Source organism: Schistocerca cancellata, chromosome 8 (genome assembly GCF_023864275.1).
Source record: "Schistocerca cancellata isolate TAMUIC-IGC-003103 chromosome 8, iqSchCanc2.1, whole genome shotgun sequence".
In the NCBI taxonomy this organism is placed as follows: Eukaryota; Metazoa; Arthropoda; class Insecta; order Orthoptera; family Acrididae; genus Schistocerca; species Schistocerca cancellata.
The window spans coordinates 407,527,110-407,998,229 of record NC_064633.1 but is presented as its reverse complement, the minus strand read 5'-3'; the positions used below and the strand labels follow the sequence as shown (position 1 = coordinate 407,998,229).

At 42.6% G+C, this 471,120-nt stretch overlaps 1 protein-coding gene across 1 annotated transcript; it reads right to left on the bottom strand.

Moving 5' to 3' along the window:
• Window positions 1-62,082: 62,082 nt before the first annotated feature.
• Window positions 62,083-356,544, bottom strand: LOC126094706 (uncharacterized). The gene is made up of 5 exons (XM_049909236.1): window positions 356,422-356,544; window positions 119,335-119,568; window positions 96,569-96,700; window positions 96,088-96,196; window positions 62,083-63,622 (listed from the first exon to the last, which is right to left on the bottom strand). Exons 1-5 carry the CDS (start codon window positions 356,431-356,433, stop codon window positions 63,441-63,443), a joined length of 669 nt encoding a protein of 222 aa, XP_049765193.1. The 5' UTR covers window positions 356,434-356,544; the 3' UTR covers window positions 62,083-63,440.
• Between the last annotated feature and the right edge of the window lie 114,576 nt (window positions 356,545-471,120).

Here is a 471,120-nt window from a genome sequence, read left to right as displayed (position 1 = left end):
AGGACAGCACACAACACCCAGCCATCACGAGGCAGAGAAAATCCCTGACCTCGCCGGGAATCGAACCCGGGAACCCGGGCGTGGGAAGCGAGAACGCTACCGCACGACCACGAGATGCGGGCTATTAACGCCACTAATATACCTTAAATTCTGTAAGGGGAAATTAAAGCTAAACACCATTCATACAGTGTGTCCATTGCAATTTTGATTTTCTATGTTGTCGCTGAATTCACGTAAGTTACTGGACACTAAACGCTAATTTCTGTTGAGGTAAGAGCGTAACACTAATATTTACTTACTTGTTTTTATTTTATGTTCGATTTTAGTAGTTTGCTCTCCATGAAAGTGAAGCCTGATATGGAACAAGAGCGAATCATTATGTGCTTCGGCGTTTTCCACGTAATGTGTTTAAAGTGATTGTTCTGTTATTGATTTAGAGAACACATCTTTAAACCTTAGAAGAAACTGAATAAAGTGGTACAAATTTCAGGTCTGTAAGTCAAATGGTTTGGGGATTGTGGCCTTTTTAAGGTTTAAAAGCAAGACAAAAATGGCAGAATTTTGGTCATTTTAAAAATTAAGAACTCTAAAATAAAAAGCACAAAAAATATTCAATTTTGGATTCTTCATAATTTTGATAGAATAAAATGAAATATGTAAAATTCCGAATCATCAATGTTAAATCAAATTTTGTATTGATGGATTTCACACGGAAAGATCATTATGTTTTCATTATTAAAAATGCTGATTTGTGTTTAGTTAAAAATTTGTGTATAGGCCTAATAAAGCCATCAATCCCGTTAGAAGTTTTGGATTTGCAGTGTGAAAACAGGTAAGTTTTAATGTATTAGCGTGTGAAATTTTGTTGAAATAGCGATGTACGACACTAGAAATATAAGCGTTTCTAGAAGTGCCTGCCAGTAGAATCTGCTCTTGGGTGGGCGGAACTTGTATGACTACTCTTGGCAGACGAGCTGCTCAGTGCACAGGCCTTCTCTCTAGGTGGCGTTGGTGCAGCCCTGTGAACACAGCTGTTGTCATCTTAGAAAACGTGGCTCTTGACAAGGCAGTCATCATGAATATGTAGAAGAAACAGGCAACACTTGGCCACCAAGAAAGGTGAAATAATTGTGCGAGGGGCGTTCAATAAGTAATGCAACACATTTGTTCTCGGCCAATTTCGGGTGAAAAAAACACGGAATTTTGTGTGGGACATAGCTTCAGAAGTTCCAGTTGGTGACGGTGCTGTACGTAGCCCTCAAAATGGCGTCTGTAACGGAGGTGCGTTCCAAGCAGAGAGCTGTCACTGAGTTTCTTTTGATGGAAAAGCAGAGCATCGCTGATATTCGTAGGTGCTTGCAGAATGTCTACGGAGAACCGACAGTGAACAAAAACATGGCGAGTGGCTGGACGAGGCGTCCGTCATCATCACAACAAGGTCGCGCTGACCTGTCCACTTTCCCACGCGCCAGCGGGTCACACGCACCAGTGACTTTTACAGTGTTGGAACATGCGAACACTCTCATTCAAGGAGATCGACGGATCACAATCGGACACCTCGCAACTTAACTGGACATCTCTGTTGGTAGCGTTGACACACTCGTCCATCGGTTGGGGTACTCAAAGGCGTGTGCCCTCTGGGTTACTCGCCGCCTAACACAAGACCATAAAGAGTAACAAAGTAACCATCCGAGAAACATCACTTAGAAAGGGAAACAAAATGGCAGTCCATGGAGGGGAGCCACACCACCTCTCCTCCGAAGAAAATGTTCAAAGCCGCACCCACAGCAGGTAAGGTCATGGCGACGGTCTTCTGGGACTCTGAAGCGGTTATTCTGTTTGATGTCCTTCCTCATGGTGCAACGATCAACTCTGAAGTGTATTGTGCTACCCTCAGGAAATTAAAGAAACAACTTCAGCTCGCCGGCCGTTGTGGCCGAGCGGTTCTAGGCACTTCAGTCCGGAACCGCGCTGCTGCTATGGTCGCAGGTTCGAACCCTGTCTCGGGCATGGATGTGTGTAATGTCCTTAGGTTAGTTGGGTTTAAGTAGTTCTAAGTCTATGGGACTGATGACCTCAAATGTAAAGTCCCATAGTGCTCAGAGCCATTTGAACCATATTTTTTTCGTTCAGCGAGTTCATCGCTACAAAAATGCAAACCAACTTCTTCTTCTCCAAGACAACACAAGGCTCCGCACAAGTCTGAAGACTGGGAGGTGCTCACAAAAGTTCGCTGGATTCTTCTTCCTCATCCGCCCTACAACCCGGATCTCGCACCTTCCAACTTCCATCTGTTGGTTCAGTGAAGGATGCATTCCACGGGAAGCAGCCCTTGGCTGATGGGGCGGAATGGCTTTCAGAAAAAAAAAATGTTGCGATAATTATTGAACGCTCCTCGTAGTTCATGTTCATGGCAAACTAAATGAGTAGTCTCAACTCATGGTACGAAAATGACATTCTATACTGAACCGTTTCCGCCCTGAACCACACCTACCATTCACTGACGGCCAAAGGCCTCCACAGTACACATACAACTTCGCATGATTTGGAAAGAGGTAAAATGGTGACTCGCCAGACCGCACTACACGTTTCCAGTTAGTCACTGCCCAGTTCGTGTGCTTGGTCCACTAAAAAGCCCAGGAACCCTCCTCCAAATGTCCACATCTTGCAATTCTGTTGCAGCGGCCTTCTTCTGGGTCTACCAGTAGACCCAGAAGAAGGTCGCTGCAACTGTGGCCAAAATGTTGATTTTCATCCAGCAGCAGCAGTTTTATACATTAGGACGCGATACCATATCCAGAAAACTTTCATGTCGAATCACGGTTTATCCTCCATCAGAGAGATGGCCGCCTAAAAGCAAACAATGTGCCGCAATTGTCAGGCCAGAGGAGGGAGCCTTGTGGTCTGGTTAATGATCTCGTCAGTATGCAAGGCAAAATGGATCAACACAAATATGCCTCTTCCTTGGGGACCATGTCGGCCCCTACATGCATTTTGTGTTTTCCTCAACTCGACAGCAGCTACCTGCCAATGCACTGTGTCACACAGCTCGCAGTGTACGTGCGTGGTTCGAACAGCTCTCCTCTAGCCATTGAACTCTGCGGATTTAAATCCAACCGAGAATGTGTGAGACCACTTCGATCGAGCTGTTCGCGTCATGGATCCTCAACCGAGAAACCTGTTGCAGCTGGCCACGGCACTAAAGTCGGCATGGTTCCACATCCCTGTCGATACCTTTCAAATCCTCACTGACTCTCTTCCTGAACGTCCTCGCTGCAAAACTGATTATTCAGTAAAGTACTTATCATCTGAAGCAACAGATTACATATGGTCCGAGTGCATGCATTAGATCTTTGATCACAGAAAGGGCTCACCGGACGAATCGTAGGCCATGTAAAAGAGAGCACTAGTCCTACTAGAGTGCTACAGATGATGTAGACCTGATGCCAAATTGTCACGTGATCCTCCATTGCTGATGTAAGTCAGACTGTGACTGGTGCGTGTGTGGCTGTTGGTTGCGTGGAATCAGTGCAGGAACCTGGGTCGACGAGGTGACAGGACAGAACGGTGGCAAGGAGCTAGTGTATAGAGAAGTGTTCTTGACTACACCGAGAACGAAGCTGTTCGGTTTGTTGGTCTATCAACGCTGTCTGTCTGTTGTATGTACAAGGAATGGTGTACTATCTCAGCCATGTAAAATGGCGCAAAAGCGTTGGTTGTAAAAAGGTCCTAACTGACAGGGACTGGAGTCAAGTGTCACACCTTGTCATGGACAGTCGGTATAAAACCTGTTAAGAACTGTTGTTGTCAGTGTAGATTAATCACAACCAATGTCCGAAAGAACTGTCCAAAAGAGAATTGCAAGCTGTGGATATTTGGAAGAGGGTTCCTGGGCGTTTTAGAGGACCAAGCACAGGAACTGGTAGACCCAGAAGAAGGCCGCTGCAACCGTGGCCGAAACGTTGGTTTTTATCCAGCGGCAGTAGTTTTATACATTATGACAGGTTATCATACCCAGAAAACTTTTAAGTTGACTGACTCTGGCCGCGGAAGCCTACGCAATTAAATCGTGATTCATCCGAAAAGGCCACCTGTCGCCACACAGTGGACGTGCAGTTGCAGTATTGGCATGGGAATTCCAGTCTTCGTTGCCAATGAATAGCAGTCACCATGGGTGCATGTACCAGGCGCCTGCTGCAGAGGCTTGTACGCAGCAACTTTCGCTGAACGCTCGTTGAGGAGACATTGTTGCTGGACCCTTGATTCATATGGGCGGTCTGGTGCTCAACAGTTACACATCTATTCGCCCGTACACATTTACTCATCTGTCTTTCACCGTCGTCATCTTTGGACCGTCGTGCACCACAGTTGCCTAGATGCGGGTTTTGGACAGTACCATTTTGCCATGCACGGTATACTTTAAGCAGGAAGCAATGCTTCGATCTTTGGCCCGAAAGACAACGATCATGACCGTTTGGACGTCAGATGAATCTTTCCGTTTCCGCATCATAACAACAACTGCACTGTTTCTCACGTATTCCCACATACTTTGTGTACCATCCACTACTAGTGCTGCACACTGGACTCGCATTCGGGAGGACGGCGGTTCAGCCCCGTGTCCGGCCATCCTGATTTAGGTTTTCCGTGATTTCCCTAAATCGCTCCAGGCAAATGCCGGGATGGTTCCTTCGAAAGGGCACGGCCAACTTCCCTTCCTAATCCGATGAGACCGATGACCTCGCTGCCTGGTCACCTCCCCCAAAACAACCCAACCAACCCAACTAGTACTACCACCTGCTGTCTGTGAGTGGTTATTGCACTTGACGTCAAACGTAGGCAGTGGTCCCATTAATGAAACTAGGCCATGTAAAATGACATGATTCTGTCAGAGGCTGCAAAGAACTTGGAATATTAATTAAATGGAATGAATAGTGTCTTTCAGAGATATTATATTGCTGACATCAACAAAAGTTGAATCAGGTCAGATGATGGTGAGTGAATTACATTAGAAAAAGAAATCTACATCTACATCCATACTCCGCAAGCCACCTGACGGTGTGTGGCGGAGGGTACCTTCAGTACCTCTATCGGTTCTCCCTTCTATTCCAGTCTCGTATTGTTCGTGGAAAGAAGGATTGTCGGTATGCCTCTGTGTGGGCTCTAATCTCTCTGATTTTATCCTCATGGTCTCTTCGCGAGATATACGTAGGAGGGAGCAATATACTGCTTGACTCTTCGGTGAAGGTATGTTCTCGAAACTTTGACAAAAGCCCGTACCGATCTACTGAGCGTCTCTCCTGCAGAGTCTTCCACTGGAGTTTATCTATCATCTCCGTAACGCTTTCGCGATTACTAAATGATCCTGTAACGAAGCGCGCTGCTCTCCGTTGGATCTTCTCTATGTCTTGTATCAACCCTATCTGGTACGGATCCCACACTGCTGAGCAGTATTCAAGCAGTGGGCGAACAAGCGTACTGTAACCTACTTCCTTTGTTTTCGGATTGCATTTCCTTAGAATTCTTCCAATGAATCTCAGTCTGGCATCTGCTTTACCGACAATCAACATTATGTGATCATTCCATTTTAAATCACTCCTAATGCGTACTCCCAGATAATTTATGGTATTAACTGCTTCCAGTTGCTGACCTGCTATTTTGTAGCTAAATGATAAAGGATCTATCTTTCTGTGTATCCGCAGCACATTACACTTGTCTACATTGAGATTCAGTTGCCATTCCCTGCACCATGCGTCAATTCGCTGCAGATCCTCCTGCATTTCAGTACAATTTTCCATTGTTACAACCTCTCGATACACCACAGCATCATCTGCAAAAAGCCTCAGTGAACTTCCGATGTCATCCACCAGGTCATTTATGTATATTGTGAACAGCAACGGTCCTATGACACTCCCCTGCGGCCCACCTGAAATTACTCTTACTTCGGAAGACTTCTCTCCATTGAGAATAACATGCTGCGTCCTGTTATCTAGGAACTCCTCAATCCAATCACACAATTGGTCTGATAGTCCATATGCTCTTAATTTGTTCAATAAACGACTGTGAGGAACTGTATCGAACGCCTTGCGGAAGTCAAGAAACACGGCATCTACCTGGGAACCCGTGTCTATGGCCCTCTGAGTCTCGTGGACGAATAGCGCGAGCTGGGTTTCACATGACCGTCTTTTTCGAAACCCATGCTGATTCCTACAGAGTAGATTTCTAGTCTCCAGAAAAGTCATTATACTCGAACACAATACGTGTTCCAAAATTCTACAACTGATCGACGTTAGAGATATAGGTCTATAGTTCTGCACATCTGTTCGACGTCCCTTCTTGAAAACGGGGATGACCTGTGCCCTTTTCCAATCCTTTGGAACGCTACGCTCTTCTAGAGACCTACGGTACACCGCTGCAAGAAGGGGGGCAAGTTCCTTCGCGTACTCTGTGTAAAATTGAACTGGTATCCCATCAGGTCCAGAGGCCTTTCCTCTTTTGAGCGATTTTAATTGTTTCTCTATCCCTCTGTCGTCTATTTCGATATCTACCATTTTGTCATCTGTGCGACAATCTAGAGAAGGAACTACAGTGCAATCTTCCTCTGTGAAACAACTTTGGAAAAAGACATTTAGTATCTCGGCCTTTAGTCTGTCATCCTCTGTTTCAGTACCATTTTGGTCACAGAGTGTCTGGACATTTTGTTTTGATCCACCTACCGCTTTGACATAAGACCAAAATTTCTTAGGATTTTCTGCCAAGTCAGTACATAGAACTTTACTTTCGAATTCATTGAACGCCTCCCGCATAGCTCTCTTCACACTACATTTCGCTTCGCGTAATTTTTGTTTGTCTGCAAGGCTTTGGCTATGTTTATGTTTGCTGTGAAGTTCCCTTTGCTTCCGCAGCAGTTTTCTAACTCGGTTGTTGAACCACGGTGGCTCTTTTCCATCTCTTACGATCTTGCTTGGCACATACTCATCTAACGCATATTGTACGATGGTTTTGAACTTCGTCCACTGATCCTCAACACTATCAGTACTTGAGACAAAACTTTTGTGTTGAGCCAACAGGTACTCTGAAATCTGCTTTTTGTCACTTTTTCTAAACAGAAAAATCTTCCTACCCTTTTTAATATTCCTATTTACGGCTGAAATCATCGATGCCGTAACCGCTTTATGATCACTGATTCCCTGTTCAGCGTTAACTTTTTCAAATAGTTCGGGTCTGTTTGTCACCAGAAGGTCTAATATGTTATCGCCACGAGTCGGTTCTCTGTTTAACTGCTCAAGGTAGTTTTCAGATAAAGCACTTAAAAAAATTTCACTGGATTCTTTGTCCCTGCCACCCGTTATGAACGTCTGAGTCTCCCAGTCTATATCTGGCAAATTAAAATCTCCACCCAGAACTATAACATGGTGGGGAAATCTACTCGAAATATTTTCCAAATTATCCTTCAGGTGCTCAGCCACAACAGCTGCTGAGCCAGGGGGCCTATAGAGACATCCAATTACCATGTCTGAGCCTGCTTTAACCGCGACCTTCACCCAAATCATTTCACATTTCGGATCTCCGTCAATTTCCTTCGATACTATTGCACTTCTTACCGCTATAAACACGCCTTCCCCTTCACTGTTCAGCCTGTCTCTGCGGTATACATTCCAATCTGAGTTTAGGATTTCGTTACTGTTTACGTCTGGTTTCAGCCAACTTTCTGTCCCTAGTACTATATGGGCGTTGTGATCGTTTATTAATGAGAGCAGTTCTGGGACCTTTCTATAGACGCTCCTGCAGTTTACTATTAGCACATTAATATTGTTATTCCCTGTTGCATTTTGCCTACTCCTATCTTGCCGCGTCTCAGGAGGCGTCTTGTCGGGCCTAGGGAGGGGATTCTCTAACCTAAAAAACCCCCATGTGCACTCCACACGTACTCCGCTACCCTTGTAGCCGCTTCCGGCGTGTAGTGCACGCCTGACCTATTCAGGGGGACCCTACATTTCTCCACCCGATAGCGGAGGTCGAGAAATTTGCACCCCAGATCTCCGCAGAATCGTCTGAGCCTCTGGTTTAAGCCTTCCACTCGGCTCCAAACCAGAGGACCGCGATCGGTTCTGGGAACGATACTACAAATAGTTAGCTCTGATTCCACCCCGCGAGCGAGGCTTTCCGCCTTCACCAATTCCGCCAACCGCCTGTACGAACTGAGGATGACCTCTGAACCCAGACGGCAGGAGTCATTGGTGCCGACATGAGCAACAATTTGCAGTCGGGTGCACCCAGTGCTCTCTATCGCCGCCGGTAGGGCCTCCTCCACATCTCGGATGAGACCCCCCGGCAAGCAGACAGAGTGAACACTGGCCTTCTTCCCCGACCTTCTCGCTATTTCCCTAAGGGGCTCCATCACCCGCCTAACGTTGGAGCTCCCAATAACTAATAAACCCCTCCCCCCGTGTGCCTGCTCGGACCTTGCTGAAGGAGCAGCCACATGTCCCCTCACAGGCAGAGCGGGCGATGCCACACGGCCAGCCTCCACATTGACCTTCCGCCTCGTGCGCTGCGAACGCCGCTGAACCCGCCACTCCCCTTGGGGAGAGGGTGGCCCAACCGCGCCCGGTACCCGCGAAGATGTCTCGACAGCAGGGACAGTGGGTGAAGCATGTAACACCTGGGGTGTACCTTGCGACGCACCAGACTCCCCACTGCCGCTACACTCCGAGGCAGCAGCCTGAAGACGGCTGACCGCGGCCATCAACACGCTCAGCTGTTCGCGAACAGTGGCCAGCTCCTCCTGCGTCCGTACACAGCAGTCACACATCCTATCCATCCTAAGGAAACAATTTACTGAAGGGAGTTAATCAACCTTTAACTAGACTGCTAATTCACTAAAGGCGGCTGCTTATTCACTAAACTGTGGTTGCTAGCCCCTTCTTGTAGAAAACAGTGAAAATAGAACTACCTGTCTCTGGACTGTATTGAAAACAAACTCTAGCACTACTGGCACTATGGTTGACTACAGGGACTCTCTCTTACTGTGTTCAAAACAAACACGAAATCTATGGAACACTATTAAGAGCACTCGAAAATTAAAGCTTCCTAAAAGCAAATACACACGGAAGAAGAAGTGACAAGTAAGAAAAATACAGTTAATACTTAAATTAAGGTAGCTCGCTGCACAGCAGACGTGAAGCAGGCGGCAGTTACGACGACACTGACACTACTGGCACTATGGCTGACTAAAGGGACTCTCTCTGACTGTATTCAAAACAAACACGAAATCTATGGAACACTATTAAGAGCACTCGAAAATTAAAGCTTCCTAAAAGCAAATACACACGGAAGAAGAAGTGACAAGTAAGAAAAATACAGTTAATACTTAAATTAAGGTAGCTCGCTGCACAGCAGACGTGAAGCAGGCGGCAGTTACGACGACACTGACACTACTGAGCAAACGAGACACTAAAAATAGTAAACAAGTTTTGCTGTGTACTACATGCACTTAGCTAATGATGGTAGAAGGAAAGGGAATAAGAACTGGAGACTGGCAATAGCAAGAACTTTTTTCTGAAACATAGAAATACGTCGATAAAAATGGTTCAAATGGCTCTGAGCACTATGGGACTTAACTACTGAGGTCATCAGTCGCCTAGAACTTAGAACTAATTAAACCTAACTAACCTAAGGACATCACACACATCCATGCCCGATGCAGGATTCGAACCTGCGACCGTAGCGGTCGCTCGGCTCCAGACTGCAGCGCCTAGAACCGCTCGGCCACTACGGCCGGCCTTTGATATCTAATATAGGTTTAAATGTGAGGAAGTCCATCCTAATAGTATTTTTCTAGTGTGTAGCATTACATGGCATTGCCATGTGGACGATGAGTAGTATAATAGTATAATATAATAAATAGTAAAATATAATATACAGAGTGGCGCACATAAAACCGGCCCGAACCGGAATGCGAACGCGCGTGAGTAGCATTACTAGCTTGTCAGTTTCTTTGGCACCTTCCAACAGCAATAGCGTGTGAATCGTTCATACGGAAAGTAGTCGTTTAAACCGTGTACTTCATTGTCATGCCTTACTCCATTGAAGAACTTGTGTTCATTGTCGAAGAATAGGTGCGGTCTGAATCCATTAAAGTTGTTCGCCACACTTTTCATGAGAAGTTTCCTGAAAGAAATATTCCTGCAAAATCAACGATTCAGGATCTAGTGAGAAAGTGGCGTTCGACGAGCAGTGTTGTTAATTCAAAGAGAAGTAAGGCACCGACTGTACGTTCACCTGAAGTTGTGGCAAACGTGACGGCACACAAAGAAGTCCCTAAATGTCAACACGACGATTATCATAGCAATGTGGAATATCTCGCAGGTCATGTCAACGCATCCTTCATGGCTTAAAAATGAAACCTTACCGTGTGAGTGTTGTTCAACAAATAAAAGAAGCGGACAAGGGTAAGCGTACACATTACTGTAATTGGTTGCTGGAAAATCATCTTGATCCGTTCCTCCTTTTTTCGACGGATGAAGCTTGATTTCATCAGTCGGGTTACGTTAATTCACAAAACGCAAGACACTGGGCTACAGAGAATCCCCATGGCATACTGCAAAAGCCGTTACACGGTTTAAAAGTAGTTGTATGGCGTGCTCTATCTGGTAACAGAATTATTGGGCCATTGTTCTTCAACGAAACTGTCAACACACATGATTACTTGGAACTCTACAATGAATTTTCGGCTCTGTTAAGTCCAAACTAAAAGTGTTCTGCATATTTCCAGCAAGATGGGGCAACTTCTCATATGTCGGATTTGTCCTTAGCTCGTATACATACCGATTTTACAGAAGAGGACCATTAGTAAGAGCTTGTGGCCACCCCACTCTCCCGACTTGTTGCCATGTGGCTTTTACCTCTGGGGATTTCTAAAGGCTAGAGTCTACCACAACAATCCCAGAACACTTGAGACATTAAAAAACAACATATGTGAAGGAATATCGAACATTCCTCAAAGAGTACCGAAAAGTGTTTTTCTTAACATGCTTCGACGTGAACAACTATGCTTGGATATTGGAAGAGAACGTTTTGAACACAGACTTTAAACTCCTTTCTGAAATATGATTATTAAACTAATAAAAGTAAACCTATTAAACTGTTAATTACAGGCCGGCCGGTGTGGCCGAGCAGTTCTAGGCGCTTCAGTCTGGAACCGCGCGACCGCTACGGTCGCAGGTTCGAATCCTGCCTCGGGCATGGATGTGTGTGATGTCCTTAGGTTAGTTAGGTTTAAGTAGTTCTAAGATCTAGGGGACTGATGACCTCAGATGTTAAGTCCCACAGTGCTCAGAGCCATTTTTTTTGTTAATTACATAGTTAATAACGAAACTGTACAATAAAATTGTAAGAAAGTGATGATGTACGCGGATTTTCTTCATTCATATTCATTTCAGCGCAGGGGCCGGTTTTATGTGAGCCACTCTGTATAATATAATAATATAAGAAAAGAATAGAAGCTTCTGAAGAAAGGATGCACTCTAGGTGCAGTGCGGCCAGTAGCGCTGTCACGGGCTGTGCACCACAGACTTCTAACTTTTTCTTTCAGGCGACCTTGTCAGGTAGGCATGACAGCAGCCAGCGTCACAACAAGCATCGAATGGTTTCAGAGGCGCGTTGGTTAAATCGATATAGCCCTGTGAAAGTGTAACAGAGATGCTGAGGAATTATAGCGGGAATATAAGGAAATAAGACGAGGCTGTTCACATCATACCCTATTCGGTAGATTCAGGGAATCGTTATACTAAGACGACTGTGTGATAGTTCTGCTACCTCCAACGTTCATCTTGCGTAAGCTGTCCTCTGACGGATGTGAAAACACACATGGACAAAAAGCTGGTGACATCTCAGCGTGGAAAACACTTTCCACTACATCGCGGAGCGTGAAATAAATTCTTGCATGTCAGATTTTTTACTCGTGGAGAGGAACTTGGCAATGAAATGGGATATCGTTCTACGTCACAAACAGATCATAGGAGCCGCCATATTATTTGGCTTAAACATCGTATGTGGAGGGTTTTCTATCTCATAGAGTACGTGGTATGAATATATGCTGTTCACAGCACCAGCAAATTGAGGATGTGCCTAAAGTGAGTCGTTTTAGCTACAGTTCGCTACAACAGAATGACAAGAAACTACATATCGGCAAATACAGGCTTCCTGTAGGTGACGTATGTAGTGTCATAACTTGGGTGCTACGTAGTTACACCCTTCCGATGCTACGGTACATTGACGGCATGTCTATAGCGTGTCTTTTTGATATAATATGCATATTAAATATCAAGTGACATTTGTAGATACAGTCTTCATGCAGTCTATACCGTCTGCTGAGATCCGGTTGCTGTGTTAGAACTGTAGTTGTGGTCATGAGTCAGTAGGATTTCGGCCGTGATCACGTGGCGACCGGCTCCGCGCGCCGGACAGCGCTCTGCTACAGGAGTTCTTTACTCCCACTTTGTGGTATTTATGTTGTACAGCTTCCATCGTATTGTACCCTATGGGGCACCCTTACCACCGAGCGACAATTAAAGTTACATTCCAACCGAACATGCACGCGCTTATGAAATCGAATAACTCATTCGGGAAGATCTACAGCTGGACAAACAAGAAGTGGTAGGTACTCACTTCTCTATGACCGGCAGCATCGTCTACATTAAAATGACTTAGTTCGACTACATGCACACGTACGGGCATGCTGCGGAGGTGACGGTAGACCACGGTGGATTCGGTCTCCGAACGATTCGGGTGTTTGAGCTCCCTTTCGAAGTGCCCCAAGATGTAGTCGTTGAAGCCTTCAGATCCTACATCCAAGTTTTGAGCTATATCGCGGAAAAATGGCAGACGTTCACTACATACCACGTGTTAAATGGTATCTGACAACTCGAGATCGAACAGTCCAAACACATACCATCCTAATCTGTTGACAGGTGGTGTGCAAGCTATCATCATGTATGATGGACAGCCACAGATATGTGCAGAATGTGGACAAGGGTTCCATGTTAAGTCCGATTGTCTCCGTCGCCGTTTGCTCCAGATCCAAACCGCAAAGTGACAGTCGGTTCTATACCTGACGCCTACACCTAGGCTGTGAGCAACTCTGACACGTCACTTCAGGATGCACCTGTTTCCTGCCAGCACCACACTCAGGACCAACATGTGGACGAGACCTCAAAGGCACCATCTCCTATGACGTCGACGAGAGCAACAACCCCAGAACTCTATGGACGGCCCACTCGACGCGATGGACATCGAATCGAGTGTGGTGCCTACTTCTGCTTTCCTCCAGACGGGCACAACGTCGGAACAATGGACAGGCGCATTTCGACACAGAACAGCACCGCTGAAAGTAGCGGTCGTCCTAAAAACGGAAGTGGCGAAGTCGAATGCCTTTCAACGACACACTTCTTCATATGGAATCAAAGACACAGGACAGTGATCTCCCGTCGAGTGACCTGATAGCAGAAGTGACTGCTCCTGACGTCCGATCTGAGGCGCATTCTTTCCATTGCCTGTGGTCCCGCCCAGCAACAACGGATTCCATGGAGGGAGATTCCCCAGATGACACCATGGCGGCGTCACCATCCCAAGCCCATGATGAGCGAGGCAGTCGTCTGCCACCAGTTTCAGTCTCCTGGACTCATAATGCCAATGACAAAGTAGATTGTGATGCTGACCCTCCAGTCAGGAATGGCCCATGGTGGCGCCTGACCCAGTTTCCACCCAACGACTGTGGCCACAGTGGCTGCGCCAGATGTTTCACCCCAGCTGGACAGCTTTGCAGGACCCTCTTTACCAATAGGGGGAGCATGTCCAAAACAATAACACATTGCGATGATGAATCTGGCCCCCAATCAGGCTCCATATAAACTGGAAATGTTCAGAGACACCATTTACAATGTTGATGTCAATATTGTCTTCCTCCAAGAAGTGTTCATCATTGATTTCTACACTCCCACTGGCTACATAGCCCACATCGCCCAAGTGTCCAACAACAGTGTAGTGCAGAGCTCCCCACTGAAGATGTAGTGTACCTTCCTAATGCTGGAGGTATGGTCCTCAAGCTATTCAGTGTCTACATCATAAATGTATATGCACCGTTTAGCTCCAGTCGATGTCGTAAATGACACTCCTTCTCTGCTGATAAGATAACGCCACATTCTAGACGCCCCTTAATGATGTGCTCCCCGATGGGAACTTCAGCTCTACATAAGTGCCCACTGACCAACTCCCACAACATTTCCCATGTGTGTTCCTCTTATTGTCACATGGACATGGACATGGACAAAGGTTCATGACACCTATGCTTGTTTCACATTATATACACCACACTCATTCAGTTTCCTCAACCATATCTGCCTCACAAACTCCCTTGCTTGCGACACCCGACATGCCGAATTTGGTCTCTGTCTTTCTCTGATCACGAGGCCTCCATCCGTAATGTCACCCTCGCCCACCAATGCTTGTGGGGCAGTATCACTTCACTCATACGACGACACCTGGAAGGGACCATTGTTAGGTCCTGCACACATGACTGTGTGCCTCATAAAATGCTGTAGATGTACCATCGTCGTCCTGCTCTCATAGGTAACCTCGCCAATGAGGAAGGATGACGATATAATACGCAGTGCGCAACTGGTCACGATTTCCATTTCATCTGGCTGTACGCTGCGGTTCTAGGCGCTGCAGTCTGGAACCGCGCAACCGCTATGGTCGCAGGTTCGAATCCTGCCTCGGGCATGGATGTGTGTGATGTCCTTAGGTTAGTTAGGTTGAAGTAGTTCTAAGTTCTAGGGGACTGATGACCATAGCAGTTAAGTCCCATAGTGCTTGAAGCCATTTTTTTTTTTGTACGCTGGCATCCCACATAATTTAACCTTAAGAGGCAGTAGCGGCATTCACTGCAAACACTGTAGCAGAGGACGTGGCTTTAGAACTTCAAGAAGACGTGACCACAGATGAAGGCTGCTCATACAACAGCAGTGGTAATGCCATCTTGAGCAGAGCGAGTTCAAGAATATAATGGATGCCTCACGGTGCCTCTAGCAACTGAGCGCTTCATTGGACAGGGTTGCCCACTTTCCATGATACCGTATGCTTTGGCGTTAGAACCCTACTCCAGGAACTTTGCCAAAAGCTGGTGGGCCTGTCATTGCATGGATACTACCTTTTTTGTAAGGCCTATTCTAACGATTCGCCCTTCACCTACGCAGTGAAGTTGATATCCACATGGCTCTGACATGAGTGGTGACATATGGTGAGGCATCGAAAAGTTCTCTTAATGTTTCAAAATCTCAGGTTCTGCTCAATAGAGAGGGCCTACTTGAGAGATGTGTCACTCCTCTAAGTGTCGTCACTACCGTCCACTACTTGGGCATTGATTTTATGAATGATCTTCGTCGTTTGTTGGCATCAAACGGCAGACGTCTTCTCCAAACGATCAGGACTGGCTTCGTTGACCGCCAGCTGAGATCCATTGACACCGTACAGCATGCATGATACGTGAATGTCTACCACTCATCTCGCAACCTTCACATAGCACAGGTGTTTCCACTCCCGACTACTCTCGCCAGTCTTAAGTTGACTCCTATGGGATCCTTTGTCTGTACTGGGAAGTTATTCAAAGTTCAATATGCCTCCCTTGCCCTCCTATGGGAGTGTTTTGGGGTTTACGTATTCCATCTGCTGGTCAGAGTTACGGCACTTTTTGTTAGCTCCCAACTGAAAGTCTGGGCGCCATTGCCTGATGAGCCTCACCAGACTGCTTTTACATGAACATGCGCTGTCTCCACGTCTGCCTCAGTCATGTTATCAGACAGTCCGACAGTCCATCCACCCCCCCCCCCCCCCTTTGATCACTTCTGCATTTCTTTCTGGAATTAAGTTACATCCTCCAATCCTGACCACACCCATGAATGTTCTGGACAAAGACAGTACACAAAACATTACAAATGCATCGGTCTGGTGTATCACTGTCAATGGCAAACAGGTCAACAAGTTTGGTCTGCACAGCATCCGCCTAACCTTCACACCCTATGTGTTCACTGTGGTGTGAACGACAGAGATACGAACCATTTCTCCTGTGGTTCGTCGTCTGACGTCTGGAGGCTTGTGTAGCATATCTTGGCTTTCCTTACCCAATAGGCGCTACAGTCTGGAACCGCGAGACCGCTACGGTCGCAGGTTCGAGTCCTGCCTCGGGCATGGATGTGTGTGATGTCCTTAGGTTAGTTAGGTTTAAGTAGTTCTAAGTTCTCATAGCAGTTGAGTCCCATAGTGCTCAGAGCCATTTGAACCATTTACCCAATAGGCACCTGCTCAGATAACTTTTCAGACGACTTTATTCCTGGTTGTGATTTATTACTCTGGAACAAAAACTAACGCTGTGAACTGGATACACGGCCATATGGTCTGCTACCTTTTTGGCCCCAACGTGAAATGGGAACTTGGTTGGTGGACGTACTTTAGTGATCGACACTGCACACTTGTTTGCAACCCCAGACACAAGTAGTTCTTTTTAGATTTTCTGTGGAATTCCTTTCATGACCCGCCTTCCGGCTGGAACTTCGGTGAGATGCTGATGTTTATTTTGCTGACATGATGCTCTGAACGAACTACAAACGAAATTTCCATAAAAATTTCAAAAAGACGCGTTTAGATGTTCCGCCGTCCGAAGGCGCGACCTACTCTCGGAATTTCGAAAAAAAAAGACTACTACAAAACTCCTTTAATTTTCATTCCTCCCCTTTGTGTTCTCTTCCCATACTTTCTTCATTTCCTACCCCCCCTTTTAGTAATAGGTTAGTTGTTTTGGGTTAGGCATAAATAGACACCAACGCCTGAATAAGCACAGTTCCTTTTTTTTTCTTAGGACACAAGTGGCGGTGGCACATAGATCTTTTTTTGTAGTTCCTTTCCCTGTCCAGGAGAGAAAGATAAGAACGAAAAATAAAAAAGGGGGTACGACAAAAAAAGATAAAAGTAACCAAAAAATTTTAAAAAATGAGTTGTTATATTAAAGTTAGGAGATACGAGCCGTCTTTCATATTCAATCGATATTTGTTATGACAAATAATGTATTTGCTGCAATTCTTATTGTAAAGGCCAACGACCGGACTGGTATGTTTCCCCAATGGGCAGAAACGTCAGCGTGGCTGCCTATCTATGTCCGAAAGGAAATTCAAATTACACCTGAAAGTTTCTGTGAAACATATGTACCTACCTCTGGATTTATGGACTACCTCATGTTTGTATCTTGCCTGTACATGTCTTGTAAAAATCTCCTCTTCCATTCGAATGGAATTACGGAACTAATCTCGATAGTGAAATCTATGTGGTGAAGTAGGTTATTTCAGAGTGTTGGCAGTCAATGCAATATCGAGAATATAGATATTACGGATGCGCAAATTGACATTAGATGCCATACCTTAACTACATTCAATTTAAAATCGAAAATTGGGATGAAAATTCAACTGAGTTAACCAGTAACCTCTACAGCTGGTTGTACAGCTTTATATAGTGTTCCTGTACTGCAGTTCGTTGTTCAGGCCATCGACGAGTCCAGAGTCTTCTTCGCAATTTTCTCCGCTCTTCTTCGACAATCGCTAACAGACTTCAAGCAGCTATCTGAAGCGCGTCCATTTTCGTAAGCAAAATGCGTGGTCTGCGAGCCAAATAAATCGACAACTGCCGCTGGAGAGCGCTGGAACGCAAATCGTGTTGACCAGCTCGTCCCGTGTGTCGCTATCGCTCTCTCCTGAGGTCAGATGTCTCACCCGAGTCCACATCAATGTTAGCTGCCTCGTCCCATGTGGGCCAGCTGTAAGGACCTTTAGTTTACGCTAAGAGGGTGCGAACAGAGACCTATAGAGAGTCATTTCTCCCTCGCTCTAAACACTAAATCACTAGGATACAAAACAAATAATACTGATACCACAAAGAGATTGCATCAAATGTAGAGTGTTTTGTATTGCTACCCGAATATACTATTATGCAAGAAGTCGACGTCCTCAAAAAATAGGTGTAAGCTACAGGGAAACATGAGTAGTTTCTACGAATGCGACAGCATCCGCTACCAGCATGTACCAGAACGCCACGCACAAATATGAGATTCTTCAAAGGCTCATACATCGGGTCAAAAGTTTGGGATAGTTCTTGGGCTAGGGACCATATGTATAAGCAACAGAAGGATCCTTTTTTGAAAATTACACACTTCATCCAGCTTGGGAAAATGCACCAAATCGGTTGGTTCTTCTTGCATTAGACGTGGTCTACGGTGCGTCTTAAAAGGCTCATGAAGATACCATTTAGTTCATGGGCGGTTCTTTAGAAAACCCGAAAAAACCGTTTTCCATCTTTTTTCGCCGTTAACAGCGGATATCTAAATAATACGTGCAGCAAACTGTTCAAATTTTGATGCCATATTTTCTGAGCATTTGTCTAGAAGTGCCATGTTCCCGGTTTCAAAACCTTTACCCATTATCGAGAAACACCCCAAAAACATGAATTTTGGATACCAACACCGAGTCGCGGATTCGAAGACGGATATGCACAACTAAAGGCTGAAACTTTTATGTGTATTTCTAAAATCCCCATCTCGAAAAACCTTGAAAATTTTCTTAATATCTCTATCTGTTTACCTCTCTTTCTCCCGCACAGCCATCGTCTTCTTCGCTCTTTCTATACCAGAACCATTGTCTACTGTCTTCTAACATTTATTACTTTTCCGTCTCTTTTCCACTGCCAATGTATACTTCCCTATCAGCATAAAAAATCGTGAATATATTCACATGCCAAAATTTTTTGGAAAACTTTTAAAGGTGCTGAGGTAGGTAGAATGAGGCAGCTTGTACCCCACTTTTCAGTCAGAGTATTTTGAACAGGAACAGATTTGCCTTTTTTGTGATCTGGTAGGAGCTTTTTCCGATGGAATACAATATGTAATAAGAACCAAGAAGGAACAATAAGAATGGAAGATCAGGAACGATGTCCTTGCATTAAAAATTTTGTTAGACAGAGATGCAGTCTTCCTCCCCTACGTTCAACTTGTACATCAAAGAAGCATTGACAGAAATTTAAGAGAGGTTCAGGAGTGGAATCAGAATTCTAGGTGAAAGAACATCAATGATATTCTCTGACGACATTTCTGTCCTCGGTGAAATCTAAGAAGAACTACAGGAAATACTGAACGGAATGAATGGTATAGTAAGCACTGAATTTGGACTGGGAGTAGACCGAAGAAACACGAAAGTAATGGGATGCAGCAGAAATGAGATTAGTGAGAAATTTAATATCCAAATTGGGGACCATAAAATAGACAAAGTGAAGCCATTCGGCTACCTTCAAAGTACAGTAATAAATGATGGATGACGTAATGAGGACATAAACAGCAGACTAGCTCAGGCTTAGAGGGCATTCCAGAACAAAAGAAGTCAATTAGTGTGATACATTGGCCTTCATCTGAGGGAGAAATTTCGGGGGAACTGCGTTTGGAGTATAGCATAGTAGGAAAATGAATCTTGGACATTGATAAACCTGGAAAAGCAGAGAACTGAATCGTTTGAGATGTGGTGCTGCAGAAGGATGTTAAAAATTAGGTAGACTGATAACATAATACATGAGAAGTTTCTTCGCAGAATCGATGAGGAAAGAAATATGTGGAAACCACTGACAAGAAGAAGGGACAGGGTGACAGGACATGTGTTAATACATCAGAGAATAATCTCCATGGTACTGGAGGGAACTATAAAGCATACAAATTGTAGACGAAAACAGAGATTGGAATACATCGAACAAATAACTAGGACGTTAGTTGTAAGTCCTATTCTGAACTGACGAGCTTAGCACACGAAAGGAAGTCATGGCGGGCCCATCAAACCAGCCAGAGATTGAAAAAAAAGGGAAAAAAAAACCGAATGCTACTCACGAATGACATCACATGTGGCTATGTTCTGCAGCCTTTACTTTGGCAATTATCATTTACTTTTTAGATGTATGGGTATATGACCGATGTTATAAATGATGTTGAAAATTTGTACAGATGCACTTGAAAATGAAATTTAAGATATCGAAACGGGTCGAGCTAGAAAAAGAAACAAACAAGCGCTTGTACGACTCCAGCTCTGGGGGTTCCGTACAAACTTAACGATGTATATACACACATCAAGAAAAGTTTTTCATCACCCCGGCTTCCAGAACTCCTGAAGATAGATATTGACTGTGGATATTCTATCACAGACACAGTCCCTTTGACTGTTCAGAGACGTCACTAAATCCGCCCAAAGATGTAAACAACCATGATTGAGCAGCGCCTATCAGACAGAGGGAGTCCGACAACCGATGAATCAAGTCATTCCACCAGGAAGGAAGTGCACGGATCATGTTGTCTGTTGTTCAACCGTGCCTAGACGGTCAATACTGCGGTTCGATCGCGTCCGCATTGTTACGTTGTGCCAGGAATAGCTCTCCACAAGGGAAGTGTCCAGGCGTCTCGGAGTGAACCAAAGCGATGTTGTTCAGACATGGAGGAGATACATAGAGACAGGAACTGTAGATGACATGCCTCGCTCAGGCCGCCCAAGGGCTACTACCCACGGATTATGGCTCGGAGGAAATCGTGCAGCCAAAGGACCTCGTGTTACGACTCAAACTGTGCGCAGTAGGCTACATGATGCGCAACTTCACTTCCGACGTCCATGGCGAGGTCCATCTTTGCAACCACGACACCATGCAGCGCGGTACAAATGGGCTCAACAACATGCCGAATGGACCGCTCAAGATTGGCATCAGTTTTTCTTCACCGATGAGTGTCGCATATGCCTTCAACTAGACAATCGTCGCAGACATGTTTGGAGGCAACCCGGTCAGACTGAACACTTCAGACACACTATCCAGCGAGTTCAGGAAGGTGGAGATTCTCTGCTGTTTTGGGGTGGCATTATGTGGTGCCGACGTACGCCACTGGTATCATGGAAGGCGCCGTAACGGCTGCACGGTACGTGAATGCCATCCTCCGACCGATAGTGCAAACATATCGGCAGCATATTGGCGAGGCATTCGTCTTCATGGACGACATTTCGAATGTATGGTTTTCATGAGGAATAAAAAGGGCTGAAATGATGTTTATGTTGATCTCTATTCCAATTTTCTGTACAGGTTCCGGAACTCTCTGAACCAAGGTGATGCAAAACTTTTTTTGATGTGTGTAGACAATAATAATAATATCGTGTGGATAATATTGTGTGGCTCAATGGCCTTGTGCAAGTCTTTGTGTTTGACGTTAGTTCGGCCATTTGCGTGTCCCTAAACTACCCTAATTATCCAACTGGCGAAAAGGGACCAGCAGATTAACGTGGAATCCGAACCACAGTTCTTCCTGGCGACTCCTCACATCGCTGAGAGGTGAACGCTAGGTTAAAAGGAAGGCTGAAAAATTCGTGGTCCGACCGATATTCGGTCTCGTAACCTTTCGGTTTCAAGGCAAGCGCTTAACCGCTAGACCAGTTGCAGATGAGAGAGTTTCCGACTATCAAAATATGTGACACAATTGGCGGTTTCGATTGCATTGATTTAGAAGCTTAAATTTTTCACATCGCCAAGGGACCACAGACCTCACTACGTGGCATAAACTTCAGCTTGTTACCTCCACACGTTCTTGACAAAAAGGTGTCCTAACAATTGGACAGACAGACGGACAACAAAGTGATCCTATGAGGACTTCGTTTTTACCGACTGAGATACGGAACTCTAAAAAGAGTAAATAAAGTAGCTGTTGCAAGAAAATTAAGTTCTCCGTACTCAGTATTACATATTGCGCCGGAGAAGCTTTCATATGATTAGAATGGTCATTTCCACTTACAGCTGCCCTTAGGCCTGTAGCCGCCAGATCCGTTATGTGGACTCAGCCTTCTCAGTTCGACTGTAACCGACGAAATACGTGACGTGAAGCTCCGATCCGCTTCCCACGTATAATTATTCAACCTATCGACCCTCTAGACTCCCGCTTCCGCAGCCTCATTAAAGGCTCAGACCGAAATTGGCGTCCCTGTTCTTTCGGTAATTGTGGCAACAGCGGCTAAGCACTCCAAGTCTGGAGACACCGCGCTTCATCATTTTCCCGTAGGCATAGGTTAGGAAGGGAAAAGTGCGCCAGGTATCGGACAACACGCGACGTCGATTTGGTAATCCGGCATCGAATGTCTCTAGCATCGCCAATCACTGCGACAGGCGTTCCTAAAAGGATAAAATACTGATTATAAAAACAAAGGTGAAGAACGGAACACAGTAATACTTGTAGCTGCCTACAGATCAACAGATTCTAAACCTAGGCTTACCTGATTAATTCTTCATAAGTGCGGCATTTGTAGACGCTGTGATAACATGAAATTCATCATTTAACTTTCGGAATGGCGCTATTTGGGATGCACTTATGTCGCTCATAAATCAGTGTCGAAAGCACTGTTAACCCGAACGTCATACTTCGGATCTACACATAGCAGAAAGAGAATGTTATGAATGCAAGCAACAAGTCTTCATATCAGATCGGAGAAGAAAGCCAGAATCTTCTTAAACAGCAACACATGCAATCAGAGTCCCAGTTCAAAGTCCGGGTCGACAGCTGTATTTTAAAATCGGCATGAGGCTCGTTCAATACCGAGATAAGAATTACCGATGCAGCCACCGACCGGAGTATTTATTTCCTGTAGCCGACCAACGGGATTTCCATTTGAAATTTGTTTCCCGTGATCTGTGGAGTCGCAGCCCGCGCAAGCAGAAATATCTGTTACATAGGTACTGTCACTGCATTCTCTGAGTCGGTTTGAGTACTGTTGGAGTGACGAGATTAAGAATAAACCAGCTGGTCAAAAAGTACCCGGACAGCTAATAGTTGACATTAATACGGGGTGTGTCCTCCTCTTCGCCTTTACGACGGCTTGAAATCTGATGGGGACACTTTCATGAGGTGTTTGAATGTATGTGGACGAACGACAGCACATTCTTCCTCAAGAACCGAAACCAGTAATGATGCTGGACGCTGGGTCTGGAGCGAAATCAACCATCATTCATTCCAAAGGTCACTATGGTCGACATAATCGTCCTGAGAGATTCGGCACCTGTTTAGATAATTCTCATATATTGTTCCATCCCAGATGCACACTTTTTACTTAGATTATATATTTCGATCACTCTGGATCATCTTCAGATCTAAGTAGTTGCATCGGCAACCCATCTTTTCTACTCAGAACCACGTATGTCAGTACTCTGATATGTGGTTGTGAGTAGACAAAACGGATTGTTGACTCAACTACCTACTTAGATCTGGAGACGATCCAGAGTTGTCGAAGCATGTAATCTAATTTAAAAACTTGCAACTGAGTCGCAACACTAAATAAGAATTATCTTAATCATCCCAAGGCGTTGCAAAAAAATGGTTCAAATGGATCTCAGCACTATGGGACTTAACTTCTGAGGTCATCAGTCCCCTAGAACGACTTAAACCTAACTAACCTAAGGACATCACACATATCCATGCCCGAGGTAGGATTCGAACCTGCGACCGTAGCGGTTGCGTGGTTCCAGACGCCAGTGCCTAGAACCGCTCGGCCACTCCCGCAGGCAAAGGCGTTGCAATGCGTTCAGTTTGGGACTATGGGCAGGTCAGACCATTTCAGTGTATTTCTCCGCAAATCATTGCCTCACAGATGAAATGCGCGTATGGTACAGTTGGCCCAGAGTCCCCTTCAGGGGACTTCGGCCGTCCAGTTAAGTGTTTTTGTTTTTTTGTTTTTTGACGCCATTGCGGCGATTTGCGTGTTGATTATGATGAAGCGATGATGAGAACAACGGAGCACCTAGTCTCCGAATGGAGAAAAACTGTAATCTGGCAGGGAATCGAACTCGGGCCCCTCACATGGCATGAAGCCCCGCTGACTACTCAGCCAAGGAGACGGTTGCTGCTTATGGTAGGGTGCTTGGCGTACTGATATAAACAGTCATCGCCTCCGAAGTATTCCGCCGCGCGGGATAAGCCGAGCGGTCTTGGGCGCTGCAGTCATGGACTGTGCGGCTGATCTCGGCGGAGGTTCAAGTCCTCCCTCGGGCATGGGTGTGTGTGTTTGTCCTTAGGATAATTTAGGTTAAGTAGTGTGTAAGCTTAGGGACTGATGACCTTAGCAGTTAAGTCCCATAAGATTTCACACACATTTGAACATCCGAAGTATTGCTGTACTGTGTGTAGTACACAACGTTGTAAAACTTGTTCATATCTTTCTGCAGTTAGTGTTTTCTTAAGCAGAAAAACAACCCCGTACCGTGACACCACCTCCACAGTACTTCACTTGCAACCTTTTAAAGTCTGCCATTCAGTTTGTCCGGAGAGAAAGTAAAATGGCCAAAACTCACTCATGCAAAGCAGTATAGAATGTACTGTCTGGCACATTAAGCGGAGGATTAACAGAGGTTGTGACCGAGTGACAACACAGACCTACCTTCATTTGCTGCACACTCGAATTCCAGTCAGTCATACTCGAACTGTTAACCTTCACTGAACTTATCTTGTAAAGCAGTCATTCATACGGTGTGCTTCCATTTGTGAAATCTGATTAAACTTTTGGATAACACAATAACAATCCAGGAGCAGTTGGTACACCATCAAATAAATAACAAGCTAATCTGATAAAATCTTAATATGTTGTTGAGGCCCTATACCCTCCAATTTGGTTGGCATACATTAGTTACAACAATTATGCAAAGCTGCAAGTGATACTCATCAGAATTCATGGAATCTGCACGACGGAATCTAATTTCGATCGACAGAACACAGCTTTAACTAAATAGCATAAAATTTCAATAATGCTGCTGCGGCTTAGCAGTACATGGCAACTAAATGGATCTGCTTTGCAATGAGTCACACGATATTCTCCTAGACCAAAATAAAACAAATTGTTCCAAAACTCCACATTTCTTCATAGAACGTACTACAAACATGACATAGATTGAAAAATTCTCACAAAATCTTAAAGTTTCAGTTATGCTATTGAAAATTCTCTGTGTGTCCACCAGCAGCAGCACGTACAACAGCAAATTTCAATTTAACCATGGTTAATTTTTAGTGATGAACCAACATTTCATGTTAGTATTGTGCAGAACACTCATTACATTACTGTGTACGAAAGAGAATCACCTAAATTGAAAGCTTTTTGTGCCATTTCTAGTAAAGAAGTGTACGGTCCCTTCCTTTTTTGATGAAAACTCGGTGACTGGGATGAGCTCTCTTCAAATGCTGCAGGATCGGCTTTTCCCACAATTTCAGGAGGACTCCAACGACTTCATTTTCCAAAAGGATGGAGCTCCACCACATTGGCACAACAACGCACTTTGGTTTCTTAGTGATGCTATGCCTCAACGCTGGACAGGGCGCTGCATTCTTAAACTCCAAAATCGCCAGGTGGGGCCCCATGCGAGTTTTTCTTGTAGGCATATGTGAAGGAAGGTGTGTTCATCTCCCCTTTATCTTGTGACATAGAAGAAACGAAGAACAGAATAACAGCCGCCATAATTTCTGTCAAAGAAGGTACGTTGTGTAAAGCTTATGATGAATTTCGCTATCATCTAGGTGTTACTCGTGCTACTGCTGTTGGGCACATGGAGCATTTGTAACAACGTGGCCAAGGCTTTAAGATTTTGTGAATATTTTTCAATGCACCCCACATCTGTAGTATGTTTGACTAATAAACATGGAGTTTTGAAATCAGGTCATTCTCTTTTAATCATTCAGTACGCCCCCACATCGCGACCAGAAAACCGTCAACGACGATCTAATTACAACACTGAGATAGAACATATTATGCGATATAAACTTTGTTCATTTACACTTCCAACGTCTAAATCTGTAGAAATTATTAACATCAAAATACAACTTTAAAACACCAATTAAAGTCACTTGCTGTGCAAGTGTACATATTCATACTTTGTCGGCATAAAATAAACAGTTGCAAAGATGATTGTGCAGCTGACGTGACATTGTTATTTGACACAGGTCCTGCCTCAGCTAACACACTACTTTTAGCTTTTAGGTCTCCTGGGGTATCAGACAAGCCACTTCACTAATATTTTCACTGTTGTGGCGTTGCAAGACAGCCACGCCACTCGGAAGTAGCCGAAATGCACGCGTACACACACGCCGCCCTGGCGTGAGGTCTGAAACAGGATACTTAATGAATGCTATAAAGAAAAGTACGGAGCTTCTGTTTACTTAACTTTAATTCATCCTTGTGGTACATCGCTCTTGATAATACAAGTGAGACTCTCAGATATGGTTAATGGCGCCTTGCTAGGTCGTAGCCATGGACTTAGCTGAAGGCTATTCTAACTGTCTCTCGGCAAATGAGAGAAAGGCTTCGTCAGTGTAGTCACTAGCAAAGTCGTCGTACAACTGGGGCGAGTGCTAGTCAGTCTCTCAAGACCTGCCGTGTGGTGGCGCTCGGTCTGCAATTACTGACAGTGGCGACACGCGGGTCCGATATGTACTAATGGACCGCGGCCGATTTAAAGCCACCACCTAGCAAGTGTGGTGTCTGGCGGTGATACCACATTCACTTTGAATAATAGTGTCCTGCACCGGTTCTACTAGTGGAGACTCTTCCAGAATACTACTTGAAATAATTTTAACTTCGTGCTAACTTCCGAGTAAACGTAATTTCGGGACGATTATTTTTCTTTTCTCTGGCATCAGGGCTTGGGACGCGCCCACTTGCATGTAGCTAAAGGGTCTATGCCCCCATAAACAGCGTCTAACTTTTAGTTATTTCCCATCATTTCCTTACGTCCGCTCTCCAGATTTCAGTACAGCACACCGAACCCCTGCAATGGTGACTTGCAAGTTCTCTGGCGCGCAGCCGCCGACCACTCAACAAGGTGTACTACAGAGAATTCTGGTTCCGGCGCTTAATCAAAATAGAAATATCTCCAGATCCACTGGTCAGATCACAATGCGGGTTGCACCACTCAAACCCGAATAGAAAGTGCATAATTATATGTTATGTTCTTCCTTATCTTAATCGATGACCACGATTCCAGAAGATAGGAAACTGGAAATAAGTGATGTCAATGAAATAACATATTACTGCTATGTCTCACCCCATCCCATTGATTTTAAAACTCCAAGAGTTTTGAATATCAATACTTGGAATAACACTTTCTGACTCATCTTCAGATTATTATGCCAAAATCTGCAAACATTCTTTAAAACAAAAATTTCCTTCATCTAATAGATTCATATTCTGTGTTACACATAGACTGTCTCTAATTGCTTCTATTTTTGGTGGTCCATCTGATGTAATGACATTACAATAAAACGAAATAATACACAAGAAAAAATTTACACAATACTAAGACACAAACACCAACATAATTATAATTTTCTAATCCGCCATAGTAAACCCTTCTTAGGCTGGTTATTCTCTGTTGTCTCCTCTACCCTCTGAGTTACACTTTTTAATACTCGCTGACACGCTGCTTCACCACAGTGGTCTGCAATTTGTCACTGGGGCTGTGACATGTAGAGATGGTTTGGGAGTGACTCTGGATTCTCCATATAGCCAACTTCCTTCAATAGTGAGGTTCACTGTAAGCTACAGGGCCGTGCACGGTTCTCCTACTCGTCACACTGATGTGATGTCGTCACCTCTACCATGTTGTTGTCACTGTCCACTACAACTCCTAAGTTTTGTCTCTTTCACAACTGTCAGCTAGGTTCGCTAACCTCAGAACTTAGCCTTGTAATAGTGCCTTAATGCCACCAACTGTCCATCCACATGACGAAAGGTTTGTCTCGGTCTAGACTCATTTTATTTTCTCTGGTTGATCTACCACAATATCCACGCAATTCTCTTTATTTGAACAGTGCAAACTTTGGAAAATTTAAACTACCACACACCAAGTTTTTACCCAGTAATGAAAATAAATATTCGCTATATTGATATAATCCATTCATAATTTTCTTTATATTAAATAAACTACTGGCCATTAAAATTGCTACACCAAGAAGAAATGCAGATGATAAACGGGTATTCATTGGAGAAATATGTTATACGAGAACTGACATGTGATTACATTTTCACGCAATTTGGATGCATAGATCCTGAAAAATCAGTACCCAGAACAACCACCTCTGGCCATAAGCACGGCCTTGATACACCTAGGCGTTGAGTCAAACAGAGCTAGGATGGCGTGTACCGGTACAGCTGCCCATGCAGCTTCAACACGATACCACAGTTCATCAAGAGCAGTGACTGGCGTATTGCGACGAGCCAGTTGCTCGGCCACCATTGACCTGACGTTTTCAATTGGTGAGAGATCTGGAGAATGTGCTGGCCAGGGCAGCAGTCGAACATTTTCTGTATCCAGAAAGGCCATGACGTTTTGCCATTCGTGCACCCAGGTTCGTCGTTGAGTACACCATCGCAGGCGCTCCTGTCTGTGATGCAGCGTCAAGGGTAACCGCAGCCATGGTCTCCGAGCATATAGTTCATGCTGCTGCGAACGTCGTCGAACTGTTCGTGCAGATGGTTGTTGTCTTGCAAACGTTCCCATCTGTTGGTTCAGGGATCGAGACGTGGCTGCACGATCCGTTACAGCCATGCGGGTAAGATGCCTGTCATCTCGACTGCTAGTGATACGAGGCCGTTGGGATCCAGCACGGCGTTCCGTATTACCATCCTGAACCCACCGATTCCATATTCTGCTAACAGTCATTGGATCTCTACCAACGCTAGCAGCAATGTTGCGATACGATAAACCGCATTCGCGATAGGCTACAATCCGACCTTTATCAAAGTCGGAAACGTGATGGTAAGCATTTCTCCTTCTTACACGAGGCACCACAACAAAGTTTCACCAGGCAACGCCGGTCAACTGCTGTTTGTGTATGAGAGATCGGTTGGAAATTTTCCTCATGTCAAACGTTGTAGGTGTCGCCACCGGCGCCAGCCTTGTGTGAATGCTCTGAAAAGCTAATCATTTACATATCACAGCATCTTCTTCCTGTCGGTTAAATTTCGCGTCTGTAGCACGTCATCTTCGTGGGGTAGCAATTTTAATGGCCAGTAGTGTATTTCGACCTATCAAATATCATTCTCTATTTTACTTACATCTTCTGACCTCTACTGAAGCGCCAAAGAATCTGATGTAGTCATGTGTATTCACATATAGAGATATGCAAACGGGAAGAGTACGGTGCCGCGATCGGCAACGCCTATATAACACAACAAGTGTCTAGCGCAGTGTTGATCGGTTACTGCTGTTACAATGGGAGGTTACCAATATTTAAATGAGTCTGAACGTGGCGCTATAGTCGGCGCGGCAGCGATGGGACATAGCATCTCCGAGGTAGAGGTGAAGTGGGGATTTTCCTGTTTGACCATTTCACGAGTGTACTATGAATATTAGGAATCCGGTAAAACATCAAATCTCCGAAATCACTGCAGCCGGAAACAAATCCTGCCAGAATGGGATGAACGACGACTGAAGAGAATAGTTCAACGTGACAGCCCTTCCGCAAATTGCTGCAAATTTCAATGCTGGACCATCAACAAGTATCAGAGTGCGAACCATTCGACGGAACATCATCGGTATGGGCTTTCTGAGACGTGGCCCACTCGTGAACCCTTGATGACAGCACGACACAGAGCCTTACGCCGCGTCTGGGCCTGTCAACACTGACATTGGATTGTTGATGACTGAAAAGATGTTGTCTGGTCGGATAAGTCTCATTTTAAATTGTATCAAGCGGATGGACGTGTATGGTTATGGAGACAACCTCACGAATCCATGGACCCTGCATGGCAGCAGGGGACTATTCAAGCTGGTGGAGGCTCTGTAATAATGTGAGGCATGTGCAGTTGGAGTGATCTGGGACCCCAGATACGTCTAGATACGACTCTGACAGGTGACACTTACGTAAGCACCCTGTCTGATCACCTGCATCCATTCATGTTCACTGTGCATTCCGACTGACTTGGGCAATTCCGAAAGGATAATGCGACACCCCATACGTCCAGATTGCTACTAGGTGGCTCCAGGAACACTCTTCTGAGTTTAAACGCTTCCTCTGGCCACGAGACTCCCCAGACACGAACATTATTGAGCATATCTGGGATGCCTTGCAACGTTCTGTTCAGAAGGGATCTCCATGCCCTCGTACTTCTTCGGGTTTGTCAACAGTTCTGCAGGATTCATGGTATCAGTTCCCTCCAGCACTACTTCAGACATGAGTGAAGTCCATGCCACGTTGTATTGTGGCACTTCTACTTGCTCACGGGGGCCCTGCACGACTCAAACCAACGTCGTATTTAATTACAAACTACGTAGGAAAGTTAATCCAACAGCAATAGAGAGTTTTTCAAAACTTGTCAAGGAACAAGAGTGGCAAGATGTTTATAGTGCCGATAATATAATGATAAATACAATGCTTCCCATAACACATTTCTCATGCCCTTTGAGAGTTGCTTTCCATTAGAACATTCTAAACGGGGTACTAGCAGTAATGGACAGCGGGAATTATATCAAAATGTTAGAAGTAGTCACAATTAAGCTACGGTGGCCCATTACAAACAGTATTGTAAGGTACTTAAAAATGTTATTAGCAAGGCAAAAAGTATGTGGTATGAAAATAGAATAGCTAATTCACAGGATAAAATTAAAGCCATATGGTCAGTTGTGAAGGAAGTGTCTGGTCAGCAGCACAAGGTTGATGATATAAAGTCAGTTCGCAGTAATAATATTTCTGTTACTGATAAATCAGATGTATGTACAGTATTTAACAACCATTTTCTGAGCATTGCTGATGAATTAAATAAAAATTTAGTTTCTACAGGAAATCATATAAATTTCTTAGCAAATGCCTTTGCGAGATTGACGTCTGAAATACTCCTCTGTGGTACAGACAAGAGGGAGATTGAGTCAATAATTAAATCACTGAAGACTGAGGACTCCCATGGTTATGATGGAGTGTCTAGTAGAATATTAAAGTACTGTGCTGCACATGTTAGCCCTGTATTTAGCCATATTTGTAATTTTTCCTTTAGGAATGGTCAGTTTCCTAAGCGATTAAAGTACTCAGTAGTAAAGCCGATTTATAAAAAGGGAGAAAGGGATAATGTAGATAATTTTGACCTATTTCTATGCTGTCAGTGTTCGTAAAAGTTATCGAAAAGGCTGTGTATGTAAGGTTAATTGATCATTTTATATCACATGATTTGCTATCGAATGTACAGTTCGGCTTTTGAAGTCGTTTGACAACTGAAAATGCTATATTATCTTTTCTCTGTGAGGTACTGGATGGGCTAAACAAAAAGTTTCGAACGCTTGGCGTATTTTTTGATTTAACTAAGGCATTTGACTGCGTTGATCTCACAATATTGCTCCAGAAGTTGGATCATTATGGAATAAGGGGAGTAGCTCACGATTGGGTCACCTCTTACGTTAGCAACAGGCAGCAAAAGGTCATTATTCACAATGTTGATAACGGCTGTGATGTGGGATCTGAGTGGGGTACTGTCAAGTGGGGGGTACCCCAGGGATCAGTGTTGGGGCCACTCCTGTTCCTTATTTATATAAACGATATACCGTCTAGTATTATGGGTGACTCTAAAATATTTCTGTTTGCTGATGACACTAGCTTGGTAGTAAAGGATGTTCTGTGCAACATTGACTCGGTTTTAAGTAGTGCAGTACATGACCTCAGTTCATGGTTTGTAGAAAATAAACTAACATTAAATCACAGTAAGACTCAGTTTTTACAGTTTCTAACACACAATTCAACAAAACCCGACGTTTTAATCTCACAGAACGGGCATAAGATTAGTGAAACTGAACAGTTCAAATTCCTAGGTGTTCAGATAGATAGTAAGCTTTAGTGGAAAGCCCACGTTCAGGATCTTGTTCAAAGACTTAATACTGTCATTTTCATTATTCGAACGGCATCGAAAGTGAGTGATACTTCGACACGTAAATTAGTCTACTTTGCTTATTTTCATTCACTTATGTCATATGGTATTATGTTTTGGGGTAACTCTTCCCATTCTAGAAGGATATTTTTGGCTCAGAAACGGGCGGTTCGGGCAATAAGTGGTGTGAGTTCACGAACCTCTTGTCGACCTCTGTTCACGAGTCTGGGTATTTTGACATTGGCCTCTCAATATGTATATTCCTTATTGTCGTTTCTTGTTACCAGTATTAGTTTATTTACAACAATAAGCAGCTTTCACTCGGTTAATACTCGGCAGAAATCAAACCTCCATTTGGATCGGACTTCCTTGACTCCTGTGCAAAAAGGTGTGCAGTATACTGCTGCATCCATTTTCAATAATCTGCCACTCGAATTCGAAAATCTTATCAGTAATCCACGCGCTTTCAAATCGAAACTGAAGAGTTTCCTCATGGGTCACTCCTTCTATTCTGTCGAGGAGTTCCTTGAAAAATTAAGCCGACTCTCATTGTAATGCTGATAGCGTTTGCTTGAACTTATGGACTGATTTTCTTTCAGGTTCATGAACATTTATTTTTATCTGTTATTACTTTTATGTTGTAAGTTCATGTACTGACACGTTCCATGACCTTGGAGATTTTCTCCTCAATTTGGTCCTACGGAACTTGACATGTAAAAAATAAACGACATTAGGCTGGTGTACCAGCCCTCATGGGCTCAGAATTTGTTTGCTGGGCATGGGCTTGATGACCCCAAGGTTCCTGAGCTGGGGAGTGGTAAGCGCCGACAGTCCTCTGCCACTGTAAGCTCTGGGCATGCTTCAGCAACCACCGGCCGCATGGTGGTGGAACGTTGTACATTACAGGGAACAGGGATCTTGGCTTGTCCACCCAGATGGAATAAACCTCCATAAAAAAAAAAACCTCAGTCTCAAGATGTGTTGCTTGCTGATGAGATTCATGGCTGTTGAGGTGGAACAGTCGTTTGCGAGAAACCTCTGGAGAAGATGGTGCACCTCAGTTGTATAAGGCTTACTCAGGCACGCAAAGCTCTGTCTGAGTGGACCCTTATTTCCCTAGCGGTTCGCGTGATCAAAAGGAAGGAGGGGATGTTTGAAAAAGTGTCCCCCTTTTATATCCATAAAGGCTAAGAAGGGCTTGCTGGTATCTTAAGTCTATCAAGCGGTTGCGAAATGGTTCCCTGCTGGTCGAGACTAACCAGGCGAAGCAGGTAGAATTACTTAAGAAGTCACAGAACTTGGGTGAGTACGACGTCATTGTTTATTGCATAACACAACTTCAGCAAAGGTGTGGTAACCTGCCGTGATTTTATGGATATAGACGTTGCTGAACTCAAACAAGAATGAGCATCACAAGGGATAATAGATGTGGAACAAAGGACATGCAAGAACAATGGAGAGACTGAGAAAACTGCCACTTTTATTGTGACCTTCAATTCTCTGACGCTACCTGGACACATCATGGCAGGTTTCCTCCAACTTGGGGTTAGGCCCTATGTACATAACCATATGCGCTGCTTCAAATGCCAGAGTTTTGGCCATATAACGCTGAGTTGCAGAGGCGAAGCGACTTTGGGAAATGTTGAAAGGCATCCCATGAAGCAGGGACTGACTGTCCATCTCCAACAGTCTGCTTTAACTGCTCTGGGAGCCACCCAGTCTGGAGCCGAGCCTGCCTTGATTTTGCCAAGGAATGCAAAATTCAGGAAATCAAAGCGAGCAAGTGGATCCCCTACGCAAAAGCAAAAAGGTCTATCATGCAATGAAACCCCATGTCTTCCAGTTCTTATGCTTCCTTGGTGCAGAAACCTGTTACTAAGGTCGACGCTTCGTCTCAGACAACGTCCAGTGTATCATTATCCACCACTAGCACCTGTACTTCCACCTGAATGTGCCAAAGCAAAATGACAGACGTAGCGATCCAGGCAGCTACGATGGAAGAGACTAGTAATGCTTCCACAGTGCGCAGCCCGAAGGCACCCCAAAAGATGAGTTCCTCTCAACACAACTTTCTTCAAACAAAAGTGGCTCTCACTGCCCCCTTTCCCCCTCAGCTTTGCTGGGAAAGGGGTCAGGGAAAGGACCTCAACATTTGGGTCAAAAGCTGACCTGGGCACCATCAGACGTGATTCTGACACATCTGACTGTTGACAAGGACATCATGGATTTTGATGCCTCATCACCAGACCCAGTCAGCCCAACCAAGCCCCCAAGCTCTCCCCCCCCCCCCCCTCACTCTACAAATGCCTCACCACCCTAGCTCAAAGACATGGGTAAATCAAGACCACATTGATGAAATGGCTCTGATACTCCAGAGGAACATAAATGGAAACAGGACTCATCTGGAGGAACTGAGGCCCCTTGTACAGGACAGACCCTTTTGACTCTACCTTCAAGAGACTCAATTTAAAGAGACTGACACACCTGTACTTGGAGGCTATCACCTCTACAGAAAATGCGACCTTACTGGTGACAGGGAAAATGGGGGGTTGCAGTGTTTGTCAGGGACACTTTTCACACCTCACCTATTCCCTTAACAACAACACTACAAGCGGTTCCTTTTCGGATAGTGGCCCATGTTGACATCACGGTGTGCTCTGTGTACCTACCATCCCATGAGCCTCTTGACAGTGGGGCTTCACTCAGTGCTTGAGGAACTACCTCATCCCTTGGGGGACTTCAATGCACGCAGTGCACTATGCAGTTCTAACACCACTTGCCCCAAGGGTCAGGTACTTGAGGATCTGCTACACACAACAGATCTCATACTGCTGAGCATGGGTCAAGTTACACATTTTAGCACCGCTACAGGTTCGTCACAGTCATAGACCTCTCCTTCTGTTCGCCTGCTCTTGTGAACACTGCTCAGTGGGCAGTGGACGATGGCCTTTATGGCAGTGACCGTTTCCCTATCTGGATCCATCTGCTTAATGGAGCAGATCCCGAAAGAAAGCCACCAAGATGGTTGCTCAAAACGACTAACTGGATGCTTTACAGGCAGTTAGCTGTGATGGCGTCCATGACTGGGTGGATCACATTACAGCTGTGGTTCACCATGCCGCTGATACATCCATCCCAAAGTCTATGGCAACGCCTAGGAGGCGACCTGTTCCTTGGTGTAACGATGAGTATCGTTTTGGAATCAGGCACAGGAGGACAGCTATTCACAGATTCAGTCGATGCCCTACAGATGAGAATCTTGCAAAAATGACATGATACTGGGAGGTATCCCATTCAACTCAGTGTGTGTAAAGCACAAACAGTTTGAAAGTATAAAATAACGTCTTTCTTTTTATTTATTTCACAAATGCTACAATTAGTTTCAGTATAAAACTTTCATTGAGGATCGATTAAGCTTTTTGAAAATTTTTGTCTTGCACTGCACTTCTTGTGTAACTGTTATATTATGTAGCTGCCCTTATTTTACAAACAAGAATCTCATGAAAAAGTAATACATGATTTAGTTAAGAAAGTGGTTTCATCTCTGTTTATTACACCAAGCCAAACATTTATTTAGACTTCTCCCAAACCAGTAATACACACGAAGTCCAAGTAACTAAAAGAAAAGCTTCCAAAGATTAAAATAATTTCGTGTCAGAAACCACTCGTAGTCAACCATCCGCACAACTATCATCCAATGTATGTATAGAAATCTCAACAGAAAAAGAGCCACCAGCAGCTCGGAATCGCATAAATATTTCACACACTACTGAAGGACAGTGCACTGAATGGTCGGCGGCGGATCCTGACTTCTCCTATTTCTGTGGTTGTACTTTGTTCATAGAAAACTGAGTTGTATTTTAATCTCATGAAGGTACGAACAGGCATTAGAAATGGCTGTACTATAATGGATCATTCTCAGGTCGTGAACAATATTATAGAAACTTCCTGGCAGATTAAAACTGTATGCCAGACCGAGGCTCGAACTTGCCTTTCGGAGGGCAAGTGCTCTACCATCTGAGGTACCCAAGCACCACTCATGCCGCGGCCTCACAGCTTTACTTCCGCCAGTACCTCGTCTCTTACTTTCCAAACGTTACAGAAGCCCTCCTGCGAAATTTCAGGACTAGCACTCCTGAAAGAAAGGATATTGCGGAGACATGGCTTAGCCACTGCTTGGGGGAGGTTTCCAGAACGAGATTTCCACTCTGCAGCGGAGTGTGCGCTGATATGAAACTTCCTGGACCGAGACTCGAACTCGAGACCTTTGCAAAGAGTAACCATGTAGATGTAGATGTAGAGGAAGGTTGTAGGCACCTTTGAGCCAAATTTCAAACTTATAAGTTGGAACGGGAGCCAGTAACAGGGATTTTCGAAAAAGTCGTCCTTTAATCTTTTTGCGCAGGATAGTTCCATTAAAAGAAAAACGATGTCGGTGTCACAATTCGATGTAACGTTTCTAAACGCTAAAAATTACTTGCGTATGGCAGATAATTCATTAAGCTGTCGGGTGTAGTTTAATGAAAAGAGCATTTGTTTAGTTGGGGTATAGCAGGTGTGGCCTAGTTTAGCTGCTTCACACTGTATATAAGATACCGCTTGAAGATAACCACGTGCCCAACAACATTCCAACAATAAAAAGAAAACTCGACTCTATTAAGCACGCTGCTAGTACATGACATATTTTTGATATTTGCAAGTTACAGAGCACCGAGGCATTCTTACCGGAAACAGTCAACAGCGTCTCAAATACAATCTCAGCCAGTTATGTCGAAGTGGGCGCAATGCACTGATCAATGACGAGTTACAAAAATGTGTAGGTGTGCCCTAGCGGCTGGTTAGCTAACGCTACGACGAACAGTCGATAGTCTCTCTTCTTCGAGAAATTATGCGGTCGTGTTGCCTGGTCGCGACCGTATAACTGGTCTGCCTGCAGCCCAATAAAGGCAGTCAACGAATTATACACGAGCAATTTCCTCAGCGCCATCAATGTAGCTTCGTAGGTTACACGTGCAAACAGACACATTGTTACTTTCTTACTAGGAAAACGAAGACAACTGCTTCATTTTTGCTGAGTCGGGAAACACTGCCTGAATCATTTACAAGCTCATGATGTTTCTGTTTGTTCTCATTTTGACGCACGTCATGTTGACTTGTAACGTTCTTACAATGTTCATTCCAAGAATACAGAACAATCACTGCCTGTCTTAATACACAAAATTAACTATAAAAGAAGTAAGCAAGTCCATAGACTTCACGTGCATTGACGGGTAAAAATAGTCCGTCAGCCTTGGTAATAAAAGAAAGAGCCGGTGCCGTAAATATCTATGACAATCTTACGGTTTGACCTAAAAAAAAAAAAAAAAAAAAAAATTGATCGCTCGGCGCTCGATCTTAACTGGCAGCATTATCGCAAGCAAGGACTCCAGGCATAATGAATAATATTAAAACACACACAAGACTAGGTTTTGAATACCGTTTTCCCATATTTTTGGGGTGTGAAATTGCGGCATTGACGACAAAAATTGGTAGAGAAATGAGTAATTATTGTAGGACAAAATATTTCTTTCAGTTAGTGGAATAGTTCCCACAGCGGAACACAAACAATTGCATGAAATGACACTCGTAATAGCTAGGTGGTTATTGATCGTGTATCTCCTATAGGGAACAGTAATGGATTGAAATGCAGCCAATGAGAATATTTTTTTATCATTATAACTTCTGCGTCAGCCAATCGCGAACATCAAATGTGTGTCAAAATATAGATAGCGGACAAATCACGAACGCCGTGTGGCGCGCTTGTCAAATAAATTCTTTGTTAAGAAACGACGCTATATATTCGAGTAAGTACAACGTGGTATAGCTCTGTTATCGGTATTTAATCATGGTGGTTTTTAATCACGGTGTAATTCGATTGTTTTTAATGTCACATTATTAACAATTACGAATATGCATATTATTACGATTACCTAATATTTTAATAGTATGTAGAATAACGTTTGTATCAGTTGTACTCCAAATGCTGAAATAATGCCACTTTCAATTAGATCAAGCGTCCCAGACAAAAACAGCGTAATAATACGACATCAAAAGCACCCCAACGAAACCGTGATTAAATACCAATAACTCAGTCATACTTATTCAACTATGTAACGATGTTCCCTGTGAAAGTATTTTTTTGTTTTGTTTAAGAATTGACATTTTCGTCAGACGACTGTAAAGATGTATGGATGGATAGATTGATGGGGCTAATGGGGCAAACTACAAGGTCATCATTCCCTTAATCCTTTGTGTGTCAAACTGGAAATACTCCCCAGAGAGGACATATACAAAATACAAATCCCAAAGGACTCGATTGTATTCGAGAATCACGAAAACCAAGAGACAGAAGTAAGTAGAAGTGAGAAAGGGGATGAAGGATGAATTTGGGAGAGTTGCTTCGCCCAGAAAGCAATTGGAGGGACCTGTGACAAGTTATGTAACTGGAGACACACTCTCTGCATCCGACCGGTGCTCCATTACCGCGAGAAAACTAGCTAAAAGGACAAGATAAAATCTCGGGAAAGTTTCTCAGCCGTCGACAAATGTAAAAGAATAAGAAGAATTCAAAAGAAGCGAAGAGCAGAAGACAGGTAGGACCACTGAACAAGGGCACCATAGGTCCCTTGGGTGGGAGCAGGTGACGGGGCACCCCTCCAATCCCTCAATCGGCCGACGTGGCTAGTGTGCCCTACTTCACAGAGAAGAGTAAAAATCACTTTCATAGGTAAAACGTAAAACCAAATCACCAGCTTTGGCGTCATCCGCTAGCATCAGAAGTAGTGTGTCAGCAAGTTTAAGGTTTTGCTGTAAGGTGGCCAAATTAGTTTAGTCCCGTAGAAGGAGAGACAGACACGACAGTAGCAGTGGAGTGGATCCTCACGTCGGAGGATGTGGCCGTGGGTCAATCAAGCGTGGCCAGTGCGAAGACGGCAGTAGATTCCCTGCTAGAAGCATGAAGGGGAGACTGACACATGGTCGTAGTCTCCTTTATGGTTAGTAGTTTATTCGGAGAAACCAGGGCACACCAACCCGTATTCCTCCCATAGTGCTCAGAGCCAACCAACCCGCATTCCAAGCCTCAAACAACTGTCGACATAGAGTCGATCGAAGGTTCGGTTCAGGTACCTTCAACTCCAAAGTCGGTTCCTCGTAGCCAATGTGGCCAACTGATCAGAATGTTCGTTCACTGCGATCCCCCAATGTGACCAGGGGTCCATAGAAAGACGACCGAATGTCCAGAATGGTGGAGGCCATACAACAGAGCGACTGTAGGGGTATGACATTCAGTTTTACAACACGATCGATAACGGCATACAAGCGCTTTTGAAACCTTACCACAACACCTTACCACAACATGTAAACCATGGCTGTACACGAAATCATAGAAGGGGGCATGCGATCAACATCGGGCAGATTACATAAACCGTTGAACGAAAATTTATGCAATCGCCTCTTTAAGTTTAAAAAAGCAAGATCTCTGTGTGTGGGTCGGTTTTCAACCTTTTACAAAAATAACGAAAGATAAACAATTTTTGTACTAATCGTTTTATTGTTCCATGAAATGCCAGACGAAAAGCCAGGCGTCAATACCTTGCTGTCACGATATTTCCTCTCAAAGTCTTCAGCAGCTGTTCACTGGCGAAAGTACACCGAGCTCTCATGTTTAAGGCCCGACACGCGAGCGATGGGTCGCAGCGATCCGTCGCAAGCGATATCGCTACAATCGGTCGCCACATACGAGCGGTTTGCCAAGCAATTTGAACCTGTACTACGTACGCTACGTGTCGGAAATTGAGCTCTTTTTAGTAGCTGTTGCACTTGATCTCCGTATTCCTACGAATAATTGCAAAAAATAAACTAACAAAATGGGAATTGTAATTTATTAAACTTCTTTTGAAACAGGGAGCTTGGGAACTGGACGTCAATTTACAGAATATATTATGTTTTTCACGTATGCCAAGAGGATTGTATACATTTTTCCAGTACTAATACAATTCGTTTTTCTTTTATTAGGCCTCAGTCCCTTTTTCATTCGTTAGTCTTGTAGTTTAACTGCAGTTGTTTACGCAATTTGTTTTGCAATTTCGACGTGTCTATAGAAGCGGTCAATAGCAGCACTGCTGATTACCATAACTCTTTTTATAATTTGTGTGGGAAAAAATTATATTATATGAAATGGCAACAGACTTGTGAATAGCTGTTTAATGTATTTGCTCTGAACATTTAAATTAGAGAATCCACCTAATATTATCGCATGTAATTCTGTTTACACATTAAGAATTTTAATAATTCCTGTAATTGTTTTAAGAGTAACTCAGAATCATCAGATGGAGCCTGGTGTATTGTGACTATTACTATGATCTTCCCATCAATTCTACATCCACAGGACAAGCTTGAAAATGCTAATCACTGCAGAATTGGAGGATGTATTTTGTATTTCTTCTTAACATGAATAACAACTCTGGCCTCATGCTCTCTTCTCAAAATGGTTCGTACTTCATGAATTAAGTTTTATTCTAAATTCTAAAGTAAAGTTCTTATTGAATATGGTGAAAATAAAACGAAACTATACAACCACTCCAACAAAGTCATAGAGTCAAGCAGTCCTGTAAAAGCAGTGAAGCTCATATAGTAATAGGCAGAAACAGCTAACTAAGACCTGAAATTGACAGCAGTGGAATTTGTGTGTATGTTTAAGTGTATTGTACATCAAAACAATAGCCTAATGAGAGATGGTGGCGGCATGTTTTTTGCAGTAGAGAGCAAACTCGAATCAAATGAGATAGAAACTGAAACCGCGTGCAAGGTTGTTTAGACAAGACACGTCAAGGGTGGGCATAAATGTGTAATTGTGTCTTTCTGTCAGTCACCAGACTCATCTCCAGATGTAGCCAAAAATGCTGGCGAAAACCTCATTTCACTAGACAAATGTTCCCGTCTTACAGTCAACATTAGATGAGACTCTCATCATTCAACAATTGATTGTGATAATTAAAGTCTTGCCAGTGGTGCATGTGACAAGACAAGCTGTGACAATTTACTAAATGCCTTATCTGAAAAAGGGAGTTCAGAAACCCCCCATGATGACAATATCTTAGACCTAATGACAACAAATAGACCGGATTTCGCTGAAGATTTTCATACTGAAACTGGCATCAGCTATCTCGAGACAGTAGTAGCAGCCTTGGCTTGATTCCATCTGACAGCATTCTAACACACTGAGTGCAAATGACAAATCCAGCAATGGAAACATCCTACATCAACCCTACCAAAGGAATCCAAAGCTATTCACAGAAGTTCCAGTAAGGTCACCTTGTCACATCCACCACTTACAAAACCTTAATTATCACACTCAGTTGTTGAATCATGAGACTTTCCTCCAATTCTGACTGTAAGACTGAGGAGCACTTGTCTAGCAAAATGAGGTTTTCTCCAGAGTTTCAGCTACATCTGGAGATGAGTCTGGTCACCGATAGAAAGATCCAATAACACATTTATGTCCACTCTAGATGTGTCTTGTCTAAACAACCTCGTATGCAGCTTCAGTTTCTGTCTCTGTCAATTTGAGTTTATTGTCTGCTGCAACAAATATGGCACTGCAATTTCTCATTAGGCTATCCTTTCAATAAACAGTATACTTAGATTTACACATAAATCTCACTGCTGTCAATTTCAGGTTTCAGCCAGCTGTTTATACATATTATTATATGAGCTCCACTGCTTTTACAGGAGTGCTTCAGAGTCTGTGACTTTGTTGGGAATGCTTCAGAAGTTGATCACTTGGATTTTAATGTGATTATCTATATGTATGGTGTGGGTGGGAAGCATGTCATTGGATCTTACACTAATACTGTGGCGTCCCCACAGCTACCATCCTATCAACTGTATGGAAAAATGTGTAAGGAAAAAAAAGGCTGGTTTGCACTCAACACACAATCAGCAACCTGGGTAACAACCCCTAATGTATAGTGAACCCATGACTCATTTAGGGGGCAACAATTCTAATCATAATGGTGTAAGTCTAGGATGTCACTGTTTAGCATTTACCTCTCTGTTTCAAGACTTCTACTCGGCTCAGAATCAGAGGCTGCCTATCTGTTATGGGGACAATGTTGCAGTTTTTGGGATTTGTTGAAACTCTGTGTGTAAGGATGGTCTTCTCAGTCCTCTCTGCAAGTTACTTGAATGATCCAAGTATGACATCAGAGTCCGAATGAAAGGCAACCTTCCCATCTCTTACTGCCATTTCTCTGGAGGGTGCCATTAATCACCGTATCTTTGAACTCCAGACAGTTAACACACCTGGATCCATTTCTGTTTGTTTTCTGCTGGCACTGCTCACTACAGACTTCCCAACTGGTGAAGTGTCATAATACTTCAGTTTCAGTGGAAGACTAAACTACGAAGTCGGTAGTTATGGTTGTAACACTGTGAGTTCTCCCTGCTCCCCATCTCCACTGTACAGAGTCCCTCAAAGTCATGTTGACAAGTTGTGATAGGTCCTGTACTTCCTGCAGAAGGGACCATACACACTGGAGAGGATTGTACTTGAGGTACTTTTGGTATCTCTGTCACATGACTCTTGGCATTTCACCCAGCACAACTGTTCAAAGCAGCTTGCAATCGCTTAACAGTAGACAAAGCCATTGTTTGCCACTTAGGAACTGTAACTAATTCATCATGTGCCTGAGAGTAGCATTCACATTGGGGCTGCATTCTGACTGATGTAGATTTTATGTAAACACTACACAACTAAACTTAAATTATCTTCACTGACATGGTTTAAATTTTAGTATCTGCTCCAATACAAGGATTGCAAGCTCCCTTAACAATCTGAAGCTACAACACCCAAAAAAGTAATTTATGTAAATAATATGAGGAAGACTTGAGACAAAATTTGTTGATTCCCAGAAACTAACTTCATGCCTCGAACTTTCACAATAGTGTCAAAAACAGTGGTAAAGTATGAAAAATATCGACAATAAACACAGTTGTTGATGGGAGAAAACAAATGGAACATGTTATGGTGGTTGTAATGTAGGCCTACACAAAAAAGTATCATAATCCTCCACTTGAATTCATAAGAACTACGTCCTGGTCATAAAATATTAGACACTGGCCCAGAAGAAACAATTCAAAGAGAGAGAGAGAGAAAGAGAAAGTGCACTAATCATGTAAGTACTTACACTGCAACTAGAGGTTAACTATTTTCTAAAAAGATATTGCTGCCAAAATATACAGAATGCACAATTGTAGCTCAAATTTTATTACCAAAAGTGTTGTGCATAACACTCATAAGTGTCAGAAAATTCTAAAAGAACATACCTTTTATCACGCTAAGACACAATGAAGTTAGGGAAAGATTGTTTTTGAAAAAGTGTATCACTGCCAGAAATTTTTGAGTAGCACAAATAATTCATAGTTGACAATATAGTAAAAATTGTATACAACACTCACAAATTTTCAAAAATATATGTAGAATAGTAAATATCACAATCTAGAATTTCGTCTCAGACCTATTTGGCATATGTGGTCTCACATGGCTTAGACATTACCGATATAATGTGCGAAATGCATGGATTTTCTTACTCTTCTGAATTTGTGACACCTTCTACACTAGTGAGCTAAAGATGAACACTGTCCCCTTGATTTATCACATTCAAAACAAAGAAAGTCTTAAATCATAAAAAAAGAACATTTTTTGCTTGGAGCGGCTAACAATGCTGATTGTAAACAGTATGAAGGTGATTGATCACCAGATGTTAAACAAAGCAATTCAACACATTGCTGTTGATTTAGGCACTTGCAAAAATCGTAAAGAATCATTCAACGAAAATTCAAGTGCAAGCAGAGGCTTACCAGCAGTTGCTCTTCCCATCAACAATTTGCGACAGGTACAGAGAAGGGAGGAAGCGACAGTGATCTATGAACTACCTTCCATCTTATATCGTAAGGTGTATTGCATTGTATGAATATAGATGCTCCCGATTTATTTCACCAAGTTTTCCATGATCATGTCTCTGCAAGGCTTGCCATTGATATGATGCCAAACAGTGCAGATTTTTCTGGTATAGAAACACAAGCATGCTGATCACTCCAAAGGTTGGCAGAAAAAAACACTAGAGAATCTTCAAGATTGTGAAAGAATATTCTAACAATAACAGGTATACATATGTAATTACTTTTTGCGTGTCTTTCAATAGTGCCATTCCTTCTTCATGAAAACTGTAAAAGTAGGTTAGTATATTGTTGTTGCATTCTTCCATCAGAAGAATGGTCTGATTCAGCTTTTCACGCTATTCTATCCTGTGCAGACTTCTTCATCTCTGCTACTATGGCAATCTAAATCTCTTTGTCCCCCTTTACAATTTTTACTTCCCCCTTTCCCTCCCATCTTCTAGCCAAGATATTCCACACATTTCATTTCTCACAAACTCTATTCAGTATTTCCTTATTAGTTACATGATCTACCCGTAATCACTTATTTTACTGCCCAAGTAGCAAAATTCAGCTACCTACCTCCTGCTTTTAATATCTCATTTCCTAATCTAATTACCTCAGATTTTACTTGACTAAATGTTAGCAGAGCAAGGTTAGGTATTGAAAAACATAAGTAACAGATTGTTCATAATACTTGTATTCTGATAACAACACATTACATGTTGCACACTTAAGAGAGTAAACATCAAGAGCAAAGACAGTCTACTCATACTCGATGTATACAAACAAAAGAACCAAGGAGCCAGATTACCAACATAACACTACCACTAAATCTGGTGACAATTTCATTTTATGAATATGACACATGTGTTGCTCTCTGGCAAGTTATTTAGTTAATACATCAGCAGGCATTTCCTTTTACTGCAAATACTTAACAACAATCTCATTTATTTTAACACATAGTTTAATAAAATGTCCTTTATCACAAACATGTTTTAATCTAGAATGCAACAGAGGATTTTGTGACAGTCTGATAGAACTCTGGTGTCATTCAAAAATGATTACAGGATTTTGGTGCTTATTATTTAACAATTCACTTATTAGCCATCTCAAATAAAGTGCCTCTTTGGCTGCAGAATTCAAAGCTGCATTTTCAGCTTCGGTAGTTGAGGTTGCTACATCCTCCAGTTTCTTGTTCTCCCATGAAATTATGTTTTTACCAAAAGGAAAAACATTTCCATATTGTTACAACCCTGTAGTTTAATCATCCACAAAATTTGAATCAACAAAACCAGTTATATTCAGAACCTTGAAATATCCTTCGTCAAACACAATGCCATTATCTATAGTACCCTGGAGATAATGAAGCACCCTTCTTGCTGCCTTCCAGTGAATACTAGTAAACTTACACTTATACTGGCTTGAAACACTTTCTGCATAAGATATGCCAGGTCTTGTATTAGTGCTGATATACAGCAAACAACCTGTAAGTTCTTGATATGGCACTTGAACTTTATCACCCTGCATATCCCAAAGCTTTACTTCAGCTTCCCTTGGTGTTCTAACAGGAGCACAATGGACCATATCAAAGTGTTTCAGAACATCTGTAATACAACCCTTCGGTCAAGTTTTAATCTACCTTCCTCCCCATTTCTGGTTATACACATACCCAGACAGGACTTTGCTTCTCCTAGGTCTTTAACTTCAAAATTCTCAGACTATCCCTGACACAACTTATCTTTCGTCACACTGTTATTACACAAGACGTAAAAATCATCTACATACAAAGCAATAATTGCAACATTTTTACCTGACCATTTAATGAACACACGATCTTCATCGGTATTTGCAACATAAACTAGGCCTAAAAGCGTACATTTTGCCTTTTCAATCCACTGTCTGGCTGATTGTTTCAAACTGTAAATGGCCTTAGTTAGTTTATAGACTTTATCTCCACAACCTTTTAAAACAAAACCACATCTGTTTGCTTCTTGAGAATAGTTTCCTCCAAGTCCCCATACAGAAAAGCAGTCTTAATATCAAAATGATAGATCTTAAGATCAAGATTTACAGCTAAACTAATGAGAGCTCTAAGAGCACTACATCTCACAACAAGTGAAAAAGTCTCACAATAATCAATACCAAATTTTTTTGTGAACCCTTTAGCAACAAGTCTAGCATGGTGGAGTGCTGTACCATCCACATTCCTTTTCAGAATAAGTACTCATTTGTTACCCCACAATACTTTTATTACTCTTTGGTGGATCCACAAGTTCCCAAACACCATTGTGCTGGAAATACTTAATTTCCTCTTTCATGGCCTTTATCCAGTCTGTCACTCCTCGACATGGCATCCTCCAAGTTCACAGGATCTTCTTCCAAACTAGAAAAATCACTTACCAAATAGGTGACATAAACCGGGTACTCTTTGGGTTTGGGTACATGGGCTGACCTTCTGACTGCTTGGTCCTCTTCTGAAGCATCAGGGTCCATTGGCTGCATCTCAGTCTCTTCTGTGTCTGCCACAGACTGAGCATCTGGGATGTAGTGTGGGTCTTGATTTCTGTCACTTCCAGCACTGCTGACTTCTTCTTCTTCCTCTGCCTCTCCCCATTCAGTATACTGTTTATTTGACCAGAACATACAGTAATCTTCTGGTCTCCTGGTATAGTCAGTCATGCACTCATTTTCCAGAAAAACAACACTCCTGCCTCTCACTATTTTCTTGGGGTTCTGTGGATCAATTAGTCTGTAATCTTTAATCATTTCATCATAACCTACAAAAACAAGTTCTTTAGCTTTGGCATCCCACTTTTTTTTGTTTTGATCCGGTATATGGAGAAGAACTCGACAACCACACCTTTAAATGAGGTACTTTTTCAGTCCATAATTCCTGTGGAGTCTTACCATTAAGTGCTATGTGTGGAACACGGTTCTTTATGTAAACAGCTGTATTGCATACCTCTGCCCAGTACTGCTTAGGCAGACCAGATTCAAATAGCATGTGCCATGCCATCTCACAAATTGATCTGTTGGTCCTCTCCACAACCCCATCCTGTTCTGGGCTATAGGGCACACTAATTGATGCTCTATTCCATTCTCTATAAGCAATAAATCAAAATTTGAGTTCAGAAATTCACTACCATTGTCAGATCTAATTGATTTTATCTTTGCACCAATTCTATTTTCTACCCAAGTTTTAAACTCACAGAAAAATTCAAATGTTTGTTCTTTACTCTTGAGAAAGTAACAGCATGTTTTTCTGGAATAGCCATACCATGTGACATTTGCTCTATGGGGCCACATAAATCCATATGCACAAGGTCGAGTAACTCAGATGCATGTTGACCTCGAGTCAGGAAATGGGAATTTTGACATCTTACCTAGTGCACAAGATTTGCACTTGTCAAGAGTTTCAGAGTCACAACACTCCAACTTTATGCCACTACTCTGTAAACATAGCTTAAGTCCAGTGTCAGCTCTAACATGGCCAAGTCTACAGTGCCATAAGTCTTCCAGACTGCTAAAATTTTTAACAGCGAGAGCGTGCTCATCTGACAACACAGGTTCCACATTTTTTAGTTTATAAATGCCATTTGACTCTGTTCAGAACAAAGTATCTCACAACTTTTGAGCATCTTACATCCATCTTTGTCAAAAACAACACTTATGTCTTTCTTGACGAAAGCAGAAACTGCCAACAAATTAGAAAAGAATAACATTCTTTATAGATGATATATTTGGTGAATTGACAGTAACATCACCTTTCCCTTCACTCACTAATTCAACATTATCAGCACACTTCACAATTTTTTTGTTTGCTATTTTCTGTTTCAAAATCTTTAAGTCATTCCTTTCTTGATGTCATGTGTGACGATGCCCCGGAATCAATGATCCACTCATTCTGGTTGAAATCTGACATACCAAGTGCACAAAATAATGACTTTTCTGTTCCCTTTGATTTATTCTTTGACGATTCTTGCCTCTGAAGACATTCAGACTTGAAGTGACCATACTTCCAGCAATTGAAACATTTCACTTTCTTCTTTTCTTGCTTGTCTTTTGAGAAACCCTGTGGTGATTTCTTATAATTCTTTGTAAATAAGGTATTATCACCACCATCTTTGTCCAACTTGAGGTATTCTTCCACACTACCATTCAGCAACTTTGCTTTGATATTTTCTGATGTGAAATTTTTGTCCATTGTACTGGACTCTGTACCCACCCGGTATGGTAAACAAACTTTTGGTAAACCTCTAAGCATAATCAGTGCAATTAGCCCATCATCAACTGGTTTGCCCATGGTCTGCAGTTTGTTGGTTACATCCAAAATGTAACGTAATTTTGAATATTTCCTTCATGTTTGGATAATGTAGTATCCCAGAGTTTAATCCATCTGGTTTTATTCTTACCAGCAAGCAGGTTTTCCTAAGTATCCCAAGCTTCCTTTGCTTTTGTTGTGTTTTCCACGTGTGCAAACAGAGATTTATCTACATTCAAAAGAATAATTGTCTACACATCTATATCCTTCTCTGTGTTTGTAGCAATACTTGCACCTATGGTATAATCCCATAATTTCTCACGCATTAGAATGAGTTTCATTTCAAGCCTCCACGTGTTATAATCATCCTTGTTTCTCCGTTTCTCTACCACTGGAGTAGTGGTTTTTGTCAAACTTACATTTGAAGCCATTTTCAGACACTTGAACTCAAAGCACTAGAATACATGACTGATTTCTTCTGAAAAATGAGAGTTCAGATGCTGATGAAATTAACAAAATACAAATAAAAAAAAGTATCACACAAAATATGGGCACATAACCTAACATGCTTCTTCACTTATTTATCTTCCTACCCACACAACAAACATAGTTCACTGCACAGATTTACCGTTGTGGGCCCATAATCTGTCAGAAGAACAAGGCTAGACTTGAAGAACATAAGTAACAGATTGTTCATAATACCTATATTCTGATAACAACACATTACATGTAGCAGACTTAAGAGCAAAGATAGTCTACTCAGTACTCACCATACTCAATGTATAGAAACAAAATAATGAAGGAGCCAGATTACCAACATAACACTAAATTCCATTACCATTGTTTTGCTTTTGTTGTGTTCATCTTCTATCTCCTTTTAAAGACACTGTCCATTCCACTTAGCCAGTCTTACAAGTCCCTTGCTGCCTCTGATGAAATTGCAAAAATTGCAGTATCACTGACAAACCTCAAAGCATTTATTCTTCCTGAACTTCAATTCCTTCTTCAATTTTTTCTACATCTACATCTACATCTACATCCATACTCCACAAGCCACCTGACGATGTGTGGCGGAGGGTACCTTGAGTACCTCTATTGATTCTACCTTCTTTTCCACTCTCTTATTGTTCATGGAAAGAAAGATTGTCAGTATGCCTCTGTGTAGGCTCTAATCTCTCTGATTTTATCCTCATGGTCTCTTCGTGAGATATACGTAGGAGGGAGCAATAAACTGCTTGACTCCTCAGTGAAGGTATGTTCTCAAAACTTCAACAAAAGCCCAAAGCAAGCTACTGAGCATCTCTCTTGCAGAGTCTTCCACTGGAGTTTATCTATCATCTCCATAACACTTTCGCGATTACTAAACGATCCTGTAATGAAGCATGCTGCTCTCCGTTGGATCTTCTCTACCTCTTCTATCAACCCTATTTGGTACGGATCCCACACTGGTGAGCAATATTCAGGCAGTGGGCGAACAAGTGTACTGTAACCTACTTCCTTTGTTTTCAGACTGCATTTCCTTAGGATTTTTCCAATGAATCTCAGTCTGGCATCTGCTTTACCGATGATTAATTTTATATGATCATTTCATTTTATATCACTCCTAATGCCTACTCCCAGATAATTTATGGAATTAACTGCTTCCAGTTGCTGACCTGCTATATTGTAGCTAAATGATAAAGGATATTCCTTTCTATGTATTCGCAGCACATTACACTTGTCTACATTGAGATTTAATTGCCATTCCCTGCATCATGCGTCAATTCATTGCAGATCCTCCTGCATTTCAGTACTTCTACATCTACATCTACATACATATTCCGCAGTCCACCATACGGTGCATGGCGGAGGGTACCTGGTACCACAACTAGCATCTTCTCTCCCTGTTCCACTCCCAAACAGAATGAGGAAAAAATGACTGCCTATATGCCTCTGTACGAGCCCTAATCTCTCTTATCTTATCTTTGTGGTCTTTCCACGAAATGTAAGTTGGCGGCAGTAAAACTGTACTGCAGTCAGCCTCAAATGCTGGTTCTCTACATTTCCTCAGTAGCGATTCATGAAAAGAACGCCTCCTTTCCTCTAGAGACTCCCACCTGAGTTCCTGAAGCATTTCTGTAACACTCGCATGATGATCAAACCTACCAGTAACAAATCTAGCAGCCCGACTCTGAATTGCTTCTATGTCCTCCCTCAATCCGACCTGATAGGGAACCCAAACGCTCGAGCAGTACTCAAGAATAGGTCACACCAGCATTCTATAAGCGGACTCCTTTACAGATGAACCACATCTTCCCAAAATTCTACTAATGAACCAAAGACGACCATCCGCCTTCCCCACAACTGCCATTACTTGCTTGTCCCACTTCATATCGCTCTGCAGTGTTACGCCCAAATATTTAATCGACGTGACTGTGTCAAGCGCTACACTACTAATGGAGTATTCAAACATTACAGGATTCTTTTTCCTATTCATCTGCATTAATTTAAATTTATCTATACTTAGAGTTAGCTGCCATTCTTTACACCAATCACAAATCCTGTCCAAGTCATCTTGTATCCTCCTACAGTCACTCAACAACGACACCTTCCCGTACACCACAGCATCATCAGCAAACAGCTGCACACTGGTATCAACCCTATCCAAAAGATCATTTATGTAGATAGAAAACAACAGCGCACCTACCACACTACCCTGGGGCACTCCAGATGATAGCCTCACCTCCGATGAACACTCACCATCAAGGACGATGTACTGGGTTCTATTACTTAAGAAGTCTTCGAGCCACTCACATACTTGGGAACCAATCCCATATGCTCGTACCTTAGTTGGGAGTCTTTCCGGAAGTCAAGGAATATGGCAGCCATCTGGTACCCTTCATCCATGGTTCGCAAGATATGTGAAAAAGGGCGAGTTGCGTTTCGCAGGAGCAATGCTTTCTAAAGCCGTGCTGATGCATGGACAGCAACTTCTTTGTCTAAAGGAAATTCATTATATTTTAACTGAGAATATGGTCAAAAATCCTGCAACAAACTGATGTTAAGGATATTGGTCTGTAATTTTGAGGATCCGTCCTTCTACCCCTCTTATATACAGGCGTCACCTGTGTTTTTTTCCAGTCGCTCGGGACTTTACGTTGGGCAAGAGATTCGCGATAAATGCAAGCTAAGTAAGGAGCCAATGCAGTAGAGTACTCTCTGTAAAACCGAATTGGTATCCCATCAGGACCTGGTGATTTATTTATTTTCAACCCATCCAGTTGCTTCACAACCCCAGGGATGTCTATCACTATGTCCTCCATATGGGGGTTTTCTTTACTGCTTGTTCAGTGTACAGATTGAACAATACTCAGGATAGTCTACAACTCAAGTCTCACTCGCTTCTCAACCACTGATTCCCTTTCGTGGTCTTTGACTCTTTATAACTGCCATCTTGTTTCTGTACAAGATGTATATGAACTTTCACTCCCTGTATTTTACCAATGTCAGAGAGTATACTCCAGTCAACATTGTGAAAAGCTTTCTCTAAATCTGCAAATGCTATAAATGTAGGTTTGCCTTTCATGAACCTGAGACAATCCGTAGGGTCAGCACTGTCTTGTGTGTTTTTACATTTCTCCTGAACCTAAAATGATCTTCCCTAAGGTCAACTTCTAGTTGAAACTTTCTGGCAGATTAAAACTGTGTGCCGGACCAAGACTCGAACTTGGGACCTTTGCCTTTTGCGGGCAAGTGCTCTACCAACAGAGCTACCCAAGCACAACTCACACCCCAAACTCACATCTTTACTTCTGCCAGTACCTTGTCTCCTACCTTCTAAACTTTACAGAAGCTCTCCTGCAAACCTTGCAGAACTAGCACTCCTGAAAGAAAGGACATTGCAGAGACATGGCTTTGCCACACCCTGGGGGATGTTTCCAGAATGAGATTTTCACTTTGCAACAGAGTGTGCACTTATATGAAACTTCCTGGCAGATTAAAACTGTGTGCCAGACTGAGACTCGAACTCGGGATCTTTGCCTTTCGCGGGCAAGTGCTCTACCAACTGAGATACCCAAGCACGACTCACACCCCACCCTCACAACTTTACTGCTGCCAGTACCTCATCTCCTACCTTCCAAACTTTACAGAAGCTCTCCTGTGAAACTTATATACATATTTAAATATGTCTTCTTGTATCTGTATATGTGTGGATGGATATGTGTGTGTGTGTGCGAGTGTATACCCGTCCCTTTTTCCCCCTAAGGTAAGTCTTTCCGCTCCCGGGACTGGAATGACTCCTTACCCTCTCCCTTAAAACCCACATCCTTTCGTCTTTCCCTCTCCTTCCCTTTTTCCTGATGAGGCAACAGTTTGTTGCGAAAGCTTGAATTTTGTGTGTATGTTTGTGTTCGTTTGTGTGTCTGTCAGCAATTAACAAGATTGGAAATTCTACAGCAGAGGACTATTATAGATGAGTAATTTTATCATAAAGAGCATATCAGATGAAATTAAAATGCCATTGGTTTATCTAGTGAACAGAATTGTGGCAGATGGCATTTTCCCTGAAGTTCTTAAACTCACTGATACCCTCCCAGTGTTTAAGAAATGAGAAAGACAACTTCCTACTAATTATAGACCAATTTCAATTGTATCAAAACTAATACACAGCTATATACATATACAAATATATGACTACTCTGAAAATAACAGGTTACTGAAACTAGTTGTCTTTAGATCAAATCTGTTAACAGTAAATGCAGTAGGAAATCTGCTAGATATTATGTATGAGTGTGTCTAAAAGAAATGTGCTCCATGTGCCATGCTCATAGACTTGAGGAAAGCCTCTGACTTAGTGTCACTCAACACTGTATTAATAAAATTAAGCTTTCTGTGGCCTTAGAGATAAATCATTAAGTATATTTAGAATGAATCCAATTGACAGGCAAATAATCAGGCATCAGTTGTTGAAAACAAAACATGTACTACCACAGGGATCATTTCATGGACCTTTTCTCTTTATTGTGTGTATAAATCATTTCTAAACACTTGGTTCAAGAATCATGAAAGAAGGTTGTATACACGGAAGAATCCTGGAGATACTAGAAGGTATCAGATATATTATATAATGGTAAGACAGAGATTTAGGAACCAGGTTTTAAATTGTAAGACATTTCCAGGCACAGATGTGGACTCTGACCGCAATCTATTGGTTATGAACTGTAGATTAAAACTGAAGAAACTGCAAAAAGGGGGGAATTTAAGGAGATGGGACCTGGATAAAATGACTAAACCAGAGGTTGTACAGAGTTTCAGGGAGAGCATAAGGGAACAATTGACAGGAATGGGGGAAAGAAGTACAGTAGAAGAAGAATGGGTAGCTCAGAGGGATGAAGTAGTGAAGGCAGCAGAGGATCAAGTAGGTAAAAAGACGAGGGCTAGTAGAACATCTTGGGTAACAGAAGAAATATTGAACTTAATTGATGAAAGGAGAAAATATAAAAATGCAGTAAATGAAGCAGGCAAAAAGGAATACAGACGACTCAAAAATGAGATCGACAGGAAGTGCAAAATGGCTAAGCAGGGATGGCTAGAGGACAAATGTAAGGATGTAGAGGCTTACCTCACTAGGGATAAGATAGATACTGCCTACAGGAAAATTAAAGAGACCTTGGTAGAAAAGAGAACAATTGTATGAATATCAAGAGCTCAGATGGAAACCAAGTTCTAAGCAAAGAAGGGAAATCAGAAAGGTGGAAGGAGTATATAGAGGGTCTATACAAGGGTGATGTACTTGAGGACGATATTATGGAAATGGAAGAGGATGTAGATGAAGATGAAATGGGAGATATGATACTGCGTGAAGAGTTTGACAGGGCACTGAAAGACCTGAGTCGAAACAAGGCCCCGGGAGTAGACAACATTCCATTAAAACTACTGATGGCCTTGGGAGAGCCAGTCCTCACAAAACTCTACCATCTGGTGACCAAGATGTATGATACAGGCGAAATACCCTCAGACTTCAAGAAGAATATAATAATTCCAATCCCAAAGAAAGCACGTGTTGACAGATGTGAAAATTACCGAACTATCAGTTTAATAAGTCACAGCTGCAAAATACTAAGGCAAATTGTTTACAGACAAATGGAAAAACTGGTAGAAGCTGACCTCGGGGAAGATCAGTTTGGATTCCGTTGGAATATTGGAACACGTGAGGCAATACTGACATTACGACTTATCTTAGAAGAAAGATTAAGGAAAGGGAAACCTACGTTTCTAGCATTTGTAGACTTAGAGAAAGCTTTTGACAATGTTCACTGGAATACTCTCTTTCAAATTGTGAAGGTGGCAGGGGTAAAATACAGGGAGCGAAAGGCTATTTACAATTTGTACAGAAAGCATATGACAGTTATAAGAGTCAAGGGGCATGAAAGGGAAGCAGTGGTTGGGAAGGGAGTGAGACAGGGTTGTAGCCTCTCCCCGATGTTATTCAATCTGTATATTGAGCAAGCAGTAAAGGAAACAAAAGAACAATTTGGAGTAGGTATTAAAATCCATGGAGAAGAAATAAACACTTTGAGGTTCACCGATGACATTGTAATTCTGTCAGAGACAGCATAGGACTTGGAAGAGCAGTTGAACGGAATGGACAGTTTCTTAAAAGGAGGATATAAGATGAACATCAACAAAAGCAAAATGAGGATAATGGAATGTAGTCGAATTAAGTCAGGTGATGCTGAGGGAATTAGATTAGGAAATGAGACACTTAAAGTAGTAAAGGAGTTTTGCTATTTGGGGAGCAAAATAACTGATGATGGTCGAAGTAGAGAGGATATAAAATGTAGACTGGCAATGGCAAGGAAAGCATTTCTGAAGAAGAGAAATTTGTTAACATCGAGTATAGATTTAAGTGTCAGGAAGTTGTTTCTGAAAGTATTTGTATGGAGTGTAGCCATGTATGGAAGTGAATGATGGACGATAAATAGTTTGGACAAGAAGAGAATAGAAGCTTTCAAAATGTGGTGCTACAGAAGAATGCTGAAGATTAAATGGGTATTTCACTTAACTAATGATGAAGTATTGAACAGAATTGGGGAGAAGAGGAGTATGTGGCACAACTTGACAAAAAGAAGGTACCGGTTAGTACGACATGCTCTGAGGCATCAAGGGATCACAAATTTAGCATTGGAGGGCAGCGTGGAGGGTACAAATCGTAGAGGGAGACCAAGAGATTAATACACTAAGCAGATTCAGAAGGATGTGGGTTGCAGTAAGTACTGGGAGATGAAGAAGCTTGCACAGGATAGGGTAGCATGGAGAGCTGCATCAAACCAATCTCAGGACTGAAGACCACAACAACAACAACAAATGATTTCTCAAGTTACACACCATGTGAGAATGTTCTCTGTGCTTGCGACAACATGCTGATAACAATAGGTGAAAACTTACAGAGTGTACCAAATTATAATAGAGAAATTATCAAGATGACTAATCACTGGTGCCAAGCCAACCAGCTATCCATTAACACAACAAACTCATAAGAACATTATTTCAGTGACACAGAAATGACACCTGAGAATAAGAATGTCAAATTAATTAGACTTGTGACTGGCAAAAGACTTTCTTGGGATGGACATATAAATTATTTAAGCAGCAAATTGGCAAGAGTTTTGTTTTTGTTATCAGCTACTTTACTTTTATTAAGTCTTCTTCCACTCACATCTGCAATATGGAATACTGTTTGGAGAAATGCACTGGAGTCAGCTTACATTTTTCAATGGCAGATGAAGTATTCTGTGTCTGTCTTCCAGAGAGACTTGCAGAAGTCAGTTCAGAACACTTAACACAATGACAGTCTCAAGCCTTTACATCTATAGCTGTCTAATTTATGCTAAGGAAAAGCTAAACAAATTAAGTCTAAGAAATAATGTTCATTTGCACAATACAATAAATACCCACATGATAGATTCGTCATAATAGAAACTTTCCTCTCTCTCTCTCTCTCTCTCTCTCTCTCTCTCTCTCTCTCTCTCTCTCTCTCACACACACACACACACACACACACACAATAGCTCGAAAGACATGAGCCTTAAATTCTTCAACAAATTGCCAAAACAGCTTACTTCACTCCCTTGCACAAGTACAAGAAAGTTGTAGAAACTTCGGTAAATGAGAGAGAATTTTACGTAGTTGACAAAATCATGGAGAGTACTTTCCAAGAACTGTGTTAGGGGTTGCTGTGTGTGCGTATCAGTAAAATTGCATGCAATGATCATACAGTTAGAATTCTGTGTTTATATACATGTAAATAAATATATGAGCATATTGCTCCAACTAGCCATAAGTACACTACTGGCCATTAAAATTGCTACACCAAGAAGAAATGCAGATGATAAATGGGTATTCATTGGACAAATATATTATGCTAGAACTGACATGTGATTACATCTTCACACAATTTGGGTTCATAGATCCTAAAAAATCAGTACCCAGAACAACCAACGCTGGCTGTAATAATGGCCTTGATACGCCTGGGCATTGAGTCAAACATAGCTTGGATGGCGTGAATAGGTACAGCTGCCCATGCAGCTTCAACACGATACCACAGTTCATCAAGAGTGGTGACTGGCGTATTGTGACGAGCCAGTTGCTTGGCCACCATTGACCAAATGTTTTCAATTGGTGAGAGATCTGGAGAACGTGCTGGCCAGGGCAGCAGTTGAACATTTTCTGTATCCAGAAAGGCCCATACAGGACCTGCAATATATGGTCATGCATTATCCTGCTGAAATGCAGGGTTTCACAGGGATCGAATGAAGGGTAGGGCCATGGGTTGTAACACATGTGAAATGTAACGTCCACTGTTCAAAGTTCCATCAATGCGTACATGAGGTGACCGAGACGTGTAACCAATGGACCCCATACCATCATGCCGGGTGATACGCCAGTATGGCGATGACAAATACATGCTTCCAATGTGCGTTCAACCATGATGTCACCAAACACGGATGCGACTATCATGATGCTATAAACAGAACCTGGATTCATCTGAAAAAATGACGTTTTCCCATTCGTGCGCCCAGGTTTCTTGTTGAGTACAACATCGCAGGCACTCCTGTCTGTGATGCAGCATCAAGAGTAACCGCAGCCATGGTCTCTCAGCTGATAGTCCATGCTGCTGCAAACGTCTTCGAACTGTTCGTGCAGATGGTTGTTGTCTTGCAAACGTCCCCATCTGTTGACTCAGGGATTGAGACGTGGTTGCACGATCTACTACAGCCATGCAGATAAGATGCCTGTCATCTCAACTGCTGGTGTTACGAGGCTATTGGGATCCAGCACAGCATTCCGTATTATCCTCCTGAACCCACTGATTCCATATTCTGCCGACAGTCATTGGATGTCAACCAACGCGAGCAGCAATGTCACGATACGATAAACCGCAATCGCGATCGGCTACAATCCGACCTTTATCAAAGTTAGAAACATGGAGGTACGCATTTCTCCTCCTTACACAAGGGATCACAACAACGTTTCACCAGGCAACACCGGCCAACTGCTGTTTGTATATGAGAAATCGGTTGGAAACTTTCCTCATGTCAGCACATTGTAGGTGTCGCCACCAGTGCCAACCTTGTGTGAATGCTCTGAAAAGCTAATCATTTGCATGTCACAGCATCTTCTTCCTGTTGGTTAAATTTCCCAACTGTATCATGTCATCTTCATGGTGTAGGAATTTTAATGGTCAGTAGTGTAATCATAAACTGTAAATGTATGTAATTAACACATACAGGTCTGTAACTGATATACAATTGAAATTTAGCGTGTGTGTGTGTGTGTGTGTGTGTGTGTGTGTGTGTGAGGGGCTGGCCAGTACTTACCTCAGCTCAGTACAGCCGATAAATGCACAAAACAGAACAGAAAATTTGTGTTCCTAGCTTTCGGAACTTTGTTACTTCATCAGGAATCATTTAAAATGTACATTTATTTACTCACAAAGCAGATCTATCATTTTATTATTGAACTTTACTTGTTGACAAGGCCAACTGTATCGAAATATACTGAACAGCTGAGAATAAACATTTTAAACACTCTTCACAACTGTTAGTATGTCCTTTCCCTGTGAAATATTTCATAAGAAAATGAACAAGTAGCTTTAATTAGGTGTATGCTGAAGAGGTGCTGAAGTTTGAGAGAATATGTGTTTATAGTATTAAGATTAGCACAGAAGTACAGTCTCTGATGTATGGTAATGATTCTACCAAGCTTTAATAGAAGTCAGATGTAAAAACAACGATACGATAATACTTGCATTTCAAAATTAAATGTGAGTCATGTAAAAGATAATTTAATAGCAAAAAAGGTCAACATACAGCATGTAGCAATCCGAATGCTACACATTTCAATAATTTCTTTATTGATAGGATACAAGATATATTAAAGAAGATCGACACCAACAATATAGCCATTGACCAAATGTATTTTTTGGAAAATTTGAATGATAGAAGGTCAAAATGTTTCTAAATTGAAGAAGATGAATAACAGCTGCAGTATCGGTAGTGACATCAACAGTTCCAATGCTGTCAAAAGTAACTGAAGCTGTACTGAATCAACAAACTGTAAATTAATTTGAAGAAACCAAGATCTTCAACAATAGTCTGATTTCAGGTATGTGTACAGATAAAGCTACTGTCATTTCTGTCTAGTACATTAAGAAACTAGAAAAAAAATTATTGCTACAGTGTAGACATTTTGATTTGTCAAAAATTTTTAACACTGAGTTTTGTGAGATTTTATTAAATAAAATATGATTATATATCTTCACAGGAAATTCAGTTTATTTAGTGAATCTTATTTAATTAGTAGAATGCTGGATGTGTCAATGATGTGTAATACATTTCTTATGGTCTTTGAAGTGTTTTTTGTATGATGCAAAAGTTAGAAATTCTCCCTCTCCATGTGTTCAAACAAAAATGTGTTTTAGCAGCTGTGATTTGTTATATATTTATGTGTCTGTCCTACTGATTTCTAGAGATAAGCTTAAAAAAAGCTGTCATTAATAGTACAGAGTCTGGGTACCTGAACCAGCACATATGGGCATTCCTCAAGTTTCAGTACTGTTTCAAGTCGTATTTATTGCTTGTTGTAATATTTATTACTTACTGTAATTACTTTCATATAACATAGTGGGACTACCTACGTAAAGTTATTTATTTGCTGATAATTTAGAAGTCTGCATAACATTATAAAAATAGAGATGTTGAAGTATGAAATAGATCAGAGCACTGTAATGTAAACTCCCTCTGTCTTAATGAGAATAAATCACAGGGTCTACATATCATGTGGAATCATAACACATAAGTGGAGCAGATTTTAAGTGCTGTTAATTTCCTTAGGAAAACAGATGATTCCCAACTCTCTTGGGATAATCACATAGGAAAACTGGTATGTAGAATTATGAAAGGCACTTACATTTTTCCTGACTATGGCTTTGTGTTCATATTCCAGTGCTGAAAATGGCCTGCTGTGCCATAATATATAGCAGTATATCATTTGGTGCCATTCTGTGGGGCCAACAAAATAATACAACCATGTATTTAGATTCCAAAAAAGGACAGAGAGGATAATACACAGCATGGTGCCCAGAGCTCACAGCAGATATAGATTTAGAAATCTAAATATTATGACTCTGCCATTACCACATATATTTTGAAGTTCATAATTCTTTTCAATGGGAACCATTGTAAACACCAGCAATTTGACACATGCCATAAGTACAGTACCAGGAACAAACATGACTTGGTACCATTCCACTATAACTACAATAAACACAGAAGTGCTTTGTGAGCAGATCAGTTAAACTTTTCAATGTCATATTACAATGTATCAGGGAGCTACCAACTCAAAAATTCAAAAGAAAAGTCAAAGGATTTCTGTTAGAACTACATCCTTATGAAGATAATGAATTTTTAATTCTGGCAAAGGCAAAGGTGCAATTGTAACACATTTAACAGTGAACTTCTAGAATTTGGGTGTGATATGCTGGTGAGAAGTAACAGAATGCATGTCTTTTGTAATGTTGCAAATATTTGTGTTAGTAATATATTGTCATATGCAATATCACATTAAATTAATAATTTAAATAAAATAGAAAGAAACATTCCACATGGGAAAAACATATTAAAAACAAAGATTCCATGACTTACCAAACGGGAAAGCGCTGGTAGATAGGCACAATAAAAAAACGCACACACAAAATTTCAAGCTTTTGCAACCAACGGTTGCTTCGTCAGGAAAGAGGGAAGGAGAGGGAAAGATGAAAGGATGTGGGTTTTAAGGGAGAGGGTAAGGAGTCATTCCAATCCCGGGAGCAGGAAGACTTACCTTAGGGGGAAAAAAGGACAGGTATACACTCGCGCGCGCGCCACACACACACACACACACACACACACACACACACACACACACACACACACACACACACATATCCATCCGCACATATAATGTCTGCTTGTGTCTGTATATGTGTGGATGGATATGTGTGTGTGCACGAGTGTATACCTGTCCCTTTTTCCCCCTAAGGTAAGTCTTTCCGCTCCCTTAAAACCCACATCCTTTCATCTTTCCCTCTCCTTCCCTCTTTCCTGACGAAGCAACTGTTGGTTGCGAAAGCTTGAAATTTTGTGTGTGTGTTTGTGTGTTTTTTTTTATTGTGCCTATCTACCAGCACTTTCCCATTTGGTAAATTAATAATTTGTTGCATATGTATATGTTATATATGTAGATATTGTAACTATTTCAAAGCCTGTCATTCATCACATTATCTCTTTCTCTACAATGATAAAATTCAATTCAGTAACATTTTCTGAGAGACTATACATGAAATTCACTTGTATTCAACAAAGTTTCCCTACTGATTCAAATGTTTAACACTAGTTGAGCAGATTGGCATTGATGGTTCAAATGACTTTCATAAAATTAACAATATTAGCAGTATTTTCATTTTGTTTCATAGTGATTTATGTTTTAAAGAATGAGTACTTTCAAGAAATAATGCGCACATTCTTACAGTAACATTTTATTGAATTAAGTACCAGTTAGAATAGGTCATTGACATTACAGATAACAAAGTACTTAATACATCTCTGAAGAATTTCTTTCACTTTTAAAGAAGAGATTTGTCCTGAACATGTTACTTCATTTAGTAATGTATGAGAGTGCTAAATATCACAATTTTCTAATACTGATACATCTATATTTAGGGGCCTGAAAACAGGCTAGTGAACTACTAAATCATACAAAAATTAAAATAAAAAATAACACCTAAAAACATTATAAGCATTTGTCACACTTCTTTAACGCTTTTATCAGCATTCTCATCCTCTGCCTGTTGCATCACATGCGCATCAGTATTATGTAACAAGCAACAGTTGAATACCAGCCCCTATAAAGTGACAACTCTGATCTAAGTAGAAATAATCATCCTTTAATATTTATTTTAAGTTGATGAGGTTCTTATGGTTTAGTAAGCCATTCATGGAATGAAAATAAATATGACAATTACAAAAGAACAGAATTGATTCCACTGTTCTCATAATTAATCTAGCTTACTGAATCCCACTAAGAACAATTAATGGTTGTCGTAAGTCAAACATTCTGCTGAACTTATTTCAGCATGATATCTCACATAGTTACAATATTGTTATAAAAGTTAAAAAACTGTTATTGAGGCTAATGAGAATATGCAAAGTTGGCAACGTTGGTGGTTACATATCTCCAGAATATTATTATGGAAACTAAGAAATTATATACAAACAAAATAAATAACAAATTCCCAGCATGTGTTGAAACACAATGCGTAATTATTATGTAATATTTTCCTTTTTGTGATATTTATTTTGCAAACAGTACATTACACCACAGGTTTAGAGCACTGAAGTTTATATGTAAATACCCTTATGTGGCATTATCTTATGACTTCATACAAACAGATGTACAAAACATTTTTTCTGTTTCAAAATAATGCACTAGCTCAATTAAATAATAAGCATAACTGATTTTGCAATCATGGCTATGCAACTTCAAGTGCCTTGATGTGTGTGGTCTTCTTTTCATTAAAGGGCAGTGTGAGAAGCTCAGTTCAGCAAATTTTTTTACAGTAAACAGATTATAGTTTTCTTACACTGAGTTAAGAAAAAAAAAATTGTAAGATCTTTTTCCCCCCTTCTCAGTCCTTTACATTCAAAGGAAGAAACACAGACTTCAAAGCTTGAGAGCTTGATACTCAAGGTCCAATACTATTTAACTTTTGTAGTAAGTCATTTATGGGAACAAAAGCCCCTTAAATTTCTGTTCTTTGGTACTCATTCTAAAATTATCCACGTAGAGTTACAATTAAGACATTTTACATGCTTTTCAGGATGAAGAAGTTGAGACTTTTTTCCTTCCATTGGATGATCAAACATTAACAGATGATAAACCATTGTGCATTTTTTTGTTTTAAAATGAGTCTGCTGTCAACAATTTGGTATTCACTTTTTGTGATGCAAGAGCTTTTAGCACCATGTAGTCTCACAACAAAACTCTGCTTAGTTATAAAACACTTGCATATTAATTACATAAAAATATTTCACAAAATAATTATCTTTAATTTTTGGTTGTCAAGAGATTGCATGTGCATCTCATTCCTTCTTCTGTTTTTCTGTTCCATATTTCATGTCACAATTTTCTTATTACTGTTGACAAGGAACATATACAGCAGATTCTAAATCAAGTTGTAAACAAATACATTACTGCTGGTACACTCTGCAGCCATTTACTACAAAATAACACACAGCTATGATGAAGTACTAACACAGGAAACTCATCATAATTTATACAAATTTTGTTTTATTGTGTTCTTTCAACTTAAGTTGTCGCAAATGTTTCTGCCAATGTTATTTCCAATACATGACTGCCCATTACCTTTGATAATGAGAGAAGGTCCTAGCACTGTGCAAGAAAAAACATTGTCACTATCACACTTAGCTGTACTTGTGTAGTGCTGCTACACAAGTAAATATACTGACTTGGTCTTAGGGTCTGGTATCTTCGAATAATTGTCTGCTTGAAGACACATCATCAGCTGGCTTCACCAGGAACAACATCTTTGGCCATGGTAACACAATTTCAGTGATGCTGTTTTTATTGTACAGTATCTTGTCAGGATAGTTTTAAAAAAGCAAATGGCTCTACTAGAGCTGTGAATCAGTATGCAAAGAGTTGACAGGTTTTGGAAGTTCTGTATCCAGTGCGGGATTGTCTATTCCTTGTTGCTGAATATGTGACTTTGGTGTGGAATTCATGCCAGGCAGTGACTGTACACTGTATGAACGTCCCACTGGACTCTCATCAGGAGATTCTTCATCAAGCATACCTGTAAAAGAATAAAATACATGCTATTCATATTTAAGCTGATTTTATGAGAAATACAGATATGACCACCAAAAAATTCATACCTTTTCTTTAAGTATACAAAGTAGGTGGGTCTTACTTTCACTAAAGTGTGTCTATGTACCTGATAGTCACCAAACTGCTTACATACTAGTATAAATGAACAGCAACTACATAAACATTTATCAGAAATATGTAATGTACTTATGTTCTTAATTATAGTATTTAGAGGACGTGCATCTATATGAAAAGAAATGCTCTCATACACAAAAACTGCATGAGACCTCATTGTCATAAACATCCATTTCACCACTGTGTGGATGGCAGCAAAAAGCCATTATTTTCAGTTTGATGACAGAGGACAGTGGCCCACAGATAGGTCTGTCACAGGGGCTCAAGAGGATTCCACACTGACATGTTTACATTAAAGGTGGCTGAAGGATTCAAATCAGCAATTGTTGGACTGTAAACTGATTTTTTAGGCAGAACCTTCTTTTATCTTCCACATAAACTGTGTGATAACTAACTTAATAGCTACTGGTGTTTTTAGAGTTCAGTACCTCAGTCGTAAAAAACACAAGCCTTTGTTGTTAAGACCACTTTTTCTAAGGAAGTTGAAATTTATGTCAAATGCTGAGGACTGTGGTCCCTTGGCAGTGAGAGAATTTAAGTTTTAAGTCAAGGCAGTCAAAAGATAGGGTCTCTTGTTAAGATCAGTTTTTCTCAGGAACACATGGCAATGTCGAGTTAATTAACGCATCTTTTTTTTATGCAAGCAGGTTGGTTTTATTAAGGATTCCAATACAACAAATTATTTCCCACTCTTTTGGCTACAAAAAACTATTTTTCAATATAACTTCTGTTCAGTGTGCCCTCAAGGGCTCAGCATTCATTTACTGTGTACAGGCTTGGCGACCCCAGGGCTCCTGAGCTAGGGACTGGCAAGTGCTGCCAGACCCCTGTCACCGTAAACTCCGGGCATGCTTCAGCAACCACTGTGCAGCACGGCTGTGGAACGTTCTGTATCTCAGGGAAAGAGGATCTTGGCTTGACTGCCTGAATAGCAAGAACAGAATAAACCGCTATAAAGAAGCCCTCAATCTCAAGGTGTGCTGGGATGAATGGCTGTTGAGGTGGAACAATCCTTAGCAGGCAACCTCTAAGGAAAATGCCACACCTCAGCTCTATAAGGCATTCAGGGCTTTGTCTGAGTGGACCCTTATTTCCTAAATTTTCTTTACCCCCTCCCAGTGGAAAGGATGGGCCACTGGATACCAACACCCAGTCTAACAAGAGGGCTCATGTAGCCAGTCCTCCTGATCCAGTCAGTAGTAACAGAATGCATGCTGTTCCGCAGAATGTGTTTCTTATTGTTAAAAGAAGAGAGGATAGTTTTGAAAAAGTTTCACTGTTTTATATACAGAAAGGCTTACAAGGCGTTGCTGGCACCTTAAAAGCTGTAAAGCGCTTGCACAATGGGACCCTGTTAGTTTAAACATTTAGCTCCCTTCAGAAAGCTCAATGCCTCAGGGAGTATGTGACAGACACTGAATTGTACAACATCTTGAACTACTCCAAAGGTGTTGTGACTTGCAGGAATCTAATTGACATTCCCAAAGAAAACTAGAAGCAGAATGGTCCCAGGAAGCCATTGTCAACCTGCAATATGTTATGAAAAGGTTGGATGGTGATCTTGTAAAATCAAACTCCTTTATCCTTACTTTTAACAGCACTAAACTACCAGAGCATGGGAAGACAGGTTTCCTACACCTAAGTGTACGACCTTATTACCCAAATCCAATGCGGTGTTTTAAATGCCAGCACTTTGGGCACACTTCTCTTGGCTGTAAAGGAGAAGCCACTTGTAGCAAATGTGGTAAAGCTGCCCATGACGGAGTTGGTTGCTCCTCTCCTCCAAAGTGTGTCAACTACTGTGGGCATCACCCTGTGTGGAGCATACTGCAGAGATCACAAGTATGACTTGACTAGGGAAAGGGCCAAAGGAGGGGTTGCCATGTTTGTCAATAATGGGCACCACTCCTCTGCTCTGCTCCTCCTGGATGCTGACCTGCAAGCAGTTGCAATTGAAATTCATGCACATTGGAGGCTTACAGTTTGCTCTCTTTATTTACCTCCACTGGATGCAGTAGACTCTAAGGCTCTCATAGGTCTTATGGAACAACTCCCCAGACTGTTTCTCCTCCTGGGAGACCAATGCCCATCATGCCCTGGGGGCTCGACCTCTACTTGCCCTTGGGGTCGAGTTTGGAGAGCATCTTGACATCTCAAAGGGCTGTGCATCCTAAACACTGGTACTCTGACTCACTTATGCACTGCTACAGGGTCATTCTCGGCCATCGACCTATCTCTCGACCTATCTTTCTGCTCTCCAGCCCTCACTGACTCTGTTCACTGAGAAGTCATTGATAACCTTCATTCCAGTGACCACTTCCCAATCCTCATTCACCTACTGGCTGGAGCATTGCTGGAAAAGAGGCCAACAAAATGGAGTCTTGGCCAGGCTAACTGGGTGCTGTTCAGTTACTTGGCTGTGTATGAACACTGTGACGGCATCCAGGAATGGGCAGAGCACACCATGGATGTGATCCATCATGCTGCTGACCTATCCATAGCAAAATATTTCGGCCCTCTTAGGAGGCGACCTATACCTTAGTTGATCGAAGAATGCCATTCAGCCATCCAGGGCAGGTGTGTGGCTCTTTGACTTTCAAATGCTGCCCAACAGCAGACAACCTCACAGCCTTCCGAATCACAAGAGCCAAGGCTCATGGCATCATTAAGGAGAACAAAAAACTCACAAGAGTTCCTGGAGTCCATCAACAGTTCCACTTGTTTTACAAAAGTATGAGAAGCCATCCAGAGGATATCTGGTAAACACAGTCATTTACCAATAGCAGCAGTGGTGAAACAGGGGCATGTTCAAATGATGCCCAGAGACATTGCTCAGATGTTGGCCAAACATTCTGCAAATACTACAACTTCCCAAACTCATGGAGGGAGGCAGTTCTGATACCTCTCCTGAAACTAGGAAAGGACTGTACGTCTCCCAGCAGTTACAGGAGTATTGCCTTAATGAGCTGCATAGGAAAGACACTGGAATGAAAGATTAACCATCGTCTGGTCTGGTTGTTGAATGAAATAAGACTTGCACCAAGGCGGCCTGGCCTGCCCCTTAAGGGGTCTCCCAGCCAATGATGCCAAACGCTCATTTCCATTTCCATACAATCTTTCCTATCTTGCCAGTCTTTTAGGACCCAAGTTGGTGTCTTGCTGTCAGATCATTCTGAACAGGAGAGCGTGTCCCTCAGGGCAGTGTTTTAAGTGTTACCCTCTTTGCCATAGCCATCAACAATATCATGTCTATGGCAACGAGTCCTGTACAATGCTCCTTATTTGTGGATGATTTTGCTGTTTTTGGTTCCTCCTCCAGTGTTGCAACAGTGAGCCACCAGTTGTAAGCTACAGTGTGGCAGTTTGAGGAGTGGTCTGCAAAGACAGGTTTTCAGTGTTCTGCAGATAAATGTGTATGTGTTCATTTTAATTTACCTACCTTGCATATGGGGGACACCATCTGACAGTTTGGAGACACAGTGAGGTTTCTGGGTCTCACTTTTTACTCCAGATTGTCATGGTTGTCACACCTGAGAGACCCGAAAGCCAGATCCCTAAAGGCACTGAACATCATCAAGTGCCTTAGCCACAGGTCTTGGGGAGAAGACATGGCACATCTCCAGTTTTATAGGGCTTCTGTGTGTTCACGGCTGGAATATGTGTGCATGCTGTGTGGGTCAATGAAGCACTCTATCTGTGGATCATTGACACTGTCCACCATAAGGGGATTCGGCTAGTTACACCCACTCAGCTATTATCAAAGCTGTATCCAATAAGGTTGAGTTCACAACCCTGATTGGAAGGATAACGTCATCAGCAAACATTGCTGTTTTTGAACCATACTTTAAAGCCACTGGAAGATAATTTATGCACGTCAAAAATAAGAGCATACCAAGTACTGAGCCTCGTAGGACTTCACGTGTTATGTTCCCTTATTCTAAGTTTAGTTTCATTCCTGTGACAGTCTACCAATATGACTCTCTGATTTTTGTTATGAAAGCAGCACTTCATCCATACAATGGGGATGTCATTAATGCCATAACATTTTAGTCTGCCAAGCAGAGTTTTCTAGTCCACACTTTCAAAGTCTTTGGCAAGGTTACAGAATATATCAAAAAGACAATTTTTCTTAGGTAGAGCTCATACACTTTGATTTGTAAGGTCGTATATGGCTTTCTCCATAGATGATCCTTTACAAAAGCTGAACTGAAAAGCAGTTAACAATTTCCACTTGGAAACTGGGCTACATTTTCAAGAAATTTTTAAAAGACTGGAAGGAGCAAAATGGGTCTGTAATAATAGGTGGATCTACTTATATTCAGTTTTATATATGGCTGTTACTACTACATATTTAAGTCACTGAGGAAATATGCTCTGAGTCCCTGACTGATTACAAAGATTTATTTACTTCTGTTTATTTACATTTTTTGTATGCACCAATAACCATCAAATGATGACATTTGATGCATCAACTTTTGTACAAAGGTTAATACATATCATATTTATCTACAATGTTTAATACAAGTACAACTATTCTGACAAATTACCTACTTGCAGAGAAGCGTGTAACAAGGGCAATGTGTAGTGTCCACTATCCAGCTCTTTAAACTGTTTGGTATGACGACATCAGCTTCAAAGTACATTTACTCCTGAGCGAAGTTTATTTTCAACAATCAGTCACTGAAACTTCCTGGCAGATTAAAACTGCGTGCCAGACCGAGACTTGAACTCGGGATCTTTGCCTTTCGCGGGCAAGTGCTCTACCACTGAGCTACCCAAGCACAACTCACACCCCGTCCTCACAACTTTACTTCTGCCAGTACCTCGTCTCCTACCTTCCAAACTTTACAGATGCTCTCCTGCGAACCTTGCAGAACTAGCACTCCTGAAAGAAAGGATATTGCGGAGACATGGCTTAGCCACAGCCTGGGGGATGTTTCCAGAATGAGATTTTCACTCTGCAACAGAGTGTGTGCTGATATGAAACTTCCTGGCAGATTAAAACTGTGTGCCAGACAGGCACACAGTTTTAATCTGGCTGTCTGGCACACAGTTTTAATCTGCCGGGAAGTTTCATATCATTGCACACTCCGCTGCAGAGTGTAAATCTCATTCTGGAATCAGTCACTGTTTTAAAACAACAGCAAATTCATAAATATAATACTAGAAGAAAGAAGAAGAAATTATTTACACTATTAATTACTTAATTATTCTATGAGAGTGCGAGAGAGAGAGTGCGAGAGAGAGAGAGAGAGAGAGAGAGAGAGAGATACACTGAACATAGCTAAGTATAAATCATTGTAACAAAAAGAAAAAAAAAGTTTATTAATAAAATAAATGGTCATCATATTGCCATCTATATTTTCCTTTCAGATAATCTATGTATACATAAAAAGCAGTGCCCCAACTGACTGACTTATCATCGCCCAGCCCAAACCACTTAGGACAGAAACTTGAAATTTGGAGGTGAGGATCTTATATTGTAGGCATTATTTGAGAAAAGATTGTTCAAAATTCCACTACTCAGGGAGTGGAATAGGGGATGAAAGGCTTTTTGAAAATATGTCACTATTAAGACAAGTTGAAGCTAGAACTACAAAAACTGATATTTGGTTTCTCAGTCAAAAATAAAAAAAAACTTGTTTCAGCATTTTTGGAAATTCAACAACTAAGGGGGTAAAACAGAGTGAAACATTTTTTGAAAATAAATCATTATTAAAGAATTATCAATGCTACATCTATAAAAATGATATTAGAATTCTCGATAAAAATTTAAAAAAGTATATGTATTTCATTGTTTTTGGAAATTCAATTCCCTAATGGAGTGAAATAGCTGATGAAAAATTGTATGAAATTATTTTATTATGAAAACATTTTCAAAGCAAAATCTATGAGCACTTGTATATCTTCTCTGTTAAAAAAAGAGTGTTTTCACAGTTTTTGAAAATTCAGCCCCTAAGGGGGTGAAATAGGGGATGAAAATTTTTAAGAAAATATTTCACTACACTAAAAAAAATTTTAAAGCTAAATCAATGAAAACTGGTTATTTCATTTCTTGGTTAGATACAAAGAAATATGTTTTAGGAGATGAAAGTTACTATGGAAATATCTTCACAAAAATGCATAAGGCATGCTAACAAAAGCATTGCACTCCAGCAAACAGAATCGCTTTCTGGTCAGAATTACATTCGGAAAAGACCATGCACCTATGAATTTCATTAGCTTGAAAATTTAGAAGATGTTACAATATTTGAACAATATAAAAATTTGATTAAGGAAAAAATATCTTTGCCTACCATACAGCCTATGTGAGTGAAGCAGCAGTCGCTAAGCTAGTGTACTATAATTATAGACTGACTCATTCCATAGCTTTGAATTATGATACTCAGAACACGCAAGTAACTAAGCAGAAACTTAAATTTTGTTCACTAAAGACAATATTCAACATATCCCAAATGAATATTTCACTCTTGAGCAGTGTATGTGCTGTTTCTGAACTTTTTGGTGATTTTAAAATTTTATGTCCTGCTGAGTTCCTGACAGCCACAACAAAAAGGATGTTACACTCTTAAGCAAAGAAAACAAACACAGATTCACATAAGCAAGCACATCTTACACTCCGAGGACTGCTGCTACTGGCAGCTCTGACTAGAATGCGACAGTCACACCAATAGCAGTCTGGAGTGGGGCAGGGAAGGGGGAGAGAGAGCATGGTAAATGTGGTGTGGGTGGGTAGGTGGGGGGGAGGGAGGGGAGAGGGGAGAGAAGAGTGCTGTCTGGTGGGGTGTGTAGTGACTGGCAAGATTGCCAGACACAGTGTCAGAAGCTGAGGGGGGTGGGAGGGTGGGGGGGGGGGGGAGGAGAGAGAGAGAAAAGTGAAAAGAGAGGAGCAGGGAAAGGTAAAGGACAGGTGGGTGCACTGGCAAAGGTCAACTCACAATGAGGGTGAGGGAATATGAGAAGAGAGCAGAAGATAAGACACAGGGGCAGAGATTGTTGGGTGGGGGCTGTGGGGACAATAGGGTACTGTAGAGTGAGGCCTTGATAATTCTGGGAGTGGAGAATGTGTTCTAAGGGTAACTCTCATCTGCACAGTTCAGAAAATCTGGTACTGGAGGGGAGGCAACAGATGGCCTGGGTTGTGAAGCAGCCTTTGCAGTGAAGCATGTTTTGTTCAGCTGCATGTTGCTTTGCTCTTGACCACAGTTTGGTGGTGGCCGTTCATCCTCATGGACAACTGGATAGCAGTCCGACCAATATTAAAAGCTATGCAATGGTTGCAGCAGAGCTGGTATACGACATAGCTGCTTTCACAGCTGGTGTGGCATGTGATGGGATAAGATAAGACTAAAACTGAAGAAACCGCAAAAATGTGGGAAATTGAGGGGATGGGACCTGGATAAACTGAAAGAACCAGAGGTTGTAGAGAGCTTCAGGGAGAGCATTAGGTAACGACTGACAAGAACGGATAGCTTTGAGAGACAAAATAGGGAAGGTAGGAGAGGATCACGTAGGAAAAAGATGAGGGCTAATAGAAATCCTTGGGTAACAGAAGAGATACTGAATTTAATTGATACAAAGAGAAAATATAAAAATGCAGTAAATGAGGCAGGCAAAAAGGAATCGACAGGAAGTGCAAATTGGCTAAGCAGGGATGGCTAGAGGACAAATGTAAGGATGTAGAGGCACATATCACTAGGGGTAAGATAGATACTGCCTACATGAAAATTAAAGAGACCTTTGGAGAAAAGAGAACCACTTGCATGAATGTCAAGAACTCAGATGGAAACCCAGTTCTAAGAAAAGAAGTAAAAGCAGATAGGTAGAAGGAGTATATAGACAGTCTATACAAGGGCGACGTTCTTGAGGACAATATTATAGAAATGGAAGAGAATGTAGATGAAGATGAAATAGGAGATATGATACTGCGTGAAGAGTTTGACTGTGCACTGAAAGACCTAAGTTGAAACAAGGCCCCGGGAGTAGACAACATTCAATTGGAACTACTGACAGCCTTGGGAGAGCCAGGCCTAACAAAACTCTACCGTCTGGTCAGCCAGATGTATGAGACAGACAAAATAACCTCAGACTTCAAGAAGAATATAATAATTTCAATCCCAAAGAAAGCAGGTGTTAACAGATGTGAAAACTACCAAACTATCAGTTTAATAAGCCACAGCTGCAAAATACTAACACAAATTCTTTACAGATGAATGGAAAAACTGGTAGAAGCCAACCTTGGGGATGATCAGTTTGGATTCCATAGGAATGTTGGAACACGTGAGGCAATACTGACCCTATGACTTATCTCAGAAAAGAGATTAAGGAAAGGCAAACCTATGTTTCTAGCATTTGTAGACTTAGAGAAAGCTTTTGACAGTATTGACGGAATACTCTCTTTCAAATTGTGAAGGTGGCAGGGGTAAAATACAGGGAGTGAAAGGCTATTTACAATTTGTACAGAAACCAGATGGCAGTTATAAGAGTCAAGGGGCATGAAAGGGAAGCAGTGGTTGGGAATTGAGTGAGACAGGGTTGTAGCCTATCCCTGAGGTTATTCAGTCTGTGTATTGAGCAAGTAGTGAAGGAAACAAAAGAAAAATTTGGAGTAGAAATTAAGATCCATGGAGAAGAAATAAAAACTTTGAGGTTCGCCAATGGCATTGTAATTCTGTCAGAGACAGCAAAGAACTTGCAAGAGCAGCTGAACAGAATGGACAGGGTCTTGAAAGGAGAATATAAGATGAACATCAACAAAAGCAAAAGGAGAATAATGGAATGTAGTCGAATTAAGTCAGGTGATGCTGCAGCAATTAGATTAGGAAATGAGATGCTTAAAGTAGTAAATGAGTTTTGCTCTTTGGGGAGTAAAATAACTGATGCTGGTTGAGGTAGAGAGGATATAAAATGTAGATTGGCAATGGCAAGGAAAGCGTTTCTGAAAAAGAGAAATTTGTTAACATCGAGTATAGATTTAAGTGTCAGGAAGTCGTTTCTGAAAGTATTTGTATGGGGTGTAGCCATGTATGGAAGTGAAACGTGGATGATAAATAGTTTGGACAAGAAGAGAATAGAAGCTTTCGAAATGTGGTGCTACAGAAGAATGCTGAAGATTAGATGGGTAGATCACATAACTGATGAGGAGGTATTGAATAGAATTGGAGAGAAGCGAAATGTGTGGCACAACTTGACTAGAATAAGGGATCGGTTGGTAGGGCATACTCTGAGGTGTCAGGGGATCACCAGTTTAGTATTGGAGGGCAGTGTGGAGGGTAAAAATCGTAGAGGGAGACTAAGAGATGAATACACTATACAGATTCAGAAGGATGTAGGTTGCAGTAGGTACTGGGAGATGAAGAAGCTTGCACAGGATAGAGTAGCATGAAGAGCTGCATCAAACCAGTCTCAGGACTGAAGACCACAACAATAACAAGATAAGTGTGTGACAGGACTGCAATAGGAACTGCTAGGTGTGCAGATTGGGCAGGTCTCTTGCCTGGGTCTTCCATAGGGATATGATTCCTGTGGCAAGGCGTTGGGACTGGAATTGGCATAGGGATGGACTAAGATGGCATGGGGACTGGATGGGCGATGGAAAACCTCTTTAGGAGGAATCAGAAGGATCTTGGGTGGGATGGCCCTCATTTCAGGGCATGATGGTAGGCAATCCAGGGAATAGTGCCTGTCTGTGAAGGCTTTTGTGAGATCTTCAGTATACTGGGAAAGGGATATCTTGTCACTGTAGATGTGCTTCGGTCCTGAGACCACAACAACAAGAACTGTGACAAGGGGTTCAGTTCAGGAGTGGCATAGGGATGGACTAGGATATGGTGGAAGATGGGTGGGCAACAGAAACCAATTTAGGAGGGTTTGGAAGAATCTTAAGTAGAATGTCCCTCATTTCAGGGCATGATGACAGATAATCAAAGCCCTGATGAAAGGTGTGGTTCAGTTGTTCTAAAGCATTTCTCTTCTCTTTGTCCATTCTTTCTCTTGCTTCCTGTGTTTTTTCATTACCTTCCAAACTGCACGCACTCTGACTTTCTTAAAACAACTGAACACTACCTTGTCACAGTTATTATACCCCTCAAAAACATCCAGGTGCAATACCTGCCCAATCCACCAACTCAACACTTGGTATTCCAGTCCCGTCACAGGTTTATCTTAAACTATCAAAGGCTAGGATACCTGTGAAAGCAGGCATGTCATACACCAGCTCTGCTGCAACCAGTGCACAGCTTTTTATATTGGCATCACTACTAACCAGCTGCCCACCAGATGAAAGGCCACGGCCAAACTGTAGCCAAGAGCAAAGTAGACCACCCTGTGGCACAACATGCAGCTAAACATAACATGCTTGATTGCAATGGCTGCTTCACAACCTGGTCAATCAGTATCCTCCTTTCCAGTACCAGCTTTTCTGAACTGTACAGGTGGGAGTTATCCTTACAACGCATTCTCTGCTCCTGATTTTATCCCAGTCTCAGCCTATTGTAACCTACTGTCCTCACAACCTTCACCCAACAGTTTCCGTCCCCTCTGTACTATCACCCTCTCCTTTTTCATGTCTCCTCACCCTCATTGTATGCTGCCATCTGCCAATGCACCCACCCATCCTTTTCCCTTCCCTTTTGCTGCTCCTCTCCTCTTCTCTTCTGTTCACTTCCCCCCCCCCCCCCCCCCCCCCTCCGCCACCATATCCCACCTCCTGAAACTGCACATGGCAGTCTCTCCAGGCTGCTATCTAATCCCAGCATGCCCTGCCAGACAGCATGCCTCTCTCCTCCAACCTGCACCCTGCTAACCATCCCCCTTCCCCACCTCAATCCAGATCATTATTCATGTAACAGTTGCATACTGGTTGGAGCTGCCGGTGGTAGTAGTCATGCGTGCATGAGGTGTGCTTGATTGTGTGAATGTGTGAGTGTTTTCTTTACTGAAGAAGGCTTTGGCCAAAAGCTATAATATGTAACAGCCTTTTTGTTTTGTCGGTCAGCAACTCAACTGGACACAAAAGTTTAAAACTGCCAAGACAGTAACAGTCTTTCCATTGTGCCTGTCTGCAACTCAATGGGTCATCTTTACAGTGAGTAGCAATTTATTATTTTCCTAATATTGTTGAAATTCCAACCTCAGGGTTTCCACTGTTGAAAGTTTTGTGTGTTTGGCCATAACTCAAACTTTGAACCTTGTCCTTTGTAGGGAATGCTCTTATCAAATGAGTTATCCATGTATGACTCATGATCCAAGGAGCTCCCTCACAACTTTATTTCCACTAGTACTGCTCTGCAGCCTTCTGATCCACAAAAGAATTCTCTTGTACACCCCAAAAAATGGCCACTGCTGAGAAACAAGTACTGTGAACAAATGGCTTAACCAAAGCATAGGCAATTGTTTCCAGAAGGTATCTTTCACCTGTAGAAGAGCGTGTGTGGTTTGGAAGGGATAGCTTCTGTGAAGACTGGAAAGGAGGACAGAGATACTGGCAGAAGTGAGAAGGCACTGTAATGTCATGAGTCACGCCTAGAAAGATCACTTGGTAAGAGAATTGCACATTAATACCAATGTTCAGAGTATGAGTCACAGTTTGCTAAACCGTATTTATCTACCGGGAACTTTAAACACTCCATATAATTTGGAGCTTGTAGTTCAGCTACCTGCATTATGTTGTAATAATAACGCTACATTGTATGTAGTGTGCAAGAATGCTAAATTCTCAGCAGAGAAATAACCCATGAACCCATGAAGCATGGACCTTGCTGTTGGTGGGGAGACTTGCTTGCCTGATACAGACAGCCATATCATAGGTGCAACCACAATGGAGGGGTATCTGTTGAGAGGTCAGACAAATATGTGGTTCCTGAAGATGGACAGCAGCCTTTTCATTAGTTGCAGGGGCAACAGTCTGGATGATTGACTGATCTGGCCTTGTAACACTAACCAACATGACCTTTCTGTGCTGGTACTGCAAATGGCTGAAAGTAAGGGGAAACTACAGCCATAATTTTTACCGAGAGCATGCAGCTTTACAGTATGGTTAAATGATGATGGTATCCTCTTGGGTAAAATATTCCGGAGGTAAAATAGTCTCCCATTCAGATCTCCGGGTGGGGACTACTCGGGAGGACATCGTTATATGGAGAAAGAAAACTGGCGTTCTACGGATTGGAGCGTGGAATTTCAGATCTTTTAATCGGGCACATGCGTTAGAAAATTTAAAAAGGGAAATGGATAGGTTAAAGTGAGATATAGTGAGAATTAATGAAGTTTGGTGGCAGGAGGAACAAGACTTCTGCTCAGGTGAATACAGGGTTATGAATACAAAATCAAATAGTGGTAATGCAGGAGTAGGTATAATAATGAATAGGAAAATAGGAGTTCTACATCTACATTTACATTTATACTCCGCAAGCCACCCAACGGTGTGTGGCGGAGGGAGTTTGGGTAAGTTACTACAAACAGCATAGTGAATGCATTATTGTGGCCAAGATAGACACGAAGCCCACACCTACTACAGTAGTACACGTTTATATGCCAACTAGCTCTGCAAATGATGAAGAAATTGATGAAATGTATGATGAGAAAAAAGAAATTATTCAGGTAGTGAAGGGAGACGAAAATTTAATAGTCACGGGTGACTGGAATTCGAGAGTAGGGAAAGGGAGAGAAGGAAACGAAGTAGGCGAATATGGAATGGGGTCAAGAAATGAAAGAGGAAGCCGCCTGGTAGAATTTTGCGGAGAGCATAACTTAATCATAGCTAACACTTGGTTCAAGAATCATAAAAAAAGGTTGTATGCATGGAAGAGGCCTGGAGATACTTATAGGTTTCAAGTAGATTATATAATGGTAAGACAGAGATTTAGGAACCAGGTTTTAAACTGTAAGACATTTCCAGGGGCAGATGTGGACTCTGACCACAGTCTATTAAAACTGAAGAAACTGCAAAAATGTGGGAATTTAATAGGATGGGAACTGGATAAACTGACAGAACCAGAGGTTGTAGAGAGTTTCAGGGAGAGCATTAGGGAACGATTGACAGGAATGGGGGAAAGAAATACAGCAGAAGAAGAATGGGTAGCTTTGAGGGATGAAATAGTGAAGGCAGCAGAGGATCAAGTAGGAAAAAAGATGAGGGCTAGTAGAAATCCTTGGGTAACAGAAGAAATATTGAATTTAATTGATGAAAGGAGAAAATATAAAAATGCAGTAAATGAAGCAGGCAAAAAGGAATACAAACGTCTCAAAAATGAGATCGACAGGAAGTGCAAAATGGCTAAATAGGGATGGCTAGAGGACAAATGTAAGGATGTAGAGGCATATCTCACTAGTGGTAAGATAGATACTGCATACAGGAAAATTAAAGAGACTTTTGGAGCAAAGAGAACCACTTGTATGAATATCAAGACCTCAGATGGAAACCCAGTTCTAAGCAAAGAAGAGAAAGCAGAAAGGAGGAAAGAGTATATAGAGGGTCTGTACAAGGGAAATGTACTTAAGGACAATATTATGGAAAAGGAGGAGGATGTAAATGAAGATGAAATGGGAGATATGATACTGCGTGAAGAGCTTGACTGAGCACTGAAAGACATAAGCCGACACAAGGCCCCGGGAGTAGACAACATTCCATTAGAACTACTGACAGCCTTGGGAGAGCCAGGCCTAACAAAACTCTACCATCTGTTGAGCAAGATGTATGAGACATGCAAAATAGCCTCAGACTTCAAGAAAAATATATTAATTCCAATCCCAAAGAAAGAAAGTGTTGACAGGTGTGAAAATTACTGAACTATCAGTTTAATAAGCCACGGCTGCAAAATACCAACACAAATTCTTTACAGACGAATGGAAAAACTGGTAGAAGCCGACCTCGGGGAAGATCATTTTGGATTCCCTATGACGTATCTCAGAAAATAGATTAAGAAAAGGCAAACCTACATTTCTAGCATTTGTAGACTTAGAGAAAGCTTTTGACATTGTTGACTGGAATACTCTCTTTCAAATTGTGAAGGTGGCAGGGGTAAATTACAAGGAGCAAAAGACTATTTACAATTTGTACAGAAACCAGATGACAGTTATAACAGTCGAGGGGCATGAAAGGGAAGCAGTGGTTGGGAAGGGAGTGAGACAGGATTGTAGCCTCTCCCCGATGTTATTCAATCTGTATATTGAACAAGCAGTAAAGGAAACAAAAGAAATATTTGGAGTAGGAATTAAAATCCAAGGAGAAGAAATAAACACTTTGAGGTTCACCGATGGCATTGTAATTCTGTCAGAGACAGCAAAGGACTTGGAAGAGCAGCTGAACAGAATGGACAGAGTCATGAAAGGAGGATATTAGATGAACATCAACAAAAGCAAAATGAGGATAATGGAATGTAGTCGAATTAAATTGGGTGATGCTGTAGCAATTAGATTAGGAAATGAGACGCTTAAAGTAGTAGTTGAGTTTTGCTATTTGGGGAGCAAAATTACTGATGATGGTCGAAGTAGAGAGGATATAAAATGTAGACTGGCAATGGCAAGGAAAGCGTTTCTCAAGACGAGAAATTTGTTAACATCGAGTATAGGTTTAAGTGTCAGGAAGTTGTTTCTGAAAGTATTTGTATGGAGTGTAGCCATGTATGAAAGTGAAACATGGACGATAAATAGTTTGGACAAGAAGAGAATAGAAGCTTTCGAAATGTGGTGCTACAGAAGAATGCTGAAGATTAAATGGGTAGATCACATAACTAATGAGGAATTATTGAATAGGATTGGGGAGAAGAGAAATTTATGGCACACCTTGACTAGAAGAAGGGATCGGTTGGTACGGCATGTTCTGAGGCATCAAGGGATTACCAATTTAGTATTGGAGGGCAACGTAGAGGGTAAAAATCGTAGAGGGAGACCAAGAGATGAATAAACTAAGCAGATTCATAAGGATGTAGGTTGCAGTAGGTACTGGGAGAAGAAGAAGCTTGCACAAGATAGAGTAGCATGAAGAGCTGCAACAAACCAGTCTCTGGACTGAAGACCACAACAACAACACCAAATAAAAAAATCAAGAATTAATGAAAAGAATATATGAAGAGAGAAGAATGCAGGAGCCTTTCCAGTGATATATCTGGGACAACAATATTTGTTTTTCCAATAATTGACACAACCATACACCATTTTCAAGGTGAGTCACTGTCTCTATTAAAACTGCTTAACAGAAAGATATACTGTGTAGTAAACATGCATGTGCCAGAGATAAGACAGCTGGCACAAGAGCATCAATCACAGGTAATACTTTATGCTTCTAAGAATAAAACATAGTAAGTGCTACATCAGCAAATCCACACTCCTTACAAATTATATGGGTAATTGGATGGCAAGTGTCTGAACATCAGGCAGCAAAAATTCACAACAGCAGTTCCTCTGAGAGTTGAGTAGGTTGTCTTCTAACTTTATTTCCACAGCTTCCTTGACCACTGAATCCCACAGGATGTGGATGTGACCTGTATCTTTACTTCTTCATAACCAATGGAATGGACAGAGGAAATACAATGCTCTGCTACTGTCAATTTGTTGGGCTGCAGAAGGTAGATGCCTCACTGGCATTTACTCCAGTTGACTGATATTACTTCAGTCACTGAATCATCTTGAAGATAGCCACACAGTTATCAGATGAAATGTTAGAAAAATAAATATTCCTACCTGGTCTGGAGGCCTGAAAGATGGTGGAACAACCTATCCACAGGGAAAACTGCAAGAAACACACCATTTAATGCTATTCTCCATGTTTTCCTGTCACATGTCAGTTTTCTTTTACACCCAATATCCTCTAATATCTGTTTTGGATATTTTACTGCTGTCTACCATTTTCCACTCTCTACTGCTCCTACCAGTGGAAAGTTAACTGTTCCTGGATGCTGTAGCAGATGTTTCATGTGGTCTGAGGAAAAGGACATCCAGAAAATACCCTTTCCTTGTGTAAAGCCACATTCACACATTTGACTAAAATGAAGCCCCAGCTAGTGGCATCCTGCAATAGCACCATGAACTATTGTTCACACAGAACACTACAAATTTTAAGTAGTGGCACAGTTTACGATATGGCGTTATCTGCGATGATTTGTGAAGATATTAATGTTATAGTGCAGGTTATGGCATTAGATTTTGGGCAAGAGATAAATACAAGAGGGGGGATAAAAAAATGGGTTTTAGACAGGAATAAAATGCAGGCAGCCAACACACTTATAAAAATAATAACACTCTAAAAATGGAAAGGCAACCACTCACCTATAGCAAATCAATGCATAGAGCATAGGAACATGTGTCAGAAAACAGCATTCACACTAGCTTTTGAGCACAAGCTCTTTTTCTGGGAGAAGTACACACATTCACACATATAACTGCACAGACACCCAAATGCATTTTGGTGGTCATGTGTATGAATGTATGTACTTCTGCTAGAGAAAGAACTAGTTTGAATGCTGTTTTTCATTAAATGTTTCTATGCTCCATGCACCAATCTGTTATAGGTGAGTGCTTGAATTTCCCTTATTTCATGTATTGCTCCATCGACTTATTTTCATTATTGTTAAATAATATTCTAAGATGAAGATGCTTTCTGCTATGGAAGTTGGCTTGTAAACATCATCTGCACCTCTACAACTCTCTGAGATTTTGGAATTTTATTTTGTTTATTAATGTATGTATTTCAAATACTTTTAATTTGTATCTTTGCAACTGTTAGCTTACATTTTGGGAATATTTACCACATACAGTCCACAATATGTACAGTGCTTGGTCTCTCAAACTCAAATTACAATCTCTCTCTCTCTCTCTCTCTCTCTCTCTCTCTCTCTCTCACACACACACACACACACACACAAACACACACACACATTTTCTTTGCTGATTGCTTTTTTTTTTACTTTTTTAGAAAGAAAATGAAAACACATTGAAATCGAATGGAGCACAACAGGAATTATTTCACAAAACTGGGGCAAAATGCTGGATGCTGGTGTTTGAACATACAACCACTACAGAACAGCTGAAGGGTACTCTCCAGTGTCGGATGAAGGATAATGGCATCAGCAAATACAACTGACTTTAACTTTTAGTGGCATAATACAAAGTTGCACCATTGCAGTGATGCCACTAATAACCTACAGTGCAGTAAACTACAACACGATGCCACAAGAAGTGGTGGCATCTCTGTTATGAGTGTGAATGTGGCTTTAAACTCCCATCATATAGTAGTGTTCTTGCTCCTGCTGCTTGCTATCTCCCTCACTTTACCTCAGTCAGAAAGATCTAGATCACCTCTTTATTTACTTGTCAAGTTATATCAATTGGTAGAGTTTCTATATTTTTTCCCAGTTGCACCATGCCAGTATGATGAGTTCAAGCCACACTCTCATATTATCTATTAACATGTAAATCCCATTATGACAGAGTTATGGAGGACTTTGGCATAAAAATAGTACAAAACCTAACAAACACACCTTTTTTGTACCCCACACTATTCACCCCAGGTGAGTTTGTCACTTACTGCCATGGCACCACAGCATGCAGAGATGGCTGTGGCCATGTTTGTGTCAGTTGCAGATGTATGAATATAAACTATTATGAATACTAACTTTCATCAGATTCATTGAATCATACTCTGAGTAACTTTCATTCCAGTGACATCTTCATATCAATGACATGGTCATTTGTATATTTCCGTCATAAATCAGGCAATCTGGAGTATTAACTGACAACATATGTAAATGAAAACCAATACTGTCAAACAATGGAAAATCCAGGATGGAGTATAACAAATGTGTCTGTCGTCTATTGTTGATGAAGACCTTAATGGCCAAAAGTTTTAATTGTGAGAGTCTTTTTGTTGTGTCTATCTATGACTCAGCATCTATACTGTATGGTGAAAACCAATATTGTTATATGTTTCTGTTAGAACTCGAATTAGAAAGTGCACTGTAAACTTTTTGCCACTGTCGTACTGATTCATATGTTATTGAAAGTGTCTGCTTGTGGTTAACATTCTATGCAAGATCTGAGACTGGTTGTCATGTTGCTATGTGTGGGGAATCGAAGTGAAAATTAGTCAAACTAATTGAGCTAATAGTTCTTGGTATCCTTTGGAAGGATTATGTGTAGTTCTTTTAAACATTTAAAGTAATTAGTTTCCTTTTCACATAAGACTCTTTCTGCAACAATGGATTTTCAGTTAAGTGTTGATTGTTGACATACATATACTAACAATCAATGCTTTAGCAAGTCATTCTATGTTATTCAGATTTGAAGACTGGACTCAGTAGCAGTGGATGACATAACTGACATGATTTTAGATGGGTAAAGAATTTATACATGTATTTTATTATTGTTTAGTAACTTATGGATGATTTTACATCTAAAATTTTTTATCTATCATATTATATTAATGTTTTCATTTTCACTTGATTACATAAAGCAGAAATGTGGGTCATTTCCAAAGCATCCTTCCAGAAGGATGTCAGGCTAATGTAGAATATTTTTTTCTTTGCAAAAAAAGAATTAAATTGAATGACTTCCAAGTAATACTTTTTACTGATGATGGTATACCTAATAACAGAATATATATGGCCATCTCACCACCACTGAATGCTACTGAAGACTTAATAATAATAATAATAATAATAATAATGAGTGTATGGCATTGGTGGCCAGGAGGCCCCTCGCGGGGTGGTCCAGCCACCGCTCCACAACTTCTTTAACACCACTACAGCGACTTGTAAGTGAATGAGGATGAAATAATGATGAAAGACACACAACACTCAGTCATCTAGAGGAAGAGAAAATCCCTGACCCCGCTGGGAATTGAACCCGGGACCCCATGCGCGGGAAGCGAGAACGCTAGCGCAAGACCACGAGTCGTGGACACTGAAGACTTAACAGATGAAGATTCAGACACAGAAGACAATCCATCTAGTGATAATTAGCCCAGAAATCAAGTAAATGGAAGTTTTTTTAGTTATTAAATCAAATTCAATGAGCTCATTCACTTAATTTCCCTCAGGCAACATAAATACCTAAATCTCACAGCCTAACATATTGCTTGGTACATCTGGAGAATGTAGCAGTATACTAACCTCTCAAGTATTATCCCCACCCTCAAAAATTCAAAGACAAGAGAAAAAAACTGACACAAGGAAAGAGCTGAGTTGTGAGTGGACAAAAGATGATTTATCTGTGCAGGTGTAGAATGGTCACTCATGGTTACTATCCTAAATATGAGGGGAAAGCCCTTTACAATATTTTCAGCTGGTTTTTGATCAAGATGTTATCAGATTTATGGTTACATGCACTAACCAATATAGTGCAAAAAAGGAACAGGTCTGGTGATTTTACAGAAGACGATATGCTAATATTCACAGCTGTTCTTCCTCTCAGTGGTTATATTGTGGTGTCAAGGACAAAAATATATTGGCAAGTGGGAATTGATAGCCATAATATACTTGTATCTAATACTATATCAAGAGACAGATTTGTTCTATAATGACTAATTTAAATGCCCACAACAATGAAGAGCCTGACAAAACAGACGATTTGCAAAAATTCGGGAGTTATTATCAATGCCCAATGAAAGATTTCAAACTTTAGTGTCGCATGGGCATAATAATCCAATAGATGAGTCACTGGTTCCCTATTTCAGACATGATGGCAAACAATTCATAAGATGTAAAAAGCTATGCCATTTTTAAAATTGTGTTACATATTTTACTTAAAGTGGGTTAATAATCACTGTTTATTTCATGAAAACCTATCTGTTGTGGCTAAAAATTCTGGTGTGGTGATACAAGTGAGGGGTACCCTGTGTGGCTGGAACCATAGCAGGGAGACGGCACTTGTAGTGACAAATATATTGACAGTGTGGTTACAGTAGCAACAAACTATGATCATGTTCTGCCTTTGAAGATGGTTGGAAATTTTTCCAAGGAAAGAAGTAAACTATGCCTGTGCCTCAACCAAAACTCTTCCAGGCTTACAGTAATAACATGGGTGGCACTGATGGCACAGGCCAAAATATATCACTTTTCCACATGAGTCAGAGGCAAAAAGTGATATTTCCCAACAATAGCTGACTTGATTGATATAGCACAGCAAAATGCCTGGAATTTTATGTACATATAGAGAGGGACTTATTGAGCATCTTGCATTTTGCTGATGGATTGCTATTACAATTCTTGAATGAACTAAGAGAGTTAGCAGCAACAAAGGAAAGCCTTCTAAAAAACAAAAGATGGATTATATGATGGAAAGAGCATTATGTTTCTGATCTGTCAGTGGAGAGCAACACACAGAAGACAATACAACTTCAATGTAGAAGATTTAAGGAAAAAAGCTACTACTGTGTGTTTAAGTGTGATTTGGTACTTCATGTGTTTTGCTTAATTAATTTTCACAAAAAATGAAGCACTTTGTGTTGAAATGATAAAACGGTGTTTTTATGTCACACTGTACTGATATCCTTCCAGGAGGACAGCTCATTATGCTTGGACTAAGGGTTCAATTTATGTAAAATCAATGTACAGCATTTGTGTGACCTATTAGTGGTATAATTAACCATCTTTTAATTCAGAGTAACAAAAAAATTCAGTACCATCTGGGTTAAATACTATGTTAAGTACATTATCTGAGAATTCTCTACAAAACTAAATTTTAGCAGTATGACAGGCATCCAATGATGGTCCGATGACCACAAACACAAAATCAAAGGTGAGATATTTTTCTGTTCTGAGCCAGTTTGCACCCAGTACTCTCTGTAACTTAACATCATCCATGTAGCGAATACTTTAACCAAATCCTTCAACACTTTGACTATGGCTTGTTGTGCTCTGAAATATACATATATGAAGTCATTCTTTTCTTACAGCATTACTGCTCAGCTAGTTTCAACCAACATACATATGATTACAACACTTAAAATAAAAATTATTATTATACAGGACACAGGCACTTAAAACTAATGGAAGATCAAGCAGCAACTGAACCAACAACAACAGTAGCAGCAGCAACAAAACCATCAACAACAGTTGCAGCAACACAACACTGCCTAAGGAGGAGTCAAAGACAAGGTACATCCACATCATTAAATAAGGATTTTTTATGGCTTCAGACAAAGAAATGGAAAAGATTGTGACAAATCAGCAAGAAAATTTGCAGATAAGTCATAACTACTATGGAAAAAGCAGCACATTACCAGGTAATGACAAAAGAAAAAATACTTGCAAAACAGTCAGGATAATGTGTCAGAATATTCAGTGCCTCAGAAACAAAGTACTAGATCTAGAAGTAGCTTTAAGTAATCTTGCTGATGTCTCTTGTATTTGTTTATCTGAACACTGGTGCAAGGCTAGTGAATTAAGTCTCATAAATATAAACAAATTTAATTTAGCAACACATTATTGTCGAAGTGTTTTTAAAAATGGTGGGGTATGCATTTACTCTAGAGTAGGACTGCAGTTCAAAGTGAAAACAGAATTGGACCATCTAAATATAGAAAAACATTTTGAATCATGTGCCATAGAGTTAAAAACTGAAGAGAAGAGTGAAAAACTAGTTGTCATTACAGTATATAGATCTCCACTGGGTGACAAAAACATATTCTTCAAAAAAATTGAAGCAGCATTAAACACTTTTTATAGTAATGAAGTGAAATTATTTTTATGTGGAGATTTTAATATTAACCTGTTAATTGAAAGTGATGAAAAAAGACAGCTTTTGAGTATACTCAGCAGCTTCCACATGAAACCACTCTTTACAGATGCCACCAGAATAACAGAACTGTCATCTTCTCTTTTAGACAATATTTTCTCAAATATGGAGAATGGTATCACTGAGCCACTAAACGTAAACTTAGGTCTTTCGGATCACAATACACTATTAACATACATAAATTACTCTATCCCCAAGGCAGTGAAATATAAGTGGGGATACAAAAGACACTTCTATACAGAAAAAGTAAATACTTTCATCCAGTTGTTAGCTAATGAAACCTGGGAAGATGTCTTTGCACAAATTACAACCGAGGAATCTTTCAATGCTTTTTCTAGTACATTCATGTCCCTATTTGAGATGTGTTTCCCAAAAAAGCTCACAAAGATCAATGTCATGCCTAGGAACACAAGCCAGTGGATAACACCCGCTATTAGAGTATCTAGTCAAACACTAAAACATATCAGTCAACTCAAAAAAGATAACAAAGATGAACACTTCTCAGATTATGTTAAGACATACAAGAAAATTTACAGGAAGGTGATCAAAAAAGCCAAGACAATGCACAATGACAGTGTAATTGCTGGGTCAGCAAACAAATCAAAAGCTATATGGAATGTAGTAAAAAAAGAAATAGGCCCAAGCAAAAATGTTAGAAATCCAGATGACTTTGTTTTAAAAGATGATCAAGGTGTGCTAGTCAGAAATCGTACTTTAGCAAATTACGTTAATGACTACTTCATAAATAGTCCAATCAATCTGCATAAAAATTGTCCTAAGATTAGTAGAACATCAATCCCAGAAGAACAAAGTGTGAATTCATTATTGCTACCTCCCACAAACAAATTGGAAGTTAATCAAATAATAAAAACAATGAAGAATAAAATGTCCTCAGGGATTGACGAGATACCTTGCTCAGTCATGATGAGATGTGCTAGTGTCATATCAGACCCACTCTCACACATCATAAACATATCATTTTCGGAAGGCGTCTTTCCACAACGATTAAAAATTGCAAAAGTAAAACCATTGTATAAAAAGGGCAATATACATGATGTGGGAAACTATAGACCAATAGCTTTATTATCGGTATTTTCAAAAGTAATAGAGACAGTCATGAAAAACAGAATTACAAATTACCTCGAGAAATTCAATCTATTGTCTGTAAACCAACACGGCTTCCGCAAAGGAATGAGTACAGAGTCAGCCATCACCCAATTCATTGAAAATATTGTAACGGGGCTAGATAAGAACAACAGTACAATAGGAATAAATTTGGACCTCTCAAAGGCATTCGATACTGTCCAACATGATATCCTGCTAGACAAATTAGAATTTGTCGGTATACGAGGAGTAGCTAAAAAGTGGTTTCAGTCATATCTCCATAATAGGAAACAGGTAGTAGAAATTGCAACAACAAACAGTAAAAACCAAAGTATTGTTTACAGATCGGATATTCAGACTGTGCCAATAGGGGTACCGCAGGGGAGTGTTCTAGGACCTCTCCTATTTCTTCTTTACATAAATGATATCAAGATTCCAGTAAATGGTACTCATATAACCCTGTTTGCGGATGACACAAACATTGTAGTAACTGACATAAACCGGGTATTGCCAACATCTGCAACCAGAGTTATAGAATATTTGCAAAATTGGTTTGAAGTGAACAAATTAACCATAAATATCTCTAAAACTAATTATATCCATTACAGGAAAGCAAAGTCACACTCTGATCTAGATCTCAGAATACAAAATAAAGAAATTGTGAGAGTTGCTACCACAAAATTCTTAGGTGTACATATAGATGAAAATTTAGACTGGAAATCCCACATCCTGTATCTCTCACATAAGTTAAGTTCTGCTTGCTTTGCTTTACGCGTTATTAGCTTTGTATGTAGTAGGGAATGTAGCAGAGCTGTTTACTTTGCTTATATACATTCTGCTATTACCTATGGCCTCATCTTCTGGGAGTAAGAAAAATCTCAAAACCATCTTCACTCTACAAAAACGAGCTGTTAGAATAATTACCAACAGTTCAAGGCTAACTCCTTCAAAGCAATTATTTAAACAGCTGAATATTCTACCCCTACCGTGCCTCTATATACAGAAAAGCGTAATTAATATAAAACAAAATATTAACAATTTCCAATCCAACTCAGATCTACATACTTACAACACAAGAAAGTGCAATGACGTTCATATAAAAAGAGTTAACAAGGCTTTGGCGCAGAAACAAACAAACATACAAGGAAGTAAATTATATAACAAACTACCGGTAAAGTTAAAAGAAATAAAAAAATTGTCTTCATTTAAAGAAGCAGTATTCAAATTTTTAATGACCAACTGCTATTATAGTGTAAAAGAATACCTGGAATAGCTCCATACTAAACCATCATATTTATGTACTCTGTGCCAATAGTAATTTTTATCTGACTGTTGCTATGATCTAAATAAATAATATGTACAAAAGTGCTAGAATTGTATGTGTTATATCTAAATATCAACTGTGTATTCCATGTAAAAAGTCTTTCTCATACATCAATGTAAATAATCAAAGTTGTACATGCTATTTCAATGTGGTCTGATGTTACATAGTCTACTATGCACATCTGTATTTTGTATAGTATTGTTCACCCTATATGTGTGTATATATATATACTATGTATTTTTTTTTTGACGAAATCCATGCAATGTAAATTGTCTCTGGATGAATAAACTACTACTACTACTACTACTATGTGCAACCAGTATTTTTACAAGAAGCTTCTACACAACATGAAGAATATCAACGTGCTGCCCACTTAAAAATAAATTACAGCAGCACAAGATTCTGACATGAAATGAAATGACAGTACAGCATTGGTGGATGTGAGTCCCCACCTGGGGAATTCGGTTGCTGAGTTGCAAGTGTTTTCAGTTGACACCACACAGGGCAAATTGCATTTTATTGATGATGAAATGATGATGAGGACAACACAACACTCAGTCCCTGAGTGGAGCAAATGTCCAACCCAGCATGCATGGCAGTCATACGCGATGATCACTCTGCTACGGAGGCAGACACCTGACTCTGATTTAGCCATCTAACCACATGGAATATCTAAATTCAAATTTGTGATAGCAGAGAAAGTTGTACCAGCCCTTGCTGATAGAAGAAAAAAGGAAGTTCAAGTCTAATGTTGAGTAGTGATGTGGAAAGTTCCACTTGACTGTTAGCTGTGATATCAGTCTTACTACTGTTGCCATTGATATTGCAATTTCACTTGTAATATGCACTGATATGAGCAACAGTTTTTCATGAATTAGTGTATGGTAGTGAAATGTGATTTCTCCAAGTAGGCTTTAGAGTGCTGTCCAACCATTATGTTTATGTTTTTCCATGGTTTTCCCTAATCACTGAGTCAAGTGCCAGCATTCTTTCTTTGAAGAGACTTCATTTCCACATTATTGAAGTGTGTACATTGTCACATAGATACATATGTTTGTCTTTAAACAACTATAATTTTATTTACATTTACATGCAATTATTTTATTTGTAATGTATTTCTTGATGTGTCTCATACTGTTGTTAAAAAACTCTATGGACAAATAAATAAATAAATGTACCAGCTGTCCTGTCCAAAAGCTACAAGTTACCTTAAATAGTAGTCTGTTGTCTGCCTAACCTATGCCATCTCCTTGCACTTCTTTAAGGTGCACTATACATATTTGTCCCCTGATACCCTTGATACCAGCCCACCACTTTGTATTCCACTCTAGTCACATAAATCTTATGTTATAAAAGGGATGGCCACATTTGAAAGCTCCAGCAATGTTGCATTTATTAGTGTGCAGCATTCAGTATGAGAATAACAATTAATTAGCTGCCTATAAGCATGAATGGCCACTGCCAATCTGTGGCTAACTGCAACTTGACAATCCAGCTGATGTACAAACTTTACAACATAATATCAATAACCTAAACAGCTGAGTCAGTTCTGGTGTCATTTTGATACTTCCTGCTTGCACTATGTCTTCTACTACATAAGAAGTAACTATTTCCACAGCAGCTTTTTGTTATTGCAGTTCATCTAGCCTGAAACTCAAATACTCCTGTACTCCCACATTTGCTCTCCTGGTATTTTCCACATCAGATCTCCCCTGTCTAAACCTTTAATTTGTTTTTAAAGTATTAATTAACTAAGTCATTATATTCCAAGAATCATATCAAGAAGGATAACCTTCAGGTATATGGATGTGGAACAAGTCAAAACATACGGTAACAAATGATAAGGAAATCATTATAAACTTAATCCATGTATTTTAATTTAGGAAATAAACTATCATCTTATTGCAGTATGATATTCACAGATAAGTCATTTAAATTAAATTAAGTAAAGAAAACATGTTGAGTTCCAGACAGGCAAAACACTCATACTCTCTGCTGGAAGTATCACTTTGCCATGAAGAAAAATGATCCTAATCCTACCCCTAATGATCCAACTCCCCAAGACACTATCCAAATTGAACCCTGGATGGAACAGTTCCGTCCTCCGTCACAGCGGGACCCACCTCCTCTTCCTCAAAATCACCCTCTTCAGACCTTCCAGGAATTTCTGACTTCCAGCCTTGCCTCTCAATCCTTCTTAAAAAACCTTAATCCTACTCCCAACATCACCACTGCTGAAGCCCAGGCTATCAGTGATCTGAAGGCTGACCGGTTCATCGTCATTCTCCCGGCGGACAAGGGTTCCACAACCGTGGTACTTGATCGTCGGGAGTATGTGGCTGAGGGACTGCATCAGCTTTCAGACAACACCACATACAAAGTTTGCCAAGGTAATCCCATTCCTGATGTCCAGGCAGAGCTTCAAGGAATCCTCAGAACCTTAGGCCCCCTACAAAACCTTTCACCTGACTCCATCAACCTCCTGACCCCACCGACACCCTGCACCCCTACCTTCTACCTTCTTCCTAAAATTCACAAACCCAATCATCCCGGCCGCCCCATTGTAGCTGGTTACCAAGCCCCCACAGAACGTATCTCTGCCTATGTAGATCAACACCTTCAACCCATTACATGCTGTCTCCCATCCTTCATCAAAGACACCAACCACTTTCTCGAATGCCTGGAATCCTTACCCAATCCGTTACCCCCAGAAACCATCCTTGTAACCATTGATGCCACTTCCTTATACACAAATATCCCGCAAGTCCAGGGCCTCGCTGCGATGGAGCACTTCCTTTCATGCCGATCACCTGCCACCCTACCTAAAACCTCTTTCCTCATTACCTTAGCCAGCTTCATCCTGACCCACAACTTCTTCACTTTTGAAGACCAGACATACCAACAATTAAAGGGAACAGCCATGGGTACCAGGATGGCCCCTTCATACGCCAACCTATACATGGGTCGCTTAGAGGAAGCCTTCTTGGTTACCCAGGCCTGCCAACCCAAAGTTTGGTACAGATTTATTGATGACATCTTCGTGATCTGGACTCACAGTGAAGAAGAACTCCAGAATTTCCTCTCCAACCTCAACTCCTTTGGTTCCATCAGATTCACCTGGTCCTAGTCCAAATCCCATGCCACTTTCCTTGATGTTGACCTTCACCTGTCCAATGGCCAGCTTCACACGTCCGTCCACATCAAACCCACCAACAAGCAACAGTACCTCCATTACGACAGCTGCCACCCATTCCACATCAAACAGTCCCTTCCCTACAGCCTAGGTCTTCATGGCAAACAAATCTGCTCCAGTCCGGAATCCCTGAAGCATTACACCAACAACCTGACAACAGCTTTCGCATCCCGCAACTACCCTCCCGACCTGGTACAGAAGCAAATAACCAGAGCCACTTCCTCATCCTCTCAAACCCAGAACCTCCCACAGAAGAACCACAAAAGTGCCCCACTTGTGACAGGATACTTTCCGGGACTGGATCAGATTCTGAATGTGGCTCTCCAGCAGGGATACGACTTCCTCAAATCCTGCCCTGAAATGAGATCCATCCTTCATGAAATCCTCCCCACTCCACCAAGAGTGTCTTTCCACCGTACACCTAACCTTCGTAACCTCTTAGTTCATCCCTATGAAATCCCCAAACCACCTTCCCTACCTTCTGGCTCCTACCCTTGTAACCGCCCCCGGTGTAAAACCTGTCCCATGCACCCTCCCACCACCACCTACTCCAGTCCTGTAACCCGGAAGGTGTACACAATCAAAGGCAGAGCCACGTGTGAAAGCACCCACGTGATCTACCAACTGACCTGCCTACACTGTGATGCATTCTATGTGGGAATGACCAGCAACAAACTGTCCATTCGCATGAATGGACACAGGCAGACAGTGTTTGTTGGTAATGAGGATCACCCTGTGGCTAAACATGCCTTGGTGCACGGCCAGCACATCTTGGCGCAGTGTGACACCGTCCGGGTTATCTGGATACTTCCCACTAACACCAACCTATCCGAACTCCGGAGATGGGAACTTGCTCTTCAATATATCCTCTCTTCCCGTTATCCACCAGGCCTCAATCTCCACTAATTTCAAGTTGCCGCCACTCATACCTCACCTGTCATTCAACAACATCTTTGCCTCTGCACTTCTGCCTCGACTGACATCTCTGCCCAAACTCTTTGTCTTTAAATATGTCTGCTTGTGTCTGTATATGTGTGGATGGATATGTGTGTGTATGCGAGTGTATACCCGTCCTTTCCTCCTCCTAAGGTAAGTCTTTCCACTCCCGGGACTGGAATGACTCCTTACCCTCTCCCTTAAAACCCACATCCTTTCGTCTTTCCCTCTCCTTCCCTCTTTCCTGATGAGGCAACAGTTTGTTGCAAAAGCTTGAATTCTGTGTGTATGTTTGTGTGTCTGTCGACCTGCCAGCACCTTCTTCATTTGGTAAGTCACATCATCTTTGTTTTTAGGTATATTTTTCCTATGTGGAATGTCTCCTTCTATTTTATATATATATATATATATATATATATATATATATATATATATATATATAGAGGGAAACATTCCACGTGGGAAAAATATATCTAAAAGAAAGATGTGTGTATGTTTGTGTTTGTTTGTGTGTATATCGACCTGCCAGCACTTTTGTTTGGTAAGTCTCATCATCTTTCTTTTTATATATATATATATATATATATATATATATATATATATATATTTGGTATGAGCTGCTGGAGATGGCGGTCATGTGCATTTGAAGTATGCTTGCTTGTGCGAATGAATATGTGTGTGTTTTGCTTTCTGAAGCAGGCTTTAGGTGAAAGTTAAATGCGTAACAGTCTCTTCATTGTGCATGTCTACAACTCAATGAACTCAATGTGTCTTCTTTATGGTGAGTAGCAATGTATCCTCTTTCTCGTGTTGTTGATATTGAAAACTGGAGTTTTCATTGCCAAATTAAACAAATTAGAAAAATAAGATGCTACTGAAGGGAAAAAGAGCTGCTGCCTCTTCAGTTACACTATACAACTGCTGTTACCTGTTAGTAGGATCTAAATACTTTTTTATAACAATGATGTTTTTGAAGGAAGTATGTATCTACGTCTACAAATACTGAGAACTATTTACAGTACATTACTATTTGTCATGAAACTCTGCAATAAACATTGTTACTTGTGATGTAGTTACAGAACTTCTCAACCGAGCGAGGTGGCGCACTGGTTAGACACTGGACTCGCATTCGGGAGGACGACGGTTCAATCCCGCGTCCGGCCATCCTGATTTAGGTTTTCCGTGATTTCCCTAAATCGCTCCAGGCAAATGCCGGGATGGTTCCTTTCAAAGGGCACGGTCGACTTCCTTCCCCGTCCTTCCCTCATCTGATGAGACCGATGACCTCACTGTCTGGTCTCCTTCCCCGAACCAACCAACCAACCAACCAACAGAACTTCTCAGTCCTTGAACCTATACATTCAGAAAATTTCCAGAAAGAATGGTTAATGAGGTAATTTATTGCTTTTTGTTGAATGGGAACTTGTTGAGTACCTTCCTGCAAAAGTATATAATTCCGATAAAAGGAATTTTTTTAAGATGTATGTTTATCACAATATTCTTACTGCTTGTTATTATATGAAAATTCCATAAGATAATAGCTAGTGACAATATGCAGAATATGTCAACACTCTTGTCTGTAGATCAAGAGAGTGAAAGATGCTTCTGAGCACATAACACGCTGAAATGAGCTTCTTGATTGGTTTATCTGTGACCTCATTTTAAGCTGTTACCGAAGTGGACCCCAAGGTATGTTACAGAATGTGTTTCATGTCCACTTATAATGTTATCAGTTCATTACAGCTGGTTTGAAATTGCTTACTCTGAACCTTTGTTAGACTATGACTTAAACCGTTAGTTGTAAACCTTCTGTAGGCCTGTTCAGCTATCATCAGGTCTGCCTCTGTAGGTCTTTAGTCAGTGTGCCTGACTGCTATGCAGACAATTCAGGTTCATTGCCTGGTACTAACAGGGAGTTTTCCTTGGCTGGGACAACTGGAATGGTATGCACTTAGCCTCATGATGCCAACTGAGGAGCTTCTTGAGTGAGAAGTAGCAGCTCCAAGATCAAGAAGCCCAACAATGGCAGGTAAAGCAGTGTGCTGACCCCATGCCTCTCCATACTACAGCCAATGAAGCCGGTGGCAGAGCATGACATTTAGTTCTGGCCCTTGATTAGTATGCCTGTATCACCAATTCCTGAACCACAGTTTAAAGTCACTGGAACATCATTTATACAGGTTACAAGCCAGAGTGAGCCCAGTACTGATCCTTCTGGTGTGTCACATGTTATGTTCCACCATTCCGAGCTTAAGTTTCTTCCATGTGAATCAGTCTGTTACTGAGACACTCTGCTTTTCTGTTATGAAGATAATATGCCATTCATGCCTGAGGGATGCTGTTAATGCCATTTCAGTTTGCCACACAGAATTATGTGATCCACAAAATCAATGGCTTTGACAAGACCACACAATTCTCAAAGAGAATCACAGGTCACATGCCTGAGCCCTGCACTTGGTTTAAAAATACTATTTGCTTGGTATTATCACTTTCAAAAGATGAAACAATGAAAGCTTTCATGGCCAGATGTCTTAGCTGCTGGTGATTCTTCTAGGTTAGGTGGCCAGGGCCCATGAAACATTTGCATTCCTAAAGTTTTGTCCAGATCTGCACTAGACATCTTCAGAACTGCTCCGGGTCTGTTGAGTCCAGTCAATTGATGGGTCAGATGTCAGAGAGTGACATAAATACTGTGCAACTGAGTTTATACATGATCAGTAGAGATAACCCTTGTCAGAGATAAAACTTAATTGTCACCTCACAAAGATAAAACTTATCTACAATTCTGTAGAGCCACTGTCCGTATGTCACTAAGTTTTATGGCTTCTTCTTTCTTTTAAAACTATCCCCATTTCATATATATATCAATGGCTTCTCTATATAGCCATGGATAGTGATTCATCACTGTAGATAAAATTTTGGTTTGAGAAAACTTCACTCCATTATTTGCTAACTGAAGAACATGCTTTGCTATGGTTGATTTTCATATTTTTCCTCATTGGGAAATACTTTTATGTTCCTTTAGTAAAGTATTCATGTTTCTCTTGATCATTATTATCCATGGCTATTTAGAGATGCCATAGAAATATATAAACATGGGGGTAATTTTAACAGAACAGATGAAGACATGGAAAGTGATATTTGGACAATGGCTCTACAGACTCAATAGGTAAATTTTGTCTTTGACAAGCAACAGTCAATAGTTAAGTTTTGTCTCTGACAAGGATTATCTCTGCTGTTCTTGTATAAAGTTGCATGCCTCTTTTCAACAGTATTAATGTCACTTGATCAGTAACTCAGAAGATATACAGTGCAGCTCTGGATAAAACATTATGAATGGAAAAGTTCCATGGACCATGGCCAAGCAAACCAGAAGATTCATTAGCAACTTTCCAAAGACTTCTTTACCAGTTGTGAGAGCCCTTTCCCATTACTATTACCAAACAATAGGACCTTCTGCTTCTGAAATTCTTGGGTTGTCTGTGTGTTTTTGTCCTCAGTCTCTTAAGCACTGAAGCTATTGGAGTCAGTTAGACTGAAGCAATCAGTCTTGCAATGTCTAGTGTCTTCTGGTCTGCAGCTCACAATCTGCTAACTCACCTTGTGCTACTGCCGAAACCTTGTGCTACTGCCAAATTAGCTCAAAGTATCGAGACAAGCTGCTCTTTTTCAAGCACTGTTTAGCAGTACTGACAATCATTGCCTCTCCAGAACTAATCAGTGTAATTCGATGTATAGGTTGTATAGTATTACAATATCCCATATGAAAATGACACCAACACTTCTTACATGGATTGTCATTCCTGATCATTCTGAGCTAGTTAGTATAAATAGATGGCATAATCAAATGAGGCTCTTTGGACAAAAGCTGGTGTATTACAAGTAGTTGTTGCCACAGACTGACTAACAAAAGTAAAAAGATTAATAATGAAATGCTCACCATACTGATATTTTGCTATTGCATTGTTCAGAATTTGAAAGTCTTTTAAAATGAAAACAATCTAGAAATAAAGACTGTGTTCCTTACCTCTAAATCTATTACTCTGTTTTTTCCTCCAGAGAACATACAAAACTACACAAATAACAACGATGGCAAGTAGAACGGCAACAGCTACCAGAGCTCTGAACATGTTTGTCTGAAAAATAAAATTGATAAAAATTTAATTTTTATTCTCAAAAGTCAACTCGTAATTCGGATTTGAAAAACATGATAAATTTTAATTAATGCACAATTAGGCTGAAACTTTACAACAATTATGTACTGTATCATTACAACTATTTATCGGAACAATAGAGGGCTTATTAACTTTATTAAATTTGATGTGTAGTATAACTTTATGACTTAATTCCTGATTCATATAATTCCTGATTCATAAGAGTACTGAGGAGATTTCAAAGTGAAGTTTCATTTTATAACTAACACATTAATAATATTTAATAGACAATTTCTTTGGGTATGCAAAATGATTAGCACATACCTAAACATTTAGATTGTGTATTTGTCTTACCTCATAATCATTCTCATAAACATCCTCCCAATCTTTTCTGACAACAAGTTCAACAGATTTAATATTATATGCAGGGTCATGGAGAGACTTTGAGACACAGCGGTAGAATCCTGATTCAGCTGAGGATACGCCCTGCAAATAACATCTTCTGCTTATCAATGCATTCCAGTACATGACCTAAAACAGCTATAAATAGGACATTTGCAGTGTTCTTTCAAAAAGTGTGACCTTAAGTTGTATAGCAAAACATTACATCGTGGGGAATAAACAAAGTGTCTGTGGAAACTATCAGTTTATAGAGCCAAGTATGGTGGATTACAACCAAAAGAAAGACTTTGTGATCTCTTCAATATTTGCCATTATTACTGTAGGTGCCCAGAAACATGGAAAACAGCCAAAATAATACAGATTTCTAAAATATGTGAAGTAATGCAGCCTATTTCAGAGATGTAACTGTGCTAAGTCCTGGGTACATGCTATACAGACAAAAATTAAAAACAGTGTAAAGATTATCAGCAAAACAAAATTCAGTGAATAGCATTGTGGTTTTTAAGAAAGAATGCTCAAGTATTAAGAATTCTGTCATGGGTGTACTTCCACCTTACCCCTCCCTAGAAAGAAATGACCTTCATAAAATGAACTCAAATCCTGCCCTACCACATATCAGCTCAGTGTCACTTTGAAGAAAGTTAGAACATGTAATGGATATTGATTAGTGGCAAGCGTACCCAGAACCATTTGTCATTAAATCTCAAACCTATTTTGCCAATCACCATGAAACAAATACAAGTTACTGTCCCACTTATGTACACAACTAATCAACACATTATTCTTGGAAGGAATGTTTTCAAATTAATTTAAGTAAGCACTGATAAAACCAATTCACAAAAAGGGAAATGAATACAAACCAGAAAATTGTGGACTCATAAATCTTCTACTGATCGTATCAAGAATGTTTGAATCAGCTTACACACAGAGACTCATTACATTTCTAATGCAATATGTATTACTCAATGAAAGACAGTCTGGCTTACCGAAAGATAAATGCACCATAGATGCAATCATAGATCTCACTGAGAATGTCATAAGCTATCTAGATTCTAAAAATAAATGTGTAGGGATTTTTGAGTTTAACAAATGCTTTTGACTGTGTAAGTAATAAAGCATTAGTAGAAACGTTAGATGTCCATGGTATAATAAGGAAGGCAGGAGATAAAATCCTATCACACCTGTAAAAACAGAAGACAATATACTGAAATTACAAAGACACCAGGAGAGAAATCAAAATCTGAAATGAGAATTCTACATTTACATCCCCTAGGGAATTACTCTTGGCCCACTGATCTTTATATTATACACAATCACATCAGAAACACTTAATTATGACAATATAATTAATGATATGAATATAATAGAGGGAAACATTCCACGTGGAAAAAATATATCTAAAAAGAAAGATGATGAGACTTACCAAACAAAAGCACTGGCAGGTCGATAGACACACAAACAAACACAAACATACACACAAAATTCTAGCTTTCGCAACAAACGGTTGCTTCGTCAGGAAAGAGGGAAGGAGAGGGAAAGACAAAAGGATATGGGTTTTAAGGGAGAGGGTAAGGAGTCATTCCAATCCCGGGAGCGGAAAGACTTACCTTAGGGGGAAAAAAGGACAGGTATGCACTCGCACACACACGAGTCATTCCAATCTCGGGAGCGGAAAGACTTACCCAAGTCTTTCTGCTCCCGGGATTGGAATGACTCCTTACCCTCTCCCTTAAAACCCATATCCTTTCGTCTTTCCCTCTCCTTCCCTCTTTCCTGACGAAGCAACCATTTGTTGCGAAAGCTAGAATTTTGTGTGTATGTTTGTGTTTGTTTGTGTGTCTATCGACCTGCCAGCGCTTTTGTTTGGTAAGTCTCATCATCTTTCTTTTTAGATATGACAATGTAATTAGTTGTATGAATCACGCTATTCTATATTCTAGGATAATGACTAGGGACAGGAAAATTTCACATAAACATTAGTACAAAAATAATGCATAACTGGTAGTTTTTAGCAACACAACATGAAATAGGTGTTTTTTTTATTAAGTATCATGAAAATTCGAATTTCTCTGTTTCTATGTAAAAATGTTATAATTCTGAAATCAGAAATTTACTAATTGTCACTGAACACTTGCTCTGGATTTTAACTTTGTTCTCAAAGCTGAGGTTTGTGTTTAGTCTTTAAATACAGTTAATTTCCCATGTAGAGAATTATGGTTCTAGACGTCATGTCAAACTAAAGTACCCTGCTTCTTGTGATGTCAATTCTGGTAGCTGTTGTAGTCACACACATCACATTTCCTGACTCTTTTGAACAACAAGTTTACCCAAAAATGACTCATTTTTGGGAGATTTTTAATAAGGTAGATCAATTAAAGATTCTTCATAATTGTGGGACAATGAAATTTTGGTGGTGAAACCAATAAGCTTTTGAAAAATATTAAGGGACAAATTCTTCTGATAGGGGCGAAGGAATCACTTACAAGCAGTATGTTGCACTGTCAAATCAGATTAACAATTCTTCTGCCTACAGATTGTAATGGTACTTGAATTATGCAACCATTATGGTACCCCATCTGAACCTCTCGATACCAGTAATATTCTACTGTTTTTCTGTTAACTACTTAACATATTTCTGAGACAACATTCAGATTTGATTTCATTTGTGATACATCGGTATGTTTATATTGCAATGATATTATTCTTATGTGTATTCTTTCTTTTGTCACTATGATCTTTGACATACTTGTAACTCTGATTTTTGGGCGCGTAAGCGATAGTTAGTTGTTAAGTTGTTAGAGAGTCGGACGTTGAGAAAGTCAAGTCTTGGACGTCATGTTGGAAAGATGAATATTGTCGTCAGCTTATAAAATGTGAACTTTAACAGTGACTGTGAGGAAGATGTTTTCAAGTATGTTTTGTATTGTGAAGTGATGTTTTGTGTGTTACATCATATTGCAATAAAAGCAATTAAAAGGAAGTGTAACTTAAATTCGGAGTGCTGATTATTTTTTTTACATCACTATTGTGCTAACTTTGAAAGGTTTAATCTCCAAGAATGGTTTGAGAAGCGCATCTACAAAACTTTCGAATATAGCAGAATAAAACCTAGGCCTCTTTGCATCCGAGCTTGGAATCATAACCACCTAGATTTTCAATGATTGAGCCATGATTTTACGACGAGACCAGCGTGGGAAACACAAAAATATGAGTGCCTAGTTTTTTCATTATTACATGAAATGACTATTAACTGTGTTCTAATGACACCTGCCACATAATATGACTGATGTTGTCTGAAAATGAAGTATTTAGCAGTGTGAGCACACCACAATCGTTATTAAAATTTTGATCTTTGTTGTGGTAGGGTTGTTAGAAGATCCAAGCAAGGCAGTGTTCACAGCCTGATATTCTTGTTTCAACCTAAATAAAACCTTAAGCCACGTCAAGTCAAATAAAATTCTCAAGGTTTTGATGGCCATCTCCACCACCATCATCAGGAGTAAAACTACTGACTGCCAGGGCTGGCACAGTTTTCTGTTTACATAGCCATGGTTGTGGGCTCTCACACCAATCAGAGAGGCCAAATGACGCATGCATGGAAGGTGATTGGGCAGCTCACAGCAATTCTGGTCTGCTGTGGGTCTGACTGACATCAGGTGGCACAATGGGCTAGTGCCACTTTTGAAACTGATGCTTTTGTCTCCCTACAAGGATGACACAGTTGTTGTTGCTTCCTTTTGACATCCAAAGCCTGCCCCCATGCCCTACTGAGTGTGTATCCCTGGTCTCTGTTAAGGTTGTTGCTGTTCATTCTAATCTCAGCCGTATCTTTTGTAACCAGATCCCAGTACATTGGCACATGAGCTAACACTCTCAGGTTTTCAGACAGTATTTTGTGTCAGTTTCCCATGCAATGCTCAGCTTTGGCCACTAGTCTCAGTCCATGTCTCTGTAGCATATGTCCTAACTTGCTGCTCATTGCCCCAAAGTATGGCAGGAAAGCAGCTGGCTTGGCCTCTTCAGCTGATTCACAAGGCATCCTTCTTTGGTAACACCTGAAAAGCTTTGCAATGTCTCTCTTGCTATAACCATTCTCTCTGAACACATATCTCAAGTGCTGCAATTCAGACTGTAGGTGATCATCATCAGAAAAAGCTTTTGCTCTGTGTATCAATGGGTTCAGGATTGCTTTCTTATGTACGGGAGCTGCTATTAGTTGCCCAATCACCTTGCAAGCATGTGTTGTTTCATTTCTCTCTGACTGGTGCCAGAGGCCACAATCATGGCTACATAAGTGGGAAACCATGCCAACCCCAGCAGTCAGTGCTCCGAACAATGATTGAAGAGCTCAAGAATTTTATTCAAACTGACATGTCTTGACTTGTGGAGTCAATGAGCAAAACACACTTTATCATCTGCAGCTCCATCCAACTGCATGATTGCAGCGCAATAATCCACATGGCAATAATCCACATGGCTTTATAACTCACATCCCAATGAGTCAGTGACAGTTCATCAGTGGGGTTCATTGTGAGTTCACCAAAGTTCATCATAAGTGAAGCGAAGTGTTAAGGATTACTCAACAATTGGCACTTTATCATTAGCAGTCATGAGCCTGTCTGCACCCTTTCTTGGTTAGAGAACACAAGCTATGCAGGCCAGAGCCCATATATTAACAGTTGTAAGAGAGCTGCCACAGAGCCAAAATATGCCACTCAGAAGCAAATTATCTATGAGGATAGGGACCACCATAGCCTGGGCAGTGACTTGGTAATTGACATGGACTCTGGATGGTTGTTCACTTATGGCAGTGGCTGTTTGTTTATGGAACTTGGTTCTCAACCTGGGCAGATTCATTTGGTATTTTATCTGAACTGGATATACATCTGTGAGTGTGTTCCAATAAAGGAACGTTTATGTACTTGTTCTAATTATTTGTGTGTAGTGATGTTGCAGAATGGATAAAACACAACCACATGATTATAACAATGAATTATATTAATGCTGAAATAGCAAAGAATCTTTTATATACCAGGAATAACAAATCACACCTGTGTAGATATTCTAAAGGAATTGAAATCCCTTCATAATTTAATGGAAGAAACTTTTCATACCAGTAGTAAAGGTGCACATTGTAAGTTGTCTGGTGTTCTGCTGGAGATAGTTTGTCTTCCTTGTCGTAAGACAAGACTCCAGGTGACAGTTTTCAAACTAGCATGAAGTGTTGATGGATCAGCAGCATAATGTCTCAGCAGAGAACTTTTCTGAAGTTATGGTACTGTTTCTTTTTGGAAAAACTTTCAAGTGTACAGTTGCATAGTTTTTTCTTTTAATTGATTAGATTTAAAACATTTAACATAAAAGCTTCTTCTTTTCCAATAACTTGACTAATTGGGATGTTTATTTCAATAAATATAATTTAATCAATAGGAATTTTTTGATTTTCAATATAACACTATAAAACAAGGAACTAGGCAAAAATAAAGAAATCAGAGTATTTAAAAAAAATAAGGCATCAGAAACTAATATAAAAACCGGCAGAAAATAATGCCAAAATTGACAGACAATAATAACAGAATTGGCAGAAAGTAATACCAGAGTCACAAAAAACACCTAAAATGAGAAAGCTAACATTGGAATTTCCAAAAATAACAACACAATTAGCCAAAAAACAAAACAGATTTTTTCCTGATCCTAATAACAGAATACAAAACCTGGAAATTAAAAACCAATATGATGAAGACATCAATATTTGGACGGATGAGTGCATAGCAGAAAACTCCACATGCACAAAATTCTCTGAGATAATAAGTAACAAAAATGTGAAATGGGATAAGCCCACAGAATATATAAGATGAAAACTCAGCTCCAGCCCATGTGCATTATACATATTCAGCTACCTAAAAGACACAAATAATGTAGAATGATGTACTATGTATAAATTAATTTCATGTTAAGTTATGGAATAATTCTGTGGAGAGATGCCCCAAGAACAAATATTAATAGAGTAGTCAAACTGCAGAAAAAGCAATAAGAATAAAACCTCAAACAAAGAGAATCATAAAGCCAGTGTTTAAAACATTTAACAAGAAATGATTACTTGGTGTGTAGAGTGGGCACAGCAATGTTTCTAAAATGAGGCAAATAACTGGCTAGTAGATCTGAAGATCAAGAAAATCAATAAATGTTGCAGAAAAGATCTTGCAGAATATATATACTTTTGGGTAAAAGAAGACCACTCGGTGAAAAGCAGAAGTGTTGACTTGTCGATAGGCAAACACAAAAGAAAGAAAACTTCCTAACTTTTGGAGTTATCCTTGCCAATTAGACTAACATGCCAATACCATTTTCTGGTAGGTGTACTGATTGTGGTGGGTGTAGTGTCCAGTGGGGTGGGTAGAGCGAGAGGGAGGCAGGAGGCAGGGAGAGAGGCTGGGAGTGGGTTGCTAGCGGCCTGGAGTTAGATGGCTGGTTTGCTAGCTAGGAATGTGGAAGGGAGGGGTGGCAGGTATTGGGCTGGCATGATTTTAGTAGTCAGCGGGAAGCAGCACACACTGAAGGCAACAAAGGGACATGAGTTGGGAGGGGGTGACAGGATGTAGGAAGGGGAACTGTTGGGTGGAGGATGTCAGAAGGGTTGGTTACCTGAAATGAGGCCAGGACGATTATGGGAGTGGTTAATGTGTTGTAAGGATAACTCTTGTCTGCATAGTTTAGAGAACCTTGTACCTGGTGATGGGGGGAAGGATGCAGATGGCTTGCATTGTGAAGAAGCCATTGAAAGTGAGCATGTTGTGCTGAGCTGCACAATGTGCCACCAGGTGGTCAACATTGTTTTTGACAACAGTTTGGTGGAGGCCATCCATCCTAGTGGACAGCTGACCACACAGCTTTTTATGTTCATACGATTGCAAATGTTACACAGCCTTTTATGTTATTTTGACTGCAAAACATGGCACAGCCTTTTATGATGGTATGACTACCAACCAGCTGTCCAACAGAACAAATGGCCACCACTAAACTGCTGTGAAGAAGAAAGTTGACCACTGGTGGCACAACATGCAGCTGAACACCACATGCACAATGTCAATGGCTGCTTCACAAGCCAAGCCGTCAGAATTCGCCCTTCCACCACTGGCTTCTCTGAACCAAATAGAAGGATGATACATTTACAATATTTCCTCCACTCCTGTAATCATCCTGGCCTCAATCTCAGGTCACCCACTGTTCCCTACCCTTCACCCAACGGTTTCCCCTTGCTCCTTCTTGTCACCCCCTCCTAATTCAAGTCCCCACATCACCTTTGCTATCATGTAAAGATTCCCACTGGCCACACATTTGTGTGTGTGTGTGTGTGTGTGTGTGTGTGTGTGTGTATTTTACTATAGCTCATCAGAGGATAGGTCCAAAAGCTAGCAAGCTTTCTTTCTTTTGTGCCTGCTCTAAAGGGCACCATCCTCTAGCATTAGCTTTCTTTAAAAGAAGTAGTTGATACCAGGGATATTTTTGAATCTTATATAGGTGAAAATTATCTCAGTGTTTAACAAAATGAATTTCATATGATTTTATATACAACATATTAGATTTTTGGTTAAAATGTATAAAAAGAAATTACTTTATTACAATCAATATGTAACAACCCTGTATGTACAGTTAACATTACTCTTCTTTTAGAAACATTTGAAATTACAAAATATCTGGCATACTTAAAATTCTTATTATTAATTGCACAATCTGATGACATTTATTAAATTTACTTTTGCATTCATTTATAAAATAATGATATAACTTGGTGAAGATTCTTCTTTTGTAAAGAAAGTTTGTAAACTCTTTTTGTTTTGTAAATTCTTTGGAACATTGTTAGTACCACAGAATTAGTGAGTAGTGGGCATGCCTTTGATGGAGTCGGATGTGTTTTTATGTTTGCCAATAACAATATAAATCTCTGTTTTAAAGTGGAGATTCTAAAGACAGTGTGACATAGAAAAATATGATAAAATAAAAAAGCCATAGAAACAGAAATTACGCAGCAGTCTTACTTAACTGCTATCAAGTCATCTGGAACTCACAAAGTCAAAAATTTCAGCCTCAAGAATCTACCCCTAAACATGACGAACTGCAGCGAATAACAAGAAAATGAAGATAAGTAAAAAAGTTTATTTGTAAATCTTACTCCACTCAAAGATTATTGAAAGAAGTTAATTATTATGAAGAAACTGAAAAACTACTGGTGATGTGTGGGAAGGTAAGATTACAAGGCCTATCGACAACTCAACATACTATCACAGCTACAACATTACCACACAGATGCGACTTAATGTGGTACTTAGTAAGAACAAAGAAACACAGAAAACTAACATTAAATTAAAAAAGATGTATTCTTCATTCAGAATTTGCAGCATCCTAGATATTGTTAAACTGGACAGCTGCTAGCAAACCAGATACAAAATTCATCTTAATTATGAAGAAAAACATTAACATACATAAAAATCACTCAAAGATTAGGCCTTAGGCCTTCTCCGACTGTCTGACTGTGGCCTACAAGGCAGAACAAAAAGTGATCTATAATCATGGGACATGTTGCCAAACTCTCCAGCCATGATTGTCAGTAGATGAATCCTGATGATGCTGCTGCTTCTTTATTCAAGCAGTTCTTCATTTGCCCTCACAAGGGCTGAGTAGTCCCCTTACAAACATCCCTACATCAGAAAAAAAATCGGGGAGGTACTGGCAACTGAACCCACTTCCTTCCCACCAAAGGCAGCAGCACTAAACATTCAACTACAGAGGCATTCAAGGAGAGAAGTTTATATGTAAAAAGATAAATGAAATGATTACAAACTGAAGGGAAGTGAACAGCATAATTCCGTGAGTCAGAGCAATGCCATCAGCACTATTAACAGTAACATCACTAGTGCCATCAGTAGCAGAATCAGCACCTAAAACATCATCTCCACTTGCATCTGAAGCAGTAGGTTGTCCTACATGCAACAGGAAAGAGCCTCAGCATTTTGTATGGTAAGTCGCATAAGTCGCACAAGAGAAAAACTGTTCAAGTCTGGTGAAACATCTCTCTCATGTATATAAAATAAGGCCCAGTGCCCAAAGCACTACTAACAACTCATGTACTAAAATATGTTGCTCCTGTACAAAAAAAAACTTTTAATGCAAATGTTTACAAGACTCAAACATCCTATGTGTTCCAAGACAATAAATCTTCATGCTACAACACTGTAAAAATGAACAGAAAAGATCTGTAGTCTGTTCAAGAAATTTGGAACATTCGTAATTCCACGCCAATAGTGAGTTGGAGTGAAATGTGGCTGGTTTCTCTGCAAATGCCGTGTTTAATGTGTAACTGCCAGAAGTTTCATTGTTGTATGTCTGTTAGCTATTGTTCAGTGCTGTATTGAGTAGAGCATTTTGTTGAATAGTTTGCAAATTTCTAGATGGCAGAATCAGAAGACCAATGTGTCAGCATTAAGTTTTGTATGAAAGTCAAGAAAACCTTTACAGAGACACGCCAAATGATGCAGGAAGCCTATGATGATGAGTGCTTAAGCCATACTCAGTGTTACAAATGGTTCACATAGTTTAAAAATGGCCAGACGGAAGTTAAATGAAGGCGACCCTCATTCAGGATGCCCTTTGATGTTTACTGACGATGCTCATGTCAGGAACGTCAACAAAACTATGTGTGCTAATCAAAGGCTGACTGTCTGAGAGGTTGGAGAAAAATATAACATCTCTGTTGGATCATATCATGAAAACCTGACACAGTATCTTCGAATGCATCATGTTGCCGAAAAGTTCATCCCATGGCTCATGAGTCAAGACCAGAAAGATCTTTACCTTGCAATTTGTGAAGAGCTTTTGGATCATGCAAATGAGAATGAGGTGTTCCTTAAGAGAATCATAACTGGTGATTATATATGTGTCTACAGTTATGATATTGAGACCAAAGTTCAGTTTTAACAATGGGTTGGGAAAGGTTGCCCAAGATAAAAAAAAAGCAGTTTAGGTCAAGTCAAATGTCAAAGCCATGCTGATAGCTTTATTTGACTTTGAAGGATTAGTTCATCATAAATTCATGCCACAGGGACAAACTGTTAATTAATGGTACTAATGGGATGTGTTGTGATGCCTGTGAGAAAATGTGAGAAGGGAAACGGTCTGAAATATGTCATGGCTCTTGCATCATGATAGCGCAGCTGCACATTCATCCCCGTTGGAGCATGACTGTTGCACAAAAAACAAAATCACTGTGCTGCCTCATACTCCATATCCATACTCTCATGACCTGCCCCTGTGGGACTTTCTTTTATTTCCAAAGCTCCCACTGAAAGGGAGAAGATTTGCAACAAAAGACAAGATGAAAGAAAATTTGCAGACAGCACTCCGTGCGTTCCAGCAAGATCCATATCAAGACTGCTTCTGGAAATGGAAACAACAATTGGAGTGGTGTATCAATTGTGGAGGAGTTTATTTCAAAGGTGACCATGACAATAAGTAAAGGTAATCATAGAAAGAACATTGTGGGTAGAGTTCTGGAATTTTTTGAACAGACTTCATACAATAATAATGAAGTAAATTACACTTGTGTAGGCTTTCATGGATGTACCTAATCCACATGTTCTGGCAATAACACAATATGACCTAAAGCAGGATGAGACCAGTTAATTTTAATTAGGTGGCTACTAACTAGTAAGTAGTTACTGGGCGACATCAGAAATTGGATGGAATAGGTCTCTATGTTAATAAATAAACTAAAGTGAAGTAACTGTTTTTCCTTCAACAATGTTGCACCATAGGGTCACTTGAACTATCTGGCATTGTGTCATATTACAAAGGCTTCATGAACAGCACAATGGAACACAAAGAGGTGGGCGTCTATTGTCCATCAAATGGAGAGCTGAACGTTTCTTCAACCGCCTCTCAATAAAATAATTGGCCAAGTTGGAACCAAGTGAAGGATTTAAATATTGATGCAAAGTTTTGTTATATTAGTAACTTAAGATTGTGAGACACATACAGTTCATACAATCTTATAAATGTAATAACTTCAGACACCAGAACAACAGATTTAACATCCAGTAGGAGAGACTATGCAATAATTAGTATTATGAAGAAAGTATGATGAAGAAAGTATGAATTTCACTAACATCGAATTCCATAATTCTGATCTTTATTACCAGCAAATTGATTACCTAAACATGTCTCATTCAGAAATTGCAAAAATAATTCACCAGAAACGAAGTCTAACCACTACGAACACCACCACATTCAATAGTACACTGTCTAGAAAGAACTGACACAGTGCCTACCAGTCAGGAGGATCAAATAATAAATGTGATGAATTCTATTCAATTCTGTTGAGGAATTCTGAATCTTTTGTTCAATTAAAACAAAAAGAATTCCAAATCAGTGAGAAAAAATTAGTCAAGCTCTCACAGAATATCCATGACCTCTTCATACAGTACACCAGTGCCATGCAAAGTTTCAAGTCAAAAGTCCTAAATCTTAGAAAACTTTCCACAGTGAATCAGTCACACAGTCAGCAAGTGTAAGCTATGCCTCCTGGAACCTCATTAACAAATACCATAAAACACGTACAAACTTATATGGGAGAATCAATAAACATTGGCTATGAATGTCAACTGATACAAGACCAAAAACCTGTATGTAACTTTCTTAATAAGCAATTTATCTCCCTAACTGGTACCATAGTTCCAGACACAGATCCACTCAACAATTCAGTACACTGCTGCACAACAGATAAGGGTGTTGAATAAGAGCAAGCAGAAGAATAAGGGATGAGTGAAATAATTCTACAGATAAAGAAGAAACACTCAGGTGGTTGGGATGTTTCTCCGGCACAGAATATTAAAAAATGCACAATTATCATGATTATATCAATTACATATCTCACTGATTGTTGTAACAAAGGAGATATGTTTCCCAGTGTACTGGAAAGGAGCATTATCAAATCAATACATAAAAAGGGATGAAAGGAGGAAGAATCAAACTGCAGGTCAGTGTCACTGATTCCTACACTTAGTACGAGTTTGGAGTAAGTAATGTGGGCAAAACTTAGAGCCTCTTTCACAAAAAAACCATCTCCTTGCAGAAACCCAGCATGGATTTCGAAAAACAGTAGCACCACTACAGCTGCCAGAGAAGTCTAGCACAAAGTCTATAGCTATCTAGATGAATAAAAGAATACTGTGGGTACAATTTCAGATCTCACAAAGACTTTCAATTTGGTCAACCCTACACTTCTCTTGAAGAAACACGCATCTCTTGAACTCCTGTCTATGTACCTAAAAGGCTGTAACAATGCCCACATATAAATTATTAAAACAGGATGAGAAAAATCAAGATTCAGTCTGTGACTGAAACAGTAACACACTGCATACCACAGGGGTCAATACTGGGACAATTTTTTTTTTCTGGTGTATGTAAATGATACTGAACAACCTCCTCATTCCCATAAAATTACTTATGCTGATGACACTTCTCTGCTGTTCAATGGTGGTAAAAAGAGGATATAACACATTTTTCAACACATTGGACATCAGAAGTGACCAAATACATTAGTAACCAGAGCCTAAATGTCAGTAGCACAAAATCACAGTTACAAGAGTTCTAATTAGCCAACTCACACCACAACTGTGTAGGAAGTATATGCAGAGAGTCTAATACAAACAATGAAGATTGTAAATTCTTGGATGACAATCTTTGATGGGGAAACCATGTGAACATAATATGGGGCAATTTTTCCATTTATATGTTATAGGATATAACTGTGGATGGAACAATTTCCCCATTTCTAAGTTATGTGATAGAGATGAGGGGATATGCCACTGATGTACATATATAAATCACATTTCTTGTCGCGTAAATTTTATGATGTACATCATTACAACACAACATCTAAAAGTGTGGTGATGCAGTTAGTTGAAGACTATCACTGAAATGTAAAGTGTAGAGTACATTTGTTTTCTGAACTTATGCTTTATTTGTGTGCTTTTTTTCTGACAACAGTGCATTGCACATTCTGTTTAGTGAGCATCTTCTTTGTAGTGTGACAAGTACTCAATTGGTGATTTAATAAATCACTGGTTTTAATACCATTCAAGCTTTCTTATGAACTGATGTATTCACAAGTGATTACCCTGAAGGCGCGGATGACCTAAAACATATTAAACAATGATGTAAACTTGGTCTCCTGGTTAATCATTGCTGAACAATTGCATATTATTTTGTTACATGACAATGTGTGTGGGGCCCACAAACTGGCAATAGCATTGTTAGTGTACTTGCTGTGGATGCCATCACAAGATCAGCTTCCAATACCTAAACAACTTAGCTCTCTCCAGCATGATGTGAGCACTCTCTAGTGTTAATTCTGGCAAACCATAGTGAGTCCTAGTAGCTCACAGCATGTGACATCAACAAGCAGTTACACCCACTGGTATCATTTCCATTCCAAACAACAGGCTAGAAAAATGCACTCCTACATGCAACTACCCAAACAGCAGCAGCAATCACCAGTTTTTCTAATGTGAAGTGCCTACAGTCCACCATTACAGCAAATGCAAGGTCTAACATTTCATATGATCTGGATTGTCTCATGACAAACTCAAGAAGATGGATTCCTTCCTTGTATCAGAAATGTGACTCTTTCTGCCACATCAATGCAATCGTCTGGTGGAAACAATTTTGGTACAAGTCATTTTTATGACTAGGACACCTGTGATTCATTAAGATACTTAATTTACTTCAGATGAGATGTCAATGTTCAACCAGTGATGCTGAAAATGTGATCTTTGGTTCCCTTCTGGCTTCCTGCAGCTACTGGTAACAGCATAAAAATCTCTACCTTTGGAGAATACATCAAGAAGGTGAACTTGGGTTTTAAGAAGCAATTGCAGTGGATCTTTCTGACTGCTGATGTCACTGAACCTATTTTTGTGTCTCATTTCCTGCAGCACTGTCACATTGTCAATTGCATATGAAAGGCTCAACTCTGTAAGAATAGTGAGATTTTTTAGGGCCAAACAGGTTGTTCAAGCAGCCATCATGAACTGGATCACAGCTTTCTTTTGAGTGTGGCAGTGACCAGGTGGAATTCTATGGATTCGCCTGTCAGCAAGTGATTCATTGAAAGAGGAACTTCTTACCATAGTGAGCACTACTAATGAGTTACCAGGAAAAGCACTGGTCTTAAAGGATGTAAAAGCAGACATAGGTAATAGAAAATGAAGTGTTACTTCTCAAATTGGCAAACACACCAGAGCCCTAAAAAAAGTTCAGACTAAACTGGTAACATTAAACAAAAACTTTCCTTCCTTGACATCCTTGACTGATGTGAATCTTCTGCCTGACCTCCCTCACCCCTCAACCCTTGGGGTGGTACATAACAGTACCTATCACATTAAAACTATGGTAGACAGTTCTGAAGTTCACACCTGAAATGTAAAGCAGCAGTGAAGAAAGAATTTGAGGATTTATTAAGCACAGGGATTATTCAATATTCCAACAGCCCATGGGTGTCGCTCCTTCCTTTGGAAGAGAAGAAAGATGGTTCCTGGCATCCTTGTGGGGACTGTCATGCTTTGAATGTGTGAACAACTTCCATCTGTTATCCTGTTCCCCACTTCCAGGATTTTCCAGGTGCTCAGCTACTGAGTGTCATCAATTTCCAGAAAGTCTATCAACAGATTCCTGTGGCACCTGCACATATACTAAAAAGACAGTTATCATGTCTTTCGAGCTCTTCGCATACATCATAATGGTGTATGTCTAAAGAACATGGTTCAAACATGGCAGTATTTTGTCAAAGAGGTGCTTCATGGTCTGCTCCACTGTTTTGATTATCTGCATGATGTGTCAGTTTTCTCAAAATCACAATCCAAACATGACGAACAAAAATTATTTTTTATTGACTTTCAAAGTATGGGTCACAGATCACCAAAGACAAATGTATTCTCATACAGAAAGAACTGACATTTTTTGGCCACTGTGTTAACCCTTTGGCTTTAAGCTCCTAGAGAATAAAACTGACATGGTTCAGTTTTTTCCCATTCCAGACACTTTTTGACAATTATGCCACTTTCTGGATGTGGTGAACTTCTACAGACACCAATTCTTCCACTCTGCAGCCTTATAGGTTCCTCTTGCTGCTACATTGTTGGGACCAACTTCAGGAAGACAACATCTCATCACTTGGACTCCAGAGACATTATTGGCATTCTTTACCACTAACTGTTGAAGTAGCAAGCTAAATGGAGTGCCTACAACTGAGCACTGTTGGCAATATATTAAGCTATTAAACATTTCAGGCTAAATGTGGAGGCATGCCACTTGACAGTTTACAATGTTCACAAATCTCTTTCCTTTGCTTTCAAGACCAAAGGACTCATTCTCACCAAGACACTTCCACCATTTGGAACTTATCAGTTGGTTTACTACCATTATCTGCCATTTATAAAGTGCAGATAATTTGGATGACTATTTTCCCAGAATTAATGTGGTTTCTGCAACCATTGACAGCAAGTGAGTGGCAATACCACATGACAATGATTTGGAATTAGAAGAGCTTATCAAAAACAAAAATACAGGGTTGCATCTATGGAACATGCCAATGGAAAACTTTCTAGTGTAGTGTAATTCTTCTCAAAACCAAACATAACCTCTTGTTCCAGCAGGTTTTTGGAACAAATCTTTGATTATGTTCATGTCCACACAGCATTTTGTCATATGCTCATTGACTTGGTCAGACTTATCACCCCTGTTCAAAATGCAACACAGTACTATGGCCATAAATTTGAGTCCACCTTGTATCATGAACTGGCAAATTTAAGCAGTCTTACCCATCATCATACCTAAAGTTATCGTCCAGCCAGTCACAGAATGGCAGAACACTAACACCAAACTTTAAAATCTGCCTTATGTGTCGTGGTTCTTCTTGGTTTTCAGCTTTGTCTCTAGTGTTACTGAGTCTACATACTACATTCAAGCCCCATATTGGTGCTTTGGTAGTGGAATTTGTGTACAGTGAAAGCATCAGATTTTAATTAGAGTTTTTCAGCCAACAAGGTAATCATCCATCTATAGATCATCCACTCTTATTCAATCAAATCAAAGACTTCATTCCCAACATTTGTCTGTCTATAGTATCTTGCCACATGGATCCACTATTTTTGTCCTCAAAGATATAAGTATGTGTTCTCACATTATGATATGTATGGACTCTGTCAAAGCTTCTTTACAAATGCCTTACATGCGTTCATATCCAGCAGTGGAATGAAAGCAACACACAGTGACAGTGTGGTTACTGGCAAATGCACCAAGGTTTCCATCAAACCAGTATGTCTGCTCCATGCAGGCAAGGCTGGGAGCTGGGCTTCCTAGCATCATCCAACACTTATGTCATATTGTGCAGTGGCCAATAAGCCTATACCATCCCCTGACCAGTCTCCACACATGATGCCTATGTCAACTGATGCAGTTGCCAATGAGAGTACACCACAGCCAAATCAATCTCCATGGGACACTCAGCCAGTTTCTCATATTTTAAGTCTAAACTGCATGAGGGCTAGCAGGATCATATGGCATAAATATCCCTTCAACCCAGGAGCTCTTGTCTACGAGGGGGAGGCTGTGTGGTGACACAATTAGTCATAGACTATCACTGAAAAAGTGATGTGCAGAGTACCTTTGTTTTCTAATCACTTTTATTCATTGTGCTTTTTCTCCACCAATGCCTTGTATGTTCCGATTAGTGAGTATTTTCTCTGTAGTGTCACATGTATTCAGTTCATGATCGAATAAAGTGTCTGATTGCTTGTGTTTTATTGTGGTTTGACATACTATTGTGGTTTCACATACTCACAAAAGTAACAGACCACAGTCCATATATCAGTGACTCAATGCAGTACAACAAATTGTCAGAATCCATAAGAGTACATATTGGGGATTCATTTAAAACAAAATTAAACTCTTTTCTTGTAAATAAAGGTTTGTATTCACTGAAAGAATTCTAAGCTTTAAGTATAATGTATTAACATTTGTAGATAAATTTGCTATGCATTAAATCTTTGTACTTAAAAATTATATCTTCTATACCTTTGTAAAAATTACAATCTTTAAAAAACTTATCATCTGATGACTACATACAAAAAGAAACGTAAGTAAAATAAAAGACACTATCACTACCAAGCATATACTTAACTGAGCTCCTATGCTGGACAGAGTGCAAATATGTTCCTGATACTCAAACTAACCTGACACAAGCATACATGGCCACACCCTACACAAAAGCTTTCAGAAAAGAATTCCTAACACTTAAATGTATATTTGATGTTAACAATTTTCTCTTCTTCAGAACCATTGCCGGTCTGCATTTTATATCCTCTGTACTTTTACTGTCATTTATTTTGCCCAGCAACTAGCAAAACTCATCTACTACTTTCAGTGCCTTGTTTCCTAATCTGATTCCCTCATCATCACCTGATTTAATTTGACTACATTCCATTATCCTTGTTTTGCCTTTGTTCATGTTCATCTTAATCCTCATTTCAAGACACTGTCCATTCCATTTAACTGCTCTTCCAAGTCCCTTGCTGTCTCTGACTGAATTACAATGTCATCAGAAAATATCAAAAGTTTTTATTTCTTCTCCCTGAACTTTAATACCTACTCCAAATTTTTCTTTGATTTCCTTTACCACTTGTTCAGTGCACACACTGAATAAGATTGGGGATAGGCTACAACCTTGTCTTACACTCTTCTCAACCACTGCTTCCCTTTCATGCCTCTAGACTCCTATGACTGCCATCTGGTTTCTATACAAATTGTAAATAGCCTTTCGCTCCCTGTATTTTACCCTGATACCTTGAGAATTTCAAAATATTTTCATCAATATTGTCAAAAATTTTCTTTAAGCCCACAAATACTTTAAATGTAGGTTTGCCTTCCCTTAACGTATTTTCTAAAAGAAGTTATAGGGCCAGTATTGCCTAGCATGTTCCTACATTTCTCTGGAATCCAAACTGATCTTCCCCAAGGTTTTCCATTCTTCAGTAAAGAATTCATGTTAATAATTTGCAAGCATGACTCATGAAACTGACAGTTTGGTAATATTCACACCTTTCAGCATCTACTTTCTTTGGAATTGGAGTTATTATATTCTTCTTGGTGTCTGAGAGTATTCTGCCTGTCTCATAGAACTTGCTCATGAGATGAAAGTGCTGGCTCTCACAACGCTATCAGTAGTCCTAATGGAATCTCATTTCCTCCTGGAGTCTTATTTATTTAGATCTTTCAGTGCTCTGTCAAATTCTTCTTGCAGTATAATATCTCCCATCTTGTCTTCATCTATGTCATGTTCCATTTTTATAATATTGCCTTCAAGTACACATCACTTGTGTAGCCTTCTATATTTTCCTTCCACCTTTCAACTTTTCATTCTTTACCTAGTAATGATTACTAATCATTTTTCCATCAGAACTCTTCATATTCATAAAGATGCTTCTCTTTTCTCCAAAGGCCTCTTCCATTTTCCTGTAGGTGGTATCTATCTTTCCCCTAGTGATATATGCTTCTTAATCTTTACATCTGTCTTCTAGCCATTCCACTTAGCTATTTTGCACTTCCTGCAATTTCACTTCTCAGACATTTTTATTCCCTTCCGACTGTTACATTCACTGCAGTTTCAAGTTTTCTCCTTTTATCAATTAAATTCTATATCTCCTATGTTATCCAAGGGTTTCTAGCAGATCTTGTCTTTTTACCCATTTGATCATCTGCTTCCTTCACTATTTCATTTCTCAAAGCTACACATTGATTTTCTATTGTATTCCTTTCCTTGCCAAATGCTTCCTCTGAAACTCTCAACAACCTCTGGTTCATTCAAACTTTCCAGGTATCATCTCTGTAATTTTCTACATTTCTGCAATTTCTTCAGTTTTAATCTACAGTTTGTACCCAATAAATTGTGGTCAGGGCCAACATCAGTCCCTGAAAATGATCTTGAATATCTATAGTGCTAGTTGGCACACAAACTTATACTGTAGTGGGTGTCAGTTTTGTGTCTATCTTGGCTACAACAATGTGTTCACTATGCTGTTCACTGTAGCTTACCCACATTCCTATTTTCTTATTCATTATTTTACCTACTCCTGCATTACCCTTATTTGATTTTATATTTACAGCCCCATATTCACCTGACCAGAAGTCCTGTTCTACCTGCCACTGAACTTCACTAATTCCCACTACATCTAACTTTAACCTATCCATTTCCCTTTATAAATTTTCTAGCCTACCTGCTCATTTAAGGGATCTAACATTCCACCCTCAGATTCCTAGAATGCCAGGTTTGTTTTTACTGATGACAATGTCCTTCTAACAACGGAACCTCCCCATCGCACCCCCCTCAGATTTAGTTATAAGTTGGCACAGTGGATAGGCCTTGAAAAACTGAACACCGATCAATTGAGAAAACAGGAAGAAATGGGGGGAACTATGAAAAAAATAAGCAAAATATACAAACTGAGTAGTCCATGCGCAAGATAGGCAACATCAGGGACAGTGTGAGCTCAGGAGTGCAGTGGTCCCATGGTCAGTGTGAGCAGCTGTGGAACGAGAGGTCCTTGGTTCAAGTCTTCCCTCGAGTGAAAAGTTTACTTTCTTTATTTTTGCAAAGTTAGGATCTGTCCGTTCGTTCATTGCCGTCTCTGTTCACTGTAATAAGTTTAGTGCCTGTGTTTTGCGACCGCACCGCAAAACCGTGTGATTAATAGACAAAAGGACGTGCTTCTCCAATGGGAACCGAAAACATTTGATCGCAAGGTCATAGGTCAACCGATTCCTCCACGGGAAAACATGTCTGATATATTCTATATGACACTGGTGACGGCATGTGCATCACATGACAGGAATATGTTGTCGACCCACCTAACTTGTACACTTGGCGAATGGGTAAAAAGATTCTTCTACATTGCCTGATTCTTTTTCTTGTGGATGTGATAATCACTCCCAAAAAAGTAATGAAAACATAAGAGTTTGTCACATAAACTGCAACAAATGAATGCAACAGTTTCACAGTCACACAGTTTTCCCTGTGCTCTGTCAAAACGTGTTTTTAATATTTTCAAATTTTTCCATGTGTAGACCGTCAAATCCTGCATATGTCCAAGCAAATCTGAACATGTCCTGGAATTTTGGAGAGTGAAGTGATTATGTGTGAATGCCTGAACTCTGATAAGTGTCTGAAAATAAAAAATTAAAATTTTCACTCGAGGGAAGACTTGAACCAAGGATCTCTCGTTCCGCAGCTGCTCACGCTAACCACGGGACTACGGCGCTCTTGATTTCATACCATCCTTAATGTTGCCTATCTTGCTCATGGATTACTCAGTTTGTATATTTTGCTTATTTTTTTCATAGTTCCCCACAACATCTTCCTGTTTTCTCCATTGATTTGTGTTCAGTTTTTCAAAACCTATCTACTGTGCCAACTTATAACTAAATCTATGGGGGTGCGATGGGGAGGTTCCCTTGTAAGTAGTCTCCATCCAGAGTTCTGAGTGGAGGATTATTTTAGCTCCAAAATATTTTACCAAAGAGGATGCCATCGCCATTGAACCATACAGTAGAGCTACATGCCCCCGGGAAAAATTATGGCTGTAGTTTCCCCATGCTTTCAGCCACTCACAGTACCAGCACAGCAAGTCTGTTTTCATTATTGTTACAAGGCCAGATCAGTCAATCTTCCAGACTGTTTCCCTTGCTACTACTGAAAAGGCTGCTGTCTCTCTTCAGGAACTACATGTTTGTCTGGTGTCTCAAAAGATACCACTCTGCTGTGGTTGCACCTACAGTGCAGCTATCTATATTGCTGAGGCATTCAAGCCTCCTCCTCATAGGGAGGAGAGGGGAGGGAGGATGTAGCTTATGTAAACCACATGATATGATCTTAAAAGCAACAACAGAAATTCTCAAAGTATACAGAAACATATATAGCTATAGGATAGATGATGTAAGCTAAATCGTAATTTAATATGGTATAGGCCTAGAATATTGATCTGCACAATCATAATTTGCTAAATTCTAGTTATTAAACATATGTCTAGAATATTGATGTACATAATCATAATTTGCTAAATGTTAGTTATTAGACATATGTATAGTTTTCCATCTGTGATACAAATTCGACTTGTTTCACACAATGCTCATTGTCTACAGATCCAATAAACATTACATTACTTTTAGATGTTCTGTGTCAAGGAAAGATAAAGATTATAATATAGACAATGTAACTGCAGTAGAAAGAAGATTTACAGGAGAAAAGATTGCACTAATACACTATTTTAGGACTTTTTTAGGTAACTGTTGGATGAAAGTAGCTTTTGTGATTGTTAGGATAACAATTTAAATCTACTTGATATTGTCATTCATGCAGGAGTTTGTTCTCTTTGTTCAGTAGATCAGTATGTTGAACAATGTATAACAGGATGCACAAGGAGAGACAATGTCCTAGACCAGTCTCCATAGTGACTGGGATTCTACTCTATTAATCTGCTTACAAGTCTAGTTGTGAAAAATGTAAGATATGATATATATAAGAAACTGAAAATATTTTTCTGGAAAGTAGCTGGTAAGCTGCATGGAAATGCAGTTTGTTCTCTATCAATTTGGTTTTCAGACTACCACTTCAGACTCTTGTGTACTGACCACCACTGCAGACTCTTGCGTATTAAGGTGGTTTTGTTCAGGATAATTGTGTGTCAACAAAAATAGATTGTATTATGTTGACACTAATGTGGCAGTTTTAGGTGGAATGTGTTTTGATCTCTGGTTGCATAACCTGAGTAATCAGTTGCGCAGTAGCCATTACCTTTTGCTTTATGTACTCCACTTTGCTTTTTGTGGGAGTTGCTTATTGTTTTGTTTTCTTATCATGAAATATAAATAGGAAGGTGGGGGTCATTTCTGCACTCTGCTTCTCTCCCTTGGCCAGTTTAACTTCACATTTGTTTATACTTGCAGCTGACTGCCATGTTACAGTGCCTGCATTATAACTATAAGTAATCATCCATGAATAAGCTGATGCTTCTACAGTTGAATTTGAAAAAAATGGCTTATGAAAGAAAGAAAAATTTGTTCAAGTATCTACTCAGCAGATAAGGAGCATCTCTAACACCATTGCCAGACCTCAAAGTTTCACTGAAAGCTACATGAGTGAGAAGAAACTGACCTTTGTTGTTATTGCAGTTATAACAGAAAAGAAAAACAACTGGATCATTATAAACTTATTCACCACAGTTAGAAATTATGGTGAGTAACGCAATTCTGATAACAAAATATTTATGTCACTGCAATACAATTCTTTTCAGTGCTGTAGTGTAGTTCCTGAAACTGATGTGTGTTTTATATATCTCCAATTGACTGGTAATATCCTTGTGATTCCATGGATAATGAAGCCATTAGATTTATAAAATATTAACATTGTTATCAAAACATTCTACCCAAATTGAAAACTGCATTTCCTGTACTTTACTAAACTAAGTCTTATGATTTTAAAAACACAAATAAATTACAGTTTTAAAGACTGAAGGTTCCAGTTCCCACAGAACTGATTTACACTGCAAATACTATCAGAATATGGTATACCTTTTTTGGAAAGAGTCACAAGTGAGAATTTTAGTACTTACTCTGATGTACAGAGTCCCTGACAACACTTCATACTTGTATTTTTCGCGATTTATGGTATTTCCTGGACCAATGACCTCATTTCCTGTCAGCTGCCAGAACTGAAAGCGGTGGTTGTCATCATTGCTGGGACATGGCAAAACTGCAATATCACCAACACCCACTTCTTGAACAAGAACTTGGGCCAGAGTTGGTAGTACCATGTAACTCCAGATGACCAACAGGCCAGTTATCGTCTGTAAACACAAAAACAACAGATTAAGAGTTTTTTTAACTGCTGTAGAATTTGCTTGCATGTCTATTAAAATACACATTTGTAAAAACATAATAATAACAGTTTTGGCAGAAAATAGGCCCTGCAATGTAAGATTATAATAACTACATCCTGATTACGTGATAAAGTTGTTACATTGGATCATATTTTATTTCTGTATAATTTTAAAGAACTCTTCATTATATTTTTATGTAGAAAATGTTACTGAATGTGCTACTTCATGGCAGCAACAGTTGAAACAATACTGTGACAACTGATATTTCAAACATTGCAGACGATGGGGAACTTCTTGAAGGCAGTGACCTACAGCCTAGGTATAAAGGGCTGGAAGTTGTAAAAAATGTCCAGAGGTCAAGAAGTTCATGTGAGGTGTAAGGTGTATTAATGATGTCACACTGATACCAAATTTAACCACAATTTTGCTCAACACAACCGTGGACACGTAACGTGATGGGAACGTCCTCACACCTCCCCTTACCCAAATCTCAACCCTTCTCTTGATGCCTCTGTGATGGAGGTCAGAAACTTGGTACCCAGCCTTCAGATCATGTGGGTTTCGCTGGGGGAAACATTTCAGGCACACTGTCACTCAGAATAAACATTAAATCCCTCAGGACGTGGCATCAAGTGTGCCAACAAAATGATCCCTTCTCTTGGTGTGTTCATTTACTTACATTTCTCTGTCGGAAATGACAGTTTGCAGTGTAGTGTGCAACAGGACGACGTTCTTGACAACTTTTACCACTGCTGACACCCCCGGGATGATTCAACCCTTCGCTAAGTATATCAAGGGGCTGTAACTCCACTGAATATGATTAAACCCATTTGTAGTGTAGCAAAAACATAATTTTTGCTCTAGTACATGGGGTGGAACAACCAGCGACCATTCAAAACCAGTCAATGAAATTCGAATGTGATCCAAAGTAGCAAAGAGTATTTACTCTTTTTCAGTTCTCCTTTTTCTTGCCTTCCTGTGTGGCATCACAGGAAAGGTGGTGGGATGCGACATGACACATGAAGGAATAAATAAAACGGCATAGAGTACCTGTAAGACAAAGCTCCACCCCCCACGTTCGTTCGGCATCATCCTCCGTGCCAACTATGTACCTACGTGGGGCACTTTAAAAAATATTGTGGCATGTAGTCATTTTGACATATCTCAGGTGAATGGCGATATGTAGCTGAAGTAGTGACCGCTGGCCACATTAGATATCTAATCATCGTCATCATCAGTGTTCTGAGTTTGGTTGGGTCTTCACATGTAGCTCTCCACTCAGTCCTATCATTTGCTATTCTTTCTTTCTCTCTTAAATGTTTCCTATCCTTATACTATCCACCATCTGGTACCTTCTGCGTCTTCTTCTTCTTCTTCTTCTTCCATTCATCATTCCTTCCGTAGCAGCCATCAGTAAACAATCTCCTCTCATCCAGTGTCTAAACCAACTGAGTTTCCTCTTCGTGATTATTTCTAAATTTCTCCCTCTTCCCCAACTCTTCTCAACGTCTCCTCATCTCCTTGTTTGTGTACCAGTTTTATCCCTTTCATCCTTCTCCAAATGCACATCTCAAAAGCTTCTATTCTTCTTTCTTCCTCTTTCCTCAGTGGCACCGAAGGGGTGTCAAAATGAATGCCTGTCATGCCAACGCCTAGGAATCGCTGAATGGCTGTCTCTGCACAGGAACATTTTTAAAGTGTCTGACGTAGGTGTGCCAGTGACAACGAGGGTGCTACCGAACTGGGGGGGGGGGGGGGGGATTCTCAGTGTGATTCTTTTCTGTTATATCCAGGTGCATGTCTTTGTCACACACCCCTCCCCGCACACCCCCAGCCCTGTGATTACGCCGCAGGAGGGCTGACAAAGCGTAACACCCTTGTTTGCTTCAGTTCATTTTCAAATTTCGTCGAATGATTTTGAACGGATCCTGGTGGTTCCACCCTGTACACCAGAGCAAAAATTGTGGTCGCACTACACTCCAAGGGGGAGCGATCACGTTCGGTGGGGTTTCAAGCATGTGCTGTCCTTAGAGAAGGATTAAATCATCTGGAGGATGTCAGCAGCGTCAAAGACTGTCAAGAACGCGGTCCTGTTGTTCAGCACACTGTGAACTATTCTCTTCGAGCGCGGAATGTGTGAGAATCAATGCCCCAAGGAAAGAGATGGTTTTGTTGACGCCATTTACGTTGCCCCCTGAAATCTTTTCGTGTCGATTGTGAGCGGCGTCATGTCTGAAATGTTTTCCTTGGCCCCCAGAAAAAAAACCTGCATCGTTTAATGCTGGGCGTCGTCGCAGTTCTGACCCTCATCGCAGAGATGACAAAAGAAGGGGTGAAATGTGGGTAAGAGGGGTTGTGACGACCTTCCCATAGTCTGACGCGTCCACGATGGCGTTGGGCAAATTTGTAAAATTTTATGCCAATATGACATCATTTACCCAACTTACACCTAATATGAACTCAGCTCTGTCCTTTTTGTTGCACGTGTCAACACCTCCCTGTTAGAAGCGCCGCTGGGCCCAAACGTGACGTCACAGTGCGCCACGCTCTTGCACCATTACTGATGAAGGCTCTAGGTATCTTTGACCCAAATATCAAACTTCTGCATCGCAATGGGAGACAATAGGAGGGTTTTATTGTGTCGAACAGTGTAGATATGCATGACAGTGCCAAAATAGAAAATTGAGGGTGAAGGCTAGGGAAGGGAGAAACCGATCGGTTAAATCCGATTCTAGTGTTTTAGTTCTGAATAACCGGCAGTTTTCAGTATTAGTTTGGTCTCGGTTATAACAGGTGTTTTATTTTTGACTAATAACAGTATATAAAAGTCGAAATATCAATTAGCCATAGTGGCATAGCAATATACTTTAGTTCTTAAACAAACCTTTTTTAAAGGCCGAGAAATTTTTATTCGTAAATTTGCATTGCTCTGAAATATTGCGTTATTATAGAAAATTGCAAAAGCGAACAGTGCTATTATAATCACAGTCTCGACAGAAATGAACAACAAACACATGGCGTAAGAACTGGTTCAGCATTACTGAGACTATAGTGTAGCTGTAACTATTTGGCATGCTCTGTTAGATGGTATGCCTGTACATGCAGTGGGCGAGTCTTGCCCCATTTGGTGTGTATGGTAGTTCCTCACTGCCGTCGTCAGACATCAGTGGTATTACAGAAGGACGCCATCCCTAGTCAGGAAGTAATTTTAAGAAGTGCGATAACCAACGAAGCACACTGCTCCATTTACTTTAAGAGATTAACCAATTTGTGACACAATATATGGAGACAACATAAAACTTATCACTTCATTCATAGTTTACAATAAAAATAGGAAGTAGCCTGTGTCTACATAACATGTGTTCATCTGCTTGTAGCCCTTGAAAAAAGACAAATTAACACGAGAAAAAGAGTTTTTCAACCTCAGTTTCCACCCTTTAGCAGTGACTATTCGTACTGGCCAGATAGTGGTATGCAGCCCCTCGCAAAATGATTTTTGAGCAGAGTTTCACAAAATTAGAATCAATAGAAGAATACTGGTGTCTTTTTGTAGTAGTCAACCACTTACCAGTTTTCTTTTATTTCCCTATTTAATTTAATATTTTGATTCTATGTGTCTTGAAACTAAAGGAGTAAAAATTCTTCAATCTTTGTTCGATTTCTTTCTCCATTATAGTAAGTAACAGGAATAAAAAACCGAAAGACAGTTATTTCAAAAACATGTCACTCCGTTTAAACTGGAGTTGAAAAAAAAACGATATAACAAAAAATCGGTTGTTTCAGCGGTAACTGCTATCCCTAATGATGGCTGGAGACGTAAATTCTTCTCCTTCCAAATTACATATGACATCAGCTTTAAAATCAGAAAATGTGACGATTAGTGCAAACTGTTATGGAATGAGGGGATAGTGCCACCTTGAGAGTTACGTTTTTGTGTACCACGGATTTACTGCATACGGAGTATGCCTGCGTTTTATGTGGACAAAATCTCGGTATCACAAACCCATTTCAACAATGGGGCTGGAAAATATCTATAGGCGCCTTTGTATAGCGAACATCGGTGTTTTACGTGTGATGAGTGTAGTGATGAAGCGTCTGTAAGAGCTGCAAATATAACCCATTCGGGCTCCAGGGAATATTCTAAGTCTTATTAAGATAAGCCGTAGGGACTACAATCCTGGTTGCTGCATGCGCACAGAGAATCTCGCAAGTACAGTATATGTCTTTCATAGGTGACAGGATATAGTACTGATGTTTCAGAAGTTACCAGAATTACTTTTATAATTTTCCTAATAACATCCTCGCCACACATTTCTACGAAGGCGAGATGGAAGGAACATTAGTGTTTAGCGACTCGTTGACAACGGGGTCATTAGACACGGAGAACAAGCTCCGATTCAGGAAGGATGGATAAGGAAATCGACCGTGCCATTCAAAGGAACCATCCCGGCATTCGCCTGGAGCGATTTAGGTAATTCACGAAATCTGGATGGCCAGATGAGGATTTGAACCATCATCCTGCCAAATGCAAGTCCCAATGTGCAAACCACTGCGACATCTCGCTCGGTGAAGTTACTACGAGGTCCAACAGAACTCAAATTCATCAGCGATTATTTGCTCAATTTCACACCGTTTACGATATTTAATTTTTTATCTCGGAATACGTTCATGTTTTCACGACTACATACGAATCGCACACGTCTATAAACTATGAGAATATTGATACATTTCTTTCAGTCCAAATATGCAAGTTAAATGTAAAAAAGGTTGCTTTATCAGTCCATCACCCAGGAATGAAATAGTTTTTAATATACTTGTTCCTCGCTGTTTCCACAGTCGAAGTAAAATTTCTAGAAAATTTCTTGTAGCGTTAGCTTTTATTTTTTCGTAATGAGAGGCAGTAATTTTCTTTTGGAAAATACTACTTCATATTTTAGGCTAAAAATAGAGATGCATGACATTTTCCCAGTATTTTTACTGGCACTGGAAATTATTACTAACTGGCAATGTTGTAATATAGTGAGATGTCCTTGATCTGCCTATTATTATAACAACCACTACAGTCTACACAACCACTACACGCAAAACAAGTACAGCATACGAAGAACAAAGCACCGACTGATGATACTTGGCAAAAGACAGCAGTATCAAGTTACCAAGAAGTCTGCCTCAAAACACTAGTGATAATATATGTAACACTAACTTTTAAAAGACATTCGAGGATACCAGACGGAAAATGAATTTTGCGTTGTTAAAGGGACTACCCCTGTTTTTTGTAATCAACAGTGTCAAAGAGTGAAATCAATATGGACCCTTCATGGGGAAAAAAGTAATACCGAAATGTTTACTATTCTTGACATGTCCTACATTACACGCAAGTGTTTTGTACACAGTGTAATCCTGCAGAATCAAATAAAACTTAATTCAAACTTCATTTAATGACTTCCTTAGAAAAAAGAACAGGTGAAAGGTAGGCCTCAGAGCTTCTACCATTCACAAAATGCGGACATACACTCTAAGACAGAGGAAACGACACACTACGAATGAAATATCCAAATGGCACAGAAATCGGTGAATGCGATGTACATGTACAGACAATCACATGATTACAATTATAGGTACACTGGATAATTTATTCAAGAGAAAGAGCTTCACAAATTGAACAAGTCAATAAGGCGTTGGTCCACCTCTGACCCTTGTTCAAGCAGTTATTCGGCTTTGCACTGATTGACAGAGTTTTTGGATGTGCTGCTGAGGGATATCGTGCCAAATTATGTCCAAATGGCGCACTAGATCGTCAAAATCCCGAGCTGGTTGGAGAGCCGTGCTCATAATGTTCCAAACGTTCTCAATTGGGAGAGATCCAGCGACGTTGCTGGCCAAGGTAGGGTTTCGCTAGCACGAAGACAAGTAGTAGAAACTCTCATTGTGTGCGGGCGGGCATTATCTTGCTAAAATGTAAGGCCAGGATGGCTTGCCATAAAGGGCAACAGAAAGGGGCGTAGAATATCGTAGACGTACCGCTGTGCGGTAAGGATGCCGAGGATGACAACAAAAGGCTCCTGTCGGGCCGCTTGGCAGGTGACAGTCAGGTTGGTATCCTCCCACTGTCCGGGGCGTCTCCAGATACGTCATCGGCCTGGAAGTCCTGCTTCGAAGCGAGCCCTGATGACCATCCGTGAAGTGTCTGGAGACGCCCCAAAGGGCGGTGGGATACCAACATGACTATCACACTCCAAATAGCCCGACAAACAGGAGTGATGGTCTGGGATGTCATTTCTTTTCATAGCAGGATCCCTTTGGTTGTCATCTGCAGCAGTCTTACAGCATAGCGGTATGTCGACGATATTCTACACCCCGTTTTGCTGCCCTTTATGGCAAGCCATCCTGGCCTTACATTTCAGCAAGATAATGCCCGTCTTCGTGCTTGCCAAACCCTACCTTGGCCAACAACGTCGTTGGATCTCTCCCAATTAAGAACGTTTGGAGCATTATGAGCAGGACCTTCCAACCAGCTCGGGATTCTGACTATCTAATGCGTCAACTGGACAGAATTTGGCACGATATCCCTCAGGAGGACATCCACCAACTCTCTCTATCAACGTAAAGCCGAATAACTGCTTGCTTAAGGGCCAGAGGTGGAGCGACGCGTTATTACTTGCTCAATTCTTGAAGCTCTTTCTCTTGAATAAATCATTCAATTTTTCTGAGATGTAATCATTTATTTGTAGGCCGGAAGTAACTGAATAGTGGACACACATTGGAAAAGAGACATAAAACTGAATTGAACTACACCTCTGTCATCAGACAGGCTAACAGGATCTAGGATAGCGCAATTAAAAAAAGATATAGAGATAAAAATACCTGATAATCAACAAAGACAATGTGTGTGAAACATATCCATCGTGAACCTAAGGCGAGTGTGACAGATGCAGGGAGGAAACAATGTCTTGCATAAGAACGGACTGATCTACGACTAATGTATGTAAGGATGAGAGTCATCACTTAACAATGGCCAAGGAGCACTCGGCCGAAATCTCGACATTTCACATGGCTGGAAGTCCATCAATCGTACTGCCATGAGACTATGCCTCCATAAGCACATCAGACGCCCGCCGGAGGTTCGAGTCCTCCCTCGGGCATGTGTGTGTGTGTGTGTGTGTGTGTGTGTGTGTGTGTGTGTGTGTGTGTTTTGTTCTTAGCATAAGTTAGAGTAGTGGGTAAGTCTAGGGACCGTGACCTCAGCAGTTTGGTCCCTTAGAAATTCACACAGACACATCAGACAAAATAGTTGTTATCCGCAGGAGATATCACTGTAATACTGTGTAACACGATAACTGGCTCACTTTGATGAGGTAGTGTGTCCATAAATTTCTTCTACTATGTTATACCTGTATCCAGATGGTTCTCACAGAGCTACTAAACAGTTGGGATGCTGATTGCTAGATTTCCCCATTGTTCCAAGAAGCCCCATACATTTTATACAGGATTAAGATAGAGTGATTTAGTGAGCCATTTGAATGGGTACAGGGTGCATGAATGTTCGTAATACCAGAAACGAATGCCCTGTGAACAAGGATGTTTTCATCTTGGAAGACTTGAGTTCCAACAGCTTGGTGACGTAGAAGGAAGGGCAACACGTGGTCACCGAGAACGTTGAAATAAATATGCCGGTCCATGTTCACGGCAATCTGAATGAGTGGGCTCATATCATGGTCGAAAAATGCTCGATAAACATGGCAGAACCACCTACAGTTTCAACTACAGGCTGTACACACTGCAGCCAAAACTGTCCAAAGTGTCATAGGTGCACACGATGCACAGTTATCATTTGAAATAGGCAAATTCGCGAATCGTCTTTCCGCTCTGCTCAAGTCAGCTACTGTCTTGTTTCTCCACTTTTGGCCCATTGTAGGCGTGCTGCTTTATCTGCCAGTGTGAACATTGTCCTTTTGCGAGGTACCCGACTCCAAATATTCACTTGAAATGTTCCCGCTACTTTGGGGAGCATTCCATTTACTCTCGATGTGATGAGAGGATTCTTCACACGTTAAAGGCTACATCGAATAGTAATGTGTGCAGTTATAGTATTAGGCACATATATATTTCTCTCCTCCACCACCAGATAAACACCCGGTAAGCTAAAAGAATTGTATTTATAAACTCAGTTCTCTGTTGCTGGGAAAGGCAATACTTAATTTATACCTTTGGATGTAGACTGCTCCGCTAGGAAAGGAAATCCTAGGTCTTACTGTAGCTGGTCTTCCTATATGTGTATCACACAATAATAATCTGCATAATTTTTCTTTGAATCATCGTCGTTTATTTACGATTAATACAAACACATTTCCACTTCCAAAATGTTCCATCACAACGAGCCACGTGCATTCAACTGCCGTTAAAACTTGCCTCCAAAACCCATCTCCCCCCTCCAGCCTATCTTTGCCAAAAAACAGACAAGTGACGGTCGTCAATATCTTTGGAAATGTGAAATTAATAAATTAACAATTAAAATTAAAATCAATAATTATGTCACACCAGATAATGCCTAATTAAAATCTGCACACAATATAAAATTTATTTGCATAAAACCGAAAGTTGAACATAATGTTATAAAATCTTTGGTGAAAAGGTATTAGAGAAGTTATTAACATAAAACTGAATGTGGACACTGGACTTGGCAAAACAATCATCAACTTTGGATAAAGTACGTAAATGGCAGCAGTCCAAACAACTGACGGATGATATAATAACAAGGACAATGCCCTGGTGTATGCAAAGTTTCGTTACCACTGGTACTATTGGAGCAAGTGACTGTAATTCGTTGAAAAATTAATTAAATAATTATAAAAGGGGTCTCTTCAGACGGATTATGGTTAAAGAAAGGAATGAGACGGGAGAGAGAGCAGCAAGGAAGGGGAATAGAAATGAGGACAGAAATGGTAAAGTGGTTCAGTTTCACACTGCATGAATTTCCCTTCTTACTGAAGGCACGAGCATATGGAATACGTTCACAGAAATTTGAGTGACTCGAAGACTTCTTAAATAACAGTACCCAGTAAGCTGTCCTCGACGGCGAGTGTACATCAGATACAAGAGTATAGTCAGAGTGCCCCAGCGAAGTGTTGTGGGACCGCTGTTATTCCCTACATACACAAATCTGCGTTATTTGCTGATGATGCTGTGGTGTACGGTAAGGTGTCGAAGTTGGGTGACTGTAGAAAGATAGAAGACGACTTAGTTGGTGTGATGAATGGCACCTAGCTCTAAATAGGGAAAAATATAAGTTAACGCGGATGAGTAGGAAGATCAAACTTGTAATGTTCGGATTCAGTATTGCTAGTGTCGTGCTTGATACATTCAATTCTTTTAAATATCTGGAATAACGCTGCAAAGCGATGTGAAATGGAACGAACATGTGAGGACAGTGGTGGGGAAGGCGAATGGTTGACTTCGGTTTCTTGGGAGAGTTTTAGGAAAGAGTGATTCATCTGGAAAGGACACAGCATATAGGACGCTCGTGCGACTTATTCTTGAGTACTGCTCGAGTGTTTAGGATCCGTACCAGGTCGGACTGAAGGGGGACACCGAACCAATTCAGAGGCGGACTGCTAGATTTGTTACCGATAGGTTCGAACAACACGTAAGTGTTACGGGGTTGCTTCAGGAACCCAAATGGAAATCCCTGGAGGGAAAGTGACGCTCTTTTCGAGAAACACTATTGAGAAAATTGAGAGAACCGGCATTTGAAGCTGACTGCCACACGATTCTACTGCCCCCTAACATACATTGTGCGTTAGGACCGCGAAGATAAAATACGAGAAATCAAGGTTAATCTGGATGCATATAGATAGTCACTTTTCCCTCGCTCTATTTGCGAGTGGAACAGGGAACAAATGACCAGTAGTGGTACAGGGTACCCTCCGCCACGCACCGTACGGTGACTGGCAGAGTATCGTTGTAGATAGAGGATCGCAAACTGGTTGAAATGAAGCTGCATTCACTGACAACAGCAATAGTTCACTCATGGTGTGGTCGACGGTGCGTCCAAACACGATCGCCCCTTTCTGCCATTGTGTCATGTCTCTACGTCGATCGATCTTACTGTGCTTAATCCATACAGCTGACTGGCACAAAAACATCACTTCACTGACGTGTCTGAAAGCAGCAGTAGAGGTTCACATGAATGGCTGGTATAGTTCTACAGCATCTGCAGGTGCTCCAACGTGACCAGTGTGCTCTTATAACTGGGTTTGAGACTGTTATGTGTCTCCAATGGGCGACTTTACGATTTTTGTTCAAGAGTGGATTCGCCCAAAAATTTATTCTTGTATCTAGTTGTGAAACAAAAAGGTTTTATACAATACAGTTTTGTTGTTAAATTAATATTACGATGAATATGTATGAAATTTTACTTTATAGTTTGAACAGATCGAGGTAAGTACACGATCTGATCAAAAATATCTGGTTACCTATTAGCGGACATTAAATGAGGTACGTCCCACCCTTACGACGGCTTGTGCTCTGCTTGAGACACTTTCAGTGAGGTGTCTGAATGTCTCTGTAGGAATAACAGCCCATTCATCTTCGAGAGCCAAACCAGAGAAGGAGGTGATATTGGATGCTGGCGTCTACAGAAAAGGTGACGTTCTCATTCTTTCCAGAAGAGTTCCACTGGGTTCAAGTCGGGACTAAGGGCAATCCAGTTTACTTCAGGGATGTTATTATCCACAATCCATTGCCTCACAGACGCTGCTTTATGACATGGTGGATTTTCATGCTGATACAATCATTAGCTCCAAATTGTTCCTCTACTCTACGAGTACAATGGTGTAAAAAGGTTTCATATCCTTCAGCATTAAATGATTTCTTAAGTGAAATAAGAGGACCGCCCCCTAACCACGAAAAACACACCAATACCAAAAGGCTAACTTCGTACTTCACTGCTGGCACCACACATGATGGCAGGCAACGCCAAACGCAAACCCGTTCATCGGATTGCCAAGAAGTACAGCGATATTTGACACTCAAAATAACTCGTTTCCAATCATCCACTCCCCGGTTCAAATGGCTCTAAACCATATGGGACTTAACATCTGAGGTCCTAAGTCCCCTAGACTGAGAACTACTTAAACCTAACTAACCTAAGGACACCACACACATCCATGCCCGATTCAGGATTCGAACCTGCGACGGTAGCAGCAGCGCGGTTCTGGACTGAAGCGCCTAGAACCGCTCGGCCACAGTGGCCGGCCCCAACAATATGACAAGAACAAATAAGGACCGATTACACATTTCAATTTAGTGTTAAGTCAGTAGCCGACCGGGAAGGCCGAGCGGTTCTAGGCGCTACAGGCTGGAACCGCGCGACCGCTACGGTCGCAGGTTCGAATCCTGCCTCGGGCATGGATGTGTGTGATGTCCTTAGGTTAGTTAGCTTTAAGTAGTTCTAAGTTCTAGGGGACTGATGACCTCTGCAGTTAAGTCCCATAGTGCTCCGAGCCATTTGAACCATTTTGACCATATTCCCTGAAGAAGTAACTTTGGTAGTGCATATGCTACTGGAGAAATTTTTATTCCTTGATGACTGAATACGCATAGATAGGCAATGCAGTTCGGGTAATGGTGGATGCTGAACATGCAAAAGTATACGTTATTATAGTAGCAGCAGCGCGGTTCCGGACTGAAGCGCCTAGAACCGCTCGGTCACTGCTGCCGGCCACTTCCCAGTGCCGACGCTCTTTACACCATCTCAATCATCGCTTAGCATTTGCTGCAGAAACATACGACTTAAGAGAAATTGTCGACCATTATACATCATCCCATTTAACGTCCTACGCACAGTCATTACGCGAGCTGGACTGCTGGCAGCACTTTGAAACTCATGAGTGATTTGTTCCACTAGTTTGGTCCACTGATTCTGCTGTTATTGCTTCTCTACTAAGAACACAATACTGCCCGCTTCCTTTTACACTGCTGAGCCCGCGTCACGTGGCATCTAGTAGTCGATTCTGCATTACACAGGAGTCCAAGTGCTATCGCTCAGATAGTGTACGTGAGTAAACAAAGCCCAATAATCAGCTATTACAGAATGCAATATTGGGGGGATTTCAAAATGTTCTTGAGACGCATTTTGAAATATGAAGCGAAATTACATGCAAGAAAAATACAGATTGCCCCTAGCCGTGAGATCCTCCGCTCTTGCAACGACGTTTCTGAAGTTTAAATAATGAATACTCGTACAACTACGTTAATTAAGTCTTGTTTCCTAGGTGTATCTTACAGTTGGCCTTGAAAGCTGCTATAAAACCTTCCCGCAATGTCTTACCGACGCAACCTGCGCTAAAAAGTCTGGTCACTCCATTATCGGTCACCTTCACTTACTACAGCAGACATTATCGTTACGTTCGCGGAAGCAAGTACAGCATCTTAAGGCTGCAGGTCTGTCACGTTCAGAGTTTCCAAATAGACAACAGGGAAATATGTCATCATTCTGATCTCAAGATGTACATGGATTGTTGGCAGTACCATGCCCGTCCACACTTGGTCTAGGGGTACCTCTGAGGTTCATAATTGTTTCGTTTTCAAAATATTCAAGGAAGTAACTCAGTTAAATATTTCGTCGCTATCTTTTACTACAGTAACATGATTAGTCGTGTTTCGGTCATTTATTTATTCTTCACAATTACGACTTATTATCCTGTAAGCTAAAAAGCCATACAAAAGCACTCAGTCGTGTATAATAAAAGCTATGTAATTATGACTACCGCTGGTAGCTGCTTCTATGACAACAATCGGTACATTTTTCTTATTGTTCTTTCATGATCTTAGTTTACTTGCACAACGCCAGAAAAAAAAATTGGACCACCCAGAAGGAGAGGAGGAAACGAAATGCAACTTGAGGGAATACGTGACATTATTTCAGCGATTACAAAATCCAGTCATCCTTAACGAAGACATTGGCAATACGAGACCATTTATCAGTGCGACGCTGCACCCCCTCTGGCCTGGATGCACAACTGTTTCAAGCCGTTGTATCCTGTTCTGAGGTGAGCTGGCCCACAACTGTACAACCAGTCAGTAATTCCTGGATACTGATATAATATCCGAGTTGGTCACACGCATGTTCTATCTGGGGCAGATCTGAGGCTCTTACTGGTCACAGGAATACCACAACATCAAGCAGACAGTTCATAACGACACGTGTCATGAGTGAACGAGCATTATCTTGTTGAAAAATGGCACTACATTACTGTCACAGGAGAGGTAACACACGAAGATGCAGGATGTCCGTGGCGTACCAGTGTGCCGCCGGAGTTTCCTCAGTCGTTACCAGCCGAGACTAGAAATCACACTTGATGGCTCTCCACAGCAGTAACAGCGCTGCCTCTCTCCAAAACATTGGAATATTGGGATCTCTCCTCAGGCCGCCGCCGTACTCGTCGACAATGGTCACCCAGGGTAGTGCAGAACAGCAAATCAACGCTTAACACAATGCGAAGTCATCCATCAGCCGTCCAATATCGGGCCATTGTCACAGCCGAATGTCCCATAGATCTGGATTTTGCACGATTTGACCAGCCAGCTAAACGGTGATCCACAATGATGTCCCCTTTAAACTCTTCCAGGTGCTATTAACACTGTCTCACGAGTATTCGCCACCTTCATGTCCTTCACAGTGATCACTCGATATCTGACAGATTTCGCTCCTTATATACCATACCGGGTTTGCTGGCAACACTAAACACAAACAACACTGATGCACTCTGGTGACCATCCTATCTGTCATAGAGAATTGCGACTCTTAATCATTTACACACCCGTCAATGGTGTGTGTAGGAAGTTACATTGAAGTTCGACCATGTCTTCTGGGTGCTTCACTTTTTCTTTGTCGGGCAGTGTAACACAACTAAACTACTGAAGGATGCTTCCGCTACCGGCTCCATCCACGATCTGTATTCCTAGGGTTGGTGCAGCCCATCGGTACTGTTTACACTGTAGCAATCGCTTCCACTTTTTAGTGTAACTTCTCAAAATCCACATTTCCGAAAACGTTTGCACTAACGATATTGGCAGTCTTGAAGACTGTTCCCTTGAGTGATTATTTCCATCTGAACAAAACGTTGCAATGCTGCCATCGCTGCATGCTGCTGTCTGGTTGTATATCTTATGAGCTTCTTTTTGGCCTTCCTGGATACTGCGACTGCGACATCGTTCTAGATGCGCCAGGTCGACCAGTTCCTCAATACTGCTTTGGGGTCCAGCGTCCTTAACGGCTGACAATCTTCGATCGCCGCATCTTCACGGAGCGCACAATTCATACAAAATGTGCACTGGAGTATCCACACTGCCGCAGCCGCAGCTATCATTCATATGTCCTTTAATTTTTTACTGATATGTAGAACGTGGTGCACAACCTTACAGGAAATGTAGCACTCCGCTCGACTGGTGAAGAAATCTCTTTAGTCACTCTCTGACGTTAGGAAGAAATTCATGATGTTCTGCATATATCAGGAGCATCCCATTCTGTTTAACTGACCTTATCTCTAAGTATCCTACGTACTTCCGTTTCGGTAATATTCTTTATCTTCGCAGGTCTCAGTCCATTATATCTTTTAAGGTTTTAAATATGGGTCAATGTGATTCTGGTAGAATCCTGCGCTATTTTTGCTAAGTGACAGCACTGTGAGACACCTCAAGCAAAGGAATTTGCTTTCTTAAATGTGTGTAGTTATGGACACTTCAAATTTTTTGTAATATTACACTGTCCAGTCACATTAATGTGACCACCTATCAAAAGTCTGAATAATCATCATCTGAAGTGCGGAATGATGGGAGCCCTGCAGGAACAGGGTCATTGACGTTCTGGAAGGCACCGACAGGGATGTGAAATCATGTCGACCCCTGTGCCATGGCCAAACTAGGTTTCTCGGTTGGGGATCCATGGCGCAGGCAGCCCGATTGTGGTGGTCCCACAGACTCTCGATTGGGATTGGTGGCCAGGAGAGTACGGTAAACTCATCCTGGTGTTCTGCGAACCACGCACGTACACTGCGAGCTATGTGACATGTTGCTTTGTCCTCCTGGTAAATGGCCTCGTGCCGAGGAAAAACAAATTGCATGGGTGGACATGGTCTCCAAGGATAGATGAATATTTCTGTTGATGCACTGTTCCTTCCAGAATGACGAGATCACCCAGGGAATGCCACGAAAACGTCTCCCGGGCCAAAAAGCTCCCTTCTTCGGCCTGGACGCTTCCGACAATTGTTAGAAGGTGTTTGCTTTCAGACGTTTCACGCCGATGGAGCATAAAGAGTGATTCACCTGAAAAGGTCACCCGACGTCACTCAGTGGACGTCAAGTTGCAGTCTTGGCGATCAAACTCCGGCTTTCGTCTCCGATGAACAGCAGTCAGCATGGGTGCACGAACCAGTAGCCTGCTGCGGTGACCACATGCAACAACGTTCGACGTACAGTGGATGAGGAGACACTGTTGGTAGCCCCTTGATTCACCTGCACTCTTAGTTGCTCAGCTATTGCACATCTGTTCGCCCTAAAACATCTACGCAGCTGTCGTTCTTCCCTGTTATCTATGGTCCGTGGTGCACCATAGTTGCCTCAGCGCCTGTTTTGGATAGAGCCATTTTACCATGCACGTTACACTTTAAACACGTCAGCATACGAACAAAATGGTTCAAATGGTTCTGAGCACTATGCGACTTAACTTCTGAGGTCATCAGTCGCCTAGAACTTAGAACTAATTAAACCTAACTAACCTAAGTACATCACACACATCCATGCCCGAGGCAGGATTCGAACCTGCGACCGTAGCGGTCACGCGGTTCCAGACTGAAGCGTCTAAACCGCACGGCCACACCGGCTGGCAACATACGAACAGCTTACAAACTTAGCCGTTTCGGAAATGCTTCTACCCTTAGCCCGAAAGCCAATGATCATGCCCATTTGGACGTCTGCTTCTACATCTACATCTACATACATACTCCGCAATCCACCATACGGTTCGTGGCGGAGGGTACCTCGTACCACAACTAGCATCTTCTCTCCCTGTTTCACTCCAAAACAGAACGAGGGAGAAATGACTGCCTATACGCCTCTGTACGAGCCCTAATCTCTCTTATCTTATCGTTGTGGTCTTTCCGCGAAATGTAAGTTGGCGGCAGTAAAATTGAACTGTATTCGGCCTCAAATGCTGGTTCTCTAAATTTTCTCAGTAGCGATTCATGAAAATAACGCCTCCTTTCCTCCAGAGACTCCCACCCGAGTTCCTGAAGCATTTCCGTAACACTCACGTGATGATCAAACTTACCAGTAACAAATCTAGCAGCCCGCCTCTGAATTGCTTCTATGTCCTCCCTCAATCCGACCTGATAGGGATCCCAAACGCTCGAGCAGTACTCAAGAATAGGTCGTATTAGTGTTTTATAAGCGGTCTCCTTTTCAGATGAACCACATCTTCCCAAAATTCTACCAATGAAAGGAAGACGACTATCCTCCTTCCCCACAACTGCCATTACATGCTTGTCCCACTTCATATTGCTCTGCAATGTTACACCCAAATATTTAATCGACTTGACTGTGTCAAGCGCTACACTACTACTGGAGTATTCAAACATTACAGAATTCTTTTTCCTATTCATCTGCATTAATTTACATTTAACTATTCTTAGAGTTAGGTGCCATTCTTTACACCAATCACAAATCCTGTCCAAGACATCTTGTATCCTCCTACAGTCACTCAACGACGACACCTTCCCGTACACCACAGCATCATCAGCAAACAGCCGCACATTGCTATCCACCCTATCCAAAAGATCATTTATGTAGATAGAAAACAACAGCGGACCTACCACACTTCCCTGGGACAATCCAGATGATACCCTCACCTCCGATGAACACTCACCATCGAGGACAACGTACTGGGTTCTATTACTTAAGAAGTGTCCGAGCCACTCACATACTTGGGAACCAATCCCATATGCTCGTACCTTAGTTAGGAGTCTGCAGCGTCCTTGGACACGCTTTATACTCGCATACTCTCCACAGATAGTGCGGCCACCTGCCGTCTGTAAAATTTGGAAATTTGTGGTAAGGTCTTATGGGACCAAACTGCTAAGGTCACCTGTCCCTAAGCTTACGCGCTACCTAAACTAACTGAAACTAACTTACGCTAAGGACAACACACACACACCCATGCCCGAGGGAGGACTCCAACCTCCGACTGTGGGAGACGCGCGGACCATGACAAGGCGCCTTATACCACACGGCTACCATGTGCGGCCCTGCCGTTTGTGAGTGGATATTACGCGTTGACGTCGAAAATAGGTAGTGACCACATTATTGTGATGAATCGTGTGTGTATATATACTGTTTACACATACAACGCATTTTAGAAGGAATTTTTGCTGTGCAGCTGATCTGAAACTACATGTCAGATTAAAACTGTGTACCAGACTGTGAATCGAACCTCGCGTACAAGTGATCTTCGGACTGAGCTATCCGAGCATGCCACACCATCACCCCTCACAGCTTCACTTCCGCCAGTACATCATCAAATGGTTCAAATGCCTCTGAGCGCTATGGGACTTAACTTCTAAGGTAATCAGTCCCCTGGAACTTAGAACTACGTAAACCTAACTAACCTAAGGACATCACACACATCCATGCCCGAGGCAGGATTCGAACCTGCGAGCGTAGCGGGCGCGCGGTTCCAGACTGTAGCGCCTTTAAGGTACATCATCTCCTACCTTCCAAACTTCTCAGAAGTTCCCCTACATACCTTGCGCGACTAGAACTCCTGGAAGAAAGAATACTGCAGAGATTAATTCCAGGATTAATTTTCACTCTGCAGTGGAGTGCTAGTCCTATAAAGCACGCAAGAGGCTGGAGAGAGGCACTGGCGAAGTGAAGATTTGAGGGCGTCGTTAGTCGTTTTTGAACACAACACCTCCATCGGTAGTACCAATGCCTGCGAAAGGAAAAGGTCCTAGGTTCGAGCCTCGGTTCGCCGTACAGTTTTAATCTTGCAGGAAGTTCCATACAACATGTTGCTTAGAAAGCTTTCACCCAGCAGTGTTACACCGGCAAGGTATGAAGGAGAACGACTGCGGAGTCTAGAAACTACGAGAGTGAGTTGGTGTTCGACTCAAAACCTTGAGACAGGCCTTCCCGGATGACTGAGTAGGTAGAATGTTGTCCGAGATAGCGAAAGAGCACGTCGAGAGTCAAGTGTCGGTGCAGCACACAATTTTAAACCTGCCCGGAAATTTCATAACGGAATATTTAAAATGGGTCGCAGCATATTTCTTCTGAAGCCACGAGCTGTCCTTTTGAAGCAGTCCTCGATTTTACCTAGACAGTGTTCGACATACTGACATAAAGGGAAACAGGGGTATGTTACCACCCAATCATTATTCTTTAGTGACAACGATAAGCAATTTAAAAGTAGATTCCCTTAGTACAGTCGAGCAACTTAAGTAATTTAATAAATGGTCCAAATGATTATCAGTTAAGTTCTTTTTTAGAATATGCTAACGAAATAGCTCAATTTTAGCAGTCGTGTACAATCTCTCGGTCGACGAAAGATCTGTGTGTTCAGGACCGCAAATTTGCACGGGTCACACCAATCCACATAAAATAAAATAGAAGCGATATTATTTACATCGATTTTAGCATGATTTTGAAACATAAGCTATATACTACATTCAAATGTTTGGATATATTTCGAAGAAATCGATCTGTTGACAAAACCATCTAGGATTTGAAAGTATCGTTACTGTGGAACACAACTGGCTTTCTATTCGTACGATGTGATGAGCGTTATTGACAGGCAATTTCGGTTCCATTTTATAGATTTTCTGTATCTAAGCTCGCCCCTGCTTTTCTTTCTTTCCACAGTGATATCAACTACAATTTTCTGCTACTGCTTACGATGAATTACTCATACGTGCAAGGAAACTCCTTCTCTTCGATTTATTTCGTTTGTTACTATGCATTTTTTTCTCACTGAATAGTTGCAAGTTTCTATTAATCCATTTGATCTTTAATATATCAGAGGCTTCAGATCGCTTCATTTCTGTGTTCTCCACTGTCCATGTTTCGCCCCCATAAACAGCTGTACTCCGACAGCTTTTCGTGAATCTTTTTGTCGGTTCAAGAGTTATATTTCTAGATGTCAGCAGCTTATTATTCTTAAAGCAAGTCCTACTGCCTTATGCAATCCATGATATTTCTACATCTTCGTTCTGTACTTTTCATTTACTTCCGAGATAACAAAATAAACAGACTTCCTCACTGAGTCTCTTGTTCAGCATTCGACCATCCAGAATATCCACCCGGTGCACACATCATAACCATACCAATATTTGGGAAGTAGTTAGACGACAAAGTGTTACGCACACAACATCCACAGGTACATCCATACGCCGCAAACACTGAGAAATGCATGTCAGGGCGTATTTCTCATTCTGCCGTGTGCTAAGGCTTCTTCCCGTCGCATTCGCGTGCGGAACGCGGGAAGATTGCCTCTTTAAAGCCTCTGTGCGTGCTGTAATTAGCCTAACCATGCCTTTGAATCAGTATAACGTCCTAGATTCCTCATTTACTACTGGTTCTTGGAACTACGCTCCTGGAAATTGAAATAAGAACACCGTGAATTCATTGTCCCAGGAAGGGGAAACTTTATTGACACATTCCTGGGGTCAGATACATCACATGATCACACTGACAGAACCACAGGCACATAGACACAGGCAACAGAGCATGCACAATGTCGGCACTAGTACAATGTATATCCACCTTTCGCAGCAATGCAGGCTGCTATTCTCCCATGGAGACGATCGTAGAGATGCTGGATGTAGTCCTGTGGAACGGCTTGCCATGCCATTTCCACCTGACGCCTCAGTTGGACCAGCGTTCGTGCTGGACGTGCAGACCGCGTGAGACGACGCTTCATCCAGTCCCAAACATGCTCAATGGGGGACAGATCCGGAGATCTTGCTGGCCAGGGTAGTTGACTTACACCTTCTAGAGCACGTTGGGTGGCACGGGATACATGCGGACGTGCATTGTCCTGTTGGAACAGCAAGTTCCCTTGCCGGTCTAGGAATGGTAGAACGATGGGTTCGATGACGGTTCGGATGTACCGTGCACTATTCAGTGTCCCCTCGACGATCACCAGTGGTGTACGACCAGTGTAGGAGATCGCTCCCCACACCATGATGCCGGGTGTTGGCCCTGTGTGCCTCGGTCGTATGCAGTCCTGATTGTGGCGCTCACCTGCACGGCGCCAAACACGCATACGACCATCATTGACACCAAGGCAGAAGCGACTCTCTTCGCTGAAGACGACACGTCTCCATTCGTCCCTCCATTCACGCCTGTCGCGACACCACTGGAGGCGGGCTGCACGATGTTGGGGCGTGAGCGGAAGACGGCCTAACGGTGTGCGGGACCGTAGCCCAGCTCCATGGAGACGGTTGCGAATGGTCCTCGCCGATACTCCGGGAGCAACAGTGTCCCTAATTTCCTGGGAAGTGGCGGTGCGGTCCCCTACGGCACTGCGTAGGATCCTACGCTCTTGGCGTGCATCCGTGCGTCGCTGCGGTCCGGTCCCAGGTCGACGGGCACGTGCACCTTCCGCCGACCACTGGCGACAACATCGATGTACTGTGGAGACCTCACGCCCCACGTGTTGAGCAATTCGGCGGTACGTCCACCCGGCCTCCCGCATGCCCACTATACGCCCTCGCTCAAAGTCCGTCAACTGCACATACGGTTCACGTCCACGCTGTCGCGGCATGCTACCAGTGTTAAAGACTGTGATGGAGCTCCGTATGCCACGGCAAACTGGCTGACACTGACGGCGGCGGTGCACAAATGCTGCGCAGCTAGCGCCATTCGACGGCCAACACCGCGGTTCCTGGTGTGTCCGCTGTGCCGTGCGTGTGATCATTGCTTGTACAGCCCTCTCGCAGTGTCCGGAGCAAGTATGGTGGGTCTGACACACCGGTGTCAATGTGTTCTTTTTTCCATTTCCAGGAGTGTATATAAGTATGCTTTTGCGGGAAAGTTAACGTCTATCTATAAGCGTCTAAGAGTTCAAGTTCTCAACTTTTCCCTTGAGCCAAACAAATTTTTGGCCATTCGTGCTTCCCTTCTTTGTGTAAGATAAGGTATCCAAACATAGCCTCTTACCCAAATATGGCCACTCTATCTAGCTTTGGAAATCAAGCGCCATTTTCAATGCAGGCCTTACTCTTAATCTTCCCTCCATGCCCCATGCCGGATCTAATTAAGGCCACAGGGTCATATTTGGGCAAATTAAGTAGCTGGGATAAAAACGCAATGCTCACTGCGATTACTGAAATTAAAGCTGTGCAAGAGGAACATGTGCCTGTTACACAAGCGGTATCTGAGTGGGGGATAACCGGAACAACAAGAAGTATGTGAAGACTCTGTAGTTGAAAAACGCTGAATCTGCAAATGTTTTTAATGTTGCACTAGACCGTACAACTATTTTACCTCCCAAGATAGAAGCTCAGCTCATCGAGCACTATAAAGCAAAGGAGAAAAATATTACGGTTCAGCTATCGATGAAGTTAAACGTTTGGCTTTTCAGCTAGCCATTAGGAATAATATTGAGCATGATTTTAAGTCTCAACAAGGACACAGATTATACTTGCGACTGTTCATGAGACGCCATCCTGATACCTCCTTCACAACGTCGCAACTGCTATCTAAAGCTACAATTGAAGGATTCTCAAAGGAAAATATGTACAAATTTTATGGGATTCCAGAAGCGAAAAATGGAGGTAACGAAACACCATACTATGAAAATCTTTAACGCTAATGAAACAGGCTTAACATTAGTTCAGCATAAGCCGGCCGCGGTGGCCGTGCGGTTCTAGGCGCTTCAGTCCGGAGCCGCGGCACTGCTACGGTCGCAGGTTCGAATCCTGCCTCGGGCATGGGTGTGTGTGATGTCCTTAGGTTAGTTAGGTTTAAGTAGTTCTTAGTTCTAGGGGACTGATGACCTAAGATGTTAAGTCCCATAGTGCTCAGAGCCATTTGAACCAATTTTTTTGAAGTTCAGCATAAACGCGGGAAAGTTGTTCCTGTAAAAAGCAGACGTCAAATTCACCGATTATCTTCTGCTGTCCGTGGTTTTCTTGTGACTCTTGTGCATGTCCGCATACGGACAATTTATTCCGCCCATGATGATTTATCCACGCAAGAACCTGAAGGCTGAATTACTCGACGAAAATCCTACAGGTACAATCGCAGCAGCTCATCCTTCAGGGCGGATATAGCTGGACTTGTTCCGAAATGGTTCCAGCACTTCATCAATATTGTCAAACGACCCAACGACGATCTAGTGCTCCTGATTTTAGATAGCCACGAGATACCAGGCACGGGTAGACTTTCTTTAGGTGCTATGCATTGGTTACCAACCTCAACCTCAGGAGCAGGTTATGATTGCATAAAATGCGCTTTGGAGACATTTTCATCCAATGGGTTTAAATCCACAATAACTGACCCATTGGATGAAAATGTCTCCAATGCGCATTTTATGTAATCACAACCTGCTCCTGAGGTTGATAATCAATGCATATCACCTCAAGAAAGTCTATCCGTTCCAGGTATCGAACCAAGCAGTTCCACTAGACGAGGTGTAGCTAGCCTTGTCACAGCTCACCTCACAAAAATAATACTGTGGACTCTCACCATAAGAAGCAAGACAAGGAGAAATCGGGACCAACGACGACTGAAGGGAATTGTTCAACGTGACAGTAGCGCAACCCTTCCGCAAATTGCTGCAGATTTCAATGCTGGGCCATCAACAAGTGTCAGCGTGCAAACCATTCAACGAAACATCATCGATATGGGCTTTCGTAGCCGTAGGCCCACTCGTGTACCCTTCATGACTGCACGACACAAAGCTTTACGCCTTGCTTGGGCCCGTCAAAACCGACATTGGACTGTTGATGACTGGAGACATGTTGCCTGATCGGACGAGTCTCGTTTCAGATTGTATCGAGTGGATGGACGTGTACGGGTATGGAGACAACCTCATTAATCCATGGACACACCATGTCAGCAGGGGACTATTCAAGCTGGTGGAGGCTCAGTAATGTTGTGGGGCTGTGTAGTTGGATTGATATGGGACCCTGATACGTCTAGATACGACTCTGACAGGTGACACGTAAGTAAGCATAATGTCTGACCACCTTCATCCATTTAAGTCCATTGTGCACTCCGACGGACGTGGACAATTCCAGCAGGAAAATGCAACACCCCACACGTCCACAATTGGTACAGAGTGACTCCAGAACACTCTTCTGAATTTCAACACTTCCGTTGGCACCAATATCCCCAGACATTATCATTATTGAGCATATCTGAGATGCCTTGCAACATGCTGTTCAGAAGAGATCTTCATGCTCTCGTGTTCTTACGGATTTATGGACAGCCCTGCAGGATTCATGGTGTCAGTTCCCTACGGCACTACTTCAGACATTAGTCGAGTCCATTCCACGTCGTGTTGTGGCACTTCTGCGTGCTCGCGGGGGCCCTAAACGATATTAGGCAGGTGAATCAGTTTCTTTAGCTCTTCATTGTATATAAGATGCTTAATTACTATGGTAACTCACTGATACTGTAGTTATAGGATACGTCATTTCTGCGTTTTGTGAGGTGCTCTCAGTTTAACATATTTGGAGATTTAAAGCAAGTTGCCAATCTTTGCATTACTTTGAAATCTTATCATGATTTGACTGAATATCCCTGAAGCTGTGTCATCTGGGAAAAGTCTGAGATTACTATTATCTTCCTGGCCATTAACATTCAACATGAACAGCATGTGTCCCAAAACACTTCCCAGTGGCATACCTGAAGTTAGTATGAAGTATGTATACAACTGTCCATCCAAGATAGCCGGCCGAAGTGGCAAAGCGGTTCTAGGCGCTACAGTCTGGAACCGTGCGACAGCTACGGTCGCAGGTTCGAATCCTGCCTTGGGCATGGATGTGTGTGATGTCCTTAGGTTAGTTAGGTTTAAGTAGTTCTAAGTTCTAAGGGACTGATGACCTCAGCAGTTAAGTCCCATAGTTCAAAATGGCTCTGAGCACTATGGGACTTAACTTCTAAGGTCATCAGTCCCCTAGAACTTACAACTACTTAAACCTAACTAACCTAAGGACATCACACACATCCATGCCCGAGGCAGGATTCGAACCTGCGACCGTAGCGGTCGCGCGGTTCCAGACTGTAGCGCCTAGAACCGCTCGGCCACCCCGGCCGGCTAAGTCCCATAGTGCTCAGAACCATTTGTTCATCCAAGATAATTCGCTGTGTCAATCCTCCCAAGAAGTTCCCAGTCCGGCCACAAATTTCGTTTAACACCGCGTATAATAGTACTGTGGTTGATGAAATTTGGCGTGGTACCGATTTACGTGTTTTTTTTGGAAGCGAAGGACTATTGAAGTTACTTGATTTCCTAGATCCATACCTTCGATGTCATATGAGAAAACCGCGAGCTAGGTTTCGCATCCAGATATTTTCGGAATCCACGCTAGTTGGCATGAAGCAGATAATTCAGTTCGAGACATCTCATTATAAGATTAATGTTGCTGAAGTACAATATGTATATTCACATAAGTAAAGTAGACTGAAATGAAAACACCTGCAGTTATCTCTTTTGATTTAATTTATTCACGCAACCAGTTTCGGTGTTCCATTATACCATCTTCTGGGCCACTGACCAACGTAAATTCGGAGGAATCCGATCTCGTGTGCAGTCATAAGAGTAGCCAAAATTAAATAACCGGAGTCCATTGATCCCCGATTTACACGACTCTAGCCCTTCGTTCATCAACCGGCGACCCGTTGCGTACATAAATTAAACGCAGAATAGAAGGCTGCAGGTGTTTTAATTTTTATTTCACATTGAACAGTCGAAGTCCCTGTAACCATTTGTCACAGGGATGGACATATAAAACAGAGCAGAGGGAACCGTTTCACAGCGATCACGAGAGGCGCTCTGCTCCCCTTGTGATACAGTGTAACAGCATGCCAAAGGCGACCCACTTCAGGACAGCACCTTACGTCTCCTCTGGTCTGCTGAGCCACGCAGCCGGTTCTCGCAGAACTGGCCCGATACTGTGTCTCGCTAGCAACTTGTCCCGCTGCTCTCGAAACATTTTGCTCTTGAGGCAATGCTGCCCAGCATTCTTAGCTGATCAACGACTTGTTGGACGGACGAAATAATGCAGGGCACAGGAAGTTCACCCTAGCGCAATTGGAAGATCGAGATGTTGTTGTTGTTGTGGTCTTCAGTACGAAGGGCACAGGAAGTTCACCCTAGCGCAATTGGAAGATCGAGATGTTGTTGTTGTTGTGGTCTTCAGTACGAAGTTTGGTTTGGTGCAGCTTTCCATGCCTGTCTATCCTGTGCAAGTTGACTTCATCTCTGTATAATTACTGCAACCTACATCCACTTGAACCTGCTTGATGTAGTCGATCCCTGATCTCCTTCTACAATTTTTACCTGAACAGACCTTCCTCCCCGCCCCCCTCCCACTAGCAATTTGACTTGCTACTTGTTGCCTCAGGTAGTGTCCTATCAATCTCATCCTGCTATAAGTCAAGTTGTGCCATTAATATATTTTGTCACCGTCTCAATCCTGTTCCTCTTCACTGGTCATCTGATCTGTACTCGAACCTTCAATATTCTTTTGTAACACCATATTTCAGAAATGCTATCTTGCTGTTGCCAGTCTGCATTTTATATCGTGTGTTATTCTGACATCATCAGTTATTTTGTTACCCTAACAGCAATGTTCGTCTAGCATTTTATAGCCTGCGTTCTTCTAACATCGTCAGTTATTTTGCTGTCCAAATAGCAAAATTTATCTAATACTTTTAATGCTAATTTCCTAGTCTCGCTGCCTCAGCGTCACCAGATTTCTTTCGCTCACACTCCATTACCCTAATTCTACATTCGTTGATATTCATCTTGTGATCTCTTTTCAAGACGCTGTCCATTCCGTTCAACTTGTGTTCCAAGTCCGTTGCTATTACGTGTCTGGCAGAATCAAAATGTTACCGGCAAACCTCAGCAGTTTAGATACAATATAATATACTGATGTAATCATATGTATTACCGTCTGGGTTCAGAGGTCATCCTCAGTTCGTACAGGCGGTAGGCGGAATTGGTGAAGGCGGAAAGCCTCGCTCGAGGAGTGGAATCAGAGCTAACTATTTGTAGTATCGTTCCCAGAACCGATCGCGGTCCTCTGGTTTGGAGCCGAGTGGAAGGCTTAAAGCAGAGGTTCAGGAAGTGATCTGGGGTGCAAATTTCTCGACCTCCGCTATCGGGTGGAGAAATGTAGAGTCCCCCTGAATAGGTCAGGCGTGCACTACACGCCGGAAGCGGCTACAAGGGTAGCGGAGTACGTGTGGAGTGCACATGGGGGCTTTTTAGGTTAGAGAATTCCCTCCCTAGGCCCGACAAGACGCCTCCTGAGACGCGGCAAGGTAGGAGTAGGCAAAATGCAACAGGGAATAACAATATTAATGTGCTAATAGTAAACTGCAGGAGCGTCTATAGAAAGGTCCCAGAACTGCTCTCATATATAAACGGTCACAACGCCCATATAGTACTAGGGACAGAAAGTTGGCTGAAACCAGACGTAAACAGTAATGAAATCCTAAACTCAGATTGGAATGTATACCGCAGAGACAGGCTGGACAGTGAAGGGGGAGGCGTGTTTATAGCGATAAGAAGTGCAATAGTATCGAAGGAAATTGACGGAGATCCGAAATGTGAAATGATTTGGGTGAAGGTCACGGTTAAAGCAGGCTCAGACATGGTAATTGGATGTCTCTACAGGCCCCCTGGCTCAGCAGCTGTTGTGGCTGAGCACCTGAAGGATAATTTGGAAAATATTTCGAGTAGTTTTCCCCACCATGTTATAGTTCTGGGTGGAGATTTTAATTTGCCGGATATAGACTGGGAGACTAAAACGTTAATAACGGGTGGCAGGGACAAAGAATCCAGTGAAATTTTTTTAAGTGCTTTATCTGAAAACTACGTTGAGCAGTTAAACAGAGAACCGACTCGTGGCGATAACATATTAGACCTTCTGGTGACAAACAGACCCGAACTATTTGAAAAAGTTAACGCAGAACAGGGAATCAGCGATCATAAAGCGGTTACGGCATCGATGATTTCAGCCGTAAATAGAAATATTAAAAAGGGTAGGAAGATTTTTCTGTTTAGAAAAAGTGCCAAAAAGCAGATTTCAGAGTACCTGTTGGCTCAACACAAAAGTTTTGTCTCAAGTACAGATAGTGTTGAGGATCAGTGGACGAAGTTCAAAACCATCGTACATTATGCGTTAGATGAGTATGTGCCAAGCAAGATCGTAAGAGATGGAAAAGAGCCACCGTGGTACAACAACCGAGTTAGAAAACTGCTGCGGAAGCAAAGGGAACTTCACAGCAAACTTAAACATAGCCAAAGCTTTGCAGACAAACAAAAATTGCGCGAAGCCAAATGTAGTGTGAGGAGGGCTATGCGAGAGGCGTTCAATGAATTCGAAAGTAAAGTTCTGTGTACTGACTTGGCAGAAAATCCTAAGAAATTTTGGTCTGATGTCAAAGCGGTAGGTGGATCAAAACAAAATGTCCAGACACTCTGTGACCAAAACGGTACTGAAACAGAGGATGACAGACTAAAGGCCGAAATACTAAATGTCTTTTTCCAAAGTTGTTTCACAGAGGAAGACTGCACTGTAGTTCCTTCTCTAGATTGTCGCACAGATGACAAAATGGTAGATATCGAAATAGACGACAGAGGGATAGAGAAACAATTAAAATCGCTCAAAAGAGGAAAGGCCTCTGGACCTGATGGGATACCAGTTCGATTTTACACGGAGTACGCGAAGGAACTTGCCCCCCTTCTTGCAGCGGTGTACCGTAGGTCTCTAGAAGAGCGTAGCGTTCCAAAGGATTGGAAAAGGGCACAGGTCATTCCCGTTTTCAAGAAGGGACGTCGAACAGATGTGCAGAACTATAGACCTATATCTCTAACGTCGATCAGTTGTAGAATTTTGGAACACGTATTGTGTTCGAGTATAATGACTTTTCTGGAGACTAGAAATCTACTCTGTAGGAATCAGCATGGGTTTCGAAAAAGACGGTCATGTGAAACCCAGCTCGCGCTATTCGTCCACGAGACTCAGAGGGCCATAGACACGGGTTCACAGGTAGATGCCGTGTTTCTTGACTTCCGCAAGGTGTTCGATACAGTTCCCCACAGTCGTTTAATGAACAAAGTAAGAGCATATGGACTATCAGACCAATTGTGTGATTGGATTGAGGAGTTCCTAGATAACAGGACGCAGCATGTCATTCTCAATGGAGAGAAGTCTTCCGAAGTAAGAATGATTTCAGGTGTGCCGCAGGGGAGTGTCATAGGACCGCTGCTGTTCACAATATACATAAATGACCTGGTGGATGACATCGGAAGTTCACTGAGGCATTTTGCAGATGATGCTGTGGTGTATGGAGAGGTTGTAACAATGGAAAATTGTACTGAAATGCAGGAGGATCTGCAGCGAATTGACGCATGGTGCAGGGAATGGCAATTGAATCTCAATGTAGACAAGTGTAATGTGCTGCGAATACACAGAAAGATAGATCCTTTATCAATTAGCTACAAAATAGCAGGTCAGCAACTGGAAGCAGTTAATACCATAAATTATCTGGGAGTACGCATTAGGAGTGATTTAAAATTGAATTATCATATAATGTTGATCGGCGGTAAAGCAGATGCCAGACTGAGATTCATTGGAAGAATACTAAGGAAATGCAATCCGAAAACAAAGGAAGTGGGTTACAGTACGCTTGTTCGCCCACTGCTTGAATACTGCTCAGCAGTGTGGGATCCGTACCAGATAGGGTTGATAGAAGATACAGAGAAGATCCAACGGAGAGCAGCGCGCTTCGTTAAAGGATCATTTAGTAATCGCGAAAGCGTTACGGAGATGATAGATAAACTCCAGTGGAAGACTCTGCAGGAGAGACGCTCAGTAGCTCGGTACGGGCTTTTGTCAAAGTTTCGAGAACATACCTTCATCAACAAAAGCAAAACGAGGATAATGGAATGTAGTCAAATTAAGTCGGGTGATGCTGAGGGAATTAGATTAGGAAATGAGACACTTAAAGTAGTAAAAGAGTTTTGCTATTTAGGGAGTAAAATAACCGATGATGGTCGAAGTAGAGAGGATATAAAATGTAGACTGGCAATGGCAAGGAAAGCGTTTCTCAAGAAGAGAAATTTGTTAACATCGAATATAGATTTAGGTGTCAGGAAGTCGTTTCTGAAAGTATTTGTATGGAGTGTAGCCATGTATGGAAGTGAGACATGGACGATAACTAGTTTGGACAAGAAGAGAATAGAAGCTTTCGAAATGTGGTGCTACAGAAGAATGCTGAAGATAAGGTGGGTAGATCACGTAACTAATGAGGAGGTATTGAATAGGATTGGGGAGAAGAGAAGTTTGTGGCACAACTTGACTAGAAGAAGGGATCGGTTGGTAGGACATGTTCTGAGGCATCGAGGGATCACAATTTTAGCATTGGAGGGCAGCGTGGAGGGTAAAAATCGTAGAGGGAGACCAAGAGATCAATACACTAAGCAGATTCAGAAGGATGTAGGTTGCAGTAGGTACTGGGAGATGAAGAAGCTTGCACAGGATAGAGTAGCATGGAGAGCTGCATCAAACCAGTCTCAGGACTGAAGACCACAACAACAACAACCTTCACCGAAGAGTCAAGCAGTATATTGCTCCCTCCTACGTATATCTCGCGAAGACACCATGAGGATAAAATCAGAGAGATTAGAGCCCACACAGAGGCATACCGACAATCCTTCTTTCCACGAACAATATGAGACTGGAATAGAAGGGAGAACCGATAGAGGTACTCAAGGTACCCTCCGCCACACACCGTCAGGTGGCTTGCGGAGTATGGATGTAGATGTAGATGTAGATTTGTCAGTACGCCGTATCTCCCGTATTACTTAAGCAAAATTAATGATTGAGACGTCATTTTCTCAAGATTTTGTTCACCACTAACTGTGAATAATTTTAGATAGTTTAAAGCTATTGTTTTCGTTAAAAACCATTTTGAAGGTATTTTTATAAAAATAGAGTAGAAGTTGCCATCTATCGACCATCTGTTTAACATACACGGCAACTGTTGTAGCTGACTAGATTCTCTACGCAAGCGCAAGCCAGTATAATGACTTTTCTGGAGACTAGAAATCTACTCTGTAGGAATCAGCATGGGTTTCGAAAAAGACGATCGTGTGAAAACCAGCTCGCGCTATTCGTCCACGAGACTCAGAGGGCCGTAGACAAGGGTTCCCAGGCAGATGCCGTGTTTCTTGACTTCCGCAAGGCGTTTAATACAGTTCCCCACAGTCGTTTAATGAACAAAGTAAGAGCATATGGACCATCAGACCAATTGTGTGATTGGATTGAAGAATTCCTAGATAACAGAACGCTGCATGTCATTCTCAATGGAGAGAAGTCTTTCGAAGTAAGAGTGATTTCAGGTGTGCCGCAGGGGAGTGTCGTAGGACCGTTGCTATTTACAATATATACAGGGTGTTACAAAAAGGCACGGCCAAACTTTCAGGAAACATTCCTCACACACAAAGAAAGAAAATATGTTATGTGGACAAGTGTCCGGAAACGCTTACTTTCCATGTTAGAGCTCATTTTATTACTTCTCTTCAAATCACATTAATCATGGAATGGAAACACACAGCAACAGAACGTACCAGCGTGACTTCAAACACTTTGTTACAGGAAATGTTCAAAATGTCCTCCGTTAGCGAGGATACATGTATCCACCCTCCATTGCATGGACTCCCTGATGCAGCCCTGGAGAAAGGCGTATTGTATCATAGCCGTTCACAATACGAGCACGAAGAGTCTCTACATTTGGTACCGGGGTTGCGTAGACAAGAGCTTTCAAATGCCCCCATAAATGAAAGTCAAAAGGGTTGAGGTCAGGAGAGCGTGGAGGCCGAATTGGTCCGCCTCTTCCAATCCATCGGTCACCGAATCTGTTGTTGAGAAGCGTACGAACACTTCGACTGAAATGTGCAGGAGCTTCATCGTGCATGAACCACATGTTGTACTTGTAAAGGCACATGTTCTAGCAGCACAGGTAGAGTATCCCGTATGAAATCATGATAACGTGCTCCATTGAGCGTAGGTGGAAGAAACTAAAATGAGCTCTAACATGGAAATTAAGCGTTTCTGGACACACGTTCACATAACATCTTTTCTTTATTTGTGTGTGAGGAATGTTTCCTGAAAGTTTGGCCGTACCTTTTTGTAACACCCTGTATAAATGACCTCGTGGATAACATCGAAAGTTCACTGATTATTTTTGCGGATGATGCAGTAGTATATCGAGAGGTTGTAACAATGGAAAATTGTACTGAAATGCAGGAGGATCTGCAACGAATTGACGCATGGTGCAGGGAATGGCAACTGAATCTCAATGTAGACAAGTGTAATGTGCTGCGGATACATAGAAAGAAAGATCCTTTATCATTTAGCTACAATATAGCACGTCAGCAACTGGAAGCAGTTAATTCCATAAATTATCTGGGAGTAGGCATTAGGAGTGATTTAAAATGGAATGACCATAGAGAATTAATCGTCGATAAAGCAGATGCCACACTGCGATTCATTGGAAGAATCCTAAGGAAATGCAGTCCGATAACAAAGTAAGTAGGTTACAGTACACTTGTTCGCCCACTGCTTGAATATTGCTCACCGGTGTGGGATCCGTACCAGACTGGGTTGATAGAAGAGATAGAGAAGATCCAACGGAGAGCAGCGCGCTTCGTTACAGGACCATTTAGTAATCGTGAAAGCGTTACGGAGATGATAGATAAATTCCAGTGGAAGACTCTGCAAGACAGACGCTCAGTAGCTCGGTGCGGGCTTTTGTTGAAGTTTTGAGAACATACCTTCACCGAGGAGTCAAGCAGTGTATTGCTCCCTCCTACGTATATTTCGCGAGGAGACCATGAGGATAAAATCAGAGAGATTAGAGCCCACACAGAGGCATACCGACAGTCTTTCTTTCCACGAACAATACGAGACTGGAATAGAAGGGAGAACCGATAGAGGTACTCAAGCTACCCTCCGCCACACACCTTCAGGTGGCTTTCGGCGTATGGATGTAGATGTAGATGTAGATGTTGTGTGTCAGTGGTTTCCATCATTCACGTCTGTGTAAAGAATTTAGAAGGCGCGATATACTGAAAATCTAATTTTACTATTATGCACAACAGCGGTTGGATTGAAATTACCTGTTAATTGAAACTATGTGAAAGAGCCCCCCATGAACCATGGACCTTGCCGTTGGTGGGGAGGCTTGCGTGCCTCAGCGACACAGATGGCCGTACCGTAGGTGCAACCACAACGGAGGGGTATCTGTTGAGAGGCCAGACAAACATGTGGTTCCTGAAGAGGGGCAGCAGCCTTTTCAGTAGTTTCAGGGGCAACAGTCTGGATGATTGACTGATCTGGCCTTGTAACATTAACCAAAACGGCCTTGCTGTGCTGGTACTGCGAACGGCTGAAAGCAAGGGGAAACTACAGCCGTAATTTTTCCCGATGACATGCAGCTCTACTGTATGATTAAATGATGATGGCGTCCTCTTGGGTAAAATATTCCGGAGGAAAAATAGTCCCCCATTCGGATCTCCGGGCGGGGACTACTCAGGAGGACGTCGTTATCAGGAGAAAGAAAACTGGCGTTCTACAGATCGGAGCGTGGAATGTCAGATCCCTTAATCGGGCAGGTAGGTTAGAGAATTTAAAAAGGGAAATGGATAGGTTAAAGTTAGATATAGTGGGAATTAGTGAAGTTCGGTGGCAGGAGGAACAAGACTTTTGGTCAGGTGATTACAGGGTTATAAATACAAAATCAAACATGGGTAATGCAGGAGTAGGTTTAATAATGAATAAAAAAATAGGAGTGCGGGTTAGCTACTACAAACAGCATAGTGAACGCATTATTGTGGCCAAGATAGACACAAAGCCCATGCGTACTACAGTAGTACAAGTTTATATGCCAACTACCTTTGCAGATGATGAAGAAATAGATGAAATGTATGACGAGATAAAAGAAATTATTCAGGTAGTGAAGGGAGACGAAAATTTAATAGCCATGGGTGACTGGAATTCCTCAGTAGGAAAAGGGAGAGAAGGAAACATAGTAGGTGAATATGGATTGGGGGGAAGGAATGAAAGAGGAAGCCGCCTTGTAGAATTTTGCACAGAGCATAACTTAATCATAGCCAACACTTGGTTCAAGAATCATAAAAGAAGGTTGTATACCTGGAAGAATCCTGGAGATACTAAAAGGTATCAGATAGATTATATAATGGTAAGACAGAGATTTAGGAACCAGGTTTTAAATTGTAAGACATTTCCAGGGGCAGATGTGGATTGTGACCACAATTTATTGGTTATGAACTGCAGATTGAAACTGAAGAAACTGCAAAAAGGTGGGAATTTAAGGAGATGGGACCTGGATAAACTGAAAGAACCAGAGGTTGTAGAGTGTTTCAGGGAGAGCATAAGGGAACAATTGACAGGAATGGGGGAAAGAAATACAGTAGAAGAAGAATGGGTAGCTCTGAGGGATGAAGCAGTGAAGGCAGCAGAGGATCAAGTAGGTAAAAAGACGAGGGCTAATAGAAATCCTTGGGTAACAGAAGAAATATTGAATTTAATTGATGAAAGGAGAAAATATAAAAATGCAGTAAATGAAGCAGGCAAAAAGGAATACAAACGTCTCAAAAATGATATCGACAGGAAGCGCAAAATGGCTAAGCAGGGATGGCTAGAGCACAAATGTAAGGATGTAGAGGCTTGTCTCACTAGGGGTAAGATAGATACTGCCTACAGGAAAATTAAAGAGACCTTTGGAGAGAAGAGAACCACTTGTATGAATATCAAGAGCTCAGATGGCAACCCAGTTCTAAGCAAAGAAGGGAAGGCAGAAAGGTGGAAGGAGTATATAGAGTGTTTATACAAGGGCGATGTACTTGAGGACAATATTATGGAAATGGAAGAGGATGTAGATGAAGACGAAATGGGAGATAAGATACTGCGTGAAGAGGTTGACAGAGCACTGAAAGACCTGAGTCGAAACAAGGCCCCGGGAGTAGACAACATTCCATTTGAACTACTGATGGCCTCGGGAGAGCCAGTCATGACAAAACTCTACCATCTGGTGAGCACGATGTATGAGACAGGCGAAATACCCTCAGACTTCAAGAAGAATATAATAATTCCAAATCCAAAGAAAGTAGGTGTTGACAGATGTGAAAATTACCAAACTATCAGTTTAATAAGTCACAGCTGCATAATACTAACGCGAATTCTTTACAGACGAATGGAAGAACTGGTAGAAGCCGACCTCGGGGAAGATCAGTTTGGATTCCGTAGAAATGTTGGAACACGTGAGGCAATACTGACCTTACGACTTATCTTAGAAGAAAGATTAAGAAAAGGCAAACCTACGTTTCTAGCATTTGTAGACTTAGAGAAAGCTTTTGACAATGTTAACTGGAATACTCTCTTTCAAATTCTGAAGGTGGCAGGGGTAAAATACAGGGAGCGAAAGGCTATTTACAGTTTGTACAGAAACCAGATGGCAGTTATAAGAGTCGAGGGGCATGAAAGGGAAGCAGTGGTTGGGAAAGGAGTAAGACAGGGTTGTAGCCTCTCCCCGATGTTATTCAATCTGTATATTGAGCAAGCAGTAAAGGAAACAAAAGAAAAATTCGGAGTAGGTATTAAAATTCATGGAGAAGAAGTAAAAACTTTGAGGTTCGCCGATGGCATTGTAATTCTGTCAGAGACAGCAAATGACTTGGAAGAGCAGTTGAACGGAATGGACAGTGTCTTGAAAGGAGGATATAAGATGAACATCAACAAAAGCAAAACGAGGATAATGGAATGTAGTCAAATTAAGTCGGGTGATGCTGAGGGAATTAGATTAGGAAATGAGACACTTAAAGTAGTAAAGGAGTTTTGCTATTTGGGGAGCAAAATAACTGATGATGGTCGAAGTAGAGAGGATATAAAATGTAGACTGGCAATGGCAAGGAAAGCGTTTCTGAAGAAGAGAAATTTGTTAACATCGAGTATAGATTTAAGTGTCAGGAAGTCATTTCTGAAAGTCTTTGTATGGAGTGTAGCCATGTATGGAAGTGAAACATGGACGATAACTAGTTTGGACAAGAAGAGAATAGAAGCTTTCGAAATGTGGTGCTACAGAAGAATGCTGAAGATAAGGTGGGTAGATCACGTAACTAATGAGGAGGTATTGAATAGGATTGGGGAGAAGAGAAGTTTGTGGCACAACTTGACTAGAAGAAGGGATCGGTTGGTAGGACATGTTTTGAGGCATCAAGGGATCACAAATTTAGCATTGGAGGGCAGTGTGGAGGATAAAAATCGTAGAGGGAGACCAAGAGATGAATACACTAAGCAGATTCAGAAGGATGTAGGTTGCAGTAGATACTGGGAGATGAAGAAGCTTGCACAGGATAGAGTAGCATGGAGAGCTGCATCAAACCAGTCTCAGGACTGAAGACCACAACAACAACAACAACATGTGAAAGAGTTAGACATAGGCCTGACGTAGTTCCTAGGGTTCTTCATTTGAAATTGGAAGTGTTGTTTTGTGTTACTGAATTTCAAAAGAGAGGTCTCCCTCATGCACACATTCTCTCAAATGAGGATAAATGACGTTGAGATGAAGATGTAGAATGTGCACAAATTCCAAATAAAGACACAGATCCAGAAGCTTCTGAAGCTATTCTCAAATGCATGGAACACGGACCTCACGGTACCCTCAGTCCAAACAGTCCATGCATGCAAGAACAAATGTGAGTCCACTAGATGCTGTATGGTGGTCACACGCCGAATTTTCCACCGCTCTCATACGATCAAGCGACTGCCTGTCCAATTACAGGAAGAACACATGGTGTACTTTCAGGCGGGATACGAAGCTGTAGCTGTCCTTCACAGGGACTTCAAACTCGTGGCATTTTTAAACTGCGCATTTATATATTACCACTCACAGGTATCTTTACCACAAAATTCCTGAACATTTTGTATGGTCGATAGGGCAACGGATTCTTGGGAAGAAAAATCAGCAAGTGCTTTTGAGGCTTCTACACTATTAGTCCAGCCAACATCGAAAGATACTACGTCAGAGTACAACTTCTACACGTCAAAGCACCGCAGTCGTTCCACAATCTATGCACAGTTGCTGGAAAACTGTGGGACTCGTTTCCTCAAGCTGCAGAAAAATTACATTTACCCAGTAAAGACGCCGAATGGAAAGAATGCTTGCAGGAGGCTGGCAGACAACAAATGCCAATGTAACGGAGATGGCTTTTAGCCACTTGCATATTCTGTTCCCCTGCCAATATACACTGACCAGCCAAAACATTACGACCACTGCCTACAGCGACGTTGAATGACACATGGTGCCGTTGCTGGCACGTTACGCGTTAACGAAAGTATGCAAGCGGAGCGGATATGGGGTGTAAATGGGGAAATCCACTGAGATAAGCGACTTTGATAAAGGGCGGATTATTATTACGCAAAGCCTGTGAATGAGAATCTCGAAAACGGCGAAGATGGTTAAATTTTGGCGTGCTACAGTCGTAAGCACCTACGGAAAGAGGTAGAAGAACAGTGGAACTACCAAAAGACGTTAAATGGTTGATGTTCCACGACGATTCAAAGAACGTGGAGTTCGGAAGCTTTCCGCTCTGTAAAGTAGAAAAGATAGTGATCTGTGTCATTTCGCAATGCTGATGATCGCAATGCTGATGAACGCACAAGTATTTCGGAGCACACCGTTCATGGTACATTGTTGAAAGTGGAGCTCCGCAGCAGACCACCCCTACGTGTCGACATGTTGACCCAACGACATAGACAGTTATGGTTGCAGTGGTCACGGGACCATCGGGATTCGACCGTCGGCTCTTGCAGTGGTCACGGGACCATCGGGATTCGACCGTCGGCTCTTCGGGTGAATCATACTTTTGCTACACTTGCTCGCTGGGCTTCTCCACAAAGGCCGTCATCGGGGTGAACGGCGGCTTGGACGCCACGGGCGCAGGCTGACGGGGGCAGTGTTATGTTATGGGAAACATTCTCCCGGGCTTGCATGGGACCTGTAGTACTGATCGAAGACACGCTGACAGTTGCGAACCACCGTCATCCTTTCACGCTTGATGTCTTCCTCGACTGCGGTGTCCCCTCTCAGCAGTATAATTGTCCGTGTCTCGGAGCCAGAGCCGTGCTACAGTAGTTTGAGGGGCATTATAATGAACTCACGTTATATCTCCGCGACCAAATTCGCCTGATGTAAATCCTGTGGAACCCATCTGGGTTGCTACCGGGCGCCATCACCGCGTACGTAAATCAGCGGCCCGTTATTTACGCGAATTACATGACCTTTGCGTAGACTGATGCCACATACCTGCACAAACCTGCCAACAAACTGTCGGATCGCTGACATGCAAAATCAGTGATGTATTTCGTTCCAAAGAGAACAAACAAGCTATTAAGCAGGTGGTCATAATGTTTTGGCTCGTCAGTGAACCTGAGTTGTAGGACGCACTTTCAGAAGATTTTCAGAGGCTGCTCATGCCACAAGGAGCCTGCTATCTCTCACTGCTAGAATTGGAGAATATTTTCAAGTATCATGTCAAACTTTGGTAACAATCCCATCTGCAGATCCCTGTTGCGATCGTAGCGCAACACAACATTCGCCTATGACGTAGGTAAGGCATCTTATGAAAAGCTGAACGAAGAACAGAATTCAATAGCTGAGGAAGTCTTACATTCAGAACTAAATAAGACTAATAAGACTGTCAATTGTTATTTCTTTGACTCACCCTGATGCCCCGGTAAAACACTGATCTACAGAAATTTGTGTCACATTTTACGAGGTGAAAATAAGGTTGTTTTAACAGTTGTACGAACAGGCACTGCAGCCAATCTTCTGCCAGAGGGACGCACATCACTTTCGATTTTCAAACTACCTGTACCCATTTTTAACACATAGGTTTTATCGACTCGCTCTCACACCAAGAATGCACAACTTCTGAGAGACTCTGATCTCATCGTTTGAGATGAGGTCTCAGTGGATCCCAAAGACGCGCTATGCATTATTGGTCGACTTTTATGGGAGATCGTGAATGATAATCTCCCTTATGGAGGCAAAATAATTCTGTTTGGTGGAGAGTTCCTCAAGTATTAGCCGCTGTTACATGTGTGAATAGATCATCCATTGTCGAAACTACAGGTAGAAGTGCGGATTATTCCCACGGAGCAACTAATTGCCCTGTAATACTCGTCCGTGAATGAAACTTAAGGCGTATGGGGAAAATTTTGTAGTAGTGAAGAAGTTCAAACGCAGGTGAAGTAAACATACCTAACGGTCTACAATGGTGTGTGGTAACTAAGAACACCCAGTATGATTGCTGACAAGAATGGCAGGAATCGATGAAATTAGGAGTATTTACTCACCGTCAGAATCTTATCACAATGAAGGTTTATGGCGATGGCCAGTTCCAGAACTTTAGCAAACCATTTACTAGTTTATTGTCCCTTCTCCTGTGACAGTAGTGCATGCACTCGTTGAGAAAGTAGTATTGCATGCTAAATGGGTTTTACCACAGTGCATTCTGAATGAATAGATGTAGTGTTGTCGTAGCACAGAGAATAATCTGATCTGAAGATAGTTCACCAAAACTTGCCGTGTGAACCTGGCGGTGAATGAATACTCTGTCAAAACTGAAAAGTGATCACGAGTTCCTCCAAAACACAACGTCTTGTAATGCAGAATTAGTAATGCACTTCAAATGGGCATTTTGCCTTTTACCTGTCCTTGTGAATAGCAAGTCAGTCTCAGCAATACGTCACTTAAGGCAAACGCAAGTGAACCAATTATCCGGTCTCACTGAAGGATGTCTCAACATTCAACAAGCCACCTTACGTTATGAGGCGGCACGTACTTTTGGTGCAACAATCGCTTGTCCGTTGCCCCACATTTCTATTCCATCCAAATGGTATAGTAAGTTTGTAACACCACAACTCTGTGGATTATCATACTTTTTCTAGGGTTTTGCGAAGTTTGCTTTATTACACTCCTGGAAATGGAAAAAAGAACACATTGACACCGGTGTGTCAGACCCACCATACTTGCTCCGGACACTGCGAGAGGGCTGTACAAGCAATGATCACACGTACGGCACAGCGGACACACCAGGAACCGCGGTGTTGGCCGTCGAATGGCGCTAGCTGCGCAGCATTTGTGCACCGCCGCCGTCAGTGTCAGCCAGTTTGCCGTGGCATACGGAGCTCCATCGCAGTCTTTAACACTGGTAGCATGCCGCGACAGCGTGGACGTGAACCGTATGTGCAGTTGACGGACTTTGAGCGAGGGCGAATAGTGGGCATGCGGGAGGCCGGGTGGACGTACCGCCGAATTGCTCAACACGTGGGGCGTGAGGTCTCCACAGTACATCGATGTTGTCGCCAGTGGTCGGCGGAAGGTGCACGTGCCCGTCGACCTGGGACCGGACCGCAGCGACGCACGGATGCACGCCAAGACCGTAGGATCCTACGCAGTGCCGTAGGGGACCGCACCGCCACTTCCCAGCAAATTAGGGACACTGTTGCTCCTGGGGTATCGGCGAGGACCATTCGCAACCGTCTCCATGAAGCTGGGCTACGGTCCCGCACACCGTTAGGCCGTCTTCCGCTCACGCCCCAACATCGTGCAGCCCGCCTCCAGTGGTGTCGCGACAGGCGTGAATGGAGGGACGAATGGAGACGTGTCGTCTTCAGCGATGAGAGTCGCTTCTGCCTTGGTGCCAATGATGGTCGTATGCGTGTTTGGCGCCGTGCAGGTGAGCGCCACAATCAGGACTGCATACGACCGAGGCACACAGGGCCAACACCCGGCATCATGGTGTGGGGAGCGATCTCCTACACTGGCCGTACACCACTGGTGATCGTCGAGGGGACACTGAATAGTGCACGGTACATCCAAACCATCATCGAACCCATCGTTCTACCATTCCTAGACCGGCAAGGGAACTTGCTGTTCCAACAGGACAATGCACGTCCGCATGTATCCCGTGCCACCCAACGTGCTCTAGAAGGTGTAAGTCAACTACCCTGGCCAGCAAGATCTCCGGATCTGTCCCCCATTGAACATGTTTGGGACTGGATGAAGCGTCGTCTCACGCGGTCTGCACGTCCAGCACGAACGCTGGTCCAACTGAGGCGCCAGGTGGAAATGGCATGGCAAGCCGTTCCACAGGACTACATCCAGCATCTCTACGATCGTCTCCATGGGAGAATAGCAGCCTGCATTGCTGCGAAAGGTGGATATACACTGTACTAGTGCCGACATTGTGCATGCTCTGTTGCCTGTGTCTATCTATGTACCTGTGGTTCTGTCAGTGTGATCATGTGATGTATCTGACCCCAGGAATGTGTCAATAAAGTTTCCCCTTCCTGGGACAATGAATTCACGGTGTTCTTATTTCAATTTCCAGGAGTGTAGTTGTGCTGAATTTTATTCTTGTAAATATGTTGGCAAGTTACAACTGCTATTTGTTATTTAAGAAAGCGAATACGCGTGGAATGTTAACATTTTGTAATTAAACACGCTGGCCTAGTCAGGAAAAAGCTATTGTCAAAGAGTGTAATAAACTGTACATGCATTATCGCTGGGCGTGCGAGCGCGCCAAAAAGTAACGGTTGGGAATCGCGAGGAGACGGTTGGTGTCATTGGTTGTGTGTGTTCGCCGGTGTTGCTATGCAAAAGTGTGGAGCAGTGAAAACTGAAATGGTTGTTTCGGCGGATGTTTAATGTGGGCATTTGTTGGGCACAGTACAAATGCAGCAAGAGTAACTCGCATAACATCAAGAGTACTGTGGGTCCTATGGTATGGCAAGGAGATCAACCTGTGCCCTATTTACCGGTAAATGAAGCCATTCGACAAATCAACGGCATCATGAAGTGAAGTAAGGTCTAGACTTTTTATAACTAGAAGTGTAATAGACTGACCAGCGTAGTTGGAATTTCATTGTTTGAATAACGTTGTTTTCGTGCATATTGTCACGTAAATAACTTTCCTACGTCATTATGCAACTAGTATCCATCCTGTACCTGTGTATGAACCGAAATAATCAGAAAATGAACATTAATTGATTAGATTATCGAACATAGTTTTTCCAACTTTTGGACAATTACGTAATAATGATATCTTTGGTTGTAGTACGAATAATGTCAGTAACAGAATGATGTTAAAGCCAGTATTAATTCATCTGCTAAAAATAGAGTAACTTTCATATTAAAATATTGGCAGTAAAACTTTACGTAACTTGGACACAGAATTTCTTTGTCAAAGCACAGTTCTAATTTATAACTGGTGGCACAATTTGTAACTTTTATTACAAAGTAATATCAGAGTAACTGCTAAATTCAAACAATCTCTCCGTTTGCTACAATTACGACAATCAGTATTACGGTGAGTAAAGCAACAAAAAAATTTCTGTCCACAGCCAGTAAACAATCTTACTTTAACTGATCTTTGAAAATCAACGTGATATGTTTTACGTGTTTGCTATTTGATTATTATGACTACTGTGACATGTGTGGTGTGAAGTACTTGAAATTGTGCGTTAGTTACTGTTCTTACGTCATGACGCCAATAACTATTCTTACGTAAGATTGCTTACGAGTGTAAAGTTCAGTTTAAATTTAATTATTCTTGTTCCGGTGAGGAACTGGCGACCGTTGGTTATTTCATTAATGACACACTTTGAAAACCTTTCTTCCAAATTTTCCACTAACTACTGTTAATTAAAAAATTATTTTACGTAATTAAAAATATGTATTGTTAACCGAACTTTATTTCTAATCGTCACCGCTAAAATACTGAGCAGTGGCAATTCGGTTATAACTTCATCTACTTCTCTCGGTTTTGCTTTACTCTTCGGAGTAGATGCTTTTTCCCCACAGATTAGGGACTTAAGGTATACGGTAATGTAAAAAGCCTAGTTAGCCGAAGAGGTAGGAGGGTTATAAGTTTCTGTATGAACTAGAATTTCTACGATTTATCACAGAGGTCATTTCGCGAGATGTGTGTGGGAGTCCAACACCGATGCTCAGTTTTTTGTGTGCCACTTCTTTCATAGATGTATTACATTCTCATAGCATTTTTCGAATGAATCTTAGTCGGCATTCCCTTTTTCTTTCATATGGTCCTTTCACTTTACGTCCTTCCAGATAGTTACTCCAAGGCAGTTAATGTTTATTACTGTTTCCAGTGCTTAACTGCAAGCAATGTGGTTGAACTCTAATGGGTCTTTACTCCTGTTTATGCGCAACACGTCGAACTTAAAAAAAAAAAGTTGAGGGTTAACTGCCATTCCTTGGCACCAAGCGTCGATTTTCTACATGTCTTCTGCGTTCTGCTTCAATTTATTTGCATCGTGAATTATTATGTGTAAGTTCACGATCCACGAACAGTATCACGGAGTTTCCGACGTTATCCAACTTATCATTTTTATGTAAACAATTACGGACGTACAAACATTCCTTTGGGGCACTCCACCGATTTCGCCGCGTTAAGAAAAACTTGTTGTGTTCTGTCTTTTGAATCCAGTCGTAAAACTGATCCGATATTGTTGAGATAGTATTTTGTACGATAGTCAATAAGGGCAGAACTGCGCCAAATGAGTTCTGTAAGTTCAGGAACACATCATCCACGGTCCAACCACGGCGCCCTTATATATTATCCTTACGTTTACCTTCAACTAATTAAGGAAACTTGGAAAATTCCGAGTTGCACCGTGGTTCGGAGTCGACGTTAAACTGTGGGTCCCCCTATAACTGGCTGGGTAAGTCAGTTCAAAGGTCAGAGGAGGTCGATAGCATACCACCGCGGTGTTGACTGTGGTGTTGAAATCGATCTTCAGATTGATGATAACTGTTAGGTACGACTTCGTACAAAACGGTAAGGTGAGGTGGGTTACAGAGAGGTGTGGCAACTGTCGTCGTAGGAAAGCTGGACAGGAGCAGAAATGATTAGCGAGCAAGGTAGCATTAACGGACGGAAGATTTACTTAACATGTATTTCTCCAAACCTACAAAGACTGATTACAAATAATACATCAAGAATTGGAGGTCAGCTCATACAATAGCAACTACGATGAAGCTCGCTAACAAGAGAAACTTCCTCTCAAATATAGTGGTAACATGGCCCGATGGAAAGCCCATCAAAAATTGAACCAAATAAAGCATGAAAACTGGGTGAGGATGTACTGAAATGTGAAAAAATAAGCAAAATAGGAAAAGTCAACGGTCCAAGCTTAAGATGTGCAGATCGAGCGAACTTGAACAAACACGGCGTCGTGGTTTTCTGGTCCCGGTGTTGGACTGCGAACTGCCATGTTCAAATCTCCCTCGTGCCGCGTCTTTTTCTTACAAAATTATGAACAGTCGATCGGGTCAATGACGTGTCTGTTCGCTGTATTCAAAATTGTGTCTGTGTCGTGGTGTAACGTCCGTTTGCAACAGCAAAGTAAAAGGAAGGGACCTCCAGCCGTACGTACCTCCTATTTGTTCAACACAAGTGCCACGTGTTATGATTCTTGCGTTCCGTTTTGGAAGTTTTGACTGTTGAATTCCTTTGTTGTAACATAGTCCACAACCGCTTACACTATGTGATCAAAAGTATCCGGACACCTGGCTGAAAATGACTTACAAGTTTGTGGCGCCGTGCATCGGTAATGCTGGAATTCAATATGGCGTTGGCACACCCTTAGCCTTGCTGACAGCTTCCACTCTCTCAGGCGTACGATCAATCAGGTGATGGTGTGTTTCTTGGGGAATGGCAGCCCATTCTTCACGGAGTGCTCCACTGAGCAGAGGTATCGATGTCGGTCGGTGACGCCTAGCAGGAAGCCGGCGTTCAAAAACATCCCAAAGGTTTTCTACAGGATTCAGATCAGGACAATGTGCATGCCAGTCCATTACAGGGATGTTATTGTCGTGTAACCACTCTCCACAGGCCGTGCCTTATCAACCGGTGCTCTATCGTGTTGAAAGATGCAATCGCCATCCCCGAACTGTTCTTTAACATTGGGAAGCAACAAGGTGCTTCAAACATCAATGTAGGCCTGTGCTGTGATAGTGCCACGCAAAACAAGGGGTGCAAGCCCCCTCCATGAAAAACACGACCACACCATAACACCACCGTCTCAGAATTTCACTGTTGGCACTACAAACATTGGCAGATGACGTTCACCTGAGCATTCGCCATATCCACACCCTGCCATCGGATCGCCACATTGTGTACCGTGATTCGTCACGCCAAACAACTTTTTTCCAATTTTCGATCGTCCAATGTTTACGCTCCTTACACCGAGCGCTCGACTATGAAATCCAAGTTTTCTCACCTCCCGCGTAACTGTTGCAGTAGATGCTGATGCAGTTTGGAATTCCTGTGTGATGGTCGGGATAGATGTCTGCCTATTACCCATTACGACCCTCTTCAACTTTCGGCGGTCTCTTTCAGTCAACAGACGAGGTCGGCCTGTACGCTTTTGTGTTATACGTGTCCCTTCACGTTTCCACTTCACTATCGCATCGGAAACAGTGGTTCTAGGGATGTTTAGGAGTGTGGAAATCTCGCGTACAGACGTATGACACAAGTGACACCCAATCACCTGACCACGTTCGAAGTCTGTGAGTTCCGAGGAGCGCCCCATTCTGCTCTCTCATGATGTCTAATGACTACTGAAGTCGCTGGTATGGAGTAACCGGCAGTAGGTGGCAGCACAATGCGCCTAATATGAAAAACGTATGTTTTTGGGGGTGTCCGGATACTTTTGATCGCATAGTGTATTCGTTGTTTTTATTTCTGTTAGAAGTCTATGGGGCATCTCGCCTGCCCTCGTTTTTCGTCACATTTACTTGCAACGGTAAATATTCTTACCACATGAGTCATGTTCTATAACCAATGTACAGTATGACAACTGCAAAAACTACAGAACACCACAAACGTCAAAGAACAGAAGGAAAGTTGTTTTCAACACGGTTCTACCGCTTTACAATCCAACGCCGTGCGTACAAAACCACGACGGAGTTAAGTTCCCTCGATGTTGCACATGTTGAGCTTGAACAGTTCACTGTTTCTACTTCGCTTGTTTTTTCACGGTTCAGTACACCTTTTTCATGTTTTCCTGCTTGATCTGTGTTCAGGTTTTGACGGGCTACCCACTGGACCACCTTACCACTAAATCTCTGGGGGGAGGAAGGGGGGGGAGTAGGTTGGGGAGAGAGAGTGTGTGCGATGGGAAGTTTCCCTGGTAAGCACAAACTATGGCGTCGCAGCGATGAGGCTCCCAAGTGCAAGTTGGCTGTGTGTCTGCTATTTTGATGTTCTGTGTTTAATTCAGGATATAATCGTACAAACTGTCAACAGACGTATGTATGATCGTGTTCTGCACGGAAGAAGGCATTCCGGTCAACGGGCAACCACGCCAACGATGACGTCAAGGAGCACCCATTAATTGGGGCAGTATACGCCCGGAATTCGCACATCCACAATCGTTGTGTACACAATCACAGACGGCGCAGTAAGGCAAATAGAAGACGTCTACCAGACTATCTACGGTGGAGGGCCATGGGAGCAGGACTGTCTCTAGCTGATGTGGCCCGCTGGCTTAATCGTTCTGTGGTTTATCGGATGTGGCGACAGTTTGGAGGCGGAAACTGTATTTGTGAAGTCCAAGGCAGGGCCGATCATGTGTGACATCAGAGAGAGAAGGCCATTATTTGAATGTAAGGGTACGACGGTGCCGCCTTAGTACTGCACGGCAACTGGCATCTGATCTCGCAGCATCCACTGGACGTGTTGTGTCGAGGCAAGCGATGTACAGAAGGCTTCAGCACTGTGGCCTTTACTGTCGGAGACCTGCTGTATGTGTACCTCTGACGCGTCTTCACAGAGGGGAACGTCTAGAGTCGCATCGTCAGCGTGCCACCTGGACGGTGTCGAAGAGTTGGTCAGTGTTCTTTTCAAAGAGGAGTCCTGGTTTTCTCTCGACGGATTCGCATCTGGAGGGAACGTGGAACACGATTTCGCAAAAAGACCGATATCGAGGAGGATTGCTAATGGTGGGCAAGGATTACGTTGACCACTTGAATAGCTCTTCATGAAATTGTACATGCGAATCGGCAAGGTTTAACTGGTGTCAGGCATCGTGACAAGATCTTGAGACTTCATTTGTGGTTGTTGCGAAACGCTGTGCACGCAGACTTCGTACTGATGAACGATAATGCTTGACCTCATAAAGCACAGGTGGTTGATGTTTTCTTGGAAACAAGATACTGCACGTATGGTGTGGATGCTTGCTCTGCCGATTTAAAGTCCACAGAGCATACCGTGGATGCAGTAGGGGGACGGGTTGCATCACATCACCATCCACCAACCACTCTCCAATCTCTGCAGGTAGAATGGGCATTATTGCCTCAACGTGATACTGAAGACATCATTCACAGCATGCCCCGACCTTGCCGGGCCTGTATTGCTGCCAGAGGCGGTCACACTCCATTCTGATCACATTAACCAGTTGTCGGAATATCTGTGGAAATCTGTTAAGCTGATAAACCGTTATGCATGTTGCAGTTGTTAATGTTCTGTATTCTTTACATTGTTTCTACTGCACTATTACCTGTTTGTACTGTTTTGTGGCAAAATAGAAGCAAACTTGCAAAATTTCCGTTTGTTGCTGCTTTAATTTTGGACACTAGTGTATGTTGCGGCGGCAAAGGATGGTTGCAGTCCAGACGCGCTGAAGACGTGGCGCAGCGGGCGTGCATCAATGCTTCTGCCGGATCCCACGCGACTGCTGACGGTGTCAGACATTGTTGACGCCCGTCGGGTGGTACCGATACATGATGCCACAACTACCTTACTAACAAGGACGAAAAAAACGGGCAGAATTATTACAATACTGCTGTACGTGGAATCCGTGGTGATTACTACAGTGGAGGTTTTCGTTCTTGAGGAAGGTCATAATATGCGAGCATAAAGTGTGTCCCTTAATTCTACAACCGGCTTAAGTCAGCAGTAAAGACTTACTCAGGAAAGGGGAGCACTGCCGTTCTGGTTCCACGCCCAACTGGGCCCCACCGACCGACGTGTCACCTCAGTCAACTGGCATTACGATGTAGTCCTCCCACCAAGGAAAATCCCTTGCAGCAACAGGAACTGAACCCGGGTCTTCTGCATGGTAGGTAGCCATATTTGGTGGCTCTCAGATATGGAGGTAAACAAACTTACACATAATTAATAATGAAAACTGAGACAGATGAAAGTATGCGATAATAGAAGCAAATACGTCCCTGTAAACATGGGGCTACAAAAGAGCCTTTTGCGAGATTATTATGAGTGTGTGGTTATCAGCTGTCACTGACTTCGGAATGAAATATTGTCGTCGTTAGTATAAATGTATTTGAAATTTTTCGATGAAATCTCCACGTAATGGTAAAGGTGTAGTTCCGCGTTCTGGCCCTTGACGGCTTTGGATGTGGCATGGACGGGAATGTGGCCAGCACACCGCTCTCCCAATCTTTGTCGGATTTTACGAGCATGAAGCCGCTAGTAATCAGTCGAGTTGCTCCTCCAATGGCCTCACAAGGCTGTGTGTGCCCGTCCAAGTCCACGAAGGAAAAATTCTCTGGCAATACCTGGAATCGAACTAGGGTCTTCTACATGGCAGTCAGCCGCGCTGACCATTCAGCTATGGAAGCGGACTAAATTTCCGTGTAACTGGTCTCAAATTTAATAAATTTTACCTACCTTAACGAGAACCTAATACTGCTTCAGCACGCTACATGTTACAAGCTGCTGTACACTTGCATCTGTCATAGTGGGTATTCCGCGTGTTGACCTCGGATTTGGATACAATAGTGCACCAGATAACGTCACTCTTGACAAGACTGCAGAATTCGCTGCCCCAGTTCTTCGACCGTATCACAGGAGTGCTGAACACTTCACTTTCGTGGTGAACTCAAACAGAAAATTCCAGAGGACTGAGTCCGTAGCTCGTGGTCGTGCGGTAGCGTTCTCGCTTCCCACGCCCGGGTTCCCGGGTTCGATTCCCGGCGGGGTCAAGGATTTTCTCTGCCTCGTGATGACTGGGTGTTGTGTGATGTCCTTAGGTTAGTTAGGTTTAAGTAGTTCTAAGTTCTAGGGGACTGGTGACCATAGATGTTAAGTCCCATAGTGCTCAGAGCCAAGTCAGAGGACTGAGGTCGGGTGATCTTTGAAACCAAGTTGCAAGCGTGGTCTGACGTATCCATCTTGCACCCTGCTGGATCGTTGCATGTCGACTTACATCAGGAGGAAGATCTGCTTGCGGCCCATGATGCATGCACCACTTTCCCCAGCCTTGGGTATGGTTACCTCAGTTACAGGGGCTTAATCAAAATGTTGATATTTCACTTAATTTTACACTGACTAGGACAATGTTGCAGACTGGCTGTCAGTGACTAGTCGTAACCATATATTCTCAACTATCTCGCAAACGGCTAGTTTACGCACGATGTTTACTGAGATATTTTGGCTCCAGTTATCGTGTATTTCCACTCGTGTCAGTCTTCGCTACAATTAACGTTGCAACCTTTAGTTACGTTCTTTTGTTCGATAATCCTTCGTGAGAACGGAAATGACCTGCACCTTTTCCAATCGTTTGGACCCTTCGTTTCTCCAATGACCTGCGGTAAGCATCTGCTAGAAGGTCTGATCCCACGTGGAGGAGGCGCCCTGGCACGCCTCCTGCACGGTAATCGCATCCAGATGCGCTCGCCGCGCCCGATTGAAGTTCGCCGCTGATCTTGCCTCGTGTTGCACACGTGACGCGCCTGCCACTTGTTCCACAGTCGTCCTCTCAGTTTCGTTCTTTACATGCCTTTCCACAAGTCTCGCTCTAAATTACAGTTTTATTAGTCCAAAGAAGAAAAGAACAGCAACCGGCCACTTTTGATAATACGATTTATATTATTTACAAAAACGGCGCCGTTATTGGTTTCGAAATGACAGGTTAATCAGACCTGTCTTCCCGTCTACATACAAATTTGTTCAAGTTTACAAGAGTTTTTGGCGAAAGATTCTTTGGACGGTAGCACTCTAGAGTAAATAAAATTTTGGCCAAATGCGAGTGGGACTCGCGCACTGAGGGTTCTGTGTAAACTTAATTGTTAATCCATCCTGAGAATCGATATAGATACTGGCAACATATCGGTACCAGGAACTCCCAGGCTGAATCAAAATATCTACAGTAGTTCCTTAAACGAGCCCGGACATATAAAAAAGAAGCGAACAGGTGGCTTCAGTTTATATATTTAGATACACGAGATCTAATAACATATGTTTTTATTTACTTACTAAAATATGACTATAAATTAAATTTTATGGTTGCACGAAGCAATGTTCGTCTATTACGCTTTTTGATGGATAATGAATGCAATATATGTTCAAATGGCAAAAAAATATTTTTATGTGATTTATAATTATAATTTAACTATTTTCAGATTTTTTCCCTTCACTTGTATTGTGAATCCTTGCTTCTCATTAAATTTCATGATTCTACATCAACGGGAAGCACCCCCTAGGTTTTCATGAGTGAATTTTCGAGTATCATGTATGCCATAAATGACCGTATCTTTTGAACTGACTTAGAAGCTTAAGATTTTTACACTGCCAAGAGAGCATAGACTTCAATATGTGACACAATAAGTCTACCCGTTCCTGAGAAAAAGTGTTCTTAGCTGTCGGATAGAAACACAGACAGACAGACAGATAGACGGGTGGGCGGATGGCCAACAAAGTTATCTTGTAAGGGTTCCGTTTATACGTACTGAAGCACGGAACCCTAAAAACGATGTTATAAATGACCTATTTCAACATGTCTATCCCTAATAACGATCGAACTCAATGTGAACAAATCTCAGCCTCAAAGATTTGTTTCCGTTGTATTCGATCGTTACCAAACACACCTCAGCCTCAAAGGTTATGTTCGATTGTTATTGGGAATGGATACGCTGAAACAGGTTGTTTCCGACATCGTTATTCGCCGCAAGGGGGAATAAAGATCCAATAACTCAAATGTACGTCAACAGATGCAGGGTGATTAACCTAGATAAGTAAATATTTTAATATGTTATTCTACAAGTAAAACTAAAGAAAAAAGTTCATATAAACATAGGTCTGCAAAGGTTTAGTTACGGAGTTACGACGGAGAAAAGATCTTGCCTGTAATTTAGCAACTTCGCTAATATGAACCCATCTCAAAACTATACGAGGTTAAAGTACAGCAAGATTTCCATTTATGTTGTTGTATTATCACATTTTCCATAAATAAACACCATATCGTCGTATTCCTCTGTCGTAAATTTGCAAGGCATCCCTATTTTTTAAATATGTAGTTTCACTTAAATACACTGTAGTTATTATGTTCTTTCACTGAACACTACAGAAAACTAACCCGTTTCAAGGTTAGGAAACGACTGAAACAACTCACTGACGGTTGCCGACAATGACATAAACGTTTCTACATTCTTAATGGAAAGTAACCAAGTTTATTTGCTTCTCTGGATGTTCTGGAAAACTACTGCTGATACACGTCTGGGTCATGTTTTATTAGATTCACCAGACCAATAACAACAAATTAAATGGAAACTGTACTTTACTTTAACTTCGTGCGGTTTTGCAATGGCTTCATATTAGCGAAGTTGCTAAATTTCAGGCAAAATATTTTATTAGCCGTAACTCCATTACCAACCATTTGCGGACCTATGTTTATATGACCTTATTTCTTTGGCCGAGCGGTTCTAGGCGCTACAGTATGGGACCGCGCGACCGCTACGGTCGCAGGTTCGAATCCTGCCTCGGGCATGGATGTGTGTGATGTCCTTAGGTCAGTTAGGTTTAAGTAGTTCGAAGTTCTAGTGGACTGATGACTACAGCAGTTAAGTCCCATAGTGCTCAGAGCTATTTGAACCATTTTTTCTTTAGTTTTACTTGTAAAATAACATATTAAAATATTTGCATTTCTTCGTGAATCACCCTGTATATATACTGTATATATACAGACGTGAATAGCCTTCTGGTGACGATGAACCTATTGGTTCGTTAGTTCTGAAAATAAATACCATTTCAAAAGTACTGGTTACTGTTTCCTTCTTTTCAAGAGTCAACCTGTGTTATGAACACAGCTATGGTCTCAAAATCTCAGTTTTCGACAAAATAGCACTGTTCTAAATTTTTTGACTGACTTTTGTGTCACTTTCAATACCTAAAAAAAATTGCATGAATTAGCTGGTTTTGGCCGTGAAATAGTGCAAAGGCTTCACTTGGAAGTATGTGACCGGCCGGGACTCGAAACCGGATTCCGCTTCTCGCGAAAGGTCGCCTTGACCGCCTCGACCATTCGCACACGGTTCCCTCCGGCCTTTAATTCTCAAGTGCTGCTTACCACTGAAGCTGTGACTTCGTCCATTTTCGCCATTGGTCGCAGCCTCACTGTACTCCCGCAAGGGAACCAACGATGGCATGCACATGTACTGAAATACTCGTATGCCCGTCGAGGCGTGTCTGTACAATTATATATGGTACTTTCATCACTCGCGCGTTAGTGAAGAAGAGATAAAATAATTACGAGAACACATACATTCAGTCGCCGAGCTACACCCCTGATAAAGAGGTAGCGACGCAAAGCATTAGATAACGCGAATCCCTGAAAGGTCTAAGGCCGGAACGACGTTGCAGGAGTAGGCGACAAGCCATCATAATTACAGAGATCCTTTGGAGAGCCAGCTGCAACAACACTGTTCAACCTGGTGCGCAAGATGTATGATACATCCTTAGTACCCCCTGACTCCAAGAAAACATAATAACTATTCAAACAAACCAGATTGGATGGATGGCGTGAATATTACCGATTCGTCAGTTTAGTAAGTCATGGTTTCAAAATACCACGAATAATTTACAGAAGAATGCAAAAACTGTTAGAAGCCGATATTGGGAAGGATTATTTTCGCTTCTGAAAAAATATAGGAAAACGCCACTGAATACTGACCCTAAGACGTACCTCACACGGCAGGTTGAAGAAACGCAAATCTACGTTTACAGCATTTTTAGATTTGGAGAAAGCTTTTGACAATGCAGACTAGACTACAGTCTTTATTAGTTTGAACGTAACAAGAATGAAATACAGGGACCGAAAAGTTATTTACAACTTGTACAGAAAACAGATGGCAGTTATAAGAGTAGAGAGGTGTGAAAGGGAAGCTGTGGTTGAGAAGGGAGCGAGAAAGGGTAGTAGTCTATCGCTGATGTTATCTACACTGAGCAAGCAACGAAGGATACACAAGAAAAATTTTGGAAAGGGAATTAAAGTACAGAAAGAAGATATATAAACTCCGAGGCTTGTCGATGACGCTGTAGTTCTGGCAGAGGCGGCAAAATAATTGGACGATTAGTCGAACGGAATGGACGGTGTCTGGAAAGAAGGTTATGTAATTAAAATCAACAAAAGTAAAATAAGTGTAACGGAGTGAAGTGCAATTAAATTGTGAGTTGCTGAAGGAATTAGATTAGTAAAAGTGACGCTAAAAGCAGTAAATTAATTTTGTTATTTGGGCGGCAGATTGACGATGGACAAAGCAGAATATATATATACAGGGTGTCCCAGCTATCTTGTCCACCCAAAATATCTCTGGAACAATAACAGCTATTGAAAAACGACTTTCACCGGTATCAACGTAGGGCTGGGGCCCATGAATGTACACATTTGGAAACATTCTAAAATGAAAGCATATGTGTTTTTTAACACAAACTTATGTTTTTTTTAAATGAACCTCCTATATTTTTTCTTCAGCAATCCATAGCATGACAAAGCACATACACAATGGCGTTGATTGCATCGCAATATTCCCATTACATCCCGAGATATTGAGACGCGAAGTTGACGCTTGAAACACCCGACATGCGCTGCTAGCGCACGTCCTGAGGCTCAGGCGTGAACCCCATGCTTCCCGTAATCGCGATGTGATTGACATGTGTAATCACACCTCCATACTTATCAAGAGGTCCGAAACGAATAATACGGTCTGCTGCCATCAACTCTCATAAGCACATAATGGTTTCCCTCTTGCACGGTTTACGTATCTACGTACACAATATGAACCAGTACCGATCGGTGTACACCAGTCAGGTTGTCTTATTTGTCCTGCACACCCAAAATAAGGTTTATCTAATGCGTTATATGACCCATTGTGCCTGTCGCGCAGGGCCTGGCTCTACCTAGTCAAGTGTCCAACATAGTTCCCACTACTGCCACAGTTACCACTTCGCCTTGTTTATGATTTGCGACCCATGCAAACTTCTGTACTCCACCACCCTCCGAGCATCCCATTTGTTGTTGCTTTGGCGTGCAGTACACCGCTTGCCAGTGTAGTCGTGCATCAGAGTAATCTAGTGACGGCACGAAGGTAGTACACATTGTGAATAAACGTTGTGTTGTGGAACTTATACTGTACAGTATAATGTACACACATGAAGAAATGGTAGAAATGCTGCTGATCTATGGAGAATGTACGTTGACGGGAAATACGTTATGAGATCGCTTGTTTGTTGATAGTACTGTTAGCGAACATTATGATTATTAAGTTAATATGTCTGTTTTCTACCCTACTCTACATACCTGTACTGTACCCTGTTGTAGGTGGACGAAATGTTGTTCAGGCAGAACGACTGTACAGAAGACGATTCCCTGACAAGCCATCGCCTTCGCGCCGGATGTTTGGTCGTCTCACATCTCGTCTACGTGAAACGGGAAGCTTAAATCCAAGACCTCGACATCGTTCTAGAACACGCACAGATGAACGTGCTGAAGTTGCTGTGCTCGCTACCATAGCTGTGAATCCTCAAATCAGCACACGTCAGCCGGCCGGTGTGGCCGTGCGGTTTAGACGCTTCAGTCTGGAACCGCGTGACCGCTACGGTCGCAGGTTCGAATCCTGCCTCGGGCATGGATGTGTGTGATGTCCTTAGGTTAGTTAGGTTTAATTAGTTCTAAGTTCTAGGCGACTGATGACCTCAGAAGTTAAGTCGCATAGTGCTCAGAACCATTTGAACCATTCAGCACACGTCAAATTGAACGTGAAGCTGGTGTGTCGAAATCAAGTGCACAGCGTATTCTTAAACGTCATAAATTTCATCCTTACCATGTTCATTTACACCAGGATCTTCATGGAAATGAATTCCGCAATACGGTAACATTTTGTCGGTGGGCTCAGCAAAAACTTCTGACTAATTCAAATTTTTTTGCAGATGTTCTCTTTACCGACGAGGCATCATTCTCCAATAAAGGAATTATCAATATGAGGAATATGCATTATTGGTCCGCAGACAATCCAAAATGGCTCCGTCAGGTAGAGCATCAACGCCCGTGGAAAGTTAATGTTTGGTGTGGGATTATTGGAGATACCATTATCGGACCTTTCCTTATAAATGGCATCCAAAATGGCAGACAATACTCCAGATTTATACGACACAATCTTCCTGTCTTCTTGGACACCGTACCTCTGAACCGGAGAATGGTCATGTGGTATCAGCATGACGGATGCCCTGCACATAACGCCTTACGAGCACGACGACTTCTGAACCGTAAGTTCCCTGGTAGGTGTATTGGACGAGGTGGCCCAGTTAGGTGGCCTGCCCGATCTCCGGACCTTACACCGCTGGATTATTTTCTTTGCGGAGCAGTGAAGGATGCTGTTTACCAACATGAACCAACAACACCAGAGGACATGAAGCAACGCATTATTGATGCTTGTACAGCCATCAAAGAGGAAACAGTAGCACGAAGTAGGGCATCCTTCATCCGCAGAGTGACCCTATGTATGCAAGCCAATGGGCATCACTTTGAGCATAAGATGTGAACGCTATGTTTAGTATGTAGTGCTGGTATCACAGTGGAAGTTTCTACAAAGGGCCATTTTACCCAGAGATGTTAAGAAACATTTGTTTGCAACAATTTGTCATTTAACGCATTAGATAAACATAACATTGATAATTATGTGATAATAAAACTAATTGGTTAAACATGTTTACATTCATCTTCTATGTCCTACCTGAACTTCCCAAATCAAAACATTTTTACCTAAACAACGGTAAAACTTTTAGTTCACTTGCTCGTTTCACTAAAACCATCAACATGAATTTTACTATTACGAGTGAATGATTAACTGTCACTTGCGCTAGATCTACAGTAAAGTAAAGTTTTAACGTTGAACGGCATTAACGTTTTAGTAACGGATTAACGATAAGCGAAGTTAACTTTGTGACTAACGTTGCGGTACACAGATATGTTACAGAACCGCATCAGCCCTAGCCTATGGGATAAATATCTGCTGAAATGTACGACGTTAATGCAGGATGGCAGCAGACCGTATTATTCATTTCGGACCTCTCGATAAGTATGGAAGTGTGATTACGCATGTCAATCACATCGCTATTACGGGCAGCATGGGGTTCACGCCTGAGCCTCAGGACTTGCGCTAGCAGCGCATGTCGGGTGTTTCAAGCGTCAACTTCGCGTCTCAATATCTCGGGATGTAATGGGAATATTGCGATGCAATCAACGCCATTGTGTATGTGCTTTGTCATGCTATGGATTGCTGAAGAAAAACTATAGGAGGTCCATTTAAAAAAAAAAACATAAGTTTGTGTTAAAAACACATATGCTTTCGTTTTAGAATGTTTCCAACTATGTACATTCATGGGCCCCAGCCCTACATTGATACCGGTGAAAGTCGTTTTCCAATAGTTGTTATTGTTCCAGAGATATTTTGGGTGGACAAGATAGCTGGGACACCCTGTATAAAATGCAGACCAAGAAGAGTGTTTCTGAAGAAGTGACATTTCTTAAGATCGAATGTAAGCTCAAACGTTAGGAAATTTTCTGAGTGTATTTGTATGGAGTTTTGCCTTGTACGGAAATGAAATGTGGACGATAGCGAGTTCAAACCAGAAGAGAACACGACTTTTTGAGTTGTGATACCCAGAAGAATCTTGAAGTTTAGATAGGTAGATCGCTTAACTAATGGGGAGATACTGATTAGAATTGGGAAAAAAGAAATTTATGAACCAAATCGATTAAAAGAAGCATGAAACAACTTATCAACTCAGGACCACCACTACAACAACAATAAGACAAGTTGATCGGTCATAACATACTTGTAATTACTGCTACAAGTGCGATGGCGGGGCAGACCGATAGTATACACACGTCCTGTTCAAAAGTACCCAGACTTCTACGAGATCTGTCCAGAAAATTCCGGAACTTTGTCTACAAAATTTTTCTGCGCTTATCTTTTACTTATTGTGGATGGTCTCCTTCGAAACACTCCCCTCCTCAACTGACACACCGCTCCGTTTCCACTTCCTGAAGCAGTCTTGGTACGCCTCTTGCTACCGTGCGCAGCGCCGTCGGCGAAATTGCTTTTAACTAGCCTATCGTTGCAAATCTTTGTCCTTTCAATGGAGTTTTCAACTTTGGAAATAAAACAAAAAATCCGCAATGGCCAGGTCTGGAAGGTAAGGAGGTTCAAATGGTTCAAATGGCTCTGGGCACTATGGGACTTAACATCGGAGGTCATCAGTACCCTAGAACTTAGAACTACTTGAACCTAACTAACCTAAGGACATCACACACATCCATGCCCGAGGCAGGATTCGAAACTGCGACCGTAGCGGTCACGCGGTTCCAAACTGAAGCGCCTAGAACCGCTCGGCCACACCGGCCGGCAGTTAAGGAGGATTAGGCAACATAGCAATTTTGCTTTTTTGTGCAGTACTCACGCACTAACAGAGACGAATGTGCGGGTGCGTTATCGTGGTGCAAGAGCCATGAATTATCTCGCCACATTTCTCAGAGGCGTCGCAACACGTCCTGATTCGGTTTAATGAACTAATCATTTAAAGTCAATGAAAACTATCAGCCTACCTTTGATTGAACTGATGACCTGATTAGCCTTTTTAGTTTTCGAGAACCTTTCCCGACGCTTTGTGAAGACTGCACCTTGGTCTCATCGTCATAACCATAGAACCATGTCTTATCACCAGTTAAGGTTCTCTTAAGGAACATCTCGTTCTCATTTGTGCGATCCAAAAGCTCTTCACAGATTGGGTGGCGGAGGTCTTTCCGATCGTGCCCCATGAGCCGTGGGACGAACTTAGCGGCAACACGATGAATTCCAAGATGCTGTGTCAGGATTTCATGACATGATCCAACTGAAATGTTACATTCTGCTGCAATCTCTCGGCCATTCAGTCTTCAATCTGCACTCACAATTTCGTTGACGTTCCTGACATGAGCGTCATCTGTAGACGTCGAAGGGCATCATCTTTAATTTCCGTCCGGCCATTTGTAAACCGTGTGAATCATTCGTAACACCAAGTACGGCTTAAGCACTCATCATCGTAGGCTTCCTGTTTCATTTGGCGTGTCTGTATGAAGGTTTCCTTGAGTTTAACGCAAAATTTAACGCAGACGCATTGCTCCTCTAAATCTGCCATCTCGAAATTCGCAAACTATGCGACAAAACGTTCTACTTAATACAGCATATTGAACAATAACTAACAGACACACATGAATCAAACAATGGAAAATCCAGGATGTAATGTAACAATATTGTGAAAAGGAAAGTTGCTACTCGCCATATAGAGGAGCTGCTGAGTCACAGATAGGCACAACAGAAAGCATTGTCACAAATATAACATTCGGCCAGTAAGGCCTTCGTCAAAATTAGACGACAAACACACATCTACACACTCACGCAAACGGAACTCATACACACATCACTACAGTCTCAGGCAACCGAGTTGCGTTTGCGCGAATGTGTATGTGTGTGTTTGTCTAATTTTGATGAAGGCCTTACTGCTCGAAAGCCATATTTGTGACAGTCTTTTTATTGTGCCTATCTGCGACTCAGGATCTCTGCTATATGGTGAATAGCAACTTCCCTTATCACAAAGACATACAACAATGAAACGTCCGGCAGTTACACCATAAACAAAGGCGTGTGCAGGACTGCCAACCACATTTCGCTCGAACACACCATTGGCACGAAATTACGAACGTTCCGGAATTTTTTGAACAGACCAATACCTATGGACACTACTACAATAATTTACCCAGTACACAACGCTATAAATGCGTTCATATTGTTCCCAGTTCAGCGTTTCCTTAATCTCAACAGGGGGACCACACCATAACCACGAAAACACCCCCACACCTGGTCAGCACCTCACAGTTGGCGAGAAATATGATGGCCGGCAACGTTCGCCAATTCCAAATCCTTCCGTCGGATTGCCTCAGAGTATAATGTGACTCATAACTGAGTATCACTCTCTTCCAGTGATCCACTGGTCAGTAGAGTCGCTCTTTGTACCACCTCAGTTGCCACTTACCACTGACTACCAGAACTGGTTTACAAAGAGTTGCTCGACCATTGTACCCCATTCTTTTAAACTCCCTATGAACAGTAATTGTGGTAGCTGGACAGCTGGCAGCAATTTGTAACTCTCGAGTGGTTTCTTCCTCCGATTCTGTGTGATTTTTTTTACAAACTAACTCTGAAATGCTTATTGGTCCGTCTCCGTCAGTTAATGAAGTCTGTCTCGTCTTGGTTTGGCTGTCGTTGTCTCTGCGCGTTTCTGTTTCACAGTCACATCACGAACATTCAAGTTGGGCAGCTTTGTAAGTGTTGAAATGTCCCTGAAGGATTTGTTATTCAGGTGACATCTTATGCCTTGTCCACGTTCGAACTCACTGCTGTTAGTGCTTCTCCACCGACAACACAATGCTTCCTCCTCCTGATATATTGGCGGGTCCACATCTCGTGACATTTAGCGGTCAATTCCGAATTACATAGAGGTGTCTGGATACTTTTGGTAAGATAATGTCCATTGCCTGCAATGCAGAAACGATTTCAAGAGGAAGAGATACCGTCGTTGATCGTTACGGGATTTGGGGCTCACTCTTCCACAATAAATGACAGTGGCACGTAAAGTGCCCTCCGCCACACACCGTCGGGTGGCTTGCGGAGTATAAGTGTAGATTTATATGTAAATGTTTTGTTACTTCTCCCTGGTCTGTAGTTTTTGAGAAACGACTATGGCACATATTTAAAATAAAACATAATTTTTCTACGTTTTATCAATTGTTTTTTATCACCCTACAACTCTGTAACTCAATTTCTTTATTCTTCAAGTCCATAGTCATCACAAAGAGACAGCAAGAAACTATTTCTTCCTCTAAGGCTGCTGCCTTGTTTGAACCATTTCTTCCGCTGAGACTGCCTATTAGTTTGAAATAACTTTTTAATCGACAGCATTAGCTAAATTATATCTTTCGGGTCTTTTTTAAAGTGCACATATGCTTATGATCATGAGTATAGCATTAACCGATAATGGAGATAATGTAACGAAGAACCAAAATAAGAAAATGCTTCATGTACACCGACCACGAAATTAAACGTAAATCACACTGAAAAGAAATATGCCCAGTAACAGTGCTCAGACGTACCTCCGACTCACAACAGTCGTCTCCTCATATTCACTGTGATACTTCATTATAAATATTTTAACACGTCGCTTTACTCACCCATCTATTATGGTTCCAATAATAAAGAGGACTATATAGTATCAGAATATAACATTACTGATACACTTAAAAAGCCCTTTATATCGTCGAAGAAAACATTTAGGGATAGGACTAAGACGATCAGTTTGGCTTTAGGAAAGGTAAAGGCACCAGAGAGGTAATCCTGACATTGCAGGTGACAATGGAAGCAAGACTAAAGAAAAATGAACACACACGTTCATAGGATCTGTCTACGTGCAAAAACCGTTCGACAATGTAAAATTTGTACGATGTTCGAAATTCTTAAAAAAAGGGCGGTAAGCGATAGGGAAAGGAGGGTAATATGGAGTATACAAGAACCAAGCAGGGAAAAATAAGAGTGGAAGTCCAAGAACGAAGTGCTCGGATTAAAAGACGGGGATGTAGTCTTTTGCCCCTACTGTTCAATCTGTATAGGGAAGAAGCAAAGACCGAAATAAAAGAAAGGTTACAGAGTGGAATTAAAATTCACGGTGAAAGTGTACCAACGATAAGATTCGCTGATGAGATTGCTGTCCTCAGTGATAATGAACAAGAGTAACAAGATCTCCTGAATGGAATGAACAATCTAATGATTGCAGAACGTGGATTGAGAGTAAATCGAACAAAGACCAAAGTAATGCGGACTAGCAGAAGTGATAACAGCGAGGAACTTATCACGATTGGTGATCACGAAGTGGGTGAAGTTAAGGAATTCTACTACCTAGACAGCAAAATAATCAATGACGGACGGAATAAGGACCACCCTGGCCACGAGAATTCTAGGAGTATGGTAGTGAAACATGGACTGCGGGAAAACCGGAACAGAAGAGAATCGAAGCCTTTGAGATGTGGTGCTGCAAACGTATGATGAAAATTAGGTGAACTGCTAAGGTGATGAACGAGGAGGTTCTGCGCAAAATCGGAGAGGCAAGGAATACATTGAAAACAGTGACAAGAAGACGGGACAAGATGATGGGGTATCTATGAACACATAAGGGAATGACTTCCATAGTACTAGAGGAAGCTGTAGAGGAAGACAATAGATTGGAATACATTCAGCAAATAATTGAGGAAGTAGGATGCAAATGCTACTCTGAAAAAATGACTCTGAGCACTATGGGACTTAACATCTGAGGTCATCAGTCACTTAAACATAGAACTACTTAAACCTAACTAACCTAAGGACATCACACACATCCATTCCCGGGGCAGGATTCGAACCTGCGACCGTAGCAACAGCGCGGTTCCGGACCGAAGCACCTAGAACCGCTCGGCCACAGCGGCCGACAGCTACTCCGAAATGAAGAGATTGGCACAGGAGGGGAATTCGTGGCGGGTTGCATCAAACCAATCAAATGACTGATGACTCAAAGAAAAAAAAAGGTACTAAGAAGGCCCACCTTTGTAGCTGTGTGATCAGCGCGGCTGACCGCCATGCGGAGGACCCGGGCTCGTTTTCCGGCACTGCTAGGGATTTGTTTTAGGTGGGAGGACTGGAACGGGGTGCACTCTGCCTCGTGATGCCAACTGAGGAACCCCTTGGCCGAGAAGTAGCGGCTCCAGGTCACGAAAACTGACAGCGCCCCGAGGGCAGTGTCCTGACGCTCCGCCCCTCCGTACCGCATCCAATGACGCCACTGGCAGAGCATGACACGGTGGTCGGCCAGTATCGATGGTCTTTTTAGGACGTCTGGACGAATTAACATTACTAGGAACTGATGCGAAATAGGGCGAACAAGGAAATTTAACATTGACGAAGGTGAATGAAAGTTACATTTGCTAGAAGGACTATGGGAAAGTATAACGCATTGATAAGAAAACCAGATACGATATGAAAGAGTGACAGGTGCTGGGGGAACTTAAATGAAAGTACTGGAAAGAAAAGTAGCGTTGTTGGATGAAGTTACACAACCGGTGTTAGAGGTAGGTTGTGCGGAATTCTTCTGCCATCACAGTATGTCTCCAATAGGGGCCCTGCGAATAAGGCGAGAGAGATTAAGGCACCTACAGAGGCGGAGTGTAATAAAATGAAGAGCTAAGACAAGTATGATGTTCCTTATATCAGCACAGTCGTGGAATTTCTGGAATAGCCCGAGGCAGAAGCAATGGTCACGCGGTGCTACCAGTTCTTCCTCGAAGCCACATGATGCAAATATGTAAGACAAGCAAATGAAAGATGCTAATTCGGTTATCACTCCGGTGCGTGTTTGACAACTGGAGGTGGTAACAGGAGATAATGCCTCATGATGTCTTCACTCCTTTTGTGGGAAACTCCGCGAAGGCATAAGGGAGGTCGGTTAGGCCATTTATAGTGATTTAAATTTAAGATACATGACAAAGCAAGGGTAACTCTTGTGAACATTCGATAATGACGTATTTACTTCTTCCATTTCTAATACAAATGTAGAACGCACTTCCAGGGTGTTTGAGTAATGCTCAGACAGACTCACTAGCACAAAGAAAAAAGCTGTGGACATATATGTAAATCGGTGAGAGGATGAGCACCTCAGCTGCTCAGAAAAGACTGTTGCCATGTCCAAGAATACTTCCGCTTGTCTCTACGCGTCTCAGAAATTTTCGAACGTATTTGCACAGGATGTGAAACGAAAGCTAGTGCTGTCTGCTTCATCTCCTTTACTGTGATGTACTACGCGATGCGAGCAAGGTAAATTTCGACAATTAGGGCCAACTACGAATGCCTGCCTGTGTTACTACTGAAACATTTGCCTGTTTATAAGCATTCCAGTTCTTCGGACGAGTACACCGCGTTAGAATGGTTGCGGCTAGACAAGTTACGTGGCTATGAAACGTTACGCCAGTTTCATCGGCTGCACAGTAGCTCGCATCACAGGACAAATACTTGTCCTCTCATCATAATAGCTGCGCAAGGTCTCATTCACGTAGTACCCTCGCTGTGACCATCCAGAAAACACAATATTTACAACTCGTTCTCAATTTCTACTGTCCGCCTCTGGAATAGATGCTCATCATTATTCTCTCAAAAACTAACATGTTCAGTGATTTCTCTCTGTCAAACGATCACAACTTTTCAGTTATCCATTATTTTTCCATTCCTCCTCGTCGTTACTCAAGTTCTTTCACACGCTCCTGTTTCTCTCCCTTTATCATCTTTTCACTCATGCCCATTGCCGTCACGGCCTACGCTTTACATCAACCTGCCTGTAAATTATCTGTATTATTCTACTCTTCACAAAAAATGTGAACTGTGTAATTTTTTTCTGTTTTAACTATTTGAGTTGTACCATTTATACCATAAATATTCGTAAGTCTTAGATCTGTATACCAGTGGTATTCAACCTGTGTGCCACGGATGATGCTCGGAGAGCTAATGGCAAAGCACTTTTTGCCTATTTCTTTTCTGATACTACAATTAGTTGTAGAATTCAAGCTTTAGGAGTAGGCCATCATGGACAAATTACAGAAAAAACCAGAGGGAGAGATTTTGGTTTGCAAATTAACAAGGCCATTGGTGGCAACAGAGATCCTCATTTAATTTGCTACGTGCAATTTGTTGATGAAAAAAGTAACGAAATGGCGGAAGATCTTCCTTTTTATAAGGAAATAAACCCAGATACGACAGGCAAAGATTTGTTCTACAGAGAGGACTTCATGACAGAAAATCAAACTAATTGGGCTCCGTGTGTGGGGTCTGTAATAATGGTGTGCGATCCATGTCGGAGCGTAGTAGTGGTATATAAGTACTTTCCTGCAGCAAAGCTGGTGATATTATGTGGACCTATTGCTTTATCCATAGAGAAGCACTTGTTTCGACACATGTGAGTGTTGATATAAATCATGTACTGCAAGCTGTCATAAATGTGGTGAACTTTATTGAACCTGGTCCCCAAAAGGCTATATTTTTTTGGCAAATGTGTCACAATATGGGGGCTGAACATATCTCTTTTATTTTATAGCAGCATTCGTTGGATTTCCAGAGGAGCTGTATCATCACGCATTTTTGAACTTAGGCGACTAGTCTGTTCTTACCTAAAAAAAAGAAAATAACAGTACGAAGTGCTTTCCAGAAAGTGACTTTCTATTAAAGGTCGTATACTTATGTGATACATTTGAGAAGTTAAACTAACTGAACAAGTCTCTGTGAGTAAGTGAAAAGAGAAAATGAACGATGGAGCAGATATGGACTACTTTCCATGATCGCAGCATTTTTGTAAACGACAATGAGGTAGGTCTTCCTGCAATTTTTTTTCTGAAGGACATTTATCTGAACTTCATGTTCATTTTGAAAAATACTTTCCTTAAAAATGTGACAGCTTTCAGTGGTCGCAAAATCCTTTCGGTAATGATTCACGTCCTGAGTTCAATACTGCAGAAGAAGAAGAGTAGATGCAACTTTCATCAGATTCTCCATTAACAGTGAAATTTTCATCAACGACATCACCAAAAGTTTGATATTTAGTAATAAAAGAGTTTCTAAGCTTGAACAAAAAAGCACTGAAGGTATTTTTTCCCCTTTTGCAACCTCCTATCTTTGCGAGAATAGGATTTCAGAAGTGTCTGTCGTTAAAACCAAGTGCAGATCAAGACTTAGTGACGAGAACGAAATGAGGGTAGCTGTATCTCATTTTGTGCCAAGATTTGACAAATTGTGTAACAAGACACAAGCTCAAGTGTCTCACTGAGATGAATAGAATTTTATTCGTAGCTTTCTTTACTAATTATTTCAATTTTACAGGCTATCCTGTAAAGGATCGACAAACAAAACGTAACTGGTCAGGGGAGCCACGAAGACACACAAAGCTTTAAAATCTAAATGTAAGACCACGACCACTTACAAAACACATCATGTTGACTATTACGAAGAAGGGTTGGTCAGATTTCACTGTAGCTTTGTGGCCCTAATCCACCAAGGATAAATATGTGAAGCAGTAAGAATACCGTTACTCGGTAGTGGGGTTACAGAGGGAATCGATCACGAGGCAGCAGCTTCGAGTTATGATAATAGAAGAAATTCTCATCGCCAGGATGCGCACGACAGAGGGAGCAAAGGAGGCGTTGTGATACAGTTTCTGATCACTGGACCTCTTAAATATTAAAGTTCTCTGACAGACATGTGGCAAGAATGATGTTGCACGTCTTTCTCAGCTTGTATAAGCTGTCGACTTCGGTGGCTTGTCTGTTACTGCCGCTACATACACTGATGAGCCAAAACATTATGACCATCTGTTTAACAGCTTGTTTGTCCGTCATTGGAATGAAATACGTCTTTAATTTTGCGTATCAGGGACCCGACAGTTTGTTCCTATGTCTGTGGAGGTATGTGGCATTAGGTGACTACACATGGGTCATGTAATTCGCATAAATAACGGGCCGCTGATCTGCGTATGCGGTGATGGCGCCCGATAGCGACCCATATAGGTTCGATAGGATTTACATCAGGCAAATTTCGTCGCCGAGACATCAATGTGAGTTCACTATAACGTTCCTCAAACGACTGTAGCACGGTTGTCACCCAGACACGGACAACTGTCCTGCTGAAAGATGACATCGCCGTCGGGGAAGACATCAAGCTTGAAGGGATGCATGTGTTTCGCAGCTGTCAGCTTATCTTCGATTACTACCACAGGTACCATACAAGCGCAGGAGAATGTCTGCCGTAGTATAATACTGCTTCCATCAGCCTGCGTCCATGGAGCGCTGCACGTTCCGAGCCGCCGTTCACCTCGATAACAGCGTTTGTGCAAACGACCAGCGACTTGGTATAGCACAAAGTCATTCACCTGAAAAACCGACACGTTTCCAATGATAGACGGTCGAATCCCGATGGTCCCGTGCCCCCTGCAATCGTAACTGACGATGTTGTTGGATCAACGTGTGAACTCGTAGGGATGGTCTCCTGCGGAGCTCCAGGTTCAACAACCTACGATGAACGGTGTGCTCCAAACCTCTTGTGCGTGCACTAGAATTGTGCTCTTTCGGCAGAGATGCCACAGATCGCCGTCTGTACTACTTTACAGAGCAGACAAACCTCAGAAATCCACGTTCTGTGAAGAGTGGTGAACGTCCGATCATTTAGGGCTTAGTGGTAGTTTCACTGTTATTCTACCTCTATCCATTGATGCTCATGACTGTAGCACGTGAACGTTCGACCAGCTTCGCCGTTTTCAGGATACTCGTTCACAGGCTCTGCGTAATAATAATAATAATCTGCTCTTTCTGAAAGTGGCTTGTCTCATTGGATTTCCCAACAGGTACTGTGTACCTCCCCATCGTCATGTTAACACAGCAACCCGCAAAGCGTGATTAGCGGTGCATTGTCCAGCTATCTGGCAGAATCGCACCTTTAATCCAGATTGCATTTTGCAAAGGTGGAGGAATTTTGATTTTCATGTATGTTGTATTTACTACACCATTCGTGAAAAATCCAAGTTTTAGACCTCCTCCCCAATGTGAGTTACCCGCCATCTTGAAAACATTGCTAAGAAATTGCACTTCTTTCTAATTTGTCCTCAGTAAGTTGCTTCGAGTGCATTTAAGGCAAAAAAGAGCGTTAAATGTCCTGAGAGTTTTAGAGACAACTTACTACTGGAAAATTCGGAACAGCTACTGAAACACGAGGCTGCAAAATTTTTTGCATTTTTGCAAATGTGAAGAAATCGCAAAAAATTGGGTAAGTCAGTGGTTTCACCTTAATATCGTTTTTAGTGCAGGTTTGTGCAAGAATGCATAATATACACTGTTGCAGAGGATTTGATTTCCTTCCAGATCATACAAAATATTTTTAACCGCTCCCAATACACGCGGAGAAATGTTGCATTGACAATTTTAGTAAAAGTGGACTCACAACTGAAAACGCCATCTTCTGTCGGAAATAGTACTCCTGAGCGTAATATCATCTTTAAGGCGTTGTGTATGCAATGCATACATGTAGTTTATGAGAGTCGCGGTGGGGAACAAGTAGTTTGAAAAAGAAATACAAAAATTTTAAACACTTTTACATACACTTCTACTCGTTTTTGAACAGAATATAGTGTACAAATAGATCTTAAATTTCATCTCAATTTTACACAAAATTTAAGTGAAAAATTTAGCAATTTCTGTTCATTCGTCTCAGGTATGTTTGGTATGTATAATCATCACTTCGACCAATAGGCAGCGGATCTTCTAACTCGTCTTCTTCCATGCTGAATTCAACTTATGGTGCATTACCGCATGATTCGATACCACAATGAACGCACACAATGGAGTATCGAAGTCCTGCTTTTTTGCAGCTGCGTTTGCTGTCACAAGTATCTTGTCATCGGTATGGAGTCACATTCAACACTGCCTATGGAGCTGGTTCTTTTTTCATTTGCACTGGGAATAGACCACCAATAAACTTTTTCCAGCCCCACTTGAGGGGGCCAATACCCCATCCAAATATGAACGTGTAGATAAGTTATAAGCACGATACTGAACTGAATCCCCTCCTGGAGGTTGGCGGGCCAAATCGAATTTGGTGTTTTCAGCAGCTTTAGAAAAGCTACGATATTGCAACTCATCTGTAGAAGTGCTCGAGACACCTCCCTAAGGCGCCATAACAAAATTTTCAGTTGCTTCCACAATCTTCTCTTTTTCTGCATCTGGATCTTTGGAAACAGAGACACTTTTACAGTGGCAAACATCTCTCTCAAGAGTGGTACAAAAATTAATTCTCCCCAGTCCAGACAGAGTGGAGGTACTACCGCAACTAATTATAGCATGGAGAAGTAGAAATTTTTCCACAATATCTTTAAATTTGAAGGGTGATTTGGAATACAGTGCATCTTCCATGTTACCCCTTCCAGATATGCAAAAGAACATATTGTCTGGCGCTAAAGCCGTAAACGAAACCAAAAGACCAATGTCTTCACCAATAACAACAGAATTGTGTTCGGAAGTCAATGAAGTGACAGTTTTCAATGATGTGGTAAGTTTCACAGTTAACAATCTGCACCTTCTATTGCTGGCTTGGTGACCATTTACGCTCGATACGAAATTATCCTTTGGCATCTGTGGAAACGCAGTACCATCAAAGAGTACTTCTGCACAAAATTGTAGCGTGAAACAACGAGCTCTTTCCGTGATTTTTGTGCTGCTTTTACTTTCTTCTGTGGGATGCCCATCGGAGACTACCACAGCATTTTGACCTTGATGTCGCTATATGTAGGTTACAAACCTTCCAAAAATAGCATGAAAACATTCGCTCCAATTCCAGTGAACTCTGTGTAGGAGATAGCTACCATCTACCACATCAGCTTGCTCTTTCCCTTCCCTAAGTCACTTGTCAATGTCGTGAAGGTAGAGTAGTATTGTTGACTTTGACCCTTTGCTAATGTCTTCCTCAGAAAAAAAGTGACAGTGGCAAGGGAGCAAGTTCGTACTCAAAGTATTTTTTCAGGTCATCATCCCATGGAAAAGTGTGAGGGGATCTAGAGGTTCTTTTCCTTTCTTCGTGTTTATATGCTTAACAACTATTGCCAGAGACACCACAGTGTCTCTACGTCAGAAATGCATGTTCGCAAAATATCTGTTCATAATTCTGTTCGTTCCTCTAGAAAAGAAAACTGTCTCATGACGGCACGTTGTTCAGAAGTAGCCAATTCACAACTGCAAAAGTTTTCAATTACATCATAAACATTTTGTAATGCAGCTACCCCAGATTCCTGTCCGTTACACCTTATCCGCGAATCACCCCATCAGAACTCTTCATTGTTTTCATGAGGATTTGCTGAACTGTCATATCCGATCAAATTCAAGACCAAAAGTGGTTAGCAGTCGGGAATTTTTGAAATTCTAATGGATCCGCTTTATCTTCACGAGCCAGGATATCTTGCACATGCAGGTGACCACATTTGGCCTCGTGAATGTGCTCACTAGCGCGAAAATAAGGAATCATTTTATAAACTGTCGAAGACTTGCTTTTATGGTACCGAAGTCCGGACGAAACTCTTTTTCAATATAGTGAACCAAATCTTCAAATGGAAACTGGCGTTCTTTAGAATTCTCTTCTAAATGGGACACAGTGACTTCCATGGCTTCATCGACGTTACTTCCTGGGCGATGCCCTCTTTTCATCCCAGTAGGTACTCTACTCCACAGTTTTTTATACGAGGGTGAGTCAAATGAAAACCTTAAATTTGTAATAACAAATCGAAATTTCGCGCCGTTATCCTGTAAGTTCGTAAGCGTGCTACAAACAGCGTGCAGAATGGCCTGTAGATGGCAGCATAGTGCAGATGCACACATATCGTCGCAGTATCAGTATAAAGATGGCCGCCCCACTTGCGACTTGCACCAGGGAAGAACAGCGTTCTGTTATTCGGGTTTTGCGTAGTGAAGGTGTGAAACCTATTGAAATTCATCGACGAATGAAGGTTCAGTACGGTGATGCATGTTTGTCACAGCAGCAAGTCTACGAATGGAGTAGGAAGTTCGCAAATGGTGTAGCACGATAAAAGGCACACTGTATCACCTGCTAATGGGTCATCACGTAGAGTGGAAATGGATCGAAGTACTTCCTGTGCCCATTAGTCCTCTCGTGCAGTGGTGATATTCAGAAACGATTCTTTCGTGGACAATTTTTCGCACAAAAAACACTCGATCACGTCTACCAAAAGAGATTTTTTTCTGTTTCTGCTCAAAATCCTTAGACGTTCATTCAAAGCTCTAAAGGACTGTCCAGGTGCATACTGGCAAGCCTTTCTTTGGAGATAAGGCACTACTAGTCTGTCATTATTATATCTATGGTGCATATATATAGACTGATGCGACGAGTGAAAACCTGTACCAGGGTCGGGTTTCGAACTGAGGTCTCCTGCTAGCTAGGCAGATACACAACCCTGGCACAGTGGCTTTGCACAACTGTATGGCCTATCACAGCTCGCCTCCCTCCTCAATCCAAATTCCGATCACATATCAGCCCACTTGCTATTCCCCTCAAACTCAAACAGCACTGCAGAAGCTATCGAACTTACTGGAATGAAACGGGGAATCCTGTCTAAAAACCAGGCAAAGGTGCTTTAATCAAACGAAACTATGTGGTTCCAGAGACCTTTCCAAGCCTCAAACATGTATTATGAAGATACGCAGGCTGAAGCAACGAATCAAAATATGTACCGAGTCCGGGGTGTAGCTGTAGATGTAGTGGCCTCTGCCCACTACACTACAATAAAATGTTAATAAGGAGAAGCAAATACTGTGCAGCTCCCACGTGTCATCCTTCTCGTCCTGTAATGACTATTTCGATTTACAGTTTCCGTAATTTGACTACTATATCCTTGGAAATGAACTTTGGCTTTAGTACGAACAACATGAGCAACCGACTTTTCGGAATAGTCATTTGCACGAGACGTCAGTAGCTCGCAATGCACTTGGGAAGTAGCCCCATTACGTTTCGAAAGAAGTTATGCTATAAATACAGCGAAGACAGGCGCAGGGCCACTAGCCAAAAGCGAGTCTAGCTCCGCTGCGTCGGCGGCTGCCTACGCCCAGCTGTCGAATCTGCTCTAGCAGCAACCTTGCATTGCGCTACTGACGCTGGCAGGTGTTCGGATGAACGCTTTAAGAACTCTGCAAGGGCACATGAAGACTCCATAAAGCACAGTGATGTAAACCCCAATTTAAAAAGGCGATGAACTTTAACACATTTTAAAAGTATCCTCCATCCGGACACTTATTAGTGGACGTTAATATGGGTTGTGTCCAACCTTTGCCTTTATGTTGGCTTGAATTATGCTGGGGCCCATTTCAGTGAAGTCTCTGAATGTCTATGGACGAATGACAGCTCATTCTTCCTCAACAGCCGAAATGAGAGAAGACAGTGATGTTGGACGCTAAGGTCTTGATAGAAGTCGACCTGTAATTCATTCCAGAAGTGTTCCATAGGGTTCAGGTTGGGACTCTTGGTAGGCCATTTCATTTCAGGAATGGTGTTGGACACAAACCATTGCCTCAAAGATGCTGTTTTATGGGAGGATGCATTGTAATGGGTGCTACACTATGTGATCAAAAGTATCCGGACACAGCCAAAAACATACGTTTTTCATATTAGGTGCATTGTGCTGCCATCTACTGGCAGATATTCCATATCAGTGACCTCAGTAGTCATTAGATATCGTGACAGAGCAGAATGGGGCATTCCGCGGAACTCAAGGACTTCGAACGTGGTCAGATGATTAGTTGCCACTTATGTCATACGTCTTTACGCGAGATTTCCACACTCCTAAAAATCCCTAGGTCAGTGGTTTCCGATGTGACAGTAAAGTGGAAACGTGTAGGGACACGTACAGCACGAAAGCTGACTGACAGAGTCCGCCGACTGTCGAAGAAGGTCGTAATGTGTAATAGGCAGACATCTACCGAGACCGTCAAACAGGAATTCCAAACTGCATCAGGATCCACTGAAAGTACTATGACAATTAGGCGGGAGGTGAGAAAACTTGGATTTCATGGTCGAGCGGCTACTCATAAGCCACACATCACGCCAGTGAATGCCAAACGATGCCTCGCTTGGTGTAAGGAGCTTAAACATTGGACGACTGAAAACTGGAAAAACGTTGTGTGGAGTGACGAATCACGGTACACAATGTGGCGATCCGATGGCAGTGTATGGGTATGGCGAATGTCCGGTGAACGTCATCTGCCAGCGTGTGTAGTGCCAACAGTAAAATTCGGAGGAGGTGGTGTTATGGTGTGATCGTGTTTTTCATGGAGGGGGCTTGTGCCCCTTGTTGTTTTGCGTGACACTATCACAGCACAGGCCTACATTGATGTTTTAAGCACCTGTTTGCTTACCACTGTTGAAGAGCAATTCGGGGATGGCGATTGCATCTTTCAACACGATCGAGCACCTGTTCATAATGCACGGCCTGTAGTGGAGTGGTTACACGACAGTAACATTCCTATAGGATTCCTGACCTGAATCCTATAGAACACCTTTGGGACCATTTGGAACGCCGACTTCGTGCCAGGCCTCACGACCGACATCGATACCTCTCCTCAGTGCAGCACTCCGTGAACAATGGGCTGCCATTCCCCAAGAAAACTTCCAGCACCTAATTTAACGTACGCCTCAGTGAGTGGAAGCTGTCATCAAGGCTAAGGGTGGGCCAACAACATACTGCATTTCAGCACAACCGATGCTGCAGGGCGCCACGAATTTTTAAGTCATTTTCAGCCAGGTGTCCGGATACTTTTGATCACATAGTGTAAATTCATCGATTCCGGACTGTTCCTCTACTTTACGCAGTACACCACGCTGTAAAATGTGTTCATCTTCTTCCGAAGTTTGAATTCTCTTACATGTAGTAAGGAGACCACACTCTAACCACAAAAAACAACCTCACGGGTTGAAATCACCTCCTCTGTTCTTCACTACTGGCGATGCATCATAAGGTTTCCGGCACGCACTTACATCACATCATTTGCATTTAGTACTGAGGGCAAAATACGATCACATATTGAACTAGAGTAAAAATTCTCTTACTGGAGCACAAAAAATACGAAAGTGCTCTTGTTTATTTAAAAGACTGACTGAAAATTGGGGTATCAGATGCCTCATCAGAGTTCCTCAGCACATTAAAAAAAAAAATTCGCAAAATTTTGGCGCTTTTTTTGACATGCAACTCACTTGAAACTCCTACAAGCTCCCCTAACGGTAACTCTCTCGCATTCACTAGTCCATAGCCTGTAAGTCGCTCATGGTCATCCACTTCCAGTCGCCCTTACTCACTCCCTTTGTCCGCCGCTCGTGGTCTCGCGGTAGCGTTCTCGCTTCCCGAGCACGGGGTCCCGGGTTCGATTCCCGGCGGGGTCAGGGATTTTCACCTGCCTCGAGATGACTGGATGTTTGTGTTGTCCTCATCATTTCATCATCATCCAGGAATGTGGCGAAATTGGACTGAGCAAAGGTTGGGAAATTGTACGGGCGCTGATAACCACGCAGTTGAGCGCCCCACAAACCAAACATCATCATCATTACTCACTCACTCATTCACCCCAATACACTGTCATTATCTCTTCATTTCTATCTAACTGCTACTTTCTCCTGTCTCACAGACACACTCCTCTTAATTCTGTCCTACTACTGCAGTCTCCTCTCAGTGTCACTGTCTCACTCTTGCTCTCTCTTACTACTGATAGTTCTTCCTTCGATCCTACTGCTGCTGTCTCTTTCGTCACTGCCTCTCTCTTCCTGGTGGTTATTGTCATGCATTCTGTCTCTCATTATCAATGGCTCTCACCCATTTCCACTTTCTCTTTCTGTTTCTCTTTGTTCCTCCCCCTGTGTCCTTCACTCTTTTCGCATCAGTATTCTGTCATTGTCAACTATGTTCCACTGCCATTATGTCCCTCTGTCTCTCTCACACCGTCATTGGTTCTTCGCTCGTTCTATGAGACATTCACTGTATACTATCTTCCAATACTTATTTCTTTTCGGTCTCTTTGTTGCTACTACCACTGTCTTCTTCTCTCTCAGCAAAAAGAAAAGAAAAAAAAAGAAACTCGAATATGTTCGAATGCCAAGAGTACTGGGAAAATTGAAAATTTTGGAAGTGCTGAGCAAGGTAGACTGAGGCAGCTGGTACCCCACTTTTCAATTTTATGAATAAACAGGAATATATTCGCAAATTTTGTGTTCCGATAGGAGTGTTTTTCCGATGGTTCACTTGTTTTCCCTACTGCGGCACGGCATGTTACTCATGTAAAAACAAATGTACTGGTCAGTAAAACTTAAACAGTTTGCTTATCTGAAATTGAAATAACACAAAACTAATTTTCCGCCTCAGACCGAATTTTACTTTAAAAAAGGTAATCATATGCTTCAGTACTGCAACACATGGTTCCCATAGGATAACGGAGACACTTTACAGTATATACCGGGTGATTAAAAAGTCAGTATAAATTTGAAAACTTAATAAACCACGGAATAATGTAGATAGAGAGGTAAAAATTGACACACATGGTTGGAATGACATGGGGTTTCATTAGAACCAAAAGAATACAAAAGTTCACAAAATGTCCGACAGATCTCTTGCGCGCATCGTTTGGTGATGATCGTGTGCTCAGCCGCCACTTGCGTCATGCTTGGCCTCCCAGGTTCCCAGACCTCAGTCCGTGCGATTATTGGCTTTGGGGTTACTTGAAGTCGCAAGTGTATCGTGATCGACCGACATCTCTGAAAGACAACATCCGACGCCAATGCCTCACCATAACTCCGGACATGCTTTACAGTGCTGTTCACAACATTATTCCTCGACTACAGCTATTGTCGAGGAATGATGGTGGACATATTGAGCATTTCCTGTAAAGAACATCATCTTTGCTTTGTCTTACTTTGTTATGCTAATTATTGCTATTCTGATCAGATGAAGCGCCATCTGTCGGACATTTTTTGAACTTTTGTATTTTTTTGGTTCTAATGAAACCCCATACTATTCCAAGCATGTGTGTCAATTTGTACCTCTCTATCTATATTATTCCGTGATTTATTCAGTTTTCAAATTTATTCTGACTTTTTGATCACCCGGTATCTCTGTGCTATGTCTTTTTATAACCTACGTTTTAGCCTCACACCGGGTTTTATGTGTGTATTTTACGTGTAAAAGTAGGTTAACTTCGAACCTTTGTATTCTTGAAACATATAAATATATGAAGATACATTTTCAAGGTTATTCGAGATAGGCATCTTAGAAATACATCGTAAAAATTACAGCCATTTGATGTGCACAGCCATCTCGGAATCCGGTTTGCCATACCAAAAAACAAGTCTTTGAGGTATTTCTCGTTAATGGATAATGAGTTTTGAAAACCGGGAGACGTTTCTTCTAGATAAATGCCTAGAAAATATACCGTTGAATTTTGAGCAATTTGCTGCCGTTATTTTCGCCTCACACCGGGTTTTGGCTCAAATGGCTCTGAGCACTATGGGACTCAACTGCTGAGGTCATTAGTCCCCTAGAACTTAGAACTAGTTAAACCTAACTAACCTAAGGACATCACAAACATCCATGCCCGAGGCAGGATTCGAACCTGCGACCGTAGCGGTCTTGCGGTTCCAGACTGCAGCGCCTTTAACCGCACGGCCACTTCGGCCGGCACACCGGGTTTTACATGTAGAAGTAGGGCAACTTTGACCCACTGTATCCTGGAAACGGATAAAGACATCAAGGAAATTTTCATGATTTTTCGAGATCGGAATCTTAGGAATATGTCATAAAAATTTCAGCCATTTGCTGTTCGTAGAAATCTTGGATTCGTCGCCCGGTGGCGTCGAAAATATAGTAAAAAAAAACAGTTTTGGCATTTTTCGAGGAATCGCCCATGAACTAATGGTGCCTCCATCAGTATCGTCAAGCCCACCGGAGAACCACATTAAATTTAGAAAGAACCAACCGATTTGCTCCATCTGTCTAAGCAGGAGGAAGTGCGAAATATTCATTTTTTGCCCCTACACTGTACGAAAGTAACACCAAGAAGATCATTCTGTTGGGTATACAAATGGTTTCTAACCCAAGGGCTCTCCAAAACACTCGATCTTTCCATTTTATCACCAACAGAACCCGATGTACTAACACCAGAATATCCCGTTTTTATGTGCGGCTTTTTGGAACATACCACTTCCGCATGCTGTCTCATGCCTACCGATTGAGTGTCCTTGTCGCACTTTAAAAGTCTCGGTTGCCGTCCACCTCGCCAGTTTCGTAGGTACACACGAGCACGCCAGGACGCGTCTCTGCCGTCAGTGGCGGGCAGACAGTGTGTTTACTTAGCCGCTGGCTCAGACGTCCTGCTGCCTGCTGTCGTCCTGTGCCGTTATGTTGTGCGACAGCTTATCTCCGTGCATGCGCAGCCACACAACTGCTCCACAAAGCAGTTATTCAAGCAGAACTCTGGTCTCTGTGAGCACTGACGTTCCTTGCAGCGCCTGGCGCTACATAGTCTGCCAAATTGCAGTCAGGCAAAAGTTTTCATCGTTCTTTACGTGACTATGGCTACGTTATTGGTGGTTATGAATCTTACGTCATTTGCTGTAACGGTGTCTGAGACAGGGGACTTTCTCATTAACTCACGATTGCAATACCTTATCAGAAGACGCCCCCATATCGATAACAATTTCTTCACATAAGCTACGAATTTTAATTCTGTGGTTCTGTTCATAAAAATATTAATAGAAAATTTAGTGCTCCATAAATATTTTGTGTGGTTTATTTCTGTACTGTATGTATACTGAAGGAAATTGAGTAGCATTTGCGGCATCACTCCCAAAATTCGTTGCCTGCTACCTCGTGTATGGCCCTCTCTCGTCTGAACGGGGCACATGAAGCATTGAAAAGTGAAGCGCCGTAGAGAACGGATTTGAGTTTGGCGTATAGCTCCTGAAGTTCAGAAAGGCATCTGACACTGCTGTATAGCGAAAATAATACACGTTTACCGAGTATCAGACCAGATTTGCGACTGAATTCAAGTTGGAGCAAAATCGACAGATGACAAGGTAATTTCCACAGTACCCCAAGGAAGCGTGATTGGACGGTTACTGTTTCAGTGCGCATAAATGATCTAGTAGAAAGCATCGCAAGCTCTTTAAAACTGTACGCAGATGATGCGGTTGTCTATAAGAAAGAAGCAACGCCAGGAGACAGTGTCGATTTGTAGAATGACCTGCAGAGGATTGATGAATGGAGCAAGGCTCTGGCAGTTGACCCAGAAACTAAATAAATGTAACATATTCCGCACACATTGGTAAAGAAATCCACTACCGTACGACTACCGTACTACTGATTACAAATTGCTGGAGATAGTGATGGTGACGATGAGGTTCCATACTCCGAAGAGCGTAGGGGACGATGCGGGACACCCGCACCGCCGACTAGGCAAGATCCTAGCGGAGATGGTTTGATATTGCATTCCACCGACCGTAATGGGGATGAATGATGATGATGAAGACGACACAACAACATCTACCGTAAAATATCTAGGAGTAACTATCCAGAGCAACCTTAAGTGGAATAACTATACAAAACAAATAGTAAGAAAAGCAGATGCCAGACTGAGATTCACAGGAAGAATATTAAGGAAATGTAACTCATCCACGAAGGAAGCGGGTTACAAGGCGCTTGTTCGACTAATCCTTGAGTATTGTTCATCAATCTTGGAACCGTACCATGGGAGTGATTGAAGAAATACAGAAGGTTCAATGAAGAGCGGTGCGTTTCGTTACAAATAGTTTAGTCCACGTGAAGAGTTACACAAAAATCTCAACAATCTCCAGTAGCAGAGTCTATAACAGGAGGCCCTGTGCATCACGGAGAGATTTACTATTGAATTTCAAATTTCGATAGAGAACTTTCGGGGCAGAGTCGGATAACGTATTAAATGTTCAAATGTGTGTGAAATCTTACGGGACTTAACTGCTAAGGTAATGAGTCCCTAAGCTTACACACTACTTAACCTAAATTATCCTAAGGGCAAACACACACACACCCATGACCGAGGGAGGACTCGAACCTCCGCCGGAATCAGCCGCACAGTCCATGACTGCAGCGCCCAAGACCGGTCGGCTAATCCCGCGCGGCGACAACGTATTATTTCCTCCCATATACATCTCGTGAAAAGACCACGACGAGAAAATTAGGGAAACTAGAGCTAAGACAATGGCTTACGGACAAACGTTCTTCGCGAGTGGAACAGGGAAGGGGGAGTCATTCAGAGTCAGAAGTACCATTCGCCACACATAGTTAGGCGACTTCCGGAGTATGATGTAGCTGTAGAAGGTCATTTTATTGGAAACACCATATCGAGTGTTCTGTTGAGAGGAATACGTTTTCGCGTCTGCAGTGCATTTCTCCATGACATTGAATGACGAAATCACGGCTCATAAGTGTTCACTTAATATACCAAATCTGTAGAAGAGGGACTCTTGCGCTTTTTAATATCTGTTTTTACTCGATAAGTACTTCCTTAGTTCATCCGTCATTTTTGTCATCAGTAGTAGCATGTCAAAGAAATAATGTCACCGAGCGAGGTGGCGCAGTGGTTAGCACACTGGACTCGCATTCGGGAGGGCGACGGTTCAATCCCGCGTCCGGCCATCCTGATTTAGGTTTTCCGTGATTTCCCTAAATCGCTCCAGGCAAATGCCGGGATGGTTCCTTTTAAAGGGCACGGCCGACTTCCTTCCCCGTTCTTCCCTGATCCGATGACCTCGCTGTCTGGTCTCCTTCCCTAAAACAACCAACCAACCAAATAATGGTAACTTTGTTCAAGAGTCGTCTGCAATGTTTACCACACTTGATTTTAAGAATTACACGTACTCAAAGATTTGTATATGAAGTAACTACTTCTACTGCATATGAAGATGTTTTGCGCAATAACAGGGCGTAAGAGTAAAGCTTAAGCAGGAAACGGCAGAATCAATTTTCTAATGAGACTGTTAATGTCCTGATCGCACAAGAGTTTTGACATTATCCATCAGTACATTTGCTTCTTCTCATCTACATCTACGTGATTACTCTGCTATTCACAATAAAGTACCTGGCTGAGGGTTCAGTGAACCACCTTCAAGCTGTCTCTCTACCGTCCCACTCACGAACGGCGCGCGGGAAAAACGAGCACTTAAATTTTTGCTGTGCGGACCCTGATGTCTCTTATTTTATCGTGATGATCATTTCTCCCTTTGTAGGTGAGTGCCCACAGAATGTTTTCGCAATCGGAGGAGAAAACTGGTGATTGAAATTTCATGAGAAGATCCCGTTGCAACGAAAAACTCCTTTGTTGTAATGACTGCCACTCCAATTCACGTATCATGTCTTTGACACTATCTCCCCTATTTCGCGATAATACAGAACGAGCTGCCCTTCTTTGAACTTTTTCGATGACATACGTCAGTCCCATCTGATGTGGATCCCACACCGCACAGCAATACTCCAGAATAGGGCGGACAAGCGTGGTGTAAGCAGTCTATTTAGTAGACCTGTTGCACTTTCTAAATGTTCTGCCAATGAATCACAGTCTCTGCTTTGCTCTACCCACAACATCGTCTATGAGATCGTTCCAGTTTAGGTTATTTGTAATTGTAATCCGTAAGTATTTAGTTAGATTTACAGCCTTCAGATTTGCGTGACTTACAGCGAAATCAAAATTTAGTGGATTTCTTTTAGTACTTATGTGAATAACTTCACAATTTTCTTTATTCGGGTTCAATTGCCACTTTTCGCACAATACAGATATCTTTATTTAAGTCATTTTGCAATTCGTTTTGGTCGTCTGATGACTTTACAAGACGGTAAATGACAGCATCATCTTCGAACAATCTAAGACGGCTACTCAGATTGTCTCCTATGTCGTTAATATAGATCAGGATCAATATAGAGCTCATTACAATCCCCTGGGGAAAGCCGGATATTACTTCTGTTTTACTCGATGATTTTCCGTCTGAAATCGCGAATCTAGTCGCACAGCTGAGGCGATATTCCTCAGGCACACAGTTTGGTTAGAAGACGCTTGTGAGGAATGGTGTCGTAAGGCTTCTGAAAATCTAAATATATGGTATCAATCTGACATCCCCTGTCAATAGCTATCATTACTTCATCAGTATAAAGAGTTAGTTGTGTAGCACAAGAACGATATTTCCTGAATCCGTGCTGACTATGTGTCAATAAATCGTTTTCTTCGATGTACTTCATACTGATCGAATACAGTATATGTTCCAAAACCCTACTACAAATCGGCGTTAGTGAGCCGAGCGGTTCTAGGTGCTTCAGTCTCGAACCGCGCGACCGCTACGGTCGCAGGTTCGAATCCTGCCTCGGGCATGGATGTGTGTGATGACCTTAGGTTAGTTAGGTTTAAGTAGTTGTAAGTTCTAGGGGACTGATGACCTCAGATGTTAAGTACCATAGTGCTCACAAGGGAACCTCCCCATCGCACCCCCCTCAGATTTAGTTGTAAGTTGGCACAGTGGATAGGCCTTGAAAAACTGAACACAGATCAATCGAAAAACAGGAAGAAGTTGTGTGGAACCGTGAAAAAAATTACTAAAATATACAAACTGAGTAGTCCATGCGCAAGATAGGCAACATCAAGGAAGCTGTGACCTCAGGAGCGCCGTGGTCCCGTGGTTAGCGAGAGTAGCTACGGAATGAGAGGTCCTTGGTTCAAGTCTTCCCTCGACTGAAAATTTTACTTTCTTTACTTTCGCAAAGCTATGATCTGTCCGTTCGTTCACTGACGTCTCTGTTCACTGCAATAAGTTTAGTGCCTGTGTTTTGCGACCGCACCGCAATACCGTGCGATTAGTAGACGAAAGGACGTGCCTCTCCAATGGGAACCGGAAACATTTGATCGCAAGGTCATAGGTCAACCGATTCCCCCACAGGAAAACACGTCTGATATATTCTATACGACACTGGTGACGGCATGTGCGTCACATGACAGGAATATGTTGTCGACCCACCTAACTTGTACACTTGGCGAATGGGTGAAAAGATTCTTCTACCTTGCCCGATTTAGGTTTTCTTGTGGATGTGATAATCACTCCCAAAAAAGTGATGAAAACATAAGAGTTTGTCACATAAACTGAAAATAAAAAATTAAACTTTTCACTCGAGGGAAGACTTGAACCTAGGACCTCTCGTTCCGTAGCTGCTCTCGCTAACCACGGGACTACGGCGCTCCTTGACTGTCAGTGTCCTTGATGTTGCCTATTTTCGCATGGGGTCCTCAGTTTGTATATTTTACTAATTTTTTCATAGTTCCACAAACTTCTTCCTGTTTTCTCGATTGATCAGTGTTCAGTTTTTCAAGGCCTATCCAATGTGCCAACTTATAACTAAATCTGAGGGGGGTGCGATGGGGAGATTCCCTTGTCAGAGCCATTTTTTTTTTTTTTTGACGTTAGTGATTTGGGCCTGTAATTCAGCGGTTTACTCCTAATTTCCTTTTTCGGTGTTGGTGTGATCTGAGCAGTTTTCCATTAAGTACGGATCTTTCTGTAAGCTTTTGTGTCAGCATAATCTGAAAGGAACCTGACTGTTATACAATTTGGACCGGAGGCCTCACCTTTATTTAGTGAAATATGGACCATACTTGATGTAAAAGTCTCACAAGAAATACGAAGATGTTTGGCTAGCTTGATCAGATAGCTGCAACTGGGCATGCAGTTTAGGTAGAGGTCACAGCTCTATTCGGTCACGTGCTCTTTGCTCAAGAATATCTGTTGTATCCGTCCCAAAGATAACTAAGAGCAAGTCTACACTTAAGAAATTTGCCCCCAGACACAAAACTTGAAGAAAATAGAATTTAGACCCTTACGTGTATTGTTCGCTATGAAATGTTTGGGAAATACGAGTAATCAGCGTCGCTGAAGAGATTTACGCTGGTTTCTGCAGTTTAGTGTTTTGAGGGGTACTGTCAGATAGTACAGTACACGTCGCGCCTCGCGGAAAACCACGCCGGCCGTTGGGCGCCGTGGCGGCTAATCTTAGGCGCGCGCAAATAGAAGGGCCTTGCCTCACCAGCACTAGCTGCCGGTCACGAGGAGGCCACGCGGAGTAGTGGCCGTGTCGTCTCGTGCTGTGTCGTGCCTGAAACATGACGTTCCCTGATTACGCAGCTCTTCTGCAGTTAGTGGCGCGTCAGCTTTTGAGGCACGTAGGACGAGGGCCGGTTCAATTGGTGCCCCCTCCCCATTACCGCAAACATTAGATGCCCTCCTTCGGCTTTTATTTATTTTACTAATATCATAATTATCCAACTCCTTAACTGAAAACTAGTGTGTGCACCTTTTACGCCGTGGAACTGGGTTCGATTACTAGCAACGGTACCAATTTAAACCGACATGCGGGTCAGTGAAACAGCTTCACACGGAAATACTGCAATGAGCTGAGACTCATTATTTATTTAACTACAAACATCATAGTAAAAATTCTGTCACCCCTACAGGTTATAAAAGTGGATGTAAATATGTGTTCGTCCCAAACCACAGGACCGATTTCAACCGAATTGGTTACACACATCCTTTACTGTGAGGCAACAATCACTGCGGTTTAGGAGATATGGCGTCACAAACAATGAGATGCATGAAAAACTGCAGCATCATGCATGTCGCTTAAATTTATTACTTCTGTACTACTAACTGTATTCGCAATAAACTCCACAGACAGTATCTACATATGCCGCTGAATGTACCTACGACATGGTACGACACATAGTTCAAGAGATATGACGTCATAAGGACAGAGGTGTGCGAAAAAATGGTGCACCATGCATACATACATTTATTCTTTACTTAGTAACTTGTAAGATACTCCTGCAGTCGAGTCAACTTAGGAAATCTCTGACACGCGACAGCAACTTTTGACAGCTTTCAGCTGCGAAGCACAAATGATTGTATGCGAAACCTAGCCGTCTGTAGAGCTATGAAAAGGCGTTGCACAATCGCGTTTAAGACACGCGGAGCAGCTGCGCCCAGTGTACGTAAGCAGTCAGCGATCTTTGATCGACTATTTCATATGCCAAAGGTGTTTTCACGAATACACGGAAATAATTTTTTTCGATTCTACGCTACAAGAAAAGTTAATTTATTGTTCTAGTTTCTAAAAGAAAATTGGCAAAATGAATACCCGGGAATACTGACATACTGAGATATGTCGAAGTGTGCCATGATAGAAGACGATTACAAGCTATGTATTTTCAAAAATGTTCAAATGTATGTGAAATCTTATGGGACTTAACTGATATGGTCATCAGTCCCTAAGCTTAAACACTACTTAACCTAAATTATCCTAAGGACAAACACTCACACCCATGACGATCCTAATCCAACAGATACAGCTTAACACAGAAAAACGGGAACATTTCTACAATGCAGTAAAACTAGAAGTAATGAAGGAAAGATATTGCATTACTAGTAATTGAAACCTTACAACTTTGCCATTTACGAAACATTGGTGGCATTTATCATTTTTTTAAAATTACATTCTTTAGATTGCGTCCTTCTGTACGAATACATTCGTGTAATCTGTTGCTGAGATTCCTCATTGACCGCTGCAACATCTCAGCTAAGATACTGTGAACTGCATCCCAAATTCTCTGTTTTAACTCGTCCAGGGTTCTTGGTCGAGTCGTGTAGACTTTGCTCTTGAGGTAGCCCCACAAGAAAAAAATCACAAATGGATAAATCTGGCGGTCTAGGAGGCCAGGGAATGTTACCGAATCGTGAGATCACACGATTGCCAAACAATTCTAGCACATATGCCATTGACTGCCGTGCAGTGTGTGATGTCACTCTGTCCTGTTGAAACCTGGCCTCTTGAACGTTTGAAAAGTTGTTCAATGCAGGAGTAACGAAAGTTCGTTACATCTCCACGTAACTGTCGGCATTGACAGTTATTGTGTTTCCCTGTTCATTTGCGAAAAAATACGGTACGATAATCCCATGTGATGAAACACCACACCATATTGCCACTTTACTAGCGTGTAAAGGGCGCTCATGAACGTCATTAGGATTTGTGTTTGCCCAGTAACGGTAGTTCTGTTTATTCACATAACCTGTGAGATGAATGTGCCTCATCTGACATCCACAACTTGTTTAGAAATTCATCGTCATTGTTTATTTTTGTTATCACTTGTCGCCAGAATCCTAATCGTAACCGGTAATCGTTGTCCTTCAATGTTTGCACCATGTGTAGTTTCTACGGATGAAATTTTAAATCAAGATGAAGAATTCTGCGAACGCTCCGCAGGACATTCCAACCACTGCTGCTTCCTTACGAAATGAACGCCGTGGGCTCCGTAAGACACACTCGCGTACATCGATGTTCGCTGGAGAACGCACACTTCTTGGTTGTCCTCTTGAAGGCAGATCCAGTCTCTTCACTGTTATCAATCCAACATTTTATCGCGTGTTTCGACGGAAAGGCATCATGATGTCCTAAATTTTAAAAACGTCTAAACTCCTTAGGGACCGATGACCTCTGCAGTTTGGTCCCTTTAATCCTTCAACCAACCAACCAACCAATCTAAACTACTTCTGCGCCGTTACCAGACTATCATTATTTTTACAAAACATTTTTATGGCTAACGCACCTTGTCCGTTCCACTGATCCATGATTACTGAAATGGCGGACTGTTTACTCGCTGTCACGAACACGCAGTGTTGCCACCTGCTCGTGGCTGTCACTACTCTTTTCAAACCTTCTCGTTATTCTGTGTCACCCTGTACAAAGTTAAGATTTTAATTTTCTTCACAGATAAAAGCTTCACAGTAATCAATTGCAATGATGTTGACTCTTTGCCATTATTGCATAATGAGGTTTAATTTAACATGATAAATTCACAGCATTGTTTCCTATGACAAAGGTGTTGTGGTTAGATGTTACTTATATTTCAGGTTCTCATAAGTAAAAGCAGGCTTATTTGATACTTGTTACATTTATGGTGACAGAGCTTCACTGAAACGAGTCATGGAAACTTTCTGGAATTTACTGCGACTATGGCTGAGTCGCAATTTGATAACTGGTGGTAGGTTTAGTGTGACGCAGACTCCGACGAAGCCATGGACCCAAGTTGTCAACAAAGCACCGTGCAAGCAGGTAGTGGCTACTGACTTAGATTAGGAAATGAGACACTTAAAGTAGTAAAGGAGTTTTGCTATTTGGGGAGCAAAATAACTGATGATGGTCGAAGTAGAGAGGATATAAAATGTAGACTGGCAATGGCAAGGAAAGCGTTTCTTAAGAAGAGAAATTTGTTAACATCGAGTATAGATTTAAGTGTCAGGAAGTCATTTCTGAAAGTATTTGTATGGAGTGTAGCCTAGTATGGAAGTGAAACATGGACGGTAAATAGTTTGGACAAGAAGAGAATAGAAGCTTTCGAAATGTGGTGCTACAGGAGAATGCTGAAGATTAGATGGATAGATCACATAACTAATGAGGAAGTATTGAATAGGATTGGGGAGAAGAGAAGTTTGTGGCACAACTTGACCAGAAGAAGGGATCGGTTGGTAGGACATGTTCTGAGGCATCAAGGGATCACCAATTTAGTATTGGAGGGCAGCGTATAGGGTAAAAATCGTAGGGGGAGACCAAGAGATGAATACACTAAGCAGATTCAGAAGGATGTAGGTTGCAGTAGGTACTGGGAGATGAAGAAACTTGCACAGGATAGAGTAGCATGGAGAGCTGCATCAAACCAGTCTCAGGACTGAAGACCACAACAACAACATGGCTAGACTACTGTACTGAAGTCAAATAAATTTGAAAACACATTTAGTCGCACATTAAGATAATTACGTCTAATAATTACAGAAGCAAAAACGTTCCATTAGACATAGCTCCACAAACGAACTGTTTGAGAAATAACAGCAAATATGTGATTACTTAGCAGCCATCGAATTCAGTATGAAATATTGTCCTGGTTGGTATAAATGTACCGGTAATCAAATATAAACTTTTCGATCAATCTCCCATCTAATTTTGGTCGGATTTCACCCATAGCGCCCACCTTGCACAAAAATGTGAGGAACATGGCACAAAGACATTATGAACCACCGGCATGTTTTGCTGCTGGGGTAAGGCGACATGTAAAGAGCCAGGGTGGTGCGAGATGGTAGGTGGAGCAGCACCTGTACTTTGGCCTTCAGCATCACCTGACTTCAATCCTCTTACTTTTTCTGTCCAGGCTCATCTCAAAAGTAAAGTTAACAACACTTCGGTTGGTTCTGTTGAACAACAGGAGCAGCGAATAATACAGTCTTGTCAGGTTGTAAAAGATGTTCTCGGTATGTTTGATAAAATTCATACCTCGCTGCAGAGCGTAGAGCATCGAAATGCGAAGATTAGACACGGATCACTTCGTTTATCAGATGCGGGTTTAGAATAAAATGTAACATGTAATGTGCTGAAGCAGTATTGTTTTTCTAATTAAGCTAGGCTTTGGGTGAAATGTGAACCTTTTAGATGGTGACTTGATCAAAAATTTTGCATTTTCAATACATCGCTGTTTAATAGTTACTTATAAAAAAATGTCTAGTTGTATTTGTCTCATTCTTCCAATAATCCATCCACTCCTTCCCCTCTGTCTGTCCATTTCCTCCTTACCCCCGTCCCTGTCCCTGTATTCCATCCCTCTCTCTGTCCACATCCATCACCCCTTACTCTCTGTAGATCTCGTTCTCTCTCCTCTCTCCGTCCATCTTCTCCTCCCCCTTCCCCTTCTCTCTGTCCATCGCCTCCTCCCTCCTCTCCCTTTCCATCTCCTCCTCTGTCTTTCCATTTCCTCCCTCCCCCTCTCTCTGTCCATCTTCTCCACCCCTCTCTCTGTCTCCTTCTCCCTTCTCTGTCCATCCCCTCCTCTCCCTCTCTCTGTCCATCTCCTCCTCCCTCCTCCCCCTTTCCATCTCTTCCTCCCTCCTCACCTCTCTCCTCCCCCTCTCTCTGCCCATGTCCTCCTCCCTCCTCTCCTTGTCCATCTTCTGCTACCCTCTCTGTGTCCAGCTCCTCCTCCCTCCTATCCCCCCCTCTCTCTCTCCATCATATCCTCCCCCTCTCTCTTTCTCCTCCTCCCTCCTCTTTCTATCTAACTTCACACTTCCCTCTGCCCATGCCCTCCTCCCTGCTCTCCCTGTCCATCTCTTCTCCTCCCTCTCACTGATCATCTCCTCCCCCTCCTCTCTCTGTCCATACCCTCCTCCTCCCCCTTTCTGCCCATCTCCTCCTTCCTCCTTCTCTCTGCACATTATCACGCCTCCACACAATAACAGGCTGTTAGTTCTTACCCCTAAAGTATTTCTTTCCAGATTGTAACTATATGTGACCGCATTGGGTGAAATCGTTGCAAGGGCTTAGGATGAACGTTTCCCCTGTGGCTTAGGTCGCGTAGGCACATGATATATATATTTCACACGTACTTAAGATCATCCACAAGTATCTGTACACATATTTCACTTGTATCTCTAGCGAATTTCATTTTCATGCAGCTCAATGTTTATCTCGTCGTACCTCCCGAACTACACGTCGTACAGTGATCTGATTCTGCTGGTACATCCTAGGGTATATGTTGCTACCTTCCACGAAATGTGTTGCGAATGGAGTTAGTAGTAAAGAAATAAATTTAAACGTCATACATGATGAAGCAGTTTTTCGCCCATCTCATCGTTCATGACGTCATGTCTCCTGCATTATGTACTGTGTAATGGTATAGTTTTATTCGTACATTCAGTGGTACATGTGAAAACTGTATGAAAATTGTCACGAATGCAGTTAATAGTACAGAGGTAATAAAGTGAAATGTCATGCTACATGCAGCAGTTTTATTGCATCAACAGCAAAAATGTAATAGGCGATAAACCTTTTGCCTTTCATCATATATATACTGGGAGAGGCAAGGGAGGGGGGGGGGGGGGAGGCGCGTTGTCAGTGAGAAAAGGTAAAAAGTTTAATAAGGATTTTATATTATGTGTAAAGTTTGATGGAAGTCACAAAGTGCTCTCATTCTCAAATACTGGTTGAATAAAATAAGGATATTCCCGGGCCGTGAGCTACACTTCTTTTTCTTCCCCTTCCATCCCTTTGATAGGTAGGTACGCATAAGTAGTCTGTATGTTACTTCAGGGTGTTAGCTATCTACATTCCAAATTTCATTCAAATCCCTCTAGCCGTTTCAGCCTGAAGGAGTAAAACACACACACACAGACTTTTGCATTTATGGTATAAATAAGACTAGAGAGGACAATAGTTCATACTGAAGTGGGAGACAGCTTGTTACCAGACATTCACAATCATTTCGCATACGGCTCGTTTGCGAACCCATGTTTACTGGAACGACACTGGTTCTACTATCATATACTCCACCTGTCAGTTTTCGTCGCTAATCCTGATAACGCCCTGCATACAAACGTGCACACTGTAACACAGGCGACGAAGTACGGAGTAGGGAGCACAGAGCGGTGTAAGTGCACGTTAGGAGGCAGGTTCTTCGCCAGTACCGGCAGTGGCTGCACTCTTAGCTCTTAATTCCGATGTTATCATGTTGTTGTTGTTGTTGAGGTTGTTGTTGTTGCCTTCAGGCCAAAGGCTGGGTTGATGCAGCTCTCCATATTATTCTATCTTGTGCAAGCCTCTTCATCTCCAAATAATTACTGCAATCTACATATTGTCGTACCTGCCTACTGTATTCATCCCTTGGTCTCCCTCTACAATTTTTACCCGCCCCCCTCCCTCCTCCACAATACCGTCCCATACTAAATTGGTGATCTCTTGATGTCTCTCAGAACGTGTTCCATCATCCGGACCCTTCTTTCAGTCAGTCAAGGTGCTTCAAAATGGAAGAAATCAAAAGGGAAAAGAGGATACACGAACAAGGGTAATTTCACAATGAATTCGCTTTGTCGTCTAATAGAAGATTCACTAACCACTTTCGTTTGGATAGGAGTCGATTTCATGACGTCGATCAGACAAAACTGTGTAGCATGAAACTCTTTCTATAACCTGATGCTCAATTTTCAAGGCAAACTACGCTACCCACGCAGTAAACACTGTGTGGCGCAGGCGGAAGCAGGCGCGTGACTCGGCTGTCCTGCTTGCACATAAACAAGAACTGCGGAATACAGGGTGTTTCAGGATCTCACCCACTGACTTTGACGGGTCACAGACCACACAAAGATGATTTTTTTGTTGAGAAAATACACGTTTTGGTCAGACGTTTATGAATTATACGTACGGTCATAATACGCACCGCCACTTAGCGACCTCTTGCACACCTTCTAATGAGATTGTTCTTCTGTGGTCGCGTATCATTTCTGTTCAAATGGCTCCAAGCACTGTGGGACTTAACATCTGAGGTCATCAGTCCCCTAGACTTAGAACTACTTAAACCTAACTAACCTAAGGACATCAGACACATCCATTATCATTTCTGTCTCTCAGATTGTGTGTACAGTGGCATGAGTATTACCAGTGCTGCATTCAGCTTCTGTAGCTCTAATACTGTATCTTTAATGCTGTGCATCTTACTAGTCCTCAATTCGGGTTTTCTTGGTGTTAGTACTCAATGAAACATGGGAGTACAGATTTCATGAGCTCATTAATATGATTACTTGTTACAGTAAATCGAGGGAAAATGAAGAGCAGCTCTTCGTATCTACGAAGATCGGTTCCCTAACTGAAAACATCGTACCACAGTACTTTTCTGCAGTTTAGGGACTTTTCTGCAGTTTAGTGAGTTTGCGTGTTCAGCGTGTTGGAGGTGATACGAGCGAAGTAGGAAAAGATTTGAGGGTGAAGTAATCTGTAGATTTACCAATGAAACTTCAAGCGGCACGCGTGCTGTGTCACATGCTATGGGAACAGGTCACATATCTGTCTGGAGAGTATTGCTGGACAACCTACACGCGTACCGGCTTCAAACAGTGACGTATTAGGACCAGATGATTATCTCGTCACATGCAATTTGTGCAGTAATTCTTACACCAAAGTATGAATGTTGTTGCCTTATACTCTCGTTTCATTTTCAGATATGGCCTTCTTCACATGTGACGGGTATTTTAACGCAAGGGACAGCCACGTCCAGGACAATAAAAACCTGCTCGCGGTTGCTGTCAAATGGCACCAACGAAGGTTCTCCGTAAACATGTGGACGGCAATTTTGGAAAATCATTCCTACGACTCGCAGTACTGCCACCTAGGTTACCTGGAGCAGCTCGCTTACAGTTCCTGCAGAGCACACTTCCGTAGTGCTGGAAAATCTACCGCTCCGCTTGCTGTACCAGGGGCCTCTGGTTCCAGCATGATGGAGCCCCAGCACACTTTAGTATTTTGGGCGAGCGCAGCTGACATTCGATTTCGGGGAACACTGGATAGAACGAGTAGGACCTGTGGCGTGGCCATCACGTTCGCCTGACTTGACGCCTGCTGATTATTTTCTTTGGGGGCACGTCGAGTGTAGGTTTACGTTACTACAATTGCCACAAGAGTTGAACTGATATCCCAATTCATTGATGCATTACACCGAAATGATTAAATCCTGACGCCCTCTCCAGATTTGGAGTGCCATTGGTACGAGTGTCTACAGCATATATTCAGGCACAGGGTGGTTGTTTGAGCCATTATTGTAAATTATTGACAGAATGTGCCTAACAATAATAATAAAAACGGTAATTTTTGGGCAATAGTTTTTACTCATTATTGCAACCTTAAGGACATGTTTAAGACTGTATGTTACTCCGTGGAAAATGATCCGCTTCATGTGACACGTCATTTCACAAAGTTTGTCGGTGATATCCTGAAACACACCGTGAGATCCTGAAACACCCTGTAGAAGGAAACGTGTGTATGGATCACAACGCGCGCTACGCTACGTTACTCTGCCCCACGCCTCCTGTGTTCCAAAGTGCGCCAGTGAATGAAGCCGCGAAGAAAACTGATCCGGGTCCACCTAAAAGCGTTTCCTCGTGAATCAGCGGTGCGACACGCCACGCACTGTATCTCGGGCGCTGCACATCGCCAGGGGTCTGCGGATTCTGGACGCCTTCGCTTTCGTTCTACGTCACGACTTCTCCGACGACTGTTGTACCACTTTGTGATTTTTCTTATTATGATGGTCCTTACAAACAAATGAATATCACTGGGATCCCACGGTACACAGGCGTTACTCAAGCAATCTTTGTTTATTTCAGGACGCGGTACTTTTTCGGCTCCACCTGTTCTTTCATGCACTATCTATTGTGTACATGTTTCACAGTTTTGCAGTTTATCACACTTAATGCAGAATGACTTCTAAACAATTTACAAGTATTTTGTACAAATGATGACGTACTAATGTTTACAAAAAATAATTTCAAAAATGATGCACAAATTTGCCTAAATCGATTCCTCAGATTCAAGTATCATTTAATCTCGTACTACACGCCTGAAGCAGACCAAATATTTGCGAGATGATCTTGTATTTTAATTTTTAAAACACATTTATCTTACAAATTTCATTTCTGTATAATTTTGCTGAAACTGCAATAATTGCAAGTTACAGAAAAAAATAGTGTAATTCTTCATAAACTTACGGAGACATGTATACCTAAATTCTGAAAAAAAAGTTGTGGAATATTAATTGCGCCTCAGAATGTCCCTGAAGCATAGTCTTAACTCTGTTGCTTTTCTTCGTCTTCAAGCTTCCGTTTGGAACTCCTGCACCACTAGTCTTTCACACGCAAGGAATTGGTCTTTCATACTAGAGTCACATTTTATGCTCATGTTTCTCAACACTTCCAGTCTAGCTATTACTCGATCACTGATATGTATCACTGCGCACAAAGGCATATCAACACCCACAAATAGCTGTAGCACTTGGACAACAAACTTCCAGTAGGACATAAAACACTTCGCCAAAGCAAAACTAAACAGTAGCAAAGGTGATCATTTATGGATGCTGCAAAGTGGCAGTGTTACCAACATACACAGTATATTGCAAACAGTATCACTGGAAGCATAAATTTTCCAGTTATTTTGCGAAACACTAATGGTTTTCTATAACTGAACTGTGAGGGGCGTGGCAGCACGCACGACCCGAACTCTAAAATGTAATATATAGGGGCCAGTTTTTAAGACTAAGCATTTAAATGAAGTTATAAAAACAGTTTTCCTTCTTCCATCATTCAAAGGTGTCTTGACCGTGTGCCTCGTACAAACAAATCAAGATCGCTGGGATTCGACGTTACTGAAGCAATATTCGTTTTTCTTTCTTTAGCTACTTTCTACACAGGGAAAAAAACTGTTAATGGTTTTGCACATCTACTAGTGCGATAAGGTGACCGATTTACCTTTATTTCCACGAAAGATTTCTCCGCACAGCCTTGCTTTTCTCGTTGTCTCGATCAACTGTGGATTGCACGATGTCTTCAAAGTTATCGCTACTAATTTTTGTAGACAGCAGCCTACGGTTAAGTTTAACGCTTTCGTTTATTTCTGTCTCGCTCTAATTATTTTCAGCAAGCGAGGTGGTACGGTGTCTGACGCTGGGGCTGACACGATGGTAGTGGTATTCAGGAAACGTGGTTCGCATTCCCGTTCGGTTATCCAGTTTTCGGTTTCTAACAGTTTCCCTATAAATCTTCAAGAGAATGCTGCGACGGTTCCCCTGTACACTGCTTGAGGGCTTGACTGGATCTGACAGGACAATGACGAAATCACTAAACATCCCTCCTTCTTCTTTTTCACACTAATTGTCTCTTTACAATAGCACAGACGAAGGCTATGGATAACAGTCGCTGCATATTCTGATCTCTGTCGTCTTCTTCAGTTTTCTCACATCCTATTAGATCCAAACCTATTTGTTATTGTACCAGATATAAAATTGTTTTCATATTCCATTCACGGATGAAATGTGGGAAGAATATTTCTGCAATGGATCTACGGGACAAATACGTGGAGGGAGGTGTTGAAGATTATTCGTAGCTTCTGCCCTCAAATTCGACCGAGCGAGGTAGCGCAGTGGTTAGCACCCTGGACTCGCATTCGGAAGGGACGGTTCAAACCCGCATCCGGCCATCCAGATTTTTTCCTAAATCGCTCCAGGAAAATGGTTCCTTTGAAAGCGAAAGCACACAGCCGATTTCCCAATCCTCAACACAATCTGGGCTTGTACTCCGTCTCTAATGACGTCGCTGTCGACGGTAAGTTAAACCCAGTCTTCCTTCCTCCTTGAAACACGGTCCTCGAAACTTTTTAGGCATGTTCTCGCGAGATGTACGACGACTTTTCGAGTTCTAGCAGTTAAGATATTTCGATATTCATGTTACCCTCTCTCGCCATTTAACGAAGCCCTTCGTACCACCCTTCTTTGTATATGGTCAACGATCACTGTTAGGCCATACACTAGAGCAGTATTTGGGTCTGGGCCGTACAGAACAAGACTGAGTATGCAGTCTTTTGTAAACGAACTGCAGTTCCACATTATCTTTCCAAGGTATCAAGTCCGACCAATTGGTTTACCAGCAAATTAATGTTGTCATTCCATCTCATATCCCTACACATTGCTAGTCCCAATAATTTGTGTGGCATGACTGTCTCTAATTGCGACTCATTAATCCGGTAGCTAAAGGATAATAACTTTTACGTTTCGTGCAGTGGACAACTTATATTTCTCTACATTAGGAGCAAACAGCCAATCACTGTATCAGGTTGATGTTTTGTCAGTGTCTAACAGAACATTTCTGCAATTTTTAGTGGACAGAGTTTCCTCGTAGAAATCTGTATAATCTGCGATAAACCTGACTCTAAAAGTATGAGTATCCGCTAAGTCTTTAATGTACGACACGAGCAACCAATTCTAAGTTGTTACCTATGTTCGCCAAAACCAAACATGGTGTTAACACCAGCGGCCAATAGAATGAAGCACCTTGCGGGACTGGCACTACTACTACTACTACTACTACTACTACAGAGAATTCGTGATACCCGAAGAAATCTTAGACTTCACATCAAAAGATATTTTGCATATACATCTTTACATGTCTGCTACATTCTCTGCAGGTTCTTGGGAATACTACATCGTCACAGTTAGAATCAATGCAGATAAATACATCTGTACGCCAAATTTATGTCTCCCATCTGTTTGCGTATATTGTTAATCAATGCGAAAAGTGTACGAACGTTTTCTAAATGTTTGGGAACTATATAAGCGCTTATATAGTTCCCAAACATTTAGAAAACGTTCGTACACTTTTCGCATTGATTAACATTATACGCAAACAGATGGGAGACATAAATTTGGCGTACAGATGTATTTATCTGCATTGATTCTAACTGTGACGATGTAGTATTCCCAAGAACCTGCAGAGAATGTAGCAGACATGTAAAGATGTAGATGCAAAATATCTTTTGATGTGAAGTCTAAGATTTCTTCGGGTATCACGAATTCTCTGTAGTAGTAGTAGTAGTAGTAGTAGTAGTAGTAGTGCCAGTCCCGCAAGGTGCTTCATTCTATTGGCCGCTGGTGTTAACACCATGTTTGGTTTTGGCGAACATAGGTAACAACTTAGAATTGGTTGCTCGTGTCGTACATTAAAGACTTAGCGGATACTCATACTTTTAGAGTCAGGTTTATCGCAGATTATACAGATTTCTATGAGGAAACTCTGTCCACTAAAAATTGCAGAAATGTTCTGTTAGACACTGACAAAACATCAACCTGATACAGTGATTGGCTGTTTGCTCCTAATGTAGAGAAATATAAGTTGTCCACTGCACGAAACGTAAAAGTTATTATCCTTTAGCTACCGGATTAATGAGTCGCAATTAGAGACAGTCATGCCATACAAATTATTATCCGCGGCAGACGCACCTCCCCGAACCCCGTAAGCGACATGCTAAGGCGCGTGGCTTTCCGAGCAGGTCAGGAAGCATCATTAGATTGCTTGCACACAAAGGCAAGACAAGATGCAGGAACCCTGGCAGTAACTCTGGGCGAGGCTACAGTGAAAATTCTTGCTAAAAGGCTAAATATCGCGTCCACTCCAAAAAGGCTACTACAGCAGTTTACATTAGCTCCGTGGAGCATGTTGCAGCTTCACTCCCACTGGAAGCAACAGAAACTGTAATTCTGCCAGCCGACAAGGGCAACGCTACAGTCTTGTTGTCACACGTGGAGTACAATAAGAAAATTTTCGATCTTTTCAACGACTTTGCCTACAGAGCCACAGATGTCAGACCCATCTGCATTCCGGATAGCAAAACAGCTGAACCGCATTCTCAGCGAACCTGTGGTGGTGTGGTCACCACATTCACCAACTTCGCTGACTTTGTACACCGCTTCAGTCAATTTCGGCTCCGCGATACAGATATTACGGACATATCCGATGTAGTGTTCCTCTTTTCAGAATTCCCGCTTTCTGAATCCTTGAAATTAATAGCGGAAAAGTTCGACGTTTGTTTCACTGAATTTTTTTGGCATTTTCAGACTTCAACTAATTTCCTATTCGACGGAAAATATTATGAATAAACCGGTGGTGTGTCCACGGATAGTCCTTTATTGCCTGTCGTGGTGAACTTATACGTGGAGCACTTTGAGGTCAAGGCACTATACTCCGTCATGTTCAAACCATCGTTTCTACTGATACGTGGACGACACATTTGCGGTGCGGACACACGCAAAGAAAAAACTTGACTTCCTGGACCATTTAAGCTCTATCCATCTCAACACAAAATTCAGCATGATACTCGAGAAAATGACCAGTTACACCAGTGCTTGTTAAGTGAAGACCAGATGCAGCCCTGGGGAACAGTGTATACAGAAAACACACGCACGCTAACCTCTATCTCCACGTCTCGAGACATCTCCATCTGTGACAACAAAAAATTTTGAGTTCAGAACTCTGTTACATGGAGCCCTAATATCTTCAGACAAGAAGAGTCTCGGAGAAGAATTACATCTACAAATAATGTTCGTAATAAATGGGTGCTTACATCGTCAAATTGAGCGGGCATCGCAGTCAAACCCAAGATCACACGAGGAAGAGGTTGAGACCGAGGCATAAAAAGAAAAGCGAAGAGCCGCTTCTCTATCTCAAGCTGGCCCAATATGGGGAAAGATGGGTGGACTCCTACGGTAACAAGGCATCCACTGTGTTTCGCTTCTGTCATCCAAAATAAAAATTCTTCTTTGTAATACTGAAGCCAATGTAGACTCTCTTGTTCGTTCTATACGCAATGTAAATCGAGTCAAGAAGGTGATGAAACACCAATAAAAGGCGTTCTACCTTCTTCGTTTTCTTCTTCTTCTTCTTCTTCATCTTCACTTCATGTACTAGGCCAAATGCCACGATACTCCATCGACGTTATGCGTCCATTTACTCCTATTTTCCTCATTTTATTTACGATCTTCTCTTGTATATTTTCGCACTCCTTTTAGAAACATCATTTCTTGAGTCTGTATTCTACTTTCTTGGTGTGTTGTTGTCGACTATGTTTATTTCTACAAGAAAGGAGCGATACTAGTATGCTTTTGTTAAATTGCAGATGGTTTTCTTTCCGGAATATTCTGCATATTTTTTGCGGTCTTTCCACATGTGGAAGTAAATTTAAGTTTTGGCCCATCTCATGGTTGTATTCATGTGTAATGTCACAGCCGAGAAACTTAAAACTTTTAACTTGCTTCAATATTTTATTATTCGAGACTATTGTAGATTTTACTAGTTGTCTGTCCCAAAATGTCGTTACTTTCGTGTTATCTGCAGATAATTTTAGGTTGTAATCGTAGACTATCTGCTGCACTGAAGTGCCTCCATTTGAAGGTCTTCTTCATTCTCTGCAACCAGAGTGTGGTTATTTGTATACGTAATTCCATCTGGTCTTGGGTCACTATCTAAAAATACCCCTTTTTTACTCCATATTTTCCCTTTACTGATCACTTCATCTATGTACATACTGACTAGTTGACTAGTTCTCCATTTTAACAGGTACAATCCAGTTACATCTGCACGCAAGAGCACGAATAAGCTTTGAGCCGCCCCAATGATGGATTGGCCGTTGAAGTGGCGTACGGATCTCGCATTGTAGCATATGTCTCCAATATCGCCTGACCTGACGGTATGTGATACTTTTCTAGAGATTTGTTAGAGACTCCGTCTATGTCTCCAAACAGCGCTGAATAAGCTGCGACAGCGCATAGCGAAAGCACCGATTGCAGTAATGCCAGACATGCTCGTAAAAGCACGAGTTTGGCTATCGTCTCTGTGTTTGTAGTTCTTCTCCTCGTGGCCACATCGAACGTTTAAGAAAGGCACAACAAAACTTCGATCCTAAACAAAATTCTAAAAATCAGTCCAAGGCTGTTAAGTGCATACTTACAAAAAATATACCGTCGTAATATGAGATGGTTTTAACTTTCCAGGCTGATATGTAAGTTAAAACTTAACCCAAATTTCTATCCCCATTCATGTATAAAAATAGTATTGTGAAACTGGATGAACACCTTCAAAGGACCATGTATAGTAAGCGGTGCTTTTCCACACGAAAACTCTTCCCAACCATTAACTGAGCATCCAATAAGCCAAGAAATATTATACGAGAACAGTAGAATAAAAGAAGGTCATCACCATTGTTTCAGGCGGATGAAAGATTTAAAAAATGCTGAGATCTCAAAGGAATCGTTTCAGATTCTTTGACAACATGTGTTCATCTACGAGTGGTGTTCAATAAGTAATGTAACATATTCTTTTCTGAAAGCAGATTGGTTTTATTCAGTATTTCAATGCACCATATTATTCCCCGCTTTTTTGGCTACAAAACCATTTCTGAACATACTGTCCCTTCAATGCGATGGTCTTACGCCACCTTACCGGGAGGACTTGTATGCCCCCTTGGTAGCACTCTATTGGTCAACGTCGGAGCCAACGTCTTGCTGCATCAACAACCTCCCCATCATCTACGTACTGCTTCCTGCAGAGTGCTACCTTCATTGGCAGTTCCACACAGATGGTCCTGCGTTGCTCTTTATGGTCTTCTGTTAGGCGGCGAGGAGACCAGTGGGCACACAACTGGTGGACGAGTGTGTCAGACTACCAACTGAGACGTCCAGTTGAGCAGCGAGGTGTTTGATTGCGATACGTCGATCACCTCGAATGAGAGTGTCCGCACGTTCCAACACTGAAGGAATCACGGCCGTGTGCGGCCGGCCGGCACGCGGGAGATGGGAGCGGTTTGCGCGACCTTGCAGCGATGATGACAGACGCCTCGCCCAACGACTCGCCATGCTTTTATTCAGTACCAGGTCTCCGTAGACATTCTGCAAGCAGCCTACGAATAGCTGCGATGCTCTCGTTTTCCGCCAAAAGAAACTCAATGACAGCCCTCTGCTTGGAACACACCTCCGTTAAAGACGCCATTTTGAAGGTACAGCGCCACCACCTATCGGAACTGCATGAAACTTAGGGCCTGAGGCGGGAATATTCCACGATGTCCCACAACAAATTCCTCATTTTTCCAACCGAAACTGATGGAGAAAAAAAAATTTGCTACATTACTAGAACGCCTCTCGTACGTGAGCGAAAGGAAAAGTCCCTGATTCTTTAAAATAATTAGCACTACGTTTTTTCATCTAAACGTAAACATGAGCAGCAGTCTCGTATTAGGCCTTTGGCCCGTTCGATTTGCCGACTTTTGCCTATGTGATCAGCTTGCGCCGTCCCCCCCCCCCCCCCTCTCAGCCCCACAGTAGATGAATCCTGGTGATGCCTCTGCTTCTTTTTTTAAGCAGTTCCTCATCTGACCTAACGACGCTGGTTGAACCCCATACCTGACATCTCTAGCTCATATAAATCCGAGGAAAAAACAATCAAATGGCTCTGAGCACTATGGGACTTAACATCTCAGGTCATCAGTACCCTAGAACTTAGAACTACTTAAACCTAACTAACCTAAGGACATCACACACATCCATGCCCGAGGCAGGATTCGAACCTGCGACCGTAGCGGTCGTGCGGTTCCAGACTGAAGCGCCTAGAACCGCTCGGCCACCACGGCCGGCAAATCCGAGGAGGTACCGGGAATCGAACAAGGGTCTTTTCGCACGCGAAGACAGCAAAGCTAAACATTCGGCTACGCTTTGGTTTCACACCCCAAAAGGAAATTTTTGGAAGCAGCTTTGTGGAAGCAAGTAGTCTGATGGGCAAAAACTGCCCCGACAGTTACTCTTTTCCACTGGTGGAGCACTTAACGACGCAACAACTTCTCGGTTGGTTTCAAATTACAAACGCTGCAAAGTGCTATTATATTTCAAAAGCTTTCCGCAAAAAGAAATGGAAACGTGACTGTCAGAGTTTTTGTTGAGTGCGAGATCCAGTGAGCACTGAAGGTCATGCGGAGTTCTGTGGTGGTTAAATTTAAAAATATCTGCGTTACTGGCGATACGCGCATTTTCTTATTAAAGGAAACGTTTTACTGTTCGGTCTCATTTCTTCATAGGCCCTTGTGGTTCCAACATTCTGTTCTGTAGCCGTTCCGAGAGTGTGATCTATTTGGTAACCTCCATTGTAAGTGTTACTACACATGTTCAGAACGCTTAAGAGTACGCTTCTTGGCCAGCTACTAAATTTCATGTAATCGAATTCGGTGATCCTCTCGACTTCGTTTGTAAATTCATGCATGACGAAATTTTTGGGGCCGTGTAAATAAAGAGAGTTTGCTATTGCGTGTCTACAGTAAAATGTCCAGTACGGCTTGAAAGTTTTGCATTTTGTTTCTAGGAAGTGAAACCAGTGAATCAAGAACAAAAATGGAAAACACGACGAAATTTGACAGCTACTGTGGCAATTACCATTCACTTGGGACGTACACTCTCACCTCTTACCGTAAGTGTCTGGCCAACAAATTCATTTTGTATGGCTGCTGTTCAACAACAACAGCTGGACCACTAAAGCAAGGTAGGAAGACTAAGGGGTAACACCCCGTCGCAGATGACTTTCCGAAAAATGGAAATTTGACAACGAAGTTAAATGCTGCACTGAACTAGTTAGACAGGCGTTTCTAAAATCAAAAGAGTTCTTACGTGTTTGAGATATTCACCAGTACTTGCGACAGGTTTTTCAAAAATGTTGGGTTCTGTAAAATGTTAGGTTCTGTCTATACATCTTTGCTCAGCACCTTATCATGGCACTGTTCATGAAAGCGGTCCGTGCGCTTCAGTGAAGCTTACAGCGATACCGATGGTAGCGGAGCTACCAGTAGGTGTAGCCCAGCCGGAAAGATACTACAAGAGGAGCCAAAGTGTAGCTCACAACGCCCCTTCTTCCCTATTTTCCATTCCTCTGCCACTTGTAAAAATCTACGAGCTGGCAGGTATAGAGCCACCAGATGTTCGTCGTGAAGTAGCGGCCAAAACTAGTCGGGCTTATTAGGAAAGCCATCCATTACACGGGCACATTCCAGCAACCACAAGGCTAAGGTACGGAAGAGTTTCGTCGGGAACACTTCATTGTTGAAAACAACAGCAGCAACAACAAGGAAATAACTGTGGATTTCTCGACTTGAGAACAACTCGACCTGGCTACCCCCTTCGGAAACCCTTCCACCTGGGCATGAACTGAACTGGATCGTGTGGAGCTCACTCAGACGCCTTCAATATGGAGTTGGAAGATGCAGGAGTAATCTCCAGAAATGGCACTGCCTTGTGGATACCACCAACAGCGAATATGGAGAAGACGACGCCATGAAACTCGTACTGGTCTGTCACCTATGCCCTGTATCTTGCACAGATCTTCTGCTTGCATCTTCAAACGCACCTGATGTTGCAATATTTTGGGGAAGAGTTGTGTAGCTTAAATATTCTCTCTTTCTTTTGTTTTTAATAGTAATTAAAATGTATTTTGTGTTCGCTAATGATTAGAATAAATAACAATAATTTTCCATTCCCTACCTGTCCCGTATTTTCTATTCCATAGGGCACAAGGAGCCCTCTAGGTTTAGAGAAACATATCCTTCTACAGGAGAACACCCTGCAGACAAGTCCTGGCAACTCAGGAGCAACACAATGGTAACCCCACTACTGAGCTAACCCTGCGCAACCAGTGTTGCCAACTTAGTGGATTTTCCACTAAAACTGGTGGTTTCTACCTTCATTTTGGTTGCGAAATATTGCTTCTAATGGCTGGTGGATTTTATAGTGGTGTAGTAGAATTCAGTTTCAGATGCTGAAAACGTGATCTCTCAACCACTAAGCTATTTATACGTTTCGAAATATGTTATTTCTACTTTATTTCATTTCAGGAGTATTTAACTTACTGCGAAGACAACACTGATGCATTACAATGTGACATCAAACGAACCATCACACTCGATAGACTAAATGCGGGGATTCCCTGTAGAATGAACAGTATTTAGTAGCACCTAGTTATAGTTCATTTCACGAGCGAAGGCGGCTTGCGCAGGTGCAGGGAGTGCAGCAACCGGATTCAAACAATCTGTGCTCACTTATTTCATTGTCGCTTCGAATAACCACGCAGGGTGCGTCACGCAAGATGCGCAGAAAAAGTAACTCGACTGTCGTCGTTGGTGGTGTGCACCATACAACTGTGATTCTCAGTGTATGGCATTATTTCACGACTTCATGTGCGTAAAAATATGCCGAAACCACAATATACGCATAAGTTTCGGGATTCTTGGCTTCAAGACCCACATTTAAATGATTGGCTTCATGTTACTGAAAGTACTACAGGTCAGGTACGAAGTGCAAACTTTGTGGTACAGTTTTAAGGAGTCACTATGGAAATTTCAAGTCTCACGGGATGTCAAAGAAGCATCTACAAAATAAAAAGGTAAGCAACCTTTTTTTAATTGATTACTCATTCATTGATCGGTTTTACATCTTTGACTAACTAAATTGATGCAGGTTGTAACTATGCAGCCTAAAATTGCTTTTAAGTCATTGCCTGCTGGGATTAAAAAGAAGGAAAAAGAAAGACTTGTATTATTCACAGCCATGCATACTAGTGTACGTGTAATCGACCATTTGGCAGAGGTAATTAATCAAAGTCATGAAAAAGATATTGAAAGAATTCAGCTGCACCGAACTAAGTTCACCTCAGTGTAAAGAAAAAAAAGTGTTAGCACCGCATTTCACTGACGTTCTAAACAAGATTGCAAATATCAGCCAGTTAGCTTATTAACTAATGAATCTACTGATATAGCTGTACATAAATACTTGGGATTGATTACAGTAAATTATACCAAAAAAACAGTATCTACATGCTTTGACCTTGCTGAACTGCACGAGTGTAATACTGAAGCTATTGTCTCTGCTATAAAGAAGACACTTCAACGATTCGATTTTTACGAAATTGAAAGAAGAGGTACCACACCTGGTTTTAGTACGTTGCTTGTGCCATTCCTTGCAGCTGGCTGTTTAGGCTCCTGCAAAAGAACTTTTACCGAGAAATTTGGAGTTTTTAATTAAAGAGACATATGACTGGTTTAGTCGCTCCGCTTCCAGACAATCTCTTCATAAGGAGCTATACAAAACCATCAACGATGGACAAAAACCGTTAAAAATAGTTCAAGCATGCAACACAAGGTGCTTATCAATAGAATCCACTGTATCAGGAATATACACGAAATGGTCAGAGCTAAAAACATATTTATCCGTAGCTAAAGCGTACGAAAGGTGTCACACGGCAGACTTAGTGCACGCTATGTATGCGAACAAGATTAATCACGCATATATTTCATTTTTACATCCAGGATTGATTGGAATAAACAGAGTCAATAAAATGTTCGTGTCGAAAGATACAGATCACATCAAACTCTTGATGAGTTGACCAATCTGATAACAGCAAAGTTACGTTACCTACAAATAAAGTTAATATTTTTACTCAAAATATTCATGATTTCTTCGATCGAAGGTGTTATCTGGGATTCCGCTTTGAAAAGCAGTTGCTTGAAACGACAGAAAAAGGATTACCACATGAAGACGACGAAATGTTGCATAATCGGTGCATAACATTTATAGTAAGTCTTATTGAAGGAATAAAAAACTGTTTGCCAGAAAAAAAATTCCAGAATAAGTGTTGGACAAGCACTTAATCACAACTAAGAAAATGTAAAATGTAACTGATATAATGGTTCAATTAAATAAAAGTGTAGAATTTATAGCAAGAGTGCATGATCAGTGGCGACAAATTCATTTGTTGAACTGGAACGATACCAAAGGAAAAAAAATTAGAATGAAGTATTGCATTTCAAAGATGCTCAAGGGGAATCCAGATTTGAGGAACTAGCGACTTTTGCGATTACTCTTCTAATTCTGCCTCATTCCAATGCCGATGCTGAGAGACTATTTTAGCGGTATGAACGTAATAAAAAGAAACAAGCAGAGAAATAGAATGAAGTTAAATCTTTTAACTGCTATATTAAGAATACGCTATAGTTTGAGGTTGGAAGTAAAATGCTGCAACGAATACAAAGTTCCAGTAAACGTTGTAAAACAAACCGGTACCAAAGAATCGTATCAATATGAAAACGACGATGATGATGCAGACAAAAATGATTCATCTGAAGAAGACGATTTCATTTAAATAATTAGCTGTTATTACAAAACTTTTTGTGTGTTCTTGGCCTTGACTCTCTGATTTATTCACTGCATGTTCATTTAATGATTGTGAATATTTTATCACTTAATAATAAAGGAACCTAATTACTAATATACTTCTTGTTTTCTTTCATAATAATTAAAAACAATTTAGTGGAAAAGTTTGCGATTATGAGAGTAGGAGCATTTTTATTAGTGGGTTTCAGGTGGTTTTTGCACTTGAAACTGGTGGGGGAACTCACTTTAACTGTTGGCAACACTGTGCGCAGCTTCCTCAACGCAGCCAGGGGACATTTATTATTACCAAACACGTTACGGGTGTGCCTCGGAATAGGATGGAACACTCAATAACGAAAACGAATAGACGCACTGTTTTATGGATCGACATATAGAGTGTAAGAAGTTTGTATAGAGCTACCAGAACTGTAGTTTCCGAAGTGAATGAATATAATGTTGATGGCACTGCATTAGAAGAAACTAGATGGTGTGAGGAAGGGATTCTACTCGAGAATAAATCAGTAATGTTTTGTGGAGGTTGCGAAGAGAATGGAAGGAATGAACATGGAACAGAATTTGTAGGGAGTAACCATTTCTTAAGGCAAGTGAAGGGCTTCAGTGTAATCAACAAAATGATATCATGTCTCGCAACAAGGCAAAAGTACAGGGATGTAACACTTTTTCATGTGCAAGCATCGAAAAACGTAAGCAAAGAGGTGGAGCAAAGTGAGTTTTATGAAGAACTAGAAAGAACAGCGGAAATCATTGGTACCAGAAGTATTACGATCATTTTGGAGATTTCAACATCAAAGTGGGACAGAAGACATGTATCAAGCCAACAACCGGAGACGGAGTATACATTCGAAAACAAATGACAATCGACTGCGTCTCATCAGTTTTGCGCTAAGCTAGAACCTTGTGATGATTTAGACGGACTTTCTCCACCCCCCTGCGGGTTCGGGGGTTAGAATAGGCCCGCGGTATTCCTGCCTGTCGTAAGAGGCGACTAAAAGGAGTCTCACATGTTTTGGCCTTATGTGATGGTCCCCTCTCGGGTTTGACCTCCATCTTTCTAAATTATTCCGAAGAGCGAGCCAATTGGGGAAGGGCGCCTTACGTGGTGCATTGTATCCGTCGTGCAATTAGACCTTTCGCCGGCTTTCACGTCGTTGCCATGGTGTCCCGCTCGTTTTCGATCTTTAGGGCGGGGATACGTCCCTGGGTGCGATTACCACGCTGCCCTCTGCAGTGTTTCTTTTAACTGCGGCGACGACCTTGGACAGTTTTGCACCTAAGATCCAGCACGGTAGCCAGTCCGTTGTGGTGGGGCCGCCATGTACCCTCTTGGTTGTAGCCCCCTGACAACACAGGGATCGCTCTACTGATGCCTGCGCCGTTAACTCCCCACGTATGCCAAGGAGTAGATGCCTATCCTCCTGGGGTATCAGGACTCCCGGCAACGGCCATCCTGCCAGGTGGCCTTTGCTGTGGCTGGGTGGCGCCCGTGGGGAGGGCCCTTGGTTGGAGTAGGTGGCATCAGGGCGGATGACCCGCAATGAAGCGTGGTACATCATCTCTCGCTGGCGGCCAGCCGCCAGCAGTCTCTAAGCGTTCTCGGGCTCAATTTAATGCTCAGAAGTACGATCCGAAAACGTTCCCCTCCCTGGCCACGCCGTGGGAAGAGCGTAAGTCCCAGGATGGAGGTAACAGTTATTCGCCCCGATTCTTAGTTTGCACGAGAGCTGATGGGGAGTCTTTTCTCTCCACAAAGCCTCAGTTCTTCGTCGAACATTTAGAGGACAAGTTTGGGGAGGTGGAGGGCTTGTCTAAAATGCGCTCTGGCTCAGTACTGATACAAACGGCATCCTCCGCCCAGTCACGCAGGTTACTTGCTTGTGACAAGTTGGGGGATGTTAACGTTACTATTACTCCACATAAGAGTTTAAATATGGTCCAGGGTGTTATTTTCCATAGGGACCTCCTTTTGCAGTCTGATGACGAGCTGCGCGCCAACTTAGAACGTAGAGGTGTTCATTTCGTCCGGCGCGTTCATCGGGGTCCGAGGGACAATCAGGTTGCTACCGGTGCCTTCATCTTGGCCTTCGAGGGTGATACGTTACCGGAAAAGGTCAAGGTGATGGTCTACCGATGTGACGTCAAGCCCTATATCCCTCCCCCGATGCGGTGCTTCAAGTGCTGGAAGTTCGGCCATATGTCTTCCCGCTGCACTTCCAGCCTCACATGTCGAGATTGCGGACGCCCATCTCATCCCGATACTCCATGTGCCCCGCCTCCCATCTGCGTCAACTGCGGGGAGCACCATTCACCTTGCTCGCCAGACTGCAGAATATTCCAGAAAGAGCGCAAAATCATGGAATATAAGACCCTGGACCGACTGACTTATACTGAGGCCAAACGGAAATATGACCGATTACATCCAGTGAGAATGACAACTTCCTACGCCGCTGTTACAACACCTGTGCTAGCCCCATCAGTTTCGCGCCTTTCGGCCGGATCGACGAGTGGTACAACTCCTCCTGCCCCCTTGCTAGTGGGGGGCTCTACCCACCCGATTGCTCCTGTGCCACCTACCTCAGGAGCAACACCATCCCCCCCATCGGGGACGTCGGTCCCCGCTTCTACGCCGGAGAAGTGTCCAACTTCTTCGGCTTCTCACGCTCGCAAGGGGTCCCTTGGGTCCCTCCCTTCCCAGGTTTCCACCGGCGGGAAGGCTGACGATAGACAGTGGCGTAAGTGCCCACAATCTGCAGGTCGAAGGGCTTCCCGATCCTCCTCAGTCCCGGAGACTGAATCGGTGAAGCCCTCCCAGCCAGTTAAACCCAAGGAGCAGCGTGAGAAATCAAAGCAGAGCAGCTCTAAGCCCAAGGAACGCGCGGTGGTAGCCACCCCATCGCAACCTTCTAGCTCTGCGTCTGAGGACGCGGTGGAGATTCTGGCGTCCGCTGAGGACCTCGATCTCGCCGGTCCCTCAGACGCCGTGAATAGCAATAGCACTAGCACGGGTGCTCAATCGGAGGCAGCAGGTGACCCAGCGGCGTAATCTGCCGTCCCAGTCCCGGCACGCCTTTCTCAGCCATGGACAAAACCATCCTCCAGTGGAACTGCAGCGGTTTCTTCCACCATCTAGCTGAGCTCCGCCAACTTATCAGCCTTCACCCTTTCCTCTGCATTGCTCTGCAGGAAACTTGGTTTCCAGCAATGCGCACCCCCGCCCTCCGTGGCTATCGGGGTTATTATAAGAACCGAGCAGCTTATGAAAGGGTGTCTGGTGGCGTCTGCATCTATGTCCTTAACTCACTTCACAGCGAGTCTGTCCCTCTCCAAACAGCTTTAGAGGCTGTCGCTGTTCGGGTGTGGACGCCACAGGCTGTTACCGTCTGCAGTCTTTACCTTCCACTGGATGGTGATGTCGCGCAGCATGTCCTGGCTGCGCTGATAGCCCAATTGCCGCCACCTTTTTTATTACTGGGCGACTTTAACGCCCATAACCCTCTGTGGGGTGGGTCAGTGGCAACAGGTCGAGGCGCCACCGTTGAGCATTTATTGTCGCAGCTCGATCTCTCGATTTTGAATGATGGTGCCTCCACACACTTCAGTGTGGCGCATGGCACCTACTCCGCCATTGACCTTTCAATCTGTAGCCCTAGCCTCTTACCATCTGTCCACTGGAGTGTGCATGACGACCTGTGTGGTAGTGACCACTTTCCGATTTTTCTGTCACTACCACAGCGTCACTCTTCTGGGCGCCCTAGCAGATGGGCTATGAATAAGGCTGACTGGGACTTGTTCTCCTCCACTGCCGCTATTGAGCCTCTCTCAACTGATGCCATTGATGTGGTGGTTACATCGGTTACCGCCGGCATCGTCACTGCCGCCGAGTCTGCCATTCCCCGTTCTTCTGGGTCCCCTCGGCGGAGGGCTGTGCCTTGGTGGTCGCCTGAGATCGCTGAAGCGATTAAGGATCGCCGGCGGGCACTCCAGCGTCACAAGCGACATCCCTCCATGGACCACCTTATCGCCTTTAAACGGCTGCGTGCGCGGGCCCGCCTCCTTATCCGCCAAGGCAAGAAGGAGTGCTGGGAGCGGTATGTGTCCACCATTGGACTCCATGTCACTCCATCGCAGGTCTGGGCCAAGATTCGACGGGTCTTCGGCTATCGGACCCCTGCCAGCGTCCCTGCGCTCTCACTGAATGGAGCAGTTTGTACTGACTCCGACGTCATTGCAAACCGCTTAGCAGAGCATTTTGCTATGAATTCCGCTTCTGCGAATTACCCCCAGGCCTTCCGCTCCATTAAAGAGCGGATGGAACGTCGGAGCCTTTCTTTTCGCACCAACGCTTCTGAACCCTACAACGCTCCATTCAGTGAGTGGGAATTTCAGAGTGCCCTTGCCGCTTGCCCTGATACCGCTCCCGGGCCAGATCGCATCCACTGTCAGATGCTGAAACACCTTTCAGTGGACTGCAAGCGACGCCTCCTCGACCTTTACAACCGTCTCTGGGTCGAGGGTGAGTTTCCATCGCAATGGCGGGAAAGTATTGTCATCCCCATTTTGAAACCTGGAAAGAACCCTCTGGAGGTGGACAGCTACCGCCCCATTAGCCTCACCAACGTTCTTTGTAAGCTTCTCGAACGGATGGTGAGCCGGCGCTTAAATTGGGTACTGGAGTCTCGGGGCCTTCTGGCTCCGTCTCAGGGTGGGTTCCGGAAAGGCCGCTCCGCCGCCGACAATCTGGTGAGCCTGGAGTCGGCCATCCGTACTGCCTTTGCCCGCCGTCAGCACCTGGTCGCTGTCTTTTTCGACATGCGGAAGGCGTACGATACGACATGGCGTCATCACATCCTTTCTACGCTTCATGGATGGGGTCTTCGGGGCCCTCTGCCGATCTTTATCCGCAATTTCCTGTCGTATCGTATCTTCCGCGTGCAAGTCGCAGCCTCCTATAGTTCCACCCACGTCCAGGAGACCGGTGTGCCACAGGGTTCTGTTTTAAGTGTCTGTCTGTTTTTAATAGCCATTAACGGGCTCGCTGCGGCCGTGGGAAATTCTGTCTCTGCTTCCCTGTATGCTGACGACTTCTGCCTTTATTACAGCTCTACTGGCATTGCAGCTGTTGAACGTCAGCTACAGGGCGCTATCCGTACGGCGCAGTCTTGGGCTGTAGCGCATGGGTTTCAGTTTTCGGCAGCCAAGACCCGCGTTATGCATTTCTGCCGGCGCCGAACAGTCCATCCTGAGCCGCGGCTTTATCTTGCTGACGAACTCCTTGCTGTGGTGGAGACCCACAGGTTTTTGGGGGTGGTTTTCGATGCCCGGTTGACTTGGCTGCCTCATATCCGGCAGCTTAAACAGACGTGTTGGCGGCATCTCAACGCTGTGAGATGCTTGAGCCACACCCGCTGGGGCGCCGACCGCTCTACCCTGTTGCGGCTCTACCAGGCGTTAATCCAGTCCCGTCTGGATTATGGGAGCCTGGCTTATGGCTCAGCATCCCCATCTGCGTTACGGGTGCTGGACCCAATTCTCCACAGCGGGATACGCCTTGCCACTGGTGCTTTCCGCACCAGCCCTGTGGACAGTGTGCTAGTGGAGGCAGGTGTACCCCCACTGCGGTTCCGGCGCCAACGTTTGCTGGCCGCTTATGCTGCCCATGTTCTAAGCTTGCCCGGGCATCCAAATTATCGTGTCCTGTTCCCGCAGTCAGTCGTCCATCTGCCAGACCGTCGGCCCCGGTCGGGTTGTCCGATCGCCGTACGCGGCAAGGAGCTTCTCTGTGGGCTTGGGTTTTTCCCTGTTCCACCTCCTTTCCGGGCGCCTCTGCGTACACCCCCGTGGTGTGTTCCTCGCCCTTGCCTTCGGCTCGACTTGGCACAGGGCTCGAAGGACTCGGTCCCTCCAGAGGCCTTCCGCCGCCGCTTTTATTCCATCCTGGCCACGTATCAGGGCTCTGGAATTGTTTACACCGACGGTTCGATGGTTGCTGGTCGTGTCGGGTATGCGCTAACTCTAGGGGACCATTCCGAACAACGGTCCTTGGCGGCTGGCTGCAGCGTTTACACTGCTGAGCTAGTCGCCATCTTTAGAGCCCTAGAGTATATCCGCTCCTGCTCAGGTGAGTCCTTCGTTATCTGTAGCGATTCCCTGAGCGGTTTACGAGCTCTCGACCAGTGTTTTCCTCGTTCTCGTCTGGTGATGGCTATCCATGAGTCCCTGCATACTCTTGCGCGTTGCGGCCGCTCTGTGGTCTTTGTGTGGACCCCCGGTCATGTCGGTATCCCGGGCAATGAACATGTTGACCGCCTGGCGAAAGAGGCCACGAATAAACCATCTCTGGATGTTGGCCTCCCAGAGGCTGATTTGCGGGCAGTCCTCCGCCGAAAAGTTTTTGCGCTTTGGGACGCTGAATGGCGCGATCGGATTACACCCAATAAACTCCGTGCCATTAAGGAGACGACGACTGTGTGGCGGTCCTCCATGCGAGCCAACCGCAGGGACTCAGTCGTCCTTTGTCGGCTCCGCATTGGCCACTCCCGGCTAACACACAGTTATTTACTGCGCCAGGAGGACCCTCCTGTATGTCGCTGCGGGGCGGCTTTGACGGTGGCCCACATTCTGTTGGCCTGCCCCCTTTTAGCTGTGGTCAGGCAGACATTTGCGCTGCCTGATACGCTCCCTGCCGTTTTATCCGATGACCCTGTTATGGCTGCCTTAGTTTTACGTTTTATTCGGGCAGGGAGTTTTTATTCTTTCCTCTGAGTGTTTGTTTTATTTTATTTTTTCTTTTGATTCTGGCCTTTGGCCTATGATTTTACACTGATCTTTTAATGTGTTTCTAAGTGGTTGGCTTTTCCTTTTTTATTTCTATGGTCGGCCAACCACTGTCACACTCTGTGTGGTTTTAGTTCGTTTTGTCTTGTCCTTGTCTCCGTTTCTTTTGTTCTGTATCGTCTGTGTCTATTCTGTTCCTCGTTTTTATTCTCTGTGGATGTTCTTTGTCTTTGGAAAAAGGGACCGATGACCGTAGCAGTCTGGTCCCTTTCATCCCCCAAACCAACCAACCAACCAACTTTCTCCACAAACGGACACACAAAAGGTCCTGGACGTCTCCAGAAGGTATGCTTGTAGACGAGAGGCACAAGAAATATATGACATATATTAGAGCTTACAGAGGGGCTGATGAGGATACAGACCATTACCTAGTAATCGGCAAACTACAAATGCATTTGTTCTGTAAAAGAAAGTGGAAAACATGGTCAAGACACAGCTTGATGGTGAGAAGCCTAAGGATCGTTGTGTCATCAATATAAGATCTGAGTGTATAACAAATCTGAAGTTCTAGCATTAAACCACAACTAATAAAATACAAAATGCTGGAACTTTGGCCTCAGACGGATTCGCTTTCAAGACAGTTGACCGCTTCACGTACTTACGGAGTCATCTTAGTAACAACAATAGAACAGACATACCTATAAATGTAAAATTATTGGATATGCAAGGGCTCACGTCGACAAAGAGGTTATTAGATACAGAACACGAACTAGAGTTTGGAAATGGGATCATGTTCTTTTCAAGGGAACCATTACAGCTTTTGTCTTAATCCTTCCAGTCCTAACAATATCAAAAAGCATACAATTTTCAATTTTTTACAGAATTAACCTTTGCTGTCATAGTAAGCAATGAATACAAGGAGAAACTGGCAAAATGTAACAATCAATTGTTTCAAGAATGTGGTTTCACTTTGGAGCCACTAGGCCCTACAGTTCTCAAAGACCTGTCATTTCATCATTTCGTGTGATATGTTTGAAAGCAATTTCTCATTTTTATGAAAAAAAAATCCCAAATCTCGAGAGATCCGTGAGCTTGTAATGTCTAAAACAAATTAAGAACAGGCCTAATTTTATAAATACATATATCCAACTACAAATGGTACAAAAACGCACATACTCCATCAGTTGTTTCATGTCGAAACCTCTCAAAAACAAAATTAATAAAATGTTGGTTTGAGGCGGAAATCATTGGTGCTCAAAGGGCTAAGCAATTAGTAACGAAAGTAAGCCTGAAAATCGTTTCACTCGAATGTGAGTACATGTCAAAGTTCTTCTACGTTTGGCATCACTAATCGAAGCAGTTAACTCTCAGACTTTAAAAACATTGTAGTGTGAACTGCAGTGCAGATCGGAAGAATTAGGCACGTAGCCTAGGGTCGTCATGCGAATCGTGAGGCGAACGCAGAGACGAAAGCAGAAAGAGTGTCAGATGGGAACCGTGGGTCGCTCTGGCCTTGGCTGGTGGGAAAAGGGAGGCCCGCAGCAAAGTGCAGCCGAGGACACGCCGCGAACGCAGCTCCCAACTCAGTGGACTTCCCGCCGAGCTTCTGCGTCAGTTAACGACAGGCTTCAGGCACAGCCTTCTATTTACATCTGTGTTATACACTCCTGGAAATTGAAATAAGAACACCGTGAATTCATTGTCCCAGGAAGGGGAAACTTTATTGACACATTCCTGGGGTCAGATACATCACATGATCACACTGACAGAACCACAGGCACATAGACACAGGCAACAGAGCATGCACAATGTCGGCACTAGTACAGTGTATATCCACCTTTCGCAGCAATGCAGGCTGCTATTCTCCCATGGAGACGATCGTAGAGATGCTGTATGTAGTCCTGTGGAACGGCTTGCCATGCCATTTCCACCTGGCGCCTCAGTTGGACCAGCGTTCGTGCTGGACGTGCAGACCGCGTGAGACGACGCTTCATCCAGTCCCAAACATGCTCAATGGCGGACAGATCCGGAGATCTTGCTGGCCAGGGTAGTTGACTTACACCTTCTAGAGCACGTTGGGTGGCACGGGATACATGCGGACGTGCATTGTCCTGTTGGAACAGCAAGTTCCCTTGCTGGTCTAGGAATGGTAGAACGATGGGTTCGATGACGGTTTGGATGTACCGTGCACTATTCAGTGTCCCCTCGACGATCACCAGTGGTGTACGGCCAGTGTAGGAGATCGCTCCCCACACCATGATGCCGGGTGTTGGCCCTGTGTGCCTCGGTCGTATGCAGTCCTGATTGTGGCGCTCACCTGCACGGCGCCAAACACGCATACGACCATCATTGGCACCAAGGCAGAAGCGACTCTCATCGCTGAAGACGACACGTCTCCATTCGTCCCTCCATTCACGCCTGTCGCGACACCACTGAAGGCGGGCTGCACGATGTTGGGGCGTGAGCGGAAGACGGCCTAACGGTGTGCGGGACCGTAGCCCAGCTTCATGGAGACGGTTGTGAATGGTCCTCGCCGATACCCCAGGAGCAACAGTGTCCCTAATTTGCTGGGAAGTGGCGGTGCGGTCCCCTACGGCACTGCGTAGGATCCTACGGTCTTGGCGTGCATCCGTGCGTCGCTGCGGTCCGGTCCCAGGTCGACGGGCACGTGCACCTTCCGCCGACCACTAGCGACAACATCGATGTACTGTGGAGACCTCACGCCCCACGTGTTGAGCAATTCGGCGGTACGTCCACCCGGCCTCCCGCATGCCCACTATACGCCCTCGCTCAAAGTCCGTCAACTGCACATACGGTTCACGTCCACGCTGTCGCGGCATGATACCAGTGTTAAAGACTGCGATGGAGCTCCGTATGCCACGGCAAAGTGGCTGACACTGACGGCGGCGGTGCACAAATGCTGCGCAGCTAGCGCCATTCGACGGCCAACACCGCTGTTCCTGGTGTGTCCGCTGTGCCGTGCGTGTGATCATTGCTTGTACAGCCCTCTCGCAGTGTCCGGAGCAAGTATGGTGGGTCTGACACACCGGTGTCAATGTGTTCTTTTTTCCATTTCCAGGAGTGTATATGTTGCGCTGTTTTAAACTACCATGTTCAGGAAAAAAACAGAACACCTTGAACGACTAAAGAGAGGACGTCCGTATTCACACGGCATGTACATTAGTATATTCTGCAAAAATTATTAGCAACCGAAACATATCGCCCCATGGGTTCGACGTTAACATTGATATCACGGCGCATCACCACCTACCGGTAAAATTTGCCTGCAGCTTTCGTTGTCGCTAATAAACCGAAGGTAATGGATCAGTATGTCTTGAGAAGACGTGCAGGCTGCCTCGCAGACGTATGCGAGAACCGTACCGTCAAATTAGTGAGTTTCAAAGAGGGCGCATTATTGGTGTGAGAGAATGTAATGTATCCATACGAGAAACTGCTGATCGTTTGGGACATAGTGTGCAGTATGATTCATGGAAGGCCCCACAACACTACGAGATGGGTCAGGTCGCATCACTCACACAAATCTCCAGAGAAGATCGACACCTCAATCGAATGGCATTGCAGGATAGATCGGCGTACTCCTCCGCTCTGGCATAACAGTGGAACAGTATAACACATCTTACACTATCAGGGATGACAGTCCGTCACCGTTTATTACGGCTTGGGTACGTGCGCATCGTGCACTTCGCCAGCTACCTTCGAAGAATACGTAGAAACATGCTAGACGGCAGTGGTGTGTGGAACGACGTCTCTGGGGATAGGAGTGGCATCATCTGGTGTTTTCGGACGAATACAGGTTCTGTTTGTTTGAAAATGATGGTCGCAGTTTGGTTCACCGCAGACAGGAGGAGTGGCATCACAGTGACTACATTCTCACAAGACATATAAAGCCAACTCAAGACCTTATGGTGTGGAGTGCTTTTTGGTAGATCAGTAAGACCTACGTGAATGACATCTTTCAAACCGTAGCCATAACCTTTCAGTACAGTACCCCAGACGCCATCCTTCAGCAAGACAATGCACGATCACATGTTGCAGCACGAACACGTGATTTCTTGGTGTCACAGGATGTCAAGACTTATGCCTGGCCCGCCAGATCACCAGGCCAGTCGCCAATCGGAAATGTGTGGGGTATGGTGAAACGACGGCGGCAGTGCTGTGACCCAATGCCAACCACCAGTTGAACTTTGGAGCCAGGTGAATGCAACATGGATGGATATGCCACAGGACGTCATCCGCGCCTTATCGGCGTCGATGCCATCACGCAGAGGGCAAGTTATCAGGGCCCATAGCGAACTCTGTGCCTACTAGGCAACAGGATCCATGCTGAACTGAGATTGCTGACATGCCAACTATTTCTGTAGAATATACGTGTCCTGTGGACATGAACGTCCTATCTCTAGTCGTTCAAGGTGTTGTGTTTTTTCTCTACATGAGCGTATAGTAAACTGTTGCTGCTTTACCTCCAGCCTGACATAATCTCTTGTTCTTGATTCATTGTCTTCACTGAGGGAAAACTGCTCTTGTCAGAGTACAAAAACTTCAAATATGTTTCTCTTTTTTTGCAAGACCCTGACTGAACAGTGGAGTACCAGCTACCTCGTTCTGCCTTCCTCACCAGCTTTAAAAGAATTTCCTATAAATTTAGGCTCTTTTTTACATGCAACGCACCTCAAACCCCCACAAGATCTCCTAACTGTAACTCACTCACATCAACTAGTTCATAGCTGTAAGTCACCCATACTCACCACTCCAAGTTGCCCTTTCTCATACACTCATTCAGACCAACTCATTGTCATTGTCGCTTTATGTCTCTCTTTTATTGTCTCCTGTGTCACAGCCACAGTCTCCTTCGTTCCGTCGTATTACTACACACTCCCCTCGCTGTCAGTGTTTCCCTCTTGCTCTCTCTTACTGCCAACAATTCCAATTCTTTTCTGCTAGTGCTGTCTCCTCTCAGTGTCACTATCTCTCTCTTCCTCGTTGTCATTATCATAGCCACGCGGGGTAGCCGTTCGGTCTTAGCCGTCCTGTCACGGTTCGCGCGGCTGCCCCCGTCGGAGGTTCGAGTCCTCCCTCGGGTACGGGTGTGTGTGTTGTCATTAGCGTAAGTTAGTTTAAGTTAGATTAAGTAGTGTGTAAGCTTAGGGACCGATGACCTCAGCAGTTTGGTCTCATGAGATCTTACCGCAAATTTCCATTATCATACACTCTGTCTCCCATCATCACTCGCTCTCACCCACTTCCACTTTCTATTTATTTCTGCCTCCCCTCGCATTGCCTCCTTCATTTCGTTTCTAGCACTGTCACGGTCAACTAGATTCAACTGCCACTATGACCCTCTGTTTCTCTCACAATGTCAGTGTCTCCTTCGCTCTTTCTATAACACAACCACTGTCTACCACATCCCAGAATTTATTACCTTTCAACCTCTTTCTCACTGCATCTGTCTTCTTCTCTCTCAACACAGAAAAGTGCGAATATGTTCACATGCCAAAATTGTTCGCGTGGGAAAAACTGTAAATGAAGAATTAGGTAGCTGGTACCTTGCTTTTCAGTCAGTCTTTTAAATAAGCAGAAACATATTAGCATTTTTTGTGCTCTGATAGGAGCGTTTTTCCGCTAATTCCCTCCTTTTCCCTGCTGCAGCAGGGCAAGTAAATCATACGAAAAAAAACCTACTGCTCAGTAAAATTTATATAGTTTACTTTCGTGAAAGTAAAATAACGTAAAACTAATTTTACACCCCTGATCGGGTTTTACGTGCAAAAAAATTTTGCATGTGCTTCAATACTACAACATGGGGTTCCCAGATGGTAACGGAGACATTTTACAGCATATTTCTCCGTGCTACGTCACTTTCTGAACTGCGTTCTCGCCTCACAGCGGATTCTACGTGTCTATTTTATGTGCACATGAAGGGTACTCTTGAATCTCTTTATCTCGGAAACGGATAAAGGTATGAACAAAATTTTCAAGGTTGTTCAAGATTGGGGTGTTAGGTATACATCGTAAAAATTACAGCCATTTTCTGTGCATAGCCGTCTCTTGAATGCGCGGCTGGATTTTGGGATCAAAATAACAACTTCTTGGGGGTGTTTCTCGATAACGGCTAAAGAGTTCTGAAAACAGGGAGATGACTCTTAGAAATATATACCTAGAGAATATATCGTTAAAATTTGCCTCATACAGGATTTTACGTGTAGAGAGTTATGGTACCTTTGAGCCTCTGTATCTTGGAAACGGATACAGATATCAAGAAAATTTTCAAGGTAGTATGAGATCGGGATCTTAAAAGTATATCGTATAACTTTTAGTTATTTGTTGTGCATAGCCTTCTTGGAAACCTCGGCTAGGTTTTGGGCCGCTGATGACGGCGAGAATATAATAAAGAAACTTTTTTGGGGGGTTTTCCGGGGAACCGCCGACGGACTAATTGTGCCTCCACAGGTCTCATTAACCCCACCGTAGACCACATCAAATGCGAAAAGAACCAACCGATTTGCTCCCTTTGTCTAAGCAAAAGGAAGTGTATGACATTCATACTTCGTCTCTGTACTGTGGAATAGTGACATTAAGACGGTCCTTCTATCGGGTATACAAATGGTATCTAGCCAAAGAGATATCTGATTCACTGTACCCTAAGAGATATCTAATTCACTGAACCCTATCCTATTAAGTCACGAACAGAACTGAGATATGAGCACCGAAATATCCTGTTTTTATACGCGGCGTTTTGGAACATTTTACGTACGCATGCTGTCGTATGCATACTGGTTACTATTTTTGTGTGTTTCAGCGTAGTTCTGTAACACCTACAGCGATGTGTACTACACTTGGAACACATGGACTTAATGGCAGGAGACAATTTCCATGAATATAAGGCGGCCCTAGTTTGTGAGACCATTGAATAGTGAGTGATCCCGGGGTAGTGTGGTATCCTATAATACATCGCCAATCGGTGGTGCTATATGTTGTTGGAATATCATACTATGTCCTGTTTATGTTCCAAGTGTGAGCTGAATGTCTGGTGACGTGATCTGTTGCGTTGTTTTGAAGGTAACTGACAAAACCGATTTTGTGGAGAACTGAAGCAAGGCAATGTCAACTTCATTGTATCATTAAATATGATTTACTTGCGAGAACTATTATTTATAGTTAGTATTTTGATTAGCTGCGCCTGGGGCAAGATGGTCCCACTTTTCTTCAAGGGTATCACTTTGCCCCAAACACATTCTCTTGCACATAACTCTTAAATGGCTAGAAATCGATCTCTCAAGACTTCCCAACAATGCTGGCGTCCAACAAAAATGCGCCAGGCTATTCAGTGGGATGTGGCGAAATGGGCTGCAGGATAGCAAGTAAATTATTTGGCACTCCCAGAATGACGTTGAAGAGATGAGTCAACAACTTAAATTAAGACGTAATCGAAGACAAAAATGTCCTTGGTTCAAAACGACCCACTTTCACCCCTGAATAGGAGAAGGAAGTAAAAGACTTTACGTCGAAAATGGAAACAATTTTCTTTGGCTTTTCAATTGGAGATGTCAGAAGTCATGCATTTCAACTGGCTGAGAAAAACAAAATTAAACATCCTTTCAACAAAGATTCAGATCTTGCTGGAAAAGACTGGTTCAAAAGGCTCTAAGCGCTATGGGACTTAACATCTGAGGTCGTCAGTCCCCTAGAACTTAGAACTACTTAAACCTAACTAACCTAAGGACATAACACACATCTATGCCCGAGGCAGGATTCGAACCTGCGACCGTAGCAGCAGCGCGGTTCCGGACTGAAGGGAGAAGACTGGTCCTACGGATTAAAAGTCATCACGCAGAGCTGACACCACGATAGCCTGAAGCGATTCTGTCGCTAGAGCTCAGGCCTTTAACAAGCCTAATGCAGATTAATTTTTCTCCATACTAAAAACTCTCTTGGACGAAAAACAGTATTCGGGAGGACGACGGTTCAATCCCGCGTCCGGCCATCCTCATTTCGGTTTTCCGTGATTTCCCTAAACCGCTCCAGGCAAATGCCGGGATGATTCCTTTGAAAGGGCACGGCCGACTTCCTTCCCCATACTTCCCTAATCCGATGAGACCGATGACCTCGCTGTCTGGTCTCCTTCCCCAAAACCAACCCGAAAAACAGTTTCTGCCTCATCGAATCATTAACGTCGATGAGACTGGTGTAACCACTGTCCAAACAACATCGAGTAAGGCCTTGCGAGGAAAGAAGCAAGTAGGGACTATTGCATGTGCGGAACGTTGAGTTCTATTGACAGCAGCTATTTGTATGTCCGCTGGGGGAACCCGAGATGATTATTTTCCCTCGCATCCGGATGAAAGCCGAGTTGGCTGATGGTGCTCCACTAGGAACCTTATTTTCATGTAATTATTCGTGGTTTGACCATTTCCTGAGCCATACTAAGCCATCATACAAGTACCCTGCTCTTCTCATATTGGATGTCACGTGATACACACCAAGGATCTGGACGTCATTATGCGTGCCAGGGAAAACAAAGTGACAATAGTTAAAATTCCGCCTCATTGCAGCCATAGGATGTATCATTCATGTTTCCACTTAACACTTTTAAAGTTTTTGCTATAGAGAAGTTTCTCTGCAACAATCCTGAACGAGCAGTGACCCAATTTCATGTGAACAGATTCTTTGGAGAAGCATGTCTGAGGGCGGCAACACCTACAACAGCTAGAACTGGATTTAAAGAATATCGCATTTGCCATTTTAACCCCGATGTTTTTGAAGGAGGAGATACTGCTGCCCCTTTGCCTACTATCAGACCTCTTATTCATGAAGATAGTCCTGTATTTTCCAATTCACAAGCCCTGCAAATTGAACCAGTTCCATCTACATCCTCTAGTGATGCATCACATATTGCTGCTCCAGTGTATTTGAATATAAATACAACAATAGTTCCAATAGTGAAGTCAGAGACATTAAGTCCGAACGATGTGCCAGTTGTGGTGCTTTAATCCTTAAGGTGATTCCATTGCCCCGATCTCCCCTACCTCTACAGCGGTGCTGGGCGGTTCTGTGACAGTAAGGTAAACCTAAACGCCACTCACAGGTAAGGCCTTAGGCCTTAGGGCTGTTCCGGCTGGCCGACTGCTGTCTACAATGCAGTACGAAGATCGATCTTTGATCGTGGGACATGTATCAGCACGTTGCCAGTCTCACCAGCCGTAGACGAGTCCTGCTGCTGCCGCTGCTTCTTTATTGCTACTCATTCGACCTCACCAGGTTGAATGGACCCCGTGCAAGATCTCCCTGCCTCAGAAAATCCAATGAGGTACGGGGAATCGAAAAAGGACTCTTCTGCACCGACGGCAGCACACAACCATTCGGTTATTTATTTTTCTTTTCTTTCGTTTCTATCTGTTTCTTCGTCCTTTTTCTTCTGCAGTTCCGTGCAGGTGTCACATGACATCTCTCAAATTCCAACGATGAGAACTTTTTTCAGTTTTTTATTAGTGAGATTGGCCTGTCTTCTGACTAAACATGCTGAGCTACCGTGCCGGCTGGGCTCTGGAGGCAGTCTCGGAGACAGTCCTATTAACATACAACCCTGTGTACGGTGATGACGGCAGGAAAATGTTACATGTAAAACATAATTCTGGAATCTTGGAACAGTTTCAACGAAACTTCGAAAACCATTATCCATGGATACTGAGGAAATCTCAGTTTATGACTGGGATAAACAAGTAACCGGCAATGCTGATGAGTTGAGCTATATACTGTTTTTTTCCATGGAATTTTCTAATCATACTGTTTCCAATAATGCTTCCTCCTTCATATACTTTCTTCAGTTACTCTGCTCGCTTCTGAAGGTAGTTCAGCCAGGTCTTTTTCTTACCGTACAATGCTTCCGCTACTTATGTCTATAGTTTCAGTCTTTTTATTTGATACAGCTCTTCCTTGTTCTCAGATGCCTTGTAAGTTGCCGTCTTTTCTTATTTTATTGGCATTCAAGAAACAAAAAGGAAAACATGCAAGAATCTCTGTAGCACCGACCTTGTGCGTAACGCGATGCTAGACGAGAGAGTTCTCCAACGCAACTCTTTTGCAAAAAAAGAGCGTTGTTTGTGCAGGTGGCAGATACAGAGTGCACTGTGGTGGAGAGATAAGCGGCGAAAATAGAGCAAACAGCGTCTTACAGCCGACTGCAGTTGCGAAGCGAGTTCGCATGTTATCGATGAGAGAATTCGCACTCGCCTTGCAATTTTCAACTACAAATAACTGAAAAGTTGAATTAAAAGTTTTTTTTTTATTTTTAAGCCAAGATTCTCTGCTATACTTTTCTTATCAGATTTTCTAATGTATGTGTCGCTCGTGCCTCCAACCAGTAAATAAGACACGCGTTCACATACACTACCCTGTCAAAAGTATCTGGACATCCCTATTCGATGCGGCATTGACTGCTATACGTCACGAGAGGCGGACATGCCAGCACAACAGGAGTCTGGCAGTATTGTGCTGTCAGTATAGAAGCGCTAGCAGCAGAACTAATTTGGGTTGGGCTGGGTTGGGTTAGGTTAGGTGAGGTGAGGTCAGGAGAGCATGGACTACTCATCTGATGTCAACAGAGTAACAAAACCATCAGAGACATTTCAGTCCTCCGGAAGCTGCTCAAGTCGACTGCTGGTGGTGTCATTGTGAGGTGGAACAATGAAGGAATAATCACAGCTGTACCAAACCAGGTAGCCTCATGTACTGACGGACAGGGGCCGTCGAATATTGCAGAGTTTAGTTGTAAAAAGTCGCTTGACATCAGCGGAAGGAATCACTGCAGAATTTCAAAGTGATACCAGCAGTCAGGCTAGCACGATGACATTGTGCAGGGAGTTAAAAAGAATGGGGTACAATGGTGCACCAGATCCTCCAATGGACTCGCATTCAGGAGGACGACGGTTCAAACTCGCGTCCAGGCATCCAGATTTAGGTTCTCTCTTATTTCCCTAAATCGTTTCAGTAAATGCCGGGATGGTTCCTGTGAAAGGGTACGACCGACTTCCATCTCCATCCTTCCCTAATCCAACGGGATCGATGACCTCGCTGTTTGGCCCCCTCCCCCGTATCAACCAATCAACCAGCTCCTCATAAGTCACACATTGCTGTGGTCAGTGCTAAGTGATGACGCCACTGTAAAGAGTGACGCCACTGGACAGGGGATGGCTGGAAAAGAGTGATTCTAAATGATGAGTCACGTTACATCCTGAGGCAATCCGACGGAAGGGTTTGTGTTTTATACGACTTGCGGAAAAGTGTCACAGAAATGTCGAGAAGAAATATTTCTACGTCAAGAAGATTTTGAAGTTTAAACGTACACAGAAGCGTACAAGTCGTGATTGTTCCCGCACGCCATCTGCAAACCGTAAGCAGCGTTACTAGAGCGTAACTAAAAATGTACTACGATGCTCATCACAGCTGTAACTACTGGGTGATCAAAAAGTCAGTATAAATTTGAAAACTTAATAAACCACGGAATAATGTAGATAGTGAGGTAAAAATTGACACACATGCTTGGAATGACATGGGGTTTTATTAGAACCAAAATAAAAAAAACACCCCATATTGCTAGACGCGTGAAAGATCTCTTGCGCGCGTCGTTTGGTGATGATCGTGTGCTCAGCCGTCACTTTCGTCATGCCTGGCCTCCCAGGTCCCCAGACCTCAGCCCGTGTGATTATTGGCTTTGGGGTTACCTGAAGTCGCAAGTGTATCGTGGTCGATCGACATCTCTAGGGATGCTAAAAGACAACATCCGACGCCAATGCCTCACCATAACTCCGGACATGCTTTACAGTGCTGTTCACAACATTATTCCTCTACTACAGCTATTGTTGAGGAATGATGGTGGACATATTGAGAATTTCCTGTAAAGAACATCATCTTTGCCTTGTTATGCTAATTATTGCTAACCGAGTGAGATGGCGCAGCGGTTAGACACTGGACTCGCATTCGGGAGGACGACGGTTCAATCCCGCGTCCGGCCATCCTGATTTAGGTTTTCCGTGATTTCCCTACATCACTCCAGGCAAATGCCGGGATGGTTCATTTGAAAGGGCACGGCCGACTTCCTTCCCCTTCTTTGCCTAATCCAATGAGACCGATGACCTCGCTGTCTGGTCTCCTTCCCCAAACAATCCAATCCAATCCTAATTATCGCTATTCTGATCAGATGAAGCGCTATCTGTCGGACATTTTTTGAACGTTTGTATTTTTTGGTTCTAATAAAACACCATGTCATTCCAAGCACGTGTGTCAATTTGTACCTCTCTATCTACATTATTCCGTGATTTATTCATTTTTCAAATTTATACTGACTTTTTGATCACCCGGTATATCAAGTTGTCGCCACTTCTAAGCTTTCTGACAAATTCATGAACAGGAGGCGTGTTACTTATCGCTAAAACACAAAACTACTCTAATATGACAAATATTTCTCGGAGCACTTGAGTTGTGTAACTGCAGTCGGAGCAACTTCAAGTAGTCAGTGACAGTTTATTTTATCGGTGAAGTGAGCACGGCGTCGTTGTCGGACGGTGCCGTGTCCGCTGGCAGAAAGCAAGGCCGGCCTGTATCGCGTTATGCGAGTCTTGCGCTGCGTCCGCACATCAGCTCCCGTGCCGCGCACCAGCTGGTGAACGAACTGGGAGGCCCCGTGACGTCCGTCCTCGATGCCCGAACGGCTGCAGCCCGCTGGCTCATCTGCAGTGGGACGACGACCGCGGCAGCCGGTGCTGTAACACCGCCACACAAAACCTCTCCGCCTGGTTTCACTTCCCCACTTTGTACAGTAAGCTTCGGAACGAGTTGTGAAACTGCAGAGGTTGTTGCCACGATCCGGCGTTAATTCACTGAAGTTGTGTCCACCAGGTTACTGAGCGCTATACAAAATGAAACAACTGAACTGGTCAGATCCGAGCCGCCTTAGATACACAGCGAGTTCTCGATTATCCAGGGTGCAGTTTATTCGTTTCGCGGATTACCTGTGCGTGGTTCACGGCAAGGCCAAGGAGGAGTTGTGCGACATAAACTGAAGTTGGCAGGAGTGTTTCTACATATGAAAGATTATGTCTATTCAAATTTCGTGCCACTCGCATAACACTGTAGCTAGTAGTGTCACTGTAAGGAAGCAGATCAGGTTTGCTTTAAATACATCTTGTAACGGTGGTGAGCGTTAGTTACCTTTGCGATTAGACGTGGTGAGATGTTAGTCAAGAGTGCCTTTACGGCGACAAAGACACCATTGTAAACACCTCACTGAGTTTAAAAGAGGTCGTGTAATAGGGCTACAAGAAACTGATGTTCCTACGAGAAACTGAATATTCCTTCCACCATACTGCAGAAAGACTTGGCAGGTTCAAATGGTTCAAATGGCTCTGAGCAGTATGAGACTTAACATCTGTGGTCATCAGTCCCCTAACTTAGAACTACTTAAACCTAACTAACCGAAGGACATCACACACATCCATGCCCGAGGCAGGATTCGAACCTGCGACCGTAGCAGTCGCGCGGTTCCGGACTGCGCGCCTAGAACCGCGAGACCACCGCGGCGACTTGGCAGGGATGTAGCCACTATCGGTGGGCAGGAGAATGTGCGGTCGCAAGAAGACCGGGCTCCGGACGGCCACGTGGCACTACGGAGAGGGGAGACCGTCGTATTGGGCGTGTCGCTCTGGCGCATCATACTGCATATATACTAAGATGGTATCTGTTCTTACGGACATGTCCGAAAGAACAGATACCATCTTAGTATATATGTATAGTTAAGGCTCACCGGCCACTTGACCATCTTCTTCTTCTGTGCGAATGCACAAACAGTGCCCGAACTCTTACGGGAATCGGCAACGCGCCGCGAGTAATGAGTATAATGGGCGGGGTCACTACAAATGTAGTGCGGGACAATACGTTGAGAATGTGGGTTTCGCGGGAGGCCTGCCAGAGACAAATCCCTGCAGTTGTGCTATACTCTGTGTCCTCGGTGGCTCAGATGGATAGAGCGTCTGTCATGTAAGCACGAGATTACGGGTTCGAGTCCCGGTCGGGGCACACATTTTCATCTGTCCCCGTTGACGTATGTCAACGCCTGTAAACAGCTAAGGGTGTTCATTTCATTGTAATTTGCATCATACTGCATCTGCAGCAGCAATTTGAGCAGCAGTTGGCACCACAGTGACACAACGAACTGTTACAAATCGGTTACTTCAAGGACAGCTCCTAGTCAATCGCCCTGTAGCGTGCATTCCGCCGACCCCAAACTACCGCCATTTGCGACCTCAGTGGTGTCAACAGAGAGCTGGACCCCAAACTACGGCCCATCTGTGATTTCAGTGGTGTTAACAGAGAGCTTATTGGAGAGCAGGATGGAGATCTGTTGCGTGTCTGATGAAAGCTGGTATCATCTCGCTGCCAGTGATAGCTGTGTGATCTTGCAATGTTAATCACTTAAATATGGTACCCAGACAGAGGGCTTCCCCAAATGTTACTAGTCTACATTAATAATTTTTTCGATTCCCGCGATTTTTTTCCGTCAGTGTGTATATAAAAGCCTGAATTATCCTGTTATAGTTAGAACGAGTGTAGCCGGCCGGTGTGGCCGAGCGGTTCTAGGCGCTTCAGTCTGGAACCGCGCGACCGCTACGGTCGCAGGTTCGAATACTGCCTCGGGCATGGATGTGTGTGATGTCCTTAGGTTAGTTAAGTTTAAGTAGTTCTAGGTTCTAGGGGACTGATGACCTCAGATGTTAAGTCACATAGTGCTCAGAGCCATTTGAACCATTTAGAAAGAGTACTTTCGTTTAGAATACACTATCATCCAAGAGACTTAGGTTTTATCGCCAGAAGACATAAGAACCTCAGTCCAGCGACAGAATATCCCTGATACATTCTTCTGTCCTCTCTCAATTATTTTCTGGTAAATACAGAGACTGTAACTTTGTGACATTCCTGAGTCCGATTTCCTGTCCGTATGTTTCCCTACCACTTTTCCTATGAGCTATAGGTCGTCCCCAACCGACTTAAAACGCATAGAAAAAATGTAATTTACATTTCCTTCCGACATTGTTCCCTTTAGATTTCCTGTAGTTGTTGATATAAAATGGAAGCTTACTGATAAATTAACAAAATTTTATTAACTTATCATTTCAAGTCAGTGGGATGGGGTATACATTTACTTCTTTATACAAAATTCTCAATTTCAGTCAGTGTACAAGATGTATTTAAATTCTTGGCTGCATGTAGATCTTTCAAAATAACCGAAAATCATAATTCCCTAAAATCATTACCTGTTTTTATACTTTTCGTTTCGTTCCGGCCTCTCTTTCAGTCTCTCTTCTGAAATATTGCTAATGTTCTACCTTTATATAATAACTAGACATAACTGTGACGTTCTTTTCTAACATTTTTTTCGTACATACTCGCATTTCTTTCGCCTCCAAGACGTCTTGACCTTGAACCGAGGATGTTTTTTCTACGCAGTGTATGTCGATAATCAGCTAGTAGTCTTTATCAAATGGTTCAAATGGCTCTGAGCACTATGGGACTTAACTTCTGAGGTCATCAGTCCCCTAGAACTTAGAACTACTTAAACCTAACTAACCTAAGGACATCACACACATCCATGCCCGAGGCAGGATTCGAACCTGCGACCGTAGCGGTCGCACGGTTTCAGACTGTAGCGCCTAGAACCGCTCGGCCACTCTGGCCGGCTGGTCACGTAAAAGCGTGACTTGAGTTCCCTTGTATAATCACGCCTTGTGACTGGTTTTACCTGTTCACTATAAAAGCGCCGGCCGTTGTGGCCGAGCGGTTCTAGGCGCTTCAGTCCGGAACCGCGCAACCGCTACGACCGCAGGTTCGAGTCCTGCCTCGGGCATGGATGTGTGTGATGTCCTTAGGTTAGTTAGGTTTAAGAAGTTCTAACTCTAGGGGACTGATGACCTCAGATATTAAGTCCCATAGTGCTCAGAGCCATTTGCCCATTTGAAAGACTCTAAAAAGAGCTACAGCTTGGTGGTTAATGGGAGTAGCTGTTCCGATACATGTTTGACTTCCGGTTGATGTTCACTTGTTCCTGATCGCTACCAACCTCAGCTTTCAATGATAAGTGCGAAGTGTATCTTCTTTGAATATATCAAGAAACTGAAACCTATTCAGATTCAATTACGTATAACATGTCTGTGATTTCAGTGTTTAAGGGCATTAAGACCGCCGTCTGCTGGCTGTGGTTGACTTGATCGGCTGCATCGAAAAAGTTGTCAGCGCCAATGGAGACCGTTAGAAAGAGATACGGCCGTCAGCCACCGCGCCATAATTCTTCTTAAAGTGGGCAATGATTAGTATGTATGATACGGCGTTTTCTCCCTGTCCGTTCACTTGTTATTATTCGCTTCTCACGTTTGATTTGCAAGGTCACAAGGCAACAGTGGAAAACCAGGAACAGCGACAGCTTGTCCCTGTCACCTTTCATCGTGCGAAGGGTCACAATCAAAGCGGTATTGCTAGTTTGCTGGGAATATCTAGAAGTTCGCTGGGGGTATTATAACACGACTTGAGTAGGAGAATGGTATAGAACTATCGCTACAGAAGGTAAGTGAAGGGACCGAAATGAAACAGAAAGTCGATTAATAGTGAAGAATATCGATCCCAATCCTCGGTTAAGTGCACAGAAAACTACATTCCAGTTGCTGAAATAATGTGATAAGCAAATAAGTGAGTTTTAATTTTCCTGCAGGCCACACAGCCAGACAGGAAAGTTACCAAAGAAACAGGGTGCAGCGGAACAGCGGTAAGGAAAAACCATACGTGAATGATTTTAAATATTAGCAGCCTACTCTAAACCGTTGTGGAGTGACGAAGTAAAGAACAGTATTTCGGTATGTTCAGTACTTTCATTTTGTAGAGAATTAGTTTCCATTTTTAAACATCTTGACTATTTTGCAAGCACTACATTAAACGAAAACTCTCTAAACATGTATTTTTGTACTAACTGAAATTTTTTTTGTGATTTCTGGAGAATCTAAGTATAGTATCACTGTTATAAGTCCACCCCCGGTAGCTGAGTGGTCAGCGTGACAGAATGTCAATCCTAAGGGCGCGGGTTCGATTGCCGGCTGGTTCGGAGATTTTCTCCGCTCAGGGACAGGGTGTTGTATTGCCCTAATCATGATCATTTCATCCCCATCGATGTGCAAGTCATCGAAATGGCGTCACATCGAATGACTTGCACCCGGCGAATGTCTACCCGACGGGAGGCCCTAGTCAAACGACTGTAATGAATGCAGGCGCGGACCTAGCGGGAGAGCCACGATTATCACACCTGCCACCCTTAGCTAAACGACACTGTACTAAAAGCGTTTATGTTTCTTTACATATTAAATCCCATGTTTTTCAGTTAAATTTCGAACAATGCATTATAGTGAGAAGTAAGTCTCCAAAATGGCAAGATATTCTAAGAAAATCACAAGCGTCATTTTACACATGACGCTTTTCAATTGCTTTACAGAAGGTTACCCAATGCGGATCGTTTTGCGGCCTCAATCTGTGGAGTACATTCCAGCCGGGTAAAGGTCACAATTTAAGTCAAAGGTGGGTCACAATTTAAGTCAAAGGTGTCCCGTACTCAGCCAATGGGCGTAAGGGAGTAGATGCAGGAAGCCTGCATTGCCGCTCTAGTGAAAGTCCTAGTCCGACCTGTTACGAAGTATCAAGTGCATGTCTGTGTCGTGTCATTGACTGTGATGAATGCTTGTACAGCGTAGTGTTCGGTTTGTGTTGATCCAGATGGACGGAAAAGAGGGTGAAACCTGGAGCCGGCGTACACTGAGGTTCAAATGTTCAAATGTGTTTGAAATCTTATGAGTCTTAACTGCTAAGTTCATCAGTCCCTAAGCTTACACACTGCTTAACGTAAATTATCCTAAGGACAAACACACACACCCATGCCCGAGGGAGGACTCGAACTACACTGAGGTGACAGAAGTCATTGTATATATATATGTATATGCACATATGCAGATGGCGGCAGTATCACGTACACAAGGTACGAAAGGGCAGGGCATTGGCAGGGCTATCATTTGAATGTTTTGTGATTCATGTGAAATCGTGTCCGACGTGATTATGGCCGCACAACGGGAGTTAACAGCATCTGAATGCTGAATGTTAGTTTGGACTATGCATTGTCTTACAGAGGCTTTTGCACCCGACGGTAGCTTCGAGGAAACAGTATCGACGTGTATAAGGCCTGCAGTTTCTGGTCAGCACCGTTATATCACAGAACAGGAAATAATCCATATAATGCGTTTGCAGTTCGATTTCGTATAGCTAAATAATTACAAAATTCAATAAGTAATTATTTGAGTGTGCCTCACTGTCTCAGGGATTAAGAGTCAGACTACAAAGTCAAAGATTTGTTCCAGGTATCTACTAATATTATAATTTATTTAATAAAACACATTCGTGATCGCATTTAAGTTGTTCTTTATTTTTTAAATGATCGGTTTCGATCTTCTACGAGATCTACATTCCTTGATGACAGTAGGAATAGTTGGTGTGGAAAACACAGATTCGACTGTGCTGGTGTGGAGAACATTATGTTCTTATTTTCTTCACGCCAGCACGGATGGACCTCAAAAAATGGTTCAAATGGCCCAGAGCACTATGGGACTTAACATCTGTGGTCATCAGTCCCCTAGAACTTAGAACTACTTAAACCTAACTAACCTAAGGACATCACACACGTCCATGCCCGAGGCAGGATTCGAACCTGCGACCGTAGCGGTCACTCGGTTCCAGACTGAATCGCCTAGAACCGCTCGGCCACACCGGCCGGCACGGACGGACCTGCCCCACGCCAGAAATTCCTACCGTCAACGTCAAGGAATGTAGATCTGATAACGATGTCGTAGAAGATCGAAACCAGGCATCTAAAAAAAATAAAAATCAACAACTTTAATCGCCGCACGTTTAGAGGCGCCATGTCACGGATTGCGCGGCCCCTTCCGCCGGAGGTTCGAGTCCTCCCTCGGGCATAGGTGTGTGTGTTGTTCTTAGCGTAAGTTAGTTTAAATAGTGTGTAAGTCTAGGGACCGATGGCCTCAGCAGTTTGGTCCCTTAGGTATTCACACACATTTGAACAACTTAAATGCAATCACGACTGAGCTTATCAAATAAGTTGCAAAGGCAAAGGTACGCGATGGAATCTACAGACGGTTGTAGGAATTCTCCCCGTCACTTATAACTCCTTTCACTTCCGGCAGGGACTTATATATGTTAATAATTCCAGGTCTGTCGTGGTTCGAAACCCAGTTTTAAACTGAAGAGTCTGTACATCTGGTTGGGTTAGTTAATTCTACGGTTGGTGGATGACAAGCCTAGTAAAAGCACTATGTTGCTCAAATCAATATTCGGGTTGATGACAGTTATTATTTTAGTCACACGTGAGCAAATTCTACTGTTTATAACGCTGTACCATACTGTAAAATGAAACAGAACAGTGCCCGACATTTCGGCTGACAAGAAAATGTTGTTCTAACTCGAGAAACAATGTAAGAAACTGTGTTATTTCATTCTGCAGTATGACGCGGCATTACTCGTCGCAGGTTCTTACATAAGCTGTTGACAGACAACTCTCCTCGCGTTCGTTATTAGTTGCTAGTGATCGACAGCATAACAATTTGAACGGATTCGTTCGGAGCAACCTCCACATGGTATCGGCCAGCTTCAGTATAATTTCATTCTTGGAACTAATTTTGCCTCCTCAGCTCTCCACAGCCATACCCGGGAGACCATATGCGATAGATTTAACTTGACGTTAAGCCATTTTGCAGAATCGCTCTACGTATCGTCTTCAGCTTTATTCTCGGCTCCTTACTGCGGCGATGAAATACATACCACAATGTTCCTTACTCTCCAATTGGTTCTGTTTCGTGTTAATTTTCCGAAAGAATCACCCATTTTGATAGAGGTCTTTCCTAACTGAAATGAATGCAGTGATGATCCCTGCAAAAATCGTTTCAGTTTTAGGACTTTTTGTCGTGGCCATCTTCAGTGCCGAATCAGGAAAGACTTCTTGATTTTCCAGCTCTCTAACTGGGTTGATGGGCCATCAGATATGATACACAACTTGATACTACCCAACGAATCACACAGCCTTACCTATATTGCTATGTCCGGTTTTCATGAGGTACTTTGTGTCGACGCATCTTATTCTCTGTTTTCTCTGTTTGCAGCTATTTTTCTTCACGATGGCCAGCGTTCGGTACGCTCCTGTAACATTACGTGCTCTGCTCCTCATCTGCTAGTGTTTCTGCCTGATCTGCAGCAGCACACCTGTCAAGTAACTCTTCAATTAGTAAGTGGATAGTTGTTTCACGAAAATGTCTGGCATGCGATTTGAAAATGACTATATAATGAAACTCGCGTCAACACTGAGCATAGTAAAAACAGATGGTTTAAATAATGAAAACTGCACCAGTTAATTATTTTTTACTGCTTAGCACATTGCGTTTTGAAATTTTATTCTCATTTTCAAGTGCATTTGTTGACATAAATGTGTTTGGTGATGTTTGCATGTGTGATTTTCTGCCCATCTTGCGTCTTTTCGAAGTTGGAAGGTATTGGGCTTCGTCCATTATAGAGAATCACACACATGCAAATCAAAACAAACAGTGTAAGTGACGATTTGCATGTGTTTGATATTCCGTATAATCGAGAACGCACAATGGCTTCTGACTTCGATAAAACGCAAGAGAGGCAGAAAATCATATATGCAGACATCACCAAACATATTTACGCCCACAATCGCACAAATGCACTTGAAAATGAAAAAAATTCTCGAAACGTATTGTGCCAGGCAGAAAAAATAACTAACTGGTGCAGTTTCATTATTTAAATCATGAATGACACAATTCCAGGCTTTCCTAAAACATCTATAAAGATGAACGAAATAAAAAAAAAACGATGGAACCAGAAGCGTGGTTTGCGACATGGTAGTGTGCTAACACCAACACTTCTTAAGCTGTACACAAATTAAAGGCAATTCTCGATGTCAGACCTTAGGCTTTTCGTTATGCAGAGGACCGTTGACGTACGAGGTCAAACATTTAAACAGGCTGAAGATAGTTTCAAAAAAGCTCTGGCTTTTATGTCAAGTGTTACAGGAGAAAGTGCACGAGAGCAAACATTCCAAAGACTGAAATCTATGCCTTCTATTTCCGTTTAAAAATGGAGGACGAAAAAGTAACCTCTCATAAGGAGAGGTGCAAAAAGCGCACGAATAAATGCAGGTATCTGGGGTTTATTTTAGACAAGTCTTTCACCTACAACAATTCCTGTGAGTATACAGCCAACAGAGAGGTTAACAAGAAACAACAACCTTAGAAAACTGGTGTCGAGTATGTGGTATGCTGCCGAATGTTCCTCCCAGCCTGTGGCAAGCGTGCTTACGTGAAGAAAGCGGAAGTCAATCTTAATGAAACATGCTGTATAGAAACTGGTTCTATGAAGGCCATGTCTCTGCTCAAACTGCAATAATTGTCAAGCGATTCTGACTTGTTTTGCCCTCCTTTGCAAGTTGAGTGGTTCTTTAATAGATACAGGAGCGAGGAAAAGAGAATTCAGATATTAATTTCTCACATCTAATATAAAATAGTAAAAATAATACATAACTTCGTTGCTGTATTTGCAGCGTCAGCTGCCAACAGTAGATCTGAATGTAGAAATATATGTAGATAAAAAAGATTTATAAATCGGTCACTCTTTCATAAATCGATCACCCTTCTATACAATGTATATTGAGAAGATGTCGAGCCCTGCCAATCATGAAAGTCAGCAAATCTTATTCAACTGGCAAACACAAAAAAGGAGTCAGTGCATGAGTATTCGCACTTCGCACACCCGCCGTGCAGCTCCGGAGAGAGGGCGTTTATACCTCACTGGCAGCGGCGTAATCGGTCGTGGCAGCGCCCCCGTAGCGCGGTGGCGGCTGTAGGAAACGTGGCTGCGTAACCTGATGGCCTGCGTATTTGGAAGTGCGACCGTTACCGCATGACCCAACAACGTGACTAGCTGCAGATTTAATACAACGAGGAGTTCAAGTCGACTTTGATGAAATCTTTGCGACGCAGGAAATAGGAGGCATTCGGCCGATCACAACGACTGAAATAAAGGACGTTGGCGACTCTCATGTCACAGGGCAACACCTACAATGTACATGTAAAGGGTGTTTCATAATTCCTATCGCACCCCCCCCCCCCTCTACCTCCTCCATCTGCATTAGGCTATGGTATCGCCTCTTCGTGTGTACTCTATAGTGCAGTGTTTACGTGAGTGTTCAGTGCTGTGCATCCCCTTTTTTAAGCGTTGCGCACAGAAACCAGACTGTCGCCGTGCTTTTTAATTGTGCCTGTCTACTTACTGTGTGTGTTAATTAGCATCTTCAACTCTGTGTTTTTATATTTTAAATTCCACACCTTTGCGCCATTTTACAGGTTTTAAAAAGTCACCGTTTTGTCGCCTGTTTTTATTGTTTATCTCCTCATTATGTTTCTTAACTTTTCCGTCGGCTGAAGAGCGGCATATTAAGCTGCTGCCAGCCCGCCCCCTCCCCCTCCGAAAGAACAGAAACCATATCCATATAATTATTTAGTAGATAAAGTTTAATAAGGAACCTAAGATCAAAAATGCACCGTTTGAAGATCGGATCACTGACAAACGCTTCACGGAGCGCATACAGCGAAGACAACGAGCTGCGACCTATGCTCAACAGGCACTCACACACATACACCCATGATTCGCACACGATATTTAGATTGGCTGTAAACATATTACTTACATCATGATGTGTTCCCATCATTACTATGAGATCGCACTCCAACGCCAATTGGTATGGAGCATGTAACTTTCATGCTCCAGGCATCTTTAGTAGCGTGCGTTGCTTACATCGCTTAACTTATAGTGAAGTGACGATATTAAGCCCCGCAAACAAAATTCGCTACGCCACACAAGTCGTTTGGCTGTAGATACTGTGCGAGGCCGTCCGCCGCTCGTGGTCTCGCGGTAGCGTTCTCGCTTCCCGAGCACGGGGTCCCGGGTTCGATTCCCGGCGGGGTCAGGGATTTTCACCTGCCTCGAGATGACTGGGTGTTTGTGTTGTCCTCATCATTTCATCATCATCCAGGAAAGTGGCGAAATTGGACTGAGCAAAGGTTGGGAAATTGTACGGGCGCTGATAACCACGCAGTTGAGCGCCCCACAAACCAAACATCATCATCACTGTGCGAGGCCGGGCAGGACTGACTGCCCATATCTACATACACACATGTTGTTGTGGTCTTCAGTCCAAAGACTGGTTTGGTGCAACTTTCCATGCTGCTCTATCCTGCCTCTTCACCTCCGAATAACTATCCAACCTAAATCTTTCTGAATCTGCTTACTGCGTTCATCTCTTGGTCTTCCTCTACGATTTTTGCACCCCACTTTTCCCTCCAATATTAAACTGATGACCCCTTGATATCTCAGAATGTATCCTAGCAACGGATCCCTTCGTTTAGTCAAGTTATGCCACAAATTAGTTGTCTCTCCAATTCTATTCAGTACCTCCTTATTAGTTACGCGATCCATCCATTTGATGTTCAACAATATCCTGTAGCACCACATTTTGAAAGCTTCTATTATCTTCTTGTCTAACTCACTACCAACCATATTATCCATATTTCACTATGATACATAGCTACTTTCCAGATTGAATACCTTCGGAGAGACTTCCTAACATTTAAATCTACATTCGTTGTTAACAAATTTATCTTCTTCAAAAACGCTTTCCTTGCCATAGCACGTTTTATATTCTCTCTACTTCGGCCACCATCAGTTATTTTGCTACCCAAATAGCAAAACTCATCGACTACTCAATTTAATTCCCTCAGCATCACCGAAATTCAACTGCATTCCATTAACCCAGTTTTGCTTCTGTTGATATTCATCTTAGATTCTCATTTGAGCAGTCGTTGGGTCAGTACTAACTTGCGTGTTGCTACATTTCTCCGGAATCCAAACTGATCGTCCCCGAATAGACACTATGAATTATATTTAACTGTCGTGTTTTTCTGTATTTCAGTGCTGTCTGATTTCAGGAACTACAGAGGGGTCCAAAAAATGTATCCATTGTTTAAAAGTCCATAACTTGCAAACTAAATGACGGAGTTGTCTCATTTTTGGTGAAAGTGTAGCTTAAAGTACATCTTAAAGATATCACTGTAGGTGTTCGAAATGGTCACCATTTACATCCACACAAAAACGATACCGCCGAACTGCAGCACGAACTACTGACAGCAACGTGTTCAGTTGGATATTTGCACATGAATGTACGATGGATTCTCGAAGTTCATCCAATGTGCGTCGCTTTTGTCGATAAACGACGTCCCTTAGTGTTTCCCAGAGGTAAAAGTCCACAGGAGGTAGGTCTGGGAAACGTGGTGGATACTCCACAGCACCTCTACGATCTATCCATCTTCCTGGTAGATTTTCGTCGAGATACGCCCTACCACGATTTTGGTAGTGGGCTGGGGCACCATCTTGTCGAAAGTAAACTCTTCCGTCTTCTTACAAGTCTCGGATAGCAGGTAAAATGGATGTCTGAAGCTTCTGAAGGTACACCTCACCGGTAACTATGCCGTCAAAGAAGAATGGCGCAATCAAGCCCCGGTAAGACAACCCACACCACACATTTACTCCTGGCAAATTCACGGCTTTGTCTACATGGACGTTCGGATTTTCGGCGGCCCAGTAGATGCAACTGCGGCGACTTACTGTACCACTGAGTTTGAACTGCGCCTCATCAGACCACACAATCATCTCTGCAAACTCATCATCGTCGCGCTCCATGTCAGTAAACCACTCGCAGTACTCCATTCTACGATCTGGGTCGTCCTCGTTCATTGCGTGTAGCAATCGTGGGATGTAGGACTTCCACTTTGCTGTCTTCAAAATTCGCCGAATACTTGAGGGACTCACTCCAGTTTGACGGCCACACTGTCTCACAGATTTCTGTGGCAAGCGAGTGAATTGTAACACACGACGGGAGTTAGCTGGACTTGTTACTGTTACAGGTCGTCCAGATCGTTGTTTGTGTACATCTTTAACACAGCCTTCGGCTTCAGATTTGTCTCGAATGCGACGAATCGTTAAACGTGTCGGTGACCCATACTCATTTCGCCATTGCCGTTGAACCTCATTAATGTTTTCGTACTTAAAATACCACTTCAAAACTGACTTCCTTTCATCGAATGTAAGCCTTGCACCAGCCATGTTTACTCGAGTAACTAGGTGCAACTAAGAACAAAACACTGACTATCTGACGACTGTTATCTGACAAAACAAAACAACGTCATATAAAGCTTGTGTGGCGATTGCCGGAACTACAAACTATTACACTACCAAAGATTAGACAACTCCGTCAATTAGTTTGCCAGTTATGAACTTTTAAACAGTGGATACATTTTTTTGGACCCCTCTGTATTAAAGGGTTCAAAAATGGTTCAAATGGCTCTGAGCACTATGGGACTTAACATCTTAGGTCATCAGTCCCCTAGAACTTAGAACTACTTAAACCTAACTAACCTAAGGACATCACACAACACCCAGTCATCACGAGGCACAGAAAATCCCTGACCCCGCCGGGAATCGAACCCGGGAACCCGGGCGTGGGAAGCGAGAACGCTACCGCACGACCACGAGATGCGGGCGTGTATTAAAGGGAATTTGATATGGCATTCTCTGATAAACTGATTGATTCACGAGGACGGTTTACATAAATAACTTATTACCGCTTTGATAGAAAAGTCGCCCGACTGTGGATACTAAATGCTGCCCTAGAGAAGCCGGGGCGAGTCGCCAGAAGTAGCTACTCTTAGCCACTATGGACATAATTTGCCGTGAAGGCTTTAACAGCCGTCAGGGAGACACTAGCAGAGGTATTACAACCGCAGCGGGTCGGCCCAGGTAAGACACGCAGCGCCTAGTAACGCAGTGCTATTAGGAACGGCGGCGCGAGCCTTGAACCGAGCTGCGATATCTCCGGCGGCCTTGCTAAGCCGAGCGGAAAGACCTGTCCTGTCTCCAGAGCCGGCGAGGGCCGCCTCGCCTTCCTCTTCCTGGCTACCGGCTACCGGCTACCGGCTACCGCGCGTAACTCGCGGCCACCCACACCACACCGACAGCTGACTCGCCTGCATTCGACTGCTTCTCTATCCTCGCCTTGACCACCACTGCTTTCGGCAGTTTTATCTCCGTGCTGCTACAGCTTACTGCTTACATTTCGCTGTTCATCGTGAATGCAATACACTAATTAATGGACGGGGTACCAAGACACTACTATCGTCCCAAGCGTGAATGTACGCCGAGAGACCCACTGACCTTTTAAGACTTTTGCAATTATACAAAATCATAGAATTTGGTCCAAAATGTATAACGGCGATGCACACACCGCACAATGTAGAACGGGGATGCACAGACCGCGACCCACGTGGGGCTGGCCATTGATATGTTGGCGACCCGCCTCGCCGTTCATTCTAGTAACCCGTCTCAGGGCATGTTATTTTTGGACTTGCACGCTTGCGAAACGGCGCAGTCGCAGCAGCAAGAGCGGCGCGCGGTACTGCAGCGAAATACATTATTCAGTCGTCATTGGCCGCCCTTTAGCCTGCTTATTACTGTGTCCAACTTTCATGGCGAAGGTAAGCGACAATAGCTTCATGGTCATGCATTTCTGTGAACCTGTAGACAGTTTACTTCACAATTATATAACAAAAATGTAAGAAAATTAATGCAGTGTCACGTTCTAAATTAAACTGTGTCATTAGTGTTTCTGCAGAACTAAATAAATATTGCTACACAAAATGATTTTTAATAAAACAAATAATGATTCTTTCCTTGCAGCCCTTACATTTGGTGCAATCAGTAAACCACCTATTCCTTAAAGAATAGAACTCCCATGTATAAGCCGGCGGTTGTGGCCGAGCTGTTCTAGGCGCTTCAGTCCGGAACCGCGCTGTTGCTGCGGTCACAGGTTCGAATGCTGCCTCGGGCATGGATGTGTGTGATGTCCTTAGGTTAGTTAGGTGTAAGTAGTTCTAAGTCTAGGAGACTGATGACCTCAGATGTTAAGTCCCATAGTGCTCAGAGCCATTTGAATTTCCCATGTATAAACGGCTTCAAACGTCTGATTACTTACAAATGACTTAACGCGTAAAAATTTAACGTTAAGCATGTAAGTAATGAAAAGTTTAGAAACGGTTTGAAATTATGTTCAAAGTTTGTTGGATGTCGTAAAGTGCTCTAGTTATGAAACACTAGGCCAATGTAGTCTTGACTAATTTGCGCTCCATTGTAACCAGAAACTAATTTTTCACTATCTCTATGTATATGACCTCATATCCCCTAAATGATGTGCACTACAAGTATTTAATTTTGTTGGTACATTCAATGGTGTACGTGGATACTGTCTGTAAAATGTGTTGCGAATAGAGTTAGTAGTAAATAAGTAATAAATTAAAGGTCCATACCTGATGAAGTTTTACTTCAAGGACTGTGAAAATATAATAAGCGATCATCTCCCATTCTCAAATACTGGATGAATATCGTGCGTTTTGAGCTATGCTGCCTCAATAAGTACATACGGTTTCTAACTGTAGTACCTGTCTTATTGTCTTACCTTTAACATCTACATATACATCATAGTACGTAAGCAACCTACTGGTGTGTGGCTGAGGGTACATTTTGTACAACTAACTGAGCCCTCCAACCCTGTTCCACTCCCGAACAGCGTGCGAGAAGAATGATTGTCGGTAAGCCTCTGTACTGACTCTAATATCTCGAATTTTCTTCTCATGGTCATTACGCGAGACATATGTAGGAACAAGTTATATGTTGTCCAACACTTCCCTGTAAGTTCTCTCTCGAAATTTCGATAGTAATCTTTCCGTGATGCCTCTCTTGTAATGTCTCCCAATGGAGTTTGCTGAGTATCTCCATAACGTTCTCGTGCCGATTAAACGATCCCGTGACGAAACGTGCCGCTGTTCGCTGGGTCTTGTCTATCTCTTCTGTAAGTCCGATCTGGTAGGGATCCCAGATAGACGAACACTACTCAAGAATGGGTGGAACAAGTGCCTTATAGGCCACTTCCTTCGTCCATGAGTTACATTTCCTTAAGATTCTTCCTATGAATTTGACTCTGGCATCTGTTTTGCCCATTTATTTGTTTTATGTGGTCATTCCACTTAAGGATAGTTACTTCTGGATATTTTACGGCAGATACTGATTCCAACTGTTTATCATCAATTGTGTAGCTATACACTAGTGGATTTCTTTTACTGTGTATGCGCCGTAAGCTACTTTTACTTACGTTCAGGATAAACCAAGGTTGTTAGGGCACGCGAATTGTCCCTACCGACAAACTGCTCCATCATGCAATTAGAGTACATGATGGAGCAGTTTCACGGCAGGGACAGCGACTTTTCGGAGGATGAGATGGTTTTCAAGAACACGGAGCAGACGGGTCCAGATACCAGTGTTTCTCACCGTTCTTAGATTGGTCACGAACGAGGAACATATTCCATTCAGGATAATGCGGACTCCATTGAGCCACGACGTAGGGGACCTATTGACGCCAATGTAACAATCCAGAGTCCTTTGCAAACAGACGAAAGGTCAGTCTGTCGGTGCCAGCATAACTGATTGCGAGAAACAAGAGTTGCATCCTCTTTGTTGTTGTTGCTGTTGTGATGGTCTTCAGTCCGAAGACTGGTTTGATGCAGCTTCCATGCCTCTATCCTGCACAAGCCTCTGAATATCCAAGTAACTACTGCAATCTACAACCCTCTGAATCTGCCACTATTCATCTCTTGGCCTCCCTCTACGGTTTTTACCCTCAACGTTCCCCTCCAATACGAAACTGGTGATTCTTTGATGTCTCAGGATGTGTCCTACCGACCAGTCCCTTCTTCTAGTCAGGTTATGCTACATTTTTCTTTTCTCCCCAATTATATTCAGCGTCTCCTCATTTGTTACGTGATCTAACCATCTAGTCTCCATCATTCTTCTGCAGCTCCACATTTCAAAACCTTTATTCTTTTCTTGTCTAAACTGTTTATCGTCCATGTTTCACACTCCATACAAATACTTTAAGAATAGACTTTCTGACACTTAAGTCTATATTCGATGCCAACAAATTTCTCTTCTTCAGAAACGCTTTTCTTGCCATTGCCAGTCTATATTTTATATCCTCTCTGCTTCGACCATCATCGGTTATTTTGATCTCCAAATAGCGAAACGCATCTACTGCTTTAAGTGTCTTATTTCATAATTCAATTCCCTCAGCATCACCTGATTTCATTCGACTACTTTCCATTATCCTTGTTTTGGTTTTGTTGATGTTCATCTTGAATCCTTCTTTCAGACACAGTGCATTCCGGTCAACTGCTCTTCAGTACTTTGCTGTCTCTGACAGAATTACAATGTCTTTGGCAAATCTCAAGCTTCTGTTTCTTTTCCTCGACCTATAATTCGTATTCCAAATTTTTCTTTGGTTTTCTTAACGCTATGACAAATAAATTATCGCAGGATGCTATTTTAGCTCTTCTTAGAGAGGTGGAAGGAAAAAGAGAGGTAACGGGTAAGAGAAGGAAGAGAAGACCAAAGAACATACGAAGCGAATTTCCACTAAAATTTGTTAACTCGGGGAAAAGTTGTTGAAATTGGCAAATTGGCGTGCAGAAGCAAAACAAACGGTAACTGGCGAAAAAAGAGACGCGCGTTTAGCTAAATTAGAAGCGGCAGGACCCAAGACGATAGCTATCAGTACAGCCGGGTGAAATAACCACGCGAATCAAACAGTGGATCAGAATACAGAAATCTTTAAAAGCCGATTAAGAGAAGATGAGATCGTCGTCGACTGCATCTCGTATAAAGACACAAAAATAGATGATCGAGTGGCTCACTCTGAGCAAACGTTCAAAACTGGAGCCTTAAGGTAGGGTGGCTCACTGTCGGTTCAGTCTTTACCGACGGATTCTGGTTCCGGTTTAAGGAGCGGCCCGGACAGTTCGAACAGAGATACAATCAACGAGCACTCGGAGATCCATTCCTGGTGGCGCGAGAAGCAACACCGGACACGCTTAGCCGTAATACCGGTCCGTACGATGGTCACTGAGACATGATTCAACACATCGTGTCGAAGCTGTTCAGATAACGAAGTCGACGAGATGTTCAAGCGCGGAAGGAACACCCGCTTTCTATCACAAACACTTGCTACCCGTTCCGAAATTTAGAACTTCAAAGAGGTAGGGGGTACTTCACATCCCAAGATTTGGCCTGCACAATTTAGCAAGTCTCTCCGCTGCTTGTGGCCACTGAATACGAAGCTTGAATTTATTTGTGCTCACATGGAGGGTGTCTCTGCGGAAAAAATGAGAGACGCGGAATGATGCAGTTCCTTCGCGTTTCTCAACACATACTGGTCGCGAGAAATGCAAAACTGCATTAATCAAGAAATAGTGATGTGGCCAGATCTAGAAGTGTCCGGATACAAAATCCCTCTCAAAATGTTCGACGCACTGCTTAGAAAAAATCTGTTCTTAGACTCCCCGTGTAGCGCGCCTGAGATGAGGCGGTTTTGTTTCGGCAGACTCCCCACAAACTACCAACAAGCGTTAGTTGGAAGATGCGGTGATAACACTGAATCTTTTAAATGTTTGCTGTCCGAACTGCGACGTCTGTTTAACAAACAGAATGTAAGGGAATGGAAAAGGACAAGCAAAGCGAATAATCAGCATTTACGCAAGAATAACGAAAGGAGCAATGAGTCAAACAAACTGCAAGGTGTGCGACAGGGAAGAGTAGCATGGCCGAACCGTCGGAATCACGGCGACCAGGGTTACGGAGCTGAGAGTGCCCGGAGGTTTGATAGAAACTGGCTCGGAAGAGAGGCATAGCCAGCAGGAAGACACCCAATGGGGTAGACAGAACCATAATAACAACAAAGGCGACAGAATCGAAATCAGGGGCCCGAACCTGTCCAATGGACGAAAGCGAAGTGACAATCACAGCTGACGCCAGATGTCAACCATTTCTAGAATAGGAACTTTGTCATTTGTTGTTTTCATTTTTTGTTGTTAGAACTAGGTCTGAACTTTCATTTTTGTGAAATTTTCTTTGTGTTGGAGTGTGTAGAACAGGATCCACATTAGTCTGTAGAGTATCTTTATTTTTGTTGTTGTTTCGTATATTTCAAAAGGTCTCATTTTGTTTGTTTTGTGTGAATAAAAGTAGTGCGTCAGATGCCGTACCTGGAAATATTAGTGCATATGTCAGGATAGGTAAGTATCTCGACGTATTCATCATCTGTCTGCTCTGTAGCGATCAACACCCGTCCGTTTCCTGTGGGATGATGTATTTGCAGTCGTATTGTCTTTGGTTTGGTCAGAAGTTTGGGTTCAGGACTGGAGTGTGTTCTACGGGAGTGTGTAAACGTACGAGAGATTGGCGCACGCGTAGGTAGCGTGAAGTCCATTTACACTACTGGCCATTAAAATTGCTACACCACGAAGATGACGTGCTACAGACGCGAAATGTAACCGAGAGGAAGAAGATGCTGTGATAAGTAAATGATAAGCTTTTCAGAGCATTCACACAAGGTTGGCGCCGGTGGCGACACCTTCAACGTGCTGATAAGAGAAAAGTTTCCAACCGATTTCTCATACACAAACAGCAGTTGACCGGCGTTGCCTGGTGAAACGTTGTTGTGATTCCTCGTGTAAGGAGGAGAAATGCGTAGCACCACGTTTCCGACTTTGATAAAGGTCGGATTGTAGCCTATCGCGATTGCGGTTTACCGTATCGCGACATTGCTGCTCGCGTTGGTCAGCAGGGTAATACGGAACGCCGTGCTGGATCCCAGCGGCCTCGTATCACTAGCAGTCGAGATGACAGGCATCTTATCCGCATGGCTGTAACAGATCGTGCAGCCACGTCTGGATCCCTGAGTCAACAGATGGGAACGTTTGCAAGACAACAACTATCTGTACGAACAGTTCGACGACGTTTGCAGCAGCTTGGACTATCAGATCGGAGACCATGTCTGCGGTTACCCTTGACGCTGCATCACAGAGCGTAGCGCCAGCGATGGTGTACTCAACGACGAACCTGGGTGCACGAATGGCAAAACGTTATTTTTTCGGATGAATCCAGGTTCTGTTTACAGCATCATGATGGTCTCATCCGTGTCTGGCGACATTGCCGCGAACGCACATTGGAAGCGTGTATTCGTCATCTCCATACTGGCGTATCACCCGGCCTGATGGTATGGGGTGCCATTGGTTACACGTATCGGTCACCTCTTGTTCACATTGACGGCACTTTGAACAGTAGACGTAACATTTCAGATGTGTTACGACCCGTGGCTCTACCCTTCATTCGATCCCTGCGAAACCCTACATTTCAGCAGGATAATGCACGACCGCATGTTGCAGGTTCTATATAGGCCTTTCTAGGTATAGAAAATGCTCGACTGCTGCCCTGACCAGCACATTCTCCAGATCTCTCACCAACTGAAAACGTCTGGTCAATGGTGGCCGAGTAACTGGCTCGTCTTGATGGACTGTGGTATCGTGTTGAAGCTGCATAGGCAGCTGTACCTGTACACGCCATCCAAGCTCTGTTTGACTCAAATGCCCAGGCGTATCAAGGCTGTTATTACGGCCAGAGGTGGTTTTTCTGGGTACTGATTTCTCAGGATCTATGCACCCAAATTGCGTGAAAATGTAAACTCATATCAGTTCTAGTATAATATATTTGTCCAATGAATACCCGTTTATCATCTGCATTTCTTCTTGTTGTAGCAATTTTAATGGCCAGCAGTGTAGTATTGTTCCGGATGAATAAGGCCGCGCGTTAGTCCGTAAGTCATTCCCCAGAATGTTTGTTATGCGCTTAGGCTGCTAAAGTGGCCCAAGTATCCCACCCTCGCGACAAGTGCGCAGGGTCATCGAGAGTTGTTTTAGATAGGAGCGTGAGAACTCCCCAGTTTTGGGAGCGCCAAATCCCAGAGTCGTATGCTTAACGTGTTAAAGGAATCATAGAGCCCGCCCTCGCTGTAGCTACGAAGGGTCACCCCATCGTTTTGCGACTGTCACGATGTCTGAACGCCCTTGGGCGCGTGCACAATTTACCATGACCGACAGTGACGCGTGCGTTGTGCAAGTATCCCATACTGATACCTGAACCGTGACTCGGTCGATTCACACCTTCTTTACTTACATCTCCAATTTCGTGTGTACTGGATCCGTAACAGCATTGGTAGCTTCGTGATTAGCAATATCTTATGAGTTTCGGAGAAATCAAATCATACTGATTAGCAGCATGCAGACCACAGGTAGATCGACAACTCGCAGAAGGAAACGGGAGGTACGCCACATCACGAGGGAGTTCCTCACTGCGGCAGCACGATGGGGATAGCAAGTTGCTCAATAACATGGAATAATAAGTATAGTATCACTCCTCCTTACTCATTTGTTTTCACCTTGCATACAGTAAACACATATACTCATTTATAATTTCGCCCATGCCGATGAAAGTGGTGGCTAACATCCATTTTCAGAATGAGATTTTCACTCTGCAGCGGAGTGTGCGCTGATATGAAACTTCCTGGCAGATTAAAACTGTGTGCCGGACCGAGACTCGAACTCGGGACCTTTCCAAAGGCAGAGTGAGAATCTCATTCTGGGAACATCCCCCAGGCTGTCTCCGCAATATCCTTTCTTTCAGGAATGCTAGTTCCGCAGGTTCGCAGGAGAGCTTCTGTAAAGTTTGGAAGGTAGGAGACGAGGTACTGGAAGAAGTAAAGCTGGAGGACGGGGCGTGAGTCGTGCTTGGGTAGCTCAGATGGTAGAGCACTTGCCCGCGAAAGGCATAGGTCCCGAGTTCGAGTCTCGGTCGGCACACAGTTTTAATCTGCCAGGACGTTTCAACATCCATTGTGATTTCTCTCTCTCTCTCTCTCTCTCTCTCTCTCTGTCACACACACACACACACACACACACACACACACACACACACATAAAGGGAAAGAGGGAATTATTCATCGTGTACTAAAACAAAATACAATTATATATATACAAAATGAACAAAACGTTATATAGAAAATTTAAGTTACACTAATGCATAGTAATCCATAAGGTTTTAGTGGCTGTCTGTTTTTGTTAATGGCATTGTAATCACTACTTCAAAAGCCCAAAAAGGGGCCTCCAACTATTCACTTCTAGGTCCTTTGCTTGTGTAAGTTAGTAATTGATACACTAGTTGTGGGACACCATAGGATTAAGTTGCATATCACGTTCATTGGTACACATCTACGAGTATAGAAATTATGTTACCCTTTTATTTTACGTCCCACAAAGGTGAGAAATACTGAGATAGTGTGGTTCTTTGCTTTCATGCAAATGCACCAAAAACAGATTGTGTCAGCGTTGCACAGTGATCCACAATGGAGCTCGAGAAGGGACGTCGCGTGGACCCGTTCAAAATGGTTCAAATGCCTCTAAGCACTATGGTTCTTAACATCTGAGGTCATCAGTCCCCTAGACTTATAACTACTTAAACCTAACTAACCTAAGGACAGCACACACATCCATGCCCAAGGCAGGATTCGAACCTGCGACCGTAGCAGCAGCGCGGTCCGGACTGAAGAGCCTAGAACCGCTCGGCCACCGCGGCCGGCGCGTGGCCACGTACCTGACCGGTCGACAGAGGGGTGAGCTGGATGGAGAGCATAGCTCAGCGGCTGACTGATGTGCAGCGCGAGGCTGGAGACATTTCCTGAGTGGCCAATGTGACATAATACCCGGCCAGAACAGCTTACACTGTCGGCGAGAAGGCGTAGTGGACACAGGTGCGAGAGCCTGTCACAGCTATTGGCTGCGCCAGACACGAGGGCGTCGTGGGCCGCCATTGTAGTCCCGACATGCGCCAGCAATACGGGACGCCTGGTCTCCCCAGAGGATGTCGAAGCGACACGCCCTGGTATAAGCCAACCTGTAGCAGCCGACCCACCTCGCCTGCCTGTTTAAGACACTAGCCTGGTGGCAGAGCACCAGGCACAACCCGTGCACCTGCTGGCGTCCGGCTCATGGACGAGGACTGAAATGGAGCAATGAACACCCACGCAGTGGAGCCGACCGAGGTACGGCTCGTTACCCAACTCGTGCACATAGCTAATAGCCCACCACACGGGGACTGCACACATCATTATGCGGCGCAAACGACAGTAATCAACGCAGTATTTAGCTACCTGTTCCACAATGCCCTCCCATTAAAGAGCCACTTAATGCCCTCCTGACAAGAGTCTGTGCGGTTGACGATTCCACTGCTCGCTCTCCAGCGGACGTGGTACAAGTGACATCGCGCTATCTCCTATCTCCTCTGCCTTTCTCGCCACACTACACTAAAAACGCTGTGTGTGACAAATGTTTTATGTTGAGGTATGCGTGTGGAACTTTCTTTACATTACACTCATTAGGGTAGACATTTGATTTTCGTGATGACTAAAATACAACCAAGTTTCAACCTGTATGGATTTACACTTTTGTACAATCTCTAATGGCACACATTTATTGTCTTATGTTTTCTAGTATGTATTTCACTAATCAAATAAGCATTTTTACATTGCAACAAGCCACTCTTCACGTGCATTTTACATCTTTCTGTTTCTATGTAATTAAAATGTTTATAAGGCTTGTGTGGTAGGGATACATTCAATTCACTACTTTTTGCTGACAAATACTTCGATTATTTTGATGGTAAATAGAATTCTACACTAGATATCTTTAGCTCATTCATACTGGTAATTTGTTCTCAATTATGGACAGTTTACGCATTACTCGATAGTCACTAGAATTTGCTCTTTTTAAACGTGTAAATTATGCATCGTTTCATTCATGCAATGTTTAAATGCCGTTTCTCTTTGCGTATTCTCCATGAAATACACCGATATTCAATATTTGTATCAATATGATCACCTTCGCTATTACTGTTATATTATCTAACAGATATCAACTCTATCATACTAGACATTCATTTTTGTGATAATCTATTTGTCTGTTCGCTTTGAGGTAGGTAGTTTTACCGACCATTATGCATTTTATTATGTTACAGTGTTCTCCTTTTATGACGTTCATATCTGGGGTCAGACTCTTTCTCTACATATATTTCTCGAATCCATGAAAATGATTGGACGCTAGTCTAACTGGCCAAATTTAATGGATTATGCACTAAACATTTGTTACTCTGGGACACATGTTTTTGTGTTGTACTTTCATTACTTGGAGGTACAACCAGACTATGTGTTGGTATCAATTTTTTTCTTTGTGGACTTCTATGGTGTTTTCTTCCTGACACAAGTAGGCGTTCTAGCTATACAGTGTCCCAAGAGTGCGCTTACCTTATGTGAAAAATGTTACTGATCGAATAAGGAAACACTTTCACCGGGTTCGGGTGCAGCCTGTCTTCTATAGTGGTTGCAGGATCCAGGACGTGCTAGGCTCCACTAAGGACAAGGTGGCTGCATTACATACTGCAGGCGTGTACAAGGTGGAATTCGAATATGGAGAGGCTAAAAAAATGGTTCAAATGGCTCTGAGCACTATGGGACTTAACATCTGAGGTCATCAGTCCCCTAGAACTTAGAACTACTTAAACCTAACTAACCTAAGGACATCACACACATCCATGCCCGAGGCAGGATTCGAACCTGCGACCGTAGCGGCCTTGCGGTTCCAGACTGAAGCGCCTAGAATCTCGTGGCCACCGCGGTCTGCTGTGGAGAGGCATACATCGGCGAGACTGGCAGGCCAACAGCAACGCGAATTCGGGAACACGAGCGCTATATTCGTCTAGGGCACCACAAGAAATCTGCAGTGGTAGAACATCAACAAGACTGCGGAAAAGAAAGAAAATTCAGCGAATCCTGTGTGCTCGCCAAGCAGCCGGTTATGACGAAACGCAAAATCAGAGAGGCCATCGAAATACTTAAACACCGTAATAACATGAATAGGGAGGATGGACTCAGGCTTGCCCCATCTTGGCTGCCAGCAATCAGAGCCCAACAGAACGCACTGTTAACACGAGGCACGAGTAACTGCCGCCTCGCGGCCGACGTCCAGCATTTGGTAAACAGCAGCTAACTTCTCATTGGACGGGGACCACCAATCATGGCAGAAAACACAAGAGCCAATAGACAACAAAGGTTACTTTCTCCCTCCACCGCAACAAGCTATTGAAATAAAGTTCCCTCTCCTCCTTCCTTAAGTGACCAATCTTCTTTCGCTTACGCCATAGTTCCGCAGCAATCGCAAGGTCAGCGTGGTTACAACGGATGTGGCAATGTTGGTGTTAGTGATGGCCGGATGCCCTTCCTACCACCACCCCGTACCCGTAAGGACGGAATCAGTGTACCCCAACTGTCTGCGTCTAGTGTAAATCGTGAAATAGTACGGACGTGTTTCAAATGTCTGCGACTCGTGTAACTGATGCAGAACGTGAGGGCCAGCCTGGTTTTCACCTAGCGGGATGTGGAAAACCGCCTAAAAACCACATCCAGGCTGGCCGGCGCCTCTACCCGAGTCCAGGAAGCAGCGCGGTTAGCGCTCTCGGCTACCCTGGCGGGTCTTCCTTAAGTGACCAACGAAACGAACTATCTTTTTAAAATTATGACGTAATGACATGCACAGTGAACAGTAACAACAACATATAAGGAACACTGCGTCCGCAGCTCGTGGTCGTGCGGTAGCGTTCTCGCTTCCCACGCCCGGGTTCCCGGGTTCGATTCCCGGCGGGATCAGGGATTTTCTCTGCCTCGTGATGACTGGGTGTTGTGTGATGTCCTGAGGTTAGTTAGGTTTAAGTGGTTCTAAGTTCTAGGGAACTGATTACCATAGATGTTAAGTCCCATAGTGCTCAGAGCCATTTTTAAGGGACACTGCATAACTAGAAGGCACCAGTAGGCCCAGAAGAAGGCCGCTGCAACCGTGGCCGAAACGTTGGTTTTCCTCCAGTAGCATGGTTTTATACATTATGACTCGGCATCACACCCGGAAGACTGACTCTGGCCGCGGAAGCCTACGCAATTATGTATGCTGTGCTATTGTTTGGGACGTTTCGGAGCTATGATAGACTGCCCGACTGTTACGTCAGCAAACATTTTCATTCTCCGTCGTGAAATGGCGGGAAGGTATGGTACTGACGCCTAGACGGACGGAGAGAATTTGTGACGTGGGTTGGTTCCTGGCCACTGCAGGATTCCGTCGCGTGGTTTGCTGCTCTTGTGCAGAGTAAGTTCATTGTCAGTTTCACTTGTCCGGCGTTCCGGAAAAACATTTATTTCGCTGTCACGCTTCTATCGGCCTCCAAGGCGAAGTACCGTCTCCACGCAGCGCAGTTAACCACGATTAGCAGCCGTCATCAGCACGTCGCCATGAGCCGCACTGTCGGTGTGACACGCCGCTCCGGCTCATAGGGTTGCAGTTGAGTTTTCAGCGGCTCAGAATTCGAACTGACCTTTCCCAGGGGCGGCATCGTAGAACCATTTTACCTCCTTAGGTGATATCATGGTATTGCATCCGATGACTCACCTGTTTATCGATATTATTTATTTCGTCTGTTCTCTTTGCTCCCCCTTCTCGTAGTAGAGAAGCACACAAGATTCCATGCAGTGTCGTTTGTACTAGGTTCTTGCCAACACCTATATCAAGTGAGGACTATTTAAATATTTGGTTTACGTTAATATACATGATTATTCCTTGTACAAATTCATGATCAACAAAATAAATGTAACTGTAGATTTTTAGGACAGCTCTTATCTATTAAACAGTCATACTCACCAGAATCCTTTCCCATCATAATTTTTGGACGAGAACCTTGATTCATTAATTTAACGAATAAATTATATTAGAGGCTAGCCACCCCACATAGGATTTATACAGGGTGTTTCAAAAATGACCGGTATATTTGAAACGGCAATAAAAACTAAACGAGCAGCGATAGAAATACATCGTTTGTTGCAATATGCTTGGGACAACAGTACATTTTCAGGCAGACAAACTTTCGAAATTACAGTAGTTACAATTTTCAACAACAGATGGTGCTGCGGTCTGGGAAACTCTATACTACGATATTTTCCACATATCCACCATTCGTAGCAATAATATGGCGTAGTCTCTGAATGAAATTACCCGAAGCCTTTGACAACGTGTCTGGCGGAATGGCTTCACATGCAAATGAGATGTACTGCTTCAGCTGTTCAATTGTTTCTGGATTCTGGCGGTACACCTGGTCTTTCAAGTGTCCCCACAGAAAGAAGTCACATGGGTTCATGTCTGGCGAATAGGGAGGCCAATCCACGCCGCCTCCTGTATGTTTCGGATAGCCCAAAGCAATCACACGATCATCGAAATATTCATTCAGGAAATTAAAGACGTCGGCCGTGCGATGTGGCCGGGCACCATCTTGCATAAACCACGAGGTGTTCGCAGTGTCGTCTAAGGCAGTTTGTACCGCCACAAATTCACGAAGAATGTCCAGATAGCGTGATGCAGTAATCGTTTCGGATCTGAAAAATGGGCGAATGATTCCTTTGGAAGAAATGGCGGCCCAGACCAGTTCTTTTTGAGGATGCAAGGACAATGGGACTGCAACATGGGGCTTTTCGGTTCCCCATATGCGCCAGTTCTGTTTATTGACGAAGCCGTCCAGGTAAAAATAAGCTTTGTCAGTAAACTAAATGATGCCCACATGCATATCGCCGTCATCAATCCTGTGCACTATATCATTAGCGAATGTCTCTCGTGCAGCAATGGTAGCGGCGCTGAGGGGTTGCCGCATTTGAATTTTGTATGGATAGAGGTGTAAACTCTGGCGCATGAGACGATACGTGGACATTGGCGTCATTTGGACCGCAGCTGCAACACGGCGAACGGAAACCCGAGGCCGCTGTTGGATCACCTGCTGCACTAGCTGCGCGTTGCCCTCTGTGGTTGCCGTACGCGGTCGCCCTACCTTTCCAACACGTTCATCCGTCACGTCCCAGTCCGTTGAAATTTTTCAAACAGATCCTTTATTGTATCGCTTTTCGGTCCTTTGGTTACATTAAACCTGCGTTGAAAACTTCGTCTTGTTGCAACAGCACTGTGTTCTAGGCGGTGGAATTCCAACACCAGAAAAATCCTCTGTTCTAAGGAATAAACCATGTTGTCTACAGCACACTTGCACGTTGTGAACAGCACACGCTTACAGCAGAAAGACGACGTACAGAATGGCGCACCCACAGACTGCGTTGTCTTCTATATCTTTCACATCACTTGCAGCGCCATCTGTTGTTGAAAATTGTAACTACTGTAATTTCGAAAGTTTGTCCGACTGAAAATGTACTGTTGTCCCAAGCATATTGCAACAAACGGTGTATTTCTATCGCTGCTAGTTTAGTTTTTATTGCCGTTTCAAATATACCGGTCATTTTTGAAACACCCTGTATAAGGGCCATTATAAGATCACATTACTCACCTTGTGCAGAATCAATATAAACCGACTTGGGTGTAATTTGCATAAAATTGTGATTCTGCCCCCCAGCTTGCATATCAGTTAAGGGTACCACGATAACAAATGCGCTTGTACTTTCCAGTCTAGTACTGTAAGATTTAAAAAACAATTTGTACGGTTTATTATTTTTCCCGAGCATTAATCTTGAGAATACGGCAGCTACAAAACAAAAATCCAACATGTATTGGTTTGGAAACAGAGGTTGATCAAATACAGTTCTGATCAGAAAGAGATGTTGTATTATGCAAATATTAGCAGGTTGTACAAAAATAATACTTTCGTCTCAGTGTCAGGGAGACAGCCTACTGAACTGGAATTTATGAGGTCGAATGCGGGAGGACGATCAGAAGCCGTCCTTCTCAGGATAGAAATTGCAGTAAAACAATAGTACCCTCCCCACTGTGATCTAGAGTTTTTGCGACCTGATCATTGTTCACGTTACTCAAAACTCAACTTACATGGATGTGAAATACGTTAAAAACTTCCAGATTGAAGACAGCTAGAAGACTTAGGCAATTTATTTTTCGTTCAATAGACTGCATGCGATGAAACACGTCTCAAATCTCTGTGGAGCAGTAGTCCCATCGCTGACTTATCTGTAACTGCTGCATCAGTTTTCGATTTGTCCAGTAAATATATTTGTTCACTGTACTAGTATAGGCAAAATTATTTATACAGCGGATGATAATTGTCACTCTGACAGTTCTTCATAATCTTGTGAACTAATCATGTAGAAATAGCGGAGTACACAAACCTTGCTTGAATTTGACATTTTCGGTGTAGTAGCGAATATTCTACATGTCATAGCTCTGTCCTAAATGGACATGAAAAACAATATTTTTGCAAAGTTTTTACCGCTTACATGAAGAGAACTCTGAGTAATCAAAGGCCAAGCAAGTTTTTGTTGCGTCGCCACCCTGATTTACGAATATCTGCATACCAATAAGTAAAAAAATCGGATATATTCAAACCGCATCAAATTATCCTCTGAACCCATTTCGGTTCTCCCCCATACCATGACAGCCAATAACGGCAGAATCGAGATGAAAAAATAATTTTATCCGATTACATTCAGTGAAATGTTTACAATACAAAATAACTTGTTTGTATAAATAGGAGAACTCATTATGGTCGGAGGAAGGCAACGGCAAACCACCTCCATTAGGACCTTGCCTAGTACGGCCGGTGCGGGCTTCACGTATGGTTCCCCAGCGCTCTGTCAAGAAGCATGGGACTTCATTTCCAAATAGGAGTACAAAACCCTGATGTTGCCTATTAAGCAGACGTTTTCTACTGTTTTTCCTTATCCTTTTCTTCACGTGTCAGTGCAGACAAACGTATCCTACAGGGTTTCTAAAAACACGAACACAAATATAAAGAGCAAAATGATTTTTTTAAAGTTGTTAGCACAACAGTTTGACCTTCTTGTGTCTGCAGCTACTGTTACGTCGTGCCACTGTTACGTTTTGAAAAGCTGCTTTTGATGCGTAGGATATTCAGCGAAACAAAGTGATGAAAACACTTCTGAAAAAAAAAAAAAAGAATCTAGTGTTGGTCGGAACTAAGCAGCACACCATGACATTATACGTACTTCCTAGTATCAGTCTATGAACTACAGCGAGAAATGTGCTAACGAGTACGACATGTGATCACTGTATCGAGAAACGAGTGATGGACTTTCACTGTGTTGTAAACAGTTCGCACGTGTTAGGGTCGTAGGCAAATGCGTTCCCGAGGTAGAGGTGGTAAACGTCTGCAGACAAAGAAGTACTACCGGATGTCTTTCTTTCCAACCTCACAATTTTAAGATGGTCATAACGCTACAAAACGACGTGCAGCTTCATATTTTTGGCTAACATAAAGTAGTACAGTGAGATGCTGAATGTTGCATCTCTACGTCAAAGAATGGGTTGCAGCACGGATAAGTCGCCCCTTGTTCTAATGTGAGAGATTTATGTAGAAGCAGATGAGACGGTAAAAGTTTTATTCAGACTATTAGCAGCATTCGACGTTTTCTGCTCTCAGTAGGTCAAAATCTCTGTTATGTACATCGGTGTTCCTAAGCCGACTGCTGTCCACAACTTTCTTGCATTCTTTGCCACCTTGTTCTCTTTGGATTCCTTGTGTTCGTTTTCATAAAAAAACATATTCAGTACTTTTACAATCCACGCTGCCTCCTCTATACTCCTAAAACGATGACCACACCACAGCAGCCGTTTTCGTTTATGCTGTCAATATCTTCCGTCATACTCCAACTACAAAACTCTGTAGGCTATTCTCATTACATACATCTCCAGACTGCGAAAGGTACACTCTTGTTGCTAAGATCTCATACGACTGAGTTATAGCGCGTAATTCTTCGCAAAATTAACAAAGTTCTGGTCAACATCAAAGTAGTCTTTATCAGATCTTACAACCGAATATCCAATTTCCACAAAATTTATTATATTTAAAGTCTCCACCTCTCAAGGAATCTTGCGATAAAGGTTATTAAAAAGGAACCATCATCATAAGCCACATCAGTCAGTTCCGGTGATGCGGTCCCTTTGAGTTCGCGTGCAACGTAGGATACCAGCAGGTTCTTCTATTTGCGCCGACCTTGAACCACCCCTTTGCTAACTGTCTCCAGCTGTCTTTCTGGTGTCTCTGTCCCATCCCCTCGGTGGTCTTTGCGTCGGCCGTCTTTAGTGAATTTTCTTTTTTTATAATTTCTCATCATTTCTTCGAACGACATGATGAGGCTACTGTCATTTAAAGGTATATACTCTTTCGTTTATGTCACTGATCTTCGTTGTACATCTGTTATCTACTGTTTTCTTTCTTCCTGTCTTTCTATGTGTAGCCCAACGCTGATCTTTCCATTCCTTTTTGGGTTACTATGAGTTTTCCAACAATGAACTGATTTAATGTCCATATGCCTTAAGTTATAAATGGCAGTATACAGCTCTCAAAACGATTTTATTCACTCAGCCTTGAACTCAGACTTGAAGACTGAAGAGTATCTTCCTTCTGCTTATCAGCCCCATTTGCCGGCTGGAGTGGCCGTGCAGTTCTAGGCGCTACAGTCTGGAGCCGAGCGATCGCTCCGGTCGCAGGTTCGAATCTTGCCTCGGGCATGGATGTGTGTGATGTTAGGTTAGTTAGGTTTAAGTAGTTCTAAGTTCTAGGCGACTGACGATCTCAGAAGTTATGTCGCATAGTGCTCAGAGCCATTAGAACCATTTTAGCCCAATTTCATACGTCGAAATATACCTAGTTTAAAGTCTCCTTTCACATTTACAATTTGATCCATAGGTATATTTTGTTGGGTACTTTCAAGACATTCTGGGTGTATTTCCCTCCTGTGTCCATTCATTCACCATGATCTTAGTTTTATTATAGTTGGTTTCTAGACCAGCTTCAGAGAACATTAACGCAAGTTCGCTTCCAAATCTCATATTATTTAATCTTTTTCCCCGCACTTGCATTCCCTTTGTTTTCCATTGAAATTTAGATATTGCTTTTCGTAGCTGCTGAAAATAGTGTTGGAGGTATAGAGTCAACTTTTACACGTTTTTCAATGGGAAATTCATCGATATCTTCAATGACACTCGTAATCGCTATAAAAGTCTTGCATATGATATTCAGGGTGGTCAGAAACAGTCTGAAAAGCTTTTACGGATGAATTTTTTTTTCTAAAGAATTTTTTCACAGCACAACCTCCACTGCAACACCATTACAAGCTTTCCAAACTGTTTCTGACCACCTTTAAAATATTTTAATATAGGCCTGTTCTACTCCTTGTTCTATTATGGCCTCACATAAGCTGGGTGACTGATCGAGTCGAAGGCCTCTTCAAAATCTGTAAAGGAATATTTGATATGAATGTTCGAACTATCTTAAAGTTTTGACAGTGCAATGAGTATACAAACTGAACAATTATAAAGAACGGACGATAGCTTTTAACATTTCGTCGACATCGAGGACCATTATTCACTGAAGCGCCAAAGAAACTGGTATAGGCACGCACATTCAAATACAGAGATATATAAACAGGCGGAATACGCCGCTGAGGACGGCAACGCCTATATAAGACAATAAGTGTCTGGTGCAGTTGTTAGATTGGTTACTGCTGCGGTAGCAGGTTATCAAGATGTAAGTGAGATTGAACGTGGTGTTATAGTCGGCCCACGAGCGACGGGACACAGCATCTCCGAGGTAGCGATAAAGTGGAGATTTTCCCGTACGACCATTTAACGAGTGTGCTGTGAATATCAGGAATCCGGTACAACATCAAATCTGTGACATCCCTGCGGCATGAAAAAGATACTGCACGAACGGGACCAACGACGACTGCAGACAATCGTGCAACCTGACAGGAGGGCAATCCTTCCGCAAAGTGCTACTGATTTGAATGCTGGGCCATCAACAAGTGGCAGAATGCCAACCATTCAACGAAACATCATCGATATGGGCTTTCGGAGCTGAAGGCCCGCTCGTGCACCCTTGATGACTGCACGACACGAAGATTTACGCATCGCCTGGACCCGTCAACACAGACATTGGACTGTTGATGACTGGATACATGTTGACTGGTCGGACGAGTCTCGTTTCAAATTGTATCGAGCGGATGGACGTGTACGGGCTTGGAGACATCCTCATGAGTCCATGAACCCTACATGTTCAAGCTGGTGGAGAGTCTGTAATGGTGTCGGGCGTGTGCAGTTGGAGTAATATGCGAACCCTGATACGTCTAGGTACGTCTCTGAGAGGTGACACGTACGTGAGCATCCTGTCTGACCAACTGCATCCATTCATGTCCATTGTCCATTCCGATAGACTTGAGCAATTCCAGTAGGATAATGTGACACCCCACCCGTGCAGAATTGCTACAGGTTGGCTCCAGAAACACTCTTCTGAGTTTAAACACTTCCACTAGTCACCCCAGACATGAACATTATTGAGCATATCTGGGATGCCTTGCAACGTGCTGTTCAGAAGAGATGTCCACTCCCTCGTACTCTTACTAATTTATGGACAGCCCTGCAGGATTCATGGTGTCAGTTCCCTCCAGTACTACATCTGACATTAGTCGCGTCCATGTCGTGTCGTGTTGCGGCACTTCTGCGAGCTCGCGAGGGCCCTACACGATATTAGGCAGTTGTACCAGGTTTTTTGGCTTTTCAGTGTAGCTAGTGCACATGACGACAACAGGTAAGTAAATAAACGAGGTCTTGTTCAAAGAATCATCCCATCACCGTAAATCACAGAGAGCTTGAATCAGCATGTTCGAATAGGGGTCAGAAGACCATTCCTTCATTAATTCCGCTCGGCGAACAAGAAGAAGAAGAAGAAGAAGAAGAAGAAGCAATGTAATCACGATCGAAACGCTGTACTGATTTGCTTGCAGATATATGATTTCAAAAAGCACGCATAGACCACTGCAAATGGTAGGATCGGCAAACGCCCGGAGGAACTGCTGTCTTTAATAATTTTAATGCTTCACGTTGAGTGCTATCACGAAACTATAGTCCGATCAAAATTACTTGATAGGTGACATCTGTCATTCGCCACTGAGCTTTGCCACAACCACTTCCGGCTAATGCCCGGTTATAGGCGACACACAAATATGGCGGGTCGCTTCACAAAGCTGTTAACACGTAAAGCGGAGAATGTTGGAAGCGGCCGTCGCGAGATATGGCAGACGGAAATGGGAGAAGCTCTGTCGACAGCTAATTTAAGTGCCCAATAACTGAATTGGAGCACACGACGCGTTTTTTAGCCCTGAATTTAAACTCAAGTCCTAATCTAAACACAACCCCGTGACATGCAATGTATCGGAGAAAACAGCGATCAACAATTTGCGGAATAACTAAAATCACCATCGCCTTGTTGACCTCGATTAAAGCTAACCTCTACGAGTAAAGTCAAGACAACAAAATTTCAGTTTCGCCGCAAAAGCCAAACCATAATTTCTCGTTGTCATTAGTTTCATTAGTTACCTGAAACTATTCTCACACTGCCTACATGAGCAGCCGCGTTACCAACCGATAAGCAGTCATGGTTGGCACTTGGTTGCAGATTATATGCGATACGAGCAATTCCCAAACGGGAAAAGAATGATAAAAAAAGTAAGAGTAAATAAAAAAGTTAATACTCAATAAGATTTTGAAAATGAGGTGGCAAAGCATCAGAAATATATATATATATATATATATATATATATATATATATATATATATATATATATAAGTCAAGTAAGTGAATAAAAATAGTAATCAGTCTTTTTATTACACTTGTTGTTGTGGTCTTCAGTCCGCAGACTGATTTGATGCAGCTCTCCATGCTGCACTATCCTGTGCAAGTTTCATCATCTCCCAGTACCTACTGCAACCTACATCCTTCTGAATCTGCTTAGTGTATTCATCCCTTGGTCTCCCTCTACGATTTTTACCCTCCATACTTCCCTCCAATACTAAACTGAAGATCCCTTGATGCCACAGAATGTGTCCTACAAACCGATCCCTTCTAGTAAAGTTGTTGTTGTTGTTGTTGTTGTTGTTGTTGTGGTCTTCAGTCCTGAGACTGGTCTGATGCAGCTCTCCATGCTACTCTATCCTGTGCAAACCTCCTCATCTCCCAGTACCTACTGCAGCCTACATCCTTCTGAATCTGCTTAATGTATTCATCTCTTGGTCTCCCTCTACAATTTTTACCCTCCACGCTGCCCTCCAGTACTAAATTGGTGATCCCTTGATGCCTCAGAACATGTCCTACCAACCGATCCCTTCTTCTAGTCAAGTTGTGCCACAAACTCCTCTTCTCCCCAATCCTATTCAATACCTCCTCATTAGTTATGTGATCTACTTATCTAATCTTCAGTATTCTTTTGTAGCACCACATTTCGAAAGCTTCTATTCTCTTCTTGTCCAAACTGTTTATCGTCCATGTTTCACTTCCATACATGGTTACACTCCACACGAATACTTTCAGAAACGACTTCCTGACACTTAAATCTATACTCGATGTTAACAAATTTCTCTTCTTCAGAAACGCTTTCCTTGCCATTGCCAGTCTACATTTTATATCCTCTCTACTTCTACCATCATCAGTTATTTTGCTCCCCAAATAGCAAAATTCCTTTACTACTTTAAGTGTCTCATTTCCTAATCTAATTCCCTCAGCATCACCTGACTTAATTTGACTACATTCCATTATCCTCGTTTTGCTTTTGTTGATTTTCATCTTATATCCTCCCTTCAAGACACTGTCCATTCCGTTCAACTGCTCTTCCAAGTCCTTTGCTGTCTCTGACAGAATTACAATGTCATCGGCGAACCTCAAAGTTATTATTTCTTCTCCATGAATTTTATTATCTACTCCGAATTTTTCTTTTGTTTCCTTTACTGCTGAAACGTCCCCTTTTGAACATTTTATACAAGACTGTGTTGAAACTGCCACACAATATTTTTTAGCGCAACGCAATCTGATTTTCAGAAATCCCTACAAAGGAATGGCCCTGACAAACATTAACCTGTACCTTTCACAAATCACTTACCTCACCAAAAATCTTCGTTACTCGAACTACTGCAATACAGCGAGCGCCAATACTGCCAGCTAAATAAAAGATTCAAACTACGGAAGTCACTAACTACTGATAGGGATAGTTAGCAAATGAAAGATTTTAATAGAGAACAAACAATGTATTTACCTTAATAGTCATAATATATATAGCAGTTCATAATATCCAGTATAACAAATTTCAAAACTCCGCCATCTCTCTCCCCACATCCACCACTGCTGGCGGCTCACCTCCAACTGCGCAACGCTACGCGCTGTTCACATCCAGCTGCCGCTGCCCAACACTACAATGGCAGACAACAATGCAAACTAGCCACAGACTGCACACAGCACAGCCAGTGATTTTCATACAGAGCGCTACGTAACGTTGCCAATAAGAAAACATAAACAGCCTACTTACACTGCTTGCTCAATATACAGATTGAATAGCATCTGCGAGAGGCTACAACCATGTCTCACTCCCTTCCCAACCACTGCTTCCCTTTCGTGTTCCTCGACTCTTACAACTGCCATCTGGTTTCTGTACAAATTGTAAATAGCCATTCGCTCCCTGTATTTTACCCCTGCCAGCTTTAGAATTTGAAAGAGAGTATTCCAGTCAACATTGTCAAAAGCTTTCTCCAAGTCTACAAATGCTAGAAAGATAGGTTTGCCTTTTCTTAGTCTAGCTTCTAAGATAAGTCGTAGGGTCAGTATAGGCTCACGTGTTCCCATATTTCTACGGAATCCAAACTGATCTTCCCCGAGGTCGGCTTCTACCAGTTTTTCCATTCGTCTATAAAGAATTCGCGTTAGTATTTTGCAGCCGTGACTTATTAAACTGATAGTTCGGTAATTTTCACATCTGTCAACGCCTGCCTTCTTTGGGATTGGAATTATTATATTCTTCTTGAAGTCAGAGGGTATTTCGCCTGTCTCATACGTTTTGCTCACCAGATGGTAGAGTTTTGTTAGGACTGGCTTTCCCAAGGCCGTCAGTAGTTCTAATGGAATGTTGTCTACTCCTGGGGCCTTGTTTCGACTCAGGTCTTTCAGTGCTCTGTCAAACTCTTCACGCAGTATCGTATCTCCCATTGCATCTTCTTCTACATTCTCTTCCATTTCTATAACATTGCCCTCAAGTACATCGCCCTTGTATAGTCCTTTATATACTCCTTCCACCTTTCTGCTTTTCCTTCTTTGCTTAGAACTGGTTTTCCATCTGAGCTCTTGATATTCATACAAGTGGTTCTCTTTTCTCCAAAGGTCTCTCTAATTTTCCTGTAGGCAGTATCTATCTTACCCCTAGTGAGATAAGCCTCTACATCCTTACATTTGTCCTCTAGCCATCCCTGCTTAGCCATTTTGCACTTCCTGTCAATCTCATTTATGAGACGTTTGTATTCCTTTTTGCCTGCTTCATTTACTGCATTTTTATATTTTCTCCTTTCATCAATTAAATTCAATATTTCTTCTGTTACGCAAGGGTTTCTACTAGTCCTCGTCTTTTTACCTATTTGATCCTGTGCTGACTTAACTATTTCATCCCTCAAGGCTACCCATTCTTCTTCTACTGTATTTCCTTCCCCCATTCCTGTCAATAGTTCCCTTATGCTCTCCCTGAAACCCTGTACAACCTCTGGTTTAGTCAGATTATCCAGGTCCCATCTCCTTAAATTCCCACCTTTTTGCAGTTTCTTCAGTTTTAATCTACACTTCATAACCAATAGATGTTGGTCAGAGTCCACATCTGCCCCTGGAAATGTCCTACAATTTAAAACCTTGTTCCTAAATCTCTGTCTTACCATTATATAATCTATCTGAAACCTGTCAGTATCTCCAGGCTTCTTCATGTATACAACCTTCTTTTATGATTCTTGAACCAAGTGTTAGCTATGATTAAGTTATGCTCTGCGCAAAATTCTACAAGGCGGCTTCCTCTTTCATTTCTTCCTCCCAATCCATATTCACCTACTACGTTTCCTTCTCTCCCTTTTCCTACTGTCGAATTCCAGTCACCCATGACTATTAAATTTTCGTCTCCCTTCACTATTTGAATAATTTCTTTTATCTCCTCATACATTTCTTCAATTTCTTCGTCATCTGCAGAGCTAGTTGACATATAGACTTTTACTATTGTAGTAGGCTGGGCTTCGTGTCTATCTTGGCTACAATAATGCGTTCACTATGCTGTTTGTAGTAGCTTACCCGCACTCCAATTTTTTTATTCATTATTATACCTACTCCTGAATTACCCCTATTTGCTTTTGTTTTTATAACCCTGTATTCACCTGACCAAAAGTCTTGTTCCTCCTGCCACCGAACTTCACTAATTCCCACTATATCTAACTTTAACCTGTCCGTTTCCCTTTTTAAATTTTCTAACCTACCTGCCCGATTAAGGGATCTGACATTCCACGCTCCGATCTATAAGATGTCAGTTTTCTTTCTCCTGATAACGACTTCCTCTTGAGTAGTCCCCGTCCGGAGATCCGAATGGGGACTATTTTACCTCCGGAATATTTTGCCCAAGAGGACGCCATCATCATTTAATCATACAGTAAAGCTGCATGCCCTCGGGAAAAATTACGGTCGTAGTTTCCCCTTACTTTCAGCCGTTCGCAGTACCAGCACAGCAAGGCTCAAAAATGGCTCTGAGCACTATGGGACTTAACATCTATGGTCATCAGTCCCCTAGAACTTAGAACTACTTAAACCTTACTAACCTAAGGACAGCACACAACACCCAGTCATCACGAGGCACAGCAAGGCTGTTTTCGTTAGTGTTACAAGGCCAGGTCAGTCAATCATCCAGACTGTTGCCCCTGCAACTACTGAAAAGGCTGCTGCCCCTTTTCAGGAACCATATGTTTGTCTGGCCTCTCAACAGATACCCCTCCGTTGTGATTGCACCTACGCTACGGCTATCTGTATCGCTGAGGCACGCAAACAGATCAGTCAATCATCCAGACTGTTGCCCCTGCAACTACTGAAAAGGCTGCTGCCCCTTTTCAGGAACCATACGTTTGTCTGGCCTCTCAACAGATACCCCTCCGTTGTGGTTGCACCTACGGTACGGCTGTCTGTATCGCTGAGGCACGCAAGCCTCCCCACCAATGGCAAGGTCTGTGGTTCATGTAAATCGTATGGAAGCCATATGGGTCGCTATCGGGCGCCATCACTGTGCAAGCAAATCAGTGGCTAGGTATTTACGCGAATTACATGACCTGAGCATCTGATGCCACATACCTCCACAAACCTACCAACAAACTGTCGAATCTTTGACAAGCAAAATCAGTGATGTATTTCGTTCTAGAGACGGACAAACAAGCTATTAATCAGGTGGTCATAGTGTTTAGGCTCATAGGTGTACATATATATACATGTCTTATATACACTGCCAGAGAAACAAATGCATCACTCTCAAGGACTGTGTTCAGTAGCAGGGTATAATCTGTGCATACTGCGGGATGTAGTGTTGGTAATTAATTTGTCAGTGTCTTCAGCGATCAGATGGCGCTCCGGAGGACTTACTGTGCGCGCTCTGTTTGGACTCTGTGGGCAGTAACTGTGCTGATTTTATAGGTGAACAGCGTGTGCTACCTTCATTCTGGGGTAGAACCATGCCCCGCCGATGAGTACGTGAGTACGTCCTCCTGCTGAACGGTTTCAGCCATTTTAACAGGGTCGCATTATGGGCCTGCAGTAAGCTGGATGGACGTAACGACAGGTTGCTGCATACATTGGGCACAATGCATCGATGCTGTGTACCTGCTTTCAGCAATGGTCTGTGGAACATTCCCACACCCACAGACCATGTTTTAGAATACCACGTGGTACAGACCCACACGCACACCAACCTCGACGCTTTGTGAGAGCAGCAGTGGCCAACCGAACATCCGCCAGGGCAGAAAATCTGCTTGCTGCAGGAATTAAGACCATGTGTGGCTAAGGCCGCACTACCACGGACATCACGACACCACCAAGCATGACCGAGCGAGGTGGCGCAGTGGTTAGCACATTGGACTCTTATTCGGGAAGACCGTGGTTCAAACCGGCCTCCGGACATCCTGATTTAGGCTTTCTATGATGACCCCAAATCGCTTCACTCAAATTCCGGGCTGTTTTCTTCGAAAGGGAAAGGCCGACTACCTTCCCCATCCTTTCCTAATCCGATCGGACCGATGATTTCGTCGTTTGGTCCCCTCCCATCAACCAACCAAGTACGGCTACTATGGCGTCATGAAAAGACGAATGGAGAGTGGAATGCCATCTATAGTGATGACGTCAGGCTCTGTCTGCATGCGAGTGATAGACGTACACGTGTACGGCATGGTCCTGGTGAGTGGCCTATTCCGGAGTGTATTCGCCCACGACAAAGTCTCACTCCAGGCTAAATGGTGTAGGGGGGCATCAGTTACAACTCGCGGTCATATCTGGTGTTTCTGGAGGGTAAAGTACGCAGTGCTCGTTACATTGCACAGGCTGTTATTCCCGTATTACTGCCATTTCTTCGACGGGTCGTTGATGTGCTTCTTCAGCAGGGCAGTGCACGTCCTCACTCGGCTGCTGCAACGCAACTTGATCTTCGTGGTGCCCTGGCCAGCAGGATCACCAGATCTCTTGCCGCTTGAACAGGAACATACTCGACCTCCAGAGCCTCCAGAAACCATTACAGGATTCCAACAAAACGTGTAAGCTGTTGCTTGGGACAGTCTATTGCAAGATGCCATTCGGAATCTTTACAATCGGTGCATGCGAGAATACACGCCTGCGTTGCCAGAATGGTGAGGGTGTGGTTGGGTGGGTGGGGCTTACAATGTGTATTGATACAACTGTGAGACGTGTATTTCTCCCTTGAGGGCGCTGCATTTTTTCCGGCAGTGTATATTCAACACCCCCTGTGCAATAAGTTAGAAGAGTTAATAAAAATACGTGGAACTCGAATACAGTGAAATTATTACAAACAGAATCAACATATTCTTGGTGTAATGGCATTACAACTCTAACATTTAGGTCAAATGCATGTTTCCTTCCATCTGCGAACTATCCATTAAAATACATTTAAAATGAAAAACAATCAAATCATGGCATCTATGTATACATACTGAAATGTTGTTATATACTCAAAACAGATACCTCTTCACATGCTATTATCATACAGAGAACAAACTGCGTTTCCTGTACAAGACGCTCGAAAATGGTTACCAGAACGCTCTTAGCCCAACTACAGTATTATCCTGTCATAATTTTACGTACTTATAGATGGTCACAGACTCATCAGTTACCCACCATAATAGAAGAATGTGAGGACGAAGGAAACAAAATACATTAATTTGTAGCTAGTTGAAATGTACGTTTTTTGTTGCTGTTTCTTTACGTTTTTCTAATAGCTGGAGATAGAATAAGTAAGTTGTAACCGTTTTCAAACTTGCGGCTCAATATAGTTAAAATGCGTAATTAACGACTTTCTGGGATGTCCATCCATCCTCAACTGAACTCCCTTTTGCCGTATTCATTATCGCTGTATCTTTAGCCACAGAGAACTACAAACGTACATAATCATTCCTTAAACTTCATCGCGCTTAGTACAATGATTTTTTCCTCACGATTCTCTTAAACTATGTAATCTAACTGGTGCCCTCCTGCTTATATATTATTCTTTCCCAAGCCAATCACTTCGCCGTTTGATTTCTGTACTGCGTATTTACTATTACTAACTTTAATTTATTTCAGAACGCGGAGCGTCTTTGACTTCTATTATTCCTTTTGCCGCATCTATAGCTTCTCGTAACTCGTTTCTTTCCTCTACAGAATCGTTCCAATCCTTCATGATTATTATTACACTTCCACATCTTTTCACATACTGAATTATACATTCAATGCCCTCATACTCCTCCTGTCATTGTCTGCTTATAATGTTGCCATGTGCGACTAAATCAGAGTTGTTTGCATTTGTTTGGTTTTTATCTGACAAGAATCATTCTAATGCTAAACTGTTCACAGTAGCTCACACTTTGCTGTATCTTTCTATTCATAAAGAATACTACTCTATTATATAAGTTTACGATCCTGTTTGCTACTACCCAATATTCGTCTAATAAATAAATGTCGGGTGACTAGGGCCTCCCGTCAGGTAGACCGTTCGTCGGGTGCAAGTCTTTCGATTTGACGCCACTGCGGCGACTTGCGCGTCGATGGGAATGAAATGATGATGATTACGACAACACAACACACAGTCCCTGAGCGGAGAAAATCTCCGACCCAGCCGGGAATCGAACCACGGGCCCTTAGGACTGACATTCTGTCCAGCTGACCACTCAGATACCGGGGGCGGACATTCGTCTAATCATACGTCTTTATTTTCTTTCCATTTCGCTTCACTGATTGTTGCTAAATCGTTGCAGTGTTTGGATTTTCTTTTTCGGGTTTTCTAGATTCCTTTTTGCCACTTCTTCAGTTAGAGGCCATATTTCCTTTGAATCCACGTTATGTTTCTTCAACGCCTTCAACGCAGTAGTTTTCATTGCCTTCTTCAACCTTATGCCGTTAATCACTACTGATTCTTCCACCTTCTGGGACAGTTTACAACGTATCGTTAATTCTACGGAAGAGTCGCCAATTTATACAAGACCCTGGCCGCAGGAAGTAAACACTCGTTACGATGCTTCAACTAACCACTCATGTGTGGGACAAGAGATCTCAGATTACACAAGGATCGTTGCACGACACAACTGTTTGACGAATTTATAAAGAAATGGCTGTTGTGATCATATTGAACAGATAAGGGTAACATGCAGGAGAAATAACGATATACTACACGCAATCAACCTACTTAACACCCTGCATACATCACCAACACGGAAGGTCGCCCGAAAGGAACTCTGCGAGAATCGCATAAATTTCAGTCAAAACCGGTCGAATACGATCTGGCAGTAAAATCATATCAATATTAAGGAATGAAGTGAACACAATCAGACGCTATCCACAAGCCAAACGACATTCAACTGTCTACTTTGTTCCATGTGGGGAGGTTAATAAAGTGAACTCGATACAAATTAGAAATAACCCATGCAAAAGAACGGGAAACAATTTAGTTAGTGTTTTCAACTAATTTAGTTTAGAAGAGAAAACTGCAGGATCTATTTGACGTCATGAGCATACGCGAGACACTGTCTAGCGCCACATGTAGTCCGTAACAACGAAGACTCACCAAATTATGAAAAAGCTGGTTTAATACCATGAGTAGCACGAAACACTGCCTAGCATCACGTAAATCAGTCTACAAAAAAAGTTTGATTTCAGCGTTACAATCAAGATCGCGAATTATCGGAAATGTTGCATAAACATTATTTAAACAAATTTATCGAAGGAGAATAACTGTACAAGCCTGACTGATACTGCAAAACATCACGAAGCTCCACCTAACCACACTTGGTAGCAATCACAAAATCTCATCGTCTTGTGTCGACCATTGACCACAAGAAGATTAACTCTATTGTTTGACTTATTCTCTCTTTGACCGATGTTCTTTCCTTCACTGTTCGTTGGTTTTCAAATACTTTTTCATTGTCTTATTGTCTCTAGTGAATAAAAGTGTTCTATGATTAATCGAGTGTTGGTGATTTCTGTCGAGTGTTGGTGATTCCTGGCTCCCTCATCAAACGAAATTACAAACATAAAAACACTGCTTGAATAATTTGAAAAAAAAAAGACTAGGAAACAGCTAACTTCACGTATCTAGCCCTACATCTTAAAACCTGGGTACTAGTAGATACCTACAGCACTGCTAGGGCTTACCAAGGGTCTGTCCACCTCTGACTGCACGAAAAGCGAGAGGGCCTGATTCTTCGTAACGGCCGTCACCCCTGCGCTCACAGCACACAAGACTCTCGACGGTCATTGTAAACCAAGCGATCCCTGCCAAGCTCTGCTCTCCGACCAAAAACGTTCGACCACTCTGGCCAACAATTCTTCTGTCTCCATATGGAATCAAAGATGTTCTGTTTGTTTTCTGTCCAGGGAAAAGTGGTGCGATTTTGAAGGCGACGAACCGATTCCCGCAAAGCTCTTGGGGACAAAAAGGGGTGGGATACGCATGTCATCTACCTACACATGTCAGTCATTTCTTTTATTCGTACAAACTTTTATTCTTTCTTAAAATACTGTAAGTTTAACCTTTCATCTAATGAAAGGAGTCTGCCTAAAACTTGTCAGACGCGTTCAAAGTTTCCCAATCCATGGGCGAGGGGTGGGTTGTCAGCGAAAACATTCTCAGCTCATCAGTCAAGCGAACTAAAAAAACTGTAATGATTAAAGAAATAAAATTTAGGGCCTTTTTTCTATTTGAATTTAAAAATCAAAGACGAACAATCAAAAACGAAAATGTACACATTTTAAGAACACATCGCAGGAAAATTATTCTGATAAAAACACTGAAGCATTGCTCTTTCATATAAAATCTGAAGGACCTACGCTAAAGTGAGGAGTATGGCCAGAGGAGAGACTATGCTCCGTAGATTTGAGGGCTGTGGATAGAAAGACAGGGGTCTGTTAAACAAGAAAACTATGGAGATGAGAGGTAGGAGTTGAGGTGGATAGTGGTAAATACTGTCGTTGGGAAAGATGGACGTGAAGAGCAGTTTGATGAGTGGGTAAGGCAGTAGTTGCAAGAGAAATGGGATGGGGATGGATGGAAAGGGAAAAGGAGAGATGAGCGCTGATGAGGAGTGGAATAGGTGTGGAAGAGTTAAGGTTGGTAGAAGGGCTAAATATCGGGGCAGATCGCATTGTCTGGGATAGGGAATTGATTGAAGTTGTATTGGGATAGGATACGGAGTAGGGACGGAGGGATGTGTTTGTGCAGGTTCGGCAGCATACCAAGGTGATGTGATCAGAAGGGAGACAGGAGTCTAGTCTGCGGATAGTATAGGAGATGTGAAGATGTTCGATTTGGGTGAGCAGGGGTTGGAAATTGATGGGATGGTAGAGGATTCAGGTTGGGTGGAGATAAACGGATGTGTCAAGCGAGACAGAGTACATGGTGTTCGAGGATTTAGAGGGACTTACAGAACTTTGATCGGACGGAGACCCATGCAACATTTGCATATTAGAGGATGGGAGGATCGGGGTTTTGTAGGTGTGGAGAATAGTAGAGGGGCGTAATCCGCAGCTTCGGCCCGTTAGCAGTTTTACTGTATTGTGGGCTTTCTGTTGAATGGTTAGAAGGTGAGGTTTCCACTTCAGATGCCGGTCGACGGTTAGTCCAAGATATTTTAGTGTGTTAGTTAGCTGTATAGCACGTTTGTAAATGGTAAGGTAGAAGTCATGGAGGCGGAAGGTGCGGGAGGTGAGTCCTGTAATTATTGCCTGGGTTTTGGAGTGGTTGGGCTTGAGGACCCGTTGGTTACAGCAGCAGGTAAACTGACTGAGGTCAATTTGGTGAGGTCGTTGGGAAGATATGTTGTACAATCATTCCGTTAATAAATGGCGATATAACCGGTATGAAAGCGAGCATATATCGAGCAAGCGTCAAAATTAAAACCAGAACTGTGTGTAGTGATAGTCATCTTAATAATTAATGGCATGTAATTGGACACAATATATGCTCGCTTTCGCTATCGGTTGCCAACTGCCATGTGTGTTCTCCCGGGAGTCACATACAGCAAAGACACAGCAATATGAATCATGGACTGATACGTGAGTCAGAGACGTAACGTACTGTAAGCTGTTATAAGCCCGTATTAAAAGGTCAGAATTGTAAAACCTGATCTACAACCAGCAGTGTGCCAAGGCATCAAATCATAATGTAACTGTATTCATCGTGTGGAAACCACAACAGCGGTTTTTTTTTCAGAAAATTAATTTCAAATCGTTTCGAACGACGCGAGGTTCGCTTCCACAACAGGACGTTGGGGTTCTAAAACTTAGTAAGTTGTTAATTTCGTTTGTTTTTGGATTTTCGATGTTTTGAATACTTTATAAATGATCCGAGTCTCTACTGCAGTTCCTATAGAAGGCAACTTTTAGCCGAAGAATTACAACAATTAGTGCTGTTACTGAACTGTCTGCAAATTGTCGTACTGATGGTCATTTTCCACAGAAGGCTATTATCACTTGGCAAATTTAATTAAACGACTTTTAAGGTCTAAGTACGGGATTAAGGTTTAATTTTGGTTTGAGGTGTTCCTCCTCAACAGTTTGTCTCTATGTTTTTGGATACTCTTAATAAAATGTACCAGATGGCTTTTATTGGATCCCGTACGGCAACTTAGCGTAAACTCAATCACTTATTGCCCTTTCAAGCAAGCCGGTCGAGGTAACAGAAAACTGAAGCAAGCTTGCAAATTTCCGATCCGGTATCTGCGTGTACCGGCGGCCTTCTAGCGCTTACTCCCCGTGTCTCGCTCATGCAAATTGACCCGACTGCATTTCCGCCTGTTGCTTTTACTGTTCCATTATTGGTCAGCGGATTGCCACTTGCTTCCGTTTACTTTCGTGCCTTTTACTTTGTAGGACCTAAGCCTTATAAACAAAAGAATTTTTTAAACCTACAAAGCAAAAATATATCTCTGCGTGAGAATAAGATCACAGTTTTCAATGTTACTGACTGCAGCTTCTGTATACAAAGAAAATAGCTGTTTCAAACACTGTCCAACACAACAAAGAGCTCAATCCCCTCTAACTCGTAATATAAACATAGATTATCTTTCATTTTACACAGCTAGTTCTTATAATTTAACAAAACAGTTCGGGAGTACATGGATGGAACTTAAGCTTAAAACCTTACACGTGAAAATTTAAAAAATACAGAAATAAATATAAAAGTTTTCAAGCACCATACCACATTTATCTAAAATTAAAATAAAATTAAAAATAATATAGAAATCGTAATTATTAGTGTGACATACGATTAGGCATAACTGGAGAGGAAAACAGGAAACGGGGGAGGGGGGACAAGGGGAGTGGACAAGTGTTGGTGAAGCTTCAGTTACTACAATGTCATTTGTGAAGAACGGCGTGACGTATTTTTTCTGTTTTTGTTCCTGCTTTTCCCTCGACGTTATCTTCACTGTTGCCCCATCTTTATCGTATCAATAGGCCACTCCTAAAGTAACAGATTCAACTGTTGCTTATACAATGTGCGTACTTAAGTTTAAGTTCAAATGGTTCAAATGGCTCTGAGCACTATGGGACTTAACATCTGAGGTCATCAGTCCCCTAGAACTTAGAACTACTTAAACCTAACTAACCTAAGGACATGACACACATCCATGCCCGAGGCAGGATTCGAAGCTGCGACCGTAGCGGTCGCGCGGTTCCAGACTGAAGCGCCTACAACCGCTCGGCCACCCCGGCCGGCTAAGTTTAAATCCGTAGCTTTATATTTTCAGGCAGTTCAATGCACCTTTATTTGATCACGTAAATTTTTTATGCTTTTTGTTGATTTTATTTGTACCTACGTAATTGCTTTCATAGCATTTAATAAGATTTTGTATTTTCATTAATTTTGGATAGGATGACTACTGAAAATGGACACTGATCTGAAATACGTTCGTTCTGAGAAATATGTGCAGTCACACGAACCCAGAAAGAAAGGAAGAGTGGTATACCATTGTTGGCTTGGGAGACCCCGAGTGGTGGCTTGAGCCATCTAGGCGGAAAGGGTTTTCTTCTCCTCGCGAAATGGCTTTCCTCACCAATATGATGAGATTTGTGTTTTATGTGTATTTCTTGAATGTAATAATTGTGTGTATAGTGTGATATCACCTTTACGTTGTATGACATCAGAGAAGGGAAACGGTTAAACCCAGTGCTACTAGATGGCCTATTGCTCTAGAATAGCACCAAGGGCTCTGCCGAGCTTAAAGTCTCTATCCGACAGACGGTTTACCATCAATAGTGCAATAAGTCCTCTCTTTGTGAGACGTTTGGAGAGGTTTGTAACTGAACCCAAGATTGGCGCAAAGTCTGGCGATCAGTAACTTTACGATACTAGCTCTCCTTCCCTTCCCTGTCAAATACTGGTAGCGAAAATTTCTTTCATAATATGGGTGTTGCTTTACCATATGTGCTTGCGGTACCGACTTCGGCTATGGAGGCTGGTATCTGGAATTAATGTCATTTAAGCCTCTTCTTCACCTTCTTTCCGTTATCGTGTACCCCACCTAGGACGACCTCCGCTGTGCAAATTTAGATTATTTAGCTGTGCGGCCAGACGCCTGTCCTGTCGCCCTACACGAGGAAGTGATGTCATTTAAACATTTTATTTTGTTCTATTGAAATGTTATTCCTACGTTCCAATGCCACTGGCCTCCTAGCACTTTTGATTATATAGTGTTGATTTTTATGCTGGTGCGTGTATGGTAAAGGCTATTTTATCAGTGTAGTACCTTAACAGAAACAAGTACTGTAGAAACAAGCGAGAGACAGACAAGCTTTTGCGAATATTATATTCTACCGAGAGACTCAGAAGCAATAATTATTACTTAAATAAAACTGAATTATTAATATATCACGTTTTTAAATAGTGCTGGAAAGTATGAAATAATTTTTTCTAGTCTCATACAGACAGTCTGGAAGACATATCATTGTCGACATTTTAATAGCTATGAAAATAGTGCGAGAATTACCGCACAATTAGATTAACAGCTCATGCAGCCAAGTTTCTGACAAGAATAACATACAGAAGACTGGAAAAGAAAATTGAAGATGTGCTAGATGACGATCGGTCTGGCTTTAGGAAAGGTAAAGGCACCAGAGAGGCAATTCTGATATTGCGGTTGATAATGGAATCAAGACTAAAGAAAAATCAAGACACTTTCATAGAATTTGTTGACGTGGAAAAAGCCTTCGACGACGTAAAATGGTGCAAAGTGTTCGAAATTCTGAGAAAATAGGGGTAAGCTATAGGAAGAGACGGGTATATACACTATGTACAAGAGCCAAGAGGGAATAATAAGTGTGGACGACCACGAACGAAGAGCTCGGATTAGAAAACGGGGATGTCGTCTTTCGCCCCTACTGTTCAATCTGTACATGGAAGAAGGAATGACCGAAATAAAAGAAATGTTTCAGTGTGGAATTAAAATTGAAGGTGAAACGGTATCAACGATAAGATGCGTTGATGACATTGCTATCCTGAGTAAAAGTGAAGAACAATTACATGATCTTCTGAACGGAATGAACAATATAATGAATACAGAATATGGATTGAGAGTAAATCGAAGAAAGACGAAAGTAATGAGAAGTAGCAGAAATGAGAACCGCGGAGAAACTTAACATCAGGATTGGGTCACGAAGCAGATGAGGTTAAGGAATTCAGCTACCTAGGCAGTAAAATAACCAGTGACGGACGGAGCAAGCAGGGCATCAAAAGCAGACTAGAAATGGGAAAAAGGGCATTCCTGGCCAATAGAAGTCTACTAGTATCAAACATAGGCATTAATATGAGGAAGAAATTACTGAGAATGTACGGCTGGAGTACAGCATTGTATGGTAGTAAAATATGGACTGTGAGAAAACCGGAACAGAAGAGAACCGAAGCGTTTGAGATGTGGTGCTACAGACGAATGTTGAAAATTAGGTGGACTGATAAGGTAAGGAATGAGGAGGTTCTGCATAGCATCGGAGAGGAATATATGGAAAACACTGATAAGGACAAGGGGCAGAATGATAGAACATCTGAGGGAATGACCTCCATGGTACTAGAGGGAACTGTAGAGGGCAAAAAATGTAGAGGAAGACAGAGATTAGAATACATCCAGTAAATAATTGAGGACATAGGTTGCAAGTGCTACTCTGAGATGAAAGGTTGGCACAGGAGAGGAATTCGTGGCGAGCCGCATCAAACCAAGAAGCCTGATGACGCAAAGAAAAAAAAAATGGAAGTACTCATAAGATTTAAACGAAAATAGTGGAGCACATGCATTAGACGCCTGTAAGAGGTTAGAGAGTGCTGTCATAGTATGAGCTAGTGTAATACGAAGTAGGTGAACCATTCATGCGTCAGTTGTGTACTGCATGCGCCCCATGTTTTTCGTTACAAAATTCACAAGTGTTTTCACAGCTATTAAAAATTCACAGTTATGAATTTTAAGGGCTATTTATATGGTGTTAGGAACCTGTAGAGGGCTAGGAGAAATTATTTTACACTTTTTACTCCTAATTAAAAATCTGGTATATTGAAATTTTTTTTATTGATATAATTATTTTTGCTTTTTAGTCTCGTGTGTCTGAAATTTCTAAATAGATTTCAAACATTTTCATGAGATTACAACACTGATATATGGTAAATTTCAGTTTTATTTACGCTTCTCTTCACCTAACTCAACCAATATATTGCTTCATCCTACATGTATCTCACGAGAATTCCATGAAGGTACAAACTAGAGACATTCAAGCTCTCATGGATGCTTAGCAGCTATTATTCTTCTTGCGAATCATTCGCGACTGTACCAGGAAAAGGAGGGAATGACTGTTACATAAGTCCTCTAAGACATGTACCAGACATGAAAGCAAGTTAATATTGTATTCTCATCAGGTTGAATGTTGAAAGTTTCAAGTGTCTAGTTTGTTGGAAAATGACTGGTAGACAAAGTACCCTCCGCCACACATCAGACGAGAAAGCGAGTTAACATTGTATTGCCATCCAGTTCTGAGCTGTGTTTAAAATTCCAAGTTTATAGCACATCAGGAAGTTAGTTTGAAATCAACTGAAAAACTATACCGAACAGGCAAATAAGAAAGCGATATCTGTTTCCCCGCCCTCTCTCTGCTCGGCCAGGCCCGTCTGCTCACATACTGACTGAAGAAATTCTAATACTACCTGCCCAACATGTGAGTCCTGCAGGGCAGCTGAGCTGTCAGGCGTAACCAAACTTTTTCACCCTCACCCTTACCCTTACCGAACAGAACAACAAAGGGAGTTAATATATGAGTAGCATTGTCATCCAGTTCTGAGCTCTGTTTACAAATTCAAGCCTCTAGTTCATCAGGGAGTTAGTTTGAAATCGATTGAAAAATTTGTACCGAACAGACACCAGACAAGAAAGCGATCCATAAAAACGTGGTACGAACAGTGGGGCATACGCCAATATTGCCACTTGCCAGGAGAGAGAACAGCGTTAGAGCATGTATTGCGAGAAAGTGACAGGGTTCTACAAAACAGTAGAATGCTTAAGGCACAACACTCATCTGAGAAAGAGGTGCAGGGATTTCCAGTGGCATAGATCGCTAAACACACTAGAACTATTCACTATAGATCAATATTTACTGAAGATTTACGATAGATTTTAATTTTTGATTTGGTTAATCTTAACACATTCACACTGTGAGCCCTTAAAAGAATTAAGATATGTAAACTTTTTCTTAACCAGAGGCAGTGATCATTTTCAACCGCGACTCTCTGCACTGCTGCTTGATGAGTAATCTCATTCCTTGTTAAGCAATACCAGTACTCTCACAATACTCAGCAGTAAAAACAAATCACTTGCAGTATATTTAAGGGAGACGGGATGTTTTGTTTTCACTTCCAACAATCTCTTTGTACAAGGAGGTGTTATCTTCCTCTATTCTCCACTTCCCCCGTACAACAAAGCTTTCGTCTTCTTCTACTTCTTCTTCTTCAGTTTGCTTTAATAATCTTTAGGTGGTATTTGCTTCATTATAATGTGTTTTTTCGATGACTCGCACTTCTTCATGTCTTTTTCACATCTGTCAGTCTCTTCGCTATAGTGAAGGAGAGGAGTTACTCCACAATGTAGACATCTGGTCTCTGTAAGAAATGGCCACATCATTTCAGTTGGGTGATGTTATCTTATCTGTAATTGATGTTATTTTCAACTCCCTCTTATTTATTCATTACAGACCTTATTCTTAAAGGTGACTTTGTGTGACCATCGCAACACTGCTGCTGAAAATGTTCGTAAAGGTGATTACTGATGGTATTGCTGTTTAGAATACTTTGCCTTTGATGTTATTGATCTGTCAGTCCAAAGCTGCTATTAACATTATAATAATGATTACTAGGTCTGAATAAACGCAATTTTTGTTCTGCAAGAAGAGTTTCGCCTCAGTTTATTAAGGCATCATCAGTGGCTGTGTGTGTTGATGTTATTCTGCATATGCTCTTGCTTTAGGCCTACTACTGGCGAAGCTGGTTCTGCCTGTAGCACTAAACACCACTTTGAGCACAAGGAAATCTACACACACACACTCTCCCCACCAAGTTCACCAGCAGTACTGCAAGGTCATACGTAGAACAATGCCCACACACACAGCCGCTGATGACGCCTTGAGAACGCAAAACGCTTCTGGTGAAACAAATACTGCCTTTATTCGACTGTATTAGTCAACCACAATGTTACTTCACCTGTGAGAATGGGCACGTTGGTCAGATTATCGAGAGTTGCAATCGTTATATTTCACGAGGACACCCTGAATCACTTGATAGTATATGTTTATTTATTTAACCTGGCAAGATTAGGGCCATCAGGCCCTCTCTTACATCTAACCAGGCATTCTACTTATTTTACATTCATACGTTTTAGTAGGCATGTTAAACTACATCTAGTACAAAAAGTGAAATAAACAATTAGAAAGGTACACCTGGAAAAATACATATATATAGAGTTTATATTCGTAGATCATAAGTACTGTTATAATTAGACATTATTGAAGAGACAAATTTTAGATAGGAGTGCTAGCAGCAGGGAGTATGAGGGAGACTCATGGTGAAGGGAGGAGAAGAATATAGAGACATGATGAAACATAATTAAGGAAATATAAAGGAAAAGAAGATTGCCTGGCTAATAGAGATAGTTGAAGAGGAAGGCATCTCAGGAGCAAGATAGGAGACGCTAGCTTTGCTATTTGACGGATGAGAGGATTGGCCTGGTACATTAATTTTATGGAGAACTTTATGAGGATGATAGTAGGAAATGCTTCAACTTCTTCTTAAAAGCAGCAGGAGATTGAATTTTGCGCAAGGTAAGGGGCAGTTTGTTCCAGAGGCGGACAGCGGCAACTGAGAAGGAGTTTGCAAAAGTTTTTGTTTTGTGAGTGGGCACAGTTACGATACCAAATAAGAGTGACCTTGTGTTTCGATTATGATGGCATGACAGGTTTTTAATCTCTGAAGCAAGGTACTGGGGTGCTTGCGCGACGAGGAGTCTGTGAAGTAGACATAGAGTGTGGTAGTCATGCACAACTGTCTTGGAATCATTCACAATGCGACGCGTTTTCCTTAGTCATTACTCTACTTGTTTACTGCGAGGGCTATCCACAAAGTACATTACGTTTTGGAATTAAAAATAAATAAAGTATTGGAATTTTTTTTTATTATATACAAATGAAAGCCACACTTAAATACTACTTTTCTACATAGTTGCCATTTAAATTAAGGCACTTATTGTACCGATGGACGAGCTTGGAAATTCCTTCGTCGCAAAATTCGGCCGCCTGCGCCTTCAACCACGTGGTTACCTCTTCTTGAAGCTGTGCGTCGTCATCAAAACAGTGCATAGCCAACCACTTCTTCATTGCTGGGGATAAGTGGAAGTCGCTTGGCGCCAGGTCGGGACTGTACGGCGGATGAGGAAACAACTCCCACTTAAAAGATTCGAGAACTTCACGAGTGGCATTTGCCGTGTGGGCCCGGACGTTGTCGTGAATCAGCAAGATCTTTGAGCCCAACTTTCCCCTGCGCTTGTTTTGTATTGCTCTTCTGAGGTTGTGCAGAGTTTGGCAATACCTTTGAGAGTTTATTGTAGTGTCTCTTTCCAGGAAATCCACAAAAATCACACCTTTTCTGTCCCAAAAGACAGTCGCCATCACCTTCCTTGCCGACATTGTCTGCATGCATTTCTTGGGTTTTTGGGGGGAATTTGTGTGCCCCGACTGCATTGACTGCAATTTTGTCTCGCAGTTCACCCAGGTTTCGTTACCAGTAACGATGCGATCGAGTAATGAGTCGCCATCTTTCTCGTAAGCGTCCAAAAACGTTAACGCTGCAGCCATTCGCTGATTTTTGTGAATCTCTGTCAAGATTTTTGGTATCCATCTTCATCTACATCTACATCTACATTTATACTCCGCAAGCCACCCAACGGTGTGTGGCGGAGGGCACTTTACGTGCCACTGTCATTATCTCCCTTTCCTGTTCCAGTCGCGTATGGTTCGCGGGAAGAACGACTGTCTGAAAGCCTCTGTGCGCGCTCTAATCTCTCTAATTTTACATTCGTGATCTCCTCGGGAGGTATAAGTAGGGGGAAGCAATATATTCGATACCTCATCGAGAAACGCACCCTCTCGAAACCTGGCGAGCAAGCTACACCGCGATGCAGAGCGCCTCTCTTGCAGAGTCTGCCACTTGAGTTTGTTAAACATCTCCGTAACGCTATCACGGTTACCAAATAACCCTGTGACGAAACGCGCCGCTCTTCTTTGGATCTTCTCTATCTCCTCCGTCAACCCGATCTGGTACGGATCCCACACTGATGAGCAATACTCAAGTATAGGTCGAACGAGTGTTTTGTAAGCCACCTCCTTTGTTGATGGACTACATTTTCTAAGGACTCTCCCAATGAATCTCAACCTGGTACCCGCCTTACCAACAATTAATTTTATATGATCATTCCACTTCAAATCGTTCCGCACGCATACTCCCAGATATTTTACAGAAGTAACTGCTACCAGTGTTTGTTCCGCTATCATATAATCATACAGTAAAGGATCCTTCTTTCTATGTATTCGCAATACATTACATTTGTCTATGTTAAGGGTCAGTTGCCACTCCCTGCACCAAGTGCCTATCCGCTGCAGATCTTCCTGCATTTCGCTACAATTTTCTAATGCTGCAACTTCTCTGTATACTACAGCATCATCCGCGAAAAGCCGCATGGAACTTCCGACACTATCTACTAGGTCATTTATATATATTGTGAAAAGCAATGGTCCCATAACACTCCCCTGTGGCACGCCAGAGGTTACTTTAACGTCTGTAGATGTCTCTCCATTGAGAACAACATGCTGTGTTCTGTTTGCTAAAAACTCTTCAATCCAGCCACACAGCTGGTCTGATATTCCGTAGGCTCTTACTTTGTTTATCAGACGACAGTGCGGAACTGTATCGAACGCCTTCCGGAAGTCAAGGAAAATGGCATCTACCTGGGAGCCTGTATCTAATATTTTCTGGGTTTCATGAACAAATAACGCGAGTTGGGTTTCACACGATCGCTGTTTCCGGAATCCATGTTGATTCCTACATAGTAGATTCTGAGTTTCCAAAAACGACATGATACTCGAGCAAAAGACATGTTCTAAAATTCTACAACAGATCGACGTCAGAGAGATAGGTCTATAGTTTTGCGCATCTGCTCGACGACCCTTCTTGAAGACTGGGACTACCTGTGCTCTTTTCCAATCATTTGGAACCTTCTGTTCCTCTAGAGACTTGCGGTACACGGCTGTTAGAAGGGGGGCAAGTTCTTTCGCGTACTCTGTGTAGAATCGAATTGGTATCCCGTCAGGTCCAGTGGACTTTCCTCTGTTGAGTGATTCCAGTTGCTTTTCTATTCCTTGGACACTTATTTCAATGTCAGCCATTTTTTCGTTGGTGCGAGGATTTAGAGAAGGAACTGCAGTGCGGTCTTCCTCTGTGAAACAGCTTTGGAAAAAGGTGTTTAGTATTTCAGCTTTACGCTTGTCATCCTCTGTTTCAATGCCATCATCATCCCAGAGTGTCTGGACATGATGTTTCGAGCCACTTACTGATTTAACGTAGGACCAGAACTTCCTGGGATTTTCTGTCAAGTCGGTACCTAGTATTTTACTTTCGAATTCACTGAACGCTTCACGCATAGCCCTCCTTACGCTAACTTTGACATCGTTTAGCTTCTGTTTGTCTGAGAGGTTTTGGCTGCGTTTAAACTTGGAGTGAAGCTCTCTTTGCTTTCGCAGTAGTTTCCTAACTTTGTTGTTGTACCACGGTGGGTTTTTCCCGTCCCTCACAGTTTTGCTCGGCACGTACCTGTCTAAAACGCATTTAACGGTTGTCTTGAACTTTTTCCATAAACACTCAACATTGTCAGTGTCGGAACAGAAATTTTCGTTTTGATCTGTTAGGTAGTCTGAAATCTGCCTTCTATTACTCTTGCTAAACAGATAAACCTTCCTCCCTTTTTTTATATTCCTATTAACTTCCATATTCAGGGATGCTGCAACGGCCTTATGATCACTGATTCCCTGTTCTGCACTTACAGAGTCGAAAAGTTCGGGTCTGTTTGTTATCAGTAGGTCCAAGATGTTATCTCCACGAGTCGGTTCTCTGTTTAATTGCTCGAGGTAATTTTCGGATAGTGCACTCAGTATAATGTCACTCGATGCTCTGTCCCTACCACCCGTCCTAAACATCTGAGTGTCCCAGTCTATATCTGGTAAATTGAAATCTCCACCTAAGACCATAACATGCTGAGAAAATTTATGTGAAATGTATTCCAAATTTTCTCTCAGTTGTTCTGCCACTAATGCTGCTGAGTCGGGGGGTCGGTAAAAGGAGCCAATTATTAACCTTGCTCGGTTGTTGAGTGTAACCTCCACCCATAATAATTCACAGGAACTATCCACTTCTACTTCACTACAGGATAAACTACTACTAACAGCGACGAACACTCCGCCACCGGTTGCATGCAATCTATCCTTTCTAAACACCGTCTGTGCCTTTGTAAAAATTTCGGCAGAATTTATCTCTGGCTTCAGCCAGCTTTCTGTACCTATAACGATTTCAGCTTCGGTGCTTTCTATCAGCGCTTGAAGTTCCGGTACTTTACCAACGCAGCTTCGACAGTTTACAATTACAATACCGATTGCTGCTTGGTCCCCGCATGTCCTGACTTTGCCCCGCACCCGTTGAGGCTGTTGCCCTTTCTGCACTTGCCCGAGGCCATCTAACCTAAAAAACCGCCCAGCCCACGCCACACAACCCCTGCTACCCGTGTAGCCGCTTGTTGCGTGTAGTGGACTCCTGACCTATCCAGCGGAACCCGAAACCCCACCACCCTATGGCGCAAGTCGAGGAATCTGCAGCCCACATGGTCGCAGAACCGTCTCAACCTCTGATTCAGACCCTCCACTCGGCTCTGTACCAAAGGTCCGCAGTCAGTCCTGTCGACGATGCTGCAGATGGTGAGCTCTGCTTTCATCCCGCTAGCGAGACTGGCAGTCTTCACCAAATCAGATAGCCGCCGGAAGCCAGAGAGGATTTCCTCCGATCCATAGCGACACACATCATTGGTGCCGACATGAGCGACCACCTGCAGATGGGTGCACCCTGTACCCTTCATGGCATCCGGAAGGACCCTTTCCACATCTGGAATGACTCCCCCCGGTATGCACACGGAGTGCACTTTGGTTTTCTTCCCCTCCCTTGCTGCCATATCCCTAAGGGGCCCCATTACGCGCCTGACGTTGGAGCTCCCAACTACCAGTAAGCCCACCCTCTGCGACTGCCCGGATCTTGCAGACTGAGGGGCAACCTCTGGAACAGGACAAGCAGCCATGTCAGGCTGAAGATCAGTATCAGCCTGAGACAGAGCCTGAAACCGGTTCGTCAGACAAACTGGAGAGGCCTTCCGTTCAGCCCTCCGGAATGTCTTTCGCCCCCTGCCACACCTTGAGACGACCTCCCACTCTACCACAGGTGAGGGATCAGCCTCAATGCGGGCAGTATCCCGGGCAACCACAGTCGTAGTCCGATCGGGGGATGCGTGGGACGAGCTGGCCGTCCCCGACAAACCCCCATCCGGACCCCCACAGTGATGCCCATTGGCAACAGCCTCAAGCTGTGTGACCGAAGCCAACACTGCCTGAAGCTGGGAGCGAAGGGATGCCAACTCAGCCTGCATCCGAACACAGCAGTTGCAGTCCCTATCCATGCTAAAAACTGTGCAAAGAACGTCTGAACTAATCTACAGAGAGCGCAAACAAAACGACACAAAATTGAAGCGGTTATTAAAATACAAGATTGCCTAGTAAATGCAGTAATGCTGCCACTTGTGCACTGCTGACACACTGCTCGGCGTCGGAAGGAGACTACGCGATTTAACACTATTCGAGTACTAAAACGTGATGCTACAACTCTCAAATACTATAATACGCCCGAAATTTATGAATTAAACAATGCAAGTACCAAAAACACGCAAAGAAATTAAGAATTAAACTATGTAACAAATGAGTGAGCTAGGAGTATACGACTTGCTGCTGCAGCTGCTTATCCAACGGCGGCAGGGAGCACACTGACTGTGACCAACCGACACTGGCCGTTCAAAACAAAAACAGTTGACAGACGACTACGCGAATTTACACTATTCAGGTACTAAAACGCGATGCTACAACTCTCAAATACTATAATACGCCCGAAATTTATGAATTAAACAATGCAAGTACCAAAAACACGCAAAGAAATTAAGAATTAAACTATGTAACAAATGAGTGAGCTAGGAGTATACGACTTGCTGCTGCAGCTGCTTATCCAACGGCGGCAGGGAGCACACTGACTGTGACCAACCGACACTGGCCGTTCAAAACAAAAACAGTTGACAGACGACTACGCGAATTTACACTATTCAGGTACTAAAACGCGATGCTACAACTCTCAAATACTATAATACGCCCGAAATTTATGAATTAAACAATGCAAGTACCAAAAACACGCAAAGAAATTAAGAATTAAACTATGTAACAAATGAGTGAGCTAGGAGTATACGACTTGCTGCTGCAGCTGCTTATCCAACGGCGGCAGGGAGCACACTGCACAAAACTTGCGGTAACCAAGCTTTTCGGTAATGATTTCGTGCAACAAACTTCGTGAAATTTGTGGAAAACTCATAGAGAGTTCCGTTATTGTGAAATTACGGTTTTGATGGACCGCGGCATCGACTTTTTCGACAAGTTCGGCAGTCACTATGCTGGGTCTTCCACTTCGCTCTTCGTCGTGAACGTTAGTTCGGCCATTTTTAAATTTTATGACCCATTGACGCACTCCACCTTCAGTGATTATGTTGTCCCCATACACTTCACAAAGCTGCCGATAGATTTCTATCGGTGTACAGTCTTTTGCAGTCAGAAACCTTATTACAGCACGCACTTCACGCTTCGCGGCATTTTCAATTAACGATGACATTTCAAACTGTCACAGTAACTCAACGGAGTACAGCACGAACCTCTCACTAGCACGGCAGGATGCCGACTGAGCGCCGGAATGCCGTGACACCAAGATGGCCGCGCTAGCCACGCCCCTAACGGACACAAACGAAAACGTAATGTACTTTGTGGATAGCCCTCGTATAACGTCATCACGTGTATCCTATAACGTCCACGAAAGGCCAAGTGCAATAATGTGGTCCACTGGCAGTGCGGCCAGAGACAGTGGCATTCAGGTGGCAGCTGGTTGAGAGAGTAAACAAATGAGAACTTTGACCGCCCAGGGGCAGACCGCCGGAGCCGGCGAACGAGCCCCGCCTTCCTCTCACTGGTCTGGAAACCTCTGTCTGTGCTCTGTGCCCCCGCGGAAGCAGAACTGACACATGTGTACAGGAATCGCCGGTCCCTTCTGGTTTCGCGAGTAGTGCGCGAACCCCATGTTGGTCCAGTATTACCCCATGTTGGTCCAGTATTAGTCTCTTCACTCATTTGAAAACAGGAAAAGAAGATGACGAGCAGTGCAGAATGCACAATGCAAGGCATAGTGGAGTAGATAAAGCATCTGGTACCAGCTAACATGTAATCGATCGCTGAAGTTGGCAGCATTGTAGACGATGCAGTTCAAGGGTTGACCTTTGCCGGTATCTTATGCAACCATTGCTCAAAACAAACCCTACCTAAAATAGCCACATTAAGGTGTCTGCCTTATAACAGCCGGTTCTAACGCTAAAAGCGTTAATGTAATTTTGCCTCTGGTCCAGATAGACATTTTTCTATCACACAGTAATACTGAATGTGCGCTATTGTCTCCAGTTGGTAATAACTGCGTCCTTGGCTCCGACATTTGGTCTGATACCTCGAAGAGACAAATTTAAAGTTTTTACACCAGTCTTCGATCTACTGCATATGAGCATAATGTATAGTACGACAGACGAGCAAGCAGTTACCTCCACTCTCGGCAGTCCCATTAACCCTTTGAAGATCGAATTAACTTCTATACCCAACATTGGTGTAATAATTGTTAGACATTTGTGAATGAAAACTGTCTCAGTTGCAAAATTGTTATTATAAATAACAATTGTGTGTGTCGCCCTTATAATGCATCATCAAATTATCTACATCCAATAGAACAACAAAATACTATGACAAAAAATGGTTCAAATGGCTCTGAGCACTATGGGACTTAACATCTGAGGTCATCAGTCCCCTAGAACTTAGAGCTACTTAAACCTAACTAACCTAAGGGCATCACACACACCAATGCCCGAGGCAGGATTCGAACCTGCGACCGTAGCGGTCGCGCGATTCCAGACTGAAGCGGTTAGAACCGATCGGCCACACCGGCCGGCAATACTATGACAATACCAATTGTTATTAATAAAAACAATTTTGTAACCGAGACTGTTTTCATTCAAATAAGATTTATAACCAGTTGCTGCATCATATGGCCAGAATGGACTGGAACTAATTGTTAGATTGTTTCCTAAATGCATGGCCTACAAGTCAATATTCGCACTTTTCAACTATTATTTATAGAAGTATCATTATTTTACATAGTACGTATAAGTTTTATTAAAATCGAGCTGATATATATTTAGAGAAACATTTTACGAGGCAAGGGAGTGAATTTCGTTAAAGGAAGTGACTAAGCAGTAATATTGTCTGTAGAGTATATCATTAACAGAAGCGTTTGAAATGTGAAGTTAAAGAGGAATGGTGAAGATTAGATGGGTACATCAAATAATTAATGAGAAGGTAATGAATCGAATTGGCGAGAATAGAAAATTATGCCATAACGTGGCTAAAAGAAGGGATCGACTGATAGGGCATATCTAGGAAACGTCTGTTAGTTAATTGAAGAACTTTGTGTGTGTGTGGGGGGGGGGGGGGGGGTATAAATTGTAGAGGAAGACCAAGAACTGACTAAGTCGCAGTATTCATGGATCATGAGGAGGCTTAAAGAGGATAGACTACCTTGGAGAGCTGCATCAAACTAGTCTTCAAACTGATGACCACGACAATATCAGGATGTAATTGTAAAAAAAAATTAACGTTTATGAAATTTTTGAAAGCAAAGATGAGTACATAATTCACTCTGATGCATACATGCAGACTAAAGCGATGTATGAAAATTTGTATAAAGGATGGATTCGAACCTTGGTCTTCTGCTCATTAGGTAGATTCTCCAATCACTGCACATCAAATACAGTTGGAGAGCCTCTGGAATGCTATCCGACTTTAAGGGGAATACCAAGTGGGCTGAGACGTGAATGGGAGTTTGGACTGAGGAGGGAGGCATGCTAGGTTAGTTTCTGAGCTAGAGCAAAGCCATTGTGCCTGGGTGGCGTAGGGGTTAGCGCATTCTGCCCAGTGAGCAAGAGACCCAGGTTCGAATCCTGGTGCAAATTTCCATTTCGATAGTAGGCAATGAAAACCTCGTAACTCCATTTCGTTAACGGTTTCTTAAAAAATAATACAAAATGTACAAATCAAGTTGCTTCGTGTGTAACTATATTGCAGAAGCCTCGTTATTCACAGATTAGAGAAATCTTTGCACTTTCGAATCTATTTCTGATAATGGCATTACTGATTTTGTAAACATTAAGTTTTCACAGACAGATGGAGTTAAAAGGTTTTCATTGCCTACGATCGATTTGTCACTTCAGATTGCATATACACATCATAGTTACCTGAGACCTGAAAAGGTCTACTTTATCTATATGACTTGCTTGGGTCCTTTACTGGAAGTAGCTTTTTTACTGCTTTATGCGCATAATGCTGTATCTCTTATTTGTGTGTGAAAAAATTTGCCGTTCGCTTCGTTTCATCTTTCGTCCAACTGAGAGATGCGTTATAAGAACAAAATTACACTGGGTCACGCTGACCTCCATTGCTGCAGTTCCACATGATGAAACTGTTCACTACTGAGACATCTAAAAATTAAAATGGGGAATCCTAGATTTTTATGACCTCAGAACATATTTTCACCCGCATAAAAGAAAATAATTCATAGAAACAGATGCTAGATAGAAATATAAAGATTCATAATGAAGAAATGCAGAATTCTGCGGCCGTCACAAAGACGTTAGTTCGGCCACTAACCGTTTCCACGGTTACACTATCATCATCAGGTACAGGGACAGATTTGCAGAGATATTCGTAGTGGAAAGCACTTACAATTTCTTACAGCAACAAGTGAGGTTGCAACTTGCACTGTTAATAATTAAATGAATTCGTCGCCGCATCTATAAATAAGATGTAGCAAGTGATATAGTACTTACAGCGCAAGGAGGAGAGTATGTGTGCTGCATTCTGAAGTGGAAAATCATATGTTTTCCTCACCGTTCATTAGTCACTCAGTGTTGTGGTTATGTAGCAAAGAAGTTTTGTTTACCCCCAAAGATTTTAAGGCCAAAGAAATTACATAACAAGCAGAAGATGTATCAGGATATGTAACTGCATTTTCTATTTTATTTTGGCACAGACAATGAGGAATTTTATCAGTAGGAATTGATTAAACTTAATTTCAGTATATGACAAAATTTTCTGCAATAGCATATGAGATCGAAAAAAACTAAATAAATTATGAAACTCTTCAAAGTGCACGAAAATGGTTCCACGTACGTTGTCTCAGTGACAACGATTAGGACTATGAGGTAATGGGAGTTAACACATAAATTATACGAGAAAATAGTTACTTATCTGATAAGCAAATAGTTCCACAATGATCACTTATTGTGTAACAATTTTGAGATCTACATGAAAAAATAGATAAATACCCGATAAACGCGTAAAAATAAGTCAAACATGCACAAATTTATTCAATACTGTCGAAACTTTTTATAAAAAAATTGCTTGATTTCCTACCACAACATGTTCAATGAGTGAATTCTGGTCTGCTATCTTTCTATGGAAGAAAATGTTTGAGCTTTATTTAAATTGTGAATCATCTCGAGGTCAACATTTCTGTTGTCAACGGTGTTATCTTTGATATAATATGTGACTATTGCAGATTTTGGTAGCCTGTCTTATCGGAATGTGCTCATGCGTTCCTTGAACCTAATGTGAAAGCTATGGCCAGTTTGTCCAATATACTGGGCAGAACATTCACTGCAAGTAAATCCAGATTCGATGAATTTGTCGCAACTAGTTTTAATACTGTGGAACACAGTGTAATCTGTAATGGATGTAACTTTTATAGAGACTGAGGCTAAAAATGAATTCCTCTCCAGTAACTGACCGTAAGATATACATGCAGAACTGTGTACATATTATAGAAAGCACCCTAATAAAGGTAAGAAATATCTTTAATGACTGAACTATCTCAAAAACTCAACGTAAAATACCTGAAAATGCCTCTGCACAACACACTCGATACCCTTGCGTACCAATTAAGCGAAAACTTATATCACAGCAACGCACAGAAGTGCGATATTCCAATTCTGCGACTACTGAGAAGCAAATATTTTGAGTGGGACATATGCGTCCCATTTGTAACGAAAGAGTTAGAATCTGAGAAAATTACGAAACGCTGGTAATGTTTATCACGAGTTACGCTTCTTATTGCTTTTATTTCTCACCAGTGTTTATTAATGACACGGTAATAATAGCGACATCGGCAGTGACGAGACTACGCTAACTGAATACCGAGTAAAGTTAGTTTCTGAACCTGGAATCACTGAAATGAATGACAAAAAACTGAAACTACAGGAAAACGTTTTTTAAGTGAGGCAATAAAATAACGGGACGGGTATGACGCAGCTGCTTCGGACTGAAGAAGGAAACCATTACACAATCACAATAAAAAAAGTGAAGCTTTGCTTTTATTCCTTGCGGTGGGCCTTTTTTCTTATCTCAGCCAAATTGCACAGCAGTTTATTCTAGACAATAACAGCTAACACTGACAAAGGATTTCAGTCGTTTCAAGGCCTTGCAGATCATTGGTGACTTTGATTCACTCTCACATATTACGTTGTGAGAAAATAAGGTGTACTCGAGATGTACTGACCAAATTTAAATAAAATTATCCAACAACCAGTAATGATAGATTCCAGCAGTAAAAAATGCCTGTCGAATGATGTCATTTGAGCAAAAGAAAGAAAAAATTAATGACTGGCTAACGAACAAGATTTTGGAACAGGACTGGTATTATGGAACAAGACGACATGTAGTGAATATCGGATTGTGCATCCATATCTTCCATATTAAAATATTCTACCGTTAAGCGATGGAAAATTGTTAGTTTACTCTGCCCCTGACACACAAGCTCCCGAAGGAACAAAAAAACCTGTAAATAAGATGAGATAGGAGGGCCGTCTGAAATAAATTTTTAAAATACAAATCTTTTTATTGTTTCATGAAACATTCGTCTTTGAGATGCTTACACTTCCTCATACGCTGGAATTAATTCTAGGAACTTTTTCCTCTCCGGTAATGAATATAATTTTGGGAAAGGATTAAACAGATTCTCGATGTGATGAAAATGGGTGTCCACCTGTTTTTTGTTTCGCTTGAGGAAACAAAAGACTTCGGTAGGCGATACAGATAACGTGAATATTGCCTGTGAGATGCTTTTCTCCATCAAATAAAAAATTGTTCGACGTGTTGTGTACTCCTGATGTCATGATGAAGAATGATACGTTTTCGGTTGTTTTCCTGATTTCTTCGACAATTTGCTGCAAAAAGTCTGTTGTCTACTATGCAATATTGGCTGTTTACTGATCTGCTAAAGCAGCCCTGGGCAATCTTTGTTGGTCTACAGGCCTGATTCCCACTGTTAACTAACATCGAGGACTGCCTCGCCACGTGACGTGACAACAGCGCTCCTAGCGCTTACAGTCAAAACCATAGAATTCGTGTCGTTAATGTCCATGGTGTAACGCTCGAATATGAATGACAGCTCTTTCCTGGCACGCCACGCATGTAAATTATGCCTCAAAACAGAAGTATTTGAGAGTACATTACATTCGTTTTATGTTCATGCCGTCATCAGATGTTTATATTTAATTAAACGTTATAAATACTATTTCTTTACTTAGGGCGTATAAAAAAGCTGTCTTAAAAATTCAGTTACAAAATTCTGTAACGCTGTCAGTGAAGAAACAACGTTCACAACACGTAAATAAATGTAAGCGTCTGAAAATGGAATGCCAGGCATCTGGAAGTGTCGTCAAGGAGAAATAAACGCCTACAAAAGCAGCGGGTTTCAGTTAATTCATTACAAATTACACACAATTGCAATAGCTGCAGTGTTGTAATATGTCCACAATCTCTCTCCTACAAATTCCTTTTGCGGCCGAATTGAAACCAATCGCTGGCTGGGTCCACCCAACCCATGTTCTAAACCGATGATCCATCTTCATACCAGGGTACAACTTAAACAAATATACACTCTGAATTGTCAAAACAAACTGTTAGTATAACATTCCCAATGTTGAGATGGCTGAATAGGCACGTTCCAAAAGCCAATAAAAAATTAAATTAAAAAAAGTAAAGGTCAGGGCCTGGCCAGCTTAACCAAAGAAGGGAGCTATCATTTTTACGGAAATGCTTCTCGAAGGAACCACATCTGTAGATTTCGGTCGATCTTGACCCACCCAAACAGCTGAGTGCCGCTTAGTTTCCGGTTCCTACAAATATATACAGATTTCATCAACTGTTATGATACTGTATATGGATATTGCATTTCGCCGGTTGAATTTTTAGAGCTTTTCCGTACTAAAAGTGACACGAACATTTTTCTGAGCTCAGGTCAAATTGTGCGAAACCCATGGAGTACAGAACTTCTCACACCCAAAATTTTCACGTGAAATCAAATTTTCTGCGGTCTTCGAATGCCCAGGATTGCCTGCAGCTAAAGGAAAGCCACATGCCGATCCTGTTCAACCACAGTACGTACAGCGCTGATATTTTTGGGAATAACTAACGATTTTGATCGACCTTAACGAAATTCTACGCTGACCGACTACCCCCACGACTAAATTCTAGGAACTGAGTATTAGCTAGTTCATTAATTCGTATCATGAGGCGAGGGTGAGTAGGCTGCGTTCTAGTTCTCGTACCAAGGCAGAATTGGGGAACTGAAGCTACAGGACATATGACTCCTGACAGATACGTAAAATTAAAACCAAATGCATATTACTGTAATAGGTAAGAAACTTTCAGAATGAATTTTTCACTCTGCTCCAGAATATGTGCACTTTTGAAATTCTTGCAGAACTGTATGCCACATCAGAGCTGGAACCCGGAAGGAAAAGTTCCCTGTTAGAGTTCCTTTACGACAAATAGTTTTAAGCTGCTAGGAAGTTTCAAGAAAGAAAATTGCGTAATTGATTAGGCACTGAAAGAATGGCGTGGGCGAATGAAAATGAAACTACAGACACACAGTTGGTTCTTCAAAACATGATTCTGTATCGTGAGCCGCCAATAAACTTGAGAACTTCTTTCACATAATAGGTGGAGAGGTTGTTCATCCCCTACGGCCTACACAATGGACAAAGCGAGAAAGGAAAAGACGAGTCTGGTTGTTTTGTTCTGTTCTTTATCTGTCCCAGCCGGCCGCTGTGGCCGAGCGGTTCTCAGCGCTTCAGTCTGCTGCTGCTACGGTCGCAGGTTCGAATCCTGCCTCTAGAATGGATGTGTGTGATGTCCTTAGGTTAGTTAGGTTTAAGTAGTTCTAAGTCTAGGGGACTGATGACCTCAGATGTTAAGTCCCATAGTGCTCAGAGCACCTGAACCATCGATCTGTCCCATCCTTGCCCAGCTACACATGTAAGTATTAAATGTCTTTATACATTAGTTACACTGAGGTGACAAAAATCATCGGACGCACCTATACACATAACTGTAGTGTCGCGTACACAAGGTATAAAAATGCAGTACAGTGGCTGAGCTTTCATTTGTACTCTCATTTGAAAAGTTTTCCGACTTGATTATGACCGCACGACGGAAATTAACAGACTTCGAACGCGGAATGGCAGATGGAGCTAGACTCATAGGACATTCCATTTCGGAAACTGTCAGGTAATTCAATATTCCAATATCCACGGTGTCAAGAGTGGATCCTAGACGATTGGAAAAACATGGACCGGTCAGATGAGTCCACATCTCAGTTGGTTACAGATGATGATAGGGTTCGAGTGTGATGCAGACCCCACGAAGCCATGGACCCAAGTTGTCAACAAGGCACTGTGCAAGATGGTGGAGGTTCCATATTGGGGTGTATTGTGTTTACATGGAATGGACTGGGTTGTCTGGTCCAACTGAAACGATCATTGACTGGAAAAAGTTACGTTCAGCTATCTGGAGATCATTTGCAGCCATTCATGGCCTTCACGTTCCCAAAAAACGATTGAATTTGTATGGATGACAGTGCCCATGTCACGAGGCCACAACTGTTCGTGTCTGGTTGGAAGAACATTCTGGACAATTCGAGCGATTGATTTGGTTACACATCAAGCATTTATGAGACAGTTCGTGCATAAAATCCTGCATCGGCAACGCTTTCGCCATTATAAACAGCTGTAGCAAGGCTCAATATTTCTGCGGGGGCTCCCAACGTCTTGTTTAGTTCAAAAAAGGGTTCAAATGGCTCTGAGCAGTATGCGACTTAACTTCTGAGGTCATCAGTCGCCTAGAATTTAGAAATAATTAAACCTAACTAACCTAAGGACATCACACACATCCATGCCCGAGGCAGGATTCGAACCTGCGACCGTAGCAGTCGCTCGGTTCCAGACTGTAGCGCCTAGAACCGTCTTGTTTAGTTCATGCCATATTGAGCTGCTTCACTATCCAGGACAAAAGGAGGTCCGAGACGATACTGGAAAGTATCCCATGAATTTTGTCACCTCAGTGTACTATGATGCAATAAAGAAAACTAAGCACTAAACTTGGAATAATCATACCAACTCCAACTAGAAATAGGTATTCAAATACCAAACTCTAATAATAAAAGCCAAAAGAAAAGTGTGGAACGCTTATATTCTCATTTGATTCACTCACTCCAGCAGGATGGGCTGGTCACTTCTATGTAAACAAAGGGGCAGCAGTAATAGCTGTGAAGGGACAACCAATAATCGTAACCACTCAAATAGCACAACGCATTAAATAAGGAGCAGAAATCGTGCCACCAGAGCCACCTACTCAGGCAGAAGCAAAAGACAAAGATTGCAAAGAATTGAGCACAAATAAAAAGGATCCTTCACTGTCGGTCCCGTTCCTGCAAGGCGAATTCAAGGCGGCTGTAAAATCAATAATGAATAAGAATGAGGAAAGCAAACGGAATTTATTTGCTATTCCGTGAATAGACGGGAATAGTTCCTGATAACACAGCCAGCTAGAGGGCATTATAAGGAACAGAATTGAAAGCGGCCGTTAGTATCACTACCGTAGACCTGTCAGCAGCTTATGACACAGTCTCGCTTGAAGGCCATACCCTGAAGCTCGAATAATGCATATCTAGCACGCAACTCGCACATGATAAAATAGGTTAATAAATCTACAATTCAAAAACACAATTCGGATCCATCACTAGCAAGTCAAAGAGAGAGAGAGAGAGAGAGAGAGAGAGAGAGAGAGAGAGAGAGAGAGAGAGCGAGAGCGAGAGAGAGGAATGTATATTTGCACCAGTGTTATTTCGCATTCATATCAGCGACATGTCATTTACTGTATGTCAGTGGTATGGCTATGAAGACGATTTGGTAATCGCAACTCAAACTAAATCACTCGGAAAAAGAAAGTGAATTTTAACGAAAAATATGCATATTCCATAACTGTTACAAAAAGTGGAGGCTACTCCTGAACTCCTGCAAAAGTGAGGTGAGTGCATTCCGCCTTAACAGCGGCCTATAGCAATTAAAAAATTAAACGCCACGTTCGGTTGGAAGAGAGTACGATACAACTTCCCTCTTAAATATCTTGCTGTTGAGCTACAATGCTCATTAATATGGAAGCAGCACCTTGAAAGTACGAACAAAAAAGAAAATCTAGAAACAACGCCGTCGAGAAACTTGATGGACAGCATGAGAACATGGGGGCCGAAGAAAAATTTTGCGCAACGTTAACTATTCTACCGCGAAATATTGTGCTCCCAAGTGGTTCAAAAACACACACGTTAAAAAAATTAGATGTATAACTGAATGAGACCATGAGGATAATAACCGGTACATTAATACCAACTCCGTCACTATGGCTATTTGTGCTGAGGCCGGCCTGTGAGGCCGAGAGGTTCTAGGCGCTTCGGTCTGGAACCACGCGATTGCTACGGTCGCAGGTTCGAATCCTGCCTCGGGCATGGATGTGTGTGATGTCCTTAGGTTAGTTAGGTTTAAGTATTCTAAGTTCTAGGGGACTGATGACCTCAGATGTTAAGTCCATAGTGTTCAGAGCCATTTGAACCATTTGGGCTGAGCACCGCTGCACCACTTAAGCTAAGGCGAGAACGGGCAGTTTCACGCTTCACGCTAGTGGAAGAATTTCCATGACCGACTGACCGAAAGACCTCCCCATCCACATGAGCATGGAAGATCTACCACAGCATTGGTCGATATCCTGGAAATTAATCTGGGAAAATATTACTAGACCAAATTTCGATATTAGTGAAGGATGGAAAAGGAGATGGACAACAAGTATCAATTACTTAGATATCGCAGAATCCGTGGAAGAACTCCGGGATGAATCTTCCTAGGAAAGAGGTGACAAGGCTAAACAGAAAAAGAACGAGCTATTTGAGGTGCAACTCCATGAAGCATAGGTGGGACATACCATTTCTGCGGCCGGCATCTCACAGTGGAGAACATGAGCAAACTGTAGAACACATAGTACAAGAGCGCCAAGCAAGGAAGTATCAACGAAATATGGGAGATGTGACGAAGCAACCGATTCTGTCGTGATCTGGTTGACGGCGTAGAATTTGAAAATCTAAAAATGTCTATCTTCCAGCAGTGTATGATGTTCGCGTATACTAAAATATCAGCAACTATGGACATAATAAATCAGTTTATTAAATTGTGCATAGAACGATTCATTTGTTATTGTATTCCATAGCTCATTAATAGAACAACCGGTTTCGTTTTTGCACCACGTCTCTGTATCTCAGACTGATATATCTTTCACAATGATCCCTAAAAATTTGTTTCAAGCCATACTGACTGCAGCTGAAGTTGCTGTGAACACTGTAAAATGATGTAATGGCTTCAAACATTCCCCTTGGTGATGGTGGTTAGGTAGCGAATTTACGTTAATTTTTCTGAAAAATTCATCTCAATGATAATCTCACAGTTTCTAAAAATTATGTTCTTGTGTTGAAGATGAATATGACAGTCACCTTGTCACAAACTACAGGGCAAGGAGAAGGAATAAAAATTCTATTCGGGATGAGAAATGCTAAAATGCCGTAATGATGAACGCCGATATTACTGCTTTAAGGCGTCCTACACTGTAGGCTATCAAAATTCTGCCCGTTATTTTGCCGGAGTGCAACCCAGGAAAAATTGTTGTGATGAATCATCAGAGTATCGGGTGGGAGTTCCCGCAAACGGAATTAACAGGACCATCTTACTGATTGGTAGTAACCATGTGTACAGGCAGACGACGAAACTGACGAAGTGACAGCACGTCAGAGTAATCCATGTGCAACCATATCAATTGTTTGAACAATAAAACAATTTCAACATCATCGGAAAATTTTGGGGAGTTTCTGATCTACAATGTCAGGCTTATAACTAATAGAGAAGTTGTCGCAAAATGCCAAAAAATAAGTCATGTGTCTCACAGAACGTTCGCATTAAAGATTACTCAAGCAAAAATTAAGCATACATAATAGGCCTAGAAACAAAAGATACAAACGAAATAAGTTTATGGCTCTTCAAAATAATCTCCACTAAGCGTGAAATACTTTTGGCAAAGTTTGTTGAAATATAGATGGATATAGTCGGCGAAGGCTAAGTACTTGTGTCGTGTATCTTTCGATGTGTGATGCAGACAGTTTCGCACCGCGTGTGATTATTACTGCCTGAAGCAGTCAATAGGTCTAAAAACATTCATCAACAGACTCATTTTTATCGCTAACAGTGTGTAATTAAAGACTATGCAATTTCAGACGTTATTCCTCCTGCGCCCGTGTGAAAGCTTTCGAGAAGCTTCAGGTGAGGATGATATAAGCATCTGTTAGAACGTTTCGTATTAAAAATCGATCTATCGGCACGTGAAGTGAGAGAGGAACTGACTCCTACCAGTCTCGCTCGTGAGTTGATCGTCGTAGAATGATATCTGTGTACACGTGATTGGCAGCAGTGGCATTTGGACTTCGATCACGTTTGTGTCGTTGAAATGATCCTTTTCATTTCGGCAACCACGGCACGTAACTATCGAAGCCGGCTGTAACGCCCCCGGGTATGATCTCACGGTACTTCCTTATGAGTGGTACATACGTTACGCTATCTTACGTCACCAAGATTGATGTGAGCCGGCAATGCTTCTAGGCAGCGTAAACAGCCTGCAGCGAACAGTACAACTTCAGAACCGAGTGTGTCTATAGTATGTGGCGTGTGGAGTATCCTATGATGCCCACTGTAGGTGCTGAATGCGGAACAGTTTTCCTGGCAGCAAAGGTTTCGCGTCATTTCCGTTGGTGCCTCAGATTTTCGCATAAAATTTTTTTAATGTGTGTTGATCGTTAGAAGTATTAAAATGCCGCCAGTTTAGATTGCATCAAGCGAGTACCTAAAGTCTCCTCAACAGGAAGAGGCTAAAGTTAAAAAAATGTGGTCCGACAGGACTGCCCTCTGCTTCCATAAGAAGTCACTGATCCTTTTGTACACAAAAATATACAGATGCGTCGACTAGAAGGATTAAAAATACAGAGAGAAAGAAAAAGATATACTGCCTACTGCTATCTTATGAACAGGATGCACTAAATCTTAATATAGTGAATTCTTTGTGAAACTTGATAGCTGTTTGGTACGAAACATACGCATTTCATTGTCTGAGAGCACGTAACTGACAAATTGCCTGTCGACTAGGTCTGAATTTAAACTAACCTTAATGTCTGAAACTGCTTCGTCTTTACTTATTACTGTTGTAATACTTTACATAAAATTACCATCAAAATAAGAGCAGGCAAAAAAATTCAGTACGACGGGCATATCCGTTAGGACAGTGCGGCTAAATCTGGCGTTAATGGGTTATGGCAGCAGACGACCGACGAGAGTGACTTTGCTAACAGCACGACATCGTCTGCAGCCCCTCTCTTGGGCTCGCGACCATATCTGTTGGACCCTAGATTGGAAAACCGTGAACTGGTCAGATGACTCCTGATTTCAGTTGGTAAGAGCTAATGGTAGGGTTCGAATGGGGTACAGGCTCCACGAAGCCGTGGACCCAAGTTGTCAACAAGTTATTGGGAAATCTGTTGGTGAGTCCATAATGATGTGGACTGTTTTTACATGGAATGGACCGGGTCCTCTGGTCCAACTGAACCGACCATTGACCATTCGCAGCCATTCATGGAATTCATGTTTCCAAACCCCAACGGAATTTTTAAGGATGACGATGCGCCCTGTCACCGGGCCATAGTTGTTCGCGACTGGTTTAAAGTACATTCTGGACAATTGGAGCCACCCAGATCACTCGACATGAATTACATCGAAAATTGGTGGAAAATAATCGAGAGGTCAGTTCGTGCACAAGATATTGCACCAGAAACACTTTCACAGTTATGGACGGCTACAGAGGCAGGAAATATGTCTGGAGGGAACTTCCAGCGTTTTGTTGAGTCCATGTATGCTGCACTACGCCGGGCAATAGGCCCGACACGATATTTGGAGGCACTTCATGAGTTTTGTGACGACAGTGTGGTGTCCAGAATACGGGTGGCACGTCAGTCACTGCTGAACTGAGAGATCATCGCATCGACGGTCTTGAGGAACTTTTGCGCCGTTTCCAGATTGAAGGTCATGAATCTGCAGACAGAATTGTTGCACGAGATGAAACCTGGATACACTATCATCAACCAGAAATGAGAAGATCGAGTAAGGAATGGTTCGAAACCTCTTCACAATAAATAAATAAATAAATAAATAAACAAATAAATAAATCTGATATCAAGCTTCGGCAAGAAAAATCTTGCTCACTCTTTTTTGAGTAGCGTTGTGTGGTTAATGGGATTAACAGTTGGTCAAATCTGCTACAAAATCACCTTCAGCCCGGCATCAGGATAAACGAAGAGGGCTTCTGACTGGGGGGGCTTTGATGTTCGTCCCCATGTCTCCCATTCAGTGGTAGCGACAACGCAGGATATCAAATCTGAATATCTCGAACAGCCACTTTATTCATCATATTTTTCCTGGAGTGACTTTCATGTGTTCGGGCCGCTCAGACAAGAGCGGTAAGGCAAGCATATAGTTTCAGCAACAACGAAGAGGTGAAAACTGCGGTGTAGGACTGGCTGCATTCGCAGCCTCTAGAATTCTACTCATGGATATCCATGTCCTTCCGAGACGGTGGAATCCGTGCATTACGTATCATGGGCTCTACGTCGAAAAATTATAGATTTGCAAGGAGTGTCTGCAGGCGCCCCGGACAGCGGTGGGATACCAGACGACAGTCGTCCGCCATACAGTCCGACAACCAGAAGTGACGATCTGTTCGCATTTCTTTTCTCGGCAGGTCCCCTTTGGTTGCCAAGCGCAGCACCCCTACAGCACAGTGGTACGTCGACGATATTCTACGTCTCGTTTTGTTCCTCTTCGTGGAAAATCATCCTAGGCTCACATTTTAGCAATACAAAGCCCGCCCACACACGATGAGAATTTCTGCTGTTGTCTCCGCGCCTGCCAAACCTATCTTGGCCAGCGAAGTCCACGGATCTCTCCCATATTGAGCACGTTTGGAGCATTATGGGCAGGGCCCTCCAACCAATTCGGAACTTTGACTACTAATGCGCCAGTTGTACAGAACTTGGTACGTTATCCCTCAGGAGGACATCCAGTAATTCTACCAAGCAGAATAACTTCTTGCATAAGGGCCAGAGGTGGACAAACGCGTTAGTGACTTACTCAATTTGTAAAGCTCTTTGCCGGCCGGGGTGGCCGAGCGGTTCTAGGCGCTGCAGTGTGGAGCCGCGCGGCCGATACGGCCGCAGATTCGAATCATGCCTCGGGCATGGATGTGTGTGATGTCCTTAGGTTAGTTAGGTTTAAGTAGTTCTAAGTTCTAGAGGACTGATGACCTCAGAAGTTAAGTCCCATAGTGCTCAGAGCCATTTGTAAAGCTCTTTCTCTTGAATATAGCATCCAATTTTTCTGAAATTGTCATCATTTATTTATCTTTACATGTACGTCACATCTGTATAGTGCGAAAATTGGCAACTGGCCCTAAATAACAAAAAGTGTGAGGTCATCCACGTGAGTGCTAAAAGGAATCTTTTGAACTTCGGTTACACCATAAATCAGTCAAATCTAAAGGCCGTAAATTCGACTAAATACCTACGAATTACAATTACGAACGACTTAAATTGAGAGGAACACATAGAAAATGTTGTGGGGAAGGTTAACCAAGGACTGCGTTTTATTGGCACGACACTTAGAAAATGTAACATATCTGCTAAGTAGACTGCCTGCACTACGCTTGTCCGTCCTGTTTTAGAATGCAGCTGCTCGCTGTGGGATCCTTACCAGATACGATTGACGGAGTACATCGAGAAATTTCAAAGAAGGGCAGTACGTTTTGTATTATCGCGAAATCGGGGAGAGAGTGTCACTGAAATGATACAGTATTTGGGGTAGACATCATTAAAACAAAGGCGTGTTTCGTTGCGGCGATATATTTCTCTCGAAATGCCATCACCAACTTTCTCCTCCGAATCCGAAAATATTTTGTTGACATCGACCTACGTAGGGCGAAACGATCCCCATGATAAAATAGGATAAATCAGAGCTCGTATGGAAAGATAATAGGTATTCGTTCTTTCCGCGCGCTATACGAGATCAGAAAAAGAATTGTGAAGGTGGTTCGATGAACCCTTTGCCAGGCACTTCACTGTGATTTTCAGAATATCCATGTAGATGTAGATGTATCTTTCCGTCTCTTCTGGGTAATTCCTTCGGGTGCTTCTTTTTCTTAGAGTGATGTCATTTGAAACACAATTGTATTTTTGTCGACAACAAGGAACAAATTCCACCTAACAAACACTTTTACTTTCATTGAAATTGTGCTAAATAAACGTCATTTCTGTATAATTCTAGATTAGGCGCGTTGGTGTCACGTATCCTGCGGTGATATTTTGTCTCAAGTTTTCAACACTGTGTGTTGAATTTCGGAGTGCGCCTTTCAGTAGGCGAATGCTTGTTTATTGTTGATGTTTGTTGCTGCGGCAGTAGCACAAAAAAATGGTTCAAATGGCTCTGAGCACTATGGGACTCAACATCTTAGGTCATAAGTCCCCTAGAACTTAGAACTACTTAAACCTAACTAACCTAAGGACATCACACACACCCATGCCCGAGGCAGGATTCGAACCTGCAACCGTAGCAGCCTCGCGGTTCCGGACTGCAGCGCCAGAACAGCACGGCCACCGCGGCCGGCTGGCAGTAGCACACTTCTATTTACGTTTCCTATTTAGAAGAAATAAATTCTGTCGGAAGTAATGTGTTTGGGTGAGAGTTGTCAACCGCGCGCATACATACGAAACAAGTATAACGCCGAAAGACAGATTCGACAAAATGTAGGAATGCTGTTGTGCAATGGCTTGAGAAGGAAGAGGAGGAATCCGAGGCGTGTTCTGACGAAAGTTCCCATGAAACACATCACGAGACTGCAACACTGAATCGATACACGAGGTGAATGATGAGGAAAATATGTCCAGTTCACCTGAACTGTGTGATACCGATGCATCTAGTTCATCTAAATGTTATTACAGAAAGGATTGTGAAATAAGCTGGGACACAAAAAGTTTCTCGGAAAAATGTGCATACTCAAGCAAGTATCATCATCAACCAATTATAATTTCCTCTAATGACGTACACACTGAAAACGTTCGTTCAAGATTTCATATTTATATTTGTGTAACGTGATGATGGTCATAAAAAAGTCCATGATATTCACCTGAAAGCTGTGTACGATTAAAAACATAACCTGTAATTAATACTTTTTCAAATAAATAAAGGATTATCATTTAAAATGATTTCCTTATTCTAGGGCCGGCCGGGGTGGCCGGGCGGTTCTAGGTGCTATAGTCTGGATCAGCGCGACAGTACGGTCGCAGGTTCGAATCCTGCCTCGGGCATGGATGTGTGTGATGTCCTTAGGTTAGTTAGATTTAAGTGGTTCTAAGTTCTAGGGGACTAATGACTTCAGAAGTTAAGTCCCATAATGCTCGGTGCCATTGGAGCCTTATTCTAGGTACATTTTAATAGATGGGTGATATCTGTCATCCACGCGCCTAATTGTGCAACACCTACCACGGTGGACAGCGTGCTACGCCAAAGAAGGGAGCTTGACGCCTATACTCCAATCATCATAAGAATAAACCTGGTGTAAATTGACACAAACGTTTGTCATAAATTTACGGAGATAATCGGCTCTGAATTTTTCCCAGTGCTGTATATCCTGCAGTTAATAAACAAATCTACGTTAAACGTGTAGCGTTATGCCGCCCCCCCCCCCCCCCCACCCGCTCCAACGATTTTGCGGTTATTCGTGAGTTGGTTCAAAACTCACCAGTATCATATTTTTTTCTCGTTGAATTTCAAATACCTGCATCTCGTAATTATAAAACTCATCATCATTTTTTATGAATAATGCACGTCTTCTTGTTTTTAATTACCTACTGGACACGAAATTCCTGTTTCCATTTCAAACACAGATTCTTAATTATCGATGTTTCATGAAAGACTGTTCATAAAAGTTGTTTAAATTTAGAACTCATAACAATTTCATTTTTAAGGGAAAAATGAAAAACCAAATCCTATATATTTGGACTATGTCCATCGTTTTATACCACAGAGGTGGATAAGTATCGTAGGAACGCGAGAAACAATCATTTTCACGGCATCGAGCTCATCATACAAATGCTGCATTTTTACATTTGCTACTGTACCATTACAATATGAACCCAACAGAACTGACCTGGAGCTAAGCTGCGCGATTTGGCCCGAGAAGTAACAAGACTGTTAAGCTGCCATACATACTGGAACTAAAGCACGCAGCTTTTTCACCCGTCACTGCCGAATCCTGGAGGGATATAGAACGGCTCGTCATACAAGAAAAAGAGGATATGCTGCGCCTGGTTGGCTTTTTGTATTCTGTTGTTGATAGGCTCGTTATCAACGTAGCAGCTGACACTTCCAGAACTGAAATGTATTTCTCGGATTCGTATAAGGAAGGAGCTAAGAGATTACCAGACGACTAAGTAATACCTTCAGTGGCTTCAATATTCAATTATACGGTGAAATCCTTCAATACTCTCTTACGTTACTCACAGCTTATGCAGAAAAATTACCCTGTGGTTAAGTCAAGAATTTTCATCAATTCTTGTTTTTAATTACAATAGTACGTTAGCTAAAAACGATAACGTGTTGCGGTTTTCGTCTAGACGTCTAAGGAACGTACTGTGGGAGATCTGCAGTGTATTATTTCATTCTGCTCAAAAAATTAAAAGACATTCCAAGCTCTATTGCACCTCTGCTCGTCTCTTTTTACGTGTGAACTGCAGCTGGCCACATCACTGCAGCCTAGCGGTACCATCCGTCCGGCCAGTGCTATACTAATTAAATGCGTCGGTAAAGCTATTGTCCCGTATTATCGCTAACTCGATGTGTGCGTAACGCACAGCACAAAACGTACCCTTATTATCGTACTTGAGAGTACTCGAGACAGCTTGGCTGCAGTCCCACGTGAAACGGAAATCCAATGAGGTTCCAGCAAAGGCGGAAGAATACATACTGCAATGTTTACATCAGGTTTACTCGTATGATGAACGGATTATAGTGCTCCGATTGTCTCACTGTTCAGATGTAGCACGAAAATGGATGACACTGCTTCCTGTTCCGTAGTGAAACACGCGCGCGGACCACCTTTAATGGCAAGAAATAAGTTGTTCTTAATGTTTTTCGCAACATTAAAAAGAAAAATCGGCTTTGACAGTTTTGAAGAAATAATATGTACTACATATAAGGGCTGTATTTCGATTATATTCGTGGCGTAAGCGGTAGTATCGTGGATTAACAATCAAGCCGTCTTGTGAGCGGCGGTCCGAAACCCGCTATGATCTACAAGTTTTTTTGTTCGGTTTGAATGTCTAAATCACTTATATATGAAATTTATCAAATATGAGGTAATTAACTCATACTTAAGCATATTTTTTTTCAAGAAAAATACACGTCTTCTAGTTTTTAATTACATGTCACACACAGAATCCTGGTTTTCACTGCAAACACACATTATTAATTGGCGGTCCGAAACCCGCTATGATCTACAAGTTTTTTTGTTCGGTTTGAATGTCTAAATCACTTATATATGAAATTTATCAAATATGAGGTAATTAACTCATACTTAAGCATATTTTTTTTCAAGAAAAATACACGTCTTCTAGTTTTTAATTACATGTCACACACAGAATCCTGGTTTTCACTGCAAACACACATTATTAATTGGCGATTTATTATAAAAGATTGTTTCAGATTCTGAAGTTACGAAAACATTACACAAATTTTTTGGAGAAACATGAAAATCAAATACTCTTGGTTTGAATATGCCCATTGTTTTATACAGTTCAAATGATTCATTTTTACAGTTGTCGTCCTAACACTGCAATCTGAACCCAATAGAACTGATCTGGAACCACGTTGAGGGATTTGGCGCGAGAAATAACACGACATTTAAGCTGCCAAACTTGCTGGAGCTAATGCAGGAAGCACTGTGACACGTCACTGCCGTAAGATGGCGAAATTCAGAACAGCACGTCATTAAAGAGCAGGAGAAAATGTGGACATTTGGTGGTTCGGGATTCTGTTGCTGCTCGCCTCGTTATTAACATAGCAGTACTGAAATGTATTGAATTCCTCGGAGTCCGGTATGGAAGTTCAGATATTACCAGACGACTGACTGTGATACCTTCAGTTAACTGCATGGCGAAATCCCAGCAGTGCGCTTTTACGCCGCACATAGCTCATGCAAAAAAATTACCCTCGTTAAAGTCAGGAATTCTCAGCATTCTCGTTTTTAATTGGAGTACGATCTTAGCTAAGATCGAAAGCATGTTATGTTTTCCATCAGATCACCTAAGAAGCGTATCGCCTGAGTTTTACCATTATTTCCTTCTGTTCAAAAATTAAACGACATTCAAGGCAATATTGTTCTCTGCTCGCCTCTTTTCACGTCTTTAGTACAACCGTTTACATCACTGCAGGTTAGCTGACCAGTGCGTTCCAAGTTAAATGCGACTTATAGCTGTTGTGCTGTATTATCGTTGAGTCGATGTACGCGTAACGCATAGCATAAAACGTATCCTCACTATCGAACTTTACTGTACTCGAGACATCTCCGCTTCTGCTCCAAGTGAAACGAAATCAAATGAGGTTCCAGCAAAAGTGGAAGTATACGTAGCGTAATGTTTATATATGAAGTTTATTCTTATGATGAACGGAGTATAAAATGTGCAGCTTCTGCATCCGTGTCATCCTGGTGACAGGCCAAAGGGCACAGAGCATCTGAAACTGACATGCTACGTCGCATCGACGGTGACCTAGACTATTTGAGAAAGGCGGTGTTTAATGGCGGAAGCTCGATTTAACCTTTCCGGGGAGATAAAGATGAGGATTCGGCAACTGGCAACAACATTGGCAAATGTGAAGGACCTTCTTTCACTGACTCTCCTATAGTACAGGCAAAGCGAGTATTTCTCACCAAAAAAGTCTAATAGACTCCAAAAACAGGAAGAAATTTATAGAACATATGTTTAGGAAACAGTAGAAAATCATCGACAGTGGAAAAGCGGAAAAGAAAATCGAAACTTGTGAGATGTGATATGGTAGGAAACTGGTAAAAATTATGTGGTCTGACAAGAAAACAGAAAGTTCTCTGCAAAATCGACAAGGGAACGAATATGTGGAAATCAGCTAACAATTTCTACGGTACGAGATGGAGCCGTTAATCACCTGTTCCCATCTGCATTCTAGAGCTCGGCTGATTCCCAGAAAGCCTTAGAATTAACGTGGTTACGAAACGCGTCGCGGAGGCGAATCTCCTCGCAAATTACGGCGCGCGGTTGGTCAGGCGTTCTTCAGCAAGTTTCTGGGTCTGAGATATGATGCCTCATTGTCAGAAGAATTCGGTGTGAACCTAAGTAATGTATAAAAGTAACAAGTGTGAACCCCTTTTCAAAATAGTGTATTCCAGAAAATGCAAGTCAGCCGCGTTAGAGATAAGGCTTTTTTACTCTACTCTCTCGAGAGTTTAATATACTACTTAACAAGAGCGGCAGTACAGCACAGCAATGCAATGCTGTCGAAATTGTGCGCTAGACATAATTTTCCCTCTCATTAAGGAGGAGTATTATCTGAATCATGGATTTCCTAATTATTCCACTGAGTTTTTCTTCTTCGCGTGCAGAAGACAATACGTTCAGGACTGTTACTGGCACTTTACGAATACATTTAAAATCTATACACAAGCAGGAGAAATCAAATTACCCTGGACGGGGGCTTATTACGAGACACAGAAACGAATCAGCGTAGTTATAAGAGAAACGTAATAGCACTGCTACTGACGATTTACACCGTTGCAAGTCAGTAAGTGAACAGTAATTGCAATGGATGATAATAATAATCAGAGTATGTAAGACCCTCGTTTCAGACTACCTGCAGAGCGTAGATGACACCTACAGCTCACTGTTATGAACCCTCTCTACATCCGTTTGGAAGACTCTGAGGGTAATTAGTATCTCAAGACATTCGCGTCTGACGAGCGGAACTAGAAACAAATTGAATAATGTGTGATCTGTTACATTTTACTGTAGATTAATTCCATCGGTCGTTGCGTCCGCTGTGAGAGATGCCGCGTATGCTAAACAGCAGATACAGTTAAATGGGATGCAATTTATGAGCTTAAGTTACAAGAAATATCGAATACATTAAAAACGAGTTGAGATCTGGATAGTAAAGGTCTGAATGTGAAAATTTTCAAATATAGTACCTACAAACTCAAAAAGAACGTTAATCTTCAAACAGATATGATAGACAGGGAAGACTAGAGGAGTGGAAAGTGGCAAAAATAACTGAAAATAAATTACAGCCATTACCTGAACCTTTGCTGTTGGAATCTGAGTAGCTTTTGAAAAGAACATTTTTTTGCGCACAGATGCAATCTTTACGTTTAAATTTACGTTTAAAAATATACTGACGGGAAAAAATTGCAACATCAAGGAGTTGTGCGACATAAACGGAAGTTGGTAGACGTGTTTCTACATCTGGAAGATGATATCTATTCAGATTTCACGCCAGTCACACAAGAGTGACGATAATAGACTATGACGATAAAAATCAGGTTTGCTTTCAATAAACTATTTAACCGTGATGAGCATTAGTAACCTTTGAGAATGAACGTGGTGAGTTGACGTTAGTCAAGAAAGCCTTTAAGGCCACAAAGACGTTATTATCAAGGGCTTACTGAGTTTGAAAGAGGTAATGTAATAGGGCTACAAGAAGCTGAATGTTCCTTCTGCGATATTACAGAAGGACAAGGCAGGAATGTAGCCACTGTAGACGACTGGCACCGGTGACCCCCGGAATGTACAGTCGCAAGAAGAACGTGCTATGGACTGCCACGTGGTACTGCCGAAAAAAAAATGGTTCAACTGGCTCAGAGCACTATGGGACTTAACATCTGAGGTCATCAGTCCTCTAGACTTAGAACTACGTAAGCCTAACTAACCTAAGGACATCGCACGCATCCATGCCCGAGGCAGGATTCGAACCTGCGACCGTAGCGGTCGCGCGGTTCCAGACTGTAGCGCCTAGAACCGCTCGGCCAGTCGAGCACACATGGGATATTATCGGATGACAACTCCAGCGTCATCCATAAACAGCATTTTTAACTGTCCCTATATCGACTGACCAGCTGCAACAGGCATGGAACTCCACTCCACAAGCTGACTCTGGCATCTGTACAACGCAATGCATGCACTGGCCAGTCCGTTTTGCAACCTGCACCACGCAAGTAACGAGCAGCCCGTAATGGCTCGCTATCACAGTTTTCTTTATGTTACATATCTTTGTGACTAATGCCCTTTCGGTATATTTATTATTTTATAAATGACATATAAGCACTGCCAGTCTCTCACGATGATTCCGTACTTATACCCTATCATACGGTTTTAGTCATAACTCTGTGACCATGTTATAAAATATAGACCATTCTTTGATTTAAATTCTGAGGAAGACACTCCTAGCAATGTTGAAACCAGGTTAATTTGTTAAAAATAGTTGTAACTGTTCAAGGTCTCTGAACGTGCAGCCATGTACAAAATTTTACTCAAGAATCTGTCGAACAAGTGTTTCGTGAGCCAGTTCAGTCGTGGTTGAAGGTTTTCTTTAAAGTTCTCCCAGCGAATCTCAGCCTGGTATCTACTATTTCTGGATTTTTTTCTACTTCAGGTCGCTCCAGACGGTCACTCCGAGGTATATTCCGGCATTTACTGTTTCCAGTGATTTATCGCTAATACTATGATCGAACGGTAGTGAAATCTTCGCGTATTTATGAGCAATACGTTACACTCGTTTACGTTCAGTGTCAATTGCCAGGCCCTCAGGAAATCGTCTACACTCTGCGATGTCTTCCAGCTGTTCTCTGAAGTCTTGTGGCATTGCTATCGTCACAGAACAACAGCACCGTCTGCCAACAGTCTCACCGAGTTTCCAACGTAATCCACTAGATAATTAGAATAGAGTATAATGTAAACAGCAACAGTGCTATACCCCTCCCGAAATTATCTATGCATCCATTAATTTTGTTCCATTAAGAACGATGTGCCGATAATCAGTCAGCTCGTGTTCTGATCACTAAGCGACAGTGCAAAACTGTACTGAATGCCTTCGGGAAGATAAGAAAAACCGCATCAAACTGGGCTTCTTTTTGTACGGCACTGTAGGTCGCATTGGCGAAAAGTGAGAGCTAAATTTAGCACATCTTTCTTTGTGGAACCCATGTTAACTCACATAATGCATTATTTTCTTCTCCGAAATCATCCTAATGCATGAAAATAAAACTCATTCCACAATTCTAAAAAAGGTTGATGTCAGCGACATAGGTCCACAAATTACGGTGTATCTGTTCGATGCCTTTCTTGGAAGCGAGATGACCTGCACCTTTTTTGATCGTTCCTAGCCGGTTTCTCTTTTAACTTTTTTCGTTATAGATTTGATTGTATTACCTGAATTGTTGATTTCAGAAATTATACAGAGACGGCCTTACGCAACCTTACTGAGAGGGCCTGTATGCCCGCATGATATCACTCTACTATACTTGGAGTCACGGACGACAGTGGTCGAGTTTAAGCATATTATGCGCAACTACGTCCCGCATTCTCCGATGCATAGTGATTCAGTAGGGTTCTGAGCGCTCTGCTATGAATGTCGTAAACAACGTGAGAATTAAACTAGATCGTAAGTTATTTAGTGTATTTTTATTCCATTTGTTGCGAGTTTTAATCGCTGATGGTGGTGGAAGCGAGGAATTCTACATAAGAAAGGGACATACATAATTTGCGGGTTGCACGTTATCTTCAAGCGCAAAGCACGTGTATGTGCGTACCGCAACTGCAGCTTGGACCCCGCAACGTCGCAACTCCCATCTGTGTCTCGACTGCGTGACCCGCCGATGTGTGGACTCTTGTCCTGTGATGATGATGATGGTTGGTTTGTGAGTCACTCAACTGCACGGTCATCAGCGCCAGTACAAAGTCCCAATTTTTCACAGTCCAATCTAGCCACTGACACGAATGATGATGATGATGAAATGATGAGGACAGCACAAACACCCAGTCCCCGGGTCGAGAAAAACCCCGACCCGGCCGGGAATCGAACCCGGGACCCCGTGATCCAGAGGCAGCAACGCTAGCCTCTAGACCACGAGCTGCGGACCTCTTATTCTGTGCGAACACTTTGGCGAAGCCTTACGTTGTAATGGAGGACGAAGCGAAGTTTGCATTTTTGTGGCGACGAACACGCTTAAGTCGTTTCTTCAATTCCCTGAGGGTAGCACAGGTGTGCGGCCGGCCGGCAACTGGAAGGAGGACAGGTTTTCTCGACTTTGTTGCGACGAAAACGGATGCCTCGCCCAACGACGCTCCGTGCCTTTGTTCACTACCAGGTCCCCATACACGTTCTGCAGGTGCCTATATATATCTGCGATGCTCTGGTTTTCCACGAAAAGAAGCTCAATGACAGCTCTCTGCTTGGAACGTTAGAGAGGCCATTTTGAAGAATAGTTATAGTGCCGCCACCTATCAGAACTTCATGAAACAAAATTGGCTGAAGCAGGAATATTCCGTCATGTCCCACAACGGGTTCAGCAATTTTCAACCGAAATGGTCAAGAAAAAGAAGTGTTGCATTACCAACTGGACGTCCTTCATAAATTCTAATCTGAATTTAGGATTTTAGTTGCTTCCGATTTCGGGCAATATTCTGTTACTAATACTGTGTTATTTTAATAAGACTTACGAATTATTGGACCCTACTGTCGATGCTCCGACAGTTTACTGATACCACATAAGCATTTTCTGTTTTCGATGTTTAAGGACGAAATATCAATGATCGATTTTGGCAGGCAGTTCTACACCAATCCGATGGAGGAGTTCATTTAACATGTGCTCAGCTATCCTAGGGGGTCGCTTCGTTTCTGTAGACCCCCCTCCTACCATTCTCCACACTGTACCACTGGACATACCTGATCAGCCAAAATGGTCACATAATCCTCGGCAGTAATGCGCGCTTGCAGAGTGCCCATGTTGCTGAGTAGTTTTGCAGTTCCATCTCGCCCTACAAGTGCTTTCTTATGATGCTCGTTTCGTGTTGTTTTATTGATAACGGAGTTGTCGATTCCGACATTCAGTTTTGCAGTGATTTTTCTCCGCTTCCCCTATATGTGATATAAATATTCGATACGGTGCCTCTTGAAACACCAAACACTTCAGCTACCTCGCTTAGGGAAGCACCCACTCTCCGAGCACCGAACACCACACCTGCTGCCTTGCTTTGCGAAGCACCCCCATACGACCACCAACAATTTGCCCTCGTTCGAAGTCACTTAGTTCCGACGTAATGCACTCACACTGTTCCAAAACGACTGACACTGCACCCTGTTGAGGACAATGCACAGATGCTGATCGTGGTCAAAAACAACAACGCAACCAGCAAGCTTGACTGGCATCTGCATTTACACGGTGACAATTATTGAACTACATGAAATAAAGTCGCCGTAACTTCTGAACTGTTTGCGTTAGGACGTTCAAACTGCGCGGTTGGCCACGGGGCATGATCAGAATTAGTATGCGCATTTATGGTTTGGTTTAGCGATGAAGCCCACTTCCATTTGGGCGGGTTCGTCGATAAGCAAAATTGGTGCATTTGGAGGACTGAGAATCCGCATTTCGCCATCGAGAAGTCTCTTCACCCTCAACGGGTGACTGTGTGATGTGCAATGTCCAATCACGAAATAATCCTTGAAGGTTGGGTGACTACCGAACGGTACGGGAAGGTTTTGGAAGATGATTTCATCCCCATTATCCAAAGAGACCCTGATTTCTAAAAGACGGGATTCATGCACGATGGAGCTCGACCCCATCGAAGCAGGAGAGTGTCTGATGTCCTTAGGAGCACTGGCTCTAGCGCACCTAGAAGCCACAGGCATCGGCCTCGATTGGCAGCCACATTCTCCGGATCTGAACACATTCGACTCCTTTTTGTGGAGCTACGTTAAAGACAAGGTGTACATCAATAATCCCAAAACTATTGCTGGGTAATGCAGAATTTCACTTTTCGTCTGCGCCACATCATCGCTAACGGTGGCAGGCATATCGAACATGTCGTAACCTAAATCCGAATATTCTAAGTAATTTACGCTTTTATAACATATATTCAGTAATTGTTACCCTGTATTTTCAAGCATGCATTTATCACGGTGTTTGCATAATTTTGTCCAACCCTTATATGTAATAATGTCATTATCAAAGTACCATTATGTAGAAACTATAAAAAAAGAAAAAGGACCATCGCATGTGCTCATCGTAAGCTATTCATTTCCTCCTGCAGTGCGGTGTTAAGCCTTGGACGTGTAGGCGATTCTGCAACAGTTTTAAGTGCGGGCATGTATCAGCATTACAGGCAGCTTGTCTGTCACCTGTCACAGCGTCATATATCAAGTTTCACGGTCATATTTACAGCTCGGGGACATTTCAAAGTGACTTGGGAATTCTTCTAATACAATAAATTTAGCAGTTACCTGTCCTTCTTTGTTCAGACAAGCAGAACTTAGTTTGGTGGTATAGTTATGTGTGGATCTTTTATGTAAGAGCTCATTAGTGTTGCTTACTTAAAAAATTGTAGAATGGCCATAAAATAAGCGAACTTTCCTGTGACCTAAACAGTTTCTCTAAGCTAGCGTCACACATTCCTACTTGAAAACAACTTAAGTGCCGAGAAGGGATAAGTAGCAAAATTTGTTTTCTCATCCGATGCCACGTACTACAGCAAAATATCCCTCTCGCGTCACCACATGTGCACAAATATTAACTGTTCTTTAACTGTTGTTCGATCAATTATTCGGTCCTGTACTGGCCACGCATAATTTGAATCGTACAAGTTGACTTGTGAAGAGACTCCTTTTGAGTACAGACGTGTATCTCTAAGATGATAAGGAACAACTCACTGCGCTCTTAAAATCGATGATTACACAGTACCCATGCGCTTTAACTCGACGCTATCAGAAGCTTGCGCTGCAAAATTTCCAATGACAGGGTTCATGTTTTAACGATTTGACAGTACATTTACAGTAGTGTATGTCTCTTAAATATTACTCTCCGCACAAATATGATTTCCGTATTTTAAGGAAGGGGCTTTCGGAGCTTGAGTACTGCTTTGTTTAGATTAAAATCGCCAAACAACGTTTCGAAGTCGCGTCGGTGAAAGAGGAGAGGAGGGATCTTTTCACAGTATTACACTCCTGGAAATTGAAATAAGAACACCGTGAATTCATTGTCCCAGGAAGGGGAAACTTTATTGACACATTCCTGGGGTCAGATACATCACATGATCACACTGACAGAACCACAGGCACATAGACACAGGCAACAGAGCATGCACAATGTCGGCACTAGTACAGTGTATATCCACCTTTCGCAGCAATGCAGGCTGCTATTCTCCCATGGAGACGATCGTAGAGATGCTGGATGTAGTCCTGTGGAACGGCTTGCATTGCCATTTCCACCTGGCGCCTCAGTTGGACCAGCGTTCGTGCTGGACGTGCAGACCGCGTGAGACGACGCTTCATCCAGTCCCAAATATGCTCAATGGGGGACAGATCCGGAGATCTTGCTGGCCAGGGTAGTTGACTTACACCTTCTAGAGCACGTTGGGTGGCACGGGATACATGCGGACGTGCATTGTCCTGTTGGAACAGCAAGTTCCATTGCCGGTCTAGGAATGGTAGAACGATGGGTTCGATGACGGTTTGGATGTACCGTGCACTATTCAGTGTCCCCTCGACGATCACCAGTGGTGTACGGCCAGTGTAGGAGATCGCTCCCCACACCATGATGCCGGGTGTTGGCCGTGTGTGCCTCGGTCGTATGCAGTCCTGATTGTGGTGCTCACCTGCACGGCGCCAAACAAGCATACGACCATCATTGGCACCAAGGCAGAAGCGACTCTCATCGCTGAAGACGACACGTCTCCATTCGTCCCTCCATTCACGCCTGTCGCGACACCACTGGAGGCGGGCTGCACGATGTTGGGGCGTGAGCGGAAGACGGCCTAACGGTGTGCGGGACCGTAGCCCAGCTTCATGGAGACGGTTGCGAATGGTCCTCGCCGATACCCCAGGAGCAACAGTGTCCCTAATTTGCTGGGAAGTGGCGGTGCGGTCCCCTACGGCACTGCGTAGGATCCTACGGTCTTGGCGTGCATCCGTGCGTCGCTGCGGTCCGGTCCCAGGTCGACGGGCACGTGCACCTTCCGCCGACCACTGGCGACAACATCGATGTACTGTGGAGACCTCACGCCCCACGTGTTGAGCAATTCGGCGGTACGTCCACCCGGCCTCCCGCATGCCCACTATATGCCCTCGCTCAAAGTCCGTCAACTGCACATACGGTTCACGTCCACGCTGTTGCGGCATGCTACCAGTGTTAAAGACTGCGATGGAGCTCCGTATGCCACGGCAAACTGGCTGACACTGACGGCGGCGGTGCACAAATGCTGCGCAGCTAGCGCCATTCGACGGCCAACACCGCGGTTCCTGGTGTGTCCGCTGTGCCGTGCGTGTGATCATTGCTTGTACAGCCCTCTCGCAGTGTCCGGAGCAAGTATGGTGGGTCTGACACACCGGTGTCAATGTGTTCTTTTTTCCATTTCCAGGAGTGTACTTTTATTTCTTAGAATTTTTCTAACGCTTCTCCCCGTATTTGTTGTTTCAACTTTCGACTGGTTTAGTGCGGCCTCCATATCTTCCTGTCTTGAGATCTTTTCGTCTCTAAGCAGTTACCACACCTAACATCCACTATAATTGTTCCGTATATTCCAGTCATTGTCTGCCCCTAACACTTTTCTCCTGTACCGTTCCTTCCAGCTCCAAGTTTACTATAGCTAGGTGTCATCTCGTATATCCCATTTCCCTTTCTTTTCTTTTCTTTTGTTAAGGCTATTCAAATAGACTTTTTTCTTCAAGATTTTTTTAGTACTTCTACACTTCGCATTTTATTTCCCCATTTAATTTTTAACATTATTGAGTAGCACCACATATCACATTTTACCGCTTTCCAGATGGCTCATGTTTCACTCACCTATAGGAGCACGCTTTTAGGTACTTCTTCCTCAGTTTCATATCAATATCCGATAATATTTGAGCCGTTTTGCTGAAGATAGCTTTCTTCACTTGTATAAATTTACTTCTGATATCTTCTTGCTCCCCAAACATCCTGCGTAATCTATTTTGTATTACTCTTCACCACTTTTGACTCTGCTCGTTTAACTTTAAGCCGTATATCGTGCTAAGTATGTTTTCCATACCTTTCAACGGGTGTTCTTAGACTTCCTTACATTCAGTCAAAAGACCTATATCGTCTGCAATCCTGCAATCGTCTCCGTAGAGCGGATCTGTGTTTCTTGATATTTGTAAATGCACGTTGTTCATCTGCCTTTCCGCTTAAGTCCCTATCTTCAACTCCGTTAACTACGGTTTAATAGTACCTCTGCTTAGACCAGCACCTGTTTTAAGAATTAAATACCAATGAAAGGGTAACATTTCGAGACGAATTCCGCTAATAACACGTATTTGGTACGAACCTTGTTGAGGGAAGACTTTTCATAATTAGATTATAGCCTGCAACAGCGACTGGCGGAGTATGAAAGGTAAGCCGTACTTTCCACTGTGTATCACTGTCTGACGGTAGGAACCATTTCTCATCATGGTCTGTCCAAGGTATAGCGATGTGAAGTTTGGTGTTTTTCAAGACTTGTAAGTCATGTGCCGACGCTTGTTTTCTCCTCTCCATTCCTGCCACCCTGTGCTCATCCATAAGGACGCCAATAAAATACTAATCTCTGTATCCAGCAACAACAGACATCTAACCAAGTCTGATACATCACCCAAAATTCGTATGAGATAAACAGATAAACCTGCACCCAAAAGTAAATCAACGAAAGGAAAGTCTATTTTGTGGACTGGTATGTCGCTCAGTCACACAAAACTATGTGAAAAAAGTGACCGTTATGAGTAGGGTCTAGTAACGGGAAAACTGCTCTGCATGCTACATTAAAAGTTGCGCGGACACCTTCAGGGGTAGTAGTCAGCAAGCCGACAGTCAAGGTGTGAAAAGATGATGGATTGCGCAGTTCACAGGCTCATAACCTATAGTCATTTCCACGAGAAAGTGTACGCCACAATGTTAAATGTAACGTTCGCAGCGACGTCTCTGGCAGTGGACTCGAATCTGTACTCAATGCGCTTTTGCACAGTGCGTAGATGAACAGTATGAGAGTTGAATGTTTTGTTTTGTCGGTTGCAGTTTTGGCTGTTTGCACTTGTTAACAGCCAATTTAAACGCTGAAAAAATGTGCAGTATTTATCAAAAATGTCTTCTGATGTCCATTAAGAAGATATTTGATACGAACAAGGCAAACTGGGTGCTTCAAGAGGACAACGATCCGAAACTTCGCAGCCGTCTCTGTACAGTGTGGGGAAAAAGAGAATAAGGTGTCCACGATGGACTGGCCTGCAATGTCTCTGGTTGCAAATCCTATTGAAAATGTTTGGTCGTATATTAAGACGAAGCTTAAAGGAAAGCCAATATGTACTTTGAAGCAGCTGTCATATAAAATCAGGACAATATGGAGATCCTTACCGAGAGAATATGCAGAAAAACTCCTGAAAAGCATGCCAAAAAGATGAAGCTAAATCAATAATTGCAGCGATTGGATTAACTATTCGGTAACTGTGCAATTAGTAATAACATATATTTTCATGTAGACCTATATTTATAATAGTGTCTTTTATTTCATACCGATGACAGCGTACACTTTCTTGTGGAAAATACTGTGCATGATTTCCCACTCGCATTTCACAATAACAAGCTGACGTGATAACAGAAAGGCTGGAAAAGTAAACGTCCACTCGGCTCTGAACGATGTACCAAATGACTACGGCACAATGGCTAAACGAAGGAGGTAAGACACATACTGTAATCTACTTCTGTAGTGATAATAACATAATGAAGTGAAAATTGTACAAGACATTACAAGAACCAGGAAGGATGTCACGAATAAAAAGTAGCCACTAGTAACAGTAACTCCCTTAAAAGTTATACTGATCTCTATATGTATACAAAAGGAAATGTCCCGACTGATGCACTGATTCCCCATGCCCAACCCAAACCGCTACGGATAGAAACTTCAAATTTGGAGAATGTGTTGATCTTACACTGTGAGCATCGTTTAAGTATGGAGTTTTCGAAATTCCACCCCTAAAGGGGCAAAATAGGAGATGAAAGGTTTTTTGAAAATATATCGCTGTTAACGCAATTTTGAAGCTAGAAATAAGAAAATTGATATATGATTCCTCGGTCGGAAATAAAAAATAAGGTTTCAGAATTTTTGGAAATTCGACCGCTGAGGGGATGAAAAAGTGGGTGAATTTTTTTTATTGTATCATTGTTAAAGAACTGCTACAGCATTTTTGAAGCTTCATCTACGAAAACTGGTATTTGACTTCTCGGATAGAAATAAGAAATACGTGTTTCAGTGATTTTGCAAAATCAACTCCTATGGTGGTTAAAGAGGGGATAAAAATTTTATGAAAATATTTTGTTATTAAAGCATTTTTAAAGCTAAATGTATGAAAATTTGTATTTGGCCTTTCGGTTAGAAATTTAAAAAAATAAGAAAATGGGGGTTTCAGTGTTTTTGGAATTTCAAGCCCTTAGTGGGTGAAACTGGCCATGAAAATTTAATTGAAAATGTTTAGTTCTATAAAAACATAAAGGGTGTTTTTCTTATACTGTAGGCATCGTTTAAGCGGTTTTTTTTTTTTCGAAATACCAGCCCTAAGAGAGTAAAATAGGAATTACAAGGTTTTTTCAACATATGTCACTATTAAGGCAATTTTGAAGGTAGAACTAAGAAAACTGGTGTTTGGTTTCTCGGTCAGAAATAAAAAAAAAAAAATGTTTCAGCGCTTTCGGAAATTTTACCTCTAAGGGAGTGAAACAATGGATGAAAGTCTTTTTTGAAAATAAATCATTATTAAAGAATTACCGAAGCATTTTTAAAGCTACAGCTATGAAAACTAATATTTGACTTCTCAGATAGAAATAAAAATATTTGTTTCAATGTTTTTGGAAATTCAACGACTATGTGGGTGAAATGGGGGATGAAAAGTTTCTTGAAAATATTTCATTATGAAAGCAGAATCACTTGTCGGTCAAATGTACATTTGGGAAACACCAGGTGAAACGCAGGTGTTGCAATTTGTAAACTAAATCAAAGAAATCCTATTTAACGGCCACCACGACAAAATGGTTTTGTCAGAACTGCATAGAAAAAGAAACGAATATTTAATACATTGATATTTCAGGAGACCTAATATATGTTTATAGAATTATTTTGTTGCCATTACTACGCAGACTAATCATTACTGATGACACGATAGATAACATGTTTAAATGCGATACCATGTGCAGGAATTTCCTTTTGAGATGACCGAATTCAGTACTGAGTGTAAGACTGGCGCTAATGGTTATTATACTACAGGGTGATTATAATTAAAGCTAAACTTTCAAAACGCTGTAGAAATAACACCACTGGCCAGAATGACGTCAAACTACGGAATATTATCGGAAAAGGGGGAAAACGTATGGTAGAAAAGAAAAACAGTCACAAAATATAGCAACAGATGGCGCTGTAAGCATCATAATTTAATAGTGGTTAACTAGAAATGACAAATGAATCATACAACAAAGCCTAAGCTGTACGTTTAACGTTAAACAAACTGTACTACTCAGTGTGCATGGGTGTACAGATGTGATACTGTTAGTTACGTAAGCCCATCCACCACGGCAAGTTCATATCACACTGGATGGGAAAAATCGGATTTTAATTGTCCTGCGGCCAAAAACCGCATAAAAAGCATCAATCACGTCGGTTTTTAATTGTCCTGAGGGCAAAAACCACATAAAAAGCATCTCAGAATGTGTTGCGCAATGTGTGCCTCCAACTTAGCTAAGTTTGCTATCGGAACACTGAACACAACATCTTTCAAATAGCTCCACAGCCAGAAGTCACACGGATTACGGTCAGGTGATCGGGAGGGCCAGGCTGTAGAGAAATGGCGGCTGATAATTCAGGCATTTCCGAAATGGCGCTTCAGCAGCTGTTTAACTGGATTTGCAATGTGCGGAGGTGCGCCATCTTGCATAAAAATGATCCCATCCACAAATCCACACTGCTGGAGAGCTGGAATGACGTGTTTGCGCAAAAGACGCTTACCAGTGACGGTACAAGTAATAGGATGGAAGCACCTGTCTCTTGGAAAAATATGGCTGTGTGATAAATGATGCCGTACAAATGGAGCTTCTATATTTTTTATTTGTATTTATTTATATGTAGGACGAGGAATTTACTATGGATCTTACATAAACCTGCACCACACAGTGACCTTTCCAGGATGAAGTGGTATTGGTTGATTTGCGTGCGGGTTTTCCGTTGCCCATATTCGACAATTCTGTACATCGACATCTCCTGTCGGATGGAAGTGGGGTTCATCTGTCCACAAAATCTTCCACAGGCCAATCATTGTCCACTTCCATGCGAGCAAGAAATTCTAAAACAAAGGTCTCTCTTGCTGGCAAATGAACAGGTAGCAACTCGTGCACACGGGTAATTTTGAATGGATTTCAAAGAAGGATGTTTCGTAGAGTTTTACGCACCGGCTCATGGGAAGGTCCAATGTTCGGGCAATTCCCCGTGCCTACATGTTTGCACACCACTTCTCGTCTCCTCCTGCATTGCTCTGGACACTGCTTCCACTGACGTCGAATTAATTCGTTTCCTCCCTCTACCAGGCTGCACACCAAAAGAACCCGTCTTTTCGATTTTCCGTATCATTTTCTCGAGACCCACGGCAGTCATCGGAGCAACGATTTTTTTCAAACCCTTCAGTGTCAGGAACTTCTGCAGAGCGACGTGTGAACAGTCATCAGTCTACTAATACAGCTCTACAAACAGAACGCGATCCTGCATTGAGACAGCCATGGCGAATGTCGCAGACAGGAAAGGAGGAAAAGCCGTGTACTCGGCATGCTTGTACCATCTTCAATGGATCTTGCGCATGAAATGTGTTTTCATTTACGTATTCTGACACATACAGCGCCATCTATTAATCAATTTTCACACTATTTTTTTTCTTCTGCCATACGTTTTCCTCCTCCTCCGATAATATTCCGTTGCAATTTGACGTCATTATGATCAGTGGTGTTATATCTACAGAGTTTTGAAAGTTTAATTTTAATTATAATCACCCTTTACTTATCCGATTTGTCTCTTTGCTTTTTTTTTAACTCGATACATGAAATTAAATTAAGACTGTTGAAAGATCTATAATTGTACAAAGACTGGCAGTCATGTAAAGGGTCACTAACTCTCATGGTATGTAGATTTATACATAAGCAATGGGTGTAACAGCATACAAATTCGATTACAGAAAAACAAAAATAAATCTTTGCAAGCCATTCAGTCTACGCGAGCGAAGCTGCGGGCGCTAAGCTAATATTATGCGTAAATAAATCGACGTGCTGAACTTCTTCAATTTCAGAATTGTGAATGAGTCGTTACAGTCTGAGATGATACACTAGTGCACCAAAACATTAAAACAATATGACTACCTACTTGACAGCGAATGCAATATTTCTGCGATTTGCATGACATGGGATCGACAAGTCCTTGGTAGGTTTCTGGACGTATCTGACACCTGTCGATTGTCTACGCTCAGAGCACTAAATTCCCATAAATTATGGACCATGGGGTTGTTGCTGCGGAGCTGCCGTCCGAGTTTTGTACCACCGGATTCAGACAGGCAAATTCGGTGCCCACGATATCAACGTGAGTTCACTATGATGTACCTCAAACCACTCTATCATTTATGTGCTAGAAGATGCCATCGCCGTCAGGGAAGGCATCAAGAATGAAGTGATGTAGACGGTCGACAATAATGTTCACGTAGTCCACAGCTGTCTAGGTGATACTGCTACAGGTCTAACGGAAACCCAGGTGAACTGCCTCACCAGCCTGCACCCGTGGCGTGGTCAGTGATGCGAGCGGCCGTCGTTGAATGATGGCGTGTTTGGACACGTCGATTGGCCTGATGTAACAAGAACCACAGGTCATCCGACCAAGCGAAACGTTTGAATTGATGCACGGTTCAGTCTCGATGATCCAGTGCCCACTGCAATCCTAACTGTTGATGTTATCGGGTCAAGATGCCCGTCTCTCTAGCCGACTGTTCAGCGCGCTGACTGCCACGTGGCGAATGCTGGTTCGATTACTGGTACTGCCAGCGATTTTTTGTTAGTGGGGGACTGGAACAGGCTGCACTTGGCCGGCCGCGGTGGCCGAGCGGTTCTAGGCGCTTCAGTCCGGAACCGCGCCACTGCTACGGTCGCAGGTTCGAATCCTGCCTCGGGCATGGATGTGTGTGATGTCATTAGGTTAGTTAGGTTTAAGTATTTCTAAGCTCTAGGGGACGGATGACCTCAGATGTTAAGTCCCATAGTGCTCAGAGCCATTTGAGCCAGGTTGCACTTAGCCCCGCGATGCTAGCTGAGGAGCTGCTTGATCGAGGAGTAATGGTTGCAGGTTACGAAAACTTGCGACAGCCGGTAAAGCGGAGTGCTGACCCTTCCTCCTCCACACCATATTCAATGACGCCACTGCCGGAGGACGACACGGCGGTGGGTCTGTATCGGTAAGCCTGCTAGGGCCTGCGGACGAAGTTTACGTTTATGTACTGGGACAACAAGGTGACAGGCAGGGGTCGTCTACTACAGAGACCCATGTTCAAAAATGCGTGCTGAACGGTGTGATTTCAAACACTAGTGCCTGCACCAAACCAGTCAGCCCTTGCCGTGTCACTAGCCTGCAAGGCCACTAGGTCGGTCGTGGTGGGCAACGGTCGCAATGTTTTGAGTCATTAGTGTATCTCCAGCATTATGAGACGAAACGTCGGACACATAAACATCCCTTCGACCACGAACTAACACCTAAATAACAAAATTCCCTAAGAGCGTAACTACCAGCCTCTAAAGCCTACACTGTACTTTTTCATCTGTTGATGTTAAAACAACATGTTATGTTTTGTCTGCTAGGAATTCTAGAATCCAGTCAAAAATGGAGTTCAGTATTCGGTAAGCTTGTATTTTATGCCAAAATGAATGTAATCACTATCAATATCCAACAACACAGTTAGGAAATACATTCACTGAGCGACAAACCACCTGCGAATACTAACACTTTCCATCCCTACGTTTACTCTGTTGCCTCATAAACTAATAATTTCAAGCACAAAAAAGCGCCTTAGGCTCTTGCCGACATAACACATTGCTGTATGCACAGCGGCAGTGTCAGTGATTACGATTGTTCATTGTCAACAACTTGCATGACAAGAATCGGAGACACTGAGTTGTATGCAGAGGAGCATATTCACAAGTCCACAGATGCCTTCATTTCCAAGGACAGTCTTTCAGTCCTAATGGGTATTTAATGAGTTGTCGTCACCCTAAGATATCTAACAACAACTTACTGGTAGAAACTAAATGATACAATGATATCACAGAAAAAATTCTGTTGAGAAGAAGAGGTTACACATCTGCACATATAAATTGATAACAGTTAAGAGGGCCGTTGAATAAGCTCATGAGAAATTGAATACGAGATAGCTGTTGCGCTGGAGAGAGAGAGAGAGAGAGAGCGCCTCTGCAAATCTATTAGTTCGGCGTGCCTCATGAGGTATGACGACAGACCTTGCACTGTTCCTTGAGCGTAACGGTCGAACGAAGGCTGAACAAGAGACGCGGTATCAGCGCATTTCATCGCAGCAAAATCCAACTCCGATATCGTGCAGTCGTGTGTCATCCGGAAGATACGAGACAAAGAGGGCGCCACAGGGGGTGCCCATCCTCAAGGTATGCACAATATAATTATGGTCAGACGCTACGGATGTACAGAGAACCTGCCTCCTTACAACATGCAAATACTTCCTGTGTTAACATCCACCCACAAAACGTGGTTTTAAGTGGACTACCGACAGTTAGTTCTACACCCTGCCTGACGAGAGCGTCATGACTGTCTACAGTCGAAAACCAGAAGACCCCGACTGGACACTGTACAAGCTGTGTACGTTTACGAGGGCTTGGGGTCTGCCAGTGACACTTTCAGTTATGTCGACACCATGCCTAAGGACAGCATCATGACTCTCTACATTCGAAAACCAGGAAACCCCAACTGGACATTGTACAAGCTACATACCTTTACGACGGCGTATGGTCTGCGAGGGACACTTTCAATGAGGTGCCTGAATGTCAGTTGAGGAATGATAGCCCATTCTTCCTCAAAAACCAAAACCAGAGAAGCTAATGATGCTGAACGCTAGGATCCGGAGAGAAGTCGACGTTCTTTCTCATCCCAAATGTCTTCCATTGGGTCCAGGTTGGGACAATGAATAGGCCAGTCCATTTCAGGAACGTTGTTGTTCACAAACTTCGGTCTCACTGACGCTGCTTTACGACATTTGCTACAATCATCATTTCCGAACTGTTCCCCTACTGTATGCAGTACACACTGCACAAAACGTGTTCATGTCCTTACACATTTAGCATTTTCTTAAGTGCAGTAAGGTGACAAAATCCTGCGCACAAAAAATATCACCATATCATTACACCTACCTCCTCGGAATTCACTGCTGGCACTATACGTGATGGCAGGTAACGTACTCCAGGCATCAAACCCAAATCATTGCATCAGATTGCCACAGGTTACAGCGTTACTGATCAATCCAAATCACTCATTCCCAGACTTCCACTGTCCAGTGGCGTCGCTTTTTGCTCCGCCTCAAGCGTCGCTTAGCACTGACTATACAAATTTGCGACTTGTGAGGAGCTGCTCGATCCTTGTATCCCATTCTTTTTAATTCGCTACGCACGGTAACTGTGCTAGGTGGACTGTCTGCACCACTTTGGAACTCACGAGAGATTCGTTCCGCTGATTTCATGCGATGTTGTTGCAACCACCTCCTATAGTTCCTGACCGCCAGTACACGCTCTCTGCCTGCTCTTCGCTTAGCTGTGGATGATCCTTGGCGTTTCCAGTTCACAAACATGTCAGCAACAATCGACATCAACAGCTTTAGAATGGCCTAAATGACCCTTATGGTTTTGTTACTCAGTAACTCAGGTAGTATCCAATGAGTTGTCCACGTTCGATGTCACCGGGCTCTCCTGACCAAGTTGCTCCGCTGTTGCTGTTTCTCTATCGAGAATACAATACTCCCTGCCTCCTTTGATTCTGGCAGGTTCTCTTCTCGTGATACCTACTGGTCAATTTCTCATTACATAGAGGTGTCCGGATACTTTTGCTCAGATAGTGTACCTCTGGTCGCCACACGTCACGGTACACTGATTACCAGGGCACGTGAATGCCGCGAGTCGTAACAAGTAAAAAGGAACCAGAGCTGATTAGTCTACTCCCTGCCTCCTTTGATTCTGGCGGGTTCTCTTCTCGTGATACCTACTGGTCAATTTATCATTACATAGAGGTGTCCGGATACTTTTGCTCAGATAGTGTACCTCCGGTCGCCACACATCACGGTACACTGATTACCAGGGCACGTGAATGCCGCGAGTCGTAACAAGTAAAAAGGAACCTGAGCCGATTAGTCTACGTTGACACTGAACACTCCTGTGACTCGGTACGAGTACTGTGGGTACGACAGAACACCAAGGGACGTCATGCACCCTTCTTCTCAAAAGAGAAGCGTTCAGACGTGTGAGTTAGATATTCTAGTGTTGGAAATGCTTCCATGAGATAAAATGGGGCATCTGATATTTTTTACGGTCACTGACGAACGATACCAGACTAACCGTCGACAGGGTCTATCTGCTTGTTCACTTGCATCGCTCTCTAGCCTACCTATACATTCAGTAAAACTATGCACCATTCCACACTCCTGAACTGTGTAAGCATTGATCTGAGTACAAGTCGCTCCCAAGTCACGTCACCCAAATCCTGCTAAACATGCATGACGTCGTTGTGGTTCTTATACATGGTGATAGTTATTGACCTGTATGAAATAAAATCATCATAGCTTCTGAACGGTTTGCGTTACAAGGTTCAAACTGCACGGCTGGCTGTGGGGCATGATGGGAATTAGTATGCGCATGTATGTTTTGGTTTAGCGACGAAGCCCACTATCATTTGGATTGGTTCTTCAATAAGCAAAATTGGGGCATTTCGCCGTCGAGAAGTCTCTTCACCCTCAACAGGTGACTTTGTGGTGTGCAATGTCCAGTCACCTGTCCTTGATGGCACGGTGACTACCTAACGGTATGGGAAGGTTTTGGAAGATCATATCCTTCCCATTATCCAAAGTGACCCTGATGTGGTTCATACAAGACGGAGCTTGACCCAATCGAAGCACTGTTTGATGTCCTGGAGAAGCACTTTGGGGACCGCGTTCTGGTACTGGGATACCCTGAGGCCACTGGCAAGGGCAACGATTGTCCGCCGTATTCACCGGATCTGAACACATGTGACTCTTTTTTGTTCGGCTTTATTAAAGACAGGGTGTACAGCAATAACCGTAAAACCATTGCTGAGCTGAAAACAGCCATTCAGGAGGTCATCGACAACATCGATGTTTCGACACTTCAGGGGGTCATGCAGAATTTCGCTAGTCGTCAGCACCACATCATCTCCAATGATGGGAGGTATCTCGAACATATCATAAGTTAAATCCGAATAACTATAGAAAGTTTACGTGTTGAATAAAATGTGTGCACGCCGTAGTTTGTAACTAATTTACGTTCTTCAATAATTGTCATACTGTAGCAAGTTCAGAGTTAGTTCTTTTATTTTTTTTTACTCAGTTAATAAATCTATATCAATTTAGTCCTGTACATTCAGGTCGAGGCTACTATTGTATGACTACTAATGCATGGTGATAGCAAAACATTAATGGTCGCTGTCTCCAACAGCGAGAGAAGGTAGCAGTTGACCGGTGTTTTCATTTTTAATGCCCAGCTCAACAGAGGAAGGCGGCTTGATGTGGAGTCTTATTCCACTGAAATATGCCAACAGTTTGGTAGAAGGGCAGAGAAATTTTAGTTCGGAATGTTTGAGAGTGGATTTGAAGTTTCGGCATTTCAGATTTTGCTTACGTACATCACAGGAATTCTATATGACTTTCCTTGATCACATGGACGGCATCTAAACGATACTCCATTTCACACCACATATTCTAGAATTTTTGTGGAGTCACCGACGCGGGCTCATTAGAGATGGGTGTTTTGAATTCCGGAATTGTTTTCGGCAAAGCAGTCTTCTTTATAAGGTATTTTACGCAACCCGATAAAAATAAGACCAAGGGTGACAGGGTAAATTCTGTCACTCAGGTTGCCTTCTGTAGGGCATCCGCTGTTTTCACTTCTTTTGCGGAACTTTTGATTAATTTAATTAATAACTAATCTTATATTTTTTACTCAGCTCTTTGTTTGCGCTGAACCCAGAAGTTTGTCACGGCATCCAGATTGCAATCAATGCATGGGGTGCAGAAATAATACAGAACCAGCTTGTATGTATAAAATGACACTTCAATTTAGTATGAATGACGGAGGAACCAGGATGGGTGAGTCATAAGTCGTTGGACACCTTCATAAGTTGGAAGATGAAAGGGAAAATTGAAATGTGATAATGGGAACATAGGTTTGATGTGGGGCCGCAACTTTTGAAGTGAATGTCATTCATGGCCGCCATCTTGAAATCTGCCATTTTGGATTCAAGTAATTTTTTTTAATGGGAAGGGGGATGTACGACACATCAAATAAAACTCGCTTGAGCTCTGGAATTTAGTGTGTAATTTGTTTTTGTCTATCTTGTACAGTTTAGAGGTTATTAATGTTTAAAGTTGGGAAATTACCTTCATACCGACTGCTACAACACATGTTCTACGTGTTGTCCATCCCGAGACATGAGTCGGTATCAAGGTAAATTTGAACATTAATAACTTCTAAACTGTACAAGATAGACAAAAACAAATTACACCACTCAATTCCAGAGCTCAAGCGAGTGTTATTTGATGTGTCGTACACCCCCTTCCCATTAAAAAATGACTTTAATCCAAAATGGTGGATTTAAAGATGGTGGCCATGAATGATATTCACTCCAAAATTTGCGGCTCCACGTCAAACCTATGTTCCCATCATTACATTTCAATTTTCCCTTTAATCTTCCAACTTATAAAGGTGTCCAAGGACTTTTGACTCGCCCTGTATATAAGACCCGACTACCAAGGTGTTGATGGAGCATCATTGTCTGTTAAAATAATTTTATTTGCTTCAGAATAATATTATGCTACACACCTTTAACAAACATCAGTAATTTCTAATTATTTCTGTAAGAGTTCCTAATTTGTATTAATTTATCCTGTGCAATTACGCGACTAATGTGATTTAGTGCACATTTCCGAGATTTTGGTACATATTTCTGTAATTTAAATCTATTATTCTGACAATGTAGTGCATAAATACTTGCATGTTTGGTTATTTTTAGTGTACATCAGTTCTCATTCCAGTTATTAATATAGAAATATCTTTTAAATTAAAGTACTGTTTCGAACGAAACACAGAATACAGTAGTATTAGTTCTTACACCATTTACTTCCCAACACAAATAAACTGAAGAAAAAAAACGAAAGAACAGAGAAAAGATCCTGGACGAGTCTTAAAGGGGACACAAGTTATATGTTAAGCGTATGAATGATAAATACGAAACGAAACACTCAGCGTAATTTTAATTGTTTTAACATATTATTTCAGACAGTTACTGAACGGCGTCGTGCTGTGTGGTTCCCCTACCATTCGGGCCGTGTGATGAGTGTGAAAACTACCCAAAACACAGCCCACAACTTGTCAACAAGGAACCAGAGTGCTTGCGTGTGTCACGAAGTCGAGTAATTTAGTAATAACGGCCATCACAGAAATCAGGAAGCGTATCGTGAGTACTACCTCTGTTTGTTTCCCACACTGCATCAATGACTCAGTGTTAGAATGCAAAAAACAAAAGGTTTTGTCATCAGTCTTTCGACTACCTTGTACTATACACCTACTTCTATGCTGTTAATTTTTCATCTCTACGTGACTATTATATCCAGTATCCTCCATAACCTGATCAGCATATTCTAGTCTCTATCCGTCCCTGCTACTTTTTCCTCTCTACAATTGCTTCCAGCACTTAGTTACCTACTTCTGGATATGATAACAGGTGCGCTACTAACCTGTCCTACCCTTCTCACCTATTGTCTTTAAAACTTCATTTCGCCCTCCATCTATCCACTAAACATTCAAAATCCCTTAACAGCATCCCATTTCAAATGGTTCCAATTTCATCGTCTCCGATTTCCGACGGTCCACGTTTCTGCTATGGTCCAGAGGTTTACTTTCATCAAATTCTACCATAGCACTACCTATATTCTTATTGAAGGACGCTGTCTTGTATTGTGGAGATCTACTTTCGGTATGTTCCATCTTAGTGCCTCCTTAGTTCCCAGACAGGAGAATTCTTCAGTTCTTCCGCTTATATCGCCTAAGAATTGTTAACACCATGCTCCACTTTACGTTGTCGAACGCTCTGTGTAGGTCCACAAATGCTACGAAGGTATGATGATTTTTCCTCATTCTGCCTTCGACTTGCTAAGCAAGCGGATTTTTTTGGTGTCGTAATAACGCAAAGGTATGGCCACCACCTGGGTTCTCAGTACTCTAGATAATGCGTTAAGCAGTTTTATATTTCCAACGCTCCATCCTTAAATGAACCAGTTGCCAAGCGATTCTGCTGCGCGTTGGCTTCCGGATTTTTTCATGGTAACAATGAACTGCAATGTTGTCACTAAGTAGAGCCATCCAGGCACCCAAACTATTAGTGCGAGAGAACAGGTGTTTCTTGTTTACGTGAGAAACTAGCAATAATCACTCTGTAGCATAAAAGTATCGACAACCTTCCAATGCTGTCACTTTGTGTCACTGATAAAATGAGAGCCGCCCCATGTACAGCCGACAGTCTTGCGCCTAAGTGACACCAGGTGTTTCAAAAAAATTCACCCGACTTCAGAGTGCTGTATCTTCTATACAAATGAAGACAGGAACTTCGAGTAAATTTTATCTTACATATAACTACAATGTTTTTCATTTTAAAAAAATCAAATTGTACATTTTTTACACCCATTAATATGCAAACCTGGAGAACATTTTACAATTACATTTAGAATCAAAGTTTGCACTTACCCCTCAGAGATGTTCAATATGCCCTCCACCAGACATATGAAAAACATCCAAACTGATCCCATATTTTTCGAGCATATGTAGCGTTATTGCCTGCTGTTGGTATGGTGCGTCGCAGTTCACTCAGAATTGTTTGAAGGGGATGCCACATGGTTAAGTTTTTCATATACTCTACAACAATCTTTGGCTGATGATTTGTGCCCAGTATTGAACCTACCGATTCCCGAAACGAAGATTACGGTACCGTTTTGTGAACTCACGCGTCTTACGGCTTTGGCAGCGGTGCCCATATCTTCTTGACCTCACGCTATTTGCAGTCTCGTTATTTTAACTCAACGTGAAAATTTGTGTGTGTGTTCAGAAGACATGAATGCTGTAGGTCCTAGAAGAATGGTCATCCAGGTATTTTGATTTAAAACAGTACTCCGTCTTCAGGCCACAAGTGGCCCATTGGGACCATCCGACCGCCGTGTCATCCTTAGGTGAGGATGCGGATAGGAGGGGCATGTGGTCAGCACACCGCTCTCCCGGTCGTTATGATCGTTTTCTTTGACCAGAGCCGCTACTATTCGGTCGAGTAGCTCCTCAATTGGCATCACGAGGCTGAGTGCACCCCGAAAAATGGCAACTGCGCATGACGGCTGGATGGTCACCCATCCAAACGCCGGCCACGCCCGACAGTGCTTAACTTCGGTGATCTCAGGGGAACCGGTGTATCCACTGCGGCAAGGCCGTTGCCCCACTTTGATTTAAAACAGATTTGAAGAAAAACGTAACTGAATATATTAACACTAATCATATTTTAAAATAACGCATAATTTCTATCTTCTTGTGTTCAGACATTTATGTCTTAGTTTATATTTTCATACCATCTTCGGCATCTTTGATTTTGGAAGAATGGTGGAGTCGGCTTGTATGTAACGACGTCTGAGGACGGAATTGTGTTAGCGTGCTTGTAACTCGGAAATAGTTGATTATCAGCTGTGGACAGCTGCTGGTTATTGGAACATACAGAATAAAGTCATATTTCACTGTTATAATGATGAAAATGGAATTTAGCGTCCATGTCTTACAAGAAGAGATTTCTCTTAGATTGAAAAAACCGCCAAAAAGAAACCTTGCGCTTTATTCAAGCATCTGATCAAAATCTAGACCATTACTAACACCAGGCCACTAGAAGAAATCATACTCAAGACACCGCTGCCGAAGTATCTCCAGTCATTGATCGAATGTACACCTCTCCAAATATCTTCATTCACGTGAGAGATATAGTCTTGTGAAACCGGATGAACTTTCTTGAAACACCTTGTAATTCTCTGCCGTAAGAACCAAATCATGGTACAAACGTTTCCTTTCATCAGCGTTACTTCATGTCCTACAAGAAGTGTGAAAGTGTTACTGCGTTACAATACGATACGACATCTCTGTATTATTTAATAAATAGATTCCACATACGAATATTCCCAAAAATTAAAGAGGAATGTTTGTGAACATCGCACATTGGGATTTCTTCACTGACATTTTATAATTTTTTCTCAGCCGATGTCTAAGACGAGCATACTGCTCTCGTTCAAGAAAGAAATTACGGAACTGTGGTTGTCGGTCGAATAAAATTACTTCAAAAAATTATCCATTGCACTTAGATCGCCATAAAGGAATAAATACAACCGACCGTTCGATAGGTAACTATTAGCGGATTATACTATGATAAAATTGTAAAGCTTTCTTTGTTGAACGTGAGATTGAACACCACAGTCTTTTACTAGACATGGCCCAATTAGATATGGCATTTCCTTATCTTTCCCAGAACTATGAACTGTGTTACCCAACCACTTACGGGGAGCACTACAATTTAAAGTCGACAGCGTTATAACATGGCATTTTTCACGTTAACCAGTAGATGACAGAGATCAGAGAAGCTATGTGAGTCAGAAGAGAAAATCCCATCGGGATTGAATCGCGGATCTTTTTATTTGTAGTCTAGCATTTAACCGAGACCCAAAACTGAGATCACAACCTTTTAACATTTAACCAAAAGCTAAACCGAGACCACAGCCTTGTAAATCAGACGCACAGGTACAGCATACGTTCTCCAACTACGACTTGCACCCATAGGTTATGCTGTCTTCAAGTTTCACTATTAACCGTCTGGTACGTGCTGCACTGTCGCATCGAAATAGTTTGCGCCTGGAGATAGGCAACCCAATGAACTGAATTGCAAAGCAGGGTGCCGTCGCGCTTTCCCAGACAATTCACGTCAGTGACTGCAGAGCACATGACGCTTGCCGCGTCACTAAGATGCCCATTTTCTGCAGATGTAATAGGAGTTAAAAACTGGTCGAGTCGCTCTATGCACTGATGTGCGTCTGTTTTCTGTATGTCTTGTACTTTTTGCGCAGTCGTCTTCTGGAATCCCGGAGGTACTTGGAATAACACTATCTGTCCCACCCCTTCCAGCGTTTGAAAAAGGAACAGCGGAAAATATTTTTTTCCTGTATTCTGACCACGACATAATTAAAATAACCATACATTACATATTTCACTCCGAAAGAAAAGTAACAGTGGAAAGCTTAAGGGTTACAGTCATGGCTCTGCTGGGACTCGTCATATATTTAAACTTATTTGCACATAACAAATGGCCACTTTTAACCTTAGAGCTCACTGTCATGCTAAATGCAGAAGTAGCCGCATATATCTGCTGCTTTTCCTGGTAACATGTTTAATTCGTAAGGCGGACAATAGGCATTTTTGATGTGAGAATATTTTCAGATTTTGACATTAGCTTCAGCTCCGGTGGAACTGTGACTTATAACATTCAACGCTCTCCTGCCTACAGGACCTACTGTACCTGGATCAGAATAACAAACTGATTGACAGCTAATTGTTTACAAGACAGCTACCATACAACAGGCAATCAGAGAATGAGTTTGTTCTGTGCACATCGCTCTTCTCAGTTGCCGGTAACCAGACAGCTGTGGACGACAACTGCGTTCTGTAACACAGCAGTTGTAGTTTATTCGTATATGCTATGTTTCTCATGTGGTATGACTCTCTCACAGAAAGTGTGAAGCAAAGTGGTGAGGCTATTAAGAACCTGTAAAGTGAACTCAAACTGCAAGTTAATGGGGAACGTGTGAGCGTACTCATAAGGGATCATTCCCAAGTGATACCCGGAAAGTTAATTTGGTATTTTAGGTTTAGAGGGAATATCTCCGAAACAATGATACAAATGGTTCAGATGGTACTGAGAAGAAGAAAAAAAAAAAAAAAAAAAAAAAAAAGGCTCTGAGCACTATGGGGCTTAACATCTGTGGTCATCAGTCCCCTAGAACTTAGAACTACTTAAACCTAACTAACCTAAGGACATCACACACATCCATGCCCGAGGCAGGATTCGAACCTCCGACCGTAGCAGTCACGCGGTTCCGGACTGAAGCGCCTAGATCCGCTCGGCCACCACGGCCGGCAAACAATGATACATAACAACACGTTTTTTTTTACAAAAGTTGATATGTAATTAATGTTCTTAAAAACCGTACAATCAGCTTTTGTAATAACATGAAATTTTGTGAAATACCCTACCACCATTAATTAATTTTGAAAAATGAAGACTTTTGTTGCAACAGAAATTTAAGCTGTCATGCCACATACTTCCCTGTGTCATAAAGATGGTTTCTGAATGATCATTTTTGGAAAACAAGCCGTGCTCATTGTGCTTCCAGACTATTTTCAATATACCTAATTAAAATACTTTAACATTCATTTCTATTCTAATTGTTAATTTAACCTATATTTAAATTACAATTGTTTCAATGAAAATGCCTTTTTTGCATACTGCACATTGAATTTATTATTTTTAATTATGCACCCAGACGCGTTGTTGCAGAAACTGATAATGTTGGTAACACTTAGAAAAACAAATGAAACTCTGTATTAAAAAGATGGCAGTTACAGTGATGTGTAACGTAAGCAGTGAACTCAAAGTGAACTGTAAGATGTCCACCTGGTTGCCAGATGAGAAAAAGCAGTTTGCTTAGATGCAATGAATTAGAAGTTACCTGTAAGTACCTTTCCATTTCATAAAAAGAACGTTAAGGAACTGTTTTTAAATCTATAACCTAGATGTGAAACCATAACCTATGTGTAAAAATGGACAAATCATGTAATATTTCAGGACACCCACTGAAGATGCCTTGTAAAAAAAAAAGGGCGAAACGCGTCTGGGTGCGTAAATAAAAGTAAAAATTTCGATGTGTAGCATGCAAAAAAGGCATTTTCTTTGAAACAGCTCCAATTTATATACAGCTGCTGCGAAAATGGCCACTGCAAGAACAGTGTCACCTAGATTTGTTTCATTTAATTTCTTATTTTACGTTTTACATAAATGTTTTTTTTTACTTTATTGTTTCACATGCATATATTTTATTAATTGAAAATAATTGCAATAATGATAATCTGTAAAGAAATTAGTAAAACATTAGGATATTTAGAGGTTTACCCATGACCCAGGAAGATTATGACTTTACGAGCATCCGATGTTAGTTGCAGCGTTGCGAACTAAACTTAAATGTTATTTACTTAGCAGATAATATTAGCTTCAATATCAAACTTTCTGCGGAAGATGCAGGTATCTGTGAGGAAATTCCATCCGGTGAAATACAGCAGCAATGTATAGTCACATATTCACAAAATATCGGACTCGTGAAAAGACTGATAATTTGCTCTTAATGCAAAGACACAAGTCGTGCACTTCACGAAGCATATTTTGATTACAGTATTAAGGAGTCACAGCTATAGCCAGTCATGTCATGCAAATATTTAGGATTGTCAATATGAGATATTAAATGGAGCGACCAAATAGACTCAGTTGTAGATAAAGCAACTTAGAGGCTACGATTCATTACTGGGAAACTACAGCATGCCTACAATAGAAACTGCGTACAAAACATTTGTAACACTTCATTCTACCATACCGCTCAAGTATATGACGCCCATATCTGGCCGGAGGCACACAGGAAATCGAGCACATAAAAGGTTCCTTCAAAAGCGCGCCGGTTTTGAATAGCGTAGAATACTTTTGTTTGTCGATTGATCGCAATATTGTGCATTATATCGGTTTCCATACACATTCCGACTGGTGTTTGTCTGAATTTCTCGTTTTTTTTTCATTGTGTGTCTAGGTATGTGACAGTTTACCATTGCGCAGTGTGCGGTAATTGCAAAATATTTTATATGGACGGAGAAAGTCTTCGCGCGACTCAAGAACGAAACGAAGCACCGAATGAATCAACAGTACGCAGACTTACTGTGAAGTTCAACGAAACGGGCTCAACAATGAACATTAGGTATTCGGACAGCCCTTGTCCTGGCCAATCTGTTCAACCATTGCGGTGGTTCGTGGCATGATTTTCTTCACCCCGTTATAGAATTCAGCACAACAGCTGAAAAAACCAATAAAGAGGAAAGGCGATAGTTCGTTGACTGGTTTCTGAGAAGAGGACACTTTTCCGAGGATCATCATCATTAGTGAAGCACTTAAATGAATTCATGAATAAACAGGACTGCCATAATTACGGGTCACAAAATCCTTTCATGGTTCACAATAGGAAAATGCATCCACCGCTGTTGACTCTTTTGAATGAGCGGCATAATCAGCTCTTATTTTTTTGAAGATGGGACGTAATAAGTTGTGACAGTTAATAGAAACCGATGCCGTGCGGTGATGAGAGAATTTTGTAGACACATTTCAATAGAATAAATGCTCAAGTGTCCTGGTTTCTGCAATACTGTGCCACCTGTCACACTTGCCGCGATATAGTTGAGTTGTTCCATGAGCGTTTTCCAGATCTCCTTATCTGGCGTAAATGATACTTCACAATGCTCACCAAACACCTTGCGATTTATGTCTATGAGGTTATATTAAATCATACTTATATGAGGAAACTGGACGTTTTGTTTGCGAAATACAAGTGCAGTCTTGTCAAGCTGTCGGCGATTTTCACGGGAACACATCTGGCATGTCAGCGCCGTAGAGAAAGTCATATGCCAGACATCATTTTTCACACATGAAATGGAAGGGTGTGATGAACGAGTTTAAGTATTTTGTTAACTTGTTTTGAAAAAATAAGTTCATAATCTGATGTATCAAAGTCAGTGCGCTTTTTGAAAGATCCTAAATAAACAAGGAAATACCGGTCGAGGTGGCGTAGTGGTTAGCACACTGGACTCGCATTCGGGAGAACGACGGTTCGAGTCCGCGTCCGGCCATCCTGATTTAGGTTTCCCTGATTTCCATAAACCGCTTTGGGCAAATTCCGGTACGGTTCCTTTGAAAGGGCACGGTTAATTTCCTAACCCGAGATGTTAAACACTAATCTCGTCCTCCACAAGGGAGATGCGAGTAGCCAGAACATTGTTTTACTGGCGGGAAAACGAAACAAAAATTTTAGTTGCCAGACACTCTACAAAAGACCCCATACAAGCCGAAAGGACCGCCTAGGACAATTTCAAAAACTGTCTTTCAGGGCACAAACTGCAAATGTTATTCAGTCCCACGGGTATTTATCCAGTAAAGATTTCGAAGATAAAATTAGGTTCAAATGGCTCAGAGCACTATGGGACTCAACTTCTGAGGTCATTAGTCCCCTAGAACTTAGAACTACTTAAACCTAACTAACCTAAGGACATCACACACATCCATGCCCGAGGCAGGATTCGAACCTGCGACCGTAGCGGTCTCGCGGTTCCAGACTACAGCGCCTAGAACCGCACGGCCACTTCGGCCGGCTAAAATTAGGTAAATAAAAACTCGTTCAGAGGTGGGCGCAGAGGTAGACAAGCCATCACTACCACCACTCCCTTCCTGCGAGTGGAAAATAAAAATATTGCTCTCTGCAACACACTTCAGTAGTTTACCAAGTATTGCTATAGCATTAGAGGCAAGCATGAAACTAACAGGCCTGTAGGTCTAACCACTTCAACTCGCAGTTATCTACCGATGGTCAGACTCAGCCCAGAAGTGGAACTACACGGTTAACCGAATACTCCTATCCAGACCCATATACTGTATATAGATATTCAAAATACATATATATTTACCAGAAACTGCTATTTACTGTATTTATAAACCATGTACATACCACATTTAAAAATTTCTGCTTTACATACGATTTACTCGCCGGGAACTGGCAATTGTTTTATAAAACTGCAATTAAAACACATCGTATATCGAATCTACGCCTGTTTTATTTTTCTGCGCTATGCGTTTCGAGGTCTTAGATGAGTGGATTACATTAGAAGCCATAACGACGCACCGTAGAAGAAAGTAAAAGTAACTCACTTAGATAATTATTTTAATTTGCATCATAAAAATTCGCACCATAAACAGCCCAACATGGACGTCATAGGGTATTATGTATCACCTGTTTTCAGTAATGTTTCACGAAATAATCGTTCAATTCTCTTCCTTCTGTTTCTCACTCACTTCTTCGCAGACGAAGGTTCTCATTTCCTGGGGAGTCAAAGCATAGCTATTGCCAAACGAATTTTGGCCTGGGCTATCTAGTTACAGAACAGCTGATTTCAGTACATCGGCGTGTGTGTGATAATCTGTTTCCAGATCGCTTCGCCTTAGCTCTCTTCCCGTACGGAACACATGTTCATCTTTATACCTGGGTCACTTAGCTACCCAAATCCTGGTTCGTAGACATCGCTTTGTAACCTTTCGCTGACGACTTCGTCACCTATGTTTTCACAGCCAGAAATTTTAAATACGTAGGACAAAAAATCTTTGAAGAGATCGGCAACAGTTGTTGGCACTTATATACCGTGTTGTCTAGATCGCATACGTTTGGCATTTGCTACCGTACGCTCTGCATTGCATTTGACGAGGTAGGTTGTATCCATCTTTATGAAGTTCCACATATTGACGAATGATAGGAGCAGAAACTTGTGTATTAATTTTTTTCGTTTTCTTCCAGTAGCCGTCACAGCTGCGGTAATAGTCATTTCTTCGTGCTGACTAGTTTCAGACCATCAGTTAAATTTTCAAACCACGGCGTTAAGACAACACTTCTCATGAGTATACAACGCTATTTCTTTCCAGTCGTACGCAGAAAAATCGATTGAAAAGAAAAAGCATTGTATACTCATGCGAAGTTTGTCAGTCTGTGTTTATGCAATGCTTTCTAATAAGGAATAATGAATAGATGGTGAGATGTACATTAGTGGGACTGTATGATTATATTTACATCTAAGGCCATGGTTTGAAAATTGACCTGATGGTCCGAAACAAGACACGAAAAAGAAATGACTATTAATGGAACTTGGCGGATGTTGGAAGAAAATAAAATAAATTATCCATCCTTGTTTTCCTTGGTATGAGGATGGCTGATGACGAAATGCTTCATTACAATAGAAAGGCTGCACAAATGGTAGTGGTATTGTTTGACCCATGGGAGAGCGTCACGGAGATATTAAAAGAACGGAAGTGGCACACTCTGAAGACACACTCAACTATCTCGTGAAAGGGTAATTAGTAAGATCCAAATTTAAGTGATGATTCTAGGATTCTACTAGAATTTTCCTGCGTATCGCTCTCGTAGAGGTCACGAAGAAAGTGTCATGGTGATTTTCAGTGTATGGATGTACAGTTGCTGTAGATATAAGGATAATAAATGCAGGGAGTGGCAGTGGCCTGCTTTAAACTGTGCGTCATTGTTGAGAGCGGCCTTGGGAATGATATTGGTACTAGTGCGTAGTGTGGTACTCGGTGTTACGTCAGTATGCATCGTTGGTCGAATGATCATCGCGTTTTCAAATATGGTGATAGTGTCCTGCGAACGGAGCATTAGTTTCATCAAAAATGTTGATATTGCTCGTACTAATCAACTGCCACTTCAGTAGTCAATTACAAGATGGGCTGAGCAGTTCAGAGCAACGGCACCTGCAACGAATAAGTCACCACCTGGTAGACTACGAACGGTTTGTACCCCGAACAACATCGCAACAGTGACGGCTGCTTTTCAGGGAAGTCCGGCGCGACCAGTTCGTCGGCATTTGCGAGTCATTAACAACCTTGATATAACTCAGCGACTGTTGTTGCATCTCAATACTCATTCCTATCCCTACACTCTGCAAGTGGTGCAACAATTATTACTCAGAGAACAGTAAACACATAACAAGTTCCGTACGCAGCTTCTGGAGATGTTCAACACTCACCCGAATTTTCTGAAGAATTTCTTTGTATCTGACGATTGCTCATTTTAATTTATCCGGCTATGTGAACAATCATGTACTGGGTACAGTACTTCAGGTACATTCTCATAAAATTCATGAAAAACCATTTCATAACTCAAAAGTTACTCTGTGCTGGGGCATGTCTGTGTTATTGATCTATACTTTTTTTTGGAGAATGATGCAGGGGATTATCACGAGATCGATATACTGTTGTGTTGCAACCGTTCGTAATGCTGGAAATGCGTCGCAAAATAATTAGTAGGTGTTGGGGTCCCAAGCGGACGGTGCAACGCTCGCACAACCACAAAGTCCATGACAGTCTTAAGCAGAATGTTTCCAGAGCGTCTTGTTTCCAGCTTTGGTAATGTCAACCCGTTCACTCGATTTATCGGCTTGTGACTTTTTTCTGTGGAGACTTCTGAAATCGGATGTGTTTCCTAACAGGCCGACAGTTATTGGGAATTTGGAAACCAACATTCATCCCAAAATCGAGACAATAACAAGAGATATTCGTTGCAACGTTATAGCGAATGTGCGTGTTCGTACAAACAATTGTATCGCCAACAATAGTGGGCATAATTTAGAAACACTGAAATGTTTAATAAAATTCCAACAATTCACGCTAATAATGCGTAGCTGTATCTCCATGGTCAAATAAAATGTTTAAAACCGGACTCTGTTTCTGCCGCAACCTGTATTTTTTATCTAGAAAGTTCTGCGCACAGGAGCCAGAAATTTGTTTCGCAAGATCGGTTAGACGAGTAAAATGGCTCTGAGCACTATGGGAATTAACATCTTAGGTCATCAGTCCCCTAGAACTTAGAACTACGTAAACCTAACTAACCTAAGGACATCACACACATCCATGCCCGAGTCAGGATTCGAACCTGCGACCGTAGCAGTCCCACGGTTCCGGACTGCAGCGCCTAGAACCGCACGGCCACCGCGGCCGGCGGTTAGACGAGTAGCAATATTAAATTCCTCATTACTGTCACCTTCACACCCACTTCCAAGTGGAAGATGTCGCAGTTTTATTCCACGAAGGAGCTATTGTTATCTTCAAGTTGAGGTTAAGTGTTACACATACCGCGGTTGTGCGACGGTGGGATTGGGGTCCGGATCGTCTTCCCGCGGTAAAACATGCATTACAAACGTAGTAGTGTACCATTGACAGAAATATTTTTCTAAGTATAACAATATTTCGCGCTTCGTTTTTAATTTTTCAAAATAATGGGATTATTCGAGGATACTGCAGACAACATTGTAAGCCGGCCGGATTGGCCGAGCGGTTCTAGGCGCTACAGTCTGGAACTGTGCCACCGCTACCGTCGCAGGTTCGAATCCTGCCTCGGGCATGGATGTGGGTGATGTCCTTAGGTTTAAGTAGTTCTAAGTTCTAGGGGACTGATGACATCAGCAGTTAAGTCCCATAGTGCTCAGAGCCATTTGAACCATTTTGAACAACATTGTAGGTGGGTCAATCACAGCTATGAGTATTCATCTTGGGTATGTATAACCGTTCCAGCTGTATTATGGTCCTTTATTACTGTACCACTACCGGTTTCGTGGTGTTAAAGCCACATCTTGAGGTGACATATGATTAAAACATTAGAGCAGGAAAGCTCGGAATTTTTTTCCCCTACATTCGTTGTCCGTCGATATAAAACACCGCTAAAAATGGTATGTCATCGATTAAAAAGTGCCAAATTGCAATATAGTGGAGGAGCCCAAAACAAATCGTACTATAGTGATCGCTTCTCAGATCTATACTGAACCGCGTACAGGGGACGCGACCGCGTGCTCTGTCATTCGCGAATAATCAACCGATTGGATAATCCTGAAAATCGGGAGCATGTTGTAGTTAATAGTTCGTTATAATTGTGAGCAGTTCGATCCCCTCCTTTAACTTGATACAGTTATCAGTCCAATTGTTGAGCACGTGCTCTTATTTGTAGATTTTTCAGTAGCGAAAATAATGTGACGACGCACTGTGTAGCTTGAGCTCGGTATGTTTTTCGCAGACTTCCTTTGGCGGCAACAGACCGGTGAGGGAGAGTGCGTGCATACGCAAACAGTGAGGTGCGGTACTCACGCAGGCGAGCATGCTGAGGCGGGGCTACAGTCCAGCGGCAGCCGGCGTGCTTGCTCGGTCCCTCCCGCGTGCGACGCACCGCAGTCCGCGTCTCGCGCGCCACTGGCCGCTGGCCGGGCCCCCGACTTGCGCAGCCGCCAAGAACCGCCACGCACGCCTCCTGCTGGCCGCTCGCCGCCTTTCCCTCTCCATTGTTTAGCGCCGGGCCGCGCTGGCCACGTGATGCGGCCGCCTCCGTGGCGTCTTTGGCTCGAGTGCTGTACAAAGGGCCGTTTAGGTAAAATCGACGACCGTTTGGCTCTAGGAAGCTTAAACGCATAAGCCTCCGTAGCCGAGGGGCTAACGCACGCCTTTGTGGTGGTGCTCCACTTAGAGGTTGTTGTTGTTTTGGTCATCAGTCCAGAGACTGATTTGATGCAGCTCTCCATTCTACTCTATCCTGTGCAAGCTTCTTCATCTCCCAGTACCTACTGCAACCTACATCTTTCTGAATCTCTCTTGGTCTCCCTATACGGTTTTTACCCTCCACGCTGCCCTCCAGTACTAAATTTGTGGCCCCTTGATGCCTCAGAATATGTCCTACCAACCGATCCCTTCTTCTAGTCAAGTTGTGCCACAAACTCCTCTTCTCCCCAATCCTATTCAGTACCTCCTCATTAGTTATGTGATCTACCCATCTAATCTTCAGCATTCTTCTGTAGCACCATATTTCGAAAGCTTCTATTCTCTTCTTGTCCAAACTGTTTATCGTCCATGTTTCACTTCCATACATTGCTACACTCCATACGAATACTTTCAGAAACGACTTCCTGACACTTAAATCTATACTCGATGTTAACAAATTTCTCTTCTTCAGAAACGCTTTCCTTGCCATTGCCAGTCTACATTTTATATCCTCTCCACTTCTACCATCATCAGTTATTTTGCTCCCCAAATAGCAAAACTCCTTTACTACTTTAAGTGTCTCATTTCCTAATCTAATTCCCTCAGCATCACCAGACTTAATTTGACTAAATTCCATTATCCTCGTTTTGCTTTGTTAATGTTCATCTTATATCCTCCTTTCAACACAGTCCATTCCGTTCAGCTGCTCTTCCAGGTCGTTTGCTGTCTCTGACAGAATTACAATGCCATCGGCGAACCTCAAAGTTTTTATTTCTTCTCCATGCATTTTAATACCTACTCCAAGGCGCCGGCCGGTGTGGCCGTGCGGTCTAGGCGCTTCAGTCTGGAACCGCGTGACCGCTCCGGTCGCAGGTTCGAATCCTGCCTCGGGCATGGATGTGTGTGATGTCCTTAGGTTAGTTAGGTTTAAGTAGTTCTAAGTTCTAGGGGACTGATGACCACAGATGTTAAGTCCCATAGTGCTCAGAGCCACCTACTCCAAATTTTTCTTTTGTTTCCTTTACTGCATGCTCAATACACAGATTGAACAACATCGGGGATAGGCTACAACACTGTCTCACTCCCTTCCCAACCACGGCTTCCCTTTCATGTTCCTCGACCTTTATAATTGCCATCTGCTTTCTGTACGAATTATAAATAGCCTTTTGCTCCCTGTATTTTACCCCTGCCACCTTCAGAATTTGAAAGAGAGTATTCCAGTCAACATTGTCAAAAGCTTTCTCTAAGTCTACAAATGCTAGCAACGTAGGTTTACCATTCCTTAATCTATTTTCCAAGGTAAGTCGTAGTGTCAGTATTGCCTCACGTGTGCCAACATTTCTACGGAATCCAAAGTCATCTTCCCTGAGGTCGGCTTCGACCAGTTTTTCCATTCGTCTGTAAAGAATTCGTGTTAGTATTTTGCAAACCGTGGCTTATTAAACTGATAGTTCGGTAATTTTCACATCTGTCAACCCCTGCTTTCTTCGGGTTGGAATTATTATATTCTTTTTGAAGTCTGAGAGCATTTCGCCTGTCTCATACATCTTGCTCACCAGATGGTAGAGTTTTGTCAGGGCTGGCTCTCCCGAGGCTATCAGTAGTTCTAATGGAATGCTGTCTACTCCCGGGGCCTTAGAGGTTAGCAGGTTCGAATGCTGGTGGTGAATGAAATATTCACTACCAGTTTTCGGCCGGCAAGAGAAGTAGTGATGAATTAAAGTCCCTGTTCATCAGTCTTTGCGCCAATGCCCTGGATTAAATTTGTGCCTGTGACACAGAAACCACAACAACAAATGAATGAAAAGTACAAACCAACAACACAAACAAAACTTACAAATCATCAAGATATTTAGCGGCAGCAATTTTTATGGTTACACGAAACTAATTTACCTCAGGGCAACAACGTGTGAAAATAGAAGTCTTGTAACGGAAATCGCATTGGTGGTCACAGAGGTCCCATCAGTTCAGGATCCTAGCAGCGCTCACCAAATTGCAGGACTACACTGGACTTGGGGTACATTTTGGAAAGAGACAGGCGCCTGTGAATCACCACCCCGACAGCACTCACTTTAAATAGTAAATATTTCACTTGACGGACTGTTCCAGGTTTCTGCTAAATTTATTTTGCCCTTTGACCGTGTTTGTTGCTGATTGCCTCCATTAGAGTTTACCACATTTAACAGTATCCAAGTGAACTTCAGTGCTGACATAATTTAAATGGAATGGTGGCCCTGTCTATCTTACTCAATTGTTGATGGGTGATTAATATATCAACATCTTTTATAAAAGTTATGACACAAGTTTAGTGATTATAAAATCGGACAAAAAGATACATGTTAAGCGAGATGACTGAACTACACTACTGGCCATTAAACTTGCTGTACCATGAAGAAGACGTGCTACAGACGCGAAATTTAGCCGACAGGAAGAAGATGCTGTGATATGCAAATGATTAGCTTTTCAGAGCATTCACACAAAGTTGGCGCCGGTGGCGACACCTACAACATCCTGACATGAGGAAAGTTCCCAACCGATCTCTCATACACAAACAGCAGTTGACCGGCGTTGCCTGGTGAAACATTGTTGTGATGCCTCGTGTAAGGAGGAGAAATGCCTACCATCACGTTTCCGACTTTGATAAAGGTCGGATTGTAGCCTATCGCGATTGCGGTTTATCGTTTCGCGATATTGCTGCTCGCGTTGGTCGAGATCCAATGACTGTTAGCAGAATATGGAATCGGTGGGTTCAGGCGGGTAATACGGAACGCCGTGCTGGATCCCAATGGCCTCATATCACTAGCAGTCGAGATGATAGGCATCTTATCCGCGTGGCTGTAGCATATCGTGCAGCCACGTCTCGATCCCTGAGTCAACAAATGGGGACGTTTGCAAGACAACAACCATCTGCACGAACAGTTCGACAACGTTTGCAGCAGCATGGACTATCAGCTCGGAGACCATGGCTACGGTTACCCTTGATGCTGCATCACAGACAGGAGCGCCTGCGATGGTGTACTCAACGACGAACCTGGGTGCACGAATGGCAAAACGTCATTTTATCGGATGAATCCAGGTTCTGTTTGCAGCATCATGATAGCTGCTTCCGTGTTTGGCGACATCGCAGTGAACGCACATTGGAAGCGTGTATTCGTCATCGCCATACTGGCGTATCACCCCGCGTGATGGTATAGGGTGCCATTGGTTACACGTCTCGGTCACCTCTTGTTCGTATTCACGGCACTTCGAACAGTGGACGCTACATTTAAGATGTGTTAAGACCCTTCATTCGATCTCTGCGAAGCCCTACATTTCAGCAGGATAATGCACGACCACATGTTGCAGGTCCTGTACGGGCCATTGTGGATACAGAAAATGTTCAACTGCTGCCCTGGCCAGCACATTTTCCAGATCCCTCACCAATCGAAAACGTCTGGTCAATGGTGGCCGAGCAACTGGCTCGTCACAATACGCCAGTTACTACTCTTGATGAACTGTGGTATCGTGTTGAAGCTGCACACGCAGTACACGCCATTCAAGCTCTGTTTGACTCAATGCCCAGGCGTATAAAGGCCGTTATTACGGCCAGAGGTGGTTGTTATGGGTACTGATTTCTCAGGATCTATGCACCCAAATTGCGTGAAAATGTAATCACATGTCAGTTCTAGTATAATACACTCCTGGAAATTGAAATAAGAACACCGTGAATTCATTGTCCCAGGAAGGGGAAACTTTATTGACACATTCCTGGGGTCAGATACATCACATGATCACACTGACAGAACCACAGGCACATAGACACAGGCAACAGAGCATGCACAATGTCGGCACTAGTACAGTGTATATCCACCTTTCGCAGCAATGCAGGCTGCTATTCTCCCATGGAAACAATCGTAGAGATGCTGGATGTAGTCCTGTGGAACGGCTTGCCATGCCATTTCCACCTGGCGCCTCAGTTGGACCAGCGTTCGTGCTGGACGTGCAGACCGCGTGAGACGACGCTTCATCCAGTCCCAAACATGCTCAATGGGGGACAGATCCGGAGATCTTGCTGGCCAGGGTAGTTGACTTACACCTTCTAGAGCACGTTGGGTGGCACGGGATACATGCGGACGTGCATTGTCCTGTTGGAACAGCAAGTTCACTTGCCGGTCTAGGAATGGTAGAACGATGGGTTCGATGACGGTTTGGATGTACCGTGCACTATTCAGTGTCCCCTCGACGATCACCAGTGGTGTACGGCCAGTGTAGGAGATCGCTCCCCACACCATGATGCCGGGTGTTGGCCCTGTGTGCCTCGGTCGTATGCAGTCCTGATTGTGGCGCTCACCTGCACGGCGCCAAACACGCATACGACCATCATTGGCACCAAGGCAGAAGCGACTCTCATCGCTGAAGACGACACGTCTCCATTCGTCCCTCCATTCACGCCTGTCGCGACACCACTGGAGGCGGGCTGCACGATGTTGGGGCGTGAGCGGAAGACGGCCTAACGGTGTGCGGGACCGTAGCCCAGCTTCATGGAGGCGGTTGCGAATGGTCCTCGCCGATACCCCAGGAGCAACAGTGTCCCTAATTTGCTGGGAAGTGGCGGTGCGGTCCCCTACGGCACTGCGTAGGATCCTACGGTCTTGGCGTGCATCCGTGCGTCGCTGCGGTCCGGTCCCAGGTCGACGGGCACGTGCACCTTCCGCCGACCACTGGCGACAACATCGATGTACTGTGGAGACCTCACGCCCCACGTGTTGAGCAATTCGGCGGTACGTCCACCCGGCCTCCTGCATGTCCACTATACGCCCTCGCTCAAAGTCCGTCAACTGCACATACGGTTCACGTCCACGCTGTCGCGGCATGCTACCAGTGTTAAAGACTGCGATGGAGCTCCGTATGCCACGGCAAACTGGCTGACACTGACGGCGGCGGTGCACAAATGCTGCGCAGCTAGCGCCATTCGACGGCCAACACCGCGGTTCCTGGTGTGTCCGCTGTGCCGTGCGTGTGATCATTGCTTGTACAGCCCTCTCGCAGTGTCCGGAGCAAGTATGGTGGGTCTGACACACCGGTGTCAATGTGTTCTTTTTTCCATTTCCAGGAGTGTATATTTGTGCAATGAATACCTGTTTATCATCTGCATTTCTTCTTGGTGTAGCAATTTTAATGGCCAGTAGTGTATCAACATATTTTATAAAAGTTATGACACAATTTTAGTGATTATAAAACAGGACAAAAAGATAAATGTTAAGCGAGATGATAAAAATAAAACCAGATCTGATGGCATGACAAATATGCAACGAATAGGGAACACTACTTTTGATGGTGGCTGGTTAGCAAAGACAACGGTTTGTCTGACTGAACTATTTACTCTGGCTGAAAACATGGATATCACAATCTGAAATTATTTAACACTGAATAGACTTTGATGGATTTATTCTACACAGAAGTTGCACTACGTTGGTGCAGCTGAGTACAAGTGGCGAGTCTGTGATCTTGTTTGCCACAACAAGCCAGAGCGGCAAAACAATTTCCCTTTTCTCGACGTGTGGCGCCGTCTCAGGTGAGGGTCGTGTTTCCAGCGTCTGTAGAGCAGCGATGCGCAGTGCCTGTAATTCCCTACCGCAGGCACAAACTACGCAAAGTCGCGGTTGACGACCTGTTAGACGGACCATAATTATCTCTAATGGAGCCCAGAAATCTTGGCAGATTCCAGCGTTGACGCTCCCATCCGCCAGTCATACAACGAACCAATTTGAGTCACTTACACAGCAGCACGCAAAGGGAGATCAAGCATCAAAGTGGCAGACCTGCCACGAATTAGATTGCACTTAGCACAGCAAGTTGGCCGAGTTGACCGAGCTCTAAACTGTCAGTCATTACAACTAAATCCCGACCACAGGCTTCCCAGCCAAGACCAGTGCTAGTGCGCAGTCAAGCTAAGGAGAAGTGTCTGAGTTGAACAAAAGTCTTAACAAAAGTCGAGACCAGTATCCTCTCCAGACCGGAGTCTGAATCAGAACACCTACTCTAGACAGGAGTCTGAATTGGAAGACCAAATTTCTCATCTCCTCACTTTCCAACAAACCTCAGTAAACTCCACAAAAGCACTCCTGAAACCCCCCTCCCCCCTCCCCACCCACACACAAAGGTTTCGTGCCAATCACAAGATGCCACGAGCTCCTTGTCTCCCCTCTAACTCGTCTGCCAATGCCCGCGAAAGGCAAAGGTCCCGATTTCGAGTCTCGGTCCGGCACACAGTTTTAATTTGCCAGGAAGTTTCAATATTCATCTAAGATACCAATATTCTCTTTTCAGGAGAAGCGGCCAATTCGTGACCCGCAAATTCCTGCACAGAGAGGAGGAGACGTTGTGCTCTTGACTTTTTTTACCCACATGCACTTTAGGCAGCATGTTATTTTGAGTTTCCGTATAGCTCCAAATACATTCGTCGGGGAGATCCTTATCTGCATGGCCTGAACACTACTGCATGTCGGACCAGGGGCCCCTATCTAAACTAAGATAAGATCATTTCAGAACCGCCATATATGTTGTGATTCTTTTAAAACTGTTTTGAATGTCTGAGGCTATCCAAAAAAATCTGCAGGCCGAGGGACGACGCCATCTGACAGCACCCTCAGTAGTGTCCAGTCCACTGTGAGCATAGAAACTTGTGGATTTTTATGGCCACCATCGCTGTTCACAAAGGCCATTTATGACACTACCGAAATGTGTTGGCTGGGTGACCTGGATTTCTCTCAATCCCCCAGCCTCTGCTATGGCAAGAGGCACCTAATACGTAGGTCCACGTAGGCCGTTTTTCCGCCTCATCAACCGAATGCATTGTCTGCACACATTGGGAGAAATTCTTGGGCCCAGCAGTCTGTCCCCTGTAATTGCTTAGAGATGTTACTTCCCTAATAGCTGCACGTGACTTTGAAGCCCCAAACGTCAACTGCAAGATTTACTGTTAAATGACCAATCTTCGTGTTTGTTCTCAACTCCAGAAAAATACTATTCGATGGATAGCCACCAAAAGACCTCGCATGCAATTATAATATACATGCCGCCATCAGTGCCTGTTCATGCTGATAACTTCCTGTCATTTCACAAAATCGATGTCTTGGATGTAATAACAACATTAAATTGTACCCTCGAATTATGAAAAATAATGAGACAGTAACTCTCAACTTTTCACATATGGCTTACGCTTACGATAAATGGAACACTACTTCAGCACAGCCGGCCGGAGTGGTCGTGCGGTTCTGGGCGCTACAGTCTGGAACCGAGCGATCGCTACGGTCGCAGGTTCGAATCCTGCCTCGGGCATGGATGTGTGTGATGTCCTTAGGTTAGTTAGGTTTAGTTAGTTCCAAGTTCTAGGCGACTGATGACCTCAGAAGTTAAGTCGCATAGTGCTCGGAGCCATTTGAACCATTTTGAACTTCAGCACATTACATGTTTACAATTTACAGTGCACCCATGATTGTTAAAGGATGTGCTCTACCTGTCGTCCTCAAATTTGTGGCAACAGTGAGTTACGAATTCTTTCAAACACCTCCAAGTCACCTCGTAAATCGTGGCAAGACTATAATATCGCACCTCCAGTTCTCAGTTCTCCAACCAAATCAACGGCAGTGCTGTACACTTCACTTTTGCACGACACTAGTCGGAAAAACTCGGAGGACAGAAGTCAAGTGAGGTTGGAGGTGAAGGTACAGCGGTTGCTCGATCTATCCATTTAGGACCACATGGTTGCTTTATCAAAATGTGTCGGTGTCCCACAATGCGTCTATCACATTCCCCAACTTTGTGTAAGGTAACGTAGATCGTGGGTGAAATTTGAGCCCCTTTAGATGGTGACTTGTTCAAAAAAGTTAACAATTCGACTCCATCTGAAGTCACAGAAGTTGCTCACCGCTTGCTGCAAATAATGTCATTTGACGCCCTTTCAGAAGCGGGCGTGTCAGTTTACATTGGTGCTGTCAGCAACAAACGAACCCGTGTGCACAGGATGATTTCTCTTTTGTGTCACACACAAATCTGTGTTTTCGTTTTCAGTTCAGTCTTCAACTACTTTCATAACTAATTTCCTAAAATGTAATTACTTACTGTTGAGTACTATTTACATGTAACAAACAACTGACGTAGTTAAAGAGTGTCTTACATTTAATATTTCAATATAAAATTAGATTACGTCTTCCTGTCTTTTTTTTTTTGAAAAGGGAGATAACTGGAAAATGATGTAATTAAAAAGTTGTTGGGCTAGAAAAATTGGCCAGGTACGCTTACGACTCGCGCACTGAGAGTTCCATTGAAACTCAGTTATGTATACAGGCAGTTCATCGATTCGGGAATCGAGAACTCGGCGACTTTTGCCTGTTATCGACATTGATACTAGCAAAATATTGGTCCCAGGGATATCAAGATCTTCGATAATGTTTTACTTTCAAGTGTGAAGCCCGATAATAAATGGCGAAGAAAATATTTCTCGTATGCTATAATTACAAATTAACAATTTTCTGCTTTTTTTCCTTTGCTTGTACTGTGAAACTTTTCTTCTTGCTAAATGTTATGATTCTTCGTCAAGGGGAAGGATCATAAGTTTTTAATGAGTCAGTTTGCGAGTATCAAAATGTGTGACGTAGATAGCCGTATCTTTTGACTACACTGACCTGGAGGTTCACCATCATCATCATTATCAGTGTTCTACCAAAAGGCAGGTTTTTACATGGTAGTTCTCCAGGCTGTCCGGTCTTCTGCCCTCCTCTTCAGGTCCGCATAATTTCCTCTTCCCTCTATGTCGTTTATCACCTTGTATCTCCTTCTTCCTCTCAGTCTTCTCCCACAAACCAATCCTTCCAAAGCATCGGCTAGCAAGCACTCCCTTCTCAATGAATGTCCCAACCCTTTTCCCCTTCTCTTACAACCTTCAGCAGACATCTTCTCTCACCAACCCTTTCCAGTACTCTTTCATTACTCACTCTTTCCATCCAGCTTATTCCCTCCATTCTTCTCCACATCCACATCTCAAATGCTTCTAACCTTTTTCCATCCTTTCGTCTCAGCGTCCATGTTTTTGCCCCATATAGTGCCACACTCATGACAAAGCACTTGCCAAGCCTTTTTCTTAGACTTTTATCTGATTTGCCACATAAGTGTCTCCTCTTTCTGTTGAATGCCTCCTTTGCTACGGAAGTACGAGTTTTCACCACCTGGTAACATCTGAAGTCTTCAGTTATTGTGCTTCCAAGATATTTACATGCACTTACTTGGCTAATGGTAGAGTGTCCTATTTTAGTATTGGACAGTCTAGGTCTTGTACTGATGACTATACTCTTTGGTTTTGCTGTGTTTATTTGCATCCCATATTACACACAAGCTTCATTCATATCTTTCAGCAAGTTATTCACTGTCCGCTCACTTTCTGCCACTAATACCATGTCATCAGCAAATCTTATACATTCTATTCTCTTTCCACCAATACATATTCCTCTTTTCCCATCTAAGCCTTTAGCAATAATCTCTTCAAGGTATGCATTAAACAACAGTGGGGAAAGGCAACAACCTTGTCTAACACCTCGTCCAATGCTGCTTCCATCAGACGTTTCATTTCCAATCCTTATCCTTACTTTCTGGTGTAAATATAGATTCTGTATCAGTCGTCTCTCTTTCCAATCTATTCCTTGCCTCTTCAAAATATCCATCAGTTTGTTCCACTGAACGCTGTCAAAAGCCTTTTCTAAATCTATAAAAACAGCAACGATTTCTCTACCTTTTTCCATTGTGCCTGAAAGAGAACGGCGGGCTATTAATGTGTGGGATAGCAGATTATCTGTGGGTCCTGCATTTTATGGTAGATTAGGATTATTTTTCTATCTGATGTGCGTTGTCAGGGATTTAGAATTAGTGGCTCACCAGAGAAAATTTCAGAGTAGAATCATGTGGCATGCGACGGGGAGCAATTGAAATCTCTCGGGAGTTAAAAAAAAACCTGAATTCATGCTCACTAGAAGCAAGGCACATTTGCTCCAAAGTAATGAGAATATTCGAATCCCGTCACATATGGATCAATGTCAGACTGGTAGCATTGATCAAGAGAAAGTTGCGGAGAATTCTCAGCTGAACGTAGCAGATGACCTTGCGGATATGACGAACGCAGAATTTTCCAATTATGACGAGGTAATTCTGTTGGGCAGCAAGCGCGGAGGTGAAACTGCAACACAGCGCCATGTAGAAGCTGCGGATATGTCAAGACTTACCGTTAGCGAGAGTAGCGGACCAGACTCGCGTACAAAACGTCTTAGAGCGATGGAGTCGGAGTTCGTCTAGTCCCGGAGCCACTAGCGGAGGATCTCAAAGAGGCCCTCATACGATTCATGCAGGAAGCGGAGCGCAAGAGACAGGATGCGGAGGAGAAGAGGCAGGAGAGAGAGAGAAGATAAACTCAAAGGAGGTGAAGTGGATACGGATGCTAGCTGAACACCTTGTTGAAAGTATAGAACAGGTTAAGAAGGAAGTCGCGGGTGTTAGAGAAGCGGCAGAAAGCGTCAAGGAAACATCGACAGAGATGTGAGAGGTCGCAAAGGAGGCAAAAAGCGATACCAGGGGGTCAAGATTAGTAGCCGAAGGTGCAAGCAAGGACACTTTGTTAGCGAAAGAACAAGTGAAACAGGCCAAAACCGAAATGCGCTAAACCAAAAAAATTTTTACGTGCTACAAATACGGGGAGGAAGGATCGTCCAGGAAACGAAAGAAAAAAATTAGCGAGAACGTGAAACGCATGGACCAGATCGAGAACATAAAGGTAGAAATATGAGAGATTCAAGGAGAGCAGACTCGGATCACCACACAACAAAACGGGCTAGCAAAAGACGTCTAGCAAGCACTTTGGCGGGTTGCGCCAATTACACTGAGGAGACAAAGAAACTGGTACACCTGCGTAATACCGTGTAGGGCCCCCGCGGGAACGTAGAAGTGCCGCATCACGACGTGGTATGGACTCGATAAATGTATGAAGTAGTATGGAGGGAACTGACACAATGAATCCTGCAGGGTCGTCCATGAATGCGTGAGTACGACGGGGTGGAGATCTCTTCTGAACATCACGTTGCAAGGCATCCCAGATATGCTCAATAATATAGCCAACGGAAGTGTTTAAACTCAGAAGTGTGTTCTTGGAGCCGCTCTGTAACAATTCTGGACCTGTGGGGTGCCGCATTGTCTTGCTGGAATTGCCAATTCCGTCAGAATGCACAATAGACGGAGCCACCACGAGTTTGAACTGTCCCCTGCTGACATGCAGGGTCCATGGATTCATGACGTTGTCTTCATACCCATACACGTCCATCCGCTCGATACAATCTGAAACGAGACTCGACCGACCAGGCAACATGTTTCCAATCGTCAACAGTCCAATGTCAGTGTTGATGAGCCCTGACGAAGCAAAAAGCTTTCTGTCGTACAGTCGTCAAAGCTACACGAGTGGGCCTTCAGCTCCGAAACCCCATATCGATGATGGTTCGCACGCTGACACTTTTTGATGGTCCAGCATTGAAATCAGAAGGTTTGCACTTCTGCCACGTTGAAAGATTCTCTTCAATCGTCTATGGTCCCATTCTTGCAGCATCTTTTTCCGGCCGCAGCGATATCGGAGATTTGATGTTTACCGGATTGCTGGTATTGACGGCACACTCGTGAAATGACCGTAGGGAAAATCTCCACTTCATCGCTACCTCGGAGATGCTGTGTCCCATTACTCGTGCGTCGACTATAACACCACGTTCAAACACACTTAAATCTTGATAACCTGCCACTGTAGCAGCAGTAACCGATCTAACAAGTGTGCAGACAGGCAGACAGACGTGACACATGTGCAGCCCAGGCACGGTCCATGCGGGTTAAGCAGAGCCTGCTGTTCCTGCTTCTGTCAATCAGAGTGTATTCGTTTTCTTCTCTTTTCAGCTCGTCTTCTTGGTTGTCATTTGGTTGTATCCTTCTTCTCTTGCTGCCGGGGTATCATTTCAGGAGCAGGTCCGGCCATCTCGTAGCCGGGCGCCAGTGAAGTTGGTTGTCCAGTCCACTGACCCTCGGGTTTCTCGATGTCCTCGACGACGCGCGATCTCGCTTCAGCGTCGGGACTCCCGGGATGTCTGGAAGCTGCCTCGTGCCAAAGTCTCGAGGCAGACGAAGCGCCAGCCGGAAGGCTTTATTCTGCACTCTTTTCAGTGTCCACAGATGGGTTTCTGCAGCGTTTCTCCACACCAAGGCCGCGTACTCAAGCACCGGCCTGTTGAGTGCTAAGTACAGAGAGATCCAGAGTGTGTGGGCAGAGTAGTCGTGGGGTTAAGTAGAGGATACAGCAAGCGCATCCTTCCGAGTGCCCGGTCTCTCACCTCCCGGGTGTGTGGTCCCCATGCAGGGCACCGGTCCAAGGTGACGCCGAGGTATTTTGCAGTGTGACACCACGGAATGGGGCCTCCCATGATCCGCACTTGCTGCAGCGCATCGGGAATGCGCCTGCGCGTAATCACCACAGCCTGGCTCTTCCCAGGATTGAACTTGAGCCACCACTTGGTAGCCAAAGCTCCGATCTCGCTGCAGGCAGCTGAGCTTCAACCGCGCACTCTAACTGCGCGTGTAGAGCACGGTGTCATCGGTGTAGAGCGCAAGATGTACGAGGTGCGACAATAAAGTAATGACACTGATTTTCTTTGCAAGATGTGGCAACCCTGCAGACTTGCGTAGGCAAATATCTGTTACCTTGGTCTATAAGCTGCTTCTAGTCCAAGCGGCACATCGATGCAACTGCTCAGTCGTGAGTTGTGCTGTAATACGTTAACATGTGTTTGTGTCTCTCGTCACGGAAATGGTTCAAATGGCTCTGAGCACTATGGGACTTAACATTTGTGATCATCAGTCCCCTAGAACTTAGAACTGCTTAAACCTAACTAACCTAAGGACATCACACACATCCATGCACGAGGCAGGATTCGAACCTGCAACCGTAGCGGTCACGCGGTTCCAGACTGAAGCGCCTAGAACCGCACGGCCACAAAGGGCCGGCGTACGGAAATGGATCCGCATAATATTGCGCAACGGTATGCCATTTCTTTTTGCTTTAAATTGGGTGAAAACGCGACAACTTACGGTAAGCTTCAGAAGGCTTTTGGAGAGGAGGTTATGTCAATAGCTCAAGTTTGTCGTTGGCGTAAAATGTTTAGTGAAGGCAGAACGAATGTTGAAGATGAAGACCGCAGTGGACGACCATCAACCTCACGGACGGATGTCAACTTGGCCAGGGTGCGTGAAATCGTACTATCTAATCGAAGATTATCCGTTAAAATAAAAGAAATTTTAGAAACACTTCGTAAAAGAGTTCTTCGTGTCGGTACCATCATTGCTGATAATTGGATTCTGCATCACGATATTGCGCCATCCCATACTGCTCTATCAGTACAGAAATTTTTATCCTCAAAACAAATTTCAGTCTACCACAGCCACCTTATTCACCAGATATCGCTCCGTGCGACTTTTTTCCATTTCCAAGACTCAAAACGGCGGTCAAGGGACATCATTTTCAAACAACACAAGATGTCCAAAAAGCCGTAACGAGGGTCTTGAAGGATATTACAGAATATGAGTTCCAGAAATGTTACCATCAATGGTAGAAGCGCTGGAAAAGTGTGTGCAATCTGAAAGGAACTACTTTGAAGGAGACAACACTAAACTTGATTGAAACGGTAAGCAACTTTTTTTTTCACATTAGTCTCATTACTTTATTGTCGCACCTCGTACTCTCGGTGTCGTCTTCGGGACGTCGGCGGTGTAAAAAGAGTTCTGCAGGGGGCCAAGGCCGGGCCCCGCGGTCCGCCAGCTCGGATGTGGCACGCTGTTGACGCACCACCATCAGCTCGCACATATGATGTGCATTCACGCAGGTAGGACTGAAGCAGGCGGGCGTGCGATATGGGTACCCCCAATACCAGTAGCTTGTACAAGAGTCCATCGTGCCACACGCTGTCGAAAGCCTTCGAAACGTCACGGAGTACCGCCCCAAGGTACTCCCGACGTTCCAGGGCCCCATCGTCTGCTCCACCAGTCGCGTTGTGTGACCACGTCGAAAGCCGAACTGCTCGTCAGGGAGCAGGCCTTCTTAACTGACGTGACGCTGAAGCCGTTTGGCGTATATCCTCTCGAAGGTTTTCGTGTGGGAAGACAGGAGGCTTATCGGACGATAGTTTTGCGCCAGCGTGGGGTTCTTTCCGGTCTTCGGTATGGCGACTACCTCGGCTTGTTTCCACGCAGTAGGGTAGACGCCAGTACGAAGGATGGCGTTGGAGTTCGAAGTGACGGCGCGCACTGCATCCGGCGGCAACTTCTTCAGCACTGCGTTGTCAGTCTCGTCGCATCCCACTGCCTTCTTGGGCTGTAGGAAAGTGAGGTGGCGTTGGACTTCTTCCTCAGTGGTGGGTTCGATGACGTCATCCTCGTCCTGTCGATTCAGCGGGAGACGCTCTTTCACTTCCCGGATCATGTCGTCGTCGACGACGTGGTCCACTGGCGTAAAGTTCTTCGCGAAGGTGTCTGCGAGCACGCTGGCCTTGATGTCCGGCTCTGCAGCAACGTCACGACCAACTTTTATTGGCGAGCTGCGCTGGCCCTTCCACAGAAAGCTCTTGGTCATCGCCCAGGCGTTGCCGTCGTCGATCCTGAGCTTGGTTATCTTGCCGCCAGCCCAGTCCCGATTTCGATGGCGAACTACGGCCCCAGAAATCTTACGGCGGTAGTCGGTTGAACAGCCGCTTGGTGGCGGAATTTCGCGTGATCTGCCACTCACGGAAATCCCGATTTTTCTTTCGGACAGCCTGCAGGATGTCCGGCGAAAGCTGTTTGGAGTTTTCCTACGGCTTCCGTGGTCGATGTGGAGCTGCTGCATCTGCTGAATGCGGCTAGTGCAGCGTCCACCCCGTCCTCGTCTGGATCGGGCGTGGTGGCTACAGTCTCTGCCAAGCGTTGCTGGAAGTGCGCCCAGTTTGTGTTGTGGCGTGAGCAGCGACGTTCAGGTGGCGCCACCCCGTCTGTAACCAGGTCGAAGATTACTGGCAGGTGATCAGACGACAGGGCACAGTGAGTGGTCGCGATTAAAGACTGCGCCAGACACTTGTTGTCTTACATAGGCGTTGCCGACCGCAGCGGTTGTTTACATATCTCTATTTGAATACGTATGCGTTTAGCAATTCCTTTGGCGCTTTAGCGTAGAATCACGAGCAGGTACGGCAGCATGTCCATGATCAGGCAGAGCGAGAAGAGCATGTATTACGACATTTCAGTATGCAATTTGAGGCTAAATCACCATCGAAAAGGCGAATTCCACAGGAGAACACACTAGCCGCCATAGGGTGCACGACAGAGCACGCGTCGCTTAAGAAGCAAAGTATGGCAGATATGGAACCAGAACATAATTGTGTACGTCTTTGGCGAATGGAAGCATTGTTCTGTGAATCTGGCGACACAAGAGGAGGCCCTAACAGTGCACAAGGATCGTTTGGACACCGATTTATGGAGACGAGTGCTGCCGAATCGAGGGAAAATTCGTCTGTAGGAAATGTCGAACCATTCGACCACAAACATTTCCTCTCCGTTTGAAATTTCAAACTGTACGAAGAGAATAACAATACACTACATCCAAAAAGTTGGATAGGTCAGCACGATAAAGTTCTCCCGCAATCGTGGCCACTGAAATACGAGCTGGAATTTATCTGCGGGTTTTTAAAGGGTTCGATTGCGGAGCATACGCGTAGTGTTGCAGAGAGTTGTCGTTCATATAAAGAGCTCAAGGACACGTTCCTCAACACAAATTGGTTGCAAGGCGCTCAAGAAAGAATCAAGCGCGAGATAATGCTGAGCAGAGATCTAGAAGCGTCAATATTCCGTAGTCCGGTGGAGTTCTTTGAGTCGTTAATTAAGAAGAATCGGTTTTTGGACCGACCGTACAGTCCAAAGGAAATTACGAGGCACTGTTATGTCAAATTACCTCTGCACTACCAATAACTCCTCATCGAAAGGCCGAACGATTCCACTGAATTCTTCAAGAGTGCGTACGCGAATTAGACTATGTCAACGACATACAAACAAGAGAAAGAAAGAGAAGCAATGACCGAAGTTGGCAAGGCTTGTCAGAAAGGAAAGACAACAGACGAAACGGGGGAAATTATCGATCACGTGAAAACAACTCGAACTATACAGAGAATAACCGGCCACCTTGGGAGAACAGGGGTAGACGAGGCAATTACAACGATAATTACAACGAATGGCAAAAACAAAACTGGAGAGAACAACGAAGTGCAAACCACTTCCAACGGTATACCAGAGATCCACAGCAGCAAAGAAACGACTGGGAGAGCAACAGTGAGCGTCAGCAATATAATCAGCAAAATCATAATAATCACATTAGGCCACCCAACACGTCACAGGGGAAACGTAGCAGAAGTCTAAATAGAATCTGACGATCGGTCGCTTCGCACACAGCCCTAAACAAGGCCGCAGAACTATCGGAAAGAGAAGCATCAGCTTGTTAGAATATGAAGACACAAGAAAGCTTCCGCGTGAGGAAAAAGAAGCCTTGGAACGACCGGATCTACGTCCTATTAGTCACTTCAGAGCATGCAACAACATCAATATGGCCAGAATTGTGGACAGTGGTAGCCACGTTACGGCGGTCTCGGAATCTGCGTACAAGAGGTGCACTGAAATTACCCAAGGCCAGCACTCACACTGAAGAAAACGAAAATCACTGGCGCAGTGAGAGGAAAGCACACGGAGGTGCGGGTACAGACCCGGTTGAAGTTCAGGTTCCGGGGCACACCTTGGAAGCGAATTTTTGGTCCTCTACTAGCTGGAAATTGAAATACACACATAAAAAAAAGTTTTGCATCACCTCGGTTCCGAGAGTTTCGTAACCTGTATAGAAAACTGGAATAGAGATCAACATAAACATAATTTTCGCCCTTTTTATTGCTCATGAAAATCACACATTGCATGTTGTACCACCATACAGCGAGACCTTCAGAAGTGGTGGTCAGGATTGCCGTACACACCAGTACCTCTAATACCCAGTAGCATGTCCTCTTGCATTGATGGATACCTGTATTCGTCGTGTCATACCATCCACAAGTTCATCAAGGCGCTGTTGGTCCAGATTGTCCCAGTCCTCAACGGCGATCGGCGTAGATTCCTCAGAGCGGTTGGTGTGTTACGTCGTCCATAAACAGCCCTTTTCTATCTATCGCAGGCATGTTCGATAGGGTTCATGTCTGGAGAATATGCTGCCCACTCTAGTCGAGCGATATTTTCCTGAAGGAAGTCATTCACAAGACGTGTACAATGGGGGCGCGAATTGTCGTCAATGAAGACGAATGCCTCGCCAGTATGCTGCCGATATGGTTGCACTATCGGTCGGTGGATGGCATTCGCGTATCGTACAGCCGTTGCGGTGCCTTCCATGACCACCAACGGCGTACGTCGGCCCACATAATTCCATCTCAAAAAAGCAGGGAACCTCCACCTTGCTGCACTCGCTGAACAGTGTGTCTAAGGCGTTCAACCTGACAGGGCTGCCTCCAAACATGTCTACGACGATTGTCTGGTTGAAGGGATATGCTACACTCATCGGTGAAGAGCACGTGATGCCAATCCTGAGCGTTCCATTCGGTTTGTTGTTGGGCCCATCTGTACCGCGCTGCATGGTGTCGTGCTTGCAAAGATGGACCTCGTCATGGACGTCTGGAGTGAAATTGCACATCATGCAGCCTATTGTACACAGTTTGAGTCGTAACACGACGTCCTGTGGCTCCACGAAAAGCATTATTCAACATGGTTGCGTTGCTGTCAGGGTTCCTCCGAACCATAATATGTAGGTAGCGGTCATTCACTGGAGTAGTAGCCCTTGGGCGGCCTGAACGAGGCATATCATCGAAATTTCCTGTTTCTCTGTATCTCCTCCATGTCCGAACAACATCGCTTTGGTTCACACCGAGATGCCTGGACACTTCCCTTATTGAGAGCCCTTCCTGGCACAAAGTAACAATGCGGACGCGATCGAACCGCGGTATTGACCGTCTAGGCATGGTTGAACTACAGGCAACACGAGCCGTGTACCTCCTTCCTGGTGGAATGACTGGAACTGATCGGCCGTCGGACCCACTTTATCTAATAGGCGCTGCTCATGCAAAGTTGTTGTTTACATCTTGGGACGGGTTTAGTGACGTCTCTGAACAGTCAAAGGGACTGTATCTGTGATACAATATCCACAGTCAACGTCTGTCTTCAGACATTCTGGGAACCGGAGTGATGCAAAACTTCTTTTGATGTGTGTAATATTCGACATGTACTTCCTGAACGAACATCAGACCGTATTGGATGTGGGACGAGGAGAGCTCACGTTGCAAAATGATGTTATCGAAAAAATTAAATTTGCTGATAAAGCAGTTCGGACGCAAATTCCAGCTGAATGCCTCAACCTAAATGACATCACAAAATAGGAGGAAGACAGTAATTAATGGGCCGGCCGCGGTGGTCTAGCGGTTCTAGGCGCGCAGTCCGGAACCGCGCGACTGCTACGGTCGCAGGTTCGAATCCTGCCTCGGGCATGGATGTGTGTGATGTCCTTAGGTTAGTTAGGTTTAAATAGTTCTAAGTTCTAGGGGACTGATGACCACAGATGTTAAGTCCCATAGTGCTCAGAGTCAGTAATTAATGGTGCCATGATGAGCATAGTCGCACAGCGTTAGAAGTGAACAGACACGTAGGGAACTGTGCAGTGAGGTTGATAACATGTTAGGGTACCTAGAAAACATTCCAACGAATGACAGACTCCGAAGAAACATTACTTGAAAACGCGGATGTATTTCTGCCGGAAACTAGAGCTATCCGTAATGTTGAATATGCAGGCCGAGTGCCCCCTTACCACATCCACCCTGGCTTGTCGTTACGAGGTTTTCTTAGAGATAAAGAGGATGCTAGACGATGGCATCATTGAACCAGCAACCTCCACGTACAACAACCCCCTTACAGATGGTCCGGAGGACCTGGAGCAACTCCTACAAAATTTTCATGGCTTAACAGTATTCGCGTCTCTCGATTTGCGGTCCAGTCTGGTAAACTACACTCCAGCCAGACTGCAGGAAAAACACTGCATTCCTTGCCTTCAGTGGATGTTACCAGTTCAAACGGCTACCATTCGGGTTAAACATGTCCTCAGCTGCACTCGTTAGGGGATTTAATAGTATCTTAAAGTATTCCGTGAAACAAATAATCGCCACTTACATAGACGATCTTTTAATTGTGGAACCTACGTGGAAAGCACACAATGTGATCTTAAGTGAAATACCACAGACCCTCAAGGAATGCGGCGTAACTGCCTACATCACGAAGTCGTGTACTGGGACCTCACCGGTAAAATTCCTCAGCCGTATCATCATCGTGGAAGGAATCTCGCCAGATCTGGATAAGATCGAGGCGATAGAAAACTTTGCAACGCCAGCAACTAAGAAACAACTCCGTGGCTTTCTCCAAATTTCTACAAGAGATTCATTCACGTGAAGAAACAAGCCACCCCCCGATTATGCCAGCTCACCGGGAAGAAGACGCCGTTGGAATGGGACGATGTGGCGGAAGATGAATTCCATACCTTCAAAACCGCGCCGGTTAATGCACCGATTTTGTCGCACCCCAACCCTGGGGGAGGAATTTTGTATGGCAACGGACATCTCATACACTCATATGTGTGTAGTAGTCTTTCAGAGGTATTTACATCTACATAGATACCCCGCAAGCCACCGTACGGTACGTGGCGGAAGGTTCCATGTACCACTACAAGTCATTCCCTCCCCTGCTCTACTTGCAGATAGAGCGAGGGAGAAACGACTATCTATATGCCTCCGCATGAGCCCTAATTTCTCGTATCTTATCTTCTCGGTCCTTACGCGCAATGTATGTTGGAGGAAGTAGAATCGTTCGGCAGTCAGCTTCAAATAACGGTTCTATAAAATTTCTCAATATTGTCCCTCGAAAAAATCAGCATGTGGGGAACATAACGCGTAAGACTATTGCATTTGGAAACCGTGTCCTCAGCTATCCGTGAGAAACTACTCGGTAACTCAGCTGGAAGCATTGGCGGTCGTGTTTGACTTCGAAAAATTTCGATTCTTTCTGTATGGGAGAAAAACGAGAGTGTCCACCGATCACAAAACCTTGGAGTTCCTGCTCATGGCGAAGCTTCGCAATAAGAGACGCACGAGATGGGCACTCATGCTACAGAATACGATTTTACTCTTGCGAGCACACCAGGGGAGGAGAAAATCATCGCGGATGCGTTGTCATGTTCACACGTGGGACTGGAAAGAAGTGGTGCAAACCCACTACAGGAAGAACACTACAGCTTCAAAGGTGGCGCTTGAGAGTTACATCACCTCGAGCCTAATGGACATCAGCAGGGAACAAGACAAGGACCCAGCTCTGCTTGATTTGCAGAAGAGGTTAAAGGACAGGATGGAAACTAAGCTCAGCCAGTTCTACATATTACGGAAGGGGATGTTGTTCTTTCGCAGTGAGGGAGAAGGAGCACTCTGGCGTGTTTGCATTCCAGATGAGCTAGTGAGCAAGACTATCTGACTCGCTAATCTTAGTTATGCTCATTTTGGAGCCAGGAAATGCTACCTGAAATTACGAACACTGTGACACTTTAAAAATATGGACAGACGAATTTGGCGGTGTGTGAAGCCCGTCAGAAACCAAAGCATGATACGATAACAATGCAGCACCTCTGCATCCCATCTTTCCAACCAAACTAAAACATCTCGCTGCAACCGATTTAATGGGCCCTCTTGTGCGCACAGGCAAAGAATATACTGTAGTTACATCCTGGTAGCTGACACTCAAGTAAATCAAATTAACCACCCCTGAAAAACGCATCAGCACAGACAGTGTGCAGAGCCTTCTGCAAAGATTTTCTCACCCTGGTAGGCCATGTAGATAGCATTATCTATGACAGTGGACCCCAGTTCCCGTCAGAGAAATGGGAAGCTATGTTAAGGAGACACAGGAGTAAACCGATACACACATCCACATGGCATCCTAAATCGACCCCGGCAGAAAGAATAATTAAAAGCCCGGGAACCTTTTGCCATATATACTGGGGGAAACGACACGCCACCTGGGATGTTTTCCTATGCAATTTCCAGGACATGATGAACGATTTACCACATGGAATCACTATGATAGCACCAGAGACTGTTCTCAAGAACAGGCAATCCAGAGATTTAATCCGTGAAGTCGTAGACTTCCCCCCGAGAACCCGAGTGCAACACAAACAAATTGTTGACCTGGCACTCAGGAGGCTGCATGAGGCGGGAGTGAAAAGGTAAGAGATCAGGGATAGAAAGACACCCGTAAGAGAATTCCGCCTTGGTCAAAAGGTGTTGGTTAAAAGTTTCGATCTGTCCAATAAGTAGAGTTGTGCCACAAATTCTACGCTCTCTACAAGGGACCTATTCTAATCCACGGAATCGCTCACATGAACACGCTGGAACTCGAAACCTTGAAACGAAAAAAATCGCGGGGTGTTCACCATATCTGTCACGTGAAATCATTTATAGAATAGGTAGTAATTTAGTTAGGTGGTAATTTAGTTAGGTTAGAATCAATGTGTACATGGATCAAATGGTTCAAATGGCTCTGAGCACTATGGGACTTAACATCTGAGGTCATCAGTCCCCTAGACCTAACTACGTAAACCTAACTAACCTAAAGGCATCACACACATCCATGCTCGAGGAAGGATTCTAACCTGCGACCGTAGCAGCAGCGCGGTTCCGGACTGAAACGCCTAGAACCTCTCGGCCACAGCGGCCGGCTGCACATGGATCGTCAATGGATTAGCAAAATCTAGGCGCTATAGGGGAGCACGGCCCACATTATTTGTTTGCTGAATTTCTAAAACAGATGTATTCGTTATTCTCATTTATTAGCTTGTGGTACCACTTCTTGAGAAACATTGTCAAATGAGTAGTGTAGTTGTTACAACATTGTATCAACGCGTTCACTGCCTGCTTGAAAATCTAAGTCAGAATTGTATAGAAATGTGTCATGACTGACAGCTCCTCGTATTTACTGACACCTTTCTATGGCATGATAACCTCTGCACGTTTACTGGACTGAGCGCAGTGTCTAATCTGGATTTACCTTTGTGAGAAATTTCTGACCGCACTGTTGTTGTCCATTACGACGCTCCAAGGAGTATAAGAATGTTACTGAAGAAACGACAGCGTTATGAACATCAAATTCAGCAGTGTAGTTCTCGTATAGTGTCTTCCATAATATCACTATGGCCTTTGAGAGTATTTCTGTCAATTTTCCGCGGTATCTTATGCGCTGACCAAGAGACGCGTGTACTTTGCTTTCCGCTATTTAGCAATAATGAGATTGTGGACATGCCGCTGCTCATGCTTGCCTCTATTTTCGGGTGTGTTATGAGTGGTGTTAGCATGCTAGCACATTAGGTGCTTGGAGACGCAAAGTTTGCTGGGATTATGGGCCGTTGCCAGTCATGCGATGAAGTCTTCCTCGAGGTCTTTGTGTTTTGCTAGCGCTTAGAGAGCGCCATAGGTAAAGCACGCTATGAGGAATGACCACGTACAGTAACAGTCACAAGTAATGTGGCGTACCTCAGGTTCAGGAAGAGAACGGCAGGGTAAGAAGGGGACGACCGCTGATGAGGATGAGGACCGAGCTACATCGGAGAACTAATTTACCTTTTTATTACATCGGCGATTCAACAAGAGGAAAGTGGAGGCGTTTTTGTAACATGTAGAGCAACAAGCAAAAGGGAACTAATAACATTCGTAAGTTTCAGATGTGCGAATGTAGGAGCAGGTGTCATGAGACAGATCATCTATCCAAACAAATGGGAGCATGGTTTCAGACCGCATCGGCATGGGTGACAATGCTACCGGAAGTACTAAGAACAGGAGGAGTATTGTAAGTAGCCTGTTTGTATGTTGGCAGCGCTGTAGACGGTGTCAATATCGCTGACAGCGCTCTGCGCCCTCGGCAAGAGATTCTGTTGTTAGACGGACTAGCAGTTAGCAAGTGGGAAGAGAAGTGTACGGACATGTTTTTCTTAGTGGAGAATCTGTGTTGGTAGAACAAAAAAAAAAAAAAATGGTTCAAATGGCTCTAAGCACTATGGGACTTAACATCTATGGTCATCAGTCCCATAGAACTTAGAACTACTTAAACCTAACTAACATAAGGACAGCACATAACACCCAGTCATCACGAGGCAGAGAAAATCCCTGACCCCATCGGGAATCGAACCCGGGAACCCGGGTTGGTAGAACATGCAGTGTAAAGTGAGATGAAATTTCTTCTAAGAAAATACGCAAGGAAATGTGTGCTAATAGATGTATGGTTGATGATGTTTGGATAGTGGAATTATTGACAACTATATAATTTTTGGAATTGGATGTCACATGAATAAGGCAAAATTTTATAAATACATTGTTTGCTCTACAACAAAATCTTCCTTTTGCTAACCATATGCCTCTTAGTAATTAGTCTATCGTAGTTAGAATATCTTTATTTAGGTGGCCGTTGTTGCTACTTTCTGTAATTGCTGTAGTTCATGTTATGAAGATTTTCTATTAGGTAAGTGGCTTAAGAAAGAGAACGGGAGTTTCCACTATCGGAATTCGTGATTGAAATGAGTTTAGGCAATTAACAGAGTTGGAGGTAGTTTCATATTTCTTTAATTTCATATTTCTTGGGTTTGTATTATTGTTAGGCTCTCTTGAAATTCAGGTCCATTCTTTTATGTTAGTTATTGGAAGTCAAGTTGTCAATATATAGCAGTGAAACTGCGTTGGGCTTGTGTATTGTGGGTAATAAATGAATAGATTAAGTTTGAGTTGTCTTGTTCAGGGAAAATTCTGTTGATCAATGCTTAATTTAAAAAAAATAATAAAGTGGTAGTTTCCGTATACGTAGCATAGACACAGTCTAAGAGTAGATAGAGCTAAAGACAACAGGTGTTGTTGGGTAAGAGAATAAGTTAATACTAAGTGTTGTGTGGGAAGAATTTGTTGGGTGAAGGGTGGATGCAGTGTCAGCCTATCATAAGGGTAATGCCCGATACGAAACGGTACTAACACAACTCTCTGTCGCACACACACCAGAGACACTTCACACCACATATTTAAGACGAGTGTAAGTGTTAAGGATGTCATGTTTAGTCTATACGATAACACATACTACTTCTTTCCATTTTTGTTATTCCGATCATGTAAGTAATTCTGTATGCACTCTCAATGTATTTATTCAAAGAGCTTATTTTCGGGTTGTTAATTTAGTCTTAAGAAACTACACTACTGGCCATTAGAACTGCTACACCAAGAAGAAATACAGATGATAAACTGGTACTCATTGGACAAATATATTATACTATAACTGACATGTGATTACATTTGCACGCAATTTGGGTGCATAGATCCTGAGAACTCAGTACCCAGAACAACGACCCCTGACCGTAATAACGGCCTTGATACGCCTGGGCATTGAGTCAAACAGAGCTTGGATGGCGTGTACAGGTACAGCTGCCCATGCAGCTTCAACACGATACCACAGTTCATCAAGAGTAGTGACTGCCGTATTGTGACGAGCTAGTTGCTCGGCCACCATTGACCAGACATTTTCAATTGGTGAGAGATTTGGAGAATGTGCTGGCCAAGGCAACAGTCGAACATTTTCTGTATCCAGAAAGGCCCATACAGGACCATCAACAAGCGGTCGTGCATTATCCTGCTGAAATGTAGGGCTTCGGAGAGATCGAATGAAGGGTGGAGCCACGGGTCTTAACACGTCTGATATGTAACGTCCACTGTTCAAAGTACCGCGAATGCGAACAAGAGGTGACCGAGACGTGTAACCAATGGCACCCCATACCATCACGCCGGGTAATACGCCAGTATGGCGATGACGAATACATGCTTCCAGTGTGCGTTCACCCCGATGTCACCAAACACGGATGCGACCATCATGATACTGTAAACGGAACCTGGATTCATCTGAAAAAATGACGTTTTGCCATTCGTGCACCCAGGTTCGTCGTTGAGTACACCATCGCAGGCGCTCCTGTCTGTGACGAAGCGTCAAGGGTAGCCACAGCCATGGTCTCCGAGCTGATAGTCCATGCTGCTGCAAACGTCGTCGAACTGTTCGTGCAGATGGTTATTGTCTTGCAAACGTCCCCATCTGTTGACTCAGGGATCGAGACGTGCCTGCACGATCCGTTACAGCTATGCGGATAAGTTGTCTGTCATCTAGACTGCTAGTGATACGAGGCCTTTGGGATCCAGCACGGCGTTCCGTATTACCCTCCTGAACCCACCGATTCCATATTATGCTAACAGTCATTGGATCTCGACCAACGCGAACAGCAATGTCGCGATACGATAAACCACAATCGCGATAGGCTACAATCCGACCTTTATCAAAGTCGGAATCGCGATGGCACGTATTTCTCCTCCTTACACGAGGCATCACAACAACGTTTCACCAGGCAACGCCGGTCAACTGGTGTTTGTGTATGAGAAATCGGTTGGAAACTTACCTCATGTCAGCACGTTGTAGGTGTCGCCACCGGCGCCAACCTTGTGTGAATCCTCGGAAAAGCTAATCATTTGTGTATCACAGCATCGTGTTTCTGTCGGTTAAATTTAGTGTCTGTAGCACGTCATCTTCGTGGAGTAGCAATTTTAATGGCCAGTAGTGTATGTATTTAGACATTTTTTAAAGCATTGTCACTGAAACGTAGTGTGAGGACTGCAGATCCTGGAAGCTGTCAAACCCGCTGTAGATACATCCTGTGGGCGTCGAGAGACAACAACCACCACGTAGCAGCCTGAAGGAGAATGCCTGCGGCGACTCGGTCCAGAGAGCAGCTGAGTGAAGCTGGATGAGTGCTGCGTCAGCTGGGAGTCTGCCTGCCGCCTTAGCAGCCCAGCCAAAGTGAAGGCAGAGGGAGGGCTACACAACACGTTGTGACTGCCGTAAAGCAGCTGTCTCCGAGTGGCTGCGAACGGAAGCGGCCCTCTGGATAAGGGTGGCCTGTCATTGATGCCATGTCATTTCCTTGACAACCCGGCAGGCGAGTCAGGCGCCGAGTAAACAGCTGACAGTAGCTGCCCATTTAGCAGTCGTAAATGGAACCACTGGACTGTGGGCTCGCCCCTGATGTCACGACTTGCCTTCCCAGATGAGCCAGTGCCAGAACAAGGCCCAGAGGGATTCCCCAGGCGGACACACTTCCTCTACTGACGGTATGCAGACCCAGGTGACCACGATCCGGAGGAGTTACTCGTGCAGCCGTGTATCACGACGCAGACGGGCACTTTCGATGAGTGAGACTTCACAAGTTACTCACTGACACAGGGGAAGACAGCAAATCCTCACTAGGAGACGAGTTGCATACTAAATGCAACGCTGTCTCACCACCTATACCATCTTTCAACTACTGGATCGAGAGGCGAGACAGGGACTGAGACGTGACTACTGAGTAGGAGATGTTGGGCGCGGTGCACCCACACTAGTATCTCATTCCTTCCCACCAAATGACATGTTCACTCCGCCCGACACTGTGCCAGGCTGCCAACTGCTGCCAGGTCGAGCCCAGCTGCCTCAATGATGCTGCCATCAATCAGATGGAGGACCAGAGCCATCCGCTGCTGCTCCTACATCAAGCGTTCAGTGAAGGGTGACCCTCGCTCTGGCGCTACCTTGATGCACCTCGATGCTTCAGCCAGTGCATGGACCATTTGTGTGTATTTAGTGCGATGTTCTGTCGGCCAGTCTGTGTGTAACACGTCTCCCCATGGACCCTTGTGGAGGGAGCGATAGAATGATTTATATTTCACACATTCATGTAATCCAGTATTTTCTGTGAAACTAATTTTTACAGCTAATCTAGCACAAAAAATTTGTCAATTGTTCGTTAAGTAACTTAATGAGCGTGATTTACAAAGGTCTTGGAGGTAGAAGAAAGAACATTACACTGCCCTATAAAATAAGCACAACAGATGATACATGTTAACTGCTTGTTTAGATTCTGAGAAGGAATATGTTTCTTAATTTATAATTATTGCCCATTTATATACCAAGGATAACTGAAACTGTATATATGATTGAACAGGGGTAAGTCACTGAGGTAGAGAACGGTGCAAAATCCACGGAATTGTAATATGATTAGGACATTAGTCATCTATGACCTCAGAAATGGTATGTGTGGGTAAAAAATTCTGCTGCAATGTCTTCTAACCGCTTAGTAATAGTCTGTCTGAAGACTGAGGTGTAGCAACAACCCTTTGGTCCACACGAATCTTACTACACTCAGCAATGTTCACATATACGACTCGCAGGCTTGCAGTTTTGTGTGAATGAATCACCTCTATGGTGAACGAGGTCAAGTTAGAATACATATATCTTAAGTGTTTAGACGACATGTTTTCTTTTCTTCCAGTACAAGAAAGTGTGTAGAGTATACCATATCACGTTTGTCAAGACCATCTGCCACGTGGTTATAATTAAACTGACTATGTTCTAAGTGCTGCAGTGCGGGCTTTAGACATCACAGGCGCTGAAACATCTTAAGTATGTTCACTAATTGGTGCTTCTGCGGAGTACGCTGAAAAAAATAGTAGTCCTACTTTTTACCACCAGATGAAAATATAGCGCTGTAAGCATTCACAGTGTAAATGTTTTCTATTTGACATCCCTGTGTTTTTATAAGTTTGGCAGGAAGTGTAGGTGGTAAAAATTGTAGAGAAAGGCCAAGAGATGAATACAGTAAGCAGATTCAGAAGGATGTAAGTCGCAGTAGTTACTCGGAGGTGAAGAGGCTTGCACAGGATAGAGTTGCATCAAACCGACTTTCCGACTGAAGACTACAGCAACTTATTGTTTTTTTGCATTGTTTTCGTAACACATTCCAAAGGTTGCGCGAAGGCCATATATTTTTCCTACTCGTATCTTTCATAAGAAATATCTGAAAGCAAAACGGACCGAATAAGCCTACATTGTGCATAAATAAGAACGTAAATAGGTTATTTTTTAATGAAAATTGTTTCAAGAGTAGAGAAGTCAGATCTTTTTAATGAGGAAAATAATTCTCCATGTTATTTGGCACTCAGAAAGAAAAAATGGATGCAAGGAATCAAGTAACAAGGCGTTATTTATTGCCTTATAAATATTATTTGACTTGTTTATTAGTATATATTTTCTCAAGCAAATAAATGTAGATGTGTTAAACATTTAGACGACACGTTTCCTCCTATTCTTCCAGTACTAAAAAGTGTGAAGAGTACCATACCACGTTTGTCTAGACCATCTGCCAGGAGGTTATAATTACAATGACGGTTTTCTGAGTGCTGTAGTGTGGGCTATAGACATCGCAGGACGCTGAAACACCGTAGGTACGTTCACTAATTGGGGCGCATGCGGAGTACGCTGAAAAAATGATGCTTCCACTTTCTACCACCAGTTGAAAATATGGCGCTGCAAGTAGTCAAGCCGGCCGCGGTGGCCAAGCGGTTCTAGGCGCTTCAGTCCGGAACCGCGCGACTGCTACGGTCGCAGGTTGGAATCCTGTCTCGGGCATGGATGTGTGTGATGTCCTTAGGTTAGTTAGGTTTAGGTAGATCTAAGTTCTAGGGGACTGATGACCTCAGATGTTAAGTCCCATAGTGCTCAGAAATTTTTCTGTTTGATATCACTATGTTTTTCGTCGTTTGGCGACAGCTATTGCGAAGAAAGACTGTAAACTGCTGGTAAAGTTGCTTTATCAGAACAGCAGCAACAGTTGCACTGCATTGTAGGAATATCGTCGGAAACAGCTGCGAAGAGGCCTTATGTCAATACATGGACTAAAAAATATCATCAAGAAATTGGAAGAAATATGTGAATTTGCTGGTGCAGCACGGAGAGGGAGGTGGCCCAGTCCCATGGCAGTTGTTGATGAAGTTGTCTAAGGCGCTGCAGTCCTGGACTGTGTGGCTGGTCCCGGCGGAGGTTCGTATCCTCCCTCGCGCATGGGTGTGTGTGTTTGTCCTTAGGATAGTTCAGGTTAAGTAGTGTGTAAGCTTAGGGACTGATGACCTTAGCAGTTAAGTCCCATAACATTTCACACAAATTTGAACATTTTTTGATGAAGTTGTTGTAGCTATAGCTGACTGTGCATCACATGCCTCACATTCTGCAGCCAGTGCTTGAGCAGTGGCATCGGAATTGCTTCTCCTCTTTTCAACAGTTCAAAAAGATTGTGCTTCGCATATTACACAAGATTCCTACAAGATTCAGAATGTGCAGCAAATGAGGCCCAAAGGTAAGCTACGTTTCTTTACTTTGTTGGCACGCATAGAAATGGATGAATGTGGCTGGTGAATACTCTTTGAATGGACGAGGCACATTTTACTCTGCTCGATGCCATGAAAGCACAGAACCGTCGCATTTGCGTTCTACTTCGCCACTTGTTGTACAGGAACATCCACTGCACTCAGTTTATGTGACTCTTATTCTGTTTTTCTTCGAGGAGATTACACCTCACGGGAGTGTCAGGTGTACTGTGTTATCTGCACTTTATAAGGACCTATTTGTGCAACACGTGATTCCAGTTTTGCAAGAACGCAGCTGTCTCCACACCACTATTTCCTCACAGGGGCGACGCCAAATGTCGCTTGCGGGGCGACAGATTTGTTTCGAGACATCTTCGGTAACGACAGCATCACCTCTGGGCAACCTCAAGATGTGTGGCCTTCCAGATCCCCCGACGTAAATCCGTGTGTCTTCTGGTTATGGGGATATCTGAGAGATCGTGCCTATCAGGAATGTGTCCAGACTCTTCCTGACCTTAAAGATAGCATACGATGACATATCACTCTGGTTGTATTGGATATGCTGTCGACCATGCCATGTTGGGAGACCATGTTGAACACATCTTATAACTTGTGACCATATCATATTAAACGTGGCAGACCCACCGTTACCATGTATTTGATAGTCCCTCCCCTTTCCCCTGTACCTGGTGGCAGAAAGTGGAACTATTATTTTTCCAGCATACTCCGTAAGCACACTAATTAATGAACACACCTACTATGTTTCAGCGTCCTGAGAGATATACTGCCCGCACTGCAGCAGTCGGGAGAGCATCACTTTAATTATGACCACCCACTACTACGAATTTTACTTTGGTTATTAATCATCGTCATTATTTTCGTTCTATACCAACACCTATTCTGATTCTTTGGGCACCCAGAAATTTACATTCTAATTCTACCCGGATTTGGTATTATTTCGCACATTGTATGTCAAGAAAAAGGAAAAATTGAATCATTTGGAACATTAGGTATAATTTACGCCATGTTATCAATTAGTTAACTGTCTGTTATCGCTGAGACTCTACATGTTGTGCCTGCTTTTGGTACTTCTTCCTCTGAGACTGTAACTTCAAAGGAAAACAACCAAAGTTCTTTTGGTCATTAATAAACTCTAGCATTATTGCTTGTTCCATATATTCTCTTAATACATTTCGAGTTTTTCTTTTGTAGATAATGGTCCTCCACCACATCACTTCACAGATCTGGTGTCGTATTTCACAGCGCACAGCTTTCACAACACACACAGTTTTGGCAATGATGTGTAAATGAAGACGACACTTGTGACAAACGAGACTCGGTACAGGAATAAAACACTAGGGGCGCTGCAGTAGACTCACTTGTCAGAGTAATCTATCGACACAAAAAAAGTCACTTGTGTAAAAGAAGCCTACACAATTCTCATGCACTTCTAGAAATGACTGTTCATGGTTCCTCTAAATCGAAGGCTTAAGCAATTGTAGCATAGCGTGGACGAACACCGTGCGAAATAGTATGGCTTTAGCAATCACTGTAGAACTCCGTTGGTTGTCATAGTGTTCACAGGAAACTGAGCCGTACACTTAGATACAGCTGCTTTTTACACTGATCTAAAACAGTGCTTAAACAGAGACGGATTCTTTCTTTTCTGTCGATCTCTGGCATACGCTCTTCTTTGGTACAGACCTGGCACGCGGAGACCAGTTTACCATGACAAATCGTTGGATTGCATGCGGCCGTGTAGGCGTGGTTGTTTCCTTCTCATCAAAATCTCTGTACAAAACAGTCAGTCCTCTGTAAGCTAAGACATGTTTTCTGAAACTTTAATACGTTTTAACCGAACTCACAGTCCCCATTATGAGCAATGTGGTTGATTTTCGACGAAAGCGTTAATTATTTACATTCCCTGAAAACTCTGTCATTTACAACGTGCTGTAAGTTTTATCACCTTAGATAAGCAGTCTTTGAGGGAATCTGGCGCTAATGATTATATACATGTCTTTCCTTATTTTTATCTCCTCGTGAAGTGTTTCTGGTTGTACCATCATCAGCCCTGTGGCATAAGAATGCACTGTAAGACACAATAGAGAAATATACATTACAATGAAGAAGTGAAGCCTTGTGTCATTCTATTATAACTTCAGTAACCCAACTGGCGCAGGCAGTAAAACAGATGATGAAATATTTTTGTCACTAGGCGTCTTTAGTGACAGTATCAAAACGATAAATGAAAAGCACCAGTGTGCTTTTGTTCTACAATATTACTTTTATTGTGTCAACAGGTTTTCGGATTATAAGGCCATCTTCAGACATTTACTGAGTATTGTCACCAAAGAAGTTACAATGTTTGCAGACAACATTGGAAGAGACGTAACACGTCTAGACTGAAGCAGAAACATACTGTAACATCTTTGACAGTGTGGTGGTAATGCAATGAAGAAGTAAAAAAAATTGAACAGTAAATAGATAAAAATGGAATAGACAGGTAAACTTTAACACAAAATAGTGTAACGTCCCCTTTCAAAAATTATGAACAACTGTGCTGGTAAACTTCTACGTTATTTGATTTTCAAATATCTGATGAAAACTCAACGTACACAGACAGTTTTCTCTTTATTTATTCTGATCATCACTAAACTGACAAACAATATTTTTAGCGCAGCGCAATCTGACTTTCAATAATCTCTACAAAAGAATGGCCCTGACTAACAATAACCTATATCTTTCATGAATCACTTACCTCACAAAAATCTTCGTTACTCGAACTACTGCAATACAGCGAGCGCCAATACTGCCAGCTAAATAAAAGATTCTAACTACTGAAGGCACTAACTACTCATAGGCATAGTTACTAAATGAAAGATTTTGATAGAGAAAAAACAATGTATTTGCCTTAATAGCGTTCAAAAGTCATATAATTTTGTGACATCCAATTAAACAAATTTCCTTTTTCTGACGGACACACGTCCAGATCCTCCATTCTCAAAACTCTGCCATCTGTCTCCCCACATTAACCACTGCTGGCGGCTCACCTACAACTGCCCAACGCTACGCGCTGTTCACATCCAACTGCCCAACACTACACAAACGAATATTCCAACAATGAGTCCAACTAGCCGCAGACTGCACACAGCGCAGTCAGTGATTTTTATACAGAGCACTACTTGGGGTTACCAACATAAAAACCTAAAAAGCCTACTTACAATAGGAATAGCATGCCTACGTAAGTTTCTATTAATAAACACAGCTAATAAAATAAAATAAAATAAAATAAAATAAAATAAAATTAGTACTTGACAGGTCTACATCAGGAGGTATAAAACATGGAGAGTGATACACAAACCAATTAAAAGAAGAAACAACTATCAAAGTAACTACAGAATACATAAGGAACTTAAGCAATATCAACAAGATGAACACAAATAAATAAATGCAGGAAAATGGAGGCGTTTGAGGTAAAATACAGTAAATGTAATCTTTGAGAGTGTAGTGGTATTGTAACATTAACGTTATATTCAAAACTGTGGCTATGTAACAGTTTGCATTAAATAAATAAACCAAGTGAAATGAAAACAATATTTGATGAGAAAACAACATGGACAGTAATACAAGTACGAGTTAAAAGAAATCCTTAACAATTGAAACTAGAGTCGGAGTACACAGACAACATCGATAAAACAAAAAAAACTTAATGAATACAGGGAAATGGAAATATGTAGGAACAGACAGTGTGGGAAGTAAGGAAAAACAGAGATGATGATATGAAGTTTAGGAGAGGGGAGGTGTTTAGCTGTGTCTGGTCATTTAGGATTAGATCTGGACTGTGAGCAAGATGTTTGTTAATTTCGAGGTCTTCCAGAAGAAGGTCTTTGTTTGCTAAGTGAAGTACATAGGACACTGGCTGGTAGTTGTGACACTCACTCAGTTCATGCTCAGCAATAACAATTTCGATAAAAGAAACTCTGTTTTATTACACAGTTTGTCATTTGAGTGTAACAATAGTATGTTGTTGTTGTGGTCTTCAGTCCTGAGACTGGTTTGATGCAGCTCTCCATGCTACCCTACCCTATCCTGTGCAAGCTTCTTCATCTCCCAGTACTTACTGCAACCTACATCCTTCTGAATCTGCTTAGTGTATTCATCTCTTGGTCTCCCTCTACGATTTTTACCCTCCACGCTGCCCTCCAATGCTAAATTAGTGATCCCTTGATGCCTCAGAACATGTGCTATTAAGCGGTCCCTTCTTTTTGTCAAGTTGTGCCACAAAATCCTCTTCTCCCCAATCCTATTCAATACCTCCTCATTAGTTATGTGATCTACCCATCTAATCTTCAGCATTCTTCTGTAGCACCACATTTCGAAAGCTTCTACTCTCTTCTTGTCCAAACTATTTATCGACCATGTTTCACTTCCATACATGGCTACACTCCATACAAATACTTTCAGAAATGACTTCCTGATACTTAAATCTATGCTCGATGTTAACAAATTTCTCTTCTTCAGAAACGCTTTCCTTGCCATTGCCAGTCTCTATTTTATATCTTCTCTACTTCGACCATCATCAGTTATTTTGCTCCCCAAATAGCAAAACTCCTTTACTACTTTAAGTGTCTCATTTCCTAATCTAATTCCCTCAGCACACCCGACTTAATTCGACTGCATCCATTATCCTTGTATTGCTTTTGTTGGCGTTCTTCTTATATCCTCGTTTCAAGACACTGTCCATTCCGTTCAACTGCTCTTCCAAGTCCTTTGCTGTCTCTGACAGAATTACAATGTCATCGGCGAACCTCAAAGTTTTTATTTCTTCTCCATGGATTTTAATACCTACTCCGAATTTTTCTTTTGTTTCCTTTACTGATTGCTCAATATACAGATTGAATAATATCGGGGATAGGCTTTAACCCTGTCTCACTCCCTCCCCAACCGCTGCTTCCCTTTCATGCCCCTCGACTCTTATAACTGCCATCTGCTTTCTGTACGAATTGTAAATAGCCTTTCGCTCCCTGTATTTTAGAATTTGAAGAGAGTATTCCAATCAACATTGTCAAAGGCTTTCTCTAAATCTACAAATGCTGGAAACGTAGGTTTGCCTTTCCTTAATCTATTTTCTAAGATAAGTCGTAGGGTCAGTATTGCCTCACGTGTGCCAACATTTCTACGCAATCCAAACTGATCTTCCCCGAGGTCGGCTTCTACCAGTTTTTCCATTCGTCTGTAAAGAATAACAATAGTATACGTGCACTTAAATAATTCACTCAATGAAGTGATCTGCGTCGACAGAAATCGAATGCCAGTAATAGGTATCTCGTACTTTCCGATCGCCTCAGAATTTAGACGGTAGATAACACTATGTTTCATCGCTCTGACACATCAATAAATAAAATGAATCCAAAATCAACTACTCTTAACATTCCAATGATTGTTAAATCAGCATATGCACTAAACAGGGTGATCTGTTAGTTCACTTTAGCATCGAACAGAAATCAGTTTCATTTCTATTAATTCAAGTAGTCCCCCACCCACCTCGCCGAGAGGTTTCTTAGAGAGCTTTATATAATACGTGCATAGCAAACAACTCAAACTTTTGAAAAACATCCGCGGTGTGCAGCCTACAGTATATTTCATAATATGTATGATTTAGCGAACTGTGGAGAATTTGATTGCCTCAACAGTCGGAGAAACTAGTAGTCAGCTGTAAAATAATTTGGAGAAGAAGATAAAGACGAAGAAAGCTGATTAATTAGTACTGGACTAAACACAATAGATTCCTAATTATGTGAAATTAACTCACCTAATAGGGGATTCCATATGACACACGTATTCTGCCAATACTTCAGGTAAAAACAACGCATGACAAGTTCCAGTATACACACAAACAGAAGACTAATACTTACAAACACTTGAAAATTTACACTCAAGTATAAGGAAAGATAAAGATAGCAAAAAGCTGTATATTGCCTGAACTGTAGTGTCCTAAAATTGTCGGTGACAATAGCTACCTACAAGGACTGACCCACTGTATGTAGAAGCTGTTTCACAGTTTATGTTATATGACAAAATATGTGTTTCTTACGTGGCTGCAGAAACTGTATTTTTCTCTTTTCCTGTAATGGTTGACCACGGGGAGAACGCGTGACGCGTCTGAACACGTGCCACGCTTTCGAGTATCCGGCCACAAACTGTAACACGCCGAAGGTCGTCGTTCCTCAGTGCATGGCATACATGTTTTCCCTGTTTTTTCTTTCGTAATTCGTAATTTTATGTTAATGGAATCGGATAGGGCTGAGTCCAGGTTATCAGGTAAGTTGTTCATTTCAATATATAAAGCGTATAAAATCAGGATTTGAAAGTTCAAAGCTAAAGAAATAGTTACCTTGGATTTGAGTGTATCAAATTTTATGGGCGAAAGGGAAATTAATTTTATCGAAAGAAAATATTTTAACCTTTTTTATACGCTGGCGTCTAAAGAGTAGTTGATCAGATGTACGGTCAAAAATTGGTGACCAATTTACGCACATAAGCCTGAAGAAATTGATTTAATATTTTTGATTTGAACGTAGAAATTCTGTATCTCTCAGGGGCGAATTAATGCATGTTATCGACGACAGATACTTAAGTTTGTCACAATCTTAATCCCTGCCCTACGTATCCTACTGTTTCTTTTTCACTCCATATAAAACTGGACCTGCAATCTAAAAATGGAAATTAATATTAATATATTTTTCACACATAGTAAATATTTCAGAAGAGTCATGTTATCGCCTCGAACTGATGATAAAATTCTTTCTTTACACAACCAGTTTCGGTAGACTGACGATCATCAGTTTCATAAAAGTATTCACAGCATGATGTCAGGCGAGATATAAAATAATTCACGTCAAAACCATGAATTAGACACTGTTATCATATCGTAATATAAATTGAATCGTCGGTCTATCTGTTTTTATACAGGTGATATTTTGAATTTATGTACGCTGCGGAACTAGTAGAGTATTTAATTTAACGAGATAACGACTTTCTATGTGGGTGAATTCAACAACTTGGATAAACTCCCCCCCCCCCCCCCCTTTTCGACAAGGAATTCAGAAACAGTGGTGGGATGGTTAAAAGTATAAAAGCTTATATATCAGTTAAATTGGGTAGTTCAAATATTTTCTAAGGTCAAAACAAATGCACCATTACTTGGTGAAAACGACAGTATCGATCTATTCTATCAATTGAGGTTTTTGAAACTTCTGATAAAAAATGAAAATAGTGCGTTAACTGGATCTTCTTTTCTCACTAAATTCTGAGCCAATTTATGATATTTCCAATGTGCACTTTGCGAGAAAAATGCAAAAGAGGACTATATTTGGCGCTCTCCAAGCTTGCGCTTGTTTAGATGTGATAGTTGCTTGAATCTTTTTTGTAACCTAGTCTGCTTAAAAGCAGTAGCAGTAGCAGAACAGCAATTTGTATGACGTTTTTTGTAGAAACTAAACCATTCCACAAATATATCGAGTTTATGCGAGGTCCACATGTTAAGTCGCGTCCACACGGGTCACGCCGGGTTGCGCTGCGCCACGGAATACCGAGAAAAGGGGTTCGGCGCAGCACTGCTCTTCCGGTGTTGACATTAAAACGCGCCGTTCTGCGCAACGACGAATAACTTCCGCCAGGTGCCGGCACATCAGAGAAAATGGAACGTTCGAGTGCAGCTTTATTTAGAGAACGTTTCTTGTTTTCCACTTTTATTGACGCGCACGCACCCACACTGGAATACTGGCGCGCACCTACGCACACTGGCCCATTCGGCGTAGTTCTACGTACGTTGTTCTGCGCTGCTCTGCGCAACACATTTGTGCGCGGCGCGTCTGGTGTGGACGCGGCTTCACAGTGCTGTTCACCAGGCAGAAGCTTTTCCTCGGTGATATCAGTGTTAGCGAACAGATACGCAAATGATTACTGCCCGAAGTTACTTTTCCACAGACCTGGCCTAAAACTATACATGTTTGTCTGAGAATTGCAAACGCCTTGAACTTCACATTATCTTACAGTTTTTATAGAACGATAAATCCTATGAAAGTGTCAAGCGTAAAGTCAGAAATGCCTCTTTGTCATCTGTATCCTTCCTAAAGCCGAAATGATCGTCAACTAACAAACAGTCAGCGTGTTAGTACTCGTAGAATATTGGATCCAAAGTTTAAATAGCTGCATTTTCAAGATCCAGCAGCACGCGAACTAGCCACACAAAAACTCAAAAGTATGGTTTATGAGCAATAAAGCGGCCCAAGTGAATCCAAGGAATATGCTGCATGCTGCTTCAACCACTGTAACACAGCAGTACGAATTTCGGAATCGCCAACAAACGCAAAAAAAAGTGACGAAGTATCTCTTTCTTTATCAAACGCTGTAATATCTTTTTTAAAAAAAAAAACCATATGCACCATGGGAAGGCAAGAACGTCATTTTTCTGTGTTTGTACAAATATGTTCAACAATATCTTATCCTCGTTGCAACACTGTACGTACTGCGTGCTTAATTTCGAAAGCTGATGCAAGTATGAATCAAAATAGAAATAAGTTGTTTCCTAAATATTTACAGTAATTTCCCTTTCTGAGAAACTTTCCAAACATGACTTTTTGCTTAAAGATTATTGTTAATAAAGAAATAGACAACTAACAAAATGAGAAAAGCTCAAAAATTAAAACGGTCTACACACAACAAAAACTGTCAGTTAATAGTAAATTAAAACATTACAAGACAATGGTTCAACCAGAGGTGACATACGGAAGTGAAACTCTTTTCAAAGTCACCTAGAAAGCCGGCCGTGGTGGCCGAGCGGTTCTAGGCGCTACAGTCTGGAACCCCGCGACCGCTACGGTCGCACGTTCGAATCCTGCCTCGGGCATGGATGTGTGTGATGTCCTTAGGTTAGTTAGGTTTAAGTAGTTCTAAGTTCTAGGGGACTGATGACCTTAGATGTTAAGTCCCATAGTGCTCAGAGCCATTTTCACCTAGAAAAACAGACTCGACAAAATCCTAAAAGTAGAGAGAAGAATAGCTAGAACATGCATTAATAAGAAGTACCAAAAAGACTGACGATGGTGGATAGTGCCAAATGAACTGGTGTACAGCGAACTGCATCCAACTGCAGATACTATACCGGAAAAAAGATCTCTCTTTGGTCACGTTATGGGGACACCAGACACCACATTATCAAGCAACATAAAAATAAGATTTGAACCAAAAATAGACAAACGACAAACAACGAAAAGGTCACTTACAGATGAAGAACAAAAAAAAAAAAAAAAAGATCAGAACGAATGAATGTGCACTATGGGACTTAACTGCTGAGGTCAAGTCCCCTAGAACTTTTTTTTTAAGAAAATTCTTTATTCCATAACAATAATAATTATACAAAATAACCCACCACCTTAATGATTAGTGGGTCTTAATTTTCTTAGTGTTATAATAGCAGCTTCTACGTTTTTACTTTACTACAGACAGTACTATATTTATTACTGGGCAGACTACTTCTAGTTTTACTAGTGTTAGCATAATTTCTAATATCTACGAGCGGTTAGTATTGGCTGCCTGCAGCGTTACAGTTGTGCCAGTGTTAATATAAATCTACTTGGGTACCTGACTCATAGAGCTAATCCCTATGAGCATGCCCCTGGCACAGGGCAGGCAAGAAGTTAATTATCGCTGCAGGTTCCTAACTTACTATCTTATTCTATTTAACTAAATCTACTATCTATTCTAAGTCATAGTTGGTGCGCTGTCTCAGTTCGTAATGAAAATCACCCCAGTTCCCCTAGTCCTGCACGTGGCGGATTCCAACTGTAATGTCGACCTATCCACGAACAGGCGGTACGGGATTGGGGTGGTGGTCGCGATCGGTGATTTCTAGGTATCTAGTCACGAAGGTGTCTCAGAAAAGTTGTTAATACTTTTTGTGATACTTCGTTGGCTAGCGTGTTCAGTCTCTGAAAGGTCTCCCCTTGTCTTAGTAGGTCATGGGTGTTTGTAGTTGGTAGTTGTTGTCTTAGTGCGGCTGCTACATCATCGAAAAGGGGGCACTCGTACTAGAACTCAGAACTACTTCGACCTAACTAACCAGTGGACATCACACACATCCATGCCCGAGGCAGGATTTGAACCTACGACCGTAGGGGTCTCGCGGTTCCGGACTGAAGCGCCTAGAACCGCTCGGTCACAACGACCGGCACGAATGAAGAGATACTGGACAATTCGCGAAGAAAATCTAATGCAGAATGCAGAAAATGACCAAAAAATAATTCATTGAAGTGCTCCAATGAGGCAGTAAAAGCATAAGAAGAAGAAAAAGTATTTAACCTGTTTTGATAGACTATATAAAATAAACAAACAGCTAAAAGTATGTCATATACGCTGTGCATTACTTCATATGCGTAAAAAAATTTAAAAAGTATCGATATGAATAGGTATCGATATCTTCGTACTCGTATGAGTAGTATCGCAGGACGACTCATCTGAGAAGGTATAGATAATTTGATGGTGTCGGAACATTCCTAGTTGTCAGCCGAAAGCCGAGGTTGCGGAGTGTGCCGAAGTCGTGCGGCAGCGAGCGACGGTGTCGGCGGGGTTCCCAGGCGCGGCCTTGGGGCCGGCGAGGTCGCGCGGAGGAAAGCCGAGTGGCCGGCGCGTAAACAAAGGCCGCTAATTGCTTCCTGCGAGGATCAGCAGCGCGCTGCCGTCACCTCCGCAGGGATCCCTGGGGGCACTGGTCGCCCGCCTACTCGTACTTGTTTACAGCGCCGTCTCTTCAGCCACAGTGTTTGGCTTCACATGGTGGGGTCGAAATTCGAAGACGTTAACGACGGAGTGAGCTTCCATGTTGATCACGATGCAGCTTTTGCGTGTGATAGTCTACTAGTGCCACAACGCCTATCTTCTACGGCCTTCGCACGGATACTAAAATGAGAGATATAGAAAAACTTAGAGCTGAAACCTGTCTGGAAAGCCACGCCCTGCGTGTCACAAGCCTGGGTGTTTCCGCACTGTATAGAAGCTTACAGACACACTGCGCACGTGTGTGACTCAATGTAAGGATCCGTGATCGATCTCCTTGCCAGCGAGCTAGCTGGCAGCATGTGTTAGTTGGCGAGCCGTTCTGCAGTCTCCGGTGTTTACTGTCGGACAGGGCACTGACGTGTTGCGTCGGCAGTGTGAACCAGTAGGAAATGTGCGAGGCAGTAGTGGGAGGTACACTCGATCGAGTGAACATCTCAAGAAAGATTTTTGAACCAGCAACACGCGAAGTTGAATTATAAAGTGTTTAATAGCGTATTGAGAGAAATATTTCGTTGGTATCGCAATGCTGAATAGCTCTTTAAGATTTGTGATACAGTTAGGCATACTTTCCAGGACTCGAAGTACTGGCGGAAGTAAAGCTGTGAGGAGGGCTCATGGGTTGTGCTTCAGGAGCTCAGCGTATTCGGTCAGAGGGCTGGCTCGCCTCCATAATAAAAAAAAACAAGGTGAACTAGTCAACGATGAACTTGAACAGATGTAATGTGACGTCCGCCCAGACCAGTGACCGAGGACAATGACCTAAAAAAAAAAAAAAACGGCAGTGTATTTGCTCGCGAGAGGCAAAGCTCCCGAGTTTGAATCTCGGTCCAGCAAACAGTTGTAATACTAAAATGAGAGATATAGAAAAACTTAGAGCTGAAACACTGCAGAGTGTAAATACCATTCTGGATAGCTTAACTGTTCAAAAATAAATCAACCATGTTAAAGGATATCGTTTTTTATTTCTGAGGAACCTTACCAAAATGTATGATTACTTTTGCACTAAATGATTATAATTATCGAGGTAACAGTTACACAGTAGTTCAATGTTTCGTGTAACCACGGTTTATTTGTATGTTGATAGACAACCATTAGGGTCACCGTCAGACCCCTTAAAGTTACGGAATTGGAACTTACACCAGTACAGTTATGAATACAATCGCGATTTTTCATGTCGTAGCATGTTATTATTTTAACTTACTTTGTCTTTAAATAAAGAAATAAACTAGCCTGTATCTAAAAGTTATACACTGTATGAAATTTTGTTTAAGGGTTCTGGACTTCAGCACATTAAATCCGTTGTTTATGACTTTTACAGCCTCACCAACATAGCTGGAAAAAGGGTTCAAATGGCTCTGAGAACTATGGGACTTAACATCTGTGGTCAACAGTCCCCTAGAACTTAGAACTACTTTAACCTAAGGACATCACACACATCCATGCCCGAGGCAGGATTCGAACCTGCGACCGTAGCAGTCGCGCGGTTCCAGACTGCGCGCGTAGAACCGCTAGACCACCGCGGCCGGCAACATAGCTGGACTCAGGAAGGTTATGACTAGGGCAGGGTTTTTTAGGTTTTATAAAATGGATTTTAGCTCTTTAGTTTGTTGTAATAGCCCTTGTTTGGTTTACACAAATTATTTTAGCCTTTTGAAATCTTTTAACGAAAATATTGTGAATACGCATACAAAATTTGATTATAGTTCTGACACATTTAGTCTAGTAATCGATGGAAAATAAACAATTAGCTATTCCTTACATCGGCACTCGAAAAACTGCACATTTACCAGTGCTGTAATTATTGTATCTTTTATAATATTTTAATGAAAAGTCTTTTACTGAAAAATTCTTTTCATGTTCCACTTACTTAAAAACACGCGCTTGAGATGTGTACCTGTGTAAGGTCTTCAATCAGTGGCCTAACGCTACAACTAATAAGAAATTTTGTATTACAATTTTGTATTGCTGTGCACAACTAACGACACTTCTAAGTTTTGTAAAGTGAAATTACTGTCAGGTTCGCAGACTGAGAAAGGGGCTTCTACAGCGCAAATGGTCAATTGTGTATATTTTATCAACGCTATTGGTCGTGGCCCACAATACAACATATCTTCGAACTTCTCCCCCTGAATAATGCCAGACACTTTCTTCATAGCTTTATATCCAGCATTCCTCAGAAGAATATTCGATAATTTAGTAACGCACGTTGACCCACTGAACCATGTATATTTCTCAGCATGCATCCGCACCTTGGAGATCACCTCTATAGAACCTTTCAGTGGCAGAGATGCGAGCTCTAGAGGTTGAATTGCAATAGACAGATGTTGGAATTGAGCTCAAAAATAACAAGGATGCAACATTCTTGTAATTCTTAAGAGCCGTCTTGGCTTTTTCAATAAAAGCTGATTCAGAGGAGTCGAATATGTCCACTACCTCTTCGATCTTTTGGTAGTGTTAGGCACAACATAAAGCTTCCAAAGGCCAGCTGCACCAACATGTAACTATAGGTTCAAGTGAGGGTTGAGGGGGGGGGGGGGGGAGGATGGAGTGGGAATACTTGGAGCTATTTCCTTAAAGAGCTGAATGCGGGTAGGAGCTTGGAGAAATACTTGCTTACAGGCGAAATGATACTGTTAACCTCACGAAAATTATTTCTGACTTCATGGGCAAAACAACTGCAATAGATCAAAACTGAGATACAATCTTTCAATGCAGCTCTCGCGTTTAAAGTATGGACAGTCTATCACCAACAGCATGCAAATTGCTACTTTCTTTTGTAATCAAGACTTTAATAAATATGGCAAAGGTAATGTTAATCAGAACACAGGGAGGAGTTGTGATCTACATAACAATAGCTTTATTCATTCTTTACATTACAAGACAAAAAATGGCTGAAGAGACGTCACACAAACATTTTTATTTGACAAACACTTTCACAGATATGAGGTCTATGGTGGACAAAGTGATCGGCTGCGATTGGCACACGACAATAACCGGAACACTAATCACTTTATCTGACTTCATACACATGAATCCGGAGTATGGCAGAAAAACTACGCCACCATCCTGCATGTATACTCTACTATTCCAAAAAATGTGGTTCGAAAGAACAGGGTGCTGAGAAATATACACTGCAGCCCTACGCCGTAGCGGAGAATACTTTACCCTTCTGCTGGTCGGGGCGGCACACCATGATGCGTTGGGTGACTGAAGTGATGGACAGCAGCAATCTGTTATTAATGGCACGCACCTGAAAAATGCAAGTACGCGGTCTCGCGTTTGGCTAATTCGGAACGCAGGTGCTTTACTATAATCCTCTGAAAGGCTGGTGGATTCCGGTGTGCAGGTGGACCTGTTTGCTGGTCTACCAAGCCAATTTGACTCCATCCCACGACTATGCTTGACGGAATATGTCAAATGTTTAGACGGACGACTCAAGACAAATAAGTATACCCACACATCCCTCATTGTGTGCGTGATGCTAGAAGCGGTACCTCTGACGGTTCACAAGGTGACGGGCATAGGCTGTAAGTGGCTCACTAGCAAAGGACGCAAGTCTCACTGTTTAGGTATGGACCTGCAGTTATTTACTAGCGAATTGCCAGTACAAGAGTGACTTCTCTTTCTCTCTGCTTTCCTCCCCAGCTAAGTAACAAAGTACATTTACATCCTAGACTACTCCCGTTTTAGCACAAGCCAATCACGACCTGGAGTGCTACATTCGAAGATGGGTGACTGCCCCTTGCTCTGCATACACATATTTGACCAATCAGAGTTAATTGGGAGAAAAGGAAAAAAAAAAAAGCTTTGCGACCTCTTTCCCACGCGTTTGTGACATATATCTTGCTAACAACATGATCAGGATGGAACCACAGCCCTCCATAAAAAGATTGTTATCTCCCCTGCAGCGTCTACTTCGAAGTTTCCAAAGAACGGCCATAAACTCGCTAAAAGCCTCGTGCCTTCACAAATACACTCCTGGAAATGGAAAAAAGAACACATTGACACCGGTGTGTCAGACCCACCATACTTGCTCCGGACACTGCGAGAGGGCTGTACAAGCAATGATCACACGCACGGCACAGCGGACACACCAGGAACCGCGGTGTTGGCCGTCGAATGGCGCTAGCTGCGCAGCATTTGTGCACCGCCGCCGTCAGTGTCAGCCAGTTTGCCGTGGCATACGGAGCTCCATCGCAGTCTTTAACACTGGTAGCATGCCGCGACAGCGTGGACGTGAACCGTATGTGCAGTTGACAGACTTTGAGCGAGGGCGTATAGTGGGCATGCGGGAGGCCGGGTGGACGTACCGCCGAATTGCTCAACACGTGGGGCGTGAGGTCTCCACAGTACATCGATGTTGTCGCCAGTGGTCGGCGGAAGGTGCACGTGCCCGTCGACCTGGGACCGGACCGCAGCGACGCACGGATGCACGCCAAGACCGTAGGATCCTACGCAGTGCCGTAGGGGACCGCACCGCCACTTCCCAGCAAATTAGGGACACTGTTGCTCCTGGGGTATCGGCGAGGACCATTCGCAACCGTCTCCATGAAGCTGGGCTATGGTCCCGCACACCGTTAGGCCGTCTTCCGCTCACTCCCCAACATCGTGCAGCCCGCCTCCAGTGGTGTCGCGACAGGCGTGAATGGAGGGACGAATGGAGACGTGTCGTCTTCAGCGATGAGAGTCGCTTCTGCCTTGGTGCCAATGATGGTCGTATGCGTGTTTGTCGCCGTGCAGGTGAGCGCCACAATCAGGACTGCATACGACCGAGGCACACAGGGCCAACACCCGGCATCATGGTGTGGGGAGCGATCTCCTACACTGGCCGTACACCACTGGTGATCGTCGAGGGGACACTGAATAGTGCACGGTACATCCAAACCGTCATCGAACCCATCGTTCTACCATTCCTAGACCGGCAAGGGAACTTGCTGTTCCAACAGGACAATGCACGTCCGCATGTATCCCGTGCCACCCAACGTGCTCTAGAAGGTGTAAGTCAACTACCCTGGCCAGCAAGATCTCCGGATCTGTCCCCCATTGAGCATGTTTGGGACTGGATGAAGCGTCGTCTCACGCGGTCTGCACGTCCAGCACGAACACTGGTCCAGCTGAGGCGCCAGGTGGAAATGGCATGGCAAGCCGTTCCACAGGACTACATCCAGCATCTCTACGATCGTCTCCATGGGAGAATAGCAGCCTGCATTGCTGCGAAAGGTGGATATACACTGTACTAGTTCCGACATTGTGCATGCTCTGTTGCCTGTGTCTATGTGCCTGTGGTTCTGTCAGTGTGATTATGTGATGTATCTGACCCCAGGAATGTGTCAATAAAGTTTCCCCTTCCTGGGACAATGAATTCACGGTGTTCTTATTTCAATTTCCAGGAGTGTATGTTTTGTAACAGAATCTGGATGTCTGGGCGCCAGTGACCTGTCCCACGGAAATTCGCAGAAAGCTCACAGTTGACTTATTGGCTTCCTGCCTAACAAGGGTCTATCCTCTGCTTTACTGCTGGTCTTCAATGCTTTGCCCATTGCAGCAGCGTCTTCTCGGCGCTAGTCAGCCTACCTGGACGTGTCCACCGACCGACCGGTGCCATCCAACGTGTCTGCACAATGAGACTGCGAAACTCGGCAGTCCGCAAATGTTTTCACCCACGTTTCGCAGAAAAAAAAACGCTCCTCTCGGCCCTCAGCTGCTGTACGATTTTACGGCAGTCGTTTAAATCGGCACCCTATTCCTTTGAATGCAGGTAAAGCTTACCGCTACTCCTATACTAGAGCACACAAGTAAGAGCGTTAACTGCTGCCCAAAATTTCATCACGGTGTATGAAGTAAGATCACAATAAAGATCATCTTCCCTAAGAACATTAAGAAGTATGACACTGAATCAGATGTGAGAGTGCCCTGCAATCTCTCAAGCGGAAATTACTCATCCCTGTCTTCTCCTGGCCTTAGCATGCGTATGGCACCCCTGAGTATGGGCTATAGTACTGTGGTTCGTCTTCTCCAGTTCTTTACATAGGAGCAGGTGGGATTTCCCTGACGCCACTGGAATGTATCTTCCCAGATATTTGCTACAACATCGATGGCGTCATCGAAAGCCAAATGCAGTGGTCACCAATGCCTGTTTTAATATCAGCAAGAGCCTTTTCATACAGCTGTTTCAAACAATTTTTACGCAATGGCGACTCATCTGGTAGAAGGCTATCACTGATACTCTTCAGGAAGCCCTTAAAAGTAAGGTTCTTTAGCAAGATCCATGGCACATTAGCCGACGCTAAAGCCTCACGCAAGTCTGGGGTAAAACTATGCACGGCACTCCTTGTCATAGAGGAAGTTAAAGGCTAAATCTCCTGTTTGTTCTTCCTAGTGAAGTTCGCCGTATGAGCTGCGAAATCCTTATGTTGGAGGAAATGTGGCTTTTTTTGTCATGGCTTACCTAAAATTAAAACTAACGACCACTAAGGAGATGGCAGTACAAAAAAATAAGAAAGCGATCATTTGGATGTCAACTTCAATTGACTTGCATATGAATGTTACTAAAGTAATTTTAAATTCCCGTTCAAAAATCCAAAGGAAGAAGACTAACAAGAAGGCTGGCAGATAAAATGAATGACAGAAATTATCATTTTATTTTGACAGGCTGTCCAAAATCTTACTTCTCCGTCAGTTGTGAAATTGGAAAAATGGCTCTGAGCACTCTGCGACTTAACTTCTGAGGTCATCAATCGCCTAGAACTAATTAAACCTAACTAACCTAAGGACATCACACACATCCATGCCCGAGGCAGGATTCGAACCTGCGACCGTAGCGGTCGCTCGGCTCCAGACTGTAGCGCCTAGAACTGCACGGCCACTCCGGCCGGCTGTGAAATTGGAGTCTTCCTCAATCCACTTCCGGAAAAGTTCAATTTTTGACGATTACTGCTTAGGTTTGACAAAATTAAACTTGAAGCCCACTACTCAATGCGAGTCAACACGCCAGTCAACTTTGTAACTACAAAAATAAGTAGATTCAAGTGTTACCGATGCAGCAGCGTGCTGACACATTATAAACATAAACGACATTGCGCCATACACTTTCTTGATTTCAGTGTAGTGTTCACATTTATTAATTACGTCTTTTCTTAAAATGTCCTAATTCACATTATTGATTTTCACGGTTTTTCAGAAAATCTATTGAAAAATCGTGTCCTTCTGCAGACGCCCTCTTTAGCCTCTTCTTTTTCCGTGAAAATCTATTTAGACCTTCTAGGCCCATAACTACGATTTAAGCGTTTTCAGTTTCTATAAGGTTAAAACTTTAATTCCAGCCCCTACTTATGGTAGATGACTTGAATGAGAGAAAAGAGCCCTTGCACCCACAATTTGCTTTTCTGTACCAGCAACAAACAAATGACTTACGGTCAGCCTGTGGGCGCATTGTAAATCTACGCTGGTGTTTCGAAGTTCAGCTAAACGAAAACGCAAATAAAGTGCACACTGCGTGCTTTAAAAACTTATGCTATAACATCCTACTTATTACTAAAAGAAAGCGTCCTCGGAGGGAAAGAGGAACATCTTCGAATGGTTTAGACGGCAGCTGTGTTTGTTGCAAGAAACATACGAACTCCAGCTATCATTAAAACACAATCCCCCCCCCCCCTTGCAGTTTGTTTACTGGAAGACCAAAGCGAGTTCGATCCTGAAGCTCTTCATGTGTTCATTCATGCTGATGTGCTGGAGATAAAGCGCATGTACATTGACAAATGGAAGAGAAGCTCACATTATTTATTCAAATGGCTCTAGGAAATTACACATGACCTGAGCTCCCAGTTGGTGCACATCGACAGCGCAGAAAGATACGTATATAGCTTCTTTTCTGTGTTTACTTCGTAGATTCTTACTTAAATTGCGTGTGAGTTTCGTATAGGAAGTGTAATTTCCAGTTTTAGTTACTGTAATCGTAAATTCAGGCAGATTGTAGCGCAGTCATTAAGCATTCGTACAGGTTAGTTCATCCATTCTTTGCGTGTTTCCCTTGCGTTATCTGAGCAACGGACTCGTGTTTCAGTAACTGTTGTTCAACATTGACAGGGACTATGATTGCTGTGTTCGGATGAGGGCTGAGTTGGCATCCCTTCGCTCACAGCTGCAGGCGGCGCTGACTTCGGTTGCGCAGCTTGAGGCTGTTGCCAATGGGCACCACTGTGGGGAGCCAGACTTGGGTATCACGGGGATGTCAACCTCGTCCCGTCTGTCCCCAGATCGGTCTGCCACTGTGGTTGTCCCGGTTGCTGCCCGCAGTGGGGCTGAGCCCTCGCCTGTGGTTGATTGGGAGGTCGTTCCAAGGCGTGGCAGGCAGCGAAAGACGTCCCCGGAGGCTGATCAAAAGCCTCCCCGGTGCGTCTGACAAACAGATTTCAGGTACTGTTTCTGGCTGAGCCAGATGCAGCTGCCTGGCCTGTTTCAGAGGATGATTCTCAGCCTTCAAGGTCTGGGCAATCACAGAGGGTGGGCTTATTGGTAGTTGGGAGCTCCAATGTTAGCTGCGTAATGGGGCCTCTTAGGGATATGGCGGCTAAGGAGGGGAAGAAATCCAGTGTGCACTCCGTGTGCATTCCGGGTGGAGTCATTCCTTTGATGAAGAGCACAGGGTGCAGCCAGCTGCGGGTGGTGGCACATGTCGGCACTAATGACGTGTGTCGCTTTGGATCTGAGGAAATTATCTCTGGATTCCAGCGGCTATCTGATTTGGTGAAGGCAGCCGGTCTTGCATACGAGATGAAGGCAGAGCTCACCATCTGCAGCATCGTTGACAGAACCGACTGCGGACCTTTGGTGCAGAGCGGGGTGGAGGGTCCGAATCAGAGGCCCAGACGGTTTTGCGACCGTGTTGGCTGCAGATTCCTTGACTTGCGCTATAGGTTGGTGGGGTTTCGGGTTCCGATGAGTAGGTCAGGAGTTCACTTCAATCAGCTGGTGGCTACAAGGGTAGCGGAGGCTGTGTGGCGCGGACTAGGCGGTTTTTTAGGTTAGAAGGCCTCGGGAAAGTATGGGATGAGCTGCAATCTCAAAGGGTGCATGGCAAATACAGGACGTGCTTGGATCAAGGAACAGTCGGAATTGAAGTTGTAAATTGTTGTAGTTGTGCTGGGAAAGTCTCTGAGCGCTAATAGAAAGCACAGAAGCTGAAATCGTTATAGGTACAGAAAGCTGGCTAAAGACTGAAATAAGTTCTGCAGAACTTTTTACGAAGTTTCAGACGGTGTTCAGGAAAGATAGATTAGGCAGAATTGATGGTGGAGTGTTTGTGTCTGTCAGTAGTGGTTTATCTTGTAGTGAAGTCGAAGTAGATACTCCGTGCGAATTGGTATGGGTGGAGGTAATACTTAACAGCCGAACTAAATTAATAATTGGCTCCTTCTATCGACCCCCAGACTCCGATGATATAGTTGCTGAACAGTTCAGAGAAAATTTGAGTCTCGTAACAAATAAATTCCCCACTCATACGGTTATAGTTGGTGGGGACTTCAACCTTCCCTCGATATGTTGGCAAAAATACTTGTTCAAAACCGGTGGTAGGCAGAAAACATCTTCCGAGATTGTCCTAAATGCTTTCTCCGAAAATTATTTCGAGCAGTTAGTCCACGAACCCACGCGAATTGTAAATGGTTGCGAAAACAAACTTGACCTCTTAGCCACAAACAATCCAGAGCTAATAGAGAGCATCATGACTGATACAGGGATTAGTGATCACAAGGTCGTTGTAGCTAGGCTCAATACCGTTTCTTCCACATCCACCAGAAACAAACGCAAAATAATTTTATTTAAAAATGCGGATAAAGTGTCACTAGAAGCCTTCCTAAGAGACAATCTCCATTCCTTCCGAACTGACTATGCAAATGTAGACGAGATGTGGCTCAAATTCAAAGATATAGCAGCAACAGCAATTGATAGATTCATACCTCATACACTGGTAAGAGATGGAACTGATCCCCCATGGTACACGAAACAGGTCCGAACGATGTTACAGAGGCAACGGAAAAAGCATGCGAAGTTCAGAAGAACGCGAAATCCCGAAGATTGGCTAAAATTTACAGACGCGCGAAATTTGGCACGGACTTCAATGCGACATGCCTTTAATAGGTTCCACAACGAAACATTGACTCGAAATTTGGAAGAAAATCCGAAGAAATTCTGGTCGTATGTAAAGTACACAAGCGGCAAGACGCAGTCAATACCTTCGCTGCGCAGTGCCGATGGTACTGTTACCGACGACTGTGCCGCTACAGTTGAGTTATTGAACGCAGTTTTCCGAAATTCCTTCACCAGGGAAGACGAATGGAATATTCCAGACTCTGAAACACGAACATCTGCTAGCATGAGTTTCTTAGAAGTAGATACCTTGGGCGTTGCGAAGCAACTCGAATCGCTCGATATGGGCAAGTCTTCAGGTCCAGATTGTATACCGATTAGGTTCCTTTCAGATTACGCTGATACAATAGCTCCCTACTTAGCAATCATACACAACCGCTCGCTCACCGATAGATCTGTACCTACAGATTGGAAAATTGCGCAGGTCGCACCAGTGTTTAAGAAGCGTAGTAGGAGTAATCCATCGAACTACAGACCTATATCATTGACGTCGGTTTACAGCAGGGTTTTGGAGCATAGACTGTATTCAAACATTATGAATCACCTCGAAGGGAACGATCTATTGATACGTAATCAGCATGGTTTCAGAAAACATCGTTCTTGTGCAACGCAGCAAGCTCTTTATTCGCACGAAGTAATGGCCGCTATCGACAGGGGATCTCAAGTTGATTCCGTATTTCTAGATTTCCGGAAAGCTTTTGACACCGTTCCTCACAAGCGACTTCTAATCCAGCTGCGGGCCTATGGGGTATCGTCTCAGTTGTGTGACTGGATTCGTGATTTCCTGTCAGGAAAGTCGCAGTTCGTAGTAATAGACGGAAAATCATCGAGTAAAACTGAAGTGATATCAGGTGATCCCCAGGGAAGCGTCCTGGGACATCTGCTGTTCCTGATCTATATAAATGACCTGGGTGACAATCTGAGCAGTTCTCTTAGATTGTTCGCAGATGATGCTGTAATTTACCGTCTAGTAAGGTCATCCGAAGACCAGTATCAGTTGCAAAGCGATTTAGAAAAGATTGCTGTATGGTGTGGCAGGTGACAGTTGACGCTAAATAACGAAAAGTGTGAGGTTATCCACATGAGTTCCAAAAGAAATCCGTTGGAATTCGATTACTCGATAAATAGTACAATTCTCAAGGCTGTCAATTCAACTAAGTACCTGGGTGTTAAAATTACGAACAACTTCAGTTGGAATGACCACATAGATAATATTGTGGGGACGGCGAGCCAAAGGTTGCGTTTCATTGGCAGGACACTTAGAAGATGCAACAAGTCCACTAAAGAGACAGCTTACACTACACTCGTTCGTCCTCTGTTAGAATATTGCTGCGCGGTGTGGGATCCTTACCAGGTGGGATTGACGGAGGACATCCAAATGGTGCAAAAAAGGGCAACTCGCTTTGTATTATCACGTAATAGGGGAGAGAGTGTGGCAGATATGATACGCGAGTTGGGGTGGAAGTCATTAAAGCAAAGACGCTTTTCGTCGCGGCGAGATCTATTTACGAAATTTCAGTCACCAACTTTCTCTTCCGAATGCGAAAATATTTTGTTGAGCCCAACCTACATTGGTAGGAATGATCATCAAAATAAAATAATAGAAATCAGAGCTCGAACAGAAAGGTTTAGGTGTTCGTTTTCCAGCGCGCTTTTCGGGAGTGGAATGGTAGAGAGATAGTATGATTGTGGTTCGATGAACCCTCTGCCAAGCACTTAAATGTGAATTGCAGAGTAATCATGTAGATGTAGATGTAGATGTATTGTCATCCTTGTCATTTTCTTCACGTACGTCGATGGTTCACATTTCAAATATCACTTGTCCGCCTCTGAAATTTTGTACGATAATGCGAACCTTCAGCTCTGGCGCTTGGGAGCACAACACCTTTCACCGTAATGGGATGAGACGTTTGTATCACCTCAGAAAGTACGATTGCCTCAGGCAGAATATTCATCTAGTGAGACATATGGTACCACCAGCACAGAAAATCTTAAGTTCCTGGATGTTCAGTTAAAATTTTTTGAGCACAATAATGATGTAGGATTAGATGTGATCAAGAGAAAAGACACACATCTTCATAAGCTCTTATTTCTTCTGTGTCTGATATGACGTGGCTTTACGATAAAATCAAATACCTGTCAGTTATTCCAGGATGGTATGGATTCATGGAGTAAATCGCTCAAGGTGTCCCTTGGTTGCTTTCCAGACATTTGTAAACGTTCATTCTAGAAAATATGAAACCACAGCTTTGTTATGTGCGGTGAAAAAGAATGGATAACTGAATAATAAGATATTGGATGAGCCATTATATTTGAAAGTCGACACTATTCTGTCAAATCAACATGGAATCCCCAAACTTTCAATTATACTAAGACATTAGTGAATTCCATCGCCTAATGCCTCTCTTTGGAGCCATAGTTTGGTAATGGATTGTAGGCACGTGAAGGAACTTGTGATATTCGCTATTTTTGACTTCATTAAAACAGCAAATACGAGTGGTTAATACTTTCAGCCAGAAGGCAAATACTTGTTTATAAATAATGATTAATGTATAATGAGGCGTTGCATGGCGACGGTGGAATTTTCTAAATAATGTAATTCGTCGTCTTTGGGCGGCAATATAAACAGAAAAATACGGATGGATATGCGATCCTTCACTATTTTGTTCGCTGGAGAACAAATGAAGCCTTGAGCGCTAAAAAGACTTGTACTGTTTTTCTCAAGTAAGACGGACGCAGATTTGTAGCAGTCTGATCTAATTTTTACTAAATGTATAAAAACGTGTTATGTCTAAGTTTGAGTGAAGTGTAAAAAGAAGAACTGTTATAACTTATCGTGACGACGCACGAGCGACTTAAAGAGGACAATGGCTATATAAAAGAGCGCTCAATGGGCATGAAACGGACATAAAAATCTACCGTCAATGTAGTACTAAGCTTAAGGTACGATATATGTTTTAGTTATAATAAACATTTGTTCTGGGAATACTGAATCATTTAGCAGTGCTCATTCCTATCGTCTCCTCAGTATTATTTTCATTTTAATTATGCATTTTGCTAAGATTACAGACGCCAAGATCAGCAGTCCAATGTGCGTGTTACATTTATAAAAAGAAAACTGTTTTATCGTCTTCTTGCATCAGCTTTAATATTGAATTTCCATTTTGTGCGATGTTACAGTTGTTCTTGCGCCCTTAAGAACTTTCTGGTCCCTTAGGAAATTGTCTTGTCATAACAATAACTTCACAACCGGGTATGATCGTATCTACGATCATGAAGTAATTAGAAAGACGATAACGCAATTTCTTAATCAATAGCACGCTAGTTGTGACTGCCTCAAGCCACGCGAAACTGCAAGTAAAAACTAATCACATCTCATAATGCAATATTTTATGACAATGGTCAATCCATGATTCTTACGCCAATTGTGATTGATAAAACAGTTAGTTAAATCTCAATTTCCAACTTTCCATTGAATAACAACATCACTTTTATTTTGTAACATCACAAACTGTTCATGATTTTTTATGACTTTCGAAGCAGAGGAAGAAGATGTTCAGAAAGAGGATCCGTAGCTGACCGTACAATTCAGAATTGAAAGTATGTAGTCCTTTGATTTAAATATTTAGCTTCCGTAATTTTATCTACCTTCTATATATAGTAAGTGATGTTATTAGTTTGTTATAACTGGTTGGTTGATACGGAGAAAGGGATCAAACAGCGAGGTCATCGATCCCATCCGATTAGGGAAGGACGGGAAAAGATGTTGGTCACGCCATTTAAAAGGAACCATCCCAGCAATTGCCTGAAGTGATTTAGGAAAATCAAGGAAACCTAAGTCAGGATGGCCGGACGCGGGTTTGAACCGTCGTCGTTCCGAGTGCGAGTCCAATGTGCTAAGCACTGCGCCACTTCGTTCTGTAGTTTGTTACATACATACATTTAGTTACACACTTTTTCACACAACTTCTTACAATACTTATATTACTTTTAGTGATTTTTTAAATTGTGCGTATGGAAGATAAATCAGTGAGTGAAAAAGTAGTTCAGGAAGACAATTTGTATAATTTATTGCGTAAATAACAGAAGAAACAATATTTTTTCAGCAACGCCGAGTGCTGTATCACCAACTACAGTACTTCCTATACGAGCACGCTGCAAAAACAATGCAGTGGACAAAAAAATCATTTAACTCCAAATTCTTGGGAATATAGTCTTGTTTAATGAAGTACACAACGGCTTAACTAAAAAAATGCATCGCTCTTAGATTATGAGCAGGAATTTGAACTACTTAAGTGGTTTTCGTGCAGCTACAGCGCTAGCCAGGTCTTCCTGGTGGGATTTGTGAAGCTGCCTTGCACTGAATTGCTATTTCAAATATTCTGCCTTGCGCTCACTCAGAAAACTATTTTTCCAATGCCAGAAAAAACAGAGATGTGCTTCATATAAAAGACACAAGCATTTTTCAGCGCCATTGGGGTTGAATATGGTAGCTCTGAGGGAAAACGCTATGCTAACGACATACATGACCTTCGGGATAACCGCTCATTGTCACATTCCTCCAACCAGGAGTTTGGAAAAACGCTTGAAGCAACTTATCTACAAGCCTTATCGGCAAAAAAAAGAAAGAGAATTAGACTCCCCTATTTTGAATCTGAAGGGCCGACAGAGCTGCACCTATGGAATCAACTGCACTGCCTGACAGAGAAAATGAAGCGCCCAGGCCTGCACTGATTCGATTTACAACTGTTGTAAATGTTCCTTGATTTCCTGGATACTGGCACTGCGATGGAGTTTGCTCACTAACTGATCTCACAAATGTTTTATTTTAGACAGATCTGGGAATCTTGCTGGCCACGGCAGTACCTCGATATCATGTACACAGTTCATAGATGGTGCAAATGGCTCTGAGCACTATGGGACTTAACTTCGGAGGTCATCAGTCGCCTATAACTTAGAACTACTTAAACCTAACTAACCTAAGGACATCATACACATCCATGCCCGAGGCAGGATTCGAACTTGCGACCGTAGCGGTCGCTCGGCTCCAGACTGTAGCGCCTAGAACCGCACGGCCACTCCGACCGGCCAGTTCATAGAGCCACATGTCATGTAGGGATAAGTATTGTCTTGTCAAAAAATGGCATCACGATACTGTCGCATGAGAGGTGACACATGATGAGGCCGTTAGGATTTCAGAGTTACCTCAGTCACTACCACCCACGACTTGATGTCAGGTCGCGCAGGGTAGCAGCGTGGTCCTAGGAGCCTTGTCACGATTCGTGCGGCTGCCCCCGTCGGAGGTTCGAGTCCTCCCTCGGGCATGGGTGTGTGTGTTGTCCTTAGCTTAAGTTACATTAAGTAGTGTGTAAGCCTAGGGAACGATGAACTTAGCAGTTTCGTCCCAAAAGACGTTACCAAAAATTTCGGTTTTTACCTGGTGTCATACACGATGGCTCCCCACGCACCGTGACGCCAGGAGTAAACACTGCTGTACCGCTCAGAAAGACTGGAGGAATGAGTCCTCCCCCCAGATCGCTCCCAAACGCACCGACAATGCTCATCCGGAGTAGTCCATCGCTGAACATAATGTGTCGCTGTTCAGCAGCAGTCCATGCTGGAGCCCTTTGTGTTGTGACGTTAACGGCAGCCTGCGCAAGGGACGGTAATACTCTGGTATGACTGCTGCTAGTCCCTGGTCAATGGTGCGTGATGACACAGAATACTGCAGGGGGTCCGGAGTCCATTACGTATTCTGGGATGGCAGGTGCAGTCGCGAACGGATTACGATGTGTTCTACATTAAATGTATTCATATCTGCGGATATGGACAACCATCAGCTGTAGAATAGAATGACGCCAACGAAAATAGTGCCGGATCGGGAAAAGAGCATGGATTTTCCGCTTATTGCGAGCAATCGCCTTTCCATTTGGCTATCCGTGCACGACTCAAGGACAGATCCAAACTTCCAATGTCGTCAGCTATGTATCTACGACCTGTACACGTATATCCATTATGTACACTCCTGGAAATTGAAATAAGAACACCGTGAATTCATTGTCCCAGGAAGGGGAAACTTTATTGACACATTCCTGGGGTCAGATACATCACATGATCACACTGACAGAACCACAGGCACATAGACACAGGCAACAGAGCATGCACAATGTCGGCACTAGTACAGTGTATATCCACCTTTCGCAGCAATGCAGGCTGCTATTCTCCCATGGAGACGATCGTAGAGATGCTGGATGTAGTCCTGTGGAACGGCTTGCCATGCCATTTCCACCTGGCGCCTCAGTTGGACCAGCGTTCGTGCTGGACGTGCAGACCGCGTGAGACGACGCTTCATCCAGTCCCAAACATGCTCAATGGGGGACAGATCCGGAGATCTTGCTGGCCAGGGTAGTTGACTTACACCTTCTAGAGCACGTTGGGTGGCACGGGATACATGCGGACGTGCATTGTCCTGTTGGAACAGCAAGTTCCCTTGCTGGTCTAGGAATGGTAGAACGATGGGTTCGATGACGGTTTGGATGTACCGTGCACTATTCAGTGTCCCCTCGACGATCACCAGTGGTGTACGGCCAGTGTAGGAGATCGCTCCCCACACCATGATGCCGGGTGTTGGCCCTGTGTGCCTCGGTCGTATGCAGTCCTGATTGTGGCGCTCACCTGCACGGCGACAAACACGCATACGACCATCATTGGCACCAAGGCAGAAGCGACTCTCATCGCTGAAGACGACACGTCTCCATTCGTCCCTCCATTCACGCCTGTCGCGACACCACTGGAGGCGGGCTGCACGATGTTGGGGCGTGAGCGGAAGACGGCCTAACGGTGTGTGGGACCGTAGCCCAGCTTCATGGAGACGGTTGCGAATGGTCCTCGCCGATACCCCAGGAGCAACAGTGTCCCTAATTTGCTGGGAAGTGGCGGTGCGGTCCCCTACGGCACTGCGTAGGATCCTACGGTCTTGGCGTGCATCCGTGCGTCGCTGCGGTCCGGTCCCAGGTCGACGGGCACGTGCACCTTCCGCCGACCACTGGCGACAACATCGATGTACTGTGGAGACCTCACACCCCACGTGTTGAGCAATTCGGCGGTACGTCCACCCGGCCTCCCGCATGCCCACTATACGCCCTCGCTCAAAGTCCGTCAACTGCACATACGGTTCACGTCCACGCTGTCGCGGCATGCTACCAGTGTTAAAGACTGCGATGGAGCTCCGTATGCCACGGCAAACTGGCTGACACTGACGGCGGCGGTGCACAAATGCTGCGCAGCTAGCGCCATTCGACGGCCAACACCACGGTTCCTGGTGTGTCCGCTGTGCCGTACGTGTGATCACTCCTGGAAATGGAAAAAAGAACACATTGACACCGGTGTGTCAGACCCACCATACTTGCTCCGGACACTGCGAGAGGGCTGTACAAGCAATGATCACACGCACCGCGCAGGAGTGTATATTCCTGTACAGAGGAGATATTTTACTTGAAAGGCCCTTGCCAGTTGACGGTTAATAAATACGATATTGCTGTGCCTGTGTTCTTCCGAATACGATGCAAAGTTACTTTGGACATGCATGCAAGGAACTTTGCATCGAATGCGGAATAATATACGCGCTGCAATATCGTACAATGTGTTTGGTACATAATTTGGCGATTCTGCCTTGTAGTGGTTAGATGTCATCGACCGGAACGTTGACGACTAATATGCCTTTCCTCACGTGCCCATGCAGTCCACCATCGGGCCATTGACGCATCCGAATGACCCCGCATAAATGCACTATTAGACTAGTCTGCTAAATGGAGTCCCCAATGAGGCCCCTTTGAATCTCTTGTCAATGCTGACAACGCTTTCCCACACGTGTACGTGGCATCTGCTTGGTCTTCACAATCCTCACTTAACATCTGAAACATCTGACTGTGTCCACACTCTTATGCCGGCCGCGGTGGTCTAGCGGTTCTAGGCGCTCAGTCCGGAACTGCGCGACTGCTACGGTCGCAGGTTCGAATCCTGCCTCGGGCATGGATGTGTGTGATGTCCTTGGGTTAGTTAGGTTTAAGTAGTTCTAAGTTCTAGGGGACTGATGACCACAGATGTTAAGTCCCATAGTACTCAGAGCCATTTGAACCACACACTTATCTACCTCATCAGCCCGGGTTACATCACTAAACATGAACAACACTCTATTGTCCGTTCTGTCACAGAGAGTTGCAGCTCTAATGACTTAGATACCCGCCGATGTGTTCACTTGTACGAAGTTACAATGCCATCACACCACGTCTTCTACGAGCTTCACTTTTTCTGCCAGGCAGTGTATACACGGTGTATCATAACTAATGGCGTAAACACATACAGCTGAAAGGACACAGCATTAGAAGCAATCCACTCTCAATTAACACAGGTCTGCAAACGAACCGTTTGCGAGATACTTGCGATATTGTGGTTATCGTCCCCTGCTGACGTGAATCTGCGTAAACAGAACATGCCGGTCCGTGGTGTAGTCTTTGTTTACATTTTCGTCGCATGGAGTTGTAAACAGAATGTACACGACGATGCAGCACAAAGTCAGCGTGCAACACATGTCAATTGTACGTCGAGCGTCAAATGTGTTGTACCATTGTTGGTGATCACCTGGAACATTACAGTATCAAGGAGTATGCGGTGATGCATTTCACGTGTGGTAGGGCTAACGGCAGTCCACGGGGAGCAGCACCCTTGCACGAAGAAGCATCCCTGCCCGAAGACACCCCGCGAGTCGAACGTTTACGAGGGCACAACAACCCTCCGAGTAACTGGGAGCTTCGCATGTACTGCGGGAGTGGGTAATCCTGCACGAATTATATCTGTGCTTGAAGATATGCTGCTGGAAACAGCCGGACACCGTCCAGGAATTTCAACAAGGAGACTTACCACACAGATTCTTGGAATAAGCGCAAATAGTGTTTGGAGCATAATGCATCGCAGTGCAATGTACCCGTATCATCTCCAACGAGTACAGTGACATAGTGAGGCAAACTTCGGTCCTGCACTAATGTTCTGTCAGCGGATGCAATAACAAGCCGCAGGTGGCCCTTCGTTTGACAATAACATTTTACTTAATGATGTAACAGGGTTCATTCTTGGCGGTGTGTTTAATTACCACAATCCTCACGTTTGGAGTCAAATAGGCTCAAACCCAAGTGCCGTGTATGAATCTCCACATCAGCGACGTTTCTTACTGAATGTTTATGGGTGCTAGGCGATCATATTGTTGAGCACTAAATGTTACAGAAAAAACACAGCAGATGGAATTACCTTCGGTTTCTGCAGCTTTTTTATCTTGCAGGATAGCCCTTAGGGCAACACCAGGTGCATGATGGAGCACCGGCACATTTTCCTGCTATGGTGAGACGACGTCTACGCTGCTGATATGGCCAAAGATGGATTGGACGAGGAAGACCTGTACCGTGGTCTCCAATACTACCTGATCTGAACTCTGTGGATTTTTGTTTGGGGCCACCTTATGCGAGTAGTGTGTGTCATTCCGGAAAACACGGTTAACTAACTTTAGCAGATAGTTACCAATGCTTCTCAAGAATTTCGAAACAATCGAGGCGTGTTTGAAAGTATTCTAAACACGTTGCTTCTACGTTTCTTAATGTTGTACAGTATTGTTACCTTTTCTTAGCTTGGGTGACGTTTACACATAATCAAGTCAGTGGTGGCTGGTTACCACAAAGTCGCAGTTATCTCACAAACGGCTCGTTTGCGAACATTTTGACTGCTAGTATAGTGTACTTTTCACTGTATGCGTTTACGCCGTTAATTGTGATACACCCAATATAGAGAAGGCAACTCTTAGTGCAGGAAATTGCAACTTTTGTGTTAGCTGGTAACCTCATGAAGAGTGTTAGTCATCTGTTCAATTCATATTTAAGTAAACGTAACATCTAAGGTCTTAGTTACAATAGCACGTGCTCTTGAAGAAAGTAAGTTTGAAGAACATGGTACTGTGATCTAATTTTTTACTTTCGTAAAATGTACAACCTTCAGAAATGTAATCTCGGTTGATCAAACAATATCAGTGCCGTGAGAGGCATATTTTAATAGTGGCAGCAAAAGCTCTGGGAGTCTGGTAGCAGTATCGAGCTAGGCGTTGCAAGCTCGTACTGATTCCCTTATCCATTAGGACCGACACCTTACAGTAGAACACATTTCTGAAAAATGTCGGATAATTATTGGCACAATTCATTCAATAATTCAGAATACTTTGAACTACTGTTAAGACTTGTTTAATGTGGATTTCCACAGAGCTTACGGTTCATCAAAAAGGACAGAGAGTTTGCATTTGCACAGAGCCCAAAAATAGTTTCAGTGGCGAAGGACATCCATTTTTGGACAGGATTTTAACCTGTATGAAAGCTGAATACATCGAGTTCAAGTGTCAAAGCATGCAGCAGAAACATCCTGAACTGTCTGTCTGTAAGGACTTCAAAACTCAACCGTCAGCTGGTAACTTAGTGTTAACCGTCGTTCTAAGAGCCCATGGTCCGATTTTCTATGAGCTTTAGAGGAGTGGCGCACTATCAACAGACTGTACTAGCCAGGCGTGACTGGGAACAAAGCCAGCGCTGGAAAGGAAATGTCTAGGATAGCAAAGTAAAGGAGTACTAATTCTTTACGACAACACTGAGTCTCATACGGGATATCTAATGCTCTAAACCAATGGGAAACAGGATAGAGAGCTCCTACCTCTTCCTCCTTACAGGCCTGACCTTGAATTATTTTTATCTGTTAAATCCGATAAGATAAGCTTTTCGTGGCATCTAGTTCAACTCAACGAAGAGGTACGGAAAGAAAGTACAGAACTATCTTCGAGATGCAGATAAAAAAATTCTTCAGTGAGGGATTAAGAAGATACTTGAGAAGATGGGATGGGTGCATAGTATGGTTCCCTTACTGCGCTTAATAAAACGCTAACGGATAACGCGGCCCTTCCCGCCGGAGGTTTGAGTCCTCCCTCGGGCATGGGTGTGTGTTGTTCTTAGGATAAGTTAGTTTAATTAGCGTGTAAGTCTAGGGACCGATGACCTCAGCAGTTTGGTCCCTTAGGAACTCACACACATTTGAACATTTGAAAATGCTAAATGTGTTAGGATAGGAGCACATTTTACAGAACTGTGTACTGCGTACATTAGAGGAACAGTTCGGAAACGATGACTGACTGATCAGCGTGACAATGCACCCTGTCATAAAGCCGAATCTGTGGGGCAGTGGTCCGTGGACAGCAGTATTTGTGAAATGGACTGTCTTGCTCACAATCCCAACCAGAACCCAATGGAACACTTCTGGAATGAGTTACACGTCCACTTCGCCCCAGACCTAGCGTCCATCATCACTACCTTCTCTGGCTTCAGCTCTTGAGGAAGAATGGGCCGCCATACCTCGAAAGATTTTCAGACTCCTCAGTGAAAAATGTCCCCAGCACAGTTCAAGCTGTCGTAAAGGCGAAGGGTGAAGACACTTCATATTAATGGCCACTAGTAGGTGTCCGTATACTTTTGATCAGATAGTGTACGGTGAACTGAAGAAAGCTTTCTTTATCTCTGCTAAACTAATTCTGATATTTTTCTTGCTTAGTCCACACTGTGTGCGGGTTACGGGCGCTCAATATCGAAGTTATCAACACATCTTACAACTCCTCAACACCTTCGCCTTTGCTTCGTTTATTCTTAAGCCATGTTCTATGCTAAGTGTGCTGTGCATCCCTTCCAAAACCGAGAGTCTTTCTTACATCACTTCAGAAGAACTATGTCGTCTGCAAACCGTAGCTTTGGTTTCTATTCTCTTTGAACTATAATTTTTCTTGCGAAATTTTCTTTCATTTCTTGATTTTTTCTTCTATGTATAGTTCTTACTAATGTACGGAACACAGAACCATTTGAAAAATGAGGTACGCTAAATCTCCGAGGACTTTTTGCGCCTTTAGTTCCAAGAAATGTCAGTTGGCAAGAGGAAATTTGTTTTATGTATGTAAAAGCATAGTCCATGAGCAACACGGAGTAAGCACGGTGCTGGGGTTAATACCGGGGAGACAATAGCACTAATAAAACGTTAATAGCTAGTGGTTTGACGCGATGTAATGTGAGGGACATGGCGGCGTGTACTCACACCAGAGACGCTTAATGACGCTAATTGCTTCTTCGTGACACACGTGTTGTGGCTTTTCACGTGGTGTTCTCTCATCTGTTTCACTGCGCTTGGTATATCCGAGAACATTATTGCTTTCCTAAACTCAAATGCGCAGCTTTATACTACTGACGAATTAGTATACTGGAGTGCACCGGATGTATACAATCAATTACACTGACAGAAAGAAATCGCAACACTAAGAAGGAGTAGTGCGACATAAACGAAAGTTGCTAGGTGTGTTTCTACATCTGAAAGATGATGTCTTTCCAAATTTCTCGTCAGGCTCGCAAAAGTGGTGCTAATAGCGCCACTATGAGGTTCCAAATCAGGATTACTTTAAATGCACGCTGTAATGCTAGTGAGCCTTAGTTACCTTTGAGACGTGGTAGGCTTATGTTAGTGAAGAGTGCCTTAAAGCGACAAATATGCCATTGTCGACACCTCACTGAATTTGAATGAGGTTGCGTAATAAGGCTATGAAGAGCTGGATGTTCCTTCTGCCACACTGCAGAAAGACTTGGCAGGAATGTAGCCACTATAAAGGATTGCTGGCATCCGTGGTCACGGGAATGTGCGGTCGCAATAAGGCCGGGCTCCGGACGGCCCCGTGGCACTACGGAGAGGGGAGACGATCGTATTGGGCGTATGGCTCTGGCGTATCTGCATTACAGCAGCAATTTGAGCCGCAGTTGATCCCATAATGAAACATGGAATTATTACAGATCGGTTACTTCAAGGACAGCTCCGAGCCAAACGCCCCGTAACGTGCGTTCCACTGACACGCGAACACAGCCATTTGTGACTTCAGTGGTGTCAACTGAGAGTTCAGTGAAAGCGGGTTCGGCCTCTCTGCCAGTGATGGCGGTAGGAGGGAAGGAGGCCAGTTGCGGGTCTGCAACCAACCTGTCTGTGGTTTAGACATAACGGACCTACACCTGGAGCTATGATATGGAGTGCGATTTCGTGTGGCAGCAGGAGCACTCCCGTGGTTATCCCACGTACCCCGACTTTAAATTTGTGTGTCCGTCTGGTGATTCTATCTGTTATGCTGGAATGAACAGCATTCCAGGGAATGTTTTTCAACAGCATAATGCTCACTCACATACCGCTGTTGTAACTCAACATGCTCTAAAGTGTGTCGACATCTTGCATAGCCTGCTCGATCGCGAGATCACTCTCCAGTCGAACTAATATTGGACATCAATATCGTAGTACAACCCCAGCGTCCTCCACCATCATCATTAATCGTCCCTGTATTGACCGGCCAAATGCCACAGCCATGGAACTGCACCCCACAAACTAACATCCGGCACCTGTACAACTCAATGCATGCACATTTTGACGCTTTCATTCGGTATTCTGGTGGTGACACCGGTTATTAGTCTACCAACATTTCACATTTGCCCTGGCTTATCTCGATCTTACATTAACCTGTGATCTTGCAATGTTAATCACTTGAATATGTTAACTAGACAAATGTAATCCAATTCTTCTCGACATCCAGAAACATATGGCACCAATATGTCAATATCGATAATTTTTGAAAAGTTCGTATGGGGCCTGAAGATGGCATAATGAATTGCCGAAACTGGTGGCGAAAATAAAATAAAATAACTTCTCAATTGCCCGACTGTTAGGTGAATTTCATTGTTAAATAAAATAGTTGCTAGGATCATCCACATGTACTGAATAATTTCTTAAGGCATTAACAGTGGTCTATAATACATATACATTTTCTTTTGTTTGCACCACTTTCAAATTAGGTAGTCGTCTATTATACATGTAAGTTATGAACAGTTCTGAGCTAGGCACATTTTGCCCAACATATGTTTCATTATTTTCTTAAAAGCTTTTTATTACTTCGTGTGCGTGTTGATGTACTGCTGGTGATACTGTTGTTCTGCCTGTACCCCGAAAGTCAGTAAAATAATATTAACAGCAACTTAGAATTAACGGGCCGACAACATTAAAGACGTTATTACGAGTAATTTATGTTTCAATCTGATCGTCAGCCAAAAATAGTTGATCGAAATTACTTTTAATTCATGATTTATTGAGGCAGTGCTATTTTTTTTTTTTAGATAGAACCACCTGAGACAGAAGAGGCACTTGTTGCTGTCTTATCTTACGGACGTGAGTGTTTCGTCGTCGACTGTAGTTGCTGTTTCGTAATATTTTTAGCTTAGCAACATGTTCGCTATGTCGGCTTATGATGACGCAATGGTGATATATGGTTTACGAAATAAACGTGTATTAAATTGTGTTTCTTTACATTAGTGAAATCATAGCCAGTAACCGAGTAATCCCACAAACAATGAACCTGAGGACATTCAGATCTGGGTAATGCAATCGAGAAAAAGGCAAACATTGCTGCAGTTGTCATATTTTCCTATACATTCCAACAAAAAACGGCTGGGAGCTAGAGACGATATATGTACCACAACGCAGTTTCTGTCCTGTCTAGGACACTATAAAAGAATGTCAATTCCTCTTCAGTACCATGCACGATGTGGATGGAATTGTAACGACTAAAACTGTCGACACGCTCTAAGACTCTCTCTGCTGGATACCTCTGTCGAACTCTACGCTGGACAACATGCTACTGGAGAAGTTCCCAACCACGGGGAGACTACCCTCTATTCGGAGGAAATGATATGAGAGATAAAAATAAAAATGGCTCGATTACATTTTCGTGGTAACTCTATTTTTTTAAAATCTCTGTTGTCATTACTTTTGAACACTAGATCATGATCAGCAACAATCATTTTTGACATCTGCTGGTGGATAAAGGACTCCTTTAAATTCTCCCATGCATTACGATTTTCAGCTACCCATCTTCTACTAGGTCACCATCTTCTTTTTTTTATCTCTTGGAAACCATGGCGTATCCATCGACCATTGGCTTTGCCATACGCACCATCCATCTCCATTTCATTTTCATTGCAGTTGTAGTTATGTCTTCCACTTCACTGCGCTGTGGTCATTTTGTCTTACTTCCTCTCCTAGAGAATTTACATGCACCTCTCCATTGTTCGCTCAGCAAACCTCAGTTTTTGAATGGTTTTTACATTACCGAACTGAAAAAAAGGGTCGGTGAAACAGAGCTAACATTATTTTGGCTAAATGTCAGTGACTAGTATCCATTATCAGAAAATGTCTTAAGACTACCGATCACATTCGCAACAACTTAAAGATGTGAAAGTATACAGTCGGTAGTGATAGCTGTGGTGACCCCAAGTACCGACTCCTGTCATACGAACTACACTTCAGCCACTGGAGATGGCCGGGACTGCATATACGCGAAGCGAAACTAGCACGTCAGTATTTCACAGTAGACACATCTCAAGTTTGTTTTCAAAGTACTCATTGTTGGGCGCCAGATAATTGTTAGATGTAAGCAATACCCACCGTCTCATTGACTTATTTTTTTAATCTATAAAAACATGTTACTTTTATTTGTCTTTGTATTACGCAGTTATTATGCTTTTTAAAAGTAAGTACTTACTTTATTTGCTTATTGATTTATTTATTTATTGATAAACTAAAATTTAGTTACTTGCCAACGTATGTAGCGGTATTGGTTGATAGCTTGGTTCAGGGGTAATGGGATCAAAAAACTTAGGAACTACCGCGCTAGTGCCAAGTGAAAAAATAGATGCAGTGCCTCTGAAGTCATGACAAATGAGCATTAAACTTCCATCGGGCTTGAAATAGGACACCATAGTCAATGAACGGAAGCACTGTGCTGTTGACGACGTCGGAAGCAAGTATCTACCACTGAGTCGCTAATCCCGGAAGAACTCCTCTTAACGTACTGAAAGTGATGGTTCAAATGGTTCAAATGGCTCTGAGCACTACGGGACTTAACTGCTGAGGTCATCAGTCCCCTAGAACTTAGAACTACTTAAACCTAATTAACCTAAGGACATCACACACATCCATGCCAAAGGCAGGATTCGAACCTGCGACCGTAGCAGTCGCGCGGTTCCAGACTGTAGCGCCTAGAACCGTTCGGCCACTGAAAGTGAGATCTCTCGTTTTGCGGATCGTGTTTTGTTGGTAAAGAGTTCAGCGTCGTCTAACATCGTTTTTGTAATTTGCTGAAAGTCAGTGAGGTAGATTCAGTGGCATGTACGAACTTTTCGTTAGTGTAAGCAATTAGAAAAGAAAAAATGTCATACTTAAATGATAAATTAGTTTATATATAATGGAGCTGGATCCTCCTCTCCGTTTTGGCGAATTCGTTGATCATCAGGTAGTAAGACTCTGGTTCAGAGAAAATCCTTTTCAGTGCCAACAGAGCTAAGTTTGTGGAGCATATACAATTTTTTATCCTTGCTTGGACTCAAAAGTGTCTCTCAGCTGAGGCACAGGTTGCACAACTGGCCAAAATAGGTTCACAGAGTTTTACGTTTCTCCAGTATGCTTGTTGGTGTCCATTTGATTTAATAAGTTTCAACAAGTAACTAACACTTTTGTGGTGCCATTCTCTGAAATGCACGCAGTCACTACGGTCTTACACAGGGAAAGTAAAAAAAAAATGCATAACAGTCTTTTAGAGACTGTCATGTAACTACAGAGAAACATAGTTTATTTGATCCAAATTAGGTATATTTAAAAGTTCCAAAAATACACATTGTTGCCCACTACCCCTTCCCCCCCCCCCCCCCCCCCAGTACGGAGTTCTTATTCGTTACTGATTTCTCTCCGGCCGCTGTGGTCGAGCGATTCTAGGGGATTCAGTCCGGAACCGCGCTGCTGCTACGGTCGCAGGTTCGAATCCTGCCTCGGGCATGGATGTGTGTGATGTCCTTAGATTAGTTAGGTTTAAGTAGTTGTAAGTCTAGGGGACTGATGGCCTCAGATGTTAAGTCCCATAGTGCTTAGACCATTTGAACAGATTTCTCCCATGTTTCCAGAAGTGAGTGGATGCCATCAATTCTCTGGGATATAATAAGTTTTTCGTGTCACCTATAAAATTTAATTCTTGTGGTATGACACATCGCAAAATCGACAAACTCATTTACTCGTATATAAAAAATGACAATTTTAGTCCGCCCACCTTCCTGGTGAATTTATGCGGACGTCCATGTATATAGTGAACGAGTTCTTTCCATAATATTCTAAGTACGTTGTGTTCAATATTTATTTCATTTCATCAACTTTTTTGTTACACAGTACCCAATGTTCGTGAACGCTAGGTTTCAAAATATTAAATAATACGTCAGAGAGCGGGTGAATATCTGAAAAGGAAATTGAAGGAAAATGAAACTGTTACCTTGAAACTGTAATATTGTAAATTCATTTCAGTGAAAGTTAAATTACTTCTGAAATAATAAAATTAAATTGGCGACCACAAATCTTTGTAGAATTAATATCTTTTTCAGATGACCTGTCATATTGTGAGGCCATACCGGGCTACAATCCGTTCTCCACTGTGAAGAGGATGAAACTGCAAGAAAAGTAATGAAGTGTTTATTCAGTGTAATATTTTTTGTTGTGTGCTGAAATTATTGCAAATCGAACCTCATTCTTCTTATCGTGCTTCGGAGAGAGGTCCAAGAGAAAATTAGATGCCAAAAATTAATAGTATTCCGTTAGGTTACATGTGGTCAAATCACTAATTAAATACTTTATAGTCGTCAAAAATAGAAACAGGTATTTAGTGAAAATTAAATGCCAGTGCTCACAGAGTGAACAAGAGGAGTTAGTTTTCTGGGTAGAGAAGCAGGGTGCCCAGTGAGGCCGTTTTTTGTGACGACACGGGAGACAATGGTCGTCTACAGGCTTGCGCTGGTGTAAGACAGCGGCTTGTTTTTCGTAGCAGCGTGGAAGCATTTTCTTTCTAGTGACTTAGAACATTATTCTGTACCGTATTAAACGTCATAGAAAGCAAACACAGCTAATACAATAGCTAAGAATTGCTAGTTTCGTAGTTAAAAAGAGATACTTTCATTGTGAGGATAACGTTAAAAACTTCGATTAAACAAGATTCTGGTACTTTAAAAATAAAAGACAAATCGGACACATTTCATATACACTCCTGGAAATGGAAAAAAGAACACATTGACACCGGTGTGTCAGACCCACCATACTTGCTCCGGACACTGCGAGAGGGCTGTACAAGCAATGATCACACGCACGGCACAGCGGACACACCAGGAACCGTGGTGTTGGCCGTCGAATGGCGCTAGCTGCGCAGCATTTGTGCACCGCCGCCGTCAGTGTCAGCCAGTTTGCCGTGGCATACGGAGCTCCATCGCAGTCTTTAACACTGGTAGCATGCCGCGACAGCGTGGACGTGAACCGTATGTGCAGTTGACGGACTTTGAGCGAGGGCGTATAGTGGGCATGCGGGAGGCCGGGTGGACGTACCGCCGAATTGCTACACACGTGGGGCGTGAGGTCTCCACAGTACATCGATGTTGTCGCCAGTGGTCGGCGGAAGGTGCACGTGCCCGTCGACCTGGGACCGGACCGCAGCGACGCACGGATGCACGCCAAGACCGTAGGATCCTACGCAGTGCCGTAGGGGACTGCACCGCCACTTCCCAGCAAATTAGGGACACTGTTGCTCCTGGGGTATCGGCGAGGACCATTCGCAACCGTCTCCATGAAGCTGGGCTACGGTCCCGCACACCGTTAGGCCGTCTTCCGCTCACGCCCCAACATCGTGCAGCCCGCCTCCAGTGGTGTCGCGACAGGCGTGAATGGAGCGACGAATGGAGACGTGTCGTCTTCAGCGATGAGAGTCGCTTCTGCCTTGGTGCCAATGATGGTCGTATGCGTGTTTGGCGCCGTGCAGGTGAGCGCCACAATCAGGACTGCATACGACCGAGGCACACAGGGCCAACACCCGGCATCATGGTGTGGGGAGCGATCTCCTACACTGGCCGTACACCACTGGTGATCGTCGAGGGGACACTGAATAGTGCACGGTACATCCAAACCGTCATCGAACCCATCGTTCTACCATTCCTAGACCGGCAAGGGAACTTGCTGTTCCAACAGGACAATGCACGTCCGCATGTATCCCGTGCCACCCAACGTGCTCTAGAAGGTGTAAGTCAACTACCCTGGCCAGCAAGATCTCCGGATCTGTCCCCCATTGAGCATGTTTGGGACTGGATGAAGTGTCGTCTCACGCGGTCTGCACGTCCAGCACGAACGCTGGTCCAACTGAGGCGCCAGGTGGAAATGGCATGGCAAGCCGTTCCACAGGACTACATCCAGCATCTCTACGATCGTCTCCATGGGAGAACAGCAGCCTGCATTGCTGCGAAAGGTGGATATACACTGTACTAGTGCCGACATTGTGCATGCTCTGTTGCCTGTGTCTATGTGCCTGTGGTTCTGTCAGTGTGATCATGTGATGTATCTGACCCCAGGAATGTGTCAATAAAGTTTCCCCTTCCTGGGACAATGAATTCACGGTGTTCTTATTTCAATTTCCAGGAGTGTAGATAGGTTCAGCTACAGCCTGGACAGAGAGAGTACTATTACAGATGGCCATATACGCTTGGTGAATGAGTCAAAACATATGTAATGTAACTTTAGGAGTTGAATAAGGCATCCAAATTTGAGCAGTTAGAGAAAGGGCTTGTTTAGCGCTACTGCAAGCAGAAAAGTACCAGGATATTTCGGGAGCAGTACAACTGAGTCTCCCAAAACCGAAATGAACTAGTCCAGACTTTTCTGGATAGGATAAGGAAATAAATGTGCAAACTTATGAATAAGTGAGGAGGCAGACAAAGTTTTTCTATAGGGCCGTGAACATAGGATACTAGACGTTTTTTGAAGGGCCTTTCACACAGCATGTCGAGCAAAATATGGACGGAAAACCCAAAGGATTTGGCCACTGTTATCACGGTGCTATGCACTTGGAGGAAGTATACAGGGTGGTCGATTGATCGTGACCGGGCCAAATATCTCACGAAATAAGCGTCAAACGAAAAAACTACAAAGAACGAAACTTGTATAGCTTGAAGAGGGAAACCAGACGGCGCTGTGGTTGGCCCGCTAGATGGCGCTGCCATAGGTCAAACGTATATCAACTGCGTTTTTTTTAAATAGGAACCCCCATTTTTATTACATATTCGTGCAGTACGTAAATAAATATGAATGTTTTAGTTGGACCACTTTTTTCGCTTTGTGATAGATGACGCTTTAATAGTCACAAACATATGGCTCACAATTTTAGACGAACAGTTGGTAACAGGTAGGTTTTTTTTAAATTAAAATACAGAACGTAGGTACGTTTGAACATTTTATTTCGGTTGTTCCAATGTGATACACGTACGTTTGTGAACTTATCATTTCTGAGAACGCACGCTGTTACAGCATGATTACCTGTAAATACCACATTTATGCAATAAATGATCAAAGTGATGTCCGTCAACCTCAATGCATTTGGCAATATTTGTAACGACATTCCTCTCAACGGCGAGTAGTTCGTCTTCCGTAATGTTCGCACATGCATTGACAATACGCTGACGCATGTTGTCAGGCGTTGTCGGTGGATCACGATGGCAAATATCCTTCAACTTTCCCCACAGAAAGAAATCCGGGGACATCAGATCCGGTGAACATCTGATGCTTCGACAACCACTCCACCTGTCATGAAATATGCTATTCAATACCGCTTAAACCGCACGCGAGCTATATGCCGGTCATCCATCATGTTGGAAGTACATCGCCATTCTGTCATGCAGTGAAACATCTTGTAGTAACATCGCTAGCTCATTACGTAGGAAATCAGCATACATTGCACCATTTAGATTGCCATCGATAAAATAAGGGCCAATTGTCCTTCCTTCTAATTGCCGCACCATACATTAACCCGCCAAGGTCGCTGATGATCCTCTTGTCGCAGCCATCGTGGATTTTCCGTTGCCCAATAGTGCAATTTATACCGGTTTACGTTAACGCTGTTGTTGAATGACGCTTCGTCGCTAAATAGAACGCGTGCAAAAAATCTGTCATCGTCCCATAATTTCTCTTGTGTCCAATGTAGAAACTGTACACGACGTTCAAAGTCGTCGCCATGCAATTCCTGGTGCATAGAAATATGGTACGGGTGCAATCTATGTTGATGTAGCATTCTCAACACTGACGTCTTTGGGATTCCCGATTCTCGCGCAATTGGTCTGCTACTGATGTGCGGATTAGCCGCCACAGCAGCTAAAACACCTACTTGGGCATCATCATTTGTTGCAGGTCGTGGTTGACGTTTCACAGGTGGCTGTACACTTCCTGTTTCCTTAAATAACGCAAGTATCCGGCGAACGGTCCGGATACTTTGATGACGTCGTCCAGGACATCGAGCAGCATACATAGCACACGCCCGTTGGGCATTTTGATCACAATAGCCATACATCAACACGATATCGACCTTTTCCGCAATTGGTAAGCGGTCCATTTTAAGACGGGTAATCTATCGCGAAGCAAATACCGTCCGCACTGGCGGAATGTTCCGTGATACCACATACTTATACGTTTGTGACTGTTACAGTGCCATCTATCACAAAGAGAAAAAAGTGGTCCAACTAAAACATTCATATTTCTTTACGTACTACACGAATATGTAATAAAAATAGGGGTTCCTATTTAAAAAAAAAACGCAGTTGATATCCGTTTGACCTATGGCAGCGCCATCTAGCGGGCCAATCATAGCGCCATCTGGTTACCCCCTTCAAGCTAGACGAGTTTCGTTCTTTGTAGTTTTTTCGTTTGATGCTTATTTCGTGAGATATTTGGCCCGGTCACTATCCATGGACCACCCTGTAAATAGCGAACTGCTATATACATTATGACTTTTGAACACTATTGAGGTAAATACATTGTTTGTTCTCTATTAAAATCTTTCATTTGCTAACTATGCCTATCAGTAGTTAGTGCCTTCCGTAGTTTGAATCTTTTATTTAGCTGGCAGTAGTGGCGCTCGCTGTATTGCAGTAGTTCGAGTAACGAAGATTTTTGGTGAGGTAAGTGATTTGTGAAACGTATAGGTTAATGTTAGTCAGGGCCATTCTTTCGTAGGGATTTTTGAAAGTCAGATTGCGTAGCGCTAAAAATATTGTGTGTCAGTTTAAGCACAGTCATGTATAATTGTTCTAAGGGGACGTTTCATATGTTGACCCTTAGCCGAGGATACCTCACTGGAATCTTCTGATTTTTTTTGCTTATAATTTGTGTAATTAGTGTAGCTATTGTTTATTGCTAGCGCGTCATAGTAGAGAGAATCTCCTTTGTAGTTACAGTCTTTCATTATTGTGCAGTAAAACAGTTGTGGCATGCATGTAGATTTGCACCAAGTATTTCGCAGCTGCGCTTGCAATTAACTAGATATTATTTTCAGTGCTATGTTAATGTGTTCTCTTATTTTTGCTCTTCAAATTGTGCTTTTCTGTGTTATCGTGTGAAATATTGTGACAATAATGGCGTGTGAAAAACGTAACACTAAGCTCCAAAGTAAACTGATAAATAATAGTGACGACGAGCGTAGCTTATCAGCAGCACTGTGTAGTGAATTAACAGACATTCGAAGTAGTAATTTGGTAATTGTGCATAGGGAAATGGAGCGGGTGGCAAATAATGGTGTAGACAGTGAAACAGGTAGTGAACAGGGAAGCATTATCGATCGATCGGTCGGCAACATCTCGCCTCAGGAATCCGAAATGACAGAACACAATATTGCAAATACTGTAGACTTAGGTTTTGGGTCCTCACCGTTTTCTCAAATGAGTCAAGACACATTTTCTGCTTGTCAAAATGTGAATGTTGCCGGTGAAAATGCACTGCCAAAATGCATAGAGAAATAGAATCCAGACACCAATACATTATTATTGCAATTAATGCAACAAATGGAACAAAATCAGAGACAAACACAGCAAAAGCTTCAAAAGTTAGACACAATGGAAGAAAATCTTCATAAGTTAGACACAATGGAACAACACCAGAGACAAACACAGCAACAGTTAGACGCAATGGAACAAAAGCTTCAAAAGTTAGACTCAGTGGAATAAAAGCTTGAACAAACACATGAAGATTTAACTACTGAGTTATATGACATTGAATCGAAATGTCAAAAAGTCTGTAATGATGTAAAACACAAATTGGGAGCATTTTCAACCTATTTTTTCCCGGCATGAAAATGCATTGCAGAATCACGAAGCAGCCATTAAAGAACTGCAAACTATTGTTCATGAAAATCATAAGACCTTGCAAGCTAAAAGTGATTCAGTTGCATCTACCGATTCGGTTACGCAACTTGCAAAAACTCAGGAAAACTTAAAGGACACAGTAGATACTCTGAAAATTGGTTCAGAAAGACACGTGGAGGAAATTAGTTCATTATCAGAGAAAGTAGTTGAACTTTCGGATCAGCTAAATAATTTATCTACGAAGGTAGATGATAATCTGAATGACACAAAACCGGTTGTCTTTAATGATACAGAAGAGTGCGAACAAATTAGGAAATTCAAACAAAATCAGAATCAAATAAATACGCAACACCAAAGAGAAATCCGGGAAGTACAAAATCAACTGACACAGGTAATACAAGAATTACGTATTTCAGAGGACACTCGCGCCCCAATACGGGAAGAGGAACATAGAAATACGGAAAAGCCACAAAATAATAACACAGGGCAGTTCTGAAATTATGAAAGAAATTGGCAAGGTGCACCGAATTTTGAAATGGAACCGCCGAAACGACGTAACAATGACCGATATGCGACTCGCGGACATGATGATTTTGACTATAAGCTGTTCATTGCTACACGTAAATTTAAAACATTTAAGAATTCTGGCAACGACATTCATCCACAATCATGGCTCCATCAATTCTCTCATTGTTTTCCTCCCAACTGGTCATTAGAGCACAGATAAGAATTTATGTGTGGCTATTTAGAGAATGAACCAGCTCTAAGACTGCGATCGGTCATTTACGATTGCCACAGTGAAGGAGAATTTTATCATGCCTTCCTCTCAGCATATTGGTCTCAAACTACACAAGACCAAGTAAAACATAGCATCATAATGATGAAACATTTCGAACAGTCTGAATTTTCCAGTCTTGTGAAATATTTTGAAGACATGTTGCACAAGAATCAGTACCTGTCAAACCTATACAGCCCCTCAGAACTCATCCGCATTTGCTTAATCAAAGTACCTGAACATTTACGACATATTATTTTGGCAGGACGTTGCAAAGACGACATGGAAGCTTTTCAGGGACTCTTACAAGAATTAGAAATTGACAATGACAATCGCGAAACGCGAAAACAGGAACACAACAATTACAGGTCACATCCGTCGCAATTCCGCGATGAAAGAAATAATAACTGGACACGACAAGGCTATTCTCACAACACAAATCGTGACCAAAACAGACACCACCCGTATGACAACTGTTGGCAGAGTAGTAATAATTACAGGGAAAGATCACCTCTCCGTGGTAGTATCTATCACAGAGACAATCAGAGAAACAGCCAATTTGGGAACCAAAATAATTATTATCAAGGGAGACAGAATAACTTTAGACGCAACGGTCCAGCACGCAATTGCGATTCAGGGAGAAATTCTCCACCACTTAACCGACAAGAAAGAAACTACAGGAACTACCGACATGACGACAGACGATATAATCATAACAACAGACCTGAATTTCATCAGAACTGGCGGGATTCAAACAGAGCAGGGCCCTCTCGACAAGACGAATTTGTGGAAGTTAGGTCTCCTAATGCCAATAATGACACGCGCCAACAAAGAGATAGCAGACAATGACTCACACCGCAGGCAGCCACCTGCGCCGGCTGGCTCAGGGAAAAATAGCATACACGCTAACCTTGAGAAAATTTTTAGCATTCCTTACCGACGTATACAACATGATAATTGCGTTGAAGTTGAAACTCTGCGTACTAGGAAGAGTAAAGGATTGCACCACATTTCACATGTAAAACCGTTTATTGAAAGATAATCTGTTTTTTAACTTTGTCTTTGCCATAAAACGTTTCACTTCACATTTCTAGTATGCTTTGTCAGACTTAGAAACTGTTGCCATGCAACAATGTTTGAAGTTAAATATCCAATCAAGAACCAAGAGAACTTATTTAAGCAGAAATACGAATGCATTGTTATAGTGAACAGACATTACAGTGTTATTGTGTGTGTACATTCTTGCTTGTTAGTTGCACGATTATGTAACGACTATAAGGCTTACATACTTAGAACATATACTGGTACTGCTAATGAGATTTTAATGCAACATTTTGGTTTACTTGAAAATACATTCTGGATTTAAAGTACTCTCTGTGAGATACCAGATGACACAGTGGTTAGTTTATGTGACAGCTACACGATTTTATCACGACACTACTAATGAGTGACAATTTACAATGTTGCTTTTGCAGTGTTTCTGTTTTATATCTGCACAGTTTTTCTGAATTATTCTGGAAAGTAAAACATGTTTTAGTAGTAAGTTTTGTGGTATAGCCTTTTCCGTAGCACAACAATACGTTACAGCACAGTACTTTCTTCATCACGGCAATAAGCGTAATAACTAAGATATCTAAACGCAAATCATTTCACTTTTGTTTATCATGTGGTAAGTACATTGGCTTCTGCAGAACTTAGCTTTCGGAGGACAATAACTACGACACTTCCACAGAGATTATCTTACAGCAAGACGCACATTTAGTGCTACAGGACATGTATTTGAGTGATTAATTTTGTGCTTAAATCATTTATTTTTAAAGATATTTGAAGTACAATAATAGAAAGGTTTTCCGTAATACATTTCATTCAATTGTTGTAATCTGTAACACCTGAGGGTATAATTACATTAATCCTCAGGGGGGTACTAGCTTATTTTGTGCACCATGTGTGTGGCAAGCACAAGGAGCTCTAGCTAATATGGTATTTGCTTATACAACTTTACACATCGGTACCATATTCCTCTAACACACAAATTACACAGCTATCTGATCATTTAACTGAGAGATAAACATTTCTTTTTACTACATCAGTGACAAATGTTTACGCAGTTACACAGTTGGGTAACTTCACACTTATGAAATTGTATTTTGTCTGTACTTTGTGAACTGTTCATATTTTTTCGGAACCATTGTGATACTATGAGAGCTTTGAATGATGTATTTGGTATGAGATCATGATTTTTAAAATACGTTTGAAGTAGATGAAACTACTGAAATGAACAGAGAATTTTTTTTAGGTTTTGAAATTATTGCAGAAAGCTATGACGATTTTGAGATTTGACTGAGGTGTTTTGATGTTATTTTTACAACGATGATGTTTATTATGCTATTGAGGTATGTTTATGATCAATAAGCTGATGCTATATGAGGAATTTGATTATGCTATGAGTTTATTATGATGAAATATTGAAGTGTCGTCGCAAGACTGATGTGTCGACGAATATATATGTGTGTAATAAGGTAAGGAGTAATGAATAGTGGTTAGGGACTCTGACTTGTGAAAAAGGATGTTGGAAACCAAGAATCGTACTTTAAGAGTTATGAAATGTGTGTAAATGCGTGAATGTATCACAATGCCGGCGAAAATTTTTTGGACACTGTTATATTCATAAGATTTTGTTTCTACACATTTGCAACGCAAATTCTCGACCTGTGAAATTTTGTATATGAGACTGTCACTGTAGCGGAAACTGCTGTCGTAAATATTTCGGTAAGAAAGTTAAGTGACCACCTTCACGTAATGCGTCGTGGGCACCCAGCTGCGCGAAAGACGCGTGGAATAAAACCATTAGTGTGTGCCTTTCAGAGGCACAGGTGGAGAAAAAAAAAAGGAGGCCATTATCCTCGCTATTGACATTCCTTTGTAGAAAGCATCATAAATACGACACTCTCAAACTTGAAAACATGATTACACTGCAGAGTTCTTAATTTATGATATTTACTGAAATGAAATGATGAGAAACATTTCATGTCTATTGTCTTGCTAGTTGAAAGATTGTTTACTGCATTATGAAATGCCATATGGCTAGTGAATGATGTTTCACGCCTTGCTTTACCTATTTTGTTTAATATCTAGTTTCTAGCTGCACTACAGCATTGGTTATTATAAAATTTAATATATGTACTAATATCACTATTTTCTGTCTACAGACCCAGTAAAGAATACATTTATGATGTACTTTCTTAGAAAAGAGAGCAGAAATAGACATTTCCCTTCACAGGAATTGCATAAATAATTTTTAATGACTTGGTAACTTTCTTGCAGAGTAAGTTTTTGTGATGCATCACTCTAGTGTTAAGATGTGACATAGGTGTTAAACATGGCCATTTTTACTGTAATATTTTTCCTGCTTAAGCTTTGTCATATCTAGATATAAGTTATTGCATTTGCTGCTGCTGTTTGCCAGGCATAATGTTACTGAATTTGACTTTGTATTACGCTGTTAAACCAGTTTTACTACGGATTTATTTTTCTTGTTTGCTGCACAGTGCCTTATATTAGTTGTAATATTGCAATTGCTTTGCCAATTTCCATTTTTTTGTCATTGCTGTTTGTGTTAATTTGTTATGTGCTGCTGCATTGCCCCGTCCCTTGGTATATATATCTGAGCTCAGTAGATTTAAGTTAGCTTAAGAGGGGGTAGACTATATAAGAAACTAACTATGATGGATTGGAAGAAATGCATTGAGAAGCTATAAGAAAATGGGTTGGCCAAAAAAAGTAGTGTACAGTGGAGAAAAACTATTTTTGAAAAAGGATGTGAACAGAATACAGAAAGCATGCTTGGATAGGACTTTTTTTTTGGCTGGAGCAAATGTCAAAATAAGAGGAACGATCTATGGAATGAAGTTTTGGGTCGGACTGCAGTACCAAATGTTACACTGAAAACAAACCCTGTCCTTTCCTTTTGTGTTATCCCACTATGTGTTTGTGTACCCTTGTGTATTTGTTTTCTTCCTGTCTCTGTGTAGTTTCATAGAATTTTTTCTTCTTCTAATACTAAGATACATCCACTATGATGAGGAATACTGTTATCCTCAAATAAAATTGGCATTAATAATATGTTATTTACCTTGTTAATATGCTTAGACATTATTTGTTCTGTTTTGTTTTAATGCTCATGTGTAAAGTTGATGTTTCAAAAGTTATTCTGATCTTTTATGTATGTACTCATGTTATAATTCCTGTAACACTGATGTATATGTTATTTTGATTCTTTTGTAAAGCCTGTACTACAAATGTTATCTGTATTGTTATGTTCTTTAATGATGTATTTTGTACCTTAGTAATTGTATTCTTATGTTATAAAATTGTAATTGACACTAGTTCATCATATTATTAACTTGTAAGTTCCATTTCACTGCACACGTTTCTGTTTGTCATAGTATATGGACAATATGTGAGAAGCAGGAACTGTTCGTGTTTGCACTTGTGTTAATAATTCAGCAAGGGACTGGATAACAGCATTGCTGGTTCTAATGACAATTCCAAAAAACTTTGTGAGAGCACAAGTGGTGGTTATGGACTTGCTATATTATCTGCAAGACTCTTCAATGGTGATTGTGCACCTGCACAGTCACAACAAATGGCTGCTGGCCATCTCTACAAGGACTACAGTGGGTCTGCATCTTTGATGACCCACCAGTACCATTATCTCTACAAGGACTACAGTGGGTCTGCATCTTTGATGACCCACCAGTACCATTATTTCTACAATGACTGCAGTGGGTCTGCACCTCTGGTGCCCACCAATACCGTAATCTCTACCAGGACTACAGTGGGTCTGCTCTGTGATGACCTACCTACCAATATTCTTCAAAACGTCGAATGACTCTGCTGTGGGTTTGCTCTGTTGTGGCCCATTACCTGTCAGCATGTCAAGAGTCAGCACTGTCTTTCCATTGGAAGGACAACACTACTTCTTCAAGACTGCATGGAAATCCACTACTTCCGTGTGCATTGTCTTTTACTGCTCAGACTTTGAGAAAAGAAACGGCAGCTTTACTGTGATGAATGATCAGGTCTGTCTTTATGGACTGTGAGAAAATTTTAGCTTTTGACCAACATTGTATTAATAAGTTTGTGCATTTGATTTATTTGTTATTGTAATTATGAAAAATTTTTTCAAATCTGTATTGGCCACTGCCCAAAACAATTTGTAAAATTTTTTGTGGGGAGCATGGGGGCTATGTATGTAGAATGTATAGGTTTTTTTTATTGGTAACGCCACATAGCTCTCTGTATGAAAATCACTGGCTGTGCTGTGTGCAGTCTGTGGCTGGTTTGCATTGTTGTTGGCTATTGTAGTGTTGGGCAGCTGGATGTTAACAGCGTGTAGCGTTGCGCAGTTGGAGGTGAGCCGCCAGCAGTGGTGGATGTGAGGAGAGAGATGGAGTTTTGAAATTTGTAATACTGGATATCATGAACTGCTATATACATTATGACTTTTGAACACTATTGAGGTAAATACATTGTTTGTTCTCTATTAAAATCTTTCATTTGCTAACTATGCCTATCAGTAGTTAGTGCCTTTCGTAGTTTGAATCTTTTATTTAGCTGGCAGTAGTGGCGCTCGCTGTATTGCAGTAGTTCGAGTAACGAAGATTTTTGGTGAGGTAAGAGATTTGTGAAACGTATAGGTTAATGTTAGTCAGGGCCATTCTTTTGTAGGGATTTTTGAAAGTCAGATTGCGTTGCGCTAAAAATATTGTGTGTCAGTTTAAGCACAGTCATGTATAATTGTTCTAAGGGGACGTTTCAACCTATGGCAGCGCCATCTAGCGGGCCAACCATAGCGCCATCTGGTTTCCCCCTTCAAGCTAGACGAGTTTCGTTCTTTGTAGTTTTTTCGTTTGATGCTTATTTCGTGAGATATTTGGCCCGGTCACTATCAATGGACCACCCTGTAAATAGCGACGCAATTACAGGACAAGCAAAGTGATCCTTCCACTGAGTTAAAATGTTATAGGTGTGAGCGTGTAGGCCACAGTCGGAAGCAGTGCTGCGTGGTCTTATCGAAACAGGAAACTGAATGATCAAGGATTTGGGAGGGTTCGTTAAATATCGAAGGGGCTTCGAAACCACCTGGCAGCCTTCAATAATGGTTCAAATGACTCTAAGCACTATGGGACTTGAGGTCATGAGTCCCCTAGAACTTAGAACTACTTAAACCTAACTAACCTAAGGACATCACACACATCCATGCCCGAGGCAGGATTCGAACCTGCGACTGTAGCAGCAGCGCGGGTCCGGACTGAAGCGTCTAGAGCCGCTCGGCCACAGCGGCCGGCTGGCAGCTTTCGCATCAAAACTTAATGCTACGAAGACATAAGCTGAGGGTGAATGTTGCTTAGTTGGCGTAATACATAGGGTAGAGTCAAATTTTTATTGGAGACGGCGGCTCATGTGTCAGTGGCGAATCTGAAAAAAAAACCATGTGTGAAATCTTATGAGACTTAACTGCTAAGGTCATCAGTCCCTAAGCTTACACACTACTTAACCTAAATTATCCTAAGGACAAACACACACACCCATGCCCGAGGGAGGACTCGAACCTCCGTCTCGACCAGCCGCACAGTCCATGACTGCAGCGGTTGAGACCGCTAGGCTAACCCCGAGTGGGGCGAATCTGGACATCTTATGCTGGAGGAGAATGAATTCTCCGCATTATACGTTATATAGAATAGGAAACAATGGACTGGCATCATTAGGCTCAACGTTGTCCAGTTTTACATTGGAGATAAACGTTTTCGAGGAAATATGGAAGAGTTGCCCCAAGTGTGTGAGGGTTGCTTAAATAAACATCACACAAAATGATATTTCGCAGCACGCTGGCGAACTCAGTGGGACATTGATCGAGATGGGAGTGACCACTTCGAATGATACACTGTTACAAGGGTCTCCTGTTATGAAAGTAGAACCGAGTAAACTTCATATACAATCTTTTGCTCAGTTCTCTGATAATGAGCCGGACCGCACAGGGAAACTACTCTGGCTGAATGCGGGTATCGACCTACCAAGTAATATTTCGTGTGTGATAGAGCCATTGGAATACAATAGCGAATTAGATACTTCACATTGTTCCATGCGTAGGAATGTAAGTGAATGGAGAATATATACTTCCAGTAAGTGTGGATAATTTTGGCACTGACTAGGTGGTTTTGGCAGAAGTGCTATTAGTTGCCCGTTTTGACGATTTGGATGAGAGCAATTTTCACAGGACCTCTGCTGCAAACAAATCATTCGTAGAAAGTAAAGCATTTGGAGTAAGAAGGTAGAGTAGCTATGGAGAAACTGTCTTTGCGAATTCTTCATAACGTGCACCCATTGTCAGTGACACCCATTACAAAACACAGAATACCTACTAGCGACAGATTCCCGGTTTACAGGAAACCATATAGAATACCTTAACATTTGCAACCAATAATAGAGAAGCTCATCAGTCAACACCGAACGATGGCTTTATAGAAGCGAGTAATAGTTCCTGGGGAGCACGAGTTGTCATTGAGCCTAGAAAATCTTTGCCCGGGACGAAGAAACACACCTTATGTTGACAATGTCGTTATTTAAATGCTAGAATAGTTACAGATGCACATCCTATACCGAATATTACAGAAACATGTGATGAGCTGGGAAAATGCAAGTATTTTTCAGCGATGTATCTCAAGCGTGGTTATCATCATTTTGGAGAAGTGATGGAGGACTAGACGAAGATGGCATTTCCTCTGAGGGCATTACCAAGGCCAATGCATGTTACTTGGGCTCAAGAATGCACTCGCCACATTTCAACAATTGTTACATGGGATACTGAGATGAATGAAGCCACGTCAGTTTCCTCCAAGAATCTGAAGAAGTGTTTAAAAAGTTGTGTTCAGCGTGCTAGCCAAGACGACGTAAATATAGATTCAAGACTGATATGTAGAGTGTGTGATTTCCTGCCACCACAAATTATGAAGCCGCTACAGTCGTTTTTAGAATTATAGACTTACTATAGGAAATTTGTGAGGGGATTTGCTGACGTGACATGTAGAGTGTGTGATTTCCTGCCACCACAAACTATGAAGCCACTACAATCGTTTTTAGAATTGTAGATTTACTATAGGAAATTTGTGAAGGGATTTGCTGACATCGTCAGACCGTTGACACCTTTATCAAAGAAGCATGTAAAATTTCGATGGACGGCTGAGTGTCAAACTGCATTCAAGAAATTACCAACGCCCTAACAACTAGTCTTTTATTACCCGAACTCTTACGGGACTTGGTAAGAATGTCTTCCAGGAGTAATGAGTGTGTTGGGTAGGGAAACTGCGAATGTAATTTGTGGACATGTAAGGTGAGTATGTTGGTGTCACGGAAGACGTGCGCGAGATAGTCCCTGCAGTCACACTATCATCTGTGCCCTCGGTGGCTTAGGTGGATAGAGCGTCTCCCATGTAAATAGGAGATCGGAGATCCCGGGTTCGAGTCCCGGTCGGGGCACACATTTTCACCTGTCCCCGTTGATATACATCAACGCCCGTCAGCAGCTGAAGGTATTAATATATACAATTCTAATTTCGTTCTAGACTGCTGCAGATCATCTACATCTACATCTACATCCATACACCGAAAGCCACCTGACGGTGTGTGGCGGAGGGTAGCTTGAGTACCTCTATCGGTACTCTCTTCTATTCCAGTCTCGTATTGTTCGTGGAAAGAAGGATTGTCGGTATGCCTCTGTGTGGGCTCTAATCTCTCTGATTTTATCCTCATAGTCACTTCGCGAGATATACGTAGGAGGGAGCAATATACTGCTTGACTCTTCGGTGAAGGTATGTTCTCGAAACTTCAACAAAAGCCCGTACCGAGCTACTGAGCGTCTCTCCTGCAGAGTCTTCCACTGGAGTTTATCTATCATCTCCGTAACGCTTTCGCGATTACTAAATGATCCTGTAACGAAGCCCGCTACTCTCCGTTGGATCTTTTCTATCTCTTCTATCAACCATATCTGGTATGGATCCCACACTGCTGAGCAGTATTCAAGCAGTGGGCGAACAAGCGTACCGTAACCTACTTCCTTTGTTTTCGGATTGCATTTCCTTAGGATTCTTCCAATGAATCTCAGTCTGGCATCTGCTTTACCGACGATCAACTTTATATGATCATCCATTTAAATCATTCCTAATGTGTACTCTCAGATAATTTATGGAATTAACTGCTTCCAGTTGCTGACGTGCTATATTGTAGTTAAATGATAAAGGATCTTTCTTTCTATATATTCGCAGCACATTACATTTGTCTACATTCAGATTCAATTGCCATTCCCTGCACCATGCGTCAATTTGCTGCAGATCCTCCTGCATTTCAATACAATTTTCCATTGTTACAACCTCTCGATAAACCACAGCATCATCCGCAAAAAGCCTCAGTGAACTTCCGATGTCATTCACAAGGTTATTTATGTATATTGTGAATAGCAACGGCCCTACAACAATCCCCTGTGGCACACCTGATATCACTCTTACTTCGGAAGACTTCTCTCCATTGAGAATGACATGCTGCTTTCTGTTACGTAGGAACTCTTCAATCCAATCACACAATTGGTTTGATAGTCCATATGCTCTTACTTTGTTCCTAAAACGACTGTGGGGAACTGTATCGAACGCCTTGCGGAAGTCAAGAAACACTTCATCTAGCTGGGAACCCATGTCTCTGGCCCTCTGTGTTTCGTGGACGAATAGCGCGAGCTGGGTTTCACACGATCGTCTTTTTCGAAACCCATGCTGATTCCTACAGAGTAGATTTCTAGTTTCCAGAAAAGTCATTATACTCGAACATAATATGTGTTCCAAAGTTCTACAACTGATCGACGTTAGAGATATAGGTCTATAGTTCTGCACATCTGTTCGACATTACTTCTTGAAAACGGGGATGACCTGTGCCCTTTTCCGATCCTTTGGAACGCTACGCTCTTCTAGAGACCAACGGTACACCGCTGCAAGAAGGGGGGCAAGTTCCTTCGCGTAATCTGTGTAAAATCGAACTGGTATCCCATCAGGTCCAGCGGCCTTTCCTCTTTTGAGCGATTTTAATTGTTTCTCTATCCCTCTGTCGTCTATTTCGAACCTACCATTTTGTCATCTGTGCGACAATCAAGAGATGGAATTACAGTGCAGTCTTCCTCTGTGAAACAGCTTTGAAAAAAGACATTTGGTATTTCGGCCTTTAGTTTGTCATCCTCTGTTTCACTACCATTTTGGTCACAGAGTGTCTGGACATTTTGTTTTGATCCACCTACCGCTTTGACATAAGACCAAAATTTCTTAGGATTTTCTGCCAAGTCAGTACATAGAACTTTACATAGAACTACAATGGTGTCTGTTCTTTTGGGCATGTCCGAAAGACTGACAGAGGTTGCCAGCTATTCGAAACGCAACCACAGAAGAAGAATTCATGATGGACTGCCAGGTAGGACAATGAAGTTTCTGCCATGCATCGCGCAACTTGCGGCGTTAAAAGAAGAAGTATTAAAATAAGCTCACAGTCACATACTAGAAGGGCATGAAGGATGAAGAACAACAGATTGCAGCACAGCTGAACGATACTGGTGGAGGAGGCAGAGACAGGAAGTTCACCAGTACGTGAAGTATTGTATGCCATGTGCACAATGTCCTGATTTAAGCCATCAAGTACCACTTCAAAATTTACTGGAGGTATCTACTCCATTTGAAATTGTGGTAATGGCCATCATGGGTCAATTTAACCAAACACTGAACGGCAACTACTACATATTAAGTATCAAAGACCACTTTTTGTGTTAACTTGTGATGAATGCCATTCTGAACCAGCAAGCGACTACTGTAGCACAAGCAATGGTGAATAACAGATCACTGATGACGGTGTCACTGACACAATAATAATGGACCAGGACACGAACTTCACGTCCAGACTAAGCAACTATGTCATCCGTAGCAAATCTCAAAACTAAAAACTAGTACTCTGCACTCGCAAGCAAACAGGTGCGTTGGGTACACTCATCATGCCAGGAGCCATTGAGCAAGAAGGCATATTGAGAGTGCAAGAGCACTCACTCAGGACGCTGACAAAGTGGAATACGCCAGCCAGCACCTCTGAAAGTTGAATTTGTGAATTCTTACAGCTTCAGAAAGGCTTCTGAAGGAACTGACTAGACAGGGAAACTTCACTGTATCCAGGTGCGTGCAGTATGCTGCGTGATGCAGTGTACGCCAGGAAATGACTTCGAGACTGAGAACACCACAAGATAAAGCAGCCATCTGCCTTCCACTAACTTTGCTGCCAGTAGCTGCAGGCCCCTGCCTGAGCTGAAGTCTTCATGTGTGGCCAGCTGGGTGCCTCCACTCTGCTAAGTCTCCTGCTGTATGACTATCATTTATTGACGGTCACCTCCCTGGTGGGCCATCAGTTCGAGGCTGGGCTGATTTGCTGACCAGCTACATCGTCGCTGTCATCCGGATTGTGCAGGTGTGCATTGCTGCTGACCGTAGCACCAGGGTGGGCGTGTGCTGTTGTCTTCTATCGTACTGGGTACCATGGCTTAAACACCGTTTATGCAGATGTGATACCGCAGTGGCCTTGAAGCGGCCGAGACATAAGAAGCTGACTCTCCCATCCACGATTTATGTGGCTGTTGGAAGGAAAACTCTTTTAATTGGACCGGCTCCATCAGTTGCATGTTGTCACCAGATATCGTCTTCATCCTGGGCACCAGCGTAGTCATTAAGTTATTGATTCATAGCCACAAACTGTAAATGTTAGCCATATTGCAGTATTTTATAAAGCCCAAATCCTTTAAAACAAAAACACATGCTTAATTATGATTAAAAGCGCAGTTAGATTTAGGAAAAAATATAAGATACTCTGTCCAAGAATGACATAAACTCATTACCATTTACTATATGCTATCACCTGTAACACTAAAAATAATTACAAATAATGCAAACTGCAAAAAAATAAATGAATCTATAATAAAGAATAATAAATGTAAGAACTTAGGCTATGAAGAGCACGTGATATTCTAGCTGGCACGGAAAAAAGTCCTAGAAATCAATTTCTCACTGCACCTAATGATGGAGACATATTACATGTTCGAAAAATGGTGTCCTCTTGACACAGTGAACCGGCAGTACAACTGACAGTTGGATCAAAAATTATAGCTGCAAACCACTATGCCATCTTTATACGATTCGTAGTCTTATCCCATAACACACGACTCTCCTGTAGTAAAGTAATACATTCTTCTGTCTCAATATCAACATTAACAGTATAACGAAAAGAATAGTTCATAAGTTGATACTCACCATGTAGCAGAGATGCTGAGGCGCAGAAAGGCACAACAAAAAGACTGTCGGAAAGTCAGCTTTGGGCCAACAAGACCTTTGTCAAAAATATACTAAAAGCACACACACACACACATATATATATATATATATATATATATATATACGCACACGTAAACGCAACTCACACACACATGACTACAGTCTCCAGCTTTATATATATACGAGGTGCGACAATAAAGTAATGAGACTGATGTGAAAAAAATGTTGCTTACCGTTTCAGTAAAGTTTAGTGTTGTCTCCTTCAAAGTAGTTCTCTTCTGATTGCACACTCTTTTTCCAGCGCTTCTGTCATTGATGGTAATATTTCTGGAACTCGTCTTCTGTAAGATCCTCCAAGACCCTCGTCACAGCTTTTTGGACATCTTGTGTTGTTCGAAAAAGGTGTCCCTTGACCGCCGTTTTGACTCTTGGAAACAGAAAAAAGTCGCACGGAGCGATATCTGGTGAATAAGGTGGCTGTGGTAGTGCTGAAATTTGTTTTGAGGTTAAAAATTGCTGTACTGACAGAGCAGAGTATGGGGTGGCGCATTATCGTGATGCAGAATCCAATTATCAGCAATGTTGGTATGGACACGAAGAACTCTTTTACGGAGTCTTTCTAAAATTTCTTTGTAGTAGTATTGGTTAACTGTCTGTCCAGGAGGCACCCACCCTTTATGAACAATTCTCTTGGAATCAAAGAAGCACATAAGCATGCATTTCACTTTTGACTTTGACATGCGAGCTTTTTTTGGTCTGGGCGAACCCTTTGAGCACAATTGCGAACTTTAGCGTTTTGTCTCTGGATTGCACTGAAAAACCCAACTTTCATCATCAGTGATAACACGTCTCAACAATTCTGGATTGATTTCCGTTTGCTCTAACAGATCTGCTGCCACATTTTTCCGTTTTTCTCGCTGTTGTGGTGTGAGGTTCTTGGGGACCATTTTTGCACAAATCTTTCTCATACCAAGATCTTCAGTTATTATTAGACGAACTGTTTCTCGATTGATGTTCAGTTCTTCTACAATAATTTTCACGGATAATCTTCGATCAGATCGTACGAGTTCACGCACTCTGGCCAAGTTGACATCCGTCTGTGAGGTTGATGGTCGTCTACTGCTGTCTTCATCTTCACTAAACATTTTATGCCAATTAAAAACTTGAGCTCTTGGCATAACCTCCTCTCCAAAAGCCTTCTGAAGCTTACCGTAAGTTGTCGTCGCGTTTTCACCCAATTTAACGCAAAAAGAAATGGCATACCGTTGCGCAATATTATGCGGTTCCATTTCCGTGACGAGAGACACAAACACGTGTTAACTTATTACAGCACAACTCACGACTGAGCAGTTGCATCGATGTTCCACTTGGAGTAGAAGCAGCTTATAGACCAAGGTCAAATATATTGTTCCTAGGCAAGCCTGCAGGCTTGCACATCTTGCAAAGAAAATCAGTCTCATTACTTTACTGTCGTGTGTGTGTGTGTGTATGTTGTCTGTTTCTGACGAAGGCCTTATCGGTCGAAAGCTAACTTTCCGACAGCCTTTTTTGTTGTGCCTTTCTGCGACTCAGCATCTCCGCTATATCCTTTTCGTTATAATGTCAATATCAGCATTCATTTTCACACTAAAGGACCGTACACATAATAAGGAATGAAAATAGTAACGCAGTTTGTTGTTTGACAACTGGTCGCCCTACGACCTTCATCACATTGTTAGGAGACTTTATTGCTAGCAGCACAGTGCCTTGTTCGACCACTGGTCCCCTTTCTCTTTTCGCACCATTGTTTGAAGACCTCATTGTTTGCAGGCCAATACAGGCAGACAAAGCAGTCCTGTCGTACAGCTGCAGGCCTTTGCAATGTACAGTCACTGAATGGCAGTTGCTGTATTCCGGTCACTGGGTGTAGTGTATGGAACTGAAAACTTCTACTTCCGCCGCGGACAATCGACAAGCCGGCAATTTTCTGTTCGGGAAGAAGACAGGCGTGTGTCACCTGACTAAAGCTCAGTGCCGGGCTCCCAGCAGTCTCGACCGGACTCGTGACCGGCGCTTGTGTTGGCTGCGTCCGTCCTCGTTGGCCTCAGCTATTTCGGACAGCACGCGCATGACCGCTGTCGATGTGTTGATGTGGAGTGGTCCTCTTGGCGCCGTGCCTCGCTAGTGTAGGAGCGCGCAGCTGAGCTGGGGCGCCCACTGAGAGGTGTGGCTCTGGATGCCAGCCAGTGGCAGACGCCGTATAGCTCTGCTTACGCACTGCAGCCAGCCATTCATGGGTGTTTCGTCATGCTGCAGCAGTGTTATAAACTTACCGTGTAAGGTGGCAGGCAAATCGAACACCTTCCATGAAAACCCTGACATGATAAACAAATCCAGTAGTATGTCACATAGCTCCGAATAAATCGTGACATTAAATTAACTAAAGTAATACGAGTAACGAGTGAGCAAATGGAATACCACAGACTAACACAAGAATGCCTAAATGCATGTCATACCTTCCCACCGTGAGACAGACGCAGTTCCGTTCCGAGGGGAGAAACGAGAACAGAAGCCGAGAGCAGAACCGTGTTAAGCTAGAAGGCCCTACGATAAGGGACGGACACCCACGTCGCCAGCTAACCACCAGGACCACCCCCCAGTCCATGTTAAAAGCTAGAGCCCTCCAAAAGAACAGTATATATCTTACGATAACACAAAAAGGGCCACACCAGCCGCAAGTTTTAGCGTGAGACTATTTCGCGTCTCTGTTACGTTGCAAACCTAAAAAACATTGCCCCACCACGAAAAGTAACAGCTAGGACCACCCCCCCAGCCCATGTTAAAAGCTAGAGCCCTCCAGGAGAACAGTATAGATCTTACGATAACACAAAAAGGGCCACACCAGCTGCAAGTTTTAGCGTGAGACTTTTTCGCGTCTCTGTTACGTTGCAAACTTTAAAAACATTGCCCCACCACGAAAAGTATAACGTTTCTCATTGGATGGACAGAATTTTTTTAGGCGGAGCTTAAGGTTAACATTGAAACCCTGATTGGTCAGATGAAAACACAGCCAGACAGTTTTTTTTAAACCAACTTCGGTAAATTGTAGTAAGGAGAAGTTGGGAAGGAAATGCTTTGGAGACGGCGAGCTGGATGGAGCTGCGCCGGCAGCCGGCCGCCAGCCCCTGACGAACACCGACAAGGTACTGAACGCACCCAATGCTGCATTTTTGAGTGCATAAGGCTTCACTCAGAATAGCAGAAGTCTCATCTGTTACATCCCCTTTTTACGTAATACTAGTGTCGATCGTCAATTGAAGCTCACGGTATTCACATTTGCTACGTAAGTTAAAATCTGAAACGCGATGATTTTTCTGTTATATAATTATTGAGAAGCCACATCAGCCACTGTAATTTAGGACAAGTTAGATAAGTAATTAAAGATAAATGAGGGTCACTGTAGTCCATTTTGATAGTTTTCTCTTTTGTGAAACTTAATTTAAACCTAGATTATAGATGTGATATGGCATAGGTCATCCTTCGATCCATTGTAGAACGTGGAAACCCATTCAGGGAATATTCGTTCACATTTTTGTTGAACGCAGTTGGTTTTTATCATCCTGTATTAAAAAATTTCCTTTTATCAATAGTGCAATTTATAAACAATGTTTTGTGAGTAGAATAAAATTTCCAGTGGTAAATTTAGCTGCTTTTTAGACGGTATTTTACCAGCTAACTTAAAATAGGAAAGCCTTGAACCCCTTCCACTAAATTTAGTTAGTATTAAGATTCTTTTACAGGGAGTGCAGTGGAGCTGACGCTGAAGTCATTAAGTATTTGGTTATTTCATCGCTAGTCTCGCTGAACTCTTCTGAACTCTACATGTCATGTGTGGTGGCGTGTCCTTACTAGCAACAAGTCCCAGGTTCAAACTAGTCAATTCCCTAAAAAACACGTTCAGAGCGTCGTTGAGCGAAAGTGGTAGGGAGACACGACACAGAACAACAGACACCACGCAGAATGTTAGAGAATGGCGACCCTGTCAGGATGGTAAAATACCATGATTGAAGGGCGACCACATGCCTAACTAGGTCAGAAAAATATCCTGTTGAAAAATTTTCGTAATAATTTTTTTTTAAGTTATAAATAGTCGAAAACAGTAGCTGCAGCGATAGATTGTAAGAAAGTATTCAATAGAATGTGAGTCATTCTAGCAGAGACAATAGCATAATTAAGTTATGAATTTTAATATTGTTAGAATTAAGTTTTCTCTCCAATGCAAGCGCACAGGTGGCGGATACATCGTTGACAAGTTGGTTCTGACCTAACAAGTAAGTGAATGGATTGTCAAGTCGTGTGCAAAAAGTTTATGAAACGCTTGAGATCGTATGAGCGCATGTTGACGCGAAGTAGGGCGCGTGAATTGCTTTTAAAACAGAAAATAAGGGATTCGGAAAGATTAGCAATGGCAGATCGAGACGTTGACCGAATTGAGGTAGAGACCCAACATGAAGACGGACAGAGAATAGAGGACAGTACAACAGAGGATGCAGTATCGCGAGAAATAGTTCAGATAACGCACCATAACGAGGATAATGTACGTCAAGGCATAGAAAACATAAGTCAGCATACGACAGAGGAACAGGAAAGTAGAGAGACAGCCGATGAGGATTCTAACTAGCGTCTTGAATACGTAGAACCCATAGTACAAGTAATCAGAGCTCCCTTACCACAGACTACAAGGAATTCGAGCAGAAACGTGTCACCACACAGTTCAATGCAATCGGTTGCAAACCAACACTTGGGCGAAAACACAGAGCGTAGGACGTCGGAAGAAAACGCAATAGGACCCACTAATCTGGCAGAATTATTACAATTAATGACGGAAACCATGACAAGACAAAATAAAGAAATTGCGAATCAAATTAAAATTCAGAATGCAGAAACGACGAACCAAATTGCAGAAATCACGAGACAAATGCGTGAGATTAAAGGACAAAACAAAAAAATTCAGTTACACCTAAGTCATATTGAAGACGAGGCAAAAGAATCTCGAGAAGTGATAGGAAACTTAAAGGTCACAATCAATTGAGAACAGACATTGACAAGGTACAAGCGGACGTACAAACATTGCGTAATGACACTCAGGACGAGATAAAAATATTACGTAACAACACTCAGGGAGAAGTCAAGAAACTAGAGAAACAGATAAACGTAATTACTAGACAAGCAGCAGGTACAGCGCGTGAAATTGTTGAAAACAGTTCGTTACGCAAACGTATCACAAAAGCAGCGCTGAAAAGATATGATAACCGCATAGTCAAAATAGAAGCGCAAACGAAGCAACAATTTCAGAAATTGCGAACAGAGCTGTTACAAACTATCGAAGAGCATAGTGAACAATATCGAACAAGCACTGAGTCTGCAGCCACATCCGTATCTGTAACAGCACCGAAAGAACCAGCAATTAACGAAGATATTACGCATTTTTGATTCCAATCACAGACGGAAAATAACGTAAGAAACACGTTTCGAATTCTTGATGAACAAACGGCACCACTAACACATGCAGAACCACGAATGTATGTTTCAAGACAGTTTGGATCGTGCAATGAAGCGGCAAGGCTAGCCAGACAAGATACCGAACCAATACCTGACAATGGAAAGCCAGGTCGCGAAGAGTACAGTGCAATGCATTCAGCTACACGTTCACAACCGATGGAAGAAAATTATTGCTCACCACTCCAACGATACTACGCAAGAGTACGCGAAAGTTACAGTGGACAATATCCAATGGATCTACCACAACCGGAAAGAACGACGGGAGAAATGATAAGAAACAAAAGTGGCGAAGAATCGCGAATTTCATATGGAACTATGACGAAGTACGACAACGATCATTTCCTCACCGTCAGAAAATTTCAACACTTTCGAGAAGGAAACTCATTACATCCAGGAACATTTATTGATCAATTCCGAGTAGGATTACCAGAACACTGGACGCTAGCACACAAATTAGACTTTATATGTGCACACATGTCAGGAACAGTCGCAGAAACCATGCAGAACGTTGCAGCGACATGCCGATCGTACGAAGATTTCAGAGAGAAGTTTCTCTCACGATATTGGTCCAGCGAAGCACAGAACAGAGTGAAGTACGATTTATTACAGAACCCATATTTTGAAAATGAGAAGAGTCCCGTGAAATTTTTCGAATTAATGGCAAAGAAAAATCAATGCTTAGATGTACCATACAGTGACGAAGAGTTGATTAAATTATGCGCGATGAAGTTACCATTGAAATACCAGCAATCATTAGTAGCTCGCGGAGGCAATGACGTCGAAGCATTTAAAGGTATTCTAAGGGAACTAGAGATCATATTTTCGGAAGATAACGCAAGAAAAAGACGAAGCGCACGTGAAAACGAAAGTAAAAAGCAGTGGAATCCACCAGACACAGTACGAAGAAACAATAATTACGAACCACGTGATAACTTCGCACCAAGAAACGACAATAGATTACAACAAAGAACCGGTTATGGATTTAGAAGAGAATATGGCAATAACTATGATTCACCCAGGAACGGCAACAATTATTACAGAGGGAATAACGACAACCGGAACGGATATTGGAGCGCCAATAGACCGACAAATTATCAACAAAGAAACCAATATCAACAAGCGGAGCAAGAAAAGAGAATACAGATAGAAGAGGTGGAGGTAAGACCACCAAACCCCGAAAAACGTTCGAATTGACAGCTAAGTGTCCATGCCAAAGAGAATGACGCACCGACCCAGGACAATTGCAGCACCTTGAACAGAGAAGTAAATACCTTATCACGAGAAGAGAAGAAGGAAGAAACAAAACCGCAGGGACCAGATGAAAACGAAGACAGGAAAATAGCAATATCGTGTTGGGACGAAATTAATTGGGAGAATACTGACGAGGAAGATGAATTACCAGAGGCATGCACAACGAATGTAGGAAGAAAGGACGAAGTAATGAGTATTGCAGAGCTATTTGTGATGGAAACCAGGGAAAGCGAATTCAATGAGGATAATGCGCAGTCGACAGAAGTTGAAAATAAGTTACTAGTGGGCACACAACCCAACGTATATAATAAAGGAAGTTATGAAGTGATAATTAGAGCATTTAGATGCGATTATGTGGAAGTAGCGACGAAGAAGGAGAAGATAGACGAGGATGAGGAAAAAGTAAAGGATGTTGAAGAAAGCGTAAATGAAGGAAGAAATAGAGAAGAGGAAATAAAAGAGAGAGAAGTAGCAGTCGAAGCTTATCCTACAGGAAGTTCGAATTCACAAGGGAAATTCCTGAAAAGACTCATGTATGATTCAGTGGAGGATTCGTTGATGCAAGAAGAAGAAGAACAGAACCAACCCTTTCAAATTCAACCAATTGTGAAGGCCATGGTAAAGCATATCCCAGTCAATATTGTAATTGATAGCGGAAGTGAACTGACTGCGATCTCAGAAAATTTACTCATGCAGTGTAATGCCAATGAGGAATTGCCAGTTCTGAAAACACGTAAGATTAAAGTAAGAGGTCCTATTAGAAACAATTCTGCGGAAGTTACGAGACAAACAAGGTTAACTCTTTCATGTCAAGGTAAAAAGATCGAAGCCAACTTTGTGATTATACCTAAACTAACTGTAGATTTGATTATAGGTGCAGATTTTTTAAATGAGAGACGAGCGATAATAGATATGGGGAAAGGTAGAGTAACATTCGGGAATGTCACACTTCTCTTTGAGCAAAAGCTAAAATTAGAAGAAATACCAGTTATAAACAAACAATTAAGAATGATGCGAGATAAAGAGGATGAAGAATTAGAATGGTATGCACAAAAGGGGGAATCGCCTCAACTCATGTTAGAAGTCCATAAAGAAATCGACGAAAAAATTGCAAGAAGTTCAAGGTATTTCGGAACACAGTAAAAGAGAATTAGAGGGTATTTTACGAGATAAAGCAGAGATATTTTTTCCTAAGACAGGCAGTATAAACACTTTCAGTACAAGTTTGAAGTATAATAGCACAAACCATTTAGAGTGCCACCCTATACAATCCCATTAAGCTACAGGAATAAAGTATTCCAGGAGATATCTAAAACGTTAGATGATGATATTATTGAACCAGCTACCTCCACATATAACAGCCCGATCCATATTGTACAAAAACGAGATGGGAGCATCAGGTTAGTGCTTGATTTCAGACAGATCAACACAATCATCATGAGCAGCGTTTATTAGGGGATTTAATACTATACTCAGTCCTGAAATTTTACAAAAAATTACTTGTTATGTTGATGATGTGATTGTAGCAGAACCCTCTTGGGAACATCACGACACATTACATCTGTTTTTACAGATCATGAAAGAGCATGGGGTCACAGTAAATATAACAAAATCCAAATTTGGAAGGCGAGAGGTCAAATTTCTAGGACACATAATTTCAGAGAAAGGGGTAATGCCCGACCCAGAAAGACTAACAGCAACCAAAGAGTTCTGTACTCCATATAATAAGAAAACTCTCAGAGGATTTCTAGGTCTCACCAGATTCTATAAAAAAAATTATTTGGATCGACTCTCCCGCAACACCACGCCTATGTGCATTGACTGGAAAAAACACGCCATGGGTATGGGATCAACAAGCCAATGAAGAATTTTTAAAAGTGAAAAACGCACTAACAACAGCACCGAATTTAGCACATCCTGATCTAACACAAAATTTTTGTATGGCCACTGATACCGCGAAAACAGGTTTAGGAGTTGTTTTATTCCAAGAATACGAACAGGCAGGGCTAAGATCATGTAGAACAATTGCATTTGCCAGTCGTGCACTCACAAAAAGCGAGAAAACTATTCAGTCACGGAGCTGGAAGCATTGGCCATTGTATGGGGCTTCCAACGTTTTCGATACTTCCTATTCGGAAGAAGAACAAAAGTATACACTGACCACAAAGCATTAGAATTTCTGTTATCCGCCAAACTAACTCATGGGAGGTTAGCCAGATGGATGTTAATACTACAAGAATTTGACTTCACTATTACACACATACCAGGACCAGCGAATGTATTAGCAGATGCTTTATCACGATGTCAACAGGGTGCATCCAATAACATAGGTTTGGAAGCAGCAGAAGACCAGTTTACAATGTACTATATGAAACAAGTACCTTTCGAAAACTACATTACGACAGCATTGAAAATCATAGGCAAAGAACAGGACAAGGATCCCGAAATACTAGGAATCAAACACAAGTGGAGAAGTAAGGATTTTCCAGACATTCGACAGCACTATCTCGTAAAAAACAATGTTTTATTTTTTAGACGAAATGTTGCAACGAATGAATGGTTAATTTATATCCCAGATGAACTAATTAATAAGTGCATATGGTATACACATTTAAGTAATGGCCACTTTGGACCAAAGAAGTGCTCTTTATAACTAAAACAAACAAGCCATTTTCCTAATATGGAAAGATGAATTAGAACAGTATTAGTCAAATACAAAAAAATTATGAGGGCTAAACACATCACTTTCCAAACCAAACCACCTATGTTTCCAATAATCCCTAAAAAATTAAAACAAACAGCTGCAACAGATTTGACGGGGCCCCTCCCACGCATAAAAAATGGATATATTTTCATATTTGTCGTTTTGGAACTTACTTCTAAATATGTTACCTTGACACCATTAAAATGGGCAACAGGTCTTACTATAAGTAAAGCATTTATACACGATTTTCTCAGACAAGTAGGTCGAGTGGAACGAATAATTTCGGATAATGGCCCACAATACAAATCAGTGCGATGGCAGAACACGTTAAAACAACACAATATAAAACCCATCTACATATCTAAGTACAAACCTAGCGTAAATCCAGCAGACGATCTATGAAGGACATAGGCACTTTATGCCAATTATATGCAGGCAAAAGACACAACACTTGGGATATATACCTTAAAGATTTTCAAGAAGTAATAAATGGAATGCCACATAGCACTACACTACTACCTCCAGTTACCGTACTTAAAAATATTGAACCCCAAAACATAACCAGAGAAAATGTTAGATTTCTTATTGTACCACATAGACAGCACAAACAAGTCATAGCAACAGCACTCTCCAACACCAGAAAGGCAGCCATTAAAAGAAAAGAAAGAGGAGATAGAACAGCAATTAAAAGAACATTCTCAGTAGGCCAGAAAGTATTTGTAAAAACACATCATCTCTCCAGCAAACAGAAACACAAAATACATAAGTTTTACACTGCATACAAAGGACCTGACATAATTAGCCGAATTGCTCATGATAATGCTGTGGAACTAATGAACCCAAAAACAGGCAAAACCTTAGGACTTCACCATCTGAGCCATATCAAAAAGTTTGAAGATTAATTTTGTTACTGGTAAATAATCAGCACAATATTTCAAGATTATGTTGCAGATAAGATCGTCAGGAGAAAGAAGAATAAAGAGAGAGGAAGGTGGGAAAAAGAAAGTAGTTTCAACAAAAACAAAACAAAAATAACACCAATAGTACCATAGATTAAGGTGAAGGGATAAAGCGTACATAGTCTAATAGCATGAAATACTAAAATGCTACACACCATGACACTACACAAAAATAAAAAAACGAATTTGAGGATTCTTGTAGAAGTTAAGACTCAAAATATCTTAGAATTGTAACATGGAAAGGGTGCCGAAATTTGTAAAGCTTTTTAAAAAGACATAAAACAATGTAGGTACTAGACATATGTTAGATGATTATAAGTAAAACTTTTTGTAAGAACCATTGTAAAAACTCCAGCAAAGACCAGATGCAACGACCCACAAGCTGCAACCAGAGAAGTATCAAGAAAGGAAAGGACATAATTAGCAAGACACAATTCCTACAAGGCAGAAGCGTCGAGAGAAGGGAAAGGACAGTGAGACCAACAAAGGGCACTTGCAAATCTACTGCTGAAGGGACCGGTGCAGGGACTGACAAGCAAACACCAGACTTTCACTGCTTGTAAACCCCGGGACGCCCCAACTCAGCGGAGCGAGCAAAAAATGGCCCGACGAAAAGACCGCTTGGGCAAGCCACCACTGGCAAAAATATGTGTAAAAGTCACACTACCGCTATTAAACAGCATGCTGATGCACGAAACTGAGGAAAACGTCCACAAAGTAGAAATGATATGTCCAAACAATTTATCAAACTGTTACTAAGAGGAGAACTTCAAAGCGACTAGTTATCAATAAATATTTCCATATCCTGCCCAGAGAAGAACCAAGAAGCAAGTAAGAAGCAGCGAAAAAGCAGGAAGAACAGAAGTTGAAGATTCGCAAGACTGAGACGAAGAAAGAAGATGGGTCAAGAATAGACAACATACCTTCCCAAATCCCTATCCTATTGTAAACTAGTCATCTGCGAAATATTACAACGAAAAACGACCACTTTCAGCGACACATAACGATGAATTTCACGCATACAAAGCCAGTAAACCACGAGATTCTGCACTCACAGCTGCATTCCATTATGGGACCTCCACAACAGCAACACACACTTGCAAAGCCAACAAGGAATGACGAACGAAGCTGTACATCAAATACTTGCCCACATCCATCTCACTCAAGTCCATCACCTTTGTGCAAAAAAATTCGCCAACCTCATGCTTAAACATTCATAGGATTGTGTGAATGTGTGAAATCAAATTATGTGATGTAGGAATTGTGCAAAAGAAATATGTGAAAAACTAAATAAATTAAGCACACCAGACAGCTAATAAACTACAAAATAAGAGTCATTGACTATGGACTTAAGTAAAAAATAGGCTATCGATAAAAATAAGTCATTAGTTCTGAAATGGACAGTATATAAAGAACAAAAGTAAGGCGTAATAAACACTAAAACTATATGTCACTTATTTTCTCCTCATAAAAATAAAAGAATAACTATATTTTACTTATTTTCTCCTTATAAAAACAAAGAATAAAAAATTATCTTGTTGGATGTTTTCCCTTTTCTTAACATTTGTACCATTTGTTAGGATAATAGCTAAATACTTGTGTATGAATATTTATTTGTCAAAGCAATTATTGGAAATAATTCTTATTTGTTAGTGTAAAAATGTTGAAATGAGTGTCTAGAAACAAAAACATTTTTCTTGTACATGATATTTAGAAAATGTGTTAGGAATAGATTTTACTTAATTACTACATTTATAAAAAAAATATTTCTAAGAAAATCGATGTGAAAGACTCCTCACTTTCGATAACAAACTTCTTAAAAAACAAACTTCACACTTAAATAAAGAAAGAAAATAATTAAAAAATAATAATTATAATAGAATAAAAATATTCTTCCCTTGTCAATATAAACATATTTTTGAGAATAATGTGGAAGAATATAAAAATATAAATTAGTAATACAAACTAGCATAGAACCAGAATAACATGGCTGAACAGTAGGCAACAAAATTTAGATAAAGGAATAATTTTTGACTGACTTAGACAATGATTCAGTCACTGCCTAAATTCAGTGCAAAAATTAAGTTCGAAGGGTGGTGATATGAAAGGTGTCAGGCAAATCCAACACCTTCCATGAAAACCCTGACATGACAAGCAAATCCAGTAGTATGTCACATAGCTCCAAATAAATCATGACATTAAATTAACCAAAGTAATACAAGTAACGAGTGAGCAAATGGAATACCACAGACTAACACAAGAATGCCTAAATGCATGTCATACCTTCCCACCGTGAGACAGACGCAGTTCCGAGGGGAGAAACGAGAACAGTAGCCGAGAGCAGAACCGTGTTAAGCTAGAAGGTCCTACGATAAGGGACGACACCCACGTCGCCAGCTAACCACCAGGACCACCCCCCAGCCCATGTTAAAAGCTAGAGCCCTCCAGAAGAACAGTATAGATCTTACAATAACACAAAAAGAGCCACACCAGCCGCAAGTTTTAGCCTAAGACTTTTTCGCGTCTCTGTTACGTTGCAAACGTTAAAAACATTGCCCCACCACGAAAAGTAACCGCCAGGACTAACCTCCAGCCCATGTTAAAAGATAGAGCCCTCCAGAAGAACAGTATAGATCTTATGATAACACAAAAAGGGCCACACCAGCTGCAAGTTTTAGCGTGAGACTTTTTCGCGTCTCTGTTACGTTGCAAACTTTAAAAACATTGCCCCACCACGAAAAGTATAACGTTTCTCATTGGATGGACAGAATTTTTGTAGGCGGAGCTTAAGGTTAACATTGAGACCCTGATTGGTCAGATGAAAACACAGCCAGACAGTTTTTTCTAAACCAACTACGATAAATTGTAGTAAGGAGAAGTTAGGAAGGAGTTGCTTTGGAGACGGCGAGCTGGATGGAGCTGCGCCGGCCGCCGGCTGCCAGCCCCTGACGAACACCGACAAGGTAATGAACGCACCCAATGCTGCATTTTTGAGTGCATAAGGCTTCACTCAGAATAGCAGAAGTCTCATCTGTAACATCCCCTTTTTACGTAATACTAGTGTCGATCGTCAATTGAAGCTCATGGTATTCACATTTGCTACGTAAGTTAAAATCTGAAACGCGATGATTTTTCTGTTATATAATTATTGAGAAGCCACATCAGAACACTGTAATTTACGACAAGTTAGATAAGTAATTAAAGGTAATTGAGGGTCATTGTAGTCCATTTTGATAGTTTTCTCTTTTGTGAAACCTAATTTAAACCTAGATTACAGATGTGATATGGCATAGGTCATCCTTCGATCCATTGTAGAACTTGTAATCCCATTCAGGGAATATTCGTTCACATTTTTGTTGAACGCCATGTATCATCCTGTATTAAACTATTTCCTTTTATCAATAGTGCAATTTATAAACAATGTTTTGTGAGTAGAATAAAATTTCCAGTGGTAAACTTAACTGCGTTTTGACGTTATTTTACCAGCTAACTAAAAATAGGAAAGCCTTGAACCCCTTCCATTAAATTTAGTTAGTATTAAGATTCTTTTACAGGGAGTGCAGTGGAGCTGACGCTGTAATCATTAAGTATTTGGTTATATCATCGCTAGTCTCGCTGAACTCTTCTGAACTCTACATGTCATGTGTGGTCTGGTGCCTCCTTACCAGCAACAGGTCCCAGGTTCAAACTAGTCAGTTCCCTAAAAAACATGCTCAGAGTGTCGTTGCGCGAAAGTGGTAGGGAGACACGACATAGAACAACAGACACCATGCAGAATGTTAGAGAATGGCGACCCTGCCAGGATGGTAAAATACCATGATTGAAGGGCGACCACATGCCTAGCTAGGTCAGAAAAATATCTTGTTGAAAAATTTTCGTAATAAAATTTTTTTTTTTGAAAGTTATAAATAGTCGAAAACAGTAGCTGCAGCAATAGATTGTAAGAAAGTATTCAATAGAATGTGAGACATTCTAGCAGAGACAATAGCATAATTAAGTTATGAATTTTAATATTGTTAGAATTAAGTTTTCTCTCCAATGCAAGCGCACAGGTGGCGGATACATCGTTGACAAGTTGGTTCTGACCCAACAAGTAAGTGAACGGACTGTCAAGTCGTGTGTGCAAAAAGTTTATGAAACGCGTGAGATCGTATAAGCGCATGTTGACGCGAAGTAGGGCGCGTGAATTGCTTTTAAAACAGAAAATAAGGGATTCGGATAGATTAGCAATGGCAGATCGAGACATTGAATTTTTAAATTAATGTTAGGTACAGTTTACGTAAAGTTGAGTGTGAATTACATTTCTTGTCAGACGGTCTTATTTTCACTCTTTAGTGCTACAACTGCGTGTGCATCATTTAGTGTTCGGAATTTTGTGTAGGCAGTCTGAGTGTATAATTTTATAGGGCATTCTAACAGAAGCATTTTGGACATTTAATCATTGAAAACTAGCTCCGTAATTTTATGTAGAATTTTTACTTTGTTAAATTTGTGTGTTGAACTGCAAATCACGTACTACGACGCGAAACATTGTAACACTGTCCTCTACAGTGCGTAATACAGGATTTCACAGAATAGGCTATTTAGCATATAGTTTTACTTTTTCTGATGTTTTGGTAAAAGTTAATTCAAATATAGTTATGCAGCTTCAGATAGTTTTGGCGGCTCTTTTAAATCAGACAGCGTTTACGTAATTACACTATTGGCATTGTTCAGGATTTCAACGCACGCACGCACGAAGGTAAGAATATGAAATCGGTTGGGAGTACAGTACATAACAAGAAACCTAAGAAGTTACACTTTTCCTTTTTTAGTTTCATAGGTAAACTTCGATGGTGTCACACTGTTGTGGAACAGTAATAGTAATAACACAGTATATATACTTCCGAGAAGAAAATTAGAATACAAGTTCAGGGAGAAGTAAAATAAACATCGAGGGTTGTCGACCGCAATGTAAGTCTGTCTGAGACGGAAAATGACTTAGGAGAGCAGTTGAAGGGAATAGATGTATCATGAAAAGAAGTTTCAGGATGAACAACAAAAGTAAATCGAGGCTAATGGAATGTAGTCGATCAAATTAAGCGATGCTGACAGAATTAGATTAAGTAACGAGACCCTGCAAGTAGTAACTGAGTCTTGCTCTTCGGCAAGTATAACGGAGGTAAAATGCAGGCTGAAAACACCAAGAAAAGTGTTTCTCTGAAACAGTAATATGGTTACGTAGAAAATAAATTTAAGTGTTACGAAGTCTTTTCTAAAGATATGTGTCTGAAGTGCCGCCGTGTATAGGACTGAAACGTGGACGACAAACAATTCAGAAGTTTTTGAAACTTTGTGCTTTAAAAGAATGTTGAAGACAGGCAAATAGATAGAATAACTAATTAGAAGCTTCTGGATGGAACTGATGTGAAAAAAAATTAAGGCACAGTTTGTCTAAAAGAAAGACTCGATTGATAAGGCGTATTCTGAGGCATCCAGGAAAAATCAGTTTGTTTATTAAAGTAAATGGGCCAGGGATGATAACAAGGCTTGACTACGGTAAGCAGATTGTAATGGATGTAGATTGCAATAATCACTTGGAGATGAAGAGACCTACACAGGATAGACTAGCAGGGAGATCTATAGGAGTCCAGCCATCACAGTGAAGACCATACCAGGTACATATGAGTATATTTAATGTCCAGAGCTGCGATGAATTGTTTACGTGATTTGATACCGCACGAAGCTATAATTTTTTCTTTATTCTTAATACCACTGCACAATTTAGGTCTTATGCCGTGATCAAGTATCTTCACAAAAATCGTCAGTGGCTCATTAAGCACATAAGCCTGTGACTTTTAGTATAAGATTTCTGCAACAGCAGTTCCGTAGTTGCATACCCACATTAAACATGGTGCGGCCATAACGAACAGCGCCTAGAGACAATACGATATTGCAGTGCCTGTGTTATTCCGAACTACGATGTAATGTTTCTTCGGACAGGCATGCGTGTCCGAAGGAGAGATGGTGTTACGGTGTGGGGGTGTTTTTCGTGGTTAGGTCTGGTCTCGTTATTGGGCTTAAGAAAAAGCTTAATGCCAAAGGATATGAACACATTTTTCAGCATTGTGTACTGCAAATAGCAGAAGAATATTTCGGAGACGAAGATTGTATCACCATGATATTGCACCCTGTCATAAATCAGCGTCTGTGAGGCGATGGTCTGGGGACAATAACATTCCTAAAATACACTAGCTTGCCCAGAGTACCGACCTGAACCCAATAGGACACCTTTTGGATGAATTGGAACAACTACTTCGCTCCAGACCCAAGCGTTCTGCATCACAATCTTCTCTGGCGTCGCCGTTCCTCCACAGGCATTCAGGCACCTCACTGACAGTATCCTCAGCAGAGATCAAGTCATCACAAAGGTGAAGTGTAGAAATACCCCATATGAATGTCTGTATACTATTGATCAAATAGTGTAAATCCGCTTAGCATCAACTCTATTTCCTAGCCATGATGGCGTGAGCTTACATTTCGGTACCCTCTGTATCAGTACTTGATAAGCCACAGCTCACAAGGATGGCCCCATTTAAGAGTACTATAGTTAAAGGGTTAAAGTACAACATAACTTCATGTTTAGGGGAGATCCAATTAACGATGTCAAATAAACAAATTTTCACATAGTGGGTGGACTTCTGCAACATTTATCTCGTCTTTAAACTATCTCCTTTGGCTAGCTTTAAGTATTACCGCTGCTTGGTAAGTCTTGAAGGCTAAACCGAGAGCTGCATCAATATGCAGTACAGTTAACATCGCAATCTAGCAACTGACTATCGCAGCACCAGACTTACATTTACTAGGCTTCCCACAGGTCTGTAAGAGGACTAGTAGGTCAGTAGCGGATAGTGATATGTGCCTAGTGTGACATTCCGACGCTTTTTTGTGTATCTGGCAAAAGCCACAAGTGCAATAGTGTCTACTACAAGTCAGCCACTTCCCACCCCGGTTTGTATCGATGTCCGAAACCCGTCTTATGAAGGCGTGCGGAGAAAAGTAATACATACGAATTTTTTATATGAAAACTCTTAAATAACACAAAAGTTATTAACATTCTACATTTTTATTCTTGATTTCTACATATTTACAGCCCTCTGCCGCCAACAGGCCCCAAACTGTAGCTTGTAACATGGTGGTGCGTAACGTCAGCTGTGTCAGTGCGTGAGAAACAGCGTGTTGTAGCTGAGTTTAAAATTCGATGAGTTCGTCCACAGATGGAGTACCCTCTCCTTCAGCATGACAACGCCACACGATTATCCTCCACTTAGCCCCAACGTGGCACTATCCGATTTTCATCTGTTTCAAAAACTTAAAGAACACCTACGATGACTTCACCTTGATAGCGATGACGCGGTGCAAGCAGAAGTGAGACTGTGGCTGCGTCAACAAAGTCAGACGTTCTATAGTGACCCTATCATCAAACTGGTCTCTCACTGGGAGAAATTCACCCGTCACCAGGGTGACTATGCCGAGAAATAAATATGTACACAAGATGAATGACGGTGTAGACTGTCAATAACGTTTGTTTTACTTAAAAAGCAGTAAGAGTTTTCGCATAAAATTTCGGAGATATTACTTTTCAGTACGCTCTCGTATTTTATTGTGTATATCCTAAAGAAAGCAGGTGTTGACAGATGTGAAAATCATCGAACTGTCAGTCTAATAAGACACGGCTGCAAAATACTAACACGAATTCTTTACAGGCGAATGGAAAAACTGGTAGAAGCCAACCTCGGGGAAGATCAGTTTGGATTCCGCAGAAATGTTGGAACACGTGAGGCAGTACTGACCCTACGACTTATCTTAGAAAACAGATTAAGGAAAGGCAAACCTACGTATCTAGCATCTGTAGACTTAGAGAAAACTTCTGAAAATGTTGACTGGAATACTCTCTTTCATATTCTGAAGGTGGCAGGGGTAAAATACAGGGAGCGAAAAGCTATTTACAATTAGTACAGAAACCAGATAGCAGTTATAAGAGTCGAGGGGCATGAAAGGGAAGCAGTAGTTGGGAACGGAGTGAGACAGGACTGTAGCCTATTCCCAATGTTATTCAATCTGTATATTGAGCAAGCAGTAAAAGAAACAAAAGAAAAAATCGGAGTAGCAATTAAAATCCATGGAGAAGAAATAAAAACTTTGAGGTTCGCCGATGACATTATAATTCTGTCAGAAACAGCAAAGGACCTGGAGGAGCAGCTGAACGGAATGGACAGTGTCTTGAAAGGAGGATATAAGATGAATATCAACAAAAGCAAAACGAGGATAATGGAATGTAGTCGAATTAAATCTGGTGATGCTGCGGGAATTAGATTAGGAAATGAGACGCTTAAAGTGGTAAATGAGTTTTGCTATTTGGGGAGCAAAATAACTGATGACGGTCGATGTAGAGAGGATATAAAATGTAGACTGGCAATGGCAAGGAAAGCGTTTCTGAAGAAGAGAAATTTGTTAACGTCGAGTATAGATTTAAGTGTCAGGACGTCGTTTCTGAAAGTATTTCTATGGAGTGTAGCCATGTATGGAAGTGAAACGTGGACGATAAATAGTTTAGACAAGAAGAGAATAGAAGCTTTCGGAATGTGGTATTACAGAAGAATGCTGAAGATTAGATGGGTAGATCACATAACTAACGAGGAGATATTGAATAGAATTGGAGAGAAGAGAAATTTATGGCACAACTTGACTAGAAGTAGGGACCGGTTGGTAGGGCATATTCTGATGCATCAAGGAATCACCAATTTAGTATTGGAGGGCAGCGAGGAGGGTAAAAATCGTAGAGGGAGACCAAGAGATGAATACACTTAACAGATTCAGAAGGATGTAGGTTGCAGTAGGTACTGGGAGATGAAGAAACTTACACAGAATAGAGTAGCATGGAGAGCTGCATCAAAACCAGTCTCTGGACTGAAGGCCACAACAACAACAACAACAGCAACAACAGTTGTTTAGTTAAAATTGCGTAAGTATTCGAGAGTTATAGTTGTTTATGTACGTACCCTCTCCTACCCATATAATTTGGTAGATTTGTCATAATTTCATAATATTTTTTTCCTTATAGGTGTGCAACGTCTAGTTTAAAGCTTCGCTAAAACATATTCCACATAGAGGCAATTATCGTGAATACCGTAATATTTGACTGGAAGACAGAGCAAAACTAAAAGGGAAAAATACCTGCCTTTTCAGAACGCACAGTCGCATCACATGGGTGCACTGATTTTTGGACAAGTTTCACAGCATCTGCTCTCCTTCAGGAGGAGACAGGCTGTTAACACGGTATGTTAAAGTTACTGAGCACACGAAGTTAACGGGCTGTATAATTTCCTTGTATACTCTTGCTTCATGTTTGAAGGACCTTGAAAATATTCCAGGTCATAGAAGGAACACACAGTGACATACGGTTATGCATGATTGTTTATTTTCTGTTTCACATGCTATTTGTTATTTTGACCACTGAATACACCTAGCTGCGCTTACAGATCACTAACATCATTTGTGTTCGATCGGAAAATTTTTGATGCCCTGCCGGAGTACGCAGCCGGCAATCTTGGGAAGTGTAAACTTTTTGGTTTGCGCCGTCAACAAAGCAGACGCGTATTGGAACACTTCTTAGCATCTTTTTAGATGACGTTAACATGCTTTTACTGCTGGTTACTGGAACATTTTCTGCTTCACGATAACGTCCCAGAAATTCCATGCACTATCTTATATACCTCGTCCCTCAGCGGTAGAAATTGATTGGTTATTATTATTATTATTATTATTATATGTGGTAATATTTATCTCGTCGAAAGGTAGGTTAGGTCAGTTGGTTATCTACATAACTTTTATCCAGAGAAATTATTGTTGCTGGCTTAAAGCCAGCAACATACGATGAAAACCTGAAGATGGATTTCATTCTTGGTCGATCAGAGAAATATGTGCTATGGCGTAACATGCGAAGAAAAGTAATAAAATCTGGTGAGTATAAAAAAAAGTTTCAGTTAAATTATTTATTAATAATCCGCACTGTTTTATACTCAGAAGCGAGCAGCTTCACTACTCTAGGTTTGACAATATAACAGGTTTAGAAGGAAGACAGGAAGATTTCAATATAAACATGCTATATTTGGCAACCGTGATAGAATTATAATAAAATACCATGGATGAATAGTAAATGATTTAGCTGAGATGTCTTTTGAAAGTCATCATGTACTAATATTGATATTTTCTTTGAGAGTTACTATAAACACATATTTTGCTCAGAGCCCAAGAAAGATGTCCTCCTTCAAATTTTTATCATTTGTATCATCATAGAATACTTTAAGTCAGCAACAGCAGCTTCTCTGGATAAAAAGTTTGCATGTGACTAACTAACCGAACCTGTCTCTCAGCGATAAGTAAATAAATACCAACAAGTAATAGTAATAGTAATAACCAATCAACCACTGCTGCTGAGGTGGGAGGTGTAGAGATATTACAACTGGTCAATGTATATCATCGGCCAAGATAAATTAATGCTTGTACGGAACGGAAAAATATTGTAAAGCATGAACAAACGGTGATTCTAGACTAACATACGAATATATATTGGCGGATTTCGTCATATTGCAACAGAACTTCATTTTGGCACATATTAAGATATTGGGATCTGCAGATCTTCCACTACTTGTGCTGTTTGCAGCTGTTCACTTCGTGTTCTTATTTGAATGTACTGTGACTGTGCTAACACGAGTACATAACTGCAAAGTTCCAGTTTAATGCGGCTTGTGCTAAGACTCTAGAGTTGTATACCAACACTTTCAGCTCCACAGTAGATGTACACACTCTGTGAACTTACTTTATTCGATTCCAAGTTTACAACATAAGAATAAATACACGAATTGTATTTAAAAACATGCCACAGTATCCAACAGACGGAGGAGTTATGAGACTGGTAGCTACGGTGCTTGCCATTAAATTATAACACCAGGAAGGATAGCAAACTACGAAATGTTACTTATAGTGCATACACAATATAGTAGGAAGTATAGTAGGAAGAATACTTGATTAAATTTGTAGGTGATTTGGAGTGTGGAGGGTGTGAAATTAAACACACAGATCAGTCACGTCTGGCAGCAAAAATGGCTCTAGCCTGGCTGGCCGATGAACGGGTCGTGGGTCACAGAAACAGGTATGTCATTCTATACTGGTTCAACTCTATGCCTGAGTTCATCAATAGTAGCTGCAGGCCATGGCAAGAGTCGAATACCTTCTGTATCGAGGTAGGTCAGGACAGCAAAAGTAATACAGGTCTTGCGCTATCTTGTTGAAAGATAAGTTCACGGAGACCTAAAAGCTAGCATAGCCACCGGCCATAACGTGTCAGAAATGTGGCGGCAGCAGTCCAGATTATCGGCTATGCGAACCAGAGGTGCTCCCATTATGCTTGGTACCAACGTTCGATCTCCTAAGAGCCTCCACACAAGAATACGTTCATCGTGATGCTACAAGCTGTATTGGAACTCGTCTAAAGCGCGATATATTGTCGCTTCTGTGTCCAGCGTTGTCGCTGGACGCACCACACTATGTGCACCTCTCTCTATTGCCGCGACAAGGAAAGCTGCGACGAGCGTCCGTGGTGCTTTACATGTCATTGCACCGTCAACGATGTACGTGATGTGGCTACACGATCCTACAGGAATAAGTGAATAAAATGTTATATAGATGCATCCGAAAGAACAGACACTACGCGGAATCCGTAGTTGTGATACATCATGTGTGAAAATTGGAGGCGGAGGAGGGGGTGGAGGGGGAGGAGGGAGGAAGGAGGAAGGAAAGGGACTATCGATGCCAGCTGTATCGGGACTTGACGCGGAATCAGAGGTGATGATCAAGAATGTGTGCTGGACCGGAATTCGAAACCGGGATATCCTTCTTACGAGGCAGCTGCGTTAACCATTGCGCTACCCGGAGACAGAGTTTATTACAAACGTGCAGACTATCTCACCATGTCTCTCGGCCGATCAACACTTCCATCCAACGCCACCAATCGGCAGTCGCTGCTCATGTCCTCTGTGCTTGCTCCTTGAAGATCAACGCAGGAGTTCAGATATAATTGTGCACACACACTGAAAGAGGTGGCGAATGTGTGAATCCACTATCTTCAGTGCGGATGCACAGTTACTTTTGACCTCCTGCGGGAATCTCAAAGTAACGAGCACAGAGGAACTTCTCTTGCTGACAGTACGGGTGATGTAATGGATGATGATACATAGAAGGTCGAAATTCTAAACCTAGCTTCCATAACTCGTTTACGGTAGAAGCTGCAGCACCACTTCCCCTTTCAACTATCGAACAAACGCAAGGATGGCTGACATAGTGTTTAGTGTACCTGGGATTGTAAAACAGTTAAGACCCTTAGACGCCAGGGAGGCATCTGGCCCAGACGGTATCCCCGTAAGATTTTATGTTGACTATATAGCACCATTCTTATCCATCATCTATCAGAGGTCATTGGAACAGTGGAAAGTTCCACGGGACTGGAAGAAGGCCCAGGTCACAGCAATCTATAAAAAGGGTAGAAAATCGGATACACATAATTACCGGCCAATTTCACTGACATCACTTTGTTGTGGAATCATGCAACATATTTTGTGTTCAGACATAATGACTTTTCTAGACTCTGACAAGCTCATCTGCTGAAACCAGCACGGTTTTAGGAAACCGCTGTCATGCGAGACACAGCTGGCCCTCTTTGTGTATGATATACAACAGGCTCTAGATATCGGCTCCCATGTTGATGCCATATCCCTCGACTTTCGAAAGGCGTTCGACTCAGTTCCGCAATATCGCTTGCTCCAAAAAGTGTGCGCTTACGATCTATCCGATGACATATGCGGTTGGATAGAAAATTTTCTAACAGACAAAGGGCAGTATGTCGTCCTGAATGGGGAGACTTCAACAGAAACAAGCGTAACATCAAGTGGACCCCAGCGCAGCGTGATAGGTCCGCTGCTTTTTACGATTTACGTAAACGATCTGGTTGGTGGTATTTACAGTGGAATTAGACTGTTTGCCGATGATGCTGTAGTCTACAAGAAAGTAGTATGACACAAAAGTTGTGAACAAATCAATGAAGAACTGCAGAAAATAAATGCGTGGTGTGGTGACTGGCAGTTATCTCTCAATATTAGTAAGTGTAACCTACTGCGTATAACAAAGCGAAAGTCCCCATTAATGTACGAGTACAAAATAAATGCCCAGTCTTTGGAAGCGGTAACGTTCATCAAGTATCTGGATGTGACTATTCGAAATGATCTCAAATGGAACGATCAGATTACACAAGTAACGGCTAAGGCGAACTCTAGATTGCGGTTTATTGGAAGATTCCTGAAGCGATGCGGTTCTTCAGCGAAGGAAATTGCTTACAATACTTTAGTTCGTCTAGTCTTATTGTTCGTCTGTATAGGACCCATACCAGTTGGGCCTCATTCAAGACATTGAGAAGGTCCAAAGAAGAGCGGCAAGATTCGTGACTGACTTTTAGCCATGGCGAGAGCGTTACAAATCTCATAGATAGTTTGAAGTGGGATACACTTGCAGATAGACGACGCGCTAAGCGGAGGGGGTTGCTCACTAAATTCCAAAATCCGATCTTCGCCGAGGATGTAAAGCATATATTATTACCACCAACTTTAAAATCGCTCAGTGATCACAATTCAAATATAAGGGAAATTAGAGCCCTTACTGAGGCGTTCAGACAGTCGTTTTTCCCTCGTGCGATCCGCGAGTGGAACAGAGAGGGAGAGGGGGGGGGGATATGACTTTGGCGTGAATAGTGCCCCCGCCACTCACCGCTTGGTGGCTAGCAGAGTATATATGTAGGTGTAGATGTAGATGTAGATTGGGTCTGCGGATAGGTGGGAGTGGCGATCGACCGAGAGGTGTAAACAGATAGTCCATGAAATTGTTATAAACAGTGTATGTGTATGGCACAGCGGTTAACGCAACTGCCTACTGAGCAGGAGATCCTGGAAATGAGTTCCAGCGCAGCATAGATTTTCGCATAAAGTCCCAATGCAGCTGACATCAATAAATCCATTCTTTTCCTTTGTCCCCCTTCTACCTTCAGTTTATATAATATGTACCACAGCTGCGGATTCCTTGTGATGTCCGTTGTTTTGGACTTGTCTGAAACAACAGACACCATGCACTGATCCAACTGATTCTCCTCGATGGGCAGTGGCTCCGCCTCTTTCCGTGCGGATGCACAATTTCGTCTGATCTCCTGCGGGATCTCCAGGAGGCGACCATGGACGACATGGACAGGGATTGCAAATAGGTAGCGCTGGGTGGGAGTGTGTACCGGCCGAGAGACCTGCCTAGGTCGTCTTGACATTTGCGATAAACGCTGTGTTCAGGTGGAGCAGTGGTTAACGCAACTGCCTAGTAACCTGGAGATCTTGCATCTGAATCCTGGTCCGGCACACATGTTTGCTCGTCTCTGCTGATTACACTTTAGTCCCGCTGCGACTGACATCAATTTTCTCTTCCTTTTCCTTTCCTTTTTCCCCTCTCCACCTTAAATTTACATAGAGTTGAAACGTCCTCTTTGAAAAATTAAGAATGACTGTGCTGGTAAACTTCTACGTTATTTGATTTTCAAACAACTGAGCAAAACTCAACGTACTCAAATAGTTTTCTGTTTACTTATTCTGATCATCACTAAACTGACACACAATATTTTTAGCGCAACGCAATCTGACTTTCAATAATCCCTACAATAGAATGTCTCTGACTGACAATAACCTATACCTTTCATGAATCACTTACCTCACAAAAATCTTTGTTACTCGAACTTCTGCAATAAAGCGAGCGCCTATACTGCCAGCTAAATAAAAGATTCTGGCTACTGAAGGCACTAACTACTGCTAGGCATACTTAACAAATGAAACATTTTAATAGAGAACAAACAATGTATTTACCTTAATAATGTTCAAAAGTCATCATATATATATCTATTAATTCATGACATCCATCTTTACAAATTTCCTTTTTCTGGCGGACACACGTCCAGATCGTCCGCTTATAGTAACCTCTCAAAATTCTGGCATCTCTCTCTCCACATCCACCACTGGTGGCGGCTCACCTCCAACTGCGCAACGCTATGTGCTGTTCCCATCCAACTGCCCAACACTACAATTTCAAATTTTCCAACTATGAGTCCAACCAGCCACAGACTGCACGCAGCACAGGCAGTGATTTTCATACAGAGCGCTACGTGGCGTTAACAACACGAAAACCTAAACAGCCTACTTACATAGCCCCCATGTTCCCCACAAAAAAATTTACAAATTGTTTTGGCGCAGTGGCCGATACTGATTTGAAAAATTTTTCATAATTACAATAACAAATATATCAAATGCACACACTTATTGATACACTGTTGGTCAAAAGCAAAAATGGTCCTCACAGTCCATAAATACAGTCCTGATCATGCATCACAGTTGCACAAAGTCTGTGCAGTAAAAGAAAATGCACACGGAAGTAGTGTATTTCCATGCGGTATTGAAGAAGTAGTGTTGTCCTTCCAACGGAAAGACAGTGCTGACTCTTGAGATGCAGACAGGCAATGGGCCAGCCACAGACTGAACGTAGCACCGTCAGTGATTTTCGTACAGCGCGCTACGTGGCGTTACCAACATAAAAACCTAAACAGCCTACTTACACAGTGAATAAAATGTGCGTCCTATCGATCGCTAGTCATTTGGTACCGTTGAGTTCCTGTATGACGATGAGTATGGCCCTCCTGAACCCATTGATTCCATATTTACATTATAACAAGACCAATGGAGCAGCAGTACCGCAGAATAATAACCCGCTGTCGAATTCAGACACATACCGATAAACGGTTCTTCTTCTTACAAGAGAAAAGACGTATTTTTCACAAATAATCAACTTTCAATTGCGATACCTGAATGAAAAACCTGTTACGTAATCTTTCATTACTTGCGAAATGTGGATAGCGCGAGCTCGTGAATAACAGTGAAATGCTAATAATTCGATATTCAAGTGTCTGCTACACTTCATACCAATTAAACGTTTATTGTATGCCGCCTTCGTGGAGTGTAATTTTAATGGCCAGTAGTGTAGTGTATAACTGATCGATCGCTCCCGGGTTTTAGGAGTTCATAATAATAGTGCTTGTGCAGTATTGGAAAATGAACGTCATAAAGCAATTATTTCAAAAGAATGAAGTTTCGTTGCACATCTTACAAAAATTGTACAGTACACTACATATGGAGTGTACAGGCTTGCAAATACCACGGACCGGAAAACCTACGTAAGGGCCGTGAAAAATAAACCAATAAATAAATAAAAATATTATATAATTAGTTCACATTATTTGTTTCACAAATATTCTCTTTATTCGACCAATAAAGTTATAACAATTTATTCTCAAAAGACCTAATTACTATAAGGGCCCGTCTATCCGGGAGAGAATGTAAAATGAGCAAAGAAAATTTACATGAACGAATGGAGAAGGGCGAGTCACCACCAGACCAATGATGGGACGCGCGCTTTTATGTGTCGTTGCTCTACGAGCACAATCATACACTATTCATCTCTTCAGCAGCGTCTTCTGTCGTGCCACTGCTGGCGGGATGCTCGGTGCTGAGATGTGTGCTCAGATAGATGGGCGGGCATTCTCGTTCATAGCTCGGTCTCTAGTAAACGGCTCTACATATCACACTGAGCCAAAGATATGCTCTGGTAGCCATCATGTCAGCAGTGATGCCCCATCACACTGCACTGTGCACTGCTTGAGTCAGATCATAATTTTTTATTTTTATTTTTAATGGACTTGTAGTCCGGGGTGATAGTTTACAATACAGCATCACCGGTCTATTGCGGTCTAACTGTGT

What these genes read in the sequence shown, in the direction of transcription:
- LOC126094706 (XM_049909236.1), bottom strand. An exon ending in TTTATGAGAATGATTATGAG is followed by an intron (nt 96,197 to 96,568) that starts GTAAGACAAATA and finishes TTTATTTTTCAG; the next exon opens with ACAAACATGTTCAGAGCTCT. An exon ending in ACAGAGTAATAGATTTAGAG is followed by an intron (nt 63,623 to 96,087) that starts GTAAGGAACACA and finishes ATTCTTTTACAG; the next exon opens with GTATGCTTGATGAAGAATCT.